Here is a 476,063-nt window from a genome sequence, read left to right on the forward strand (position 1 = left end):
CGAGAGCAAGACAACCAGAGTACCTTTGCCACAAAAACAATCCCTCCAATGAATGTGATCAACGCACATGAAACAAATGTCTTTTGAAGGGAGAAGACAGTCTTGGAAAATTATCTTGAAGGCAAGAAAAAAAGGAACTTTTCTTTCCTTTTCTTTTCTTTTCTTTTTTTTACAAACAAGCAAGGAGAAGGGGTGGGAGAAAGTGGTTCTCCTCGCCAGCAGCCAGCAAGAAGAATGAAGGGGAAGGCACTGCAGAGGGGAAAGAGGGGAAGGGAAATTAAACAGGAGTCAGTGGGCGGCAGTCAGAGGAGGAGAGGTTGAGAGAGGGGGAAGGAAGGGGCAGGGGTGACAGATTTTTAAAAATTCAAGGTGACCCTTCAGCAACGTCAGGCTGAGGCAGCCGCCTGGTTGGCTCTGCTCGAATGAACACACATTTGCTGCGGAAGGAAGGAGGAGGAGACGCCAGAGAAAGACCACACAGATGTAGATGCCCAGGCTGGAATCCCAGACTGGGCTCCGCCCTCTTTTCACCTTGGTTTCCAAATGGGTGTTCTGGCGTGCTGGAGGGGAAGTGTTCAGACAGAGCTCGGTTGGTGGCGGTGAGTCAAGGCCCCACCCAGCCCGCTGCCGGCCCCAGGGGGCCTCTCGCCTGCAGGTTGGCAGCTGCTGGGTGTTATCAGGACAGAGCCAGGCAGCAGGGGCATGGCAGGCCATTCGAGTTCACTCCCAATGATTTGTGGCCACAGGGTCTAGCTCCAGAGCTCTGTCGTGTGGGTGGCTCCATCCATTCTGGCAAGTAATGGTGAGCTGGCTGCTGAGCCTTTGTGATTTCAATGTGAACAGTGCAAGGCAAACAGCCTTGTGGAGTGGCATCAGCCTAGCTGCAAAGATCTGTCGCCCAACAGTTTATTACTCACCTACCTCTTCAACGGTAAGCCCCGAGAGGGCAGGAACACTGTTGTGGACCCCACTTCAAAAGGGCACTTGACATGCCGGCTGGTATACAGTAGGAGCTCAAAACTGAATGCATGAATCAGGGTGCATTCAAATCTCCCTCTGCTCCCCTTCCTACTGGTTGTGGGTGACTCTGTTCAGTCCCTTAACCTCCCCAGCTGCCACTTCCCTCGCCAGTACATTGGGATAGGACTGGTCAAAGTGTAGACTATATGTCTCACTGCCCCTTCTCAACTTAGTGAAGTCAGGCAGTGGGGGGCGGGGAGGCACGCCATCTATCACTGTGGCTCGTATATGGCAGGCATGCAAACAGAGGAGATACTTTACAGTGTGGAAAATCTGCAGCTTCTGTTGCTGGTAGTTCCAGGTATGTCATACAGATGTTACTTTTCAGGAAGACGGTGTGGCGATGTGGTTAAGAGCTCATGCTCTGGAGACCCATGACTTGGGTTCAAGTCCTGTCTGCACCGCTCACTCCCTGTGTGATTCTGGGCAAGCGTGTATGTACAATAGAGTCGCCGTGTGTCCTAAATGAGATAAATCCCATGCGGTCCCTGGCATGTAGTAGGTGCTCAATTTGTGTTAGTCATTATCACTGGTTTCCACTACCAAAACCTGTGAGGTGGACGACCAGACCGTCCCCAAAACCTGTGAGGTGGACGACCAGACCGTCCCCAGGGTGCAAAAGAGGAAACCCTAGCTGGCCAGGTGGAGAGGCGTGCCTGCCGGCCAAACCAGAACTAGACGTCTCCTGCCCCCAAGGCCCACCACAGCTGCCAGAAATAAGGTGGCGTATCACAGTGCCTGCCTCCACCCCTCACCCCGGTGGAGAAGTGAAACACAAACCCGCCAGTGTCAGAAAGAAGAGAAGGAACCAACTGAGGTGAAGAGAGTAGAGCGGCCCCCAAATCCTGTCAAAAGGACAGTCCAGGACAAGGTCAAGTCCAGGGCGGCGAGAGGGTGGAGGCAGTGGGAGGATAGTGTGACAAGAAGAGGTCTGGTGGCTGAGTCGGCCAGGGGCAAGGGGTGCAAAGCTGATCCTGAGAATGCGGAAGGAAGCCCTTTTATCAGCATTAACAAGAACAGAGAGGGAAGTTGTTTGCATCTGGCCAGATACCTCGGCTCTGACCTCCTGTCTCTAAGAAAAGGGTCCCTGCAACTTTGTTTTCAAGTCTCTTGGGAGAAAACACATGGCCCGGATTCTTAGAAGCTGCCCTCACCCTCACTCTCAGTGGCTTTTTGACCAGCTCCGAGGAATGGGCCTTCTGCCTGCTGTATCTTCAGCCTCTGATGAGAGTTGACATTTCTGAGGCTTTCAGCCTATCTATTTTACAGGTGAAAACTGAGGCTGGAACCTGGCCTCTCTGGCCCTCGTGACCAGAGAAGACCTTAGTGGCTTCACCTGCCGGGCCTCAGTTTTCCCATCTGCAAAGTGGAGGTGTGTATGCTACATTTTCCTTTCAGCCCTTCCTCTTCCTCTCTCTCCAGAGCAAAGGATATGGAATTTGAAGGCAAAAGTCACCCTGATCAAATGGCATATGGATTACTCAATAACACAGCACTGAGGTCAGCCTCTGGAAGCAATTGAAGATGGCCCCGGGGATCTGAGATTCCAAACCCCACAGGCAAGCAGAAGTGTTCCCTCCCACACTGGGCCACCTCCCTTCCTGAGCAATTCTGCCCCGATTCTGTGGGTAAAAGCAGCTGTGCTTTCTGCAGAGTTCCGACAGATGCCAAGCACATTGTAGGTCTTATACTAGGGAGGATGCTCCATCTATACGGAGCGCCCACTGAGTGCCAGAGTCACCGTGTCTTTCCTCCTCGCAACAACCCTAGGTGAGACACACATGCTTACTATGCACATTTGGTATCCATGGAAGCTGAGGCCCACAGAGGCACCTTGCCCGGGGTCATACACAGGTGACAAAGCAGAGACGAAACCCAACCTGATTCTTTCTGACGGAGCCAGTCCGTTGAAATCAACACCAGGTGATTAGAAGAAGATGTGTAATTTTCTTTCTTTTTCTTTTTTTTTTTTTTTTAAATATAAAGCATTTCCCTCATATAATGAAGACGGATTACTCGCATTTTAAAAGGGAGCAACCAGGGGCACCTGGGTGGCTCAGTTGGTTAAGTGGCCAACTTCAGCTCAGGTCATGATCTCACTGCTCCTGAGTTTGAGCCCCGCGTCAGGCTCTGTGCTGACAGCTCGGAGCCCAGAGCCACTTTGGATTCCGTGTGTCCCTCTTCCTCTTTACCCCTCCCCTACTCATGCTCTGTCTCCCTCTGTCTCAAAAATAAACATTAAAAAAGATTTTTTTAAAGGGAGCAACTAATCAAAGCATAACATGATATATTGTCTGGAATTTGATCTACACGAATCCAGTTTGGGGGGAAATAGGAATAAAGCAACATTGTGCAGGCATTGATATTTCTTGAAGCTGGGTATTGGGTGGGAGTTTGTTTACACCGTTCTTTCCCATTGTGAACATGTTTGAGGACGTCCCTGATCATTCAAAAACGTAATTTACACTTAACATGTAAAAAGTAATTAATTCAGGATAAAGAAAATGGCCCTGGAAAGGCCCTGTCCCCTAGGGGTGGGGGTAGGGCATGGCCCTGCCCCACAGCTGAAAGCACTTTAAGGGTGCCTCGAGAAGGTATTCATTATGGCCTCCTGGTTCTGCTCTGCCCGGACCACAAGGGCCCTCTCTGCATCCAAGAGAATAATCTTCCCCAAACTGTCAGCCAAGTGCAGATGCATGTTAGGGTTCCTGAAGCCGCACTGCGGTCTTGTGAGGGAGTTTGGAACCATATGTGGCTCATGTTCACTCAGACAGGAGATTTGGGGAGTCTCTTGTAAATGTGCCAGCAAAGGCACAGAGGCTGTGCACGTCCTGGGACAGTCTGGAACTTGGGCAACACAAGATCACCGACTTCCAAATGATGGCCAAGTGTCTGGGAGTGGCCCCTCTCCACAGGCCCCGAAGGTCTAGTGCATTCTGCAACCTTCACTCGGTGTGCTCTTGGGGCTTGTCCTTCCAGACTCCCCAGAAACAAGGATACCTCCTGTTTACAACCGTCCTTGTCTGCAACTGTTCCCTCCTCACACAAGTGGAATTCACTTCTCTGTTGGCCTTCATTATGTTAAGGTATTTATTCAATAATTCTTTACTGAACACCAACTATATGCACTGGGGTTATAGCACATAGCAAGCAGGTAGGTAGGTAGATGATAGATGGTATAGATAACATAGGTACCTATCTCCAAGAGCTTCTGATTTTCTAAGAGAGAAAGGCAATAATCAACTATTAATACAATTAATCATTGGATTAGAATTCTGACAAGTGCTTTAGAGAAGTGCAGGGGCTGTGGGGCATCATAAGGAAAAATAATATCTAATGGGGTGGGGGCGTGCAGAGGATTCAAAGAAGGCTTCTTGGAGAGAGTAGCGTCTAAACTGGAGATCTGAGGCATTCGCTGGCCCAACAGGGAAAAGGGGTTATTCCTGACGGAGGAAACAGCATGTGCAAAGGCCAGAAGCATGGCTTGTTGAAGGAAGTAAAGGAACGCAGTATGGACTATGTAGTCCTTTTATTTTTTTTTAAGTTTATTTATTTATTTTGAGATAGAGAAAGAGAGAGAGAGGACATGTGCGCTCACGCTAGTGGGGGAGGGGCAGAGACAGACTCCCAAGCAGGCTCCAGGGGCTGCCACTGCCCAGCTCACTTGACTCGGGGCTCATACTCACTAACCATGAGATCCTCTGACCTGAGCTGAGATGAAGAGACAGAAGCTTAATCGGCTGAGCCACCGAGGCCCCCCTGTCTTAAGGAGTACAAGGGAGGAGAAGATGCTTGAGAAGGAGCTGGTGGCAGAGAGCAAAAGAGCTTGAAAGTCAAGTTAAGGATGATGAGGTTCTCATGAGGTTGTGTGTGTATGCAAACATTGTTCTTTTAAACCTAAAGTGATTACTGTGGTTGAAGGGGGCTGAATGGCTCAGAGCAGGGCAAATGTGGATGCTGCAGGGCCTGGGCTAGCTCATGTGGCACATTTGTGAGAGTTAGGAGAAAGCACCCTTCAAGGAAGACACAGCCCTCTAGACTCATGCTTGGGAAATGGAGCCTAGCCTGAATTTCAGCATCTTTTAGCTCTGAGCCTATACCCTTGTGCAGTGAACAACCTGTACAACTGTACACAATAGACATGCATTCTGGGAAGTAGAGAAATCAGAATGCTGTAGAACATTTGTTGTCACATCTGCTTCCTCCACTTTCAGTACCTTGAATTCTGAGTTCTTGAGCTCCATATTCATCTTTGTAACCCCAGTGTACATAGGACATGCTCCAAATGTTTGCTGAATGGATCCTTCTTTGGTCACCTTTTTTTTCCTTTAGACTTTCTGTTCTCTTGTTCTTTTCTACTTAATTCATAATGGCTTCTTTTTAATGCACACCTGCTAGGTGTTAGGAAGCACTGTGTTAGACACTTTGCCTTTTTAGTCTTCCAAATATCTTATCCACTGTCCATTTGATAGTGACTAGGGCCATGGTCACTTCTTGGTGACCCACTTCTTAGGTGGGCAGGGAGCAGGTCATACTGTGTGTGAATCTTTCAACTCCTCAGGGCATGGAGAGGGGGTGGGGGACAGCATACCTCCTGGTAAAGATTCTTGTGGTTGAGTCTCTAAACTTTGAACTCTGGAACGTCAGAGCTGAAATGGACCATTTGGGACTTCATTTTACAGATGGGTCACTGAGGCCCAGAGAAAGGCTGGAAATTGCTCCGAGTCACTAAGTCAGAGGCAGAGCAGGACTCAAAACCAGGTCCCTTGACAGGTTTGGATGAAGTAGATAGATATCAGGAGTGGAGATTAGAAGAGACAGACCAATGGGGGAAACAGCTCTCTCCAGATGGTATCTGGCTATGATAGTTATCAGGCTGCTAGGGTTAGGGCAGGACACCGGAGAGTCCTTGGAGACTATCTAAAGGGGAAGAGAAGGTAGAGAAAACAGGACTTCCTGAAGGAACGGGTGGGTCTCTAAACTGGAATCCATCTGGATCCAGCCCGGCCGTGAAGGTTCCAGACACAAAGTGCAATTTCTTGTTTTGGTCCTGGTCAACCTAGAGACCCTTGACCACCAGCCTGCACAGTCTTCACCGACAGCGAGCCACTGACCGCCTGCTCTTCGGGCAGAGGGGGAAGGCAGAGAGGAGGCCCGGTTCCCTGTTCCCAGGGCCTCCCGCCGCAGGCGCTCTCGGTGGGGGCCCGCACCCCGGTTCTCTGTTGGTGCCGGCTCAGGGGTTTTCCTGGTTCTGAGTCTGCATCACAGCTCCTCTTATGTCACATTGCCTCGGGTCCCACCAGCATTGCCCTGAGCTGGAAAATCCCTCAGAGCCCGAGCAGCCCGTGACCATAAAGGCAGGAAGCTGTGACACGGAGGCACGCAGGGTGTGAGGTTTATTCTTGGTGTGTGGTTGGAAAGGGCGGGGCTGAGCAGGGGTGGAGTGGGATGGGATAGTCAGGGGAGAGCAGAGAAATCCAAAAAGAAGGAACCCCAGAGAATTTCAGCCTAGTTTTCCTTCCCAGAGCATCCCCTTTGCTTCTGGCTCCCAGGACTGTCTCCCTACCTTGGGACTCCACAGCAGCACCTCTTGGGGGACATCTCGGGATCTAGGGTCCAACTTCTCAATTCAGGGAGCCTGATCTATGGGGCTGGGGAGTAGTAGCAATGGTAGTAATGCAAGTAACAGTTGTCATTAATCACATACTTTCTAGATGCCAGTACAGTGCCTGACACACAGGTAGCCCTCAATAAATGCAGCCTTGTTTTAATCCACATATCTACTTAAGAAGTAGGTATCAATCCCATTTTTCAGATGGGATAGCTGAGGCTCAAAGTGCATAAATTTCCCATTTCCCAAATGTCACACAGCTATTCATTTGTCCATGCAATCAGCCATACTTACTGATCCCACCCATGCAGTGGCTATAGTCCTAGATGAGAGGAATAGAGCCCTGAGAGCAGTTCCTGTCACCAAGTTTATTCGTGTATGTTCTAGAGAAGGGTGAATAAATAAGCAAGTCAACAAGGAAAGTAATTGCAGATTGGGATAGGAGGCAAGCTAGGTGAGGAAACAGAGAGTATGAATGTGATGGTGTTTTAGAAAAAAGGTTAAGGGAAGGCTTTTTTTCAGAGATGCGGTACGAACTATGGTTGGGTGGGTGAGGACCCTGGGAAAGGTTGTTCTCAGCAGGACTAACTGTGAGAGCAAAGGTCCTGGGGTGGGAAAGAACCCAGTGGGTTTCCAGGATGTCCAAGGAGGGACTGAGGTGTGAAGGGAGAAGCATGGAGTGGGGGGTGGGCAGCAGGGCCTGGGTCACAACATCTTGTAGACCACGGGAAAGGGATCGGTTTGTCAGGGACTGTCAGTATCAGAGGCTGGATTTTAATCCATAATTTTAGGCCTCCATGGCCAGCACAGGCTCTGCCCCTTTGGCCCAGGCCTCGGTCCTCATTCCCCTAGGTCACCTCCACTCGCAGAGGGTCATAGGGTGGACACAGACATGCCCATTGCCCAGCGCAGGAGCCTCCCAGGTCTGCTGGTTCCCCACTGAACAACAGGAACAAACTCAAATTATCAGACAATCAGACCTAAGGAAGTTGTTCCAACCCAAGACTCTCCCTGCAGACTTCTGGGTCTCCTCTCTGCCTCCACTTACCAGTCTGTCACAGTGGTGTCAAGATTGGCCTGACCTGGGTTCAGATCCTACCCTCATTACCAGTGGGACAGCGGACAAGTGGTTTAATTGCCTCTCTGAGCCCCCCTTCCCTCACCTGTGAAGTGGGCTAATACCTGTCTGCTGTCACAGGAATGTGGGTGAACAGACAACAAGATAGGAGTAGCGTCAGAAAACATGGAGAGCCTGCTCTGGGTCAAGCATGTGCTCGTTGCTTTACGGGCATTAACTCACTTTATCCTTGTATCAACAACGTGGGATCGGTATTGTTAGCAGATCCAGCTTCGTGGGCATGTGGCCCATGCAGTCACGCAGGGCCACCCTGCACGTCAAAGGGCCCCACATTTGGTTTCATGTTGCCATGCCATGCCATGAAATTCTTAATTTTTCAACAAGAGTCCCACATTGTCATTTTTACTCTGAACCCTACAAGTTATGCAGCTGGCCCTGATTATTTTATATTCATCCATAAATTCAAGAGCTATTTATTAAGCCAGGCATGGTTTAAGGCCCTGAGGAGACAGGAGTGAACAAACAGAATTTCTCACCCTCATGGAGCTTACTTTGTGTCATTTGCCAGAGAGAACCCATGTTCAGAGAAGGTTAGTACCTGCTTAAGGTCACACAGGGAGCAAGGGGGTGCCCAGGTTCTAACTCAGAGCATAAACCGCAATAGCGTCCGTCCCCACCCCTGCCCGGCCTGCCCCAGCATAAGGCTGAAAAGTGTTTAACAGGGTGCTTGGTAAAGAAATAGGGAATACTGTTGTTCTAAGAGCTTTAAATGTACTAACGCATTTAGTTACAACCCCAGTTTACAGACAAGGAAATGGAGTCTTAGAATAATTTAAATAATTTGCCCAGAGTCGCTGGTAATACACAGGGCTGAGATTAGGAACCCAAGTAGACTGGCCTAGAGCCATGCTCCTAGCCTCTCCAGCATATTGTCTTTTGAAGTAATCATTCAGAAAATGATGCGTTTTATAATTATTTTATCACCACCATTTTCATTTTTGTCTCTAGGGCCCCGTGCACACATGACCCAAATCACTTTGTGCAGAATGAAAGGTTGACACATGAATGAGCAGATTCATTCAACATGTGTGGCACCCTGCCACAGCACCCCAACCATTGGTCCTTCACTCCCAGCCTTTCTGTCTTGCCTTGAGCCAGTGATGAAATCTCTCAGTGCTCAGGATGTAGAAAACAGGGTCGTGCCTTCCAGTAAACAGGCCAGGGCTTGAAGGGAGGGGGTGCTGTGGGGAGGAGTTCACAGCGATGTTTATCACTGAGTAAAAGCCTTCCTTTTCCTCCCTTTGGGATGATGTGATGATGGGGCTCCTGTAGCAGAGGTTCCCTCCCCTAGAGGCTGTCACTGCTCGGAGGGTCTCATCTCCCATGCTTGGGCTGATTGAAGGACTGTATCAGGCAGACAGGCTGTAAGCACTGGGTGGTTTCTACAGCTCTGGAAGAGACTACTGCCCAGACTTCACATCGTGCTCACTGATGCCGGACATCCCCTGTCATTCATTCATTATTCAGCAAGTAGTTATTGCATGCCTACTATGTGTCAAACACTTTTCTACAAACTGGGAAATAAAACAGACAAACAAAACAAAACAAAACAAAACAACAAAACCCTTGCCCTCAGGGAGCTTATATTCTTGTCAAAGATATTTCCACTGGAAATTCTTTTGAATGGATGGCAGACATTGGGAAATTTACCTTGTTGGTTGCTGGATATTTTTTCACTCATAAATATAATTGAGTTTTGTCTAGGACATAGATGAGGCTTTTTTTTTTAATTGTTTCAGGTGGGAGAGTAGATCTGGGGAGAAAGGCTATAGGCCTGGGAGGAGGAAGACTGGAAAGCCCATTAGTTATTATTAGTTATTAGTTATTCATGTGAACGAACTTATAAGATCTTTTCTGAGGCGTTGTGGTAACAGGATGGGAAGCCCTCGTAGACACTAGAGTAGAAGCTAGGACTCAGAAGAAAAATCCAAAATTGCTCTTGTAGCCATTATTTCATTTGAACTCATCACAATCTTGCAAATCGGCCAACAAGTCAAGAGCTTCTATTTCCATTTTATAGATGAGGGAGATGAGGCTTGATTGGAGAGCTCAGACGACTGGCTAGTTAAGACTCAGGGCTACTCATGTCTCCCCTAGAGTTCCTCCCAACAAACCTTGGGTCAGGGGTCACCGTCCAGTGAGGGAGAACAAAGGGCATCGATGATCCCCAGCACTTGTGCTGACTTGGTTATTTCACACACCGCTGGCTTTGCTCCTTCTACTTCAGGTTTTTCTGAGAAAACAGCCTTGGGGCAGAAGCCAGGACAGCTCAGGTCCCCTGAGCAGCAGCTACACGGTTAGGAAGAATGTTGATTCCTTGAGGGCAGGGACCACAGCAGGGGAGACGGTGGGGGTGGGGAGCAGTACCTAGAACACAGCCTGACCCCTAGTAGGTTTTTAAGGAATATTCGTTGAACAACAAGACACAAAGGAATGGATTTGGGAGTTAAACAGACAGTAATAAACACCTGCCTCAGTGACTTCATCTGTAAAATGGAAACAGAGATTCCTTGCCTTTTAATGCTATTTTTAAATTTTGTTGATGTGCTTTATGCTCCATGAGGGTAGGGGTTTTTTTTTCCTGTTTTATTTAACTACTGGTATATCCCCAGTATCTTAAACAGTACCTGTCACATAGTAGGTCCTTAAGAAATACGTGTTGGGTAAATGGACAAGAGTGAAACATCTAGGTTTCAGTGAATGTGCCTAAACAGGATCCAGCATAGCACTACGCTTAAAAGCAGGGAATTTGAGGTCAGACCTGAGTTTGACTCCTGGCTCTACCACTTATTAGCTATATAACCTCAAAAAAAGATCTCTGAACCTCAATTTCCCGAGGATATATAGTGAGGAGAGTCATCTTGTCTGCATAAGGTGTCCTGAGGCTTAAGTGAGGTTCTATGTATAAAGTGCTTAGCTTAGTACCAGGAATACAAAAAAAAAAAAAAAAAGTCCCTAAATTATTAAAGTTTTCATATGTCTAAGAGTGAGGGTGCATTTTTTTAAGGGCCATTTTTCTCCAAAAGGACTTTTATCCCCGAGACTACCCCCCAAAGACCCCAGAGGTTGTTCTCCTGAGTCATGAGGCTGCATGGAAAATCTCCTGTTGGCAACTTAGGAATGCCTTGAGCCTACGAGGCAGCACCCCGTCATGCCTTGCACCAGCTCGCTCCTGATGCAGCTGGATTCACTGTGGGGGCGCCGGCCTCTGCTCAGTGCTCTGGTCTTCAGCAGCCTTTTGAAACTGGGATGTGCCTTCTCTTGTCTTGTTGGCCTGGCCTCAAAGCTAACAAGCAGCCTGTTCTTGCACCAGGGTGAAGTGGGTGCTCGAGAGATCACCAGTGGAGATAGTGAGTGAAATCTAGTCCCCCAGCAAAGGCAGCCAGCAGATAAAGTGACCGCTGCAGGCTCTACCGTTCCCTCTGGGGCCCGTCCATGCTCATCAATGGATCTAGTCTAATTCATAGGCCAGAGTTTTGGACTTCCTGGACTCAGCCTCTTGAACCCATGGGCATCATAAATATTTGTCAATTTTTGCCTTCGAAACTTTGGACATTATCAAGGAAGATTGCATGGCTTTGAAAAGAAGCCAAGGAGGCTGACCTTGCTGTAGACTGCAAGGCAGGGGAGGACTCCCAAAGGTGATTAGACAAGCCTCTGACACCAGAGGGTGAGGACTCAGAAGATAAGGTAGGAAGGGTGCTGGTCACAGAGAAAGCTCTCGACTCATGAAAGCAATTATTATGTTGATTTAAGAAGGAGATTCCAGACCTAAGTGTCCATATTTCCTTTTGACATTCAAAAGATGACCCAGGTTTGAGGCTCATTCATACCTCACTTCTTTGGAGATCTTTCCGGTGCTTAGTCTCAGGCTTCACTACTTCTCTGTGACTTTACTCCCCATCTGCTCTTCACCACTGCAATCTCCCTTAAACACATGTGTATGTGTGCATCTGCAGCTTGCTGGTGTGCTTTCATTCATTCATTCAAAAATATGCAGTAGGGTCTAATGGTTAGGAGCATACCTGGGAGCCAGGGGGCTAGAGGTCACTCAGACACTTGCTAGCCTACCCGCTTACAGGTAATGGGTGACCTACCCACTTACTCTCTCTGCCTCAGCCCTCTCTCACCTTCAGAATGGGCATAAGAGTACCAACTTCATAAGGTTGGGTGATAGTCAGCTAAATGATTACCCACAAAGCATTAGAATAGGGCCCGGCATAGAGTAAGCACTCAGTATACATACTGTTCTTAATCTCTAACAGCCAAGGCAAAAAGGAGAAATGAGGGGTGATGAACCTGGGGGTAAGTCATGTAAGCACAGGAAAAGCAGAAGTGCAGCCAGACCTTGGGACAGCTGAAGGGTTTTCCCATGCTGTCTCTTTCTGTCTCTCCCATCTTGTCTCTGCCTGTCAGCTTCATTCGGTCACAGCAGCCCCCTCTATATGGCAGGAAACATGGCCTCCAAAGCATCCTACTTCCTTAGAGAGAAACTAAATTTTCTACCCTAGATTCAATAATACCCCGCCCCATGCCCGGCAAAAAAAAAAAAAAAAAAATTCCCAGGGAAATATTCTGATTGGCCCAGTTTGGGTCATGTGTTTATTCTCCCCATACCCCTCCAATAATCAGCTTTGAGGGGAGGGAGGGAGATGGAGTTGCACAGCACTGACACAGCCACCAGGAGGCCTTTACCCAGGTATCAGGAACCCCCTGTGAGGGAAGCCCCCACTTGAGCCCTTGAGAATATCTGATACTGTCTTCTAACCACTCCTAGCACTTTTATTGTGTACTGGCCGGAAGGAATGCCATTTCCCCAAGTAAACTAGAAGTCCCATAAGAAGAAAAATGATGTTGGACACTATTTTCATTCCTTCTGTCTTCCCTCTCACCCTGCCTGTCACACACAGGATGGCAACGTGAAGCACACTGCTAGTCACATGGTCATGGAATGTCCCAGATAAGGAAAGAGGTTGAAGAACTAAGGCACAGAGACAGCAATTTGCCCAATGTCACACAGCTCAAACTAGACTCCAGGTCACTTGCCCTGTGATTTCTGATAGCTTTCCCTCTCTTCTAAGGTTAAGGCTGCAGTCCTCATCCTCACAAGGAAACTTCTACCTAGCCCAGGCACTTCCTGTCTCCCCAGGCTTATCTCATACATTCTGTACATCCCCAAGGTGGTCATTATTTGTATTATTTTTATAGTTGCCCCAGGCGCCCATACTGATCCACTTTCCTCTCACTAGAGATAAAGGGATTTGCGCCTCCGCATCCCAGCCAGAGTGGCTTTCTTTCTGAAATTTGCCTCACTCCCCTCACCTTCAGGGCTTTTGCACTTGCAGCTTCCTCTGCATGGAACACTGTATTGGTTTGCTGGGGCTGCTGCAACACAGGACCACAGATCGGGTGACTTAAACAGCAGAAATTTATGTGCTCAAGTTGCGGAGGCTAGAAATCCAGAATTAAGGTCTTGGCAGGGTTGATTCCTCCTGAAGGCTTCGAGGGAGATCCTGTTCCAGGTCTCTCCGCCAGCCTCTGGTGAATTTCTGGCCATCTTTGGCATTCCTTGGCTGATAGATGCATCACTCGGTCAGAGTGCCTTCATCCTCACATGGCCTTCTCCCTGTATCATGTCTGTCTCTGTGTCCAAACTGCCCCTTTTTACTAGGACACCAGTCGTACTGGAGGAAGGCCCACCCAAACAACCTCAGATTAACTTGCTTACCTCTGTAATCACCCCATTTCCAAAGAAGGTCACATTCCGAGGTACTGGTGTGGGGACACAATTCAATCCAAAACAAGCACGCTGCTTACACTCTTCCCCACTCCAACCAGACAGCTCCTTATCTATTCCATCTCAGGCAAGCCTTCTCTGGCACCAGGCCCTGCCGCCTTCTCTTGCGTACTCTTCCTTCATATTTGTCATGGATTGTTGGTATCTGCTAATGTAATTATCTGGCAAGCACCCGTGTCCCCCCTCAGACTCTCCACTTCCCAGATATAGGAACATGACTGTTGTGTGCCCTGCTACAGCCCCAAAGCCCAGAACTTGGTCTTCCAATAAAGGGTATCAGTAAATATCTCTGGCCTGAATGAATGATAGATTGAGAGAGGGGAGTCTTTGCTAGTCACAAAAATGAAAAGGAGGTGGAAGCCAGAGCCTCAGACACGGAGAGGCTAGTGTTGCCTCCAGAGAGAAAGAATTTATTCCATGAGCCACCAAGGGCCAAAACCCTGCCCACACACACCCTTCCCACCTTTGAGGAGCAGTCATCGCCTCTCCTCTCCCAACAGGTACACTGCATAGCTGTGCAGGGAAGGCTTCGAGAACCTCAGGGAAGCTGGAGGTGAGTCAGAAGGGACTGTAAAGTGAACAGCTCTGAAACCTAACCCCTGGCTTGGAGCTGAGAGGGAGGCAGGTTCATGGAAGGTAACAGTGTTTGCTTTAAGATCCAAGAAGGGGCCCTAGGCAGCAGCATCGTTCAGGAAAGCATTATAGCTGGCAAGGGGCCAAGTGAGCCACAAGCTCCAGGTACCTGGGCTCGCCGTGCCACCATGGCCTGCGAAAGGTGGCAGGATGGACTCCGCAGGGTACACCCCTTCCCCAGTGAGCCTTCCACAGGGTCACCTGTGTTAGAGATGCAGCTATAACCTTTGTGGCCTCCACTTTCTCTTGTGTAAGTGATGGACAGTGTCATCAGTGGAAGCAACTCAGCCTATCCCCAGCAGGAGAATTCCAGCCCTCAGGCTTCCCAGGACCCCCCTGGGAGCATGCCATAGGCAATAGGATCCCAAAGGGAAAAAAATGAAGCCCTCCCAAAACCCAGCCCAGGACCAGGGCCAAGCTGGAAAAAGTGACTTCCCAGCCAGTCACCACGTTCTACCCCAGTGAAAGGCTGACTCATTGCAACAGGCCTGGGCTGGCTCTGACTCGAGCCGGTGGCTTGGAACATGCCTGGACAGTGAATGCCTTGTCTGAGAGGCTGGTCCATGAGAAGCCACGGGTCAGGGGAGCCCAGGCCACTGCCCTGGGAAACACCCGAATGAGGCCTCAGGAGCCCCCAGGGAAGCGGTGGTCGGGGGGGACACCTCATCACACCCACAAACTCTCAGAGGCTGGCATAACACATGCTGGATAAGGTTCGGAGAGGCTCTAAGACCCCAGGGCGAGTTAAGCCCTCATGTCCTGAGGCATAAATGTCATGGTGCTCTCTCCCCACAGGAAATTCAAACAGAAAACAACACTAAACAAAATAAATGTAGAAAAACTTGACAAGGTCTTGATTTTTTTCATGAGATTGTCTCAGTAGTTTCCTCTGAAATATCAAAAACATTATTTTTCAGTACTGGGGGCAGTGGGAGAGAGCTGGGGCTGCTTCCTCAGGGCCCTTCAGTGCACCTGTGTAGTGGTTAACTCAGCACCATGCCCAGAGTGCGGCCTGTCTCTGATGGATGCCCCAGACCCTCTTCTCTCTTCAGGACATCGTCCATGTTGTCATCCAGGGCTCTTTGGCAAGGACTTTTGAGTCATGTGTTGGCTTAAATCCTGGCTGTGCCATCTGTTTGCCATGTGACCTTGGGTAAGTCACTTGATCTCACTGAGTCTCAGTTTCTGTACATGTAAAAATGGAAATTACACAAGGTAATGCACACGTCGTGCCAAGTATAGTACTTCGCACAGCGTCTGGTATATATACTAGATCTCTTCCAGCTTCTCCCTTTATCCCCTACAACGCTTCTTTCCGGCAAGAATGTCATCAGTCATTTACACTTTAGTACAAATAAGCTCCTATAAGTGTCATTCGTTGTTTTCATTCACTTACCCAACAAATGCTTGTGCACCTTCCTTGCACCTGATTTGAGCTGGGTGCTACTACTCTGTGTACACAACTGTTTCTGTAAGATCACCAATATGCCCATTTGGTAGTGGAGGAAACTGAGATTCGGGAAGGTGAGAGAATGTTCCCAAAGTCACACAGCAGAGTCTAAGTTCACTTGTTCATTCAGGAAACAATGACTGAAATTTCTTTCAGGATCGGTACTAGGGACACAGCAGTGAATGAGTTGGACCCCTATCTTAAGACTCTCGTGGGCTACTCTGTGTATCTTACCTTTTGTCGTCGCTCTCATTGTTCAAGTCCTTTTAAAAGCTTGTGCATGTGGGAAGGGAGAGCCTTCCCCTTCTGACCAATTGACTGTTGGATGGAGTTGCCTTCTTCCTGGTGCGCAGGACTGGCCCTGCCCAAGGCTGAGCTGACAAACCAAAAGAGCCTGCTGACTTTTCTTTCCATATCTTTCTGGGGCTCTGCTGAGTGTAGATTTCCAAGACCACCTAGGAAGAATTCCATTCTTGTCCTTTTTTTGCACTTCATGATATATATCACAGACACAATACATGTTCGTTAATAATGATAATAATGATGATGATAACGCTAATTTTCACTAACCCTGAGCAGGACTTCCTTTGTGCCAGATACAGTTCTAAGCATCTTAGACATTTTGGCTAATTTAATCCTTACAGCAACTCAGCAGATTATTGCTGCCTTCATTTTTATGGGTACAGAAATTGAGGCAGAGAAAGAGAAAATTTAAAAGTATGGATGTTATTCTTTATTTTAAAAATAGGATCATTCTGAAGACAGTTTTGTGACCTACTTTTTCCCTTCACAATAAACATATTTTCCCAACATACTTTTTCATGGCTATTTAGTATTTCAGCATTTACACAAACCATAAATTACTCAGTTACTCAACCAGTCTTCTCTAGATCATTTTTTTATTTTATTTTTTTACTATGACACAGAAATGTCCATCCTTGCAGCTAAGTATATGAACACCTAATTAATAACTTACTTAGAATAACTCCTAGAGGTAGAATCACTTGGGCTGAAGGTGTACATGTTCCAAGGCCTCTGACATCTTTTGCGAACTACCTCCCAGACAGGCAACTCTCCTGAGTTGCTAAAGGAATATTAACTATCACCGCTCATGGAAGACAGCTTTGCTAATACCCATCATAATGACAGCCGCTCATGCTACCAATCCAGCAATCCCGCTTCTGGGAGTTTACCCCATAAGTATTGTTGTACACATTCAAAATGATACGTGTATAAAATTACTCCTTGCAGCCCTGTTGGTAATAGTAAAAGATCAGAAATAACCCAAATGTCCATAATAAGGAACTGGTCAATAAATGATAGTATAACTATGCAATGATATCCTGTGAAGTTGTGAAAAAGAATTAAAAGCCTTTCTATGTATTCATGGGGATAGCTGCCAAGATATAGTAAATTAAAAATAAGTGCAAAATGGTGTCGATAGCATGTTATTTTTTAAGTTTATTTATTTATGTTTGAGACAGGGAGAACACAGGCATGAGTGGGGGAGGAGCAAAGAGAGAGGGGTGGAGAGAGCATCCCAAGCAGGCACGGAGGCTGATGCAGGGCTTGAACTCACAAACCATGAGATCATGACCTGATCAAGAGCCAGACGCTTAACCAACTGAGCCACTTAGGCTCGCCAGCATGTTATTTTTGTATGAAGAAATGATAGCCTGCGTTCATATTTGCACCTATAAACATAAATAAGCACTAAGATAAGTTAAAACAGTGTCTAGCTGCTTACTTGTAAGTGGATTTGGTGAGACCAGGGGGACCGGATAAAAGAAGATGAATCAGGACAGGAGAGAAATTTTTTTCACTGATCACTTTTTATGTTTTTAGATTTTGAAACCATTCTGTGCTTATACTCAGACAATTAGTCTTTAAAAATTGCCTTCCAGGAGATGTCAAGTGAAGTGTGTGCATTTTTGATAACTGTGTGTTTCTGGTGACTGTACAGTTTGAAATACTGCTTTTTTTTTATCAAGTTTTTAAAAAAAAATAAAATAAATTGAAATTGTCTTCCAGTATTATTAAATTATTTTAGGTATTTTAGGTATGATAATGCTATTGTAGTAATTTTTAGAGAATGCTTACCTTTTAGAGATATATATTAAAATATTTATAAATGAAGTTATTTAATGTCCAGATTTGCTTCTAAATAATATATAAGCAGGGGAAGCAGATCAGTACATATATTACAGATGAAATTGATGGGGCATGAATTGATGATTGTTAAAGCCAAGTGATTGATACAAAGAGGGTTCATTACGCTCTTCTATGTATTTAAAAAAATTTTAATGTTTATTTATTTATTTTTGAGACACAGAGAGACAGAGAGCATGAATGGGGGAGGGTCAGAGAGAGAAGGAGACACAGAATCCCAAGCAGACTCTAGGCTCTGAGCTGTCAGCACAGAGCCTGACATGGGGCTTGAACTCACGGACTGTGAGATCATGACCTGAGCTGAAGTCGGACGCTTAACTGACAAAGCCATCCAGGCGCCCCACTTCTGTGTATTTTTTTTAAAAACAATTTATCGAGGGGCTCCTGGGTGGCTCAGTCAGTTAAGCGACCAACTTTTGGTTTCGCCTCAGGTCATGATCTCACAACTCGTGGGTTCGAGCCCTACATTTAGCTCTGCATTGACAATGCGGAGCCTGCTTGGGATTTTCTGTCTCCCTCTGTCTCTGCCCCTCCCTCCCTCTCTCTCTCTCTCTGTCTCTCTATCAAAAATAAACAAATAAACATTGAAAAATAATTTATCAAGGTGAGATTCACAAAAAAATTAACCATTTTGAAGTGGACAATTCGGTGGCACTTAGCATGTTCATAAATTTGTGCAACTACCCCATCTTTCTAGTTCCAAAATATCTCCATCACTTCCAACTAAAACCACTGTACCCATTAAGTATTTTTTCCCCATTTTTTCCTCCCCCAAGCCCCTGGAAGCCACCAGTCTTTGTTCTGTCACTGTGGATTTATCTAGTCTCAATATTTTATGTAAATGGAATCACACAAGGTATGACTCTTTGTCTGGCTTCTTTTACTGAGTGTAATGTTTTTGAGTCTCATCCACATTTTAAGATATATCAGTACTTCGTTCCTTTTTAGTCTAATAATACATAGAGACCACATTTTGTTTATCCATTCATCCACTGGTGAACATTTGGGCTGTTTCCACCTTTTGGCTATTGTGAGTAGTGCTGTTAAGTGTGTGCATGTACATGTACTTTGTTGGAGTACCTGTTTTCAATTCTTTTGGGGACCTACCTAGGTGTGGACTTGCAGGGTTATATGGTAATTCTATATTTAACTTTTTGAGGAAGCACTAATGTGTTTCCCAAAGCAGCCGAAACATTCTACATTCCTGATAGCAGCGTATGAAGGTTCCAATTTCTCCACATCCTCGACAACACTTGTTATTTTCCGTTTTGTTTTTTCTTCATTACAACCATCCTAGTGGGTGTGAAGTGATATCTCACTGTGGTTTTGATTTGCATTTCCCTGATGACTAATGATGTTGAGCATCTTTTCATGTGCTTCTTGGCCATTTGTATATCTTCTTTAGAGAAATGTCTATTCAAGTCCTCTGCCTATTTTTAAATTGGGTCATTTTCCTTTTTGTTGTTGCTGTCTACTTTTATATATGTTTTAAATGCTCCGTAGTAAAAAAAAAAAAAAAAAAAAAAAAAAAAAAAAAAAAGATGTAAAAGTATTAGATATTTTATTTAAAACTTTAAAAAATGTTTTTGTTTTTTTTTTTCTGGAGAGTACTTTTCCCTCTTTCCCGCCCCCACATGTGAATTCCCCAGAGACCCTTGCATAATCCCTATCTCCATATACCATTCGTAATGTGATTTCAAAAAACTATTTGTTCTTCAAACAAACAAATAAATAAGCATAAGTTTCTTCCCTTTTGCCTTTTCAAGGATGAATGGGGGATGGGAGAGCAGGGCTGGGGCTTAGGAGTAACAGAGGCTGGCTGTCCCTGTCACTTTGGCCTCAGCCTGGGGCTGACCCCCCCCCCCCCCCAGAAGCCTAATAATTCATTCCCTGATGTCCCACCTCAATGTCTTTGCTAAGATTCCTCCGGGAAGGGAGGGTCCCATCTATAGCAGGAGAAACCTTCTGGGCCCAAATCCAGCCACATCACAAGACTGGATGGCCCAGCCGCGAGACAAGCATGTCAGTGGCTTCCATAGCCAATGGGAGAGGCTTCCCCCAGCTCATGTTCCCCTGTGGTAGTCGGGCCAAACAGATGGCTTGGGATAAACAGGGGGGTGGTGCTGGGTTGGTGGGGGGGGTGGAGGTGGCTTTGAGTGGCCTTAGCCTCCCTCTGGATCCTAGAGAAAGAGGCAGGAGACATGAAAGCCATGCCTGAGGAATGGGCTATCGTTTGGTGTCTTCCAAACATGCGTGTGATGTTTTTAGCAGTGGAACTCTTGTTCGGACCAATCATTAAAATATATAAGTCAGAGAAGAAGGAAAGAGGGAGCAGCTCCAGCTGAAGAGGCAGTGAGAAGCCCAGAGCCTTCTCTCCCTCCATGCCACGTGGCACCTCTGGGAATTCTGGGTCTCAGGAGAACACTCCGATCCCGTTAACACATAGTCTTTATATGAAAGCACTTGGGAACTCAACACATTCTGTCTCTTTGAACCTTGCAGTGGGTTCCAGAGCCCTGAGGAGAAACTAACAGCAAGGCAAACTCCAACCAGAGATACTGGCTCTATTCCCCAAAGTGCGGTGGCCTCTTGCTTACCCCTCACCAGCCGAGCACTGGGGAAGTGGTCAAGGGCTGGAGAGACGTGCCAGGGTTTGGGTGGGCTGAAGGAAGCTGAGAGGGACAGTGGGTGCAGTGGCCTGGTCTCCAAGCCTGCTCAGGTCCCCTTCTAGGGAGAGAGGGTGGAACTCAGTCTCTGCCTCCCTCTCTCCCTCCTTCCCTCTGGCAGAGCTGCCTTGGGCCCCAGGCATCTCTGCCCTACCTCTCCTAACCTTAAGAGAGATGTGAGCACACCCCTATTCCCACCGCAGAAAATAGGACATAGAATTTCCTTAAACCCAGATCCTGATTCTCAGCACAATCAATCTGTAGGATGCCCCTAAATGTCCCCCAATTCCTGTGGGTTTCGTTCTTTAGAGAATGGGCCCTTTTTATTTTTGTACTGCAGGATGGTATGTGGGGGCATTTGTAAGGAAACAAAGAGTTGGGCAAGTAACTTTACTCTCCCCGTTTGTTACGTCTTCTGCCCACGGGGGATCAGCGTACCTACTCCACGGGGCCGTTCTGAGGGTTACATGAGTTCATGCATATCCAAGCCCAGCAGTAGCTCAGTTTAGAAGCAGTTCCATACCAGAGAAAGGGCATGGTACTTGCTGTCTCTTCCATGAAGTGTCACCTCAGATAAGGCATTTCCTCTCTCTGAGCTTCAGTTTTCTCATCTGTAAAATGGGCATATTAATATCTACCCTTCATAGTTACCAGAGGAAATAGAGATAATTCACACAAAGTGCTTAATATCGTGCTTGGCACAGGGAAAGTACTCAAAATATGGTTAAGAACAATTGTAATTATCACTACTTTTACTTTTATTATTATTACTATCATTTCACTAGAAGGGCAATGTGGGTTAAGCACATAGACACAGGAGTCAAACTGCCTGGGTTTAAATTCCACTTCACCTCTGGAGCTGTGCTACCTTATGCAAGTTACTTAACCTCTCTGTGCCTATATTTTTAAAAACCACATAAGTGGAATAATACTTGTACCTATCTCATGGAGTTGCTGCAAGAATTCAGTGATTGTATGTGGAGCGCTTTGAAGAGTGCCTGGCAAATTATAAATTCTACAAATGTGTTTGCTGTTAACAGTAGTTCTGTTATTATTATTATTATTATTATCAACAACCAAACTCTGAAAGTCTTCACCTTGGATCCGATTGACAGCCGCAATGCAACATTAATGGTTTGGCAACTCGGAAGCTGTGTAACTTCGGGCAAATTACCTCCCCTCTCTGAGCCTGCTTTTATTTGTCTCCAAAATGCGAGTTGCAATACCACCTATAATGGTGCTTCTAGGTTGTTAGGCTTCATTAACGAGCGATGACCCGTGGGAAGCTCCTAGCTTGTAGTTAATTAGGCCCTTGTCCCAATGCCCTGACTAAATCCAGCTCCCCACCCCACCCCTGAGGGAAAGCGCTTGGATTCCTTCCTTCTGGGTGCGAAGAGGGGAGGGGGGGGCTGCCCGGCACCCGCTGCCAGGCCCTATTCTGGGGGCCGAGCGATCCCGTGGCCGTGCCAAGCTTCCCCGGGGATCAGGTTTCTGCTGACGCGGTGCCAGGCACGTCTGCTTCCAGGAACCGGCAGCCGCATTTAGCCGCGGGCCGCACATGAAAGGGCTGCAGTCGGAAACGTGACGTTGTGTCAACAGGCGAGGCAGGTCAGCGCTGGGTGAGACCATCCCGGCAGGCCCGGAGGGTCACGCCCTGTCTGAAGGCGGCCAGATCCCAGGCCTGGGCTCCCCTGCCTCTCGCCACCTCTCTCCGGCTGCCTCGGAGCCCAGCACTTCACCCCCTCACACTCACACCCCTTTTAAACAGAGGCCCTCTTTGTACCCAATGGGCAAAGGACTGGGGTGGAAGCCTCTCCTCGCATCTCCCTCTGAGCTACTTGGAACCTGCTGCAACTGGGCTAGAAGGCAAGGCAAGGGCAAAGGGGGCAGAGGGACAGCTGCTACTTTTAGGGGTGTGCGATAGGGCAGGCTCGTGCGGGGGGGGGGGCGGATTCTGGGCTGAGGATGTGTCTGAAGCCTCAAACCCTTTCTTAGTTGAGGGTGCTCCAACCACTTCCTTCAGTCCCCACAGCTACTCCTTGAGTTATGGCCCCGGAAAGAGAGAGAGGCATGCAAAACGAGCTTGGCCCTGGTGTCAACCCCATGTTCCATCTCCAGAATAAACTTGACTTGTTTGGGTTTTTACCAAAGAAGTCTAGCCAGAAAAGCCTAGCAATTCGTGGAGGCATTTCAGGGGTTTAGCAGGTAGGAGAGCTGGAGGCCCAGGCCCTAAAGAGCTAGGAGAAAGCGGGATTTCCAGAATTTGCCATCCGTCTTGCTGTAGAACATGTGAGAAGGGCTCAGGATCCTTATTTTACCTAATCAAGAATAGGCATGGAAGGGAGATGATGGGCCACCAGCTCATCTCTGGATGCCTTGTGCAGGGCTCCTTCCGTGACACCATGCTGCCTGGGGAGGACTGTGTTTTTTACAGCCTGCATTCTGCATCTCACACAGCCAGGCAACTCTCACTCTTGCCTGCTGGCTCATCAGATGGCAGGGAAGCAAAGTCCTGCTGGGCAGGTGGTGCCTTGACCTGGCTGAGAACTCCCTGGGGGCACGTTCCCCACTTAGGCTCCAGACACCCAGAGGGTTCTAGAAGACTCCTGTGCTTGGGGATCTGAAGCATGGCAAACCAGGCACTGGCCGTCAGGACATCCCTTAGAGGGAGAAGGGGAGAAGCAAAAATACTCGACCGGGTCATTTCCCACTTCTTTTCCCGTGGAATTTTTTTTTTTTTTCTCATAAGAGTGCTTGACTAAGGAACACCGATATTCATTCACGCACAAACACACCCAATGAGAGGAAGTCCAGGAAGGATGTAGAACATAATTATGGAATGTTGCCTTCAGCAGCAATAAGGCAGGATATGGCAAATCCATTAGACATTGCTAGACTCAAAAAAGTTAGACTGGCTTGGCAGAGGTACTATCCCCAGCACCAATTATTATTGCATAATAATCCATTAAATCTTTTCTCCATGTGCCTCCCCCTCCAGCAAGCTCCCCAGACCCTAAGGCCCAACCATCCCACACTTTGATTTTCTGTCAAGTTCTTAAGGACCATGTCAAAAACAGGCTGGGGTGGGGGACAATGTACTTTTCTTTTTGCTTAACTCTGAAAGGAGGCACAGGGTGACTATGAACCTCTAACAAGGGTTAGTTAAAAAAAACAAATTAAGTATTTACCTACGAAATTGACCAAGTTTATTCTGTCTGATTGAATACGAGGCACATTAAAAGCTGAATGAAATGATGCCAAGATTAAGTAGTTGTTGCCTACAGCCAAAAGGGGAGGGCAGGAGACAGCCATATCACACGACTGAGCTATTTTTAAAGATGCAAAAGACCATCTTTCTCTTCCACAGGAAAAGGATTATTTTATTAAGTATTTTAAAACAACTACTTAACATTGACTCATAGATAAAAATATTTACAATTTCACACCTTCAGGAAGGTTCCAAAATATAAACACTGTACCTCTCCCTAGAGAAAAAAATTATTCTTCTCTTCAAAAACAGGGATACATTCATTTTTCTCACTTTGTAGATCAAGTAATTATACAAATAAACATCTGAAACATTTTCCTTTCAATATATTTATATAATATATATTTATAACAGTTTTACAAATAAAGGCAATGACTTTATACCAAAATAAAAACAGGAAAAGAAAAAGTTAAAACACGATCGGCGATCAAGCATAGTGCATTTTGAAAAGCTGGTGCAGGGCTAGCTGGACAAGTCAGAAAACAAGTACTCTGGACCAAAAATAAAACTTCTTTGAAGGAGACCGAATCCTTTTTAGCAATAAGGACGCTCCCTATGCCGTCAGTGAGGGGAATTAGCCTGCAGAAAGGATCTTGCTGTGCCGAGAGCTGGTTAGGCCTTTAAGCTAAGCTTGGTGAAAAGCAGTTTTAAGGATAGAACTGAAACCCGAATCTAGCTCTGCTTGTTGAAGGTAGCAGTTTGTTACTTGGCTTTATGCATTTTGGGGGTACTGGAACTTAGGCACCTGCGTCTCTCAGACCCTGCTTTGGTTCTCCAGACAGCGAGATTGTTTTCTAGGTGAGACCTAGAAACAGGTGCCAGAGGCCCCAGGGACTCCTCCCTCATTCCCTGGCAGCTCAGCTTTATCAGGGGGCCCTTTTCAGTTCCTTATTAAGCTAATCACTGCGAAAGCCTGAGTAGGGAACTACATTCTCTTTATTCATCAGAGGCAGGGGTGGGGGGCAGACCTGTAGAAATCTCCCCAAACCACTACCGTGCTATGCCAGTGTCTGCTACCTCACCGCTTAGCAGAAAGCTCAGTGTGGCTGCCCTCTCCCCATTTGGTGAGTCACGGCAACAATAAAAGGGAGAAGGGTGGGGTCATAAGAGCTGGCTGGGAGCTGCGCTCTGGAAAGCCCTCTTTTGAAAGTACCTTTTTCTCAAAGCCACAGACCCGGCTCCCAAAATGAAGACTGACTCACAGACCAAGAGTCTGAAGCTTTTGAATATCCAGCTGATTTGTATGTTATCGGAGGGGGCTATTTTCTGGGTGGGGGAAAGTCCAGAGGTCTGCTACAATCCCCCCTATATCTCCTGATGTCAGGCAATCCTTCATATCTTCCCTATGCCAAAAGGAGCTTTAATGTTCTATACCAACCCACCAATGCACACGCGTGCATGTGCACACACATGTACCCCAAATCTTCTCTCCATGACTCAGATTATCTCAGCATACACACTAGAACAATCTTGCTGCAGTCACACTTTGTGGGGGGGGGGGGTGAAGTAGGGAGGAAAGAGAGCAGAGTGGCAGGGTCCCTTAGTCTTTGGTTTCTAAGTTTAAAGGGGGGATCTGCTTCAAAGCCTGGAGCAGGGCAGAAGAGTCGATGGCTGGATGGGCTGGCAAGGGAGAAGGGAGTCTCTGGGGCATGAGCAAGGGGGCTGAGATCTTGTCTGGGTTCATGAAGCTGGTGAGGGCTGCAGCAGAGGCGTTGAGGCCTGGGTACAACACTGGGACGGAGGTGGGATACCAGCACTTCTCCAGCATGGGTAAGTAGGCGGTTGCAGATGGCGGGATCAGATAGAAGGGCAGACAGAAGGGAGGTTGGTGTGGGTGCGGGCCCAGGAACGGGGAGCTGATCAGGTCACTGCCAGTGAAATGGCCTTCATCATCTGACAGCTGCATTCTGCTCTTTTTCGTTGGTGGTTCTTCAGATTCTTGCTTAATAACACCGATCCTTTCTCCCATGGTGAACCTACGTCCGTGATCACTTTTGAAGTACGGCTGCTCACCACGTAAGTCACTCTTCTCGGACTCTCCTCCGTAGCCACTGTCTGTGTCCGTGTCACTGCCACTCTGCTCCCCACTCGAGTGAGCAAAAGTCCGCTGGATGACCGGCACACAGTTTTTCCCAGGGCCTTCAGAGCCTTTGGCTAGGGAGCTGGGTTTCTCCTTGAAGTCCATGGCTTTGGGAGCTGGGTCCAACGGCTTCCTGGAGGTACCACCCTGTAGCAGCTCTGAGACCACACGGTGAAGGTGGGTGACAAGCTGTGAAGACTTCAGGTCCCGAGTGTTCTCATGCTTGGCCAGGTACTGAAGCACCTCCCGGGCACACGTCTGGAAACCTGAGCAGAACATCTCTTGACCTGCTTCCACATTTCTCCCCGACAGCTCACCTGGATCAACACAGATCCAAAGGAAGACATTTCAGAAGGCCCTGTGGTTCAGCCGCATCCCATACCTCAAAGACTGAGAGCTTTCCTTTTTTTTTAACAGCACCTGCTGATTTGTGTCCCTAACTCCAAAAGTAATCTCAGAAAAAATGTGGATTACACCGAGAAGTATAAATACAACAAAAATAACCCATTATCCTGCCATCCAGAGGTAAACTATGAGTTGTGATGGCTACATAATATCCCATCATAGAAACAGAACATAATTTATAGAGATGGACTATTTTCCCTTTTTCAATTTAGAGCTTGTTCCCGCATCCTCCTATGTTTATAACAAGAGTCATTTTACAGAACATCAACCCTACCATATTGCACAGAGACCAGTCAAAAAATGAGAGGAAGAATAAAGGAACAATGTCCCCTAAGTAAGCTTATTTTCAATTATAAAAGTTACAGCCATGCTGGGATCTTTACATTTCAAAGCTATTTCAAAGCCTTTTCCATGTATTCTATCCCCAACCCCCAATAAATTAGGTATGTTCATCTTCCTATTTTCCATGAGGGAACTGGCAGAAAAAAAGCACTTGCTAGGTTTTGGGGATTCTCATCGTACTAGTCTTGGAAAGATGGGGGAGAAGAATGGAACGAGGCAGTGGGTAGAAGAACTTCTCCCCAGTCTGTTCAGTATTATTTGGAACGGGTGAAACTAGAAGGTTACAAGGTGCCTGTGATTCTCTGGAAGTCAGTAGAAACTAATGATGAAACTTCAGTGGTTTCATTAGATTGTGCAATGCACGGAGATACCTAGTGGCTATTCAGGGAACCACATGAAATGCAGGAAAAACTCCTGCTGTCATCCTGCCAGGATCATACCACACACGGAGTGATAAGGAAGTACAGAAACAGGAAAACACTGGGGCATACCCATGATTTATTCTCCAGTGAAAGAGGACGAAGAAGACCGACTGTAAAACACCCACGATACAAATTAGAGGTGCCTTGGCATTTTAAACCGGAGGGGGAAAATGTCCCAGAACCCAAAAACCCTTAAACCAAAATGCCACAGAAATATTTTATCATTTGACTAATACCTATTCATGCCAGGTGGCACACAGCAACATTCCAAATGAAAAGTCTGACCTTTTAGGAGACATAAAATGACATCTCCCCCGACGAATGTGCATAAGCAATTTGTTGTAGGAATGTTTTTTATACCAGATGTTGAGCCCACAGGCTATTTGCGCTACAACTCTTAGGTGATGGTAACCAGACTCGGGCACTCACCAGCTTGTAAACCGCTCTGCAGGGCAATGATTTTCTGCTGCTGCTGATCAATTAGGTTTGTTAGTGCTTTCACATGCTTCAACGTAAGTTCAAGAACCACTGCTTTTTCCAAGTGACCCAAAGTCTGGAATAAAAAGAGCCTTAGTCAGCAGTGAGCTTTGAGAAGTCCCACCTCTGGGACACTTATTAGCAATGGGAAACATCTCTAAAGGGAAAAGAAAAAAAAAAAAGAAAGAGAAAGAAAGAAGGAAAGAAAGGAAGGAAGGAAGGAAGGAAGGAAGGAAGGAAGAAAGGAAGGAGGGAAGAAAGAAGGAAAGAAAGGAAGAAAGAAAGAAACAGCCTTTCGTGGTTGACTACATTTAGTTTTAAGTTTGGAGATGATGTTTTTAAAAAGTGTGTGTGTATACGTCAATACATATGCACACACTTCTGATTAAAGAATAAAAAAGAAGTGTCATTTATCTTTGGAGGCATTTTGGAAGAGGCTGCTACATCAGCTCTGACAGATAAATTTCTCCAGCAGCCACTGCTGACCTTAACTCAGGGGAATCCGGAGATAACATTTCTCTGCCGTGGTGTCAACCTGAGGAGGGACTTCTACCGTGTCTGGCAGCCAAGAGGCTTCCCCTAGCTTCTTTCCTGACACCCTTTCACAACTTGCAGCTCATCCAGCCTTTTACTTCCTCCTTAAATACATTTTTTTCCCCTTTCCCCAACCAAAGGCTGCCAAGCCGTTGGCTACTGACAAGAAAGGACAGGACATAGAAATCAGGCACCAAAAACAAGTCCTCTTTATTTTTAAAAAGGAAAAGGTGGCGAGAAAGGGGTAAATAAAATCTGTGTGTTGCTTGGTTTTACCCAAGTTAGCAAAACTAAAAAACCCTGAAAATCACCAGAAAGGAAAGGCTTAGACTCTTGAAAACGAAGGCTAGTTGGTACTGGAGCCAACTTGGAGAAGCCCAAGTGGTTCTCATTTCATTTGCTGAGGACGCCAGAAAATTCCAGGGCTGGGGAAGGGTACCCCCAAACAGAGCCACCCGCCAGCTCCGAGCCGGCCATCTGCTCTGCAGTTCCCTGAGGGGCCTGCAGGCGGCGAGTGACCCCCGCCCGCCCTCTGGGCAGAAGAGCTGCCTTGGAGAGGGGCCAGCTTCTCACTTACTGTAAGTTTGAGATGTTCGGGTAGGAGATCCTTCAGCTGGGCGATGCACTCGTTAATCCGATCACGTCTCTTTTTCTCGATGAGCCGGTGCGGCAGTTTGTAGGTCTCCTGCGAGGCGCACGGGGAGGCGGTGGGCGCCAGACGAAGCGGGTACTGAAGCCCCTCTCCTCCCTCACCCGGCAGCGGGATAAGAGTTGGGGCAGCGAAGTCACACCCAGAACCACTTTCTGTCCCTTCTTCTCCAAGCATTTAATAGAACCACCGATCCCACACCGTGCATACCCCCGCCAAGCTCAAAGTGAGAAAACTTTTCTTGGAAACTGCGCGCGCCAGGGGCTGGGGTCCCGAGAGGTGCGGTGTTCTTACCTTGCTGTCCTCGCTCCGCTTTATTCCCCTCTTCGACTTGAACACTTGGTACATGTGGGCAAAATCCATCCTGCAGGGAGAGGGGCCAGGTAGGGTCGTGACTTTGCGTGCGCACAGGCTGCAGGAACCCTGGCGGGTAAGAGCCCCCGGATGCGCCCGAAGCTGCTCCGAGTTGAGAGCGGCGCAGAATGTAGGGTTGGAGCCGAGGCTTGAAGGCGCCAGGGAGTGCGAACTTACCCAGGTAGGTCTCCGGGCTCCAGTCCTGGAGCTTTGGGCAGGCAGGCAGGGGGCGGTTGCGCGCTGGGGATCCGCTCCATGGCGCGGCGAGCCGGGGCCACTGTGCACTCCTGTCTGCAGTAGCGGAACGTCGGGGTGAGGACTGTCCTGCAAGGGGCTTCCGGGAGGTCTCTCCGCAAGGGTTCCTCTGAGTCTGAGCTCTGAAATCCGCTGGGCTGCGGGGCGCTGCGGCTTTGAGGTGCTGCTTCAGTTGGGGGCGTGCATGGTGTCCCCGCGGCCTCTGGCTCCGGCTCTGCGCACAGACTGGCGGTGTGTGCTCCCTGCGCCGTCTGCGCGGTGCGAGCCAAGTGAATGAGAAGTGGGGCGGGCGGGGAGGCGGGAGGGAGCGCGGAGGGGGGGGGGCGGTTAGGGCGGAGGGGGGTGGGGGGGCGAGCTGAGGAGTAATGGAGAGGCTGCGGGCTGGGTTAAATGGGAGCGAGTGGGTGGGTTGGAGCTACGTGTTCTACCCTGTGACTCCAGGCACGTCTGGCCGCTGCCAGGGAGGGAAGGAGCGACCTGCCCGCCCTCCCCCGGCTTCATCACATGAGTCTCACGTGTTGGACAACGCTCCCGCGGCTGCGAGGGAGCCCCCACCCCCAGTCCCGGCCCCCAGGTGTCTGCGGCTGCGGCTGCCTTTCCCCGAAGAGGGGGTGGCAGCGCGGTCCGGGTCCTGCCCAGCCGGGTGGGGGGCGCGGAAGCTGGAAGGGGCCGGGGAGTCGCTGGGGCCGGGTGGGGGGGGGGGGTTAGTAACGTGGGCGAACCTGCCCCAGGGAAATGAAGTAAGTTCCCGTCTCCTGGGAGGGAACGGGGGAGGACGGATCCGCCCGCGTCTGACTCAAGCCGGGAGAGGAATATCCCCTCGCTCGCTCCAGCCCAACCCTCTTCCTCCTCCCCCGCCCGGCCGGCTCCGAGGAACCGGCGCGCAGCTGAGGGAGGCGCCCGGCCCCCCTGCCTTCCCCAGAGGCTGGTGTTTCTTTCCGTCCCGGCTTCCCCGCCCCCACCCCTCAGCCGGGCGTCCAGGAATTGCCCGCCGTGGGGAGGGGCCTAGGGGCGGGGCGGATGTCACCCCATGGGAAGCGGGCCGCCAGCCAAGCGCAGGGGCAGCCGAGGCCGCCGCCGAGCACGCTGCGCGCACCTGACCGCCGAGCGTGTGCGCCACGGGCCCCTCGCTCCCCCGGAGCTTCGCTCCTGGGTGCGCCGGCGGGCACCCTCTTGCGCGTACCCCCTGGGTGTCCCAGTGCCCATCTCCATCCGACTTCGACAAGTCCAACACTGAAAGATACCGGGCGCCGTGCCCTGCGTTCCCTCCCTCCCCTGCCCTCCCTAGAGCAGAGGCTCCCGGGTCGCCTCCCCTCCGGCTGCAACGTTACACAACTGCGGCGGCGACGCCTGCCCCGCAGCAGCACGGGGCGTGACGCTTCACGTGGCCGGGGCTCGGCCTCAGGGCAGTCGACTGCGAGCCCCTCTGCGCCGGCCATAGGCCGGAGACCCCGGGGACCGGGACGCGGTGTGCCCGCCAGGGTGGGCCATCCCTCCGCCTGCCAGGAGCTTGGGCGGCGCTGTTGGCGGTCTGCACCCAGAGCGGGAGGGAAGAGAGAGACTAGGACAAACTATCTGTCCATCACATTGAAATCCTAGCATTCATTCAGTGGATACACATTTGCTGAGCCCCCTACTCTGTGCCAGGCGTTGTGCCCGTTGCTAGAGATACTGTTGGGAGTCCAATAGAGTCCACCCTTGAATTTACAGGAGCCTCTGGAAAGAGGATAAATTGGGCAATGAGGGGAAGGCAGCCCTGGGAAAATTATAGAGGTGCCAGTGGCAGAGAAAAAAAGAGAAGTTTGTTTTGTTTTCAAATTTTATTTAATACGGACCAAGATGCCTTGGAAGAGGGGGAGGGGGAAGAAGCTAACCCATTGCCCTCAGCTTGGCGCAGAAAGGCCTCCCGCAAGGGGCCCCAGACCTCTGCAATGTGCGCGGGCGGGGGCCCCCACCTACCTCCGCCGGCAAAGTCCGGTCTCTGTGACCTTCTAACTCAGCCTGGAGCAGGGAAAACAGCTGAAACTCCAAGCCCGCGGTGTGAGCCGCGCTGATGCAGTCAGAGGAGGGAGCCAGTGGAAATTCATGACTAAAATAAGGCCTGGCTGGGGATTTCACTGACCTCTGTGCTGCCCTGCCCTGCAAGTTCGGGGAGTTGAGAGATGACTGTAAGCAGTTCCCACCGCGCCTCGGGTCAGTCACCTCGCTGCTGAGTGGCCTGGCTGTGGGAAGGATTGAAAAAAAAAAAACAGGGTCGCCGCTGGGACTGGGTGAAGTTTAGCCTGGGGCGCAGTTTGGGGGTGTCAGTCTTAATTGGCAGTGTCCTTGACAACCTAGAGAACTGGGATTCACACTTTGACCAAACTGGGAGTGGATTTCCTCCAGGTCGCTCTGGAGAGCTCCCACTTCCTGTTTATGTTTCACAAGCGTCGAACTCATTAGCAAGTGTGAGAAATGCCTCCTTTTCTAGCTGCTAACTGGCTTGTGACCTCTTTTGGGGGCTCAGGGATCCTTCCTTCGCAGAATGTACTTTTGCTGGTTTCTGTTATCGGCCATCTTTAGGGAGGGAATGACGGCACTCAACTTCCTGCCAGGAGGTGGGCAGCAGAGAAGGAGAAGGAGGGGACTGGCCTGCCCTGGGTTTGTGCTTTCAATCTAGGGCGACCTGCTTCATTGTGACTTTAATACGGGTGAAGAATTGTCATGACTGCATCAAAACCACAGTTCCATCAGGAAAGAAGCACTAGGGGAGGAAGGAACACTTGTCCCTGAGCTGTCATATACGCCTCGCACCCCGTGCCAGTCGTGAACTCAAACATTTGAGCTTCCAAGCCTCAGTGTCATTCTTAGATGCTTTGATGTTATCAATACTTTTTGTCCTTACCCGTTCTACAGTTGGAAATAACAAAATGTATGCATTTCCTACTTTTTGTACCAAATGTATTCTCAAGCTTCAAGAAATATCTCAAGAAAAAAAGAAGGAAAGGGAGAGAGAGAGGTGGGGGGAGGAGGGGAGGAGGAGAGATGGGGAGGAAGAGAAGTAGGGAGGAGGAGAAGTGGGGAGGAAGAAAGGTGGGGGGGAGGGAGGGAAGGAAGGAAGGAAGGAAGGAAGGAAGGAAGGAAGGAAGGAAGGAAGGAAGGAAGGAAGGAAGGAAGGAGGCAAAGGATCTCCACCCTACCAAAGTTTTTCTTCTCTCAATAGCTTGTGATTATTTTTTCATTAATAAACAAAATAATTCCTTCCCAGCCTGTGTCTTTACACCTTGGAAAATCTTAAACTTTCTTTCTGTCAGCTTTTGTAGATACTTGTTTAATGCTGTTTTAGTTTTTAGACTGTCTGTAAAAACTTTTGTCTATGTTAATTCATTTACTCACCACCACCTTATAAGGCAGCTATTAGCTCATTCTTACATTGATTTAACACAGCTTTATTGAGAACCACTATATGGCAGGCATTGAATTATGTCCTAGGAATACGTGTGTCCTCTTAAGGAAATTGAGGCTCAGGGAGGTTAAATAACCTGCCCCAGAGGGTTAGATCTGGAATTAGACCCTAGGTTTGTTTGGCTTCAAAGCCTGTACTCTTAATCACTACATTCTTGGCTGCTTGGTAGGGTTGTATGTGTTGTGTACTGTTCAACTCTAGGGGGAGCCATTCACATCACAGTCTGTGTGAGAGCACCCTCTAGAGTTGTGCATTATAACATTGAGCAGCTGCACTGCGTAATGGTGACATTTTGTAGCTCTCCCCTCTGTTTTCTCTCTTTTACATGTAGAGAAAACATAATTTTGTACAGAGAAGGACAAGAGTCTCCTTTTATTTTCCTACTGAGACTCAGCATTTTGAAGGTCTGATGCTGTGTGTTGGGAAGAGTCTGTACTGTTACCGGGTTCCTTCCTGTGTAAGAAGTTAGAGCTCATAGCCTCCTGCATTTACCCACACCTTTTTTGCTCAGATATCATCACTTTTTGCCTATTTATGAATCCTCAAATTTTTAAAATCACATTTCACATATCACACTTTTATACATCATGATCCAATAAACACACAAAAACACACACACTTTAAGTACATTTAAGCATAAGGCAGCCAAGTCCAGGGCGGGGCTATAGCAATAAGTCACCACTACCCTCAATCTCTTACTCCTGAGTAACCATTGCTAACTTAAAGAAAAACTTAAACCATTTAAGAAGAAGCCAGCTCAGTGTATTTCAGACATAAATTTTACAAAACAAAATTCCCTTGATATATGAATTCTGGTATTTGCTAGTCTACTCAAAAGTAGACTATTTAAAAAGTATTCTGGTCTTTATTTAACAAATTGATTTTACAACTCACCAGCAAATCCTAACCTACAGTTTGAACCTACAGTTTGAAAACATGCTCTTTCCACTAGTGATGTATTGTAATTTTAGCTGGTTCCCATCAGAAAGAAGTCAATAGCATTTGTATATCTGAAGATCTTTCAAATCACTTGTAAAAATGTTACATAAGGCTGCTGGCCCTGGTTGAATTCAATGTTATAAATGTCTCCATTCAGGATATCTTGCCTTATGCTCAAATGTAGGAGTAAAAATATTCAGAGTTTCATCAATGCATATAATGTTATATGTTGATGAAATGTAGTTCCTTCATTCAGTGAAGGAAGTTTTCTTCTATTGCTAGAGCTCTGTGAGAGTTTATCATGAAAGGATGTTGAATTTGTCAAATGCTTTTTCTGCATCCAATGAGAAATTCGTATGGTTTTTCTCTTTCATTTTGTTAATATCATGAATTATGATACTTTTGAATGTTAAGCCAACCTTGAATTCCTGAAGAAGTCTATCTTGATCAGTGTATTATCCTTATTTTTATTTCCAGATTTGCTTTGCTTTGCTAATATTTGCTAGAGATTTTTGTGTCTATGATTGTGAAGGATATACATCCGTAGTTTTTCTTTTCTCATAATCTTTGTCAGCTTTTAGTATCAGAGTAATGCTACCCTCATAAAATAAGTTGGGAAATATTCCTTCTCTTTTTTGTAAGACCTGATGTAGGATTGGTACTACTTCTTTCTTACATACCAGGAGAAGATTCCTGGGCCTGGAATTTTCTTTGGGGGAAGGTTTTTACTATGTATACATTTTCTATAATAACGTGTCAGATATATACTTTTTGTTTTTTCTCAGTTGGTAATTTTTGTTTTTTAAGGAATTTGTCTATTTCATTGGAATTTGTCAATATGTTGGTATAAAGTTTTATCCTTTTAACGTCTATATGATCTATAGTGATAAACACTTTTTACTCTTAAAAATTTTTTTTGTTAATTTGTGTTTCCTTTTTTTTCTTGATCATCTTGCTAAGAGTTGTATCAGTTGTATGAATCTTTACAAACATCCAAATTTTGATTTTGTTGATTTTCTCTATTGTTTGTTCATTTTATATTTGATTAATTTTCTTTCTTATTTTTCTTATTCTCTTTCTTCTAGCTATTTTGGATTTCATTTCCTCCAATTTTTCTAGTTTCTTGTGATGTAAGGTAATATCACTGATTTTAAACCTTTCTTCTTAATAAGTATTTAAAGCTAAAATTTTTCCTCTAAGCACTGCTTTCACAGAACCCCACAATAGTGGGATTTGTGTTTTACTTATCATTCAGGTGAAAATATGTTCTAATAGTTATTACCAGTCTTCTTTGACTCATAGGTTATTTAGAAGGGTATGTTTAATTCCCAAATATTTGTGAATTTTTCAGATAACTTTTTTCTTTCTCTTTTGAAGTAATTACAGAATCATGGGAAGTTACAATAATAATACAGAGAAGTTGTGTGCATCCTGCACTCATCCTGCACTCATCCTGCTTGGCACCGTTTTACTGTCTATAATACAATGTTAAAACAAGGAAATTAGCATGGGCACAATCTACCGACAGTTTTCAGATTTCACCCACTTTACATGCACTCACTTGTGTGTGTGTGTGTGTGTGTGTGTGTGTGCGCGTTTCTAGTTCTATGAAATTTTTATTACATGCATAGATTAATGTAACTACTGCCACCATCAAGATGCAAAACTATCCTATTACTACAAAGTCCCCTCATGCTATCCCTTTGTAGTCATACTCATTCCTTTCTCCTCCCATATCTCTAATGTTTGACAACCATTAATCTGTTCTCCATCTCTATAATATTCTCATTCTAAGAATGATACATAAATGGAACCATATAGTATTTAACCTCTGGGGTAAAATTTTTTTTCCGCTCAGCATAATCTCTTGAGATCCATCCAAGTGGTTATGTGTATCAGTAATAAGTTTTGATGAGTGGTATTTCATGATACGGCATGGATTGTTTACCCATTCACCCACGGAAGGACAGTTGACTTGTTCCCATTTTTTGTTATTATAAAACTGTGAATATTTTCTTTTTTATTTTATTTCATGTATTTTTAAAATTTACATCCAAGTTAGTTAGCATATTGTGCAACAATGATTTCAGGAGTGGATTCCTTAATGCCCCTTACCCATTTAGCCCATACAGCCCCTCCAGTAACCCTCTGTTTGTTTTCCATATTTGAGTCTCTTATGTTTTGTCCCCTTCCCTGTTTTTATATTATTTTTGCTTCCCTTCCCTATGTTCATCTGTTTTGTATCTTAAAGTCCTCATATGAGTGAAGTCACATGATATTTGTCTCTCTCTGACTGACTAATTTAGCTTAGCGTAATACCCTCTAGTTCCATCTATGTAGTTGCACATGGCAAGATTTCATTCTTTTTGATTACCAAGTAATACTCCATTGTATATATATACCATATCTTCTTTATCCACTCAGCCATCGATGGACATTTGGGCTCCTTCCATACTTTGGCTATTGTCGATAGTGCTACTATAAACATTGGGGTGCACGTGCCCCTTCAAAACAGCACACCTGTATCCTTTGGATAAACATGTAGTAGTGCAATTGCTGGGTCATTGGGTAGTTCTATTTTTCATTTTTTGAGGAACCTCCAAACCGTTTTCCAGAGTGGCTGCACCAGCTTGCATTCCCACCAACAATGCAAAAGAGATCCTCTTTCTCTGCATCCTCGCCAACATCTGTTGTTGCCTGAGTTGTTAATGTTAGCCATTCTGACAGGTGTGAGGTGGTATCTCATTGTGGTTTTGACTTGTGTTTCCCTGATGATGAGTGATGTTGAGCATCTTTTCATGTGCCTGTTGGCCATCTGGATGTCTTCTTTGGAGAAGTGTCTATTCATGTCTTTTGCCCATTTCTTCACTGGATTGTTTGTATTTTGGGTGTTGAGTTTGGTAAGTTCTTTATAGATTTTGGATACTAACCCTTTATCTGATATGTCATTTGCAAATATCTTCTCCCATTCCTTTGGTTCCCTTTTAGTTTTGCTGATTGTTTCCTTCGCTGTGCAGAAGCTTTTTATTTTGATGAGGTCCCCATAGTTCATTTTTGCTTTTGTTTCCCTTGCCTCTGGAGACGTGTTGAGTAAGAAGTTGCTGCGGCTGAGCTCAAAGAGGTTTTTGCCTGCTTTCTCCTCGAGGATTTTGATGGCTTCCTGTCTTACATTTAGGTCTTTCATCCATTTTGAGTTTATTTTTGTGTATGGTGTAAGAAAGTGGTCCAGGTTCATTTTTCTGCATGCCGCTGTCCAGTTTTCCCAGCACCACTTGCTGAAGAGACTGTCTTTATTCCATTGAATATTCTTTCCTGCTTTGTCAAAGATTAGTTGGCCATACGTTTGTGCTCCATTTCTGGGTTCTCTAGTCTGTTCAACTGATCTGAGTGTCTGTTTTAGGGCCAGTACCATACTGGCTTGATGGTAACAGTTTTGTAATACAACTTGAAGTCTGTCTACTGTGAATAATTTTCTACACATGTTTATGTGGACATAAGTTTTCTTCTCTGAGATAAATGCCCAGGAGTATAATTCTTGGGTCATATAGTAATTTATGTTTAGTTTGTAAAGAAACTGACCAACTATTTACTGGAGAGGCTATACCATTTTACCTTCACATTTGCAAGGAATGAAAGATCTAGTTTTTCTTTATCCCTACTAACATTTGCTGTTGTCACTAGTTTTAATTTTAGCTTGTCCAAATAGGTGTGTAATGCCAGATATCTTTTTTATGTTGGTTTCTACTTTATTACTATTGGGTCAGAAAACATACTCTATTAGATTTTAATTCTTTGACATTTATGAAGATGTCTTTCATTACCCAGCATATAATCTATCTTGATGAATATTCCCTGTGGGTTTGAAAGAATGTGTATTCTGTATTTGGGTGCAATATTTTGTCAAGTCGGTATTTTATTGAGTTGGTTGACAGTGCTATTCAAGTATACCTCTCTACTGATTTTTTTTTCTCTCTGTGTCCTAAAATTACTGAGACAAGAGTATTAAAATCTCTTCAACTATGAGTGAAGATTTGTCCATTTCTGTCTTTTTTTTCTTTATACGTTTTGGAACTCTGTTATTAGTTGCAAATATGTTTAGGATTGATATGTCTTCTCAATGATTTTATTCTTATCATTAAAATTTTTTCCTCTTTTCTTCCAGTATTATTCTTATCCTGAAGTCCAGTATTATTCTTTTATCCTTGTCTGATATTAATATAATTACATAAGCTTTTTTTTTTGGTTTTTTTTTTAAGTAGGATCCACACCCAACATGGGGCTTGAATTCATGACCCATGATCATAAGTGGCGTGCTATACAGACTAAGCCAGACAGGTGCCCCCACACTGGCTTTTTTATACTTAGTGATTGAATGATATATGTTTCTCTACCCTTATGCTTGCAATCTGTGTCTTTATAATTGAATTATACATTATTAAGCCACATGTTGCTTTTATATCAGTCTGACAATCTTTGACTTTTTATTGCAGTATTTAATATATTCATATTAGAGGTAATCATTAATACAGTTGGGTTTAAATCTCCCATCTTGATGTTTATTTTCTATGTGCCCTATTTATTCTTTGCTTCTGTTTCTACTTTTCTACTTCCTTTGGGTTTATTGCATTTTTGAAACATTCCATTTTATCTCCTGTTTTTAAGTATACTTCTTTGTGGTATATTCTAGTGGCTGTTCCTGAGCAGTGGTTCTTAAACTGTACATACTTTAGAAAACAGATGGAGGTCTTATTAAAATATAGATTTCTGGGCCATGCCCCCAGAGTTTCTTACTCAGTGGGTCTGTGATAGAGCTCAAAATTTGCATGTCTGAAAACATAAGAGACTCTTAAATATAGTGAACTAACAGAGGGTTGCTGGAGGGGCTGTGGGAGGGAGGATGGGCTAAACGGGTAAAGGGCATTAAGGAATCTACGTCTGAAATCATTGTTGCACCATATGCTAACTAACTTGGATGTGAATTTAAAAAAAAATTTGCATGTCTGCTAAGTTCTCAGATGCCAATGACGATGTGTATCTGGGGACCATACTTTGGTCATTTCTGCTGTAGAGATTATACTCTATCTTTAAGTTATCACAATCTATGTTCAAATAACATGCTGACAAATACTATTATACAGCTTTATAGATGTATAAGAATCTTACCATATAATTCTATTTATTCTTCCTCTTAACGTTCGTGCTCCTGTTATTTACATTTTACTTCTGCATAAATTATAAACCTCATAATATATTGGGTTTTTTTCTTGAAACACTCAATAGTATTTTAAAATATCATGCATGCAGATAAATAGATATAGATGCACATATATTATAAAAAGGTCTCAGGACACCTGGGTACCTCAGCCAGTTAAGTGTCTGACTTTGGCTCAGGTTATGATCTCGTGGTTTGTGAGTTCGAGCCCCATGGCGGGCTCTGTACTGACAGCTCAGAGCCTGGAGCCTCCTTCATATTCTGTGTCTCCCTCTCTCTCTGTCCCTCCCCCGCTCACACTCTGTCTCTCTCTCTCTCTCTCAAGAAAAACTTTTTTTTAAAGGTCTTTAACATTTGTTAAAGTGCATTTCTTAGCACTTTAAGGATATTCTATTGTCTTCTGGCCTCCACTAATTCCAGTGAAAAGTCACCTGTTATTCATACCATCAATCCTTTATGTTTATACCTTTTATCCCCTTTCAGATTTACTGCTTACCATTGCTTTTCACCGTTTTTGCTATGATTTGTTTAGGTGTGGTTTTCCCTGTATTTATTCTGTTTGGGGTGTGCTGTTTCCTGGTTCTGTAAGTTGGTATTTTTCATCAATTTTGATAAGTCTTAGCTAACAAAACCTCAGTGGTTTCTTCTGTCTTGTCGTCTCTCTTATTTCTGGGACACCATTTACACATTGGGTTGTTTGAAACAACAACCCCTTTTATATCAGTCTGACAATCTTTGCCTTTTTATTGCAGTGTTTAATATATTTATATATGAGGTAATCAATACAGTTGAGTTTAAATCTTCCATCTTGGTATTTTTTCTACGTATCCTATATATTCTTTGTTTCTGTTTCTACTTTTCTACCTCCTTTTGAATTTATTGAGCTTATTGTCCAATGCTCAGGTTCCTCTGCTATTGACTCTGCTACTAAGCGCAACTTCTAAGCTATTTCTGGATCTGCTTCTATTGCTTCTTTTATATATTAACCACAAGACACATTTTGTTGGTTTTCTGTAGGTCTTAGATTTTGTTTTCTTTTTAAATTTTTTTTAACATTCATTCATTCATTTTTGAGAGTGAGAGAGCATGAGCAGGGGAGAGGCAGAGAGAGTGGGAAACACAGAATCTGAAGCAGGCTCCAGGCTCTGAGTTGTCAGCACAGAGCCCAATGTGGGGCTTGAACTCATGGACCGCCAGATCATGACCTGAGCTGAAGTCGGATGCTTAGCCGACTGAGCCACCCAGGCACCCCGATAGGTCTTAGATTTTTATTGTGTGCTTCGTATTTTGTAGGAAAGCAAAGTAGAACAGAAAGTAAGTATTTACCTCCAGAAAGAGTAAGCCCCTTCTGTGAAAGGCTGAGTCAGTCTGATCTGTAATTGAGCTGGGCCAGGGCTCTGTCATAGCTTTAGTTAGATTCATTTCCCTGCTGCTTTCAAATGTTTTCAGAGTGAGATTAGGACTTCCCCTTCCGCGAAGTCTGAGATCTGAGCTCTGGTGAGAATTTTGAGATCTTACCTGTACTTCAAAACCAAGCTAACAGGTATGAGAACGGAGGGAAATCTCTCCCTGCTCTACTACCTGGATGATAACTTTCTGATTTCTCTTTGCCTTTTGCCCCCCCTTGTTTCTGCCCCTCTGGAGATCTCCTCCAGCCCTTTTGTGCCTCTCAGTCGTTTGCAGATCCCTGGACTTTGTGAAAGCCAAAAATTCCTCAAGGAGTGAACCAGGCCTTTTATGGCTCTGCTGTCTGCCTGAGGCCTGGGAACACCGCTGCAAGGAGGGAAGGATGGAAAAAGGACCTGTGGAGAGGGTTTGGGCAGCTCCCTAGGAGCTCAGCCAAGAGTTTGGCTTTGTACATGGAGTGGTGGCAACTGCAGAGAATATTCAAGGGGTTACAAATGAGCACCTGAATTCCCCTGCCCCCGTTTTCCTTCCAATAGCCAGGTAGATTTGTTTTCACCAAAAGAGACTTACCAATTGGAATTTTGTAGTTACGATATTAGCTATTGGTCCTATGTTTTTTACAGAACTAATTAATACCTCAGTAGAAGAGAAAATAAAATTTCCTTCAGTTTCTGAATTTAGTAATGCAGTACTAATCTCAAACAAAGATGATTACAGTCCAGATTGCCTTGTTAGGAAGAAAGCATGGAGAAATCTGGAAAATAATGATAAACCAGCTGAAGATACAGATTCAATTTAATAAAACTTTACCACTCAAAAAGATGTAGAGGGAAATAATCTAAAGTTTTGGTGACATCTAGTTAGAGAGAATTTAAGGGATTGCAGTATTTATTTAATCAAAAACATTTACTGAGAGTTTTCTATGTACCAGACACTATGTGAATAAAATTTTTATGACTTTACTCTCATGGTGCTTGTGGATGGCAATTTTATTACTTTAAAGCATGTAAGTAACTTGAACTAGGCTAACTAATTATTGCATGCTATTCCCTTGGGGCAACTGTTTAATGAGTAGACAAGAACTATTGAAAAATTACCATGATTTTTGCATACAAACAAGGGCATTTTAACTGGAAATTAATTTGTTCTCTTAAGTGCTTAAATCATATTTCTTCAGATATTATCCACCCGATTCCTTTTCTTGAGCAGTGCCCTTACCCTCTTCAATGGCAAAGATAAAGTTGAAGCTGACCTCTAACCATTAGCACAGTGTTTTCAAAGAGTAAGGACTTATAAATGGTGAATGATAAAAAAGATTAAGAGGTCCAAGGGGCACCTGGGTGGTTCAGTCGGTTAAGCTGCCGACTTCGGTTCAGGTCATTATCTTTTGGTTCATGAGTTTGAGCCCCGAGTCGGGCTCTGTGCTGACAGCTCAGAGCCTGGAGCCTGCTTGGATTCTGTGTTTCCATCTCTCTCTGCCCCTCCCCCACTCACACTCTGTCTCAAAAATAAATAAACATTAAAAAAAATTTTTTAAAAAGAGGTCCAAGGAAGCAGAATGATATTTTTAGTAGTTAGAACCAGTGCTTTGGTGGAAGAAGACCAATGAGGATGAGAGCCTTGTGGGAGTTACTTAAAACCTCAATTTACTCTTCTGTAAGATGAGGTAACAATGGTAGCTATCTCATGGGGTCCTTGTGAGGATCAAATTAAATATGTTTAAAAGACTCTCACAGTGGTCGGCACATACTAATGACTCAATGTTTGTCAATACTATTTATTTTTATTAGTAGAATGCCAAGAATTGCTTAGCATATCTGAGCAGAATTTTCTCTGTGAAAGGTATTGACATTGACCTCAGATTCTAAGACTGGAAGGGTTTCGTATGCAAATTGCCCATTGCTTTTGGAACTAGCAGCAAGGTAACAATTTGGGAATCCTAAGCTTTTTGCACAATAAAACATTGACCTTGTTGTGTTGCCCTTCCCCAGCATGGTGAAGTTTCCAGAGTAACCTAATAAGTTTTAGTTGTTGTTGTTAATAAACAAAGCAAACCTTAAATTTTAGCTTTTAAGTATATAAAAAAATCAATAGGGGTGCCTGGGTCGTTTGGTTGGTTGACTCTTGATTTGGGCTCAGGTCACAATCCCACAACTATAAGTTGAGTTCCTGGATTAGCGTGGAGCCTGCTTAAGATTCTCTCTCTCTCTCTCTCTCTCTCTCTCTCTCTCTCTCTCGCTTTGCCCCTCCCTGTGCATTCTCTCTTTCTCTCTCTCTTAAAAACAGAAATAAAAAATAAATAGATGATTCTGAGGAATATAAATTAATGTTTATAAGAATTGTGACTGAACAGAAAACAAAATGATTAGACCTATGTGAAAGTATTTTCCCTTAGAATCTAAGCAAAGTCATGGAAATTTTTAGAATTAACCTACATAAATTCATTCCACAAAGAGTCAGGCAGTTCCATGGAAGTGTTCAGAGCTCTGTGGTTTTGTCTACAGGGTGCTGAAACTTTTGAACAATTCAAACAATTGGCCAGTATTTTTTAAAAATAAAATAAAATAAAAGCTGTTTTACAGATGGGCCCAGTAAGTTAAGACATCTGATCCAATGGCCAGCTGTGCCTGGGTGGACTTTGCCTAGATGTATCTTTTTAAATAGTTTGGCAATAATAGGGATTTGTGATAAGAGTAGCAAAGAAAAATAGACAAGTTGTATTTAATAAAGCTCCTAATAAATACAGTATGAAACTCTGCCAACCCACACTTTATTTAAAAAAATTGTCCAGGACTATTCATATTACAAAATGTGGTTAACTCTTGATTATGTATAAGAGATTATATACCGGTTCATTCAACACAGATTTATTGAATGCTGAATTCATCTGCTTGGGCTGACATAATAAAATACTATAGACTGGGTAGCTCCAACAACAGAAATTTATTGTCTCATTGTTCTGGAGGCTAGAAGTGTGAGATCAAGGTGCCAGCATGGTCGGATTCTTGTGAAGACTCTCTTCCTGGTTTGCAGACAGCTGCCTTCTCACCGTGTCTGTGCGTGGCAGAGAGAGAGGGAGAGAGCAAGCTCTCTGGTGTCTCCTCTTATAAGGGCACTAGTCCCATCACAAGGGCCCCACCCTTATGACCTTACTTACTATTACTTACCTTCCAAAGGCCCCAACTCCAGACATTATTACACTGGGGCTTAGGGCTTCAACATACAAATTTTGGGGGAACACAGTTTAGTCCCTAGCAAGTGCTTTCCTGTGGTTGGTACTGGAAATACAAATATTATCTCTTTCCTCCTGGAGGAGGGGAAATAGACAATAAGTGAATAAACAAGTACAGTCAATTGATTTCTGAACATGATGACTGCCATGAAGGAAATGAAGGGGGTCTCCAGAGGGAAAATAATGGAGCAAGAGATGAGGAGGCCACTGGCACTTCTGATGATGAAACATTTAAGCTGAGATGAAGCAATAAGATGGAGCCAAACACCAGAGACCAGCCAGGAGAAGGGTATTCCATAGAAGGGACCACGAGGGCCAAAGCCCTGAGGTGGCAGGGGCTTGGCATGCTCTAGGAGTAGACACAAGGCTTTTGTGATTTAAGGGTCATGAGTGACACAAGAGGAGATTGTAGTGGTAGCGAAGGCTGGATTATCTGATTATCTCCATTTTTTCTTTTAATTAATTAATTAATTAATCTTTAAATTTACAATAATGATTTCAGGAGTAGACTCCAGTAATTCATCTCCTACGTATAACACCCAGTGCTCATCCCAACAAGTGTCCTCCTTAATGCCCATCACCCATTTAGTCCATCCCCCCACCCAATATCCCTCCAGCAACCCTCAGTTTGTTCTGTGTATTTAGAAGTCTTTTATGGTTTGCCTTCCTCTCTGTTTTTATCTTGTTTTTCCCTCCTTTCCCTTATGTTCATCTGTTTTGTTTCTTAAATTCCACATATGAGTGAAATCATAGGGTATTTGTCTTTCTCTGACTGACTAATTTCGCTTAGCATAATACACTCTAGTTCTATTCACATAGTTGCAAATGGCAAGATTTCATTCTTTTCGATTGCCGAGTAATACTCCATTGTATATATATACCACATCTTCTTTATCCATTCATCCATTGATGGACATTTGGGCTCTTTCCGTACTTTGGCCATTGTGGATAGTGCTGCTATAAACATGGGGATGCACGTACCCCTTTGAAACAGCACACCTGTGTCCTTTGGATAAACATGTAGTAGTACAATTGCTGGGTCATAGGGTAGTTTTATTTTTAATTTTTTGAAGAACCTCCATACTGTTGTCTAGAGTGGCTGCCCCAGATTGTATTCCCACCAGCAGTGCAAAAGGGTTCCTGTTTCTCTGTATCCTCGCCAACATCTGTTGTTGCCTGAATTGTTAATTTTAGCCATTCTGACAGGTGTGAGGTGGTATCCCATTGTGGTTTTGACTTGTGTTTCCCTGATGATGAGTGATGTTGAGCATCTTTTCATGTGCCTATTGGCCATCTGGATGTCTTCTTTGGAAAAGTGTCTATTCATGTCTTTTGCCTGTTTCTTCATTGGATGATTTGTTTTCTGGGTGTTGGGTTTGATAAATTCTCAATAGATTTTGGATACTAACCCTTTATCTAATATGTCATTTGCAAATATCTTCTCCCATTCCGTTGGTTGCCTTTTAGTTTTGCTGATTGTTTCCTTCACCGTGCAGAAGTTTTTTATCTTGATGAGGTCCCAATAGTTCATTTTTTCTCCAGTTTTGCTAATAATAATACCGAGGCATTTATTGGTACCTTGTTATGAGCTAAACTCAATCACCTACAATACTGTAGAATGTCTGTTAATAATTCAGCTTCCTCAATTCACTTTGCCTACACTGATGACTTTTGACCCTAAGATGCTTAACCACCTATTTAGAAAGACTCAAGGGGTGCCTGGGTGGCTCAGTTGGCCAACTCTTGACCTCAGCTAAGGCCATGATATCATGGGTTGGAGCCCCATGTCATTGGGCTCTGCGCTGACAACTCGAAGCTTGCCTGGGACTCTTTCTCTCACTCTGCCCCTCTTTCTCTCAAAATGAATAAACTTTTTTTAAAAGGGTATTTAAAAAGAAAGACTCAAGATGTATAGTGTCATCACCAGCATGAGACAAGTCAAGCCCAGTCAGTTACCTGAGGCAGGTTGTCAGTCACCACACTGAGACCAGCTGGGGATAAGCAGCCATGCACAGTGGTGTGACCAATTAAACACTGACTTTGTTGGACTGGAGACTGTCCTGAGCTTAGGTGCAGTGTGACTCGCTAGAACTGAGGCAGCAAAGTAGCCCATATAGAATTAACGCCCACATGGTTTGCCTGCCTCTGTAATCAAGCTCACCCTAACCCTAACTCAACAGGTGTATTTCCCTCCTCATTTGGTACAAGACATCTTTTATCTTGGCACAAGAGCCCAAGGATCTTTGTTTACAGCCTTGATGTTATGCCAATGACATTCTTGAGAGGTAGAAACTATTTGCTTCCTTGGGCTTTTGAGAAGTTCAATAATTTTTCCTAACTGACATCACCAAGTGTTCAGAAGTAGAATTCAAGTTCCTTCTCATCCAGAAAGGTACTTTCTTCTTTTTTACTGTCTATTTATTTATTTTGATAGAGAGTGTAAGTGAGCACACAAGCAGGGGAGGGGCAGAGAGAGAGAGAGGGAGAGAGAAAATCCCAAACAGGTTCCACGCTGTCATCGCAGAGCCCAACTCAGGGCTTGAGCTCATGGAACCATGAGGTCATGACCTAAGCAGAAATCAAGAGTCGGACTCTTAATCAACTGAGCCACTGAGATGCCCCAAAAGGTAGTTTCTGTCTGCTTTCATGTGGTGTGGTGAAAGTGTTCGTGAAAAGTATGCGATGATAAAGTGCAAAAGCAGCGTATAAAATTGGCTGCTTTTGACCTCCAGTGTCTGCCGTCTGGAGAGTAAGGTTTAGTGACTTTTCTGGGCTGGGTACATTGCATGGATCCTCATCAATTCAACTGCTTGATTATAGAAAGTACTGAATGTATTTACTAACATCTAAGTACTAACTGAGATGTTTAGTCATTGAGGGAAAGTGTGTATTGTTACTTAAGGGTCTGATCTAATAATGCAAATACTGAAAAGAGAAGGAATATTTGAAAATTCATGAGGGGCAGGACAAATGGATCATGTCATGTAACAATGCAGGTGTAGTCCCCATTTACACCAATGAGTCAGATGAAATCCGGAGAAACACAACAATTCTTTCAGCTTTATAGACCTGGAGTGTGGAACTTCTGATGCCAACTCTCAGGAACCAGTTATTGCCCCAGGAGTGTAGAGACATTTAGTGAATGCAGTAACCTTTTTATTTAAAAAAATTTTTTTAATGTTTATTTTTTTGGGAGACAGAGAGATACAGAGTGCAAGTGGGGGGTGGGGGCAGAGAAAGAGGGAGACACAGAATCCAGAGCAGGCTCCAGGCTCTGAGCTGGCAGCACAGAGCTCGACGCAGGGCTTGAACTCATGAATCATGAGATCATGACCTGAGCCGAAGTCAGATATTTAACTGACTAAGCCACCCTAACCATTTTAATTCTGCAAATATGCCCTTTGTGCTTTTTAATTCTTTCATGAACTGGACTATAATGTAGAACTATTAAATACCATTTGCTTGTATTAGAGTCTAATTAGATTAATAAACAACCAAATGAAGCTTTGTTTATTACCTTATATTTCAGTGTGCCATCTGAATGGGTATGGTTACCTTACGATGTGGTATTTAAAAGCCATATACTTTGCTACATTTATTTGGATTGAGTTTACCACAAAGTGTTTTTACTTAAAAAAAAAAAAAAAAAAAAAACACAGCCCAGGATTTAAGATGACACTGAACTCAGGAGTATATATTTCTTATTTTTTTAAACTTTATTTATTTATTTTGTGAGAGAGAAAGCATGAGCAGGGGAGGGGCAGAGAGAGAGTGAGAGAGAGAGAATCCCAAGCAGGCTCCATGGTGTCAACACAGAGCCCAGCTCCGGGCTGGAACTCATGAACTGTGAGATCATGACCTGAGCCAAAGTCAGACACTTAATGGACTGAGCCACCCTAGTGCCCCTGTACACACTTTCTTGAACAAATGATTTGTGCTTAGGCTTTTGCCCCACCCAGCCTTAGTCATTAGCTTTAAGATCAAACAGGACTTTACATTGGGAGGGATATCAATGAGGAAACCATACAAATGGAAAACAGCAAAGATTTCAGCAGAAAATCTGGCTCAGAAGAGAAACTCTGAAAAGAAGTGGGGGGCCTCTCTCTGATTCTCACCTGTTAATCCTGTAATTCTTTCCCTGGCTTCTCTTCCATTCGTACATTCACTCACTCATTCATTCAATTTATTGAGTGCCAGACATTGTCCTTTGGGAATTGTCATTAAGAAATCTTTTATTGACTTCCTCTTAGTCTGTGTTGTTTTCAAGAATGAAAGAAACAGCAACCAGTGACTTCTGGTATGTGGAACAGATGAGTCCCATTTAAACTTCCTTTCCCTGAATTAGCTCAAAGGGGCAGCCTGGCTCTTTCAGAACACCAATCCATCTCCAATGCCCTTGGCCAGATATTCACAGAAGGCTCTGGCTCTGGGACAGGGCCAAGAAAAGACGAGGACTCTAACGCTGAGCCAGATTCTCTACAAAATGTGTAAAAGAAGAAATGTTTGTTGCCACCTTCAAAATGATGACCCCTGACTAAATGTTGCCATTGAGGAACGGCCACAGATAGTTTCCCAAACTGTGTTCATGGGAGATTTGTTTCAGTGGTGGTGGCAGGTGTTTCTTCTGGTCTGGGGCTGGGGTGTAGCAAGGGAGGTACCTAGGACAGAAAACTGAAGAGGACACTCACTCTTGCTCAAGTGCTTTTGTGCAAGTGGGCGCTTTCTTAAATGCTGTGTCCTACGTGCCTCCCTTGCCTAACCCTATTTCCGGCCTTGCAAGTAATTCTTTTTTTTTATTCCCCCCATTTCTTCCCCAAAGAATCCACTGGCAAATAAATTTAGAAAATATGGCTCGCCATATACAGTCTGTTCTTCAATTCTCCATCTGCATTTTCTGGTTTATACTCAGTGCACAGCTGTCTCTTACGGGCCCTGAGAACTCCTGCAGTAAAGAAATCCTATAAGCCTAGTTAACCCTGCATTTCCCCAATGTATTTGTGGAATTATTTTTGCTTTTTAAAAGGAATACTTATTGACATCTCATGGGACCTTTTGGAAGTTGGTTAAGAGCTACCTCAGAATGGTTGCATATGGAACATACCCTATTTTGAAAACTTTTCTTTGTTGAGTAATAGCTATTTTCTATTCTGGTTTTGGGTTCATTTGCAGGTTGCACTAATTCCTCCAGCATCCGAATAAGGGAAGGGTTAGAATGTTTATTCATCCCTCCCAGTTCCCAGATTATCAATTCATTTATTCAACCAACATCAATTAGGCACCTACTATCATCTAGGAATCCAAAGGTGAGTGAAATAGAGTTCTTTATCCCTGAGGGACTAAGGAGGAGTGGAATAAGTCCAAATACAGTTTGATAATCGCTATAAAAGAGCAAAAAACAAATAAGAAAAGTGGCTCACGAAAATATCCTTTTATGATTACACCACCAGAGTAAATTGGCTGCTTCCTAGAGAAGAGCTATTTACAATATTTTTCGATCTTATAACACCCAGCAGGGACTATGCACATAAGAAATAATAAATATTTGTCAAGTGACAGTTGAGAAAAAAAATCTTACAATTTAATTGATGTACACTTGGTTGTAGTATCTATTAGGGATCCTTGGAAGAGGATCCCCTGCAAGAGGGATCACATTGAAAAGAAAAAAACGAAAAGTGTGTACTGACCCCTCTAAGTTTCTGTTTCCCTCTCCATCAAATAAGGATAAAGGCACTAATTTCATGGGGTTCTTGAGAGGACAAAATGAGAAGGTACAAAAAGCAGCTGTGTTCCCTGGCATGTCAATAAGCTACAGTTATATTATGACTACGATACAGTGTGCTTTTTATCCACAAAGTTGCTAAAAATGGCCCACTCTGATTTGACAGAGGTAACGTAGAGCTTTATACAGTTTCATCCATGGTCTCTCCTTGTTGAGAACACCGTTTTGAAAGGCTGGGGTGAACACATGTATCCCTGGATAAGACTGCACACACGCAGACACACACACACACAGACACCATACCACACCCACTACCAACACCGCACACGTACAATACACCACACACACACTTGCACAACCAAATACATAACACACACATACCCCACACCCCAGTACACACACCACACCACACATACAGCGCTGCCCCCAAATGCATACCACACACACACCACACCACACAGACAACACACACACTACAACTCACCCAACACACACATACCACACATCCAGTCATACAACATGATACATAATACACACACACCCTCCTTCCACACTCCGCAATACATACACCAAACCACATACAGGGCTCTACCCCCCAAAACAGACCACACACACACTTACACAACACAATATACAATACATATACAACACACTGCTTCCACAATATATACAAAACATGCACAACCCTACCCTTAAATACACACCAGAAGCACACACTGCACACACACACCTGCGTGCATATACGCACCGTCCCTCCCCCCAAAGGCACTAACAGTAGCTCCCTAAATAATCTGATTTCCCCAATCTTCAATGTAAACTTGCTGTGAAAGAGTCAGGTTGGTCGTTCCTCTGAAGGCTGTTTTGAGACACAAAGCAGGCAGGGTAACTACAAGAGGAAAGCCATGAGCACCGATCAGCAAGACCAAGCGACACATTACTTCCGGTTAGCTTTAAATTCCTCGGCCGGCTCTCTGTAGTGTTCTCTTTGGACACCTAGCTGATTTCTGCTGGATCATATAATTAGCTGAATTGACTATCATCCCCACTAGTCTACATGCTCCCTGAGAAACAGCTTTGAGCCACATTCACCATGATATCGCTGGCTACTTACCCTTGTAGTGTTTTCTAAATTGGAACAGGCATTCCAATTGCACGAGTGACTTGAAAAAAAAGTACCGATTTTCTCCCAAATCTCAAGGAAAGGGACACAGTGAGTTCTGTTTACAAGCCTTTTGGGGAGATTTTAGGCAGCCAGTGTGGTGTTTGGGATGCACGGCCCCAGAGTGCTGTGCTCCAGGTCTTACTCATGGTTAGCTTTCATGCAAAAAAAAAAAAAAAAAAAAAGAATAATGTATGAGAATGCAAGGACTTGACAAATAAGAAGGCGTTTTGCCGGGTGCGTAGATGGCTCAGTCTGTTAAGCATCTGATCCGTTATTTTGACTCAGGTCATGATCTCACAGTTTGTGAGATAGAGCCCCATGTTGGGCTCTGTGCTGATGGTGCAGAGCCTGCTTGGGATTCTCTCTCTCCTCTCTCTGTCCCTCCTCTTTGCTCTCTCTCAAAATAAATAAACATTAAAAAAAAAAAAAAAAAGAAGGCATTTTGCAGAGGTGTGTGTGTGTGTGTGTGTGCGTGTGTGTGCATATGTGCCACATGATTTACAAAATAGAGATTGGTCTGTAGTACAAGATGTTGCCTGTGTCCAGGACCAGGTGACCCAGAAGCCAGAAGATCACCAGGAGGAAACTGGTACCACAGGGTGGCAGTAACTTGAAGAAGCCTGAAGCAAAGTGGATCCCTCCCATTTTGCCTGAGGCTCACCCTGTAAAACAGCACAGCTACCAACTGCAATAGTCTTCATTCTTTTGGTTGCTGGTTACAGGCAGCCCCAGGTTTACATCATCCTGTCCAAAGGATCCTAGAGGAGAGTAAGAGATTTTCTCTCCAAGAATCCATAAGTAAAATATTGGGAAAGGAGCCTGATTGGTCCAGCTAAGGTCATTTACCTTTCCCTGGCCTAATCACTGTGGCCTCAAGGCTGGAGTGTATTGCTGGCCAATCCAACTTTGGCCAGGGGACAGGGTTCTGCGATCAGCAACCCTGACTGAAGCACCTGGAGGGGAGGCAGCAGTTCCTTGAAGGAATGGTGGCCACTCCCAGAAGATCTCAAAGGGATGGCTGTGGGGATGAAATACATGTCTGCTCCCAGCCATGACTCTGATCTGCTCTAACCTCAAGCGGTCAGCTAGCTCCAAAAGAATGCCGTCCATCCCCCAGGTAAAGCTTCTTAACCCTCTCTGTTGAAGAGACTTTCACCTTCAAGTAACCTTGAAGATTGTGTGTTTTTATTTCCTTGCATCTAGAGTCAGAGCTCAAAGCAGGCATGGTCAGTCTAAACATTTTTGGAAGTCTACTGTTTCAAAGAAAATATCTTGAACTGTATTATCCCCATTTTTTTTAAATTTTTTTTTTTAACATTTATTTATTTTTGAGACAGAGAGAGACAGAGCATGAACGGGGGAGGGGCAGAGAGAGAGGGAGACACAGAATCCGAAACAGGCTCCAGGCTCTGAGCTGTCAGCACAGAGCCTGACGCGGGGCTCAAACTCACGGACCACGAGATCATGACCTGAGCCGAAGTCGGCCGCTTAACCGACTGAGCCACCCAGGCGCCCCTGTATTATCCCCATTTGATGCCAAAAATTATGGTTTCCCCCTCAAATTTTTATTTTGAAAAATCTTGAATCTATAGAATACTTGAAAAAACAGTATAATCAACATCCGTTTTCCTTCAGATTTAACAATTGTTAACATTTTGTCACACCCATTTGATTTCTCTCTCTTCTCATGTGTATGTAGAAAGATAGAGACCTACACAAAAATAAAAATATTTCCTTTCTTTTTTCTTAACCAGTTAAGAGATGGTTGCAGGTATGATGACACTTTACCCCTGAACACTTATATCTACAAAGAAGACATTCTCCCACATAATCTCTAGCTACTTGATATGTTCAAGAAATTGAACATGGTTGTACTATTATTACCTAACATATAGTCTATATTCAAATTCCCCCCAAGTGTCTCAGTAATGTCCTATAAAGTAATTTCCCCCAGCTCTGGGATCCAATCAAGCATGACACATTGCGTTTTGTTGTCTTATTTTTTTAGTCTCCTTTTTTGTCTTTCATGTCATTGATGTTTTTGGATCCCAAGCTCCAGTGGCAAATGTTCCTTAATTTGGAACTCTGAGTCTTTCCTTATGATGAGATTCAACATTTTTGGATGGAATACTGTGTACTTCTCAGTGTATTCCCTCAGGGGCACATGATATCAGTGTGTGCAATTATTGGCCATGTTCACTTTGATCACTTGGTTAATCTAGTACCTGCTAAGTCTATCATTATAACAATACAGTTTCCTTGTATAATTAATAAGTAATTCACATACGATCATGTGAATACCTTGTTTTCCAACAACCTTCCACCTTATGGTGATTTTTTGTCTGAGTCCATTATTACTATGGTGATTGTAAAATGGTTATTTTTCTATTTCTGCTATTTCTCCCACATTTATTAGTTGGTATTATTCTGTTAAAAAGAAGCTTTCTCTCTACTCAATATTAATTTTTATTTTTATTAGCAAGATGGACTAGTGGATTTTTAAAATTTAATGTGTTACAATCCATTTCTATTTTTATTCATTCTGCTGCTCATAGTGTCTGAAATTTGGCCAGCGAAAGTACCTTCATGGTGGCTCCTCTGTCCTTTGGAGATACCATATCAGCTTTTGAAAGTGTCTTTAGTGTCTGGCAGAAGATGTTCCAGAATGACATTGTATTTTCTCTGCTTATCCTGGAATCGGTCATTTCTCCAAGGAGCCCTGATTCTTTTTTTGGTGTTTAGAAATCAAGGTATAGGTGGTGGGTGTACCCATTACTATTGGAATGACACTGCTTCCACATTCAGTAGAATAGAACCTGGGAATACATGTATGTATATACATGCACATACACACATATACTCCCACATATCTATAGCTATTTCTATGTCTGTCTACATATATTAAAAACTGTGAGATCATACTATTAGCCTCAGTTCCAAGCAAACACTACAGGATTCATTCTATTCTTCTCCCTTTCCATGTTTTACAACTCTGTTCTTGAACAGTGAAATAGATATATAGATATTTATATAGAAGATAACATTTAATCTTGCAAACACTGTGCTATATCCATAGAATGGAATTCTACTTTGTAAAATAGAGGAATGCGCTAATGCTCAACGTGGATTAATGGATGAATCTAAAAAATTATGTTGACCAAAAGAATCAGACACACAAAAATCAGACATGTATATTGGGTACATTGTATATTCCATTCATACAAAGTCCAAGAATAAGCAAAGCTCATCTATGGTGATAGAAATCAGAAAAAGTGGTTGTGTCTGGAGATAGTGGGAGAATTGACTTGAAAGAAACACAGGGGAACTTTCGAGGGTGATGGAAATGCTCTAGATCTTGTTCTGAGTGGTGGTTGCACAGGTGTATTCAATTGTCAAAATTCATTGAACTGAACACTTAAGATGTGTACAGTTTAATGTATCTAAATTATCTTGATAAAAAGACAAGTATAAAAATATGAAAAATAGCTCTTAAATGAAATGTCACTCTTAATAAGAAAATGCAAATTAAAACAGCACTGAAATACCACGTTCACTTATTCAAATGGCAAAAATAGAAACTTGACAATACACGCTGTTGGTGAGACCATGGGTAAAATAGGCAATAATATCTAAAAATTTCTGGGGCACCTGGGTGGCTCAGTCGGTTGAGCTACTGACTTTGGCTCAGGGCATGATCTCATAGTTCATGGGTTCGAGCCCCGCATCGGGCTCTGTGCGGGCAACTCGGAGCCTGGAGCCTGCTTCAGATTCTGTGTCTCCCTCTCCCTCTCCTCCTCCCTGGTTCATGCTCTCTCTCTCTCTCTCTCAAAAATAAATAAATATTAAAAAAAATTTTAATATCTAAAAATTCCTAATACCTAAAAGTATCTAAAAATATTTTAAAATACCTGTATTTGACCTTTGCTCCATCTCACTTCTGGGAATTTATCCTGACTATATAGTCTGCTGCTAAGTTTCCATATAGACTTGAGTCTGTTTCTGGATTTCCTATTCTTTTGTGCTGGTCTGTCTATTTATGTTATAATATTATACAGTTTTAATTATAGAGGTTCATAGTAAGTTTTAATGTCCACCAGGGCTAGTCCTCCCTCCTTGCCTTTCTTTTTCAGTTTTTCTAGCTATTCTTGTGTGCTTTATATTTAAAATATGGGTGAAGTTTAAAAGCAACTTGTCTAGCTCTAGAAGCAAAAGTTTAATGGTATTTATTTTTATTTTTCATTTTCTTTAAATCCAAGTTAGTTAACATACAGTTTAATAATGGTTTCAGGAATAGAATTTAGTGATTCATCACTTACATGTAACACCCAGTGTTCATTCCAACAAGGGCCTTCTGTAATGCCCATCACCCATTTAGCCCATCCCCCCACCCAACACCCCTCCAGCAACCCTCAGTTTGTTCTCTGTATTTAAGAGTCTCTTATGGTTTGCCTCCCTCTCTGTTTTTATCTTATTTTTCCTTCCCTTCCCTTATGTTCATCTGTTTTGTTTCTTAATTTCCACATATGAATGAAATCATGTGATATTTGCCTTTCTTTGACTGAATTTCACTTAACATAATACATTCTGGTCCCAACCACATTGTTGCAAATGGCAAGATTTCATTCTTTTTGATCACTGAGTAATATTCCATTGTATATATATACCACATCTCTTTTATCCATTCCTCAGTGGATGGACTTTTGGGCTCTTTCTATACTTTGGCCCTTGTTGATAATGCTACTATAAACATTGAGGTGCATGTGCCCCTTTGAATCAGCATTTTTGTATCCTTTGGATAAATACTTAGTAGTGCAATTGCTGGTCATAGGGTATTTCTATTTTTAATTTTTTGAAGAATCTCCATATTGTTGTCCAGAGTGGCTGCACCAGTTTTCATTCCCACCAGCAGTGCAAAAGTGTTCCCCTTTCTCTGCATCCTCATTTACATCTGTTGTTTCCTGGGTGATTAATTTTAGCCATTCTGACAGGCACAAAGTGGTATCTTATTGTGATTTTGATTTGTATTTCCCTGATGATGAGCTATGTTGAGCATTTTTTCATGTGTCATTAGCCATCTGGATGTCTTCTTTGGAAAAGTGTCTGTTCATGTCTTTTGCCCATTTCATCACTGGATTATTTGTTTTTTGAGTGAGTTTGATAAGTTTTTTTTTTAAAATAGATTTTGGATACTAACCCTTCATTTGATATGACATTTCCAAATATCTTCTTGCATTCCAGCGGTTGCCATTTAGTTTTGATTGTTTCCTTCTCTGTGCAGAAACTTTTTATCTAGATGAAGTCCCAATAGTTCATTTTTGGTTTTGTTTCACTTGTTTCTGGACACATGTCTAGTAAGAAGTTGCTGTGGCCAAGGTCACAGAGGTTGTTGCCTGTTTTCTCCTCTAGGATTTCAATTGTTTCCTGTCTTACATTTAGTTCTTTCATCCATTGTGAGTTTATTTTTGTGTATGGTGTAAGACAGTGGTCCAGGTTCATTCTTCTGCATGTTGCTGTCTAGTTTTCCCAGCACCATTTGCTGAAGAGACTGTCTTTTCTCCATTAGATATTCTATCCTGCTTTGTTGAATAGTAGTTGGCCATACATTTGTGGGTCCATGTCTGGGTTCTCTATTCTGTTCCATTGGTCTATGTGTCTTTTTTTTGTGCCAGTACCATACTGTCTTGATGATTACAGCTTTGTAATACAACTTGAAGTCCAGAATTGTTATGCTTCCACTTTGGTTTTCTTTTTCAACATTACTTTGGCTATTCGGGGCTTAATGGCATTTCTATTGGATTGCATTACATTTATAATTTAGGGATAAGTGACATCTTTATAATGGGGCATACTTTCCAAAAACAAGGGATGTCTTTCCATAAAGTTTACTTTTACATCTTTCAGGAGTGTTTTAAAGATTTCCTCATAGAACTGTTACACATTTCTTGTTAATACCTAAGTATTTTAGCTTTGTTGTTGTTGCTGTTGTCATTGAGGCTTTTGTTTTCAAAATCTCTTCTAATTGGTTATTATTTGTCGATATGAAGCTATTGATTTCTGTGGGTTAGTTTTACATCCTGCTATATCATTGAATTATTTTATTATTTAAGTTTTATCATTGAATCTCTGGAGTTTTGCATATCTACTATCATATCATCTACATAGATCATTTTACTTCCACTTTTCTAATTCTTATGCCTCAAATTGCTTCCACCTGTCTAATTTTATTGGCTGATACTTCCAATATTGTGTTAAATAGTAGAGATAGTTGGCATCCTTACCATACTTTAGTGGTAACATCTCTAATGTTTTCCAATTAAATAAAAAGCTGGCTTTTGGGCTTAGGTATGCTTTATTATATTAAGGAAATATCTATCTTCTTATTTTATTGAGTATTGGAATGAATATTGAATTTTATCAAAAGCCTTTGCGGCATTTAGGGAAACAATCATATAACTTTTCTTCTTTAAAAAAATGTTTAATGTTTATTTATTTTTGAAAGAGAGAGAGAGAGAGACAGCATGAGCAGGGGAGGGGCACAGAGAAGAGGGAGACACAGAATTCGAAGAAGGCTCCAGGTTCCAAGCTGTCAGCACAGAGCCTGACGCAGGGCTCAAACTCACAAGCTGTGAGATCATGACCTGAGCCGAAGTCAAACGCTTAACGGACTGAGCCACCCAGACACCCCTAACTTTTCTTCTTATACTAATATGGTGAATTATGTTAAAGGATTTCCTAAACCAAACCATTTTTGCATTCCTAAAATAAATTCCGCTTGATCATGATATATTTTTAAATGAGGTGTTTTGTGGGTTTTTTATGCATCAATATTCATAAGTGAGTCTGATCTTTAGGTTTTTGGTGTGCGCTATATTTATTAGGTTTAAGTATAAATGTTAATCTTTATAAAAAATTTAGAAGTTTCTATTTTCTATGCTCTGGAATAATTCATATAGCATTGGGATTATTCAAATTTGAAAGTTTGATGGAAATCCCCTGTGAAATCATCTGAGTGTGGTGATTTTTTATGGGGTAGTTCTTTGAAATAGTCCTTAATACTCCTATGAAAATTTGTCTGCTTAAACATTTTCTCTCTACTAAGGTCAGTTTTATAAAACTGTATTTCTAGGAAGTTATCCATTTCATCTAAGTTTTCAATTTTATTTGTGAAGGATTGTGAGTATGGTCTCATGATTTAAAAAATTTCCTCCCTTTTAAAACTTTTCACTTTTCTTTTTTATTTATTTATGCCTTTTTGTCTTCTTGATTAGGTTAGCTAGTGTTTTCCTCCACTTCCAAGGAAGTATTTTTTTTATTTATTAATTAGTTATACTATTTTTCTGGGGTTTTTACCCTATTAATTAATATGTATTACTTCTTTCCTTGAACTTTCTTTTGGTTGACTTAGTTTTGGTTTTCTAGCTGTTATCAGTTGGCATTTCATTCGCTTGTTTTCTGTCTTTTATTATTATTTACATAAGTATGTAAGGCTATGAATTTTCCTCTGGTCGCTGCTCTAATGTATCCTATAGTTTCTCATATGTAATACTTTCATTATTGTCATTTTTTAGAAATCCTGCTTTTGTGGTTTTTACTTCCACTTTCACGTAAGTGTTGTTTAATCGAGTGTTTTAATTTTCACCTCTAAAGGTCTTTAAAATATTTTGTAGTTTTATTGTATTGAGGTCACAATAATGTTTTAAATTACTTACTAGTTAAAACATTTTTCTCTGGAAATATTAAATTAAAATTAATATGAAGAAGATGTGCTAATTCATCTGGTGACATCTTGTAGCCCCTGGCATATGAGCACATATTTAGTATTTTTTGGTCATACTTTTTAACGGATAGAACCTTCTCATAATGTTCTAATATTACTTTCTTATCAATAAAACTATTTGATTAAAATAGTCTGGATAGGGCACCTGGGTGTCTCAGTCGGTTAAGCAACTCACTTCGGCTCAGGTCATGATCCCACAGTTTGTGGGTTCGAGCCCCACATCAGGCTCTGTGCTGACAGCTCAAAGCTTAAAGCCTGCTTCAGATTCTGTGTCTCCTGCTCCTGCTCTCTCTTTCTCTCAAAAACAAATAAAAAAATTAAAATAGTCTGGATAAATCAAGCCATATTGTCAACCTAAAATATGTATGTGTGTGTGTGTGTGTGTGTGTATGTGTGTGTGTATATATATATATATGGTATGTGATATAATATAGTATATATATTGTATGTATTTTTTCTTATGGCTCAATATTTTTATGAGTACTAAATTCCTACCTTTTTTTTCAGTCCACTGAAAATATTTGCTGTCTGCAGTCTTTGTTTTCTGTAGGGTCAAGGTCATGTAAGGGGCTACAGTTCTACATTAAGGACAAAGTGATGGTCGTATATACCACAATCTAGCACAACGCCCAACCATTAGTGTGTTCAATAAAAATTTTAAAAATCGATGAACAAATGAATGAATATACTACATATAGATTATAATTTACTTACTTTCACAAAATAATATCACTCTGATAGATCATCAAGTAGTTAAGTATGAATGCTTTGATCTTACTGCTAATAACCCCTTTCCTATCACGCTTATAATCTAGGTTTAATGGGTTGGGGTGCCTTATAACTTAAGTACAGTGTGTTCAAAAGAGCATTTTCAAGGGTGAGTACAAGAAGACTAGAGTTTTCTCAGGCTAATGAGAAGGAAGTAATTTCTCAGCCTGTCTTAAAATAACAACTCATACACTCTTTCAATTGATGATACAAAAAAACAACTCTTGAAAGGATCAGTGTTGGAGAGAAAAGATGGCTTCACAAGTCACTGAATCTTTTCCCCAGGTAAGGGTCTCTAGACAGAATATGGAAGGAAACATAGTTTTATTTTATTTTATTTTAATTTAATTTAATTTTGTTTTATTTTATTTCATTTCACTTTATCTTATTTTACTTTATTTTATTTTGGAAGTATTTTATTTATTTCATTTCTTTTTCTTTTTTTTTTTTTAAGTAGGCTCCATGACCAACATGAGGCTTGAACTCATGACCCTGAGATTAAGAGTCATGCTCTACTGACTGAGCCAGGCACCCCTGGAATATAGTTTTAATAAGCAAAAACCTCAGAATTATGTGGCAGTGTGTTGCATTTGATAGCCTCCAGTTAACCATGCCTTCTGATATTTATACCCTTGAATAGCTCCCTTCCTTGAATCTGAGCAGGCCCTGGGACTCACTTTAGCTGACAGAATATGGTGGAAGTGATGCTATGCAAGCTCCAGGCCTAAACTTTAGAAGGCCTGACAACTTCCACTTCACTTTTGGAACCAGACGCCGTGTTGTCAACAGCCCAAGCCACATGAAGAAGAAACATAGAGGAGTACCAAGGGACTCCAGGAGCGAGCCATCTTGGATATACCACCATAGTTGAGCCTCAAAATCCTGAGTGGGCAAATTATGGCTTTCAGTCAAATGTGGCCTACCACCTGATTTTGTAAATAAAGTTTTATTGGAACATAGCCATGCCCGTTCATTTATATATCATCTGTGGCTGCTTTCTCCTTACAGTGGCAGCATCAAGAGTCACGATAGAGCCCTTACAACTTGCAAAACCTGAAATATTTTCTGTTTGACCCTTGGGAGGGAAGTTTGCTGACCCCTATCCCAGATGGTTGCAGCCCCAGCTGACATCATGTGAAGCAGAATGCCCACCTGAACCAAATCAACCTGTAGAATGCTGAGTGCTAGCCAAATGGTTTGCTGTCTGAAATCATTAAGTTTTGGGATGGTTTGTTATACAGCAACAACTGAAACAAATGATAAAATCTGATATCTATATTTTATAAGCTTGATGATTTCATGGCTTAGCTTTTTACTTTCCTTTTTGCTTAACTTTTAGTATGTTCTATTGAAATTTTTCTAATTTGTCTCAGTCACGTGTCACTGAAACCTCTCTCACCAAGGTCAACACACTCCTTGTTACTAAATCCATTGGATGTTCTTCAGTCGTCATGTTGTTTGACTCTTGGTCAGCGTTTGACACTGTTGGCTATTTCTTTCATCTTGAAACACTTCCTCTTTTATTTGTTTAAATCATAACCTCCTACCTTTCTTTTGTCTTCTATGAAGTTCTTTATCAATTTCTTTTTAGGGGAGCTGATCCTCTATCTACTACTTAATGTTATAGTTCCTCAGGATTCCTTCCCTTCTTAGACTTCATTCAGCATTTAACTAATAGATATTGAGCCTACTAAACACTAGGCACTGTTCTAAGTTCTAAGATCTGTCAGTGAACAAAATAAACAAAAACTCCCTGCCCTGGGAGAAAATTTTAAATGTATACATAATAAAATACATTATTACAAAAGCTTGAATTTAATATATGCTTTAGAAAAGAAAAGAAAATGGGAGTAGAGAGTATGGGGTGGGGAGGGAGGATTTAAAGAAAGGTGGTCAGAATAGAGATCTGAATCATCTAACTCAGAAAGCATCTCTTTGAGATGATGACATTTGAACAAAGCCTTTGAAAAAAAGTGGTAAAGAAACAGGCATGTGGATATATAGAGAAAGAACATTCCAGGCAGAGGGAGCAACAGTGCAAAGACAGTCAGGCAAGGAATGTGCCTGCAGTGTATGATAACAGGTCAGATGCCCCTGTGGTGGCAATGAGCAAACAGTAGGAGATGAAGTCTGAGAGAGAATTGTCTCCAGATCCTGTAGGGCCTTGTAAGCCACTGTCAAGACCTTGTCTCTTCTCAGTGAGATGGGATGTCACTGGGGCATTTTGAGGAGATGAATCAAGTTATCAAGGAGACCACTCTAGCTGCTCACTTGAGAGGGGAATGGGACTGGCAGTAATGGCAGCAGAGCCTCCGAGAGGGCAGACCAACAGGGTGCAAGCAGAAACCAAGAGGAGTGCTAGTGTCTTCTCACTCGACACGCTTTTCCTGGACCATCCAAGGTACTGGTGCTGCCATATTTCTAATTATCATTCATGTGCTGCTACTCCCAGGTCTATTTTTCCAGCCCAAATCTCTCTCATGAGTTTCAGACTCACATATGCAAAGACCTGCTGGCCATCTCCTCTCCCTGTATTCTGTAGGCACCTCAGACTCTATTGTTTCCTCTAAAGCCTTTGTCCCCATCTTGTTTCCTCTGCATCACCACTAAAGCCATGCAGCCACACCTTCTTGTTAAAGGCATTCTTTTTAAGAGGCCACTGCTAACACATATGTTAGTGAACAATCTTTGCTGGCCTATAAATGCTTTGGGTTCCATTAACACGTCATTATGGTTTAGTTTATCAGATTTTTCTGCCTATAATGGTGGCATGAAGGATAAGACATAGGATAGATAGGTTTTAATTGGGACAGATGATGGAATGCTCTCTTAGGAGACAGTTCAGGGCAAGGCGCCATATTGGGAGAGGGTACTAAATGCCCTGAAGACAGGATGGAACTGCAAAGGGAATTCTCTACATTTTACAATTTTGCCCAACAGAGGCACTGTCATTGTGTATTATGAAGACACATAATTCTGAAATTGTCACTTTTGTTACAAATAGTACATTTGTCACATAGCAAGAGTTGGGCTCTGTATATATCACAGACTTTTAATTTGTGAATTCAATTTTCTACCATCTCTCGCAGAAATTTTTTTTGTCCACTCCCCATTATAATTTTAGAATTTAGCATTCATTCTTTGGACTTTTAGCAAAGAAACCAGTTTTGTTCTGGAAAATATTTTGTCAGAGGGTGTGTGATGCCTTTTTGCATGATCTTATTTTTTTTTTTTTTAATTTGTAAAGGAGCTTAAGAAATATCTTAATCTTTTCTCTTATAAATTTTTTTTGAATAACTGATACAAGGGAAGTAAGTCTTCCTAGGTTATATTTTTCCCATATTATACTTATGTGTGGGAAAGAGTCTTGTAAAAATCATTAATGTGAAACTAACTAGGCCAATGAGAGCTATTATTTTTTATTAGAAAATCAGCTGCAAAATGAATGTTTAAAGGCAAGCTTAGCATAGTTAAAAATGTAATTAAGTCTCATTCCTTGACACTTGAAAGCTCTGTCTTATTTATTCATCATATTCAACAATATTTATCAAAGGCTTGCTCTGTCCCAGGCAGCATGCTTTTGCTAGGGATAGAGTATAAACAAAACAGAGAAGGAGCTTGCTACCATGGAGCTTAATTCTAGTGGGGAAGGCAGACAATAAAACAGTAAAAATAATTACTATTTGTAATAAGTGCTAGGAAGGAAATAAACAGAGTGGTGTTGGAGGAGAGAGAGAGAGAGGTGGGAGAAAGAGGTAGACCCCCCAGACAGACATGGGGAGGCTGCTTGAAGAAGGGCCTCTCTGAGATAGATGAATTTGAGTCCAGTACTGAAGGGTGAAATTGAGGCTGCCAAGAGAGCTAGGAAAGCCTCCCTGACAGAGGGCCCAACAGGAACAAAGGCCTAGAGGCCAGAAAGTCTTCATGTTCAAGAAACAGAAAGGAGGCCACCATGGCCACAGTGAAGTGACCAAGAATGACAGAGGCACAGGACAGGCAGCAAAGAGGGGTGGGAGCCAGATTGTGCACGATATGTATGCCTTGGTAAAGAATTTGGGTTTTATTCTGAGTGTGATGGCCAGACCATGAAGAGCTTCTGCAAAGGAATGTGGTGACCAGATGCTGTTTTTCTCTTTCTAAAAAAAAAAAAAAAAATTGTGGCAAAACATACATAACATAAATTGTACTATTTTAGCATTTTAAGTGGACATTTTAAGTCCACCATTTTAAGTGGACAATGCAGTGGCATTAATGTATTCATAATGTTGTACAACCATCACCACTACTCATTTCCAGAACTTTTTCATTATCCCAAATGGAAATTTCTGTACCCATTAAAAGTTACTGTGGGCTACCTCAGTTCAGAATCATTTTTTGTTCTTTTAACTTTTCTATACCCATTATGATTTTTTTTAGGCTCTCCCTAGGTAGAGACTGTGATGGCAACTCAACAAATTCTGTCGCTAAATCTTATCCTCAGACCTGTAGTCCAGACTGGAGCCCAGGGGAGTGCAAGCTGATGCTTCTGGTTGGGGGTGCGTGGGAAGTAGCAGCTGGATTTTAGACCAGTTCCAAGCGAATAATCTTCCTCGTGTCAAAAATCAGCCACACCACTGTGGAAAATAGTTTGGTAGTTTTTCAAAACATTAAAACATAAAACGATCATATGACCAGCAATTCCACTCCTAGGTACCTACCCAAGAGAAACGAGAACCTGTGTTCCCACAAAGACTTGCACATGGATGTTCATAGAAACTTTATTCATAATAGTCCCAAATGGAAACAACCTAAGTGTCCATCAACCATTGAAGGGAGGGACACAATGTGGCATATCCATGCAATGGACTACTTTATAGCATCCAAAAGGAACAAGCCTCTAACACGTGTTGCATCATAGAAGCTCAGAGACATGATGAGTGAAAGAAGCCGTACACAAGAAAGCACATATTGTATTTGGATGAAATATATAGAAAAGGCAAATTTATAAAGACAGGCGCTAAATGAGAACGTGTGGTTAGAACAGGGAAGGGAAATCAATAGTAAATGGGCATGAGAGATGGATCTGTCTTGGGTCAGTAAGATGAAACTATACTTAACACGGATTTATGATTATGGTTGTATCACTTGGTAAAGTTACTAAATATCATTGATACACTTGATATGGGTGAATTTTATGTATATAGTCTGATACTTAATGCTCTTTGGAAGATAAAAGATGCTCTGCTGGACCAATGTTGAGACCTTTTTTTTTTTTAATTTTTTAAATGTTTTATTTTATTTTTTAAGAGACAGAGAGGGACAGAGAGAGAGGGAGATACAGAATCCAAAGCAGGCTCCAGGCTCTGAGCTGTCAGCAAGAGCCAGATGCAGGGCTCAAACCCAGGAATGGGAGATCATGACCTGAGCTGAAGTTGGATGCTCAACCGACTGAGCCACCCAGGCACCAATGTTGAAACTTTTTTATTGAGCAGAGTGGGAGGGAAAACCTGTCCTAACATTGCTGACATCTTGCTTAATCTGCGAAGATCTTATTTTGAAAGGTTCTCAATCTCTCTATTTTATTTTTTATTTTTTATTTTTGGCACAGAGAGAGACAGAGCATGAACGGGGGAGGGGCAGAGAGAGAGGGAGACACAGAATCAGAAACAGGCTCCAGGGTCCGAGCCATCAGCCCGGAGCCTGACGCGGGGCTCGAACTCACGGACCGCGAGATCGTGACCTGGCTGAAGTCGGACGCTTAACCGACTGCGCCATCCAGGCGCCCCTCAATCTCTCTATTTTAAAAAAGAATTAAAGCCTCTAAGGCCATTTTTTAAAATGTTTGTTTGTTTATTTATTTATTTATTTATTTATTTATTTATTTATTTAGAGTGCATGAGAGCAAGCGCATGAATGGGGTAGGGGCAGAGAGAGGGAGAGAGAGAGAGAGAGAGAGTCCTAGGCAGGCTCCGCACAGTCAGCACAGAGCTCCACGTGGGTTCCATTCCTTATGAGATCATGACCTGAGCTGAAATCAAGAGTCAGCCGCCTAACTGACTGAGCCACCCATGCACCCCTCTCAGGCCATTTTTTTAAAAATGTGAATTATTTCAGTTTTACCCAATAACTGCAATTCTTACTTCTGTCAGTTTTTCCTGACCAAGATTCAGGATCTGAAATAATTTCTGTTCCCTGAACTGTTTATGTTTGCTGCCATGAAAATTGGTTATCCCAAAGATTAGTGATGAAGATTTCACTATTGGTGATATAATGGGTTTGAGGAATTTGTTTTTTAAACTTTCAGAGAGGCATTTGTTCCTCAAAAGGCTAGAAGGTTCTGACAAATACGATGAGGTGGGTAGGGGAAGCCTTCATAAGAGAACTTGACCGATGTTTGCTAAAATCCTGTGCTTGGCTGTTATTGAAAACTATCTTCAAATTAATTTTAGTTTTATAGGGTATGGTAGGAAAAGAAGGGCTATTTTACTAAAATCTTTTTGTAAAGTATCATTTTAGAAAGAATTCAAGAACAAAGGCCTATGGTGTGATCTTGGGTAAGTCTAATTATTTCCATTTTCCCTCTTTTTCATCTATACCGTGGGGACAGAATCTACCTGAAATAAGGCAACATACAGAAGCACCCAGAACAGAGACTGCCAACAGTTGTTGCAAATACAACCCTATAGTGTTTTGTTTTGTTTTGTTTTGTTTTTATTCTCATGGAAAATACTATTGGCGGTAGTTTGTGCGGTATTGATTTATTTGGCTTTTTTTTTTTGTTCTATTTACACAGTCATTTCTTCTCAAAAAACAAACAAACAAAAAACCCCAGAATGATGGGGCACCTGGGTGACTCAATCAATCACTTAAGCATCTGGCTCTTGATTTTGTCTCAAGTTATGATCTCACGGTTTGTGAGTTTGAGCCCAGCAGTGGGTTCTGTGCTGACTGCTTGGGGCCTGCTTAGGATTCTCTGTCTCTGTCTCTCTCTCTCCCCCTTCCCTGCTTGATCTCTCTCTCTCAAAAATACATAAACCTTTAAAAAAAGAGAAACAGAATGAAAACCCTTCTATACCATGGCTTTTGAAAGAACAAAGTGATAATCATAATCTGCATCATCATCACCATCAACAATAGACATTTATTTATAAATGCAGGGTGGGGTTGTGGTTATGAGTGGGAGCTGGGTCAGCCTACCTGGGTTTGAATTCCCACTCTTCCATTGCTAACTCAAGTAACCTTGAACAACTCACTTAGCTTCCCTTTGCCTGCCTTCCGTTAATAAATTTGGACTCATTAAGGTACTTTTGTCATAGGACAAATATTGGAAGATACAATGTGTAAAAAGCACAACGTGGTGTAAAAATGGAACCAAAATGATGACAATGAGGAGGTACCGATCTTTAGACTCTGTATGAGACCCTCCCCTTCAGTAGCTAGCAATCTCTGTACTTTAATTCTAAATTTTATGTGACTTTAGTGAGTTTTGAACTGATAAACTTCGGGTTTCCTTGCTCATAAATGGAAACCACTATTGTAGTTTTAATGAAAGGCAGAGAAATGTATTGTCTGACTCTTCTCTCCTTTAGGTTTGAGGAGGTATGTGTAGTTGGCAGGTCCAAGGAAGACTGGAATTAGGCATTGCTTATCTTCATGTCTTGGAACCTCCTTTTAGGAGTCTTCTCTTTCTTCCCCTTCCAGACTTTTCTCTGGATGATTAGGGTCTTCTTGTTGCCTCCTGTGGATGACTGGAAAACATGACAAAAATATTTTACAGGTACTTCCATCAAAAGGTAGAGTCTATATGTCCATACTTGGGGTCTGGGCTGTTCTAGTAACTTTCACTGACCTACAGAAGTGCCCAAAGTGATAGCATGCAAATCCAGGAGTTGCAACAGGCCTTTCAGCCTCTGCCTTTGCCTCTTGGAACACTTCCATGTGACCACCACACCATGAAGAATCCTAGCATGAAAGACCATGAGAAGAGAGAGGCCTATACATTCCAGCTTTCCCAGCTGAGTCCTTTGGAGTCCAGCCTCTTCTGATTCACCTGCTGCCTGTGGCCACATGAGTGAGCACAGATGAGACAGATGTGACCCAAAGAATTGTTAAAATAGTAAACCATAGACCATTGATTGTCCTGAGTATATTCCTAGGAGTGTAATTGCTGGGTTGTGTGATAGCTCTGTGTTTGACTACTTGAGAAATTGTGTTTTTGTTTTGTTGTTGTTGTTTTGAGAGAGAGAGAGAGAGAGAGAGAGAGAGAGAGGCCATGAATGGGGGAGGGGCAGAGAGAGAATCCCAAGCAGGCTCTGCATTGTCAGTGCAGAGCCCAATGCAGGGCTCAATCTCACAAACTGTGAGATTGTGACATGACCCAAAATCAAGAGTTGCATGCCTAACCAACTGGTTAGGAAGTTACTTCTTCCTTTCCAGTCTGATTTTCATTTCTTTTTCTTGCCTAATTGTACTAGAACTTCCAGTACTATGTTGAATAGAAGTGGTAAGATCAGATATCCTTATCTTTCTCCTAATCTTAGGAGGAAAACTTTCTTTCACCATTAAGTATAGGGTTAGCTTTTGATGTTCCATAGACACAGCACAAGGGTTTTTATGTGTTCTTCCAGGGATGATTTAGTCATACATAAAATAATAGATATTAACATAACCGTTAGATGCAATGTGTAGACCTTGACTGGTTGCAGTTATAATATATAAATTATATATACATAATAAAAATATAAAATAAATAATAAAATATATAATATATATATTTCATAATATCGACTTTTTAAAGAGGCTAAGCTACTTGACTTTTGGAGTGTCCCAGACTCTAGATTTGTCTGATTGTTTCCTCATGGTATTGTTTACTGTGTGCTTTTATTCCCAGTATTTTCTGTAAGTGTGAAGGTTAATCCTAAAGGTTTGATTAGATCCAGGTTAAATATTTTTGGAAGAACATTTAGTAGGTGATTCTATATACTTATTGCATCCTATCAGGAGGCATGTGATGTCAAGTTCTAACTCTAGCCGTGAGATTAAGTTTGATCACTTAAGTGGTGTCCAATGGAACTGTCCTTTTAAAAAGTACATTTTCCCCTTTCAGGCTCTGAAATAACCACTCCTTTAACCATGAGAGAATATTGAAGACTTGGATTTGGGGGTGCAGGGGTAGGAAACCATTTGCTTTTTTTCTTCCTCATATATCCTAATTCCAACTAGTGTTCAGACAACTTTTAGGTACAAATATAAATCAAAAACATTAGAACTTTTTTTTTTTTTAATTTTTAGAGAGAAAGAGCACATGAGTGCAGAGGGAGAGAAAGAGTCCCAAGCAGGAGCCATGCTCAGCACGGAGCCTGACGTGGGGCTCAATCCCACAACCCCAGAATCATGACCTGAGCCAAAATTAAAAGTCTGATGCTCAACTGACCAGGCACCCCCACAAATAGAAATTTAGAAGCAAGCATGCAATAGATCGTGTGACATTCTATAATTTGGAGTAGTAGGTCATGGTCAGTCAGCTTCTTACTCTGGGATCAGTGGAAAGGTCATTGTGTTAGAAATAAAAATCAGGGATCAAAATTCCAGTTTCTGATCTCCCACTAACTAGCCATGTGACCTGAACTCATTTAATGTGTCTGGGTTCCAGTTTCTTCATCCATGACTCAAGGTGGTCTTTAGAATCCCCTACCTTAGAGTCTTCAGAGTCATGAGTTATGATTCTGTGGTTTCACTCCATTTCAATTAGTGAAAAATATTAGATCACATTTATTAGCCACACAATGTGGGAGCTTTCATTTCTCTCCAAAATTAAAACACTTGGGAATTTCAATTAATCTCATGATTAGGAACTGCCTACTCCATTTGGATACTCAGTAAATATTCTTGTGAGCCAGGTACTAGTTTTGATGAGGAGTCTATTTTGCTTTCATCATCATGTTTTATTTTAATTTTAATGTTTCCCTTTATTCTCCATGACCTAAGAAAATTGTTGGGCAGCTGGGTTACTTTTTCTCAGTCCTGCAACTTGAATTGTGTCCATGTCCTAACCCCCAGGACCTCGGAATGTGAGTTGTCTGGAAATAAGGTCATTACAGATGTAATTAATTAAGTTAAAATAAAGTTCTTAGGGTGGGCTTTAATCATATGACTGGTATCCTCATTAAAAGAGGGAAAGTTGGACACACACACACACACACACACACGGAGAATGCCACTTGAAGGTGAAGGCATAGACTGAGGTGATATATACATAAGCCAAGGAGTGCCAGATTGCTTGCAAACCTCCAAAGTTAATAGAGAGGCCTGGAACAAATGCTCCCTGATAGCTTTTAGAAAGAACCGTCTCTACTACCACCTAGACCTTGGGTTTCTAGCCTCCAGAACTGTGAGACAATACCTATCTGTTGTCTAAACCACTCAGTTTTTGGTACTGCCTATGGAAGCCCTAGCAAACTAATACACTTGCTATCTCTGATCTGGTAAGGAATCCCTTGAGGAAATGTAATACTAGCCTATGTGGAAAGTAAAGAATTCACAGGCTTTCTCTTATGTAGATGTCAGAAGCCTGACCCCAGGTTGAAAATGTCTCTTTTTTTCCTTCTTCAAATTCTATCTCAGGCCAGACATGTCTTCTGAACTGTTTGTGGTGACTTTACTGTTATTGTGTCTCTGCTACGTTTTGTGCATATGTACACAGGAGTGTGTATGTGCTTGCAGGCACATATATATGTGAACGCTAACCTTGTCCTTTCATCAGATTTTGACTTTTGATACCAAGGACACAAAGAGAGACTAGAACAGAATTTAAATATCTAGTTGTTTTACCATACATATGGTCACATCTACAATACAAAAAAATTATAACCAGACTTTTGACTGAAAATTTCAATAATCGCTTACACTTCCTGCATGGATATATAGAAAGATTTCAGCCATAGAGAGGCACAGGGAGCCCAGCTAAGTAAAAAAGACCTCTGAAGAATACAGATGATCTAGACATTTTCATTCATTTCTAAGCTTTGCCATAATCTTAGAATGTAGGGCTCTCAATACATGTTATATTTCAGTAAGTAGTTTGAAAAGCACACAGACGCAAAAATACTTTGGTTCAGATGAGTGGCTTCAGAAAATTATATGGATCTAGTGTTTTTTTGTTTTTTGTTTTTTGGGTTTTTTTGAGCGTTTCTTGCTTCATCTATTCTAACAGTGTAATTCAGTATGCTCTGAAAGAATTTCCTCCCCTGTGCCCTGATGATCGCTATGGTCCCTTTCATTTACAAAATGCTACCAGTCTAACATAAATAATGGCATAAGTAGTTGGTGTTAACATGGATTTTTCAAATATGACTTTTCAAGGTTGACATTCTCACTCACATAAGCCCTCATTGGTGATGTGTAACAACAAAATCATCTTGCAAATTTAACAAACAAGTCTAGGTTTTGTTATCAAAATTTTAACTGTCCGTGTCTTTGATTATGTGCTGTGGAAATAAGAGAGAACTTAACCAGAGAGTTGATGGATATGAATAAAAAAGGGACAATAATAGGATTTTTATACTTTTTCGTAAGGAGAAGGTCACAAAGATCTGCATTATCTGCAGTTAATGCCCTGTGTCAATGTAAGCGAAATGTACTCGTCTGCCTGAAAAGAAGAACTCGAAAAACTTAAGGTTTTAAAGGAATTCTGTTTTATAGAAGGTAAAGTGACTTGTGATGAATGGAGAGTTTGTGTGGAATCTCTGATCTGGTCATTAATTCCTTGAGGAAACCTAATAGCCCTTAGGGAAAGTAGAAACAAAACAAAACGAAACAAAACAGCCTTTCTCTTGCATAGTTGTCAGAACCCTGATCAGGTTGAAAAAGTCTGTTTTTCCTTTTCTTTGCAAATTTTATTTCAGAATAAACACATTTTTCTGAGCTGTTCATGGGGTACTTTGCTGCTGTTGTGTCTCCAATAGGTTCTGTGCCCATGTACATGTGCACATGTGAACCTGTCTAGATGCCACAGGGCCACAACAAAACTGTAACATCTGTGATTGAGGTTAGAATGGTTTTCTCAGGGGCATCTGGATGGCTCGGTTGGTTAAGCATTGGACTCTTGGTTTCGGCTCAGGTCATGATCTCGCAGGTTCGTGAGTTCAAGCCCCACGTAGGGCTCTGTGGTGACAGTGAGGAGCCTGCTACAAATTCTCTTTCTCCCTCTCTCTCTGCCCCTCCCCTGATCATTCTCAAAAATAAAGAAATAAACTTAAAAAAAAAATCTTCAGAGTTACCTGGGTGGCTCAGTTGGTTGAGCTTCCGACATCGGCTTGGGTCCCGATGTCACAGTTTGTGAGTTTGAGCCCGGCATTGGGCTCGCTGCTTTCAGCACAGAGCCCGCTTCAGATCTTCTGTTCCCCTCTCTCTCTGTCTCTCCCCCGCTCACACTCTCACACTCAAAAATAAATAAAACATTAAAAAAAATTTTTTTTAATCTTCAAAAAAAAAAAAAAAGAATGGTTTTCTCAGGCACACAGTAGAACGTCATTAACCAGACGTTATACACAACACTCAACTTCTCCGGTGGTATAAAAAGAATGGAGACTTCAGGTTTTCCTCTTAAGATTCATGGTGTTACAAAGACAAATGAAAACCAAAATGAACTCCTACAAGCCCAAAGGACTTTGACATAACTTTGACACCATCAGCCTAAAATACTCCCTAGTCTCGTGGAAGTTCTAATAAACTCTGGAGGAGGTATTCATCCAGGGTAAAAATTTATTCCATAAAAATTGTCTTTTCTTTAGGGATGCTTCTGGAAATACCAACACTTATCTCACGAATGGCTCCAAAAATGACTCCATAGTCCATAATTTATCTTTACAAGCATGTATCCTAAGAGTCTGGCTCCAGCAGTGTGGGGTTCAAAACCCAAAGAGGTACAAGCAGCACTGTGACTTGTAACACAAACGTGATAATAACTGGTGATCAAATGTAATCTGACCCAAGATTTTCTAATGATGATACAGGGTTACAATTTGGGGGCTTCAACAAGGTTGTAGATAACACATTTTTAAATACCGATGTTTTTATGATCTCATTTCATATCTGTCAGTTCAGGTTTTCAGGATATCCATCAGTGTACATGGAACATTGTGCCACTGGTTTGACTTTTCCAGGATCCAAATGCTTGTTTTCAAACCTGTGCTGAGTTGGGTTCCTGAATTATGCTAGTGCATTTCTGAAAGTTCACATATCTGGCAAACAGATTATTTTTCTATTTACGAATTCACTTCTTTTGTTGTTTTCTAGGCAGTGTGGGCTACCAAACACAAATTTGGTGAGACTTTAAGAAATGTGGGAGGATTAATTGTTTAATATGGTGAACTATTCCTGTTTTGTTCACAGTAACAATCTGTCTTCAGACACCCCAGGACATGCCCTGTATTCGGACTCTTTCTCCCCCAAACTCATCAGTGTTAGCAGATATTTAAGGACTCAACAAGACAATTATGGATAAAGTACTAACTAGTACTCACAAGACCTAACTAAGGCTCATATACATTTAAGCAGCTCATAATAAGAGAGGGCAGAGATGGGAATGCTTCATCTACTCAACCAAGGATGTGCTATCCACACTGGTCTTTAAGGGTCAGGTGATGCTTACAGTGTGTAAATGCATGCACCATTCTGAACCTGATGTGAATTATCCAAATGATTTCCCCCTTTCTTCCTTCTAAACCTCAGTTTAGAAGTTCTGCTGGGAAGGCTTTCTCCACCAGCCCAATACAGGGCGTGGGTCAGGGCTACCATGTTGCCCAACTAGAAGGGTACCATTCACATTGTGTTTCCAGTGGATGGTGCCCCTGGAGTTAATGCAATGAGGCAGACCTCCCCACATGTCCCTCTTGTGTGCTATCAGAGCACCCTGGGCTTACCTCTTACTCTGACTTTACCCAGCTGGATTGCAACTGCCTGTTTCCTTGTCCATCTCCCCTCCTTAAGAGCAGGGACTGTCTTCCTTTTATAGGGCTGAACTTGACAGAGTATGCACTTTGTACAGGTTTATAAAGGACTAACGTGAGTTGTTGAATTGGGAGACTCTGGATCCTGCACTCCCCGACATCGAGCCCTGATCAGCCAGTAGGAGTGGTCTTGTTTTATTCTTTTAATTTTTATATATTAAAATTTTTTTTCATGTTTATTTATTTTTGAGAGAGAGACAGACAGACAGAGTGTGAGCAGGGGAGGAGCAGAGAGAAAGGGAGACACAGAATCCAAAGCAGGCTCCAGCTCCAAGCTGTCAGCACAGAACCTGACACGGGGCTTGAACTCAAAGACTGTGAGATCCTAACCTGAGTTGAAGTTGGACACCCAACCAACTGAGCCACCCAAGTGCCCCTGTGGTCTTGTTTTAGAAAAAGGTGCTACTCAATCCATATGGCGGCTTCCTGTTCCCTGTCAGTTATGAGCATTACCTCCTGCCAGGCCCAGTGCCCTGTGGACCTTCTGAGAGAATGGGGCTGCCTGAGGGGCTGGAATGGGAGACAGGAGTTAAAGAAACCCAGGTGCTCTCCGCTTGGTTGGCAACAGGGTTTTAAACAGAAGCACTTCCACCCCCTCCTACAACCCCTTCTCTTTTCTAAGGTGGACCTGTCAATCCTAAATTCCGTTTTTGTAATGGCAGAGGATTATATAACCAGTGAAGACTGTATTTTTTTATTTATTTAATATTTTATGAGTATATAAGTATAGATGGAAGTATCAAAATCATTGACATCAAAAAAGTTGGTTCAGCTTTGTGGAAAACAAATCCTTCTGCTGTAGTACATTTTTCCATTAAAAAAGAAAAAAAGAAAAACTGATTTTCAGAGTCCTGCCAACAACACTCTAAATGTAAGTGCTAGATTTGCAAATAGGCTTATATTCAAATTTAGAGAATATGCATATTCAGAGACTTATTATTCAGGAAATATTTGGTTATCTTCAGACTAAGTAAAACTTTTGGCTAAAAATAAAAGGGGTAACATATAAATAGTGGGGAAAGTTAGGGAGCATGCCATCACAAGAATAAAACAGAGAGAAAGAGGTAAGGAGAACTGCGTGTTGTTTGACTTGTCTTTACCACTACCTGAAATTCAATTAAATTTAACAAATATTAACTGGGTGCCTAGCATGCAGAGGGTGGGAAAATGCAGTCTTGACTCCCATGTTCTTCGAGTTGAGTAGGCAGGATATAATGGAACAATGAGACTGATTCATCCTCTCCTGCACCATTACGAAGAGCAGGTGTAATTCAGCGTTTGGACTTCATTACCAGAGGTGGCCTCTGATTGGTTTAAGCCTATTATGGTAGCCCCACCCCCTAATCAATGATTGGTTCAGGCACTCAGCAGGCCACAGTGGTTGGTTTAGGAATGACTGTGTGACCCAGTTAAAGCCAATGAAACACCAAAGAGAGTTTTTTTCCTCAGGGTTTCAGGGAATGTTTCCTCTCCTACGACAGAGAATAGATAGTAGTCTTCCAAGAGCCCCTGTTGTATATGAATAAATGGCCCAGAATCATCGCAGCCTCTGGCCATTTGTCTGAGGATAGAAGTTGTGAGCAAAGATAGGTAGCATCAAGAAAATCACAGAGAAATGGATGGAGAACTTTGATCAAGCCTTGCCTGAAGCTGTACTACCTACTTATTTTAGTTATGAGTCAACAGATCTTTTTATTGTTTAAGACAGTTGGAGTTGTCTTTTTTTTTCATACTAACTGATACAAGTGGTAAGCACACTGATATTTGTAACACTGATCAAAATATATGATAAATAATGTTCAGGTTATATGAAAAGAACAAAGCAGATTCCATCAGAGATGGGATCTTGATGCTAGTAATTATAGAGTTTAATAAGAAATTTATTATCAACTAGAAATTAAACTAGGCTTATGATGATGAATTACCAGCCTACAGAACAAATAGCAAACATTAAATAAGAGAAACCTAAGTTAGAAATGAATCATAGAATTTGAGAGTTGGAAGAGATCTTAAAGCTTAGATAGGAAAGCCCCTAGGTTTCCTGTACAGAAATAGGCCCCTAGAGGTTAAGTAACTTGCCCAAAGTCACAAAACTGAATTGAGCAAGATTGAGGACTTAGTTTTCTTGAATTCCAAATGGGGTTCTTTCTGCCACAGTTTCCTCTCTAAAGATAGGAAATGAAATAGGAAAATGGTATTTTAAAATGTCAGCATTGGAAGAGGAGAGAGGAAAATTCTGCATTTTTATTTAACGGGAATTTAGGAAGCTTATAATAGAAATTTTGGATATTTTGTTTTTAAATCAGACCGTGGCCTTTAGTAAAAGGTTGAGCATATGCTACCATGTGGAACCACCTGGGGTGGCACTGTTGCTAAGCGTCCCACCTAAAGTAAGGCAGTGCTGGTTCAACTCATTCTCGACCCAAACCCTGACTCCCCTTCCCCCCCTAGAGCTGTCAGTCAGCTGGCTCTCACCAGAGTTAGACTACACATTATTTTACAAGATCGAAAGTCAGTCTATCAGGGGTCACGAGCAATAGTGTGTTCAGCCTGGTGCTGCCCCAATATAAGTAGTAAGGGATGTTTCTCTCTCTTCCTCCACATATTGAGCAAGGTAGGAGATTCCAATAGAACTGTATTACGCTAAAACTGCAACAAAGCAGATCTCGATTTAGAACTGTGTTCTGGTCTCAGGTGTTCCATTTTAATTGCTCTAAGATCTTAGACATGTTTAATCTCTGGGCCTCCATTTCCTCATCTGTTAAATAACAACTGTCCTGCCCACCTTTCGGGGTTGCTATGAAGATCAAAAGAGCTAATGATTGTGAAAGCAGAGGGTGAATTCTACAACCCTGTTATCATGATCTGCTTCATATCCCCTCGGTTTAAAGATCAGGGGGCCAAGAGCAGCTGAGTGATTTCCTGAGGACTGTTAGTGACAGGTAGAGGTACCCCTTCCTGAGAACAGTGAGAGCTGACCTCCAGCACAGACATTCATAATTACCTACAAAACAGCCACAAGATTTGCTAGATTTACTCAGCAACTACCTAACGAAGCTACATATGAGCACTGGATTATACCCTCTCTCTTAGAATGATGCCCCAAGTATAATTAAACATTATATACAATGTCAAGAGAGATTGGTAAGAACAGTCTAGCTGAAAGTAGCCCGTTTTAAAAACAGTTTCCGGCACTATTTTGCTTTTTAGCTAAAGAAAGGAAAAATGCTCAAAGAATGAGTAGGAAGTCTGATGAAGGAAATGAAAATGATTTCTTGTGGACTTGCATTAATATTACAGTCATCCAACAAATCATTCTCTTCTTCAAGGAAGAAGAATTTCTTCTTCAGGGAAGAATTTCCTAAATTCTCCTTCCACCCGAGTTGGTGAGCCCTCATACTTGAGGCATTTACCCATAACTTAGCTAGAGTCTCCAGAGTTAACAATTTAAACAAGTGATGTCTTGGCTTAGCCAAAAGGACTCTAAGATCTTAGGGTCTATCATATTAACATTCTTTCTATACTCTGTCTTATGTATTTGTCTGTTTGCTGCTTTCCACAGCCGGATCTGAAGCAGTTGATACAAATATCTCCTCTGTCCAAGAATAAGATAAGTGGAGCGAGTATGGAGAAAGAAAAAAAAAATGTGGGTAAGGAAATGTGATGAACTGCCAAGACATAGATACCCAATAGCCCACCTCAGTTGCCGGAAGTGGGGGAAAAAAAGACAAGGAATGAAACCAACCAACCAACCAACCAACCAACAAAAAACAAAAAAAAAACCCAAAAAGCAAATTCTAGGCTTTCTAGAAGCCAAGAGCAAAGACAATCTTTGCTACCTGGTGATTGCCATGTGGCTCACACTCAGAGGCCTGTGTGGGGATGGTGGGCAGGCGCTGAAGGCAAGCTTGGCCTATAGCCGATGCAGTGCACTCCCGTGGCATCATACTAGTGAAAGCATTAAAGTTCACCCTGAACTCTGAATATTCACTTTTAAAACATCCATCTGCCATCCACCCACTGAACCCAGTGGAGTAGCTGCTTCACTTCTCCAGTGAGTACCCTATTTACAGATTCTCCTACCTCCAGCAAAGTGGGCACTATCCAAATTCAAAGGCTGTATTTGCTCCCAGGGAAGCCACTTGGAGAGTCTGCTAATTCACTGCCCTAGGCAACTGCTTGTTTCATCTCTGTTCTTTTGCCAGCCGGAGTCTTTGTTCCAACTTATTTGTATGAGTTAATGCTTCTTGATATCCAGAGGCCTATTCCAGAGCTCACTCATTAGTCAAATCTGTTTTTTCACTCATCAATTATATTCTTTTGTAAACTCGCTAATCCAAAGGAAAGTGAGTTAGGTAATTTGGAAAAACAAACAAACAAGTGTTTAAATCTTGGTATTATAATGTTTTCATGAAAAGTGCTTCTCTAAATTAGAGTCAGGGTGCATATGTGAATAATGCAAGTGGATGTGGAATTTTAGGAACAGGTCTTTATTCCTGGGTCCCATCTCCCTAGAGTTTCTCTCCTCTGATGTTCCTTTTTAACAACCATACTGTATATAAATAACTTTATTCCTTGTTGAAAAAATAGAAGTGTGAAATGATAGGACAATGGGTGGGTATGGGAGGTAGGATTGAGACATTTGAAGTAGGCAAAGGATGGGCAATACGAACTGGGCAGCTTGATTTAGCTGTGTCTATAATCATTATTTAGTGACAATTTTTTTATCACCATCTGCCTTGCTAATCGCGGTTTAAGAACTAGGACCTTAATTCAACCTCTACAGATTGTTTTAAAGTATTTGGTCTATCTAACCACTGATGAGAAATTACCAGAACCTTTCAGAGAAAATTTTTAATTCATTTACACAGACTTGAATGTTTAAATTACATGAACATATCATCACTTTTATTTTAGTCAGTTTTCTTCTCTTGTTTTGATCTGCCGTTTGACTTTTTGCCTTGCCAACCCAGATTCAACTGTCTTCAAAGATGTCTTTAGCTATCATTTAAAAAATCAGCTCTCTTTTCTTTGGATAATTTTGCAACCTGGAGAATTCAAACAACATTGTCTAGTTGTGTTGTTGACTCATGTGCAATCTTCAAAAAAATACATCATTTTTGTGTGGCTGATTAGGTTTTGTAGCAAGGTTCTCATAAACATATGCTCTTTGGAGAGTAGCAATAATTCCATCTGTTTTTCTTTCCTGTTCTTTGTAATATACAAGGTGGAGGATGTACAGGGGATGGGAAATTACTCAAACTCTCCATACCTTAAAAATGCATTTTAGGTTGAAAAGATTTTTGTTATTTGTGTTGAACAGTACAGTTTAGGAAAAGGAACCATAAATCTATAAAACGTATCTATTGGAATGTTTTCTATGGATTCTAGTGGTTTTTTTTTTTTTTCTTGGCCATCTGTTGCTACAAACTAACAAATGAGAAATAGCAATTATTATGAAAGCAGAAAAACCAAAGAGTGGTTCTCTCCAGTTTTGGAATAGGTTATACTGCTTTGTATTCATCTTTATCTGAAGATGTCAAATATCAGTGGAAACCTCAATGCCTCTACGGGGCAGATAATTTTGTGTTATTTTCTAGAGAAGGATAATGATAGACTGAGAGGTTAATTAAGTCCTGAGGTCATATCGCCATAACACAAAATAAGATTTTAAAGTTCAAATTCGAGGAGCAGAAGTAGGATTGGCTATGAAACCACATCAACAGAGATTCCCAGATTTTTGACACCAAGGCTATGTTTATTTGACATAAAGATAGGCAGGTCGACTGGCTAAAATTTTTCTCCATCTCTCCAGTCTTCCCTCCACTTAATCAAATAAAACATAAGCTCCTCTTGCTCTCTCCAAAGTTTTATCTGTAAAACAGGAATTGTAATACTAATACTTACCTCCTAGAGTTGTTTTCAGGAAGAAAAGAGAAAATGGAAATATCTTATTACAGACACTAGCACTTAGTAGGTACCAATGAACGTTAACTGCTATTATCGTTGTGATCAGATCATAAAGAAAATAAATGGAGGACTTCAAAACTCCTGACGGGGGGAAAGTTAAAAGAATGCTTGCTTAGTTTACAAAAGAGAAAGTTTTCTATTGTTTCTTCCAAAAGATTGGCAGGGATAAAATATGCTTCTGTATCCTGTCATGCGTTATTACCTATCTAGCATCTATGTATTATTATCTATAATTTTCTGTTTTCATCTTTTATCTGTTATCTATCATTACCTATGATCCTGTCTATTTTGTAAGAATAAATTTTTATCCTGTAACTCTTCATTTACCCACCACCAACTGACGAGTCAAAAACAGTATCGTTGGGATAACAAAGGAGAAATACAGAGGAGGTAGCCAGCAGCCACTTATGAAATTGCCAATATTTGATAATTTTTGACTTAAATAAGTGGCAATTTCCTAAGACTCAACCTAATAGACTCTGAATACAGTCACATCCAGGCTAAGAGTTAAAAACCAAAGAGACTATTTTCTACTGTTTCTTCTCACCTACTTCCAAAGGATATGGAACAAACATAGCAGAAAACCAACAATTGAATAGGAAATAGTAATTCACCAGGATAGTACAAACTGTAGAGGATACCCAATGTCTGCTTATTGTATTTTCCATCTTCAAAAGCCATTTTATTTTATTTTTTTTTAATTTTTTTTTCAACGTTTTTTATTTATTTTTGGGACAGAGAGAAACAGAGCATGAACGGGGGAGGGGCAGAGAGAGAGGGAGACACAGAATCGGAAACAGGCTCCAGGCTCCGAGCCATCAGCCCAGAGCCCGACGCGGGGCTCGAACTCACGGACCGCGAGATCGTGACCTGGCTGAAGTCGGACGCTTAACCGACTGCGCCACCCAGGCGCCCCCAAAAGCCATTTTAAATATAGCAAATGTTATTTTCTAAATGTAAAATATAAGCAAATATCAAATGATATATATTTTTTAATTATGGCTATTTCTACCATGAAAACCCACTATCTTTTAATGAGACAAAGATATTTTAAAAATTGACCATAGATCAGCTTCACTTTTAGAGGACAAGCCTATTTTTAATAAAATTCTCTATTGTTTTAGCCCATGTATTTTTATTATGTGTTAAATAGCTCTAATTTTGAAGAGTATTATTATAAGATAATTTTGGACCTTTCTTCTTGCTGTTTTCAGCTTCCTTAATTGGTTGCCTAGCTAACAGAAACATTAGCTAGAAACACCTAGCTATTTGAAATATTATGGCTTCGCTGTCAAAAGGGAGAAGTCAACCGGCTTCTTAAGCGTGTCTTCGAAGATGGGACTATCACACTTCAGCAGACTCTTCTTTCATACAGGCTGAGCAACCATCCATTATAGTGTGTATGCCCTCTCCCAGGACGGACTAACTCCAGCACACCAATAAAATCATGACATGCCCTCCAACACACAGTTACATTTCGCTGAAGTTCAAGGGTTTTCAGATGTGACATCTTTACGAGAATTTCCTATGTCAAAGTTTCACGACTCACACACCCTGGCAAATTACCAGGACACTATTCTCAGTTGGATCTCCTCAGGAGAACAGGCTGAAGTATTAACACGAGGGTTTTTGAAAGGGTCCCTATGGCACCTTTGCTGAAAAGATATTAAACCAAACAGCTGCTGATATGGAAACCGGCTGTTTGAACTGTAACTTGGTTAGATATGTTAATAGGGGAAGACTATGATGTCTGACGAACGTGACGCAGGAAGTGACTAAACAATTAATGCTTATTACTTTGCAGTTTTCCTGGGGCCGGGGAGGTGGCGAGGGTGGTATCGTGTGGGCACTAAACTGTAACCCAGGTCAGTGAGACTTGAAAGGGACCATTTCTTTGTTCTTTCTAGAGTTTCAGGCATTATAAATATTAACTTGTCCAAGATCCTACTTCAGAGCAATCATTGACAGGACAAATGAAACATTTTGCAACACCTTAAAAAAAACAATCCTATCAGTGTTACAGAGCTCGTTTTATTATCCTGCTTCCTAAGAAAGCCAGGAGGCCTCAATAGCTCTGGCAGAATTTCTGTAAAGGTGATGGAATTTGGCCCTTTAATGACGCAAAAAGATGTACGCATGGATTTTGCAAGTTCATGCTTCCACATAGATAAATGCTGGATTTAATCCAGGTTTTAACTGTTTGGACTTTTAAAATAACATAAATATAGATACCGTAGTATGGAATTTCACTTAAAAGTACAAAGAGTTCAGCATATAGAAATGTACTGGGGCTCTGTGCACCATTGATCTTTCACAATATTAGAAAACTGGAAGAAAGGGTTTTCCCTTACAATTACTGTCATTTTCTCACCAGTAGAAAAATGATCAATTATGCAAAATGTTTATAAATACAAAATAAGCAATTTCCAACATGATTAAGACCATTGATGATAATGCAAGAAATAATTACTAAGCCAGGGTCGGGCAAATTATGGTCTGCCAACTCACCTGGGAGCTAAGGATGTTTGTTTTTATGTTTATGTTTTTATTTTATTTTAAAAAAGTTTTTTTAATGTTTATTTATTTTTTGAGACAGAGAGAGACAGAGCGAGCAGGGTAGGGACAGAGAGAAAGGGAGACACAGAGTCTGAAATAGGCTCCAGGCTCTGAGCTGTCAGCACAGAGCCCCATGCGGGGGCTTGAACTCACGAACCACGAGATCATGACCTGAGCCTAAGTCGGACGCTTAACCGACTGAGCCCCCCAAGTGTCCCTGTTTTTATGTTTTTAAAGGGTGTAACAAAGCAAAGAAGAATCAACAGTGACTATTCATAGTTGGCAGAGTCCAAAATGTTTCCTAATCTGTCTTTTACAGATTTTTACCTGTAGTAATAAGCAGTTCCAAACTCTATGAGGTGAACTGTGCTTTCCATCTCAGATCATGTGTAAAGATGAATAAAACCTTCTGTGCCTGTAAGTAGTTTATAATCTACACGTCCAGGGCATAAGGCTAGTAAGTAAGCTAGACCTTGAAAGAAGATGATGTCAGATAAGGGCTTCAAAGGAACAGGCCCCAGGGTTGGTGGGAAAATAGGGAGTGGCCTCTTAGGAGGGTGATTCTTAAAATGAACCTTGAAGACAATAGAAGATTTTGAAGGATACGGGTGGGGGGATGAAGAGGGGATCGGAGAGACCAGAATGCAGGGGTGTTTCTGTAACCAGTGGGTGATCCACTCTCAGAAGCACTTAGGTGGCTGAAGGTGGCCTACCAGAATGGAAAGTGAAGGTAAGTGTTGTGTAACAGAGGCTGTGATAAGGAGTTTGTGTGGAATGGAGAAATTCATTCTCTTAGAGACCCAAAGGACAATTCATATTTTTACTTTGGTTTCTGCTATTACTGTACTCTGTTAGGGTCACGGGGAACTGTTTTTTGATCATCTGTGAAAAGGAAGGAGATAGTCCCTCTTAGGCCTGGTGCATCTAGTAAATGAATGGCTTTTGTCTGTAGGCCATGAATAATAACATTAGTATATGCAGATACCAAGTCACCATTAACAAAGCAAGCAGAGTTTCAGTCTACTCATCAGAATTCTTGAAAGCCTGTTTTCAAGGCAGTTCAAATAGAGGCGAGGCAGCCCAGGTTGGTGAGGCCACCAGGAACACGGAACATGGAGTTCTGAGTTTGCCCTTGACTCATTGCGTGACCTTTGGCAAACCACTCAACTTCTCACTATCTCAGCTTCCTTGGCAATAAAATGGGGATAACAGATCTTAGCCACCTCATAGGAGTGTGGCAAAGAGTAATAAATGTCTGCAAAAAGCTTTCAAGATAAGTGCTCCTGAAAACTGGGGGAGGGAGTTGGGGAGAAGTTCTCTTTCAAGAGTTTAGGTGTAAAAATGAGATTCTTCAAAATTAAAAGAGGACACAGTTTGCAGCTTCTGAGCCAAGAGCTTTGCAAAATAGAAGGGATTACCTATGAATTGTACAGAACCCACAGACTGCTGAAGGTACATGTAAACTACCAATAGAATTCTGTGACTGTATTTTCTAAATTAAAATCAGGAGACAAATTATTTTGGTGGGAGTGAATATTGAAAATCAGACAATACCGCCCTAGACAGGGCGGCTACATATGGCTGCTATATCTGTACTCCAAAGCTTAGAATGTTCCACGCAGTTCTCCTGCGTATTATTCCGTTACAAAGTTGCAGAGGGAAAAACATCCCTTTCTCCACTTCTTTTTCTCTTCAGACTTTTTTTTTTTAAGTTTATTTATTTATTATTAAGAGAGAGAGCACAAGCTGGGGAGGGGCAGAGAGAGGGGGCGACTCAGAATCCAAAGCAGACTGCAGGCTCTGAGCTGTCAGCCCTGAGCCCAACACAGGGCTCAAAAGGGGCTCAAACTCACGGACCATGAGATCATGACCTGAGCTGAAGTCGGACGCTTAAGCGACTGAGCCACCTAGGCACCCGTCTCTTCAGACTTTCACAATCCGTCCTAGAGAGGGACAGTGGCAGTAGCATCTACCCTGCTGGAAAGGCTGCCTCATAGCTAACGGTCTGTCATTGGCCCTTAGAGGGCAAGGGAGATACTAAATTTCCTAAAGAAAGCTGAAGAAGCAGCCCTGAGATGTGCAGCTTCTGGAGCAGACCACTGGGGATACCAGACATGCTCTGCACTGCTCTGGAAATTTTGGGTGGTGAGATATTTCTTAGTATTCTTGCCTTCCCCTATCCCCACCCCTTCTTCCCTCTCTCTCCCTTCCTCTTTCTTGCTCTCTCTCTCTCTCTCTTCCTTTCTTAAGGGAATCTTTTACTTTATAGTTGGCTAAACTGGAGAGACAAGCCAAAATAGTTCAATTTGCAATTTGCTGTCTTGTTGGGAGGACAATAGCTCAAAACCACGAAGCCCTGAGTTTGACCCTAGCACTCTGTGGCTACTGTTGACTCATCCTGATAATTATCAGATTGAATCTTCTCTACTAGTTTGATAATAACAGCGAGTGGAAAAAGAACTTCAATCAAATGTTCATGCCTAATAATCGGTCTCCTGATTGCCTGTGTAGACTCTTGGTTCTCTTAATTTTCCTGGTATGTATAAGAATCTTGATTGCTATTGATGCAATCCTTGGGTGCTGCTAGGTGAAAATCTTAGGTCCACTGTTTTTGGGCCCTTGGAGAATGCTGCCTGAATAAAGAAGGGAGCAAAAAAGACAGAAGTACCATTTGGAGGTGGCTGGAATAGGAGAACGTGCCCTCTGATGAAATCTTGATTTTATGTGGCTTTTCTTTATAATAGGACGGCTAAATAGGAAGTTTAGCTGGAATGTGACTGCCATGATTCTACCTTTCTTATTTTTTGGAGCTCTCATCCACTGATGCTCCCTGCCACTTATAACTTTCATCACTTTTTCCTCAAGGGAAAGAAAACGTACCTCTCTAACTCAGCAGCATGCCAAGGCCATTTGAGCCTTCCAAACGTTCCAAAGGAACATTGATTTGAATTCACCTGCTTAAACAATTAGTCTCTAAGATGGCAGCTTGCAACTTCCTTAAAGTAATGGTGTGGGTTTGGAGGGGAAGTAAGCTTGTTGGTAATTGTTTTAATTTTTCAGCTCATATTTATTCGTCTGGTTGCATGTGGTCTTTCAAGCCTGATACTCTGCTGAATTACTCTCTTTGTTAAAGTAAAATGGGAAGAAGACCAAATTTCTGTTCAGTGGAACTAATGCATTTTCTGACACTGAATCACTTGCACATCCATAGTAAAAATTACATATGGATGACCCACCATTCCACTCAACAATGTGTAAGTTATATACACTTATATGTATATAACCTCTGAGTGATATATAAGTGTGTATATGTGCACCAAAGAATTACATTATTCACAGCAGCACTGGTCTTACTAGTCAAAAATTAGAGATGACCCAAATGTCTATCAACTGTAGAGTGGATAAATAAACTGTGGCATCCTTATAAAGGGGAATGTTACATAGAAAGAATGAGCTCCTGATATACACAACATAGAAGAATTTCAAAGAAAATGCTGAGCAAAAGAAGTCAGACACAAAAGAACACATACTAATGAATCCATTTACATGAAGTCCATAAACAGTTAAAATTAGTCTACATTTTGTATTCTGATGGAAATCTGAATGGTGGGGTTCTTTGGGGTAGGGGATATAGTTCCTTAAGGGAAGTCCTGTAGTCTGGCGATGGTTACACAGCACTGAGCAGTACAATAGTGATTTGTAAACTTTTATGTATTTATGGTATACTATAATAATGATTTAATTAGAAATATGCAGAGTCATTATTATCAGTTTTGGTTTCATGTTATTTCACTTTTCATCAGAATGAAATTCACATTCATCAGAATGTTGTGCAAATGTTCTTAAGCTGAAAAAAACAGGAGACCCAACTTAAAATGGTTTAAACCAAGGGTTGGCAAACATTTCCTGTAAAGGAAAAAATAGTAAAGACTGTAGGTTTTGGGGGCCATGTGGCTTCTTGTGAGTACTCAGCTCTGTGTTGTAGCAGGAAAGCAGCTATAGACAATAGGTAAAGGTGAACGGCTGTGTTCTAACAAAACTCAAGTGAATGTGGGAACCGTCTTATAATTCTGCCTTCTACGAAACAACTCTAATCTGAAACATTAAATCAGGGAATAGCACAGTAGAAAATTGCACATTTGGAAGAATTAGGCTTTATTTGGCATTCTCCTTGCTTGGAAGATTTATATTTAAAATTCAATTCCACAAAAACAAAGGTAACATGAAAGTCCCATAAGATCTTTAGCTATCCACTGTAGCAAGACCGTCAAAATACCAAATTAAATATCAAAGAAAATACTGAACTGTTTACATTAAAAACAATCAAAGTGACAAGGGCTTTTTAAAAACTTTAATTGTTATTTATCTATTTCTAGACTCAGTAATGCCCTCACAGCGTTCACATTTCCAAAGATAAAGGGATGTGCAGAGAAAAATCTCTTTCCTAGTTGTTTCTTTTCTGGAGATAACTGATGACTGCAGTTTCTGGTTTACTTCTTACTTTGCAATAGGCCATGGAAATCGTTTCACATCAGTTCATGAAGAGCTTTCTCATCCTTTTTAACAGCTGCATAATGTTCCATCGTAGAGATGTAACCCAGTTTAACAATTTTCCTGTTGGTGAACATTTAAATTGTTGCTAATCTTTTAGATTAGATTGTTCCTAATCTTTCTTTTAGAAAGTTCCGAATCTTTTGCTACTTCAGAAAACTGTGTATTAAATAACTTAGTACCCACATTATTTAACGCATGTTTGAGCACACATATAGGATAAATCATTGAAGTGAGATTGCTGCATTAAAATATAGGTAAGCTTATGATTGTGATGTCTAGTGCCAAATTGCCATGATAGTATTGTGCCAGTTTAAACTTTCAGCAGTAAAATTGGAGTGCTTGTTTACCATGCTTGTTTCAACAGCGAATTTTACTTGAGTTTACCCAATCTGACATGTGAAAATGATATCTTGTTACGAGTGACCTGGAACTTCCTTCTATTTATTTCTTTTTCTGCAGACTGTCTTTTTTTATTGAAATGTTGATCTTTTTTCTTATTAGTTTGTAGGAATCCTTTATCTGTTATATGAATTGCAATTTTTTTTGTTTATTTTTTTGTCTTTCAATTTTGCCAATGTTTTGTTGTCATTGTTTTGCCATATAGAAGTGTTAGGTTTCGTGTATATTTCAATTTTTTAAATGGATTCTGGCTTTTATTCTATACTTCAAAGGGCTTACCCTATTCCAAGAGTACATAAAAAGTTACCTAACAATTTATTCTGCCATACTCAGAATTTTCTTTCCCCTTCTTTATTTCTAAAAATGTTAATCCATTTGGAATTTATCATGGTGAAAGATGCAAGGTCTGAATCCAACTTTAATATTTTCCCCCCAGAGAGCTATTCAATTGCTTGAACACCATGTATTGAATGATATCATTTTATCATATACTAAATTTCTTTTGTATTTAAGTGCATTTCTGTTCCATCGAGCTACTGTCTATGCATGTAGCATGCCTTTTCAATTATTACAGCTTTACGTTTTAGTACTTAATGCAGCTAGGTTAACCCTTGTTTTTTTTTGGGGGGGTGGATTTTCCTGCATACTTTGGCATGTTTATTTCTTCATATTAATGTTATAGTAAGTGTATATCATTTCCTAAAAACTTTTTAACATCGATATATATGTTTACATTTAGAGATAATTTAGGGAGAATTGACATCTTTATAAAGTCTTTTAAAAAAAATTTTTAATGTTTATTTTTGGGAGAGAGAGGGTGGGAGAGAGAGAGAGACAGAATGTGAGCAGGGGAGGAGCAGAGAGAGAGAGGGAGACACAGAATCCACGAAGCAGGTTCCAGGCTCTGAGCTGTCAGCACAGAGCCTGATACAGGGATCGAACTCATGAACCGTAAGATCATGACCTGAGCCGAAGTCAGATGTTTAACTAACTGAGCCACCCAGGCGCTCCTATAAAGTCTTTTTTATATAAAAACATAAATATTCTCTGATTTGTTCAAGTGTTCTTTTTGACCCTCGGTAACTTGAAAAGTCTTCTTCGTACAGCTCTTCACTTCTCAGGTTTTTTCCTGGGAATTTAATCTTTTTGTTGCTAATGCAAATGGAGTCCTTTCTTCACTTTTATTTTCTGATTGTTGTTTCAAGGACTTTTAAAAACCAAAGAAAAAATGTATATTTAGCTAAATACATGGAGTATTCTAAACCATGATAAGTAACCATAGCCCTTGTAATTTAATTCTGTTCAAAATAGTGGAAAGGGGGGAAAAAACCCATTCCCAAATTCATACAAGTAGAAAGATATTAAGAATAAATTAAAATCTTTTTAAAGTTGTTTTTTAATTCACGTTTTAATCTTAAAATAGAATACATATAATTTTCTCGTTCTCACATATCACTCACTGTTCATCTTCTGCCTGGTAGGGTACACATGTTTTTACTCAGTGCTTCTCAAGGTGCTGTGCTAATTGCCTACCTCTCCCCAGGGAAAGGCTGGCAGCTCAGCTATTCTCTTCTTTCTCACCTAGATCTTAAGGGACAAATGCTGCTGGGGACTGGAGTTTACAGCTCATGCAAAGGAGCTGGCTGATGCCTCCCCCCTGCTGTCACCTGCCAGCTCCCCTCAACAATAGCCTGGGAAAGCAGTCTGTCTCCAGGAAATCCCAGCTCTACCGAGAACAGAGAACATTTCCAAGGTCAGCTGGAAAGAAGAAGGAAGTTCTCAGAGGACTTCCAGATTTGTAACCTGGGAAGATACGGGATGGACGACTAAGTTGTTCTCGGAGGGCAGCCTGGAGCTGGGAAGACACTGGGCTGTGTAGCCATAGGGTAGTTTTTCCTTTAGTGAGTGGCCACTAAAGGTTCTCATCTTTTTTATCTTGGTTCTCAGCCTTAGAACTGAGTTAGTAGGCTCTCTGACTTTGGAAGAACCACTGATTGGGCTAGGAAAGGAGAGAGTAGGGTGCCTTCTCACCTCTCCTTTCAAGCAGGGAAAAGACTGGAAGCCATAACCTTCTCTTCCTGGCAACCAAATAGCCTTTTTACAGGCAAAACTCTACTGATCCCATTGCTTGGTTTAAATGGTAGTCTCTGTATTTCTTAGAAGGCAGTCAAGAGGTCTTTTGCATAATAATAGTAATAATAAGAAGAAAAGCTACTGTATTTGGAGTGCCATGCTCTGTCTCTGTCCCTAACGTGGATTCCCTTATTTTAATCCTCACAATGGCCCTACAAGTCAAATATTACTATATTTCTGATTCACAGATGAGGAAAGTTAGGTTGAGGGACGTTACATAACATTGCAGAAGACAGAGTTGGAATTTGAAATCAAGTGTCTGGTTTTAATGATCATGCTTTTTACTATCACACTTCAGTCTTCTGAAAATGAATGGCAAATCTCAATTTTTGAAATAAGGATGAACGAAGAGGTTAACATTTTTCTATATATTAAGTATTTCTTACTATAATTTTACACATTAATATATCCATTCTAAAAATGTAGGTTTTACTTAATACTGACAGAGCTCATGTCTGTGAGGGATGTTGTAAAGCCCATTCACAAGCATACAATATTTTTTGCTTTTAATGATAGATATACTCAGATAGACATTGAAGTATAAGTAACAGATCAGCCAGCATGTTTATTCTACAACGTTCCAAAGACTATTCTACTTGTGACTATAATTCTGTACTCATGGTTTGTTACATTCTTCCAGAGATGTCAGATGTGTGTGTATGCCTGTGTGTGTGAGTGTGTGTGTGTGTTTATGAATAATGTGATTTCCTTGTGGGTGTGAATTTCATCCTCTCTGTGATTCCTGTGCCCTAACCATATTGCTAGGCAACACAAAGCAACACACATCCCACATTCTCCTAATTCCGTTTAATGTTTCACCAATGGACCTTTGCTTTTATATGCAACCGGAATCACACCAGTGTGTTTAGGGTTTGGATTTTTAAATACTCAGGTGTTCACTCTGATCAAACCAAATGACCATAACTATCAGAAACTGGCAGAAAAAAGGAAGAGCTGGCATAAGGCAAATACACATATTTGTTTTAAGAGTTCAGTGATAATTCATTAGTAAAATTGAATGTGATTCTTGGAGGTGGTATCAAGGAGAGAGAGAGAGAATGCCGGCTTCCTGCCAAAGTGTACCTAGGACTTGCAGGGGGATGGAACATGGAATACTCGTTCTGATATTGGTGATGTTGCACGTATATAATTTGCTAGATGAAAATGAGGTGCCCATCTCCTTTGTCAACAGAGAGACCAATATTTTCAGGTCACCTTCCAGCTTAGCAGAATACAGTGAATGTACTCATCATTATAATTCCTTATCACAAGCTAAAGTCCCTTACAGTCCTCCTGCCCTCTGTTCCTAGGGAAAGGCCAGAGGGAGGCTTCAGTAGGCATGATGAATACTGGAACTGGGCCCACCATGGACAAACATGGATCTTCATCACTACAAAAAAGGTCCCTTGATGTTTGTTCCCCCATCCCTTCAAGCCAAACCTCAGAGAACCACAGGAAGAACTTTCAAGTCTTTATGCTGCTGATTAGCAGTACTTAAGAGGTAGCACTGCACAAGTCAGAAAGTCCTATGTTGGCACTCTGAAACTGACACTTTACCTGTAAAAGCAAACATCATATTATAACACCTAAGTTGCAGACTTAGAAAAAAGGACAACAAAATTTTTGCCAATTGAGAGATGACAATTACATGGAAATGAGGCCACTGGGAAGAACAACACATATGGGAAAGTATGATTGTATTAGTTACCTAAAGCTGTGTAACAATTTCCCCCAAAACTTAAAACAATAAGAAACGTTTATTAGTTCACACAGTTTCAGTGGGTTTAGAGCTGAAGAGTGCCTTAGCCTGTTGATTTCGTCTCATGATCTCTTACGAGTTCACAGTTAAGAGGACAGCCCATGCTGCAGTCATTTGAAGGTTTGACTGGGGCTGGAAAATCCACTTTCAAGATGGTTTATTCATATAATTGGTAAGTCAGTGCTGGCTGTTGGCAAGAGGATTCACTTGCTCACCATTTGGCTTCTTATGTGTCCTCAAAACATAGTATCTAGCTTCTCCAGAGTGGAAAATCCAAGAGAGAACCACACAGAAGCCACAGTGCTTCTATAAAGTAGCGTTGGAAGTCATCAGCTCCACAATATCCTATTGGTTATATAGGTCATCCCTGTTCAATGCAGCAGTGGACCACATAAGGGTGTAAACGATAGGAAGTGAGGATCATTGAGGGCTATCCTGGAGGTTGGCTACCATAATGATAGAGTTGTTTCTGAGAGGAGATTCATGGATTTGTTGAGTGTTTGATCGCACTGGATCAGTGGTCTCAATACAAGCTGCAAGCAGTGCCTGTATCAGAATCACCTGAGGCACTTTAAATATTGGTCTCCCTGGCCTCTTCCCCAAATAGCCTGATTCAATCAGTGATGCTGCCCAGACTTGACAATTACTGGATTACGTGGTCTCCAAGGGCAAGTCCAACCTTAACCCTGTTCCCTAAAGTCTCTAGATCATAGGTGTTACTTAGGGAGTTCGTTTAAAATGCAGATTTCCAGGTCCTACCTCCAGTTTCCTGAATCAGAACCTCTAGGGAGGTCCCTACAAATCTGTATTTATGCTTAAATTTTAAAAATTTTGACCAAGTCATTCAACATGATTGGAAATTCTATTTTTTTAAAGGTTTATTTATTTTTGAGAGGGAGACAGGGTGCAAGCAGGGAAGGGGCAGAGAGAGAGGGAGACACGGAATCCGAAGCAGGCTCCCGGCTCTGAGCTGTCAGCACAGAACCTGATGCAGGGCTCGAACCCATGGGTTGTGAGATCATGAGCAGTGCTGAAGTCCTATCTTAACTGACTGAGCCACCCAGGCACCCATCGAAATTCTAAAGAGCATAAAAGAATGTCATTAAAAAGTGTCTTTCCCAACTTTGTTCTCCCCAAATCCCAATTCACCTTTCTAGAGAAAGTGATCAGTATTGCTGTGTGTGTGTGTGTGTGTGTGTGTGTGTGTGTGTATTCTCTCAGTAAATGAATATATAAAACATATATAACATATATATGTGTATGTATGTGTGTGTGTGTATATACATATATAAATCTGTATTTAAAATTTTTTTATATTTTATTTATTTTTGAGAGAGAGAGACAGAGTACTAGCAGAGGAGGGGCAGAGGGAGAGGGAGACACAGAATCTGAAGCAGGCTGCAGGCTCCAGGCTATGAGCTGTCAACACAGACCCCAACACAGGGCTTGAACTCGTGAACCACGAGATCATGACCTGAGCTGAAGTTGGAAGCTTAACTAACTGAGTCCCACCCAGGCGCCCCTAAATGTGTATATTTTTAATTTTTTTAAAGACAAATCGAAAATCAAAAGCATATATGGTGAAAAGCAAGTCCATTCCTGGTCCTAATCACCAGCTCTCCCCTTCAAATTCAAACACTTTTATCAGTTTCTTGTATGTTTCTTTCTTTTTCAGAGCCAGGTCTCTGTCATTTTAATAAGTGACTTCTAATCTGGTGTGTTTGGGACACCCTAAGTCCATCGTAATAAGTTGAAGTAGCTAGAAAACTTCATTTGGCTATTCATGAGTTGTATAAAATGCATTTAGTTGGATTCTATCATGGATATTATACTTAGATTCATTCATTTAACCATCATTTACAAAGGCCTACGATGTGCGTGGCCCAGTCAGTGGTGAACAGTGAACCCAGCTCACAGAAGCTCACGGTCTAATAGAAGAAACAGCGGCTTTCAGCCCAAGTGCTGTCAGAAAGTTGTGCACAGGGTGCCACAGCAGTTCACTGGCACTGGAGGTGAGTGAAGGCTCTGGAAGAAAGGGGTTTGCCTAGTGGGGCAAGAAGGATGATAAGGTGGTGCTAATTGGGCAAATGAGGAAGCAATCCTTCCTGGCAAAGAGAAAGGAAAAATGCAAGGGGTACCAAGTTTTGATCTAGCACACTGTTCTCAGGCAACCTTAAAGTGTTTTGGTGTTTATGTGCAGGAGAGGCTCAAGGTGACAGAAGGGAGGTAAACTGAGGTCAAAATAAGAGGGCAGGACATATGATGGCTCTGAAAGTCAGGTGTTAAATTTGGGTATGATATAATCAGTGCAAAAAATGGATTTTGGGGGTGACTGGCTGGCTCAGTCAGTAGACCATGTGAGTATTGATCACAGGGTTGGGAGTTCAAGCCCCACACTGGACATAGAGCTTACTTTAAAAAAATATATTAAAAAAATTGATTTGAATGCAAAAAAATGTATTGGAAAGGGTAAGAGGGGGAGGTAGGCAGATGATTTAGGAGGTTGTTGTCAGAGAAGATAGGTATGGCCTGATTTAGATGGCCGTTGTAGGGATGGAAAAAATGAGAAACATTTTGAAGTTATTTGAAAGGTAGATTTAGCGGGACTTGGTGATTGATAGGGGATGGAACTGGGTCACTCCCAAATTTCTAGCATGTGCAGTTAGGTGTTTTGCCCTCTTCTGAGGGGAACACAGGTGGGAAAGCCCTTTGGGAGAAGACATTTGGGAGAATGAAGGATGAGTTTGCCATTTTGAGTTTGAGGAAGAGAGAGCAAACAACTAAATGAAAATATAGTGTCCGACTGACAAATAAGCTTTGGTCGGTGGTGGTCAGTGGCAGGACAAGCATCTCCTACTTTGTCTTTAAGCCTTGCACTTCACCTCTACCCCTGCTTTTGTCCTGCCTCCCACCCTCTCCCATCCCTTCTAAAAGCAGGCTGGTAGTACGGATGGTAGACGGATGGTCCTGCGTCATAAGCTACTGCCTTCACAAAATTCAGTGGCCGGCCAACAGTGTATTCGTTCAGTCGATTATAAATGATTACCTGATGGCTCCATGTTTACCAGAATGGTGTACAAAGCGGACTCTAAATCTTTTTTAGTTTTTAGATTACTGTGGGTACCGATGCTACCTCTTCAGTATTGCACTGGCCACCGATTGCACTGTGGATTTTTCTGAAACAAGGTAAGCCTGCAGCCATAGCTTTCTTTGCCTTTTGGAGTTATTAATTCTCGTTGCCAGAATTAGTAGAGCTTACTAATTAGGGTTGAAAATGCTCACCTTTGTTTTGTGCTGTGAACAACCAGCCAGATGCATTTTAAGTTGAGAGGGTGACTAAGAAAATAAGGTCTTTGCTATTGTACAGAGAAATCTGAAGAATTTTATCCATTCTTCAGTTCTTGCTAAATGGCTCATTGTATGCTATCTGTATGGTATGGGTCTAGGACAGATTTCTCTCTGAACTTCACAGCATGGGTGGAAGAGAGTAATTTGGCCTTTCCTTTTTCCTGGCAGTCGGTGCCAGTCCATTTATATGGTATGTTCACAGGAGAGCTGACAAGTGTTGAGAGGTTTTATTTGATATGCATTTTTTTTTAAGTAGAAAAAAATCCATAAAAATAGGTACTTTTAAGCTAGTTTTCCTAGTTAGTCTTAAGGTCATAACCCATTCTGTTTCACTAAAAAATTCCACCTCAAACCTACCAACTCCCTATGTTAAATTCTTTGGGCTGTGTTTAATATTTATGATGAAACCATGTACTACAGGGACAGTTTTTAATGATATAAATGCAAAATCACATTATTTTTCTGTGTAACTTGTAAAAGCCATTCCTTCTAAAATGGGGCTGCTTATGCTAATTTGTTATAGTTAGTGAGTTGCAGGCAGCTCTGTGAATTTACTTTTCTTGGCAGTTCTAGAATATCCTGCCATAACACATACTGAAAAACTGTTTGACGGATTATGAAAATCTGGATGTACTAAAGGTACATCTTGTGCAAACCATAAGATAAATACATGATTACATCTTTAAAAATCTGTTATCTCATCAGGTTAAGGAAATTGTCATTATAACAACCCAAAGAAAATTAAACTGTTTTGAGTAGAAGATATACTTTCCATTTGTAATGTCTGTAAATATTTTTAATATCCAATGCTGGTTCAATTTTGCTGGTCTTTCTGAATATACTGCCTGCTGGAGGTAAAGTGTATTCCATCTAGAACCCACCTTAGAGATGGGGAGCACATCATTGCTCTAGTTGATATTCTTAGTAAAGTGTAAGAAATACTAGTTGTTAGGATTATTGGTGTAAAATATATTTTGAAATCTTATCATTACTCTTAATGAGGCCAACCAAGTCCTATTACTTCAAAGACATTGAATGACCAGACCTGTCAATATTAGATTTGCCACTGATATGTGTTGTTTTATTAATAATAAACAAAAAAAGTATATAATTTGGTTCGATTATGTATTAGCTTCATGTAACCAGCTTCTTTGAAAGAGTCTCTAACCTCTAGCACCTTGCATTTCTAACAGATGAAAAGGTGTTGGGAGAAAAAAAAACAAAGGCAATTCATTTGTTCATTTATTAAAAAAAAATATATATATGTATATATGTATATATATTGAGAAGCTGTTATGTAAAAGGCATTCTGTTACACTTTCTTAGGGCCTGAGGAATATACCTTGATGAATAGGACAGATTTGGTTCATATCTTTGCATTCTATCAGGGAGACAATCATGAAATGACCAATTATACAATTAATTCTTTAGCAATTATGGGAAGTATTTTAGAGGATACCTATAGGGTGGGTTGAGGGCAGATAACTAGAGTGGGGAGGAGGAGCAAGGTTGTTTTAAGGGAGTTTTTAAAGTTGAAGTTGCATTTGGAAGAATTAGAATAAAATCTTCATCATGTCAATTAAAAAAAGAAGAAGAGTTCTAATATTTAAAGGTAAAAAACCGAACCATCTCTAAGAGAAATATGGTGTGGTTTGATAAGAATCTTAATACAGACAGGAAAATATTCTTGTGTGTGCTAAAGACAGCATCTTAACACTTGAAGGAATGATTTTTAACCTTACGATAAGAGTAAGATATTATATTCTACTTTAGAAGGAGGAAAAATGGGTAAGAAATGCAGATGGCCAATTAACTTCTGAGTCAAACTTTATTGCTTATGCACGTGGTAAAATATGTAAAACTTACATAAAAAACTTTAACATGTTTATATGTTTATAAATGCTTCCAATTGATTAAAATCCTTCAGTAACAAGGTTAGTCTCCTTGATTAGTGAATGTTCTTACATATTTCGAAGCAAAATGGAATGATTTTTATCTGAAGCTGAAGCATAAGAACAGAGTTGTACAATGAGAGCCTAAACTGACTAAGAAAAGTCAGGGATGAGATTAATTTTTGCGATTAGGTAAAAATATTAATTTACCTTTAATTTTTGAATAGGTAATATATACATTATTTTTAAAATGCCAGAAATCCAGAAATTAAAGTACCTTTCTCTCCTTCCTGTTTCCTACCTACCCTGTTCCCAACCACTCTAGACCACATATAGAAACAACCAAACACTTGAAATTATTATTACTTATGCATAAATACAGGTTACTTAGTACATACTAGCAAATCTCAAATTTAATCTCTTTTAACCCATCCACTATGGATAAGCATTTCGGGTTGTTTCCAATAAGCAGCTCTATAATGAACAACTTTGTGTGTGGTCATTTCACAAGTATCTTCACGGAGGGAGAATTGCTAGTCAAGGAATATAATCATCAATAATTTCAGTAGTTACTGCCAGAATGGCCTAGGGCTTGTACCAGTTTTCACTTCAGCAGCAATATACAAGAATGTATATTTTCTACTTGGTGTTATCCATCTTTCAGATTTTTTTGTGAATGATTGGAGAAAATGGCATCTCATTTTCTCATTGTTTATCTCTTTTTCAGATTTTCAGTTGGGCTGTTAATTTTTTTTTTTTTTCCTCCCTCATTTTGAAGAAGTTCTTTTATGTTAGGAATGTAAGCTCTTTAGTAATATGAGCTATACGTATTTTCATCTCACCTTATCATTTGTATTTTGATTTGCCTGTGGTGGCTTTTGCTGCAGCAGTTTTTTGTTTGTTTGTTTGTTTGTTTGTTTTGTTTGTTTTGTAGTTGAATTCATCAATATTTTCTTTTATGGCTTTTGGGTTTGGCTTATAGTTAGGAAGGACAACTATCTTCAGGATTACTAAGAGAATAACTTACTTTTCTGCCAGGGCTTGAGTACTTTGTCATTGTTTGTCTTCAAATCTTTTATCCATTTCAAATTTGTCCTGGTGTAAGATATGAGTTTTCCTCCTAAAATGGTACCCAGTTATCTCAATATCCAGTACTGAATTGCTCATAGTTCCATACTCCCTTGTGATGTCATTTGTATCCCATATGTATTCGGATCAATTTCTACACTTTTATTTTTTAACATATATATTTTTACACATTTCAACTCAAAAATATTCCCATGCTGTTTCTGTGTTTAGGCTCCTTTTAGGTAACTGGAATATTTAATTCGTTATTTGAAGAAAAAATTTTTTTAATGTTTATTTATTTTTGAGAGAGAGAGAGACAGAGCGTGAGCAGGGGAGGGGCAGAGAGAGAGGGGGACACAGAATCCGAAGCAGGGTCCAGGCTCTGAGCTGTCAGAATAGAGCCCGATGTGGGGCTTGAACCCACGGACCGCGAGATCACAACCTGAGTTGAAGTTGGATGCTTAACCGACCGAGCCACCCAGATGCCCTTTAATTTGTTATTTTAAATATGGTTTTTCCTATTAATAAACTTTGCATTTGTTGCTTCCCTTGAGCAACATCTTTAGAAAGTTACACAAAGTGAAAAAAAATGTATGCACGATTATGTGAAAATATTATTCACAGCAGAGCAAATTCCACAAAGCCTGAAATCTTGTGAAAAAGAAAAACCTATTTCAAGGGAAATCCCCTCAATCCCAGGGAACCTCCATATACTCAGACCAGAAGTGTTTTTTGGTTATACATAATACATTTTAAAGAGAAAGATGGATCAGTTGGGCATTACATCTACCTCAGAATCCCTTGGTGAGGTTACTTAAAGATTTAACCCTAAATCACATTTATTGCAGTCTGGTTTTGTCACTTTTAAAATATATTTTTAATTTGGAAACCACAGCGGGCTGGTTACATAATACGTGAAATTGCAGGACTTTAGTGACAATATCAGGCCTGCAGGTTTTAGATAATCACAAGCAAAGTCATGTTGCTTCCTTCATGGAAAAGGAAGAGAAGCAGAGATATGTCTGTCTGATTATTTATTCTCTGTGGGGTGTACACAGATTATTTCTGGTGCAATTTAATCTGGAAGATTATATAGCTGAGAATAAGAGATCAAATAGATATCCTCCAGACATCAGAATCTCATGAGTCAGTTGTAAACACGAGGCACACAGGCTGCGTCTGACACTGGACAACTCATTCAAGTTCTATTCCTGACTTTCCTTCATCAAATAAGGTCTGCTTGAAAAGCCTGAAGTTAGCATTCAGATAGACAGGGAAGTGCTGAAACCAGCTGACTTTCTGTAAATGAAACCAATAGAATGGTGACTTGGAATACTTTTTTTTCTTGGTTATTTTGCTAGGTTGTCACCATGAATGGCCCAAACCTAAGTCAGCTCTGTGACTCCTCCTGGGGGGGAGACGTCAACACTAGCCTTTTATGGTGTTTATTGAATAATTTTCAGAGCATACGGTGAATTTAATATAGACTTGGCTATTTATAAGAATACAATGACTACTTGACAATTTGGGAAGGATTCTGTAGTATGCTAGAAAAAAGAGAAGGCAGTTCCATTACTATCAGATATGGAGTGGAACTTAGTTTTAGCTGGATCCTACATACAAAATGGCAATTAAAAAAATCAAAGGTACTTTTTAAGTGTGTATCAGAATATCTTTCTTCTTCTGATTATTGATCCCGAAATTAAAATGAACACATCAAAAATGCAGGTCTAATCTCCTCATCAGAAACATAATACAATTACTTGAGAATCATTAACTATACACTGAATAGGTTTCTCTTAATGTTTATTTATTTATTTTGAGAGAGAGGGAGTTCGCATACATGAGCAGGGGAGGGGCAGAGAGAGAGGGAGAAAGAGAAAATCCCAAGCAGGCTCCACACTGTCAGCCCAGAGTCCAACGCAGGCCTCTATTTCACCAACCATGAGATCATGACCTGAACCGAAATCAAGAGTCAGATGTTTAAGACTGAGCCACCCAGGTACCCATAAAATGAATAGTTCCGTCTGTAAATAACAACACATAAAACATAAATACATAAAGTCAAAATTAATTTTAAAGTTGCTCAGCTCTATATTTTCCATGATCAAAAGGGAGAAAAAGTGAGCATTACTGAGAAAATGTCCGAAATCTCTTTTTAAAGACATTTTATTAAATATGAGCACCAAACTATTTTCTTGTATGAAATGATTGACCAATGTGTGATTTTTTTTCCCCCCAAAGATAAGGAAATAGGCAAATCAAAATTAGGATTAAGAGACTGGATGATTTAAATGCTATGTTTAATTAAATGTTCTTCATGCTCTAAAAATAGTGCTTTGTTGGGCCTGCCTGCACAACAGTGAAACCACCTACAGGTGTTAACCTGTAATAAGTAAGTATACAGTAACTATACAGTTGATAAGAAGTGAATTGATAGTTCCTATTGATGAGTAAAGAAAATACTGGAATAAGAGGGAAGAAGAGAGGAGCTGTCAAGTTGCTAGTAAGAGGCAAAGAATGGATGAAACAGTAGCTTATGGTGATTATTTTGTGGTAAAGCAATGAAGGCCAGGATTACAGGTTATATTTATTTTTATAACCTTCAGTGCCTTGTATGGCTTTCACTGTTTGCTGATTTTGTTGCCTGAGCAGCTTGAATCTCCCTGTTTGATTTCTTTTTAGTGGTTCTTCATTTAAACTTCAAATTTCTGGCGTGCCTAGGTGGCTCAGTCAGTTAAGCGTCTAACTTTGGCTCAGGCCAGCATCTTGTGGTATGTAAGTTCCAGCCCCGTGTCCAGCTCTGTGCTAACAGCTCGGAGCCTGGAGCTGGCTTCAGATTCTGTGTCTCCCTCTCTCTCTGCCCCTCCCCCAATCGTGCTCTGTCTTTCTCTCTCTCAAAAATCAATAAACATTAAACTTCAAATTCCTTTCTGATTAGTGTGTATAATAGAAAACAATTACATTTAAAATTTAAAACTCCCTCTCCTGATATTTTAGACATCCTAAGGCTTGTGGTTTTTTAATTAATGTGATTTATTAAGCACGTTCTATGCCTAAGAGGGTAAGACTTGGTCCCTACTCTGGAAGCAAATGATTTTGTCTGAGGGACATAGTTGATGCCTTCTTCCATGTAATAGTTAAGTCTATATTAAGAGTTTAAGATGATTCCAGTCACAGAATTTCAGAAATAGGAAGGCTACATGAATGATCATTTCAGGAAAGTGTCCCTGTTTCATGAAGGATTCCTTAGGAATCCAAGAATTGGATTGTTTGTGTTTAGGAAAGAATGAAGGGTAGGACTTAAGGGATTCGAGAACTTTGTACATAAACTTGAAAAAATTGTTTACATGGGTCATTGTCACTGGGGCACTTTGAGGGTATAGGGTATGGGAACAATACTCCCCCTGAGTCATTTCTTTTCCTAGAATTTTTTCCCGAGTTTGTAGCTGAAGATGCCTTAGAGGGAGTAGAGGTGATACCAGAGAATGGATAGAATTAGATTTGAAGAAGAAAGTGGTGGTTTCAGGAGGTTCACTTCAGCTTCCGAATCTGGGAAAAGATAACCTGTCCAGGGAAGTATGAAAATTCTCTCTCTCAGGAAGCTGGCATTGGAAGGAATTTCAGTAGAACTCAGGGAAAGACAAAAAGCACCTTTGTTTTTGATAGGAATTGGAGATAGAAGCAGATAATTTGACATCATTATGGGGCTGCTTTTGTCTCTGCTTACATTCTCAGCAGGCTCCCTGGAAGGCTTTCCAGCCGACTGGGATCTTCTGGTTTTCTGTCTTAGACATCTTCCTTCCAGCAATTAATTAAAACACAGGAGCACAATTCCTGATCTGTTCATCTCTAGCAATAACCTCTTCCTTTGAAAGAGAACCCCTCACATTCAGAGTCCTGTCTCTGCTTTCTGCTCAGCGTCTATCCCAGAATGTCCCTCTGAAGTCCAAGGTACAACTCTGAATTCTAGGAATTCTCTGACCTTTGCTCTGGTTCCAGAATGAACATTTGCCTGATTCAATACTCAGGTCATTCTTTACAAATAAGTACATTCTAAACCAGCCTATGCAAACTACTATAATACTACTGGACTTTTTCTTACAGGTCTGAATTTTCTAGAAATGAATGTTTCTTCAACAATGTTAGCAAATCTACAGTCTCAAGGTGTCTGCCACATCTTACCTCTGTTAAGTATTTTGTTGCTTAGTGAACTATTCTTTTGATTCTTTTAATCTATTTACAGCCGAAAGCTATGATAATTTGCTATGGTCCGTATGTCACCCTGACCCTCATTTAACAAATATGAGTGTTCTAATTATGTGTGTGGCACTAAAATGCTTTGTTCTTGCTCTGAGTAAAGCACTATAATGACCCTCCTTGTTTTTTTGGGAAACGGGGGGTGCTGCTTATCCAACATGTTTCTGTGTTTGACTTACCATCATAATTTTTCTTCTTTTCGTTTAGAGTTTTCTGTATTTGGGGGAGTTTCTATACTGATTGTGTATATATATTTAAAATTAAATATAACATTAAAAAATCATCTGAAACCTAAATAGAAACGTCATGCCCCCCAGACCAACAAAAATGGCACACACATACGTATGTACACACACACACATGCACACACACAAACTGTAACTTTTAAATAAAGGTTCACAGCGAGGGAGTTTTGGTTTTTTTTAAATTTTTTTTTTAACGTTTCTTTATTTTTGAGACAGAGAGAGACAGAGCATGAATGGGGGAGGGGCAGAGAGAGAGGGAGACACAGAATCCGAAGCAGGCTCCAGGCTCTGAGCCATCAGCCCAGAGCCCGACGCGGGGCTCAAACTCACGGACCGCGAGATCGTGACCTGAGCTGAAGTCGGACGCTTAACCGACTGAGCCACCCAGGCGCCCCGAGGGAGTTTTAATAATAGTGATATTTGATGTTGGCCTATCATTTTACCATTCAATAGTTGTTTTCATTTCCTTATATTGGAGGTGGAATAGCTTAGTAGTTAGAGGTCAGTTCACATCTTGCCTTTGCCACATACCAGGTATGACCTGGGCAAGGCACTGAATTTTTCTAAGCCTCAGTTTGATCTCTGTACCTGTCTCGTAAAGTTATTGTGAGGATTTGGTGGAGCAAAGCATATAATGTGCCAAGAGGGTAGAGATCATAGGAAATGTTCACGTCATGTTACTTATTGTCTGACCTTTCTGTTCCCCCCACAACACTCTTGTGGACAAGTAGGCCCGGTGGGATGATCTTCATTTTACCAAGAAGAAAAAGTGTGCTCAGAGACATTAGGTGAAATGACAAGCAATTCTTCAGTTTTTAAACAGTTTCAATTGCACTATCAATGCCAGGACTGGAAAGGGCCATCAAGTGAGTTTACTGGGACCTTTCTCTAGGGTGGAGTAAACAGACAGGAAACCTGAAACTCCTGTTGAACTACTCTTGTGGGTTTCAGAGAACCCCTAAAGATCTGATACCATCAGACATTCTACATAGTCACAGAGCCAATGGCCTAAAGTTCAATTTGAGCTGAACACTTTAACAAGGCAGGTTCAAATCATTCTTCACTTTTTTTTTTGGGGGGGGGGGTTATGCAAAGAAAGGATATTAATTTGTAACTTCCTCACTTTTATGTGAAAATTACTTGTCTTAGGATTTCTGCGAGTGCATAGTTGCTTTAAAAACTCAGCTTCGTTGGTTAACGTGGCTTTGCAAAAGGGACACACACAGAGGCTTGGAACCTCAGGGTGCTGGCTGGCCCTTGCCTTACTTGGCCAGGTGTGTTGATCCAGCAGCTTTATATGAGACAGGGCTCCTCTTTTTAAGCTACTTGAAAAGTAATTCATCTCACCAACTTGTGGCAAAGATGCCCTCTGTGGTTTCTTTGCAGCATTTTTATTTGTTTCACTAGATAACCCAATTTTATTTTTTTCTAACAAATACTTTCTGACACACATTCATTCCTTTGAAAATGACCTCAAATATTAAAACATTTTAGCTAGGAACAAACTCCCCCCTCACTCAGTTGTTGTGCTGCTTGCAAAAATAATCTTGGACTGCTCAGCTTTAAGGGAGATAAACTATGTAAGTGAAAAATTCCCAATAAATAGTTAAAGGGTGACAATCACATTATTAAAGATTTTGTTGTTGTTGTTCAGTGACGGATTCTGTGAGTTAAACACTGAATTTATAGGCATGAAATGTTAGAAGTCAGTGGACCAGCAAAATCTTTGAAATCACATTGTTGAGGAGACCATTTAAAATGCAAACATTTGGGGCGCCTGGGTGGCGCAGTCGGTTAAGCGTCCGACTTCAGCCAGGTCACGATCTCGCGGTCCGTGAGTTCGAGCCCCGCGTCGGGCTCTGGGCTGATGGCCCGGAGCCTGGAGCCTGCTTCCGATTCTGTGTCTCCCTCTCTCTCTGCTCCTCCCCCGTTCATGCTCTATCTCTCTCTCTGTCTCAAAAATAAATAAAAACGTTAAAAAAAAAAAAAAATTAAAAAAAAAAATAAATAAAATGCAAACATTTGATATATACCAAAGTTTTTGGCAATGTAGCTATTTGGTAAACTTGAAAATGGCATCTCCAAAGATAGTCTGCAAAGCCGATGTTAAAAAATTCATAATGGGTGCCTGGGTGGCTAGTTGGTTAAGCGTCTGACTTCAGCTCAGGTCGTGATCTCATTTGTGAGTTCGAGCCCCGCACCTGCTCTCAGCACAGAGCCTGCTTCAGATCTTCTGTCACCCTCTCTCTCTGACTACCCTCCTCTTAAAATAAATAAATATTTATAAAAAAAAGAATTATAAAAAGTTCATAAAATCCTATCTTCAGGTTATGATGAAAACATAGTTTAGGAAAATAACCTGAAAAAACTAGGTTAAGAGATCAGACCTCAGATAGACAGGTATTTAACATCGGTACAATAATCTGCAGAGTATACGGATATTCTTACTGGATATTTATTTTTACTCATAACAGTTTCAAAACAATTACAAAATGCCATAGAAGTATAACAGCTCTTCTCTGATTGGTACATGTCCTGTGGCATGTTTTTGCAGTAACAGAAAAGTTAGTTTTCTGCTCACACATAAACTTCACTTTGGCTAAGTGCTAGGCACCATATGTATACCAAAATTACAGTGGGATACTGCACACTTTACTTCCTGTCCTGAGCATTTGAGTGTTGCTAGGCAACAGTTAAAAAGGCACTGCATGCTTTTGGTGTGGCGTTGCCAGATTACAAACAAAATACCTGGTGAACTGGGTTGAGAAACTGGAAATCCCTCAGGAATAAAAGATACCGAATGAATGTGCTGTGTGCGTCCGCATTGGATGTGTGTGTAGAAATGTAAGTTATTCGCATTCGTCCAAAACTGGTTATAGAGCCTACAAAACGAATTTTCTTTAAAATATGTGGTTGCCAGAGCCAGATTAAATTCACAATGTCTCAACCTTGCTATGAATACCCTACTTGTTTCAACTGTAAGCAGTGAATCTATTTTTTAAAAGAAGGGGCAGGTTTACAAAACAGCAGTAACAGTAGATTATTCACATTCCCCTTTCCCCAGTTGTCCTCCAAATCTCTGGGCAAAAAGGAGATATACTATGGCCCCCAAACATGTCCTCTATAAGGAAAATGAATTAACTCTCACAAGTATTGCAATTAGCAATAACATTCTTTTAAAACATCAGAGCTCCTGGAATTCGTCTTTCTATCAAGATTTTATTCCTAGCATGAAGTTCAGATGTGGAGTTTGGAAGCTGGGTCAGGCAAGATTGTGTTTTCCAAATATGGCAGCCCTAACCTAGCCTTTCCCACATGCTCTTCTAACAGTATGATGTTGGCACTCCTCCATCAAGGGGGGGGGGGGTGTCCTATTTCCTTGAATATGGGTAGGCCAGTGACAGGGCAGAAAGGACATTATCTGACTTCCAAATCTAAGTCATGCAAAGTGATAAAGCTTCTGCTGGGATCCTTTCCTTAGGACTGTGTCTTAGGATCACTGAACAGATGTAAGAACACCAGCCAGCCTGAAGCAATTGAGCTGGGGAGACCACATGGGAAGCTCCATGGAGACAGTAATCTCAGAGAAGCCCAGCTGTTGTAGTCTCCAGCTGCTCAAGTTTCCTTCTCACCACCAATCTCCACATGGGAGAGAGCCAGCCTTCTAGTCAGCCCTACCTGATGCTGAGTATGCAGCATGACTGTCCTCATGGAGGTGTGCCCAAATTGCAAAGTAGTGAGCAAGAGGAGAAAGGTTATCTTAAGCCACTAAGTTTTCTGGTGGTCTGTGATGCATCATGAGATAGCTAGAACATTAAGACCTGGACAAAATTTTGTGATAGTTAAATGGTAAGTATAAGTTAACATAACCATAGTAAGGTTGGTTGATCAGCAAATTAATATACTAATTTACACCCTCAGTGTCTGAGTTAATTTAAAGCAGAAAACCATCTTGTCTTGATAAGATACACAGAAGTGTTGGTTGACCACATTCCTTCATAAGACTTCTGAGACCTAACCGTGGTCTAATGTTCTGATTTCTTAATTATGATAATCAAGTGAACAGAATAAGGCAGAAGATGTAGCAGTCTTTCAGTTGTGTATTTCTCATGATTCTCTGGGTCAGGAATTGGGGTAGAGTTCAGTTGGGTAGGTCTTCTGCTCCATGTGATTTTGTGGGGGTAACTCATTCAGCTATGTTCAGCCTGTGGCTGGGTTGGGCTGGAAGGTCTAAGGAGGCTTCCCTCATGTCTGCTGCTCTTCCACATGTCCTCTCCATCCATGTGCTGAGGCTCATCACTCAGCAGTCAAGCCCAGCTTCGTTAAAGCATGGAGGCTGGCTTCCTAGAGCAGGAGGCAGGAGTTGCCAGACCTTTTAGGGCCTGAACTGGAAAGACCCAGAATGTTACTTGCACTGCAGCCTATTGGTTAAATGAAGTCACAAACCAAGTCAAGGGGTGGGAAGAGACCACTTGTTGACGGATGCCATGTCTTGCACATCCATGGGTGAAGTGGGAAGAAACTGATGGTTATTTGGGGGATAAATGGGAAGAGTAATTGTCTCTAAAGAGAGAGAGTGGTTCCCATCCTAGTTCTGCTATTCTAACTAGCTATGTGGTGTTGGCCAAGTCACCTATTAATATGCTTAACCAGTTTGCACACATGCCAGGTGAGAGGAATGAGCCATGAACTCCAAAAGTCCTTCTCATCAGGGCAGAGGCTACATTAAGCCTGGAAGGTGGGGGTGGAAGGGGATGTAAACAGAAACACAATTAATGAATTCTTCAATTGTTCTCTCCTGGGCTATTGTTAACCTGTGTTAAACCTTTAGCTGTGGTCTGGCTAACCAGTGACATCTCCCTAATCAATCATCATATGATCTCCGCTCTTGAGGGATCAAATGTTCCTGTTACAATCTACCCTCCCCTTTCTCTGCCTTCTCCTCGTCAGCCTCATGGGATGGGAAATCAAAATGCTGTTTGTTTGTTTTTTTTAATTTTTTTTTCAACGTTTTTTATTTATTTTTGGGACAGAGAGAGACAGAGCATGAACGGGGGAGGGGCAGAGAGAGAGGGAGACACAGAATCGGAAACAGGCTCCAGGCTCCGAGCCATCAGCCCAGAGCCCGACGCGGGGCTCGAACTCAGGACCGCGAGATCGTGACCTGGCTGAAGTCGGACGCTCAACCGACTGCGCCACCCAGGCGCCCCAAAATGCTGTTCTTTTCACAGCTGTTATTATCTTTTACAGGGAGCAGGAGGCACTAGGGCTTCAAAGGGAGTTGGGGTAGGGATGCTGGAACAAAGATTTGACAAAATAATTTAGCCAACTTTATAAACATTGTGTTGACCAGTATGAACCCTGAAGCAAACTGAAAGATTTTTGTGTTTCTAAAAGTCTTCAACCAGGAGCTTTATAATTTTGAAATACACAGCTTCTTCAGCAAGTATTCTAGAAAAACCTTCATTTTAGGAGGATTATAGGTTGCCACAGGGACACTCCTGAACTAGATCTGGGATCATTATTTGGTGAGATGTAGTACGTATAGGATCTATGGTAGGTGTACAAGGAGCTCCTTAAGGAGCTCATCATTCAGTAAGTTATCTAGTACCTTCCAACCTAAGTTCTGGACCTAAGTTTGACGTGGCATTGGAGCCCTTACAGGCTGTATCGCTCCAGGAATTCCAGCAACAGCATCCAGATTTAGGCAGAGACCTGTGTACCTTACCCAGTTACTCCTTCACTATAGCCATTGACTTTCAATTTGGGGGTAGGGTGGACACATTAAAACAATGTGTACTGAGGTCTAGTGGATCCCAGATTATCTTTCCAGTACTAAACTATCAAACCCTCCTTGTGTCCTTCCAACTTTATTTCCAGAACTGTCAGGACTCCTCAAATGAGGAGATGGTAATGTTTTTTGATCACAATGTATGCATCTTCATGCCCAAGAATATGGCTTCTCATTACTATAAGAACATAGAATAATCTGCTAGATCTGCCACTCTATTTTTTTGTCTTCGTTCTTTCTCTAAGCTCTAGTTATTTCCTCTCACCAGCATCGCCTTATCTTCCTTTCCTTGACACACATCTCCATCTCTCACACACCCTATTTCCAGGGATTCCATTCTGCCAAAGTTTCAACTCAGGCTATACAAATCCAAATGCAGTAAAGATATTCTTCCAAACATTATGAAGAAAGATGTGATTAAAAGCATTCACTAAAGGGGTGCCTGGATGGCTCATTTGGTTAAGTGTCTGACTCTTGATTTCAACTCAGGTCTTGATCTCATGGTCATGGAATTGAGACCTGCAATGGGCTCTATGCTGACAGTCGGACCCTGCTTGGGATTCTCTCTCTCCTCTCCCCACCAACTGCCTGGATCACACACACACACTGTTTCTCAAAATAAATAAATGAACTTAAAAAAAAAAAAAGGCATTCGGTAAACAATGAGTTCTAAAATCTCAGGAGAAGAGGGTGGCAAAGAGGAACCAGAACATTAAGATCTCAAATCTGTGAAGGTTTTTTTATTTGTTCAAATCTCATTGTTCCTTAATCCTTCTCCCATTCTTACAACTGTCTGAAAAAATCTTCAGTAAAACTACCCACCCTAAGAGAAGATAGAAAGAAAAGCAGGAGGAGGAGCCATTCTGTATTAACAAGAAAATGACATTTGGAGGTAGAGGAGCAGATCTGGGGTCTTTGCACCCAGGTAACAACCTAAAAAAACTGTCCACGGGAACTCATAATCAAGCACAACTATATGCTGCTAGATGTGACAAATGGGGGACATATGTTCGGCTAAGTCCTATGTCAGCAGTGTCCCATTTCGCCAGAGGCCATCATGACAGCTTCGAAGCAGTGTTAAAACCAACAAAAATACTTCGTGTTCCTAAGGGGTAGGTGGCTTGGTTGAGGGACCTGTGGCATAAGAATATACACAACTGACATAGGTACGTATGTCGGGTTTTGAACACAGCAACATGGTCTAGATACAGTCTTATCTTTTCTTCATAAAACCATGCACGAGAAAGCTGCACGAGAATACCTGGAATTGCGTTAAGTTAATGATATAAGTCTGAGTGTCACTGAAGTTCTAAGGGGGCCCTGAACTAGCCTACAGAGAATGCCACTGGCCAGGTGGGTGCCTTCGAATGAGATGATCTTTATGAGCCTGCTATTCCTACTGGAAGATCAGAGACCTGGCCCACGGCGGTGCTCAATAGATGATCATTACTGGTCCACGTGTAGCTACTCTAGACAGAGTTAGTGAGGGTTCAAGTAATTTAGCCATAAAATGGGAAAGCCTGGAGTTCTTTCTGACTTCCCCCAAAAGGGCGGTGTGTGCAGCCCACGACACCTACTTCCTTCCTTTTCCAGGGAACTGGCCCTTTCCCCACAAAGCACTGCCCCCACATCGCGTCTTCCCCCGCTTTCCACTAGAGCTTGTGGCCTCAGTTACCTCAACCAAGTTTCAAACCCCGCCTCCCCCACCTCTACCAACCGCGCGCGCGCGCGCACACACACACACACACACACACACACAGCACGCAAAGAAGCGGTGCACACGCCACAGCAAGGAGGAACAAGGGCCAGCTGGGGGTCCAGCTCTCCCTGGAGGGGGTGTGGCAGCAAGGGGGCGTGGCGAACGCGAGGCCCGTTTTGCAATTGGTGGCAGCAGGGCCGCGTGGAACCCCACGTGACCAGTGGGCTCAAGGGCCCACGGGCCTACGGGCTATGGGCCCGGGCGCGCAGGCGTGCTCAGCTGGGCTGGGACGTGGGCGGAGGTGGTAAAGGGGTAAAGGCGGAGGAGGGAGTGTCTATGAACAAGCAACACATGCCTGGCGTGGTGCCTTGCAGCTGGCGGCGGGTGGGGCCGCCGGGCGGGCCGCTGCTTTCCCCTGTCCGCGGAGGCTGCGGACGGGAAACGATCCGGGTGGGGAGCACCCCTGCCCAGACCCCTTCCTCTGAAAGTCTGCGGGATCCAGGGGCCGGGTAAGCCAGGTAGAAGCTCGGGACCGTGTTATACACGGACGTTGAGAATCACAAAGATCAACCCTCTAGGCTTCTCTCTGCCCATTACGGACTCTGTGATCTCTGGCAAGTCAGTTAGCCCGGGCCTCAGTTTCCCCACTTTTCCAGGGGGCTTGCGACCTGACAGTGGCCATGAAGAACAGAAAGTTCACAATCACTCCTTGCCTAGTGAGTATTTAGAGCATCTAAGTCATGCCCTTGCCCTCAGGGAAACAGGTGCCTAGTTAAGGCACTGAAGACCAAAGTTTCATGGTGGTTTAGTGCCAGGGCTTTGGAGTGGGCCCCCTGGTGGGTCTTCAGCACTGCCTGTGTGAGCTTGGGCCTCAGTTTCCTTATCAGGGCACAAAACGTGCTTCAAAGACCATGAAAAGATAATGTGGGGCGGTTACCTTGTCCTGGGCACGTAGTAGTCTCCTAACACTAGTTAGAGGCTGAGGCAGCGCAAACGGCTTGTAAGTGCAGTTGCTCATTTCAAAGCCGTTGGAATGTCTGGGAATACAAGCACAGTGTGGGAGATGAGGGTGCACGCCCGCAGAACAGAGGTTGATTTTTGTTCTCTAGGCTAGCCAGAGTGAAGGAATGCAGTTATTAATTTATTAAGCACATTCCTATCTCTCCCTGCCTTAGAAAAAGGCTTCTGAGCCTTTCCGAATCTCTAGTTGGTAGTGTTTTAGAGCTAATAAAGGAGACATTTAACTGATTTTTCTGAATTCACTCTTACATTTAGACCAGTTCTGATGATCAAGAAGGAAAATGATTCATTTGCATTTCGGGCAGTTAATAGTGTATTGTAACAATTTGGGATGAAACTGTCAGTACTTAACAGGAAAGCTGGCAAAAACAGATAGTCTTCAACTGTTACCGTGGCTCAATGTTGAAAGCTTAAAAGATATTCGTGTTCTGTACTGTGTTTACCTCTTTCTTTTGGTCTCAATAATACCCTGCCTCCCATATCTCTAGGTGGTCCTTAAAAGCTGTTATTTATTACTTTTTAGTAGGCATGCATTTTGACCTTAATCTCACCTTTTCTTACCAGTAACTACTTTTAAGATCCTGTTGCTACAAGAGTTCAGGGAAAATCCATTTGTAATATTATTTGGAGAAGGGTGACCACACCCTGACTTCAGCAGAGTGTTGAGTAAATCAAGCTACTGTTCTTTCTGGAAAAAACCTGCAGCTGAAACTGGGATTAGGGATAAAGAAACGCAGCTGGATTTTGCCTCTTGAGTGCCAGTGATAGTTTCTATTTATGATCTGTTTATCATACAACATGCTTTGCCAGAATATGACCAGTTTTTTGTAAGCCTACCATGAGTACACATAGTATGTGATGCCTTGTGTCTGAAGTATGTATAAATAGCTGATTGATCTTGACCTGTTGAGTGAATGGGAGATGTTTGCGTAAAGCAGTAGCTTGTCTCCACATAGGTCTTTGTTGAAAAAAGTAGCCATTGATTGATGATATCTAATTGAAAGCATATGAGAGATTCCAGGATTTGACTTTTTCGTTATTTGCAATTATTCATTTTAATATTGTAAACAGTTGTAGAGTGGGCCTGTTTGTGTTCCAGTTTCCTGAAATTGGCTTTAAAGAATTAGTTGTCCTTGGTCTTGCTCACTATTTCAGTTCAGCATACAGTATAGTATGCTGAATAACTGCAACAATCGTAATAAACATTTGTTGAGCATGTAGTATTTATATTGACAGTTTATATGCTTTATTTATTTATTTATTTATTTACTTATTAAGTACCCTCCAGGCCCAGAGTGGGGCTTGAACTCATGACCCTGAGATCAAGACTTAAGCTGAGACCAAGAATGGGAAGCTTAACTGACTGAAACAACTAGGTGCCCCTATATATATAGTTTATATCCATTACCTCACCATATTGGACACTTGGGAATCAAACAGTGTTTATTATATGTTCCTCCACCTCAGAAATTGTATCACCTGTTTTCTCTGTTTTTGTTTGTTTGCACTTTTTTTTTGATCTTTATTTTTGAGAAAGTGAGAGAGAGAGAGACAGAGTGAGAGCAGGGGAGCAACAGAAAGAGAGGGAGACAGAATCCAAAGCAAGCTCCAAGCCCTGAGCTGTCAGCACAGAGCCTGATGCAAGACACGAATCCACGAACTATGAGATCATGACCTGAGCCGAAGTTGGACACTTAACCGGCTGAGCCACCCAGGCGCCCCATGTTTGGTTGTTTTTTTTAAAGAAAAAAGAATCTTCCTGAAAAGTTAGGCTTTTCAATTGTGATAGAAATCCTGGATGTTTATATTGTTTCTTTGAGAAATACTTGTCTTTAACATTTTATTTTTTTCTTTGTCTCAAATGAAATAACTAAATCTTGCAATGTTAGTGTGGGTCTTAGCCAAAACTGATTATTTTTTTACTTTTATAAAGGGATCAAGAATTTAATTTAACACATATCAGGTCCTTAAGAATTTACTAATAAGGTTGATATTGGCTTATAAAAGTTTTCAGACAAGAGTTTTTACTTCAGAAAAGGAAAGGTAAATTTGTTTATCCTCTGTTTCATTAAAATAAAAACAATAAATTTGAAAATGCAGGAAATTAGTTATAGAGAGCACTGATAGATGAAAATAAGCCATTAGACTTTGGGCACCATGGATTGGTTTATGATACCTACATGTATGTTTGTACATAATGATAGACATGTTTGTATGTATAGCTTTGTTGGATTTACAGAATGCTTTTACTGTGTCTCCTTTCATCTAATTCTCCTATATCACTTTGATAAAGATAATTGCTTAACTCATGTAAGAAATGAAAAAATTTCAGGGGTGCCTGGGTGGCTCAGTTGGTTGAGCCTCCGACTTCAGCTCAGGTCATGATCTCACGGTTTACGGGTTTGAGCCCCACGTTGGGCTCTGTGCTGACAGCTTGGAGCCTGGAGCCTACTTGGGATTCTGTGTCTCCCTCTCTCTCTGCCCCTCCCCCCTCATGCTCTCTCTCTCCTTCAAAAATAAACATTAAAAAAAGAAAAAATTTCAGAGAAGATGAAGGGAATTGCCCAATGTTTTTTGAATCCAAGTTAAATATAAAGACATGGCTAGGTTAAAAGTAAAAGAGAAAAGATATACTACTCAAAACTCTAATGAAAAGAAAGATGAAGTGGCTGTATTAGTACCAAAGTAGACATCAGATCAAGAAATACTATCGGGAAAGATAAAGAGCATTGCATAATGAGTAAAGGGTCAATTCCTCAAGAATATATAACAGTGAAAATGTGAATACCCTGGGGCTCCTGGGTGGCTCAGTCGGTTGAGCGTCTGACTTCAGCTCAGGTCACAGTCCATGAGTTCGAGCTGCATGTTGGGCTCTGTGCTGACAGCTCAGAGCCTGGAGCCTGCTTTGGATTCTATGTCTCCTTTCTCTGCACCTCCCCTGCTCACACTGTGTGTCTCTCTCAAAAATACATAAAATTAAAGAAAAAATTAAAAAAATAAAATAAAAATAAATGTGAATACACTTAACACAAGTGAAAGAACCTAAAGGTGAAATAGACAAATACACAGTTTCAGTTGGAGATGTCAACAGTCCTACTTCATTAATCCATAGAACTAGTACGTAGAAGATGAATAGGGATGTAGAAAACCTAAGCAGCTCTACCAACCAACTTGGTTGAATTGACTTTGAAAGGATACTACATCCAACAACAGCAGAATACACATTCTTTTCAAGTGCATATGGAAAATTCACAATGTTAGATATGCTGGGCCATAAAATGAACCTCAAAAAATTTAAAGAAATATGATTTTTCTGGTCCTACATGAATTAAATGAGAAATCAGTAACAATATCCCAATAATCTCCAAATATTTGTGGAGATTAAACGACGCACTTCTAAGTAACCCATGAGTCAAAGACAAAGGCATAATGGAAATTAAAAATTATTTTGAATGGCAATGAAAATGTAACACGCCAAAATGTATAGGACTAAGCTGAAGCAGTGCTTAGAGGGAAATGCATGGCATTAAAATACATTAGAAAACAAAAAATACTTCAAATCAATGCTCTCAGCCTGTACCTTAAGAAACTAAAAAACAGAAGAGCAAATTAAGCCCCAAAGAAGAAGAAACTAGGAAATAATGAAAATAAGAGCATAGGGGCGCCTGGGTGGCGCAGTCGGTTAAGCGTCCGACTTCAGCCAGGTCACGATCTCACGGTCCGTGAGTTCGAGCCCCGCGTCAGGCTCTGGGCTGATGGCTCAGAGCCTGGAGCCTGTTTCCGATTCTGTGTCTCCCTCTCTCTCTGTCCCTCCCCCGTTCATGCTCTGTCTCTCTCTGTCCCAAAAATAAATAAACGTTGAAAAAAAAAATTAAAAAAAAATAAGAGCATAAATAAAGTTTGAAATAAAAATAGAGAAAATTTGAAACAAAAATAAAGTCACTAAAACCAAAAGCTGGTATTTGAAAGATAAAATTGACAAACCTTTAGCTAGACTTGTCAGGAGAAAACAGAAGATACAAATGTTAATATTACAAATGAAAAAGAGAATATTACTGTATGTTCTACAGAAATTTAATATTCCCTATTAAAATGCTAATAGGGAATATTATGAACAATTTCTGTCAGTAAACTTGATAACTTAGGTGAAATGGACAAATTCCTTGAAAGACTACTGAAGCTTACTTAAGAACTAATAAAGAATCTGAAAACCTTTCCTGCAAGATAAGCTTCACTTGGGCAGTTTTACAAGTGTTTAAGGAAGAAATAATACCAATTCTGTATAAACTGTTCTAGAAATAGTAAAGGAGAGAACACTTCCCACTTAATTTTATGAGGCCAGGATTAACAACTCAGGCCCATTAGGATAGCTACTATCAAAAATGAACAAATCAATAAAAATAAGCGTTGATGAAGGGGCGCCTGGGTGGCTCAGTCGGTTAAGCGTCCGACTTCGGCTCAGGTCATGATCTCATGGTCCGTGAGTTCGAGCCCCGCGTCGGGCTCTGGGCTGATGGCTCAGAGCCTGGAGCCTGTTTCGGATTCTGTGTCTCCCTCTCTCTCTCTGACCCCCCCCCCCCCATTCATGCTCTGTCTCTCTCGGTCTCAAAAATAAATAAACATTAAAAAAAAAAATTAAAAAAAAAAATAAGCGTTGATGAGGATGTGGAGAACTAGAAACCCTTGTGCCCGGTTGATGGGAATATAAAATGATAGCTGCTATGGAAAATGGTATGGTGGTTACTCAAAAAATGGAATTACCATATGACCCAGCAGTTTCAGTTCTAGGTTTATACCCAAAATAATTGAAACTAGGATCTTAAATATTTGTACACCTACATTCATAGCAGCATTATTCACAGTAGCTAAAATGTGGAAACACTCCAGTGTCCATCAATGAATAAATGCATAGGCAAACCGTGGTACATACAAAAGTGGAATTTTTAAAAAATATTTTTTAAATGTTTATTTTTGAGAGAGACAGAGTGTGAGCAGGGGAGGGGCAGAGAGAGAAGGAGACCCAGAATCCAAAGCAGGCTCCAGGTTTTGAGCTGTCAGCGCAGAGCCCGATGTGGGGCTCAAACCCACAAACCGTGAGATCATGACCTGAGCTGAAGTCGGATGCTTAACCAACTGAGCCACCCAGGCACCCCCATACAGTGGAATATTATTTAGCCTTAAGAAGGCAGGAAATTCTCATGTATGCTACAACGTGGATAAACCTTTAGACATTATGCTAAATGAGGTAAGCTAGTCACAAAATGACAAATACTATATGAGTCTAATTTACATGAGATAGTGGAGTCAAAATCAGAGACACAAAGCAGAATGGTGGTTTGCAGGGGTCTGGGGAAGGCAGAATGGGGATTTATTGTTTATGGGTACAAAGTTTGGTTTTGCAAGATGAAAAGAGGTGTGGAGAAAGATGGTGGTGATGATTGCACACATTAGGAATTTCTGTAATACTACTGAACTTTCTTAAAAATAGTTATGATGGGGGTGCCTGGTTGGCTCAGTGGGTTAAATGTCTGGCTCTGGATTTCAACTTAGGTCATGATATCATGGTCGTGAGATAGAGCCTGGTGTCAGGCTCTGTGCTGGGTATGGAGCCTGCTTAAGAGTCTCTCTCTCCTGAGGCGTCTGGGTGACTGAGTTAAGCATCTGACTTTGGCTCAGGTCATGATCTCGTGGTTTGTGAGTTCGAGCCCCACATCGAGCTCTGTGCTGACAGTTCGGAGCCTGGAGCCTGCTTTGGATTCTGTGTTTCCCTCTCTCTCTGCCTGTCCCCCACTTGCGCTTCATCTCTTTTTCTCTCTCAAGAATAAGTAAACGTTAAAAAAAATAAAAAAAAAAAGTCTCCCTCTGTCCCTCCCCTGCTCACTCTCTCTCAAAAAAATTTTTTTAAATGGTCACCATGGTAAATTTCATGTTATATATATTCTATCACAAAAATGATTGAAAGATCCACTGTATAAAAAGAATAATAAATACATCATGACCAAGTGGGGTTTATCACAGGATGCAAAGTTGGTTGACTATTTGTAAATCGGTCAATGCAATTTACCTTATCAACAGACTAAATAAGAAAAACCATATGATGATCATTTCAGTAGATGCAGAAATAGCATTTTACTAACATCTATCATTCATTCATCACAAAACTCTCAGAAAAGTAGGAATAAAAGTAAACTTCCTCTACTTGATAAAGGGCATGTATGAAACATCTGTAGTAAGGATGTTGGCTCTCACCACTCCTATAGGAAATAGGTATATGGATTGGAAAGGAAGAAATAAAATGCCTTTGTTGGTAGATAGCATGGTTGTCTATGAAGAAAATTCCAAAGAATTTACAAAAAAGGTAGTGTATCTAGTAGGAAGTTTAGCCAGGTTACAAGATACAAGGTCAATATATGAAAATTAATCCTACTTTTCTGACAGAATATTTTGAACTTTAAAACTTTTAAGTGCTTTTTATAATAACATCTAAACAGTTAAAATCGTGATAAATGTAACAAAATATCTGCAAGATTTGTATGCTGAAAACTACAAAACTGATGACAAATCAAAGGAGACCTAAATTAGTGGAGCATTGGACTGTGTTCATGGATTGGAAGACTGAATATTGTCAAAATGTCATTTCTTACTGAATTGTTAAGACTGAATAGGTTCATTGAAATTATAATCACAATCTTAGTATTTTTTTTGTGGAAATTGGGCTCTTCTAAAAATTTACTTATTTTCAAATGAAATGTAGCTGACATAGAATATTCTATTAGTTTCAGGTGTACAACATGATTCAACATTTATATACATTAAGAAATGCTTAAGTATAGTTATATCTGTCCTTATACAAAGTTATTACAATATTGACTATATTCCTTATGCCATACTTCAGATCTCTGTTACTTATTTTATAACTGGCACTTTGTACATCTTAATTGCCCTCACCTATTTCACTCATCCCTCTGCTCCTCCCCTCCACTTTGGCAACCACCAGTTGGTTCTCTGTATTTGTGACTCTGTTTCTGTTTTGTTTGTTCATTTGTTTTTTAGATTTCACATATAAGTGAAAACATATGCTATTTGTCTTTCTCTGTCTAATTTATTTCACTTAGCATAATACCCTCTGGGTCCATCCATGTTTCTGCAAATGGCAAGATTTCATTTCTTTTTATGGCTGAGTAATGTTTCACATACATACATACATACATTTTCTTTATCCGTTCATCTGTGGGTGGACCTTTGGGTTGCTTCCATATCTTGGCTATTGTAAATACTGATTCAGGAAATGTAGGGGTGTATATATATTTTCAAATTAGTGTTTTCATTTTTTTCTGGTAAACCAGAAGTGGAATTATTGGATCATATGGTATTTGTATTTTTAATTTTTTGAGGAAACTTCATACTGTTTTTCATGGTAGCTGCACCAGTTTATATTCCCATGAATTGTATATGAGGGTTCCCTTTTCTCCACATCCTCACCAACACTTGTTATTTCTTTTTGATACTAGCCATTCTGACAGGTTTGAGGTAATACCTCGTTCTGATTTTGGTTTGCATTTCCCTGATGATTACTGATGTTGAGCATCTTTCCATGTGTCTCTTGGCCCTCTGTATGTCTTCTTTGCAAAAATGTCTATTCAGATCTTCTGCACATTTTTTAAATCAGCTTGGGTTTTTTTGTTTGTTTTGCATTGAGTTGTATAAGTTCTTTATATATTTTGGATATTAGCCTTTTCCAGATTTGTCATTTTCGAATATTTTCTCCCATTCACTAAGTTGCCTTTTCATTTTGTTGATGGTTTCCTTCACTGTACACAAAAGTTTTAGTTTGATGTAGTCCCAATAGTTCATTTTTGCTTTTGTTTCCTTGCCTCAGACAGATGCAAAAACATTGGTAAGAGCAGTGTCCAGGAGTGTACCGCCTATGTGTTTTCTTAGAAGTTTTATGGTTTCAAGTCTTATATTTAGGTCTTTAATCCATTTTCAGTTTATTTTTGTATTTAGTGTAAGAAAATGGTCCAGTTGCATTCTTTTCTGTGTAGTGGTACAGTTTTCTCAACACTATTCATTGAAGTGTTGTATATTCTTTTCCCCATTATATATTCTTGCCTCCTTTGTCATAGATTAATTGACCACATAAGCATGGGTTTATTTCTGGACTCTGTATTCTGTTCCATTGATCTATTGGGTCTGTTTTTATGCCAATACCATACTGTTTTGACTGCTGTGGCTTTGTAGTATAGTTTGAAATCTGGCTGTGTGGTACCTCCATCTTTCTCCTTCTTTCTCACAATTATTTTGGCTCTTTGGAGTCTTTTGTAGTTCCATGCAGATTTTAGGATTCTAGTTCTAGTTTTGTGAAAAATCTATTGGTATTTTGGTGGGGATTGTGTTGAATCTGTAGATTGCTTTGGGTAGTATTGACATTTAAAAAATATTCTTCCAACCATGAGCATGGTATACCTTTCCTTTCATTTGTGTCTTACTCAATTTCTTTTATCAGTATCTTAGACTTTTCAGAGTACCGATCTTTCACCTCCTTGGTTAAATTTATTCCTAGTATTTCATTTCTCATTGATATAAATGGAATTGTTCTCTTTTGCTAGTTTGGTATTAGTATATAGAAACACAACAGATTTCTGTGCATTAATTTGTATCCTCCAACTTTACTAACTTCATTTATTCTAAAAGTTTTTGGTGGAGTCTTTAGGGTTTTCTGTATGTAGTATTATATCATCTGCAAATAGTGATAATTTTAATTTTTTATTACCAATTTGGATATCTTTTATTCATTTAATTGTCTGATGCTGTGGCTACAACTTCTAGTACAGTGTTGAATAAAAGTAGTGAAAGTGAACGTCCTTGTTTTGTTCCTGTTCTTAGAAGAAAGCTTTCAGCTTTTCACCATTGAGTATGATGTTAGCTTGGCTTTATCGTATATGCTGTTTATTATGTTGAGGTATGTTCCCTCCAAACCCACTTGGCTGAGAGTTTTTATCATGAAACTTAAAATTTTGTCAGATACTTTTTCTGCATCTATTGAGGTGATCATAGGTTTTTTAATCCTTATTAATCTCTTATATCACATTAATTAATTTGCAGATCTTGAACCATCCTTGCATTCCTGGCATAAATCTTACTTGATTTGGTGGTTAATGATCCTTTTAATGTATTGTTTAACTCATTTGCTAATATTTTGTTGAGTTTTGCATCTATGGTTCATCAGGGATATTTCTTTTTGGTAGTGTCTTTGGTTTTGGTAACAGAGTAATGCTGGCCTTGGAGAATGAATTTAGTATTCTTATTAATTATTTGGAATAGTTTGAGAAGGATAGGTATTAACTCTTTTTTAAATTGTAGAATTTACCTGTGAAACCATCTGTTCCTAGACTTGAATTTTTTGATTATTTATTTAATTTAATGACTTTTTACTAATTTTATTTTCAGATTTTCTATTGCTTGCTGATTTAGTCTTGGAAGATTGTATGTCTATATGGATTTATCCATTTTGTTTTTCTAGGTTGTCCAGTTTGTTGGCATATAATTTTTTGTAGTAGCCTTTTAAAATCCTTTATATTTCTGTGGTCCAACAGACTATTTGCAATATTTATATAGAGAGACAAAGAACTTACTACAACCAAAATAATTTTGAAAAAGAAAAAGCAAAATTGGAAGACTCATGCTACCTGATTTCAAGACTTACTATAGAGTTACAGTAATTAAGACCGTGTGACTTTTTTTAAACCTATGCTAAAAAATACACGTTATATGAGATCTACCTTCTGTAATTTTGTTTTGTTTCTTTTTAAGGTCTATTTATTTATTTTGAGGGGAAGAGGGGCAGAGAGGGAGAGAGAATCCCATGTGGACTCCACACTGATGGTGCAGGGTTTGAACTCACAAACTGTGAGATCATGACCTGAGCTGAAATCAAGAGTCGGTTGCTTAACCAACTGAGCCATCCAGGTGCCCCTACTCTCAATAAATGTTTAACTGTACAACACAGTATTGTTAACTGTAGGCACAGTGTTATATAGCAGATCTCTAGAACTTTTCAATCTTCCATGACTGGAGGATTAATTATACTCATTGAATAGCAACTCCTTATTTCCACCTCTCCTCAGACCTTGGCAACCACTGTTGTATTTTGTGCTTTGATGACTTCAACCAGTTTAGATACCTCATATAAGTGGAATCTTGCAATGTTTGTCTATGACTAGCTTATTTCACTTAGCTTAATGTCTTCAAATTCCATCCGTTTTCTGGCATATGACAGGATTTCCTTCCTTTTATGGCTGAATAATATTTCACTGTTTGTATATACTACATTTTCTTTATACTCTGTTTTCTTTATCCATTCATCTTTGAACATTTAGGTTGTTTCCCTCCCTTGGCTATTGTCAACAATGCTGTAGTAAACCTGGGAGTGCAGATATCTTTTTGAGAACATGTTTCAAATTTTTTTGGATTAATACCTAGAAGTGAGGTTGGTGGATCAAAAGGTAGTTTTATTTAAAATTATTTTGAGTAGCATTCATAGTGTTCTTCATAGTGGCTGCACCATTCTAAATTTCCACCAGCAGTACACAGTGGTTCCAGTTTGACTACACGTGTTAGTTTTCTTGATAGTGCCTATCCTAATAGGTGTGAGGTGTTATCTCATTGTGGTTTTGATTTGCATCTCCCTGATGTTTAATGATGTTGAGCATCTTTTCATATATTTACTGACCATTTGTATATATTATTTGGAAAAGTCTCTATTCAAATCTCTTGCCCATTTTTAATCAAATTATTTGTGTTTTTGTGCTTTTGAGTTCTAGGAGTGCCTTACATATTTTGGATATTAATCCCTTATAAATTTGCAAAAGGTTTTTTCCCTTTGGATAGATTGCTTTTTCACTCTATTGATTTTTTTTTTTTGTACAGGAGCTTTTTAGTTTGATACAGCCTCAGTTTGTCTGTTTTTGCATCTATTGCTTATACTTTTGGTGTCACATTCAAGAAATCATTGATAAGACCGATGTCATGAACCTTTTCCCGGGGTTTTTTTTCCTACAGTTTTTCAGTTTCGGGTCTTACATTTAAGTTTTTAATCAATTTGAGTTTATATTTATATCTGGTGTAAGATAAGGGTTCAGTTTCATTCCCTTGCATGTGGATGTCCAGTTTTCCCAGCACCATTTGATGAAGAGACTGTCCTTTCACCATTGTGTATTCTTGGTGCCCTTGTTGAAGATCCATTGGCCATATATGAAGACAAGGTGATATTGGTGAAAGGATAGACACACAGGTCAATGGAACAGAGTCCAGAAAAAGACACAAACGTGGCCAAAGGTGCCAAGGTAACTCATTGGAGTAAAAGATGGTCTTTTCACAAAATGGTGCTAGAAGAATTGGATGTCCATATTTTAAAAAAATGAACCTTGATCTATACTTTAAACACAGACAAAAATTAACTCAAAATGTATCATAGACCAAAATGTAAAATCAAAACTGTAACACTTCTAGAACTTCCTGTCCATATGGTAGCTACATGTGGCTATTTAAATTTAAATAATTAAAACTAAATACAATTTTAAAATTCAGCTCTTAGTTCTAGCCACATGTCAAGTCCTCAGTAGCTATGTGTGGTTAGCTATAGCTAGTGTATTGGTTAGCTTGGAGTATAGCACATTTTCATCATCACAGAAAGCTTTATTGTCTACTGCTGTTCTGGAAGAAAACAAAGGAGAAAAATCTTTGGGATCTTAGACAAAGACTTCTTAGGACACAAAAAACATGAACCACAAAAGAAAAAAATGATAAGTTCTATCAAAATTAAAAAACTTTGGATCATTGAAAAGCTGTGCTAAGAAAATAAAAAGATAAGCCATAGACCAGGAGAAAAAGTATTTGCCAAACATATATTTGATAAAGAATTGGCAACCAGAATATAAAAAATGAAACTTTAAAAATTCAGTAATAGTAAAAGAAATAAAAAGGTAAGCAAAAAATTTGTACAGACACCAAAGAAGAGATGAGGATGGCATATTTTTAAAATTTTAAAAATCTTATCCAGGTATGTATTAGCTTGTTTCCCTCCCCCATCAACAAGGAGTATTGGCTGGGAAGTTTATGGTCCAGTTTTGTTTTCTTTAAATTTAACTGGGTCTTTCTTACTTTTAAAGGGTTAGTTAATCCTCACAGTTAAACTGAGGAAAATAAGATTGTGTGTGTGTGTGTGTGTGTGTGTGTGTGTGTGTGTGTGTCTGAAAAAGCAAACACATCTTTTTTATAGTTGCTTTTGTCCAAGAGTATCAATAGTGAAGTTAAAAGCAAGCAACATAACCATCTTAGGCGATCATACATAGCTTTATCAGCTTTTATGATCGGGTTAATGAGCTGACTTTTTAGCCTATTTGGACCATAAGAAAATGTGTTCTTCCTAATTGTATTCAAATCAGTTAAGCTTGAAAACAGATGGGAGATTTGCTGTTCTACTCTTAAACCTAAGTGCTTGCCTAGATTCTGCTGAGGCATATATGGTAGGCAGAATAACGGCCGCCTTAAAGACGTCCACAACCTAATGCCCGAGCCCTATGAATATGTTATGTTCCATGGCAAAGGGTTTTTGCAGATGTGATTATGTTGAGGGATTTGACATGGGAAAACACAACTGGCCGTTTCAGGTTTGGAGACGGGAGCCGGCCACAGTGAAACTGGGGCTGCCTCTAGAAGCGACAAAGGCAAACAAGTAGATTCTCCCCTAAGGCCTCTGGAAGCAATCTGCTGAGCCATTTTAGACTTAGCCAGCCAGAAGTATAATTATGTTGTTTAAGTCATTAAACTTTTGGTAATTTGTTATGGCAGCAATAGAAAACAAATGCGGTATAACTATAGGACTGTCCATTTGCAAGTTCTAGAACACAATTTTTTGTAAGCAGGAGCACACCTTTTTTTTTTTTTTTCTTTTAAGTCTTAGTCTTGTAGCCAGGCCTACAGGGCTCTCCAGTGAGCATATTTTTTTTTTTTACTCTTTTTTTTTTTTTTTTTTTTTTTTTTTAATTTTTTTTCAACATTTTTTATTTTATTTTTTGGGACAGAGAGAGACAGAGCATGAACGGGGGAGGGGCAGAGAGAGAGGGAGACACAGAATCGGAAACAGGCTCCAGGCTCCGAGCCATCAGCCCAGAGCCTGACGCGGGGCTCGAACTCACGGACCGCGAGATCGTGACCTGGCTGAAGTCGGACGCTTAACCGACTGCGCCACCCAGGCGCCCCATACTCTTATGTTCCTACTCAACTCTGTCAAATGGTACTCAGTTCCCAAAGTGTGCACATTGCGTGTGCCAAAAAGGATAAAGGTCTTGTGATGCAGCCCACGCATGAGCAGTGCTTCTCAGACTATGGACTGTGGACAGCCTGCATCAGAATTACCTGGGGAGCAAATGAAAAATGCAAATTGTTGGGGCACCTGGGTGGCTCAGTCAATTGAGTGTCTGACTTCAGCTCGGGTCATGATCTGACGGTTTGTGGGTTTGAGTCCAGCATTAGTCTCAGTGCTGACAGCTCAGAAGCTGCTTCAGATTCTGTGTCTCCCCCTCTTTCTGCCCCTCCCCCCAAAATTTTGTCTCTCTCAAAAATAAACATTTAAAAAAATGCAAATTCTTGGACCTGGCCCTTTTACCCCTCAACCCCACCCCCCAATAGTTTTTAGAAAATTTTTGGTCAAGTTTACTGAGGTATAATTTACATATAGTAAAACTTACCCCTTTTTTTTTTTTTTTTTTTTTTTTAAATTTTTTTTTTTTTTTTCAACGTTTTTTTTTTTTATTTTTTTTTTTATTTATTTTTGGGACAGAGAGAGACAGAGCATGAACGGGGGAGGGGCAGAGAGAGAGGGAGACACAGAATCGGAAACAGGCTCCAGGCTCCGAGCCATCAGCCCAGAGCCTGACGCGGGGCTCGAACTCACAGACCGCGAGATCGTGACCTGGCTGAAGTCGGACGCTTAACCGACTGCGCCACCCAGGCGCCCTAAAACTTACCCCTTTTAATAGTTCTATGAATTTTGAAAAGCTTATGTAGTCATGTAACTACTAACACATCGAAGATCTTTCTGTCACCCAATATATTTCCCTAGTGTCCCTTTGTAATAAATCTTCTTGTCATACCTCCTGTCTATGGCAACCGCTGATCCTGATTTCTGCCCCTGTCATTTTACCATTTCCAGAATGTCCTATACCTGGAATGACACATGAATGTAGCCTTTTGAATCTGACTTCATTTATTTAACGTAATGCTTTTGAGATTCATCCATGTTGTATATATGTTCATATGTAAATGAACCATAATTCTTTGTTACCTAAAATGGCCATAACTTCCTTCTGTTACCTAAATTGTGTTCTGTCTCTTCTGGGATAATCTGAGAATTGCTACAGTCCTCCATGGATTGTGGAGGGAGGGTGTCTTTTAGGGTTGTTAGAGGAGGGGGTATGGTGGAGAGAGAGAGAAGTGTGGGAGCACACGTGAGTCTGAATTTACACCTTCATGGAAAGAACACAATCACATTAACCTGTTACAAAAATTGAAAGAAGGGAAAGATGGGGTTACTTGATTTAGAGAGAGCCGTAGAAGATGGTTTAGAGGTGTGGAGCAGGACTGTTGGAGCCAAAGAGTTAAAATAAATGGTTAGTTGTAGGATTCAATGGTCAATTAGCAGTAGAAGGAGTAGTGCCTGATTGTTCTAAATAGAACACCCTTTGGGCCACTGCTAGATATTCCTTCTTTTTTGAAAGACTCCTAGGCTCCAAAACCATCAAGCAGATTAAGTGAAGATTTGCAAAGAGTATTTCTCCCCCATCAATGTATTGAGCCCCTGTGTTAGGTGCCTGTGATTCAGAAATGAACTAGTGCAGCCCTGACCCTTAAGAACTTTTACTTTCCTTTGTGTCTCTTAGGATTTTTGTCTGGTATGTGGAGCTCTTCCCCCAAACAGGTGGGCAAGGAAGAAGTGGAGGCCCCAGCATCTTCTCCGCAGGCCTGCACCTGGTGCAGTGAAGCAGGGGCATAGAGAAGAGTGTGTCTGTGATCTGCCATGGATTCTCAGGCAGATGTTTTGGTTTACCTTTCTGAATTGGTTTTTTTCTTCTATAAGATAGGGGTGTACAGGAAAGACAAAACCGCTATTTTTTAATTTTAATTTTTAAAAAATACAATTTATTGTCACATTGGCTAACATACAGTGTGTAAAGTGTGCTCTTAGTTTTGGGGGTAGATTCCTGTGGTTCATCACTTACATACAATACCTAGTGCTCATCCCAACAAAAAAATGCTATTTTAAAAAGCTGGTTGCTTTTTGAGTTGGAATCTAAGGACAATAGAATTAGAGTCTTTTTCTTTCTTGGGGTGTTTTTTTTTTTTTTTTTTTTCGGTTTGGTCAAGGTAAAGGGCTAATTGAGATAGGAGTGGTTAGGACCTGGGGACTAAAATTGCTCTGCATAAAGAAATAAGAACTTTTTGTTTTTAATTGAGGCTGGAGGGAAATTTTTTTATTTTGCTTTTGTTTGGGCAGGAGTGGTGAGAGAGTGGGCCCTAGCAGTAGGGTAGACCTGAGAAGTTGCTCCTCCAGTGGCGAGAAGGAAGGGGGCGTGAGCTTTGATGTCTGATTGTCTATTTTAAGTAGTTTCCTATTCGCCATTAGAATCTTTCTCTGGTAAAGATGTGCTCGCATGACACCCAGATGTTCATGTGTTTTGGAGGCTGAATAGAGAGGGCTGCATCAGCAGTAGGGGTGAAGTGAAATAGAAGGGAGATGATGAGAATTAGGTTGCAGTTGGGGTTTAGGATCAAAAGTAACAAGGAATCATTGGGCACTTTTTAGCACCCTCCCTAGAATCCTTGAAATCATTAAGGAGAGGGCTGGGTCCCAACAGTTATGTGAGATCTGGTCTAAAATAGGCATTTGAATGTTAAATGAAAGATAGTATACTTTGGGAGCATGCAGATGTCAGGGAGAATAATCTGACCAGGGTTGGAAGGTGTAAATGTGGATGTAGGTGAAGGCACTTCATAAACTAGGGAAACACATGATCTTACACAAGATAAAACCTCTTTCCATGAAGAATATTTTGAAGTCAGATTTGAATTCAACATTGATCATGAATATGAGAATAATTATCTGGAAGTCATGAGCTATGATAGTTTTCTTTCTGTGTGAAGTTAGTTCAGACTGATAGTTAAAACACAATTTGGATGTTAGAGATACAATTTGAAAAAATGGCTCCATATGACCCAGTGTTTCATGTTAAGATGTGAGATTTAGGATCCCATGGTATATCAGGCCCATTTAGTGGGAACAGAAAGCAGCTTTGGTCATTTAATATTTAGCTGAGACTATGGATAGGTATGAGAAAAAGGAAGTGATGATGTTGCAAAGCAATGGGAAAGAGCATGTATAGGATGTATATACTAGACACTCAACATATATTGTCTTTAATGCTCATTCTTGTCCAAAGAAGTGGTGATACGTGCATTCTTTAGATGGGGGTGGGGGAAAGGTGACATTTACACTGATGGAAGGATTTGCTCCAAGTTATAGCGCTGAAGTGGCAGAACTCCTGCAGACTGTCACCAAGGTCAAGGTCCTTGTTATGTTCATCTCACCATGCTGCCATGTGGGCTCTGAATACATTAGTGCTTAGCCTCCAAGCCTTGTGTGCTTCCAGACTCATCGTCCCCGTTTCACACCACATCTCCATTGTTTTTCTTCCTGAGAATTTTTAAAGAAGGCTTCTGACAAGACTTGATGAGATGCTACAGCTGACAAGCATGTGAAAAAGGATGAAATAACTTGAGGTCTGGAGTGAACAGTTACGTTCCTGGATTGTTGAAAGGCCCATTCTTTACATGGGATCAGCCATCTTTGGTGAGGTAATGACATAAGTGCTGGCAAACTCTTTCCATTAGTGGTTCTTGCATACAGTATGCACTTCTTATGTTGGGGGCTCTTTTTTTTGTTGTTGTTGTTGTTCAGAATTCACCTTAGGGGTTTTCTCAAACTCTGCATTCTTATTCTGTAGTGGTTTTTAGCTTTCTTTTTTCTTTCCAGGCTGGGTGGATGATGCAGTTTCACTTCTAGGTGTTAGGATTCTCTTTCACACTGGTTTGTCATGACCTTAAAGTATTTTAAGTTTCTCCTTTGTAAGTTTTTCTTCCTTGTCTTTTTTTTTTTTAAATGTAGTGCCCCAGTAAGCTAGAGATTTGTTTTACGAAATGGGTTTAAAATACCAGCGCCTGGAGAATTTATATTCCATAAGCATTGTTGGAGTTGACAAATGTCAAAACACACCAGGAATCTGCCTTTGTATTTTATTTTGGCAGGTTTTGGGGTCCAGACTAGAAGGCTAGTTAGGGTTCTGAATTGCCTTTAGGTTGCAGGAATTGCTAATGTGATATATAATACCAAAGAAAGAAGAATGTTATGATCATAATGGTCTTGATTTATAGTTGCCATCATAGCTCTCCCCAGTAGGTAACTGATGAGGCCTAATAGTCGTTTTGAGCTGCAACCACCCACAAAAACCACACACATGGCATTTTACTCAAAACTCTACTTTAACCACTACTTTGTGATGCAAAACTGGTGGAATTTTGGGTACTTTCTGTAAAATTGAAATCTTGATGGGGGTTTTCCAACATTCTAGTTGATTGTTAGCAAATTATCAGTATACTGAACAAGAGCAAAGAAGGGTTTGCTAATAAACACCTGCTCCTGTGGTAAGATAGGATGCCAGTCTATATCTGAATATTTTCACTTGGAGGAAGCTACCTTCATTGAGAGAACAGATTCTCCTTTTGAAAAATGCAGTTGAGTAAGAGGTATTTACATGAGACCTATAGTTGTAAAAGATTTTAGAAGCTTCTTGTCTTTGCCACAGTTTACAGTGTTGACAGAGTATTCATATTCAATACTTTCTAACTTGTAGATCCCCTTCCCTTGAAAAAAAGATTTGAAAAGAAAGCCAATCAATTTGCACTGTAGGACAAAATGCAATTCTCCCTAAGAACTCTCTGTGGAGGGAGAACTGTTAGGGGAACTGATCTCTGATGAGATACTGCAGCCCATTCTGGAAGACAGGTAGCAAGTGGGAAGAGCACTTTGTGTGTTTGCCTAAGTCAGGAGATCTTTGTTTATTCTGGAGCTGAGTCCTTAGGCTAATTACTTTACCTAAGTCTCCATTTCTTTTTCTTTTCCTTTTTTTTGAAAATAATCTCTGTACCCAACATGGGGCTTGAACTCATGACCCTGAGATTGAGTCGTATGCTCTACTGCTTGAGCCAGCCAGGCACCCCTGTAAGTTTCAGTTTCCTGTCTTTATAATTAAAGTATCACTCTTGCTGTGTGCTTTGGTGGATACAGCATATTGTCTCAGGAGTCCTTTGTTACATCCTGTGTTATGTAAAGATGACTTTTATTGCCATAAAATTTACATCTTCTATCAAGCACATATTTTTTAGAATCTGTAAAAACATTATTTTAGCAAAACCCAACTCTACTTTTAGAAGCACGTAGTTCTGCCCCTTTTGTATGTAGTAGTTTTGAAGGAGTAAATTTCCATCAGTGCAGCCCAGAAGCCAGCCTTAAAATAACTGTCAGAAACTTTCAGGCTATTTCTCATTAATACATTGTCATGCTCAGGAGGACAGAGAAATCTAAAATTGAGTTTTTAACAGGTTAATTCCTTAGTTTACTGTGAAGATCTTGATGATTTCCCACCAGCACATAAGTAAAGCTTTGTTTAGTTTGCCTCACTGCATAGACTGTGTTGCTGGTTAGCTTCCAGAAATAAAGCATGCTTGTTTTATAATTTATGTTAGGAAATATTTAAACAGGATGAAAGAACAGTTTTTATAAGACCCAACTCAAGGAATCCATTTTCAGAAAGTACAACCAAATAAAAAAAACTGGCTGAGTGAAGAACAATGAATAAGGATCATGAACTTGGAAACAAACCAATTAAGTTGAATGAAATTTGTAAAGAATGAAATAAAAGAAGTTGCATTTTGTATGTGTGTGGGGTGACTAGAACAGAGTTCTAAGAAAAATTTTACGGGATGGAATATCATTTAAAGCTTTAGGATCCAGCAAAGAGTAGAATCTTCATTTGTAGGGGGTGGGGGGAAAGAAGGTTTATCACCACGGTTTTATATACAGAAGCAGCAAAGGTCAAGATACTGTAAATGTTAGAAAAGTGTAATGGAATTTCTCAGACCCTTTGACTTAACAAATGGTTTAGTTAAGAAAATTGGCAAAATCTTGAAATTTGGATTGGGGCTATAGCAGACTTTTACATTGAAGGCCAAAAAGACTTTCTTGTGTATTAGCACTGTATTACCACATTTGTTACTCAGCCTGATAACACCAGACAACTTTGAAGGTGACTTGGACCTCCATCATTGAAATTGAAGTGTTGAAAAAGCAACATCTGGAGAAAGGTGAAATCACAATTACACATCAAAGGCCATATAAGTTTTAACTTCAGATTTTATGTTTCAATTATACTAGCTTTGTGTTCACGCCCAAACTCCAAGGGTAGGATCTACCACATAGAGGGTGGAGTGGCATTCCAATTCCATTTATTTTCTGCTGAAGCTGGCACACTGAATGAAGATTTATATCTTAAGTGACAGGATTCAGACGAAACACGACAAACCTGTAAAATCTGCAACGTGGACGTGTCAATGCAGAACCTTCCGATGAACTGGATGGGACCAGGAAGACAAACCACACACACTGTCACGTTGTGCTGGGCAGCATGACAGATCAAAGAGAATCCCAAGGAAGAGCAAGTCCTTGCTGGCTGCAGTGCATGTAGTAGGGGGTTCAGCACAGACTGCTGTTTGGTTTACGGATTCAAGTGTGCATCTATCTTGGGCCTGCCTTTTTATGGAAAAATTTTGTGGAGATACACTGCACTGACTGGAAAATTATTTACTTGTTTTTTAATCAAATTTATTGAGTGGAAGCATTGGTCATGAAACTAGTCATTTCACTGGACTTTAATCCTGACCTAGTTGCCGACATTGGGTGGTAATTATTCTTATTTACCAAAGCATAGAGAGAATCTGTGTTAAAAGAGCAACCCAGGCAGGCACTGCCTTGAGGAGGGAACAAGTTTTACCACCTTAGGAGAGATGAATTAGTTTTGTGAAACATCTCTGCCTGTTTTGCTGAAGGACTCCAACCACTGGACATGAATGGAAGCTTGCGGCAACTTTGTACTGCAGACAGCAAGTTAAAGCCCCCCGCACCCCCCCATGCCCAGGAAAGCTCAGGAGTCAGGGGCCTCAGCAGAGCACACTCCTGACTTTACCACTGTGTGCCATGGTGCTCCTGACAGCCTGGTTGGCCGTCACTCATCTAGAAGAATGAATGAACCTCATATTAAATGCTCCTTGCTGTTGGTTCAAGTAGATCTCCTCAGAGTTCTCACTAATCAGGTAAGCATCTTCTGAATTAATCTGGTGACCAAACCAGTTGTACTTTAAATTGGTCCCAAAGAAAATATGTAATTGGAATAACTGTTAAGACACAAAGAAATGCCAAAATGAAAGCCACCAGTCTGCCACTGTATTCTGCATCATTAAATATTTATTTTTATATATGCATTTACAAACTTGACTCATTTCAGAACTCTGCTTTCAGTACATTTTTAAACTTTTTTTTTTTGCAGAGAGATTCTCTTGTAAAATGAGATCCATGTACAAAACTAGGCGACAGATATAAAAGTTTCCTTTCATACTTTTCACCCATCAAGGAAAGAAATCATGTGACAAGGAAATAAAACCAAAACGTGGCTCTTTCACGAGAATAACATGTCAGTGTTCAACTAGGAGTTCTAATGGGATAGATGAGATTTCCTCTTTATATGGATGTATATACTTTAATACTTCTTAGCTACTATAGCATGTTGGTTCAGATGAAGAAGAAAATCTACTGTTTGGACTAGATAATCTAGACACCATCAATTATTCATTTCTTTATAATGTGACACCAAAATTCACCTGGGAGATGACATTGATTGGCCAGCAGTGTGCATTTTTTCCAAACGTTGCATCAAAAGTTCCTTTTAAAAAACTCATTAACTTCACAAGCTAAAGTCTGAGCTTCTAATTTAGCTCTCTTATTTAAAGAAATAGTTTAAATGATCAGTTCAGAAGCTTAAAATTATCTTTGAAACTAAAGTTGCTTTTCTCAAAATGAATGCTGACTTGGAGCACTGTCACTATGAGACAGAGGCACTAATGCCACGAGCAACGAGAAACAGTATCACCACAGGATAATTACATGGTACAAAATGCCCAGGGGCCTGAAACTCACTATTAATATGATTTTGGCAGCAGCATCATTTGATATTTAACCATTTATTACATAGTATTAACACACCAGCTTCAAAGATGTGCACTCCCTTTAGGACACTCAGGAGTTACAAATTTATTGTGATTGCATAATTCGTATTGCACAGTTTTATAAAAAACATAAATACTGGCTATTCTAGTTTTAAATACAAAATACATGTCATATAGTTTAAATCTATAATCTGGTTCAAGTGCAAATCAGGTGCTTTCTTTAGTCCTTCCAAAAAAGGCATTTTTAATATTTTTGGCACAAATGAAATTTCATCATGCCAACAATTCTAATTACAATACATATATCCAAACCTTTAGAGTAGCAATCATATACATACAGTATAAAACTGATTATTTACAAATGTACTAAGCATTACTGTAATCTTTGTGGGTGAATCAGAACTAATTAGCCATACCCACACTAATGATCATTAAAAAAGGTAAATAAGATTCCTTAATTTCATTTGCTTATGCTGGTTGCTGTGGGTTGACATTCATATGAGGAGGATGTCCTAGAAGACCAATTCTTTGTTTCTGCTTCCTTTGTTCTGTCATCTGGAAAGTTAAAAAGTTTCATCATTAGACCCAGACACTTCCTGTACGTCAGATCATATACTGAACCATAGATTTACCTCTGTGGTTATGGTTTATACTGAAACCCACTTTCTACAAATAGTGTACCGTCACTAAATCAAACACACAGAACTTCAAAAGGGACATCTTCCTAGGCAGAATGGGGAATTCTGTGACCTAGTCATGCAATGTGGCATTCAGAACTGTTGCTATTTGTTCATAAGGAAACAAAAAACGGTAAAAGCACAGGATTCTTGATTGTTTATCAAATCCGTTTCCAAATGATTGAAAGGTTCATTGGAAACTGGTGGCTTTGTATGGTGGTGTCAGCACACCAAACTATCAAGAGAAGCAGTGTGTTGAGAATTCTAGGTTTGGCAGGATTAGATCCATGAGTTTCAAGGGTTCCTGATTCCATTACTCAATGATGCCAGAGTAAACCTGGTTTGAGAGAAAAAAATTATATAGTTCACTTTGGAAAATGAATGTCCTCACATCTCACTGAGATTCAGAGTGACTAAATGCCATAAACAGTGCTCTGGCACTCATTGGGGTCTACTCTTTGCCACCCACAGACCCAGGACTGCTTAAAGTCATGAAAGACCTTTCCTAACACGGGTCAAATGAAAAAGTGCTTTCAAAACGCCAAACAAGAGGTTGTTACTATTCATTTGGCTGCTGAACTAAATCACGTCTCATATTGATGGGCAGCTAGCTCTGTTCCAGGTATTTTAGGGCACATTTAGTTCTCTGCATTAACATTTTTCTTAACCCGGCGCGTCCTGGCTCTGGATTTGATACTGGGCATTTACAAGGAGTATTTGCAAAAAGTAGCTTTTTATAAAGAATTGAACTAGGATATTCCAGCTAGCCTCTAAAGTTTCTCTAGATGAATGACAAATCTTTTAAGTGTAATATATTCCACTACACAGATTCAGCTGAGGAAAGAGAACCTGATTTTGACACATGGGATAAATTCACAATTAGATTACAATATAATCAGTAATGCAATAATCTTACTGTCTGATACTTCACAGTATGATCCCTTAGATCCTCCCCCTCTCCCCCAAGGGAAGGGGACACACACACACACACACACACACATACTTTGACTCTCCTACTCCTTCCCCTTGGCAGTTAACCCAGAGAGGGAATCCAATGTTAACAATCTCAAGCATTCTAATGGATTTAGGAATCTTGGTGGCCTCAAGCCCTATTGATGGCTACTTTATTTAAATATTTGCTTAAAGTTACTGAGGCCTTTCAACCGTGAAAGTTGGCTATTACAACTTCTTCTGTAATTTTTCTATAAATTACTTGCATTTGAGATGTTTGCATATGTGTTCATACCTGTGGGTTAAATCAGCTTTTCTTTTCAATCTGTTGGTTATTCAGTCATGCTCTTAAATATAAAAGCCTCTACAACTGTATTTCCTGTAACAGACGAGTCTTAAGCTGATGGGCACACCACCCTTCCCACTTCTGTCTACAACTATCACTTGACACCTCATTGCTGGTCCTATTCTAACTTTCTAGGTTTGCCTTCCTAAGATAATGATCACATGGCCCACCCTCCCTCTTAAACCTTAAAACTCCCTACTGGTTGTAGGTTAGTGGCCAAATAATTTACTCAGGCAGTCCTATTCCTGGTAATTTCAAGTACCTAGTATATACCTATCTAATTTTGTTTTCTGTTTCCGTAGAATACTGGTTCTTTAACTTTGGCAGGAGCCAGAATCACACAGAAGGTTTGTTAAGACAGATCAAAGGGCCCACAAACAGAGTTTCTGATTCAGTAGGCCTAGGATAGGACCCATGAATCTGCACTTCTCACAAGTAACAAGTGATGGTTATGTTGTTGGTCTGGGACCACACTGATGCTTCAGAAGAACTTTCCACTGGTTATCTCGGAAAGTGGCCAAAGATCACTTTAGGTGTATTTTCATATTCTTGAACATCCCAAAAAATTATTTTGGGTCCATATATCATCATTTTTCTCAAGGTTAAGATCCTAGATAAGATTCTCTACAGTTGAGTACACAGTAGGCACACAAATTTATCTGAATTCTGTTTTGATCAACCATGGCCTTTTAAACAGAATATCTTTTAAGTGACTAATAAATGAGAAGAGGGCAACTGCTAAAGGATTTAGCCCTTGTGACAGTGGGCATAATCCAATGACGATGATAAAGAAACAAAACAAAGGTGTCAATCTGGCCTGTAAAAAACCAAGCTCAACACTGCTAGCCAGTTAAGTTTCCCTGGCCCATTAGTGCATATTCTCACATAACTTTTGGCTTTATGAGCTCAGTTCTACCTACCTACCTACATAATTCACACATAAACTGTCCGTGTGTGTGTGTATAATAATCTTTAAAGCATATTATCTGTTGTTGTTCCCTTTATCAAAGCAAATGGAAGTAATGACCAAAGTGAAACATTCATGTTCTTGGAGTATCCTCTCTGGATATTTGAAGCAAAACTGACTCAATAAAAATATCCATCAGATTCTGACCTAAGGTAACCATATATACAATGTGAATACTGAAAAATCTATTTGGGATAGCGTGAAAGATCTCATTGTGATAGATATGTTTAAAATTCTGAAGATTCCCATTTAGCAGAGGATAAACATTTGAAAGAGCCGCCTTCTTCATATCTATATGAATATAAAAACTAGCTTGAATTTTAGCATTCCTTCTTTTGACTCAGTCTAAACAAGAGGCAAAGAATATTGCAGTTTTACAAATCAGATGCAGCCAAATATCGGAAAGATCTTTCCTGAAAACACTAACTGGCCTCAACAACAGAAGGCTGGCAAGGGACTGACTGCTCACCAACAGCACGTGGATGCCACGATCTGGTTTCTAACACATCTCCTGAGTCCGAAAAACTGCTTTCCTGTCTTGGACCTGTCAAGGTCTCGGATACTCAGAGTCTAAATAGCCAGGAAACTCTAAAATCAGCCATGCTTCTAACAATGAGCCTAAAACACCGAGTAAAAAAACAAAAGAAAAAAACCAAAAAAAACCTGCAACGCAAGTCTCAGATGCATCTTGTTTCCCACTCTACACTGTTAGGTGTAGGAAGAGAACAGGTTGTATGCATCTTTCTAACCCCAGAACCTAGGGCGCCACCTCGCAATTCTATTTCCTAAATGGTGTTTCAAAGAATGGACTGAATTAATCAGAACACAGTGCCATTCCTGGAGCATGCCATGCGCCTTCATGCCTTTGCTCATGCTGCTTCCTTTCCCAGGAGGACCCCGACTACGTTCCTCTGTTAGCACAAAAGTCACCTACTGGTAAGACAGGAGAATCTGGAGGCTCAAGTCCTTCCTTACTCTGAGCCTCAGACAGGACTCAATGGCACTTCTCTGTGCTCCCTCAAGCTGTATTCATGTCTTGGGTGGGTCATTCCACTTTTTACGCGGTATCATACTGTCCAGTCTATTTCTTTGTCTGTCTTGCTAGACTATAGGACCCCCTAGAGGGCAGTTGCTTTCGTGGTTCCAGAACAGTGTAAGGAACGGAGGCACTGAGTAAACTTTAATATTCCGTTTTCTAACTGTAGGCAGTTATACTCCTCTTTTGTTATTTTCCCTTCCTTAAGCAATTAATATTCACCAGATAACCCTCTGGCATGAAAAGTGCCAAACACGGTAACATGCTAATGTGATCTGAGTTTTCAAGCACTTTTTGTATTCCTAATAACAACAAATAAGGGTCATTGTCCCATACAAGCCAGTCACATTTTCAACAAAGTGAAGCCTTCTCTCGATACTTGCTCTTTTGCATTATGAAGAAAACATGCCAAAAAAAAAAAAAAAAAAAAAAGTAGCTTCTTACATCAGTTCTCCTCCTTGGAATAAAAATGTAAGAGAATCACATTTAGTATTCAGAACCTCTTGGGAGGGAAGCTTCAAAATGAGACGCATCATTAAAGTAATACTTAGAATAGCAATTCTAATCAACCGCTCTTGGCAAGAGTAGGATAAGTGACACGGCCAACCAGGTTTTCACTTCTATCCTTCACAAGAACTTTTTCTCCTCAAATTGGTATTTTAAGAAAAAAATCACCAAAGAGGTCAACAGCAGTATAGACTAAAACCAAAGACATTCACATTTAAACTATCATTGCTCCATTATGCCGCTTTTTGGACCAGAAGATCAAAAAAAATATCTCAGTGATGAAGCAATTTTTGTGTTTTCCAGCACTTTTACCAGTGAATGGTATTCTTTCATAGCCATTTTGAAAAGTTATCTATCACAGAGTTTCTTGCTCATTAATCATTCGTTGGATTTTATTTTTTAATTCAAAAAAATTGCTTCCCTCAGAGGGCAGGAATTCTTACAATTGCCATTTAAGAACCAACCACTCTCTAACATCTCTGCATGATTTTTTATGCAGAACAATTTAAAAAATCTTTGATTGCTATTTCACCAAATTTAATAAAATTCAAAATTTCTAAGTTGATTCTTAAATGGCTTAAAGGTTTGTTAGAAGTTACATAATCAAAAGAAAATGCTGACTAACTCCTTTTGAAAGAAACACATTTCCCCAATAAAAGCTGTGCTGAATTTTTCCTGGGCACCTTTTTAAAACCTAAGCAGATCAATGCTCGTAAAGGCACTGGAGAATACATTACTGGTTTCCTCATACCTCTTTTTAGGTTATAATGTCTTCCAAGAAAAAACAGTTTATATTCATTCACAGGGGAAGGGCTCTCTGAGGGGTGGGTCCAACTGCCAACTTTAAAACAGAAAATATAAAAAGGGCCAAAACCAAGCAGTTTAAACCATACTGGCTTTAATGTTGCTTAATGAACCCGAGTCCATATGCAATCAAGTTCCACATATCTTGTTTAAGCTAAAATGTAGGTTTAATAGAAACAATTCTACTTCGGCTTTTAAACATGCCAAGTTTCTGCTATGCACAGCTGTGTGAAATGGCAACGCCAAGAAGTTTAAGTGTGTGATGCAGTTTCTGAAACTTTAAAGGCTTTTTTTTTTTTTTTTTTTTTTTTTTTTTTAAGAGTAAGAATCTAAACAACCTGAAAGGCAGACAGGGTACAGTGACAAAACAAATGAAAACAAAAATATATGTGGCATACAAAGATCAAACCCAGACGGGAGGATCAGGAGTTCCAGCCTTGGCAGTGTCCTAGAGAGCCAGAGAGGCCTCCTACGAGCCTCCTGTGCGCCTCAGTACCCTCCTGCGTACGAGGAGGGGAGAGGTGACAGGACAGCCATGGTCCTGGGTGCCCTCCTTCACCTCCGACACCTCCTGCTAATTCCTCGGCCCACCCCACACCTGTGACAGGAGCTCGACAGTTCCTTTAAGTCTGTATTAGATCGATTTCTCTAAGGTTTTTATTTACAACAGTTGATTTAACTAAGGTTCTCGCAGCCACAGGTCTCGCAAAAGGGGGACAGGAACTAGAGCAAGCACTGCTGGATGTGTTAACAAGTTCGCCTCACTCTTGAGGGGGGCAAACAGGAGCAGGGGGAGCACGTTTGCTACAGCCAGTGTGGTTCGCTGCAGTATTTGTCAAGTGTGTCACAGGATGGGGAGAAAGCTTGTGACATAGGAAGCAAGGGAATCGAGTTAGATCTTCCTGGTTTTACTCCTCTAGGTTTTTCATTTTAGGTGGCTACCACGCTCAGCGCTAGAGACAGCTTTCACAACCAAGCCGTTCTGTGGCCATTTGTCTTTTTTATTCACATCTTAACACAGGCCAAAGAAAAGAACTTTGAGGACAAATGGTGTCTGGGGGCATAGTTCGGAATAATTTAGTTGGAAAAGAAATACATTTCCAAGTAGAATTGTTAAAAGTTCTCTGCAAACCAAGTCCAAGAAGAGTTTATTTCAGACGGGGTGTTCACTGGTTGTGTGCCTAAGGGTTGAAAATCACCTGTGGGTAGATCTTGCAACTTGGCTCCAGGGCAGCCTTGCCTGATCACTACTGCTGTGCAAAATTTATCATCTTGTCCGTGGAGTTGATTAAAAAGCTTTAAAAAACCCTTACAGGATGCTGACCTGTTCCCACGTCTGTACTGGATTATCCCAGTCAGCTTCAGCACAGCACCTGCTCGCCACCCAGGTGCAAGTCCCTGACCCACAGCTGCAGCCCATCAGTGGATAACCACTGGGTAACAGTGTGAGTGTTCATTTTAAGGGGGTCAGAAGGAGGAACAAAGTACACAGGCTTTGGAACAAATCTCCCCCTCCTCCCACTTCCTTAAAGGGACCAGTGTTTACCTTATGGATGGATGGGGAGCAGGATGGAGTAGTGCTTCTGTAGACTATTAAGCTCTGTAGGGAGCAGGGATGGGTCCATATTGTCTGTGGTTTTATCCTTAGCACCTGGCATAATGCCTGCACTGTGGTAGTCACTCAATAAGGACTTGGCCAAAAAAGGAACCAGAAGGAGCTCTACCACGACTATGGTTTATCCCAGCATGCTGAATCTAAATATCTTGGGTGAAGAGTTGATAGATTTGAAGACTAGAAAGCAAAACTAGAAACAGCTTTTAGTCTGTCAGTAAGTGAAGTAAAAAGAGTATGGCTTTGCAGGTTATGTTTTCTGTACAGCACTTCCCTGAAGTCGTTTGCATTTTCCCATTTTCTGGTTTTGTTTTTCATGTTAAAACCTTGCACTAGCAGCACTGGAAACAGTGTCAGGGGCTCATCCTGAGAAAGGGCAGTGAAGGGGTGTGGAAAGGAAATGGGGAGATCAGGTGAGTTTCTTCTCCGTGGCCCGGATCCCTCTTCTACATCCACATGGTGGAAACGTCAGCACTTTAACCTGAGCACTACTGACTTCACCTCGTCAAATCTGGTGTGTCTGGTAGTGAGTGGGGTTAGTGAGTGTCTGGCACACACGGGCATGTGTGTTTGCGGGCAGATGGGGTTTCTTTTCTTTACCTGATCCTTTAATTCTGACAGCTGGCCGGAAAGGTTAGTGACAAGCTTCATGGTGGACTCCAGCTTCTCCTGCAGGTTCCTCAGCTCATTCTGCTCCCCTTCAGAGTCACTGCTGACCAGGGACATGGCTCTCATCCTGGGGAACCAGTCAAGGTTTCTTTCCTAGAATCCACATTAAAAAAAAACGTCATTTCCAAGAGTACAGACGAGAAAGGCGATGCTACCACGCCGTCTTGTCTCTGGGCTTTCATTAGGGTCTCTGTTCCAGGACTAATGTGCTGTGCATGTTACAACACCATTCAGTTAATACCTTTTTAATTGATTATCATTGAATCCTCAGTTCTTAGCAGTCCCTTTAGAACTAAATGCAGGGGAGAAGGTAGGTTTCCGAACAGCTTCCCTAATCTGTAAATAGGAGTGTAGCCACTGCGTGACCTGGCTAACGAGTGGTGGGTTTTAAAACTGTGGTAAAATATATAGAACATAAAAATTTCCATTTAAGTCACTTCTATCTGTACAGTTCAATGGCATTAAGTGCATTCACAGTGTTGTGTAACCGTCGTCACCCTCTACACTTCGGGAATTTCATCTTCCCCATATGAATCTCCAGCCCCATTAAACACTCTCTCACCCCTGCCAACCACCATTCTGTTTGCCGTCTCTATGAATGTGACTGCTCTAGATACCTCACACTGTGCCGTGTATTTTTAAAAGCATTATACTTGGAAAATGATTTGCAAACACTCTGAAAGTGGAATGAATTTTGAGATCCCAAGTGTTCTGGCATTTACCGGATATGCGTATGTGCACATTTGCTTGGTAGGGAATTGTCAGGAGGCCGAAAATGGGGAAGGGGCTTCTTGTTCACTTCCCCTGTGAGCTTACGGAAATTACTCTTCTATTCTTGTTTCCTTTTCCTCCCAGCTTGACGTCATTGACAGGTGCCATTAGTTGGTATAAGAAAGGCCCATTCAGTCTCCTCTCCTGTCCATCTCCATCCTTTCTTTTGACATCTACAGCTTACACCTGAAAACAGTTTTTCTCACTGCTGGTTGACAAGTGGGCCAAGGCTCCTCCTCCCACCTCTCTTCCTTCTGCCCACATAGGCCTTTCTCCTAAAAAGTATGCATCATAGATAAGTTCTGTACAGAGAGGCAGGAATGAATAGTAAAAGCTTAATCAGCACAAGATAAGGGGTGAGAAAATTGACTCAGTTCCATAACTATCTGGTGTCATTTCTGACTGGGACCATTTTGTACTTATCAAGATAAATTGTAATTGACATTCTAACACAAACCTTGCCATCCCCTCACCCCCTACCAACACACACACACACACACACACACACACACACACACAATTTGTTATTGATGCTTTGTATACACCAGAGGTCAGCAGAATTTTTCTGTATAGTATTTTCTGATAGTAAATACCTTTGGCTCTGTGGACCATATGGTCTCTGTCACAGTTACTCTGCTGTTGTAGCCCGAAAACAGCCACAGGCAATACATAAATGAATGAGTATAGGTGTATTCCAATAAAACTTTATTTGCGAGTGTTGGTGGCAGCAGACTGGGTTTGGCCCATAGGCTGGAGTTTGCCAACCTGTGGCATATACAGAAGGCATCAGCGTACTTAGACAAAATTCCACGAGACATGTCTAAGTATCAAACAGCAACCAAGACAACCTAGCAATATTGAAGTCAAGTAAGAACGAGTTGAAAAATATTACAAAGAAGGCATACCACACTGGTAACATGGCATCACATGTCTTTGAAAATGTTTGCTTAAACATCTGGGGAGTCTGGTAAGTAGGAACTCACTAGCCCTTCAGCATCATGAGTGCAGGAACTACCTTAGTATAGTGACCAAAACATCGTAGACACTTGATAAATACTTGTGGAAGGGAGGAACGATAGACCCTCTCTGTTGCCTACATGGGCCCTCATAGCAAATGCTTTAGTGGTGAGCCTCAGTGGCTGAGAAAGATTGCTGAGGAGAAAATGATCTCTACCTTACTGTACCAAACACCCTGTGATCAGCACGTCACTCACATGCAACAACATCAACCTGTGTTCATCTTCATCAGTCTCCCCCCACAGTGTTATGGGCAAAAAGACCATTCCATAAAATATTCCAAAGATGACCAGCCTAAAAATCTGAGCTGTTTCTATGTCTATAATCAGTTTTCTGTGTGTGTCTAGAGCAAAGACACGGAGAACAGATATGTGAAAACATTTAAGCTTGGCATTGCCACTGAAAGGCAGCTAAGGTAACCTGTCACTGATTATATTCACTGCTCTGGTGTCTTTCAGACACGGCACACCTTCCTACTGAAGAAACATCCCATGTTCAGTGTCCAACTCTACATGAGGAATGAACCTAAGTGTTCAGAAAAGGGCACACATAGGGCACAGTGGCTGGTGCTTACTTACTGCCACTAGGGTGAACGAGCCCGTGGAGGGAGGAGAAGGTGTGGGCTGGGTTGATGAAACTGTGAGCCCAAATCACTAATGCAATAAGATCACACACGCACAAGGCCGGCCCAGCTATGAGACGCCCCACGGACTCACAGTGACTGCTATAAATTTTCACACACTGATCTCCTCCCAGGAGAACAAGCTGAAGAGGAAAGATCCAACGTTCTGCTTACACTGTCAGACTCAGAGGTGCATATTGGACACACCGTCCATTGGGACATGACAGAATGTCATGCCAAGAAGGAGTTCAGAGATCACTAACACCATTGCTGTGTCTATAATGCAGCAAGCTGAGCCCTGAAAGAGAAAGTAACTTGTCCTTGGGAGCAAGGGACTTAACAAATTCCCTGTATTTCAAAGGGGACCCTGAAAATTATCTGGTGTTGATGAACTGTATACTGCTAATATTTAGTGTATTTTGAGGTGAAGTATTTGCTAGTTCTTTGGATTAAAATAAAAAGTTAAAGCATTATTTTAGTTCCCTGGAAGGACATGTTTTAAAAACAACATATTCAACCTATACTGAGTGGTCACTTATGTGCATGGTGCTGAGGGTAGAGCAGTGAGCCACATATACATGGTCACCGCCTCCTGGACCTCGTTAAAGTGGAAATGGCTTTCATACCTGAGTATGAGATAGGCTTTCTGCCATCACAGCACTTGCTATTTAATGAGCGTGGACATACACATTACAAAAGAAGAATGGGATAAAGCAGGCTATGCTCTGTCGAATGAGTGGCAGACAGTAGGGCCAAAGTCAGAACTGACCAGCAGTGATGATGATTGGTTGGAATTCTCTTGGGCGAAGGCATGGACCTGAAGGGTCAGTGCTTGGCCTAACTAAATGCAAACATGAGGGCATTCTCAACAAAGTGGAGCTGGCCCAGGGAGGAAACCAGTTTGGATGGAAGTGGGGGCAGCTCAGACTGCAGAATACGTGATCGAGGTGTAGGACAGACCAATGCGCGTAACAGGAGTAACTCGGGGCACGGAAAGAGGGCCTGGGTCAGGGGGCGGCCAAGGGAAGGAGAAGCAAAGAGGTGACCTGGAGCCTCTGTGAGCCCGCCTGCCCAGATGCGGGGAGAGGGACATGCACACACTACTTTAGCAGGTGGCAGAACTCACCTGTAGCTACTTCACTACTGACCTGCAAATTAATGTTCAACTGTGTAAACTGGTTAGAGTGTGCATCACAAGTCTGACTTGCAAATCTTTCCTATGTTCATTTGCTTAGCAAGCCTCCCACAGAATAGACAACACACATTTCCAACACACATTAATGAAGTCTTCCAAAGAATACAGAAAATCGATGCAAGAGTCTGCACACAGATTAAAGTTTAAACAACAGTTTCTTACTGTATTCCAACAGCAAGTGACCAAATGACTACAGATTAAAAGAAATTTTCCATTGTAGGTTCCCACCGTCTTTGGCAGATTTGATTCCTGGACTCCCACGGAAGGATTTCAGAGAAGTCTTTGAACAAATTGCAAGAGGCACAAACTTCACCTAACAACTGTTTATTGAACATGGGTCACTTCTGTGCCTGGCATAGGGCTGAGTGCTGAGGGTCTGAAGCAAGACAGGTCCCTGCCCCCAAGGTGCTGTAGTGCACAGCCTGCAGTCACGGGGCAGGTCTTAGGGCATGGTTCTTCACTTGTGAGGGACTCCAGAGCTGTGAGTGCCTAATGAGAACCTGCTGATCAAGTGAACGGGGCCGACCAGTATCAGGATGGCTGCTACTGGCATCTGTGCAACTTGTCTCCACGGTGAAGAAGATGATGGACTCAGATCCTCTTTGTTTTTGCTCTATTTGTGCTTCTGTACAGGAGACACCGGTAACCCTGGAGCATGAAGGCCTTTCCCAAGGAGTACATAAAGCCACAGACAGAAAAGAATGCATCTTTCTTAGAATGTCCGTATCATTCAATGATGAATTATGGAAAAGACTTTTATATTGAACTCAAAATTTGCCCTGCGACATAACATGAAATTAAATCAAAATTTCAAAATAAAATCTAAGATTTTAAAGAAGTGTCATATATGCTGCCTAAGGCCACTTTGGGCCATGTGCCCCGATCCCAGGGATAAACCTTCATTCTGCATCTCAGAGAATCCTTCATTGTAGAGCTAGGACAAGGATTTCCTGGTCTAGATAGTGACTGGTTACCTACCACCTTACAGGCTCTCCCTCGATGCCTTCCTCCAACTCTACTATCTAACAATGAAGTCTAACGTGGGGGAATCCCACTAAAATCCTAAACCAGAGGAAACAAGGTAGACTGCAGAAATTCAGGTACTCCGGATGGCATGTATTATTAGCTTTTCTGCACTGACGTACGTAAATCCCCAATTCTGAGGTTCTAGGTATTGCCAGGAATTTAATTAAAACATTACCCTGAGCTGTTAAGTCAAATCTCAAATTACCAAGGAGTACCTAGTGGCTAAAATTAGCAATTCTAGCCAAACTATTCTCTCAACTTCCATTTGCTTGGGTGCCCTGCACAGGAGGATATGCTGGGACGCAGGGTGAGGTTGCTCTCGGACACGCTCCCCCTCTGTAGACGATCTGAATCTCTGATGGAAAATGTTGAGGCTACCCCAATAACTAGTGGAGGGGCCAAGAGCACACCTGAATCCAGTTACTTTGTATTGAGCTCACACCTTCATACAAAATGCCACGCTTGCTTGCGTGCTACAGGACTTCAGTGAAGCCTGTCACGCAGGGCTCTCCAGCTAGTCAGAGTCTGAAGGTCTCAAAATGTTTGCAGAATGCTACCTTTATCTGTAGTAAAGATCAGAAATATGTCTCAGTGTCCTGGCTTCTGCGTTTTTAAAGAAAATCATCTTCAACTGCAGCATTTTGTTTATACATGAATTCAGTGTGTGTGTGTGTGTGTGTGTGTGTGTGTGTGTGCACGCGCGCATGCACACGCAGGAAGGTGGGGCTGGGGGAGGCTGTTGGTTCACTGAGCGTCTGTCTGCAGCATCTGTCACTCTGGGTCTGAAACATCCCTCTGTGCTTCCCTCGCTTTCCTTGCTTCCATTGGCATCTCACATACCAATGTCATTAGGCACTGTCTGCCCTGGTCCTTCTACAATCCAGCCCGTGCAGTTCCCGTCACAGCAAGTGCTTCCTCTGTCAGAGCAGACAAACTGACTGAAGCCACAGCCGGAAGCACGCTGACCACAAGTGCTAAAGTTCTGGTTAGTTCTTTTCTAGGTAAAGTTGGAAAAGTCCCTGCAAAGGCAAACATTGAAGTTTTAGACACGGGGGCGGTACTGACCTCTTGAAATGTCCTTGACTGGAAAGAGGGAGGGTGTGTGTGAGTGAGAGACACAGAGACAGAGAGGAGGAGGAGAGGAAGTTGGATTGTATGATGCAAATGCTAATCATTCTGAGAAGAGTTTTTTCTTTTTCCTTCTTCCCAGGTTCAACTGAAGAGGCTGTTCTAAGAAAGACTACTGAGGTAATCAGTCACCTTCCTCAGAGAAAGTCTGCTCAGGTAGTCTTGTTTAGTTTACCACGTAAACAATGGAACATTTACTGTTGAATCCTTTATTCTTTTATAGCCTGATGGGAGACTTGACATTTTTTGGTGGGGGCATGATGGAGAAAGAGACCTGGGGCTTCTCTTTCCTTCATAGTCCCCTCTGAGGAGATCAAAGAAGGTAAACACTGTCCTTTCGATCAGACGGCAAGTGTGTTTCTACTTAGCTTACCAAGCAGGAGGACACACCAGGGTTTCCCAGAATGCCTAGGGACACCGGGGATGAGAGCGCAGAGGAGGCAGGGGAGGACTGAAGATCATCCTTTAACTTTCCAAAAGCAGGAATATAGGACACTTAATAAACCTTAAATCACTTGCGCCTTTTGTAGGGAGGGGTGATTATTTTTTACTGAACAGGACTAAAATAATCCGTAGAGCTCACTTTTTTAAAATCACAGCAAAAAATAGAACCCCAAATCTGTTGCTTTCGGTGAACAACGGTGATAATGATCTCTATGCTCAATGACTCTAAAAGCTATTTATAGCAATGATTATACATTCAGAAAAAACTAAACTAAAAAATGGATCCCAGGTATGGACATGGTAAAAAGATCACGGGGTTGGGGAGAGGGAGGGATGAATAAACAGGGGGAGCACAGAGGGTTTTTAGAGCAGTAAAGCTATTCTGTTTGCTGCTGTAATGGTGGATACATGGCATTATACATGTGTCAAAACCTATAGAAAGTACAACACCAAGGGTGAATCCTAATGTAAATTCTGGTCTGTAGCTAATAATAATGTGTCATCTTGGTTCATCAATGGAAACAAACATACCACAGTAATGCAACATGTTAATAACGGGAAACTGGGTGGGAGTGAGGCAGGGAGGGGGGAGTGTACAGGAACTCTGTGTTTTCTGCTCTGTTTGTATGTAAACCTAAAAGTGCTATAAAAAATGAAGTCTATTAAAAACAATAGATCCCACACCTGGAATTTGTTGGCCAGTCCCAAATTCAAGGATCCACACTTCCCTCTGTTCCCAAAGTACAGTGAACTCAAACCACTTACAGTATCCCTGCATTTCACAGGTGTGTTTCTACAACAGCCTGTGACATGAGTTTGTCATCAGGAAGAGTCATAGCCTGAATCAAGAGCTCAGGACTTGAAGTCACAGTGCCGCAGTGTGTTATAGACAGTGCACCAGTGAATGGGTTGGTTAACCAACCTGGGTCTCCGTTTCTGTGTTTTGAGAAAGAGATCATGGGCTACCCCCACAGAGTTACCGTGTAAGGATCAAATGGGTGTGACAAAGTGTCCCATAAGCTGGAAAGCATTATGCAAAAGTATTCTAAATCGGTGTCGTCAGCCTAAGGTCTCAAAGCTAGTGTGGAGTCAACCCTGCAATCCACATTTTGACTCCAGGTGTAGTGACTCCCTGTCAGGTTCCTTCCTTTCTACGGCATTCCATTTTAGAGATACAGAATTTCTCTTTTGGCAACACAGCCATGTGAAGGTTACCCACACGACTCCCAACTTTAGGTGTCAGAGTGGTTCTGTTCTTGAGCTCTGAATGACATTACCAAAGCAGGCCACATTATATAATCTTCAGCTGGGCTGGAGTGACCACTTACCCTTCCCAGACTCGGTTAATAGTTGTTCTTGGATGATACAGTGTAACAAAGACAGGCCCTCGCCAGCATAGAGAACCGCACCCATTTCTGATGAAATCCCTAAGAAAAGCCAGCTGCAGAATCACTGGTTTAAGTCATTGTAGACCCTCAGGTGAAGCGATTTCTGGGCCCCCACTGAGACTCTGAGAAAGCAATGCTTGCCACTCCAAGTGAGGAAGCCAGGGGCCACACAGAAGAGAAAGGTGGGGCTGGCAGACGGTGTCGGACAAGGCATGGCTGACCCACTGGAGGTTCCTAATAGAGAACACTTAGGGTAACCTGCCCCCGGTCAAGCTGGTTCATGACCCTTTGCCCCGGCAGCTTCCCCAGCATTTCCAGTTAGCTATGAAATCTAGCAGAACATTCCCAGAGGTTATGTATGGGATTTTAGCGATTTTTATTGTTTCTTTCCTGTATTCTTTTCTGGATTCCATGACTTTCTCCATAATTCTACTTAAACAGCTTTCCAAATTTCTTTGCTGTTGTTTCAGGAAAAAATACTTGGGATTTTTGAATATACATACACATACATATACACTCATAAACCTCACTATTGTAAGGTTGTTGTATTTAAGCTGCTTTGTATACAACAATGTTCCATCGAACAGTGTTAGTCATCCTATAGGTCTACATGTTGTCAAACTCTTGCCTGAAATGGTTTTCCTTAAGGTCAGCCCTGCCTAGATAGACTCCCAGAAAAGAGAAAAATGTCATCTCCCTCACCATTGATACGACTCCAGTGAGAGCTGAGGGGCAAGTCACTGGCACTGTTACTGACGTGGGAGTGGCTTGGAGGAAATGTGCCACAGAGCTCCAGCTCTTAAGAGTGAAAGAGATCACCAGCTGTGTGCAGGCTCTCTAAATTCCTCAGTCCTTTCCAAATCCCTCATTTTACTGACCTGACCCAGGCACCCTGACCCCAAAGATTTACCGGCTTGTTCACACAGGCGTCCTCTCTCCCTCCTGACACCCTCATCCCTGCTCTAGACAGAGACCCTCTTTAGTAGTTCACGGACTCCTACCACTGCTTTGCAAGTTGCTTCTCTGAATTACAATGCTAAAGACGGCCTAAGAGACCCTGATTCAACTTTCTCACTTTATATGGGGGTCACACCAAGGCCCTGAGAAGAAGGGGGTGTGTGAAAGGAGAAACTGAGAGCCTTGTCCACTTGTGTAATGTGCACATACATAGAACCGTACCTAAATACTAATAACTCCTCATTCTCACATTGCTTAGTGACTTGTTAGCCGGCTTCATTATAAAGGGATATCTTAAAGAATCCTAAACGTATGTACAGTTGACGCTTGAACATCCCAGGGATTTAAGGGTGCTGACACCCACAGGTGAAAATCTGCATATGATTTCTGACTCACCCAAAACTTAACAATTAGCCTACTGTTGCCCAGAAGCCTTACCAATAAACAGTCTATATTATTTTCTGTGTTATATGCATTACATACTGTAATTTCGTGGTCAGGTAAGCTGTATCAGGTACAGTCAGTCTTTAGATTCAGGGGAAAACTACACTCTAAGTGCAGTGAGGGCATCTGAGACTGCAGGGGGCAAGGAAGGCAGCTCGGTGGGCGCTGTACTGGGGGAAAGAGCAGGAGGCAGCTCCAGTATGTGGAGGGGAGGAAAATACGTTTTTGCACTTCTCATGTCTGCTGAGTAGGGGGAAATATGTGAGCAAATATGTATATACAAATACAAGCATGTACAGACACATCAATTCCTACATACATCCCTGGACTAGCTCACAATGGGGAAACTGTCACCAGTGGTGGAGGTAGTTCTCAGCTGAATGATCCAACAGTTGCTACATACCTCTTCTCAGATTCTGCACAGGCTCTAAGTGAGCATAGATAATGCTTTCCGATTATGGCTCTGTTCCACTCATTCTTACCAATGGTGCCTTGCACACCCTCTATGAAGGTCAGAGTGTGGAAAATTCAGAGAGAGCTGGGAGGTCAGTGCAGACCAAGGGTCCCAATGCCAAGTGCTTCGTAAGAAGAAGCAAGCACCCGTGAAGTGCACAGCAGGGCAAGGGGTGACTTGTTAGCCTCTAGACTAGAGGGCAGAGCGTGTGATAAGCCTGGGCGGGGAATCACAGCTCAGCAACTGCTCTGTGCAGCCGCCACGGACAGAAACCCAAGCTCAAGTGCAGAGGGTGGGGCGCAAGCATGTCTGGCTGGTTGGGAGGCGAGTCCGGTGCTGCTGACACGCTGTTTCCAGCCACCGAACGGCAAATGCCAAATCCCTCTCCACTTCTCCCTTGCTCTAATATTCTCGAGCTCTGCCATGGTGTCAGCTAACTTCAGAAAGCATTCTGGGAATTGTACTGGAGCACAGCACGGGGTGTATCCACACCCACGGCAAAGGGCTTTCGGAGCCTGAGGGACATTTAATCAAGGCTTGTGGCCCCCCAGGTTAGACAGGGAAGCTGACGATGCAGCACTACCAGCGCTGAAATGTCTGTCCCTGGAACTGATGAAGGCACTCTCTTCCTCTCAGCAACCTCACCGGAATCCCAGAATAAAAGTCGGAATCTGGGGCGCCTGCGTGACTCAGTCGGTTAAGTGTCCAACTTCGGCTCAGGTCATGATCTCGCGGTCCGTGAGTTCGAGCCCCGCGTCGGGCTCTGTGCTAACCACTCAGAGCCTGGAGCCTGTTTCCGATTCTGTGTCTAGTCTCTCTCTGACCCTCCCCCGTTCAGGCTCTGTCTCTCTCTGTCTCAAAAATAAATAAACGTTAAAAAAAAGTCGGAATCCACTACTGCACATCTGCACGAAAGCACAGGGTTTCCATGTCACTCAATCACCAGCCAGGACATGCCCGCCTGGCACACGATGAGGCAGGTGGTTGTGGGGAGGTGGGTGCACAGCCTGCTGACCTCTTCTGGCACTGTACTCTCAGTCCTGGCTACTAGGGACTCCCCATTTCTCATTGCCTTGAGCTGAGACCCTTCAGGTTGACGTTTACGTTCACTTTTCTGCTCACAAGACCACTACCAGCATTCCCTCCCTGCAGACGGACTCGCTCTTATCTGATTATGAAACACAAGTAATTCCTGGTTTCCATTTCTGTCCCGAGTTATTTCCTTTCATCCCTTCATGGAGCTCCTCGGGCAGAAAGCTGCTGCCCTCACTTCGCCAAGTGCCCGCCTGCAGATTTTCTAGCACCAAGGCTCTCTCTTGGGTCAAGAAAGGTGCAAGACTTGGGTCATTTCCCCTCTTAAAAGAAGTCGGTGACATGTAGGTAATTCAGTTCCTATTCTGATCTTTTGCCCTTGTTAACACACTGCTTTCTGACGTGCTTGCTTCCTGTGTCTTCTTAGCTAATACAGATCAACATGATCTGCTAAGGCCAGATGCCCTATGGCTTTGAATCTTCTTACAGTATTTCCTCATTGATGTTTAGTAGTGCTTTATTTGCTAAGAGAATTTCTTTGCTTGGAAAATTTAACTGGAGGTATTTTCTAGCAAAAACATCTCCCTCTTACATGTTTTTTTAAGAGTATATTTCTTTATTTTGAGAGAGAAGGACAGACAGAGCATGTGATCATGGGAACGAGTGGGGAAGGGGCAGAGGAAGAGAAAGAATCCCAAGCAGGCTCTGTGCGGTCAGCGTGTTGTTCCACACGGATCTTGATCTCATGAATCATGACATATGACCTGAGACTAAATCAAGGGTCGGATGCTTAACTGACTGAGCCACCTCTTACATAGTTTTTTGATGCAAATTGAAAAGGGCTTTCAGCAAAGCATTTTCCAGGAATGGAAGCTCCTGGACTCTCTCCTCCTATGTGAAAGAAGGCGCTATTTTCTAACAGCATTTCACCAGCTGCCATGACACTACTTTTGATTTAGAAGATTGTTTCTTTGCTTTTATATCCCCATACAACTAGTTTCTGAAGAGGTCAAGTGAATTAATACAAGCTGGAACAAACTGAGAAATCTCTAGTGGAATAGTGTGTGAGAGCACGTGTGGGGAAGGGAGGGAGGAAGACAGAGAGAGAAGAAGAGGGAGGGAGGGACGGAGAGCGTGGTCTGTTCTCACTATGAGAAAAAGTCAGCACCAGGCTTAAAGGATGATGGATCAGACATTCTAATTATCAGGGAGTTCTAACCATTCAGATGAGTCACTTGGGTGTGGAAGCCCGTCTGTCTATGGTTCTGGTGAATTTTCCCTCCCCTTTACCTTAGACACCTCTCCCCCCTCAAATAATGGCCACGAAAGGAATGAGCATTCCCTGTTCCAGGCTCAGGTGAGGGTAAGGAGGTTGATCAGATTTTACCAAGTTAGAATTAACACGTAATTTCAGATACACCCTTCGCAAGAGTTGGCTCTGCCTTTCCTGAACTCCCGTCATTCCTATAACCCCCTGTAGTATTCGACTCAAGGGGGTTCCCTAACTAGCTGTGCTGGCGGCAGCTCAGGGAATTAACACTCATCTACTGCACAGAGCTTCTATCTCGTTGATTTATGTGTTAGCCACTCAGCATCACCCAGGGGGTCAGTCTTCCTCACCCTTCTCCCTACCCCCAGTGGGGCCTTTGCTGGGCCTTGCCTCTTTTGAAGGTGGCTAATTCAGCACCACCCGGATGGAAGGAGGCCCTTGGGGGATGAGCCAGTCCAAGGCAGGAAAACCAGATTCAGCCTGACCAACAGCTGCAGGTTCTTGACACTGAGGGCTGCGTGTCAATGCAGAGGGAAACCACAATGTATATGCACAGGTCAGGACAGCCCCAGGGTGGGTTCTGTCAGCACCAGTCCTTCCTAGCAGGGTGACCCTGCAGAAGCTTCTCAACCTTTCTGGGCCCCAGTTTCCCATCTGTAAATGGTAATGGTGCTATCTACAATGCTGTTATGGGGTGTAATTGGGATCATGTGTGCAAAGCATTTATTTCAGTACGTAATGATTAAACATGGCCTGTTATCAGAGTTATTATCCAGTCTGCCTTGTTACGGCAGAGCACAGCAGAGTCCACTCCTCTGGAAACAGCCTTTCTTAGGACATTCAGGCTGTGGTAGGAGTAGGTTCTCCCCAGCTGGCCCGGTGGTCAGTTAACATGCCATATGGGAGAAGAGAAGGGTCAGGAGCAGCTCCAGGTAGCAGGGGATGTTGAAATCAGACCCACAGCATTCTCTCTTATCACCCTGCAATTCACTCAAAAACACAACTCTGAAAGTAGAACTTATTTTTGAAGGTAGAATTCCAAGTACAGAGGGGAAATCTAGATTTCATTAATAAAATCTGTACTTGTATAGTTTAAGTTATAGTTTGGTCTTTACCAATCTTCCTTCTTAATATTCCTGGAGTTTCTAACTTTCAGGAATAACTTATTCTGCTTAACAAAGTAAGCACTGGCTTTTCTCCTGAGGTTGACTGTCACAGAAAATTGGGCTGCTGAATCTTTGCTGGGAATCATCTATGTGATCTTTTATGTACGACATGCCCAATGTGCAGTATTTAAATTCCTTCAGGCAAAGATACAACTAATTTATCACTTATCCAGGTTAAATATATCTGATTGTGTCATTATCTATGGACTAACAAATTCTCATTTCAGTCAGCAGTGGATACAAATCAAAGAATGTTGAATTACTGAAAAAGAGCGTGTGCTACAGGAGCGCCTGAGTGGCTCGGTGGGTTAAGCGTCTAACTTTGGCTGAGGTCATGATCCCATAGGTTCATGAGCTTGAGCCCTACATCGGACTCTGTGCTGACAGCTCAGAGCCTGGAGCCTGCTTTGGAGACTGTGTCTCCCTCTTTTTGTCTGCCCTTCCCTGGCTAGTGCTCTCTCTCTCTCACAAAAATAACTAAACCTTAAAAAAAAAAAAAATTTAAAAAGTGTGCGACATAAATTAGTGTGAAAATTTGAATGCAGTTCAGGGTTAATAAAACTGCTTATCATAAAAGGCTATCACTAAAACTCCACATGGTAGCACAAAAATCAAGTTCCTATGGGGAGAGGAAGGAAACTCAGGGTTTTTTCTCTTGCTTTGAACTGCCAGGGCTGAGTGAGGTCATTCCGTAGTCACATTTCTCTGAAAGTACAGCTCTGTCTGGGGCCTGAGTCAACGAATCTGAGATTGCATCTCCAGAAGGAGTGACACTGGGCGATCCGTAAAGAGTCACAGGGGAGGCCTCACTTCCCCTCTGAGGCGCTGGTTACAGCCCACCTCCCATCACGTGTGTGGAGTCGAGGGACGAATCCACCAGGGAGCCAAGTCCAGTCGTGACAGAACCCAACATACCGAACTCAGGGGCCACTCCCCAAGTTACCTGAACCCCTGGTCCTGGGCTGTGAATGTGAGTGGAGGACACCTCTAGACACACAGATTGTGTGTTTAGTCACAAGTATGGAGGCCAGTTGGACGGAGAACGAATGCTACTGTCAACTTTGTCCTATCTCAACATTTAACAGCACTTAAGATGTTAAATTTAAGAGCCATGAAGAAGCCGGAATTTTCCATGGGAGGAACTTCTTGGAGTCAGGATGCCCATTCTGACTTTTCTAAGCAACAGTGTGCCAACAGCCAAGACATCTTACACAGTTGTGGAAGTGTAGGACGCGATGCTTGCGTCAGCTCTCTGTCAGCACTGCACTCTGTTTCCCTGCTGACTGCTCTGTCCGTCCATCTGGCCCTTCTGTCATCCACCCCCGGGTTCCCCACATTCATCTCATTCCCACCACCCAGTGGACCTGTGAGGTGGTGTTAACCCCACTTACAGACAGTAACTCAGGTCAGGGAAGTCCCCTGACTTCCTGGAGCGACATGGCTAGGAAGGAGCAGAGTCAAAACTCACATCTTGGATTCTCTGCCTCCAAATCCAATGCTTAGGGAGGAAGGACTTCATGGGAGGCGTCAGCCTGGCCTTGGCTCTGCCAGGGATAGCCTCATCTCTACTGAAAGGAGAGAGGGCAAGGAGAGAGAAGAGAATATACAATCTTCTCTTCTGTTTAGATGAGAGTTAATTTGTGGGTGAACATGTGGGTGCTGAGTACTCTACCGTGATCTTCACACGCTCCTTCTTCCCCTCCCCAGATGGCAAGAAACACACTGTTTCCTTGTTTTTTGAGATGAAAACCTATTCGCCCTCCCTGACACCCCTGTCGGCAGGGAGCTGTTTTCAGGGCAGCTGTGAAGCTCCTCCCCCTCTGCACTGACCACCTGGGGCCTCTTCTGCTCCAGGCTTTTGGGTTATCTATAGGCAGCTGGTACTTCACAGTTCTTAATGAGTCTCTGGGATCTTAATTCATGAGCTGAGGGAGAGCTAAAGACCCCCGGCCTCCAGCCAGTGGGCAAGAGGTGGTTTTCCTGAGAAACCCAAGTTCCAGAAGAGCCGGTCTCACTGAGATCTTTTGGGACATGAGGTAAGTGAAAGAGTACGTGAGCAGCCAGCTGACTCTTTCTTCCATCTCTGACATGGTTAGCTGCCCTTCTCTCTCCTTGATCCCAGAGTAATAGAGGTGGCTTCTCAGAGAGATCACCTGGCTTTTCCTCCCCGGGTGGAGGGCAGGATGCCTGCCTCCTCAGGGGGAATGTTCAGAGGACCTCCTCTCCTGGCTGTGGCTGCCCCGCAGGGTATGACTGAATGGGTCCACCATGTGGGCATGCCCCTCGCAGCTCTGAGTTCCCACGGACTTCCAGCCGAACACCCCCAGTACCCAACCTCCCGTGGCCAGTGTTCTCCGGGGAGTCCCTAGCAGGGATGCGTGCAACCTTAACACTAGGCACCATTGAAAATGGTGTCGGCAAAAGGCACTGCCTTTCAGCCAGGGGATCTAACGCTTTCCTGAGCCCTTGCTAAGGGCACGAAACGTCTGGTTCCTCAGCAACTCTGACATTTCAGAGTTAACAATCTTTTGATGCTACATATTTTTAGGTCTTTTGACAAGAAGTTCTTGTACAATTTAAGAATGATGTGGATGAGGAAAGCACACTGAATGCTGGATTTTTTTCAAAGCGTGGCCAAGCAGTGGGCCCTGAGCAGGCTGGGTGGTGACTTCCAGCACTTAATCCTCACCAGGTGACGGCTCACAAGGCCCCTTTACGTGATTGAGACAGAAACCTAAAAGCGCAACAGAATCTTCTCTGACTGTAAAGTAAGGGGATTAACAGAAAACTTTAAAACTGGACCCTAAAGACTTAAAGATAGGACACAAACACTTCTGAGAGAAGCACACAAAGTGAGGGAGAAAAAGAATGCGGGAAAGGGTAAAAACTAGAGGTCCTCTCCTCTCTGCATTACAGGACTTAATGCAAATGAAGCGACTTATGTGTGTGTGCAGACCAGTCTGTCAGCATCATGCTGACAGAATGTCTTCGTTTGGCAACATCAACAACTGCAGGAAAAGAAAGGCACTGAGAACTTTTTCAGTTGATGTGTCCTGACCCTGGAGACCTAACGGGAAATCTGCACTGGCGACCATCAGAATTCCTAATCTTAAAAACCAGTCCCGTCCCAGGCCAGCCCAGTGCTGCCGGCTCCCTCCTCGTCTACTGTCTAGCGTGGCTGTGGTCCCGTCCCCGATCCCTCGTTCCCTCCTTCTGGGCAAGCTACCTAACCCTGAGCGTGGCTTTCATCTGTAAGAGAGAACATCTATTGACCGCATTCTGGAACTCGCATCTTTTTCTCATTCTCTATGTTTTTTTTTTCCCCCCTCCCCCACCTCTGCTAATTGGTGACTCTCTCTCTTTCAAAACCCCTTAAAAGTCATCTCCTCTATCAAGCCTCATCGATTTCTCTTGGAGAGAACCTCCAAGTTCTCTCGGATTGGTTCCCCACTTAAGGTAATTTTAATTACAAACACAGTAAAATATGTGAAAGAGCTTTACAAGACAGAAAATGCTAAATGCTTACAGAGTATGAGGAATACCTGTCCTTAGCACCCACATCACCAGTTTAGATCATTTCTCAAATCAGCATCTGTTTTGTCTCTTCAGTTAGGTTCTCACTACTCCAAGCATGACCCGCCAACCAGCAGCGTGGGCACCCCCCAGTAGCTTGCATGGAGCTGCCCCACCTCAAGTCCTGACAGTACCTGCTGAATCACAATCAAAACTCCAAGCCTGTCTCAGATGATTTGTATGTACACTGAGTTTCAGAAGCATGGCATTAGACTTTAAGGACCGCAAAGGTACAGACAGCACAGTATCCCCAGAAAGCCTTCCAGAACCCAGAGTCCTTTGAGCTGGTGTCAAATGGGGGTTTTCAAGACTATTACCATGTGACGGCTGACCTGCCGGCAAGAAAAGAACGAACCTGGCTGCATCTACTGCATACAATGATATTTATACGAACACACATCATCTGAGATTTCTTTAGATAAAAAGCTTTAAAATCACATCTGCATAAAAAACACAGAAGGGTTCATTTAGGATAACTCATTATCGGGCTGAATGCTTAAGTCCTTGGCAACTGGAAGGAGAGTCAACGAACTGTGTAGTCTTTCTTACGAGCTAACGGCTCCCTCTCCCCCAAGTGAGCTAGTGCAAATCACAAAGGCTCCCCAGACTTCACAGATCATGCCTCCTCACTTTACTGAGTCCCCTGAACGTTTTACCGAAGTTCAGAAACCACACGTATGAAAGGACAGCTGGCCTGGGACTCTTATGGCACACGTTTCGTGCCTCCACAAAGCCCGGACTGAGAAGAGTGCTCTGGAAACTGCAGCAGCTCCCCCTCCTCCCAGGACATGGCGGTCACGCTCCCCAACAGCAACAAGATTAATTTGGGATTCCAGTTCCTCTGTCATATGATCCCTTTATGATGATTAGCGAAGCATCTCCCAGAAAGGGTAGGCCGAGGCCACACAAACAAACCAAGCTGAATTACATAGACTGATCATTTTTAAAAGCTATCTCTTAGGGACAGGTCTTATTTAAGGAGAAAACAGAAAAGCAGCCATAATGAAGAAAAGAGGCTGAGTACACAGAGATGGGAAATCAGGCTACAGAGTTAGATCTAGGTGAAAACTCCAGTCCCAGTTAGGTGGCTGCGCATGAACCTTTTAGAGCCTCACCGTTTCCTCCTTTAAAGTGTAGATGATACCACCTGCCCGGTGCTTCTGAAGTTCACTTGAGAGGATGCACAAAGTTCTAGAGTTTAATACCTGAACTATGATAAGAGCCCATTAAGCGTGAGATGTTCTTTTCCTGCCGTGTGACCTGCCCGCTGGCTCCCAGCACCAGGCCGTGAGACGCGAGGACAGACCTGCTGTCTGGCCCCAGCGCGAGCTGCCTCCAGGAGCTTCCTGCTCACCTTGATCATTTCTGCCACATAACTCTCGGGCCCGGTGTACTCTGTAGAGTCCTTCACTTTCACCAGCACAATGAAGCACAGATAGTGCCACATGTTGTGTTCTTCCTTGATGTGCTCTTCAAAGGTGACAGTCTTGTTGTCAAACTTGTCTCTTTCCAAGCCTAAGGAGAGACAGAAAGCCCCCAGCCCCAAGTGAGCAGCCATGGTCTAGAAAAATCTGTGAGAGAACTGTCCAGAGAGGAGGCTGTGGTTCCAACTCCCATCTTGGTGAAGAGTTGGATTCTGTTGGCCTTCTACATGCATTCCCTTTTACATCACAGCAGGAAGACACAGGATGTGAGAGAGATGGGCTTCAGTCTGAGTCCCACCCCTGACCCTTACCAGTCACTGTTTAGTCTCCACATGCCTCAGCTGCTCCATCAGGGAACGGGGGACTGCTGTCTGCGTTCTAGGAGTGCTCAGGCTTAAATGAGCACAGGTGTGACCTGCTCATGCATAGCAGGCAACCGGTGAATGTGAGGTCCCTTCTCCCAGGGAGATGCCAAAATGTACACATGTTAAAAGGATTTTGAAGAGACAGAATGAGGACAAAAAGAACTTTAGGCACATTTTGAACTCTAGCTGGTAAGTTTGTTTTGCAGAGGTCTGGGTGAGCAATTGTGAGACTAGTTTCTGTATATTCTTGGATCGATCAAAGAACTATGTGGTATATCATGGGAGCCAGATTTCTCACTGTCAAAGAAGAGAGCACAAATATGGAAAGGGAGAAAGATAAACACCGTAATGTTGAATTGGAATTAGAGCTATGGGTATGAACTCATCCTTTTTCATATGTATATAAAATAGATACAGAAGTGTGTCGATACATATGTATGTGTATACAAACACCCAGGTGTATGCATATACATGTGTACTCCTCATCTGCACCCTAATAACCCTTCTGGGGTCTGGCAGTGGCACTCCAGCAGGAATGAGCACACCTAGATCCTAGATCCTAGATCTTCTAGATTTTAGCTTCCAAATACCATTCTCTGCTAAAAAGAACCAGGACTTTTTGGAGAAATGGGTGATACTACGGCTGGGTCAGGGAAGTACAAGTTAAGCTTGAAATGAACAGTTCATGGAACTAAAAATGTAAGGAAAGTACATAAAAAATTATGGTGCCATGGTAAAACAGAAACCACACTGAAGGGCCTCTCGCTGGACAAATATGGGGAAATCTGATTATTAAAGCAAATAATGATATTGAAGGATTATAATCCATTGGAATAAATATAGGAATCCATGTTGTTACAAATCCAAAAGTACTTACACATATATAGTATACATACATAATGAGAAGAGAGAGTTTTTATTTAAAAGAACAAGCCAGTTAACAAAGGCAAAAATAGTAAAATGAGAAAATCATCATTGGAGAGCCATCCTAATAAAAGACTCGGGCAGAAATCATTAGTGGACATTAAAGCTACTGGATTAATGTTTAATTTGAGGGATAGTGGGGTATTTACATGATCTCAAAGTATCTCCCCATAAAATGTTTCTTAATTACAAAGAGATAAAAACCTAACTTACTGGAGAAACCTGGCAATTATCACCTTAACCTAGTGATCAGAGTTCATGTCACTGGTTATGAGTGGGCATCTCATGCCTCCTGAAATAATGCACTGAGGAGAAAAAAAACAGATTTCTTTGATGTTCCTATAAAAAAATGCATACCCCACTTCTATTGTGAGGAAATATCACAGAAACCAAAACCAAGGGACATTCTACACAATAAATGACCAAACTCTTAAAAAATGTCAATGGAGGCTAATGAGCCGTGACAAGTGAATGCAATGACGTGACCTGGGCTTTCATTTGCTGTACAGGACATTTCTGGGATAAAGGGTGAAATCTGAATAGGGTCTGGAGACTGAGTGGCAACATGGTATCTTTGTTAATTTCCTAATTTTGATAACTATGCTGCGTGTGTGTGTGTGTGTGTGTGTGTGTGTGTGTGCGTGTGTCTGTGTGTATATATACAGCTTACTATTTAGGAAATATATATTGAAATGTTTAGGGATAAAGGTACATCATGCCAGCCAATCTCTGACTTTTCGGAAAAACTGTATGAGTAAAGCAGATTAGGTAAATTATTACTATTTGGGGAGTCTGGTTAACGAGTATATAGAAATTCTTTGTACTGCTCTAATCACTTTTCTGTAACTCTGGAATTATTTCAAAACAAAAGGCTTTAAGTGGTTTTCAGGGGGCAAAAAGCAAAGATTTAAGTTTTGAAATGGAAAATGCTCATTTTGTGAGCATCTGTACCAATAGGAAATTTATATATTCAGTAACTATATTATGAATAATCCTGAAATGACTACTCAGCTCCCAGATCCCTACATGATTAGTTTACATTTACATATACTTTTCTGCAGTTACAGTGACAATGGTTTCTTGGGTATCCCCTGTACCTCTCTTCTGTCACAGTTTACTACTCATCATCGAGCGCCTACAATGTGCAGGTTCTGTGCTAGCTGTGTTACATAAACTGACTCTCGTAGCCCCACAATAATGCAGAGAAGTACATACTATTGCATCCATTTCACAGATGAGCAGTTCAAGTTCAGAGAACTGAAGGGACTATACCATGATTACCCGACTACTAAGTTGCAGTAACTTAATCAGAACCCAGGTCTGACTCCTGACACCTTCACCATACACTCTAAGAGGAATATTCTTTCACTTAATGCCTGATACCATCTGCAGTGAAGACATCCACAGGCTGGAACTGGACGAAGATCTCCATTCTGGTTACTTAGGACGGGACCAGGAGATGCTCGGCAGCCCAACAAACACAAGACCATAAGCCATGTTCATTTCCGATCCTGTGCGATCACATCCCTGCCACCCCACACTTCGTTCCTTAAAACAAATTGGCACAGGCAACCTCTACAGGGAATCGACGAGCACTGCAAACACTGCCTGGCAGAACAGAGGCAGAACCGAAGTCCACCCGATGCCAAGGCCAGAGATGCTAGAGCAGGAGGGCAGCGCCTCTCCCACAGAAAGCCCGCGCTTCCCTGCTGAGGCTGGCTGCCACACTCACCACAGATAAAGCACGTGGTCTTTAAGATCTCCTCTTTCTTCTGCTTTTCACTCCTCAGGTCAGCAAAGGTGTCAATGATGACCCCGAAAATCAGATTAAGGACGATGATGATGACCATGAAGAAGAACAAGAGGTCATAGATTACTCTGGCAGCAAAGAGGGGCTCCTGGAAAAGAGGCATCGCCATCAGCAACGTGACCCACTGTCCTCTGGCCACTGAGGGCAGAAGGAGGAGGACTCGACGCGCCCGACATTCAGGGCTCACCCTCACCCTATTGGTCTGCTCTGTCACAAGTTAAATTGGGCATCAAACTTGAAAAGTCACAACTGTGTCCCTTTTCAAGCCCTTTGCCCAGACTGTCGGTTCTGTAAGTGTTGTGTGGCATGTGCACAAGAACAGCTTCCTGGGATCTAAGGTGTCTGGGAGATGTGCTCAGGCAGGCCAGACCCAGCCCTGCACGAGCATTTCAGTACGTGGAGTGGGCGGGGCTTTCCACAAAGAGGGTTTCCCTGCACCCTGATACTAAGGCCATGGATGGAGGGGAGAGAAGCCTCAACTGGCCAGTCCTGCACGTCTCCTCATCACTACTCCAGCTGCCTCTGTCTTCGGTTTCCATGCAAGCTCTCTGCGTGCTGCTCCCCACCCCCACCCAGCTCTGCCTTCCCTTGGGGATCCAGCCACCTCCCCCCACCTCTGCCTTCCCGTCAGGATCCAGCTACCTCTTTGGATGGTTTCCTGAGCACGTCTCCTACTCCGCCCCCGCTCCTCAGCCCGTGACTCAGCACCGTGACAATGCACATCAGAAGTGTCTCACACGTGTGCTCCTTGTCTTGCTCTGTCTCTTCTGTGAGGACCAGCTCTATGAATGTGGTAAGAAACAACAGATTTACAGCATGTGGGAAAAGACATACCATGATTTTGACACTGTCTTTCCTGAATGCCATCTTGCCAGCTGACAGACACACGGGAACAAGAAAGAGTAAAACTAAGTAATCAGGTATCAAATACTTTCTTTCAAAAATCTGAGGTTACCTGGGGGCAATTCTGTTTTCATCACCAACCCCTGCTAGTTTCTCAAGCCAAGTCACAAGTGCCCTTCCCTATATTAAATCTATAATATTCCCTATCCTTCTCAGATTTTAAACTCCAGTCCCAGCTCAGAACAGGTGTTTGACCTTAGATAAGTTGCTTAATACTCTGAGTCAGGAGCATCTTGTCTCTCAGCTGAGGGTAATCCCATAGGACCCAAGCTCCTCACTGGCTAGACCCAGCAACGTTTTACAGCAGGTCCTCTAGATAAATCACTTTATATTGGACGCTGTCCATTCATTCTTCATAATTTTTGGGAAAGGAACCATGTCTTGCTGCCTATCTTGTTCTTTTCTCCAGTTGCAGTGATAATGGTCTTGCTAAAAACACAGATCACTCCTGGCTTTCAACAACTTCCATTCATCCTTTGGATGTAGTTTAACCTTCTTAGCCTAACATGTAAGATCCTTCATGATCTGGCCTACTGATGACCCATCTGGCTTCATTTCTTACTACTAACTCTTCCTCATGATCATTGTATCCCTCAACATGGTATATTCTACCTCAAAGTCTTTGGACACCTTATTCCCTTTAACTGGAACACTCACTCCTCCTCCTCTGTCCAAGATTTTACCATTTTAGTTTAGCTATCACCTCCTTGGGGATACTCTTACTCCAGTATTAGGCTGGGTGCCTCTCTTCTGTATTCTGTCCTTGTTCCTAGCATTAGCATACTCTCCAGTCATCAGCAAGGTGCCTGCCTGGCTGCCTACCCCACTACACTGGTGTATCTTAGAGTATAGCACAGTCCCTGGCAACTAGAGGGCACCCAGGAAATAGTGGCTGAATCAATCAAGCAGCTATTAGACCTTCTTCCCTTTCATCCCCCTCCTCTCTCCCAGTCTTTCCTCTTTGCTACTGGCCTTACTTCTCAAGAGTAAATCTGCTTCCATCTGCTTCCAATGTCATGTGCGCCATCTAAGCTTCAAGAGGGGCCTGTCACTAACACGGGGCTTAAGGCTACACGTTCCTACCTTCTTTGGGTGCAGGAGAGGAACAGTTCTCCCCAGTCTCCACCCTACACACGTCAGAATACAGGAACTCGCTTGCCAAACTCTCTCCGGCTTCTGGGAGAGAGAGGAAATTTTATGATGAACAATCTGGCAGCATATGGTTAAAATGTTTGAAGTCCCCAATTCACGGCTGATTAAACAATTCTTTACATAAATAACACCCTACATTCCTGCATATAAATTCAAGACAGAGATGCAATTTACACTTTCATTTGGTGATCTGGATGGGAAAGAAGCCAGAAATGTCAATTCCTGTAGGCTTACTAGAAATATCGCACTTAAATAGCACCTCTCCAACTTTAAAGACACACAGCTGAAACTCTTCGACAAATACTACTGAGCGTACAGACTCCAGCAAGATTTACACCAAGTCTGCACGGAAAGCATCAGCAGGCATGAGCGGAAATCCAAGGTCCAGACCAGTTTAGTTCAGAACCCTAAGATGGTTGGCAGGAAATTTCAGTCAGTGTCAACTTGGAAGCTGGAATTACATGCCAAGAATGCAGCATTTAGAAAAAGGCTGCCTGGCGCAGCCAGTGATAATAATTCTACTTTGTTCCTTGGACTCAGGGCCTCTGGTTACCTGATAAAAAACCAGTAACATTTCACTTATAACGGTGTTAAAATATTGTGATTGACACAAAGGAAGACTTGGGTATCACTCACTCAAGTATATAATCATTTTATTTCATTCTCAAAACTGTTCTTGCTCTATATAAAAATAATACACACTGTCAAACTTGTACATAGTAAACAAGCCCCAGAGACAGCCACTGCTGGGGGGGGGGGGTGTATATTCTTCCATATTTTAAAGGACATATGTGAGCTTTTAATTTTTAAAAATATATATGTGGATCCTATTATAGTTATTATTCTGCAGTTTCCCATATATTTGTGGGTGCTTTTCATTGAAGGATTATAAAGATGTGTCCTAACTGCAGGGCAAGCCACCCCAGAGGACTGCAGTCTAATAAAACACGTGATGTTTAGACTGCTTCCAGTTTCCCAATGGAGTCACCATCCTTCATACACATCATTTCTGCATGCACAGGCAGAAGGCTTTTCCTTTAAGGATCAATTCCTAGAAGTAGATTTACCAAGCCAGAGGGATGCACCCTCCTACCTTTCAACATATATGGTCAAACTGTTTTTGAATAAGTCCTATTAGTTTAAAATATGACTTTAGGCAATAAAGTAAGTGTAGGCTCTGGACACTCCCACTCAGCATTCGATATATCCTACCACCCTTTGAATAAAGCGACGACTAAGCCCTCTATTCAGAATTCATGCTCTCAGTGCTGGGAGATACCTACACTGCTAAAGTCATCATTCTCTTTTAGTTCACTTACAATTAAATATTTTTTTAACATTAAAAAAAAAGATGAGAAGACTCAAACTCACCTGGAAGAGCTGTTTCATTGGGCAACCTGTCTACTTCCAAGATAAAATCATCTTTGAAGAAAAGATAGCCCACTATTGAGAACAGGTAAACCAGGATCAAAGCCAGAACTGCTGTCAAGATGATGGACCGGCCATTGCGAGTGACACTTTTAATGACATTAAGCAGAGTCTCTTCTCTGTATACCAAATCAAAAAGCTTTAAAAACAAAGAAGACAATGCGATGGTTTTAGGAAACCTCTATATTAGATGTATGTAAGTATGTATGTAGATTACATATCTCATAATGACAACTTGATTTATAGAGAATTTACCCTTTTAACAACTCAGAAGCATTCTAGTGTTTTCTTAACACTTCATACTTGCCTGTCTTAATGAAAACTGAGATAAGGGAAATAAGCATAGGAAAGGAAGGAGGGAACCAGTTGGAATTTCAACAGTTACTCAGACAGTTTAGAGGTGCTTGTAGAGGGAACAAATACAGCAAGCAAGGGAGAGGAAAGTGATGAGTGTGCATTCATGGAGTAGTTACTGAGCTTCTGCTAAGGGCCAGCCACTCTGGAAGCGGGAGTGGGCAAGCCCTGGTCCTTGTCCTCCCAGAGCTCAGAGCCTCAAGGGGAAGGCCACACCCAACCAGGCAGTGCAGGCAGTGGGCACTGTGGAGTTAAGAGGTGCAAATCTTAGTTCAACCACAGGACATCACAACAGCAGGCTAGGTTCTTTCTCCTTCCCTCTGAGCCTCTGTTTCCTCATGTGCAGACGGGAGGACAGAGAGTTGTAGTGAACAAGAGCTACGTGATGTATATACTGTGTATGGCACATCCCGTATGGCCAGCCGTACGTGCTGAGTGCATCACGGTAAATGGTAATTATAATTTCCTGTTGAAGGGACTAGGCCAAGGTCCCAAAGCTCATGGCAGGATCACTGGTGGTGGTAATACAAGAGGAAGTCTAAACCTTTCCCATTTCTCTAGTGGCAGGGCGAGGCAGAGACCCCCTGAAGTACACTGTGGGTTCACAGTCTAGGCTTGCCCTCTGCTAAGAGACTTGCTCTGTGCAAGAAGTTGGCCTGTAGGTACTTCTAGGTATGGGGGGACTGATGGGTTGTTTTTTTCAGATATTTGGCTGGAGAAAGAATAAAGAGACATGGAGGAGAACTCTGTGGGCTAATTCTTGGACCTGGGGGCTAGTTTTAATCTGGCTTGTGTGCTGACATCGACTGCATTTTCTGAAGGTTCTGCCTCCACTTGGCTTTTGGGAATGACTGCACAGCCAAGTGAGTCAGGGGACAAGGGTTTCAATCCTCACTCTGCTTTTAATTTGCAGCAAGATGTTGGCGGAGCTCTGTAACCTCTCTGGACCTCAGTTTCCTCATCTGTAAAATCAGCGGAATGAAATAGCTGATCTCTGAGTCCCTTCCAATTTATAGCTTTACATCTGAGTTCATTTTCTGGTCAATTAGCCCTTCTGCCTCCATAACGCCAATCTGTGTCCTGAGACCTGCGTGAAGGACACTGGGTAAAGGAGCATAGTCAAAAGGAAGGAAGCAAGGAAGAGGTGTTTTATCACCTGAAGAGTACAAAAGGCTAATGTTGCTATTAACGTTGGTTAAATATTTTCCAACAAGCCGCTATGAAGCAGCAAGTGAGAGCAACTTCAGACAATCAACAAATGACACTTGTTTTGGGGGGGTGGTAAGAACTCTAAGATTATATAGCCACCAAGTTCTTGAAACAAGTGATTTTTTTTTTCTCACTCACCTATAACTTCTGGCTTTGAAACAATGGATATGCGTTACTTTATACAGAAAAAACTGTCTTCTAATTAGTGAATTACCCGTTTAATGAAGAAAACTTTGAAAACAGAGAAAAGCACACAGAAAACCAAAAATCACCAATAACTCCACCATCTATAGACATCAACTCAAGTTCTCTCCTCCTGCCTCTATTAGAAAAAATGTAATATATATATAATATACCGTAATAGTGGCATACAGTCAGGCTCTTTCACCAAGCAATCACAAACATTTTCACGTCAAAAATAATCACCTAGAATGTCAGTATATGGAAAAAACACAGTTTACTTAACCGAAGTATTTACCTTTTTTTTAAAAAACAGTCAAGATGTTTTAAATTGCATGTCATTAAAAATAATGCTGTGATGCACATTCTGTACTTGCCTCTATACATACTTGTCCAGTTATTTCTTTTTGGAGAACTTCCAGAAAGGAAATTGTTGGGCCAAATGTTGTAACAGACTATGTCGCCCCATTGCGTTCCCAAAAGGCTGTACTGCATAGTCCGTGCTGTCAGAGGCCGGTGCCTGCTGTTGCACACCCACATGAGACCCGAGCATGCTCATGCCTCTGAACCTTTCCATACATCACAGGCATAGCTCAGGATCTCATTGCTGTTTTAACTAGCAGGTATCTGTTTAGCATTGAGGATGAACAATCTTCCAGGTTTACTGACCATATGGATTTCTTCTTCTGTTACCTGTCCATCTACAAACTTCACACAGTTTCATCTCAGGGTGTTAATATTTTCTACGGATTTGCCTGGATGCAGGCTCGAGACAAGGTGCAGCCAGTCTGGGGGTCCCACCCTCCCACTGTGCCTTTCTGGCCTGCTGGTGTGGTGCTTTCACAGCCCTGGGACATGTGGGTTTTCCCTGCTGAAGGTCTCTTTCCAGTTCCTCTCTGTCATCGACTCACCTTACTTGTGGAATAACTTGAATGGTTTCAGTATTCTGTCTGTGATTCTCAATAAACATGTTAAATACCACTTTTGACACCAAAAGTAACAAGTCACCTGAGGTCACAGACAAGTCAAGGCCCAGAAGCACATATGAGAGGCATCTAGCCACAATCGAGTTTGATGCTAGTACATTTTCTACAAGGGAACTGAGCTCAGGTGTCCTAAGGCTCAGGGTTACTCTGTGACAGATCAGAGATGTGACAGCACGAATGTAGACTGCACTGGGAGATAACAGATGCATGCAGCAGGGACTTCTTCACGAGCTCCAGTGAAAGGCAGTTCAGGGCTGTGCTTCAGAAGTGACTGGGCAATCAACAGAGCTAAGTTGCTATCTGGTCTGTGGCACTTCCTGGGTGCCTTTGGTAAGTCACTTAACCTTGCCAACCCTCGGTTTCACCATCTGTAATTTGGAGATACTATCTACCTCCGCAGTCGCTGTGAGAGACTGTATGAAAACAGCACACAGCACATGTTCAGTAAATGGCTATAACGATGACTTTCTGGACTGTAAGGCCTGTGAGGGAAGATAGGATATCGGTTTGGCTTACCACAACATCCCCGCACGTAGCACCGGCTGGCATTGCAAATGACCAAAAGGAGAGGACTTGAATGTATGGAGAAGTAAATGAAGCCAATGAGACATAAAGTGTAGAATCGCCTGTCTCTTGGGAGAGATCCCTCAGTTGGGACGAGAGAGACCTGTACTTGAACTCGGCCTCCCTGCCCAGGAGGACTTGGGTGTTCCTGACTCAAATACCAGATGTTCATCCAGGGACATCGCTGCAGGAGACCAACAGGCTCAGAACTATACACAGGGCTCTCAAGATTTCTGATACACAGTGTCCAAAATAGGCCCCATAATGGCCATCACAAGTACATCCAGAGACCTCTTTGCCTAAAACCTCAAAGTCTAGCCAGACCTATTTTAAAATGAGGTAAAAGAATCCATTTCCCTCAGCCTGCCAACATATACCACTAATGGAATGAGCTAATCCTGATGACCTGAATGGTGAATTCTTTATGGTGTTTTGGATGGCAGAGGAAGTAAGCGATGACAAAGACAGTAATAATAGCTAGAATTGCTAAGCATTTCTCGTGTGGTAGTGCTATTCTAAGGCCCTGACGTGCACAGTTGCACATAATCCCTGTGACGGCCCTGTGAGGGGGACGGCTTGTTTTCATTTTGTGGATGGGGAAACTGAGGCACAGAGCAATTAAATAGCCAGTCCAGAGACCACACGGAGGACACCTCCCAGATTTTTCCTTGTTCTGCTGTTTGCAAATTAAGTCCCTCACTTTGAGTCAATACTTAGGCTTTGATCATTTTTTAACCGCACTCACAGTTTAATACTTCCAGTTGCTTTATGGATGGATTTGCTGGCAAATAGGTCAATTTTATGCTTCCTGTGACTTGATGTAGGTATAGGCAAAGGTTTCTTATCTATAACTCTACAGGTATAGATTCCCTCTAATGACAGGAGATTGAGTAGATATTTGGTCTATAATTTAAAAACCTACTCAGGAGGAAGGAAGGTGATCGAACCAATTCATTTTACGGACTATCAAGACATTATTCCCTTGGCTCAGATTGGAACAAAATCACTTCCAATGAAAAGGTCTCCTGGACCAATAAATCTACTGAGCTCAATGTTATGAATCTAGGGACTTAGAAAATAGCTCCTACTCTTATTCTGTCACTACATGTCCTCCCTGGGAAGTGGACCCCATGAGAATTATCAGAAGATGACGGTTTCAACAACATTCTCCTCGGTAAGTGCTGGCTGAGTCCAAGAAAGAAAGACAAAGACGCAACGGAGGGAACATCCCTGATCCAGACTGTAGGCACTGTCTATCACTGACAAGTAAAAGGTCCAACGTGCACCATGATCCCACACCTCCCTCTCTCCTGCTAGCTACCCTGCTCCCTGAGGAGCTTTCCTCTCCAGATCCCCAAAATGAGGCATGTGACCTCCTGTGAGACCAGACATACCAATCACCACTAAAAGGAGGGGTCTGTGATGAGACACAGGTCACAGGGCACTCCTGGTGTTCAACATGTAAGATCCTTCCACACCAGGAACTCACCAGCAAACTGTAGAAGAACTCGTGGACGAAGAGCCCCATGGCACAGATCAGCAGATATAACAAATGGTAAAGGAACTCAACATCCAGAACCATGGCTCGGTAGCCTCTGGTGAACGTTCCGCAGTTGCCCACAAAGCTCATCAGAAAGATGATTTTATTGCAGACCTGAGAATAATGACAGGAACAGCCACATAAGAATGGATCATGCCGAACTTCAGACTTTGTGACAGCTGAGGGCCATTTTCACTCAAGGTATTTTAGCAACTGTACCCGAGCAAAGCTTCCTTTTGCACCCAATTGCCCACCAAACACGCCAAGAACCATTTTGCAGATCTAAGTCATATCATTACTTTGCTTTTCAGGCATATTTCAAATTATGTGGTAGTCAAATAACTTCAGGAGCAACAGTAATCAAGTGGCATTTGTATATGACAAAAACAAAATTAACACATACTGAAATTATGATTTTTGAAATGAGATATGAATCATTTCTGACATTCTTATATGACTTAGTCAAACACAGAAGTGACCTCAATCTATGAACCCTGTGATCAGCATAAATATTAGCATTTTCTGAATTTCTGTTACATTCTAGGCATTATAAGGGTTGCAGTGTAATGAGAGGCAGTTGGTTTTTGTCTTTTATTACTCCTAATTCATAGGGGAAATAAGAATTTTCTTGAAGAAAAAAACAGTAAAGGAGACTTCAGGATGAATTGTATACCTCTGCCCCCTCTTCTGGGAATAACTTATAATTTTTCTTTGGGGATCTGTCCCTTTCCATCTATCAGTCCTTGAAATCTGGGCAGGGCTCCATCCCAGTTGATTAGAATATACTACTTCCCGGACAATGTGGATTGGTTCAAGGACAGTCACATGACCAAATGGAACCAATGATACCCAATGAAACCTTTTGCAGCAAAAGACAACTTTGTTCTTTCCTTCCGACCTTGAACCTGACAGAAAGTAAGCTTTGAAGCTGCTGGCATCCATCTTGCCATACCACTGAGCCTCAGGGTACAATCAATGCAGACCCAAAAGATGCAACTGGATGCTGAGGCTACTGCCTGGGCAACGGTATTCAGCTGCACCTAAAGCTAGGATCTTCCTTTCTCAGTCACATGAAACTATGCATTTTCTCCTTTGCTTAGACTGGCATGGATTAGGTTTCCCGACATTTGTAACTGGAGGTCGATCTACTCTGTTATAGTCCCACCTTGAATAGAAACCCCAAGCCTAGAACGCGGTCTCTAGCAACATGTTGACAGAAAAACTCGAACCAAGAGAAGGCTGAAGAGAAAGCTTTTCAGATGTATGCGGTAAAACCATCTTCTGCTGCCCTAGCTACCTTGGCTGTAGGTACTAGGGAAATTCTGCTAGTTAATCTGGTGGGTCAGTGTAAGTGAGCTTCTCAGCAATCAGATAAGAGCAAAAGCCCATACACAAAGAGAAAGTCAGGCTTTCTCAGACAGGATAAAGATTCAGTCTACCAGTTTTGTTTTTTTCTAGTATTCTAGCTGCCTGTAGTACAGGATCTTTCATAGGGTGAGGGAGTATCACTGGCTCTGGATGATCTGTGTTGATGAGGTTTGGGGAGGGCGGGGTGGGGGGTGGGGGACGGCCATGCTCTGGTTTACGTTCCAGGACCTCAAACCTGCCAGGGCTCTGAACAGCTCAGCAGAGCAATTCACTTCACTTGAATCCACTCAAGCCCCTTAACAACTTCTGCCCTGGTTGCCTCTATTGCTTCAGCAGCAAATAAGGGTTCTCAGTCTTGGTCCAAGACCAGTGTCCCCACCTCCGACGGACCCTGCTTAAGGAGTCTGACATCTGGCTTCCGGCCCCACCTCCCCACTGTAGCAGCTCCGCCCCAGTCTCCAGGACTCTGCCAGGGCGCATGCAGCAGTCTGTCTGCCCTTAGCACCTAATCCCAGCGCCTGCAACATGACAGGGCTCAGCAGCCCCCCTTTCCCAGTGCCCCCCCGTGTCCCCCTTCCCGCCCCCGTGCCTGGATGTCAGGACACCACCTCGTCCAGCCCCTGCAGGCCAGCATACCTTCTCTGCCCAAAGCCACCCTTTCGTCTCCTACATACTCCACGTGATCACTTCCCTTTTTTGGTTCACTCTGAACAGTTACTTATGCTAGTTATTTCAGCTCTCCCCACTCAGCTAATGTGACTAGAAATGGCAATTAATTGTCTAATTTAAGTCTTTCCCCCAACTGATGTATGTAACAGAAGAGAGAACCACGCAATGATTAAAGCCCAGAAACACAAAACAACCAGACGGCCGATACGGGACAACCACCTCTGAACTGCTGAGTTTTCCCCTTTTTCTTTACATGTTTATTCTGTATTTCCTTCTTAAGTGGCTTCCTCTTCCCTTCTGCAGCACTGATGAGTCTTTGTCACTCTGCTCATACATTTCCAAATGCCACAGTTAACATCAATGACTTGCTTTGTCACCTCAAGCCTAGTAAGTCGACAGTTTAAAGTGCGTTTTCACCCTGAAAACTAGGTCTCCGCATGACTTCCTTTCTGTCCGTTGCCTCGTTCTTTTTCCAGTCATGTGGGATTGAAGACGTGGAGCTGGAATCGCCTCCCTCATCTCCCCGTCAAGATGGTCACACCTTCTTGGCCTGGAGAAGAGGCCCTAGCGCAAGGTGCCCCCATGGCTTTCTGGTGTAAGGCTTGGCCTCTATACCCACCGCACATTACTGTTTCCTTTACAGCTGTGGCATCAGTCCCTTCCTTCCTGCTTCCACACTATGACCAAGACTCGGGCTTGTCACGCCTACTCACAAGCTCTGCTGGGGGTCCTAAGTGGTCCACCTGCCTCCAGTCCCTCCCACTTGAATCCACATCACATGCCACTACTTGAGGGCATTTTTCCAAGAATACTTCTTTGTATATATCATGTCTTTGCTCAGAAAAACTTGAGTCATTTCCCACTACTGGGAATAGTTTCCCAACCTATATTCTACCACACTAATTCCACGTGATACTTAAAATGTGGGCCAGTAAGTTTAGGAAACACAGATACACTGTTTCCCTTTCTTAGAGATTCATAACCCTTATCATGCATGTTAAAGTGTCTCAGAAATCCTACAGTAAAAACCCTTTCATTTTGTTTAATGCAGCCTCTCCCTCACTGATTGGATCATGGAACCCCCCTTCTCACCTAAGATTTATCAACTTGAAACATGCTCTGGAAGCGCTGACCTGGAGGATGAGGCCCAAGGGCATTCTCCTCAAATGCAGCACCCTGATGACCTGTACCGGGATCAGGTCCCACGCAGCCCTCCCTGAACCACACGGAGGGGAGCTCTACTGCTGGCCACCTCTTCAGAGTGTCCTGGGCCTTCCCTACTGCTTAGGCCTGTGGGGCGTCCCGGAAAATGCTCTTCTCTATCCCTGCTTTCTGGCCCATCCTTTCCATTCTACAACAGAGCTGCAACCCTGCCTCATCCCCTGGGGCTCACTGGCTTGAAGTGGTCCCTGCTCCCCTAATGTCCTTGCTGCCTCTGCCATATGAACACACCCATTTGGGGACACTTACTGATGCAACGAATTACTACATTAGTCTTATTTTGTTACATCACTTCCATTTTTGTACAGTGACCTTAGCTTCCTTATATGACCAGGGCAGAAACCTCTGGAAAGCAGTTTCAATCCCCACACTGCCTCACATATCCGAACTTTCTACTTCTGTTCACCAGGAAACCCCTCCAATTTATGGTCCTGTGTCAGCTGTCTCCACTTGCTAAGAAGTCCCCCTGCAGGGTCAGTTGGCACTTATCCTTCAACTACGGTGAAGGAGCACTTTCAAACCTCACCACTGACTTCGAAATAACGGATCCTCTCCTCACCTGTATATGTGCTCCATTTCTGTTTCAGCGATTCCTCCTGCCTCTTCTCTTGGTTCTGTGTGGCCCTCACAGAAGTGGGTGTGCTGTATTAATATCCAATCATTTGACGTATTATACTGGCTAAAATCTCCCGTCCCAGCAAAGCTTTGACCTGACTGGGAGAACTAATTTACATCTCAACTGCTCTCCCTCTTCCTCCCTTACTTCTGAGAGGGATTTTCCCTAAAAAGGAGACTATCAATGCCCAGATAACAGATTAAGAGGTTCGCTGGACCGTGAGAAGGTTAAGAGGGAGATGTCCACCCACACTGCTCTTGCTTCTGCTATTTTAACAGTTGACCCCAACAGTCTTTTTCTGCCCTGAAAACACAGGGCAAGATTCCGGGAACCAGAACGGAAGGTGTTCCTGTTTGCATGTCAACAAGCAAGTGGCTATGAAGGTATTCCTACTTACGTTGAAAGCTCCCAGAAGAAACAACGTGGGCTGTAACCCAACCGAAAATATCAACCGGAGAATTGTGGAGGCAATTAAGGCCCGGATGCCATGGGGCTTGGGGAGGGCAATGACAATGGCCAGAGAGATGAGCATGGCTGTCCACAGCAGTCCTGACCAGTGTGGCTCCAGTGTTCCTGGAAAGACAAGGTGGGGCTCTCAGAGATCAGCATTTCACTGAGTAAGAGGCGACAGACCAAAATGGGTATAATGACACTTTCTTCGATTAACAAATGGGCCTCATTGTCCAAATTCTCACCTCCAATTCTGTGCCCCTCGACATAACCCATCACACCCATGTCTTCTCACTGGCAAGCCTTGACCTATGTTCGTTCTACCTGGGGAATTCTTCTCCCCTTCCTATTCATCTTAGGTCTTCACCATCAACTCATCCCCACCTCCTTCCTCTTCAGAAAACTATGCCAGGTGCCCCTCCCTCTCTGTGTTCTCATTCCCCACCCTGGTCATCCGTATACAACACTATTTTTCTGGGTGTCAGTTTACCTGTCTTTCTCTACCCTCCACCCCTACCCTAAATGCCCCCCAGCCAGGTTCCAAATTCCCTGAGGGAAGCACTGGGCACCCAGTAGGAACTAATCAGATGAATTTGTTCCATCAATAAAATCCATACATGTATCACATTTCACTCTTCAGGAAGATGAACTGGAAGCCTAAACTTCTAATTTCTATTAAAAGTATGCAAAGGAAAATTGCAGGTCTCCTGCCTGAATCAGATTTCTTCAAGGGAAGGAGGAAGGCAACTTCCGTATCATTAACATCATCCTACAATTAGATTATCCTTGTAGTCAAAGAGCTTATACCAGTTTTTGTCATCTCTTGCTATTTCAAGTTCTATTTAGAGTGTCCCACGAGACGGCTTAGTTATATAACATGAGCCAACACGGCTAAAAATATAGTTCTGTAAAACACTCATTAAAAAAAAATAAAACCCTATTTCAAATGCTGTCACATTTTGAGTCTCCTTCAGATGTAAACAAGCAGCACTACATGATCAAGGCCACTTATATAAAGGAGTTTCGCTTCTCCAGAACTGTTGGGATTGAAGCCCCACCCAGGAAAGAGACTCGCTTGGGAGTTACAGCTCCTCCACGAGCCTGCTGGCTGCCCTAGTTCACTCCGTCCATGTCTGCCGAGACACTTTTTCTCTAGAAACTGTTCCCCCCACTCCCAACCACTTCCCTCTTCCCTTTTGATATCCTTCAAAAGGAAAACCTGATTAGAAATGGGCACAGAGAGGCAGAAGCTTCTGGGAAATTCAGGAAGACATGGATATTGAGGCATATGTCACTTCCTGTGCATTTAACAATGGTTAGGTATCACAGGAAGCTGTTGACACTGATCCTCATTTATTTGGTCCTCCCATCCAGCTGAACAATTGTCTTCACTGTACTCTGGAGGAAACAGAGTCTTGGTTACATGTCTTGCCCAAGGTGACAGAGCACATGGCTGGAATGTGTAAGCCTCTGAAGTTGATGGTTCTTAATGGCCAATTAAAAAAACAACAACAATGCATAAAACCAACCAATTTTAAGCTCATAATGTGATGAGTTCTGGCAGTTTATATAGTCATAGACCACAGGTAACTGCCAACACAATCAAGATGTAAGCATTTTTCCGACCCTACAGGGTTTCCTTGTGTTCTTTGCAGTTGCCCCATCTCCACCCTGACACAACCACTGACCTCCCTTCCATCACTAGGGCCTTGCATTCTCCACAATTTCATAAAAATGGAAACATAATCGTATTAGTAGGTAGGCTTTTAATTCTTTCACTTAACAAATTTCTGAGATTCAGTCAGGTTATTTTGTATGTAAGTATTCTGTTCTTTCTGTCGGCGTAATATTCCATAATATGGATATACCACAATTTACTTATCCACTCAACAATTAATGGGTATTTGTTGTCTCCAGTTTGTGTTCTTATAAATAACGTTACTGGGAACATTCAAGTACACATCTTGAAATTGGTGTAAGTTTTTATGTGGATCATAAGAATATGTTTAACTTTCTAAGACACAACCATACTGTTTTCCAGAGTGAATGCACTATTGCGTAGTACATGGGGTTCCACTTGCTCTAAGTCGGCACCAATACTTGGTGGAATCAGTGTTTCTATGTATGTATATATATATAAATATGTATCTGTTTTTTCAGTATTTTCAATTGTAGCCATTCTAGTAGGTTTCTAGTGGTATGTCATTGTAGTTTTAATTCACATGTCTCTGATAACTACTGATATTGAGTATCTTTTAAAAAAAATTTTTTTTAGCATTTATTTATTTTTGAAAGACACAGCATGAGCAAGGGAGGGGCAGAGAGAGAGGGAGACACAGAATGTGAAGCAGGCTCCAGGCTCTGAGTTGTCAGCACAGAGCCCGACGTGGGGCCTGAACCCATGAACAGTGAGATCATGACCTAAGATGAAGTCGTATGCTCAACTGATTAAGCCACCCAGGCATGCTCCCCACTCTTTTAAAAAAGTTTTTTAAACATGTGATGTTGACTATCTTTTTATGTGCTATTGCCCATTCTTCTGTGAAATATCTGATCAAATCTTTGCCCACTGTTTTAACTGAGTAGTCTTTTTATTACTGAATTGTAAGAGTTCTTTATGTATTCTGGATATTAGCCTTTGGTCAGATACATATTTTGTATATATTTTCTCCCAGTCCATGTACTCTAAGTGTCTCAGTCATTTTCTCTAAGTGTCTAATCACCATCTGGAGCACCTGGGTGGCTCAGTTGGTTAAGTGTCTGACCTTGACTCAGATCATGATCTTGTGGTGAGTTCTGAGCCCCGTGTCAGGCTCTGTGCAGACAACTCAGAGCCTGGAGCCTGCTTAGGATTCTGCATCTCCCCCTCTCTCTGCCCCTCTCCTGTTTGCACTCTTTCTCTCTCTCAGAAATAAACATTAAAAAGATTTTTTTTTAATTAAAAAAAAATCACCATCTTAAACTGCCTAAAGATCTCAGCATAATAAATGGGACCAGTACAGTGGATGTACCTAAATCCTGAAGGGGCCAAAATAAAAACCTGTTGTCTCCCGACTATAAAAGCAGTGTTAAAAAATGCTAGATTTTAAAAAACCAATTATAGAAAGACATCTTTAAGACAATTGGAGAAACATGAATATGGACAGGCTATTACATGATTTACTGTTAGTTCTGTTAGATATGATAATGTTATGGTAATTATACGTATTTTGAAATATTCTTAGAAGTTAGAGATGCACACTGAAATATTTATGGGCAAAACAACAAGATGTCTAGACTTCTTTAAAATCTTTCAAAATACAGTTGGAGAATAGATGAAATAAGATTGACAAAATGTTGGTAGTTGTTAAAGCTGGGTTAACAGATACATGGCAGTGAATTAACTATTATTATTTGTGTATATATTTGAAACTTTCAAAAATGAAAAAGTTTAAAAGGCAGTAATACATTTGCTTCGATCATAGTAGCATGCTCACAAGTTCAGTAAACAATGTGAATCTGCCCAGGTTTCATGCTTTCCAAAGGCTGTGTGACTCATCAGTTCTAAAATAAAGGGGGAAAAGGATACTTTTGAAAAGGAGCTTTTAAGGCCACCAGTATTCTTGGCAGCCAGAGGCCTAATAAGCCACAGAGCCATATCAGCACTCATAAAAAAAAAAAAGGGGGGGGGGGGACATTCAATTCAACTGGGACATTTTGGAAATCCCGGTTTTAGGGTTCAACATGAACAAATACTGATCTCAAAGAAATACTTTCAGGTAACCAACCAGATCTTATTTCAAGGCAGGCCTAACACACCCCTCCTCTTGAAAATGGTTAATAGTGAACACAGAAGATGCCCCCAACATGTCTTACAAAAGAGAAAAATAAATCTGAGAGTGAATTGATGTGTTGGAAGTGAGCTCAGTCACTTTATAATGGAAAAGGCTTCCTGAGGTCAGATCAATCTCCTTCTTTCCTGGGAGATCTAATTATGCTTTCCATTTAATCCATCCACATGAAGTTTCTAAAGCCCGCACTGCCAAAACAGAAAGTCTCAATTACTACGGATCAACCAGATCACCACTGTAGAATTGGAGGGACTTTTAACAATCATCTCCTCACTGGGTCTTGAACTTGTATGGGCGAGAAACAGGATGCCCCTGAAATCCTGACTGGGTCAACCACTATTTTCCCCTGAACCACATGGCAATTCCCCAATTCACACCAAGGTTTCCCAACTACTGGGTCAATTTAAGTACCTTTTAATAGAGAGGATAAGGAAGACTAACGGAAGCTGCCTGCCCAGAGTCACGTGGTGAATGAGTGGCAGAGTCAGGCCTGGATGGTGACTCTGGACTTTGTAAATCAAGTATTCCACTGGATGAGGCTTACCACGGAAGGGGAGGGGAGCTGTCAACTGCCTCCCTTCAGACAAGGTCCTCAACATTTCCACAAATGACCAATGAAGAAAATTGTCAAGGTGTATAATAAAAGCTAATTTTAAGTGTTGTGAAAGAAATGGGGAATAAAGGAAAACACATCCAAGGTAATGGTTGAAGAATCAGTGATAAGCATGACAACTTTCCTGAAATGGAAAGAGGGCAAGGCTCTTCTGTCACTCTATTTCACGCTCTTATCTCTGCTGACCGGCAGCCTGGCTGAGTACATGTCCCCTCCGAGAAAACCTCGCAGCCCTGTGGATGTGCAGAATCTTTTCACACAGGGGTGTTTATGATCCCTGACATGGCACTTAAAAGGAAAACACCCCCAGACTTGTGTTTAGGTAGTGCTTTTGGGGGGGGGAAAAATCATTCAAACAAGGATTTCAAGGTAACTGAAGGCCTAGCAGAAAAGCTAACTCCTCAAATGGGTATGTTGGATACCTAAGCATCACAGAACAAGTTATCACTTTCAAAATGGACCTTAAATAGACTGTAAGTATAGACATGCTGTCTCATCATGTATACCCATCTGCATTATTAGGCTCAAGAGCTAAGCCTGGAACTGCTCTATTGTTTTGGTGTCTTACTTTTGGGCTCCATTCCCTGTATTTCACAAAAGGTGGCTACTGGTCAGTTGTTACATATGTATATGAGACAATCTGCCAGGTAGGTCTGATGAAAAATGTAGCTGAGAAAGAGATCTCTCAAGAGGCTGTACAGCGTGTCAGAAAAGGGGCCATGGATGTATAACAGGAGAGGGGCTTCTGCTGGGCCCCAGAACCCCACAAATGTAAATAACTCTAGAACACTGTCAAGCAAATGGAGGAGCCACAAAGAGAAAAATAAATGGCCCTCCTGACTTGTTTGCCTGTTCTCAGAGAAATATGTAGAATGCACATGGCAGGGGACTGGAAAGAGAGAGGGGCTGGGGAGAATATCCATAAAGATCATGGACGTGTTCTGCGAGAATGATGGCATAGAGCTCTTAATAGCCTAACCATCCAAGGAGGTGCAGTCTTTAGTCATTCAAGTCCCGTCTCATCAAGCCCCCTGCCAAAAAAAAAAAAAAAAGAAAAAGAAAAAGAAAAAAAAATTCCAGACATGCCTTACAAATTCTTTAGTTTGAAATTAATTCTCTAAATATGGGATGGGGAAAATCATCTACAGGACTGAACATCAAAATGTCTATGTTCTAGGGTTAGCCTTGCCACTAGCTAGCTGTGCAGCTTTGGCTAAATCTCTCAACTTCTCTGAGACGAGAGTTTCCCAATATCTAAGACAAGGAGGCTGACTGAGACTATTTCTTACAGGTTTCAGAGTGTACAACTTCTTCTCTGTCTTTCCTGCTAGATAAATGTGGACACAAAATTTATATTGTTTTAAGTGAGATTTAAAACTAAATCTGTGGTAAAAGCTGCAATCCCATCTTGTCTGAAAATGGGTAACTGAGATCCCGTAATACTGCACCAATACTTCCAGGGATCATATTTAAGATGCAAGTCATAACCTTCCTGCTACTTCTAGTAGTTTCTTTGAAATAGAAAATATGGGTACCTCCTCGGACTCCTTTAAATGGGTAGAAAAACGCCACAAGCAGGTTCATCAGGACAGCCAGGTTAAATGAAATGCTGCTCCAGAAAGACATGTTGCGGGCACACCAGTACAGAACGGGCTGGGCTGTGAAAACAAAGACCAGACCATGTAAGGTTCGATTCAGAATGCTGGGAATCCCACTTGGCCCTTCCTCCCGCTCTGCCCCACAAGCCCACTTTTGTTTCTAGTTTTTACCACAACAGTAAGAAAAATGATCATTTGTTTTGAGGTTGACTCACAGGCTCACAACGACATCAGATTGGTTTATTTCTGTTTGGAGTACTTATTGGAACAGAAGATGTATTTGGGGTCAAGGAAGCAAAGAAAAGGAGGAAAGCTGGAACATCTAAAAACCCTGCATGTCCCAGTCAACACCACCAGTTATGAAATCTGGGGGTTGTCCAGAGTTCATGCACTGAATCCTCAATCAACCACTGAATCTGGGACCAGAGGAGATGCTCAGACAGACCCAAGAACTTAATCAGCCTTTTAGAAGTGTGGGGCTCCAGTTGGAGGGACACAGAGCATCCAGAATTGGCTGAGCTGGGCTCCAGACTAGGGTGGCTACCATTTCCATACTCCTGTCTTGCTCAAAATCCTCCACTAACTTACAGATCCTTTGCCTGACATTGAGCCATCTGCCCTTTTCCTCAAGTCTGATGATCATGCCAGGGGCAGGGAGCTGCTGACTGGGGAAGTGAGCAGCAGAGCTCCCATTCTCAAAGGCTACCATGGAGAGAGGATGTGGTACCAAAGCCATCACTAATAGGCGAGAGACACTTTCCATACTGCTGCCATCTTATATAGGCAATACCACACTGGCTGGGCACGCTCAGTGTTAGAACAACAGGCCTCTGGCCACATTGTGTGTGGTGGTGCTTCCTTTTCCACTGAATTCTTTTCTAGTGGTGCCTTATACTTCGGATGATGCTCAAATATAGATATGGTAGGAATAATTTCAGTCTCCATGCCAGAAGCAGAGTTTCTAATAGGTAGACTCATTCAACATTATCTCCCTCCAAACAAGTATGGAGTATGGGAGAATGGGTCTCTATGGTGTGTTTCTCTTTCCCAATGAAGTCATCACTTAACTTTAGGACAGCAGCCAATGACATATTCAATGGCCCTATAATGATGCCTAGAGCAGCAGCCAAGTCTTTGAAAGCTTCTCTCCAAAATAAAGTTATGCTACAATTAAACAGAGCCCTGGGTAATTTAATAATTGCTCAATTCATGTTTGTACTTGGGAAACAGGAAATATTTCCAAAGTCTAGAGTTTTAGGGTTACAAGCACCATCTACTTTAAAAATCTCTCCTTTTACAAATGAGGGAAACTGAGGCCCAGCAGGGGGTGGAAGTTATGGAGGAGATATCATCACCCAGGTCAGTGATCCTTTGGGGCTAGTGACAAGGACAAAGGTAAGTGGCTCATTTCAACATTCAGAAGAGGAGCTGACCAGAATTCAGTCAACCTCCTGTAACAATTAACTTCTTTTTTTAAAAGCAAAGTGGTGAAACAAATTTAAGGTGACAAATCATCTGCCCTGGAAACAATAGCTACTAGTGTTTCTTCTGGGAATGAAGCCCATTTCTGATCTGGATATATAGACTCCAGAAGAGCTGGGTGGCAAGAATGGCAAAGGGTTGGTAATGGTTGAAACTGAGCCGCGGGTACATGGGAATTTATAATGTCCTCTCCACGTTTGCGTATTTGTAAAAAGCTCTTATGGAGTAAAAGAAAAATAGGAAATGGCAAAGCTCAGTAATGGTCTATGTAAGCCAAAATTCTCTTCAGGGGGACTCTCAATATCAAATATAAGAGCAGCCACTGTAGGATGCTTTAATTTAATTGTAATAAATGACCCTCAACTATGGCATGCAGCTCACAAATAAATCATGTATTTATAAAGCTAACACACTTGAACTGTAGTATCATTCTGAATATGGTGAATATTCAGTCCTTCAAATCAACTGAGTATCTATCCAGGTTCAAAAAGATACTTAGAGACCAACCTTGACATGCACTGTCTTCTATTTACACATGAAACTGTGATCCCATTTAACTTTCCAGACTCTTTTTTCTCCTGCTTCTCTTCTCCAGATAGGCTACCTTTACATCCCAGTCTAGTGATGCTCCCTGAATGCATGTGGCACCTTGAGCCTCTGTGCAGTGTCCCCGTGCTATTTCAAAAATATGTCCCCAAAGTCTTTGATCCTCTCCTCTTCAAGGGGTGCAGCTTATCCCCTTTCCCTTGAGTGTGGGCTGGACTTAGTCACCACTTCTAAGACAGTACAGAAGTGATGGGCGTGTTTCCTGAGACTAGGTCATAAAAAGCACTGCAGCTTCCTCCTTTACCTCTCCTCAGTCATGTGCTCTGAGGAAACCAACCACCATTTTGTGTGGAACTCAAGCAGACCTACAGAGGGGCCCAGGTGTACAAGAAATGAGGCCTCCTACCAATGGCCACGTGAGTGAGCAGAGAAATGGGTCCTCCAGGTCCATCAAACCTTCAGATGAGGAGGGCCTGGCTGCCATCTTGACCACAACCTCATGAAAAACCCTGAGTCAGAACAACCCAGCTGAGCCACTCCCAAACTCTGGACACTGAGAAACTGTGAGGAAATAGATATTTATTGTTTTAAGCCACTAAGTGTTTTTGTTTTTTTCATTTTTTAATGTTTATTTAGTTTTAAGAGAGAGACAGAGTGCAAGCAGGGGGAGGGGCAGAGTGACGGAGACTCAGAATCTGAAGCAGGCTCCAGGCTCTGAGCTGTCGGCACAGAGCCCGATGTGGGGCTTGAACACAAACCAGGAGATCATGACCTGAGCCGAGGTTGGATGCTTCCCAACTGCACCACCCATGTACCCCTAAGCCACTAAGTTTTGAGGTAAGTTGTCATACAGCAATATAATGCAACTAATGTACCTTGTGTGATGGGAAAATAGCAGCCCTCCCCCGCCAAGGATGTCCACATCCTCATTTTCGGAATCAATAAATATGTTACCTTTCATGGGAAAATGGACTTCACAGATGTAATACAGTTAAGGATCTGGAGATGGGGAAATTATCCTGAATTATCCAGTGGGCCCAACATAATCACAAACATGCTTACAAGCAAAGGAAGGGTGTGGGAGTGTCAGAGACAGGGTCCTGCAGTGTGAGCAGGGCTCTCCTGGCCACAGCTGGCTTTGCAGATGGAGGAAGAGGCCAAGAGCCAAACAATGCAAAAGCAGCCCCTAGAAGCTGGAAAAAGCTAGAGCCTCTAGAAGGCAGATAGTCCTGACAACACTTGATTTTTAGCCTGAGGAGAACCTTTGTAGGGTTCTGGCCTCCGGAAATGTAAGATAGTAAATGTATGTTATGGTAAGCCTCCAGGTTTGTGGTAATTTGTTACAGTAGCAATTGGAAATGAATACACCTTCCCTCTCCCCAAACTCTCAGGCTTGTGTTTATCCAAGTGCTATCTATCCTCCCAGATGCTGTTCAGATCCTGCCTTTTCTCAGAAGGCTGCCTTTCCCATACTTTCATGGCGTGTCACTGCTTAATTACAGTCCTGCTCATCATCAGGCGGCTCAATTATAGCCACTTAAAAATATGCCTGCGTTGCCTGCGCCCATCACATGGTACGTCCACACAGGAAGGAATCACAGCTTAAACACCGATGAACCCCCGCTGCTGTACTCCGTAGCATGTTTTCTACTTAGGACGGGTAAAAGTTGGCTGAGTGGATATACCTACTACCTCACAGTAAAAACACAGGATGCCACGATCCCATTTAGGCAGGTCAGTCTAAATTACTGAACCCCAGGGCATCATGTGGTAACCCTCTTCCCCAGCCTTTGTGTCTGGGCTGTGCTCGAGGACCTGGACTCCAGAATTCCCCAGCTCTATTTGGATGGGTGTGATAACCATGAGGGAAAACCCCACGCAGGAATACGTCAGCATATGTAACCGGGCCTCTGTTTCCTCTTTCATGATCTCATTCTCTGAGCCCAGAGTTTTACTTCATTGGGGGCTGGGAACTTCAGGAGAAGGTGTCAGAGAGGCACAGGTGAGAAAGGATGTGAACACATTGAATGGGCTGTGTGTGTGTGTGTGTGTGTGTGTGTGCGCGCGCGCGCGCGCACATGTGCATGTTCTGTGAGGGGAGCAGCGAAGAGGGCTTCAGGAGACCATAGGAATTGAGTATCATAAGATTTGCAGAAGAAATTACCAAGTAACAGCAGCCTGGGACAGACTTGACTTTACATCTGAGCCCTAGCTCCAGATGTACCAAAGCACAGGTGGTTCTGTGACACTTTCAGGAAAGGGGAAAGCAGCTTCATGAATAAAGCAGAAATTTTCTTCCTACAGATTTATTAGAAGAGAAACAGGCTACTAACAGAGAATAGTGTTTTTCATTTTAATTGCACTTCTAACGAGGGCATTTCTCCCCTCCCTAAATACGCGTATCATGTTTCATCCAGTTACTGTTTTCAATTTCTCTCTTACCAGCAGATAGCTTTGAAGCCAATTAAAATCTTTCAGTTGACAACTATAGCTGTGTTTAAGCTATACTGAAACAAAGGCAGACTAAGCAAGAGGAGGCATTAGCTACAATGCAACACACATCGAAGGATGATGACGTGAGCACTCCACAATCAATGAGTCAATCCATCTTCATTCCCCACTTTGTAGGTGGGGGTCTGGGAGCAGTGAAGTCATCTGCTCAGGGCCACACAGCCAGTGGGGAGCAGAAGCGGAATGGAAGTGAGATTCCCCCACCTCTTGGGGCTGAGGTCTTCCTCCTGTGCCTGCGTGAAGACAACCGTCTCATAAAGAGCGATCACAAGGTATCTATCCTCACAAGAAAAGGTGAAAACCCTTCTGTCGGTTCCCAAGCCTCCTGGAGAGCCTAGCATGTATTTCTATGTTTTCATAGGCTCCCAGAATTGTGGGAATGAATATACCTGACCAGTCTTAGTAGACCCATACACTGATCAGAGCAAAGTCACAGTTTTAGTAACTACAGTGGAGGTCTGGATACGGGGATTCAGGATTATCCCTTGATGCAGGAATCGCAGACCACCCCAGTGAGGCTAAGAGCTGAAAACACAAGAGTGCAAAGTGGATAGGGTCTATGCCTACCTTACTTTGCTATTTTTTTTCTGTGTTCACCTAAGCGTTGTGTTGTGCGGGTGTTCAAGGCTACTCATGGCGCTTGAGCTGGAGGAGCCTGGATGAAGGACACACTGATATCGGTTAGAAGTGCACCCTCAATCTTCTGAAGTCCCTACCAAGGAGAACATGCAAGCTGGTCTTCTAAAGGCCTCCTGGCCTCTTCGTCAGACACCAAGCATGGGACTGGGTAAGGAATGGGTGTGGCCAGGAAACATTTTCTTTACTTTTTCTTTCCTTCCTTCCTTTTTTAAAGATTTTGTGTATCTCTACACTCAATGTGGGGCTTGAACTCACGACCCTAAAATAAAGAATCGTATGCTCTACTGACCGAGCCAGCCAGATGTACCCCAGAAAACATTTTCTAAGTTCGAAAGTGCTGGAAGATGAGGTAGCCTTAGAGATGAGTGAGAATGTTGTGGGGTGGGGGTGTGATGAGAACAGGTCTTCTGACTGACGTGTGTGCACAACCCTCTTGGCCACTGGCCAAACCTAGGGGTGCAGGGAGGTAGGGAGAAGACTGGTGAAGTGAAAGAAGCATGCAGTGAAGGCTGGTCCGTTCTGGCTCAAGCTGGTGGGAGGCAGGAAGAGGACAGAAGCTCCCAGAAACTGACCTCCAATTCCGCTTCCCCTCCCGCAGCCCCGCCCTGCACAAAGAGCCCAAAAGATCACAACTGTAGCTGGAATCCAGGGTTTCAAATAAAAAAACCTGGCTCCTGACTAACAGACAGAAATAAAGCACAGTCCTTTCTAAGTTGGTCACAACAGTTGGTGCGGAGTGTACTGTCAGTACTGAAGGATCCCATTAAAATCCTAATGAAAACCAGGAGCTGAGAAGCCCTCTGGGACAGCCCTATAAAAGTGTTTTAGATGAGTTATTTCAGCCCGACTGGCCAGGCATCGCAGTGGGACTAGGTGGTGAGCAACGATGCGTCTTATGTGGCAAATGATTCCACTGCCTATAAAATGATTACAGTAGAGTCTAAAACCTGAGCTACACCTGTAAAAGGGAGAGACCAGTGTCTTCAGAGCAGGTGAGCTAGTAAATGAGCAGTCAAGCTGGCTGAATTTCCTGCTCAAGTGCACCATCCTGCGAGCTCAAAGCCTTGCTTTTTCTCCCTTCCTTTTATTTTCTACATCAAGATACCAAAAAACGACATTCTGAAAGTCTTCCATAGAGCTCTCCAATCAAATAAAATCAAATGGCGCATGGAGGAAGACTTTTCTGGGGAGGTGCCTCCCCAAGGCCAGAGCCCATTGATCAGCTACAAAGGTATCTAGGTCTGCCCGGCGCTCAGAGGTAGAAGTACTGTAAATTATTCTAGCTCTGGTCCAACTGGAGGCACACCCACCACCATCAAGCTGAGGTCTCTGAAACCCCAGGAGGGCATCGCTCTGACGTGTTGTGGATGCAGTGCTGACCCACCTCTCAGTTTCTTTTGCCAGTTCATTTCATTGAAGAGGTCCTCGGACCGCAGGAAGAAGTCATTGATCTTGCTGCCTTGTTCATCCCTCTCTGTAGTATAGTATATTCGTAGTTTTGACTCCTTGGTTAGGAATTCACATATGCTGGGCACAGGGAACACAATCTGTTCCATGGTTCGGTCTAATCTGACAATCTAGGGTGGAAAAATAGACGAGCTTTAACGGTCATTTTCAAAAACCTTTCACTGAGGATCTCTGCAATCGGTCATGGGCTCAGTATTCAAGACTGAATATAATACGAACCTGTTCTGGAGCCTTCTCAGACTGGGCTGTGTCTCTCAGATTTATATAAAAAATAGTTTGGGCAAGTCTCCAAGAAGAGTTTTTGTTTGTTTTGTTTTTTAAGCTGAGACCCATTGCTTTTACTGTGATTAACTTTTGTCTCAATTTAAACTGTGTTTTGTGCATAAAACCAAATGAGGCTCTAGACTAGGGCTGTCCAATAGAACTTTCTGTAATGATGGAATGGTTCTATATCTAAGCATCTGCCTCTTGCAAAAGGGGGCCACTAGTCACACGTGGCCATTGAGCACTGGCATATGTGGCTAGTGCAACTGACAAACTGAGTATTTAATTTTAATTAAACAGCCACACATGACTAATGATTACTATATTGGACAGTACAGCACCAGACTGTGGTGCAAACCTCTCCTAAACTTCTCTGATGGCAAAATTAGGTGTTTTCTTTTTTCTCCTAAATAGGAACTTTAGAAAAGAGAATTTTGGTTTATCCAGTTGCATTGGCCTCCTATGATGTCACAGCATCTAAGATGTACAGGGCATGAACTAGTACGGCTATTTAACACTGGCACAGCATTCACTGTTCTTTGAACAAGCTATGTCGAGCCCTGGAGTAGACACCTTACAGGTTTTCTCTGTGCCCTTCCTAGACTGGCTCAATCTCCAGAGGAGGTAGTCTGGTCAGGATTGTGCAGATTCTAGGACACTGTATTTAGTCACCATCCTGGGGAGTTGGCATTTCAAAAGGGGTACAGGTTGTGGTACAATAGGAGCATGACCTCTCTTTATTCTTTCACCCCAGAGGCTAGAGAAGTCAGGTGAGGGCCAATGCCCTCTACAAGAAGATCTGGTTCTCACTTTTCCAACACGTTTGCTCCCTGACACAGCAAGGGAAGTGACTCAGGTCCAGTTGTAGTGGAAAACTCTCTCAGACGTGAGACAGGTTCCCACAGCCCTACCTCTATAAATTCTGGGAGGCACGATCTTTAGACCAGTGGTTCCCCAATCTAGCTGCAGATCAGGTTACAGGAAACTTCACTGTCATAATGATTCTGGTTCTTCAGTCAACCTCATTTAAATGGAATTGTGGTTTGAGGATTGGTGACTGGAACCTGCCCACAGGTGATGCTCCTATTTGGATAGGCTCAGGGACTGAGTCTGTACTGGAGTCTGCCTGTTGTGCAGTCAAGTGGCCTCTGGATCTTCCTAAGCTGAACGACTATGATGTGAGAAGTGCTTTTGTTGTCAAGAGGGAAGGGACGACGACACTGGAGGCCCCCTGACAAGAACTAAGTCCCAGACTCCAGACACACTCAGGCTAACTCCCATGATCAAAGCACTCTATGAGGAAGCCCCAGGGAGTAATGGGGAATTTTCCAGCTTTTCATAGGTAACTTCTTCAGGAAACTGGAAGAAATGGGTGGCTAGCCAAGGGTAGGATTTGAGAGTGAGGGACACCATGCCTGACCATTTCTCCTCATCATTTCATATCTGTCCACACCTCCTTTTCAGGAGACTTACAACCGGGAGTCAGGAGAACACACTTCAATCCCTCCCCAGCTCTAACAGGCCTGGGTGACCTTGTTCATGCCTCTGAACCTCATCAAGCTTCAGTCTTCTCTCCAGTGAACCAAGGAGGTCTGACATCCTACACTGCAAACACCTGAAGCCTGTCTTTTAAGGGCTCCAGAGGACAGAGCAGGGCTGCCATCAAGCTTCTCACTGTTAACAATAAATTAAGAGTATTTGCCCACATGCGCTGCCATGGTCAACTCATCAGTAAAATGACACATTTTATTAGAACAGCCCAGACACCTGATACATTTGGTAAGAATATATTCTTAAAAAGTCTCCATCCTGAACATTTCATATGGCCCAAAGGAGTCTGTTAGCCCTTCAAAATCGCTGTTCCAGCAATGATCCTCAATCTGTGCACTTCTTTGTTAGCCAAACAAGGCACACCATGCCTCACTGCCTAGAGCCTGGAGACACAAGTCTGGGTTCAACGCAGGTAACAAAATGCACCCACAGGCTCTGGGGTCGGCCAGACCTGGATTACAATTGCAGTTCTGCCACTGCTAGCTGGGCAAATGACATGACCTCTCTGAGTCTTATTTCAGAGTTTCCCTCTCTGCAAAATGCAAGATGGCCCCATTGAGTTCACAGAGGATCAGTAAGGTATGGGAGGAGTGTGTGTGTGTGTGTGTGTGTGTGTGTGTGTGTAATGCAGATCTGACTGTACCACTCCTCTGTGTAAAACTCTCCCTCAGTTCTGCATGGCTCTGCCAGTAAATCCAGACTTCTCAAAAGGATGGTGGACAGGATTCTGCAGGCCCAGAGCCACCGGTCTTTCCTTTCGGACCTTGTGTTGGTCACTGGTTTCCAGCTCCCCGTCTTCCCCTAGCGTCTCCCTCCTCAGAGCCTCCACTTGTTGTTATTCCCCAGGTGTGAGAAGCTCTTCCCTCCAGGCTCTGCCTGCTTCAATCCAATTTTTCCTAAGGTCTGTGCTTAAACGCCTTTCTTCAGAAAAGGCCTCTGTGACCAGCACAGTCCATAGCAGGTCCCTCTGCTGGACTTTCTTACAATACTTTCTACTTGTCCTCATGGCCTTGTCAGAATGCATAACCAACACGTTGCTGTTCAGACGAATGACTGTGTGCCAGCCCCAGCACAGGGCAGAGCCCACTGCAGGCCCTTAACACAGGCCCGAGCCCTGAGTTCTCTCTGTTTTTACCTCTATCTGGGCTGTGTGCTTGGCATAAAACTCCAGAGCTTCATCCCCATCCACTTGGCCACCAGGTTTCAGCATGGTCTGGAGTTCTTTGTTATGCCGAGCCAACTAGAACACAAGTTCAGAAAACGGGGGGAGTCATTGTCATTTTGCGACGGGCACACGTGTGCCCCTTTCCATTGTGGGGCATAAAGAATGCATCATACACAGTGGTAAGCTGAAGGGCAAAGATGGCGGGAGGCTTGCTACGTCCTGTCCAGGTATGCTCTGCACAGCAGCTATTTTGGGAGCGTGGCACAACAGCATGGAGAAAGCTCATGCCCACATGAGGTCCCACTTTTCCCCAATTTCTTCAGCCACGTGGGAGATGGGGTTTTCTGTACAGCCACACAGGTCTCCACTCAGAAAGTTCTGAAACCCACCGAGTGGCAAAACATGGGTAGTAGAAGAGATGTGGGACAGGAGATGGTTTTCTCTTCTTCTGCCAGCACGCCGTAGCAGGGCATACCATCCCACCCAATACTGTTACTGCTTTATTCCTAAGTCCTCTAGCCCAGCGAGGTGAAAGGGACAGGAAGCACAAGCCTGCAGCAGAGTTACAAGCTGCCCACACACATCAGCGAGCTCAAGGCATATCAGCCTCCAGAAAACGAAAGTATCTTCAAAAGCCCAGACACTTGGGAAGAGAGTTATGAAACAGGGCATTCTGGTGCCAGGGTAGGAAGAATTACTACTCCCCACCCCCCACCCCCTAAAAGCAAACACAAAGAACTCATAATGACAGGTTAGTTCCCAAAGATTTTTAAACGTGATAGGAGGCAAGGCAGCTGAAGTTTATTTCTTAGATTAAGATAGACTCATCAATATTTATGAAAAGCCTAAGACTCCTTTCAACTGTCTCCAAACACAGTCATAAACTATGTAAGTGTCAAGGCTCAGTGCGAAGGCTTTTAAGAAACGTGGGGATTTCCAAGGACACGACCCTCCCATGGGAAAATGGAAGAGCCCTGGAACGCGGGACATTGGGTCAGGCTGCCACGAGTACCTGTGAACCACATCACCATGAATACAAACAGCCCCAGGTTAAACCCTTAGGGGAGAACCAAGTTTAAGCGCACATTCTGCTGGGAATTCTGGCAGTGAAGGCAAACCGTGCCTGACGCGGGGACCCAGGGACAGGTCATACCTGATGAGCTAATATGTAGATGTTGTGCCCCACGTTCCTGGGGGAGGCAGCTCCGTCCTCACCATTTTCTCCATCCTCAAATTCCACTTCACCTTGCATGTAGGCTTTCTTGATCACTTCCACCTGCAAGAGTAGTCAAACAAAGGAAGCTCCTGTTTCAAGGAAGACCCACACAGGACTGCCATCTTAGAGTCTGCCCTCTTGGGGCAGACAGTGCTCATCAGGCTCAGCATTTGCTTCCTATCAGGTCTGGACACAGCCTCAGAATCCTTCTCAACACGGTCACGGGCAGTCTCTACCAATCAACTTACGCGGACATAAGAAATTAAACCCAGGTGCTATAACTAGACATAATAGAGGTATTATGTCTCCTTAGAAGGGGACAATGGTTACAGAAGTTCCCTGAAACAATAAAATATGACACAAACGTAGACAAGAAGCCAGACTTTTCCTATCTCCACATTCCCTCCCACCATCTTTCTCCAACCTCCGACCTTTGCCATTTCAAGGGACAACTAGTAGGAAATCCACTAACCTTTAGCAAGAGCTAGCCAAACTGTTATCTCCAATTCCACATTTTCCCATCTACGTTTCTCTGTCCCTATTCCATGTAAAAATAACACCATTAACAAATAACATCTACTCAGGCCTTTCTACGTGCCAAGCACACTGTGTTTAGTATTTCAACATTCTTTTGGGGAATTTAATACTCATCCTCATTTTATGAAATATCAACATTTCCCAGTTATTATGGATGAGGAAACAGACTCAGGGCAGTAAAGAGGCACTCCTGAAATCATATGGCTAGTGAGCTGAGACTTGATCTCAAATGTGCTACCAGAGGACCCATGCATGTCACTGGTTTCACGCTCAGAGCACATTCCCTAGTACATTTTTGTACTTGTCTACTGCTCCCACCTACCTCAGTGCCCTACCCAGTGCCCAGGGGCTGGGTCTCCTCATTTCTCAATCCCTCCCTGGTGCCCAGAAAAACGCCATGGACAAAGTAGGGCCTGGCCAATGTTTATCAAATGAACAAATCATTCAAGATTTAATCAAAGAATAAGAACAAAATGCCTTCAACCCCTAAGTTGAACTGAAAATTAATCATTTTCTTTAATGATTCAGAAGGCATTTCAGCTTCCTGCATTGCCACAGCGCTATTACCCCGAATTATTTCTCATTATCCAAGACCAAGCATGCAGAGGGCCATACATTTCTGTACTGACACCGGGTCAGGCCCTGAAAAATAAATTTGGAGAAAAGATCCTTGAGATTCCCGCTCTCTGAGCTCGATTTCCTGTTAGTTCTAATACCAAATTGAATAGACAACATGTTGCATGGAACGAGTGCCAGAATTCACACGGATGCATGCACATACGTGCAGAAGTGTCCTGGACATTAGTTTCTCTTCTATGTGAATTCTTAGAACCCGGCTGTTCCAGCAAGCCCTTGACTTCCTGTGAGCTGTGAATGACGTTCCCCAACCACAAGGGGGCATCCCAGGAGTCTGTGGCATGCGTGACCCTGGGGGCTGACATTAATCCCATCAAGACAGGGGGGTGTTGTTGGTCTATGAGAGTTGGAATGGGGTCTCTGAGAAGTTATTCTGTCCTACTCACGAGGGACACCTGGAGCTCCCCCCAAGCCTGTTACATAAGTTGTTATGTAAACTCAGGGAGGACATCCATCTCAGGCTGAGAACTCACTCCTGACCTCAGAGATCAAAGAGCTGGGCTCACTGTTAACTTTATTTCAAGGAATACATAAAGGGACTTTAGCCTGGCCCCCAGCGCACACAGGTCACCAGGCGAGAGAAAAGTTTTAGTGCCCTCATTTAGTTCTGTCGGTTACAGTTTATTTGTGTGGGAAGAAGTCCAAATAGAGTTCTCTCCTCAGCCCGTCTCATGGTCTCTGAGAGCTGCCTGTCTCACAGGTTGTAGCACTAACCCCTGCCCTGGAAGTCACAGCCCATCATGAATATCACCCTGCAAAAATAAGCAAGATTGGTTTTTCCTATATATATTATAAAAAAAAAAAAAAAAAAAAGCCCTCAGAACATCAGCTCCCCACAAACATTCTTCTGTTGCCCAAACTATTGGCAGCCAGAAGAGATGGGGATTCTCTAGCTCTGGACACAGACAAGGTACAGAGAGCAGCAGTGAAGAATGAAGGAGGGGGAAGGAGCTACAGGTCACGGAGGGCACTGGGCTAAGGGCCTGATGTGAACTGTCTCATCTTCAACAGCCCTCAGGCCTGCATGACATCATCATCTTCCTTTAAGGGATGAGGAAACTGTGGTACAGAGCGGTCAGGAGCCTGCCCAAGGTGAGCCACCAGAAAGGGAGAGCCAGGCCCCCAGACTGCTCGCTGTACCATCTTGCAGGAGGGACAACGGGCAAGGGCGGCTGCCGCTGGCAGCTATGCAGCAGGGAGAGGGCAGATGCCACTTATTCAAAGTAGTACTTCACTTTTCCAGCCGAGTCGTAGACCTGAATCCAATGTTGTCTTTATACTTCTGATCTGTGGCATCTTTAAGAAAGCTCAAGGAAGCAGGTTCCTTTTCTGCCACAGATGCTGTTCTGACTCTCTGCATGGAGTCATGGCTGGGAGACCAGCCATCCAACTCACCAGTTCTTTTGGCCTCATGTTGTAAAGTATCCGCTCTGCATTCTCGCTGTCGTGCCTGCTCTCCATGATGGCCAGCAGCAACTTGGAAGCATTGTTCTAATTGGACAAAGAAAGAGAGGAGGAAATGGAGAGGAGCAGCATGGGGGTGCTGGCCTGAATGTGTGTGCCCCATCGGTGCAAGCCCTGCATCCTGGCTAAACAGACGTTTTATCCCATGGAAGACCTGTGGGTCTAGGACAGCAAAAACCACCTGTATGCAACAGAGAACATGCTACTACAGACCCCAAAACCATGTCCGTGGACTGTGATTTGGGTCAAAGAGGAACATGGTTGTTTGGGCATACTTTCTCCCTAATGCTACCTGATATAAGTCTTGGTGGAAATTGGAAATTTTTTTTAATGTTCATTTATTTTTGACGGGGGGGTGAGAGAGAGAGAGAGAGAGAGAGAGAGCGAGAGCGCGCGCGCGCGCAAGTGGGGGGAGGGGCAGAGAGAGGGGAGGGGAAAGAGGAATAGAAGCGGGCTCTATGCTGACAGCAGTAAGTCTGATGTGGGGCTCAAACTCATGACTCAAGCCGAAGTCAGATGCTCAACTGACTGAACCACCCGGGTGCCCCAAAATTGGAAATTTAAGGGTCTTGTGGGTGTGTGTTGGCACTCTCATGGTGATTGTGGTTGGAAAGAATCTGCTATATAGACCCACGATGCCTTCAGGGCAGGTGTGGTTATAAACCTTGTTATTCAGCCTTGCAGGGCAGAGGAGGCAGGCAATTAAGGTAATTCCTCCCTTTTTAAAAATAATGCTATCAGCTCTCATAACCCCCAATATTGTAACTGGAGCACAGCCAACAGCAATTAACAAAAGTGACCCAAAGGAACCGTATATATGCCAAACCCTAATTTCCCATTAGATCAGAGTTTTCACGTGCCCACATCCTGCACTTCTTGGCTTGACCTCATTTTAGGGACTGAGCCTAGGATAACCTGTATGGTTCTTTGTGTACAGGACTGGAAAGTTCTTGGTATGTTGTGTTAAGAGAGGGCAGTATTTTTTTCCTCCCTAAGTACAGGTCACAGCAATTCAATCAGGATGCTGTGCTACCAACTGATGGCTTTTCAGAGCACACACATTTCTATCATAATCCACAGATTACGAGATTAGTTGGAAAAGTCACTGAAACGCTGATCAGTAGCATATGAAATTCTGGTCATTTCAGGCTCTCATTATATACATTCTGATAAATGGGAGCCCGGCACACGAGCGTGAATAATGTTCAAGTCAATTCTACAACACAATTTGTCAAAGGAAGTAAAAATAGCTCACATACAAAAAAATCCATTTAAATCATACACCCAAATCAATGATCCGTTTGGACTCTCAGCTCTAAACAGTGTAGAAAAATAAAAATAACTGTGCAATTCCTGTGGACTTCTGTGTTAACATCTTCCCTAATGACCTCTCTTTCCTATGACACTGTTTATGCAATCAATACAGATCAGCTTTAGAGCTAAACCCTGCAGTTCTAGGCTCTTCTGTGGTGATGACAAAAAGTTCCCTGTTGCATATGGGCGTAAGATAGAGGACGGATCTCAACATGACCCAACACGGGAACAGTTAAAAAGGAAACGTGCTCAGTGAGGCCAACACATTTTGAAATACACTTTAGACACCAAGACAGGTTGCAAGTTTAATCTTTGGACTCTTAAAGAATCTTTGGAAGCTCTGGGTACAAATGAGGGTTTTATTTTGTTTTTTGAGGAGGATGCTTAAGAAAGCAACATCAGAAGTAGTATCCTGTCTTTTTTTTTTTTTAATTAAAAAATCTTTAATGTTTTATTTTTGAGAGAGACAGAGCATGAGTGGGGAAAGGAAAATGAGAGAGAGAGGGAGACACAAAATCTGAAGTAGGCTCCAGGCTCTGAGCTGTTAGCACAGAGCCTGACGCAGGGCTCGAATCCACGAGCCATGAGATCATGGTCTGAGCCAAAATCAGACACTTAACCAACTAAGCCATGCAGGCGCCCCAGGAGTATCCTGTCTTAAGACTCTTATTTGGAGGGCCAGACTGAAGTTCTGCATTTCAGTCAGAACTTACAACATGGACCATTCACTTATCTAAGAGAACTGTATTTAGTTTCATAACACTGACCATATCACGTGCTGAGGCAAAACACAAAGTAACTATTTTCACATGCTCCTATCTTTTGCTTTCAATTCCTACTTGCCTTCAGTTCCAATACAAGGTCCATCCTCTTCTTTCCCAAAGGATTGATGTCATTAAGGATCAGGGCTGTGATGATGTCAATGCCATTGGATTCATGGGTGGCTATGCAGTTCTGAGAAAACACGCACACACACACACACACACATACACAGATCTTTACACAAATGCTGGTCATAAATCAGATGTCAAAAGCCAACAGGCTCAACTGCTATTTCAACACAATGCGTGCCACTCCTAGTAATGTCTCTAGGGGAGAGCTGCAAATTTTCCGTGAGAAAGTGGTAAAAATAAAAGACAGATGAAAATCGCTAGTTTCAGAATTAACAGTAAACAGCAGGAAAGTCCCCATGCACTGTAACTGATAAATTAGTCGTGTCTAATCCAAATAGTGCAATACAGTTGGCTTTTGTTCTTAAGGGAAAATACAGTGTGTGACTGATTCTGAGTTCTGAGCCCTGTTTTCCCCTTTAAAGGTGTGTTCCATTCTCTCTACATCACTTGGCTTTCGTATTGCATACTTTTGCTTAAGACTTAAGCCTGGAAAGCAAGTTTCCTGTTTAATTCACACAATACCAAGATTAATCATCTTCCTCCAGGTAAGGTCCCCATTTGCAACAGAATCCACTCTAGTATGTTCCTTTTGACAGACCCATGTTTGGCAGAAAAGCAAACTTGAGGTTATAAGGAAATTCACTTAGATGTTAGATAAAGCCTTTTCCTCCAAGCCTGCTATAATTTTTTTTTGTTCCTTTTCATTTTAACTTTGACTATACCATCTGTCTCACCAGTGAACCAGGCGAGGAAAGTGGATCCAACAACAAGCAAGCCTGGTACTTATAGCAAACTATGACCAGGTGTGTTTGAAAAACAAAAGGTTGTCCCTTTTGTAAAGCATTTTTCTCCCCTGAGTGAAGGTCCTGGCCTTGCTCCCCATGTAACATAGCATATCACACCGTCCCTGTCTACTGGATTTAGGACTGGCAATTTCCGGGTCCATCTATCCCCCAGGACAGAGCTCGGTTGAGTTAAAAATCATAATCATCCTAGTATCAATGCAAAAACTCACAAAGTTGGCAATATGTCATGGATAAAAGCAACAGTTTTACTCTAGGAACCATTGGGTTCCCCTCCAAAAATCTACTTCTTGAGAGGCCAAAATCAAGACTAATTCATTCTTTTCTCTGAATGTGGTGTTTAAATTTCAACCATTTTCTCATACTGTTTTCAAGCTGTCTTGTGTGTAGCAAGGTTTCTCTCTCTAGGTAGGTTTCAATCTTTTTCCATTAAGTAGCTTTCCTAGTGTTCAAAATAGAGCCCAGTTCTTGTGTGTCTTAATTTAACACCAACTTTATTATTTATCTCTAGTCAGTTAAGTTTGGACATTCAAACCAAGCCAAGCCACGCCATGCCAAGCATGGAGACCAAGGATAAGTCTTCCAATGCCTGTGGTTAGGTCAAATCTTGAAGCATAATAAAGCACCAAAGCTCCTTCTTGACTGCTGGAAAAAAGATCTCTAGTTGTTGCGACCTCCTAGTCCAATAGGCAAATGCTGTGTGACTTCTGAACTAGTTCCTGTCAATAACATTTCCAAAATGATGAACTTTGTTTTTTCCCCACTCCCAAATAAAAATGGAGGTACCTGGTTCTCATGGCACGGTCCTTGACAGTATTCAGTCAGACTTTCCAGGGTTTGGTTGATAAGGGCTACGTTCTTTTCGTTTATATAGAGCCCGAGAAGACCAAGACCTCCAGTAGTGCTTCCGCAAATACAGTCCAGGAACTGTAGTGTCTCACACACCAAATTGTAGTTGGTCTTGTTATTTTGACAACGAAGGAAGTTCTACAATTGGGCAGTCCCCAGCATCGGGGCAGCAAAGTAGGAGAGAAGAGGGAAAAGGTCATACATAGTGACATTTTGCTAGTATCTAATTGGTTGATGTCCAGAATTGATCAGCAGTTATGAAGAGAGATGCAGCACCGGAGAAAAGAGCCCCCAAGATGGTCAACTGTGGACTTGATCTATGGCAATGGCCACCAAACACGGGAGCTTGTTCTCCAAGGTGCTTTTCTACATGATGCTGGGGGAGGAAGGGTCCTCTTCGACAGCCCACTTCAGATGCCTAAAGCCTTTCAGAGTTCTCCTTTCTCTCTTTCCCACTCCAGCCCATGCTCCTCCCAGCAGGTATTAGGTTCAGAGGCATTTGACATTTCAAGGGGCAATGGTTATGTTTAAAAGATGATGGTGTAGTCTGGATGCTGAATGCCTACAGCTTAGTACTAGGGACGGCTCATCACAAAATAAGGTGTCATAAGCTGACCTAAGCCCACTGCCATGGCAGGAACCTAGGTTGTCATTTTTGGCTATTTCCATTAATTCTTAAAGGAAGGGGCAGGAATGAGTAAATGTTTGTGCGCTTGTGCCCAAATATATGTTCTCCAGCTAAACAGATCATGTTAACAAGAGATGTAAGAGCAGGTACTTCCTCCATAAAATCAAGTAAACCACATTCAACCACCTCACAAAGCAGAGTCTATTTTGATGAAGAGGAGATTTCTGCCAGTGACTCTTCTTAAAAAGAAGCAAAAATTAACTGCAAATATTCTTTTAAGCAAAATTATAAAAGTTACGTTTACCATAGATGACTGGTACTATATAAAAAGATATAAACAAAAGATGAAATAAACGTCAAAGATACCTTTGATGTGGTAATTCCACTTCTATAAAATAATGAATTCTATTCACAAACTATGTATTGGAAGTTCACTATAGCAGTGTTTATAATAGTCAAGAACTGGAGAACCTAAACGCCCATCAAATGGGGAGTAGTTAAATAAATTATAGCATATCAACATCATTTACTATTACAATTTAGAAACACCAAGTGAGGTCAATACCTGCCAAAATGGAAAGATCTCTAGGACATACTGTTAAAAGTTAAAAAAAACTAGAAGGTAAATAGCAAATTAATATGTATATACTGCTCCCATCCAAAAATATAGAAGGATGACTGGAAAGATACAACCAACCAGTTGGTTTGTTGTCCAAACCAACGATAGTTCTGAGTAGAGAGGTAGGGATGGGGAGAGGGACAATTCTTTTTAACTAAATACTTACTTATATCTAAACTTTTATAGAAAGACCCTATTCAAGTATTCCTTGTAAAATTAAAATATAAATATACAGGTTAAAAGCTGGTAACAAAGTTTAATGCTTGACCCATCAAACTAACCATTTCCCCCTAGCCCTCGCATAACTTTAGTCCTTTATGCTCGTCTGTCTAATTAGTCTAAAAATTGAACAATCTTCCAGGTCTGGGAGGGTGGAGGAGCAAAGGACAGATGATTTGGAACCATGTGGGCTTTCATAAGGGGATTGTTTTTCTAAGGGCCATGGAAAGCCACAGTAGGGTCCCACAGCCATTCCTCGATCCAGCTGCCCAGGGAAGGTGCTACTTGTTGGAGGGCCTAGCTGAGCCCCTTATCATGCAGAGAGGAATAGAGACGTATTCAGGAAGAGAACAGGAAACAGCCTGGCTGTCCAAGGCTGAAATTTATAGCATGGCTCTCCAGGCCATCTGCCTCTTAAACTCGTGTTTAAGAGTATTCCTCATTCTCTTTCCTCTGGGGCTTTAGCCACTTATTCTCTCTGCCTGCCACCCTGATGACTCCTCTTCCTTCAGGATGGGGTCTCAAGTCACTTGTTTCAGGCAGCCCGTCTGAGTCTCTATCCTGACTCCAACAAGATCAGAAATGGCACACACCTCTCTTGCCCCTCCTTACACTTTGTGATGTGCTTATAGAGATGTCTGTCAGCTCTGCCCAGGACCATGCTGACGGCACGGGGTGCCTGGCAGCAGGCACAGGGACCAGAACATGCCAGGTGTTTCATCAACACTGGCTAAAATAATCTGAATTAAATTGAACGGATGGAGGAAAGGAGACCTAGGAAGTCTTCAAGGCTGTTATGTTTCAACTCCCCATGAAGATAGCTGGCTGCCCTTTCTTGAAAGCCTCTCCCATAGCTCATGGTTTTTGCAGGGTGTTGAGCCACAATCTCTCCTTCCTAGTTCAGATCCATTTCCTTTTGTCCTCTACAAAAATAGATGGGTGTCACTCACTAGGAGGCTCACAGGGACTGTTTCCATGTTCAGGGAATAGATCTCACCCTTAGTGCACAGTATCCTGCCTTGTTTAGGCTGGAGAAGACCTGTTCTTTCTATGGTCTTCCTTGGAGGGCAAGGGGCCAAGTCGATATGTGTGAATTAAGGAATGAAAGACTTCAAATCTGTTCTCACACAGCTGTCAGTGGCCAGAGACCTGCATTCCTTAACCCAGGTGAAAAGCAAAGCCAACCTTTCAGGGGAAGGTTCAAAAGCACAGGCAAAATGGCTCAAGAATCGTCCTTCCCATCAAGTTTCTTACTACTGTGAATGAAGCTTGCTTAAGGCAGCCACTGCCTATTTGGCAAAGCCAAACGCAGTGGCCTTATCTCTACTGAGCATTTACCAACAGGAAAGTTAAGGTTATAAATATGACAAGCAATGCTGGGCAAATTCAAAAGGCTGGATTCCTTCTCCTCAGGGTTTTTCTCCACTTGTTTATACCAGGGAGGCAATCATTCTGTCCTCATGAGAATGTCTTCTCCTCCCTTTGGTACACAAGAAAACCGTGACCCAGAGATCCACCATCTGGTCTGGAACACAGCCAACAGGGTGGTGTTCAGAGTAGCTGAATCCCGCTCAAAACCGTAATTTTGAGAACAAGATTTCTACAAATCTAATTTTATCAACATCTCTAGATGATTCTAACCTTCATCCTTGTGAACCACTGGTTTAAGATCATTGGTTTTCCAACTGGGCCCTATAGGACTCTGGGGGAAACCCAGAATGCCCTGCCTCTCAGGGCTCTGGTAGGTAAGGGAGAAAAGGAAAGTTCTTGTCATCTGTAGTTTCTACTCTGAACAGAGAAGTTTGGCTTTCATCTGCTTTACTTACTACATTTCTGCATAAGATCTTAAACAGAGGATTCTGTGGCCAAAACCAAAAAGTGTAACACCACTGACTTGGATAATCTTTATGATACTTTCAAAGATTAAGCTGCTAAGACTTTTTTTTTAAGTTGCTAAGACTAAAAAAAAAGAAAAAAATACACACACGCACACACACACACACACACACACACAAATATACTATATACTCCCCTTTCACTCAATACTACTGTTTTCCATAGAGCAATGTGTTGGAGAATCAAGTGTATGAACGGACTCATTAACAGCTCCTTCTGCCCATGGGGTTCTTAGGGCCTTAGGTCAAAGCAGAGTTTCGTGACGAGCTAAGGTGAAAAATAGAAACTGTGATGACTTCCAGATGAGAAAAGGTGAACTCCAGCAATGAAAGCCTTACTCTGTTTCCACAGCGGGATGTGCACATGCTGGTGAAGACGTGAAATCAAGAGGTGGGCAGGGGGCCGTGAGAACAGGTGTGCGAAACCAGAACCATCAGGACGGCCTCTCCAACATCTGTGGAGGGATGTTACTCAAGGTAGTCTTGTGTTAGTTCAGGACTCAGCAGATATGAGCTCCTCTGAGAAGCCTTCCTAGACCCAGCAAAGGGGGCTGGTTTGCCTGCTCTGAACCCACAAAACCCTTAAGATGACACCACGACAGCACTCAGCATGCTGCACAGCAATCTTGGGTTTCCCCGGGTGGCTCCTGCCCTAGACTCTCAGGTCTGTGAGGGAAAGGGTGAGGTCTCTATTGCCACCAATGCCAGGCACAGAGCAGGTATTCACCGAGATGATGAAATAAACATACATGCACAGGCACAGTCTCAACCCACTTCCCTCCGGAGCCTGAGGTTGGTGGAGACCAGTGACAGCAGTACAGGGGAACAGTACAGGGCTCTGACCACTCAGCTCAGCCTAGAAATAGCCCCAGCAGCAGGGAGGTCCCCCCCCATCCACAAAGATGCCACAAATGACTTTGCTTTCCTGCTGGTAGGACAGCCTGGCTTTCCCTGGTGTCATTCACACTCCCATGGCCAGTCTCCCTTGTGACTAATGGTGTACGTATGGAAGGTGGAAAGGACAGAGCTGGCCTGCAGACACAAGAACACCAGCCAATGAGACAATAACCGATCCCTGCATCTTTGAGTCATGAGTACTTTGTTCAACCCGACTGAGCTACACAGTTCCCAGGCCAGTGGATCTAGGGCCAACACGGTCCAAGTCCAAAGTAGGAATATTTGAGCAACAGGCAAGGAAAAAAAACCAGCCAGGATCCCACACTCAAACACAGAGAGGGATCAAGCGGGGAAGGTCAATGGAGGAGGTGAATGAACAGCAAAATGGAAGACAATGGGGGTTAGGGAAAACTCTTTCAGTTTTAAATATGGGCCAAATCTGGCCAATTGATGATGACCTTGGATACACCTCCCTATTCAAAGCTCAGGCTCTTCAGACCAATGTGATTAAAAATAAAAACCAGTGTAGAAGTAATTAATACTGCAGACTTCACCCAGTTACGTTTCATTATTCTGTCTTACCATGTAACAATGTAATTTCTTACCCAACTTCTCCAGGCAGAGACTCTGTGGCAAGTTTTAAGTATGAGGGATTTATGGCCCTGACCCTGAATGGTCTGGCTACAGGTGACATATGAAGGCCATCAAATCATCTGATAAAGTCAGCAATACAAATATTTTAAGACAGCACCTTTAACTTGCCACGTGTGGACTAGAATTTTCTTTTCATACCATCATTATTCAAAGAACTAAAGTATCACTGCCAACTTGTTTATTTTAGGAGAAAATATTCTATCTTAGCAGAGTTGTTCAGACACACTTTTCTTGTTAATCCTCAATCCCTTTTAGGCACAGAAGGGTGTTTTTCCCAAAAGCCAACAGCAAAACCAGGCAATGGCCAAGGACCTGGTACTCTAGCATGCTTCTCCTAAACAGTGAGGGGCTCCACAGATCTATTCCCATTCAGTAAAAAGAAACTTATCTCTGGAATCCACCCTTAGCCGTTCCATATAGGCTTCGCTGGTGGGCAAACTTTGCAAAGGAGAAAATATGCTGTCTTAACGTAGTTCTTGAACACATGAGCATTACCATCTCCCAGATGGTCTGGGTTCAAGTCCCAGCTCTGCACTCCCTAACCATGTCCCCTGAACCTCAGTTCCCTCATCTGTAAAACAAGTACAAGGGGATCAGCAACACTTAGTATCCAACATACCCTAAGTGCCTGATAAACATTGGCCATTGTTTTCTTTCCAACAATAAAAAAGTGAACAGAAGATTTCTGGAATAATCAGTTCAACACATATATTTAAACACCGATTTGTATAAACCCTGGTAAGCCACTTCATTCAACCAACCATTGCTTAAATGAATTGAAACTTTCTATGTGTCAGATTTTCTAAGTCTTGTATATTTAATCATCCATCCATCCATCCATCCATCCATCCATCCATCCATCCATCCATCCAAGTTTTACCTGTGCCAAACAGGGGCATGCCACCACATGCAAGCACACAGAGGTACATACCCACATTTAAATATGTACGAAGTAGGCACCTGTACTGGTGAACAAGAGATTTGGTTCCTGTCCCTGAGGAGATGGTGTGGAAGACAGAGAGACAAACACCTCAGTTGCCCATATGTCAGAACCATTCTGGGTCCTCAACCCAAGGATGCTGGTGGCAGGGAGAGGAGCTGAGACGTCTGAGGCTGCCGGCAGCTCTGAGGAGCTGCAACTCCCAGGGCCCAGCCTCACCTGCAGGTCTCGGTTGTGGTTTTCACACAGGAGCTGCAGGAACCGGAGAATGGGCTGCATGATGGTGATGACCGCACTCATCTCCAGGTCATCCTTGGTCTTGTCCACCGTAGCCTGGGCACCTTCCCCAGACGGGTAGTGATCGTCGGGGTCAGCCTCCCTCCTGAAGGTGGTGAAGGCTTTCCTCGTGGCAGCAGAGGCCTCCAGGAGCTGATCTCGGACCTCTTCTGTTATTTGTGTCGAGGGCTCTTTGGCTGGAATGCAAACGTGAGATGATCAATGCTGCTCACGCCTCAGGAGTACTATTCACTGCATGAAAGAAGAGGTTCAAATATCTAAGTTCTGGTATTCATATAAATCTTCAAGGCTGGCAAAATACTCCATGAAGTCACTTCTCTTAGTCCTTAGGATTAAAACTGAGTCAAGCCATGCCAACTTGCTCACGGCTCTGACATTTCATCTATGCTTGCTCTGTGTTTTAGAGGAAAAGCCTTAGCATCAGCTTTGTCAACCTCACAAACCTATATGGCTCTGGGCCTCAGTGTCCTCATCTGTAAAACAGGGAGAACATCAGTAAATTCTACCCGGAGAAGCTTCTGAGAGAGTCAACATATCAATGATTCCAACTGTAATTACTGCTATTGTAATGACAATTGACTGAGCCCTTTATTAAGTGCGGAGACACTGTGGTTAAGCACCTGATGTATATTATCTCATCTAATCCTCAGAGTAACCCTGTGAGGTAAATAGGCATTAGCTTTAAGAAGGTGACACTCTGCACCCAGACTGCCTGGGTTTGAACGCTGGCTCTGCTGCCTACTTGCTACATAGCCTTAACAAGGACAAGTTAATCTCTGTGCCTCAGTTTCCTCATCAGTAAAATGGGGATAACAATCCTATCTATTTTACAGGGTTAACTTCAGTTATAAGCGAACTAAAGGATGTAATAAAGGACTTTGAACAGTACCTGGTTCATAGGAAGCACTTAGCAAATATTAGCCTTTCTTCTTTTCTTAATTCCGATTCTAGACCAGTGGTTATAAACTGAGGCTGATTTTCCCCCATCCCCACCCAGGGGACAATTAGCAAAATCTGGAGACACTTTCAGTTGGCAGTGGGAGCAGGCTAATGGCATCTACTGGGTAGAGTATGCTGTTTAACATATGCTGTTAAACATCCTACAGTGCACAAGACAGCCCCCTCCAGCAACGAATTCTCCAAATGCCAAATGCACTGTAGCTCAGAAACCCAGTTCTAAACATAAAAAAAAAAAAAAGAGAGACTCAGAGTGGCTAAGTCACCTGCTCACGGCCATTTTACTCCAACCCTGGTGCATCTAACTATTATTTCTCTTTAAGTGACATCATGCATACAACTTTAGAAACTTTCAAATATTTTTTAACATAAGGGAGAATTAGCTGACAAAGGATAGACACCCAGTTTTTTTTTGCTTTTTTTTTTAATTTTTTTTTTTTTTAACGTTTATTTATTTTTGAGACAGAGAGAGACAGAGCGTGAACAGGGGAGGGGCAGAGAGAGAGGGAGACAGAGAATCCGAAACAGGCTCCAGGCTCTGAGCTGTCAGCACAGAGCCCGACGCGGGGCTCAAACTCACAGACCACGAGATCATGACCTGAGCCGAAGTCGGACACTTAACCGACCGAGCCACCCAGGTGCCCCTAGACACCCAGTTTTAAAGTGTATATCTTCGGGGCCCCTGGGTGGCTCAGTCGGTTAAGCGTCCGACTTCGGCTCAGGTCACGATCTCATGGTCCGTGGGTTCGAGCCCCGAGTTGGGCTCTGTGCTGACGGCTCGGAGCCTGGAACCTACTTTGGATTCTGTGTCTCCCTCTCTCTCTGCTCCTCCCCCGTTGATGCTCTCTGTCTCAGAAATAAATAAACATTAAAAAAAATAATAAAGTGTATATCTTCATTAACGTTTTGTAACATTAAATTAAAAATTACAGAGAAAATTACAAATGGATTTCCTGCCAAAAAAACCCTGTCACCAAGAAGAAGGTATGTTAATTTTTTTTTTTCTTTTTATACAAGAAGAAACACCAAGGCACAGCAATTCAGCTCAGGTTATTCAGGAAGAATTAGATCATAACCAGAATGGTGTGCTTCTTTCTGAAAGCCTGAGACAGAATAAAGTTTGGAGTCTAGAAGTCCAGCTGGTGAGAGGGCCATGCGCAGGAGAGCGCTTACCTTTTTTCCGTGATGGGGCATCCCTGTCTATCTCATCATCTTTCTTTTTATTCCCCAAGTCACTGGTGTTCACAGTCACTGTTGCCTTGATTTCCTGCTGGGCCACCTTCATTCGGTCATAGAAGACTTTGAAGAATTTTTCCGACTTCTTATCTTCTGTTAACCGGCAGAAAAAGGAGTGCTGCCAAAGAAAACCCACGGATTTTCAACACTGTGACAGATCAGTGATTGAATCCCACTCAGGACACCAAAACCTCATGGAGACCAGAGCCAGCCAACAAAACCTCACAAACAGTTTATAGTTCAGACCAAAGTTAAACATGGTTCTATGTACTATCATTCTCTGGATTGTATGGCCTGAGGTTTTCTGAACAGGGACCTTAAAGCAACCTGCCATGGATGTCTTTGATGGAGCAGTCATATAGGCTTGGGAAGCATGCTAAGGGGTGTTGGGGAGATTCCAGCCTACTAAGAACAAGCCCCTGCAAAACAATGCCATTAACAAAGGAAACAATGTATTTTTTTGGTAATTACTGTAGGTCCAGTCATGTGTTTAAGGACTTCCAAGAGTCCCTCCACTCTGCACAGCCTTGTGAATATACACAGATGAGTAAGATGTGCTACCTTCCCCTATAGGGCTCCATACCAGGTTAACAAGTCCCTAAGTAAGACAAAAATGTGAACATAAGAAGGGTTCTAGGAGCTACACAGTTACATCACAGAAGCTCAGAGCTGGCAAGGAGGACAGTGGGCCAGAGCAATCTCAAAATCTTTGTAGAAAAGGTGATTTTCAAATCTTGTCTAGAAGGACAGGTAAAGAGTGGTTAGATGAAGAAGCTCAAAGTTAACAGGTAGCTTGCCTCTTGGATGCACATTTGTTTTTGGACCCACTGCAAGCAATCATATACACTGTTGATATAAAAACACAATATGGTGTCTCAACTTCATTTATGAGTGTTCGTTTTTCACCCCTTTGCAAACACCACGCTGTTGTGAATTATTTACATAAAAATACAATACGGTCATTTCCAGAGGAATAAAACAAAGCTCCAAACAATATATTTGCTTCTCTCAGTTGGATCTTTCTGCCAATTTCATATCCTCCCCCATTTGGAAAGATGGCATTTCCCTACAGAAGGTAGACCTAGGCTTGCAATCCTAGAAAAAAGTAAAATCTTACCAGCCTTTGCAACCCCTTAACTCCTCAATCTCTCACCCCCTCCCAACACAAACCTGCTGCCAGATTCAGCAGGCCCCGGGAAAGCCACCACATTTCCATCTGCCAGAAGGCAACTGCAGTCACCATGACCCTTCTTCTAGCCACTAGCCCATATGCTGTATTGACAAATGTCAGTCTCCTTTGCCTACAAAGCACTTCCTGATTGTGCTTTTTCCTCTCCCTCCACTGTTCTTCTTTACTTCTGGTTGTTTCCAACATACAGCACAAGATCCATCCTTCCCACTTGTGCTTCCTGGTTCTATCTTTTCCCCTCCAACTACTCTCAAGGCCAGTACAAGTCACTGCCTGCTTACTGCTTGGTTGTACTGTGTGTCACTGAGTCCACTAAGACTCCCACACTCTCTAACCAAGCTCAAATCTTTAGTGTCCTCAATTGCCCTTTACCACCTTGTATTTTCTTACAGGTTTCTTACTACTTCATCCATCGTTCCATTCATTTACCCCTTCATCCATGCACCTACGCATCCATCTATCTGTTCATCCATCCAGTATTTACTGTGCACCTGTCATGAGTTGGACACTACGCCCATCGCAGAAGATAACAACAGTGAACAAAAAGGGGCCTGGACCCTGCTGCCTTCCCATGAAATTGGCAGCCTGTTAAGGACAGACATAGTAATTCAATAATCGCCCTAATGATGTTTTACTAAAGTAGCCATTTATCCTTATGACCCTGACCCAAGAGAATGGGTTAATGGGCTAATACTGTGGCAGATGCTCAGTGCCACCGCCTTGCTCTTCCTTGCTTTGCATGGCTCTTCCCGTGGCTGGGTCCCCTCATTGTTTGTATCCCCAGTAACATCACCTCCTCAGTGAAGCCATCTCTGATAATCCTCCCTGAAGCAGCAACCCAGGCAACTGCTTATTCTCCCATGCTTTATTTTCTACTTAGCAACTGGTATCTGTTGTATTTGTGCTTTACCTACTTACTGCATGTGTTAAGCAGAATGTAAGTTCCAAGAGGGTAGGTGCCTCACCTCTATGGTTCACAGCTGTCTCCAGAGCACCCAGAGGAGGCCCAGCACATAGAAGGAGCTTCCTAATTATCTGATGAAAGAATAAATACAACCCAACACTTCATGGCTCCTTTTAACTATAGCCTCCCAATCAGATCCTGCTTATATTCAGTGGCTGTGCCAGATGTGAATCCTCAACAGAGACTAATTCTAGAAAACTTAATCAAGATATGAAAAATCAAGTTCTAATCGTTCACTCCTTTGAGAGCTGATATATCCACCAACAAAAGAAGTGTGGGGATGAAGCACACAACCTACAGCCACCTACCTAACTGGCATGACTACAGTTTCCACCAAAATGAACCAATACAGCGTCTCACCCACATGGGGTCATGGGGTGACAGCACCAGAAGGTGGCTGCTCAGGGCAATTAACTTGAGTTGCTACCCCATTAATCTTCTCGCTGTATGGAGGCAACTGAACAAAGCATCCTTTGGACAATCTGGTCACTCAGAAAAAACAAATGCACTTTAAGTAGGTGAGCAAAAAGATAAATAACTAAAGCCTTCCATCTGTCATATTTAACAGGGCAACACAGCACAGACTGACGGCCAGCTACAAACCGCACTGCTTAACGTCTAGCTGGTTAACCCAACAGATGTCAACTGATAGCGTCAGGGTAAGAAAGCCTCTTATGAAATGGGAGAAGGGCAAGTGACTGAGGATTACACACTTCTATATATGTTTTGCAATGGCCAGTATATTTATTTTACATTATTTATATCAGTCCTTAGTCTCTCAAGGATCTGAAGCAGCTTTATAAACAGAATGTGGTCAACAAAATAATAAAGTAGACACGAGGGTACAGAGGCATCAAGAAGCACAGACAACTGGAATGAAACAAGGGTGGTGCCTGGAAGATGGAAGAAATGATTCAGGGCAGTCCTAAGTCTCTGAGGTACCCGCCTATCAAGCTAAAATGGGAGGCATACTCCACCAGGGTTATCATTAAGTATCAAAAAGAAAGATGCTGCCACTGCCTCAAAGGAAGGAAAGCATTCTTTAATGACAGGGTTAGAGGGCAGGCTTTCCAGTCAGACCGCCTGGGTTCAAGTGCTGGGTCCCTCACTCACTAGCTCTGTGCAAGTTACTCACCTCTCTGGACCCACATGGAAGGGCTGCTCCCGTGTACACCAAGCGCTCACCACAGGGCCCAATGAGCGTCAGCTTTTTTGTACCACCATCACATCAGTAGGACGTGGAAGCCCCATGGTGAAGGCATCCCCCTCAGTGGCTACGGCAGGATAGCAAAGCGTGAGCATTCTGTCTCCGGAGTCAGAGACACTTGGGTTTCAGCACTACCTCATGAGCTTGTGTCACCTTAGAAAGTGACAACATCTCTGAAACCTAAATTTTCTCATCTGAAAAATGGGCATGGTAACAGTACCTCACAGTGGTTATGAAGCTCTAATGAGATAATCATAGTAAAACGCACAAGGGCCAGTATTTCCTGACTGCTTATGAGGTGCCAGGAACTAGAGTAAAACTTGCGTGTGGTGTCTCACCAAAAATCCTACAGAGGCAGTTATTTCTCCTTGGAGATCAGGGGACCCTAAAAGATAATGGGCATCAAGTATTTAGCACACCCCCAAGATGCCCACACCGTGACAAACGTAACCTCGCCAAGACGCTGGTGAGACCCAAGAGCTGTCGCTTCAGGTCTCCTGCCTGAGAATCTAAATAAAGATACTCTGGAAGGAAGAAGCTTGGTCTCCAAAAGGGAAGCAGTACTATCTTGTGTAAGAGGAGAAGTGAAAAGTGACAGCAGTGCAGAAGAACTAAGATACCTCCCCCACAGAGGCAGGATGTGCCACGGGAGAAACGGGGGGCTGAGGAACAGGGGCCCTCAGCCAGAGGCTCGTGGAGACAGTCACTGCCCCTCCCTGCTGGACTTGGCGAGCCCAGAGCCCTGCACACAGTTCAAAGGCCTGTTTGTTCAACCTCTTACTGTGATGCTCTGTTTGGAGGGCTTGGGAGGAAAAGGGGACACCCCCCTCTCAGGACTGTTTCCCCAGATGCAGGTTGGACCTCAGAACGGAGGCAGCGGGGTGCTCGTCCTCCCAGACCTCAGGCTCTCAAAACAGGGCCTTTCCACACGCCACGTATCCACTCCTCCGTGAACCTACGAATCACCCCTTTCTCCATCTAAGAACCAGCAGGCAGGTAGAGACTGTTTTGCTTTTGCAAAGGTTTTGCTGCACCCCACCTGGCAGATTTGAGGTAATCATTTGGTGGATGCCCCTGGAAAGTGTGAGTGGGGAGACTAAAGGGAAACAAGAAAACTTCTGGACTGAAAGAAATATCCTAATTAGGCTGGCGGTAGACAGGTGTGGTAGGGATAACAGCAACAACAAGACAATACCTGGGACCTGTGAACAGGTCACCTTACAGGACAAAGGGAAACAAAGTTGCAGACGGGATGGAGGTTGCTCATCAGCTGACCTTAAAATAGGGATATTATCCTAGATTGTTCAGGGAGGCAATCTAATCATAAGGGTCCTTAGAAGAGGAAGAGGAAGTCAGATGCCATATGAGAAGGACTCCATTCAGCACTGCTGGCTGCAAGGATGGAGGAAGGGGCCATGACCCAAGGAATCCAGGTGGCCTCTACTAGAAAAGGAAAGGAAACAGAGTCTCCAGGGGAGAATCCAGAAAAAAACGCAGTCTTGCCAACACGTGGATTTCAGCCCACTTAAGACTCATGTCAAACTCGTGAGATAAAAAATCTGGTTGTTTTAAATCACTAAGTTTGTAGTAATTTGTTACAGCAGCCGTAGGAAACGAGTAGAGCTATAAACATTTGTTAAATCTGATCAAACCATACACTTACCATCTATGCACATTAGAGTCTATAAATTATGTCACAACGAAAAGGGAGAGATGGTAAAAAGATGGGCTTTGTTCCCAGAAAGCTCGAGTACTAGGTAAAGTTGTCCAGAGAAGGGGCTACCCTCCGAGGCCATCCCCACCGCAGACGGATCTGTGATGCTGCCCTAACTGCTGCCCTTTCATTACCCTCCATGTGTCTCCACAACACACGGGACCTCAAAGCCCCTTCCATGCAAGCTGTCTTGTCAGCATGTTAGGAGACTGCCAAGAAAGATACCATCATTTATAAATCCGTCACATTATATATCAAAGAGTTGGGTTAGGAGAGGTCAGGGTCTTCCTGCTCCCCCGTCCTGGGCCCTTTCTACCATCCTTCCTTTTTAAGGAACACAAGGAAGCCCGGCCCCAGTGGTTGGACAGGGAACTCAGAGGAAATGAAGGCTGCTTTGGAGGGCAGACCCATAGAACCAACTCCAACCTCACAGACAAAGGGTCTGCTTGGAGTAGCTTTAAGGAAGTCAGGGGTTGGGGTTGGAGCAGATGAGCAAGTGACCAGAGGTAGTAGCCACCTCCATGGCAGCTCTGGAGGGCAGTGGTGGCCACAGGGGGTGGGGGGTGGGGGCGCTAGGCGTGGCTATTGTAAGCCAAGCTGAAAGACAAGAACCACAGAAAAATACCTATCACAAAATGTTAAAGCAGAAAGCACTCTATTCCGGCAGTTTCCATTTCCAAAGCTGTTCCCAGCAGAGAAATCCCATTCCCCCCCCTCCCTCCGCAAACACCATCTTAGGGAAAGATGCCATGTTGAAGGGAGATACACGCAGAACTGTTCAGTTTGAAGCAGGGTGGGAAGAACCGTCTCTCTGCCACTGGAACTCCTCCTTAAAACGGCAGGCCCAGGAAGTCTGTTTACAAACCACCACTTCAGTCTGGCCCTCCACATTTTACAGAGGAGGAGACTGAGGCCTAGAGGGGCAAAGGGACAGGCCAAGGACACAGAATCCTTGGCTCCTGACCATCCATGCCAGTCACTTTATGACCACGCTAGGCTGTGGCTGGGTGACACGATGGCCTGAGTGCACACTCCTGCCCTCAGATAACTGTCAGGTGGCCACAGGTGGCCCTCATTGGGCTACTTAAGCTGTAGAGGTTCTAAGGAACTGAGGTCTTAGTTTTAAATAATAATGAAAACATCGTTTCAGGTCGCTCGAAAATAGTAAGATATTGCCTTGGCAGCCACCCACTATGGCCACTTAAATCCTTGCAAAGAAATGGAACATGGTTTATGACAAGCCCACCCAGCTATTGAAATAAGAGGCACCCTGAAGTCAGAGACTTGCAGACAGTGGCAGCTATTCTAGGAACAGGTAGGCAGTGTGCAGGAGGGGGTGGGCGGACACTTTTCTTCAGGTGCAAGAGGTCACAGTCTCAATGACACTGCAGGCAGGGGGTCCCGGAGCAGAATGGGAGACAGAGGCCTTCCCTATGCTCTGGACACACACCAGGGAAGGTACGAGAATGAGCACCTTATTGAAAAGCCATCTTCCTCAGAGTTCAGAGACTTGAGGGGCAAAGACAGACTTTGTACCCCAGGACACAGAGCCAGCCAGCCTGCACCTATTGGAACATAAGGACTTTGAGAAGGAAGCAGCCTTTATAGGTGACTTAACTCAAAGAATGGGGAATGGCAGGAAGCAGAGGCAGACGTCATCCCAGATGGAGCCTGTCAGGAGCAGGGAGAATCCGGGGGCAGCGGTAAACAGCACCAATGGGACAGCTTCAAAACTTTGATCCTGCCCCAAAGGAAAGCATTTCCATGTTGAGGCTGGCCCACCTTCTAGAAGCCCTTGTACTAGGCCTGGAGGGAATCCAGAGAATGAGCTTTTCCATTTCACTGTCTAGTACGACATGACTTGACCACCAAAGCCCATGAGGTTCCCTCTGGCTGGTCAATCTTCTGTAAAATGAATTAAACTGAGCCCCACAATTTGAAGAATGTGACTGCTGAACAGATTCCTCCACATAGTCAGATTTCTCTCTTCTCACTCTACCTCTGAAACAAAAGGATCTCAGACTTGGCCTTGGGAGTCTTGGGGACTTGAGGAGACATCTCCAACCAGACCTTCCCAGTTTGAACAGATCCTCTCCGGGTGTCACAGTAACAGCAATGGCTACCTGTGGAGTTCTCTTCCTGTACCTGCGGTTAACTGAAAGTTTACCACTTCCTGGGGACCTCCTTTCTATAAACTATGCCATAGTGAATGGTAATTGAACAGTTCCTATTTTTTAAGCACTAGGTATTTTATACTTATTATCTCATTTAATCCTTACAACTATCCCATGAAGTACGTATATGTACTGTTATTAATCACACTTTACAGATCAGGAATCTGAGGCTCAAAGAGGTTAAATAACTTGCCAAGTCACACAGCTAGGAAATGGTAGTGGTGCCCCAGGACTTAGTCCCCATTTGTCTGTTGCATCAGCCCATGCTCTAGACCACTCCGCTTTGTTAAATACCTCTTACCTGAGCAAGTCTGTCAAACTCTAAACACTTTCTAACTTTTTATAATCCAGCCCCCACCCCACCCACCCCCAGTCTCCCAGCTGCACAAACACAGACTATTCTCACAGTAAAGAATAGCTATGGTAGATATACATGTGAATGTCCCAACTTTCCTCTGAGGCTTGATGCACTTGTTAAGATGGGCTCCCAAATAAGGTCCCTCTGCTAGTTGGAAGATTTGCCAGGGCTGTGGGTTATATGTGAACAAAACCATGGCCACACAATGACAGCTATAGGTCTTGAGTCTTTTTCTTAGAAATCAAGGACAACAATCAAAACCCAAGACCATGAACCCTGAACTAGGTGATAAAGCACACGTGATTAGGCATAGCTGCTTGGAGAACTGCAGGTCTGGAAACTTAAATTTTAGCCTTCTCTCCCCACTAACCAGCTGCCTGACCTGGGCAATTTACTTAACTGCATTTATGCCCTCAGTTCCTTATCTGAAGAAGGAGACTCTTACCACCTGCCTTGTCTGCATCACGTGGAAGCTAGGGGCCCATCGAGGTTGCAGCTAGGAAACATTATGTGTGAAGAACACTTTGATTACCATGGGATCCTATTCAAACCCAAGGTGCTGCTGTTATCTTTCAATTCCCCTTTCAAAGGAAGGGTATTAGAACATAAAACAGGTGGATCAACCTATGCGCTGGGTGGTACAAGATGAGCAAAGTCTAGTGTGCAAAAATCATCCAAGGATAAACAATTCTAGCTGATACTGGCAGGTCAAGATGGTCTCTAAATGGACAGCAAAAATACAGTAAATAACAATTCTCAGTAACTGTCACAATAAAGGAAGTTAAAAAAAATTCCAGCTGGTATTTTATTAGTTACAGAAACCATTCAGATTCCTTTGTACATAAAAATAAACAATTTTCCTTCCATTTCTCAAAGTTTAATGTAACCCAAGGCACAATACAAGCTTGGTGTCAAATGCTCCTCTTAGTCCCTAATCTTTCAACACAAACAATTTTTCCTTTATTTACTTACTTATTTACTTATTTATTTTATTTTATTTTATTTTATTTTATTTTATTTTATTTTATTTTATTTTATTTTATTTTATTTTTTTACCATTCTTGATTTGGGGAAAAGTCTGATGAATGAAAAGGGTCTAATAATTAATAAAGTGGTCAAGAATCAAATACTCCCCTGGTATAAATGATCACTCTAAGAAGGAAATTTCTTGCAAGGTTTGAGATGGGTTTTAACCGGTAAACATCAGGAACTTTCAGCTCACCAAGCTGTGTGAGGATGTCTCCAGCTTTAATGAGTTTAGAAATAATACACATTCAAGGCAGAAAATAAAGAAGTGATGAAGCAAACCAACTCTGGGTTAGAAAGATATCCACATTTCAAGTTCATTTTTCTGAGAGAAAGTTCTCCCTCATCTAAACCATATAGCTGTCTTTTGAGGACTTACACAAATGCCCTATTTCAATTACTCTGCCAGCTAGGGCTGGATGGAGGCCACCTTCTGGTACAAGGCAGACTTCTAATGCCTGAGAGAAGAGGTGGGGGACAAGGAGATCCTCACTCGAATTAGTCTGGTCACTGAGCTCCGAGTAAGGGCCTGAACTTCCAGGTCAAGGCCAAAGCAGTGGCTCTTCATGATGCTTCTTAAGGTGAATTAATTTTGGGTTTAGCAAGCAGAGAAGTCCAACCTGCTCTATAAAAACCACTTTTCTCCTGGGATGGAAAGCTTAACAACTCTCCTTTTTTTTGTCGCCCAGTGCCCACAGGAATCAGCACCTGTGAACAAAGTCTGCCCTGTTTGGTAAGGAGGCTGGTCCCCCTCAGTGTGGATCAAAACACTTAACAGTTTCTCAAATATTCATCAACAAACAACTAACAAAGTGTACTCCCGCCCCCAATATTTAAAGGTGCTTTCTTACAAAGTCCCTGTGTGTATAGGTAAACTGTAAGTAAACATCTCTAGCAATATTTAACAGAAATATCAAACAGTTTTCAGAAAGGCAGGTCAGGCATCCTTCTAGAGGACCTTGGACCTCTGACCAAGGGAAAAGACATTAAGGAGACTCCAGATTTTCTCTGGGTTCAATTCTCAAAACCCACCATCTTTTGTGTGTGTGTGATGGCACTGTCTCTTCTAGCCAAAGATGGAAGAGAAAAACATAAAGTCTCCAGAGGAAAAGATGACCAATGGAATGTGAAATAGTTCCAACCCCCAAACTTGCCTGACGTCACAGTGGACTGTAGTAGGTACCTCCTCAGGAATCTTCTTCAAGGGCAAGAAGGCATCATGGTTGCTCTTCACGTCAACATGAGGCTTATAATAAGGAAAGGTGGGTGTGTATAGCAAACAAGACTTTGATTAGACTTGAAGGACTTTTGTTAAAGCACTCAGGGAGGTTTGAGAATCTGTTCCACGGACGTCTACTCAACTAAAGAAGACGATGAGAACAATCTCAAGTGCATGCCTGGGGCTGCAGGAGGGGCTCATCAGCCTTCAGGAGTGCCCTCCATGCCTGGTTCTAGGACTCAATGAAAAGTAACTTCTGGCAGTTAGGGTGCTCACAGGTCCCATTTTGGCTGCCCAAAGACTTGCCATGGCATCTGTAACACGAGTACACAGGAGCCTTCTCGGCAAGCCTCCAACCTGCGCCATCAGGCCTGAGAAGACATGTGTTGGAAAACTCTTAACACCCCAAGTTTCAACTATGCATCCACACTAGAGGGCACAGGGGGCCAAGGCTGAGTCTGTCTGTTCCCTCCCACTTCACTCAGGGTGACATCTGTGCTACTGAGAAAGAGGACTAACACACGAATTGGATGGTAAGAACTTTGGTCTTTGCTCTTCTTTCCATTCCGTGTGCTGAGGGCCATTAATCAACATTGACCGACTTTTCCTGCCCTAAAACCTACAAGGTTCCCCAGGGCATCCAACTTGAGCTCTGTATCCTTCACACACCCATTTCCCGTGTTTGCACAGAGAGCGGCAGGGTCTCCAAGGAAGGGCTCTGTATCCCTCACACTTAGCAAGGTCCAAGTGGATGGGCAGGGATGCCTGAGGAGATGGGTAGGTTGGGACAGGTCATTTGTTAGCATGCAGCCTCAGTTCCCTCACGTGTAATGGGGGAAGGAAGAGAAGTACCACCCCGCTGAGAGGCCTGCCGGATGGAGTAAAGGAGGCACCATGGATGAGAGCCCGGCAGAGGCCTGGTACGTGGTGGAGTTTTATACTGGCCACTTTCTCTTCTCTGCTCTCAACAAATCTATGACAAATCCACTCGACCATAAAATCCAAAGAAAAATAAATCCACTCCGGCCTGCCAGGGGCAAGGACACTGCTGGCAAAGAGCAAAACATCAACCAGAGTGAGGGCCTTCCTGATGGAGATTCCAGTCACCCTGAGTCCTCTGCCCAGCTCAACCAACTCTCAGGTGACAGCTCCCCTGTGGACCCCAAAGAAGAAGCTCCAGGACTTGCATCTCCCAACCCCACAGGCCCATTTCACTAGGTACTAGCCCACCATGTAGCTTCCTTGTGGCTGCAGAGAACATACTTGGGATTTGACAGTAAAATATACAGATGGCCAAGAGGATGGAGACGGTGGGATGAAATTACACAGCACTCATCTGTGTAAGTGCTGCGTAATATATTATGGCTTTGGCTTCAGTAACATGTATCCAAGCAAATGATGGCCACAGCCAACTTGGTGCCCTTTAGAAGCACTGACTAGGGGTTGGCAGGGGCCACAGAGATTACTTAATCCAGCCTCCCACCTGACGACAGGCATATTACAGGGGTCCAGCCATCATTAGATGCCCTGCTTCCCCCACCCCTCCCCGATGCTATGCTTTGACCACCTTGACCTCCTTCAGCTCTGGCAATAGACCAAGCCCACACCAACCTGTCTGTCTGAACACCCTTGCCCTCTGCTCTTTACATGGCTGGTTCTCATCTGTTAGGTTTGGGCTTAAAAGGCACCTCCTTGGAGAAGCCTTTCCTGACCATCCTAAGTGGGTTCTCCTTGACATTCTACACCCTGGTTGCTTCCTTCCTCATGCTTCTCCCAGTGTGTTAATTATTTAGCTGGTTTACTAGCCATGTCTCCCACTAGACTGTAAACTCCTAAAGGGCAAGGACTGACTACATCAAGGCCAACTCATACAATGCCTGGTACCCACTAGGTGCTCAGTGAGTATCTGCTCCCTTGAGGAATGCACAATTCTGAAGGAGATTTATTTCCAAAAACCTTAAAGTGAATCAAGCTTTGCATGACAGCAGCTAAAGTTTAACTCAATTACCCAAAGATCCCTGTCTGCGAAAGCCCAAAGTCCTGCCAAATGGAGAAAATGAAGCATTCCAAAGACCAGGTGAAGGTGGCTGATGTGGCCTTCTAGCCTCTCACAGGCTTATCAGGTTTGTACACATGCCTCTGTGATAGGCTCAGGCTACCTGAGATCCTTAATCCATCTAGTTAACTGTTAACTACTCTGGCCCCACTGACACCTGCATTAGTAACTATGGAGCGGGAAGGACAATCAATTGTGAGCCTTCCACCGACTCCCCGACATAACTACAGGCTCTTGGGCTGAACAGTTTGTGGGATTGTGTTGCAAGGAGGCTAATAAAAACATATTTCTCAAACACCGTATGGTGAGGGCAACTGAAATGCATCCTCCTCAAATGCAATCTAATTTTTTTTTTTTTTACATCCTGAATGCAGAGGGAAGCAAACAGCTTGAAGATGTTAGATGGTTTATAGAACTACCCCTTCAGTGTCTGGGCCATCTTGATGGAAGCAAGTTTAAAACCCAGGCATAAGAAAGTGGTAGAAACATCAAGAGAGCCTTTGCCATTTTCAAAAAGGAACCTGGGGGGCCCTTAGGAAACATAAGTGGGCAGAGATTTATCAGTGAAAAGAAGGGTCGTGGCAGAAGTCCCCAAGCCAGCTGTGGAGGTCTGTTAGGTTCTGAGGCCTAGGTTCCTTACTTCTGCACCAGGTGCCTTTCCTCTCACCAGGGCAGGATTCACACTGTTGGCAGTTTCTAACAAGAAAAATATTTTCAACCATGAAGTTAACTCTGCTGGAAGAGCTCCAAAGGGAAAGTCCCTCCAGTTACTCCAAGGAAAAAAAAATTACCTTCTTGGTCTGGAATCTGGGGATATTTTATGCAGATGTCTCTAACAGAAGTTAATAAAGGGAAGTCAGCTTGCCTTTGATTATTCAAACAGGCTACTGCTATTAAGAGTTGCACAACTCTTGGGCAAGGCAGGGGTGGGTTCTGGCTTTTTTTTTTTTTTTTTTTAAGCCTGTCCTCATGGCAACTACTTATTCTTTTCTAAGAATATTTCATTCTAACTTCCCTACTCACATCTTTCCAATACCTCTCTTCTGGCGGGAATGTGGCCAGTAACAAGAGGCCAGCTCAGAAGGCTCTGTGGTGGGCACTCCTGGGGCCTGCCACATAGGGGTTCTGAGAATGACAGTTCCATGTCCCTGCTGAGAACTGGATGGAGGAGCCACTATTCTTTTCTTTCTTCTTTTTTTTTTTTTTTTTTTTGGGTGCAGGCTGAATAATTTCAATCTGCAAGGTAACAGAAGTTGCCCAAGCTCTAGGAATTATCACTGTGGGACAAACGCGTTCTCTTATTTTCATGTGGTTCTATTTTATAATGTGCTAGGTGACACAGGAGACATCCACCCGCCTAGGGCAAGAGCACACAGGAGGATGGAGGGAAAAACAAACAGCCCTTCTCCTCTGGGGCATAGCAACTGTTCATACAACTGACAATGGAATCCACCTGGTTTGGGGGCAATCCAACAGGGAAGAGTAAATTTCTATTGGGTGAGATTAAAGATGTCTGGGATAGGTCCCTATTATGGAGGGGCTGGGTAATAAAAAAAAAAAAAAGAAAACCATGAGAAAATAGGGGAGGGTGAAAACAATATACCTTAGCGGAAACTCTTCTGATGTCCTGGAGCTACACAATGCAGAGCTCTTGGTGGGGGGTGGAGGTCGGGGGGAAGGAAAAATATTCTGTTTCCGGAGACAGCTCCAAGAATCATGAGTAGGTGTGAGAAACAAGGAAGCTTATAGATTACAAAAAAAAAGAAGAAAGAAAAAAAAAAAAAGAAAGAAAGAAAAGGGGGGAAAGGAAGGAGTCAAGGAAGAGGGGGGTGAGATCTCTGGGAGACAGGAGAATTAAAGAACACCATGGCAACAAGTCCGTCCACCTACCCTGGCCGCCCACCCACAGCCAGATTCTTTGCTGACGCACTTGAGAACAAGCTGGTTCCTACCAGCTCAGGAAGGTGAGCAAACCCAGAGAGCTCATTAAATCCCTTCTCAGCGACTCTTGTCTGCCTGCAGATAGTGAGCAAGGAGGATATAAATAGAAGTTATATAACATCTCTTTGTTGATTCCTGTGCTTACCAAAAAAATGCAGCATGACCTTGTTTTTTCTGAAGCATTTTCCTCGGCCTACTGGTTGAGGACTTTAATCAAGTTAGGATCATCTTAAAGTTTAAATAGCAGGACATAGATTTCCAAGTTAAGGGTACTCAGGACAATCAGCCGAGTTCAGAACCCTCAGGGTCAAGTCCTCCTCAGGTATACAAAAATATCCAATAGCTATTAAAAAACTTTTTTAAAGAATTGTGTGCTTCTCCTTAGAACGTTTCCTGATGATGCTAGGGGTAATATTACTTCCCAAGAGCAAGGAACCATTAATAAATTGGCTTCTTTGGTTTTCCAAAGAAGGTCAGAGCACTTAAAAAATACAAATATATAAATGTTTAAAGCTAACTGATGGCTTCTAAATGCCTCCAGGCATAATCAGCACACCTTTCCTCTCTTAAAAGGCAAGACATTAAGGGTCCAGTGGATGTCCTCAGAGACACCTTCAAAAGTTAAGCACTGAAGGAAACACAAATGTGCCCTGAAATCCAGCCCAACCTGGCCAGTCCTCCAGTGTCTGCTGGGACTTCTGAACAGACTCCTGCTTTGGCGCCTTTGCAGAGAGGTATTTTTTTTTTTTTTAATTTTTTTTTTTAAATTTTTTTTTTTTTTCAACGTTTATTTATTTTTGGGACAGAGAGAGACAGAGCATGAACGGGGGAGGGACAGAGAGAGAGGGAGACACAGAATCGGAAACAGGCTCCAGGCTCCGAGCCATCAGCCCAGAGCCTGACGCGGGGCTCGAACTCACGGACCGTGAGATCGTGACCTGGCTGAAGTCGGACGCTTAACCGACTGCGCCACCCAGGCGCCCCTTGCAGAGAGGTATTTAATAGGAGTGTGTGCTTACAGGATGCGCTGCAGAGCTCAGTTACTCTGATACCTCGTCTAACCTGTTGATGCCACATAACTCTTAGAAACTGTTGCCATGGGAACTTGTCCCTCTCTGGCATTCTCGTCAAGAAATGTTACAGGTGCTAGAGAATTCAATGCCTTTAGTCTCAGTAAGCTTTGTCTGAGTCTTGCAAGGTGTGGCTTCAACCAAGAGGACTTTCAAACCCATGATGGAGGGTTTTGAATACAAATGTCTTCAAAGGACAGGGGTTCACTGCACAGGGCATGGAAGGGAGGCATGTCTGTGCTGGGATAGCCTGAGAGTACATATAGGCCCCACTAAGCATTTAAATTCTATATACAGTGTTTTCAACGCATCATATCAGCTAAACAAAGATTGTGTAGGGCTCTAAGTAGCTCAGATGGTGACCCCAGCAAGAGATGCAGTGGCTGTCATCTCTGAAATGGGATTTCCTTTCTCATCAGAACTGGTGGGTGGGCAACAACACACTAATGCATAAATTCAAGCAAGGCAAGAGTCTACATCCCCAGTCAGATCTCTAGTCCAGGGACGGTCACTTGAAATGCTTCAGCCCATCTCTCAACTGAGTTGCTTTAAGCCTCCTGCCTTCTCTTCTTATAAATTCCTGCCAGAAAAACAGGATCTACCTTCTACAATATGAACAGTGCAGATCTGGTAGGAGCCAACACATCTCCATGTCCCGACGCAGCAATGTTGCCAGGTAACAAATGTAGAAATATACTCAGAAAACTGTATGTGACAATATACAACCTCCGCGCTGCAGCTGATAACCGAGGGAGTGTTAAAACACCATGTTCTCTTAACACTTGGGCTTTTGGTGTGAAAATAAAATTAAACGGGATACTTCCTCTTGTAAATATAAGACAGGCATACAACTCACACATGCATCCACTAATTGGAAATAGTAGAGGGGCTTGCAACAGCCATCTGCAATGCACCCTGTCTTTCACTTCCCATTCTCCCCGCCAACATGAATTCCAGAAAACTCAAAACTGAGCAAGAGCCCTTCTTATATCAGGGAGAAGTTCACCTCTGACCACAAAAAGATACTCAATAAAGACACCAGTGGAAACTAAAGGAAGGCTCTTACATTATTATAAAATTCCTCATGTTTCCATCGTATGGGTTTGTAAGACAACTTTTATAGTTTGTGGCCTAACCAAGCAGTGATTCTTTGCTTCTTAGATCAAAAAACCAGTACTTCCTGGCCCTAGTCCCAACAAGAACAAGACAGACACTGCGCTCTACTGTGTGTAGCCCATGAGTGGAAACAGGCTAAGCCCCTGACATTGGACTCATGTATCTCAAAGACTTTCTAGCATGGTAGAGAGTTGGGAGATTTTGGAGAGGCAGACCTGGGTTCAAATCTCAGCTGTGCTAATAGGGTGACTTTGAATAAGAGCTCTGGCTCTTTTGAGACTCATTTTCCTCACATGTAACTAGAGCTACTGGACCTAGCCCAGGGGAACTACATAACAGTACCACGTATAGCTCCTGCCCTCTTCCTTTATCTTTGCCCCCAAGTGAATACTGTCCAACCGATCAACGACTCAAATATGAGGAGAATCCAGTGCAATGAGCCTCTTTGTGCAAAATGGGTAAAACGGGAGATCTAACTAGTCTCTCATTATGCCAGAGTACATGTGCTTCTTTATATACAAGTAAAAAACAAAACTTGTTAATAATGTAACCTAACCCTTCATATAAGCCCTAATTAAATGAGCTGCCACTCTCTCCACAGAGAGGAAGTTATGCAATAGAGTTTCCTTGTCATTAACTTTCATAGACCTGGGAACGTGGAATTTGATAGAGGTGAAGCAGCATGTATAACACTTACAGTTTTTATTTAGCAAACAAGACACTAAGCCTAAAAGAAAGACTTTCACGGTTTCCTTCTCTGTCATTCACAAGCCAATATTATAACCAAAGCAAAGACACCAGCCACATGAGCTGTCTTCTCATGTGCTTCTCACAGCACCCTCCACAGAGTCCATCCACCAAACGAGCAACCAAGAGTGAAGCCAAATTCTAATTTGCCTGATAGGAGGCAAGGTCCTCAAAAGGGGTCCAGAGCCCCTTTTCTTGGTCTCCAGGGAGGGGAATGTGGACCATGTCTGTGTCAGGGAAATTAATGGAGGCTTCTCATACACCATGGAAGCACCAACACAGAGGGGAGACAACTCAGGCTGTGGCAAGAAATAAACCCAGACACAACTACCAGCTACCTCAGTGGCCCTGAACAACTACCATGACCTCCTGGATCCTTTATTTTCCCTTTAGAAAAAGGGTTCATTGGGGCGCCTGGGTGGCGCAGTCGGTTAAGCGTCCGACTTCAGCCGGGTCACGATCTCGCGGTCCGTGAGTTCGAGCCCCGCGTCGGGCTCTGGGCTGATGGCTCGGAGCCTGGAGCCTGTTTCCGATTCTGTGTCTCCCTCTCTCTCTGCCCCTCCCCCGTTCATGCTCTGTCTCTCTCTGTCCCAAAAATAAATAAAAAATGTTGAAAAAAAAAAATTTAAAGAAAAAGGGTTCATGGCAGTACCTACCCACACAGGATCACCAAAGAGAGTAACTGAGATCAAGCAGAGAAGGCATGTAGCATACCTCCTGGAACATGCACACTCATATTCTGGTACTCGTTACCATTACTACTATCTCTAGTTATTAAGAACAAGAAAACAGAGACCCTTAGTGTTTCTGGCATCATAAGGATGTTTCTCCAAAGTGACACTATATATTTCCCTTAGACTCAGATAAACCTAATTCCCTTTCACCCCTAAATTTAGATGGTGCCCCTTTATAACTGTTACAACCAGTAACAACAAATTTTCACATCCTTATGTTTATATTCAAAAAACAATAATAAGGCTAACATACCATGATGGCCATATAAGGGTCAGAACTTCTGTTCATTCAGTGGATATTTACTGAGCACCCACCATGGTCCAGGTGCTGAGGAGTAAGACAGAGGTTTGATCCTGGAAGAAATTACATTCTTGGGTGGGTGAGTGGAGAGAAAAACGTACTACTGACAAGTAACCATAAGCAATTACTGCGTGTTAAGCACCATGGTAAGCTGAGTGTCTTCCACATATTACCTCATTTGGATCTCAGAAGAAGCCTCAAGAGTAGGATTCTCTACAATGACATTATGTACAAATGAGGTTCCCTTCATCTAACACATATGAGGTGTTTTCTGTTTGTTTTTTAAATTTTTTTTAATGTTTATTTTTGAGACAGAGAAAGACAGAGCATGAACGGGGGAGGGGCAGAGAGAGAGGGAGACAAAGAATCTGAAGCAGGCTCCAGGCTCTGAACTGTCAGCACAGAGCCCGACGCGGGGCTCGAACTCACAGACCGTGAGATCATGACCTGAGCCGAAGTCGGATGCTTAACCGACTGAGCCACCCAGGCGCCCCACACACAGGTCGTTTTCTATGGAACTTGGGGGTCAACACAAACTTGCTTTCTGTTCTCTCGGGTCTTACAATGAACTTTCACTTCAAGTGTGGTGATCGCTATAATGAATGAACAGCCTATCGGTGGAGACCACTACTTCTGCCTCCAGGGGATCAAGAGAAAGTTTCCAAAGCAGGAGACATTTCAGACAGGGTTTGCTAAGTATTCCAGGCAAAGGGAAACAGGACACATCCTACATGGAGCAGAGGCATCTGAGTACACAGAAGGGACTGGCAAATGAACAGATGTAGCTCCAAGACAATGAGCGTGGGGGAGTGGGTGCAGAAACCCAGGCAGGGCCAGATCATGCAGCATACCACTGGATTCCATCATCTGCAGAAGGCTGTTAAGATAGGAAATAAGGTGGTCAGGCTTCTGTTTGGGGGACATCATTGACAGCAGCATGCAAGAGGTAAATGCCCACAGGCAGGGAGGGCTCTAAGAAGCTATCCCAGTTATCCAGGGGAGACACAATCAGGATCACAACTCGGAGAGCTGCATGGTGGTCAGCAGTAGGAATTCTAAAGCCAGAGTGACTTCCAAGCCCCACCTCCTTCCACCTCAGCTGAGCCAATTTGGGCATGTCATTTAACCTGAAGGTGCCAACTGTCTGGCTCATTACAAGTCCTAACTGAACGCTGACCACTAAACTACTGGGAGGTGGAGTGGGCACAGAATAAGTAAGAGAGGAGTGACATCCAGTGACCAGTGACATCCAGGTATGTCCCCTGGTCAACAGGAGGGGTGCTGGTGAGCCCCTTGACCAGGGCATGGAATACAAGAGAGCAAATGGGACAGAGGAGGGGAGGTGACAGGTGCACTTGAGGTCACTCTAACCTACAGTTAACACAGGTGGAGATGCTCAACGGGGATTCAAACAGAAACGTAGAAATCAGCAAAGAGGTGGAGCCAGGAACTACACCTTTGCGAGCTGTTGGCATAAATGGTAGCCGGAAGCCACGGGAGATGATGAGATCACCCAGTGAGTTTGGAGAAAAAGAAGACAAACAGGCTCCAACATTTCAGATATTTTAAGATTAACTGTATATGCCCCAAGGCCAGGAGGAAACCTTTGTAGGAGGCAAAGAAATAGCACAGCACTGAGCCCTAAGGAAGCGACTAACTTAAAGTGTGGTGGTCTAAGGTAGGTTGGTCAGAGGGCCCACAGATGAAAATCCTGCAGTCCCAGGTATATGGACTCTTAAACTGCTTTAATCTGCCTTCCAAATCTGTTGAAAGGGGTTAATTAAGGGTAATGGGATATATCTGAGCAGAGATGGTGAAGGAAAGGGAAGATCCCTTCTAGGGAAAAAAAAAAAAAAGTCTTCTAAAACATACTCCCACTGTCCCTATACACCCCTCACACACACAAAAAAGGAAGAAAAGTAGACACCCCTCTTTCCCTGAATTCCTTATTAAGTGAATAAGTGGCCAAAGTATCTTGGAATTTAGGATATTGGTCATCTGGTGAATAGAATAAAGAGGGAAAGACATGGTTCTTCCCCTTTGCCAGGTTAATATTTAGACAGTCAAGATTCAATAAGCACAGGGATTGGCCAAAATTTCAGTAAAGGGACAAATGCTAAATATTCTAGGCTTTATATGAACTCTGTTGCAACCATTCCACTCTGCCCTCACAACATGAAAGCAGCCAGAGTTAACACTAAAGGAGTAAGCATGGCTGTGTTCCAATAAAACTTTATTTACAAAAGTAGGTGACAGACTGAATTGGACCTACTGGCCAGTTTGCCAAGCCCCGGACTAACACATCACAAGCCAACAGAGGAGAATCTGGGGTCAGCTTGAAAGTTCATAAGATGCATTCATTCCCTCCTTAGAAGTCATTAAGGAAAGTTACCAAGAGCACAGACCTTTTGCTAGACCTGAAGGAAGAGAAAGAAAGGAGGAAAATCTGGACTTGTGGATTTAAAAGGATGAAATGAAATGATGGTTCAACATACAACCTCTTTCAAGTCTTCTCTTTTTTTTTTTTTTCCTGTTCTTTAGTCAAATGTTGGAGACTATGGAAAACCCAATGGTTTCTTTGAAGACCCTCCTTAGAAACCAATTCCTGCTTCTAGGTTTCGCACAAAGGAAAGAGCTTAACGTTCTGCTTCCAAAGATCTTCCCTCAATCCCCAATGAATGTAATCCTCTACTGGAACACTAGAAGAGCAGATACATGTACCTGTCCACTTCTGCCTAAACTGATGGCTTTGCTATTCAGGAAAAAGGAAAAATAACACTGGGTCTCCATTTCCTCTAAAAACATGAGCCAGGGTGCATACTTTCCCCTCAAAGCACCTCAACAGGAATGTGTTTCTTTCTTTTATAAAAAATGTTTTTGTTTTTTTTTATTTTTGAGGGAGACCTAGCACAAGTAGGGGAGGGGCAGGCTCCAGGCTCTGAGCTGCTAGCAGAGAGCCCAACATGGGGCTCAGACTCACAAACTGTGAGATCATGACCTGAGCCAAAGTCGGACACGTAACCCAGTAAGCCACCCAGGCTTACTGTGCTTCTTTATACCCAAGTGAGGAGGAACGACATATGGATGTGCTGATAATCCCCGCAGTCACTTCTTGTCCTGGACTGCAAAACCAAGCCAATATGCCCATGCCTTCTCTAGTGTCCACTAACGTCTGGAGAACTGCCATGACCAGCTGCGTGGGGTGTCACCTTTTTGGAGAGTCATTCACGTCTTATGTTCTCAAGAATGGTAACTACCTTCAAGTGTTGACTTTCTACCTCAAAACCTGAATTTAGACCAAAAATCTTGAAAGACCTTTCAGTGACACATCAGTTTCGTGGGAATGGAGAAAAAGGGTAAGACGGTAAGGTACATATGTCAAAGAAGTTATCTGCACCACAAAAAAAAAGGGGGGGTGGGGAGCAAAGTAAGCACCTAGGTCAGGGAGCACTTGAAACCACAGAGTGACTGGACTTCCCTTCACTTCCCGCTTCACGCAGAATGTCTGTCAGAAAAGGTAACCAGTACCCAAGACATGGAAGTGCCCTGACCTTATGGACCTCTACCATCATTTCAAATATATAGTCAGAGGGACTCAGGTGAACCGAGTATGAAAACAAGGTAAAACAGCACCCCCCAACCCCCGGCCCAATGGACCATAAATCGCTACACAGAAGCAAAAGCTCAGGAGTCAGCTTTTTGACAAGAAACCTATTTTTAAAAATGAACTCCACTTTTTAAAATAATAAATGTTTATTAATAAAAAAAATCAGCATATTTTGAGATCCTTCTATGACCCTGGCAACTGTCAGAGGCACTTGGTGTGAACTACCCTGTCGCAGGAGCCCTGTGAGGTGGTCACTCTCACCATCCTGATCTCTAGCTGGCAACCACACTGACAGAGGTCAACAATTTTGCCCCATGTCCTGAAGAGGGACGTGGCAGAAGCAAGGCTCAAACCCCGGACCATCCTCATTCCACAAAACCAGTCCCCACAGCAGCAGCTCACAGGTGCGCACTGTCTATAGGGACACGCGCTTTACCCCCAATGCTACTCCATCTTATCCTCGCAACAGCTCCATAAGGAAGGGACTTAGTTTTTCTAACTCTTACTTTACAGATGAGAAAGCTGAGTTTCAAAGCGTCCTGAGAAAGTCCAAGGTCACCCCATTGGCCGAGGGCAGGGCTGGGGTTCCAACACAGGTGTTTCCACTGTGGAGGCCAAACTCCTTCCCACGTCAGAGGCTCCCCTTCTAGGCAGTGTCCCCAGAGTCTGCAACCCATTACCACCAGCTCTCAAAGGAGGGGCAGCTGTTCAGACCCTTCACAGCTTCAGCTGAAAGGCAGAGAGTCCAGGGAAGCCTGCGGGGGACAGGCCACCTGCCTCCCTCCTATTTCAAGGCCAATGGCTCCCAACTCCGCCACACTAGGGCGGGGGTTGGGGAGCCATCTTCTGACTGTGGCAGGCCACACTCATTTCCCACATGGATAAAACCTGAGGTCAGAAAACACCACTCAGAAGTGACTCATTTCTGACTTCCCTGCCAAAAACAACACCCTTTTACGTAACTTGCTCACACACCAATCTCCTCCTCCTTCTAAGGGTGAGAGCCCTGTCAAACCAAGGCTGCTTGTCCTCGCAAATTGGCCTTCTGTTTCCAGCAAAGGCAAATCAATTTGCCCTTTCTGCCCTCATCTCCCTGCTAACTGGGGTCAGAGGTAGCCAGATCAACATGATCCTCCAATGTGCCCTTCTGGTAACTCCTTCTGGACGGGGTGGGAGATTTCATATATAATATTGGCTCTTGGGCTGATTTCTTAAGCCAACCACAAAAAATAAGTGTGTGGTGAAGGAAAGGCCCCCAAGGACTAGGGATCTCTCTCAGATGAGTTTGCAAGCCAGTTTCCCGAAGGAGCACTTCTCACATTTTCCATCTCCAGCTGCGTACGTGCAAAAAAGAAAGCCCTTTTCGGGTGTGTCTGTAGGCTAGACTTGGCATAGAAATAGCTGTGGGCAGCCATTTGATACATAAAATTCACTGTGCTTCTGCAACCAGAAGCAATTAGTCCAAAAATTTTTTTTTGTTATGTCTGTCTCCTTAATTTGCTATGAGGTCCTCTATGGTCATGTCAGCACATGTATCTCCCAACATCTGTATTTGCTTTCAAAAAACCCCAAAAAGGGGCGCCTGGGTGGCTCAGTCACTTAAGTGTCTGACTTCAGCTCAGGTCATGATCTCATGGCTTGTGAGTTTGAGCCCCATGTCAGTGATCTCATGGCTTGTGAGTTCGAGCCCCGCGTCGGGCTCTGTGCTGACCACTCAGAGCCTGGAGCCTCCTTCAGATTCTGTGTCTCCCTCTCTCTCTGCTCCACCCTTGCTTGCTCTCTCTCTCTAAAATAAATAAGAAATTCTAAAAATTAAAAAAAAAATTAAAAAAAAAAAAGACAGGGGTGCCTAGGTGGCTCAGGTGGTTAAGAGTTCGACTTTGGCTCAGGTCATGATCTCACGGTTCGTGGGTTCGACCCCTGTGTCTGTCTGTGCTGACAGCTCAGGGCCTGGAGCCTGCTTTGGATTCTGTGTCTCCATCTCTCTGCCCCTCCCCGGCTCACACTCTGTCTCTCTCTCCCTCTCAAAAATAAACATTAAAAAAATAATAAAATTTAAAAAAAATTTAAAAACCCACAACACGAGATATGTTCAAAGATATACTTTACTCCTCCTCTTCTCCAGGTGAGGACAGCTTCTGCCCTCCCGCAGGGAAGAGGAAGCAGAGGGAACTTCCCCCAGGGTGCTGGTGGGAACGTCGCAGGAGGAAGGAACACAGAAATTGGCAAGGACTTGAAGGACGGATATGCAAGTGCCGTAAGGCTTGCTGAGCCCTGAGTGTGCCAAAAATTAATTCATAAGCAAATGCTTATTTTATAGTTTCCCACTTGCTACAAAACACCAAGCAGAAAGATTCCTTTTGAGAGCTGGTAGGAAGGGGGTGAAGCCGGAGTGGGGAGGTAACGTAGGGGTTGCTCAAAGAGAAGCTCGATTCCATGGTTTGACAATGTGTCATCCTACCTTGCGGAGCTGAAGGGCAGTGGTAGCATCTCCTTGTTCCTGTAAGCACAGGGTTCACCATAAAGTCTGAGTTGCTCTCAGGTCAGAGGAATTTGGAGATTAATATCTATCCCTCAGATAAGCCAGGGCACAGACAGAAGATGCTCAAAGACTTGAGGACACTGTCCCTAAGAGTCCATTATGCCAGGATGGGAAATATCCTAAATGTGTGTTCCTGTCATTTCAGGGCTTTAGGTGATGATGTGACAGATAACAAGGTTTCAGAATAAAGGAGCAAACTCTCTCTGTGAGGGTTCCTAGCAAGCACCACATGTCTTTATTTTTGGATTCCCATAATTGATTCCTCCAAGGTCTGGGCAATGAAATTCACAACTTTTGGAGAGCTAAGGGCCCCACCAACTTCATCCTAAGACTGGGATGAATATTCACAGAACACCCAGAAAGGCAATGACATGAGTCGTCGCTTCTGCAAAGACAGGACTGAATTTTCAGGGAGAACAAAGCTCCTCTGTGGTTGACAATGGTGCCTTTTTTTTTTTTTTTTTTGTTGAAACTTTAGCACCCAACTCAGGGGTTTGACTGACCCATGATAGGTGCTCAATCGTTTATAATGCGGGGAGGGAGGGGGGGGAGGGGCATGGAGCCAGTCTCCAAAGTTGCCCACCTCCACACGGTTCCCTCCTAATATGCACATGCCCTCATCTCAACAACAGGTGGGGCTTTTCTCACCCCCCCTCTGAAATTGGGCTGACCTTATGACAAAGCCTTATGACTGGTTTTGACCAAAAGAATGCAGCAGAAGTGACATTCGAGGAATCCCCCTCAGCCCAGGTCTTACAAGGATTTGTAGCTTCCACTTTCCACTTCTTGAAACTCCACTTAGACCCCAGTCAAGATGCTCTAAGAACTCCAAACCACATGGAAAGGCCACAGGGAGCAGAACCAAAGCAATCCAAGTGACAGTCCCCAGTGAGCTCCCAGATGAGAGCCAGAACCAAGTGGCCACCGTGGCTGACTACCCAATCAAGCCCACGCTAAAATCACATGGTATAGAAGAACCACTCAGCTGAGCCCAAGCCTACAGAAGTGTGACAGCTGTCAGAACGGTCACTGCTTCAAGGCATTAAATTTCGAGAGGGCCGCTAAAGTGACAGAACTAAAACAGGGGGGTGGAGGAGACAAGAGGCACATGGCATTTAGTCTAGTTCTGTAGCTCTGAGTAAGTCAGAACCCTCACTGAACTCCTCAGACTCCAATGAGTAGAAGGACTTTATACACAGTAAGTGCCCAAACCCAGGGAGAATGGATGCCAGTTCCACTGTCTTCACTACTGAGCTCTGCAGCCAAGAACCCACCCCTGGCCCACCTACAGCTCTGTTCCTGAAGGTGGCAAGGAGTTAAGTGGTAAGAAGGAGCAAGTCGACTTTCTCTATAAAGCACCTACTATTCTTCCTCGGACCTTTACCATCATCCTACAGAATGAAGGCATCATAGGGAATGAGGAGTTCAGAGAACCCAGCTGCCCTGGTTTAAATCTTGGCTCTGCTACTTACTTATTGTAGGATTTGGGGCAAGTTCCTTAACGTTTTTTCATTTTACTTTCCTCATGTGTTAAAAGGGGTAATTACGGCATCTACCACCTATAGAGAGAGTGAGGATAGATGAGAGGATACACTGAAAACACTGAAGCATAGTTCCTGGCTCATAGTAAGCACTTAACTGGCTATTATCATCATCATTATGGCTTTTACTTTTGTTAATTTTTAAAATGATCATACAGTAAAACTAACTGCTTTGGTATACAGTTCTACAAACTTTCACACATGTATAGATTCACATGGCCACTACCAAAAGCAGGACACACAATAGTGTTATCACACAAAAAAACCCTTGTGCTGTTTCTTTAGAGTAAAATTCTCCCCTCACCCCTAGTCCTGGCAAATACTGATCTGTTCTTCATCACTACAGTCCTGTCCTTTCGAGAATGTCATAGAATTAGAACCACATAGTATGCCTCCTTTTGAGATTGGCTCCTTTCTCTCAGCATAATGCCTTTAAGATGCATCCAAGTTATTGCATGGATCAAAAGTTTGTTCCTTTTTATTGCTGAGTAGTATTCCATTGTATGGATCACCTGGAGTTTGTCCAATCATATTTTTCATAATTATTTTCACAAGCCAAAGTAAACTTCAGAAATGGAATCGGCCAAACATCACTGATAGATTCTAAGAATTCCTGGAAAAACATTTAATAATTGCTTACAAGTTCTGATTCAAGGCAATAAGGAACCCAGGGGTCTGCACTTAGGCCTCACCCTTGATAGACACAGGCACAGAAACGCAGTAATAACTTCCTTAATCCCACACAGATCCGGACTGGAAGGTAGTACTTATTCTCTTTCTTCTCCACGTGAAACATGTTCTAAATCCTGGGAAGAGGTGCTTATAAGCATAAGGGTCCTTCTGCAGCCCTCTTTCTGAATAGGCAACACCCTGTTCCGGAACCCTATAGCCCTCTATGCTTCCCTTTGACTGCCCTTTCTACCACCAGTCACTGAGAAACATTACTCCATGGAAGCCCACCTGACCTCAGACCAATTTCCCTTCCTGACACCACAACTGGACAATACGAACAGGAGTAACGGGCATGGAGTTGCAGTGGGACCTTAGGCCACCTTCAATGGATTACAGCATTTCAGCAATCATTAATGGTCGCAGCGACAGTGTTAACCCAACTCAGACTAACTTCCCACAGCTACTCATTTACTACTTCAACCAGCTTCTCTAAAGCAGGATGAAATTTTCAATCACTCCCCCTGGGGCTTCAAGGTTCTTAACCAGCTCCAGACACAACCTGAGTTCCACATCATTCTCTCCAGAGAAAGAAAGCTGAGGGCCAAGGGAGAGCTCACAACTCAACTCTAGGCTAGAATCAATTTTCCTGGAACCACGGGTCTCTACTGAAGCCATGGGCCAGATTCTCCCCTCCACCCTCTGAGGTCACAGAATGGGGAGGATGAGGGAGAAAGAAAGCGTGAGCATGTGTGCCCTTGGTGCTATGCCCTCCCATCCCGGCTCACCCCTTCATGAGCACACTGGCTCCCTTAAGAGAAAACATCTCCACTCCCTACAAGGCTGAACTATTGGAACTCTATTGTGGCAGTTCATCTGGAGCCTGAGCTTATGAGTAATAAATGTGTGAAAACATGAAACTAATATTCATAATTACTTTACAAGATAAAGAACTTGAAGGAAAAACAGCTTCTGCGTGCCTTGCCATCATCATGAGGGGTACACTGTGAAAAACACGGCATCCTGCCAGAACTGCAGACTCCATCTCGCCAGCCAGCCTTAGCACCGGCGGCCCTCAGCCCCCACGAGCCCTTTCCAAGTTTCATTATTCCTTAATTAATGGTGCCTTCATGCTTCTCCTCATCCAGACGCTTTTAAGCCTCAAAGAGCCAAATGAGACCTCTGATCTTCTCATCTTCCACATCTGTTTAGGTTCCATTTTGGCCAGCATTTACCAACTATCAGTGAGTCTAGGGTCCAGTCTCAAGCAGGGAGTGTTGGAGAGTCTGCATTCATGATATCCCGTCCCTGAGCCTGTTGCCCCACTAGGTTCAGTACCTCTTCTTCTCCCCATTTTTTTTTCTACTGAAGTATAACTTATGTACAATAAAGCACACCAATTTTCATTGTATGGGCCACTGAATTTGAAACAGGTATGTACCCGTGTATTCACCCCCTAGGTGGAGACGTTAATTATCTCTAGCACCCCAAAAGTGCCTATCCTAGAAAATACCCTCTCCCACATTATGACCAATTTTATCATAGAATTATTTTCAGTTTAAGTTCTTGTTAGCTTTTTCCTACGTTATTGCTAGTTAACTTACTTATTTGAACTGCCACCTTCCGGATCCTGTTCTCATGTCACCTGTCCAACACTGCCAGATCTGTAGTCCTAAATGGCAGCACCAAGGTCCTTGACAGGCTGCCCTATACTGCATACAAACTCTAACACCCACCGCCAGTCCCCGTTCACCACCCTACGCCAGCTCTGCTCAGTGTGATGGACCCAAACCCTGTTCTCCAGCACCCCTCCAGCTCCTGCACCCTGGGCCTCCTCTTCCCTCCCAAGCAGCACAAAAGAGCTGGCCCATGACCCAGTTCCACGTCATTTCTACCCTTCAGACCCACAGCCATCCTTCAAAGCCAATCTCATCAAAAAAACCGTTCACTGGGGCGCCTGGGTGGCTCAGTCGGTTGAGCATCCGACTTCAGCTCAGGTCACGATCTCGCGCTCCGTGAGTTTGAGCCCCGCGTCGGGCTCTGGGCTGATGGCTCGGAGCCTGGAGCCTGCTTCCGATTCTGTGTCTCCCTCTCTCTCTGCCCCTCCCCCGTTCATGCTCTGTCTCTGTCTCAAAAATAAATAAACGTTAAAAAAAAATATTAAAAAAAAAAAAAACCGTTCACTGACTCCTCACACAGATGTCGTTACTTCTTCCTTGGAGGGTCCGTGTTATCATTCTTACCTTAGATGGCATTACCGTTATCCTTGAGAAAAATACATGTGTTTGCATTCTTGTATTCTTGCTAGATTTTTCAGTTTCTCTAAGACTAAGCTTCTAGGATTCTAGGATTTCTCTAATTCATAAAGCTTTAAAAGAAAACTGCAATTTCCAAAAAACTGGAAGCAATAACCTAGGGTTTCCAACTTTTTCTTTGGCCAGAGGGGGAAAAAACCTGTCACCCGCTATCAAAATCTTTCCATTAAAGCAAAGACTTTGGAGCTAAAAGAAAAATTGGAGAGGATATAATATCAGAAATAAAATAGTAAGATGGTCCTTCAAATTGAATTTACTTGGTTTGTGAAAATCTCCTCCCAAGCTCTCCATTTTTTATACTTGGCTGTGCCTGGAGAACCTTCTCATAGACCAACTGGCTCCAGTGTCTACAAACCACTGCCTTATAGTTCCTACTAAAGCACTGTGTACACACAAAGCACTCAATACATGTTTAGTTCAACTGATCTAGTCAATGCAAATCAGGTGGTTGAAAAACAAGGAGTGTTTGACACTGCTTCCATTCCAACAGGGCAATAAGTGGGCCCTATTCTCAGGAGAATGACCACAGGATCCATCCACGCTCACAGTCAGACTCACATGTGACAAAATCAGCAATCCCAACTTGTCACAACTCCGGTGCAAGTGATGACTCAGGCAAGCACTGGACTTTGCCCCTGGCACAAATCTCCAGTTAGGGAAGTGCCTAATAATGAACTTCAGAATTGTGTGTTGGGGCAAGCAGGGAATGGAGGGTGAGAAGACAGGACCACCACAGTTCGCTGCACAGCGTGTTCAAGCAGCAGGGCATCTGGGAGAATGAGCAGGGGCTGAAATTCAACCTGGCCCAGGCAAACCTCCCCACAGCAAGGCATGTCCTTGGCTGGTTTGCACAAAGAACCAAGACTCCATTGATCAAGACTCTGAATTTAAGTTCAAGCCCAAGAATTTAATGTCAAATATACACATAAGGGTAAATTTTATGGCGTATTGGTATATCTCAATAAAGCTGTTAATCAAAATGTGTATACACACACACAGTGAGCAAACCCTTATTCAAGAGCCAACAAAGAAGGAAGACTGCATGATGAACGGGATAAAATATTTAAAGAAATAATTTTAATTGTCATTTCTACATGAAAATTTTAAATATATTATTAAATTTATTAAAATTGACTTATTAAGGACTTCTGTCAAGAATTCTATCAAGTTTTTATTGTTTTAAAATATATATCCAGCTAACAAAAAATCATCTACACCTCTTTGACTAACCTTGCCTGACTTTTCCCAGTTAGTACAAATTGGTGTTATTAGTTCAAATGGCTGTATTGAGCTTTTCACTTCAAAGGTAGGGAAATTTATAGCCATTATCTACAGATATAAAAATTAAATCCAAATAGCACACACAGTCTAAACTCTTTTTTAGTCATCCTCTGATGGGATCCTCTATGATCTTGGATAAAAAAAGTAAATACACTTCATTCAATCATTCATTGAACAAACATTTATGGGCATCCTACCATGCCCCAGATCTTGGACCAATTTTCTTCATACATCCTTAGCAGTTTATCATTTTCAAATGTGACTTGTGTTTTGAAACCAAGTCTAAACTATGACTGAATGACCAAGGAAGATACTGGTAGAATTTGTTTTTCAGAAGAACAGAATTTTGTACTCTAAGAACGAGGGTTCCATTGTAGAAGATCTTGGCATCACCTAGGTGCCTGGCTCCCAAAACAGATTCTCTTCCTGCTCAGTGGGGATGCCACACAGAAACCAAGCTGCCTTCTTACCTGTATAGTGGTGTTGCCTCCTTCCAGAAGGGCAATGGCCAGGAGAATGCTTTCATGAAACACTCGGTCACTGGATGCGTTCATTATGAGGTCAATGACCAGATTAGAGGCACCCTCCTTGTCGAGGTGGCACTGAACCTCAGCCAGGCTCATCTCACCCCTGCTTGTGGAGCTGGACCCAGAGCCTCCCGCTAGGAAGATGGAATATTGTTCTTATTAACCACAATTAGAGCAGTAAACGTGTATTGCATACTTACTATAGACCAACACTTAATGCACTAAACATTGTAACAGTATTATCTCCTTCAACCTTCTTAAAAAAAACCCACGAGGAAGGTACTAATTATTAGCACAGAGGTGAAGTCACTTGTCTTCAAGGGGGACACCCAGCTTGTGAGTAGCAGAGATGGTAACTGAATGTAGGCAGGTAAGATGAAGAAGGATATATTTCCAGCAAGAGACCCAAAGCCATCCAGTCAAGACTCTCCCTAGCATTAAAACACAGTGACTTAGTGCAGAATTATCAAGAACTAGTTTGAGTTCAAGAGATAAATCAAACTTATACATGTCTTAGAACACTCCTAAGAAAACAAAGACTGTAACATTCACTTTAGCCCTGTTTCTAACAAACCCGCCCTAGCTAACCCCAGACTCATTCTTTCCCGTAATTTACCTGTTCATTCATTCAATCAATAGTTACTCCATGCTTGGCATGGAGCCAAGAGCTGGGGATAGGAGAGTGGAGGAAACAAATGAAATTCCCATCCATACTGAGCTTGAGATGACATGAATAAACTTAACCATACATGGCCTGTGTCATTTAGTGGAATGGATTCCAACTGTGCTTAGAAAATGCCTATTTACGAACTTGACTGGCACTATTATTGGCAATAACTGAAACATTAATGTACATGGGGATACTGATTAATTTCAGAAAAAAGAAAATCAGCCATCAGTCCTTCCCTGCAGACCTCAATTCAAATGCCACCTCCTTTACACTGCTTGTCTTGACTATGTGGATCCATTACATCCATAGTGCAGAGTACAAATTGGGTTGTTGATCTTCTCTTTTACAGCTTTTTAAAGCAGAATTGGTCTCTGGTGCATTTCTAAACACCCAAACACCCTCATAATGCCTCCCCAGGCCTCATATTTGTGGAGTGACCCCACTACAGAAAATAAAGTGAAATCGTTTTGAGATGTTATGTGAGGAACTTCTGCTTGAGAATCCCTGGGAACTTTCAGATGAAATGAGAAGGTCCTGTTCCCGAAATGGTCTGAAAAGTGTGTCGTCACCGAAGCTGCTCAACCCCATGAAGCGAGCAGATATGTTTCAAGTTTTTATCTGGAGAGAAACTCAAGGTTCTTTCCCAGAAATTGCTAGGATAACTTTATTAATCACCAAATATTTTGGTGCTACTTACAGAATCTGTAGTCCGTAACAGTCTTCCTTAGAGATAGGTAATCAGACAAGTCACATTTGTGCTTCAAGCAATGAGCTCCCACCCTAAACTGTAATTGTGCTTACCATGTTTTGTAACATCTTTAAGGATTTACTTTTATGCAATTCTGGACTTTTTTTTTTTTTTTTTTTTTTTTGTAGTGGGGAGAAAAACTCTCAAGAGTTTGGGAGGCTTACAGCATAGGCATTAGAATTAGCTCTATCAAGGTTCAAATTATAGGCCAGTCACTAAGAAGCTTCCAATTTCTCTGTTAAAAAGGGACAGCAACACTACCCACCATAGAATGGAGAACTCGGAGGAGCAAACAAGAATGTAGAACACTTAGGAGAGCCCTGGCACTCATTTATAACATAAATGTGAGCTTTTGCCATCCTTGCTGCTAACGTCATTGTTATTTAATGGGAAGAATGATTCCTAATGACCACAAGAAAACAGGCAGTGAAATCAAGTTCCTTGAGTCATTCAAAAATCACCAAGAGGGTTGCTGTACTGGAAAGAGGGGCAAGAGTCTTAGCCAATATCTAATTGCAGGGAAATATTTTTAGCTATCACTTTGATGGTAGACCAAAGGCAAAATGAATTGCTAGAAAACACACTGGCAACCCAAATTCATCTGTCAGAGTTTCAACCTGTTAAGTAGAAACATGTAGCTCTTACGTGGCACACTCAATTCACACGTGCAGCTAATTAGCACACAACACAGCCTACCTCCTCCCCCAGGCTTGCTGGGTCCTCCTGGTGACAGCGGGCCATTGCCAAAGCTGGTGAGGCTTTCTCTTCTTCCTGAAGGTCTGATGTTTCCATAGTAACGGTTGACCAAAATTTGCCTGAGCGCCTCACCCTTAATTCAAACAGGATAATGAAATCAGGTTCTGAATTCAATGCATAACTAAGCTACTAATATTCAAAAAACACAGAGGTACTCAGTTATAATTGGCTCAGTTTCACTCAGTGAAAAAATAAATTATTAATAAAAGCATTTGGAAACTGTAAAGTTAACTTCTTCAATATTTTCTCAGGAAACCACATCATTAAAAAACAAGCAGCAATCTAGAATACTAAATATCTCAAGTACTCTCTCTCACGGTGATAAATACAGAACATTAATTTTGAAAGGTAACTAACAATAACAAAAATAAAAAAATCCCTTGGAGTAAGCCAATAAAATTCAGACAAAAAGAGACTTTTACAGGTCACCTTTCACATAGCAATACAAAAATGTTACTCCAGGCACAGGGTTATTCATAAGATTGTAAGAGAATACTAAGACATAAAAGTAATACTGCATAATGATATGATAAGCTGAACATAAGCCTTTCTAATAGAAACAGTCAATGGGTCAAGTGGTGAAGAAAAATGCTATGGAAAATAAGTGGCAGATATCAGACACATCATTCATAAAATAAGCACCATAGATGAAACGACATTTGACATTTGCTTTGAAATAAGGGAAGGGAATAGGTAGGGATATAAATGAGACAAAAGCAGCAAGGAGTTGATGGTTGTTGAAGCCGAGTTATGCATGTGGCTTCTTAAAAGTTTTCTGATTCTTCTCGTATGTATTTGAACATTTCTGCAATAAAATGTTTTAAAAATATAACCATCAAAAGAATCTTGGACAGAAGACATAACATCTCTTTCACACAACTCCAACCAAAAAAATAAATAAATAAAACTGTGATTTGTTCTCTAACACTGCGGGGACATTGGCAAAGCGGCACAGAGCAGCAGGATTTTATTCTCAGCTCTATTCCACTTTCAGTTATGCTAAGTGACTCCCAGGACACCTCCCAGTCTGGAAGCTTCTGAAAGTCAGAGGCTGTATGGTTCTCCCCCACACTCTTTCCCAGGGACAAAGTAGTAAGGCCTGGAGTTCCTCTGGCACATCATCAGGAGGGGTAAGTGAGAAGTCTAGCAGAGAGAAGGCGTGCTGAAATATAGCAGGTGTCTAAAATAGAGGCTCAAGAGTTCTTCTGAAGAGACCTGCAACGGTAACATGAGCCAGTAGAATTTAAAGTGATTTGTTAATTAGCTCCAAGAATAGGTCTAGAGACTTCAAGTAGGGTGTCTGCAAAATAAGATGGGATGGAGCAGACAGGAGACCAGGAAGGTCCCTGAGAGTAGCAGAGAGGCTGGGGGCCAGAGGGAGATGGGACGAGGGAACCAAGGAGAAAGGAAGAAAACTCCTTAATTCAGCGCCAAAATCACGTAAGGTCTTAGGGTTACACTGCCAAATTTTTCTTCTCAATTCATGCGGTTGGTCAAAGACCCCAGGGACAAACTGGGATGGGATAAACAGGAGAGGAGGGGGTGGGTAGTACTGATTCTTAATTCAAAGCTCAGGAAATGGAAAAATCTCTATTTTCTTCTATACATTCCACCCACAAATGTCTCTCATTGTAGTTCAGCAAAGAATGGTGCTTCTATTAGCTCATAAGACTTGTTTCCCACCTTGAACAACTGTAAATACAAAATTCCAAGAGTTGCTTCCGATGGGGAAGTTATTTCTGAGATTTTCACGTACTTTTTAAATGGACTGCATTTGGTACAGTAGTCTTTAGTGGCTTAGAAAACCACATTTTTGTTATAAAGGTTTAGCTCTGCTGGTGTTTACATCTCCAGGACCAGTACAAACACATCGATACTCTCCAAAGCAGTCACTGAGAGCATGGTGATTTGAAAGGGTGACTTCATTTTTTTTTTTTTTTTATGAAGGAAATTGAATAAGACACAAAAAAATGGAAATACATTCCATGCTCCTGGACTGGAAGAATAAATATTGTTAAAATGTCAATACTACTGAAAGGCTGACTTCATAAGAGAAATACAAATTTCAAAGGATAGTTCAAAAAAGCCTACTCAAAAAGAAAAAGAGAAAGAAAAGGTTACCTCCACATTGAAGGTAACAGGAGACTGAATATGATTTATTTTTTTTCAACATAATGATGTATCTATTTGATTTTCTTTCAGTAACATACAGACTGAATTTCCACAATAGGGAATGGTTGACAGTAAACCACCCCAAGTCTCTAACTGGATCCCTTTGGGCAGCACAGGGACTGGGAGGTTGACAACAGAGTTGAGACCTAAGAGCTGCAATCACAGAAGACAGCCAATATAGCCTTCCTGGCAAAAGCATCTGGAGGATCGTAGGGTGGAATGGTCAAGTCACAAGCAGGGCGATTGTGACCAACTGACAAACACGCATCTTTAAGCAACTGTCAACCACAGCCTTTGCACTATAATCCCACTTAAGGAAGGAGAGACTCAGATTTTCCACTTCTGAGTTCGAGGGGAATTAGCAAGACTATGGTCAGTTTGTAATCAAGCAAGCGGGAGGTGAAGAAAGGAGCACATGCCATCTGGGAACACGTGGACTCCAGGAACAGGAACTTCACATTTATGCAGCTTGGACGCCAACTGAAGTTACAGAGGGATCTCACATTACCATTTTGTCTCTCTTTCCACAGAAAAACCCTGGCAGTTACCATAGCAACTGATGCATCAAATGGTACATTTTTCCCCCATAAGAGAATATCATGAAATGTGCTAATTATGGAAAAACACACACACGTACATTCTACCCTACGAACTTTTATTTTTTTTTCCCTTTTAATTATAAGGTTTTTGGCACATATTCACCTCACCTTCTCTCCACAAACACACACACACACACACACACACACACACAAAAGTTTAAGCTGCAAGGGAAAAAAAACCCACAGAGCATGTGGGATTTGCCTTTTTTCTTTTCTTTTTTAACAAGTTGAGATTTATTTCTTTTTCTGAAAGAATAAAGATTGATAATTTTAGGTAAAAAGGAAAAAAGAAAATGGACAACATTATAAAAAGTTATGCAAATCCCTAGTGTAAAAACTTAGGTTGAAGAAAAATTCTGTTTTCTGAGCCAGTGGTTTAATTTAGGAAAAATTAAAATCCGCAGAGAAAAGCTTTCCTAATCATCGTGATATAAATTACTCAAGAGCACAAAACTGTTCAAGGTACTAGGCTCAGAAACCTGACTGCAGAAAAGGAAAAACAACAACAACAACAACAACAAAACCCCCAAACTCCCCAAGTAACCTTACTTCTTCAGTTTTAATATTTGGCCATGCAGCCCTTTTTAAAAAATAAGAGTAATTTTTTTCCCAGCAGTTTATACCTGTAGTACACAAATAAGTATCAGATGTTTGTCTTGGTAAGTAACTCCACACACACATTATTACCTAAGACTGAGTAAAGGCAAAGGCCAAGAGTTTCTTTTGCAGGAAGTGTGATTTTAAAACCGTAAAAATGGTAGACCAGTGATGTAGAGTAATGAAACCAAGCTCCTGCCTTGCAGTTTGCTCACACAAGTTTCATTTCTCTCAGAATAGTGGCTAAGGACAGGTGGAAATATAGCCAAGTGTTGAACAAGGCACTAAGAAGTTAACATTGCCACTTACACAGGAGAGAAAAAGTAACCTTTTGGCTTCCCAGGTTCCAGGCACTTAAAAATCATGTGCTGCAGGAAAGATCACCCTCTCACATGAGTGGTGGGCCTTTCACATCTTAGTCAGCATTAAGGTAGTGCCTCGATTTTAACATACCTGCTTTTTGTTACTAGTGTATACCGAATCACTGAAGTGTTTCAAGCTGGAAAGTAACTACAGCAGTTAGCAACCCTTGTCATAGAGCAGTCATTGTGCTAAGTGCTTCACGTGCACACCCCAGCAGAACAGTCCTAAGGGGATAGAGCCTATTAATGGCCCCATTTTACAGCAGAAGAAACCGAGGCCCAAATCACACTGCTAGGACTTGGCAAAGGGAGACCTAAACTTGTTTTTAATTCTAAAGCTGACATGCTTGCGCAGCATTCAACAGTGTGCCCCCTGGGAACCCAGAGTGTGAGGGACAGCTATACCGGCCTTACCAGCTACTTCTAAGGCCCATGGTAATTCTTATAGGACAGGCAAGGACAGAAAACACAGGAATGCAAGGGGCCCTCGCTCAATGAACTGCAAGAGATCCAGGATGCTGGAGAGGAAGGGTTGAATGCCAACTCTCTGGGAGCTATTCTTTGGTCATAGCCTGAGAAATTAGAATCGCAGAAGAGTGGAAAGAATTTGGGACAAAGCGGGACCGGGCAGGGGCTGGAGCGTGTGAGCAGAGCAAAGGTGCACCAGGCTGTCCCCTGATCTCAGGCCTAAGCCCTCTGGACACTGAAGACCACAATTCAAGGCAATCTTTGCAATAACTGCTTGTGTTCTAACTCCATGACTTTGAGTAAAGTACTTTATCTGCCTGTGTCTCAGTTTCCTAATGCGTGAAATGGGGATGAAGGCCATGTCACTGGGTTAAGGTCAGCATTAATAGAAACTGATGAGTTAACGTATGTACAAGACTTAGCACAGTCACTGGTATATGATAAGTACTCAGAAGCCCAGGATATCTGCTTATCTTCCAAACATGAATAACATGAATTGGTCAGCATGCTAATGATGTATACAGGCCTTGTAGAAAATGGTTTGGCAATGCATAATCAGCACCTTAAGAAAGTGTCTATCCTTTAGCCTAAGAGTGCCCCTTCTAGTAATCTATCCAAAGTTGTACACATTTCATTTCTTCATCAAAGGGATAAAATGACAGACTACTTGCTTATTTGTGGAACTTTAGACAGCTATTAACGTTCAAAGACTTTCAAAGAAAATGACCGTATATAATATTGAATGACAAAAGGTACACAAGTTGTACACTTAGACTAATCCCAAGGACAGTGAAAATGCTCAAGGGCACACATTCACATCTGTGTAAAAAATGAGCAGAATAAATATATCGTTAGCTGTTTTTATAGCTGAGTAGTACAATTATCAAGTTTTTCACTATACTTTATTATAAATTACCCATAGTGATCATCAATGACTTACAAAAAAATATTTATGACTTCACCTAACTAGAAAGCCACTACAGAAAAATAAAAGAGGTCACGAAAAGCTTATTAGCTTGCTGGTCATTATTTGAGACTGGTCCTATAGGTAGGTAAGAGGGAGACTCTCCAGTTACCCTCACTGATACAAATGGCTGTGACTGGTCCTGAGCCAGTTAGCGCTTTAAGAATATCAACACCAACAAAAGCTGTCTTTAAATTATAGTGTATGGCTGAGGGAGGTGTTATGGTCATTAGCTCCCAACATCCAAGACTACGTACCCTTTTATGGTCTTCCAGTTGCCTCAGGGGGGGACTCGGTTCAAGTTCCTGCTAAGCATGCAGAAATTCCATTTTAAGTACAACACTAGGCAGACATGACCATCTTCAGTATCAGTCACAAATGAAACACACCAAGAGCTCAGACTGAGCAAAGAGTTACACAAAAGGATTATAGGCCCTTAAAAAAATTTTCCCAGACACATATTAATGCTCGATTACTTTGAATGCTGAACAACTGTCCTGTCCCCAACCCTGATGCACTGTTTAAAGTGAGCAGACTTATGACTTTTTTGCCATATGTTATATTATGTACTTTTACATAACAGGGCAGGTCCTCACAATTCATACATGCATTAACTGCGTGGCACATGCATAAGAACATCAATGCACACACTTCTGAACAGACACATACACGGCACCTTGGCTCTCCCCGACCCACCAGTACACAGCATTCTAATCCAAGCTGCTAACAGTGACGTGCTCTGATCAGCGTATTAGAGACTGATCATTACAGAGCATCCACATTGCAACTCAGCTACCTGGTAATCAGTTTCATTTTTAAGATCTTCATTAGACTTTTTTTTTTAAATATAGTGTGCTTCATTCATGCTTTACCCTACTGTGGTTTTAGAATAGTTTCTGAAAGTAAATTTTCATAGTTAGAAATATGCCGCCCCAGAAAGCATCTCTAAGACTTTAGATGCCTTAATTAATTCTAGTTCCTCATTTAACAAGATTAGTTAGCAAGAAGAAGAGAAAGAGTGCAATGTGAAACTGACTATATTAGCAGCTTTCACCAAAACTATACATTAATATCCAGAACTTCAAATGTGCATCATCTCTGCACAGGACCCAGAATTTATTTTGTGTAACAAAAGAAAGGTCTTGACATTCCAGAGTCTCTCAAAAGAACATTTCAAGAGGGAGACAGTTTTGTGTGAAAGCCTTCACAGAGCCCTATCTCCTCACCTGGAGGGACACTTTGGTTTACCTCCAGCAACTCAGAACATTCTTTCTACAGAGAGAGCCACCTCAGTTACAGAAACCATCAGTTCCCAGCCCAGCTAGGAGACTTCCCTCCTGTATCTACCACCAGGACAGAAATTCCCCCACGACAACTCAGACACTCAACCAGGACAACTGAGAAGCACCCATATTTGCTGTCATTGCAAATATAGGTAAGCAACACACACCTCTGTGGAGTTCTCAGAATCCGGAGCTTGTGGTAGCTAATTGGGAGTAAAACAAATCATGTTAGTTATGGCATTTGAATCTCGTGGGGTACAAAGAAGTCCAGAGACCAACACTCAAGGACAAAACACAGAAGGCAAGATCAAAGATGAGGTGACCTGGCTATACCACATCTTCAGCAACCGAGGCAGGGAGATAGATAATTTCTCTCTTAAATTGGATTAAATGTGGTCATGCTGGAAGAACAATTGGCCCGAGATAGGGAAATTCAAATTTATTTGAAATAAGCAAAGAAACGAAAGACTACTAATGACCAAGGAGCAAATCTGTATTTAAAAAAAAAAAAAAAAAAAAAAAAAGGATGCCAAACAAAGAACCGCTGCACACCTGTGTTTTGATCATCAAGAGAGGAAAAGCTATTCCAGGGCTATCCGCAAAGGTGCAGGGAGGGAGGAACAGGTGGGTAATGACAACAGAGGTCTTGGGGGCAGTCTCCTTCCCAGGGGTCCAAAGGTTGCCAAAGACAGCACCACCAATCTGTCCTCCACAGGGCATGCGCTCCAAGCAGGGAACTGATGTCAGATGTAACTGCCAGACCCCACCCAGACCTCCCTGGACCAAAGTCACGCACAGGGCACGGCTGGCTGGTTCAAGGTGCAGTTTGGGACTATGGAATGAGGCCAAGGCTCCTGCTGCAAGGGAGTGACCTTGGCCTGCCTTAGCAGTGCTCCAGTGACATAGCACACCTGTACTGAGGCTCGGTTGTGGCTGTTTGGTGGTGAGCCAGGGGATGTGTTGAAAGCACAGAAGGGACTATACCTGTGAAGTCTGGTGGTGTCTCAATCCAGCTCAATGCTACCCACCCCCTTGGTTTGATCCCCCAGATGGAAACGATGTTTTTGATGTGAGAATGTTATTATACAACATCATGATGTATCTTGTTTTCTATTTCCAACAGGTAAAATGAAGAAAAAAAATATAGGAGATCTCTTTAAGTACAGAGATTAAAGCAATTCTCCAGGGACAGTGCGGACATATAGAGAGGGCTGCTCACTCAATAATGGACAGAAGAATTTTGAGACATGAGCACAACTCCCCTAACCTCAGGGGAAGGAAAAAAATGTATCTCCAGAGCACTGAGCTTCCTGTTGGGGTGGGGATACACAGAGTGGCAGGACAGACGGAAGTATGGCCAGGTCAGTTATAGGTCTTTTCAAGACATAAATAATATCACAACCCAAGAAAACACTTTATTGTTTTATTTGGTATGCTTTAGGCTAAAGAATTAACATTGTGTAAACAATTTTGCTATCTCAGTGCGAAAGGGACACAGAAGAAAAAGGAGAATTAAGGTAATGGCCCATACATTTTAGAGCAGTTGGAGGTATCAATGGAAAAACATGTCATCTCTGGCTACATTCTCACCAACATATCCTTTTATAGTGATCCTGTATGATTAGAACAAAAGAATTCTAGGCATGGGTTTACTGGAGGAACTCCCCAGAGCTACCGTCTTGCTCATTTTCCCAATCCAAACAAAAGTTAAAGGAAATGAAGAAGAGAGAACCTGGAAGTGGTGGGGTTTGGTTCAGTTTTGTCAATTTTCCTGTCTGACATCTCTGTGTCCGAAGAAGCATCGTGAGTACGTTTAGTATGCTCATAGGGAGTATATGGCTATTTCTTAATCACTCAGGCATCAGTGGCCTCTGATAGGCTTTATGATTGTACAGTCAGTCCACTGCTTCCTTAGACCACTGTCATGCTTGTTTTGCAATTAATTTCCAAGATAAAAATGACATTAAAATTATCTTTTCTCCTTGAACATTTCATGAAGCCTTTTGAGACAACAAAGGATGTTGTGCAGCCTTGGGAATCATTATGTAAACACAAGGACACCTTTTTAATGCTATCTGTTCATGAAACAGAATAGAAACACCCAACGTGCTCCACAGGGTCATGTGTCCAGAAGCTCATCCAGGCACCAGCTTTATGTGAACCTGAGCCAGTCACTGAACCTCTCTGGGCCTCCATGTCCTGACCTGCAGTCGAGGAGACTGGAGCACATATTCTTTAGGGTTTCCTCCAGTTAAAACATTAAACAATCGTTGGTGTATTTTTAGTAAACTTCATTTCATAACATTTAAGAGCCAGTCCCCTAAATAAGACAACTTGGCCATAAAATAAGACAACTAGGACATAAAATGAGTTCAGGCATGGCAAAGGCCAAACTATACGTGGCATATAATTTGGTAAAAACAACAACAACAACAACAACAACAACAACAACAAAACTCCAACGGCCTTTGCCAGCACTCCCTCCTATGAGGATTTCAGTTCTATTTCCTTGAGGATGAGGTTACTTCACGGCAATTACTTGAAATTTTGAAAAATAGAAGCATATTCCTAATAAGCTACATTGTTCAAATAAGATAACAGCTACATAAATACCAAAAGCAATTGATAATGTTTAGTAAATGCATGAGGTTATTTTTCTCAGCACATTTTCATTATAAAATTAATTTTTTTTACATGAAGCATCATCCTCAATGTTAAGGAAGGATGCTGAGAGAGAGAAAATGGTCATGTCTGAATTCGGACAAGTCAGGTCTTTCCCACCCTATTCCCAGGATCACTCACTATCTTCAGGTGCTGACATCTTTAATCAAGGCAAAGCCTCCCGAACCAGCAGATGATGCACAACAGTCTGATGCTGTGTGGTTTTGAACTTGGAAACCCACTACTGCGCCCTACTGCCTATTCTTATTTCTCTCATCTTAAGTCTTCCCGTTGATTTTAGACAAGGTCAGCAAAATTTAAACGAATTTAAACTAAAATAGATTTCAAATGATTGGCTTTGAAAGACAAATTCAAAATCAATCTCAAGTCACTGAATCCCAAGTGTCCTTGGATGAGGCCACAAATCAAGGCATCACAACTATGGTCCTTGAGTGGTAACTACCTATGTGCTTCTAAGACACTGGCATGCTCACTTTCAATATGCGACGTACCCAGCACTTTATAAAAGGATGAAGTTCTACTATAAATGAAGGAAATCATACCTTCTCATCTTAAAAAATAACAAAAAAAACCCAGCTCTTAGTCTTCCTAGACTATACACCTATTTCCGGTGTATGTACAAGACTATCCGTTCACATACATACATACATTTCATGTATGCCTCCAACAGACTAGCAGAGACCACAGCCTTGTAAAAAAAACAAAACAAAACCTTTTGTTTTCCGCTGCCATCAACATAAATCATCCTATTAACCATAGGTTTCTAGAATTTTCCTTTGAAAGATGAAGTCTTTTTCCATGGACCATCCCTAGTAGAAACTGATTACAGTTTAAGAAATATAAGCGTATTATGATCCTCATTATCAGCACACCAAAGGGAATGTATGAACTCCAGTACCCCTGAATCAGCCTCTGGTTCCTCTTCACCCACTCAAAACCTCAAAGGGGGAAACCAACCAAGCAGCCAACAGTGAACAGGCTTGCAAATATGTGTGCAGGAACCTGTCCTTCATGAGCCTATGCAAACCCACCTTAAGAGACCAGAAAGCTTTAAAGAAAATTGAGCTGACATAGGTTACCTAAGCATTTTACCAGAACAATTTAAAACCATCACACTTGCTAACACAATGCCCTTTATTAATGGTATTTGTTTTTAGAAACAAAGAAGTAAAAATCATTTAGTCCCAATGACAGTTTCACCTTTACTTTACAGAACACGTTCATCGGAACTCAGATAAATTCATTTTTTAAAAACACATCTGATTTATACAATTCCAGTCATTGTGGAATAATCTCACGATATTAAAAAAAAAAAAAAAACTACCAAAAAAAAAAACACTAAAAAACCTCAAATCATCCAGAGATTTCTGCAACAGCTTCTGTATGCTCTGAATTGAGCTTGCTTGTTCTATGGTTGCTAGTGTCTAACAGTAAACAGCCCCACTGCATTTATTGGCAATTGCTGCTGAAGGTCACACATCAGCAGTGAGCCTAAATTCCAGGAAAAAAAGAAGCTCTTATGTAACTGCCGCCTGAATGTTGGCAGGTGCCCAACCCAGCAGTTCACAGCAATGTAAAAAAGTAGGACACCTCCACCCTGGGTTGGACGTCATGAGAACGCCCCCTGAAGGTGAAATTTAATAATTCTTGTGTTTCTCTTCTCTTCTCCCCCACCCCCCCCACCCCAAGTGAATCTTACAAAATTCTCCGTTGGTGGCATCCTTTGCTTGCAGAAGCAGCTCAAAGTGGGGTAAGCTGAGGGCTGACGTTAGCGGGCTGCAGCCACCCTGAACAAGTGAGCATGCCACTCTAGCTCTTCTGTTGTGATGCAGGAAGCCCAAGCTGGCACAGGTGGCTCTGCAGATTCCATGGGTCCAAGTGACAGTGATTACATGGGGATCACATCTTGAATACGAAGAAACGCAGCATGTTCCACTGAGCTATAGCACATACTTATCTAAAAACACTGTTTCCTTTCATAGACACATACGCGAAAATGAGGTGGATTACTGTTCTGCCCACGCCTCCACCTCAAGTTGGAGTATTTGATCGCAATCATCTGGTCAGTTAGCACAGCACTTTACACTTTAGAAAGGTGACTTACACGATCACCTGCTGGTGCTACCCACTTGTTGCTACCTGACCTAGGCTCTTACAAGACCTCCCTGCTCAGGTAGACGTTCCCAAACTCTATGTTCTCATGAGTCCGTGTACTTCTTCATGCTAGCAATTCTCATAGTTGACAGTTGTCACTGAACATTAATTTTAACCACTGCCCGTCTCCCCCACAGGACTGTGTACTTCAGAAGGGCAGACGCTGTGCTTATGTGAGGGCATCACCATATTCATATCCCCTTGCACTGTGCCTGGAATGTAATGGGCACTCAAATGTTACTCATATAACTCAGTGTTGTTGGCATCATTAGTGTCCATTGAAAGCCAAGAATGGGTAGACAGGAGAACTTTCTGAGGGTGATGGAAATCTCTACTACCTTGAAGTGTGTGTATACATATATAACAATTCATCAAACTATAAACTTTGAGTGAGCTGAAGGAACCCAAGTATGGTGTTTCCTTTTCTCCTTCACCCAATCTATACCCTTCAACCAACATCCCAAGGAAAAGGTAAAATCAGGGGGATGAAGACTGTGCCTGTTTATTTGCCAGAAAGAAAGAAAGAAAGAAAGTAAAAAAGAAAGAAAAGAAAGAAAAGGGAAAGAAAGAAAAGGGAAAAGAAAAGGAATGAGAAAAGAAAAGGAAGGAAGAAACCTTCTCTTTTCTTAGTTTCAAATGAAATTTTGTTCCACAAGACAGCTGGGAAGGCCCCATACCATGCTCTTTCCTTGCAGGGACTCCATGACTCTGACCTCATTTCACCCTGTTTTCTCAGAGCACTGAGAGACACAGAGGCGCTGTGTTGGTTTTTTTTGTTTTGTTTTTTTGTTTTTTCTTTTTTGTTTTTACGAGTTGTTCATAGCACATCTCCTTCTCTGAGATGCCCAAGTGGCCTCTATCATCAAAGGGCAGTGGCCCTTCCCCAGTCAGGGTATCATGAGATTACCACATATGCCTTACACTATTCCAGGGGCGATTCCCCACCATGTTTAGAATGGAACAGTGGTTTCCAAGTTAGGTGTGATGCCTTGTCTGTATCCTGGGCCAGCATGAACTCTCTCATTAAGCTTCTGTAGAACTCCAGCTGTGTGCTGCAGGCTTCCACCAGCACACACTGACAAAAGGCCGGGTAGAGTAGAAGCTGCAGGAGCAGTGGTGGTTTCCAGAACAGCCATTGATGATAAAGGCCAATCAGACATCTCTGCTTAGAGGACCAGATCCAACAGCCTGAGGGACTGGGGACAGAGTGTTGGTGTCCCAGGGCTCTGACGGTTGCCAGGGGTAACAACGAAGAGGGGATCCACAGTTGCTTCCTCAGGGAATTTTCAAAGAATCCAAGCGGCTGCCAGAACATTCTTCTTTTATAAACAGACAGTATTCTATTTCCTAGAGTATAATTATAAACACACCTGCTCCAACTGTGGAATCTTTCCATAAGCAAGCAATAAACTCCCAGCCAGGATACCCAAGTCCTATCTTGAGCAAGCAAACACATCAAATGATTACTATGGTGCAAAACAGTATATTAATAACATTGCAGACTCCGGTGAAGGAAGATCTTCTTTTCTGACTTCATTTGTACTTAAGCAAGTAGAAATACAACTTCAGTATTTAAGAGTAAGAGTTCAAATCAGTGAGGCATTTATAATACCAGGTAGAAAGACGAGTAACAAAAGGTGCTGACACGCTAAGTCGGCATTAGGTATTTTTCAGGGACACACCAGGAAGAGAATAAACCAGACAGGAAATGGCAAAAATATCTATGGGTAAAGTTATTAATTAACCCACCACACAGCCTTTTGTTTTTCTCCCCTTCTATTCATCCTAGAGGGTATGGCCTCCTCCTGGGTTCATGTGGGATTAATATAAGGAAAAGTCTCTGCTTACAGAGTTTACTGTGGCAGAGCAGCAAATACACCAGGTGAGGGGCTGAGGCGGCAGTGTGCTAGCCTCCATTTAGCCTATCTGGCTGTGCGAGCTAAGTCCAGTCACTTAACCTCTCTGAGCTCCATTCCTGCAGGAACACAGTGAAATTCATCATCACTTGCTTTAAGTCTGTAATTCAAACTCTCCCTACATACATCTGAAACATCTCTTAATATTTTTGAAACGATGGTAGTGGATATTAGAATAGACAACACATTCTATCTGGTAGCTCTATCCTACCCAAAAATAAGGAGTTAATTAGCCTGTCAAAAGAAATAATAGGTATCTAAAAAAGTAGACCAGGTAAGTGATTTTCAAAGTCTAATAAAATTATTTTCCAGGGCGCTCAATTTGCCAAGTAATTAAACTCCTTCATTTATATACTTTAATTCCCCAAATTAATACATTCTAGTACCATTTACCAAATGTTTATTGCAACCTAAATATACTGCAGGAAATGCTGAAAATATTCACCAAACAAAAAATATTTCAGAGATCCCCAAATCCCAAACAAAATGACTACTCGTTGGTCCCCAGGATAATTCTGGGTAAGTAAAACTAATTTGATACTTAAGTATAGAAACCATCAGATGACAATTATATTTCTTGACCTTTAGGTATTTTTCCAAGATGTAAAGCCATGGTAATAATACATTCCTAATCCCATTTCAAGTCTGTAGCTGGAAAGTCTCAATGTGTATTTTGGAATTCACAATGCACTTTGGCAAAAATTTTTAGGACCCCCTCACACTCAGTACCTTCCAACATGGGGACCAAGAAAATAGTGTTGGTTTTTTTCTCCTTTTACTACTTTCAAACTATATGAATGCAGTTATTTCTTTTTGTATTGGTGCTTTATGTGCAGATAGAAAAGCTCTTTATGAATATCAACACTGAGTTTAGGAATAGGTTAATAACCAGCATCAACCACAAATTCAGTTGAGATTCTAAACAGTGAATGACGGAAATCTTATCACAGTTTAGAAAATCTTTATCTAGACTCAGATGGGATCTCCAAGGACAAATGGCAAACAAACTCATGGGAAATGCTAACACAGACACAAAGGACTCAACTCACGCCCAGAAGGCACACTACACAAAAGTCAGATACTAGACACTGCAAAGACTAAGGAACAGACCACAGTGTTCACTGGAAGGATGTCATGGAAACATCACCATGGGACATTTAAAAAAAAAAATGAAATTAGGACCTCAGCATTATCCAATTCATCAATGGAAATTAGCTGGAAAAGAAAAAAAGGGGGAGAAAAAGAAGGAAATGTTAGGAAACAAGAGCAAGCGAAGCATTAGAAACTTCGTCAGCGTGTTCTTAGCGCTGAGTTCCCCACGGTGGAGCACTGTTACATGGTGACCCTCCGAAGGGGTGCAGGCACCGGGGGCACTAACTACCACAGCTCACAGTGACATCTGCTCTCAACCCCACCGCTCAGGAACAGACGGGCAGGATGTTGCCCCACCGTGTTCACATGCCAGGGAGCAAACCTGGCAGGTCACTTAACTGAGAGCTCAGAGGCGCACCTTCCCTCTCCCCTGCACAGGTGAAAACTTGCACTGAGCTGGGAGCAAGGGCAAACTGCCCAATCAAGAACCACAATCTTTCAGAAGAGGATGGGAAAGAGGAAAGCCAAAGACTACAGGTGACCAACTCAGCTAAGGAGAAAATTCATTCTTTCCATTCATTTTACCATTCAGGGGGGATCTGAGGCCTAAACTGCATTTGGGCTAAATCAGAACCAGGTTCAATTTCAGCAAATATGAAATGACGTAGGGGCAGGCCAGCCGACATATCCTAAGACTAGAAGCCCCATATCCTGGTTACTATTATTAAAAAAGAAATGTTTTCCCCCAAAGATGATTAGAGCCAACGCAAGTGATATTAGTTAATAAGTAAGTGACTTATTAGCATCAGGTTCAAGAAAAAGAAAACAACTAGAGCATTAATCACAATTGTGCTTAAGGGGGGAGATGACCCTCGAGTTATTTATATTATGGTTCACTAATAATACATTTGCAAATTTAAGTTCCTATTAGAAATCCTGAAATACTTTATTCACCTAGACAAAAGACACATTAGTAAATTAACAGGTTCTGCCAATTAATATGAAATGAAAACCCTGACATTACTTGAGGTCAAAAACTCTCTGGTAGTAAAAGAGCTACTACTATCAGAAAACAAAAATTTTTTCAATGTTTATTTATTGATTTTGAGAGAGTGAGGACAGTGAGGAGAGAGGGAGAGATGGAGGGAGGGAAGAGAGAATCCCAAGCAGGTTCCGTGTTGTCAGCACAGAGACCAACTTGGGGCTCAATCTCACAAACTGAGGTCATGACCTGAGCCAAAATCAAGAGTCGGACGTTTAACCCTTTGAGCCACACAGACACCTCAAGAAAACAGATTTTAAATAAATTCTGAGATACCCTTTCAAATTAATTCTTGGCCTCTGAATTTCTTTTCAAGCTCTTTGAACCTACAGTAGACTACAGAGGAGCCAGTATGTAACATACAACATATGTTCTAGGGGCATATGGGTCTAGGGGGCTTTTAGATGTTCTTTGAGTTAAGGAGAGATTCAGATTAAATTTTAGAGATGTTTAGCCATGGGAAGTTTTTTGTTGTTTTTTTAAAATAAAGACATTGTTTAATTTGTGGATTAAAAGCAGAATTCAGTAGGCATTGCATACAAAGAGTGGTGGTAAAGTCCTGATATGATTTTAAAGTTTATTAATTTTGAATACACAGGATAGCAAGTCATTGTAGGCACCATACAAAAACATACTCCAACATTATTTTGGTTATCATTTTTGATATGTATTTTATATTTACCACTCTATGAGACAAATACTCATTGCTGGTCCTTAGCATTTTAGAGACATAATAAAGATGATTTTTTTCTTATTCCTAAATGATCATGATTAAATCTTTTGACAATCTTCTAGCAGTCCTGAGCTTAGCATCATACGTGATAATTCTTGGACAGGCACTTCTCAGTGAGCTGACCAAGACAAGAGGACTGACCACTGACTACTCACCGATTGGATGCTTTCTTTTGGGACCTAAGCCAAACCACAGGTTTTGCATGACTCTGAGACAATCATAATTTGTAAAGCAAGATGGCATCAAGTGGAGACTGTTTTCAATAGGTGAGAAGTCAGAACTGAGCTGAAGATTAGATATTTAAGTCCTGCTACGTGCAGCACAGTCAGGGTCACTGCCTCAGGTCACTTACATAATGATGTAACATAATTGAAACTTAAACTTGTGGGAGAACTTCAAATGGTGTCAATCACAAATGATACAGTGGAGAAGAGCGGGGACTCTGAAGTCACGGTGTTTGCCTCAGTTTGAATTCCTGGTTCCCCCATTATTAGCTGTGTGACCCTAGGCAAGTTTCTGAAACTTTCTGAGCCTAAGTTTTCTCCCCCAAGAATAGTTAATAGCAATAATGATATTCCTGAGGCTGATCTGACAAATGGTAAGAGATGCTTAGTATAGTGGCTGGCACATAAGAAGTCAAAGAATGTTATTTTTATTTAAGACATACTTTAGGACACTAATGGGTACATATGGCATTAAAAAAATTTAAGTTGGTGTTACAGTGATTCTGTTATGTTTTAGCGTATCCAGTAATATATGGGTGGCAGTACTCAATGGCTTTCTTTTCAGACAAGTAGATCCATATAAGCACACCAATGTTTCAACGTTTTTTAACAGAATAATCATGATCTCATCTTTCATTTTTATCTGTGACCTTGATAATCCTAAATGTTGAATGAAAATGTAGAGATGAGGGCACCTTGGTGGCTTAGTCAGTTAAGCGTCCGACTTCGGCTCAGGTCATGATCTCATGGTTCATGGGTTCAAGCCCCACGTGGGACTCTGTGCTGATGGCTCAGAGCCTGAAGCCTGTTTCAGATTCTGTTGCCTCCCTCTTTCTCTGCCCCTCCCCTACTCGTGCTCAGTCTCTGTCTCAACAATAAACATTTAAAAAATGTTTTTGAAAAATAAAAAAGAAAATGTAGAGATGAATAAAGGCATCTATTTCTCATTATCTTTAAGGATTATGGCTTAGAAGAAAACTTGGCCCACAAACATGGTGGAAACCAGGTTGGGGGTGGGAGGAAAGGACAGGGATTCAAGACCCTGGCTTTCAGTCTTGATCCTGTCACACATTAGCCATGTGACCTTGGGAGGTCACTTCAGCTCTCTGCTATGGCCTCCTTGTGTGTGGACGGAGGGCTGGACAAAGCAATGCCAGATCAGACTATGGCCATGAAGACTCAGGACAAGGCAGAGAGGCAGAACAATTCTGCACATCCCAGAAGGGTAGTAGTCATGGGACAAATCCCACTTAAGAGACAACTAATAGGAAAACTGGGCCAGGAAGACGGAAATGACTTCACACTTGCCCTTGTGCCCTGAGCATCCAGTCCAAAGAACACCTCATTTATTTTATCAACTACAGCCAACTGGTTTGCCTGAGAAAGGTTAGTTCTTTGGCTCTGGGTTCCTTCAACCCTTGAAAGAGCTGGCCTGCCCCTACATCATGCATCTTTACTCAAATAGGGACAGCCAGCAAAACATCAAAACTATTTTCAACAGCCTTAATAAAATAGGACAAATTTAATACTCACTATTGGATCGGAAGAAACAGAAATAGTTTAACGTCCTCCCCCCACTCTTTTTAGTTCCATTAATGTGAAGGGTTAAGAAGCATTCTCCCACAAAGCATAGGGCCAGAAGCATTCTAAGTATGTACTATAGGCATTGAAACTGTTGACTACCATGGGTTTCTGGAATGTCTTCCTTGGTTGCATGGCATTTCCCACATTTGCCTGCAGTATTTTCACTTTCATAAAGGGGGATGACAGCCCCCAACCAGACTGGAAAGACATGCCATCTTTCCTTTAAGCCTCTCTGCCTGGGTGTGGCTAATTTCTTCACCAGCTGAAAAAAGAATGTGAGCCAGGGTCTAAGAAGCTCTTCTCAACTATTTACTTTTTCCTAACAACCTCCACCTACTGCCCTCTTAAATCCCCAGGCTTTAACATTTTCCATGAGCTTTATAACAGACAATTTTACAACATCTCAGATCCAGTATCTCCCGTGGTCTGTAATGATGTTCTCCCAGTTAGCACCAACAGGCAGGGAAAGCCAGTGGGGAAGCATACCTTCCACACAGCCCAAAGACCCTGACGTACTTGGCTGCCAAGCAACAGATTCGACTCCTAGATTTTCTACTTTCTATGGTATAAAAAAGAAAACTTCAGAGAAACGGAAATATAATCACAACTTGTAACATTTGTGGGAGTAGAGACACCAAGTTTACTATAAAAATCTCACAGATATGAACAGATACTCTAAAGGAGAGAAAACTGGTCTCAACCTTTGAAAATCAAGTTTTATGCCCCCAAAGCTACAAATATATTCATAACTGGTTATGGCCCTTTTGGTGGATTCTATCTTATTATGAAGAGTGAATTTCTGTAACTGGAATTATATTTTTAAAAATTTCTTAAAGCTCACTCAAAGAAAAATAAAGATCTTGTGAAAAAAAATGCCGTTTGTTTGTCTGGTATTCTCTGCTGTTAGTTCCTTCCTATTCTTCTTTTTCTTTTTTTAGTGCAAGACCTACGTAGGTGCCTATACAGGTGTATGTATGAACAGGACATCTCATCATTTCTCATCTGTACAATGTTTCTTCATGTCTATCATTTGTATTTATAAACTCTTTTCTAGCAGGTTTCCACCATCAAATTCCTGAGTTATAGATACTTATTTCCTAATTAGTCAACATTCATTCACCTTTTAATTTATGTATTTTTAAAACTTAGAGTGACATTTAAAAGCCAAGTAATCTGGAGACAGTGAAGAAATATATACTGCTAAAGGGCTTGTGTACTTTGCTGTTTTATGTTTCTTATCCAAAGATTTTCATATGTGAAATTGCTCTAATATTTACGTTCGATATTGCTTAGGTTAGAAATCAGGATCCCTGCAGGCCTCTATACTTGGAATAATACAGTTGTAACTATCCACTTTCAAAAAGAAGGCTGTGATTTAATTATTAAGGCTTCTTCACAGAGATTAATCAATGAGTTACTGGGTTTTTTGACAAATCAATGACATCAGTCGATTTACCAATTCAGAAAAAGCTGCTTAAGTGGCTTGGAGATAATTAGTGACCTATTACCTTCAAATGAAAACTGGCGAGATTTTAAACTGAGGCCCAGATTTTTTTTAGTAGGGGGGCAAAGGGTGGGGGACAATGAGATTGTTGTTTTTTCCCCACGTATTGGACCAAAATTGAAACTGTGAGGGTCTCTACACATCCTTACTCACTGCCGATGCCAAGAAGTATCCTGTTGCAGGGACTGCCCATTTCCCAATCTCAGCTAGAAATGGTGTGTTTGCCTGCCTTAATTCCAGTTAGAACTGGAGGCAGTTTCTTAGTACACTGCAGGGATTGTGCAACATCTCCCCAGAAAGAAGTAAACCCACAGGTATGCTTAGCTGGATCCAAAACTCAGGAATGCACGCTGGGATACACAAGAGGTGTCTGCATTCCCGCTGGGAATGCAGATGAAAAGTCTTATTACTATTTCCCTGACATTAGATTCATTATGTAGCAAGCAGTGTATACAACAGCTAAGTATATGTGCCTTTTAAAAGAGAAAGAATATGATGTAGCTACTCTTAGTGACAAGACAATTAGCTTTAAAAAAGAAAGAAGTTAACTCCTCAGTCAATATGCCTGAACTACGGTGTATTTCTAACCCACAACCCCATGTCAACTTCATTAGAAATACCCTGTTTTAACAAGAAAATAACATTCAGTACCTTTTCTCCATAGCCTCTATCTTTGGTCATCATTTCTCTGAGAGTCTGCAGGACCTTAATGCAGAGTTTCTCTTCATTCTCCTCTAGCAGCTGTTTAGTATGCTTTATTAACCTGAACGTGGTAGGAGGAAAACCATGCATTAGGTCCCTGAAAGCATATTTAAATAGTAAGTAAGTAAGTAAGTAAATAAATAAAATAAATAAATAAATAAATAAACAAACAAACTTCACAAGAAACTTATTGTAACTAGGCAGTAAATGAACAAATATTTATCAAGGACTCCCAGGTTAAACATGCTTGGCCATTCACTCTTGTGAGAACAGCCAGTTAGTGTCTCAACAGCGTCTCAATGGCGACACCTGCTGGTCAGTAACCGCAAAAGGGCTCAGAGGGCAGGAGTCTACCACACGTGATAGAAAGATTATAGGAAGAGAAGAAACAGGACAGAAGTCCACTCAAACTTGTTAGTTTATACACTAACAAGTTAGTTTATACACTTTATCCACTGAGGAGTGCCCATAGCACTGTTAAAATATAAAGTATAAAAAAACCTCATGAAGATGATCGTGAAGGCGAAAAAACACCGTTCCTTTACCCACAGTCTTGTCCCTTGAGCATCCCAGAAAAGTACGAAACTCAGAGGCACAGCCGACTCTCAAGTTAAACAACCAACTAAACTTAGTGGTAAAAATCAGATGAAGATTTTTGGTCATGGAACCTGTTGTTTAGGTAATGCACCAATGCAAAACCTAAGCAACTACAAAGGTGTTAGTTGCTTAACTAACTCCTTTGTGGGGTCCTGGGAGATCTGAGCTTTTTGAGGGCAGCAGGCTCACGACTTTTCTCCATCTGTACTGCAGCCCATGGTGGGCGCTCTGTCAGTTCTTGTGGAGTAGAAGAAAAATGATGGGGTATGCAGGGAAAAGGAGAAACTCACCAAAACAAGTGTCGGGAAGAACAACCAAACCTACAAACTTACTTTGGAAAGGTCAGCACAAGACTCTAACACATGACCTTGTATGCATCAAAGTGAAAAGGCGAGCGTCTGCTTCTTCACGAGCAAGTGCTTCATCTGGTCAGCAGTGCTCTGCCCCGGACCACCCCAGAGCATGAGGCTGCTTACTTGCAAATGAAGCCACCGCTTTCGCACTTTCTTCTGGCATCTGTGTTCTCTGGGAAAAGTAGCTCAGGTCGGTGGAGCACATCCACGAGCACAGATAACTCTGCCTGGACCAGGGGCCTCAGACGGTCCTCCAGGGCTGAGACAATGTCCTGGAACAGATGGACAGCTTTGGTGAGCAGCTCAGGCCAGGCTGACTACAGGAGAGTGAGAACATTCATATCTGACCTCAAAAATGACCACAAGCCAGGCTAGGTTAGAGTACCTTTAGTAACGTCTGGTATTTATCTCAAATTATTAAACGCTGCCCCAGAGGTATCCGAAGCATTAACCCCTGATGCAGAAAACAAGGGAAGAATAGCCCCACCAGCCCTTCTTTTTAGATGATCTTTAAGCTACTCAAGGGATCATTCCACATATTTTAAAATATAATGCACAAAAGTACATTCAACCACATGGAAAAATGTCTACAATGAGTGTAAAAAAATGGTTAAACAATAGGATGGACTATATGATCTGATTTTGTATAGAAAATATCAACATCAAAGGATATATACTAAATATCATCAAAACATCACTCCTAGTTTTCTCTGGGTGGTGGGATTACAGGTGATTCTGATTTTCTCCCACATATGAGTACTTGTAAGTATTGTCAAATTATTTCCAATGAGCATGAATTATTCATATAATAAAAAGTCATACAAAAATGAGAACACAAATGAATGAACATGCTGTATCAACATGCTAAATACATGTACCCTGATAGCATGATGGTCTTCAAATGCAAAACACATAGCTGTAGGAGAGGAAAACAGAGAGAAGTTGAAAGAGCAGCAAAACCAACACAACAAACACCATATAAAGGCAAATGGCAGAAAACAGATGAGAAATTATCTTCAAAAGATGCTAAAGTCATCTGGATGGCTCGGTAACTCAGAACTTAACTAGAAGCTGGCTAAGGCAGGTGCTTAACACATCATGTTGGACAGTATTAGGAGGGCCTAGTTAACCGAAGAGATTTGCATGGGAAAGGGCACTTGAAATGCATTCAACTCAACTGGAGATGTAAATTTCATAGGCAATGGTCATAAAGAATTGATTTATCTTTTACCCAAAAACTAAAACAGGTTTATATTATTTATTTTATATTTGACAAAATTTGTAATCACTCAATAATATTTAGGATGCAGACAGAATGCATGAATCAAATTACTTCTTGGGGGAGGCAATTTCTCCAGAAAAATTAAGAGTATACTGCAACACTCCTTAATTCATATGGACATTCACAGCATAGACAAAAAGAGGGTCGTTTTTGCAAAACTCTCCTAGCTTCTCCAACAGTTTGAAAGCTTCCCAAAGTTCTCTTCTTCAGTAGTCACTGGTCCTAACTCTGGCAAATCTTTGTCTATAGCATTTTCAGGGGATTCAAGTAGCTTCTCAACAATCTATTCATAAAATCCTGCATCTTTTGCAAGGTTTGAACTTTACATTGCAATTGATTTGCATTGTATTGTCAAATGTTTAACAGTGAGCAATCGAGAAGAGACCAACAGACAAGGATGGCAAAGCAATGGGCAGGGAAAGATGCTGGTGTTAAGTGAGGGGGATGTCTCAATGGGGATTAATTGTATAAGCAGTCCACAGGTGAATGTTCTTACATTATAACTTTGGCTGTCCTAGGCAATCTTGTAACTACCAGGGATTCATTAGATAAATCATTAGATAATGAGGACCCTTTCAGCCACTAGCCAAGCATTACATGGGCATACAGATTTTATTTTACTTCTCAAGAATATGTATAATAAATTCAAGAAGAGAACTCTTGCACATGTTTGGCCATAGATAATTTATTTAGTTTGAACAGACAAAAAAGTACTATGCACTCAAACAATTCTGAATCTATAATACCCTTCCCCTTTAAAAACATAGTGGAGTCAGGAAACACTCTATTTGGAACCAAATTATCTTTAAGAACTGGGTCTGTCACGGTGCGGCTAAAATTGTTTCCTTGACCTAAAAAATGCTTCCTTTTCCCCCAGCTTCATGGGCTCCAGCCACACTAACCTTCCTTTGGTCTCTGAGTGCACCACACTTTTGTCCCGTATAATGTTCTTTTCACATGCTGTTTCCCTCCCTCCTATTTCTTCCTTCAAGCAAGTCACACATTCCTCTGATCTCAGTTCAAATGTCACTCCTCCAGCAATGCCTTCCTGGATCACCATTCCAGCTGTGGACACGATTAGGTTCCTTATCATCCTTCTGTAGCACTACTCACTTCTCTGCAACATGGTCTCTCCTGCCATTTTACTTTCACCTGTATGATTAGCTGACTCACGTACCTCCCTTCCAAAACTTGAGAATCTATCTAAGCAAAGATCATTTGTGAATCTAGGCAAAGATCATTTGTGGTTTTGCTCACCATTGTATCCCAGTGCCTAGCATGAGTGGGGCTGATGAATGAATCTTTAGGCGGGCTACATAAACCTCACAGAGATTCATGTTTTATCTAATCATCATTATTACAGTCATCACAGAAGTGACAGTAACAGTAATAATCATAATAGCACTGCCATTGATCAAGCGTTCACTACGTGCCAGGCTCTGTTCTATGTGGTTTATGTGTACACAATTTTCCAAAGATGGCCACTGCAATATATCTTATCTTACATGTTCTTCTTACACCGTGTCACTGACATTCTTCCCATCAAATGCTGGTCTATATCCCCTTCCCTTGAACCTCAAATAGACACTTGTGACTGCCTTGACCAACAGAAATTGACAGACGTGATGCTATGTGATTCCTGAAACCATGTCATAAAGGCAATACAGCCTTCATTTGTCTCTCTCTAGAGATGCTGATCTTGGAATCCAGCCGCCATGTTGTGAGAAAGGTCAGACCACATGGGGAGACTACAGGTGGGTATTTCAGTTGACAACTCCAGCTGGGGTCCCAACATCTACTGCCAAACATGTGCAAGAGTTCAAGATGAGTCCAACCACAGCTGCCATCTGACCATTACTGCATTCAAAACCCTGAGCAACAGACACCTTATTGAGCCCAGTCAACCTCTAAACAGACTAAGAGAATGAAAAAATTGGTGTTATTCATTAGGCAGGCACAGATAACCGGAACATGTAATCAATGCTCGCGATCCTCACATTAACCCTGAGGTAGGTGTTATTATTATGCTATTTTACAAATGAGGAAACTGAGGCATAGAGAAATGAGGTAACCTTCCCAAAGATACACTATTTATAAGCAGTGGAGTCAGGATTTGACCCGAGGCACTGGCCTGAGTTCATGCTTTTAACCATTCCAGCAGGCTCATTTGAAATGGCTGAGACTCTCCAACTATAGCCCATGCACTACCTGTGAGAGAATCACTTGAGTAAAGATGTTAATGTTATGATGGAAGTTTAAGTGTTTCACATGCACCAAATATTCACTACTCTCCACTTAACAAAGGGATAGATCTCTTCATACGTGCAAGAAAGAAGTAAAATACAGATACAATTTAGTAATGGTTTTATTTTCTTTTGACTCATTCTGAGAGAAAACTCTTCTCTTGGACATTATAATACTTGTTTACCTGCTGATTCCAGAGGCTAAATATCCCAGAGTGATTAAAAAAAAAAAAAATGGAGCACTTATGCCCTTATTCTAAGCATCCTTTTGTAATACTTAATTATTCCTTCCTAAAAAGAGCAGTCCCCATTCTTCATGAAGAAATCTGTCAATACAGGGCCACGTGGGTGGCTCAGTTGGTTAAGCGTCTGACTCTTGGATTCAGGTCAGGTCATGATCTCTTGGTTCCGTGGGTTCAAACCCACATCAGGCTCTGCGCTAACAGTGCAGAGCCTGCTTGGGATTCTTTCTCTCCTCTGTCTCTGCCCCTATCCCACTTGTGTTCTCTCAAATAAACTTAAAAAAAAAAAAAAAAAAAAGCAAAGAAAGAAATCTGTCGAAAACCTTTAAAGACCATGACTTTGCCAGAAGACTTTCTCTTCCCAAGCAGCTTTGCATTCTTGGTCCTATACACATTACTGTGCTTGACTAGCCATTCACATGCTTACATCTCTTTCTGGCCCGTTTTGGATTTTCTCTGGCTCATGGAAGCGCTGCTTTGGGGGAACCACCTCAGGCCAGGTTCAGGTTCACTCCTCTCTGGGCCTGACATTACCTGCAATCTCTCAATGATATTCCGGTAGTCTCTGGAAGCCGCCAGAACAGAGTCTCTGCGAGCCGCATTGCGGGCAGTCAGTCGCCAGTTCATGGCAGTTTTCTGCACAATGTTGTGAGACTTCAGAAAGAGGTTGTTGACTTGGCTGTCCAGGTCCACAGGAATAGCGATGGCCCGGCTCTTGGCTACACAGAAGAAACAGGACTCATGAGCCTCCAACTTGCATGGGAGACGCCTTAAAGACAGACTTAACTCCCCCCATCAACCCTTAGGCAGATTCATCCATACCTGTAATAGGTCACTTGCATGCTTGTGTCAACACTGAGGAACTCAAATGAACTTTGACATTGTTAGGTCAGGGCTTCTCAATATGAATTCAGGGGGAGGGGGGCAGTAGCTCTGAAGTATGTTGAAATGTTTTAGGTCAAAGTTTAGGCAGGCAGGTCAAAGTTAGACCTCAATGGGTTTCCTCAATGAATGGCATCTTAAGGTCTCTCATGTTGTTCACATATTTTAAGAATTATCACAACAGGGAATTCATTTTTCAAAGAAACTATTTTTCCAAAAATTCTCTCTCAGTGGTGTTCTATACAACAATCTACAAAATGTCAATTTAAGCCAAACATAAAACAAAAGATAATATTTATAATAACATAAGCTATCCTTTCTATTTAGGCTGTTCTCTTTTCCTCTTAAAAAAACCTCAAGTCTAATCATGAGACAGATGACAGTCAGGTCCACAAGGGGGGATATTCTACAGAACACCTGACCAGCACTCTTCAAGATTATTAATGTCGTTAAAAAAAACAAGGAAAGTCTGAGAAACTGTCGCAGACCAGAAGGGACTGGGGAGGCATCACAACTAAATGCAACATGGTAGCCTAGATTGAAACCTGGAACAGATAAAGGACATTAATGGAAAAAGTGGTACCAAATCTGGAGTGTAGTTTATAGCTATGGGCCAACATCAGTTTCATCGTTTGGACAAATATACCCAGGTGATGTAAGATGTTGACAGTGGGGGAAACTGGGTGAGAGGTACATGGGGAACTGTGTGTGTTATCTTGGCAACTTCCTATAAATCTAAAATTATTCCAAAATAAAAACTTTAAACTTTTTAAAAAGGAACATAACTAACAATCCTTTTTTTCAATATGGAAAATCCAACAACCTCCAAAAAACAAGACAACTATTTCATGTCTTCAATGCTTCATAAGACCAGAAGCAAAGAAGGTGTTATATTACCTACATCTAATTCTAAAAACAACTCCAGCAACCTGGAAGACGAAATCTGAGAAGCAAAGGTTTAAGTCCCAGTAAAAACAAAAGAAAACAAAACACAATGTGGGGCAAGAAAACATCGGCCAATTAACAAATTTCGAACAGTTTAATACAGCAAGTAAGAAATATGGGGGGGAAATATGACTAATATCAAAAAGCAGGATGCACAGCATACACTCAGCTAGAAACTATGTGCCTTAGATACCCCTTTAGAAAATGAACAATGAAAACAGTGAATTTTGGGTGTGATTTCAGTCAGGAGAAGGTATTCCGCAAGGGACAGAAGTCTGAGTTCCTGGGCTGAGTGTGCTGTGCTGCTTTCATGCCCTGCCATTTTGCAGACATCAACTCCCTTTGTCTTTTCACATCACCGCCAAGACTATTGAAGCATTTCATCTCCCTAATGAGTGCTGAGCTAGCCAACTCAGCAACCTGCCCAAATTTCAACAAAGAGCTTCATGATGCACAATCCTATGTGGGTAGAGAACACGGTTTTGGGGATACAGTCTCAGAGCCCTGGATCTAAGATATCACATCATGAACCTATAATGTACACTCTTTCAAAAGCTTCATCTCTTATTGTGAGATAGTACCGCATAAACAGTAAAAAGACACCATTACCTACCATATGAGAATCAAGGAAATCAGGATGGGATGACTGAAATCAGGCAAGAAACCCTAATCAACACAATTTATATTTGGTGGACAGCTACTTGATAATCCAAGAACCCGACTTGCCTCTGTGCTGCCTGTCTGCAGGAATATAAAGAGATACCTCTTCTTAAATTTATGCAGGAAGAGAGCCCCTTGCTTCCCATTTATGAAGGGGAGTAGGGCTGAGTAACAGAGTCTGATAAAGTCAGGGTGAAGGGAGCAGTCATTTTCAGAGCTACCAGAGAGGTGACAATTGATAGGCAATAGGGAGCAGTGTACGTTTTCTGAGAAAGGGTGTCCCCCTGGGATTGGATGTGCACTTAGCAAGAAAAAAAGTTCCCATGTGGTTGAATACACTTACTGGAGTAAACAAATTAGTTTCTTGAGAGAGACTTCCCAGGGCCTTGAGTAAGTGTGTGTGCACTGGGACCTGCCAAGAGATGCCTAACATTTAACCATGCACCTGTATTTTTCAAAGCCTCTCGCTCTTTGGGACTTACTGGCTCTTCGCTTTGGGAGATGCCAGCTTGGTAGATGAAAGAAGGCAAGGGTTAGCTATCAAGAAGACCTCCATTCCTATTCTACCTCTGCCAACTTCCTGTGTGTGGAACTCTAGAAGAGCTATAACAAGTGCTCAATAAAACTGAGTGGCCTTTACTGCTGTGAGGTAATTCATTGTCATCATGTTACTCCCAACTGCACTGATAGCTTACCTACATCAGAGAGCACCCGAATACAGCTCTCCACAGAGGCTTTTTGGCTCGGCATTAACCAGTTGCAGTGGTAGACCCTGAACACACCTTGTAGCAGTTGCACAAAGACAGGCTGGCGAGTCTGCAAGGAAGAGAGGCCAAGAGACAGGCAATATGACTTTTCTGTAGATCACTGACACACAGATCAGAAACAGACATTGTAATGAACTGTGAATTAATGGTAACGGACCCTTTGCAAGAGTGGGAAGGCGTGACTAGTTATGAGCAGGATTCCAGCAGGTGCCTCATCAAAGGAGGAAAAAAATCTGAAGCATTTTAAGATCACGTACAAACTTGACACCATTCAAGTCTGACCATAAGAATCAACAGTGGAGTCAATGTCTGAAAACTTGTATTCCTGTCCAGTTACCAACTGGCTATTTGACTTGAGGCAAAGGAGCTTACATCTGAGCTTTAACTTCATCCAATACATAAAATGAGTGGATTGAGGCAGAATAACCCAAAGTTCTTTCCAGACATTGTATACTATATGTAGAACCTCTGTTTTTGATTAGCAAAAACAAACTATTAAGTGAATCTCACCAAGAATGCATACTTATTTCTAGCACTGTTTTCCATGATATAAACAGAGTAGAATTCTGATATTATACTTTATAAATATTCATTTACTAGAGATGAGTCCTGGGAAGTTAACTACATGATAGGATTTATTCTATGACAGCATAAATTTTGCTCTTTTTAAAATAAAAGAACTCAAACATTTACTTTATCAGTTTGATGGTGATTTCTGAATGCATTTCAAAGTTATAATTTTGGTCTCTATCCATAGCTACCTGGATCCAGGTAGCTTTGGACTTTAGTTTGTAGGAAGAGGACTTGCACAGCCCCTCCAAAAAACAGCAGGAGCTAATATAGCAAAGAAAAAAAGTAGTGAAACACTGTAGAGAAGTTTCTGAGATGGAAGGAAAAAAAAACAAACATGGTGCTAGGGAGAAAATCAAGTCTATTACATGACAACACAACAGGTTAATAAGATTTCAGAACCTCTTCTATGAACAATGTTTGGATAACTTATACTTATTAAGTGTCACATATCAGGTGAAAGCTCATTGGGGGCCTCAACTAACAATCCTATAGCACATGAACTACCTTAATGCCACAAATAAGAAATGGAGGCCCATAAAAGTTAAAAGAAAGTATCCAAAAGAACTAACAAGTGGTGCCAGAGCAGTCAGTCAACCTCAGGGCTCTCTGATGCTGACAATTTGTGCTCTTTCCACGAAGTTCACCTGCAAAGCAGAATCTTATTGCTTTCTTCAGGAAGTACTTTCTGTTCTACACCTCCCAGCTACGCAGGACAGTAAACTGCGTTACTAAGAGAGGACAAGATCATAAAGAGCCTGAGAAATTGGCTGCAAAACCCTGATATTTAGCTCCTGAGCACAACGTTCCCAATGAGAGAAGCCATTTATGGAGAACACTTCCCACATGCCAAGTGCTGAGTGCTTTCTACATATCTCATGGAACCCTTACCATATGACCATAGGAAGTAAGCAGTGGTATTATCACCCACCCCACTGGGAATATGTGTTAGAGTTAGGATGGGAACCCAACACCCAAACTCAAAGAAAGAAGTATCCTTTGACTCAATTCAATTTAATCAGTATTCATTGGGTATTTGCTCTGTTCCCGTCTCACCTCTGGATAAACAAAAGAGGAATACGTTAGCCAGTGTAGCTGCTTTCTAATGACCCACTCCAATGGGCAATCTGGTGCCATCAAGTCACTCAAACTCTCGGACTAAAAAACACGGCTGCCCATCACCCTCTTCGTAAAATCCTCCCTTCTCTTATCCTGAAGCCCTGCTTGTTCCTGAATCCCACGCTGCCTGTGTGATCAAGTGAAGACCTTCCTCTGGCCTCTTTTAGATGCTATCTTTAATTACTCGTGCTCTGACCAGTCTGTTCTAGTAAAATGCTTCATTTTCCTGGCCATGACTTCAACTACCAACTGTTTATATCCGGATTCTACTACTCCACTCTCCTGAGTCTCATGGACTCATTTACTTACTCAGTGAATCAGCACCTACCAGGTCCCAAGCACAAAAAGCTACAAGGGACAGAGCAGTATCAGAAGTAACTATGCACATAAGGCATAGCTATGTCCTTCTTACTGTAGCTTATGGTGTAGCAGAGAAAGTATAGGATCATATTTACTAAGCAGCTACTCTGTGCCAGGCATTATGCTAGATGTTTCGCAAATATTTTCTCTCTTGCTCACGATAGCCTACAGGATTGACATTACAGCCCTGTTTCAAATAAGAGGTTCTGTGACCAAGCCAAGTTCACAGAGCTGATAAGGCAAAGAGTGTGAATTTGAAACCAGCTTTATCCTGCTCTGAAGCCTCCAAAATTCTATCCTTCCTCCCTAGATCCCATAGTCCCAGCTGCCTCCTGGACATTCCACTGGCAATAAGTAAATAAATAATAAAATAAATGTGACACGGCCAAACCCAAGCTCACCATTTTCCTTCCTCATATGCTTGGGTTGAAAGAAAAGAAGGAAAAAACTAAACAAACAAGGAAGGCAGCCAGGAAGGAGGTAAAAATCTAGCTGGGAAATGACGCATATACTGTTCAGCATACAAACAAAACAAGATAGGCCATGAGAACTCCAAAAATAGTATTCCTTGGAAAATACATGCTCTAGAAAGCCATAAAAAAAAAAAAAAAAACAAAACTAAAATCCACTTTGGATTTTGTATTCTAAGTATATATGGACAACCTGAGTCTTGCTGGGACTTACAACATTTATACTGAAGATTCATGTCTCTGACCATTCTGGCTTATTAGGTGGTCCAAAAATTGGTTTCAGAGTAAGGCAATAAGAAGAGAGAGGAGTGACCAAAATGGGAAACCAAATCTCATATTCCTGTTTAATAGTTTTCCAATTAATTTGATTGACTTACTTTGACATTTTGGTTTTGCAATACTATTTCATGATCCATAGGAGAATGGGCATTGCTGTAAGGATTGTCACTTTAAATTGCAAAAGCAGCAAGTCCAATCTTAGCAACCATGGCAGCTTTCCTGGCTGGCTCTCAGCATAATAGCACTTGGTAAAGAACACATTCTGGCCTCTGGTAACTCATGCGCTTGGGATCCAACCAGTTTCTGCTCCCCAATTACTTAAGAATATATACAGACATTTGAAAGATAGCATTCAAACTTTGCAATACTTTAGCTTAACTGCTAGCTTTTATAGTTATTTCTAACCAAACAGAAGGTTACCAATAGTTCCCAGCAAATGTAACTCACTAAAAACTCCACAAGTTTCAGAATCAGAGAAAAGTAGGTTGAAATCATGGTTATGCCACTTAATGGCTGTGACCATGACTCAGCATGGTAATTAAACTTTCTGAGCCTCAGTTTATGGAGCTACAAAGATGGCAATATCATCTACCTCATAGACTATACTGAGCTTATATGAACTCTCTGCATGTTAATGAAATAGAGCAGGATGTGATAAATATACTAATGAGTATGATACTACCATGAATCACCTTTCCCTTGGAGAATTTACCTGCATTAGGATTATCTGTCTATAATCCAATAACTCTGGGCCATCCATCAACCCCAGGACAGCCTCTACCTCTTTCTATGACAAGGATGGTTACTATTTCTCTTCTGATCACTGGAGACCAAGGCCAACTTTCATCTTGTAGGCTGTACCAACGCACCTGCTGTAAGACTCCCACAGCAGTTGACCCAGACCTAAGTTATAAAAGAGGAGTGATTTTTCCAAGTCGAAGAATGAAATTCTCTTTCAGATCCATGGATTCAAAACTTTGAAACTGTACAGTGAGAACCAGCACGCAGGGCTGCTGCACTGCACACCCCAGGAGCACTGTGCACAAAGGAGTTCACATGCCCATGTTGCTGTACAATACACCAGCCCTGCTGCCATGGCTTAAAGACTTCTCACTCTTGCCATGCAGCACTTGGGATGAGCTTAAGGCAGACACTTCAGGAGTTAAAATGGAGGTTTCCAAACATGTTTTTAAAAAGCCTTAATAACATGCTAGCACCTATTTGAAAGCTGCTTCTCCTAAAATTGGAAGGGAGGAATCAACAAGATTGAAGGGGGGAAGAACAGGCATTGTAAGGAAAAAAGACCAACAATCAATAGAACCATCTGGTGAAGAAAAACATCCTCAGGTGCTTATTTATCCAAGGGCATCCTGAGAAAGCAAAGGATCTTGTATCCATGAAGGCTCGTGTACAGCTGCTCACTGTCATATCAGCACCAACAGCAATTGCTGAAGCTCTGTCGGGAAAGCCCTGCACCGCTTGTGTTTCTTACCTGCAGGGTAGTACTCTGGTCTGAGAAGGGAGAACTGAAGAAGGTAGTAACAATACTCATGACGATTTCAGTAACATACTTTTCCAAAATTGAGTCTGCATGCTTCCTGTCACTTGTGTTGTTACAGGCCTGCAAGGCAAGTGGATGCTTTAGACATCACACCAAACCTGTAGATCAGCTGTAGAATTAAGAAATCTGTAACCACTCCTGCTAATCCAACAAACGAAAATAAAGGCTTGAAATAACAACAATAAATCATGCAGCCAGAGAAACTGATCAACTTGTGTATCCCAGTATAGACTCATAAAACAAAATTGATAAGGGACCAGGGTGCGTGAGTGGCTCAGTCAGTTAAGCAGTTGACTTCAGCTTAGGTCATGCATGGTCTCATGGTTTGTGGGTTTGAATCCCTTGTCAGCTCTGTGCTGAAAGCTCAGAGCTTGGAGCCTGCTTCAGATTCTGTGTCTCCCTCTCTCTCTTCCCCTCCCCCACTCATGCTCTCTCAAAAAAATAAACATTAAAAAAAATTTTTTTTAAGTCGGTATGGGACCTACAGGGCTATTGCTTCCAAATTCCTAGCCATGTGTGGCAAATCTAACACCTTAAAAGGCAACAAGAGGCATAGTAACTACAGTTGTCTGTATTTTCCCCTAAAAGTGAACTGTGCTCCTTGTTAAGCCATTCATCTGTTCTACACTATGTTTCCTAACATATATGATCAAGAGAATCAAATATATCAGGTCCACTGTGTGTAATATTCTCCAATGCTACAACACTCTTCTATTCAATAAAAACGCTACTATAGCATAACATATAAAGTTGTCAAATTGCTATGATGTACAGTAAAGCTAATATAACATTGTGTGTCAACTATACTTCAATTAAAAAAAAGTTACTGATATGCAGTACTGCTGAAAATAGTGGAGTTTGAGTCAAAATCATTGATTCCATAGGTCTTGAGGTGAGAGACTTCAGGTTTTACTGGCATTATACTTAATTTTGCTATTTAAAATAAGATTAGGCATTTAGAGGAAAAGATATAGAAAATACACTTTTAAAAATCAAGTTTTATTACCAAATTCATTAGTGCTGTAATTTCAGATGTAATGTTGCTTACAATAAAAATTTATGAAGGGCAAAAAAAAATCATGTTTTATTAACTAATTGCCATATTGTCAGCTTAATACTGAGCAGTTTTGACACATTCAGAGAATGAAATTAGTAACTGATTTTACATTTCTGAATAATGTAATGTAGAGGTCAGCACAGTTACGTGCTGGTGGCTGCTTTTATAAATAAAGTTTTATTGGAACACAGCCATGCCCACCTATTTACCTATTGTCATGGCTGTTTTCAAACTACCAGGGCAGACTTGAGTAGTTGTGTCAGAGACCAGATGGACAACAAACCTGAACATATTAATATCTGGTCCTTTACAGAAAACTTTGTTCAGCCCTGATTAAAAAACAAAAAAAAAAACCCCACGAAAAACAGAGCAGGCCTTGCATTCCAATCTCCAAAACCAGATTTATGGGATTAAAAGACTAGGAGGAATTTGAGATTAAAAAAAAATAGATATGTATACATTTGTCTGTGATACCAACATGTGAGTATTATTAAACACAGACCTTGATTAGAAAGAAAACAAGTTCTTGCAGGGTGTTTTACACTGTAATTTGTACCATCAAGCAGGAAGTATCACAGTGTAAGACTCTCCAAAGCACCTTTCTTATTAACATGAAGATTCCGAAATTCATCTTACAATCATTCTTTCAAGAACTTGGTTACCATCCCCTATCCCCCAAACCCACCACCACAAAACTCATCGTGAATCCATGGTGTGCCTTGTTAGGCAGTGGTCTTGCAGCTTTAGAAACAGTATTAAGCTCAGAGCAAAACCAAATCCAGAATATGAAGCCCATCCAACTGCTAGGTCAGGAAAGCAGATCCAAAGGGAAGTGCTTTGCAGAATCCTTGACACCAGACTGAAGGAGATAAATGCTCAAGCTCAGGAAGGTGTCCTTTAAGGAGAGATATCGTCAAGGAAAAGAAAACTTTCAAATGTGATTTTAGTATGTCTCGGATTATTATTCACAAATCAGTCCATAAAGGATGAAATGAAAAGCAATAACCCACCTTTCTGACATGTGATGAATAAAATCTATTCTCAGCAAGAGGTAAAAGGCATAAAGAAATGAGGCGTGTGCAAGTGTAGAGCCACATCTGCCTCCCCGTGTCACATGAGCAAGCTGAAATGACGTGAATATTTTCCTCATGCCTGCATAAGGATGTCCAGACACACGCACATACACAAACATTTCCGCTCTGCCCCTCAGTTCCAGAAAGCCTTACCCTGCAGATGTCTACAAGGAAATTCTCAAACAACTTCCACATGTGATTGCTGGTATAAATCTCCTTCATTTCCACCTCAGTATCCACGTAGCAGTGATTAAGGAAGTTAATGTAGGCAATTTTAACCTGAAGACAGAAATAGATGTTTCTGAAAAACCAATTCTGTATACATAGAAAAAGAGAAATGCAAATTAAAACTGTATCAAAACACCATTTCCATCTGTCAAATAAATGAGTCCAAAAGTCTGATAAAATGCTGTGTGGACAAGGCTGTGAGAAAAATGTGACCTTGTTTTTTTTCTCCTTTATTATAGTCATCAGTTATTAATTATCTCATTTTATTAGCATAAGCTGGTTAAACAGACATGCAAGGCAATTATAGTACATCCATATGATAAAATGTTTATGTAACTGTAAAAAAAAAAAAGAATGTGGAATCTCTTTATGGACAGATATGAAAAAGAACAACAGTGTATACAGAATGTCATCTTTTGTGGTTAGGAAAAAAAAAACGGGGGAGGGAATGAAGAATATTTATTTACATTTGTTCATATACAGAACTCTAGAAGGATGTACAAGACCATAATAATTTTCTCTGGGGTGGGAAGGGACAGATTAGGAGATACGCCATAGTTTACTCCTTTATAGTCTCTGCTATTCGAACTTTTCATAATGTATTAACTTTTCAAAAATTCATCTAAAAACATCTATTTGATATATACTACATATACTATAAATAAAAGTATATTCAGTTTAAGATTAAGTTACCAGCATATATTTTAAACAAAGACAAAATACACACTGTATCTGCTATAAATATATGTGTATTTAGTTTAAGATATAAATTAATAGCATGTATTTTAAACATACAAAGGCAAAATATAAACTGTATGATTCACTGTTTTTGCTGTCATTATTGTTACTAGCCAACACTTATCAACAATGAAACAGAAAACTTGAAAGGAATCACTTCCAAAACCTAACAGGTATGTATGTATGTATGTATGTATGTATGTATGTATGTATGCATTTATTTATTTATTTATTTTTAACAGGTATTTATTACGGGTGGTAGAATTATAGATTATTTTAATTTTCCTATTGGTTACCTGTAGTTCCTAAATGTTTTATAATTGTCATTCATTCATTTTTGCAATACACATTTTCATTAAAGAATCTACTTGCAGAATAGGTCTTACGTGCACACGAACCGTATCTCAAACCACTCCATCTCATTTTTCAGACATTCATTCCAAGCAAATACTCTTCGCTCAACAGGCTGAATGATTAGTTTTCAAGAGCGGAAGCACAGAAGCAGATTCCCACTCTTCTCGAGGAGACATCAAAAAGGACTAAAATCCCCCCAATGTTCTTCATACACTAAACTGGCATTTGAGAAAATGTTGTTTCCTCACTACAAAATGAGCTGCAGATCTTATCGTACTGTGAGGCCGCATCAGAGCTGGCTGCAAGTCCACATGCCACATGCAGAGACATGAGAAGAGCTTGCTCACCTCGGGGATGCAATCCTCATGGGTCACTACACGGACAATGTCATCCAGTGGGAGCAGAGAGTTGCACTTTATCTCTGTATAGACGTTCTTGCCCTCAGTGCATACGGCCAAGAGCTCAACCAGGTGGATGTGGTACATGAGAGGGCTGTTCTCATCCATCCGGTCCCGCTCTGACCTCATCATCTGGATTAGGGTCTGGAAAGAGGCTCTGTCATTGTAGAACACGAGGACGTCCTCTCCCGAATTAACCAGCTGCAGAAAGAATGGGGCTTGCTTATAGTATGAGCTTGCAGAGGTGGGGACATTTAAAAAATGAGGGAAAAGGGAACAAGAGATGTTCTGTCAGCCTTTGCTTTCTAAAACCAGTCTCACCTGTTTTACCAAACTCGTCTAAACTTCATTTATATTAATGAACAACTCAAAATCTTCAGCAGCAGCATTTCGATCGACAGATACAGGTATAGGACAGTGGTCCTAAAGCCACTGGGGGAAGACAAGGTCTGCATACCAACATTCATGTATCAAGTGGAAATGCAGACTGTAAGCTTGCACTTTTAATTCCAAACCTAACAATTAGGCTATGATTCTTCTACTTAAAAATATTTACAGGGGCGCTTGGGTGACTCGGTTGGTTGAGTGTCCACCTGACTCTTAGTTTTGGCTCAGGACATGATCTCTTGGTTTGTGACATCGATCCCAGTGTCAGGCTCTGTGCTGATGGTACAGATTCTCTCTCTCCCCTTCTGCCACCCACCCCCAAATAAACAAACATTTTAAAAAATGTTTCCATCTTTTTATGCCTGAAAAGCAGTATCCCTCTTACAACTCTCTCATGCAGTGCCTTCTCTCTTCACAAATTATCCAGTTCTCATTAAGATACACCTAACTTTTGGGGCGCCTGGGTGGCTCAGTCGGTTAAGCGTCCGACTTCGGCTCAGGTCACGATCTCACGGTCCGTGAGTATGAGCCCTGCGTCCAGCTCTGGGCTGATGGCTCAGAGCCTGGAGCCTGCCTCCGATTCTGTGTCTCCCTCTCTCTCTGCCCCTCCCCCGTTCATGCTCTGTCTCTCTCTGTCTCAAAAATAAATAAATGTTAAAAAAAAAAAAAAAGATACACCTAACTTTCAACACTCATCAAAAAATCAAGGCTTTCCTACTTATAACTTGTCCCCAGGACTGAATGTGGCTTCTCATAAATCTACTTAAGAATAAATCAATTTCAGCACTGCATGAAATACAGAAGATCCAAAAAGGGCTGGTACAGAAGCCAAAATAAATATAGTCAATATTATTTACACAATAACATCTAACCTTCATAGGCTCTAAATAAGTGCCAAGTATTGTGATAAATACTTCACATGAATCACCTAACTTCATTGTGCCTCAGTTTTGTCCGTAAAACTGAGGACAAAGAAGATAATGAACTCATGGTGTTGTCATGCAGATTAAATAAATGATTATATGTAAATTGCTTAGGGCCCTAACTAGGGTATGGCAGGCTTCCAAGAAATGTTAGCTATTTTTGTCATCATTATTTCAATGAGTTCACATATCAGTTCCTCAGGTGAATATGGCTACACCTTCTTTCACAAAAATGCACGCTGAGGGTTGGGGAAGTTGACACGTCACATAGCCAATAAACCAGTACAGCCTTCATTCATATCCTAAGTAAAGTCAGTTCTTTTAATTATGCAACACTACCTTCCACTGGTATCGTATGTTCTTTATTAGATGACATTTTAAATCCAAATGGTAGGTGGATTTACTTAAGTTTTCATTTTTTTAAACAGGCAAAAGATGAAATGGAATGTATCTGAAAGTGGTGGCAGAGGGCTTTTTTGGTCAGACAGCATTCATGGGGCATTGACTTCCCACAGAGAACCAAGCAGGACTTTGTCCCAATCCCACGGTCTAGCTTCTTCTCAAGAATCATCAAGTAACAATTTTTCTAGCTAATGAAGTGAATAATTAAAGACAACTTATTCACAGGAACACAGGCTGTTCTGGCTCACTGGTTTCTATCCACATTTAATCTCTATTCATCGTATTTTTGGTTTGTTACTCCTGGTTTTATTTTCCCCCTCTCAAAAAAATCTGATCCCAAACTCCTCAAAATAAATAGATTCACTACTATGGAAAACCTGATGAGACTCTTGCCTGCGTGTGTATCTGATTTATGCTCACAAACACACTCTCTCACACAAACAAACCACAATTATGTTTTGTCCCTTCATGTGGGTCCAGGAGAGGGTGCTAGTTCATACAGAGAGTAGTAATTTAAAAATTTGTATGGAACACCAAAGGCAGGGATATAGAAATAAGCAGTTGTTACCTCAGCCATAACCATGTCTTGGCACTTTTTAATGAATTTCCCTTCCGCCTTGACAATCGTCTGCAAGAACTTGATGTACTGGACGTTCCGACCGTGAGTCTCGATGCAGTGAACAAAGTGCTGGACGACCCTCTCATTGATCTCACTGCAGAGCTGGAAGTTGTTCATGAAGATATGCTGCATGGTTACCGCCTCCAGGATCTGACAGAAGAGTCAGAGCAGTAGCACAGGGACATCAGAGAACAAAGTGATAAAGAGTCTACCAAAACACACAAAGAAGCCTTCAAACCAGTGAAGAGATGGCTCTCCTTTCTCACTTCTGTACGGCCTTCTTTTTTCATAAACCTTTTCAATCATGTGTAATAAACATATAGAAAGGGAAACAACTAGTATTCACCTCAATGAACTATGGTGGGAACCCCAGCACCCAGATCAAGAAACAAAATGTCTTACCACCCAATTTAACTCCTATTTTGATTTCTGCAACCACAGATTAGTTTTGCCTGTTTTTGAGCCTCCTGTACTGTCTTCCGCCTGCTTTCTTTTGTTTAATAGTACATTTGCGATGCTGTCAACATGTTGTTGCATGTATCAGTACATAGAATATACTGCTATGTATATTCCATGACATGAATCAACCACAGTGTGCTGATCTCTTCTATTGCTGATGGGCATTAGGGGTGTATCCAGTTTAACGGCAGGTTTTAATGGCACTACTCTTCGCACAATAGGGCTGCTCTGGGCATTCTCGAACATGTCTTCTGGTAAATTTTAATGTGTGTGCCTTTCTGTTGGCTTTATATCCAAGAGTGGAATTGCTGGGTTGCAGAATATAAATGTTTGGCTTTAAAAGTACTTCTCAACAGGGGCACCTGGATGGCTCAGTTGGTTAAGTGTCAGACTTTGGCTCAGGTCATGATCTCACCGTTAATGAGTTTGAGCCCCACAACGGGTTCTTTGCTGACAGATAGCTCAGAGCCTAGAGCGTGCTTTGGATTCTGTGTCTCCCTCTTTGCCCCTCCCCCACTCACTTTGGTGTCTCTCAAAAGTGAATGAACAGTAAAAAAAATTTTTTTTAAAAAGTACTTCTCAACAGCTTTCAAAAGATATTAACAATTTCCATTCTACACCACAGCTTTTCCATATCCTTGCTGATTTACAGTGTTGTTGGTCTCTGAATTTAGTCATACTTTGTTTTGCCTTAGTTAATTTATACTTCTCGGATGATCACCTTGTCTCAGTGACAGGCACCTGGGTATATTCTACTACAGATTATTTCATTTTAAAGTTTTTTTTATCCATTTAAAAAATGGGTTGCCTTTTTCCTTGTTGACTTTTCTTCAGTTTATTATAAATTCTGGACATGAGTTCTTAATTGAACATATATGCAAAGCAAACGTCTTCCCCCACTCTCTGGCTTGCCTCTGGATGATCTTAATGAGCTCACCCGGTGAATGGAAGTCTTTATTTTATGTTTTCCTTTATAATTAATTCTATTTTTATACTGGGTAAGAAAACTCTGGGCGCATCTGGCTGGCTCAGTTCAAGGAGTGTATGAACCGATCTCAGGGTTGTGAGTTCAAGCCCCAGGTAAGGTGTAGAGATTACTTAAAACTTAAATTAAAAAAAAAAAAAAAAACTTTGCTTTCCACAAGGTCATCAAAATATTTTCATGTTCTCTTCTAGAAGGCTTATTTTCTGTGGTTTTTACCCCGAGTTATTGAGGGATAAGTTTTATGTTTGGTATGAAGTAGGGGGCTTTCAGCTTTGTATCTTTTGTCTTTTCTCTTCCTAACATCACAATTCTAGTAGTCCTGTCCTCCAAAGCTCCAGCAGTACTAACAAATATGTCAGTGTGCATGTATTACAAGGAGGTCCTTTGTAGAATTACACAAAGCCAAAAATTAGAGCTGGCCTAAATGTCTATTAATATGCCAATGGGCTTTAAAAAGTTACAGACATACTATGGAATGCCACATAGCCATCAAAAATTCTCATCAAAAATCAGAAAAATTTATCTCTGACTTGCAAAGATAGCCACAATATATTAAGAGAAAAAAGCTACAAGTAGAGTATGCCACCATTTATCTCTAAAAAAAATGCACTCCACGTACTTCAAAAACATATTTGACACACTAAAATATAACAATTATGTTTTATATGAATATATTGTGTATTTATATGTATCTAACGTATTATTATGTATTGTATTACGTACACAGAAAACCTTATGCAAGACCTCAGGAGGATGTGGTTGGCGAGTGAGAATTAGCAACTCACCAGCACTAAAATTTGATGTAATGAAGAACGTTAAGAAAAAATAAAAATATACCTTACCTTGTCCTACCACCTCCTCCTCCTTTTCCCTTTCTCCCCCCAAAATAAGAGGAATATTTATGTTCTCCTGAGAGATGGTCCCAACGTTCCCCCTAGAATGAATGTTGCTTTGTAACAAGTCCCCGTGGTCACAACAGCAAAAGAACCAGCTGTTGTTCCTTAGTGCTTCGCACCCTCCTCCCCTCACAGATTTCCAGATAGGCCTCAAGTCTTACCCCCGGGTTGAGAAACAGGTTTATGTGTTTGTGTAGCAATGCTTGATTCTGCTGGTTGCCAGCACAGAAATTCTGCAGAAATTCATGAGCCAGCCTCATTATCTCCTGCATCTTGGTATCTTCAGCCTGTGTGGAAGGAGGGAGATGAAAAATCAGTTGAAAACGGGCGATGCAGTAGACAACAGAAGGTCAGAGGAGACAGCACTTATCTCTAGGCCAAGAGATCACATTCTATGATACGCTCACCACCTGCTAAGTGGGTTCCAGCCAAGGTGCTTGCCGAGAGACTGTTGTGTAAAGACACTGGGGTGCCGCGTCGCTGACGGTGAAAAGACGCCAGTAACTTATTCAATTCTCCTATATTCTCTTCCACTAGCCTTGGGTAGGTATAAAAAGAATTGATTCGGGAAAAATGCAATACAGAGTGGAAGCTGAGAGGAAGCCTCTGGGATTTCATTTCTAGCAATGCCTGAAACTTCTGAACGCCCCACTTCTGAGAACAGAGGGACAGCGGAGCCGTGGCCGACCGCATCGCTAGCAATGAGGTCACACCGCCCAGGTCTCGGGCTCACTCTCTTTAATCCGCCTCACAAATGTATGCGTTCATTTTTGGCAGGGATCACGTGACAAAGGGGGACTCTCTTTGGATTGTAAATGTGGGCAAATATACCTGCCACAATCCTTTCCTTGTCATCTCTGTCTTAGCATCTAACCTAAGAGTTAATTTTCCCATCTGCAAAATGGGGATAATACCTGCCCCAAGGCATTTCAACAGCTGATCATGCGATTCTCATTTCCTATAGTAAAAGCATATACTGTACTCAGTATTTTTAGAGAGCGTTAGATGCCCCAACGCTTTGTTAGATAAGACAAATACATAAAACCTATCACCATTTTGCCCAATTCTAAACAAGCAAAAGTTTAAATATAGTAAAAATGAAAGAATTCCAAAAATGGAATCGTCCCTCCTACTCACTTAGCCCACAACAATCTCCCTACGTCTTCTCACATACACCACCTCATTTCAAATGCCAGACTGCACAGCAGTTAGCAATGTAGACCCTGAAACCAGACTGCTTAGCTCTTACCCAGATCTACCACTCACTAGTTGTGTGACGTTGGGTAAGTTACTTAACCCTTCAGGGCTTCTGTCTCCTCATCTATAAAATGGAGATATGAAAAATGCACACTTCATACAGTTGCTGTGAAGATTAAATGAGAAAATCCAAGTCAAGGGCTTAGATAATAATTATTCAGTAAAGGTAAGCTACTGGTTCTGGTCTAGACCAAGGGTCAGACAGATACTTTGTGGCTTTGTGGATCAAAAAGCAAAAGAAAGGATGTTAGGCAGGTACTACTAAAGATGTAAGATTTAAGAATGCGTTCTTAACTACTACGCTGTATGACAACAGATGGCAGACTGGATTTGGTTCAGGTCTGCAGGTTGCCCACCCTGGTCTAGATAATAACCCTGGAAGAAAGGACGCATCTGTCAGAACAACAGACGGAAGGAATCTGAGCTACCAGCCTTGACAATCAAAAACAGAAGAGTTTAAAAGGACATTAATAGCAAATCCCATACAACATACTGGATATTACATTCGTCTCCTACTAACAGGGAAAGTGGCAAATCCTCCAGCTCTAAGAAATCAGAGGCCTTGGGACAGAGAGACCCTGCTGGTTGTCAGCAGTAATCTCCAACAGTTCTGCACTCTTTCACTTCTTCGGCTCAAAGGAGTATCTTCGGGGGTTCATTGAAACCAAAGGCGTCATCAGGTGAAACAAATTTTTACAAGGCAGGTAAACTCTAAAGATACCACCTAACAAGAGAGTATCTGCTGGTAGGAATTCTTCCACTGTTCTCCCACAATGGGCTATCCGTACCCATCCCAAATCAAACCAGTCTCACACACACACACACACACACACAATGGTCTACCCCAATTCCAGCTGAATCGTGTTACCTGTTACTTTCACACTACTCTATGAAGAGCTGTCTTTCTTTAAGGAAACTGGGGAAATTGTCAGGCAAAGATACGGCCAGCAAACTACCTTCTCACATTCTGTGTATGTAGCAAGGTTATTCAGCTTGCTGGTTCTAGTTACATGTCAGCCAAGTTTGGATGACAAGCACACTTAGATTGAAGTTATATTCAAGTCAGTTAAGTTCCTGACCTATCAGAGGGATTAAGCTTACACTTTATCTGTGGCCGCAGAAAGGCTTGACCAGGCTGAATCACATGGGCCCCATGATTGTGGCAGCGGCCTTTGCAGAGAAATTCCTGGAGCATAGGGCAGCAGGCCCAAGTGAGGTACGTGGAAGATAAGGTACAGCAAGCGGGGCCTGGGCCTCACGGGTGAGCAGATCTGGCTCTGCCATGTGTTGCTGGGCCGTACAGGCAAGGTACTGAACCTCTGGCCAGTCTTCTTATCTAAAATGGGGCTACTAATAGTAAGGGTGCCTGGATGACTCAGTCAGTTAAACGTACGACTTCAGCTCAGCTCATGATCTCACGGTTTGTGGGTTTGAGCCCCGCGTTGGGCTCGGTACTGAAAGCCCAGAGCCTGGAGCCTACTTTGGATTCTGTGTCTCCCTCTCTCTCTGCCTCTCCCTTGCTTGTGCTCTCTCACTCGATCTCAAAAGTAAATAATTGTTAAATAACATAAAATAAAATAATAAAATGGGGCTACTGATAGTACGACCCATCTCAAGCGCTGTCTTAAGGATGAAATGAACTGGAGAATGAATATGACTCAATGCAGTGCCTGGCACCCTCCAAGCACTAGCAGTGAGCCCTCTTTAGCCAACTCTTCACCACCAAGTCTCTCTGGAAGTCACTGGTGAACTCAAGAGACTAAATCCATTCCCTGGGACTCTCGAGTTCCCCAAGCCTCGGTCTCCTCATCTTTCAAGTGGGAACAACATGATAACTGTGCTGGATTTTAGAAGTGAATAGAGGCTTTTGAAAGTGCCCTGTCAGGCTGCATGGCACAGAGCACTGTTACCCTACTTCCCTAAATCCTATCATGGTCAACGACAAATGCTGGCATGAAAAAATGGGACAGAGAGTGTAACTTCTAACAACAGAAAAGAGGACTTGGAGCCAAGTATCCTGAAAGATCCAAATAACTTAACCAGAAATCAGCACACTACTGAGGACCTCACAAGTGGGCAGGCCCCATGTCCCCACATGCATCCAGTCACTTGCAGGGCTTACATTGCCCAAAAGGCATTTGCAGATGACCCAGGACACAGCACATGCCCATGTGCATATATAGGTCCGTCCATCCCACCTTTGCATCCAGTGCCGCGTGGGAGCAAGTGGAGAAGCCACGGATTCTGGAGGCAGGTTACGGGTGGCTGTATTTCATGACACCCTGTCTGTTTAGCGCAAGTTGCCTACAAGTGCCTTATGTTCGCCATCGCCACGTCAGCTCCATGTGGCCACCAACACTATCCCAACGTGGAGGGTTTCGGAAAACGCGGGGACCCACCCCGGCCCTGGGAACAGCTGCCGCCGCCAGAGGGGAACTCACTCACCTTCTCGTAGGGGATCTGCAGCAGCTCTAGCACCACTGCGTGCGCGCCCATGTTCCGGAGCAGGCGCTGCTGCTGCTTCTTGCTCTTCCTCACGGTGGCGCTCTCCTGCACGCAGAGTTTACTGAGCCGAATCAGAATCTGTCAGAAAGAGAGACTCCAAGTGTGTACCCACGACCAGCATCCCAGTTCTGAGATCCAATGCACAGTGCGGCGGCAACAGTCAGCGAAGGTGCGCCGTGTGCGTAAAATCGGCTGACAGTAAATCTGAACTGTTCTCACCCACCCTCCAAAGAGCTTGCCATGTGAGGTGATGGACGTGTTAAGTAACCTGATTGTGATCATCACTTCACAGGGTGTCTATCAAGTTATTGCGTGTCACACTTCAGCAAGATGACAGTTTCTTTTGTCAATTTTATCTCCATAAAGCCTGAAAAAATTATTTCAAAAAAAAAAAATGAAAGAAATCAACTTCAGAAAACTGGGAAGCATAACTGAGAAAAAACTGTAGGCTCTGGTCATGGGCAGGGAGGCAGAAGTGATCACGACATATTAAACACAGGAGATTCCTCCCATATGTAGTATCCCTTAATCACATCAAACAGAATCTACACATGGTTAAAAACAGGCCCTTCCAGAGTATGAAGTAGGTTATGCCTTCAACCAAAAGTGGGATAGTTTCAGAAAGATCTCCAGGGGTGCCTGGGTGGGTCAGTTGGTTAAGTGTCCAACTCTTGACTTTGGCTCAGGTCATGATCTTATAGTTTGTGAGATCAAACCCTGCATGAGGCTCCACACTGACCGTGCAGAGCCCACTTGCAATTCTCTCTCTCCCTCTGTCTCTGCCCCCTTCCGCTTGCATGTGTGCACACTTTCTCTCTCTAAAAATAAAGAAACTTTAAAAGGGATGAAGGGAGAAAAGAAGGAAGGAAGGAAGGAAGGAAGGAAGGAAGGAAGGAAGGAAGGAAGGAAGGAAGGAAGGAAGGAAGGGAGGATGGATGGATGGATGAAGGGAGAAAAGGAGGGAGGGAGGGAGGGAGGGAGGGAGGGAGGGAGGGAGGAAGGAAGGAAGGGAGGGAGGAAGGAAGGAAGGAAGGAAGGAAGGAAGGAAGGAAGGAAGGAAGGAAGGAAGGAAGATTGACCTCCTAAAATGGTGAGACTCATATCATTGCCAAGGACTTGGGAAGAGTTTACTCTGGGGTTAAAAAAAAAAAAATACAAAGCTCCCAATCTTCCAACTGTGAACCACCCTATGCAAAGATATCTAAAGAACTAGAGCCCTCACTGGTGGACACTAAGCGCCAGTCATTGATATAAAGGCTTGACGATTCTATGAAATTAGTCCTTTGGTCAATTATAAACTTTCAGAATCACGGGTGCTGGCTGCACCTCTAAAAGGTGAGAAAATTGAGGGCACACAAATAATAAGCAGCAGAGGATGATTCGAACCCAGATATGACCCTAAAATCAATGCACTTAACCTCTGAGAGCTTTTTCTTTCCTGTTAAACTTCACATGAAGAAAAAAGATGAAGTGTTTGCATCTTCAAGTCGACTCTCACTATCTTTCCTTAGAGAATTAATACACAAGGAAAAAGGGCAGTAGGACCACTCACCTCTTTGACCACCCTGTAATTGTAGCTGCTGGTGCTCTCATGCTTCTGTGACTTGTTATTCCCCTCCTAGGGACCAAAACAAACGTAAGTGTGGTTCGTCCAGCCCCTGGACTGTAAGGTATGTGTGTTCATACGGTCATTGGAGTTTAGGAAACAATGGGAGTTTTTGCAGCTTTCCTATAGTCACGCTGGGTTTAAGCCCGAGTCACGTGTTCATCCCCCTTGCGACTGACAGGATTTCCCTGATGTGAGAGAGGATGGCGGACCAGCCTACTGAGAACAGGTTCTTCCCCGGGTAGGTCTGGAAGGGAAATATGGGGCTAATCCACTCAACAACCAAGTATTTTCCCTGTGGTCCAAAGTTACACAGGCGAGGTAGCTACCCTTCCATCCTGCAGCTTATTGCCTAGGAGAATGGCTGTTACTTTGGCTACTCAACATGCAGATCTCTTGAGAATAAAGCTCATCCCATAATATACACTTTTATGTGAAACCAGAGTAGGATATTCACTTGTTTGAGGAGCCTATCCACCTCCTCCGGCAGCGTGACCTGGGTCTCACCCACCTCTGTTTTCTTGTGTTCGATTTCACCAGAGACACCATCCATGGCCTCATCAGGGCCCTGCCCTTTGTACACCCAAAGCTCCGACTTTTCCACGATGGATCTCAGCTGGTCCAAGTCTTGTTTGATCTGTTTGTAGTTGTCCACATCTTGGCTGGTAACAAGCAGCTGAACCTGAGCAAACGCAACATGCCCATGTCACCATGGCCTCCTGGGCAGCTGACGACGACGATACCGCCCCCCCCCCACACACACACACACTACCTGTTTGAAGGCCTGCAGGACCTCCTGCCTCTGACTGAAGTGCCGAAAGAGGAGCTGCAGGGCCCCTGACACCAAGGGTGGGTAGTCGTGCATTGTCAAATGCAGCAAGACTCGGAGGAAGGTTCTGCCACCATGGTCGTCCAAGTCCAGCGGTGTGTTCTCCTCACTACAGGAGTGCACAGAAGGGGAAAGGACAAATGAGCCACAAGCACCCTTCTCTCACGCACTTGGACCCAGACACACGTTAACCAGAGTTCTAACCCCGTGGTCAACCCTGGGTGACTTGAGTTTTAGTAAGTTCCTGTAATAACACAATCTTGTTTTAACTTCAACTGGACTGCGAGCAGACTATGAGGAGGTCACAACTGTCAAATTCTAAGCCAAAGTCCCTACCTTCCCCCAGTGACAGGAATTGACTTTTTATCCATATTTCCAACTCTGTGAGTGTTCTTCTGCAGGGTCTCATCTATGGTTTGAGAATGGCACACCGCTGTGTTTCTTGTAATGAGAAGTTTTATTTTTTATTTAAGAGGCTGTAACTCAGCACCTACCAAAACACCTGTGGTAAAGCACCAGCTTCTTTTACTTTTACTTTACAGCTAACTGATGTCTTAGTCTATACCAGGCCCACTGATCAGGCACTTGGAGGCTGTGGCAGGGTCTAGCTGCCATAGAAGTACCCAAAATGATTACTCCCATGATCTGGACTTACCATGTCACAAACTGGTAGCAAGCAGTCTGAAGACCACACTTTGAAGAGTGTTCTTCAAACTGGGATTAATAAGCAAATGGTCAGGGATTATCTCAGTATCTGTGATAACTGCGTGTTATTTCCGTAAAGAAAGAATTAATGACCATGTACTGGATCAAATGGCATTCTACTGCAGAACTGAGCACTGCCATTCAATTATTACATCAGTGCCTATATTGTGTTCACCATCTAAGGAACCTTCATGTGTGCAGGCTAGCAGGAAAAGCAGAGAGTATCTCCCAGGAAAATACTCTATTTGTGCTACATCCTTCAAAAGAGAAGTGAAGACAGTGTCACTGCTGTGTCAATACCAGGAAAGGTGAGATACAAGACAGCACAAAGGAGTGTCATTATACTGAACTCAACACACTCTGTTTCTGAAAAACAAGATCTTTCATCACAGTAAGTAATATGACTAACTCAAAATTCAAAGGCTTTACATTAAGTGCTGGGGTAGAACATTAACATTGGTGGCCCCCAACAAAATAGACCCTTATGTAGGCTCCTCCCACATTGACAGTGGGCTCAGCCATGTGACTTGCTTTGACCAATAGGACATCAGCAACATGCTACAAGCAGAGGCTTAATTAGTGTTGTACACTGTTGGCCTATCCTGTTGGGAACTTTGCTCTTAGAGCCAGTCACCACGCTGTGAAGAAGCCTAAGACGGTCATGCGGAGAGAGAGAGGAAGGGAGGGAGAAAGAGATGTCCCAACCTTAGAGAACCAGAAATGTGAGTAAAGCACCTTGGATGTACTAGCCCCAGTCACCAGCCCACCACAGTTTTACAATACACTGAACAGTGACCAGCAGACGAAATAGCCAGCTTAGCTCCAGTCAAGCCATTGAATTGTGAGAAGCAATAAAAGGCTTATTTTTTTTAATCCATTAAATTGCTGGAGTAGTTTATTATACAGCAATAGATAACTGAATCAAGGGTATATGTTAAAAGAACTAGGTGCATAAGGTATTTATATAAGCTTACAGCTATTCAAACCTGATAGGTATTTAGATCTCCTAATAATGTTTTAAATCAACAATGAGTAACCCACTCTTTTAAAAAAGGAAATCATACATTAATTCAATGTTAGGGACAGGTATATTTTTGTTGCTGTTGTTGTTGCATGGGCTCTAAAGAGCCAACGGATAAAAATGTCGGTCCATCAGCAGCAGAAGGACATGATCTTGTTAACCTCACTCTGTTTTCAATCTCCTTTTTTCCTTCATCCCTATTTTTCACCATTAAAGAAATCCTAGCATATGTGTATTTGGGGAAACCTACTTACATTCTTTCTATCCTAGGCAGGAAACACACACACACACACACACACACACACACACACACACACACACACCCAGAGCCTAGTATCATTCTGACCTGAGCACTAAAAGTTACAAAGATAGCCGTAAAATAACCTAAACCCAAAGACTAAGCATTTCCTAGAAGAATGAAGGAAAGAGCCTTTCAAAGCTATATGAAAGAAGCTTCCCAACCAGAACCACCCACAAAACTGAACACTGAAAATATACTTTCCTTCCTCCAAAGATGCCTTCTGCTTGCTCTTCAATATGTTCAAAGTCAAGAGTACCTGAAAATTTAGAGAACACAGCTTCAGGTGCAGAAAGGTCTAGAAAAACAGGATGTTGGTGAACTTTCCCAAAAATAGACTTGCCCCTGCCCATAGGTTAACCTCAAGTCTTCCAGAATCTTATACTGCAAACCTGTGAAGCCACATCAACTCAGATCACACTGTCCAGCAGCTCCGGTGTGCGATGTTCCACATTTCTGCCAATTTCCTACCCACTCGTGATCCCCTTAGTAGAGCAGAGTGATGACCTTGTGCCAAGGAAGCTCAGGCCTTGATAGGTGGGATTATGTCTACTACCCCTTATTCTTCACCACTATTTCCTGGGCAGGGGAAAACTTCCATCATGAGTAAAAGCTGCTGGTGGACGCTATTTTCTTAGAGGGTTATGTTTTGTTTTTTTGGCATTTCTGTAACCACAACACTAGAACCCTAAGTGGTCCTATGATTAAGACACTCCAAGATGGAAGAAAAGAAAACCTAACCCAAAAGAGATCCGAACTCTTTTAATTATTCCTCTGCCCAAAAAGGGTAACTCCCAGGATTTTGTTCTAAATTACAGTAATATTCAAAATATTCATATTTTACCTTTTGTAGTGTGTACTGTTTGAATCCCCAGCTTTTATTAGTCCCACATCCCATTCTATGGCTGAAATCCCATTCTGAAATCACTAACCTGGTACGTTACTTGGCCCCTCTTGGCTGCTGCCTCCGGAGGATGTTTCTGAAGTCTGGGAATTGCTTTCATCAAATTCTCGCTTAAATATACACAGGAGGCAGGAGATCCTATAATCCAACCTCACATTCAAAATAAACTAAAGATTCAAGTGGAAATGGAAACAGATTGGTTACATTAGCATACCACCTGTAACACTGTGCCAACCCACCGCACTCTGGCTGGGTCTGGTATCTGCTGCATCAATTACCTTAAGCATTAAGGGAACCAAATATTTGGCTTAGACTTCAACAGTTACTTCAACAACAGACTGCCATGGGGTCTATCAAATCTGTCTGCAGCACCTCTGCATCTAAACTTCAGCATCCCGATAATTAATTTAATAATCAGAACAATTAATCACTCACTACTTACTCCATCCTCTATAAAACATTATTTTTTGCAACTATTAAATCCCAACTCTGGTCTATGAGAACGGTGATGTTGGCCACTTTGCTTTTAAAAAATTAAGAGAGAAAAATGTTTTTACTACTAGAAATTAGCTTGGTTTTGTCTTTTTCATTTCTGATGGTTTCCTTTGATTTATATACTAACTCTTGGGTTCCTTCTTCATTCTCTCTGCCTCTCCCCTGCTTGCACTCTGTCTCTCTCGCTCTCAAAAAATAAATAAGTATTGAGAAAAAAAAAAGAAAAGAATAGAAAATCAAAGTTCAAGACCCTGGTGACCTTCCTCAATCCCAGGACAGACACTTCTCCCAGACTATACTACCTAGGCTTGCCTTCCAAGGTCTTGGGTCATGGTTTCCTACTTACTACTGGATACCCCATTTGGTTTCTTTCCAGAGTCTCCAACTCAGTATTGTATAAAACTAACAATGTCAGTCCTGCCTGGGTTCTCTCATCCTGAATCAACCTCAGTCAATCTAACCCTCCCTCTCTGATACACACATCTCATCAGTGACGATGTCCTGTTGGCTCCACCTCTACCAAGTCTCCTGGATCTTTCCTATCATTTATCCTTGCTCACATCTTCATAATCTCCTGCCTTGCCATACCAGATCCAGCTCCCAAAGGGGCCTATTCTTAGGTCAGTCCCCTACATAAAAACTCTCAAAGGCTCACCACTAAATAAAATCCTGGCGCTTTAGGCACCCGGAGTGCTTAGGCACCCAGAGTGCTCTAGAACCTGGTCTGCTCCTCCTTTCCAATCTTATTTCTGACAAGCTCCATACACTCTATGTCCTTGCCCAAGGAGAGTTGTTACTGGTCCATGTGATGTCATGCTCTGGTCTGACATGCTCCAAGTTCAAGGGGACTTGAGAAGGTCCCCTTGTTTCTATACTATAAATCCTTTTCAGGGTTAAAAGGAGAGTTAAGATCCTACCTCTTCTGTAAAAACCTTCTCTGGTGCTTACCAAATGAGATCCCATGACCCACCCTTGTGTCCCAAGAGAACATTTTCCTCACAGTTTTATTTGCATGAAGACACAGCTTCATCACATCTTATTTTCCTCTTAGACTATATAATCTCTGGTGGATACAGTCCCTGTCCAAATCATCTGTGCATTCCTGCCAGTGCCCGGCAAAGCACCTTGCATATGGGAGAGGGTCAGTAAGCATTTGATGAAACAATGAATCCACCAACCAACTGCTGTCTGTTCTCAGATGGCTACAGTGAGAGGACCTCAAGGTATCATCAAGTTTTACAACACATCACTTCTTTTTTTTTTTTTTTTTTTTTCTTTGAGAAAGACAGGGTGCGAGCAGGGATGGGGCAGAAAGTAGAGGGATACATAATCCATGGCCTAAAAGTCCTCCACAACTTTTGTTCAGGCATAAGTTCAATGAGGTTTCTTCCCAAGTCATTCTCTACAGCCTTAAATATTTGAGGACTCTAATAGATGTTTTCAAACTACTGATACAATGTGATTCAGACTCAAGAGACAAATTAAGTCTACAAACATTTATAACCATCTACTACATGTTCTGGGGTTGGGATTAGGCAGCATGGGAGAAAGAAGTGGTAACAGTTTTCTATTCACTAAGGAACAAATAATTCTGTTGATGAATAAAAACGAAGTATGAACAGAAAGAGGAAAACACAGAATGTCATGAGATCAGGAGGGTTTTCATAGCTAAGATCAAACCCTATCTTCAGGAGACTGGCTCCCGGACCTCATTTTGCCCATGTAGGGAGTTTACTCCTACAATTATCCTCTCTCTCCTGTGTCAACAACTTGTCCCTCTCTACCTGACCATTCCATTCAGGATACAAACTTGCTATAATCTCCCAACTTAAAACTTATTACAACAAAAACTTCCTGTCACCAACAATCACCCTTCAGTCACTTCCCCACTTCTCTATACATCTTTATACCAAATCTCCTCAAAGAGTTTTGTACTTACTCTCCCTGATTCATCTTCTTCCATTCCCTCTTGAACCCAACCTATTCCAAAATTTGCCAAGTGTACTCCCACCTCAGGGTCTTCTCACTGTTATTCCCTCTGCCTCAGAGAATTTTCCTAGATACTCATATATTAGGTTCCTCACTTCATTCAGGTCTCTGATCATGTTCCCTTACTAGAGAGGCCCTGTCTGACAACCCCATTGAAAGAAATATCCCTGGCCCCACCTTCCGGTGGCCTCCAAACCATCCTGACCCTCTTATATTTTAGCATCCTTACCACTTACCACTATCTGACATAGCATACCTGTTGTTTAATATGCCTCTGACTCTTACCAATATGTAGGCTCTTTAGAAACAGGAAATTAATATATGCTGTTCAGCCCCGGATCTCAAATGCTTAAAAGTACTTGGCACAGAATCAATTTCAATAAATACTGAATGAATGAAAGAATTAATGAATGAATGAAAAAGGCAGGGAGGCAGTTAATGGAACCTCAAGCTGAGTTGTGAGCAATAAATAAGCAAGAAATCTGTCTTTATGGAGAAGAATACCTATGTGAGTTCTAAGCAAAGGGAGCATCTTGGGTGCAGACCTAGAGGCCAATGGTGATGGAAAGCTAAGGTAACTAGAGGAAGTTGTGTCATGGCTGGCAGGAAAAGGGCACACTGGGGAGGGGTATGAGATGACAAAAGGATGAAGACAGCTGGTTCATAAATGGCACTTAACAATGAGCTAAGAATTTGCCTCCACTCTCTTCCCAGAAAGTCTAGGGCTTTATAAAAGGAGGGACACAATCCAAAATGGTAGCCCTATGAAGTACATTCTGTCCCCACCACCTCTGGCTGAGACGGTTACCTGGAGTATTTCAATGATCTTCAACTTGGTGTCCATGACCATGATATCCTCCTTCTCTGGCTCTGTCTGCTTCACGTTGCCTTCAGGGGCAGCAGCCATAGGAGTCATGGGTAAAAAGCCTCCTCCGCGGAGCACCACCTGGGTCATCAGCTCTCCAACCCCATGGATGGACCGCATTACATTACTTCCTAGGAAGAGCCAGGACAGACCCCAGTCATGACAACACTCCGGGAGAGTACTCTGAGGCACCTGACAAGGAGCACGACTCTAAACATATTTAACAAATCTGTCCCAACACGTTCTCAGGATCCAAGGAACTGGAAAGGGTTAATACCCATCAAAAATACGGGGAAAAAAGAGTAGTGGAAAACAGATGGGCTTTGAAATCCATAAAGGAGCACTCTGGTATATTAATTCGCCTGCCAAATTTTACTGGTCACCTAGCACATGCTTGTTGCTACCCACAAAATTAAGGGCACAGGAGCTAACGAGGCACAAATTGAGTGCTGCTACAAACACTGATCTCAAGTACGCAGGATTACCTCTGAGGCTCAGTTTTTTCATCTATAAAATGAGACTAAAGGAGCTCAGAGGATGAAATAGTGAAATATATGTGAAATGATTGAGCACAGGATCTAACACAGTATTTTTCTGTTCTAGCTATAGAGACAAGGTCAACAATTATCCGTATGTGAGTACATAGTAGGTACCTAAAGCAGAAGAAAAAATAAACATATAAAAGCGGAGTTATCTATTCACAGACTGGAAATACAATACTCAGATACAAGCCAGGATTTTATTTCATCATATACTAATATCATCATTGAATGCCTCATGATACATTGAAGACAAGGATAGGACATGTGTTCTTAAGAGATAAGCATTCAATTTGTTAGGTAACTTTCAAGTGGTTTTGCAAAATTTCCTAAGGAGAAATACAGATAGACTCATATATGAAGGAAACAGAGCAAAATGTGAATAATCAAGGACCCATATGTATTGGTATCGGCTGTGCTATTCTTTCAGCTTTTTTGTTCAAAACGTCCACAATAAAAAGTCAAGAAGAAAAGGACAGGACATCACAGGGAAACATGACAAGAGTAGTAACAGAAGAGGCTGGGAGGGCATGTCCCGGGTGTGCAGGTGCCAGCAAATATCACTTCTCCACTTTGCCATGACATTCTTACCTTTATTCTCTTCTCCTTTCGCCATCTTACTAATGGGAAAGATGGTCGTCACATGCACACAGTCCAGTATGGCCAGGAGAATTTTGGTCAATCGTAGAAGGTCAGAGAAGTTGTAGAAACCAAAGTAGATGAGATTCCTAGCTAAATTTACAACCTATTATATTAAAATGAGAGAGAGTGAGAGAGAGATGGTATTAGGTCAACTGCATCCTTTAGTTCCGTTTTATGCTAATTTATAAATGTCTGATTCTGACCCTTCTTATGGTAAGAGGAGACATATATTTTGCTTGCATTTCTGATCAAATTCCACTTTGTTTTCTAAGGAGAAAAAATAAGAAACAAAAACCTGCAAAGCTACTGATCTGTTTTAATAACTAGTTGATAAAAAACTGACATAATCATCTGTGGAGTGTGGATGGAACTGGAGGATACTATGCTAAGTGAAATTAGTCAGAGAAAGACAAAAATCATATGACTTCACTCATATGGGGACTTTAAGAGACAAAACAGATGAACATAGGGGAAGGGAAATAAAAATAATATAAAAACAGGGAGGGGGACAAAACAGAAGAGACTCATAAATATGGAGAACAAACTAAGGGTTACGGGAGAGGTTTTGGGAGGGAGAGGATGGGATAAATGGGTAAGGGGCACTAAAGAATCTACTCCTGAAATCATTGTTGCACTATATGCTAACTAATTTGGATGTAATTTTTTTTAAAAAATTTAAAAATTAAAAATAAATAAATAAATAAATAAATAAATAAATAAATAAATAAAAAAGATACTGCAGGGCAAGCCACGTTGCAGCCCAACAGGACACAGAAAACAATATTGCCATCCTTGGAAATAGACTCCTCAAAAGGAAAACTGGTCTCAAAAAGAAACATTTTAAGTCAAAGGTAATAAGGATTTGTGTCCCTCAAATGATTAATCTATGATGGATCCCAAGCATAGTCTGTTTCTTTCCTGTTGTTTTTAAGATCACGTACAGAGTATACGTAATGTTCTATCATTTTATGTGATTCAATTAACTCTGGATATTTATTCTACCAGCATAACTACCAGTAAGTCAAGCGACTGGTATTCGTTCTATTTTCTTGTGGAACAAAATTGAGCTCAATTCCCTTTTATTACAAAACCGGAGTATCATCACAGAAATCACCACATGCTAAAATATTTTCTATTTATCCCAGAGAAAAATGACCAATGAAAAGCAGGTAAAACATATAGATTATTTCATCATGAATTACCTCAAATGTAAGCTTATTTTTCTCCTTATCAGAGAAAGGAAACCTCTGACAAACCACATCTCTTAAATACTCCTCCACAAATTCCATGGTCTGAGCAAACCTCTCCTTAATTTCATCTTTGGAAGCTCCGCTACTATCATAGCTAAAAGGAAAAGAGAAAGAAAAGGAAATCAGGGGCGCCTGGGTGGCTCAGTGGGTTAAGAGCCTGACTTCAGCTCAGGTCACAATCTCATGGTTCATGGGTTCAAGTCCTGCATTGGGCTCTGTGCTGACAGCTCCAGAGCCTGGATGGAACCTGCTTTGGATTCTGTGCCTCCCTCTCTCTGCCCCTCCCCCGTTTGCACTCTGTCTCTCTCACTCTCCAAAATAAATAAATATTGGGAAAAAAACACAAAGAAAATGAAATAAAAGTTGAAGATCCTGGGGCCCCTGGGTGGCTCGGTTAAGCGTCTGACTTCGGTTGAGATCATGATCTTGCGGTTCGTGAGTTGGAGCCCTCTATCAGGCTCTGTGCTGACAGCTCAGAGCCTGGAGTCTGCTTCAGATTCTGAGTCTGCTTCAGATTCTGTGTCTCCCTCTCTCTCTTCCCTTCCCTTGCTCACACTCTCTCTGTCAAAAATAAACATTTAAAAAAATTTAACAAAAAAAAAGTTCAATATCTTCCCTGTTGAGCCTTCCCCAGCTGCTCAGCCACAAAGCCAACATCCCCTCCCCAAAATCCCCTCTCCTACCCTCTGTCCTTAATTTATTTCTCCTCCTTAGCAAGTATCACTAAGACATGTAATCATTTATCTTGTTTATATCTTTTCTCCCCATCTAGTGTACAGATAGTGTTTTGGTTTGTTCACTGATACATTAGTTAAGGCTGACACAGAGACAAATATTTGTTGAATTACAAAAAAAAAGACAAGACAAAAAATAGAAGTATGCCATCTTTTGCATTCTTGAAAAAAAAATACACTTCACCTTTCATCTATGCTTTAACTAGACTGAACTTGACCATAAGTGGTCTACAGTGACACAAAACATTAATGAGGTTTTAAAGCAGCAGGCTCACTCATCAATGGCGATCTCCGAGGGAATCTCAGACCAGAGGCGGGCATATTTCACGGGAGTGACTTGTTCCTGGGGATCTCGGTCCACGTGCATATGAAGCATGAGGCGGCAGAAGGATGCCCTCAGGTCATAGGGCAGGTTCTCATCAGACATGCAGCGGAGAATGAGATCTACATCCAGCTGGCCTGATATTTCATTGATGGCCAGGTACTGGCGGTCTAGACACATCCTAGCAAAAAGGTTCAACTGATACCTGAAGAAAAGAAAAGTTATGTGAAGAAATCAGAAATCATTGAGCATAGGGGTGCCTTGGTGGCACTGTCAGTTAAACGTCCAACTTTGGCTCAGGTCCATCATCTCACAGCCCGTGAGTTCAAGCCGCATGTTAGGCTCTGTAGTGACAGCTCAGAGTCCGTAGCCTGCTTCGGATTCTGTGTCTCCCTCTCTCTCTGCCCCTCCCCTGCTCACACTCTGTCTCTCTTTCTCAAAATATGTAATAAAACATTTAAAACAAGAGAAATTATTGAGGATGAATGGCAACACACAGCAAGACCATTTGAATATCCCCAACTTTCACAGGAGTGACATTTGGCCACCTGATCTTATACATCGACACCCTTAAATTGCCTGTGTACCAAGGAAATGAAGAAACTGTTCAGGCTTTACCACCAGTCATACAAGTCCACCCTGCTGAGTTGGAGTAATTATGTGACTACTTGATTCCATTTTGTCCTTGTTTGTTTTATGAAAAAAAGGGGGGGAAATGTTATATTTAAAATGGTTGTCTATTTCCTCAGCTGTTTTTTTATACAGTACATTAAAGACCATGTAGAAAATGTTAAACATCATCTCCCATACTGAATCTCATAGAAATTTTATCATCCTCTTTGGATCTTATCTCATTTCAGCCTACTCTTTGACTTCTACATGAAAAACATGTTGTGCAAAGTAGGGGACTCCTCAAACTGTTTTGTTTTCTTCCTCATCCAACTACATGTGATCTTTGTCACCTTCTGAACTGGACCATAGAAGTACCCTTTCCCATTCACCCTCAGGAGAAGATACATCAGACATTAAAAGAAAAAACAACTTGTAATGTGAAATCAAAAAGCTATAAGCTTCCAATGTGGCCAATACTGACTTCTGAATCCAAAATCCTATTTATTATTGATAACCATGAGTTGAAAATGTTCTCAATCTCACTAGATTTCAGTGGATACAGATTAAAATATGATTCTATTTCATGCTTATAAAATTACCAAAGAGTAAAAAGCATCACAATATTCACAGGTAGCAAACACCAGGAGAAACAAAGTTCTCACAACTGGTGTGAGTGTGCACCACAATACCCAATCTAGGATCGCTCAGTGAAACTTGCCAATTCAACAATTCCACTCCTAATAGGAAAGACAAACTCTCACTCATACGCATACCTTTTAAATAAGGAGGTCCCCTGACATGAAAAACTAAATTGTGGCATATGATGGAATATCCAAGAGCAATGAAAACATGGCATAATAAAAGGGAATGCCATCCAGAAGTCGAAATTAGAGAAACAGATCTACCACCATTAACATGAGCACATTTCAGAAACAATACAGGATAAATGAGACAAGTACAGTACCATTTACATACAGTCCTAAGAACTGGCAAAATGCTATATATTTTTTATGAATACATACAAATGTAGTAAAACAAACACAGAGAATGTAGGAGAGTATACACTACATGCATGAATGGGAGGGAAGAGAACACAGGAGCTATCAAAGGGCACTGTAGCTGCAAAGTTTTACTTGTTAAAAAATGCCCTAAGCACTTTTCCATCTTTGCTTCTCTATTCTTTGAAAAGTTTTCCTTGGCTCTCTTGCCCCTTCATTTCCTTTCCACTGCCTTCCCTTGAGGTGGCAGGGCCAGCAGATCTTAAAGCTGGGACCCGGGAGACCCTAGGGCCAGATGAGGTAACCGGCAGAGGTGGAGAGTGAGCAAACAAGGATGCACACCAGGTAAAAGGCCAGCCAGGTTTCTCTCAAGAGTAAGTTATCAATACGGAAAGGTGAAGGCTATAACAACACTATGGTGTGAGAAAGGAACTGGAAGTACAGATGGGGATGGGACTCATGGTTTTATTCTGTATTTGTACAGGGGCACCTGGGTGGCTCAGTCGGTTAACCATCCTACTCTTAACTTAGGCTCAGGTCGTGATCTCATGGTTTGTGAGTTTGAACCCCACGTGAAACTCTGTGCTGATGGTGCAGAGCCTGCTTGGGATTCTCTCTCCCCTCCCTCTTTCTCTGCCCCTCCCCAACTTGTACTTGCTCCCACGCTCAAAAAAAATATTTGTACAGATATAGAAAGACATATATGTTATGTGTGTGTATAAACATACACACATGTATGAATACACGTATTCATATTCTAGCTCTGTCTGCAAAATTCTATGAGGTTGGCACTACTGTCTCTATTTTGCAGATAAAGGAGCTGGGGCATGAAGAGGTATATGACTTGGCCAAAGGCAAAAAAACCTAATAAGTAGAAAGGTCAGGATTTGAACACAAGCAATGTGACCACATGATATGCGCCTGTATGCTATTATTCTGTTAAGGACAAATAGTAATGAGGGGCCGATGCAAGCACTCACTGTTTTCCCTACTTGGCCACGTCCAGGAATCAATTTACTACCTAAGTACCAATGAAACCTTACACGCCCAAATCCTAAAATCTACATCTTTTGCTAGATAGGTGACAACATGTGATTATGTGGAGCAATCAATAAGCAAGCAGTAAATTCCTCATCAATTCCCTCCAGGGCAGCCTGAACTGAGCCCAGCGGGACTCCCCATCACCTGTAGTAGCTGAGAACATCGCGGTCCTCCTTCTGCCCTTCTTTGGCATCTTGGGCCAGTTCCCGGACACTTTTGCTGCGAATCTCCTTGCTGCTGTCCCTCCAAAAGAGCCACACCTCTTCCTCGTCTTCTCCTGCTTCCAGAGCATTCTCTCCAGTAGAAACACCCTCAAATTCAAAACGAGAAAGAACCAGCCTGGAAAATAAGAGGAGGAGTAGTGAAAACTCCTTATGTTAGCAATACTTGCTAATCTAAGATCAACTCTAGCAATATATTGAAATCTAGCTTCACTTTCAGCATAGGGGTGCCTGGGTGGCTTAGCTGGTGAGGCGGCCGACTTTGGGTCAGGTCATGATCTCGCAGTTTGTGGGTTTGAGCCCCGCATTGGGTTGTGTGCTGACAGCTCAGAGCCTGCAGCCTGCTTCGATTCTGTGTCTCCCTGTCTCTTTCTGCCCCTCCTCCACTCAGGCTCTGTCTCTCAAAATTAAAAAAAAAAATTAAAAAAAAACATAAAAAACTTTTAGCATAAAAACACATAGATAACCTTTTTTTTTTTTGCCCCTCAATGGCAAAATCACAAAGAGCCAAACTCTTCATATACTTTATTCCAGTGGTGCTCAAGCAGGTGATTTTGTCTGCCCTGCACCCTCCCCAGGAGACACTGGGCAATGTCTGCAAACATTTTAACATTTTTGTTTGTCCCAACTGAGTGGGAGGGGTACAATGAGCATCTAGTGGGTAGAAGCCAAGGATGCTGCTAAACACACAGATAGTCCATCATGATTAACAGTTATTCAGGCCCAAATGCCAAAATGCTGAGAGGTTGCATTAGCCCAAACCCAAAATTAAGTTATGAGAAGCAAAAAAAAACAAAAAAACAACTAAACAAAAAAAGCAACAAACAAACAAACCCGACTAGAGCTCAGGGCATAATTCAGTTTTGGGTTTTGTTTTGGTTTCTAAACACTGGCCCTATTACTAGTACTGTACTTATCAGGAAAACTGTTCCCCTGATAAAAAATCAATCACTACTATTACCAAAATTTTTATGTACCACTAAACACATTTTCAACAGTGATAATTAAAAAGCTCTTTCCTACAGTGACCTAACATCACCATTGAATTATCTCCTTTAACTTTTAAAACTGGTGATCCTACCCAAAGAACTTTAAACTCTTAACATTAAATCAAGTATGTGCAAAATGGTCTCTGGTGAATTCACATTATTTTTAAGCCAATGTGCAAGGGGCACATGGGTGGGTCAGATGGCTAAGTATCTGCTGATTTCAGCTCAGGTCATGATTTCACAATTTTGTGAGTTCAAGTCCCACATCAGGCTCTGTGCTGACAGTGTGGAGCCTTCTTGGGATTCTCCCTCTCTCACTCTGCCCCTCCCCTGCTTGCCTTTCTCAAAATAAAACTTAAAAAAATGTATTAAAAAAATAAATATATTCAAAAATAAATAAATAAACCAGTGTGCAAAGTGATACCTATATACAGAGGAGGCCACTCTAAAGGTAAACTGAATTCCCCTATCAAAGACCTTTGCATAAGCAAGATCCCATGCCAGCTCATCTGACTTCAGACCAAGTCTAAAGAAATCAAAGTGTTAAGTTCTATTATCCTAGAGTGCAGACATCCACTAGACCACACATTCTCCATCTAAATCCCTTCCTCGTCTGTATCTTTAACCCCAATAGCCCCCACTCACTTGGTCTCAATCAGGATGTCGGCATTGGTTGGATTCAGCACAGCTTTACATATCAGTTCCTGGGTCACCGGGATCGATTTGTTCATGGAAACACAGAGGTCGGAGAGGTAATCTAAGAATCTATGGAGAAAGAGAAAGCAAACGAAATGTTTTCTGTAGCCACAGTAGAGGTTTGGCTCTCGGAGCCAGACTCCTCCTCAAGCGGACAGACCCAACGTATCTTCAACACAAGAAACTAGAGACATTTTAGGTTTTAGTGCCAGTGTCTACAGCACCAGCAGAAACCCAGTTGCGCGAAGAGAAGAAATCAAGAAAGGAGAAAAAGAAAAAAGATGGCAAGGGCCAGGGCAGATGAACAGATGATGAGATTAAAATGAAACAAACAAGACAAGGAAGACATTTGCATAAGGAAGAAATGGTGGAGATGGAGGAGGACCAGAGAGGTGAGGAAAGGCTCTGAGGCCTGAGGGCCCAAGTTGGAATCCCTGTTCTCATTAGTGATATTCTGATATGCAGTGTTACATGGGAATATGTCTTAACCTCACTTTTCTCATCTTCAGGAGAGGGTAACGTAAAACCTTGTAGGACTGTCCTGAGGATTAAATGCAATAATACATGTCAAGTGCTTATTTAGTTGACTCCCTGAACATAAGAATGCTCCATGGAACATTCTTCATCTTTATGGGGTGGGAGGAGTCACTTTATAACAACACTATCAGCTCTCATTGTGTCTCAGTGTGACCATTCACCATACCTATATTATAAACTACTTTCCACTGCTTCTGAAATGCTGTAGATCTTAATGAGGAGAAGAAAAGAGGAAAGGGGGGGGGAGATCTATGTGAATGAGAAATGACAGAACTGTAATGTAAAATAGAAACACTCAAGTGACAACTAAGTTTGCAAAAGACTCTTACTGATGACACTTGGGGGAGGTGTTCTAAGTGATAATTAGGGGGTGCTAAACTGTGAATAAATGGCCATCACTGTGATTTCCTGTGCATCTACCAAGTGCCAGGCACTTCACGTGTATTTATTCTCGTTCAATTTTCATAAACACCCATTTAGCATAGAAGAAAATTAAAGCTCAAGCAGAAAGAGAAAGTCACCCAGATGGCCAAGTGCAGAACTAGGATTCCACTACGGGTCTATCCCAGTACCGTGTTCTTTCCACTACTCACCCAAGAGCCTCTCCAGACCAGCCTAACCGAAATCTGTCACCGGCAGCCCTCCAAAGGAAACCTCGCCAAAAGCACCCTGACTAGCTCAATGCCTGCATCTTCAAGGCACAGACACCTTCGGTGGATCAGACCCACTTCCACCTCACCTGGGCTCCCTGTTCTTTCGCACCAGACTGACAAACGTGTCGATCTCAGCAGCGGTGATGTGTTTTTCCAGGAGTTTTCGGTTATTGTGAAGAAGGGCGGTGATGGTGTCTTCGGCCAACACATCATAGCCAATCTGCTTCTGCATAAAGCCAAACTGCTTGGCTATGTACTCCTTTTAAGGATGAAAAGGGAGATCAAGCGGGGAGAACAGAAGATTTTAAGGTTAACCCCAAACTAAGCAAAGCAGCAACCTTCCCTGGCGAGAAGGACTGTTCATAAGGGAAATCCTAGTGAGGTAACTTTCTACAACTTTCTCATCTAGGTCAACAGCTGCAAACTCCCTCACACCCTTGGTTTTACTAAACCCGCCACACAAATGTAATTAAGCAAATTACCCTGTATGTACAGATGGGCATTTTATCAAATGCACAGTATAAATATTAATGCGGTGACTTATTTTTCTAAAAGGTCAAAAGCTGTTTTTCAGCTGTGATTTTATTGCTAATTCAAGAGGACTTAACTGTGCCTTATTGCTCTGTGCTGCTGAATAAACATACTTAAGCCTACCTAGATATTTAGAACAGTACCACCCTATTTTGTTTTCTTTATCTGGGGTGAAAATACATTTGCATAGTCAATGGGGAGCAGAATCAAGTGAGGAATACCTAAGCCAGCCAATCATATTCACAGAACACATAAAAACATCGCTGGCTTCTCTCTTTGGGGAGCAGACATGACATTCCATAAAAAATATATGAGAAGTCAGGGAAATCTCTTGTCGGTATTTGTTTCTATTCAGAGACGTTTCCTGCCTAAGACAGACTCAAAGTTTAAACGGCACTTGAAACTTGGTTTAATGTTTCAAAATTAATTCCCAAATCCTAAAAACTACTCAGGGTGTTTACAGTGGACACTGGCCACTTTTCAGCCCATACTCAGTAAGGATGCATGTTTGGTAATTAATCAGCCTTCAGGGACAGACTGCTGCTGGGTGGCAGACAATCCATAACAACAAGCAAAGACATTCAATGTAGCAGCAACAGGTGGGACTGGTTTGGCCTTTTCATGTACAAGCAAAATGTGCTAGTACACTCTAGAGGCTCTGATGTATCCTCATTGGAAGATGGCAGAGAGGAACAGAACAAAAATCTCTTTGGCACTATTTGAGTATGGTTTTAATGCACTAGCAGAATTAAAGTAACCAGAGCACCCAAAGGCAACCTGTCCAGGCTAATGAACAAAGCATCATAGGTATATGATACCTTCTATTTAGATAATAGCAAAGGCTAAGTCAAAAGCTTATACTTGCTAACAAGGTTATATCTAATACTTGAGAGCACTGCTGAAGTTTAACACTTTCTTCATGACAGAACAGAACAATTTTCATTACAGAGAGAAGTTTAAATTTAAAGGCCAGATGTGGTAGCAGTCCAAAGTTTACAAACAAAAGTCTTTTGTAACACAATGCAGAGAGGAGGAGTCAAGGTTATGATAAGCATCATCTGTGCACCTACACTAATTCAATGCAGTACAAGACTTCTCAGCCTCAGCACTACTGACTTTCTGGGTTGGGTAACTGTTTGTTGTTGGGGGATGTCTTGTGCATTATTGGATATTCAATAGCATCCGTGGCTTCTACCCACCAGATGCCCCCTCGCCCCGTCCCACCCAAGTTGTGACACTCAAAAAGGTCTCCAGATATTGCCAAGTATTTCCTGGGGGACAAAATTACTCCCAGCCGAGAACTACTAAGTGTGGCAACACAGTTTCTAGGTTTCCTTACAATGGCAAATTGATGGGAGACCCCAGAGAGGTTAGAACGTTTATCTCATGAGGACACTATATACAGTGTCATGACACAGATAAGAATTTAGAATACCATAAAACATGAGCCACAACCAAGATAAAGTTACCAGCACAGATGGAAGATATGGAAGGGAGCAAGAAGATTCCACTCTTGCTTTAATATATACACATGCAATCATTTCCCTGATTTTTAAGATAACGTGCCATAAAAAATACTAGAAATGTACTAACAGTATAAAAAAAAAAATCTCACTGAAAGGTGGCTGCAGAAGGGGACTTCTTGGGTATCCTTCTTAAGGACTCTAGAATGTATCTTCTTCTCAGGCTTGCAAAATATCTATTTCCTTTCTGCACACAAACCTAATGAACTATTCTCTAGCCATTAAGTAATTACAGATTTAACACTTAGAACTCATGAGGCAAGTAAGTGAACTTCAGGGACAAAACTGCCTATCACTTCCCATCAATCCTAAATCCCAACCTGGTTTTTCCTGTAGTCTTGCTGAGAGTGTCTCAGGACCCTGTAGCAGAGCCGACAGATATGTCTGAAAGGAGCATGCCGCTGGTCCCCAAGCTCCTCGAGCCGCAGCATTGGGCCATCGCCACAGTCTGTGAACGGGGCTTGTAACAATTTGAAGATCTGGTTGTGAGAAGGAAGAATAAACACCGTCACCATTTAGTGTGTTAATGGCTAGTCCTCTGTCACAAACTAATAGAACCTCCTGGGAGGCAGCACTATATAGGCCACTCTCTCTACATCAATGTCAGTAACCTGAAAATTGTACACCCACTCATCACAGTCCACCTGGACCTAACTGGTCCTCAAACACTTCCCAGTACAGTGTGTAGGGCTGTGGTTAAGAGTGTGGACTCTGCAATCAGCAGATTCTAGGCTGAAATCATTCACCTGCATTATTCCCTAGTGGTATAGAACACAGTCAAGGTAACCTTTGGTTTTCTCAGGAGTAAAACAGAAAGAACACTACCCAGCTCACAAGGGAGTGCTAAGGATAAAAGATTAAAAACTGTCAGTTGCATAAATATAGTGCTCAGCAAAGGCTTCTGCCACGGAATCTGATCATTTTGGCCCCTCAAGGAATTGTTATTGTGGAAATGAGCATTGGCATTGAGCCAATCTAATCTGGGAGGTCATCACCTGAAACAGCTGAACATAATTTCTTCTTGGACTAGAAAACCATGCTGAAACATGATGAAGTGTTAATAAATTTTGTCTTTCATCAACCAACAGGAAAAAGTGTTCTCAAATCCCAAGTTCCTATGGAGAACTGTAGGAGTAGTAACTAATATATTTTTCTTTGGGTTTTAGTGGCCAGGAATTTCTATGCCAAGCGTACACCCCCATCTCTGACAGCTTTAGAGAACTATATAGTATGCATTTCTGTGCACTTCACCTACCCTTGTCACTTACCTCCCTACAATTTATCTTTACACCAGCTTACTTAAATTTATACCAGATAATAGCATCTATATGTCCTGTAAGCCATTACTCATTCTTTGTGGTAAGATCTTGTGTTGATTTATGGAAGTCCCTGTAAGAGCTTATACAGGCCTGAGTTTACCAAATCCTCCAAATTTTCCAGTCCTATGAAATAACATTAAGAACACATGGCACTTATTATTTTTGATGAAAATGCAGTTGTCAACTGAACTCTTCTTGGAGTTCCTAACAGGTGAATTGTTACATGCTGACTCAACAAGTGTGTTGTCAATTTAACTGAGCTATAAAAGCCTGGGTGGCTCAGTTGGTTAAGTATCCAGCTTCGGCTTAGGTCATGATCTCGCATTTAGTGACTTCGAGCCCTGCATCGGGCTCTGTGCCATCAGCTCAGAGCCTAGAGACTGCTTCAGATTCTCCCTCCCTCCCTCTCTCTCTCTCTCTCTCTCTCTCTCTCAAGCAAATAAACATTAAAAAAAAATTAACTGAGCTATGAAGCCATGAAAAGACACAGAGGAACCTTAGATGCATATTATTAAGTGAGAGAAAGGCTACATAGTGTATGATTTCAACCACATGACATTCTGGAAAAGGCAAAACGACGGAGGCAATAAAAGGATCAGTGGGTGCCAGGGGTTGAGGGCAGGGAGGGATGAACAGGCAGAGTACAGAAAGTTTTTAGGTCAGTGACAATACTCTGTATGAATCTATCATGATGGGTATGTTATTATACATTTGCCTAAATCCAGAGAATGCATACCACCGAGTGAACCCCAATGTCAACTCTAGATTTGGGGAAATTATGATGTGTCAATGTACGTTCAGCAATTGTAACAAATGTATCACTACAGCGGAGGATATTAATGATAGGTGAGGCTATGCATATGTAGAAGCAGGAGGTATACGTTAACTCTGTGCTTTCCATGCATTACTGTTATGAACTTAGAACTGCTCTATAAAATCAAGTCTGTTTTCTTCAAAAGTCAGCTGATCAAGCCTTCCAGGTGGGAACCAGTCATGTCCCTCTGTAAGAGCAGTGATCCCACTGATTTCTTACAGAGATCCCAATATGTTGCATCTCACAGACCTGCTTGAGAATATTCTGTTCTCTCATCAGCTTCTGCCGTTCTCTGTTAGGCTTGGAGAAGACCACTTCAAGCACATCTTGACCAGAGTTAGTGCCACCAGTGACAAAGTAAACCAAGTCTTCCAGCAGCTTGGTTACAGACCTTGAGAGCAAAGAAGCTATTAGAGATGGGAAATGTTCGACGTGTAACAGGCTGAAAACTTTACCTTGAAAGACCCAGGCCTAATGAGGCACTTAAACACAAACAAGTCCTTTCTTCCCAATTTCCTCAAAAGTGAGGACCAATGACCAAAAAGAGTAAAATACACACAACACATTATTGTCCACAAAAGGATAAACACCTTCACAAAATATGAGCCTTCAAATTTTACGTCAGAGTAACTGTGGCCCCTATCATTTATTAGAAAGTTCTAGAGGCCAAACTAGAGACTGAGAAAAAGGTCTTTACAATTTTAGAGACTTTCAAAGAAGTGAGTGTGGTTCTTGAAAATCACAAGTTAAAGCCACATATAAATGTTAAGGCCTGACCCTCTCACACAAAGCTGTTCAGAGTTGGCATTTTCTCTTTCTGCAAACAACAGATTTAAGAGCTCCACAGTGGGTGAGGTTGAATATGTCTGGTTCTTACGTGAAGCCCTTACCTTCTTTCATTCTGAGTGATGGTGCCTTTCTCCAGCTTCCCAGCTATAGAGCCCAGCACCTTGCTGGCGTCATTGGCAAAATCCAGGTCCCGAACCTCAGCAGGAGAAACCGGAACTATAGCAAATGCTTCCTTATCCTCCTTCACAGGGGAGGTGCCAATCTGAAAAGCAAAATGGTCTTTATGGGATTGTCTCTTGGACTGAGACAGTAAAACATTAATCAAAATACTATTTATGTGACACTGGGCAATCCAAGCAGCTGGAGCTATCTCGCAGTTAGAATCAACTAGACACAGAAAAACATATGAAACGAAGTACCTCAAATCATTAACAGTTGTTACCTCTAGAGATTGTTACCGTGGGAAAGAAGGAGGCAGAAAGGGGGCTCTGTTATCATTTTACACCTTCATTTGTGAAAAGAAGTATGTTAAGACTGTTACAATTGTAAAACATGTTTATAAACACATAGGGAGGTGTGCCTGAGTGGCTCAGTGGGTTAAGCATGTGAATCTTGATTTCAGCTCAGATCAAGATCTCTTGGTTCCTGAAAATGAGCCTCACATTTGGGGCCTGGTTGGGATTTTCTCTCTCTCCCCGCCCCCCTGCCTCTCTGAGCCTCCCCGACTTGTGCGTGTGCATGCACACACATGCTCTCTTTCAAAATAAAACATTTAAAAATAAATAAATAGGTGGGAGACTACGTGGCTCAGTTGGTTAACCATCCAACTTCAGGTTATGATCTCACATTTCATGAGTTTGAGTCCGGGTCGGGTTCTGTGCAGACAGCTCAGAGCCTGGAGCTTGCTTCGGATTCTGTGTTTCCCTCTCTCTCTGCCCTTCCTCTGCTTACGCTCTCAAAAATAAACACTAATTTTTTTAATAAATAAAAATAAGTAAGCAAACACATAGGGAAAAAACAAATGAGCAAAATAATTATTGACTCAAAGTATCATATGGGCAGACACTGTACCAATCTTTTAACTTTTCTATATACTTGAAAATGTTCATAAAAATAGAAAAAAAAATTCCAGTAACCTCCCCCATCACTAAAAAAACAAACTAAGAGTATCATTTGACTTTTTCAAAACAAAATCCCTATGTTTGTGTTTTTATTTTTTATGACCCTAGAGAAGGTAGGGAAGGAGAGGTGGGCTTCAGGGAGAGAAATTAAAGGGGCTAAAAGTACTTCCAAAAAAATAAAAGTGTTTATTTAAAGACAGAGAGAAAGAAATAATAAAGATTGGGGAAAACCAACTAGGTATGTGATGTGCCTCAAGGCACAAGCAAACACTCCCCCAGCCAAAATCATCCTTCAAACAGACATGAAATCCAGACAATTGCTCAACCTTTAGGGCAAAAGCCATGGAATAAAAGGTTCTGGTTATTTAAAAAAGCCTAGGCTTGCTTTAGCCAAGTCCCTTGGAGAGAATTCTTTCACTGCATTCAAGTCTGTCCATGACTACCTGTGGCCAAAGCAACAAAATGCAGCTCCCTCCTCCCCAATGTGTCCTCAAAGGAGCCCTTTCATTAGGGAGCACAAGACCAAAGGAGGCAGCCAAGTTCCAGAACTTACTTTCAGCATTACAGGTTTTTCTTCTTCCTTGTCGATTGGGATATTTGTGCTATGAACCCAGGTATTAGTGCAAAGGTGTCTGAGTCGGACATAGGAGTTTCTGGGGGGAAAAATAAAAGGATTTGGGTGACAGGAATTTTTAGGTTCTCTAAAGCCACTGGACTAGAATATATTCTATTAAAATAAAACGGGATACCAAAATGGTTTCCTGCTACATACACTAGACAATATAAACCGAGGCACAAATGAATGCACACCAAAATATGTTTTAATGTATTTACAATAAAAAATCATTCATAATGATTCTAACATTGTGATATGCTGTATTTCTAAATGTAAGATCACTCCTGTGAATGAATATCCCAGAACGGAGCATGAGACAGAGTAACAAAAACTATTGACTATATATTAATGCATATCACGAGAAATGATAGAGCAATGCATGAAATTTTCCTATGGATCCATGAAGCAAAAAATAAAATTACCAGGATAAAATGTGAGTCAATATTTAATAATCTTGTGGTAAGGAAGGCCTTTGAAGCACATAGCAACATACAAGGTTCATCAATTTTAAAAGTAAAAGAGGGATACATCTTATAATATTGTTTACATTTTTCATCTTCCATAAAGCAAAAAAAAAAAAAAAAACCATCATGAACAAAGTTGAAAGAAAAAGGACAACTTGGGAAAATAAAAGAATAACACAAAGCACAAAAAGGTAATTAATCTGCATATATAAAGAGATCTTTAAATCAGTAAGAAAAAAATGGGAAAAGTGGAAAGGAAAATAAGACAATGACATCAGCCAGTAACTTAATAAAGCAATATAAACTGCCAATAAACTTGCAAGTATACATTTAATTTCCTTAATATACAATTTACACAAATAAAAACTATGCATCTTTTTACTGAATGTCTTCCAAAGATCTTAAGAGACCGACATAACCCAGTATTTACAAGAGTTTAGGGAAATGACCTCTCCCCGCACTCACGATGACAGTGTCAACAAATTAAACTCTAGAAGGGAGTCTGGCACTTTGTAAAGCAAGTAAAATGTACCTATCTTTTCAACTAGCAATCTCATTTTTAGATGGTTCGCCTAAGACATGACAACCCAAGTACAAACTGGGGCATAAGTATGTTCAACAAGGCATTATATACGGTAGTAAAAAACTAAACAATCCAATGTCTCAATAACGGACTAGCTAATTATTGTACATGCAGTGGAATACTAAAAAGTTATTTAAAAAAGATTACAATCGATATTTACGTGGAAATATGTACAGAACATATCATTCAATGAAAAATTGTTAAAAATAGCTTATAATTTTTATTAATGGCAAATTATACAGAGGTATTCTGCATGCCCAGAGACTTGTCTAAAACTACATAAACCCTAATGTTAACAGTGTTTATATCTGAATGGTTAAATTTTACATAATCTTTATTTGCTTCTTTGCTCTCCACGATGTTAACACATTTTTGTGGCTTTACAATGGACATGGATAATTTTACAACATTTTCCAATTTTGCTTTAAGGAAGTAATTGAAATAGTGGCATCATTTTTGCATCAGGAATCCACCCCATCAGTGAGACAAGACCAATGAACACCAAACAATAGTAAGTAACATGAAATGCAAATGAAAAAGCATTAAGTTGGGAGACAGTCAAGGTATGCACTGAAGCACTTTTAGAGGAGGAGATCAATGAGGGTACACAAAGTCATGGACATTTTCTGATACAGAAAACTTGAATTGGAACTTTAAACACTGTTGGGGCTCGGGCAGACAAGGGACCAAAGAAAATACTTGCATTAAGAGGAATTTAGAGCAATGGTAGAGACATGGAAAAGAGGTGGGGGCAAGGGGCATCAAACCAGACACCTATCTTTAGTACACACTCTCTGCCTTCCGCTTTTGTTCATTATACCTGTCCTGAATATTCCAAGTAAGGGCAACCATAGTGATATTTAACTAGAATGAATATACATCAAGCAACATGAAGAAGAAACCTGACAGAGATGTGCCAATTCTTTTTTGTCTGAGTGACATGGACTAATTCTCTGAATTTCAAAATATAACCAAAGCCTGGAGCTTAGCTTTTAATTGGATGATTACCTTCTGTAAAGTTCTATGTCAAATTATATTTGAGACACAAAAGGGTGTTCTATCAATTCATCCCAAGTGTCATTCCCAATCCTTAACTCAAAAGCCATAGTATCAGGACAATTACAAAAGCAGTCACAAAGTTAGATGCTCTCACAGTGTTCATCTAAGGCGTCTATTTTACATATACTGGAATTTTATTATCTTATTCAGTATACCCAGGATTTGCCATTATCCTTTTCACTTCGGCTTGGAAAGATTCTTCTAACCATTGACTATCACAAAAATTCCTTTGCTGATAACATTTTAGAGACATTCATTTATCTACTTTCAGTCTTCCTCATCTTCAAACAAGCTATATTTAGCACAACTTTAAGATGCAGGGAAATGAGTGTACTACTCCTAAAGCTTTTTGATTCCTCCACAGGACAAATGAATGGGAAGCCATTCAATTCTGGCTCTCACATTGTTGGTCAGGGGCAAGAATGAATAAAAATTTTTAAAGTTAAGACCAAGCTCAAGATTGTAACTGGTAATTAATACTAGTAGACCATGCCGGACACTTCTCCCATGGTGAATGCAAGGCTTCCATTGTTTAAGAGTTTAGAATCCATCTACCCATGGACAGCTATCCACAAAGACAGTTTTCCAATTTGGCTATGTTACCTAAAAGCTTAGACCTCCCCTTCCTACAGCATCATGCAAATTTCCAACCCACTGGGGAATATGGCCAACATGCTCACTCCTCTTGCCAAGGAAATGCATGAAACACCTTGTGATGGAACAATGTGGTATTTTACATCACAGCGTTCTGTTTTTTGCTATCCCTTGCAAACTAAAACATTTAACATGTAAGATAAACGTCATTCCCTTGTCTCCTGGGAACCTGAACAAATGCATTAGATAACTTCCTGAAGAGAGGACACAACATATGGAAATTTACTTAAACCAAAATGGAAATGGGTTTTACAAACCTGTACCTATCTAGTTAACAAGTCAATGAAAAAGGAAGCTTTTAAAAGGCAATCTACCCTACCCAAATCATATTTAAAAAGGATCTCAGAGTGGATCAAAGACCTAAGAGTAAAAACCAAAAACCATAAAAGTCTTAAAAGAAAACATGAGCATAAATGTTTGTGACCTTGGAATGTGCAATGGTTTAAGAAACTGAAAGCATAAGCAATCAACGAAAAAACAGATAGGACTTTGACAAAATTAAAAACTTTTGTACTTCAAGAGACACCATCTAGAAAGTGAAAAGACAACCTAGAGAATGGTCGAAAATTCTGGCAAATCACTTACCTGGTAAGGGATCTGTCTTGAGAAAAAAAGAACACTTAAAACTCAATAATAAAAAGACAACTCAATTTTTGAAATGGGCAAAAAATAATGGGCAAAGGATGTGAAGAGATACTTCTCCTAAGATGATACACAAGTAGCCAATACGCACATGAAACGATGATGAACCTCACAGACAGAAAAATCAAAACCACAATGAGAGGGGTGCCTGGTGGCTCAGTTGGTTAGGCATCCAACTTTGGCTCAGGTCATGATCTTGCAGTTCGTGACTTCAAGCCCCACATCAGGCTCTGTGCTATCAGCACAGAGGCACAGAGCCTGCTTCAGATTCTGTGACTCCCTCTCTTCTCTGTCCTTCCCCCGCTCCAAGCTCTCTCTCTCAAAATTAAACATTAAAAATTTTTTTAAAAAAAAGAAACACAACGAGATACCACCTCACACTTACCAGGATAACTCAAACAAACAAACAAAAAGAGTAACAAGTATTGGAAAGAATGTAGAAAAAGTGGAACCCTCAGACACAGGTGGTAGGAATGTAAAATGCTGGATCCATGTTGAAAAACCATCTGGCAGCTCCTCAAAATGTTACACAGAGTTACTGCATGACACAGCATTCCAGTCCTAGGTATATACCCAAGAGAATGAAAACTTATGTCCCCCCAGAATGTGTACAAGAATGTTCAAAGTGGCATAATAGCCAAAAAGGGCAACAACACAAATGGGCATCAAGTAATAAGTGGGTAAATATGGGGCACCTGGCTGGCTCAGTCAGAAAAGCACACAACTCTTCATCTTGAGGTCGTGAGGCTGAGCCCCTTTGAGCATAAAGAGTACTTAAAACATAAATAAATAAATAAATGAAAGAGTAAATTTTAAATATATATATAAAAAAAAGGATTAGGCATTAGCCCTTTTTTTTTTTCTTCTTTAAGGAGGTTTCACACCCAGCATGGAGCCCAAAGTGGGGCTTGAAGTCACAACTGTAAGATCAAGACCTGAGATGTGATCAAGAATCAGACACCCAACTAACTGAGCCAATTAGGCACTCCCAACCCTTTTTTTAAAAAAGAAAATAAGGGGGCGCCTGGGTAGCTCAGTCAGTTAAGCAACCGACTTCGGCTCAGGTCATGATCTCACGGTTTGTGAGTTCGGGCCCCGCGTCGGGCTCTGTGCTGCCAGCTCAGAGTCTGGAGCCTGTTTCAGATTCTGTGTCTCTCTCTTTCTCTCTCTGACCCTCCCCCACTCATGCTCTGTCTCTGTCAGAAATAAATAAACATTAAAAAAAAATTTTTTTTTAAATAATAAAATAAAAAATAAATAAAAAAGAAAATAAGGGCACCCAGGTGGCTCAGTCAGTTAAGCATCCGACTCTGGACTTCAGCTCAGGTCACAGTTTCCAGATTCGTGGTGCAAGCCGCCCATTGGGCTCTGAGCTGACAGTTCTACCTCTCTCTCTGCCCCTCCCTGCTCTCTCTCAAAATAGATAAATGAACATTTAAAAATAAAATAAAATAAAAAAATAAGTAGATGGGGCACCTGGGTAGCTCATTCAGTTTAAGTGTCTGACTTCGGCTCAGGTCATGATCTCAATGGTTTGTGGGCTTAAGCCCTGCAACGGACTCTCTACTGACAGCTTGGAGCCTGCTTCACAGTCTGTGTCTTCCTCCCTCTCTGCAATGCCCCCCCACTGTTCATGCTCTCTCTCTCAAAAATACACAAACATTAAAAAAAAAATTTATAATTAAAAAAAATAAGTGGATAAATACGTGTTATAACCATATAATGAAATATTATTCAACAATAAAATAAAATGAAGGGCTAAAATATGCTTTAACATGAATGAACCTTAAAAATACTAAGTGAAATACACCAGTCACAAAAGAGTGCATGATACATGATTCCATTTAGATGAAATGTCCAGATCAGGCAGATCAATAAAGACATGAAGCAGGTAAGTCTAAGGCTGGATGTGGAGAACAGGGAAATAACAGTAACTGAGAAAGGGTGTGGTGTTCTTTTTTGGGAAGAATGATCTAAAACTGTGATGATAGTTGTCCAGCATTGTTCATAAAAACTACTGAATTGAGCACTGTAGGTGAATTGTATGGTATATGAATTGTATCTCAACAAGTCTGTTACTGTAAAAAAACAAAAACAAAACAAAACAAACAAAAAAACTGGGGACAACTCATTCAGTTCAGCGTCTGACTTTGGCTCAGGTCATGATGTCGTGGTTTGTGGGTTCCAGAGCCACATCGAGCCTGCTTCAGATCCTCTGTCCCCCACTGCCCCCCCCCCATCCAGCTCCTCTCCCACTCACGTATGCTCACGTGCTCTTTCCCTCTCAAAAAAAAAAAACATTAAAAAAGTATGTTAAAAAAAAAAATCAGTGTACATCAGCTCAATCAGGGCTTCCAAACCTGGAGAATGCAAAGCTGTGCACATACTTGGGATTTCCTGGAGGAACATCTGTAGCTTTCCCCCAGATTCTCAAGGAATTAACAACCCAGCAGAGTTGAAGAACCAATTGACAATTTTACTGGGTGGCAAGGAAAGGCCTCATTGCAATGTCAAGTACTCTCCCACATGGACACTGTCCTCCATTCATCACTCTGACAGCACAAGAGAAGGTACTCCTCTAGTGCTGAGAGCACCCACACTGCAGAGACCAGTCTCACTGACATGGGGCATTGCTCTGGGCCAAAGCAGGTGTGGAGAGGAAGAAATGAAGGAAATCAAAGGTCAGCAGATCTGCAGATGTCACACCTTGCTCGAATACTTATGCTGCCAACAGGCATTCGACTGCTCCATCCACCCAGGCGACTTGTGCTTTGGCCGCTGATACCAACTCAGCACATGCTGGTAGGTTTTTTCTAAAGACAGGCTTACAAACAGGGACTGGAGTCTACTAACTTCTGGGACATTCTGGGCAGGATCTTTGGGTCTCTCTAATGTTTGACTTGGATCTAAACGTAATTTTAAAAAGTGCATACACGGTCAAATGTCCTTTATGGAAAATGATCAGTAGTTAATTTGCATTAATAGGTTATTGAGTCTGGGTTCAGTCCGTGGAATGAAGCTTCTCCTGCTGTCTCTGTTTGAAAAGTAACTGGAGATTGCAAGGGAGCTGTTAAATCTTACTATTTGTAACCAGGTATGTATATGAATCAGAATTTTGTTAATAGGGTGTCAAACCCCCAAAATACAGAAATGAATCAGACACCATGGCTCATAAAACAATGTAACTGCTTTCCATAATCCCCTATTTCACATTTTTCTCCTTATGAAAAAAAAAAAACCGATTTTTTTTTAACATAACAAATGTTATAAACTTTTATTTCTAAAACATTTGTATTCATTAAATACTTGTCTGTATGTCAAAAATAATGTGTAAAACCTACAAATGCCAACAAGAGTGCTACTAACCACTGCTGTATTCAAGAGTCAGAACTGCCCACACAACCCTGTCTGTCTTAAGCATTTAAGATTTCGGGCTCTGTAAAGGAACTGGCTGACATGTGAGAAGTTGCTCGAACTCTCTGAGCTTCAGTTTCTTTTTCTATAGGAAGGGAAAGATAACCTTTTGTACAGATGAAATGATGTAACACAAAGTATTTTGCATTCAACATAGCATGCAGTCAGCACTTAATAAATGTAAGCCATTACTAACAATACTGTTGCTGGTTTTGGGGTTAAGCATGACCTTTCATCCCATTTAGAAGCCAGTTAATCCCTCCACCAAAAGGCATTGTTATGCAACAAAACTAAGAGTCAAATTTAATAAAAGTACAAAGAACACTGGTCTGACATCTCAATATATTACTATATTCAGTGAACTGCAAATGTTCCTTTTTCCAGAATTTCTTTATAATTGTTTCTTCAGTTAACTAGGAGATCTCTCAAGTGTGGGAATGTGGAAGAGAGTAGAGGAAACTAGAATTATGGAGCTACTTGAGGGGTGCCCAGGTGGCTCAGTTAAGCATATGACTTCGGCTCAGGTCATAATCTCACATTTTGCTAGTTCAAGCCCTGTTGTCAGGGGCTTCCTGCTGCTCAGAGCCTGGAGGCTGCTTCAGATTCTGTGCCTTCCTCTCTCTCTGCCCCTCCCCTGCTCGCTCGCGCTCTCTCTCTCTCTCTCTCTCTCTCTCTCTCTCTCACACACACACACACACACACTCTCTCTCTCTTTCTCAAAATTAAGTAAAACATTAAAAAATATATATCAAGCTATTTAGCTTATGGTTTTGACTTGTTTACCTCAATAAAGCACTTCTTGTCCAACTACAGAGAACTTACTAATTGATGAGCCATAAAAAAAAAAAAAAAAAAAAAAAAAAAAAAAAAAAAATCAGACACCATTCCAATAGGCAACCAGAACAAATCTTTTACAAGAGCTTCGAGAAAGGCAATGGTGATTTGGAACCCAAGAAGCCCAGCCAGGCCACAGATATCAGCTCTGACTTACTTGGGATAAGTCATTTTAGAACCCTACCTTGGGACAAGGCTATCACCTCCACGGAGAGTGGTGGGGTCCAGCTCAAAAATGGAGGAGATGTCATTGCCCTCAGGCACAGAGACCAGGGAGTACACCATCTTTTCTTGGGCATTTCGCAACCTGCTTCGAGAGGCATCCTGTTCAGGATCCACCTGAGGAGGAAAAGTCATCAAGTCATGGATTCTGTACGCCAGACCCTTCACTCACTACAATCACTGCACAGTCCACAGGAACAGGGAAGAAACAATAGTGAACATCAGCAGTTGGCAGGAAAAGAATGAGAGTTTCAGAGCAGTCATAAAAGATGATAATCGGCCACCCACGCCAAGAATACTGACACTCTACCTTCTTGTGTTGCAATAAAAATGTTTAAACAATGCAGGGTTACAATAACAGATGTCGATGGAAAGAGTGCTATAGGTGACGAAGAAGTCCATATAGCTACATCGGTCTGCAGTAGTTGGAAGAGAAAAGAAGCACTTTGAGAAAACTCATCCTGTGGATTTGGTTATGGGACACTGTGTTAATCTACAGTTCAATTGTCTAGCAATAATATGATACAGCTACTTCCCAGGAGGAAAAGGAAAATCAAGTAAGCCTGAACCCAGGTGTTCGTAAACAGAGATCCCAGTGTGGCCAAGAAAAATATCTGAGAAGTCAGACTAGCCCTGAAAAAAACATTTGAAATTAATCACGGAGTACTGCCAATGACAATTCAGGGGAAAAGAGGCCTCTGTTGCGATGTAAGGGATTTGGCGGAGATTGAAGAAAATCTCTGACAGTCAAGACTAATGAACAATGAGGAAAGCTTTCCTGAGAAACTGTTAAGAACATATTCTAGGCTCCAGAGCCCGTCTGCCTGAGCAGATCTAAGCACCAAGTTCAGACTACCGCGCCTTTTCATATGCTTTGCGAGGTCTCTCCCAGAGCTGAGACTCTATGTGGGATTATTTTTAATTTTTAACAGCCTTGCAAGACAACAATATCCACCTGCAACTACCAGGAAAAACACATTTTCTTTGTCACTAACTTGCTTTGCTTGAGCTGAGGCACTGACTCCTTTCCAAACGGGAAATGGATAAAAGAAAATTAAATCCAACAGGCAAAGGAGAGAGCTTGAGAGAATTTAATTCTAGGGACTAACATCTAAGATGGAGGGCAACAGTGTGCTCTAGGAGTTTATCTGCAGCCCCAACTTTTGTATGGGTAAAGGAAGAAGGGAGTCGGGGGGTGGAGAGGAAGAGAGAGGAGGGATGAAGGGATAGAGAAACAAAGAAAATACAAATGGTTCTTTTAATACTCAAAGGCTCTGTCTCCTCCTTGCTGTACACTCCTCCAATATCTTACAGCGCTACCTTAACAAACCCACAACTTGTTGATCTATCTACACTCAAGTAGGAACCAACTAGAGAGTACCAAACGTCTCAGTTCAAGAAAAAAGAACTCTGAATAGAATTTGTCCTCTCCTAACTACTTTTACCTGCAAAGTCTTCCACATCACTTTCAAAATAAACCCTGACCCGATTCTGGTCTGAGATAAATAGCTCAGCGTCTGAGCTCAGTTCAGCTTCAGACCTGCCGGCAGACTCAAGAAAAATTGAAATTGCATGAAATGCACTGTATCTGGACCTGTGACTGAGCAACAGCGTCTTCATGTTCTTTGTGTTCAGTCAGCGTTTGCCACCTAGTGGGAGGAAAGGCACATGTACAAAAGGCTGTCAGACAAGAGCTAGTGTGCATGGGGCTCATTGGTGCTGATGAATTGAGAAGGACAAGCCCAAGAAGCTAAGTAGGATTCCAGGTGAAGATTCCCACGAGCACTGGGTGGCAAACCCAGGGAAGTAGGTGACCCAGAACAGAATCAAGGTTCTTCCCCCCAACTTTTTACAACTCCAGCTTTTCTGCCCAAGTTTCCTAGCCAACAAGAGGGGGAGGGTTGCAAAAAAACTCCTTCCTGCCTCCTTGCAGGGGCAGGAGCTGTGCTGATGGCCTTGGGTATACAGGATGAGCCCCCCCAACCCCTCCTCCCCATGAAGACTAACCACCCATGCACCATTCCAGAGCAGCCAGGACAATGCAGTCCAGACCTGCACCCAAGCCTGCTGGCACATTCCACCACCATAGCATGTAAAAGCATGAGAAAGATAAAGAGATGACTGAACTCTCAGAGACCTGAACCAGGTGATGAGTTAGGACCACTCTCTGGTTCTTTACTGGTCCAACAAAGATCATAAAATCTCCCCTAACTCCTTCACGCAGCTGCTGTGCAGCCCAGATGAACTTGTGGACATAAAGGCACTAAAAATGTTACTGATCTGATGCAACTTACATAAATGCTGCTTACTGAGAGCTTACTACGGGCCACGTCTTATGCGCACATTACTTCATCCTTACAACAAGCATATCCACCACTCTTACAGGTAAGGAAATGGAGGCCCGAGGAGGAGCAAGGAGCTTGTTTAGTCACACAGCTCATACGTGATGGGTCTCCCATTTAAACCCAGGTCTGCCTCTCTTCCCTGCCCTGCTTTTGATCATTATGTTCCTCCTCTTGCACTACAAATGCCAGACCTCCCCTCGCACATCAGCAGTCCAGGAGAGCAGCCCCATTACTCACAGAGCTCAAGGTTCAATTGCACATCGGCTCTCAGGCACAGAAGCCACAGCTCTCCTTCAAAGTAATCTCAGAGGAGAGACTTGCTCTGTGTGACAACTCCGATGGCAGCACTAATACCCATAGATTCAAGTCACGCAAAGCCAATTTTTTCTCTCAAAGTAAAGAAGGTGCAGGGACGAGAGCTGCCTTATGAAAAATAATACTGCTTCCAGCCCAAGCCTCCCAAGACAAGCCACATGAACACCGTGCACAGATGGTGGGCAAAGATTTTCCTGCACATTGGCAGAAAGTTGGACCAGGTCAGTGCTGTCTACCTTCCAGTTAGTTGCAAGGGCAGCTTTTACAATGAGCTCTACAGATTAAAGGAAGGAGCAGGACGCCCCTGAGCTCCCTCAAGAACTGGGAAAGACCAAGTACAGGAATTAATGATGTGATGCCCTTAGAACTCCTCTTCTTTCCTTCCAAAGCTAACATTGTATTCAAACATAACTACAAGGTTCACCCTTCCCACAGAATTTGTACTTTCCAAAGACAATTGCATTCTGTATTATCTCCACCCCAAACCTCTTTATTAACATATCCACTTGAAAACTTTTCAATTCTTTCAAAACTTTACCCCCCAAAAACAAGTAACCTCAATACCTCCTACCATATCCCACCAGAGATGACCACATGAACACACCATCTCAAACACAGTAGCAAATGTTTGCTTTGTTGTTGTTTTTTTTCACCCTAGACCAGAATGAAGCACTCCACAAGAGAAGTGTTCTATTGATATCCATCATTTTCATGTAACACAACCACTGCCCTCTTTAACCCGTAATTGTAGACAACTCAACCCCCAAGGGCCTCCAAGTCAGCATGAACTGGCAATATGGCCTCCAAAGAGAGATCCTGTTGGCATTAAATTTCAAACCACATTATAAAATCTATTTCTGAATTTGCATAAAGGACAGATGGTTAGACAACTGAGCATCTAAGCAGATGACAGGAGCACCATGCCTCATGTGTTACCTCCATCACCTAAATGATACTATCCACTTCACAAACTCATTCCTTGAAAAAATCTGAGACAGTCATAGTTTGAGGTCAACAGCAATAGAACATTCATTTGTAGAAGACCGACTTCTAAGGAGCCGTCCCTGTCTCTAACCTAGGGGCATTCCCAAAGATACCATCAGCTTCTCCAACTTAAAGGTGGAGATCGCTTGACTAAGCACACAGAAAGAGCATCATCACTGGAAGTCTTGGGCCAATGGAACACAAGGAGTAATGACTGCCTTCAAGGGAAGCATAGAACAAGACCCTTTTTTAAGGTTTCCTAATGGCTCCCCTTCCCCAGCACTCAGTGACAAGTGGCAGTTTCTTAAACAGGGTTCCAGATCACTTGGCCTCACCCTACCAGATGGAGACAAGAAGGCTCTTGCTCATACTTACTGAGGGCTGAAACTCCAGGCATTCTTCCTCAAAGTCAGGGTCTACCTGATGAAAAAGAATCATTAGGAAATTAAAACATCCATTGATTTCTCCAGGACTCGGCCCCACTTGCAGGAGACTTCAAGGCCCGCGAACATCTCTGAACAGCTAAAATCTTGTCCCTTCCCTCTGTTTATAAAACCAGCATGCCACAACCACACACGTCACATAATTACAACACACATGGAACGATCTACCAGTTACCAATAGACGGCTCTCAAGTGTCGACAGAAGAACACAATGAATTCACTAGCAAAGCAACAGTTAAATGCCTGAAGTAAATAAAAGATCAGTATCCAGTCACTGATAGTCCTGCTTCGTTTTAGTTAGAAATAAAAAAAAAAAAAACTAGAAATAGTTTTAGTTCGTGGCCTCCAGCAAGAGTTACACTCGCTTCAGAACATAACAAATAATGCAACCATCAAGGAGCTTTGGCAAACCATGTAATCAACATTTCCTCGCAGCTGGTTAGCTGGATCCAAAATTCCGTATGGCACCATTTTAAATTTCAACTTAAGTGTTGATCTTTGGTTCTTAAATATTTCAAAATCATCAGTTCCTCAAGTATCAGGCATCCCAGGGGATTCAGGACATTTAGATTCAGCCTTCCTCGGGGTCAGGTGCGGAAGCAATACTGATACCCAGGCATCACACTGAGAATCTCTGAGCCATCCCACCGTGAAATGAGACAACAGGAGGTATCTTTTGATGTACATCTAGAATCTGATATGAGTAGGTATCGTACATCTTCCAGCAGATCAGAGTAAAACTCAGCATCTGTCACACAGTATGATGGCTCCTTAACACAAAAATTAAAAAGTAAATTCCTCCTGTCCTTCAGCTTTGAGTTTTGCCTTTCCCCAAAAGCCTTTTACAGACATTTAAGCTAAAGTTAATTTCCTTGATTTTTGGCATTCCTGCAAGTAAAAGATAAGACCCTGCCTATTTCACTAATGCCTGAAAACCACAATACTTTATAAAGTTGTCTAATTCTTTATGTGTCTTAATGCTTCCGGCTTTACAAAGCATGTTTCCCTACAGCTGAGTCTTGGACATTCATGTTAGGAGCAGGGTTGGTAGATAAGATGTGGGGAGAGCAGAATGCAAGAGCAAAAATTTCTATAATCCTAAAATCCAGATTAGCATTCTTTTCTTTAAAAACAAATCTACTCTCTTAACTTTCAAATATAAAGTACAGTATTAGTAACTACCATCATCATGCTGTACAATACATTCTCACGATAGCAGTATTTTCTAACTTACTTTCTCCCCCACATCTTGATCAACATCCCTGTGAAGTACTAAAATGTGTTTATCATCTTTACCTTTTCTTGTCTACAAGCAGGAAAATGAGGCAGGAGGAAACAGAAAAGCAGAAGGAAAAACAAGGTGACTGAGCATTACCCCAAGTGTCTAACTACCCAATGGCCACAGGTAAATGAAGAAAAAGCAATGTATCGGCCTTGAAAGAGAGAGACACGGAGGCAGCTACTTACCTCTGCTGCTAAGTAATGCCCAGTAGCAAGATGCTTGAAACGGAAGAGGCTATTCCAGTACCCGGCTCCACCCCGACATGGGTCATGTTGGACTACCTGCAAGGGGAGGAATGATTAACAGGAGTAGAAGAAATGTCAACCCATGCTAAGATAACACGGACACTTCACACATAGATCACAGTTCAGGAGTCATATCTATTAACCGAAAATCTTCTAAGAAAGCCACTGCAATGATCATATGTAATGTCAGAGCTCAAACATATGGAAATGTTATGCTTCTCCTAAGAAAGTCTCCAAGTTAATACAAAATGCTTAAAGTAAAAAGTTGAAGGGAAGGGGTGCCTGGGTGGCTCAGTCGGTTGAGCGTTCGACTTCGGCTCAGATCATGATCTCATAGCTCGTGAGTTTGAGCCCCGCATCGGGCCCTGTGTTGACAGCTGAGAGCCTGGAGCCTGCTTTGGATTCTGTGTCTCCTTCTCTCTCTGCCCCTAACCCACTCGCATTCTATCTCTGTCTCTCTCAAAAATAAACATAAAAAAAAAATTTTTTTTTTAAAGTTGAAAGGTTTTCAGGTTATTAGGTTTAATGATAATGAAGTAGAAGATTCTACAATTCATCCATAAAAGACATGACAAATGAAAAGAAATTTCAGAGAAACTGTAAAAGCATACTTATGCTGGTATTCATGTGCTGCAATACATAGATAGACCTATGTTCTGAAACTTGGAAGCTCAGAGAGCCAGGGGTCAATTTACCCTAAAAATCCATGTAACTTCAGCGTCTGGTCATGACAGAGTAACTGGCAATGGCAGCTGATTTCATGAACAATTAGTCACTGCACAAAATATATAAACTTGCCATAGACACCTAGAATACTTAGAAAACTGGATAAAACATAGGAAACAACTGTGTTCAGATGATGGACAACAGGTAGTATATAACTGTGATCCCTGAGTAAAGGGAAACAAAGTCATCTCCATGATTTGTCCAGCTTTCTGCTTTAAGGTCCTCTCTGGATGATACCACTGAGAGGGCGAATCCAAGCAGAAGACACTGGTCTGAGTCAAGGAGGCAAATCAGAATTTAGGGAGACTGAAGTGTCTGGAATGTGTGGGGGCAGAACACAAAGCTTCCCACAGAAGCTCCAGACACCTACGCAGGGGCCTCCACCAGTCTTTGGTTGATTACAAAGTTGCAGATGTGTAAGATGAAACCAGAAGGCCAAATGAAAAATAACAAGGAAGCTGTGAGCTCCACATTCTCAGAGCTCATTCTCAGAGCTGGGATGTGTTCTGAGAGACTCCATGGAACACCTGGGGCATTCAGTAAAAATGTCAAAAGGGTGACACCTTAGTATCAGGGCCAATCCAGGCCTTAAAAAAGGACTGTAACATACTCGACTTAACAAAGCTTTAAAATAAGCCTCCGAAGCATCGAACTCATTCACAAGTAACTGTACTGTCTGACAAAACAAAACTCAAAACTCTTTTTTCTTTTTTAAAGGAAAGATTTTTTTTTTAATGTTTGTTTATTTTTGAGAGACAGAGTCTGTCGCAGAGAGAAAGGGAGACACAGAATCTGAAGGAGGCTCCAGGCTCCCAGCTGTCAGCAGCACAGAGCCTGATGTGGGGGGCTCAACTTCATAGACCGTAAGATCACAACCTGAGCCAAAGTCAGATGTCCAACTGACTGAGCCACTCAGGCGCCCCAAAACTCCTTAAAAGAAGGCAACAGAATGCAAACACTCCACATAGAGTGCACTGTCTCTCTCCCTCTCAGTGTTTTTTTTTTTTTTTTTTTTTTTGGCACTAGTATCCAAATCACACATGAAAAGTCATTCAGACTCTTTTCAGTATATAAAACTCTGTGCGGAGTACAATGGTGGCATCAGAGATCAATGACCAAGGTCTGGCTCACAAGGAGTTTATAACCTAGCAAGATTGATAGTGTCTCTATGTAAACCCTAACCCTAAAGAACTACCAACAAGTGCTAGGTGTATAAAGAGAAGGAGGCAAAGCGGAAAATATGGAAGAGGAAGGAAATGACAACTTCACATAGATTCCTTTCATAATAAAAATAGCGCAAATTTTTCTATAAAACAGGCAAGATAAACCTGAGTATTACAACATCCACAATAAAGGGGAGGTTAAGACATTCTTTAAATGGGCAAAATATGAGAACAAAAACTTCAGTGAAAAAGATGCATTGATGAAAAATAAACACATGAAAAAATGCTCAATATCATCTGTCATCAGGGAAATGCAGATTAAAAGTATTAAGACGGGCACGTGGGTGGCTCAGTTAGTTTAGCGTCTCTTAATTTTGGCTCAGGTCATGATCTCACTGTTTGTGAGACTGAGCGCCACATCAGGTTCCGCACTGAGCATGAGCCTGCTTGGGATTCTCTCTCTCTCCTCTGTCTGCTCCTCCCCAACTCTCTAATAAACATGTGAAAAGAAAGCACAACAAAATTTCACCACACACCTATTAAAATGGCTACCATGAAAAAGACTGACGTGCCAAGTGTTGGTGATGATGTGGAAGAACTGGGACTTTCATATTCCGCTGGTAGGAATATAAAACGGTACGAGCACTCTGGAAAGCAGTTTGGTAGTTTCTTTTAAACATATATCCACCATATAATCCAGCTATTCCATTACTAAATATTTAGCCAAGAGAAACGAAAGCTCATGACCATAAAGAGACTTGTACACATTTAAAACGCCCACGGAAGCTTTAGTAGTTGTAAAGCCAAAAGTTGGATCAACTCAAATGTTCATGAACAGATGAATACATTGTGGGATACCTTACAGTGAAACACGACTCACCAACAGAAAGGAATGAACTATTGATACATGTAACAACATGAATCTCAAAATAATTATGCGGAGTGCAAAAACAAGACCAAAAAAGGTTATATACTGTCTGACTCCATTTATTCGAAGTTCAAGAACAGACAACACCCAACCATGGAGATGGAAATCAAATTACTGGTTACTTTTCTAGGAAAAAAGACAAGACAGTTCTGAAAAGGAGGTTCAAGGGAGACTTCTAGGTGCTACTAGTCTTCTAGTTCCTGACTTGGGTGTTGGTTACATGACTGTGTGTGTACGTAAAAATTCATCAAGTTGTGTCTTTTTGACCTGGGCACTTTATGTCTGCTGTATCCCAATAAAAACATACAATAGTTGAAGGAAGGAAAAAGAGAGGAGGCAAGCCAAGACAAAAGCATGTACCCCAACAGCTGCAGTTAAGCAGAGAGGAGGACTTTGGGGGAGGGGCCATGTCCCTGCCGAACAGGTCCTAGTCACCTCTGTCACCAAGCACTCATGCCACTGACTCTTGGGTTCGACCTCATCTCTCTCCATCTCCTCTCAATAAATGACACGCAGTGAGCAGAATCATCTATCTCCTCAAGCGGCATACTGACTACATTACTCCCCTTCTCAAAACTACTCTCCAAGCTCCTCCCCTGCTTATGACTTAAATCCCAGCTCCTCACAGCCTGGGTATGAGCCCTGCAACCTCTGGTCTCTAAAACCAGTTTGTTTCATTCCCTGCCTATCCTTTCCACCCCATCAAAATGGGATGTTAAGCCTGATCTCCAGACCGTCTCACATTCCCAATTCCGCACCACTGTCTGATACGAAGTGACCTTCACTCTGTGGATCTCTGCCTTTGGAAATACACATCGCTCTCTAAGTACCAGCTCAAATGTTACCTTCTTCACCCAACCTGAACTCCTCCCTCCTTCATCTTGATCTCCAGAGCACGGGGAATGTGCCTCTACCCACTTCACCATCCAGTAATCTGGGTATCTTTCTACCCTATCAATGACAGGAGACACCTCTGTATCATGCTGAGTAGGCACTCAATAACATATTGTTGTGACAGACAAATGAGCAAGGGAAATTCGACACAGAAGGAAAAGATGATACGATGCCTAAGAGAAACAAAGGTCCAGTTCCAGTTGCCAGCTTGCTTCCAAAGTAGACATCATTTTCCTCCAGCAGCACATCCAGCTTCCTTCAGATATGGTATGAAACACTTGTTTATCTGTCATCCTGACCCATTTTTGGAAAGAGGTGGGCTTATGTACCCTACAGGCCCACGAGTCCTCCCTCTCCCTCTCTGGCCCCACCTCTTACCTCCACCTCCCACAGAGCCTTCGAACTCGTGGCAGATGTAGCTGACTGCCTGCCGGTAGTTCTCAAGAAGACATGCTGCTTCTTCCTGTGCTCATCACAGGTGAGGAACTTCTCCTGCTCCGCATGGAACAGCCTTACCACGTCACCCTGAAAGTCAACGCATGGAGGAATTAAGGGAAACCAATTCTAAAAGAGAATTTAGCTGCTGCCCCATATAGAGCCGAGTGCTGGCGGCCCAGAAAGTATCCAACTCACCCCCTTCAGTATGTCGTCTTTGTTATCGCTCCATTTCATGAAAAGGACAATTTTCCAGCTAGTATTGCAGTTGACAGAATTTACCTGGAAAACAGATGACAGTTATTATTTTGTTTTTAATGTCCCTCACAACAACTGTGTCTTCCAGCCCAAAAGCCCTAACGTTAAGATCACAGGAACTGCAAATTCAACTGGCCTGTCAGATGGGTTTGGTAATTGATGGTGCCTTTGTGCCAACCACCATGTATGCCCAAAATGACTCCAGGAACCTCGCTCCCTGACCTTCTTCTCCAAGTCTCTTGTTCTGTAGCCGAAAAGTAAAAGCTCAATAAAAACAAGTACTAATAAAAGCTACAAAGGTAAGAAGCGTCCAGGGAATACATTCTGAAATGTGAATGATCATTGCCAAAAGCAGCAGCCACTGCCGGAACACTAATTACGTGCCAGGCATAGGGCTACCATCATGCCCATTTCAGAGATGGGAAAACTAACGCACAGGGAGATAAGAGAGATGCACACTAACCTACAGACATGGAGCTAGGGAATGGCAGATAGGGGATTTCAATCCACATCTACTGGACTCCAGAGCTGATGTTTCCAACCATTAGACAACTGCTTCTGTCACAATCAAGTCACTGTCCTTTTGTCTTATAATTACCAATTTGAGACCAAGGAGAGGTCCTGCCAAAAGCAACCTAACACTCGTGCAAGGTTGCTGATGGCCTGTAGCAAACCCACCTTAGTCATCAGCCAAAGGCAGGCTCTTAAGGGAGACCAATTGGAAAAAGGTGCCCCTCTGGCCAGAAAAATTTTGTACCAGGGCACTTTTCTGGCTGAACAAATTAGACAACAATCCCCCAGTGATATGAGGCTTAGTACACTGAGCCTCAGGGTAGCTACCAGCCCTCACCCACCACCCACTGCCTAGGCTTGCACAACCCCATGTGACAACACTGATTCTGGGCTTTGATTGCTCACCTGAAGAAGAGGTATGCTGCCCCAAGTCAGTCATGAGGTCACTTTCAGCACGCACATGTTTTGGCCCCAGGAAGGACTGCTCTTACAGCATATGCCTACCCACAAGCCATAATGGAGTTTCCCTTACCTCATTGCAGCCTGGGTTATCCACCAGTTGATGGCTGCTGGCATGTAGGGGCTGGCCAGCATTGACGGGGTTCAGTACAACCTTGTCGCCTATGACCACCTGGCAAGGAAGAGACCAATAGAGCTTTTCACCAAACAGGTCAGAAGTGGTGGAGGGCAGGTGAGCATTCTTAGTCTTCCCTTTAAATGTGGCACATCCTAAGCCAGCAGAGCTGAAGCCTTCGTAGTGCGGGCCAGGCACAGAAGTCCGATAGCACCTGTCCAATCCCTGGAGAAATGCTACAACCAGCATGAGACGCCACTTCCGGCTGTCAATATCCCCTTTTCCCTATGTTAACAGATACATATAAATAAGCCCTAACTAAATATTTGGAGTAGAAGCAGAATACTGTCTGAAGGAAGTCTATCTCTGAAACAATAAAGCTGTAATTTTATAGATCTAAAGCAATGACTTTCATACTTTTTTGGGGGCAAAGTCACATTAAGAAATACTTCTCCATTATATTCTAGTCATAGCTATTTATGTGCACATATGTGGGTGTATGTGTACATATATAGATATACACATTTATATTTACCTGAAACAGAAGTTCCCTCCCTAAAACAATACTTACCTCATTATGTTTAGGACAGCCTGATACTATCTATTCTATTCCACTTACTAAAATGAGAGTCATAAGCCACTAAACTGATCTCGTGGCCCACGAATGGATCAACACTTGTTGTCTGTAAAACACTGTCCTAAAAAGGATAACCAACTGCTCAAGTTCATCTTATCCTCTCAATGAAGGCACAGCTAAACAGGTATGTTTGAAGGATAAGAAAGCTAAGGACTTGCTGAAATTCAGGACAAAGCACATTTGTCTTTTATTACGAGGGTAGAAGGTAGGAGAACAGAAACGATGGTTTCCAAGAGGTAAAACTCATTTATTATCAGTTTGATACGTTTGGGGAGTATATACAATTAAGTTTTCCCTAACTCCAACTATATATAAGTACCTCAAAAAAAAGCCAAAACTTTTGGTGAACACTAAGCTTTACTGGATTAGTTCTTCTATTCTCAGCTGAGGATCAATATTTACTATAACTGGGAAGGAATAGAGTGCTTCTGTATGCTTCTGGTATGACGTATATAACGTAATACACCCACCAATATATAAACTAACACACATGCTGTCCAAAGCTTGTAAGCTTAAATGGCAGTACTGAAAATAGCAAAATCCAGTTTTAGGTTAAGGCTAAATGAGCATTTTGAAGAGATTTCAAGCTGTTTAAGGGCACATTTCATTCTGGTAAAAAAAAAAATTACTATTTTGGAATCTTTAACAAGGTCAGAAATGCAGCCTGATGGCATTTAAACACACTCACTGTCAACTCTATGCCCACATAATGACGTGCTAATGTAGCTGACAAATAGCAGAACTGTTCTAAGTCACATGAAGAAGTATTTCAGTGGCTTTATATCCTAATGATCTGTTAGGAGAGGAGCCAGCTCAGGACCAACTGCAGTCACTGAAATGGGATGGAGAGCCTACAGGCTTATCGACAAAGAAACAAGTGAAGACAATCCTAAAATCCATTCTCTTTCCCTGCTGTATCTCCTTATTTTCTCTCCTCCTTCTTTACTAACTTTATTTCCAAAATAGAGAGGCATTTCTATTCCACTACGGATCTAAAATGACAGGAACACTGCCCAGGATATTAATATATGAAAGCTGTTTTCGTGAAGTTACTGAAGTAATGGGCTATTCATACAATTTTTTTTTTTTTTTTCTCAGAAACTCCGTAGGAAAAACATAGCTACTGTATTTAGGTCACACTTCTCTCCAAATTTCCCTGTTTTCCCAAACACTGGTTTCCATAGTGATTCCCCTCTCTTCATACAGGATAAGTCTCTGGTTCCAAGTACAAATTCTCCTAGTTGACTTTTATATACAATTATGGTTTGAGGCATGGCACGGGCACTCCCCAGGCTGGGACTTCACACTTACACTGTCTCCGATGGATCGCAGTTTGTAGAATGGCTGAATATAAAACCAGGACCCTTCATTTCCAGCTTCGTCCAAAGTCACTCTCATGGCATTCTTCTCCAGGAGCGCTGGAAGCCTCTTATTCACAGTTAGGTATTTATTACTTTTCAAATGCAGGAGCTGAAAACCCACAGAGAGAATAGGGTGAGTGCAAGCATATCTCTGAATCTCTAGGATTTCTCTCTCAGTCAGATAAATATGTATCAAACATTCCTTCCACCCCTGAGCTAACTGTGAAGTTACAGAGCCATAAAACTGCCTGAGGCAGAGAGTAATTAGAAAACAACAAAGAGCAAAAGGAGAACAAGTTGAGGGAAGAAGAAATATTTTGTTTTTTCCCCTCAACATGGCCCTGGACAAGATGGATGTTGCTCAGGTCAAGCGCACCATCAGCAAGGTAAACCACTCTGCCATCTGTTAACATCTAATTCCATGTAAAGGAGCTGAGGAACTGCTATCTGAATATCCCTGACCCTACTATGGAGCTAAGGAAAGCCACCTCTGAGCACAAGAAATAGTTTAAGTGAATACCCTGTAAGGGGTAGTCATTTCATGTGAAAGAACATGGCTGCTACAAATTTCCACTTTGAATTGCTAAGCACTTAATTCTTTAGAATTAAGGGTTACAATTAAGGGTTCCCAATTAAGGGAAACAACTTGTCTCAGAGTAGGTCTACATCAAGAAGCGTTGATTAATGCTTCCCGACTTAACAGGCTGTAAGAGAAAAGAAAGAGTGAATAAAAGACTGCCAAATCCTGAAAAAATATTAAGACTGGCAGGGAACTTCATTGCCAACTGCCAATATCTCTTTTTCCTATGTCAATACATACAGTGTCTAGAATACGCCTAGATAGTCTACATTCTTCTACCAGCATTGTTGGGGTGAAGGAGTAACTTGTCTGATTTGTGAGCCCCTGACATCCCCCCGGCCATGATACACAGGGGAAGGTGATACCCTCTTGACATCTTCATTGTTACCCTGGTGAGTGGCCCCTGCTCCTCCACACACCTGTCCAGGTGCTGAACTCACTTGGTTTATAAACTGACATTATCTAGAGATGGATCCCAAGATCCAGGCTTTGAAGAAGGCATAATAAATAACATCAGCTAAAATGTATTCAAAGCTTACTTTGTGACAGGTACCTCTCAGTTGTTCTTGGAAACAAATACCATTATTATTCCCATTTTGCTGGTAAGCAAACTGAGACATTCCATTTCTTGCTATAAATCTCACAAAATCTGAATTGGAATGCACTTAAGGGCTTACATTCTGAGCTCCTGTCCCCATCGGTCATCTTTAGTTCAAGCCATATTCTCTCATCTTACCACATCATGGAATTCTTCACTCTGACTGTGAAGGCATTGGCCTGGCCCAGCAATAAAGCAGATACTGAACTCTGGGCCCACCTGGACCCCTGTGTCCTTTCTCAGCCGGATAGAATTTGAAAGGGAGGCAGAGCGGGACTGGCAGGATTTGAAAGGCACTTTACTATTCCGGAAGACCAAATAATAATAACCCATTTAAACATAAAAGTTTGCTGTTACCCATGTGGCAATTCTAGTTTTCCCATACTCCAGTTTATCACTGCTCTCTAATAGAAATAACAATGGGAAAGAATACCTTTGTAACCAGAAGGTTTAAATGTTAAGTAAAATCTTTCAGAGAGGGAAATAACGAAGGAAGATAACCAAATGGGTCAGGTCCTCAAAAGTTAGTAACTATTACCCTTTGTCAAAACTAGCTGGCAACTAGATAAACAGAAAAACGCTACATTTGGCCCTGGATATCTTCACACACTATTTTCTGCAAGGACAGACCCAGAAAGATTTTCTTAGCAAAGCCCTCAGTAGCTCTTTCCTAGATTGTGTTTTATCCCCACACCAACTCTAAAGGCACAAGGGATAAACAAGTAAGCCTTACAAACCTGTGAGACAAGACTTGAGACCTATTCACCAAATATTCTACCTGAAGGCCCAGAATTGCTCTTATTACCCCTATGACCAGCTCTTGAACCAACAGATAAAAGGTACAGGGAATCCAATTTTCACCAACAGGAAGAACTTTCAAGGAAGGCATGTGAAACAGAAGTGCAGTGGCCAGGCTGGTTTCCAGGTGGGGAAATACCCACTTAAAATATCTGCATAGAACTTAAATCACCAACTACGGGGCAGAGTAGTGGGTTCCCGCACTGACAGAAGGCCAACTCAAAAGCAAGCCCAAGAGACCAATCCATATAAGAACACTAGACCTTTTGCAATAGTCTGTCTCCATGGAGTTGGAACCTTGTCCAAACCCGATCTCACGTGCTTGTTTTTTCAGTTTTGTTCTCTGTAATGCTCCAGAGGAGAAGAGCGGCCATGACCTACCTGGATCACGTTGCCATACTGGATTACGGTCCCAAGCAATTTCCTGTTTTCTGTCTCATTCTGCTTCTTTTCCAAGTCTGCAGCATGCTACACACGGAGAAAGGAGACTGGTCACAAACAGGAAACAATGGCTTATATTTCTCCTCAATGATGCAAAACCAATGTTGCCGGTTTTATACGAGAAACACAAATATAAGCAAATACTGTACATAAATATGCCCTGAGGCTATGCAAAATGACCAAGGGGTTCAAGAGGTCAACCCCCTATGCCCTTGTTTTGTTGGCCTTTTTTGCTTTTTTAAAATGTATTTTTTTTCTTTCAGGAATTCATTGACATCTGCTTAGGTTAAGACTACGTCTGGGGCGCCTGGGTGGCGCAGTCGGTTAAGCGTCCGACTTCAGCCAGGTCACGATCTCGCGGTCCGTGAGTTCGAGCCCCGCGTCAGGCTCTGGGCTGATGGCTCAGAGCCTGGAGCCTGTTTCCGCTTCTGTGCCTCCCTCTCTCTCTGCCCCTCCCCCGTTCATGCTCTGTCTCTCTCTGTACCAGAAATAAATAAAAAAAAAAAAAAGTTGGAAAAAAAAAAAAAAAAAAGACTACGTCAAAAGCTTATATATTTTTGAAAAAAATAGGGTAGGGGTGGGAGAGAATTTGCATAGCCTTTTTATGATTTGTAAAAATCCTCTTTTAAGGTTTTGCAGAAAAATAAAACTAAATTTAAATGCTGGTTTTGGGTGATTTCTGGATCTGTGTCCTGGAATGCATTATTTAATATTTATGATCCTCAGTTTCTACTTTCATAAAATGAGGATAAAAAGAGCACCTACACCTCAGAGGAATCACGTACCATTACGTCTGGTCATTGCAGCATTTATGGAGTTATTATTGTTAGACATTATTATAATTTAATTTTCATAGTAGCTTCCTGAGAGATTATCCCCATTTAAAAACTTTTTTTAATGTTTTATTTATTTTTGAGAGAGCGCAAGCAGGGAGGGGCAGAGAGAGAGGGACAGAGGATCTGAAGTGGGCTCTGGGATGACAGCAGCAACCCTGATGTGGGGCTTAAACACACCAAACACGATATCATGACCTGAGCCCAAGTCAGATGCTCAACTGACTGAGCCACACAGGTGCCCCATCATTATCCCCAATTTAAAGAAGAGAAAACAGGCTCCAAGATTAAAGGGTTTATTCAACACTACACAGCTGGATAATGGGTACAAAAGGGATTTGTTATACTATTTACTTCTGTGTACACTTGAAATTTGGGACGCCTGAGTGGCTCAGTTGGTTAAGCTTCTTACAACACTTGGTTTCAGCTCAGGTCATGATTTCATGGTTTCCGGAGTTTGAGCCCTGTGCTGGGCTCTGTACTGGCAGCGCAGAACCTGCTTGGGATTTTCTGTCTCCCTCTCTCTCTGTCCCTCCTCCACTCATGCTCTCTGTCTCTTTCAAAATAAATAAACAAAATTTTTAAAAAATAAATATAAAATAAAAATCACACATCTATATTGCAGTGTAAGTGCACACAGAAGCGCACATACACACAATGGAGTATCCCTCAGCCATTACAAAGAATGAGATCCCGCCATTTGTGGCAACATGGGTGAACCTAGAGGGTGTTATGCTAAGTGAAATGAGTCAAAGACAAATATCATGTGATTTCACTTATATGTGGAACCTAAAAAAACAAATGACCAAACAACAAAAAAAAGCACAGAGACCCATCAATAAGGGCAACAAAGTGGTAGTAGCCAGAAGGGAGAGGGTGAGGGGTAGACAAAGTGAACGAAGAGGACTGGGAAGTAGAGGCCTCCAGTTACGGAATGAGTAAGTCATGGGGATGAAGGGCACAGCTCAGGGAATATAATCATCAATATTGTCATAGTATAGTAAGGGGACAGATGGTAGCTACATTTACAGTGGGCATAACATACGGACTTGTCAAATCACGATGCTGTACACCTGAAGTAATGTAACATTGCATGCTAATTACCCTTCAATTTAAAACAATTATACAATAATGTTGGATATTTTTAAAAATCACAAAGCTACTAAGTAGCAGAGGTAATTCTCAAACCCACATTTGGATTAACTACAAATCTGTAGTTATAAACGGGACTGGGAGACATTACCAGTCCAAATACGGCATACTAGAGAACCAGGTAAAGCTGAAGAGAGGGTTCCTGAATACTCTGCCAGGGCCATCAACATGAATATTTTTTTCTTCATTTATTTTTACAACGGAGAAAGCACTGTTATCATATTATAACCATGTTGAAGGCGAACTAGTTTTGCCCTAGGCAACAAAGAAACTGTTGATAGCAGCCTTTTCCCCCAAACCTAGACTCGGTCAAACAGAAGTACATTAAGAAGGAACAAATTCAGTATCTGATGGGTAATAAAACCCTGGTGACCAGTTGTAGATTTCAGAACACTTTCCATTGTTCTCTTCCTGAAGTTTCCCCTTCCTTGAGGCCAGATGCTACCAGATGCCAATGAGTTAAAGGGCCTCTTTCCCAAGGAACAGTCTGCATTTTCATAGGACCCTTCTGGGCTTGGGCTTGGTCCCACACATATTACCTTTATCATGTTGGCCAGGTTACTTCATCTCATCAAGCCTTCTTGTTCAATATTGTTATTCACAAAATGGGGACAAAAGTAAGTCTTTCTGGGCAGATGTGAAGATTAGAGAAAATAAACTCAATAAACTCTAACCATTATTATTATTATACATAAGTTTCTAAAATTAAGAAATGTTCTAACAATGAGAATTTCAACTGGTGAAGTAAGTTGGCTGGGTGAAGGATCTCTCCGTTTCCTTCAAATTCAGCATCTGCTCCACCTCTACCCTGAATGTAGGTATTTTTAGCAAAGTATGTCTTTTCACAAAAATAAGCTGCAGAAAGCAATTGTAAACCAAAAAGAAACCCGTGTTGCAGGAGAGAATGATCTGCCTGTATCAGTGTAAATCACTTTAAGTTTCTCACATCTGTCTCAACCCCGTACAACAGTGGTCCATTCAGAGGCTTCCTACCCTCCCTCTCTCTCCTAGAATTAGTTACCAGCTTGCCCTTCTCAGTTACACAATGATAAAATCCACTGGGTTCAAGACACATCCAGAAATAATACCCGTGTGGATGACATGGTAATCCTAGGCATCCAAACTGTTTCAGCACCATTCTTGGCTCTCCCTTCCCCTGCATCCACATCCTCCCTTCATTTCCTCCCACCTTCTCTTCTGGTTAGTCTCATGCCTGTGCGGCACCCTTCCAGAGATCTCTACAGTATCCACAGGTTCAGCAGGTAGTTTCCCAAACACAATATTGCACTGAATCCACTTGGAAGGAAGGTTTATACTTTTTAGAGAGACATTTGTTCTTTCTGCTAAGTAGTTGTCTCAGCTAACATGGACAAGAAATTCAAGAAAAAAATGTCAAAGCGGGAAAAATCAATACCTTCAGTAAAATAAAATTTAACATTTTCCGACATAGTTTTTGTCTACTCAAAACCCCACAGTAAGTTTTCATCTTTAGTAAATCCCAAAAACGTGTTTCTTGGATTTAAAATGATGTAAAGATTACTGTTTAGGAGAGAAAATTCTCATGGGCATTCCTCTTACTTTTAATTTCCAGTGGCCTTAGTTTAAGTAGCACCAATCTAAAATATTAAGTTCCTACCTATGCCTAGATGGAGTACAAAAGTGGTAACTCAGTGTTTGCTGGCACATCTAAAAAGAAGCATCAAGTTAGTCATGAAGAAGGCATTTTTCCATATGAAAAACCAATTAAATACCACCAGTTTCACAGATTCAAGGGCATTTGTCTAAAAATATATAAAAAGTAAAATTAAAAAATTATATTGGAAAATAAATACCTAAGAACCTCACTTAAAATACCCAAAGTCAATAAATAAATAAATAAATAAATAAATACCCAAAGTCACATCTCCAATTCTGTTTAAAAGATTTAATGACAACCAAGCCTAGGTAAGTATTAAATGAACCAATGCATTAACCTTATGGACCATTCAAAAAATTTACTTTTTCTATAAGCACTCTTTAAGGAGAAAAGTGTCCAATTTATATTACTTTTGGTTAAATACGTAAAATACCAAATGTATTCATTTGAGTTCACCCATCAGTCCTTATGCCTCCTTCCACAAAGCCAAATTAGGGTTTTAGACAAAAATAACCTTCATGATTTTTAGGTTCAACAGGTGAGGCACAGATTGCTACAAAGATAGTAAGGTACTAACTATACCTGGGCCCACTGATTAAGGTTGCTTCACCCTTGCACAGAGTGAGATTTTGTCTGTTAAACCCTTTAAGTAAATTCTAAGAAATGGCCCACACCGTAAGATGGTAAACTAATAAATGTATCTAAAGGATAACCTGGCAATGTCGCTCAGAAATTTTTTCAATGGGTTCAACTTTGATTTACCAATTCCATTTCCAGAAGTTTCTCCTTAAAAGATAACCTTGCACAGACATCAGTCCATAACAACTAGTTTTGACACTGTAAAAACTCAGAATTCTGAATACAACACACCACACAAGGATTGGCTATCTAAAATTAAAGTACTGGAGTAAAATGGAGGAACCATGTAATCATTACAATGAAGGTAAAAGATTCTTACTCATTCATAACATATTAAGTGGATAAAAGCAAGTTAAAGAAGGAGAATACAGTATGTTCCCATTGATAGTTCCAAATGTATAAATACAGGAATATAATAGGGAGTGGATGGGGGGACACACCAAATAAAAACCAACAATATAGTTGAGGATTAAGATTTAGGGATTGCATTATTTTTTCCCCTTTTCTTACTCATGTATATTTTAGAATTATTTGTCTTTAACACTCACGTATGTTATTTCTTCAAAAACCTCTTCATTGTATCTCTGGGACAAATAGCCTGGATTTTTTAAAAAGCCATCTTAAATGTGTTCTTTTTCAATGTTTAAAACCTAATAATTTAAATACTTGTTCTTTTCCCTAACACACTAGGTTGAGGACTGTTTTGTTCTGAGGAAGAAATCACACTTAATGCTACGGCCTCTATCTCCATGGTTCATCATGGATACTACCATGCTCCCTAAGCAACATCAAGGTCACCCCTATCATAGCCACCTGTTACTTTATTTCACAAACAGACAAACCATTATTCAATTACTACAGAAAGGTCACAGGAACAGTGGGGAGAGGTTATTTAAGGTCAAAAATCCCTGAACCATGTAATAAGACAAGGAAGATAAGGAATTAAGGCTTCTGAAAACAAGCAATACAAGACTCAGGCTTCTGAAGACAGTAGATGGGTCACTCTTCCGGTTCTTCCTAGCTTGCCCAAACTATGGCTTAATGTAATTGACTGTTTTTCAGAACCAAAACAATGTCAGTCAAAATGCTGTTGGCAAACAGTAGTCAAGGCCTGTAGAGCACATTATATGATGTGCAGGTAGGAGAAGCTCCTTTTGCCAAGAGACTTTTGAGAAATCATGAGCAGACCAGTTAGAATCCAGTTAGTGCTGTAGAGGGAATGAACACACAGTATCCAGCCACTAGATGTCATTCTCCTTCAGAATGCTGTTTCTATGTGGCTTATCCTAGTCAAAGGGAAGTCAAGTGGTCTAGACAACTAATTCCTTAAATGGCATTAATTTAAAATAATCTGACCTTTGATTGGGGTACTGCACAGTAGTTGACAAAAATAAAAATGAAAACTCAATGGAGACTGGCCACTAACCCCCAAAGGCAAGTGGCTACCCAAAATACAACATTTTTAATGACTGAACTAAGACATGTACATGACTTTCAGACGCTAGGTGGGGGTGGGGGTCGGGGTGGGGGTGGGGAGGTCCAAATAAGCAATAAAAGTAGGAAATGCACAAAGTCAACACCCAAGTCACATCAGGAATCCCAAATCAGGAAAAAGTATTGGTTTCCTTTTAAAAAATATATAGTAAAGAATCAACAGCATGAAACAAATAATTGTCTTTTTTTTTCAAATAAGGAGTTCAGAGTTCTTGCTCACCTTGAGGATTACGTTTTCTCAAACGTAATGTGCAGGTTTTTTTCACAGTTCATTCATGGGAAGGAGCATTGCATGGAATTTCCATTGAAAGGAAACATAATACATATCACAGGTTGCAAACAGCTGACTAAAGAACCCCACTCAGATTGAGACATTGTTGTGCTGAATGCGTGCTTTAAACTATAATTAAATTAGTTGCTGACATTTTTAAAAAACTTGAGATAATAGACATAAAGCATGAATTTGTAGCTTCTCTTGAGAAAGCAGAAGATGTGGCAGCAGCTCTGAGCCCACCTTCCCACACAGCAACAGCAGGGGAGTGTATCTGCCCCCTGTGGACCCACACACACGCACCCTCCACTTAGCAACGAGGCCCACCAAGTTCCCTTTATTCCGGTTGATTATGCTTCCTGCATGATCAAGAGGAATCTTAATTTACAACCCCTGCTGTAAAAAGCATAGGAGAAGGAAGGTTTTGAGATGTCCTAATAAGATCTCATTGAACAGAATGATTTTCCTTCCAGAAAAAGAAAGGCGGAACAACAGAAGATGCACTTCTTGCAAGATAACCCCACAGGCATAAGCACTAAATAGCTCACATTAGAGACCTCAAAGATTAAACAAACCCATTCAACTGGATTCCACAGTCCCAGATACAGACTTTAGGAGGACCCTGGATCATCACAGTGGTGAGGGGCAGTGGGGGGGCACTACTGACATTGAATGGACAGGAGCTAGGAATGCTGGGTGCCCTGAAATGCATGGTAAAGTCTCATTCATCCCGTACAATGTTATGTCTGGTTGACATTCCCAAGGGTTAAAAGGTGGTCTGCAATTTCTGGGTCTAGCCCCTAACTCCACTTTACAGATCAACACAAAGTACAGTTTTATATGGTCTAATTACCACCATTAATACATTTAAGCAAAATGCAAGTCCTATTTAATAACAGGAAGAGTACACTTTGCACTCTTCCTAACACTGCCAAGGGCTGCTGACCATTTTGGAAAATCACATTACGAAAAACATGCTATTTGGTGGCCAGCACTACACACCTACCTGAGTCACCATCTTTGGCTGCCTCATGCATAGAGTTTATACAAATAGGTGAGAGCATTTATTTCCTTAAATCCTCTAGAATAATCGTGCCTGAGCATTAATTTACCAAAGCACACCATTATAATATTTATTACTTTCCTGTTATTTCTCCTTTTTTAAAAAACTGGTATCTTCAGGGGTGTCTGGGTGGCTTGGTTAAGCGTCCAACTTTGGCTCAGGTCATGATCTCATGGTCCATGGGTTCCAGCCCGGCATCAGGCTCTGTGCTGACAGCTCAGAGCCTGGAGCCTGCTTCAGATTCTTTGTCTCCTTCTTGCTCTGCCCCTCCCGTGCCACTCCCACCTCCCCTCTCTCTTGCACGCGCGAGTGCACGCGCTCTCAAAAATACACATTAAAAAGACACTGGTATCTTCAGAGGTTGCATTATTTATGAATGTTACTTCCTGTTCATAAAATTACATAATATTTTCTCTTAAGAGGGAGCAATCAGTCTGCTGAGGTTGAGAACATCGGCCCTGAAACCACGAAAATAATGATGCAATTCCTGAAGTATTCACAACAATCTCTTTGTTTGTGCTCTTTCTTCTTCTCCTACTCTCTGACTCCCACAGATGCCTCACATTGAGACTCATCATTTCCTCCTCCGGGAGGCCCTCCCTGACTACCATATCGCTACTGCTTATTCACAAAGATGGATTTGGGTGCCCCTTCTAAGTGTTTCCACAACCTCCTGGGGGCTTTTAGGTTCACCCTGTAAGAGTACTTGCCATGGTGCCTTGTCACCACCTCTTTGTTCTTGATTAGCTATTGAGCTCCCAAAGGGTTCAGATACCATCACAGTTTCATTACCATCACCTAGCACAGTGCTCATTTATTCAGCAAGTATTTCTTGAGCACCTACTACATACCAGACACTATTCTAAGCACTGGGGATACAGTGATGATCAAGCCAGCCATTGTTCCTCATCTTGTGGAGCTGTCATTCTAATGAGTAAGACAGGGAAGAGTGCTGAGAAAAATCCAAAGACAGGAAAGCAAGCAGGGCATCACTTAGATAAGGAAGTGAGGAGAGGCCTCACTGAGGTAACACTTAAAACAGAGATATGAAGGAGACAAAGGTCTTAACTTAGGAAGAGTCAGGGGAAGAATGTTCTAAGAATAAACAGAAAGCACAAAAGTAGCAAAGTTGTTGGAGCATCTGACTTGTGATTTTGGCTCAGATGATGATCTCACGGTTTTTCTGTCTGAGCCCCGCAACATGCTCTGCACTGACAGTGTGGAGTCTGCTTGAGATTCTCTCTCTCCCTCTCTCCTCTCAAAATAAATACATCAACTTAAAAAAAAAATCTGTAAGAGTCTGTGGTGCTCAAAACAATAAAGTGAAATAAAGCCAGTGGAGCATAAGGAGTGTAGTTCAGAAGCCTCAAAGGAGAAAGCACGGTCCAGCAGGCACAAAGTCTCGATTTCATTTTAAGTGCAACAGGAGTGACTGCCTACGTGCTCTCACAGGGTACAACAAGCTCGCCAAGGCTGGGAACCAGGTCTTTTCAGCATACCTAGAGTACCTAACACCCACCTAACATGGTATCACTGAATAAAGACGGTCCTCCACATGTCGCTTCCCTTACCAAATGCAGCTGGTGGTGACTCTGTCATATGTTAGTCCGGGAGACCCAGTGTGAGACATGACCTGGCAAGTTCCATGGTGCTCATAGATACTCTATGTCTTCAACTGTTATCACTAAGTCTCAATAAAGACCTTTTTTTTTTTTTCATTCTGTTGGTAAATATTTGAGTGCCTACTACATATTGTAGGCACGAAGGATACAGCAATGAGCAAATCTGATACAAATCTGTGTCCTCAGGTAGTTTACATACTAGTGGCGGTAGCCAGCTGATAAATTAGAAAGATCATGATAACACTGAGAAAAACAAAGCAGGAAAATCCTGGGATAGAAAATATGTTGCAATTTTAATACCACTACATTGGATATATGTCATGTCCTTCTTCTAAACACCTCCAAGTAGTTCCACACAAATTAGCCTCACAGAAGAATTAGGTCATCTAGATACAAGACACTAAAAAAACTATGTCATCATTTTACAGATGGATAAACATGTGCAGAGAGGCTCAAAAACTTGCTTATGGTCACACAGCACATTAACAGTGGAATACACTTCTCTCTTATATGCCAAGATAATAGTCAGGATCAATACAGTGGTAATAGCTAAAATTTATTAAGCACTTACTACATTTCAGGCACTGTTCATGTACCTTTTATGTTTCTTCATGTTTGATTTCATTTCACAAGAGTCTCCTCGTGTGGATATTACCATTCCCTTTTTATAAGCAGGGAATTGCACCAAATAGCTAATTAACGTCCCCAAGATCAGCATTTAGTGAGTGATACAGCCAGAATTTGCTTCCAGAACTTATGCTCATAACCAGTACTGTAGCCAGTCATCTGAGAAGTGGAATGGCTAAGCAGAGAGTAACTCTCAAGATATCTCAGGCTGACTATGATATTTCTCTCCTTAGGGCCAAGCTCCCCTTTATCCCTTTCACAAAGGTCATATGAAAGCCAGTACCCAGAGCTGAGGGGTTGTAACGCTAACCCATTTCGCTCAGACACTACCCAGTGGCCACTCCAAAGACCCTCCTCATGGAGAAACCCCTCGCAATACATACGTGCAGTTTGTTGAGCAGCACTGCATCGGTTGTACTGTTGGCCCCTGGCTTGGCAGCTTTCCAGAACTGCTTCTGGGCAGAGTAGCGATTCATGGGACATAGCTTAAAGAGGCAATCTAGAAGTGAAACAAACAAAAATGTTTTTGAGGAAGTATATGCATTCAACGTATGAAAAAGCTTTGCCCTTTTATTCATACAAGGCATTGCAGATTATATGTAAGTATACATGACAAGTTACAAGATCCTTGTACGAACCTCTCCTTTGACCTTTAATCCTCACCACTACAATGGTGGTGCCAATGAGGAAACTGAGGCTTTTAGAAATTAAGTCAATTCATTTGCCATTGTCACCCAGCCAGTTAGTGGCAGGGCTAGGACTCAGTCCAGGGCTCTTAAAGCTACCCCTGCCCCCCAGTCATCTCCTTTCCTTCATGATGGACAGCTAGAAGGACAGACATCCTAGTTATATGCAACACACAAGCATTTTCATTTGTAAATACAACTCTCTTCAATCCAACCACACTTAAAAAAAAATTACTACAGAAGTCTTTTTGCAGAGACTTCCTAGGGCAGTGGTCTCTTGAACACCATGCACTAGATGATTCTCGGGAGAACAGAACATCTGGGGGTTGTGCTGAGACAGTACATGCCCTTGTCTCTCAGCATCGGTGCATCACAATGTGCTCCCATTTAGGTATGCCTGGGCTCACACGACTTTGTATATTGTCCTAGGTGGTGCAACTGACCCTCACAAAATAGACTAGCGGCTTCAAAATATTTCTGCCAAGATATCCAAACATCGAAGACAATGGTAATGCAAACCCCACAAATGAAAAAATGGCACAACCAACCATTCTCATGTTCCTCTTGTGAGCCATTATACAGAGAAAATAATGATGATCTAAAAAAACAAAAACACCTAATATCACCTAGATAATAAAAATGATACAAAACCATTTAAAGTATTGTCTCTAATTATTAGCCTTACCCTACAGCACTTCTGTGCCTTACAGTATGATAATCATAACAGGATAATCATGATTGACAGGATACTACACTATTATTTAATCTTTTCATCAATGTCTATTTTCCTGCTTATTTTTACAATATACACAATATATTAGTATAGTGACACATACATAAAACTTTTACATATATACATACACATAGTTTAGGGGTGTATTTGCTGAATTTTTGACAGGGATATGCCACCAATAAAGTTTAGAAATAATTATTCTTAAAAAAAAAAAAGACTTTTGGGATGAGCACTGGGTATTGTATGGAAACCAATTTGACAATAAACATATATTGAAAAAAAATAGGCAGAAGAGAGAAGAATCAGAAAAAAAAAAAAAGAATTGCTCTTGAAAACTAACACTAATAGTGACACCTATTCCCTGAGAAATGTACATACTGACATACTTAGGTTTTCAAATGGTTAAGTATTTATACAGTACAATCAGTAACTTTGGAATGAAAACCCAGATTTGGAAAAATTATACCCTGAAGTATTTCAGAACAAGCTTCTAAGGAAATTCAGCCTACTAACCACACACTTACTCTCATCTGTTCACTAAAACAGATTTTCTTAAAGTAACTTGAACAATATTGAGTTTTTGTAGTTCCCAACTAACTCTCTCACAGCAACAAAAATTCATTTGCTATCAAGTACGCAGACACTAGGACTTTGCTCTAGGTCAGACCACCATTTCTTTTAGTTGTGATCAGTGAATTTTTACCAATTACTGCACAAATACAGTGTGGAGGAAAAAATAAAACAACACTCAACCATAGAAATAAAAAGTATTTTCCATTCTGTAATCTTCATCACTAAATATTTCTATATAGTCATAAGCAGTTATAAGGTATATACATACTCATGAAGAACATAAAGTAATCATCAATCAAAGAAATCATTAGAGCATATGAAAGATGCCATCTAGATCTTTAGAAAACAAAAGACAACACAGGTAACTTGTTAAAAATAGAGCTGCTGGCCCCACCTTTTATGAAAGCCACAGGTCACTGTTACTGTATCAATGGCCACTTAATGACATCATTGACACAGTATTCCTACCAGTTTGACATATGTGAACCCACTATTTACCCCATGAACAATTACACACAACCATGAGACTATTGGTTAGCTGGTAAGGTCCTTTCTTTGGCACAGAATAGAGGGTGGGCAAAGAGTGGACTGAGCAAGGGTGACTTCCTTGATAATCACAGGACTTAAAAAAGGCATTCAAAACATGTATGCCGTTGGTATTAATATTTCACACAGGACTTACTTTATGGACCAAACAGGGTAAATAAACAGTTTTAAATTTCATCAATAATGAGAATACAACGGACTTTTTCCTCCAACAAACTTCACCTGATAATAACTAAATTGTATGAATTGCAAACAAAAGAATTTAAGTTGATTTTAGGAACAATCAGAATGGAACCATAATGCCAATGGATTAACATGCAATGGAAAGAACTATTCTACAATGTTCAAGGGACAGCCAAGTCAAACACCCCACATGACAAGTAAGTGGGTCACAACACAGGCTCAAAACTTCAGATGACTTTACATTCACCTAGGATAAGAGTGTAAATTTAAGCACTATCAATGCAACCAAAGCCTTGCCATGACTTCCACACCAACTATTTTCCTTGGACAAAACAATGCATTGCAATGGATTAAGCCTATTTACAACCAATCAGCTATGTAAACATAAGAGATGCTAACAAACTAGTAAGGGAACCAAATTAGCCTTGCTGATTTTGTCCTGTCTTGCCAGTTGCTTAGCAACTGATTCAAAGAGAAAATTAAATTAAGCAATTCAAATGTGATGTTAAACTAACCTTCCAAAATTCTGCAAGTCAGCGGCTCCACATTGCCCTTTGCTATTTGGATGGCACAGCAGGACAAAATTAAAGTTCCACTGGATCTTAATACTGGGCTAAGTATAGAAATACACAAATGCAGGAAATCCAGTAGAAAAAAAAAATATATATATATATATAATACATATTTGAGGGAAGTGTGTGTGTATATATATACATATATATACACACACACATATATATACACACACGCATGTACACACAGAGTAGTTTGATCTCACCCCAAAGAAATGCCACAAAGAATACCTTATGTGACAACTGTTATTTTAAGCCTTTGAAGAATAAACTAAATTAAGCTTTCAAAAAATTACTCCTGAATATTCCTAAGCTTTAGCAGATGCCATGCTGGGCTAGCACAGAAGTTAGCTAAAAAGAGAGCTGGGTTAAGTGAGAAAGGGCTGAGTGGGCTGGAACCCATGGTCATGGGTGATGTTCCATGGTTTAAACAGCATCCCAGAACTTGGTGGGAGGGAGAACGTTCAACAGCCTGAAGATTCATCAACTATGAAATGAGCACTTATGGTACAGTTAAGAGAAGAGGAAGTCAAGAGGAGCCACAGGTGTGCCCCAGAGTCCCTGGGGGAGTGAAAAAGCAAAGAAGCGCACCCAGAGAGAGTCACATTAAAGACTAAGTCACATAACAAAGGCTACCAGAAGAACAGGCGAAACCCCACTGTCTCCATACCACCCTCCAGAACAAAAGGTTCCCGAGTGCAGAGATTTTTGTCTGTTCTCCAAGCACTTGTAATTCAGGGCCTAGGAATACAGAAGGAGCGCAGTGATGGTTGCTGAATTAGTGACCGGATTGTGCTGTAATCTCTACAGCTCCCCAAGTGGGGGCAGGTATGTCCTCTCAAGATACCTCCAGCTCTAAGTCCCCATGCATCTATTCACCGATTCAATTACTATTTATTAAAATGCCTACTGTGTTGGGTGTGGTACCGGGTGCTGAAAATAAAACACTGAACCCAACTCACACGTTTCTTAGTACAATTCTAATGATAGCAAAAAACTAAAGACACGAGTTGAACTACATCAAGTCAAAGAGTACAACAGAGGATTTATGTACTAATAAGAATTATATGCTGACACAATGTGGCTGGTATACAGCAGCAGCCTTTTACACAGGGCCGTGGGGTTGGACAACTCCAGCAGAGGGGCACCTGACAGACAGCTCAAGGGTGTGAAGGAGCCACGTTGATAAACATCTGGAGGCATAGCCTTCCAAGGGCAAAGACTAGCAAGCACAATGGCCCTTGAAAGAAATTTTGACATGGTTACGTAAAAAAATATAAAAAAAACAGCCTGAAGGGTACTGGGCAAAAGGGAGTTACAAGAGATGTGGTCAGAGAAGCAGGCAGAAGTTCCATCATGCAGGGTCATGAAGACCCTGGCGAAGCAGGGAATAGTTATTTCTAAAAGCAGTGAAAAGCTACCCCAGGACTTTAAGCAGAGAACCTGGCAAGGGGGCTTTTTTCTTGTTTTTTTGTTGGTTTTTTTTGGTGGTGGTGGTGGTGTCAGTGCCCACCAAGAAAGGTTGAGGCGAGGGAGGGGCGGCTTTGGGGAGAGAGGTAGAAATCAGTAATTTTAGCTATGCTTAGTTTGAAGTGCCTATGAAACATCCAAGCTGAAATGTTGAGTAAGCCATCCATCAACTAGCAGGTTGGAAATACAGGAGTTATTTAAGGAGTGAGGGTGGGGTGGTGGGGGGCAGAAGAAGGATGGTAATGCTGAAGAGGAGAAAACTTGAGGATGTCAGCATTACAAATACAACATGGCTATCCATCTGCAACTAGGCAGGGCAGAATAAAGACCCTTCCTCCCGCTTTCCCTCCCTCCAGAAGAGGGAGTCTCTCAAGAATAAATAAACATTAACAAAATTTTTTAAAAAAGAGATACATATCATCTAGAAATACAGGGGTAAATGTCAGTAGAAAATGTTAAAACATTTTAAATTGTTGCCTCTGGAAAGTGGAAGGCTTGAGGTGTCAGACATAGAATTGTTAGTTTTATTCTGCATTTTAGCAGTATTTGAACTTTTTTGAGGTGAAATTCACATATCATTAATATTAGCCATTTTACTTTTACTTTTTAACTTTTTAATTTTTTATTATTTTTTAATGTTTTATTCAGTTTTGAGAGAGAAGGGGGGAGAGGGAGACAGGGAGAGGGAGTGGGACAGAGAGAGGGGGAGAGAGGGAGAGAGAGGGGGAGACAGAGAGACAGCCTGCAAGCAGGGGAGGGGCAGACAGAGACGGAGACACAGACTCTGAAGCAGGCTCCAGGCTCTGAGCTGAGAGCAAAGAGTCCCACACAGGGCTTGAAGTCAAGAACTGCAAGATCATGACCTGAGCTGAAGTTGGTTGCTTAACCGACTAAGCCACCCAATTAAGGTGCCCCTTCATTTTATTTTTTAAAGATGTTGTTTTTTAAGTAATCTCTATACCCAACATGGGGCTTCAACTCACAACCCCAAGAACAAGAGTCGCATGCTCTACCAACTGAACCAGTCAGGCACCCCAAAATTAACCATTTTAAAGTAAACAATTCAGTGGCATTTAGAACATCATAATGTTGTGCAACCACCACCACTGCCTAGGTCCAAAACACTGTCATCACCCACAAAAAAAAATCCTGTATCTATGACGTTCATTCCCACCTCCAGGATTTCACTTTTTTTTTTTTTTTAATTTTTTTTTTCAACGTTTTTTATTTATTTTTGGGACAGAGAGAGACAGAGCATGAACGGGGGAGGGGCAGAGAGAGAGGGAGACACAGAATCGGAAACAGGCTCCAGGCTCCGAGCCATCAGCCCAGAGCCTGACGCGGGGCTCGAACTCACGGACCGCGAGATCGTGACCTGGCTGAAGTCGGACGCTTAACCGACTGCGCCACCCAGGCGCCCCAGGATTTCACTTTTTAAAGAAGGTGCACATACCATTGAAAATATTTAACTTTTTTAAACAACCTTTTTGTACTCAAAGGCATTTCAGTTTTTACTGACTTATCACTTTGCAACCGAATGACAAAAGGCAACAAGCTGGATAATGCCACAGATCAGTGGAGATGTGGAAACCTTTCTGCACTGTTGAGAGATAGGCAAACTAGTGAAACTAGGGATGAGTAAAGTTACGTAGATACATAGAACCTGTAACATATAATCTGGCAATTCTGCTACTGGGCATACATTCCAAGGACATCTCCCACAGGCCCTCAGGTCTCCCGCTTGAAGGAGGAGGTCTCAGCAAAGACAGCCACGAGAAGGCACACCTGCTCTTAGCTGTACTGTCCTGGAAGGAACACAAAACCTGTATCACCAGTCATCAGTGATAACCAAACACATGACCCCACCAAGATATAAGGAGCTAAAAAATGCAGTTCAGATGAGTGCCAAGAAAGAAGGAGTTTGCTGTATACCTGACCAACCTCTGCTACTGTCTGTCCTTGAATTTGCCAAGTATCCATTTTGCTCTTTCCTACTACCATGCACCGGCTGGAGTTGTAGCTGTTAACTAGACAAAAACAGTTCCTTCTTTCATAGAATGAGCTCTTCCAACCTACTTGAAAGACCAAAAACACAATCAACAAGCTATGATTTTTTAAAAATGTCTTCATTCACCCACCATATGTACATGCAATTTTATATCGAGAGAAATCAAGGGGGAGAGTTTATGTAAGTTACAAGTATGAAAAATTTAAGTGTTGTTCATATCCTGCCTTCTTTTGAAATGGTTAAGAGGCAGAGGAGTGAAAATTTCAAAAGAACAGACAGTATGATTACCAAAGAGAAGACAGGGCATTAATTCCCCAATAATGGAGTTAAGATTTAAAAGAAGTAATCAAAGGGGACTACAAAACAATTCATATTTTAAGTATTTCACAAGGGTATGGCTTCTTCATCATTCTGTTCCCTATTGCATTCAATAAAATATTAGGCCAATAAATAAGTGGATATTCGAGGTTTAAGAGTAGTCTAAAATGGCAGTTCACAAAAGTAAAACCTACTCATATTTCCAACAAAAGCCTTCAATGAACAAGCAATTAACTCCAATTCACAAAACAGGAAACCAGTACAACACACTGTTGTGTCTGTTGCTTGTTAATCACATTTCCCAAGTCATGACAGGAGTCCTTGGAAGTTAAGTGACATTTTCCAACTGGGACTGCAAAATAAACCTTCCATTACCTGTCTGCATAAGAATATACACATTGTTATTAAGAGACAAAGGGAAACGAGTTAATTTTTTTCCCACTTAGGCCACCAGATGCTTTTTCTGAGTAGAAAACTCAGGACAGTAATTGTTTCAGGGTACAAACTTACAAGTAGTAAGCAGGCCCTAGAGATCTAACATACTATCCTGTAGATAACAGTAGTGTGCTGCAATCATTCAATTTGCTTAGAAACTAGAACTTAGGGGCGCCTGGGTGGCGCAGTCGGTTAAGCGTCCGACTTCAGCCAGGTCACGATCTCGCGGTCCGTGAGTTCGAGCCCCACGTCAGGCTCTGGGCTGATGGCTCGGAGCCTGGAGCCTGTTTCCGATTCTGTGTCTCCCTCTCTCTCTGCCCCTGCCCCGTTCATGCTTTGTCTCTCTCTGTCCCAAAAATAAATAAAAAACGTTGAAAAAAAAAAAAAATTAAAAAAAAAAAAAAAAAAAAAAGAAACTAGAACTTAATTTTTCCAATCACTAAAAAAAAAAAAAAAAAAGGATAATTATATAATGAGATGGAGGTGCTAATTATGGGTACAATGGCAATCACATTACAATATATAAATGTATCAAAATATCAAGTTGTATACCTTCAATTTACAACAGTGTTATACATCAAATATATTTCAATTAAAAAGTATATGTCAGGGACACGTGGATGGCTTAGTTAAGCATCTGACTCTTGGTGTTGGCTCAGGTCATGATCTCAGGTTCTTAAGTTCGAGCCACGCGTCAGGCTCCGTGCTGTCAGTGCAGAGCCTGCTTGTGATTCTCTTTCGCCCTCTCTATCTGCTCCTCCCCTACTCGAGCTCTCACTTGCTCTCTCTCTCTCAAACTAAACAAACACTAAAAAAGAATTTTTTTAATTTAAAAATACATGTTAAAAAAAAAAAAAAGGAAAACCCCAGCTAATTACACTCAAGGCTGTTATCTTCTACCTTTTTCACCTTTTCTGGTTGTAGAGCCATCATTCACAAACACACTAACTAAGTGGAAACGCAGGTACACACTTCCTTTTTGATCTACTTTAGCACAACCAATTAAATTTTTATTTACCAATTCATGAGCATTATTGAAAATAATCAATTCTAAAGGCAAGGCCTCTTCCCACTATGCAAGACAAAAGTATACACAAGCGCCCTCCAGCTACAGCCGTAACACAAGCATCTGCCTGCCTTTGGACTGTCAGATGTCCCTCCCTCTGTACCTGGACGGAAAGATGCAAAGACCCAAAGCCACTTGAAGTATCATTTGTGACAGCAAGGTCAGATGTCCAGGGGCAATATGCATAGTGGATGAACAAGGGGTGACAGGTTACTGTGACAGAGGTGACACCCCCCACAAAAGGTTCCTCAACAAGGACCAGGTGGTGCTCCTACAGCTCCTTTGTGCCTGAGCCTGGCTGCGTCCCTGCTGATTTTGAGCTGATATTCTTCCAGCAGTTTGCTTTTTGCCTTATCTTACTCCGTTTCTATGGTTTACCACCAAGAGTCCTAGCCGACTTCCAGAGTGAAAAACCACTTCACTTTGGTGGCAATAGAAATGAACAAAGGCTTTTACCATCACCTAAGAGAATGCCAAAAAGTAAGACACAATCAATCTGGAAACCTGGCTATCAGTCCTGGTTCCGCCACTCAGTAGCTGGGGAGTCTTGGCTAGGTTACTGAAGTTCTCTGTGTCTGCATGTCTTCCTCTGGCAAATGAGTCACCCTTAAGGGACCAAAGATCCTTGAGACCCGATGGAGTATGTGGAAGCATACATTCCAAGTCAGGTAACTCAAAAAGACCCAGATACAGAAGGACTGAGTGGATACCGCTATTCAATCTAGCTGACTGGGTTTAAACCTCAGCTCGACCATGGGAGCTGTATGATCTGGAGAAAATTACACAATCTCTATAGGTTTTTGTCTCTTGCCAATACAAGGGCAATAACCACAATGACTAACTACAAACTAACTTAAATTATTAAATTAACTACTTCATTTAAAGCACTTACTACAGACCCTGACACAGAGTAAACACTCAATAAATACTCGCCACCATGATAGAATGGATACACCGACTGCATACCCATTGTATACCGCACAGCTAGAAGAATACACTGGATTTAACAAATTATTTTGAGTGAAAGAAGCAAAAAAAAAAAAAAAAAAAAGAATCCAATTATACTTAATGAATCTATTTACATGAATTCAAAACCAGGCAAAACTAATCTATAGATAGAAGAGTCTGAATACTGGTTACCTTTGTTGTGTGTGTGGGGGGGGGAGGTGTGGTGGGTGGGTAGGGATAATTCCTGATAAGGGGCACTTTCTAAGGTGCTAGAAATGGTTTATACCTCAATGTGGGTTGGGGTCATGTGAATGTGAGTGAGTGAGAGAGTGACTGTAAAACTTCACTGAGATGTGAATTTAAGGTTTGTGTATACATGTATGTGTATGTGTAATACCTGAATAAAAAATAAAAATAAAATAGTAGCTGTTCTTACCAAAAGAAGGATTAAACAAAATTTCCCTTTATGTGGAAGGTTAACAATAGTGTCTGATTTCCATTGCTGGGAAAACATGCCTTGTTTTGTCAGGGTTTGGGTTGGGCATTTGTTGGTTTATAATGGAGAGGAGGAAAGGCACAAGAGAGATTACATCACTGACTCCCCAAATGGCCTCAGTTATTTGCGTTACTCGCAGGACACCCTGGGCAGTGAGCATTCCCTGGCCCAAAGCCTAATACCCAGAGGGACTGTGACCAAGGGAGGCTTTGCCTTGCTGACTCCCTGTATTATCCAAATATAATACCATTAATAGGCAGCAGTTTTAAAATGTAATCTGTAACAAAATGCTAGGATATCTATTTGCTTCAAAATAATCAGGAAGAGGGGAATGGGGGGATACAGATTGGCCAACAAGATTGGCCATGAGTTCATAACTATTAAAGGTGGGTATTGGGAACATGGATGTTCATTATACTATTATTCTCTCACATTGTATATGGGCTTAAAATTTTCTATAATAAAATCATCTGTGAAATTTCTTTTTAAGTATGATTTTTTTTTTTTAATAAAAACCACACAAGTATTCATCAAGTTCAAAACAAGATTGTTTCTAGGTAGGTAGGTAGGTAGGTAGGTAGGTAGGTAGGAAGGAAGGAAGGAAGGAAGGAAGGAAGGAAGGAAGGAAGGGTAAACCCTGTTATATATGTAACCTGGTCCAATTTCCCAATCCACCTGAAAACCAATATATTCTATAAAGGAAGAAATAGACGGAAAGATCTGTCAAATAAGAAATACAGTGAACTGAAATATATCTCAAAATGAGAGAATGCCCAGCTCTAAATGAGATCTGTGAATAGCATGTAATACCACAGATTTTGCAAAGCCTTGCTCTAATAGAACTCTAGATCCTGGGCACCTCTCAGAGTTAAAAGGCAAATGAAACTTCACTGTGTATAGCCCTGGCTATTTAAACAAACTACAGCACTTGTGAACCTCTGAGAATATGTCCTATCTTCTACAAAAGGGCATTCAAAAAGTCTGGAACATCCAGTCTGAAAGGAGTTACATAAGCTATTGGACTGGTCATCCTGGGATCCTCCTGGAAAAATACTTTTCCCATTAGAAACTCCCATTACACAAAGGAAACATAGGCAGTCTCTCTTGAAGTAATTTGATTTCTCCTTCATTCAACAAACATTTTTTAAGCGCCTGTGTACTAGAGATAAAGAGTCAGTACAATCGGGTCCTAAATGTTCTCAGGAAGGGAGAGGAGCCAACAGATAACTCCAGGGTGTATGGAGCAAAGGGGCACCTAACCCAGTGTAGGGAGAGATGGGAGAGTCTGTGAGAGAAGGCCCCTCAGCAGAGCTTTCAGATCTATTGCTAAAGTCAGTGGGTAGGGCAGGAAAAGGGAAAAAACAATTTAAAAAGAATGGAAAATTTGTTGCATTATATGCAGCATATTAGCCCCAGAATTAACTTACTTCTCTGTGAAGTGGGTCAGACTTCCTGTTATGGCCCACAGTTCAGAATGAGAAAGGCTAATACCACCAACCTGCTGTCCACTCTCCGCTACCTGGGAACCTCAAAGGTGTGTTGTCTTCCCTTGTTCTCCACTTGGGGTTCAAAGCAATGGCACCTAAATCAACAAACCTGTCATGGCTGGTTTGCACCCATTTCTCCACAGAGAGATAAGACAGCAAGTAAACACCAACAACCAAGAGAAGACACTAGCTCGTTTGTCTTGTTCTGGTCCTTTCTTCACTGGTCTCCACTGAGGACCTAGAAACACAACTCTGAGCCTCCCAGCCCTTCTCCCCCACACTGGGATTTCCCAATCAGCCCCTACCATTTGTGAGCAGGGCCTCTCCTCCACATGGCTTTGACTTTTTACATATTACTCATACTGTCAATGAATAGATTCCTTCCAAAGAGGCCCTTTCACTGACTCTAAACCAGCCAAAAGGAACTAACCAAACAAATCAAGAGTCAAAGATGTCATATATTTACCCTAAATGAAAAGTTGCTTTCTGAATTTCATTACCTATGTTTCCTTTACTTGCACTCTATTTTTATCTTAGCAAACACACACAGTCTACCATCAAGCAGCCTTTGGAAGTCAAAATATTTGCCAAGAATGATTATCGAATTTTTTCTCTCCCCAAAATACCTACCTGAAAGATACACACTGTCACCCCAGATAGTGGTTTGTTATAATAGAGGTTCTCCAAGAAGCCTCCTCAAAAATGATAACCTTGTCTCAAACCAGGAGATTAAACCAGTGTTTCTCAACACTGTTACTTGTTAATAGGGTATCACCTATAATCCTTTGTTTGGCGTGGCAGGGTTGGGGGGGGGGGGGGTGGTTCCTGCATGCTGTAGGATGCTTAGCAGCATCCCAGCATCCCCAGCCTGTGCTCTTCAGCTGTCAGTAGTACCCCATCCCCCAGTTTCTTACCAAAAAAATGTCTCCATATGTTGCCAAATGTCCTCTGATTGGGGCAAAATTATCCCCCATTAAGAACCACAGGATTAAACCATCCTTCCTAACCTTCTTGAGAATGCCCTTAAGTTACCAAAAGTGACAAGATGGACTGACAAAGACAACAGCGAGAGGTGAAAAGCATTCTAGACTCATGAATTATGTCTCAAAAGCAGCTTGTTTGCTGTACTTGGAATTCTACTTGACGGTTAGAATTCTCTTTCTATAACTGACTCCCCTGCCTAAAATCCTTGAGGGCTGTGATTCTCAGCCCTGGCTAATCCTCACAGTCACATGGGGGAGCTTTCAAAATAATACAGTGCTCTGGCCCCTCCCTCACAGATTCTAATTTATTGGTCTGCAGGTGGGGCATGAGCAAGGTTTCCCACCAAAACTCCCCAGGTGATTTCCACTGAGAAGAGCTCCTTTAAGATTTCACACCGCAGTAGTATGCTCTAACATGGGTATATTAAAATCGCCAGGGGGGTTTAGTAAAATACAGATGTCTGGGTGGAACATAGTGGCCCAGGAATCCTCATTTTTAACAAGTTGTGTAGGTGATTCTTATGTAAATGGCCCCCAACCACACTCTGAGAAACTGCAGCCTGCAGAATAAATGAATTCTAAATACAGCATTTCTCCAACTTTAATATGCAGACAAATCATCTAAGGATCTTGTTAAAATGTAGGCACTAATGCAGCAGCTCTGAGGAGGGATCTGGAATTCTGCATTTCTAACAAGCTCCCAGGTGATGGGAAGTGCTGGCCCGGGGACCACTCCACCTAGCAAGGTTCTAACAGTCTCAAGCGACTGCTAGCAACGTGCTTGCTGGAGGCCTTGTCGGTACATAGATCACAGAGCTTAGCAGCGGAAACGTCCAGATGCTTCGCATGCTTAGGCGTGGTAGAAAGAATGGCGGCCAGGAATGTGTGGCCCTTCATGTGGCCCATCTCCAGCTTCACTTCTTCACAGCACTCCCCCACCAACGTCCCACTCCGGCCATTCCAAACTACTTACAATTCTTACAAACATGTGCCATCTGTCACTCTGCTGTATCTGTACCAAGTATTTTCCTCTACCAGAAACCGTCTTCCCATATCACCATCTCAACCAGCATCGTCACCATTTTCTGTCCAGCCCACTCTTTATCTATCAAGCTTCAGGTTCACCTCCAAGTTCAGCTCCCCAGGGAAGACTTCCCCATCCTCCATCCTACCCCTCCCTACCACGGGATCCCAAACAGTATCTTCATTCCAGGACCGCCTTATGGTTTGTCGATGTAAGGGGTATGCAGACTTGTGATTTAACCAGAAAACATCTAACACTGTTTTAAAATTTGGTGGAGGGGCGCCTGGGTGGCTCAGTTAATTAAGCCTCCAATTTTGGCTCAGGTCGTGATCTCACGGATCATGAGTTTGAACCCCTTACCAGGCTTGCTGCTGTCAGCTTGATAGCACAGAGCCCACTTCGGATCCTCTGTCCCCCAAGTCTCCCTGACCCTCCCCTGCTCATACATGCACATAGGCGCATTTGCACACACTCAAAAATAAACATCTTTTTTATTTATTTATTTATTTATTTTTTCAACGTTTTTTATTTATTTTTGGGACAGAGAGAGACAGAGCATGAACGGGGGAGGGGCAGAGAGAGAGGGAGACACAGAATCGGAAACAGGCTCCAGGCTCTGAGCCATCAGCCCAGAGCCTGATGCGGGGCTCGAACTCACAGACCGCGAGATCGTGACCTGGCTGAAGTCGGACGCTTAACCGACTGCGCCACCCAGGCGCCCCAATAAACATCTTTTTTAAAAAAACTCCCATAGTGGCACTTGTACCCCAATGTTTATAGCAGCACTCTCCACAATAGCCAAATTATGGAAAGAGCCGAAATGTCCATCAACTGATGAATGGATAAAGAAATTGTGGTTTATATAAACAATGGAATACTACATGGCAATGAGAAAGAATGAAATATGGACTTTTGTAGCAACATGGATGGAACTGGAGAGTGTTATGATAAGTGAATTAAGTCATACAGAGAAAGACATATACCATGTGCTTTCACTCTTACGTGGATCCTGAGAAACTTAACAGAAGACCATGGGTGGGGGGGGGAAAGGGGGGGTAGAAAAAAAAAAGTTAGGGAGAGAGCCAAACCATAAGAGACTCTTAAAAACTGAGAGTAAACTGAGGGTTGATGGGGGGTGGGAGGGAGGGGAAGGTGGGTGATGGGCATTGAAGAGGGCACCTGTTGGGATGAGCACTGGGTGTTATATGGAAACCAATTTGACAATAAATTTCACGTTAAAAAAATAATAATAAAAATAAATAAATAAATAATAAAAAAAACTCCCATAGAGTAATAAAAATAAAATGTATTTGGTGGGAAAGGTCCTTTTCTCTGTCCCTGGATACAAAAACTTGGATAAGACTCTGGTAACAGCAAGACACTGACTATCCTAGGTTGCAAATACTGCCAATTCAGAAATTAAAATTATCCAGACCCATATAATGATCAAAGTTCCCAGTATTATTTCAAGCTAAGATTTCACTCCCTCAACTTCCCATCTTAGGCTCCCATCCTCCCCGCCATACTTTTATCTTGCCTACTTGGCTTCGGATCCCATCTGGGTAGAAGCAGGGCATGTGGGAAGAAGGACAGCAGGGTTCTGACTTGGCTGGAGGTATCAAGCTGCCTTCATACACCAACCCTAGATGACAGATGCTTAAAACTGACTTCTTCATTCACTGGGTACTTTTTCATAAATTTTTATTTGTAAATAATTGTAAACTTACAAAGAAGTTGAAAGAATAGTAATACATAAACTACTCTTTACCAAAGTCACCGTTTGTTAACATTCTACCCGTTTGCTTTATCATTCATATTCTGTCTTAGACACATAGAGAATATATAACCTTTCATGTATATGATATATACAAATGATATAGGAAATTATTTCCTGAACCATTTGAGAAGAAGTTGCATTACATTATGCCCTTTATACTTCTTTCAGTGTCCATTTTCTAAGAATAAGGATATCCTCTAACATAACAACAGCACATTATCAATTTCAGTAAAGTTAACATTGACCTTGTGCTTTTATCTAATCTACAGTCCACATCTCTACTTTGTCATTAGACCCAACAATGGCCTTCTTAGCACTTTCCCCACTCTGGTTCAAGATCCAGTTAGGATCAGGGACTACATTTACCTGTAATCTTACTATAGCTAATCTTCATGTTTTATAACCATGACATTTAAAAACACAATCCCCCATTTTTTAAAACAGAATACTTCTCATTCGGAGTCTGAAGTATCCTCGTGGTTCAATTCCAGCTGAAATACTGCATAAAGGCTATCATACTCTTCTCAGGGCATCGCATCTCGAAGTACCCGGTGCCCATCTGCTCTGGCTGGCACTTTAACAGGCATCCTGGAGATCAGCCAGCCACCACTAGAGGTCCCTCCTCTGCAGTCCCGCTTCAGGGGGAAACCTATCCTGACAGTCACAGCCCCTCCTCAGTCACTGAAGATCCAGCATCGTGCACCCAGGTTCTCCTCTGCAGAGAGTCCCTTTCTAGCGAAGACGACCTCCATACCAGCTCCCTCACACATGGCCCATATATGCCCAATGGAAAAATTGTGAATTCTTTGCTTGGGCAAAAAGACACCAACATAACAGAAATGCTTTTTTGCTTTGCTATTAACACATCTAGACAGCCACTTTCCTCCCCTAGATATTTTCTAGTTGGAATCAGACACCCTCAACTCTCCCCAAGCAGAGGGGACACATACTCAGCTTTCTAAATAATCCCGTTGTAACTCAATGCCTTTATAAATACTCGGAACCTATCCACATGAATGTGTTATCCTTTGAGCCTTGGTGCCACAGCAGAGACATCTAACTTCTACCCTACCTACCTGATCTCCTCCTACCTCCTACCTCCTGAATTCTGCAAAGGCCTGCAAATGCAGGCCCTGGGTCTTATTCATCACTGTGTTCCAAAGGGCCTATCCAGTACATAAGCCTTCCATAACCTTTGTTCAGTGAACTATAATGTACCTGCCACTTGGAATATATCCACAAACACATTCAAACATGGCCATCTAAACAAGAGGTCTTGCTTTATTTCCTTGCCTTTTACTTCTTTTTCACTGTTTTTTTTGGTCAAAAGTTGGTATTTCATTTTATTTTACAGGAATGTTTCATTTTCGGGTTTTGTTCCAGTAAGCTTCAAATTTTTCTATACGTACCCATTTTTTTAATTGAGATTTCATTCATACCCAACAAAATTCACACTTTCAAAGTAAACAATTCAGTAGGGGTTTTTGGAAATTTAGGGTTGGTGTAACTATCACCACTTATCCCACAACACCTGCATCATCCCAAAAAGACACCCAGGCTGATTAGCAGTCACTCCCCAATCTCTCCTCCCCTTAGCACCTAGCAACTACAACTCTACTTTCTGCCTCGATGGATCCTGGACATTTCACATAAATGGAATCACAGAATACATGGCCTATTGTGACTGGCTTCTTACATTTAGCACAGTGATTTCAAGGTTCATCCTCATTGTGATGTTCCTTTTTATGACTGAATAATATCCCATTGTGTGGAGAGACATTTCATTTATCCATTCATCAGCTGATGGACATTTAAGTGGTTTCCATTTTTTAGCTCTTATGAATAATGCTGCTATGAACATGTGTGTATGAGTTTCTGTGCAGACATGTTTTCAATTCTCCTGGGGATATACTAAGAGTGAAATTGCTGGGTCATATTGTAACTATGTTCAACCTTTTGATGAACTACCCAACTGTTTTCCAAAGTGGTTGCATCATTTCATGACCCCAACAGCAGGAGAGCTCCAATTTCCCCAGTCCTCACCAACACATGCTATTCTCCACCTTTTGATTCTGGTCATCCTAATAGTTTCTCTCTGTATTTCCCTAATTATGGATGATACGGAACATCTTTTCATGTGCTTATTGGCCAACTATATACTTCCATTGAAAAAAGGTCTATTTAGAGCCTTTGTCCATTTTTAATTGGATTATTTTTTTAATTGTGGAGTTGTAAGACTACTTCATACACCCTATATCCTACCCCATGATTAGAAAAATGATGTTTACCCCTTTCCATGAACTATCTCTTCACTTTCTTGATATTATCCTTTGAAGAAGAAAAAGTTTTATGCTTCATGAAGTCCAATTTATTTTTCTTTCTTTTACTGCCTATGCTTTTTGTGTCCTATCAGGAAACTATGGCTTGATCCAAGACCATCAAGATTTATAGCTATGTTTTCTTCTAGGATTTGTATAGTTTCAGCTCTTACATTTACAACTTTGATCTAAATATTCGCTTTTGTTTATGATGTGAGGTCCCTAGGGGTCCAACTTTTACATGTGAAAATCTATTTGTCCAAGCACCACCTGTTGAATTTACTATTGTCTTGGATACATGTGGAAAACCAGCTGAGTATAAATTATGGGTTTCTTGGGGCACCTGAGTGACTCAGTCGGTTAAGCATCGACTTCAGCTCAGGTCATGATTTCACAGTTCATGGGTTCAAGCCCCACATCGGGCTCTGTGCTGACAGCTTGGAGCCTGGAGCCTGCTTCGGATTCTGTGTCTCCTTCTCTCTCTGCCCTTCCTTCACTCCTGCTCGTTCACTCTTTCTCTTTCTCTCTCTCTCTCTAAGATAAACAAACATTTAAAAATTAATTAAAAATTAATTTTAAAAATTAAAAAATAAAAAATAAATTGAAAAAAATTAAAAAAATTTTTTTTACATTTATTTATTTTTGATAGAGAGAGACAGAGCACAAGTGAGGGAGGGGCAGAGAGAAAACGAGGGACAGAATCCAAAGCAGGCTCCAGGCTCCAAGCTGTCAGCCCAGAGCCCGACGTGGTGCTCCAACTCACAAACTGTGAGATCATGACCTGAGATGAAGTCGGACGCTTAAACAACTGAGCCACTCAGGCACCCGAAAAAAAATTTAAAAATTAGGGGTTTTGTTCCCTTTCACTTTTCACAGGTAATTAATGTCCACTAAACCTTTCGACACTCACTTGTTACCAACAGAAGGAAAGAACTTTATTTATTCAAAAAAGTTGTTCTAGAATTTCACAAGAAAGCTACAAATATAATTAAGGACATTTGAAATGTAAAATTAGCATAATTTCTCTAAAAGTTAGCCATAGCATTCAGAAACAAACAAAAAAACCCACCACTTATAACACACTCTAGCATGTGAGAATGTGAAGGGATACACTTGTGTCATAAAAACCCAGCTTTTCAATTATAGAAAGAGGAAAGAAAGTTTTCAAAATGGGTCTTGTTGACATAAAAGTAGGAGACGATTTGCCAGGACATTTCTCTTTACTATCAATATTTTTTAAACTATGCATATGACACCATATTTGGTCAAGTTAGCTTTGACCAGGTTCTCTTCCAGGAATAACTGCAACTTATAACACTGAATTTCTCTGAAAACCACAAAATTATGATGTGGTTTCATGAACTGTACCATCCAACCAAGAAATTAAGTGGAACTCATATTTTTATTTCTCTATTCCTGCATTATGAAGGCTATCAATATTCTGTAGAACCCATTTTTAGGGAGCAAACCAGTCTTCTATAGAGGGAAAGCCACAGAAATTAGCTTGTATGACACAATCTTGACCTTTTTCCAAGGAATGTGTCTACCACCATTAACTTCAAATTCCCAGAATACCACCCTTCACACCATAATCTCCACATTATCATTTCCAAACAGCCCACAGACTATCCTTTTACATAGAAGACACGTAAACATTCACATGTATTTCACAAATGCCAGGAAAGTGTTCTCAATTTTGAAGCTAAAAATTAAAGCTTTTTTTTTTTTTAATTTTTTTTTCAACGTTTTTTATTTATTTTTTTGGGACAGAGAGAGACAGAGCATGAACGGGGGAGGGGCAGAGAGAGACGGAGACACAGAATCGGAAACAGGCTCCAGGCTCCGAGCCATCAGCCCAGAGCCTGACGCGGGGCTCGAACTCACGGACCGCGAGATTAAAAATTAAAGCTTTTTAAACTCTTCACAAAACAAACAAAGAAACACACAACAGGAAGGTATGGAGAGATGGCATTCTTTCTGAGCTCCAAGCTGGGGACCTTCAAACAGCCCATCTGCACACTCCCTAGTAAAGCCATATACAATACGACCCATGGATGGCATCTCCTTAGAATCAAAGAATAATTTAAGACCTTAGAAATCCTCAACTATAATTCTAACCATGGGAAGAATTTGAGGGAGCATGATGAGTGGGCAGAAACCAGGCCCATAATGTCCAAAAATCTGCCTTGAGTGGATAAACATACTGAGGTATGCAAGGGACCATGCTCAGGAGTAAAAAAAAAAAAGACTACTGACAGACTCAACTATACGAATGAATCTTAACATAAGTATACTGCATGATAGAGGTCAAACAACAGAGAGTATATACTGTATGGCTCCATTTAAACATAAAATTCTAGGAAATGCAAACTAATCCTTAGTCATCAAGCAGATCAGGCTACTTGGGCAGGGAGGGGAGTGGGTGGCAGTGATTGTAGGGAAGGGGGAATAGGGATTACCAAGGGGTAGGATGAAACTTTTGGGGGTAGTAACTATATTCATTATCATAACTGTGGTGATAGTTTTACGAGAATACACATGTATCAAAACTTACCAAACTGTACATTTTCAAAATATGAAATATACTGTATGTCAATGACACCTCAACAAAGATATTAAAATCCCCACAAAATTACATCACCACTTTGCAACTTTAGGCACTGACATGCCAACCTGACACTCTCTAGTCCAAGACTGATTCGATGCAGAGTAAATCTGACTCGTGCTAGAGCTAGGAAAGTAAAGCCAAGACCCCTAAGGAATCCAACTGAAAACCTGCCACCACTGTCTAGATGGGTGAGGACTTTATTCAATTAATTTTGTTCAACAATTTTCACTTTTAGAGTTAACTACTTCTCTTATCTCCAGTTTTCATTAATCCAGCACAACATCACAAACCCAACTGCCTGCAGGAGCCAATCAAGAATTAGAAGGTGAGGCCATAGGAAATCAAGGAACAGGAGCAAACCGTTGAGTGTTTCCCCTGGTGAAAAGGAGAAAGATGCTACTCAATTTCTAATAAATGCTGCCATCTGGGAATGCTAATCCAATGTGGCTAGATCTGAATTTTACAGAAAAGCCAAAATTTGGTGTTTTCATGTAAAATCTGAAATTTTTAAGGGTGAAGCCAGTAACTCAATTTTTCAAATACTGTGTAAGTTAAACAAAAAACAAGTGTGAGCAGGAGCCAGCCTATGAGTTGCAGATCTGCAACTACAGGCAGAGCTATGAACACAGGCTCTGGGTTCTAGTACCAACTTTATCCCTTCTTGCTCTGGGAGGTTAGGTAACAGACTCAGCCTCTCTAAGATGCCATATCCTCACCAGCCAAATAGGCTAACAAAAGAGGTCCACATCTGAGGGTTGCAGATAAAAATGAGATGTTTTACACATGGAAAACCTACAGTAAACATTATCGGTAGTATTCTCCAAATTAGAGCATGCCTCACTTTTAATAGGTTTCTCCAAATATACATTTTTCTTTTGTGTTGACACTGCAGATGGCTCGTGGCTGCCAGTGCTCATACAAGTACCGGATAGCAGCAAGTGCGCTGCAACAAGCAAGAGGAAGGGGACAAAACAAGGCTCGTCACACTCAAACACAGAGCAAACTCTAATGTCGCAAGTAAGACACAAGGAAAATTGTCTTGGGAAGGAGTTTGAGTGATGGGAGTAGAATGTGCCAGTGTTATGTGGCACCACAACATGATGGCCAGGAAAAAAAAAAAAATTAGTAATGATCCAGTGCAATGATTAGACCACACCTAGAACATGCCCTTTAGTTTTGAAAGCCACACTAGGAGACATGAGCAAACTGCATCCCAGCCAGACAGAGGAACCAGGACACTTCACAATGTTCTCAGAGGAAAGGGAGGCTCAGGGAAGTTAGGTAAGTTACATGAGATCACACCTTGACTGGGTTACTCCCAATCAACAGACTGTTAGTACACTTCTGGAAAAGTTCGTTTAGACAAAGCTAAAACAGTTTCTTTACCCTAAGACTTGATGGAGCCTTTAATGTAACTCCCACATTTTATGACCATCTTAATGGTAGATGCATTAATTGTGTTTCCTCAAAGTTTTCTGCTTTCATTTTTCAATTCTCTGGTCAAACTAAGGTTTCCTGAAACACACCCAGGAGAGTAAAGGGAAGACCTCCTCACTGCTGTCAATAATCATGCCACAGTTAGAGATTTGACTGCTACATGACACATCCAGAAAAAGAGCACGAGTGGTCACAGAAAGGAAGACCTGCTTCCTTGCAACCAGGAGGGATGAGAAGACAGGGAGGAGGACTTAAGCTCAGCCGACTCGCTATCCAGAGCTGTGCAAGGCCATGGAGACCCTGGATAGGTGCCCAAGGCCCATGCCCAGTCACACTCCCCTCCCTAATAGGTAGATTCAAGGGAACTCAGAGAACTGCACAGCTGGGAAGCTCCAGGATGGTTTATCAACCCAGCTCTCTGACTCTGGCAGTCTTCTAAGAGTCTTAGACTCTCAATGCAAGAGTCTCTGTAGTTGTTTGCAAATCCAAGTGCCAGGATTAACACAAGAGAGGAGACAACTATGACTCTGTGTACTTTAGAGACCAACCAGACAGCTAGGAATGGCCTGCCAAGTTAGGAGGGGTGGTGTGGGAGGAGTAGCAGCTAAACAGGCCCACACAACACACCAGATCAGAATCTCCAGGCAAAAGTTAAGTGGAACTTTACTTTGAACCAAACCAAGTCACGGACCGTTATCTGAACGCATGTGCTCTGTCTCACTTCTACAACTTCGCTGTGCTTCTCCGTGTGATCTTTTGTGCCCTACTGCCTTCACAGGGCAACTCAATGCACCAGCCACAAGTCACCTCTCCAACCTGGAAATCCCTCATCACTTCTGTGCTTGCTCTCTTACAAAAGTGTTGGGGGACGGCCCTGGATTGCTCTCTCATTTGTGTACCGCACTGTAGACAGCAGCTCCGTTGGGGCTCAGGGGACATCATCATCACCTGTGCAGACCCCCAGCTCCATAAAACCTTCCTCTGTAAACACAGACACATGCAGTGAATGAATAGCAATAGCAGCTTCACTCAAAACGCTTGTTACCTCAACCAAGAGTTGCCAGCTGGTGGGCTTAAGGCCAAACCCAGCGCATAGACAATGTTCTTTCTGGCCTGCTCAATGTTTTGAACAGACTGATACTAATTGCCGCTATTTAAAAGGCAATTTCACATTAAAATCCAGCTCTCCAGTTTTTCATTAAATGACAAACAAAAACAGAATTGGCAATACTGACTCTTATTCGTGCATGGCAGCAAAGAGCCTGGAAACGAGTAAGAGGACCCCTTCAGACAGAACAGATACTTATTCCCTCATCTACCCAGTTGCCTCTGAGCTAAATTACTTATTACTCTACTGTCCTAACCCATGTTTACTGAGTATGAGTAAGCCTCTAACCACTGCTGACATATCAATACACTGGGAATATCAGCCCCTAAGAGATTACACCCTTTTATTGACCCAGAGAAAAAAATAAAGTTTTATTTTTAATGTTTATTTATTTTTGAGAGAGAGAGACAGAGCATGAGCAGGGTAGGGGCAGAGAGAGAGGGAGACACAGAATTCGAAGCAGGCTCCAGGTTCTGAGCTGTCAGCACAGAGCCCGACGTGGGGCTCGTACCCACAAACTGTGAGATCATGACCTGAGCCGAAGTCGGACACTTAACTGACTGAGCCACCCAGGTGCCCCTAAAGTCAACTAGTTTTAATGTGAATTACAAACATATTCCTATTCCGCCATAGGGTGACTTTTGTCTTTTCCTGTGTAATAAGCATGGAGTAGTTGCTGCAATGAAACACTAACAAGGTAAATAAATGAAGGGGATTATGACAAGAGTGAGCAGCTAGTGAGGAGTTCTGATCATAAGAAGTGGCCTAAGATTTTAGGGAGGAGAGAGATTTCCATGTACGAGAATGAAAAGGATTCTAGCAAAAAGGTAGTCACCAAACTGGAAAGGTAACACTTCACACCTTTATCACAATAACAACCTGGTTGTTGAGAGCTAAAAACCCGACTGTGACCACTTACTAAACCCTGCAGACCATAAATAACCCCCACGTTCCACCTGTGCCTCCTGTAAACAAGGGAGCAGCAGAGCACCAACACCACTTTACACAACATAACAGACTTCTTCCACTTAGCTACGAAGTCTAAGATTTGGAACTAAAGATGATAAAATACAGGGCAGGCATAAACATTATTAAAAATACTTTACAAGCAGGAAAGAAAACTCACAGAGTTTATCTGTTTAGGACCTTAGTTTTCAACCATAAAGGCAGACAGACCCCTTACAACATCCTAAAGCATTTTTTCTCAATTCTTGGCTGATAGGGAGTTTTACTGTTAGAGGCTTACCTGAAATACACAAACCAATTTAAGCTTAGTGAGTTTCAAAAAAAAAATATATATATATTTTTATATATATATATTTATATATATATATGTTTTTGATATGAAGCTTAGTGAGCTTTCTGAAATATGGGGGCCTTTTACAACACGATTTGTCTGTAACTGGAGCTTACCACTATTTTGTAAATGCTGCTGGCATCCATAGCAAGGCCTTCATAAGCAGGGGATCTGGATTTAATTTCTGGTTTCACCTTAATCAATTGGGTGCGGGTGGTGGTGGCAGGGCGGAACATGCTTAGGAAAACTCCAAAGAGAAAAACAAACATATGCCATAGTTCTCCATCTATGAAATGGCAGTCACACCTGGCCTTCTGATTTCGTAAGAACATTCTGCCCCAGCCATGCTATCAAAATTCTCTCAAAGGTCATCAGTGACCTAAACGCCGAAAAGTGAACTTACTTTCCAGATGGCATTCTCCCCAATCTTGGTGCTCTATGACACCCTACCATGACCCTCCCCCGAAGCAGTTACCTTCATGGCAGTTTCCAACCTCCCACTCTCTGCCTCACTTCCCTCTTGAGGCCTCCTCATTACCTCCTCTGTCTCTGCTCCTGAAAACATCCTTGAGGGGTGCCTGGGTGCCTCACTCAACCGATCCTCTGTCCCCCTCTCTCTCTGTCCCTCCACCCTCCCACCCCCACCCCCAGCCCCATGCTTGCTCAAATTCTTTTTCTTTCTTAAAAGCAAATAAACTTTGGGGCACCTGGGTGGCTCAGTCGGTTAAGCGGCCGACTTCGGCTCAGGTCATGATCTCACGGTCCGTGAGTTCCAGCCCCGCGTCAGGCTCTGGGCTGATGGCCTAGAGCCTGGAGCATGTTTCAGATTCTGTGTCTCCCTCTCTCTCTGACCCTCCCCCGTTCATGCTCTGTCTCTCTCTGTCTCAAAAATAAATAAACGTTTAAAGAAAATTAAAAAAACACGAAACAAATAAACATTAACCTAAGAAAACATCCTTGAGCCAATGTCCCTATTCCTCATCTGTAATGGCCCAAACTATCATATCTATTACATTATACTATTACTCAGTATTATACTTAGTTTTATATACAACTTCTACCTTACTCCTTTTTTTTTTTTAATTTTTTTTTTTTTTCAACGTTTTTTATTTTTATTTTTGGGACAGAGAGAGACAGAGCATGAACAGGGGAGGTGCAGAGAGAGGGAGACACAGAATCGGAAACAGGCTCCAGGCTCCGAGCCATCAGCCCAGAGCCTGACGCGGGGCTCAAACTCACGGACCGCGAGATCGTGACCTGGCTGAAGTCGGACGCTTAACCGACTGCGCCACCCAGGCGCCCCTCTACCTTACTCCTTTTTGAGCTAGGTCCCATTAACATCCTCATTTTTCAGATGAAAAAACTGAGCCTTAGCAGGGGAGGGGTTTTAAAACCAGGTCTAAGTCCAGAGACCACTTCCTTAACACCATGCCCAACTTTCTCCACCTCACTCAGGCTTCAATGAGCAACACCATCTGAATGCTTAGTTTTGATTTTAACTTCCCAAGCAGACATTGTTTGCGGCTTACTCAGTACCCATTCCCCTTCATCCTAACCAAACACTTTATCATTGGTGGTGGCAATGGGCCCAGATTTACACACACACACACACACACACACACACACACACACACACACACACACACATTTCCCAGCCTCCCAGTAAGATACCCATGGGGAAGGGCTTTTGGCCAAAGGCTTTTAAAGGAGGTTCAATAACTAGGTAGGTGCATCCTTGCGCCCCCTCCCTATTTCCACAGCCTGGAATGTGAACATGATGGCTAGAGCAAAACCAGCCATCTTATGGTAAAGACACAACCTAAGGATAGGCACACACTAGGGATAGGAGAGCAGAAGGGACAAGAGGCCCAGCTCTCATTAATCATGCAGGTGCCACACGAGACCCAGGACACCTGTATCTGGACTTCATTTATCTCAGGTAAAGACCTATCTTGGGCTGGGTCCCCCAGAAGGGGAAAGTGGGGACAAGAATTCAGGCACCAATGATTTATTAAGGAAGTGCTCCCAGGATAAACCTACAGGGAGGTGAAGAAAGCAGAATAGAGAAGAGAGAAGCCCATCAGGGTGGACTTTATGGCAGGATTTCTAGAAGACCATCCTATGAAGAACCCTGAAGTATAAATGATGCCTCTTATTATCCCGACCTGAGGCTGGGTTCCCATTCTTCTGTATCAGTCAGTCCCTGGTTAGGGTGAAGAATGACACTTTTAGCTCTCCATGTTTTAAAGTATCTTCCAGATCCCAAGGACAATCTTCTGATGATGAGGCAGGAGCTCAGGCTGTAGGATGCAAATGCTCACAAAACCCAGTAGGAACACATGGAAGTGTTAGGGGATCAGCAGAGCAAGGACACCAGCCACTACTATTGTCTGTTTGGTTTAAGTCCCTATGATTTCTCTTTCTGTCTGGTAACAGCCAGACCGAATCCTGAGCGATGCAGCTTCTTGGCTGAAGACATGTACACTTGCATCTCTAACTCCAATGGCTCTCCAGAACTCCAGACCAGAATTTAATTGTCTGTTGTGTGTCTCCACATTTCCACATTTGTTCATACCTCACTGGCTTCTTCAAAGATATGAGCAGCTGACACCTGTCCCATGGCCAGGGCAACATGACCTGAACCAGTGTCAAATCATTCTGTGTCCCTGTCCCCACCCTAAATCCTTCCTTTCTTCAAACATCTGTCTTGCTTAATGGCATCACTAACCTCCTCATAAATCAGGAAAGAACGCTTAAATTATTTTATCTTTCTCCTACACATCTTCCAAAGCCAGTATACAGGCTCTAGTGAATCTACCTTCCACGTATGGCCACTCCACCTTTCGTGCTGCCTCTGCCTTGGTTTTTGGTCCCACTGTCTCCCATAGGAACCCTCCCCAAAATCTCTTTGGTTCCTATCTTCCACCTCTCCACTAGAAGTGGTTTTCTTAAACACTTGTTGACCATATCCTTCCTAAGCAGACATCTTTAAAGCCTCTCATTGCCAAAATAAAGGCCTGACCTCCTCAAACCAGGACCCAAGTTCAAGGGGCTCCACTCCACATTTCCAGTTTCCACCATATCCTGCACATCTTTAACAACACGTCTTCAACTTTCTTCTGTTCTGGGCTCTCCTGGTGTAGGACATGCGTCTGTTTAGTGTTTATTTTCTCATATCTTGTAATAGAATTGTAATACAATAAAGTTGCCTTTTTCTCCTATAGTGTTCTACATGACTGGAGGCAAACATCTAATTCACTTTGGTATTCCCCAAAGCAACCAACATCAGAACTCTGCACACAGTTATTCAGTTTTTATTGCTGCATCGACCTCAAGGCTGTAAGGGGGAAAAAAATCCATCACCAGCCCACTTGCTGTTGTCTTCACTTCTTTGTAAACTTGGCCCTTAGATAAAATATAACATGCAACCCAGACTCTGCCACTGGCAGTGGTCACTTATAGTCTCACATTCCTTTTCTGAAAATAGGAGAGTGGCCTGAATGACATCATCAAGTTTTAGAGCTAAAAGTCCCCTTACCTAGGCCTCCCACTTACAAATAATTTTAACAGTTACACGGAGAGGGGGAATGATGTGTCTAAGTTCAGAAAACATGCAAATAAATACTAACCATGGAAGCTATGAGGAAAGCATCAATGAGTTATTGTTAGATGTAGCACCGAGTGACAGAGCAAGTCTCCTGACTGAGCAAGTTTGCATCTTAGCACAGAGCATGTCCTGAACTATCAGAACATGGGTTACTTTCCAACGATTACACCAGAGATGCCAATTGCTTGTTCCCAGCACGACCAACCCCCGGCTCTCCCAATACTACTCAGGATTTTCCCCAAAGAACCAGCCTCCTCCCAGAGTCCCGTATTTGGCTGGAGTTCACTCAACCCTCCTGCTCCAAAGGTGGGATTGTGACAGAGCCCTGTTTGAAAAAGGGATCACGTCCCCTGGCCACAGTACTAAGAAGAGTCCGGTGGGATTTACTCAGCTGGAGAAACTGGGAGGGAACATCTCCCCTCTCCTGGCATGGCTCAAGAGCATGCAAATCCAGACCTGCACACCAAAGTCTGGACACCACCAGGGGAGGCCTGAGAAGGAGGCCCAGCCACAGAGAAGCAGAGATGAAAACAAGGAGAAAATGGCAGAGTATAGCCCATGAAGACACAATGATAGCATTTCAGCCTCTACATGCCAGTCAGCTACATGAGCCAATAAATTCCTCTATCAGCTAGGTTTTCAGTTTGTACCCTAAAGAATCATGATAAATATAAAGGTCATGAAAATAACAAGAACTGCTTTGATTAAATAGCCAGATATGGATCTCACAGTAGATGAAAGACTATATACACTTTATAAGTTATGAGCAAAATTTGATGCCAACAGTTAACGTACAATGATTATCACCTAAGTGTTGAAACTACAAAATAAGGTGCCTGAGACCAACAGGGATTAAACACATAACCTAAAACAGGCCAGTCAACCAACATTGGGTACAAAGACTGACTCTTGCATCATAACCATGGTGGCTCGATCACCTTCCTGGCATTCTGAGGTAGAGCAGGCAGGTACTAGTGATACAAGACTGATGCTGTCCCCTGCCCTCACTCACTGTGTTCTTTTTTTGGTTGAAGAATCCTTTAGAACCTTGGCTCTGAATTAACCTACTGAAGGAGGGATCAAGGCTATCAGATCAAAAGCAGGAAGATCAACCCTCAAAGCATATAAAATAAAAGAAGTTCTAAAACCGAACTGCAATGACTTTTCAATTTGCATCCTTAAAGAGTCTGATTATGTAATTGCAGTTATGTCAGAGCTGTTAAACTGACACTGTTCCAAATGAGGACTTAAAAAGAAATTGACTAAGATAAAGCAAGCTATCATTTAAGTACATCAACGCCAAATCAAAGCCAAAATAACCTCTGACATTTAACACTCCGATATCAGTCCTAAATGCTATAGGTTTCTGTTACTCAGTTTTAAGCTTCTCTTGAGAAAGAAAAAGAAAATGCCCAGGTTAAATGAAAAAGTCTTCCAAACGCTACCAAAAAAAACCAAAAAGGCAAAACCAGCTCAAGGTGAAGATCTGGTGATCTGAAGACACTCAACTGAAGTAGGTAGGCTATCCTGCTATTCAGACAAAGAATACTGTCCAGAATCAAAACATATACGCAGGATCAGAGTTACAGTTTACTGGGGATGAAGCAATTCTTCCTGCCTCGTGGTCTTGAAACAGCATGGGCAGATTCCTTGGTAAAAGTCCAGAAAAACCATGACACTGTCATGTACTTATTCTACTGACTCCCATTCATTCATAAATGCTAATTCAGCATCTCCTGAGGGCCAGGATCATAGCCCAGCTACGAAGCATACAACAGTGAGCAAGACAAATATGGTAGCTGTCCTCACATAGCTTCAGTTTTAGAGGGGGAGATAAAAGAGTCAACAGGCAACAATGCAAAATATAGTACTGGGAGTAACAACCGCTAAGGAGAAGAATAAAGCAAGGCAGACAAACAAAACGGATAAAGCTGTGAGAGATGCGGTCATCTACGCAAGCACATGCAGGAAGTGAGGGTGGGAACTCTGCACTAATACAGAAGAGAATTCCAGGCAGCACAAAGGCTCTGGGGCATAAATTAGCTCCCCATGTGCAAGTCGCACTAGAGCAGCCAATGTGGTTTGAGCTGAGTGAGCCAGGAGAGCCACACTAGGTAAATTCTGAGCAGTAAGCAGGAGTCAGTTCGCATCAATCAGTAGCTCTCAATTCTGGTTGCACACGCAGATACTCTGATCCATTCTGTGATGCATTCCAGGTACTGTTTTTTTGTATGTTTTTCAGTTCCTCCAGGTGATCTTCATGTGCAGCCAGCCAAGGTTGAGAACCTGGCTTGATACAGTGCCCTGGAGGATTTTATTCTAAGTGACATGGGAAGCCCTGTAAGCAGCTCCGGGCACAGTGCAGAGGACTGCTGGGGACATGGCTGGAAAAAAAAAAAAAAAAAAGAGCTACTGGACAACCACAGTAACCATTCCAGACTAGTGCCACTCCAAGTTCAAGTGCAGACAAATCACCTGGGATCTCCTTCCATGCAGAGTTCGATTCAATAGGCCATCAGAAGAGCTGAGATTTCCATTTCTAAAAAGCCCCCAGTTACGGAAAGGCTCTTGGCTCTACAGGTCAGCTTAAATAGTAAGGATCCAGACCAGTGTTTTTGAAACTGCAGCTCATGACTGAAATTGGGTCAAAGAAATCACTTTAGTGGGTCTCAACTAATATTTTTTTCCCCACAAAATAAAAAATAAAAAAAAAAAAAAGGTGAAATATCAGGGTATGCTATAAGCAATAAAGGTAAATACTGTTTTGTGAACCTTGTGTTTTAGTCACATAATCATATAAATATAACATCTACACATGTACCTATACACGTATGAGTATGCCCGCTGGGTTGCAATATGAAATATATTTCTTGTAAAGAGGTCCAGGGCTGAGAAGCACTGGCCTTGACAACACATGATGGTGGCTACAGACTAGGTGAGAAGTAGGCAGATGTGGAGCATAAGGATGGGAGAGGAAGGCCTCAGCTGACTAAGATGTGGGTCAACGATGGAGAGCTATCAGAAAATTTAAGGTTCTGACTTGGGCAACAAGAGTGACCATTCACCAAGACAGGGGAAAGCAGTGATGGATGAGGTTTGGGGCAAGGGGAACCTGCCAATTTGAGCCAGATTCAAAGTTTAAGATGCCTCTGAGGGCCATTCAAATGGAAAGTTGGATGTATGAGTGGTTAGCTCTTGGGAGACAGATGTGGGCTGGAGAAACACATTTGTTAGCACCTTGAAGGACTGGATAAGAGCATCTAGACAGTGAACACAGAGAAGAAATGAGAGCCAGGAACCAAGCCCTGGACCAGACCAAGATTTACAGTGATAAAGAGGAAGAGACATTGAGGGAGACCCTGGTTCTGGAGAACCAGCAGAGTAAAGTCTCTGCAAAGCCAAGTGAAAAAAAAGATGTCGTCAGTGCTTTCAATAACAGGTTTAAACCCACAGTAAGGCTAAAATACACTCTCAATAATAGGATTAAGAAGGAGTAAATGCAGAGAAAACAACATCTGGAGTTACAGAGCAATCTGATAATAGCGGTCAACTAGGAATGGAACAAAAGGAGACAAGCCTTTGCACCAATAATTCATTGTTTTATGAGAAGACTGCATTTCTTCCATAATGAAAAAAAATTTTTTAAAGCTCATAAATGATTCTGACAGACAGCCCAAGTCTAAGTGTCACTAGATGGGGATGCTCAAGGGGACACAGTCCAGGATCAAATATCAGACTGAATGAAATGTCTTTGAGGGCTTTGAAATGTTGTATGACTGATTTCATACCAGGAAAAAAAAAAATCAATACAACCTTAACAGAGCATGCTTGGCAGCTGAAATATGTGCTAAGAGAGAATCTCCCTACACAGCTTCTATTTCAGATTCCAGTAGGCTATTTAGCAGAGTCAGATGAGAAGTGTTAAAAAACGTCTGCAGCTAGAAACTGTCTTCAAGAAGACCCTAGGCAGCTTGATTTGCAGCTCTCAGTGACAAAGATTAGATACTAAGCTAGTAATTAAGAATGCCTGCCTTTTTAACAAGTCCTTTCCAAATCAAGACCGTTTCTCTTTCAATACCCTTCCATTATGCCCCTTTTTCTCACTTTAGCCCAGAAGCAAGTACTTACAGTAAGTTGTGGGAAGCCACAAAATCCAGCCACTGGGAGATACTAGTCATTAAAGTGATTTGGAAAGTAAAGAAAGTACAGTCAAGATTCACAGTCTAGGTGCTAGCTACTTGAAACAAAGACTGTGAATCAGTAGCTTCAGCATCTCCGAGTGCTCATTAGAAATGCAGGATCTTGGCCACATAGACAGCAATCAGCAGACTGACGCAGAATCTCCGTTTTAACAAGATCACTGTGTCGTTTCACCAGTAAAGTTTCAGAAATTCTGTCTTAAAGCCTGGCTAGTTGGTCATGAAAATCTCCACTGAAACATTTAAAAGAAAAAGAAAAAAAAAAAAAAGTATTTCCATGCCCTCTCTCAACTGAAGGAATGAAGCCCGGGAATCTTAACTTCTTTATTCTCTCAGGTGATTCTGAGGCACAGTTAAAGTTCATAAGCTAATGCTTTGGAGGACCCAAAGTTCTGAGAGCTACCTGGATGTAAATGAACCTGAAACAGAGAAAAACCGTAATAAGGGAACAAGGGACATGAAGTTTAAAAGACACCATGGCAATAAAGCAGGGCAAAGGGGTGACCTTATTGAAGTAACAGCAATCACAACAAATAACCTATGTGCATTTAATCTAGGTTGGAGTTCTTGCACCACGGGGTCCAGATACTAGTTCAACCAAAAAGCACTCGAGGCTCTGGGTGGCCAGATAGTGACTTAAACTGTGTTAGGAGGCAGTAGAGTAAAGCAGTTGGCAAGAAGTACATTTTTAGCTGTGTTGCTTTGGGCGTGTTAATTCCCTAAGCTTCGGTTTCCTCGACCATCAGGCAAAGATAAAACCAGCACCAGCTTCCGAGTGTTGCTGTGCAGAAGAAATGGCAAACTGTGGGTAAAGCTTTCAGTACAGACCAGGTACACTGTGTTTGATTATTATAAGCGTGACAAAGAATTATGTGCCTCAGGACAGATAACAAGAAATAAACAGAATTGAGGAAGTAACTCCAGCCAAGAGACATTAATCTCTAGTGCAGAAGGACCACAGATAGTTAAATCAAAATATTCCTATTTATCATATATAGACAGATAATTGGTTGGATTTATTCACTTAACCCAGCATTAGGCAAACATTCATAACATAGCATCTTTGCAGACTTGCTTGTTATTTCCTAAAGATGAAAACAGAAATACCCAAACCTGACAGGACTGAACTGAGCAGCCGGGTGTCAAAACAGCTGCCTGGTCACAGAATGGCACAGAGTTAGTACCCCAGGGGGGAGGGGTGTCCCCTAACTGGCTTGGTTAGGTGGGTAATACATTCTGACAGTGTTAAGGTGAGTTTAATTCTGGTATTAAACACCCTGAGGCTGCCCTTCTGTTTTTCTCCCTCTGGTCTTCCATTCCAGTAAATTTCTAGATGTCACACATAGGCCTCTTTAGCCTTTGGGATGCCCCATGGTGATAGCATCCCCTAACTCCACATATACACCAAACACGAAGTACAAAGGAAGAAAAAAGAACAGCAAGTCTTTCTGTGACAGGCAGAGCTAGAAGAGAGAAGTGCAGCAAAGATTTAAAAAAAACGCTCCACCAACAGGTTCTTGAAAATGAAAGTGAGTTTGGGAGCTTTGCTGCTTCTCCCACCAAGTGGCAGGCAGCCTCTGCATTCTGGGAGGTGAAAACATTTCCTTCAGCCCCCTCCTTCCAAACCCTTAATAAATCCAACTTCCTTCAACTTAAACAAGCAAACAAAAAAACCAAAAACAAAAACAAAACCCAAGAAACAAAAAATGACTGTCCTTTTGGCAATGAGTTGAGGATTAGCTTACATCAACCTCACTTCCTCTCCTCCTCCTCTTCTGCATACTTCTCTTTCACCAGAAAGAATATAACTATCTTTCTGAGGACTAGGGGTCTACAAACTTCCTTTTTAGGGTAAAACACAAAACAAATCTAAGCTCCAAGAAATAAGCCACACCTTCTCATCTATCTAAAACTTATGCCAATTATTTTTAAAAACAATACCACTTAGAGACAAAGGAAGGGTATGTTGTCAGAATTCTAGATTTCACTTGGTTAAGGGAAGGTGTGGGGAGCTGAAGGGATTCTAAGAATATGATTTCCTATATCATGTAGTATGTTAAGAATAAGTTTTCCTATAAATAATATCAAAAGAGGTACTTAGAGAATAATAAACCCTGATCTCTACTAAAACCTGGGATGTAGAGCTCTCATGCGAAAAAAAGTATCTATTCGCTAAAATGACAGGAAAAAGCTCCAAAAGAGGCAGAGAGAAATCAAAACCGGAAGTTGTAACTTGGGAATGGCAATCTAGATAGCAAGATATTGGCAAAGCAATAAGGACATGCTCCTTCCAGGCAAAGCAAAAAAAGCTGGCCTCTTTCATGAGTCCTAGCTTCAAGGGGAAGCTTACACTGCATTATATATATTCTATGTAAACATCTCATTAGTGAGGGATAGATCACCATCAGCCCTGTATACACTGAGAATTCTTAAGGATACTCCAACCCTGGAATTGTCCCCGTTAAAAACAGACGCTACAGAGCTGCAAGCAAGCTCTGGTTTCTAGCTCAGAACTAGATGAAAGTGGGAAATAGTCCTTGAAGCAGCCCTTTCCAAGAACAACGAAGCCCACAGCTTTACCAAATAAGGCAAGTGAAAGCGAAAAGCCAAGGAAGAGCAGGCTCCAGCTCTATCTTTCCTAAAACTAGCCAGCTGGATGACAGAAATGTGAGTATCCTGATTCTACTAGCGAGGATTGCAAATGGAATGAAAAATGCAAAGGAACTACAAAAGAAAGAATACTTTGCCAAGGAGAGGCCTGCGATGTACTGCTTCCAACCCCTGAAACTATCAGGAAGTTTCAAACCCACTGAGCTTCCGAACATTCTCTTGTGAAACACGTTAACTCAAACTGAAACAAGTCAATACCATGATTCCGACCCTTTTTTTCCCTCAATGTCATGTATGTAGTTTAATATCATAAGGTTGCGATATAACATAGTTATGCGCTATTACAGATGAGCTTACCTAATGAATTTTCATTTTTAAAATGAAATTATTTATGAGACTACTTGTGTTTAAACATCTATTTAAGAGCTTTTTGGTTTTGGGTTTTTTTTTTTTTTTTGCTTCCAAAGCAGCTCCAAATCCAATTTCCTGTTTTAGCAAATCTCTCATAGGAAAAATGGCCTAATTATTTAAAACATCTTTCTACCCTCAAAAAAAGTCTTCCCTCTTTTTTCCCCTAAAAGACTCATGTAAAAGCCACATGCTGAAGATTAATTTAAATAAATATTGGAAAGAAAGATTGCTAAAAAAATGGAAAGAGAGAAAAAAATTCTCCGTAGGTGCAGGATTTACACCTTGCCACTGTCTTCGGCAGGTTTTCAGACATGTCACCAACCCACAGAGTATGGACATCTTACAGAAGAGAAGACAGCTTCACTTAAGCACACACATCACTGTGAGAAGAGGGCACATCCCATAAACTTTTCCAGAAAGTCTAGTATTGCTTTTACTTCCCTTGAGACATGGAGGTTCCTGAAAGCTCATCATCTCACAGAAAAATCAAACAAAGGGTAAGAAATTTTCATAGACATGATGGGATGCATTCACAGAGTTAAGAGGCTCGGAAAAAACGCACTGCCCAGTCAAATGCTAATCCCTTCAAATCCAATGTGTGTCCTCTCTGTCCATTGCCTTTTGATGCAACATGGCCAATCACTTACACCTTGGATCTTTTTTTTCCCTTGAAGTTTGGACATAAGAACACAAAGTGAAATTGTATCGAGAGGTTGACATGACTGCATGCATCTCTCAATGAACATCTGCTGGCTGCTGGGGCAAGGACCTGGTCACTACCCATTCTTCCTAGCACACTGAGAAGCGGGTCAGCGGGGCTCATCTTGGACATACTCAGACTAGGAGAAGAGCATTTTCCTACAGATGCAGCAGGAACACAGTCTTTAGGCATTAAAACAACCAGCTGTTCCTTTGGCACACTCTAACATTTCTGGACCTGCAAGCCTGTTTATTTGCTAGGGAGAGAGGGAAATTGCCTACTTGATAAAAATCAGAGGCGTCTAACCTAGAAGCTCAGAGCTGCATTTCTGATGTCACGTTGACAACATTGGCAAATACACTATTTGGTAGGAGGACTCAGGCTAGTACGGAAGTACAAGGATATTCAAGTGTCATGCTAGCGTAGCTTATAAAACAACGTCAACATTAGGAAACATGGCTAAGATTTTAAAAGGCCTAACAACTCTGTCTTTTGGTTACTCTAACCTGTGGTCTGTTTGTTTCCATTTCTCTCTCTTTTTAAGCCCTATTAAAAAAAATAAAAACAACTAAGTCTTCAAAACCCAAATAGGCCATTTCCTTTAGGCAATTAAAAAAAAAAAGTCTAAGTTATTTTAAGTTTCTTTAACAGTTTGAGTGGGCAAGAAGACATTTCAAGTCCACAGGGAAAACCATAGAGCCCTTCAACACCAGAAAAGCCTTGGAATGACCTAACAAAACCAGTTCTAGGGCACAATTTCTGGCCTATACTATTTAGTCATTAACCAGGGCAGAAAACAACACGGTTCCCCCTACAGTCCTTTTCTGTATCACAAATGGTTTCTGAGCATTTTGGTTATTTTTAGCACTTTATACAGTGGAGTCTGCACAAAGCAAAAATAGATGTTTACTTCATATGAAACTTGTAATAGAGTGGGCGTTGCTGGTTGTCCTAGACTCATTTAATAGCGAAGAGGGATGGTTCCCAAGATAGACTACCACTACCAGGCTAAATTTTCCTAAAAGAGGTTTATATAGAATATGGCAAGCAACTGAAAGTTATGTAAAAGTAACCAACATACACAACACTGGTCTGGGAACAACAAAGAAGCCTTTCCTGGGAGTTGTGAGCCCTCCAAAAAGGAGATATACTTGGGACATGAGCCCATAGCATCACAGTAGGTGGGTTTCATCCACACAAGCAACTCTCTTGCTCAAGCATCTCTTGGGCCTCCCAGTAACACAGGAGTGTACCATTTGACATTCTTCCTCTACCCTAATGCTGCTTCAGCAAAAACACTCTCCAAGATGACTGGGCTATCAGGTCAGTTCTGGGTCACTTCTTTGGAGAATTACTTTGAAATTTTACCAGTACTTGAAACAGGTTCATATCCTAGGGTCAATACAGCTAAGTCCTAAGGGCCATAAAGTCCAGAGGTACAGAGTTTAATTAACTACTCTGCCACCTAACACACTGTTTGGTGTTTATAGAAACAATAAATATTTGTGGGGACAAGGTTCCTACCTTCATGCCTCTTCCCTAATGTTTCCCTTGGTAGGGGAATCTACCCAAGGATGACATACCTAGCCTCTCATCAGTCCCCCTCAATCCCTCCTCCCGGTGGGAAGAAGTACCATTCCATGATTGGAGGGCTTGGAAAAGGCTAGGCATGCTTAGTTCAGCCCCTGTGGCTTGCCCACAGAGTTTGTTCTGATCAGCTCAGCCATGCAAACTCTCCCTGCAAGGGGTTGGGGATAAGGACACGTGTGGGGGAGTATTAGCAAGCATGTGGGATAGCAGAGCTAAAGCCACATCCTTCATGTGCTTTATCAGTGAGCTATAAAACACAGGAGCAAAAAGCTCTCCACTGTGCTCATCTATGACTTCCCTGTAACACTTGTTCTTCCTGCCAGGGATATAAGGAGATTGAAGAACTATGCTGATTTGAATAATTGACAAGGTAGTTTCTATAAAGCAAAATAAGGAGAATCTGTGGGATTCTCTTGTTCTGTCTCCTGAATGCTTAGTGAGTTAAGATTCTCCATCAAGGGGCGCCTGGGTGGCTCAGTCGGTTAAGCGGCCGACTTCGGCTCAGGTCATGATCTCACGGTCCGTGAGTTCGAGCCCCACGTCGGGCTCTGTGCTGACAGCTCACAGCCTGGAGCCTGCTTCAGATTCTGTGTCTCCCTCTCTCTGACCCTCCCCCGTTCATGCTCTGTCTCTCTCTGTCTCAAAAAATAAATAAACGTTAAAAAAAAAAAAAAAAAAGAGATTCTCCATCAAGGGGTCCCTTGAACAAATCACATGGTTTACAAAGAAGTCTTTAACATTCAAAATGCAATTATATCTAACTATCCAATCTAGATGAAACATAACTATAATCTGAGACTAGGATATGCTTTTTGAAAAAAAAAAAAGCAATAAAAGAAAACAGTTACCCATAAAGTCTATGTCCAACTTCTTTTCATACAGGACCAAAAAAAATCCACTATGTCATCTGAGAATGCCACTTTTCAATTCTCTATCATTAAAACAAAAACTCTAGTTTAGTGTCATTGTTTAATATAGATTTTCCTATAAAAAGGAACCAAATCAGGATAGACTTTTTTTTTTTAATTTAAAACAAAGTTAAGATACTCTTTTTTTTTAATAGATGAAATTTACTGTCAAATTGGTTTCCATAAAACACCCAGTGCTCATCCCAAAAGGTGCCCTCCTCAATACCCATCACCCACCCTGCCCTCCCTCCCACCCCCCATCAACCCTCAGTTTGTTCTCAGTTTTTAACAGTCTCTTATGCTTTGGCTCTCTCCCACTCTAACCTCTTTTTTTTTTTTTCCTTCCCCTCCCCCATGGGTTTCTGTTACGTTTCTCAGGATCCACATAAGAGTGAAACCATATGGTATCTGTCTTTCTCTGTATGGCTTATTTCACTTAGCATCACACTCTCCAGTTCCATCCACGTTGCTACAAAAGGCCATATTTCATTTTTTCTCATTGCCACGTAGTATTCCATTGTGTATATAAACCACAATTTCTTTATCCATTCATCAGCTGATGGACATTTAGGCTCTTTCCATAATTTGGCTATTGTTGAGAGTGCTGCTCTAAACATTGGGGTACAAGTGCCCCGATGCATCAGTACTCCTGTATCCCTTGGGTAAATTCCTAGCAGTGCTATTGCTGGGTCATAGGGTAGGTCTATTTTTAATTTTCTGAGGAACCTCCACACTGCTTTCCAGAGCGGCTGCACCAATTTGCATTCCCACCAACAGTGCAAGAGGGTTCCTGTTTCTCCACATCCTCTCCAGCATCTATAGTCTCCTGATTTCTTCATTTTGGCCACTCTGACTGGCGTGAGGTGATATCTGAGTGTGGTTTTGATTTGTATTTCCCTGATAAGGAGCGACGTTGAACATCTTTTCATGTGCCTGTTGGCCAGGATAGACTTTTTGTCTATCAAGGGAAACCACCAAAGATGTATGCATTGAGTGGATGAGTGACCATCATTTCCTCTAAGCACATCTAAGCCAGGAACCAACCATCTCACAACCATTTATCCTGAAAAGAATAAATTTCAATGAAAATAGCACTTGGTCAAGTTACATGATCTACATGATGCTCCCTCTAATTTATTATTCTAAGCCATACATATATATTTATATTTATATTATATATATGATTTACATACAAAAACTATGTCAAACAAGTATTTAGAAATATATATTGGGGTGCCTGGGCGGCTCAGTTGGCTAAGTGACTCTTGATTTTGGCTCAGATCAGGATCCCAGGGTTGTGGGATCAAGCTCTAGGTTGGGCTCCGTGCTGAATGTGGAGCCTGCTTAAAATTCTTTCTCTCACACTCTACCCCCTCCCCTGCTCACTCTCTCTAAAATAAAAATATAAATATGTATACTTATATTAATGAGGCATGATCATTATTATATAACTAGTAATTATAGAGCTCAACAAATTCTCAACTGTATTATTATTAAAAGCTTCTCATAAGAGACTCTTAAAAACTGAGAACAAACTGAGGGTTGATGGGGGGTGGGAGGGTGGGTGATGGGTATTGAGGAGGGCAGCTTTTGGGATGAGCACTGGGTGTTGTATGGAAACCAATTTGACAATAAATTTCATATATTGAAAGAAAAAAAAAAGCTTCTAATGTTCTATGTAGTATGTAACTACTTTACAGTACCATGTCATTTCCTCATCAGAGCCAACGTATCTCTTAGAACAAGAAACCAAGGTTGGGAGAGGTTAAGTATTCTTCCCAACATGCCACAGCTAATGAGCTTTCAGGATGGAAATCAAACCCAGGCCACGTGATCCCAAGCCCACCACAGGAAGTCAAATGCCCAAATGGAGTTTCTTACTGTTCACGTCTTGACAGCTGTAGTTAACTCACACAACTAGGTAGGTAGAATCAAATAAAACACTTTGGTAGGTCGAAATTGGAAGTATCACACAGGTCAAATTTTTGTTCTAGTAAGAATTGTAGAATGCTCAAAATTACAATATAAAAAACAAAAGATGCCTTGATCCCTTGAGTCCTACCCTCCTGATGATACCACAAAGATCACTGCTATGACTTCTATCTCTACAAAGACCAGCAATAAAAACTCTGTGTACACAGACAAAAATGTGAAGGGAGTTAAAAAAAATCTACAATTAAAACAATTTTTTTTTTTGAGATTTGGTCATTTATAATAATTTTGTTGTTCCTTGGAAACTAAATACTTCATTATAGCTATCAGAAGAGCCCTCCACGGTCAAGTCTCCTGCACAAATGTCAACTGAACAATTACTCAATATAAACAGAGGCACTTAGGGGACAGGCACGTCAGCAAAAGAAACACACACACTGAGAAATTCTACCATACAATACAGGATTACTGGGCTGAGAAGTACCAAGATCAATTTTCACCCTACAAACACAGCCAGTTCCACAATTTTAAGTGGCAAAGGATCCTGGAGCAACTCGATGAACACCCTTGTTGTCAGCCATGGAAATTTCTAATTTGAACATGGGTGCTAATACACAATAGAAGGAAATTCACTAAGAAGGCCAAACAGTTTCTCTCTCCTGTGATATGTTATAGTCTCTGATAGTATCATTGAAAAAATGGAAAAATCACTCTTTAAAAAAAATGGCAGAGAAAAATCTATTTTCTACAGAATCTTATGTAATTAAGTTTCTAACCTCACATCAAATAACTTAAAAAAAAAGAAACATTCCTACACAAAAGCTCAATTTATTCACCTACGACCTTTAAAAAGCCCAATAATGTTAAGCATTATAGCAATCTGAAAGTAATATTTTTTCTACTTCTGCTTGCTATAAACAAACTATGAGCCAGAAGTAAAACAGCTATTATTTCAAGACACATAATGGAATATGCAGTTTCACTAACAACTGGTTGTTGGATCAGCTTCAGGTAGTATCATTATCCTCCAAGATTTTCTGTGCCAGGATATGCTATCTTATGCACTAAGATGGGGACATGGGAGACAAGAAACCAATATGGCTTCTACCCAAGCGTTCTGAAGTTAGAACAGCCCGATACGACATCCCCAGTGTCCTTTCCATTTCCTTTGTAACACTGGTCACATTTGCCATTATAGCCTTTCCTGCTCTCATGTGATAGCTGTGAATTCATGAAATCTTTCATCCAAAATAAACTCACAATTTTTTCTGAGGTAGAAAGGGCTTAGAGAGGAGAGGACTTGCAAACATGACCCAAAGCAATCTACACATTCAAAGCAATCCCTATTAAAATACCAACAGCATGTTTCACAGAACTAGAACCAACAATCCTAGAATTTGTATGGAACCACAAAAGACCCTGAATAGCCAAAACAATCTTGAAAAAGAAAAGCAAAGCTGGAAGCATCACAATTAAGGACTTCAAGTTATATTACAAAGCTGTAGTAATCAAAACAGTACAGTACCGGCACAAAAACAGATCAATGGAACAGAATAGAAAATTCAGAAACAAAGCTGCGGGAGATGCAGGAGAGAAGCATCAAAGGAAAAGACTTCAAAAGGGAAAGGCTGGAGAAGGTGCAAGGACTTAGGACATGTTTACACACCTGAACATGGCTGCGGCTTGTAAGGAACGCCTAGAGCCATTAACATTGTCCAGAGCCAGATCCTCCTTCACACTTGACCCTTCCTAGTATTACAGAAACCAATTAACTCGAAATTCAACCTTAAAAAGCTAAACCATTAAACTGATTAACACACTTGCTTAGCTGACTTTACACACTTAGTCTTTAGCAATTATCCTAATAAAAAGAAGCTTCATTCTGGAGTCGGGGCCTCATTCCAACTCAAGTGTGAGGACCTTCACTTAACTGCACTTTGCGGACTCATCTTTTGCAACTCTGGTCATACTCCCTGCAACACAAACCCACAATTACATGGTCAATTAATCTTCCACAAAGGAGGAAAGAGTATCCAACAGGAAAAAGACAGTCTCTTCAACAAATGGTGTTGGGAAAACTGGACAGCAACATGCACAAGAATGAATATGGACCACTTTCTTACACCATACACAAAAATAAATTCCAAATTCTAAATGTGAGACCTGAAACCATAAAACTCTTGAAAAGAACACAGGCAGTAACTTCTCTGACATCAGCTGTAGTAACTTTTTCTAGATATGTCTCCTGAGGCAAGGGAAACAAACAAAAACAAACTATTGAAACTGTATCAAAATAAAAAACTTCTGCACAGTCAAGGAAACAATCAACAAAACTGAAAGACTACCTATAGAATGGGAAAAGATATTTCCAAATGACATATCCGATAAAAGATAAGTATCCAAAATATATACAAAATTTTAACTCACAACACCCATAAAACAAGTCAATTAAAAAATGTACAGAAGACATGAACAGACATTTCTCCAAAGACCTACATATGGCCAATGGACACATGAAAAGATACTCATCATCCCTTTCATCAGGGAAATGCAAATCAAAACTACAATGAGTCATCACCTCACACCTACAATGAGACATCATTTAGTCAGAATGGCTAAAATCAACAACACAAGAAACAACAGGTGTTGGCAAGGATGTGGAGAAAAATAAACACTTGTGCACTGTTGGTGGGAATGCAAACTGGTGCAGCCACTGTGGAAAATAGTATGAAGTCTCCTCATAAGTGAAAAATAAAACTAGCAATTGCACTACTGGGTATTTACTCAATGAATACAAGAACACGAATTCAAAGGGATATAGGCACCCCTATGTTTATAGCAGCATTATCTACAATAGACAAGACCTGGAAGCAGCCCAAGTATCCAGTGACTGACGAACGGATAAAGATGATACAGTATACACACACACACACACACACACACACACACACACACACACACACACAGAGAGAGAGAATATTACTCAGCCATCAAAAAGAATGAAATCTTGACATTTGCAATGACGTGTATGGAGCTAGAGTACAATCCTAAGCAAAATAAATCAGCCAGAGAAATACAAATACCATATGATTTCACTCATATGTGGAACTTAATAAAAAAAAACAAATGAGCAAAGGGGGGAAAAAAGGGAGACAGAGAGAGACAAAGCAAGCAACAGACTCTTAATTACAGAGAACTGATGGTTACCAGATGGGAGGGAAGTGAGAGAATGAGTGAAATAGGTGATGGGGATTAAGGAGGGCATTCTCGTCGAAAGCACAGAATGATGTATGGAAATGTTGAATTTCTATACTGTACATCTGAAATTAATTTTACAGTATGTTAACTATGGGAATTAAAATAAATATTTTAGGGGCACCTGGGTGGCTCAGTCAGTTGAGTGTCTGACTTTGGCTCAGGTCATGATCTCACAATTTGTGGGTTAGAGCCCCGCATCAGGCTCTGTGCTGACCTCTTGCTCAGAGCCTGGAGACTGCTTCAGGTTCTGTGTCTCCTTCTCTCTCTGCCCCTCCCCCACTCACGCTTTGTCTCCCTCTGTTTCTCAAAAATAAATAAATGTAAAAAAAAATTTTTTTTAATATTTTAAATAAATTATTTGTAGAAAGGAAAAAAAACAATCACTAGGGGTCAGGGTAATGCACAGTTTCCTAGTAAAACAACCCGGCTGTATTTAAGTGACCCATGGGAAAAAGAACTAGCAGTAGGAGAATTTCCTGTACTTGTCCTACAGCTGACATGTTCATTAGACTATAAACTCCTTAAGGGCAAGGACTCCATCAATTTTTTTTTCCCCATAGAATCTCAGAGCCTAGCCCAGGACTAAGTACATCATAATGGCTTAGTAAGTGATGAACAAACCAGTAAGTGAAATGATTACCTATTGGAGAGCTCGGACTTGGAGCCAAAGCTTGGCTAGGACTCACGAGTTACTTCCCTGACTCTGGAACTCCAAGTCTGCTCTCTCACATGACAGGTTAGATCAAGAAGCTCCTCTCTGAGACTAGTTCCAGCTCTAATATGTAAAGACACAAACTCATCTAAAATGACATTTTCATTTAAATATTAACTTCATTTTTAAGCCACCTTCAAATAAAAATATTAAATATAGACCATAGCGTTTGAAGAATACAGGTTCAATTGCTGTTATCTGTTCCAACATCAGACCTTCCAGTACAAGAGACTGCTGCCTCATTTGCTCCTTCTAGACTTTTTTTTTTTTTTTATGTTTCTATCTTGGGAACTAGCCTGCCTCCTTACTGAATGTCATCGTTTTTTTACTTCCAAGCATTTGCCTTCCACCAATCCTCTCTCTCTCTATCATCATTTCCAACCATCATCTCTCACAACATAGTCTGTGAACCACCCACACCTGCATAATGCTAGGCTTCCCCTAGACCCACAGAATCTGGGGACAAGACCTAGGAATCTACATTTTCAACTTTTTACTGAGGTATTTCTTAGGTGCCTGCAAGTCTGGAACCCACTGTTCAGAGATCAATTTGGGTCTTAATGACTCTACATGTCCAACCATTCCTTACCCATCAGTTCCTTCTATGAGCTCAGTGCATTTATTTTAGACAAAATAGCTTTTTACTACCTTGTGATGCTAGCTAATTACTGCCTATTACAATTTTGTTCAATCATTATGATAAAAAGAAAAAGCTAAACCTTTTGTGTCTCGTTAGAACCTTTCACAGCAACATTTTTTTTTAAACAGTGATGTCAATTTTGTTTGAAAAGAATTACTACCCCAGCACTCCTAACACACACCACACCAATACCAGTCTCCTCCAAAACAGGATCAAGGCCAGCCATCAATAATAACAAATATTTCACATTAACAAAACACTTCAATGGACAACCTCAAGTCATGTTTTCAATTCTATTCATTCACCCATCTAGATATCCATGACAAAACAGAAGTAGGTCTGGGGAGACAAGCTCCCTGAGGGCAATGATATTTTTAATGAATATTTGCTTTTTTAAAAAGGATATTTTATCTTCCAAGCATGCTAATCACAGAACTAGAATCTAACCTACTTATCCTGGTTTCCTCTATATAAATCCTGATCATGTACAGAGGAAACCAGGAAAAGGTGATAAATTCCACTTAAATTGTCTCTTCAATGTTTCTCCGCCCTCCCCTTAAAAGATGAGCTCAATCCCTTTTATTTGTGCTCCTATAATACTCGTTCTCTAATCCCAGCACTAATCTGAGTATGTAATTTATCTGAACATATCTCCACAAGGAGGAGATTTTCTTGCAGGTAGCAATTATGGTTGATTGGTTTTCTTTGGAGAGCTTTTTTACCGAAGGGTAACATACGTACACAAAAGTATCCAAACCATAAGTAGAGAACCTGAATTTTCACAAAGTGAACACCCTGGTGTCAACAGCACCCAAATGGAGCAACCAAAAACTATGCTGCAATCATCTTTTAATCTCTTGAAATTGATAAACCTTGATTAATATCCAAAGACCCCAGGAGTCCACAAGACCATTTTTAAAGATCCTTGTTTCTAACAGACTAGTAAAAGTGAAAAAGCCTTCGCTAGGCCATGAGGAGGCGTGAGCAGACAAAGACAATGTTCCAATCCTATGACATTATCACAGTGACTGACGTGTCAGAAGTTCACTCTTGCACAGCATGGAAGACCATTTAAGGTAGCAACGTTCTGCTTAGCAAGTGCGCGCAGATCCTTCAGAATTAACTGAATGTTTCCATCAGAATAACTTCATCACAAACCCAGCTGGAGGGAAACAAAGCTAATACATGAAATTCGACTCCCAGAGCCCCTTAAGTATAGATAGCAGGTAGCAGAGTGACAGGAATGTCCCAAAAGAAATGGGAAGAAAAGCCCATTGTTTTGGATATTTTGGTATCTTTTATAAGACAGGTAAGGGAAGATCCCATTACTTAATTCACAGACTTGTCAAGCTATCAACCCCCCTGCAGGAGGAATTTCTGGCTCTGCTTTTTGCTTTAAAACCCATTTCCAGCATTCACTGTGCCAATGAAGCATCGCCTTCACATTACAAAAGGAAATGCGCTTGCCGGGTAGAAAGAACAGCCAAAACTCATTTAGAAGGGTAATCTAGGGCCAAGAGGACAGAGGCAAACAACTCCCATCAATCTTTGGATTATTTTTTTCAATACGAGATTGGATGAGGCATCTCTATTTTCCCAGAGATCTCCTAACAACAGCCCACAAGTGAGTAAGAGCTGGAGAAACCAGATGGAGCAGGAAGATACACCATAGTCATTTTCCTTGGAAGTTAACCTACCTAAGACACCATGTGTGCACAAGGTATCTATGTCACCATGGCCAAAGCTGTTTTAGATTCAAGAGTACAAATTATTCTTTTATTCGTTCATTCAACAAATATTGGTAGAGCATCTCTGAAGTGCTTCAGGATGGTCTTCCAGACGCTGAGATAGAATTCATGGGGCTTACATTCTCTTGGAAAAGAAAGGCAAAAATAAAGTCACAAGCAAACATGCTATGATGTCGAAGAATGGTAAGAAGTTTGACAGCTCAAAGAAGTTCGACAGTGAATGACCTTTTGGATAAGATAATTTGGGAAGGCCTTTCTAAACAGGTCACAATTGAGCAGACACCAAATTAAGGGAAGAAGTCAATCAAGGTGTCTATGAAAACAGCAGCCCAGATTGAGGGTACATCAAGTACAAAGGCCCTGAGGCAGGAACGATCTTAGTGTGTTTAAGACACAGATGGACATCAGTGTGTCTGAAGCCAATATGTAAAGGGATGAGAATTTTTCAGACACTAAAACCAAGGGAGAGACTTTGGATTTTTAGCCTCAGTGTGATGGGAGCCATTAGAAGGAATTGAGCAGAGTGATAAGGTCTGGCTTATGTTTTTAAATTAGAGTTCTGGTTACTCTGTGGAGAACAGACTGAAGGAGGCAAGTGCAGTGGTCAGGACAAGAGCCAATGTTGATTAGGAAAAGGGTGACAGTGATGAACAAGCCGAGAAGCAGATGGGGGACATGTTTTAAACATAAACCAAGAGGATTTGCTGATGGATTCCACGGGCAACGTAATCTAAATTGAGAGAAAAGTTACCAAGACTCTAAATCTTGGATATGAGGAAATTAGAATCCCTGCGTACTGTTGATAGGATTGTAAAACTGTGCAACAGCTACGGAAAACAGTATGGAGTTCTTCAAAAAATTAATAACACAACTACCACGTGATCCAAACAATTATTTAGCCCTAAAAAAGTAAGGAATTCCTGCCACATGCTACAACAGGAATCAACTTAGAGGGTATTATGCTAAGTGAAATAAACCAGTCACAAAAAGACAAATACTGTATGGCTCCACTTATATGAAATATCTCAAGCAGTAAAATTCAGAGGAACAGCAGAATGCTGGTTACCAAAGGCTGAGGCGAGGGGGAAAAGAGTCGTAGTTTAATGGGTATAGAGTGTCAGACGTGCAAAATAAAGAAGTTCTGGGAGGTCTGTTTCATAACAATGTGAATATACTTAACATTACTGACTTGTACACTTAAAAAAAAGGTTAAGATGGTAAATGTTATGTTAAGTGTTTTTACCACAATAAAAAAATGAAACCTACATTTTAAATTTTTTTTAATTTATTTTTGAGAGAGACAGAGACAGAGCATGAGCAGGCAAGGGGAAGAGAGAGAGGGACACTCAGAATCCAAAGCAGGCTCCAAGCTCTCAGATGTCAGCAGAGTCCAACACAGGGCTCAAACTCACAAACTGCGAGATCATGACCTGAGCTGAAGTTAAACGCTTAACTGACTGAGCCACCCAGGCACCTGAAACTCACATTTAAGGCACATTTAAGCATTTACTGTGTTTAAGATATTCATAAAGGAAAATGAAACTTAGCAAGAATTTTATGATTTTATTTCATCTATATCATGTTAGGCTTGCAAATTTGTTTTCTTTTATAATATGTGCACTATATTAGAGCTGTAGTACAGGTTTGTAATTTAAAAATAAATCTAAAACAAATAATAAGTAAAAATATATACATAACCAAATGTTTAAAAAGATTCCAAAGCTTAAACAAATGGGACATTGGAACTGCCAATAACTGAAAAAAGACTGGGAAGTGCAGGATTATAAAGAGGAAATCAAGTCGTCCGTGTGGGATATAAGCGTGAGATTCCTAAGAGATACAGCCAAGTGGAAATGTGGAATAAGATGTAGAATATGTGAGTCTGGAGTTCAAGGGAGAACACTAAGCTGGAGACAGAAATTTATGAGTCACTAGCATCATGACAGAATTTAAAGTGATGGCACTGGCCCAAGTGAAGAGAGTAAAAAGAAAGATGAAGTCTGAGAACTCAGCCCTAGGAGCCTCAAAGAGCAGACCTGAGAATAACCCAAATAGGATTTGGGTACCTGAATTTGAGACCGACAGAATTCACACAGAGAGACATGGTGGATGCTTGAGCTCAAAGTCCACACAAAGTTGGGAATGAGGGGGCCATGCAGGGTCACAGGCAAGGGAGAAGAAAAAGGGGCACCTGGGTTGCTCAGCTGGTTGAACACCTCACTTCGGCTCAGGTCATAATCTCACGGTTTGTGAGTTCAAGCCCCACATCCGGCGCTCTGTCAGTGCAGAGCCCCCTTTGGATCCTCTGACCCCCCCTTCTCATGCCCTCTCACAAATAAACAAACCTTTAAAAAAAGAAGAAATAGGAGGAGCACCGAGAGAAGCCACATGGACTCTTCCAGATAAAAGAGAATGGTCTCCAAGTCTAACATCTAGCAGTCCCCATGAGACCTGCCTATTCTTGGTTTTCTACTTTTACATGTGAGTGAGCTTGCCTGTTGTGTTTACAGTAACCCTGAAGCCAACTTGAATGGGTTTCTATTCCTTATCACTAAATAATACTAATGAAATCCTAAAGAGAGGAGAAAATACACACAGTGGATACGAAGTGCAATAAAGTGTTCTTGGTAAAACCCCTAATCCTACGTCGTGGGTTGTAATATTTGGCCCTAGTTCTCTGCTCCCCCCATACCCATGTCCTTTGCCATGTAATTTGCACTGCCAATATACGCTGGGTCGGGTGGCCTGCTCTGCATCTTGACTTTGACCTCAGCCCAGAGTGACATGCTTTGGTCAGGAGACATGATGCAAGCAATCATCAGCTCGTGCTCTGAGGCTTGGTCTGTGGAGCCACTGCGGTGAATGCAGGACAATGAGAGACACATGGAGCAGAGCCAAGTCACCTCAACCCATTGGACAGCCAGCCAATCCCCAGACACGTGGGTACACTCACCCACGATCCATCAACAGAACTTCAGTGATCCCAGACACGAGCAATAAACCCTCATTGTTGTGTGCCCCCCAATGTTTTGTAATTGCCATGTAGCTAAGATTAACTGATACATCATGTATCAAAACATGGAGTGGATTTCATCAATTTATTTCCCACTTGGTTATCACCACTGGTAAGTAAGGACAAACTTGGCCCCCCAAAATGGCCCAATATAAACAAAAAGTAATTGATAGAGCAAAAAAGAGAGTTTCAAAAATATCTAGATGATACAGTTATCCATAACTACTGTAGAAGTAACTACAATTGTAAGGCTTATTATTAAATAAATAAGCAAATAGACTTCCATATTGTCTTATTTGCTTGGTTGTCTATCAGGCATTCAGAGTCTTCTATTCACAATTTGCTATACATGTGGTTAAAAAAAAAAAAACAAAACCTGAAAAAGCAGTCTCTTTTTAAGAACCAGTCTTTTATTCTTTCAGCATAAAAACCTCATTCATCTTCAATGAGTGGTTATACAGTCGAAAGCATTACTTAGAGAATGATTTTACATGAACTCAAGTTAGCATAGCTCTTATAAATGCTATTCATAGATTATAAAAAATTGTGAACATAGAGCTGGATATTTTATGAGAAGCGCAAAAGTTCTCAGTGAACTGAAATAAATATTTCAACAGTCTAGTTTTTGTTTAGCAATCAACATCTCAGCGTATTATCTTATTTGGAAATAATCTAGGCATTCAAAGAATATCCAATATCCAGTGTAACAGCATAAGCTTTGATCCCATTTACATTTAAATTACTTGCTTTTAACAATTATACTTGGATTATAAATTAAACAGCCATCATCTTATTTCTCTCATTGGCAAATTTTGTAATACATACATAGCAAGAGCTTTTATGATTAGTAAACACATGTAGACAAAGGTGTTGATCTGCACTATGTAATGCTGATAACTCTGAACACATGCTTGTTTTTATTAAACAAACTAAAAACCAGGGTTTATTAATCAAAGATTATCTTAGATTATGTGAACCCAAGAAACCTTTAGTTCCTATTATATTTCTGAGAATATTTGGAATACTTAATTCATATAAGTGATTCATTTTCTTTAAGCCAAATTAAATAGAGTTGTTTTACAAATTAATTTTGTCAATACCATCTAGAGGTAGAAAATATGACAGATCTGTGACATATACATAGACATATATAACATACAGAAAAACAGAAACAGAAACCTTAGTTTCATTTTAAAATTCATGCCATCAATCAAGGACAAAACACAAAATAGTAGAAAACAAATAATATTTTTGGCAGATGAACTAAGTTAAACTAAGCTGCTCAGGTAGCTGAAGTCTTTTACTAAGTCTTTTATTTGCCCACTGTGAGGATCCTTTTAGAGCTGTTTTTTTTTTCTTTTTTTTTGACTTAAGTATGGTTGGCACACAATGTCACATTAGTTTCAGGTGTACAACATAGTGATTCTGCTAGTCTATACATTACCCAGTGCTCACCACAAGTGTGGCTACCATCTGTCCCATACAACCCTATTACAATACCATTGACTGTATTCCCTACTCTGTACCTTTCATCCCCATGACTTATTCTGTAACTACAAGTCTGTATCTTCCACTCCCCTTCACCCATTTTGCCCATCCCCCACCTCTGCTTTCCGGCAACCATCAGTTTGTTCTCTGTATTTACGTGTCTGTTCTGCTTTTTTGTTTCTTTGTTCATTTGTTTTGTTTTTTAGATTCTACATATAAAAGAAAACATACAGTATTTGTCTTTCTCTGTCAATAGTCCATACTTTTAATTTGATACTATCGTGAGGCTTAAGGGTTTAAGAATTTTGAAAGAAGACAACAACCTCATATTTGCCTCTGACCAAGCTTGAAATCTGGTCATTTTCTCCCAGCAACTATACTTGTATTATACAATGAAACAGTGAGCCTCAAAGCTGGAATGTGAAACTATGTAAGGCTCCAAATTGAAGGGTAGCTCAATTGTAGAGTTGGGAGGAAAGAGGCAATGAATAGCAATATAATCCTCAACTGTTATACTTGGTACTCCTGAAGTCAAGAATATCAGTAAATACCAGTCCTTGGTGAGCCAACAGTTTAAAAATATTAAATTCCCAAAGGAAGTCCTTTCCTTGAACCTGAATATAATTGTCTTCAGATCCTTAATAGTGATTCAAAAAAAAAAAAAACTTAATTAAATATGCATGAATGCATTCAACAGCTGGTCTTCAAAAACCACAGTTATTCTCGAGTTCAATGTGAACAAAGTTTAAGGTTAAAATGGTTTCCAAAACTATGCAACTCCCACAACAAGCTCAAAGACCTATTCCTTAAATATCAAAATATTCATGCACCCTTTTCAAGACCTCTACAAAACAGGTTTGTTACCTATGCTGGTAAAAACATGGAATCACTGGTTCCTAGTTTTCAGATCGGGGTTCTGGGATCTCTCATAATACACAAAAAGAAAGCAAAGCATTTCAAAAAGGTGCCAGAGATGTGGCTTAAGTTCCTTTATCTCGTGGTTCCCACAAACTAAGTTTTGTTCTTTGACACTCAAATTCATTTTTCCATAAAAAGCATGGTCACAAAAATGACTTCATTTATAGGAACCTAAAATATGATTTGCTTTAAAATTTGTAAAAGTATTGCTATACATGCAGCAGCACCTGGGTGGCTCAGCCGGTTAAGCGTCTGACTCGATTTCGACTCAGGTCGTGATCTCACAGTTGCACGTGTTTGAGCCCAGGTCAAGCTCTGTGGCAGCCCAGAGCCTGCTTGAGATTATCCCCCTCTCTCTACCCCTCCCCCGCTTGTGTGCGCTCTCTCTCTCTCTCTCGCTCACTGGAAATAAACTTAAAAAAAAAAAAAAAGCACAGCTATATTATTATATTGTCAGAACAGTTTATATATATGCATACAATATATATATACTGTTATAATGCTAGAAATTAATGTTTTAAAAATTAAATTTTAATTTAAATGGGTGGAAGCAAACATATCTTCTACACTATCACCAGAATTAACTTTAAAAAAAAAAAGTCATTTTTAATGATTTTTAAGCCAGAAACTGGCTTGGAATTTCTTGGAATCTGTGGATTCTACCAGATAAAATGCACATGCCCTGAAAAGAGCATAAAAATGCGTCCCATATACTTGCCCTCATGAGCATTTCTAGCCTCATCCAGAACCACTCCTGCTCTCCACATCAGCTACACAACTCCGCCCATCCTTAACTCAAGCTCTAGCCTTTCCTATCTCCTTGATTTTGGAGGCTCTGTTCCATGTGCTTAAATGCCTTTTTCTACCTGGTCAGTGTCAATCCATGGTTCAAGACCTACCTCAACTTGAAGCCATCCCCACAACACACTAAGGACAAGCTCCCACCTGAGCACATACATTCTCTATACCCCACCAGCCACACCTGACATTATCATTAGCTCTTCACACTATCTGGAGGCTATCTGCCTCCCATAGGTGAAATCACCTCCAGGGCAGGGATACTGTCTTCACCCAGCTTCCTATCCCCTACTGCCTGGCAGGTAATAGGTGTGTAGCAAAGTTCTGTGGGAGTGATTGGGAAGGAAAGAGAAGTGAAATTAAAATAGAAACAGATGTAAGCATACAAGTGTCCTGAAGGACAGTAAGTTTCCTAGCAGGTGAGTATGACTTATTTTTACTATGTCTCAGTTCACATCCTGAATTTTTGTCTTCTGTATTTCTCTAAAACATCACTAGCACCAGGAAGTTCTATCATAAAACTCTACAGTAACAACCATCACCTTCATGGCCTAACTTTGTAATGAGAATACTTTTGGGGGTAAGGGGACCTGGGTGGCTCAGTCAGTTGAGTGTCTGACTCTTGACATCAGCTCATGTCATGATGCCAGGGTTGTGAGATCAAGACCCATGTCTGGCTCCACACTGAGCATGAAGCCTACTTAGGATTCTCTCTCCCTCTCTCTGCCCCTCCCCTCTGCTCATGTGTGCTCTCTATAAAAAAATATTTATTTATAAATAAAAAAGTATTTTTTTAACCTGCTCCTCTCCTCAGTTCCTGCATTCAGGCTCCCCCACCCCATCTCCTGCTATGACTCTGGCATAGACTCTTAGTGACCACGTCTGTTAAATCCAATGAATGGCTCTCTTGCCTCAACCTGTTTCATTAGGGGTGTTGGGGGTGTTAACTATCCCATCACTGAACCTCTTGTCCCACTTGGCATCCAGAACAGTATCCTTTCCCACATGTTCTGCTATTCTCCCCCAACTGTCTTTGCCCCTGTGCTTTCTCCCTTCCCTTTACTTCTCCTCCAAACACTGGTGTTCCCTGAATTACTAGCTTTTACTCTTTTGACTTTCTTTTTTTCTATGCCATCTCTTCCATTCCCACACTTCTAACCTGCCATCTACTTGTCAGTGACTTCTAAACATGAATCTACCTTCAGCCACATCTCACTCCTAGACCCTTTTTTCCAGCTACCCATTGAATACTGAACACACCCTATACTGCAATCAGCATATCAACCTTTCCCTCATACACCCCCTATCATGGTTAGCTGCACCACCATACCAGCAAGCTCCCACAGCAGAAACATGTTCCCAGAGCCTCCCTCTCCATCAGCATCCATATCCCACCGGATACCAAGGGCCATCACTGTACTTCCTGGATTTCTCTTCCAACCACCCCCACAGCCTGGGCTCCTTGCCATCTCTCACCCATACTGTAGAATATCTGGTCTTTGGTTTTCTGAAGAATTCCCTCTCCACACATCTTACACACAGTGCTAACAGAGCTGTACCCAAAATGCAAGGGTACCAGACTCACTCCTTTGCTAGAGACCGTCAATGGCACTCCTGCCTAAAGGTCAAATCCCAGTTGCTTCACTGCCCACAGGACTCCCCCTGACCCTGGTGCCTGTTCATCCAGCCTCACCTTCCCTACAGCATGACAACCCCCTGCTCCTTCTGGCCATGGTAAACCTCTTACACAGTCTTCCCAATACTGTTTCTATCTCCATTCTTTCACATGTAAAGTTATTTCTTTCTGGAATTCTGCTTCCTATCATGTGTGCCTAGAAAATGCCTCCTCATCCTTTAAAAACTAGCTCAGGGACACCTGGGGGGGGGGGGGGCGGGCTCAGTCGGTTAAGCGTCCAACTCTTGGTTTCAGCTCAGGTCATGATCTCACGGTTCATGGGTTCGAGCCCCATGTTGGGCTCTGTGCTGACAGTGTGGAGCCTGCTTGGGATTCTGTCTCCCTCTCTCTCTGCCTCTCCCCTGCTTGCTCTCTCTCTCTGTCTCAAAAATAAATAAATAAACATTAAAAAACAATTAAAAAAAATAAAAACTAGCTCAAGTGTCACCTCCTCTGTGAAGCCCTCCAAGACTAACCCCTGTCCCCAAGCCTAATCTATATGGTTGACTATTGCTTTCTTTTGTCCTCTAATTTTGGTTTGTTCTTGGGGTCTAGCACCTTCTGTACTATATTGGAATCCCTTCCTGGCATGTCCCCTCTCCCACTTCACTCTAAGTTCTATGAAAAAAGGAATGTATCTTCTTGAGCTTTATTGTTTCACCTCTGACTTGGAGCATTCAACAAGGACTTGATCTAACAGCAATCAGATCTTTTCTTCTTCTCATTAGTGCTGTAAGAATGAATAAAAGCAAGAACTAAAGAAAAATAGAGAGTGATTATCCAATGTTAGCCAGGTAAGAACTGAAAGGGATAAAGAGGAAAGTTCACTTCCTCTTCCATTACTACCAGTTGAAACATTACAGGTTACACCCCAAAAGCTTAACATACATTAACACATTTAATTCTGAAAACATTGTGATCAAATAGGTATTACTAATATACCCATTTCACTGATGGAGAAACTGAGGCAAAGAGAGACTAACTTTCCCAAGGTCATATAGGTTCTAAGTGGCACGACCAGAATTCACACTCAGGCCATCTTAACCTACCCAGCAGCACCAGTCAAGACACACACCCAGGAGAGAGAGCTAAAGAAGGATTGCCTAAATGAGGAATGGAGGAAGCAGAGGCAAGGAAGAGAACCACATAAACATTCAACTCTCCTGAGGAGAAATGAAGACAAAGCAAACTGGTCTTGACTGCCCTTGGTGCCAGGAGATTATCTAGTAGTGGCCAAGACCCATGACTGGTTGGTTATTGTCCAGAGCCATACGGGTTAGACAGGTAGCGTAACAAAGGAAGGCAAGCAGGGAGGCATCTGTATTGCATTCAGGAACCCTACATTTGCAGGGTAGGAATGTTTGTGTCTATCTCTAAAGCCAAATAGTGCTAGCCACTTCTTTCCACCCCAACTCTGACTTGGCTCTGAACTTGGCTCACCTGGCCTCACTCCTGGCTGAAATTAGTCACCTACTCCTTACCTTGCCTATTCATTCACAGCTCAGGTTCTAGGAGCTAAGTCCAACAGAAGCTTGCTCACAGGTGAGACTTGAAGTAAAGGTCTATATATGTTCGGAAAACAATTCCTGCATAATAAAATACTGCAGAGACATATTGCTCTTTTAAAAAAGCAACTGTTAAACTCATGAGTTGAGGGTACTGTATAGAAGATCTACCCAAGGGGCGCCTGGGTGGCGCAGTCGGTTAAGCGTCCGACTTCAGCCAGGTCACGATCTCGCGGTCCGTGAGTTCGAGCCCCGCGTCAGGCTCTGGGCTGATGGCTCGGAGCCTGGAGCCTGTTTCCGATTCTGTGTCTCCCTCTCTCTCTGCCCCTCCCCCGTTCATGCTCTGTCTCTCTCTGTCCCAAAAAAAAATAAAAAATGTTGAAAAAAAAAAAAATTAAAAAAAAAAAAAAAAAAAAAAAAAGAAGATCTACCCAAGAGGAGAAGGCAAGAATACAGTCTTTTAAAAATCCAAGATTCAATCTCCAACTTGGCTCCCAATTTGGCTTATGCATTCTTACAAGTCATAACTTTTTACATTTATTTGTCCTGTGAATTTATCTTCTCCCCCATCTCCAAAGCACTTTTATGAAGTTCATTTGAGGATGTGTCACAGCACACTGTTTAGGGATTTGGCTACCAAGAAGAGCAGTGGACAAGACTGAGCCAACACCACGCCGCTCAGATTCATTAAGAGTGACACATCTGAACTTCCTGGCACAAGTCTCAGGACAAAATGGTAACAAATGTAGAAGACAAGGAAACAACTACAACCTAATGTTCTGAAACCTCGATATCCCTTCTGGCATTCATGCACTCAGCTGAACATCAGAATCACTTTCCAAACTACAGTGACATTCATCTCCGAATTTATGGGGTTGCACTCAATTTAATTCCCTCGAAGTTAGATTTAAAACATGTTTCAGTATCAACCACACTTCTATTTAGCAGTGAGTCAACTGTTCAATAGTTTGCAGGATCCATTCTAGGGTAAAAGAGAACTGGTCACCAATTCAGATCATCCCCTCAGGGAGATAATCAACAAAGCCCGCTCCCCGCCAGGACGTATGTGCTCTCCTGCAAACTAAGGGGAAGATTTTGACCCCAAGCAGGAAGAAAAAAAACTATTTCTTGGCACCACGAGACCAAATTTAATTTTACTTAGTGTCCATGAGCTTTTCGTGTTCAAAGTGCTTCACAAATATTAACTAATTAATCTTCACAGTACTGCTGCACAAAGACGTAAGATCTTACAAGGATAAAGACCAAGGGAGGAGGTGCCAAATGCAAGGGTATATACAGTTCAGAAGGTAAGAAACTCCTTTTGCCTAGAGGTGCTGTTAGTGTGGCAAAGGCAGGACCCTCATACCCTACCAAGTCTAGCAGTTTAAAATCCATTTGAAGAGCAGCATTGAAACTAGACCTGACGAGGTAACAAGACCAAGGGTTTGTTATAGAATAGAAAGCCTCAGGGTCCTCAACTGCAAGGGAGGCTGATTCCAAAACCATCCTGAAAGGGTGCTTCTAAGGATTCAACAGGGTAACACCTGTCAAGATCTTTGCACAGAGAAACGAGTGCCTAGTAAGAAGAGCTCAATAAACCCTGGGCCATGGCTTCCATGTATCTAAGCTGAAAATGGGTTAACAGCTTCACACATTTTCAGGCAGTGTCCATTTTTCCATTTGTGAGAGACAATTTAGCCAAATTATATACAATGAGTTGAACTGTGTTCTGACCAAATTCAGATGCTGAAGTCCTAACCCCCTGTAGCTCTGAATATGATGTTATTTGGAAAGAGGGTGACTGCACATGTAATTAGTTAAGATGAAGTCACAATGGAACAGGGTGAGTCCTAATCCAATATGCTGCTCCCTTATAAAAAGGGTATCTGGACACACACCCCTGTAGAATGCCCTGTGAGGACACAGACAAAGATCAGGGTGATGCAGCATAAGCAGAAAGCGGCCAAAGATGGCCAGCAAGCCACCGAAAGCCAGGAGAGAGATGCGGCGGATATATTTCTTGTTTGCCACTGTCAGAATGCTGCCAACACCTTAATTTAGTTGAGAAAATAAATTTCTGTTGTTTAAGCCACCGAACTTGCGGTGCTTTGTTACAGCAGCTGTCGCAAACTAATACAACCTCTAAATATAAAGTCAATTTTGTTTAATCAACAACCAAGAACCTACCAAATACCAAGCACAAGTATACTGGTCTGTGGATTTACAAGTTCTCCTAGCATCCTGAATGAACAAATCCAGTACGGTCCCACCCCCTTGCCAAGAAAAGAGTAGGCAAAAGAGGAAAGGGGAAACTGGAAATCTACACAACCTGAAGGACTGGGGACAAGTGGCCCTACAACCAGTTGAGAAATCAAACTCGTGTCACCTCAACTTTATATGGCTTATCAAAACCTGATTTACATAATACTTCTCGGTATCCATACGAAGAGGTCAAATCACTTCTTATATGGTCTTAACCACTCCATATAGTGAGGATGAGTTAGGACACAATGATGGGCTCCCTGGTGCCCTCTTTTCTTCCTATTCTTCCAATACTCCATGCACCCACATGATAGCATTTACCCTTGATATTCCAGGGGCCTACCACACCATGCCCCACAGGCTCACATGACTCATTCCTTATAGACTTTTAAGTATCAACTCCTATGTTACCTTCTCTGGAAGATTCCCTCAGCGCCAAATTTAGTGCTGGCCACACCATTTTGTCCCAATCACACTGCATATCACCATCTGATATTATATTCTTCACAGCATTCATCACTCTGATGCACCTTATTTATTACTGTTTACTTGCCTGGTGTCTGTCTTACCCTATCAGAATGGAAACTCTATGACAGTAAACACTTCTCTTGTCTCATTCAGTACTATGATTTTGAAGCTTAGCATGATGCATAGTGCACTGCAGGCATGTAAGTTTTTTTTTTTTTAATGAATAAATGAATGAGTACTGCCTTCAAAGGTGAACTATGTTCAGCTAGTTGCAAAGTTCTGCAGTTTATTCAAAGGGAAGGGAGAACAACCATGAGTTTGTGCAATTGTAAGATTCTGGAAAGTCTCAACATACAGAGTTGGCAAATCTCAAACCTCAGATATTGGTAATGCATATTTAAATGATCGCTACTATAAACAATTTCCTCAGTGTAATATAAACATGTCAGATATCCTTTCCTAAGTAATCAGCTTAAACAATTAGTCTGCTTCACCCACTCATGCAACTTAACGTTTCCATCTAACAATTTTTTTCTTATAAAAGATAGAAATTAATTTTTTTTTAGAGTATCAAGGTATTTTGTTAAAAAGTATCTCAATTCTCATGTTTTACATGTTTGGAAAGTTAACAAGCATTAAAATCAAAGTGAATAGATGTCAATGACCCAGGAGATACACACTAAATTCAACTTGCCTAAAAAATTCCTTTAAGAAAAACAGCTACCCTAAGAGTCATGAGCTCTGAATCCTGAATGTGACCTTTAAAGGAAAACAAACAGCTATCTGTTTATATTTTAAAATAGTGATTGGCAGGTCTATTACTCATGTTCTTTTGTCCCACATTAAAAAAACAAAAAACAAAACAAAACAAAAAACCCTTTAAGTCATGTAGGGCAACCATGAATACAACAAGCCAACACTGGGGAAGGGGGAGAGAGGTACGTAGGAAAATGTAATGCTGTGCCACAATCCATTTCAGATTCAAAAATTGGACATAAAATTAACTAAAACACATTCTTTCTTACTCTTTTTTTTTTTCTTTTGGTCAGTTTATCACAAGGCACCAAAATGCATCAGTAAGCCTGAAACTAGAAATGTGCTTTAATGAGTTTTGGTTAATACACAAATTCTAAACAACTATGTATTAGCAAAGTTCAAAAGGTTAAACAAACTAACTAACTAAACAAGATTTCTGGAGCCATCATTAACGACTCAGTCACATTATTGTTATGGTCCCTGGAACTCACTGTATGTTATTCACAGAATAAAGGTACACAATGGAAAATTCCACCTTGTCCTTCTCAATCAGAGAAGTTGTTGCGTCTGTTAAGACAGAATTTCGTTCACTTTATTTACCAACTCCAGGAACAATTTACTAGGCAGACCAGATCACCTTCTTTCATCTAAGACCACATATCCCAAACTACCTGACACTTACTAACACCTATTATACACGAGTAATCAGCAAATTACAATCAACAAGGTCAGCTGCTGGAAATACATCAGGAGGAATTAACTACAAGATTCTCCACCTCATTCTACATCTATCTCCCACAAATTCAATACAGGATCTACAGTCAGATCAGCCTGCAAAGTGCCATCTTGAACTGGTCTCCAGATTGCTCTAGACTCCTACATCATAACCATTTATGTGTTAGCAAGTTGAAAAGGTTAAAAAAAAAAAAGTTGGTCAAACCAAGTGAGAAGTTCTGTGTCATCATTAACTGCTCAGTCACATTATCATAATCTACTGTCACCTGTACTTGCTCTTCCTTGAGACCTTGAGGACACATTACAGCAGAGGTTCATTACTGCATCTACTACCCACACCTAAAGTTAATCTGTTCTTCCAGAACCTTTTGAGATTTTTTTCAATACTCTAATGTGACTAACATTTTTTTCTTTCTCCTTGAGAGAAAAACCCAAAGCCAGTTCTCTCTCCTCCCACAGAAAGCTTAACATGATAGTCACCCTTACATTTCCTGATTATTCATAGGATTTGAAAAAAAAATGAAAAGAAATAGTCAGAAACTTGACATGAACACTAAACACCAAGAAATCCATCAACAAAATATAATGACGCTGACAAAGCATCTTACTACATCAAGGAGTCCTTTCACTGATGAAATAGAAGAAAAAACAACCTACAAGTTGCTTCCACTTTTTCTTATTTGTCCTTCTGTCCATCATCCATCCGTCCACATATATGCCAATCACAGGGTTTCCAGGTGACAGTTATTTTTCTATTTATGTATGTGCCAGGTGCTGTTCCAAGGTCCTTAAAATTACAAAGTCATTTAAAACTCATAACAACCTATGAGACAGGACTATTATCCTCATTTAAAAATTTTTTTATGTTTATTTATTTATTTATTTATTTATTTATTCATTCATTCATTCATTTATTTGAAAGACACATACACAGATCACAAGTTGGGGAGAGACAGAGAGAGAGAGAGGGAGATAGAATCCAAAGCAGGTTGCAGGCTCTGAGCTGTCAGCACAGAGCCCGACTCCGGGCTCAAACCCACAAACTGTGAGATCATGACCCGGGCAGAAGTCAGCCTCTTAACCGACTGAGCCACCCAGGCATCCCACTGTTATCCTCATTTTAAAGATGGAGAAACTGGGGTGCCTGGGTGGTTCAGTCAGTTAAGCATCTGAATTCAGCTCAGGTCATGATCTCACAATTCATGAGTTCGAGCCCTGTGTTGGGCTCTGTGCTGACAGCTCAGAGCCTGGAGCCAGTTTCAGATTCTGTGTCTCCTTCTCTCTCTGGCCCTCCCCTGATCTCTCTCTCTCAATAATAAACATTAAAAAAACTTTTTTAAAAAATATAAAAGATGGAGAAACTGAGACACAGAAAGATTAAGTAATTCACCCAAGGCCACAAAGCTATCAAGCGTCATAGCCAGGACTAAAACCAGGTAGTCTGACTCCATAGTTCATAGTTTGAACCAGAATATGATGCTGCCTATTAGGAGGGATAGCTAGCAAGTCAAAACTGGAAAGCCCAATGTTGTTTAGAAATGAGGGCTCAGGGTCCAGCATCAAAAAGACCTTGCTCATATACAGGCCGAGTCCCTTACTGGCTCGGTGACCTTCCAGCAAGTTACATAATCTCCTCGGGTCTCAAGATTCTTGTCCTACACACTGAGGATTCACTCATAAGGAAGGGTAAAGATTAAATAATATACTTAAAGCACTTAGTGGCCAGCACCTAATAAGGAATTCATTAACTGTTACCTTAAAAAATAATTACAATTCCATATGGCAAAATGCCTCATCAGGGATGTTCAAAAATCCTTGAGGAAAACAATTATTTTTATTCACCTTCATATGCTAAGAATCCTGGCCAAAGAGCTGATAAATAAACACTGCTACATTGGAGATATTTGAACTCAGGCACTAAAAAGGAATTTTTTTTATTACAATATACTTAAGGAGAACATAAAACTTTTAAAAATAAAGTTACCTGCACTTTTGTTTTTAACCCTTTAAAGGTTTTAATCAAATTACTACGAGCACGTATTTTTAATATCAAATATTGTTCAGTAAGTCAATGGCAGGGTAAAAAGGAAAAAGGAACTATTCTAGATTAAAGGGACTTAAAAGAGCCTAAAGACACATAATGTTCATATATAGGCATGATTGGGAACCTCATTTGAACGTACTAATTTTTTCACATCATCAGAGAAAAATCAAAATGGTAATGATAGGAATTGTTAGTTTTAAGACGTGTGATAATGGCACTGTCATTATCTAAGATGTCTTTTTATTTTGAGATTCTGTGTTTAAATTATTATGATCATGTAACTACTGTCCAAAACACATGAAATAATATGAATAAATTTCCATTTTAGTTCAGTTTCAGTGTTTTCTGCAGTCTAATGATTTTTTTCTTGCACTACTTGCCTTTAGAATATCCTCAACTTTCTTCAAATTTTTCATCCTATCAGGCACTATACTGGATGACTTTATTTCCAATTAGGATTTTTTGGGGGGCACCTGGGTAGCTCAGTCAGTTAAACCTCCAACTCTTAATTTTGGCTCAGGTCACGATCACGTGGTTCATCAGTTCAAGCCCAATACCAGGCTCTGTGCTCTCAGAGTGCAAGGAGAGTGCAAAGCCTGCTTGGGATTCTCTCTCTCCCTATCTGCCCCTCCCCCACTCACATGGTCTGTCTCTCACTCTCTTTCAAAATAAATGAACTTAAAAAAATATTTTTCTCCTCCTAGGTTTTACTCATCCTCCATCTGTCAGCTGACAGAAGAAATTCCCAGATTATCTCTTCTAAAGCATATTTCCCCAGTTTTTAAACTCAATTGTGAAGTTGACTAGTTTGGAGACTGTCTAAACACTGTTATAAACTTACTCAGAATGGACAGGCAATGTTCTTACAGGAAAGCAGTGGGAGGCTGTATGGAGCAGCTTATGTGGTTGTAATAATGCTTACTTTTAAAACTCAGTAAGGGTGCTGGGTGGCTCAGTCGGTTAAGCATCCACCTTCGGCTCAGGTCACGATCTCAGGGTTCATGAGTTTGAGCGCCACGTCGGGTTCTGTGCTGACAGCTCAGAGCCTGGAGCCTGCTTCAGATTCTGTGTCTCCCTCTCCCTCTGCCCCTCCCCTGCTCACGCTCTCTGTCTCTCAATAATAAATAAACGTGAAAAAAAAAATTTTTAACTCAGGGGATTTGTCCATAAATTTATGAACTTCAGTGAATTTACAATGAATGCTGAAATAATTAATTATAGAAGGGGGATATGCATCCACATGATTCACATTTATATTTAGACTAAGTGCAAACACCCCTATTCTTAGCTGGGCTTCAGAGTCATATCCCTACACTTTAACTTTGATCAAGGGGGAAAATACCAAATCTTCAGAAATAATCTGAAAGAAAAATCTCAAAAATAAATTACTTTGTAAGCTGACTTCCAAATACTCTTAAAGAGATACTATTCTTAAGTTAGAAAGCCACAAGTAACTATTTAGAAGTCCAAAGTCTTAGCCAAAATATTTCATCAAATGGAAACCCAACTGAACCTAGTCAAAAGGAAATTACACTGTATTAAGAGTTGAGGCTCTGGAACTAAAGAAACCTGGGTTCAAGTCACCACCTGTCATTCATTAAATGTGTAATCTCTACTGGTGGAAATGTAAACTGGCAGCCACTATGGAAAACAGTATGGAGGTTCCTCAAAAAATTAAAAATACAACTACCATCTAACCCAGCAATCCCACTTCTGAGTACGTTTCCAAAGGAAACGAAATCAATATCTTTAAACAGTATCTCCCACGTTCACTGCAACGTTATTCACAATAGCCAAGATATGGAAACAACCTAAGTGTTCATCAGAGATGAATGGATAAAGATGATACAGCATGTATATACAACAGGATATTATTCATTCTTGAGAAAAAAAGACACTGTCATTTGCAACAACCTGGATGGACCTTGAAGGCATTATGTTAAATGAAGTAAGTCAGACAAGGACAAATACTGCATGCTATCACTTTTATGTGGAATCCAAAAAAGCCAAACTCCTAGAAACAGACCAGAATAGTGGTTATTATGGGATGGGGGATGGAAGAAAAGGACAGATGTTGGTTCGAGAGTACAAACTTTCAATTATAAGATGAAGGAGTTCTGGGGACCTAATGTACAACATGGTCATTATAGTTAACAATATTATATACTGGAAAGTTGCTAAGAGAGTAAACCTTAAATGTTCTCACCACATACACGCACATATAGTAACCATGTGGTGCAGCTGTTAAAACTTATGGTGGTAATCATTTTGTAATACAAAAATGTATCAAATCAACACACAGTACCCCTTAAACTTACACAATGTTACATGTCAATTATATCTCAATAAAGATTAAAAAAACTAAATAAATGAATGAATGATCTGGGGTCATAAAAACCCTCCCACACTGTAATTTCCTTAGAAGTAAGAGATTCCATCTGGCCAAGTGAGGACCAAATGTGGGAAAGCATATGAAGCACTTAGCACCATGTGAAATAAAGGCCAGTCACTGACATCATTATCAACACTCAGAAGCCATCTTGCATCTGAATGGTTGGCCATTACACCACAAAAAAGGGTCTTTAAGAATTCCCTTTCTATGCTACCCATCATATAGAAATGTTTGCATGTGTGGATGCAGAGCTATGTAAGATATACTCATTGATGAAAGGCAGCTCAGTGCAGTGGTTAAGAACACGGGCTCTCAAGCTGGACCACGGGGTTCAAATCCTGACTCCAAACCATGTGGCATTAAGTATTTAACCTTTCTGTCTCACTTTCTTCATTTGTAAGGCAGATAAGCCTCAGTAGGCAGTTACAAGCAACACATTACATACTATGTGCACAGCACCTGGCACAAAGTAGTGACTGTACGAGTCCTTGATAAATTGTGGTATTGTTCACGACAGTAAAAAGCAGCAACTTAGGCTTATCATTCAGAGAAACGTTAAAGAAATGCTGTGCAAAAAGCAAGTTGTAGAAGAATAATTACAAGGTCAAGAAAAGTCAGAAAATATTATTTTCATAGTCTTCTATAAGGCTTCAAATAAATGGAAAACATTCTAAAAAGATACATACCCAAGTGCTAAAAACCATCAGTTATCGCTGAAGATGTAGGTTCTGGTCCTCTGTAACACCTAGCTATACAACTCTGGCTAAGTCACCTAACTTAGGAAACACCCACGGAGAGTTTCCTCATCCGAAAAGATGGGGAAGTTAGAGATGGCCGCTGCATTCAGTAATCCCTCCAATCAATTCCAATCCTCCAAATACCCTGATTTAGATTATAGGATTCTGGTGTTTTCTATAAATAAAAAACACCACATTCTACAAAGCTTCATGCTGCTCAGTATTTATTAGAAACGCTATGGAACAGGGTGCATTGTTTCAAAAGCACAGCCGGTGCCAGATGGAAAACATTCCGTGTGGGTACAGTTCCATCCCCAGATCATGCTCTCAGTAACAAAATCTTTCCTTGCTCCCAGCCCCCACATTCATGCCATGTGTTCTTACAGAAGAGAGTTGCTTTATCAATTAATATATGAGCAACAATTCCTTTATTGCCTTTTTTTTGCTTTTTCTCTGGATTGTCATCAGAAATATATTTATACCATCAATCACAAATATATGTAACCCAGTTTGTCTACCCACAAGCAGGAAGACAAGAAATCGCTCTTTCAAAATCAGGGTTATCTTCCCATCATCTTCCAATGGACACTGAGAGTCACACCTTCTGTCACTAACACCCATTATGACTCTTGGTCACGAGTGCGTGAACCAGCAACTCGGTTCTCAATCTCCTTTACGGTCCATCCTCATCCAGGTCCACTCATCGTGTTGTTGCTGAGGCCTGTCACTTCACCCGCATGCCTTCCTGCCTGGCCTCCTGCCCCCCCTACAACCTGCATCCAGCCCAACCTACCACTGAGCTCACCACCACTGGTCCCCAGCCCCTATGTCACCACCTAGCACAAAGCAAGCATCAAATTATTAATTCAATAGGAATGCTCAGTCAGAAGAGCAAGGGACTCTTGATCTCGGAGTCATGAGTGTGAGCCCCATGTTGGGTGTAGAGATTAATAAATAAACTTAAAATTCAAAATATTAACTCAATATATTCATGCCATCAGGAAAGTTAACTATTACAACTAATCTTCCTAAAGGAAAATAATGATCCTATCTGTGAATGGGCAAAAATTCATTTTCTCACACCCTATAAGTGCATATAATGTGCTCATTTCTGATGTTATAAAGAATGATATATTGCTCCCACCTGCAAAAAAAAAAAAAAAATGCTAGGCTCACAGATTTCAGTGACAGATAATACTTATCACCGACTCTTCTACTCAGTGATAGATATGATCTGAATGTTTGTGTCCCCCACCCTCCAAAATTTTATGTTCCAACCTAATCCCTAATGTGATAGTATTAGAAAGTGGGGCTTTTAGAAGTTGATTATGTTATGAGGGCGGAGGCCCCATAAACGGATTAGTGCCCTTATGAAAGAGATTTGAGGGAGCTAGCCCCTTCTACCACATGAGGACACAGCTAAAAGGCACTTATAAACCAGAAAGTGAGCTCTCGCCAGGTACCAAGACTGCCGACACCTTGATCATGGACTTCCTAGTCTCCACAACTGTGAGAAATTAATTTCTTTTGTAACCCAGTTTGTGGTGCTGTTATTACAGTAGCCTGAAGACAATGACTTTGTGATTTCGGTCGAGTTAAGCTCTGTGGGCGTCAGTTCCCATGTCTGTAAGATGTGGTATCATCACTATCACTGATGACCACTATCATCATCAGTCCACCCCATGGACTGATTCAACTGCTAAATGAGGTCATGTATGTAACTTTTCCAGCACCGCAAGAGTAATACATGTTCTTTCTTCAACATTAACAGTATGAACAAAACCCCAATGTCTTATGTAGTCAATCAGTGGTTTCAAATTCCTACAAATAGGATTACTTCTGTGATCTTGACACTTAGAAAGTCTGTTTCAACATAAAACCTCCAGAATGTACTTAGAAACTATGTTCATTGGAGTCAACTAAATTATGTAGAAAACATTAAAAGTAGAATTGGCTGAGAGGAGAAACCATGTCTTAGAGAGTAAAGAAAATGAACAGGAGAAAAAGAACAAGATCGGGTCAATTGCAAGTATAGCTCTTTGACTTGCCAACAATTTAACTTTAAACTGTCCTCTCCCATTTTCAAATTCCTCATTGTTTTTAACAGAATAAGCTTTAAGAAACTGTTCAGAGCACTGCACATGGAATATAATCTTTGTCTCTACCCCAATATTGCACAAATTTGGGAAATATTTACTGAATGGGTAAATAAATCACTAAGGCCAGGGGCTAGCTCTGCTACGACCTTGTTTTACAATCAAGGACCAATGTCAACCCTGAAAAATCTGCTCAACCCTTTATAATTAAGACACGGAATAAACTCTCTAGATAAGAAGCATAGGCATTTCTTGGCAATGATGAGAAATTAGAAGTATCTGCCCTCATAAAAGCTCTGTATGCCAAAGCTATCAGAAGACAGTGTTTTTCTATGGAAACATTTCTGAATCATTTCATGATTTCATATCTCTCAATCTCAGCACGAAGAGCAAGAGGTAAGTAAGAGAGTTCATCCCCTAAATCCAATGATGCTGAGGCAATTCTAACACACTCTCCCCATTCTCATTACATTTTCCTTCTAGACTCCAGCTGGGCTCTCCCGTGCGTGTTCCCGCCCATCCCCCCCCCCAGTCTGTTACATGCACATTAAGACTAGAATAAAACCAACAAAACACATGTTGTACAAGAGGTACTTCCCTGTATCCCAATCTTTGGCCTCCAAACCTCCGCTGTGACAAGCCACAGCTGGCATCCTCTTTTCCCAGTCACCCCCCTTCTTACATACAGACATGTGAACATTTCAGCTGTCTGCTCCATGCAGGGGAGAAAACAGCTCCACGTAAGATGTAAACACAAAGCCAGACAGCATTATTCTATCCTTAGTCCTCTCTTCCTCCAGCCATTTTGGTTCCTCATGGAATCATCTTCAAGAGATCAGTGTTTCCTATTTATTCCTTCAAGCCATGGTCAGGAATGCGTGTCACTAGTATCATGGATGAAATCTAACTTAAAGATAATTGCTTTAATTATGCACTCAGGGGTTTGTTTGTTTTTTTTTTTTTTTAAACAGTTTAGGAGCATTTATAATATGCCAGGCACAAGGAAAACCAAAATTTACAATCATTTATTACACAGCAGGCAGTAAATGGTTTCTATGAAACAGCCAATAAAATCATCACCAGAGGGGAACCTCGGTGGCTCAGTTGGCTAGGCACAGGACTTTTGATTTCAGCTCAGGTCATGATCTTGCAGTTCATGAGTTCAAGCCCCGCATTGGGCTCTGCACTGACAGTATGAAGCCTGCTTGGGATTCTCTCTCTTCCTCTTTCTGCCGCTCCCCTGCTCATGTTCTCTCTCTCACTCAAAATAAATAAATAAAACTTAAAAAAAATTAAAACCATCACCACAACACTGTCAGGTAGATGCCACCTTGTCAGTAGGTGGGTGAGATGGGTTCTGTGCATTCTGACAGCAGCCAAGTCTCTGCCCTTTTGCTGTCCTGTGTGATGGGAGCATCTGCACCAATAGCGTTCCTACCATATGGAGGTGGCTTGCTGTGGCCCTTTGGAGTAGAATCTAAACAGCACATGTACTCAAAATCTCCAATCTGGCCCTGATCAGAGTTATAGGGAATTTTTAATAGCAAGAAGCCAACACCGCCAAGAATGGCTTTCTTTCTGGTACATGCCAAGTTGTTAGCAGATTCAATGACAGGTGAATGTTACACCTTTCTGAAAGAGATGGAAAGCACAGGAAATGCTGCAGACACTGATTTCATCAGCAAAAAAATAAAATAAAAATAAAAGTAAAGCCCTCCAAAGAAAACAGGGGTAATGAAGAGTTGTCTCAAGAAGATAACCGTGTTTTGTTTTCTCAGGGGTGAGGGAATAACCCCACCCTTGAGTTAGTAGAAATATCCAGGTTCCTCATTTATTCCTCTTTCCTACCTTGAAGGGCTCACAAGGTGTAGAGGATTTATTAGACCAGCATAAACCCCATAGTAGAAAACAAACATGGACAAAAGGAAAAAAGCAACAGTTTCCACGGACACCCTGCTACTTCTCAGCCCTCCAGGTTACAGTTATGATTGGGGGGGGGGGGGGGGGGGCAGGGGTGAAGCCAAAGGCTACTGATGAAAACACAACATCAGGGATGGGAGAATCCATTTGCTGGTTTATGCCTCTGAAGAGTTCCCACTGCCCACAATGGGGTACAGCAGCTGCACTTTTCAGATGGAATCAGCATCAAACACACACGGGGCAAACGACCTGTTCACAGATTCCAAAATGTTCCGTGTTAAAAAAAAAAATTCAAACTTCAAGACATATTTATAAGAAATGAACAAACACTTTAATATTTCATTCATGGTGAAAGTTGTCTGGATTTTAGAAGCTTGGAAGTCCTTTTTAAAAATTTTTTTTTGCATGAAAAAAATAATTTCAAGTCCTTCTGCTTTAAATAGCTCTATGGATTCAGTTTCTGTGACTTCCATTTTAAGTATTTTTGTGACAACATGGGAAGGAGGATTACTAAATAGCTCTGTCAGTCCATTTGCCAACTATGAAGAAGCAAAACCTCACATCTATTTGAACTATTATAGAGTAAATTAGAATTTGGAAGGTGCTGTGCTCTCCTGAGGTGATTCCTTAGTAACATGGTAACACCCATCAGCATTCTGTTCAATTAAGTCATTTTTTGCTGAGAAGACAGAGTTAACAACCCAGATTTTCTTAACAAGGTTTACAGATTAGGTGAGAATTACAACAGTTTTACTCCCACGTGTAAAATGCAAACACTTACTTGAAACTTGTTTTTCTGACAGAGAATGTGGGGTTCTACATTTTAGATTAAAAGACCACTTAGCCCTTAGACCCAAAATGTGGCCTCAAAATACAACCCAGGACTTGAATGAGACATTCCTTGCTCCTTCTTCACACAATAAAATGTCCTTCATGCCACCTTGAAATAACTGACGTGACCAGGGGAAAGGGTCACTGACACAGCGCTCATCAACAGGACAAAGGGTTCATTCATCACTACCTGTACATTTTGTTAGGAGGCATGCGGGCTTCAGGAAAGGTGCTGAAATTTCCTTTCTGCATGAGGTAAATTGAACAGCTGCTAAATTTGATGAGCTGAACAGAACTTAAGTGCCATCCGAAAAATGTGAAATAAACGACTGAGTATTTGCTGTGAAGTGAAGAATAACCTGCTCTCTCACACATGCATACCCCTTTTTTTACTTTACAAGTTATTGGGTAATGTGGCTAAAAACATCATGGAAAAGGAAATCCAAATGTGTAAACAACTCAAACTTGGTGTCCAAGGGCAGCACAAACAAAAGCAAAAAACAGAAGATGAATGCTGAGACATAATTCTCAATTTTTATTAGCCAAATTCAATACCATTGGTTTTAATTCAACAGCAATTTAATATTGGCAGTGTCTATCCACTGAAGTCAGATTAAGGTCTTATTAACTTTACTCAGTACTAAAAACAAACCTGAGAGAGCTGGGGACAGACTGTATTTAGAGGAATTTTTTTAAATATTTAGGGGCGCCTGGGTGGCGCAGTCGGTTAAGCGTCCGACTTCAGCCAGGTCACGATCTCGCGGTCCGTGAGTTCGAGCCCCGCGTCAGGCTCTGGGCCGATGGCTCGGAGCCTGGAGCCTGTTTCCGATTCTGTGTCTCCCTCTCTCTCTGCCCCTCCCCCGTTCATGCTCTGTCTCTCTCTGTCCCAAAAATAAATAAAAAATGTTGAAAAAAATAAATAAATAAATAAATAAATAAATATTTATTTTTGAGAGAGAGAGAGAGAGCGAGCACGCGAGCATGAGCAGGGGAGGGGCAGAGAGCAAGGAAGACACAGAATCTGAAACAGGTTCCAGGCTGTGAGCTGTCAGCACAGAGCCTGATGCAGGGCTCGAACTCAGGAACCATGAGATCATGACCTGAGCCAAAGTCAGATGCTTAACAGACTGAGCCACCCAGGTGCCCCCTGGGGTGCGCCCAGGAATTTTTTAAGTGATGGTTTCTAGTAACCTCTCTGCCATTCCTTACCCAATCATCCTTCATAATCCTGGCCAATCGGAGTTTAGTGAGAGTTTCTTACTAACTCCACATGAGAAGTAAGGAGGTAGGATGGCTTTGTCATAGGCAGGTAGCCAGACTGAGCCAATCTCATAGCTGTGTTTCTAAGTGGGTACAGAAGAAAATGCAAACTTAATAGAGTAAAATAAAATGATCTAAAAATGGAATGTAAGGCCTTCTTGCCAAGAAATGGGCTGGCATCCTGTTTCATACCCCACCTATAACACTACCACTCTGCCTTTTGGGTAGGAGGGAGGAAGAGGATTCTGATGCATTTAAGGCTCAACCCCTTGGATTTGAGTAAGTGACTTATTACCCCAAAGGTAACTGGATAGGAAGGGGATTGGGAATTAACTCTTACCATGTGCCTAGGAGATGCATAACAGGCCGTCTTTTTTTGATAGACTTATTATTTTACAGCTTAAGTAAGCTTCAAAGACATTAGCACATTGTAAATGGCAAAGTTAATATTTCAACACAAGTAGTATTATAAAGTCCTTGTTACTGCCACCATGCCAAAGTCCTTTGAAGACATTCTGAAGAGGAGTACAGTTACAAGAGACAAATCCATGTTACCTAACGGGAAATGGAGGCAGGGAATCTAGAAGCAGTCACAAGGGATGGCTGAAGATCAGTCTTTCCATTGTAAAGCTTTTCCTTATGGCTAAGTTCAGACACCATTAGAAATTCTTAGCCATAAGATTTTAATAAATGCATATATAGTGTTTATTTATGTAAGTGTGAATGACAAATTCAAGGGATTTTTATGGGTCTCTTATAAATGAGAAGAACAAAATGTTAGACCTAATCTTTCATAAAACAGAGATTAAAATTAATCAGACACAGGAGCGCCTGGGTGATTCAGTCAGTTGAGCATGTGACTCTTGATTTCAGCTCAGGTTATAATCTCATGGTTTGTGGGTTCAACTCCCAGCATGAGGCTCTTCACTGACAGTGTAAAGCCTGCTTGGGGTTCTCTCTCTCCCTCTCTCTGCCTCTCCCCAGGCTGTGTGCACTCTCTCTCAAAAATAAATAAACTTCAAAAAAATCAGATACAGAGGAGGTGTGAGCGATAGAAGAGATTGTAAATACAACTGTAATATAAACTCTGCCTACCTCAGGCCTTGAATGGTACAGATATTCAATAAAAGTTTCATTGTGTTTCATTATCCAATTCAACATACTCCTGTCACAGGGGAAGAAGCAAGGACCCAGATATGGAAGAGCGTTTGGAGGTCACATTGCTAGTCAAGGACAAAGCAAGGGCTGGGACTCAGATCCTTCAGTTCTTAAACCTTAAATGCTTTCTGGAAGCTCTAAGTCATTCTGTCCCCTTGTCCTACCATCCATGTACACACTTCTTCACCTGGGGAGGGTCTTCCAATATTTACTACAGAATACAGTATACCATAATCCAAAAGGGAAAAAAGTCACAACTCTCATAATGCTTAGCATTTTTTTAAAGCATTACCCCACCTCTTCTGCCTTTAAATTATTTGCCCACTCTTACGACAGACAGATACACAACCTTTTTAAGTAGATGAAGTTTAAGAAGAGACAACAAAAAGTGTAATACAGCTTTTAGATTCTGTGGCCTGTAGGCAGAGCACATATTTCCTACTGAGGGGTCAGAACACCATGAGAGTGAGCTTAGGCCAATGTAAGAGCTCCAAAGCAAGAAATTCTGTAGAGAAGAAAAGGTTCAGGGGTTACTTCTTCTTAGCTTCAAGCCTTGCTCTTCCATTTGCTAGAATGTCAAGTTTGGGCAAGTTTCATAACTTATATGGTCATCTTCCCTCAATGAGAAAATGGTTATAACCCACCAGCTTCACAAAGTTAAGATGAAGACCAAATGGTATAAAGGTAAATGAAAGGTTTGAGCATATACACACTCTAATGCACCAGCGATCCTAATGTCTTGTTATGGTGCCTTGAGGATACACATTCTGCTCTTTCACTCTATCCTTCCAAAACAAAAACAAAAAACAAACGAAAAAAGGATAATTCTCTTCCAACTCAGTCAAAACTCAAAAAAAATTCAGTTTTAAAAAAGCGAAACAATTTACCTCATTATCATAACGATAACGTTCAGCATTAGCTACATGCCTACAATGCACTTAGCATTGCTCTAAGATAATTTCTTCTATCCTTTAGTCTCCTAAACCCTATAATAAAGTTGTTGATACCATTTTAGTCATGAGCAAATCAACACAGAAAAAAAATTAAATACTTTGCCCAAGATCACACACCAGTCAGGATTTGAACCCAATAAAAATGCTTCCAGAGCCAAATTCTTCACTATAACATGTACAGCCTCCATACACAAACACTAGAAGTAAGAATGGAAAGGTTTCCCTGCCACTTTCTAGGAAAAATACTTCCTTCTTAAGAGAAAAAAATACTGAATTTAAAATAGATCATCTAACTTATTTTTGGTTTTTCTCACAAGCTTAATCTTTTTGAGGATAAGTTATTAACCAAACTGTTTTGGATGCCGCAAGTGAGCTTTTGTTTCTTAAGAAGTGGTTCCAATCAAAGCAAACCTAAGGGCAAGCTCACAGAATGACCCTTCGACATCAATATCACATACAAGAGATGACAGATAAAGATAAAATCTAAGACTATCCACTTCCGTGTGTGAGCTGGCAGTGTCTTTCCAAAATGACTGAATGGACAGCCCCCAGGCTTGGTCAATGGATATCCAGTCACATGTGTGAAATGCCTCTCTTCACCTAGCCCTGCTTATCCAGCCAAACTAAGGAATTACAAACCAAAAGCTTGGGGCATACTTCTCACATGCAGGCCAATAACATAAAACAAGCGGCTATGACTCATTTAATTATGTGTTTCACCAATCGTCACACTATTAATGGTGGACACCAGCATCTGGTGAACACATATAGTTGCTTTCACCAAGTTGAGATGCCTTTTTCCCTTATTGTCAGTCAAAATCATTCCTAACAGACTCAGATGTTATTCCTTTCCCCCTGATCATCACCACAGGAGACAACTGGATTGTATATCCAATACCTGTTCTTTTAGAACCAATCCTAGCACAGATGGTTTTCTTAGAGGCTTCCCAGTTAACACATACAACCCTAACTCCCTGCCCTGGCTTGATCCAGACGAAGAAATCTGACCCAAGCTCAACCAGTCCTCTTCTTAAGACTTCTGAGTATTAAAACAACAGAGATCAGTCTCTCTCCAATTATTAAAGCTACAAAATTATAAAATTTAGGAGTTACAGGCAGCCATGTTTTCCATCACACAAAAAATGATAGTTTGGGAGCACCAGGATGGCTTAGTAAGTTGAGCATCCGACCTCGGCTTAGGTCGTGATCTCACCGTTTATGTGTTCGAGCCCCGGGTCGGGCTCTATGCTAACAGCTCAGAGCCTGGTGCTTCAGATTCTGTGTCTCCCTGTCTTTCTCTCTGCTCCTCGCCCACTCACGCTGTCTCTCTCTCAAAAATAAATAAACATTAAAAAAAAAAAAAAAAAAACAGGGGGTGCCTGGGTGGCTCAGTCAGTTAAGTGTCCAACTTTGGCTCAGGTCATTATCTCACAGTTCGTAGGTTCAAGGCCTGTGTCAGGCTCTGTGCTTACAGCTCAGAGCCCGGAGCCTCCTTTGGATTCTCTATGTCCCTCGCTCTCTGCCCCTCCCCCGCTCATGCTCTGTCTCTCTGTCTCTCAAAAATAAATAAACGTTAAAAAAATTTTTTAATTAAAAAGAAAAGAAAATGACAGTTTGCAGTGAGACAAAAAGTAGCAGGTGTGTATTTCCATTTTTTACAGTATGACAGACTAGATATCCTGAATGAGATCCTCAATTAAAACACAAAAAACACTGGGGGCGCCTGGGTGGCGCAGTCGGTTAAGCGGCCGACTTCAGCCAGGTCACGATCTCGCGGTCCGTGAGTTCGAGCCCCGCGTCAGGCTCTGGGCCGATGGCTCGGAGCCTGGAGCCTGTTTCCGATTCTGTGTCTCCCTCTCTCTCTGCCCCTCCCCCGTTCATGCTCTGTCTCTCTCTGTCCCCAAAATAAATAAAAAACGTTGAAAAAAAAATTTTAATAAAAAAAAAATAAAAAAAAAACACAAAAAACACTGGATGAAGTATTAAAACACAAGTGTGAACCATGTACTGAAGTAGTTAGCTAGTAGGGGATCCAGAGAGGCAATAATTAAGTGAAAACAAGACCGCCAGTAGTTATGTCAGTCCTAAAGCCAGCATTCACCCTGTGATTTTGTTGGATAAAGCTTTGAGCCTACTCAAGGTCTTCTAGGAAACGCTCGCATAAAACTTGAATCCCTAAGGAGTTACACCTTCAACACAGTGGTGAATGAAAACCAACCAACCTTGAAAGATGGGAGGGTAGGGTAACCTATCTTGAATTTGGCACTAGCTACAGAAGAAAAAAACTCTAATAATTCATAACCACAAGTGGGCCCCCATACTGGTTTGTCACCCACATTCAATGCTATGTGGGAAATCCTTAAACTTTAAGCAGAAAACAAAATTCCACAAAACTTCCAGCAGAAAATTTGACTTCAAGTTCCTGAGTTGTAGCACCTCAGACAATTGACAAAAAGAAATGACTTTTCACTGGAGGAATACAGCTTTAACACAGGCCTCAAAGAATTCCCAGATGACATTCCAAGAAACACAAGCTGATAATCAAAATTACAAAACACACAGCAGGGAAATAAGACACCATTTTTAGAACAAGTCACTATAGAAAATAGAGTAACATCTGCAGAGATTTTACCTACTGGCATTTTTAGAGATTATTTTTAAACTATAGTTTTTATGTAACAGGAAACAAAATAGAGACTTCAAAATATGGAAGCATGAGAATGAACAAACATTTTTAGAACACACAAATAGAACTTTTAAAAATGAAAAATATAACTGAAATTAAACTCTCAAAGAAGAAATTAAAACAGAATAAAGAATGAAAGATTAGAAGAAATCACCCAGAGTGCAGCATAAAGAGCAAAGATGGAAAAGATAATGAGGTTAAGGAACATAGAGCCTACCACAAGTTCCAGAAGGTAACCGACCAGGGAAAGGAGTATTCCAATAAAGCCTCAAAATTTTCCATGACTGTTAGCCAAAAAAGCAACCTCAAGTTTAGGAATCTAACAAATATTAAAATACATCACAACAAATCACTACCTGGACTCCCACCATTAAAACTGAAGAAAATCAAAGGCCAACAGAAGGTCCTAAAGTCAACCACAGAGATCAAGAATCAGTCTCTGTCAACTAATTTTTTTTTTTAATGCTTATTTTTGAGAGACAGAGAGAGAGAAAGAGCATGAAGTGGGAGGGGCAGAGAGAGAATCCCAAGCAGGCTCCATGCTGTCAGCTCAGAGCCAGACTCAGGGCTTGACCTTATGAACCATGAGATCATGACCTGAGCTGAAATCAAGAGTTGGCCGCTTAACCAGCTGAGCCACCCAGGTGCCCCTGTCAATAATTTTTTTTAACAGCAAAAATGAAACTCTTAAAAAAACAAACAACAAAAAAAAACAAACAAAAAACCGAGATGTTGAGAGAAAGTACCTATCCACCTAAATTCTATACCAAGCAAAACTATCACTTGAGAATAAAAGTGATATTTTCACACAAACAAGTGAGTATTTTCAAATAAAGAGAATTTACCACTAACAGACATTCTAAGTTATCTAAGATGTTCTTCAGGCAGAAAGATAACTATCCCAGATAAAAAGTCTGGTAAATGTAACTAATATATTAGTCAATTTCAGAAATGACAATGTAGGGGCTACTGGGTGGCTCAGTCAGTTAACTGTCCAACTCATGATTTTGGCTCTCGTCATGATCTCACTGCTTTGAGATCAAGACCCACATCAGGCTCAGAGCTAACAGCACAGAGCCTGCATGGGATTCCCTCTCTCCCTCTTTCTCTGCCCCATGCCCATTCATGCTCGCTCACTTGCAAAATGCATACATTTAAAAAAACTATACAAAAAAATGGCAATGTAAAACAAAATCATATCTAATATGCAAGTTTAAAGAAAATACTAACATTACAAACAGCATATACTAACAGAGAGTGAAAAGGCCTTACAATGTTCTAGGGTCCTCATAGTGTAGCAGAAAAAGAATGATAGTTATTAATTTTAGGCTTAATTAAACATACACATTTAACTATCAGAGTAAGTACTATAATGAACATATAAAGTATAACCCTCCAGCTAGGAAAAGGAAAAAAGTGGAATGGAGAACAAAAGGCTTCCATGAAACATAAGGAAGGCAAAAAAGGGAAAAAATAGAAAAAAATTTTGAGGTAAAAAAGAAAAACACAAACTAAGACTGTAAATCCAATGCCATCAGTAATTACAACAAATGTATATGAACTGGAGATTCTAATTAACACAAATGGTCAGAATAGTTTCAAAAATCTGTTTGTGAGAGATCTCTAACACATAATGACAATTCAAAAGTTAATGTAAAGAAAAAACTACACCAAATAAATACTAACAAACAAACCAATTCAGGTGTGCATATGCTAGTAAACAGAAGAGACTCCAAGGCATAAAATAGAAAAAAATGTTCCCTACATAATTACAGAATGTTTAGTTCACCAGTAAGTTAACAATTTTACAGGTGTTAGTTATTTTAGTGACCTAACTTCGGTAAGCTAAAAACAAAAAACAAACAAAAAACTCACCAACTAGAAGGCAAGATTGCAAATCCACTTTCATGGCGGGAAATTTTTAAGTGTTTTAAAATTTTTTACATACAGTAAAGTTCACTTTTTTCTTTGGTATACAGTTCTATGAGTTTTAACACATACATATACTATATAACCACCATCATAATGAGGATGTAGAATAGTTTCATAACCCCCAAAAATTAACAGTGGGAAATTTTAACAAATGTCTTTCAACAATTGATAGATCAAACAAAAAACCAAATGGATTCATATAGAAGATTTACTACACCCCAGAAATGGAAAATTCATATTCTCTGAAACAGTGGAACATGCATAAAAATTGGTCACATGCTAAACCCATAAAGCAAGCCTCTCCAGCCATAAAAAACTGATCTGATACAGTTATTGTCTGACCAACATAGAACTTGTAAAACATTTTTTTAAATAAGAACTAGAATGTACACTTACACTCCATGTAAGTGGAAATATAAAACACTTCTAAATAACGCATACATATAAGAAATGATGGCAAATATAATATTCAGAACTCAATAGAGTAAAAAATACCTATCAATATATGTAGGACGCAACCAAAGTGCATGGACACAACCATGTTTAAAAGCAACTTAAAGCTTTAGATGTTTACATTACAATTTGAGAAGGGCTCAAGACTCAAAGTTGATTTTCCAGCTTAAGAGAGTAGTAAAGCAAGAGCAAAATAAACCCAAAGAAGATAGGAGCAAGAAAATAATAATGGGCAGTAATTAAGGAACTTCAAAACCAACTTACAATGAAATCAATACAGCCAAATTTTGTTATCTGAAGACTAGTAAGACAGCAAAACATGTGTCAATACTTACGCAGAAAAAAAGAACACAGAAATGAACAATATTGGGAATATTATCATAGTAATGTTGCCATTGATGCTGTAACACATTACCAAAAACTTGGTGGCTTAAAGCAACACAAATCATTTCTCTTAATGTCGTGACATCTGAAATCAAAGTGTCACCAGGGCTGTATTTTTTCTGGAGTCTTCGGAGGGAAAATCCATTTCCTTGCCTTTTCCAACTTCCTGCACTGCTCGGCACAGAGCCACATCACTCCAACCTGCTGCTTCCATCCCCATGTGTCCCACTACTAACTCTAATCCTCCTGCTTCCCTCCTTTAAGGACCCTTGTGATTACATCAGCCACACCTGGAAATCCAGGAAAATCCTCCCAAGATCCTTAATTTAATCACATCTGTGAAGCCCCTTTTACCAATTAAGGTAATGTACACAGGTTGTAGGGATTACAAAGTGGACATGCGGGTGAAAAGGGGCCATTCTTAAGCCTACCACAGGGACCAAACCAGACACGTAAGGAATTAACAACATAATAGGAGGATATTACAGATTAGAAAACTTAAATAACATTGGGTAAATTTCTAGACACGTACAACTTACAAAACTGAGCCAAGAATAAGTAACACTTTAAAGAAACTGTATCAGTAGTTAATCTTGCCATAATGAAAACGTAAGGCCGGCGGGCACCTTGGTGGCTGAGTCATTTGGGCCTCCTGACTTCAGCTCAGGCCATGATTTCACCGTTCGTGGGTTCAAGCCCCATGTTGGGCTCTGTGCTGACAGCTCAGAGCCTGGAGCCTAAATGGGATTCTGTGTCTCCCTCTCTCTCTGCCCTCCCCTGCTCTCTCTCTCTCTTTAGAATAAACATTAAAAAAATTTTTAATAAAAAAAAAAAGAGAAAGAAAAAGAAAACATATGGCCAAGACTGCTTTACTTACCAAGCACTATAGGAACAGGTAATTCCAACACTACAGAAACTCTCCCAGAGAACAGAAAAATAGCAAACACTTGACAACTAGTTTAAAGAGGGTAGCATAACCCTGACACCCAAACTAGATGAGAACAGGACAAGAACAAATTAGAAGATGTGCAGAGAGGAAATAACCACAGACAGACACAGGCTGCTGAAGGGACTCAGTGCCCAAAATGGGTCTATCCTAGGCCCTTGCTGCATCCCTGCCCTTCATACAATTCAGTTGTTCAGTCAGGACTGTTTTAGCCAGTAAAAGTCCCCTTTTTGTTAAAGCTAGTTCAAGCTGGCTGTCACCTGGAATACAGTCCTGACTAGTTCACTCTGTCACCAACCAGCCTGCCACATCCAAACTCTTTAATGATATTTGCTAAGTATCATCAACTCAATTATCCATACTAATGCAAGGGCCTGAGGACAAATGGGTAGTGAAAGCCAGGTCAACCAGAAGTACTTTAAAATGCATGCTGTTGCTTTTCCAGCAAGCTCTCTAACTGCATTTTTTTCCCCTAATCTATTATTAAGATGAATTCAAATTATTTGGGCACAGTGAACTGACGGAATAGACAAAAACAATGAATATCAGGGCAATAAAAACATGTGTAGGATTCAACATTTTCCAAGGATAATCCTCAAAGTAGTTCTCAGTCATCTCTCCTCATAGGACTGCTAATTCCTTAAGGGCAGGGACCATTTGTATTTGTTCAGGTAGATGACCTTATAAATAGTCAAGAAGCTTGCACAATCCAATGACCTCTGGGACTGTGTTTCTAAGAATCTTGCCAAGGACATATTTTCCATCGGAATAGTTAAGATGCCAGTACAGAAACACGCAAAATGGTGAAAAAAGTCAAGTGGAGAAACTCTGTATTCCCTTAAGTAATGCCCCACACTTCAAATTCTCTTAACTAATTAATTCGTTTAAGGTAAAAGAAAAAAAAATCCTGAAATAAAAATGAAATTGAGAGAGAACATTTATCAAGATGTAATTGACAAGGAGAAAGATGAAAGTTCCAGAAGAGCCTTAGCAATGTTCTTAATCAATAAAACACCTGGCAAACAAATTAACTCCATTGTACCTTCACAGCATCCACAGCAGGTGATGAAAAATTAGACAAGAAGGTCAACTAGAGACTTGAATACAAGTCCTGAAACCACAAAACCTGAAACCTACTTCACTCAATAACTAGTACCACAACTTTCTGAGTAAGCACAATATTGGTAACATTTTCAGCCATGACCAAAATGATGAGCTATTACAGGGATTCTTAATAGGTGGGTGACAAGGGAGGTCAAATTTTACATAATCTAAATGCAGATCATTGCTTGGGGCTAAGTCAGGGCTCAACAATTTGATGGACTGTAGGGCTGCAGGAAGAATACAATTATACTCAGAACTCGGGATAAGGGGCCAATAGGGAGGCACTGTTTCCTTATCCACACATTAAGTGTTCAAAGGAACAAGAATCTAGACTCTCCATGCTCAAAAAGATCCAGATTTCAGACAGGAAATAACTTTCGAAATGCCTCTCCTTCTCAACAAGCACAAACTACAAGATCACCCACAAGTATCCTTGTTAGGGTCCCAGCCAACATCACTTTCCCCTCTTGCCTTGTTAGTCTGTACCCTGTAGGGGACAACTGGAAATAATGTTGAATGTTGTTTTGCTGTCTCAACAAGCATTATATATTCATCCCCAAGAGATCTGAAAATAAAGTCAAAGCTAACATTAAAAAAAAACAAGAAAGAAAAAAAAGTTCTTCTAGCTAATAAGAGAGCAGTAAAGCACGATTATGGGTTTCCTCCCTCCCCCTGCCCAGATCAAGGGACTGCATTCCCTCGGGCTTTTATATTCTTGTATATTATTTAATTAAATACTCTGTTCCTACTGGTTTATGTACTAGAGAACACTAATTTTAGAAAACCGATTAGCTAGTTCTTTCTAACTGTATGTTATTGTAGCTAAGGTCAAATTTTTCACTGAAACTATGGCAACACAACTCCAGTATTCTGTGTCGACAAAACTGAGGCAAAGTTCTCCAGAGACAGGCCTCCACTAGATGGCTAGACCTAGGCTGGATTATTCTATTTCTTACTTCTACCTGAAATGCTATGTTCCTGGGAATGGTTGGGGGGAGGGGGGAGGACCTCAGTCACAGAAATTTGCTAGCATAAGTCCAAGTGAGCTTATATAGAAGTGTCATCACTGATAACATTTTTAGACACATGTAATTTTAGCAGCACAAAACATCAAGACATTTCAGAAGCACCCAAATTGGAACTCAAATGTACCCGGAAAAATACCAGATGAAAAAAGGAACTTTTAAAATTTAAAAAAAGAGGAATAATTGCCCAATTTATTTTCTCAATTATTACAACTGCTCAAATTGGAGTTTTTCCTGCACTGATCTCCAGCTATTGCTTTGTAAAGGAAAAAAACACTGACTCTTTGAAGGGACAAATTCTTCTCCCCACACCTATGGCCACTTTCTACTTATTTCCCCAAACCAGTGCCCACAAGCACAGTTTTTGCCTTCTATAGGAGTCATGCTGGCCTCTCGCCTTAGAGGTTCCTCTGCCTTGGCTGACAGGACCAAGGAAGCAGCCAGTGGTTCATCCCTTCTCCTCAGAATTAAACTGTCCTCAAAGACAGGGAGAATGTCACTCTGCAGGCTAACTGGCAAGAACCCCTCCAAACTTACAACACATGGGGGTGGGGGTAGAGGACTTTCAGGAAAACAGCAGATTGGCAATATCTTCCTCCTGTCTGTCAAGAGTGGCTGGAATGCCTGCTGCTTGGGTTAAGATAAACACAACTTCCTCTCCCAGCTAGCCTTGTAATTTTATACATAAGGCAGGATTACCATCTGGAGCAAATGCGCCATCAGTAACCGAAGCTCTGGTCAAGGCTTGTGCAAGTAGGAAAAAAAGGCCTCATGGCTTCCCTTCAAAAGGTCACAAGCTCTAGAGCTCCCTCTTGATTATGAGGCAAAGTCAACAAAAATCTAAGAAATTCAGAAAGGTCAAAGTGTGGTTGTAGATACCTTTGTATAATCCACATACTCAAATTTTAAAACAAACATATCATGGTTAAACAAGGCAAGGGCTAGGTGTGATCTTCATAAAAAATGTCCTGAGAGCTGCTAATTGCAGATTTAGTCATGACAGCTACTTGACAACCACTTCCAGAGTGCTTAGGTTGGGCTCAGCATGTTGCTAACTGTGCTATATGCACACACATCAGCCTAAAATAATTCAATCAGTTCCATACTATTATTAACCATAGTAACCAGCTGGAGAAGTAAGGTTTAGAGAGATTAAGTCATTGCCCATGGTCACTCAGCTAATTAAGAGGTAGAGTAGGAACTTGACCCCACCTCTGACTCCAGAGCCAGCCCTCCTAACCACTACCTTCCATGGCCTCCCCACCATACCTCACAGTCATTAAAATCAGATTCTGCAGGAGTGTAACTCAGAAAGATTTTTGGTTTTTGTATTCATTCACCTTTTCCAATATTCAATAATTTCATCTTTCCACTACTTTGCAATGTTATCTGCTGGTTGGACTGAACACATTGGATCCCTGAGAGTTCCTCACTTGGAGAGTGTATCTGTCCTCTCCCCAGCTGTTTGCTGACCTAACGCCCCCAACCACAAGGTTTCCACAGGAAGCAAAACAGAAAAAACAGCTGGGTCCTTCGGTGGGAAAACAGACACTTATGGTCAAATGGGATCATCTACCTAACCTCTGTCCCCAAAATGAAATTCCCTCTTCAAAATCCCTGACAAATGGTTAGTCCCCTTTGAATGAGAGGAAACTCAATCATTTGAAGCAGGCCTCTTCCTTGAGCAATTGTTTGGCACTTATAATCAGAAGCAAGTTCCTTAAATCCGAAACTCTAACTCTGGTCACTTTTATCTGCTGGCCCTAATTCTCTATTATTGTTCTGAGCTCAGGACATCCGTCTTCCATATGACAGCCCTAAATTAAGGGAAGATTGACAACTGGTCCTTAGAGCCTTGCAAGAGAATGGCAGCCACTCAGAAATGGTACAATCTCAGGCCTCACCCCAGACCTACACAATCAGAATCTGCATTTTTAACAAGATCCCCTGGTGGATTCTATACACATTCAAGTTTCAGAAGCAGTGCCTTAGAGGGCTCTTTTCATTTATTCTACAAATATCTAAGAGCCTACTATAGGCCAGGACCTGTGCAAAACCTTAGGGGAGACAGGCCTCATTTCTAACCTCAGTTAAGATAGAGTTGGGTAGGAGTGAAGTCATAAACCAGCAATAACAGCAAAGAGTTTTATAGCATGTAATAGAGGCCAGCTGCTCCTTTAAGTACTTAACATGGACTGGCTCCTTTGATCCTCCCCAATACACTAGGAGACACATAGAATCATAGCCCCATTTTCAAGATGAGGAAACAGAGGTACTGAGAGGGTACGTAATGGGTCCAAGGGGACATGATCAGCAAAACGCAGAGGTGAGAGTCAAACCCAAGAAGTCTGCCTTCAGAGTCTTTGAAAAGGAGGAGCAGCTTAAGTGCACACAAGAAGCCAGTGAAGATACTTCAGAGGGAATGTATGAGGTCTGAAGGATGGGTGGGCATTAGGGGGACTGGGGAACCCAAGAGGAAGGACACAGATGGGGAGATCATTTCAGCGAGAAGAAAAAGGGCATGCAAAGGCCCAGAGGGTAGAGCAAGCACAGTGACTGCCAGGAAGAAATAAATCAGTTTGGCGGGAGCACAGGACGTGGCGTGGGACTGCAGATGAGGCTGAGAGGTAAGCAGAGTGACTCATGCAGGGCCCTGTGAACCCTGGAAGTACGTTGTATATCCTAAGCACAACTAGGGAACAACCCAGGGCTCCACGCAGCCAATGACACCATCAGATTTGCACAGATTCCTCTGGCTGCAGGCAACACTGCATCAGAGTGGGGGGCCCCCACATTCAAAACAGGCAAAGAGGGAAACGCAGCAACAAGCAAGGAGGTCATTGTAGGAGCTTAGGTGAGAAATTCTTAAGCTGGTCTAAAATGTCTTAAGTTTCCTCCATTACTCATTGGGCAACATGAATGCAATCATTTTGTGACCCTTCCTCCTAGTTACTCCTCCTTGAGCTTTATTCCCACTGAGCAATATGCCTCTTAAATGTGGAACCCAGGACTTGGTAAGAGGCCCCAAATGTTTCCTGAGCAGCACAGATCTATTCACTGGAGTGGTTCAGTGGAGACTTTCTAGCCCTCCAGACGTGGGTTCAAATCCTGAGTCTAGCTTGATTACAGATCCTTTCTGGGCTTGGGGTGCCCAACTGTAAAATGGGGATAAATACCACCTACCACACCACAGGGGTGTTTCAACAGTCAAGAAGAAAAGTAGGCCATGAGCCTACCAAGAGGCCAGGCACAAAAGAGGAAGATCTTTAACCACATCTTTTTCTTGATCATGAAATTTAGTGAAGGCAATGAATCTCAAAACCATAGGCATCAGAGAGAGAAAAGAGATCAAACACTGGGGGTCAAAGAGGAAGTACGCTCAGAAGGTAAGGCCAGTCCACTCCTCCAGAAGACAAGTCAACTATAAAAAAAAAAATCTTTTCAGAAGGCCAGCCTCAGGTAATGTGGAGAGAGGTGATAAAACAGTATAAGGCATCCCTGTAAAAAAAAAAAAAAAAAAAAAAAAAAAAAAAAAAAAAAAAAAAATCACTTGTTGACCTAAAATGTCACTAGCAGAAACACTGGTAGCAATGGGAAAAGTGAAAACCTTTTCAGGAAAAAACATGAATTCTTTCCCAACAAGCTTTGAACTAAGGACCGACATTACACCAGGCACTGGGCCAGAAGTGCAGGGTAAGATGTGGTCCCTCCAGGTGCTCCAAAATCTAGCTATGGAGACAAAAATAGAAAACAGCTGTGATAAATATTATAGTCCAGGTTGTTAAGCAGGCAGGTAGCTAGTACCTCTAGTATGTAGACATTTGTTCCTGTCAGCTCATCTCAGAAGGACTTATTTTGGGGTAATAGAGGAGGAACCTGAGCAAGAAACCAGCAATTTAGTGAAGGAATATTTGAAGACTGGTCCCCTTCTAAATTTTTTTTCCTTACATTTTATTTATTTTTGAGAGAGAGAGAGAGAGAGAGAGCGCGAGAAAGCGCACACCTTGAGGGGGGGAGGGGCAGAGAGAGGGAGACACAGAATCTGAAGCAGGCTCCAGGTTCTGAGCTGTCAGCACAGAGCCCGATGTGGGGCCCGAACCCAGGAACTGTGAGATCATGACCTAAACCGAAGTCGGACACTTAACTGACTGAGCCACCCACGTGCCCCAAAGACTGGTTCCCTTCTAAAAGCAGTTTACGGTAGGTATTAGGGGGGGTTTCTGATATCAGATTGTCTGGGTTCAAAGCCTGGGTATGCGAACTTCTACCTAGCTAATCCTGGACCAGACATTCAACACACTGTGCTTCAGCTCCCTCACCTGTAGAAGGTTACCTATAGCTGCCTTATGGGGTTATTACGAGGGTCAAACAGATTAATGCAAATAAAGGTAGGTATATAAATTAAACAGATTGAGCTACTTAATGTACATATGCACTATACAAGCTATTCACTCTTATTTACAGAAAAGACAATACCATTAAATATAGAAGGTAATGGGGAAAAAAAATGCTTCTTAAATCTATGGCCCAAACACAGCAGCCTAAAAGATAGTGTGTGTGGAAACCCAGACTGTGTCCCAATACCAATTTTGATACAGAATTTTTCTTTGACCCCAGGAGTTTTCCTAAATCTAATTTCCATATCTGTCAAAAAAAAGAAAGAAAAAAGAAAGAAAGAAAGAAAGAAAGAAAGAAAAATGAGTTATCTTAAGCTCAAGTGATTCACCACATATCTTCATCAATGCTCTGAAGACAGGATAATAAAAGCCTTTCCCTTAAGAAAAAGTCTTTCATCAACCACTATGTTGTACTTTCAGGAAAACCATGTAACAGCGTGACAATATGACCCCATTACACTTGCTTGCTGTCCCAATCAATTTTGCCCTCAATGGAGGAAGCCACAACAGCAATGAGATTGAATTACATGACAAGGTCAACATTCCCATTGCAATGCAAGTGTTTTCTGCATTGGAGCTGAAAGCTGTTCTCCATTAGTAAATCAATTATTACGTGTAAACGAATATAAAAACAGGGGTCTGAGGTCTAATTTCCATGCGTCACTCAGTCACAAAGGAAGCAATCCAGGGCATCAGAGTAAGCACAAGCTCTCTTGTGCCCATGTGCAAGATGCCCCAGAGCCTTCAGACAAGCAGCTCAAAGCTTTGAGCAAGTAGGCAGAAATCCAGTGAGGGACACATGCAGCAGTGTGTGGGACTCCAGCATAATCAAGCAGCAGGCATCATCCCAGTGAATGTGTGACACACTGTGAGCATTCTATGTTGCCTGGGGAATGGATTTAAATTACAGTGTTGTTCCCTTTGAATGGAGTCTGTTGGTGCAAGATTGAGATAAGCTGGTAAATCTGAAATGAAGATTATAAAAAACCTACTAATCTTTTTATTAAATTTGAATTGATTTTGTGAACACAAAAGCGACTTTCCTACAAAGCAGCTGCACGCAGGCGCATGCACACCCAAAACCTTCAATATGCCTCAAAGCATATATACCTGACAAGCACCTCAAGTAGACGGGTTTTTCTGCCTTATTTTACAAGACAGGCAGAAACTAAGTCCTTTACCCCCACTGTGAGAGGCCCATCATGGATTAGAATCAAAAGAACAAACAAATTTTAAGTTAGGCCTTCCCCTTTGCATGTGGGTATTTAAAACTAAGTTATGGGTTCATTCCTTCAATGCTTTGCCAAAAGAAAAAAAAAAAATGTTGCCTAGCAACAATTAAGGCAACGTGCAGCAAAGGAGGGTGGTTTGAAAGAAAGCTAAGCCAGTGAGTTTGTTATGGTCACCCTAGTCCAGAGACCTTTGTGACCCAAGACCGGGCTGTGTCCCCATCTGGCCTTAGAGTAAGGCCTAGCTGTTTCCATCCTTTTGTCGTATCTTATCAAAGGATATCTGCAATTCCAAAGAAATAAAAACCTACTTCTGGACAGCACCAGACTCCTGAACATCAATGCTCTCTTGTGAAATGTTAACTGGCTTGTTTCTGGCACCAATCACAAAGTTCTGAGCTGAAAGAGATCTTGGAAGTCACTTTGCCTACATTCCACTTAACAGATAGGAAAACTGAGGCCTGCAGAGAGGGAATGACTGTCTCAAGTTACCATAGCAGTTGGCAGCAGATACTGGTCTGGAAACTGGCTCTGAGATAAGATGATGCTCTTTACTTCAGTCTTAGTTTTCCCACAAGGGCTAAGAACCACTGCCTACCTCCACCTAAACACAGGCAAACAAAGACCAGGTAAGCGGGTCACTGCTACTTAAATACTTATCACCCGACCATGAAAAATGCCATTCTTATCTGAAGCCCCTTTCAAAACCACTGGGGGGTGGCGTGTGATATGAAACCACTTTCTCTCCATCAAGACATCCTAAGTCCACAACTCCCCTAACAGGTGGGCTGGCACAGTGCAAGCACACTGGGACTGTGGAAAACAACAGTAAATGTGACAAGGCCACAAGCCTGACCTTCAAATTCATGGCCAAGCTTTAGGTCCAAGACTGGCTTGTCGTAGCCAAGCAACATAGACTTCTTCCCAGTATGATCCGGAGACTGTGATTCCAGGCTTTCACTGCTAAGCAGGACACTTGGTGAGCAACCTAGAGCTGTCAGTCAACTTGGAGATCCCCAGGAATCAGGTTATACCCGCTCAGACCAGACCTTCGCTCTCAATACAGACAGAACTCACATCAAGCTGTAGGTAATATTTTGCATATCCCACATATGCATATATACAATATACCCGAAGATAACTTGTCCTGGATGTAGTTAAAAACACATTAAGTCAAGGGGCGCCTGGGTGATTCAGTTGGTTAAGTGTCCAACTTCGGCTCAGGTCATGATCTCACGGTTTGTCAGTTCGAGCCCCTCATCGGGCTCTGTGCTGACAGCTCAGAGCCTGGAGCCTGCTTCAGATTCTGTGTCTCCCTCTCTCTCTGCCCCTCCCCTGCTTGCATTTTGTCTGTCTCTCTCTCTCTCGAAAATAAATAAACATTAAAAAAAAAAAAAAAAAAAAGATTGGCCTCTTGAACTGAATGGAGAAGATCAAGTTTTGAGGGTAAGAACTTTACCACTGCCCCATTCTGAAAAAGCAGATTACACAATAAACAGCGTGTTCAATACTAACGCCTATCTTATTTCCGGAAAACCCCAGACCTTGTTGCTCCTCCAACACCCCTGGAGGTTACATTTAAAACAGCAAAGATTGTAGGATCAAAATAAGAATGGTAGTTAATTTCCTTCTTTTCTTTAGAGAAGATGCTGTTATATTTAGTAGGGGGAAGGGGTGGGTGGGGGTGGAAGAGGAAAACATCATCTCAAGAAAGGAATTCTCTAACCACAAAGTTTCTATTGCCGGTTTCAATCTAATGTTTGTCTTCCTTCTTTCAAGAACACAGGCAAAGCCAACACAAACCAGCAAGAAAAGAGATTCTGTCTTACTTGCCATGGACACTTCCACTTTAAAATGGTACTATATTAACTAAAGGGCTAAAGTAACTGAATTATTCTACTTCTCAGCTCTTCTCATCACCTAGAGGACAGGGGATATTGTCCAAAATTCTTTTGGATAATCAAAGAAGCTTGTGAAATTTTCGTGAAACAGATGTGCACCCAATCCTTTCTTCCTACTGATGAAGTTCCGGGCAGGAGATATATTCAAGGGAATCACCACAAAAGCAATATACTTGGTAATGTACTTTTACCTATCAGGAAGAAGCAAGTGTATCAAGACTTTAATTCTTTTCCATCTACTATGAAAAATAACAGCTATCAGTCACTGAGCAGGTCTTAGGTATCAACCAAGTACTCTGATTGGTTCTTTACCCTTATTATCATCGATCCTATTACCTTTAAAGTGAAGGAATTCTCTTCCCCCATATTATAGGTGAGGAAACAAGCTTAGAAAAATTAAGTAATCTATCAAGGTCACTTAGCTTGCATACAGGAACCCTGGGACTCAAACCTAAGCCATTGGGTCCCTGTGCAAACCCCTACTCACAAAAGCATTTAAACACAAAAAGACAAACAATAATTATTTTCATATCATTAAAGGATTCATATATAGGATGCCCTTCTGCCAACATTTATGAGCAGTAACCTCTGTAAGAAGTACCAGGAATGAAAAGATAGGAGTAAATAAAGCTTACTCTGTCCTTAACTCAAGGGCAGGCTCCGTCGCTGCTAAATTTGAAACACACACTTAATCTTCACGGTAACCATATGAGGTACTGACTCATATAATCTCCCATTTTACAGATGAGACAACCAAGCTTCACAGAAAACCAAGCTTAAACATTTTGTCCAGGGTCACACAGCTAAGAATTAGAATGTGGATGTGAACCCAGAAAGCCTGATCCTAGGGCCTATGCTATTAATCACTAGAGTGGCAGACTTTAAGAGGAGCCCACAAAATTAAAAACCCCAAGTCAGAAGCCACAGGGAGCATTACATAAATAGGCCTTTGGTTTCCATTTACTTAAGAACAGGTTATGATGGTTCTCAATATAGAAAATAACTTGGCAAGGAAACAATGGAAGCAACAACAAATCCGAATGACTAAATGTAGCTCTGCTGATTGCTCAGATAAAGACTCCATCATCCCATCCGGCTGCTTGCCAGCATCTCACTTTTCCATATGTGTTTGTTAAACTCCACAGTGTAATGGCACGGCAAGGAAATGGACTAGAAATGCCTCCAAATTGCCCAAATGCCCTATGCACGATTTCTAAACATCAAAATGGCTTCAACTTCAAAAAGCACTTGTATTTGGAAAGGCAATAATCCCTTCCAAAAGAGAAATCTGTTTCTTCATTTTAGGGGAAAAAAAAAAAATCTTTTTTCAAAGAATGCTACACCAGAATTGAAGGGCTGCTTTGGAAAGTGTTTAAATCCTCTCCCAGATTCCAAGGTGGAGGAGATCTTCCTGGCACTCTGCCTGGGCCCCTCACCTGCGTGCAGGGGCCATCCAGTGCAGCAAGAGGAATTCAGGCAGTCCTGACCCACATTTGAAAAGCCTGCAGCAAAGCTTGTTTTGAACCAGATTTTCCCACAAGTGCAAAGCACCTCACAACCTAGAAACCTTTATTTTTAATTTATGAGGAAAAGGAGTCAACTTATCAAGTTGCTGTCATGTGACTACCTGTAGAACCAGGCCAGGCCATAAACAAAGTTCGGTTCTTTCCAAGAGGCCTCTATCAGATTGTCATTTTTATCTCCAAACAGCCCCTTCAAATCGGCCACCAGATACACATCTAAGCACAAGCACTTTTACCCTAGTGCCAGGAAAACAAATATGTCTTCTGACTTCCTGTGGGTATGGTCCTATTTAACATTCTAAACCTATATTCAAATAGCCACTGGTTAAATTTGTACAGGGCATTAACATCTTTCTCAAGGTTCCTTTCCCAGCTATCACGGCCTGCGTGCAGAGTGGGATAGAGCTCACACTAGCAATGAGCTCCCTGCACTTGGCTCCAACTGCAAAGCCACACTTCAACCAGCTCACCCTTAAGTAATAAAGCCAGTGGTTTATAGCCTAGGCTACGTTAGCAGTGGTTCTAGACCTTGGCTACACAGGAGAATCACCCAGGAAGCTTTTAAAAAATAATAATAATAATAAAAATAATAATAATAATAATGCCAAATTAAATGAGAATCCCTGAGTGTGGGACTCAGACATTATTACTTTTCAAAGTCCCACAACTGACTGTGCGGCCAAAGTTGAGAACTACAACTCCTACTCCATCCATCCCCAGGTATGTGACCCCAGACAAGATACTTAACGTCAACCATAGAGGGCTTCAGTCCCCTCACAGGGCGGACAGACCAATCCAGGAGCTAAAAATTTAGCAGAGCCCTTAGCACAGCACCTGGCACTGAGTCCACTGAGCTTGACCCTGTTAAAAGATAAACTGAGGCATATTTTATTATTCAGTGTAGAGAATTATTCCTATAAGTAACTGGCTTATGACTATTAGATCATATCTTTCATTTTTGCTACATTCAGGATTCTGTTCTGAAAAAGTCATGGATGAAGGGTTGAAAATAAAAGGCCACTGAGGCCAGAGCTGCCTCAGGATCCTGTCACAGGGGCATATACCAACAATTTTTTTTCAATAGTCTTCCCTCCTGCCCCCCAACCTCCCAGGTGAAAACATTCTCCTGATAGTCTCATGCCAACTGGAGGCAGCTCAACACTAAATATCTCTAAATCCTTCTCTCCATCTGAACGTCTGCCTTCTATTTTATTCTAAGTCCTTTAGCTTTTATCCAAACAGTTGCTATATCACTACAGTTTCTACATCTACCAACAATAAGAACTCATAACTCAAATGATGCAACCTGAAAATGGCAAGGTCTGAGCCCTTTGGGATCAAGGCCAAGAGTCAAATAGTGACCCAATGGGTTCTCAACCTCAGGTCAGTATTTTTTTAATGTTTATTTATTTTTGAGAGAGACAGACAGACAGACCAACAGAGCACAAGCAGGAGAGGAGCAGAGAGAGAGAGGGACACACAGAATCCAAGCAGGCTCCAAGCTGAGCTGTCAGCACAGAGTCTGATGTGGGGCTAGAACTCAAAAGCCTTCGGATCATGACCTGTACTGAAGTTAGACACTCAAGCGACTGACCCATCCAGGAGCCCCAACCCCAGTTCATCATTTAAAACAAAACAAAACAAAACAAAACACTTGTGGGGGCACCTGGATGGTTCATTCGGTTAAGCACCTGACTCTTGATCTCAGCTCATCATCTCACCGTTCATGAGTTCGAGCCCTGCATCAGACTCTGCACTGACAGTGTGGAGCCTACTTGGTAGTCAGTCTCTCTATCTCTGTCTCTTCCCCTCCCCCGCTCGTGCGCTCGCTCTCTCTCTCTCTCTCTCTCACACACACACACACACACACTCACACACGCTCTCATGCGTGCACGCGTGTGCTCTCTCTCTCAAAATAAATGTAAAGAAATCACTTGGGAAGCTTAAAAAAATGCCCGTGCCCAGGCAACAACCTTCCAAGATTCATTTGATTGGTATGGAGCAGGGCCCTAAGTATCCATTTAATTGTATATCTCTCCCAGATATTTCTATGCAGCTAGAGTTGAGAACTACAAACCACAGAAACAAGAAAGAAAAACAAAATGTTTATCATCTTAACATACCAATTATATTTTAAACACCTTCTGGAATAAAAGTAAACTACCTTGGGAGGAAAATAACAAATGTAAGAGGCTTAAAAAGCCAGGGGGTACCTGGGTGGCTCAATCAGTTAAGTGTCTAATTTAGGCTCAGGTCATGATCTCGTGGTTTATGACTTCAAGTCCCACATTGGGTTCTATGCTGACAGCTCAGAGCCTGGAGCCTACTTCGGATTCTTTGTCTCAGTCTCTCTCTGCCCTTCCCCTGCTCGCACTCTCTCTCTCAAAAATAAACATTCAAAAACAGAAAGAAAAGAAAAGAAAAGAAAAGAAAAGGAAAGGAAAGGAAAGGAAAGGAAAGGAAAGGAAAAGGAAAAGGAAAAGGAAAAGGAAAAGGAAAAGGAAAAGGAAAAGGAAAAGGAAAAGGAAAAGGAAAAGGAAAAGGAAAAGGAAAAGAAAAGCAAGCCAGGAGTGGTGGGGAGCTACTGGTAGTAAGGCTGTCATGTGGAGGTCTTTTACTTCAAAAAATAAGTGCAATAATCAAGAACTCCTCACTCCAGGTTGAAGCATCTAGAAATACCAGAGCCCCTAAGGCAGAGCAAGATCTGCTTCAATGACACGTTCCTTGTGACCAGATCGATAAATCTTGTTCAGGGACATACTTGCACAAATGTAAACGTTTAAGCTAAATTTACACTGACCAACATGCATTCAATATACACATGAAGGCTCTAATAAAAGTCATTCCAATCTTGACGTTCAACTTATTTATGCATTTTCAAAAGGTCACAAAGCTTGGACTTGAAATCATACTTTTAAAAAAATATATAAGCAAATTAACCTACAACTGCTTATTAAACTCACATCTGCATAAGCAATCGTGCGCGCACGCGCACGCACACACACACACACACACACACACAGCAACACACTTGATGAATTTTCAATTAAAGCAGGGTACCCATTCCAGGAAGGTCATCAACTTACCTCTGAATTTCTTGGGTGGATTATTAAGGTCCCCAGCTTCTGGCTGTACAACACAACGATCGTCAACCAGGCTGTGAAGACAAAGATAAACATTCTAGGAGGCCAAGTCTAAGAAAATAAAACCTAAGCACTATGCAAAAATTGTACATCCAGGGCTGCTCCTGTGCAAAACTTATATGGCCATGTTCTCCTGCCAGGGAGCTGTTTACACGAGAGGTTTGCCATGCAGGGAGCTAAACCTAATCCACAATCCCAGGTTGTGCTTCTGCAATGCATACATGAACCTCCTATTTTCTATGGCTCTTTTCCCTTAACCACGTCCATGATGGATTTGAGCACAACATGCAGTAATGCTGAAGTCGGGAGGGATAGCAAGGGGTGAGTGCATTCAACTCATGGTGGATGAGGGGCCCGTTTGGTGCCAGGCACAGTGCTGGGCTCTGGGGTGTGAGGACAAATATGAACCAGGCCCTGCTCTTAGGGAGCTCAAGGCTAGCACAGGAGCCACAAAAGCAAACTAATGAAGAGAATCCAATCTAAGGGCTCTAAGAGAAAGGACAACAAAATTCAGTCAGGAACTAACTGTGCCTGAGGCCATCTGAGAAGCTGCTAGCAGACAGTCATATGGAACTACTGGAAATTGAAATAGAGGTGGGGAACAGTACAAAAAGTTATAAATAACCAGCCCGCAATTATATACAGACCCTGTATTTAGAAATCCAGACTGACCAATCGAACTTACACGATTGTTTTAGAAGAACCTATTTAAAATACTGTGTGTTTTGAACAGATGAGCAAATTGAGAGTGAGAAGTTTAAATGACTTATCCAAGTTCCTAACACTAGTATTGGTCATTTCCACGTGACTACAGAACTTGCTCCCAGCTAATATACTATGGATTTCCAGGGTTTCTTCCATTTGTCTGTGCTGCTCTTTTTCCCAAAAGCAAGGTACCATTAGCCAGCCTTTACTCTTACCACTGCTTCCTCCAAAATTCCACTTCCCCTCCTGGACCGTTTTTCAAGACTGACTCAGAGCCCTCATCTTCTCCATGAAGGTCTCCCTGCCAAGCCTGTCCTGGACCAGGCATTCCCTGCCTCTCCTCCTGTCTTCCCTACCTCACTGGACTGAAGCACAAATGGTGCAGGAGGCTATGAGCTCCCTGGGGGCAGAGAAATGTGTGCGATCCAAAAGATGCCCAAGCCTAGTACATCTTCCTGCCCAGGCAAGGTGCTCGGTGCATCAAAGTGGGTGAATCAAAGTGACTGGAGTAGCCCACCAACAGCTTGCCTCAACTCTAAGACGCAAGACCTTTCTCCATCAAGAAGAGCAACAGTGTGGTCAATGGCTTGAGCTTTTATGCAAAAATCGAGCAGAATGTGCACATTTCCAACTCCCACCTGGAGCCCCTATGAATGTAAATACAGTAATGCCACCAGAACTGATATAATGTGTGAACTGGGGGAGTGCCTTGGAATTTAACGTACAGCTGGGTTAAATACTCATCGAGTTCTCAAACAAGGACAAGGGGTAGGAGAAAGGGCCCCAGGCTAAGCCAGAAGACAAATGAATTGAAGATGGCACTTTGCCATCTACTAGCAGCTGGATTGTGACTACATTACTTGATTCCTCCTGGTCTCAGTTCCTTTATCTGTAAAACTCAAAGAGTTGGGCTCAAGGATTCTCAAATAGGGATATGTTCATCAGACTTTCCATTTGTTTATAAAATATATTGATACCAGGTCCCTATCATACCCAGGCCTACTAAAGCTGTGTTCCAGGATGGGACCCAAGAACTTCTAATTTTAACAAGTTCCTCAGGTGATTCTGCAGTACACCTCTACACAGCATGTGCACACACCCCGACTCTCCAAGGTCCGATTCAAGTTCTAAAGCTCAGTGAGTCAAGACAGCCAGGTGGGAGATAACTGCCATCTATATAAATGGAATGTGACTGGGGAGTTAGAATGCCAAGTTCTACAAGAACTGGTGGTCATTCACTGTCATTCACAACTAGTACCCCATAAATGTTAACAAATATTAAAAGGAAGAAGACGGCCCAACTTTATTTTCCAAGTCCATTTTGAACCAAGGAAAAACTCATCTGAGGTAAGTAGTAGAGACCAAAATTCAAAATGGGCCATCTTCACATTAGAGAAAAAGAAAGGAGGGGCACCCGGGTGGCTCAGTCAGTTAAGTGTCTGACCTCCACTCACATCATGATCTCACAGTTCATGGGTTCCAGCCCCGCGTCGGGCTCTGTGATGACAGCTCAGAGCCTAGAGCCTACTTCAGATTCTGTGTCTTCCTCTCTCTCTGCCCCTTCCCCACCTGTGCTCTGTCTCTGTCTCAAAAATGAATACTAAAAAAAAAATTTTTTAAGAAAAAGTGAGAAGGAACCTTATAATTAGTTTATAATACTTGAGGGAAACTCTTATAAAGCAAAGAATTCGTACCTCATAAAAATTCTAAGAAAGGACACTCTCGAAGAAGAGGACAAAGGGAAAGGCAGCACTAAGATTTCAGGGGCTGCCACAAGTGGGCTCAGCTATCAACTGGAAGTAAGCTTGGGTGACTGGAAGGGCAATGGCACCATTAAAAGAAATCAGGGCCATAGAGAGATGAGGCATAAGGTGGGGTTGGGGGTTTAATAAGGCATCCACAGGAGTAAGAGCTGTGGGCAGACAGCGAGGAAGGTGATGAGCCGATTCTGCCTGACAACACGGATTGTCAGGAAAGGTAGGGAATGCAAAGTCTACCCCTCTCAAGGCAACTGCTACGAGCACTGGTCCTGGAGTCAAGGTTGTTCACAGCTGTGAAACCTTGGTCAGATGACTTCACCTCTCAGAAGCTCAGAGGTTTTTGCCTCCATAAAGAGGAATAATAATAATGCTCACTCTAAAGAGGTGTTTGGGGATTAAAGGCAAGATGTATATACAGTACGGAGCACAGTGCTATAAACATCCATAGGACTCCTGTAAGGGGTTACTCCTATTTATTACCATCGCTGGGAAATAAGCAGAGGATCCAAGATTCAAACATGAGGAACAGAAAAAGGAAGGACTCAGCCAAGAAGAGAAAATGGGCAATTGGAGACGCACAAACAGGAAGGCCTCTCAGCCAAAAGCCACGGAAGAGAAGTTGTGAAGGGTGGGTCTCTGGTGTAGAGAGGTTAAGAAAAGTAAGAACTGACAAACACTTAGTGAATTTGGTGATCAAGATGACTTTTGAAAACAAACATTTTCTACAACAAGGTCCAACTGAGCTAACTAAGATTCTACATCCAAAGTAACTTGTTCCTTGAGGCTAGAGTGACCTGAATGACAGCCTGAGAATATCCATTCTGCACAAATACCAGAGAACAAGCATGCTTTCAATAATAGCTGTTATTAAAAGAGAGGTTCTGGCTGCTATAAGAATAAGGTTCTTGGAGAAGCTGTTGGCTTTCCTTCCCCCATTTGAGATCAGCTCCTGCCAAATTCAACAATTCCACCCTGGGGCCTAACTACTTTCTACACAAAGACAATCAAGACCATTCCTTTGTCTTCTGGAGTTAACCATCTTGATTCTCCATTCTGCTTCTCTCTGCCTTTGGGGCTATTTCACTTCTCATTTCCTCTTGCAGACAATGGGAGGAGGAAAAGGGAGAAGATCATCCAATAAGGACATTATGGAATGTAGTTACACTCTTACAAGTTGGGTAAAAATTGAAGAAATCACAAAAGAACAAAAATCTTATTTACAGAACTTTGTGCAATATGTAATTTTCAAATGCGTACAAGCAATTTATTTTTTTTTAATTTTTTAGCATTTATTCATCTGTGAGAGATGAGAGTACGAGCGGGGGAGGGACAGAGAGAGTGGGAGACAAAGAATCTGAAGCAGGTTCCAGGCTCTGAGCTGTCAACACACAGCCCAATGCAGGGCTTGAACTCACAAGCTGTGAGATCATGACCTGAGCTGAAGTCAGACGCTTAACCAACCAAGCCACCCAGGTGCCCCTCAAATGCGTACATCAATTTAAAATAGGAAAGGTTAGGGGCACCCGGGTGGCTCAGTCATTTAAGCGTCTGACTTTGCTCAGGTCATGATTTTGCACTTGGGGAGTTCAGGCCCCTGTGCTTTAGGCAGAGCCCAGAGCCTGTTTCAGATCCTGTGTCTCCCCCTCTCTCTGCCCCTAGCCTATTCATGCTCTCTCTCTCAAAAATAAACATTTAAAAATTTAAAAAGAAAATAAATAAATAAGTAAACTAGGAAAAGGTTCTACTTCAAAGAAAAGAGATAAGCATCCAAGAAGTGCTAGTCTTTGCTTAAATGACATTTGAAAATACAACTGTGTGGTGCCTGGATGGCTTTGGTTAAGGATCCGACTTTGGCTCAGGTCATGATCTCACAGTTCATGAGTCTGAGCCCTCTTGGGCTGCCCTCTTGGGCTCCCCTCTTGGGCTCTATGCTGACAGCTTCGAGCCTGGAGTCTGCTTTGGATTCTGTCCCTCTCTCTCTCTCTCTTTCTGCCCCTCCCTGCTTGTGCGTGCGCACTCTCTCTCACAAATAAATAAATAAACTTTAAAAAACAAAGAAAATAAGTTTTTATGAAAGCTAAAAAGCATTTCTTTCAGGTCTGTATAAAATAGTATTAAAATTTTATCCCATACACTTCACACTTTTCCCCTTATGATTCCCCCTTGTATGTGAATAGGAAATTATCGTAAATTCTGAATTGTAAGAGTCCTAATTAATCAGATTTTGCTCTTCCAGAACTGACAAGAAAACAGTACTTTTGTGTAAGAGGTAAACTTGGCTAACCTGAGATTTGGTATTATGATTCCAAATGCTCCTAGAAAAGCCAAGTCAAATAGTAACATTCTTATCTTAGAAAAATCAGTTTTTAAGCTGGCATTATGAGGTCTTAAACAAAACCTGCAACACAAGAAATCAGGCACTCTTACCCCAAGGTGCTAATAAATCCATTTGTCGATCCTTCCGCGTACAAAGAACAAATGTCTCCAATATGTAGGAAACTAGACATCTTGTCAGACATGTCTTTCTCGAAAAGCCTAGACAAAGTAAAATATGCAACGTTATTAGAAGGAAAGAAATGCTCAGAGGGGGGAAAAGAGTCACTGAGAGTTGGCTTAGCTCAACTTTCCGAAGCGCCCTACTTAAAAGTCAAATTTAAACGAGAGTGTGACAGGCAGGCAATTAAATGAGCCAAGCAAGGACATATGCAACAACATTTTTTTCCATATATCATTTATTTCAAGATATTCCAACCACAATAACGCTGGTTTCTAACAAAACCACACCCAAATCCAACTCTACAAATTGAGGACCCTCGATAATGAATAGTGAATATAAAGACTGCATGGAAGTCAGCCAACAACTCTGCAGTGATTAAGAAGTTGGAAAGTCTGACTTATGAAACATTAACATATTCAATCTGCCTCAGGCAATGTGAAGTCAGAAGGAAACACCTGGTATAAAACTTGGGTCTGGCTGTGCCTGTGCTGAGGTACCAAAGCAACAAAATTAATAAAAGGAAACCTAGTAACAAATACCACAAACCTCTAGTGGCCTTTTAAAAATTCAACAACTGTACCCACTTCATCCAAATGCTATTTCAATTTCTTTCCTTCTTACCCTTCTTACCCCTCACCCAAACACTTGGGGAGAAAGGATCTTAGCACCTGGTCCAAACCCTGCAGGTGAGAATAAGATGGCTCAGGTCAGGTAACAACCCTGGTCAGGAATACCTAACAGCTAGTTAGGGGCAGTCCTAGAAAAGACTCTTAAGTTCCAGGAAATCTCTCCACAGCCCAGAAATCATTACACACACACACACACACACACCACATACACACACACCAACAAAAATATTGACATGACTCATAGGCACAGCTTTCATGAGGGCCATAAATATTGAGGAGTGGGAGCCAATTATAAAAATTTTGACATTTAAAAAACAAGCTCACTTATGTGGGAAAACAGTGCGCTGGTGTGGACCCCAGCTAACACCCCATGGCTTCCTCAGGCATCTGGTGTAGATGCATGGAGTAAACCGAGTCATTCCAGAATCTCTCCTCCAAACCCAGAGCCTCCTAAGCATCTTCTCCAATGTCTTTACTCCAGCTCCCCAGCTAGAAATCATTCACCTGCAAAGCCACAAGACCTGTAATGGCGTGGAAAAGTATTCTCTTCTGGAATTGCCTTCTGGGCACCAAGTTTTCTTTTGGTTAAAATCATGGAGCAATGATCATCAGGAAACCTAGGGAAGCATTTCTCCTACTTAGCAGGAGTGCCAGGTGCTAAAAATGAACTGTTAAATAACCTCAGTTCACTGCTTGAGAATCTACAAGGAAAAACTAATCCCTCCAAACAACCCAGATATAGCAAGAGAAGGAACATTTCACTGAACATGAACTTATGCATTGAGAAAGACAGCAAGTGAGAACACATTCTCCAAAAAAACAGCCAACATCTGTAAACCTTGTGGAAAGACACACAAGTCATGTGTAGAGGGACAATTTGCCAGCCAAGACCCACTCTCCAGAATCAAGTCTGTTATTTCTTCCTAACTGGTTATTTTATACCTAAAAGGCAAACCAGTGTTTTAAACAACACCCGAAAAAGCTGCACAAGTGGAAAACACTAAGGACTTTAATATTTCCCTTATGTGCTTATATTTAAAAGCCTCATCATAAGGGGTCAGCAAGTCAACATACGTCTGGGACTGATTATTGGAAATCAAGTTCTGTTTGAATTTTGAGCCAGACCAAATTTGTGTCTTCACACTCTGGCCTCCCAGAAGGACACAGGAGAAGTCTGGATACAGGAGAGCAGGGATGTGCTCAGTCAAGGAGGCCTTGTCTAGTGGGCCTAACTCTGTCCTTTTGGGCTTGCCCTTCAAATTGGCCCCCGTGGAGATCAGGCCAGTAAATAGCAGTGTGACCCCTGTTTTCTCAACTTTCCTCACCTCCTGGTTACCTTACTGAAAGATTCCAGGTCCCTAATGGAAAGAAGCAGACATAATTCAGTGTTCTGGAATGATGTACTCAGTATCGCCTGCAGTTGATAATTGAAATAGATGTCTGAACACAGTGTTTCTCTAGCACAGTTCTGCTGTGCTACCATTGCAAATAATAATGACTAACATTTATCAAGCATCATCAGGCTCACGGTGGTGCTTAAGAGCTTTACACATGTTCTCTTACTGAATCCTCACGACCACCACATGAAGTGGATACAACTATTATTCTCATTTTATTGTTGGAGAAACCAAGATCCAGAGATGTGAAGATGCCCCAGGCCAGGGTTTTAAGTCACATCAGAGTCTTAAGCAGAGCTTCTCATCAACAATGACCCCTGGAACATGGACGAAAACATCAGCCATCCTTATTAAGATTATGAAGACCTATGGGGCGCCTGGGTGGCTCAGTCAGTTAAGCGTCCGACTTCAGCTCAGGTCACGATCTCACGGTCCGTGAGTTCGAGCCCCGCGTCGGGCTCTGGGCTGATGGCTCAGAGCCTGGAGCTTGCTTCCGATTCTGTGTCTCCCCCTCTCTCTGACCCTCCCCTGTTCATGCTCTGTCTCTCTCTGTCTCAAAAATAAAAAAATGTTAAAAAAAAAAAAATTAAAAAAAAAAAAAAAAAAGATTATGAAGACCTGAATTTCTGTGTTCTGTACAATTATGTTTCCTAGTTCTTCTACCTCGGTGTTCCCCAATTTTTCTACCATGGCCACACAACACTTTGGTAAGTCAGAAAAAAGGAAATTAACCTTCTTCCCAACCATGTTTGTTAAGCAGACAACTAAGTCAACTTTAGCCATATTTTACAGTTTTCCCAGAAAACAATGATCAGTATGTCCACCATAGTTTATGATCCTCAACTGGGAAATCTGCCAGGGGTCCCCAATTTAAAGAAACAACCAAAAACGGGAAGTGGAAGGCGCTACAGAGTCTTCCCCAAGGGCCTCAAGACGTAGGTCCCCTCAAAAAGGACTGGTCTGGCTGGAAAGCTTTGGAGGGCTCCCCTCATCTATCATTAGTTAAGTGTAAGAAGAGGAGAAAGATAAGGGAGAGAGGGAGGAAAGGTCCTGGGGCCATCATCAGCCCTACCCTAGAAGGAAAAACAAAGGCCAGGAAAGTCAACAGAACAGGCCTCTGGAGCCTGGAGGGAAAGTCAGCCAGTGAGTGATGGGCGTGGGAGCAATCTTTTGGAAGACTTCCTGTTGTTTATAACAGGGTGGGAGAACCTGTCTCTTTATCTGATCCTGGACCATCTGTGCCGGCCAACTTCTCACAGCAGTACCCAGTGCTCCCGGCCGGGGACCCCCTAATACAAAAACAGCCAGCGCCAACCTTGATCTGCAAGACCCTGATAGGTGAAACACTCTAACGACACCCAGGGCTCTTTGCTAATCAACTTTGAGTCGGTCCACGATATATTCGAAAAGGCTCAGATGGTCAGGTGCAGAGCTCCAATCTTCTTTCTGGGTGCAAGCTATTATTATTATCTCAACACTGCCATCCGGCCCACTTAAACCTGTTTTTGTTTCATCTGTAAAATGAGGATAACACTTAACTGCAAGGGATTATGGTAAGGAACAGATGAAACAGTGCCTGAAAAGTACCTGATACAGAGACTGGTAGACTTTCACTCAAGACTGGCTATTTATTATTTTTTAGTCAGATGAAGTCGAACTGAAAGATTCTAGGACTTCAAAATTTAAACTCAGCAAAGCAAAGGATCCCCGTATAAAAAATCAGGTGGGTATCCTAACAAATGCACTCCTGGATGATCTGTGACAATATATTTCACTTTAGGGAAAATAATTATCCTCCCTAATTCACCTATTAAAAATAACCTGAACTCTATGGAATTATGCTCAGTTCCCAATCACAAAGCATTGTGGTCTTTCCAAATAAACAGAATCATGGCATAAAGGTTGGAGGGAACCTATAAAGTGTGTAATTCCATCTCTTGCCCAATAATGGAATCCCCCTACCATGACTCCTAAGGATGACCTTGCTTCTGCTTAAACACCTGGCAATGTTTCATGGTTCAGATGGTTTGGGCAAGGGTTCAAATGGTTCCAGAAATGGTTCCAGGTTCAAAAAGCCCAGTTAGGAAATATTCCTGTGTCCCCTGCACAAAAAAATCTCCTAGAAAATCTGCTACTGGTCTATTCCCCGATGCTCAGAAACCTCTCAAAATGTGAACGCCCTCTGATCTCCTTAGGACTTTGCTTCTGTTTGCAGAGCATCAACATCCTGGGTGATTCCAGACATGGCCTGGTCTCCAGAGCAGTCCTCACCCAAGGGCAGACAGGAGCTGAGGCTCCAGAGTCAGATTGCCAGGCACCTCCAGCTCTGCCACCACGTCATTCTAGGACTTCAGGCCAGCTCTCTCATCTTCCTAAACCTCACTTTCCTCATCCATAAAATGGGGATAATATGAGTAGCTCCCTCAACTAGGTTCAGTAAGATCACGTGCATCAACAAGTCAGCAAAACACCTGCAGGAAATAAGTGCAATGTATGCAGGCAACTACTGTGCCCCCCTACCCCGCCACCTCCCAGCACTGCTCTGACAGGCTGATGCACCTCTTAAAATAGGATTCTCCCAGGGTGGCTGGACCAGGGCACAGAAAGGGGGCTCACTGCCTCTGTGAGACGCTCAGGAGCCTTACACTGCCCACTGGCTCAGCTTCAGTTCTTTGTCCACTGAAACCTGAGTAATGTATAAGGAAAAGGTACATTTGATTCCACTCAAAAGAAAGGTGGGAATAAAAACACACAAATTCAGAGATCTCCTAGGAATAGAAACCAGAGGTCGTAGTCCTCCACATCTGTGGTCTCACAATCTTGTTCTTTGCCTTTTCTACACCCACCCTGGGTCATCCCACCCCACCCCCGCTGGCTCCAGGGGCTTCTAGGATTCCTCAATCTGTACCTCAAGGCCAACAACTACTGGGATTCAGCTCCTGGATACTGACAGTACCTCAATATACCAGAAAGAACTCAACGATCTCCCCAATCTGTTTCTCCTCCTCCCCACCCACTTCATCTACCTCCACAACGCCTGGTGGCACCTCTAGTCTTCCCTCGCCTTATCCCTGCCACAAGGCCTTTGCCCATGCTCTTCACTCAGGCCTAGAATACATTCATCCTTATCCCACACCCTGTCCTAGTTTAAGCCAACATCGGTTTGAGGGATCTGTTTTGCATACTACTTTATTCCTCTCACCAATCCCTAGCACATGGTAGGTGCTGAGTAAATATTTAGCAAGTAATGAAGTAGGAGCATCTAATCTTACTGATTTTAAGTTTTAGTCTCTCTCTTGAATCCTCCAATTCTTTGTAACTCTTTTACTCCCGCCCAAACCTCAGCCAGGATCATTGACAAATGGGCTCCATCAAGACTCTCTGGGAATCCTTCTTTGCCCCTCAATCTATTCTACACATAAGTCAGCAAAATCTTTTTTTTTTTTTTTTTTCCAGCATGATCTTTTAGAAACGTAAATCAGACCATGTCATTCCTGTGCTTAAAACATTCCAAAGAGATTTGGGACTCCTCATGATCTGGTCCTTGCCTACCTTCGCCTCTTTGTCTCACTGTACTGCCCACCCAGCTTTTACCCTCTGGCCATGATGAACATTCTCCCGGATCCCCCAACATGCCCTGTGCCTTTGGACACGCTGTAACTGCTGCCTGACATTCTTCTCTACTCGGTACTCTAATTACCCTATCTGGGCACTACCACTGTCCTAAAATTGCTTATTTACTGGTTTGCTTATTTACTTGTCTTCACCTCTAGACTATCAAGCTCATGAGGACAAGGGAGCTGAGTTCTTCCTTCCCTTGTACAGTGCCTGGGACAAGACAAGCACATCTGGGTCCAATGTAATCATGTCATCTTATCTGTTACCTAAAAGAATTTAAACTATTTTTAGGTGATTGTTTTCCTAAAACTAAAGAAAATCAAGTTGACACTGTTGGAGCAAGGGTAAGGAATAGAGGTCTGTTAGACCTTTTCAACAGATTTCTAGGACATTTGGGAGCCAGAAACAAAATTTTAACTTCTGTCTCTGGCAGAAAGTACCCCTCCCCCAGGGACCATCCCCTCTGTGTCCAAAAAGTCTAGAAACAGAACACTTCAGTCTGAATTCCATCTTCTTGTGCTTAGACAACTGACATAAGTTTCCTGAATTTCAGCTCTCTCAACCAATTAAAAGAAGAGAGGAGCAGTGCCTGGGTGGCTCAGTCAGTTCAGCATCCAACTCTTGAATTCGGCTCAGGTCAAGATCTCACAGTTCCATGGGTTCGAGTTCTAGTTCAGTCTCTGCACTGGCGGTGTGGAGCCTGCTTGGGATTCTGTCTCCCAGCTTCTCTCTCTCTGCCCCTCCCCCATGCATGCATGTGCACTCTCTCTCAAAAATAAACAGACATTTAAAAAAAAAAAATAAAAGAGGAGGAGGGACTCTTCCTATCTCAGGGTCACCAAGAGAGGTAAAACAAATAATCCACACAAAGTGCTCAGCCCAATATATGGCCTTTAGTAAACACCCATTTTTGTATTTTTGAATGAGACTGAAATGGAAAAGTTCACTTTTCTTCCTCCAAAGCCTTCACTCACTTCTGTCTATAACTTACTCTTCTACTTGATATATGCTTCTTACTTTGTCAGCACTGTTGGAAACACATCCGAATAAACATGTCTCAGAAATGTTTCAATCTCTGTAAGCCTAGGAGGTGGGCAGTACTTGCACAGGTCATCCAAGGTACTGTTGCTTTTCAGCCCCCAAACTCACCATACCCAAGACAGTCAGACCTCAACTCCATTCCCACTTCTAACATCAAATCAGGCCCCTGTGGGAGGCAAGGAGGAGATGAGGTGGAAACATCTTCAAAGGAATAATTCAATATTTAGAACCTCTTTCACTTCGGTGCGAAGACAGGCTAAATCATAGCCTCACTGAAAAAGAAGTATATTCGTTTCATTTTAAGCATTAAGATAGGTTTTGAGTTTCCTTTTTTTTCCTTTTTGCTAAAAGCTTTGACTATGCCAGAAAACTCACTTATCATAATTTTTCCCATCTATTTCTCCTGCACACACTTAACTAATTGCATTATATTCATTTTTCTAAAAAAAAAAAAAAAAAAAATCTCAATTTTCGCCTACACACAATTCAGAATTTAGAAGTTAGCAACTCCTGAAGTGAGACTAAATTAGAACACTTTCATTAACCAAGAAGTTACCTAAGGTATCACTTAATCCTAGACAGGCAAAGGAGGAAGTCAGAAGCTTTATTTATACCAGGTAACGGACCCCAAAGCCAGGGACCAAAATATTTTGACCTGAAGATTTTTATGGACACACAGAAGCAAGAAGCCTCCTTTATTTAAGTAAGATGAAGCCGCTTGGGCCTTGGGGCTAAACAGTAATTGGGAAGGAGAAAAGCCCCACAGAGTCTGCCCTTAAATTAGATCCTTCCAAGCACTGGTGTCAGAAACTAAGGACCTCCCTGCCACACCAGCCCTCCAGGGCACCAATCATCTCCTGAGGTCCAAGTCCCTGTGTGTTTTACCACCCAATTACCTGAACTTTCACAATCTTATATACATTACCCGAGATGTTCAAAATACCCCCCAGAGGCCTGGACTGTAATCATTTGCCTTTCTTAAATGGCTGGCTAGCAGGGATTATCTCTTCTATTTTTAACAGCCTCCACGTTGGTATCTTTAAGACCAGTTGTGACAATATCTGAGACCAATAAAGCACTAAGCCAATCTAATTTCTATTATAGAACACAACTTCATCTGAGTCCAAAAGCTACAAGGAGAACCAAGTAAGGGTTTAGAGTAACAGCTATAAAGGGAGTTATATTTGAAGCTACTATTCTCAGACATGGAGAAGAACCCACGCTTTATTATTTTTTAATGACCCATCCCACTGCAGAACTTCTAGAATGCTTGCTATAATCTTGCTCATCTGAAAAAGATGAACCTAAAACAAGTACCACTAGCTTCCAAGTTTTCAGGGTCCTTTGCAATTCAGCACTTTAGCTGGGAAGGGGTTTTTTTTTGTTTTGTTTTCTTGTGTTTGTTTTGCAAACACAGCTTCAATGTATCCCCATGCATGTATTTCTAAACAAAAAAGCTCTGATTCAATATCCGGACTTAGGAACAATCAATTGCATCCTGCTACCTAAGCCTTCAGGTTCTCAGTCTCTGAGTTGTTCCATGGCACCACCCACCTTTCAAATTACCTGGCTACTCTATAAGCTAGTGGCTCTCCATGACGCCCAAGGACCCCTGGGAGTTCAACCCAAGACCCTTTCAGAGGCTCTTCAAAGTCCTAACTATTTTCATAATAACACCAACGCACCATTTGCCTTTTTACTCCATCTCTCACACCATGGTTGAGTTTTCCAGAGGCTGCAGGACATGAGATGTCAGAAGAGACTGGAGGTGGAAATACATCAGATACAGGACTCCAGCTATCTTCTATTAAGCCAGATATTCATCAATTTGCAAAAAAGTAAAACAATGCCACTCTCTTGCAAAAATTTTTTTGGAAAATATAGCTATTGTTCATTAAAAATACGTTACTGTGGGGGCGCCTGGGTGGCGCAGTCGGTTAAGCGTCCGACTTCAGCCAGGTCACGATCTCGCGGTCCGTGAGTTCGAGCCCCGCGTCAGGCTCTGGGCTGATGGCTCGGAGCCTGGAGCCTGTTTCCGATTCTGTGTCTCCCTCTCTCTCTGCCCCTCCCCCGTTCATGCTCTGTCTCTCTCTGTCCCAAAAATCAATAAAAAACGTTGAAAAAAAAAAAAATTAAAAAAAAAAAAAAATACGTTACTGTGTTAACATACGATTGGCTTATTTTTCATGTTGTCTCAGTGTTAATTGTCTTGGTGTTAATTTCTAATGAGGTAAGTACAGATGGTTCTAACTCACATAAACCTAAGTTCTTTGGGGTCCTCAGAAATTTCTAAGCATGTCAAGAGTTCCTGAGACCCAAAATTTTGAAAAATGCTACTATAAATTTTAAGTTCTGGTTTGACACTGCCTATGTGCTCACGACTCATACTGCATAAACATGAAAAACTGGACAGGACTAAAATGCAAAACATACAACATCCAAGACGTTAGAGAAAACCCCCTGACTTGAAACCACCTTTTTATTCAACAAATTTATCGAATACCTACCATGCACTATCCCTACTCCAGATGTGTGGGACATAGGTAAAAAGAAGACAGTCCAGGTCCTGGTTCTCATGATAGTTTTACAGGCACAACCAATCAGATAGTGTTAAGTACTAGGCAGAGAATTAAAACTGTGTGACATTTTACTTTTGGCTGGTCAGAGAGAGCAAGTTGAGACATTTAAGCTAAGACCTGAAAGTCAAGACAGAGGCAATCATGCAAAAAAATCAGGTGGAAGAGCATTTTAGGCAGAGCAAATAGCTAGTACAAAGGCACTGTGCGCAGAAAAGAAGTTGGCAAGTTCAAGAAAAAGACAGCCAGCCACAACGTCTGGACCATTAACGGGGAAAGAAAGAAAGTGCGGGGTAAGGTCAGAGAAGAAGAAGCCCGGGCCAGTGGCATTCCCCAAGCCAGGGTAAAAAGTCTGCCTTTATTGCTAAGTGTGACAGGAAGTTTATAATCTTGACCAAGTTACTTACTCTTTCTGGAACTCAGTTCCCTCATCTGCAGAATGAGGATCATGAGAGCTTGCCTCATAAAGCTGTTTTGAGGTTCAAATGTGTAAAAGAAAATAATGGGCTTGCTTAGCACAAAGAAAGTAAAAGATGGGAAACATTCCTGTTTACTGGGATTATTCCTGTCTGCCAATTTGCTGTATTTTCAACTCTCATAAACTACTCTTACTAAACTTTTTAGGGCTTACAATCTGTTGAGGATTAATCCTATCAACCAGCAAGTCCACATGATGAGTGGTATAGACAAAGGACACACTGTGTGATGCATTTATCTGAATTTGTCAATGCCAACTCCAGCAGAAGGTTCTTCCCACTCTTCCTAGTAAAACTCAAACCCCCAAAGTACAGCCAGGTGAAGAATGAATGACAGCATCCCACCTCCATAGCCCTCTCTGGGTCTACCCTTCAGTCACTAAGCTTTGCCACTTGGCCCCAAAACACAGGGTACTCGGAAAAGCCATTCTTCTGCTAAAAAAGGTAGCCAATGGAAATCCATCAGTCTTCTCTGCTCTTTCTTGGCATATTCACATCATCTCCACCTCCTAAAAAAGAGAAGGCCTCTGCCAAAGACTTAGTGCTGGTTTTATTGCTGCTTGCTTTAAAAATGATTGCTTAAAATGAATAAAATCAAAAGGCTTCCTTTCAAGCTAGGCAGCAAAGAAAGGGCTCATGCACAAAGACTTAAAAGCTCCTGGAAATTCAGCAGGCCTCGGGCAGCTGGTCTCCAGGAACACAGATAAGACCTGGGGGCCACAGCTGCCATCAACACAAAAGAGCAGCACTTCACTTTCAGGTCAAGCAGCCCCCCATGGGCCAAGCCAGGCAAACCACAAGGCCTTTCAGAGGGAAAGCAAGAGTGTGCACAGAAAAAGGAAGAGTTGCTGGCATTTGATCAATCTCGTGGCTGGAGGCCAAGGACACTCCTTCCAGAGGAGCACAGGCCTCCTTAAGATGCCCTCACCCAGGTACATATATGGTAATATGGCTGTAAATACAGGGAAGAGAAAACCTACCACACTCACAGTGGACTTTTCCAAGACAAGGAAAGAGGCGCTCTTTTACACCGTCTCTTCTGTAACTGGGCACTCTCACAGTTAATTGTGGAACTTCCTTTGAGTAAAGACTTGACGATATCATCTTTCTTGTGAAACGAGGAGCAGAAACACGCTATTTCTGAGGTGGACACCGGCCGGCAGCTCCCCCCACCCCACCATACACATGTTTGTGCAGCCCCCTGCTTGCCTTCTGGTCCTATTAGTGGCTAATCAGATTGTCCTCAGAAATGCAGTGTCCCATCAGGAGACCACTTATTCTATTGCAAAAAGCACTTCTCTCGGAGGATAGAAAATTGCATTCTGCTTTCGTTTTCAGACAGTCCCAAAGGAAGTCACCAACTCAGAAGTTTCAACTTTAAGCAGGGCCCTCTATGACAATCTCAGAAAGAGCAGTTGTAAATCAGCAGTTCAGAGCAATTCTCTAATTTAAATGTTGCTCATTAGACACACAAGAGATAAACACATGCACACAAAGATAAACCTATGTGCCTTTTCACAAACATGCCCACTAAATAGCCTATTCTTGAAAAAGGTACATTATCTACATGGCTATTTTTCAGCAAAGATGTCAATTCTGACATGTACTCTCAAGTTTCCTATTCTCCCAGGCCAATATAAGAAAAGCCAATCAAAAGCTCAAAGTTGGCAGTCAGAAAATTTTCTATTTGGTGGGTAGAGATCATCTAGCTGAAATTCCTCATTTTACAGGAGGAAAAAGCAAACAACAATAAACCTGAGTGACTTCTTGTAGGTCACACAGCCGTGTACTAGCCAAAGCTAATAGACCATAGGGGCACCAGGGTGCCTCAGTTGGTTAAGCATCCGACTTAGGCTCAGGTCATCATCTCAAGGGGTTGTGAGTTGGAGCCCCACATCAGGCTCTGTGTTGACAGCTCAGAGCCCAGAGCCTGCTTCAGATTCTGTCTCCTTCTCTCTGCCCATCCCGTACTCGCACGCTGTCTCTCTCTCTCAAAAATAAACATACATTAAAAAACAACAAAGCAAATAGATCACAGGGCTCCAGAAACCAAAGCCAGTACCTAGGGGAAGTGGGGGAAGAGTGGTATTTATTTTATTAAAAAGTTAAAGTCATCCCCAGCCTGAAGAGACACCCCTCTGCTCACAACCTGAACCACCAAAATAATAATAATAATAAACAAAAAACAAAAACCAACAAATCAGATTTGATGAACATCCTCAGAGAGAGAGCAGTGTCTCAATGAGTCTGGGAAAAATCAGTCTAGGACAGTTTCTCAAACTCAGGGCTACTGAGGGCTACATTTTAGTGCAGATAATTCCTTGTTGTGGAGGACATATCATGTGTATTGCAGGATGTTTAGTGACATCTCTGACCTCTACCTGCTAAATGCCAGTAGCACCCACTTTCCCTCAGCTGTGACCAAAAAAAGTCTCCAGACATTGCCACAAGTCCCCACAGGGCAAAATCACCCTGCTGGTTGAGAACCATTCCTCTAGGGACACAGGCTTTGTTGTTGTTTTTTTTTCTTTTTTTAATCTCTGAGACTTTTTGCAAACATTTGACTTGGCAGCAATGGCCCAAAGCAGGTATTTTTATACCTATTCTACAGAGGAGGAAACAGAAGCACAGATGTTACATGTTTAGCCCCTACTCAAGAGGCAGTCAGTACCCAAACCTGCGGAGCCCCCATCCTGTGGTTCAGCAGGGCGATACCATTAAAGCCTCAGAGCAACTGTGCTTCCCTCCCTGATTATTACCTTCACTCCCTTTTATTAACACTCAACAGTTTCCCAAGCTCAATGCCCACCCAAGAACTGTTCTGAGAAACATCTCAAAAGCTATCAAAAGGAACCACTTAATACATTTCTGCACAGTCCTCACTTCGCTCTCCACAGCAAAAGAGGCTTTTCAAAGCAAACCACCAATTTCAGAAATATTTAATCAGGAGAAGCTTACAAATGATTAGATTCTTCTGACAAGCAGCCTACATTCTTCCAAGGGAGATAGAACATGGAGATACATAACTTCTTTCAACAAATCTCTTGTGGGCACTATTTCTCAGGTGCATTTGTAGGTTAAAAATCAAAAAGGCCCGTGAGGAAAATAGATTTAAAGTGCCATGGAGTTTCAAATAACAAAGATTTTCAAATTATCAGGAAAGGCTTCCCAGAAGAGGAAGCTTTTGGGTAGTATTTGGCAAGGTGGATATAGACAGGGCAGGGATGGGGACATAGTCACAGGCACAGATGCACCAAAGCAAATAAATGAATGTCCTTAAGTCTAGGTACTGTATCAGCTTTTTCTATTCTGAAATATGTGCATGGAGGGGCACCTGGTGGCCAGTTTAAACACCCCAACTCTTCAGCTCAGGTCATGATCTTGCAGTTCATGAGTTCGAGCCCCATATCAGGCTCTGCGCTGGCAGTGTGGAGCCCACTTGGGATTCTCCATCTCTTTCTTTCTCTCTCTCTCTCTCTCTGCCCATTCACATCTCATGCTCTCTCTCAAAATAAATAAATGTGAAAGAAAGAAAGAAAGAAAGAAAGAAAGAAAGAAAGAAAGAAAGAAAGAAAGAAAGAAAAGAAAAGAAAAGAAATATGTGCACGGTTAAGTCTTGAAACTGTTTTTGCAAAACAAAGTCACTTCCCAAATAAAGTTCCTAGTGAAACACAGACAAACAGCAAAGAACTTGGAGGTCAGTGATGTTTCTTCTTACGCTCATCTGTATCTGATAAGCAACCATACAAGCAGCCCAGAAGTTCTGCTAATTCGCTGGGTCACACAACATTATAAAACCTAAGTTGCTCGAAGTGTCTGAAAACAGCATGTTAAATGCAGCCTTGTTCCTACCTGTGACCTCCCAACCCTAAGTAAGTTTCACACGTATCATTTCTATCTGAAACTGCTGCCAATAAGAGAGTCCCCCAAGTGTAAGAACTAATGCTTCCAGTTTTGTCTGAAAGAGTCCTGCCAGACCTTCATGCTCACCTTCAGTGGTGACTTAGCCTACCTTCCACTTGATTGAGAATGAAAAGGCCACTAAGGACAAGTACAAAGGTCAGTTCCAACAGGTGAGAACAAGCCAGGAAAAAATAACCATAAAAATAAGACAACACTGAAAAAACACTGGGGGTTAAGTATAGAGGTTCTCACACTTTCCAGTGTGCATGAATCCCCCGGGGATTGTGCTAAAATGCAGGTTCTGATTCACTGGGTCTGGGGTGGGGCCTGAGAGTCTACACTTCTAACAAGCTCACTGTTGAAGGCAATGATGCTGGTCTGGTGACCACAAATGGAGGAATAAAGATGTAGAGCAATGTTTTTCAAACTTTTGACTGAAACCCACAGTAAGAAATACATTGAAGTTACAACCCACTGTTCACTCTGTATGAGAGACAGAGAGAATGGGGGGGGGGGGGTGTCCTTCTAAGTATCCATACAATACACTTTGACGTTTTTCTAATTTACTCGACTTCATTAAAAAAAATATACACACACACACACACACACACACACACACACACATATATATACATATACACACATACACTGATGGAGGGGCACCTGGGTGGTTCAGTTGGTTAAGCATCTGACTCTTGATTTCGGCTAAGGTCATGATCTCATAGATCCTGAGTTCGAGCCCCAGGTCATGCTCTGTGCTGACAGCATAGAGCCTGCTTAAGATTCTCTGTCTCCCTCTCTCTGCACTTTCCTCGCTTGTGTTCTCTCTCTCCTTCTAAGTAAATAAAGTTTTAAAAAAAAAAAAAAAAACTGCTAAAGGAGGCCCACTAAACTGATTTCAGGATCTCATAGTAGGTTGCCATACATTATGAAGAACATGGATACAGAACAAGAGTAACATTCCTACCAATCTGGGGAGTACTATTGTTACCTGAGCACCAGTACACTAAGGTTAAAACTGATACCAAAGTGCAAAGTTAGGAGTACCTTCAGAATCCTTTTTAAAAAGGCAAAGATGTGTTAACTATGCTTTGGAAATACCTTCATTGAAAATATTCAGGTTTTAAGTTTTCTTCAATCTGCTTTCTTTTCTGACCTGTATAAGGAAAATAAGAATACCTATCTGGCCCTGAGCAGAGGTCTCTGAATACCATTTCCCACTCAAAAGAACTATGGCTCCTTGGAGAAAAGACTGATTCCAGGCCTGGGGCAAGAAATATAGAATATGGGCCTGGAACATTCTCTCATATTGAAAGCTATCAAAGACTACTACAGTTGTGTTTTTGAACCAACTTCAAAAGCCTCTCTCTTGCTGAGCAAAAATGAGCACTCTGATCAAGAAGGATAGCTACACAAAAAGAGATATAAATTATGCTTAAATTCACAAGTTCACAAAGATAGTAACCAAAATACATACCCACTGGTCATCTTGGTACAAGGGTTTCTCAATAGTTGCACTGCTGTTAACTGTGAAAGGGAGAATTCTGGGCTGCACATGGCTATGCAATGTATTGTAGGCTGTTTATCAGCACCCTGGCCTCTAGGCCAGCAGCACCCTCTTCCTAGCTGTGACCACCAAAAATGTCCCCAGGGTCACCATGTTGAGAACCATTGCCATGTATCATGGTAAGGAAACGACTTATTTTTGAAAACTAGTAAAATACAGAGAACAAAAAAACTTAGTGGAGGAAAATTTCTTTTTATAAAATAGTTCAGCTAATGAATGAAGAATGAAAAACAGGAGTTTGACAAGTCCTAACGAACTAATGGATTAAGGCAATGAACATCAATGGTTCCTAATATCATAAGGCATATCCAGACATATCATATACTTCCCTGAATGAAGTTCAAAAAAATATAAGTAGCAAACAACAACAATAACCCTGATTCTGATCAAGCCTCTACATTTAAGCACCAGATAGGATAATACACAGGGAACACAGGTACATGTTAAACTACACCACTCTGACACAGTCAGCAAAATCTTAACTATGGGAAAATAAATCACCCCATTTCCTCAATAATAACCATAAAATGCATGGAGAAGAAGAGGTGTAGAGAAAACATAGATTAAAAGACACATCAACCACTTGTAATCTATTGACCTTATTTGGATCCTGATTCAAACAAACGGTTAAATATACATATATATTATTGTGTGTATATATTGTAAGCATGTGTGTATATATGCACCTGTGTAATATATGTTGTATGTACATAAACATAAAAGGAGAACAGACTCCATTAAAAAATATGTCTTTTTTTTTCTCCCTGTGATGGATTACAGTATTATATTGTTGTTTTTTTGTTTTTGTTTTTAAATCCCTATGCTAGAGCTACATACTAAAATATAGATAGAGCCTGGGTGATTCAGTCAGTTAAGCACCCGACTCTTGGCTTTGGCTCAGGTCATGATCTAACGGTTTGTGAGATCGAGCCCGCACTGGGCTCTGCGCTGACAGTACAGGGCCTGTTTGGGATTGTCTCTCTCTGTTCCTTCCCTGTTTGTGCTCACGCGCGCACTTGCTCTCTTGCTCTCTCTCAAAATAAATAAATAAACATAAATAAAATAAAATACAGATGAACTGGTATCAGGGACTTGTTCCCAACTCACCCAAGATGCGTGTATCAGAATGCAGGTGAAAACAGAACGGTCATGAATTGGTAACTGTGCAGATAGGTGATAAGTAAACAGGGGTTCATGATACTAAGATCTCACTGTTCTATGTGTTTCCAATTATCTACAGTGAAGGTTACTCTGAAGAATAAGAGATTCTGTATTGAAATAAGTCATTACTAAGATTTATCCCTGTAATGACCCAGCTAACTTTGGAATAGTGCTTTACCTTCCATTTAGTTTTCTTAAAAACCAGTATAAACTGAGAGAGAAAACCTGGATTCTATGATGGTGATGAAATCTGAATGATGTTCTCCCCTAGTGATTCCATACCTGTCACCACCCAAATGCAATCACATCAAAGGTACAGATACCTTCATAAAAATGAAGACACGGGTATCTACTGATTAACAAGAATAGCTGTTCAGGATAGAGTGAAAACAGCAAGGAACAAAACTTGAGGTACGGCATGAGTCCTTTTTAATGATATTATACACATAATTTTTACATATGTATACATGCAGGAGTCTGGAACCCTCATCTTGAACGGTGGGATTAGGGGTGCCTGGCTTGTTTTTGTTAATTGAATATGTGCATCTTATGCAGTAAGTATCACCAGGTATGTATGTTATAAATTTGTACACATGAAGGGATCCCCTTCACTTATCAGAGAGAATTACTTATTTGGAAGTTCATATTCCCCAAGGATGATGCTAGACAGCAGAACGTAAATTCTCCTTGTGTAATTCCTTAAAATGAGACCTGACAGACTGGAGGGTGGTAGCAAAGTACACAAGGTTTCTGTTGAAAAAAACCACAGAATATCATGAGATTCTTAAAATTCTTATCCAAACCAACTGCAGGTTCATCTATTTATCCAAGAAGATTCCCTTCCAACTATAGGGGATTATAATCCCAAGTAAGTCATGTGACTAACAAGACATCTAGGTTTTACCCCACCCCCCACCCCCAATCAAGTTCCAAACTGGTAAGTGATCTTGCCAGCCTCACCAGTCTCTTCAGAAAGTACAACGTAGCTCAGGGATGCTGAGAACCACATGTAGAGTTCTGAGAAAGTTAAGAAATCCTCAGGGAAATAAACCATTGCTTACCTGCAAAACCTTGGTGCCTGCAGGATCTGACCTGGAATCCCTCTCCCATCTGAAGGCCTAGCACTCTCCCTCAGCTGCAACCAACTTAGCCTCCTTCCTTTCCCTAACCTGTCGAACCTTTTCCTAACTTAGGGCCTTTGCACTTTCTGCTCTAGCTCTTTGGAATGTCCTTTCCCCTCAGATACCTACTGGCTAACCTCCCTTCCTTCAGATCTCTGCTCAAATGCACCATATTAAAGAGCACTTTCCGGGGTGCCTGGGTGGCTCACTCAGTTAAGTGTGTGGCTCTTGATTTCAGTTCAGGTCATGATCTTTCTTTTTTTTTTTTTTTTTTCAACATTTTTTTTTATTTATTTTTGGGACAGAGAGAGACAGAGCATGAACGGGGGAGGGGCAGAGAGAGAGGGAGACACAGAATCGGAAACAGGCTCCAGGCTCCGAGCCAGCAGCCCAGAGCCTGACGCGGGGCTCGAACTCACGGACCGCGAGATCGTGACCTGGCTGAAGTCGGACGCTTAACCGACTGCGCCACCCAGGCGCCCCTGGGTCATGATCTTTCAGTTCATGAGTTCGAGCCCCACATTGGGCTCTGCGCTCACGGCGCAGGGCCTGCTTAGGATTCTCTCCCTCCCTCCTTCTCTCTTCCCCTCCCCTGCTCATGCTCTCTCTCAAAATAAACATCAAAAAATTAAAAATAGGGGCACCTGAGTGGCTCAGTCAGTTAAGTGCCTGACTTCAGCTCAGGTCACGATCTCATGGTTCTTGAGTTTGGGGCTTCTCATCAGGCTCTCTGCTGTCAGCGAGGAGCCCACTTCAGATCCTCTGAACCCCGCCCCCCCACCACCGCCACCATGTTCTTTCTCCCTCTCTCTCTGAAAAATAAACATTTAAGTAAATAAATAAATAAAATTTAAAAAAAGAGCCCTTCCCTGATTCCCAATCCCCACTTAATACCTCCTTATCCCCTTTACACTGTTGTTATTGTTGTCAATTTTTATCGTGGTAAAATACACATACACAACATAAAATTTACTATTTTAATCATTTTTAAGTGTGCAATTCAATGGCATTAAGTTCATTCACACAGTTGTGCAACCAACACTGCCATCCACATCCAGAATTTTTTCATCTTCCCAAATGGAACTCTGTACCCATTGAACAAACTCCCCATTCCCCAGCCCCTGGCAAGCACCACTCTACCTGTCCCTATGTGTATGGTTTATTTCACCTAGCATAATGTTTTCAACCTTCACCCATCCTGTAGCATATATAACAATTTCATTCCTTTTTAAGGCTGAATAATATTCCATTATGTGGACATGCCACTTTTGGTTTGTCCATTCATTTATCAGTGGACATGTGGGTTGTTTCTACCTTTTGGTTACTATGAATAATTCTATGACTATGAATGTACACATATCGGTTGAGTCTCTGCTTTCAATTCTTTTGGTTATGTACCCAGGAGTGGAATTGTTGGATCAGTTGGTAATTCTGTTTAATTTTTTAAGGAACCACCATACTGTCTTCTGCAATGCCTACACTATTTTACATTCCCACCAACAGTGCACAAAAGTTCCAAATGCTCCAGAACCTCACCAACATCTGTTTTCTGTTCCCCTTTAGTTGGCTTTCTTTTTCTCCATAGCACTCACTACCTGTTTGCTTATTTATAATGCCTATTTCCCCCTAACTAGGATCTAAGCCTCTTGGGCACAGGACTTTCAGTGTTGTATCCCCAGCACCTAGAACTCCTAGATCTCAGCACACAGCAGGTGCTCTAGAAATTTGTTGAATGTAGGAGTAAACACTTGGATCATATCAACGTTAGCAGGTATTAGAAATTCACAGATTTATCACACCAAATGTCGTTAACTATGTCCAGCTGAGGGAAGACCCTAGCCATAGTTCAATAGAATTAGCTCCACAGGTGATGGTTTTAGTGGTGTTTTCAGCTCATCCTCATTAGCAATTACCTCAGAACCACAGACACTACGAAAATTGGTAGGAATCATAAAAATTATGTCGCTGTCACTGACTTCAAGCCTTAACTGATTTCATTACAAGAGCAGTGCAAAAGCTTAAAAACACAAAAGTAAACCAAAAAAATTGCATGCACTTACAGTTAATAAAGAGCTTGCAAACCCAATGTGTTTTATTTTAAAAGATCAAACCAACACTAAACAAGATGGGACAATGGCCTTGTATAGACTCCTTAATTAGATATATCCAAGGACAGCTTGACCTAGGAACCTAACTTTAAGCCTACTTTTATTTTTCTGTCGTCTTTTTTTTTTTTTTTCGGTTGTTCATATTTGGTGTTTGTTGTTTCGTTTTTGTTTTTTAAGAGCTGCTTGTAAAGAAATCAGAATTTCCACAAGATTATAAATGAGCTAAAAAGCCATGCAACTCTTTTTGTCTAGAAGTCAGCGAGTTGTATACCACTGGATTAGACGTTTCATTCCTTTCTCTATCTCTCCCTCTAATACCCTGGTCCTGCTCACTTGAAAATATTTTGAGGAAAAAGGCAAGAGATTTATCTGGTGGGTTCATCTGTCTCTTTTCCTCTAAGCAACCTTTCCATCTCTCATTCTTCAAGAAAGGATGCCATTTCCCTCCAAAAAGCACCACTTTGTTAAATGGATAATATTGTCAACCCCAAACAACTTCATGGACTTAAAGAGGTGGCCAGGAGTAATTCATATAGAGCATGAAGAACTTTCCCTGCCTGCTACAAGGAAATCTTGATAGTATATTATGCTCTGAATTATTTAAAGAACAGACTGTACTTTCAACACACACACACACACTCATGCACACACGAGAAAATGAAAAAGTGTTCTACACAACTGTCCACAAACCAAACTGAAGAGTATATGAAAACATACCGATACTTCACAGTTTAGACTCACCGCAATTTAAACTACTGAATTATTCAGACTGAGAAATTCTGATTCTTTTAACCTGCACAGATGCCTTGATGTAGATGATCAAGATAGATTTCAGTTATGAGATGAACCTAATGCTGAACAGTGTTCCTCGTGGTTTGATTTCTTTTACTCTCCCCATTCAGCTTTCAGCACACAGCTCTCTAAAACACAGTCAGGGTAACATCTAACACCTCCTCAAATAGCCACACTCTTATCCCTACATCTACAGCTACATCGTTTCCTTCTTAAATCAATGTATTACTATTTATTCGTCACTGCTAGGACACAAGAGTTATTTCATCAACAGAAATAAGTACCATTTTTCCAGCTTTTCCCTCACCTCTCCCACCCAACTTAAATGCATTTGTCGGACACAGTGCAGTCCCAAAACCTGGAGTTCTATCTTGCCTCTACTGTGTACTAGCTACTGGGCATGTTTTCACTCTCTACACCTCCACTTCTTCACCTATTCCTGACTTAGAGTTTCTGTGATATATGGCTCTAGATCTGGCTTACAAGTACTTAATGTGTCCGTGCTATTTTTAGCAACAAGTTGGAGAAGAGTCTGTGAATCAGTTTCTCCTTGTCCAGAGCTTGCTCAAAAGAGAGGAACTTAACCCATTCCCTGGCCTTTTGAGTGCCCAGGTAGCCATGAAGGTCTACACAACTCCAAGAAGGAACTACAGCCCACACATCCCAATGTTTCCCACTCCACCAGCCCTCCTAAGGATCTTATCAACAGGAAACAAAAGCACTATACTACTATAATGAAGTGTCTGCCTTTTATTTTCTAATTTCAAAAACCCAAAGATTGTAGCCCAGGGAACAGCTAAATATTTAGAAGGTTAAAAAAGTTGCTGAGACCCAGACCTCCACCCATTTACCCTGTTCCTGACCATTTTGGAAGAAAAAACTTGTGATGGCCAAATCTGCAGCAATGGGTTGTACATGCAGCTGTTAAAACCTCCCTTTCTTAAAGAGCAGTATGACCATGGGGAGGAGGGGGAAGGAGCTGCTGGTCTTCATAGGAAAATGCTGCCTTCAACTCATATCCCACAATCAGCACCTAAACAAGAGGGACTCATCAGATTCCTTGACATTCAGGTGGCTTCAAGTCAAGGACTGGATACTACTCTTTCATGCTTCAAGAACAAACTTCCCTTTTTAAGTACTAATTCTTTCAAACTGCCAGCAACCACTTTCATTTCTTGCAATCCAACCTACTCTGATTAAACACATGTTACAGTAAGAAAAAAGTGACTATTTTTGAAAGACAGAGGCAGTTAATTTTTGCTTACATATCTTGGCAGATGAAATGTACTGCTTCCTTCAGAATTTAAATCATCAGCACGCTGCCAGGCAAGTTCAATTCTCAGCCACCAATGGGCATTCCTTTTATTGCTCCATTTAATGGCTTTTCCCCCCTCCTCTCATAAACTTTCAGGCTGCTTTAAGTCTGAGCCTTGGCCAAAAGTGCTAGGCAGAACTGCCCCCTGTATCTCAAATGCTCTCTAAAGCTGTCACCAAAGGCAGTGACAAATTTTGGACACTAAGCCATGGAGTTTCCATTTCTTTCCTACTCCTATCCCCATGGCTCTTTAGAAGAGGACAGAAAATACACTTGGAACAAAAATTCATTATTGACTACAGCACTCAGGCTTCACACTCACCTGACCGAGGTCAGGCACTCTGTTGCCCAAACACGCCAGCTGTGCGAATCCTGCTCCTCTGTAGTCAGCTCCTAAGTATTAAGAAAGAAACTGAGTGTAAGACCACGAAGGCCGGCCCCCAACAGAAATGCTTCGAATTGCAAGCTTCCATCTTCTTTAGCCTCCTTCCTGGAGAGACCCACCTCTTCCCCAAACAAGACACGAAGATTCTAGGTAACTCCGCTTACTTATTTCCAGTATGTAACTGATAAGTGAGACTAGGCACGCAAAAACTTCGAACGTGCTGGGGAAGCTGGAACTAAAGGAAGTGTTTGGCAGATCCCAAAGCACTTGTTTCCCAGAGCCTAGGCCAAGTATCCGAAGCCCGCATCCTCATTGGGCGTGAGCTTCGTCCACATTTCATCCCTCAGCGCTCCCCGGTTTTCTTCCGTTTTTTTTTAAACCCTCCCCACTGAGGCCCCCACATGCATTTTTCTCCCAACCAAACAGGTCGAGGGAGGGCTACATTTTTTAAAAGATTATTTCTTTGATTGGACTCACATATGACACCCCCCCAACACCCGCCACCCCCCCAAAAAAAAAACTATTTCCTGCAGCTGCTGCAACAGTTTCCAATTTGGGGGAATGCCATTCCGGTCCAGAATGGGTAGCCCTCGAGGCCAGTCACTCGAATAGAGATTTTTTTTTTCAGCCTAAAATGAACACCCCAAAAATGCCCTCAGTAAAAGAACCCCCAAACGTATGCAAGAGCATGCAAATCCACCAAGAACTGCAAGAGCGGGGCAAAAACTTCTGCGCCCGGGGTGGGGGACAGTACCAACTCCCCGCGCCCTCTGCCCGGCCCCAGCCGCTACCTTGGTGCCCGGGAGCCACGCCGAGCTGGGGGAGCAGGGCGAGGAGAGGTGTTAGCAGCCGCTGGGTAATCCCATGTCCGCGAACAGGGAGTTCGTTCCGTTAGGATGGAAACGAAACACCCACACCTCCTTCGGCGTGCGCTTTCTCTCTCTCCACCCTCTGCCTCCTCCTCCTCCACCACCACCTCCTCCTCCTCTCCTCCCACCCCAGCGAGCTTGAGGAAACGCTTCAGCAGCACATCCACATGGTTACTGCACATCGAAGCGGCTCCTGGCAGCTTATATAGGCCGGGAAGCTCCCTGGGCAATGTAGTCCGAGTCCGAGGTCGTGGCGGCGCCTGGGGCTGCGGGGAAGGACTACGAGTCCCAGAATCCCTTGGGCTCCGGGCTGGGCTCTGAATAGAAGCGCGCGGGGACTGGGAGGGGCGTCCTGCGGGGCGTCCGGGCTTCGAATCCTCCTCTTACCAGAGAGCTGGCGGGGTCTGGAGCCCGAGACCCAAAGCAACCCCTGGGGGGCGCCCCCAACCCTTGGGGACGCTCCTCCTCTGGCTGCCCCCTTTCCTTTGAATCCAAGTATCTCTGGGTGAGGGGGGTGCGGGTAGGAGCTCGGATTTCTGCTTTGGGAAGTTTTCACAAGCTGTTACGCACCCTCCCCACCCCCCCGCGCCTTGAGTCCCTGAGCCAAGAATTTCAGAAATCCAGGGCACAAAAAAGCCAGTATTTGCGGTCAAGGATTAAAGGCGCGAGGTTGTCTTTATTTAATCTGCTCCATCCTGCTCGGGTTTGCATAGAAAACGAACTCTGGCAGGGATGATCTACGCAGGATGGGACATAGGCAAGTAGCTCGAGAGACCCCGAGCCGCGTGTGTTCTTCCTCGCCCCACAGGAGATGAAGAAACGCTAGCCTCTCCGGTGCACAAAAATAAAGGAGCCGAGTTGTGACTCGCCGGCGCGGAGATTGGGAGGCAGAAAGTAAATACAAACCGCGACCTAGGTCCTGACCCTTGCTTCAAGCAGCCCCTCTGCTCCCCGAAGCTGTAAATGCTTAAGTAAATAAACCGCAAGCCAGAAAAATTAGGACTTCGGAGACAGCTGCTGGCACGATGTTGCGCGTTCAGGCGGGGCGCCCTCCGGCAGCCCCCGATAACGGCGGCTGGGATGAGATGGGTTGCTGCCCCCTGCTACAATGTGCCTGGGCTCTTGGGCTGCATGCTGTTTGGCTTTTGGAAGGAGGGCAAGGGCTAAGCAAAGAGGCAAAGTCAGTCGGCTGCTCTCCCTTCCTGAGATGATAGGCATTCCTTACACAAACGTTTCCTGAATGTCTACTGGGTGCCAGGCACTGTGCCAGGCTCTGGGGCATAGTGGTAAGCCTAAACACACCACAGCATCCCAGATAAGCACTGCCTGCCGTCCCACATGGTGGCTATAACAACAATAGTAATAATAATAGTTTGAGAGGCAGATTTTACCGAACCCAGACCACATGCACTTTTCATGCATCATGCTATTGAGTTTTAACAACCATGGGCATATTATCTCTATTTGATAGATGGAGGCCTAAAGGCTCAGAGAAATCAGGTAATTTCCCAAGATGCCACCACATATTAAGTAGTGCAGACTGGATTCCAATTCCAGACTTAGTTCTTGTACTAAGTCCTTGTCTTTGGGGAAATCCATCACCACTGCCTTAAATGGCCTCCTTCCCCATTTTAGGAGCAGCCTCTGAGCCTTTGGGCAAGTTATGTTCATCTCTTTGCCCCAGTTTTGCCATCTTGGAGAAAGTCATTAGAACTTTGCCAACTTTGTATCAGGATTGCTTGACAGAATTAACGGTCTTATGAAACTTGAGGAACAAATTAGGGGAGAACCAGAACTAACAATTATTATTCATAAAATAATGCCAAAACTAATAATAATTACTGACATTTATCGAGTACATGGCATGTGCCAGGCATTATTCTAAGCTCTTTGTGTACATTTTCTCATCAAATCCTATTAACAATTGTTTTTTATTTATGGGCAAACTGAGGCACAGAGAATTTAACCAAAGTCCTCCAAATCACATAGGTGATGGGCTGTCTGACTCCAGAACCCTAGACATTAACTACTATCCTCCACAGCCTCCCCAATGAAAACATATGCATTCAAGGCATCTGCTCATATAAGCGTTTAATACCAGCCCAGGAATGGGCAATGCTCAGAGCAGACAAAGTTTATGTTCATTGTATTTACACTTGCCTCTCCTCCCTTTCAGCAATAGCCCTTTGTTACTGGGCACTAGAGCGTCATGTTTAATGCCTGAAGCTAGCACTCCCCATCATCAAGAAATACCCGCATCTTGTCACAACAAAAAGGTCCACACCTTTCCCATCTGTCCCCTTTCTTCTTTTCCCCTATGAAAACAATTTGTTCTGTTTCTAAAGGGTTTTTGGCTCTACTTTTTCAAACAAATTCAATGAATCACTCATTAGTATTAAAACTGGTAAATGCTAAAGGGTAATTATTTCAGGTGCTTCTAACAGAAACAATGGAATTTTTTTAAGCTTATTTACCTATTTTGAGAGAGACAGAGACAGCACAAATGGGGGAGGAGCAGAGAGAGAGAGAGAGAGAGAGAGAGAGAGAGAGAGAGAGAGAATCCCAAGCAGGCTTCACGCTGCCGGTGCAGAGCCTGACACAGGGCTTGCACTCACGAAACTGCAAGATCATGACCAGAGCCGAAATCAAGAGTTGGACGCTCAACTGACTGAGCCACCCAGCCACTCCAGAAACAGTGGAATTTTAATGTGGGTTTTCTAAAGAAAATGTGGTCTTGTTTGAGAGCCAGTTACATGGACACTTGACCCTTAACTGCTTTATCCAGTCTTCCCTCCTAGACCACAACTTTCACTGAAGACAGGGATCCTATTTTATTCGTACTTGTATTCCCTCCTCCCCTACCCAGCAGGCCTAGTTCTCTGCACATTTTAGTAGATATGTCCAAAAAAAAATTTGTAAGCAAAAGGATTGTAATAGAATGTGTGTCAGGCATATGGTAGAATAGATGAACATATTTTTTGAGCACACAAACCATGGAACCCACTCCTACCGTACACTGTTTCTTCCACCTGTCTGTGTGTATGGTCCTATTCAAAAGTTTGCAACTGTCATCAGGTTCTCGAAGCTACTGGGTCACTAGAAAGTAGTTTTGATAAATATGCTATGATGCTAATAGGTTCTCTACAATGCTGTATGATGGATGATGAAATATGTCATAATAAAGGGGCAACTGCTCAATTCATTCTCTATTATGAATAGAAGGAAGGAGGCTTCTTTGTCTTAACAGTTTTTTTTTCTGGAAGAATTTTCCAGAACTGTGCTTCCAAATCCAGTAGCCACTAGCCATTTAGACACTTAAGATATGGCTAGTTCTAACAGAGATGTGAAGTAGATACAAAATACAGGTCAAATTTCAAAGACTTAGTACAAAAAAAAACCAAAAACGAAATGCCTCAATAGTTTTTATATTGATCACATACCAAAATGTTAACATTTTGGTTGGATTGGGTTAAATAAAATAGGTAATTAAATTTAATTCTGCCTTCTTTTTACTTCCTTAATGTGCTACTATGATATTAAAATTTTCATGTGTGGCTAATATTATATACTATTTGACAGTGCTGGTTCAGAAAACTAAGAATCGAATTGTCAAGACCCAGTTCAAGATGACAACCAGCCCTGAAATTGCCATTTATGACTTTGCCCTTGAAATGCCCATGCAGGGAAGTAGGAGGGCTTTGCAGAGTCAGGATAGTATCATAGACTGAGCAGAAGCCTGAAGAACATCCAAAACTAGCACACCAGCCTACCCCCAGGGAAACCCTACAAATAGAAACAGGTTTCATCAGCAGTGTATAGCTAAAACCCGCAACTGAGTGAATCTTCCTAGAAGCCCACCTTCAAATGCCACCCTGATTAACACAGTAAAATGCACTGGAGAAAGCAAGGATCAGAAAAAGTGGGTTTGACATTCAGCTGCACCCTTAATATCCATGTAACCGTGGCCAGTCACCTAACCTTGCGGAGAATCCGTTTTTTGGTAGTGAAGCCGGTAGTCTTTGCCCAGCCAGCTTCACTGTATCAATGTGTCACTAGACATGAAAAGGCTTTGTAAGCTCACCCAAGCCATACCAAAGTAAGAGGATGTTATCAACAAGCTTGGAGAAAATGTTGATGTGTCACAATACAATACTCAACTCCACACCAAACTTTTGATTATTGGGGCAATGCTAGTCCAGCTTTTCTCCCATGCAAAAGATTTTAATTGCCCATAAGTGCCCCCAATAAGCCTTAAGTACTTTAATTATCTCTTCTCCAAATCATTATTAAATGGCAAGACAGAATGACCCTGAAGTCAGAGAATTCAATCTATTTTTTGGCACCGATGTATTACTTATATGTGCAATCAAACATGAGAACTATCAGTGAAGAGAAAAAGCTACTAGTCAGTCCTCCAACTAGTCATTGTTAACTTTTGTGGTGAAGGGATGGCGCTTTCTTTGAGAATCTTATAAAAGTCATGGACATTTGCTCCAGCATGACACAGATTCTCACAATTTTAGCACCAGTTCTTAGAATTTCTGGTACCAATGGCCACCCCCACCGCCAAACTCATTCATAGATACCCCTGGCAACTAGACTATCTTTCAGCTCCATCTTTGTGTGATATTGTCTCTCCAAGCAGATAAACTTTTTCAAGACAGAGATCAAGTCCTATATTTGTGTACCCTTTGCAGCATCTAGCTAAGCTCTGTATACAGAATAGGTGCACAGCATTTACTGCCTTAATCCATTTTTGGAACCATAAGAGTAGCCAGAAGAAATCACCCACAGGCACATAGCAGCCCTAGATGAGACAGAAAAGTGTAGGGGGCGCCTGGGTGGCTCAGTCAATTTAACATCTGACTTTGGCTCAGGTCATGAGTTTGTGAGTTCAAGCCCCACATGGGGCTCTCTGCTGTCAGTGCAGAGCCTGCTTTGGATCCTCTGTCCCCCTCTCTCTGCACCTACCCCCCTTTCTCAAAATAAATAAACATTAAAAAAAAATTAAAAAGAAAAAAAGAAAAGTGCAGCTGGTGTTTGGACATGAGCAGGAGAGAGAACAATTTGGCATGGAGCTAGGAAAATGAGACATTTTTCCCAGGCCCAGGCATCCTGTGAGGCTGAAAGAAGGCATGAACAGGGAGACGTCCTGTATTTGTTGTCCTGTCTGGAGTTTAGAAGAGACTGCTAGTCCGTAAACTTGCAAAAGGAAAGGAACATTGGCAAATTGTCAATGATTTAAGGTCTGGGAGGCAGCATAATGGCTACAGAAGAACACAGAAGTTGAGGAGTTACTACCACTTTATTGCATTTAGAATTGACAGCTATAGCATCTCTGATAATTGCTGCCAACATTGTCTCCCACTGTGTAAGCAAATAAAGAGGACTATTACTGTCTACCACATTATCTTCCTGAGACACATGCAGAACCAGGAGTTTATTATCAACTCAGATCATTTCCCCCCATCTCCTGCTTCCCATCTGCAAGGCTATCATCCTGAATCGCTCTAGTAGCCAAGTTAGATCTGGGGAAGAAATTTGGGTAAAGGCCTTCATATCTTATCCTAGTGTTTGAACTAAAGGAAATACGTTTATCAAACAAAAAACAAAAAAACTCTTCTCTACAGGGGAATTCATCCAATACATGTAGAAGAAAAATATAAAATTAGAAAATCCCCATTTTGCAACTTGCACTGCAATAATTTACTTAGATATCAGTAGGTGCCAAACCTCCTGAGCAAAAGGTAATGGAGACAAAGATATTCATATAGCCCTAAAAAATCACCCCCATGGACTACCCACTAATTATGAGGTAGAAAATGGAACTTTATAATGAAGAAATATGGCAACCACCACACCCAAGTGATCAAATTTATCGTCAATAATACTGGCACAACCAGACACTATTTGCCTCCTGGTATGACTCGATAACAAATATACAACACCACATAGAAATGTTTTTGCCAAAGATGTCTGAGGATACAATCAGACCCAGAATATGGAGCATTCCAGAAGACCTGAACTCTTCAAATAAATCAGTGTCATGAAAACAAAAAATAGATTTAAAAGACAAACACATAGCATTACCAGCTAAATGAAACATATGACCCATGATTGGTTCCTGGATTGAAAGAAACAAAAAAATAAATCTATAGAAGACGTTTATCAACAACCAAAAAATTTGAATCTAAACTATGTATTAAAGGAAAGTATGGAATGATTAATTACGGGGGTGTGATAATAATACTGGTTATATAGCAGAATGTCTTTGTCCTTTGGAGATGTAACCTAAAGTATTTATTTATTTATTTATTTACTTACTTATTTAAAGTTTCTTTATTTTGAGAGAGAGAGAGAGAGAGAGAGAGAGAGAGAGAGAGAATCCCAAGCAAGCTCAGTGCTGTCAGTGCAGAGCCTGATGCAGGGCTGGATCTCACAAACCGTGAGATCATGACCTGAGCCGAGATCAAGAGTCAGGTGCTCAACAGACAGCCACCCAGGCACCCCTGTGTCCTAAAGTATCTAGAAATGGGATCTCATGGTGTCTAAAGCCCACTCTCAAAAAAACATGTATCTTCTGAATCTGAAAACAATCATATGTTTATGTATTTAGACTTGTCAACATTATTCAAAAAAACTAAAATCTTGACACATTTATAGATATTTCTATGACTGTTTTTGTGATCATTTCACAGTTATGCTGGAAAATTATTTTATCTTTAAAGACTATAGTTAACAGCAATAAATTATTTTAAAATCTACATTTAATTTTTTAGATAAATTACAAAACAAGCTAGTAGTTATAGCTAGGCAAGTTTTCTGTCAACAGTCTCTCAAGTTGTGAGTAATTCCACTTGTTGCAACATATCCTTCCTAGCATCTAAGTCAACCAGAAAAGCAAAGGGAATTAAGTATGAGAAAGGGGAAGTGGAAAACTTGAATTTTTACAGGCTTCAATTTTGCCTTCTCCTGGGAGAGTTATTTGATGATCGGTAGACCTACTCACTAAAGCAGGCACACTGCATTCAGTTACTAATCGGATCTCAAAGTTCTATCTTTACTTCCTGTGCTATCTCGGTGTATCCAGACTCAATCAAGTTAACAGTTTCCTTTTTTCCCACTTAGTTTTGTTCCCAGATTTGAAGTAGTATTTGCCTTTAATTATAGTTTTAGGATATGGTTAACCTGTCTCATGAGTTCACACCCAGATGGTGTGAATTGAGGTTCATTCTTCATGAAACAGATAAGGCAGGGTCATCCCAGTGAAGTGGGACTGGATGGGTCAGGGGTCGAGTGGAGGGATCCACACAGGAACATTTTATTGATTGCTTAAGTGCCTGGCTGTCAGTATTAAGCTGGTATTTAATGGGTACCTCTGGGGTCTACTAGGTGCTGTGCTGGGCATGGGGAGGGTAGAAAAGACAGAATAGAGTACACTGTGCTTTTGCTGTCTGCCTTTTTCTTAATCATGACCTTCCTTCGAAAGGAATTTCAAATGTGGTGTTCAGTGGGTCACAAACAGGAAAACTGTCTTCTTTTTAATCATAAGTTTTTGTCCTCAGCTGGCCATTAATTCTATTTCCTGAAAGGTTTCTTCTTTCCAGTAATATTTTGCAGACCTAGCAGCTGTGACTAGGAAATCACCTAGATGCTGTCCAGGGCCTCTGGCCTTCCTTAATTATTTAACCACCATCCAGGCACCTGTCTGTTTACATTGGAAATTTTCTCCATTAGAGGTACACATTATCAAGATGATCTTCTGTCAGGGCGCCTGGGTAGCTCAGTTGGCTGGGTGTCTGACTTCGGCTCGGGTCATGAGCTCAGGTCATGAGCTCATGGGTTTGAGCCCTGCGTCGGGCTCTGTGCTGACAGCTCAGAGCCTAGACCCTGCTTGGGATTCTGTGTCTCCCTCTCTCTCTCTGTCTCCCCTGCTCATGCACACCCCCCCTCAGAAATAAACATTAAAAAAATAAAAAAAAAAGATGATCCTTTGTCACTGAAATACTTATAATGAACATAGTACAGCAAGTGAAGGACGAAATAATGTCTCCTAAGTAGTTCTTCTACTCTGCTCCCTCTCAAAAAAAGTCCTTTTATTTACATTGATAACTGTGCTACTTGTTAGAAGGAAAAGGAGGAGGAAGCACAAAGTGCATCACTCAGCACCTCAAATACCTTGAGAAACAGATGAAATCAGCAAGCCTTGAAGCAAATGAGCCATTTTGTAAAGATTAGTATTCATGAGGAAGAAAATTAAACATATAGCATTCTTATCATCAGAAATAAGTAGGGATATTTAGGGGCACCTGGGTGGCTCACTCAGTTAAGTGTCTGACTCTTGATTTTCGCTCAGGTCATGATGTCACATTCGTGAGTTCAAGTCCTGCATCAGGCTCTGTGCTGACGATGCAAAGTCTGCTTGGGACGCTCTCTCTCCTTCTCTCTGCCCCTCCCCTGCTCATGCACTCTCTCCCTCTCTCAAAAATAAGTAAGTAAATAAACAAACAAACAAACTTAAAAAAAAAAGAAATAAGTAGGATATTTAAAAGAGCAAGAGGGGCACCTGGGTAGCTCAGTCGATTAACCGTCTGACTTTGACTTAGCTCATGATCTCGTGTTTCGTGAGTTTGAGCCCCTTGTCAGGCTGTGTGCTGACAGCTCAGAGCCTGGAGCCTGCTTTGGATTCTGTGTCTCCCTCTCTCTGCCCCTCCCCCCGTTCATGCTTCTCTCTCTCTCTCTCTCTCTCTCTCACTCTCAAAAATAAACATTAAAAAAATTTTAAGAGAAAGATTATTTCTGAAATAATCTCACTCATAAGAAAAACAAAGCCTTTATTTCTAAGTTTCTGAATATACTGTTTTGAACCTGAATTTAGAAAAAATTGTAATAAAGCTCAGTGAAAATGTTTACACATAGTAACAAGTGAATAGATCCAGTTTTTTCAAAAAATCAATCAGGTAAGAATGTACTCAGTATTTTTAACTTGTGCATTATTGAATGATCATTTGACCTTCAGAAAAAGCAAAATGTTTAAGTTTGTCTGGTTTTAGAAAGGTTCACTTGGTTTAGAAAGTAGGGTGAAAAGCTGCTATTAGAGAAGTCTTTGTATGATGTCTGTTGCCCTCGCTTTTAAAAAAAAAAAAAGAATGTACATTCTGACCCCAAATCAGTATTAGAAATTAGGTTCTGAGATTAAATTAGCCTTTATGTCTCTTACACTTAACTTACTTTCAAAACACTATCACAAGGGAAGAGACATCAATATAGAAAAGAAAAGGGGAAAAAAGACTTTTTATAATGCTAACCTATTTTGGAACAATGTTTTAAAGCAATAGAGTGGCACCTGATGATATGCCAATCCATATGCAAAGCAAAGGAAGAAGAAAAACACTTTCATGCATTTCATGGCATAATTTTTAATCGGCAAGTAATTAAATTTTGATTAATTGTAGCCATTAAATTATGAATCCTGTTTTGTGTCACCATCTCATTTGAAATGTAGTAGAAGTGAAACATCTTGGGGAAATGAGGAAACAGTAGAATTTGCCTTGAAACTCTATTTTAGGGGAAAAGAAATAATGGATTTATATCATTGCTCATAGAGAATAAACCTATTCAGGAAGTATAGGAAATGTTTTGCTCATATTATAGGACACCCTATTAGAAACACGTATTTGGCAAATTTTGGCATCTGTAAAGCACATGATAGCAGAAAGAGTTGGCAGATTTGGGTAGAATTTAGAATGCATGCTTGGCTTTCCAAAGCTACATTCTTTGATTTTGTGGGTTCCCCCATTCCTCCCACAGTGCCTGACACATGGTGGAGGCTCAAAAGGTATTTATTATATAAAACTGAGAACAAACTGAGGGTTGATGGGGGGTGGGGGGGGGGGGAGGGTGGGTGATGGGTATTGAGGAGGGCACCTTTTGGAATGAGCACTGGGTGTTGTATGGAAACCAATTTGACAATAAACTTCATATATTGAAAAAAAAAAAAACATGTGTAGTCAATATATTCCTTAGACATAGGTCCAAGATATGAATAGGATATTGGTCTCCAAGTGTCACTTTAAGTGATAATGGAGATCCCTAAAGTATTATAAACAAACTAGATGGGCCTGGTTAATTAATATTCATCTATGGATTCTAAGAAAAGTATGTTAGTATTAAATTTTTTACTGAATTGAGATATAGATACTACTAACTGGTAAGTGATCTGTATTCTAGGCAGGCCAGACTTCAAAAGCTGACCATGCCTGCCAGTAGAATGAAGTGAAAATACTTGGACTTTCCCATTCCTGGGTATCTGCCTACCCAACAGAAATGAAAACATAGATTCATACAAAAACCCTGTACAAGGGGTACCTGGGGGGCTCAGTTGGTTAAGCGACCGACTTCAGCTCAGGTCATGATCTCACGACTTGTGAGTTCAAGTCCCACATTGGGTTCTGTGCTGACAGCTCAGAGCCTGGAGCCTGCTTCAGATTCTGTGTCTCTTCTTCTCTCTACCCCTCCCCTGCTCACACTCTGTATCTCTCTCTCAATAATAAATAAATGTTGAAAAAAATTTTTTTAAAAACCCTGCACAAACATTCACAGCAACATTAATGGTAATAGGCAAAAAGGGGAAACAACCCAAATGTCCATCAGCCATAGAAACTATATGTAGATATATCTATACACTAAATATCTATATCAATAACTAATATCTAATGTGGATATATCTATATCTAATATAGAATATCTATATAATGGAATATTTTTCAGCCAGAAAAATGAATGAACTACTGACACATGATATAACATGGAAGACCCTTGAAAACATCATGCTAAGTCACAAAAGGCTACATATATTATGTAATTCCCTTTATGTGAAATGTCCAGAATAGACAAAGCTACAGAGACAGAAAGTAAATCAGCGTTGGTCTAGGGCTGGCGGGGAATGGGGGTGACTACTAAGAGGTGTGGGATTTCTTGTGGAGGTGGTGAAATGTTCCAAAATCAACTGTGAAGATGATTGCACATCTCTGTAGTTATGCAAAAACAAATAAAAACACACAGAATTGTACACTTGAAATAGATGAATTGTATGTTATATAAACTGTTTCTCAATAAAGCTGTCATAAGAGAAAATGCAAAAGTGGGTTTGGATCCTACGACCTGTTGCTCACTAATTTAGGTAGATTACTTATCTCAAAATGGGCCGATATACTGTTTACCTGGCAGGGTTGTTGCTATAATGATTAAGTAAGAAAATCCTGCTGAAAAGCCTCAACTAGAACAAGCATGTAAGTGGTAGTTATTCTCAATTATTATAGTGCATTGGTCCAACCACAGCAACTTCTGCTGTATTTCAAACCACTTAGGGTGTGTTCCAGGCCCCATAGCTTCATGTTAAAGGTGAGCATGGCCAGTCAAATTACTGCTGTTTAGATTTAAATGGAGAAACAGAGAGGGGCGCCTGGGTGGCTCTGTTGATTAAGCGTTTGATTTCGGCTCAGGTCATGACCTCATGGTTTGTGAGTTTGAGCCCCGCGTCGGGCTCTGTGCTGACAGCTCAGGGCCTGGAGCCTACGTCGATTCTCCCTCTCTTCCTGCTTCTCCCCCGCTTATGCTCTGTCTCTCTCTGTCTCTCTCAAAAATAAATATTTAAAAAATAAATAAATAATAAATGGAGGGGTGCCTGGGTGGCTCAGTGGGTTAAGCGTCCGACTTCGGTTCAGGTCATGATCTCGCAGTTCGTGAGGTCAAGCCCCTCGTCGGGCGCCGTGCTGACAGCTCAGAGCCTGGAGCCTGCTTCAGATTCTGTGTCTCCCTCTCTCTCTGCCCACACTTCACACTCTCTCTCTCTCCCTCTCTCTAAAAAATAAAGATTAAAAAAAATTTAATACAAAAAATAAAAAAATAAATGGAGAAACAGAGTTTTGGATAAATGACTGTTTCAGTTTTCAAGGTCACAGGGGTTGGGTGAGCCCTATGCAAATCAAATTGATGAGGGAACCAAAATAATGTTGCAGGGGCAGAGGGTAGCACAGAAGACATGCTGAGGAGAAGGCAAGATGCCATGAGTGGGGCTGAAGGTGGCCAATACCTAGAACTGCCTGGATTCCTGATAATTTCCTGTCTTAGCTGAAACCATTTGTAACCACACAATATGCTGGCCACACTGTTGAGTCAGCTTCACCAAGGGCTAAATAGCAGGGATGCTGCAATCACATTGCAGAGATCCAAGACCCCCTTTCAAACCCTGGCTTAACACTAACTAGCTCTGTGACTTTGGGCGAGACACTGGATTGACTTCTTTTCAGATAAGACATTTACCTAAGCCTTCTGAGGCTCAGTTGCCTCATTGGTCCACTTGGTATCAGGATAGAACTTCTCTCACTGCATTGTTGAAGGAATGAGATGAGATAATGCACCTAAATGCTCAGCACATAGTGAATACTCAATAAATGAGAGAGATTAATAGTTAATGTACAGTCTCTCTTTTTTTAAATTAATGTAACTTTACTCCTTACCAGCAAAGGCATTTAATTAAATAGGAGGTTATAGAGTCAGTTACAATGTGAAGCCTTTAGCTGAAATGTAAACTGTATAAAAGGCAACTTGATAGTGAAAATTTTAGGAAGAGTGACCTACTCAATCTTTTGTTTGGCTGATGAATGAAGGGACACCTAAAGATTCAGTATTCCTGGGATGCCTGGGTGGCTCAGTTGGTTGAGTGACCAACTCTTGATTTCAGCTCAGGTCCTGACTGCTTGGGATTCTCTCTCTCTCTCTTTCTTTGCCCCTCCCCTGCTCACACACATGCTCTCGCTATCTCAATATAAATAAATAAACACTTCAAAAAAAATTCAATACTCCATCCAGCTCACACAGCCACACAGAAGTTATGTAGGGATGAGAAGACTTGCTCCCTGACCTCAGGCTAGAGCTCGGTCCAATGAATTTCAGATCACTGAGATTGAAACTATTAACTTAGTAAAACTTTCCCATTATTCTCTTAACCAGAAATTTATTATTATATTTTTAAGCAGAAGTTACAATTAAAATCTTAATGCTACTTACTTTTTTATTGTATCAAGTTTTTTTCTTAAAAATTTTTTTTTTTATTTTAGAGATAGCATGGTGGGACAGAGGGGCAAAGGGAAAGAGAGAGAGAGAGAATCTTTTTTTTTTATTTGAGAGAGAGAAAGGGTGAGAGGAAGGGAGGAAGAGAAAGAGAGGGAAAGGGAAAGATAGAATCCCAAGCAGGCTCCAAGCAGTCAGCCCAGAACCCAATGCAGGACTGGATTTCACAAACCGTGAGATCTTGCCATGAGTCAAGAGTCAGAGGCTTAACTGACTAAGCCACCCAGGCACCCAAGGGAGAGAAAATCTTAAGCAGGCTCCACGCTCAGTGCAGAGCCCAATGCAGGGCTCATTCTCACTACCCTGGGATCATGGCCTGAGCTGAAATCAAGAGTGGACACTCAGGGCACCTGGGTGGCTCAGTCAGTTAAGTGTCCAACTTCAGCTGAGGACATGATCTTGTGGTCCGTGAGTTCGAGCCCTGCATCAGGCTCTGAGCTGACAGCTCAAAGCCCTGAGCCTTCTTCGGATTCTGTCTCCCTCTCTCTCTGCCCTTCCAACACTCACGCTCTGTCTCTCTCTCTCTCTTTCTCTCTCTCTCTCCCTCAAAAAATAAACAACAAAAAACAAACAAAAAAAAAAACCCTAACCCTAACATATCCCTCAAAAAGTAAACAAACATTAAAAAAAAATAAACAAACATTTAAAAAAATGTAAGAAAACTGAGTTGGACGCTCAACCAACTGAGCCACCCAGGTGCCCTGTGTCAATTTTTTATTGTATAAATTATGATCAATTCAATCCACTATTTATTATAGTTAGATTTTATTCCACTGAGCTATTGGCTTGTCCATCTATATAGCCAAGTTCCACCAAGAAAGAGACACTTTTCCATGAGGAAATCAGAAGAATGTTGTGGGTTCCCAGTGACCTAACATGTTATTCTGTTGGCGTGTTCTGGAGAAAGAATTTCTCATAGCAGAGGGCAATGAAGTCATTCCAGGGGTGACATTTTTGTTTTTTTCTTTTTACATAATGGTAATACCAATTTTCCTAGAACTGGGAAGGGCAGAAAAAAAATAAAACCCTTCCTTTTTTTTTTTTTTTTTTTTGTCAGATTTCCCAGAGGCGAGAGCATGACACAGTTCCTTTTTCTTTTCTTCAATTATTATCAAATTAATTTGCTCCTGGCCTGGTTTACTTTTATTCATTTCTATAGCCTTTGCATCATACCCAAAGGAGTTTCCTTTTTCTATTGTTAGACAGATTTTCTCAAATTGTTTTAAAACTTTGTGCTTCTTGTTCATTCTGTTTTGTGGGTGAAGCATTTTTAGACTCTTTCCTCCGGAGTTCTTTTGAGTTACAAAGTTAAACAATGTGATTGGGAGACTTTGAGAAAGTCCTGGTGGTTTGTGAGGTGCCATTATCATCTGCCATTAACTTGTCCGTGGTGCCTTGCCTGGTACACTTATTAACTTGGCATTAACCGTAATACTAATGGTAAACGCATTAGAATAGAAACCATTTATTGTGTACTTACTACGTGCTAAGTGCTTTACATAGACCATTCTATTTAATCCCAAGAGGTGGGTTTTAGTAGCCCTATTTGATACATGGAAGAAAGTTGAGAATTCTAAAGTTGCCCAAGATCATTCAACTTGTAAGCAGCAAGCGCTGCCTGAGTCCTAAGTTCTTATTTACTGTGTCTATTGTTCTAATACTGTGGTCCTCAGTCCAGCAAAACCAGCATTCCCTGGGAGATTGTTAGAAATGTGAATCCTCGAGCTGCATCCCCGTTCTACTGAATCAGAAATCCAATGAATGAGGGCCATCAATCTTTGTTTGAACAAGCCGTCTGGATGATTCTGATGCATGCTGAATGAGCAGCATCATGTGATACTTTCTAGGCATCAGGTCATCACACCTGTAATGAGGGAGCTGGGAGGTCTGTTTGTGAAATGACTCCAGGAACTTTGGGCTGCCTGGCCAAGAACTGATGTTACTTCCTGGCTTTCAGAGGTTAAGGCTGAGACTTCCCAGGGCTCTAGAGGACCCCAAGATCGCCAGGAGTTGCAGCTGGCATTTCTCTGAATCCCCAATCAGCTGGCATCTAAGTTCACATGGTCTGTACCTAAGCCCTAAATAGTTTTCAGTTATCATCACCTTCATGCCCCTACCTCATGCAGAATCACTCAGACTTTCCTAGCAACAAGGAAGAGAAGTGGGGAGGAGAAGGTGAAGGGTAGCTTATCTTCTGGAACACACACACACTCTGGTCTAGCTATGTTCCAACCACAGCACGTTGTCCGACTCTCCAAAGAATGTCCTGTGCATCTGCTGACCTTCTGCCTGTGAGTTGCAGCCTGCACCTCATGAGAACGTTCAAACTGAATATATACTCGTGCTAGTTTCCTATTGCTGCCATAACGAATGATTAGAAACTTAATGTCTTAAA

At 41.9% G+C, this 476,063-nt stretch overlaps 2 protein-coding genes and 3 long non-coding RNA genes across 21 annotated transcripts; 2 read left to right on the forward strand and 3 right to left on the reverse strand.

Moving 5' to 3' along the window:
* Positions 1 to 23,667: 23,667 nt before the first annotated feature.
* BHLHE40 (basic helix-loop-helix family member e40) lies at positions 23,668 to 29,586 on the reverse strand. Its single transcript, XM_058726151.1, has 5 exons — positions 29,193 to 29,586; positions 28,956 to 29,025; positions 28,590 to 28,697; positions 27,431 to 27,554; positions 23,668 to 26,149 (listed from the first exon to the last, which is right to left on the reverse strand). Exons 1-5 carry the CDS (start codon positions 29,270 to 29,272, stop codon positions 25,293 to 25,295), a joined length of 1,239 nt encoding a protein of 412 aa, XP_058582134.1. The 5' UTR covers positions 29,273 to 29,586; the 3' UTR covers positions 23,668 to 25,292.
* Positions 29,587 to 108,849: 79,263 nt separating this feature from the next.
* Positions 108,850 to 173,180, forward strand: LOC131509868 (uncharacterized). Of its 11 annotated transcripts, XR_009260742.1 has the most exons (9): positions 108,851 to 109,102; positions 124,556 to 126,527; positions 129,163 to 130,097; positions 142,401 to 144,191; positions 144,417 to 144,454; positions 144,558 to 144,656; positions 147,383 to 147,489; positions 158,889 to 160,505; positions 172,091 to 173,180. It is a non-coding gene; the product is annotated as an uncharacterized LOC131509868 (long non-coding RNA). The 11 variants fall into 11 exon arrangements; XR_009260740.1 differs by having other exon boundaries at positions 108,850 to 109,102; positions 144,417 to 144,656; XR_009260737.1 differs by lacking the exons at positions 147,383 to 147,489; positions 158,889 to 160,505; positions 172,091 to 173,180 and adding an exon at positions 109,250 to 109,309 and having other exon boundaries at positions 108,859 to 109,102; positions 144,417 to 145,459.
* On the reverse strand, positions 125,005 to 129,166 carry LOC131509870 (uncharacterized). Its single transcript, XR_009260744.1, has 2 exons — positions 129,018 to 129,166; positions 125,005 to 126,807 (listed from the first exon to the last, which is right to left on the reverse strand). It is a non-coding gene; the product is annotated as an uncharacterized LOC131509870 (long non-coding RNA).
* On the reverse strand, positions 130,231 to 460,644 carry ITPR1 (inositol 1,4,5-trisphosphate receptor type 1). 7 transcript variants are annotated; one of them, XM_058726153.1, is made up of 62 exons: positions 460,457 to 460,644; positions 459,603 to 459,673; positions 437,507 to 437,614; positions 432,558 to 432,628; positions 338,878 to 338,993; positions 329,098 to 329,184; positions 326,691 to 326,849; positions 324,701 to 324,799; positions 323,596 to 323,679; positions 323,341 to 323,487; positions 319,192 to 319,287; positions 317,657 to 317,701; positions 313,600 to 313,754; positions 305,703 to 305,802; positions 304,130 to 304,290; positions 303,489 to 303,630; positions 301,427 to 301,585; positions 299,139 to 299,311; positions 297,812 to 297,931; positions 296,101 to 296,295; positions 293,259 to 293,510; positions 292,202 to 292,343; positions 290,949 to 291,102; positions 289,762 to 289,949; positions 286,498 to 286,636; positions 285,770 to 285,824; positions 283,485 to 283,650; positions 283,224 to 283,394; positions 282,659 to 282,724; positions 281,047 to 281,184; positions 277,506 to 277,631; positions 274,954 to 275,154; positions 272,623 to 272,874; positions 271,109 to 271,234; positions 268,757 to 268,885; positions 264,395 to 264,515; positions 261,747 to 261,931; positions 257,569 to 257,717; positions 256,445 to 256,556; positions 250,797 to 250,829; positions 243,030 to 243,065; positions 241,837 to 241,887; positions 236,358 to 236,490; positions 234,187 to 234,377; positions 203,883 to 204,063; positions 201,675 to 201,928; positions 195,541 to 195,741; positions 193,902 to 194,012; positions 191,676 to 191,771; positions 189,045 to 189,167; positions 187,862 to 187,966; positions 184,829 to 185,021; positions 178,204 to 178,326; positions 172,173 to 172,348; positions 167,851 to 168,015; positions 163,012 to 163,207; positions 161,572 to 161,664; positions 160,228 to 160,367; positions 159,508 to 159,673; positions 156,417 to 156,577; positions 138,507 to 138,668; positions 130,231 to 131,561 (listed from the first exon to the last, which is right to left on the reverse strand). In XM_058726153.1, exons 3-62 carry the CDS (start codon positions 437,596 to 437,598, stop codon positions 131,475 to 131,477), a joined length of 8,250 nt encoding a protein of 2,749 aa, XP_058582136.1. In that variant the 5' UTR covers positions 437,599 to 437,614; positions 459,603 to 459,673; positions 460,457 to 460,644; the 3' UTR covers positions 130,231 to 131,474. The 7 variants fall into 7 exon arrangements, with proteins under 7 accessions (XP_058582136.1, XP_058582137.1, XP_058582135.1 ...); XM_058726154.1 differs by having other exon boundaries at positions 241,837 to 241,884; positions 283,485 to 283,646; positions 285,766 to 285,824; XM_058726152.1 differs by having other exon boundaries at positions 283,485 to 283,646; positions 285,766 to 285,824.
* LOC131509869 (uncharacterized) lies at positions 284,287 to 296,290 on the forward strand. Its single transcript, XR_009260743.1, has 2 exons — positions 284,287 to 284,637; positions 296,064 to 296,290. It is a non-coding gene; the product is annotated as an uncharacterized LOC131509869 (long non-coding RNA).
* Positions 460,645 to 476,063: the final 15,419 nt, after the last annotated feature.

Source organism: Neofelis nebulosa, chromosome 4, assembly GCF_028018385.1.
Source record: "Neofelis nebulosa isolate mNeoNeb1 chromosome 4, mNeoNeb1.pri, whole genome shotgun sequence".
Taxonomy (NCBI): domain Eukaryota; kingdom Metazoa; phylum Chordata; class Mammalia; order Carnivora; family Felidae; genus Neofelis; species Neofelis nebulosa.

What these genes read in the sequence shown, in the direction of transcription:
- BHLHE40 (XM_058726151.1), bottom strand. Translation starts at nt 29,272, where the DNA reads ATGGAGCGGATCCCCAGCGCGCAACCGCCCCCTGCCTGCCTGCCCAAA. An exon ending in GAGCCCGGAGACCTACCTGG is followed by an intron (nt 29,026 to 29,192) that starts GTAAGTTCGCAC and finishes CTCTCCCTGCAG; the next exon opens with GATGGATTTTGCCCACATGT. An exon ending in CCGAACATCTCAAACTTACA is followed by an intron (nt 27,555 to 28,589) that starts GTAAGTGAGAAG and finishes TTTTTATTCCAG; the next exon opens with ACTTTGGGTCACTTGGAAAA.
- ITPR1 (XM_058726153.1), bottom strand. Translation starts at nt 437,598, where the DNA reads ATGTCTGACAAGATGTCTAGTTTCCTACATATTGGAGACATTTGTTCT. An exon ending in GGCATTACTTAGCAGCAGAG is followed by an intron (nt 317,702 to 319,191) that starts GTAAGTAGCTGC and finishes CTTTTTCATCAG; the next exon opens with GTAGACCCTGACTTTGAGGA. An exon ending in AGCACACAGCCCAGATAGAG is followed by an intron (nt 185,022 to 187,861) that starts GTAAAAACAGAG and finishes TTTCCACCCTAG; the next exon opens with ATTGTCAGATTAGACCGAAC.